This window comes from Oryctolagus cuniculus, chromosome 9 (genome assembly GCF_964237555.1).
Source record: "Oryctolagus cuniculus chromosome 9, mOryCun1.1, whole genome shotgun sequence".
NCBI lineage: Eukaryota > Metazoa > Chordata > Mammalia > Lagomorpha > Leporidae > Oryctolagus > Oryctolagus cuniculus.
In genome coordinates this window covers 131,286,227-131,747,142 of record NC_091440.1, presented here as the reverse complement: position 1 = coordinate 131,747,142, position 460,916 = coordinate 131,286,227, and the positions used below count along the sequence as shown (strand labels likewise).

General features: G+C 47.6%; 1 protein-coding gene, 2 long non-coding RNA genes and 2 pseudogenes across 6 annotated transcripts; 3 read left to right on the top strand and 2 right to left on the bottom strand.

The window, feature by feature from the left end:
- Window positions 1–19,166: 19,166 nt before the first annotated feature.
- LOC138843909 (uncharacterized) lies at window positions 19,167–23,179 on the bottom strand. Its single transcript, XR_011379080.1, has 3 exons — window positions 23,057–23,179; window positions 20,982–21,030; window positions 19,167–19,289 (listed from the first exon to the last, which is right to left on the bottom strand). It is a non-coding gene; the product is annotated as an uncharacterized lncRNA (long non-coding RNA).
- Window positions 23,180–111,352: 88,173 nt separating this feature from the next.
- SLC2A13 (solute carrier family 2 member 13) lies at window positions 111,353–453,851 on the top strand. Of its 4 annotated transcripts, none has more exons than XM_051850399.2 (10): window positions 111,357–112,017; window positions 192,790–192,949; window positions 223,283–223,491; window positions 298,070–298,178; window positions 369,874–370,037; window positions 378,563–378,683; window positions 407,168–407,293; window positions 445,575–445,696; window positions 445,808–445,960; window positions 447,606–449,227. In XM_051850399.2, exons 1-10 carry the CDS (start codon window positions 111,468–111,470, stop codon window positions 447,611–447,613), a joined length of 1,722 nt encoding a protein of 573 aa, XP_051706359.1. In that variant the 5' UTR covers window positions 111,357–111,467; the 3' UTR covers window positions 447,614–449,227. The 4 variants fall into 4 exon arrangements, with proteins under 4 accessions (XP_051706360.1, XP_069905760.1, XP_051706359.1 ...); XM_051850398.2 differs by lacking the exon at window positions 447,606–449,227 and adding an exon at window positions 449,235–453,851 and having other exon boundaries at window positions 111,358–112,017; XM_051850400.2 differs by lacking the exons at window positions 445,575–445,696; window positions 445,808–445,960; window positions 447,606–449,227 and adding an exon at window positions 409,528–410,117 and having other exon boundaries at window positions 111,353–112,017.
- Window positions 247,978–251,174, top strand: LOC138843908 (uncharacterized). Its single transcript, XR_011379079.1, has 2 exons — window positions 247,978–249,538; window positions 249,908–251,174. It is a non-coding gene; the product is annotated as an uncharacterized lncRNA (long non-coding RNA).
- LOC127492246 (U2 spliceosomal RNA) lies at window positions 287,681–287,890 on the top strand (annotated as a pseudogene).
- Window positions 316,245–318,959, bottom strand: LOC108177036 (small ribosomal subunit protein eS7-like; annotated as a pseudogene).
- Window positions 453,852–460,916: the final 7,065 nt, after the last annotated feature.

The following is a 460,916-nucleotide window of genomic DNA, read 5'->3' as shown; positions in this document are numbered from 1 at the left end:
AGGGATGCAGCGGTGCGCGGGGAGAAGGGCCCGGCCACCCTCTGCCGTGGCCGCGGCGGGGGACGCACCATGCGCTTCCCCGTTGCTATCGCGAGCCCCGGGGCTCAGGAGGCCCCCAGAAACCAACTTGCGAGCTTGAGTTTGCGGCAGGCGGCACCGTGGTGGAGGGGACGCCGGGCAGGGTGGGTTCTGCGCGCCGTGGGAACCGAGAGAAAGACGGGGAAGTGAAAGGAGAGGTGAGAGACCCAAACCTCAAGTCTGTTTGCTCAGTGTCCAGAATGACTCTGTGGGCCTGTGCGTCTGCGGATGGAAGGCAGGGCGGCCTCCGGGGGTGGGAGTGGGGGGTGGAGGCTGGGGTCCTGAGAGAGGGAGAGGCTGGGCTGGAAGTTAGTGCTTCTCCGTTCCCATATCGGTGGCATTTTACATTTTACTAAAGAGGAAGCTGGGGGCTGGAGCTGGGGAGTGGGGCTGAGCCGAGGTCCCGCAGGTGCGCACTGGGGAGCCCGGACTCGCCCCAGGTGGACTGAGGTCTTCCCAATTCCCGCCTTAATCAGAGTGGGCTTCGCTTTCCCAGTGGATACCTTGAAAATGCCCCTTGAATGTTTCACACACAGGCCGGAGCGTTTGTGGTTGAAATGACGGAGCGCTCAGGTTTGCTCCAGAGTCCCCCGTGGGGAGGGGAGGGCTGGCACGGGCGGAGGCAGAGGTGGGTTGATCCCTGTTGAAGGGAAGAGAAGCGTTCGTGCAATCTATGGTACTTCTCTCTCTGTATAAGATTTTCCAAAAGCGACAGACAGCGCCTTGCACTCCTTATCAGATCTCCAGTGTGTGCTTTTCCAATCGGCGTGGAACCTGTCTGAACTTCCGGCCGCAGAGGCAGTAACTGCGCTGTCCCTAGGAGTTCTCCCTCTGTGCCCTCCTCCTAATCCCTTTGCACCAGGTGCTCCCTTCCCAGACCACTGGATTACCACTTGTAAGAAGCCGGCACTCCGTCAGCCAGCCTGTGAGCAGGCCCAAGGCCTGTGGCTTCTCTTGGGAGCATCCTCCCATGATAACTGCCTTGGGAGGCAAAGAGTCCCCTTAGCTTTTAAAAATGCTAAATTTGGGGCTGGTGCCGGTGGCATAGTGGGCTAAGCCCCTACCTGCACTGTATGGGCACTGGTTAGTGTCCCAGCTGCTCCTCTTCTGACCCAGCTCTCTGCTTATGGCCTGGGAAACTAGTGGAAGATGGCCCACGTGCTTGGGCCCCTGAACCCACTTGGGAGACCCAGAAGAAGCGCCTGGCTTTTGCCTTGTGATCATCCCAGCCCTGGTGTTTATGGCCATTTGGGGAGTGAGCCAGCAGATGGAAGACTTATCTCTCTGTCTCTTGCTCTGTTTCTAACTCTGCCTCTCAAACAAATAAATAAATCTTAATTTAAAAAAGAAAGAAAATGCTAAATTCATTCACTGGAATCCCAAGATTTGTCACATCTTCAAGAGTTTAACAAAACTGAGAATGTAAGCTAATGGCACAGGTTCGTGATGGAGCCAGGCTTCAGTAGAGGACCAAACAGTGCCTGAATGTGTGGTTAACTTCCTGGGAAGCAAAATATCAAACTGACATGACTAACTAGAGAAAACCCCAGCACCAGCCCCAGGCGGATTAAAAAGGCGCATAAAAATAACTTCAGGAAGAAAACATAGATTAATAGTTGCCTAATCCTGTTATGAGGAAACGGAAACAAATCACAAAAAATGATACGTGTGACTCTACGCAGTTTTCATTTTTATAGTCAAAGAGGATAAAACCACAAATGAAAGTAGAAGATAAGTGGAAAATTGGAAAACACATTGTGACACATAAAACAGAAAACAATTAGTTTTAATATTTCAAAAGTTCTCATCAATTGCTTTGTGGGATGGATTACTCCAGGAGAAAACATGGATTCAATTTTGAATAGGATAGGGCTGGTGTCGTAGTGTCATGGGTTAAGCCACCACCTGTGACACTGGGATCCCAAACGGATACTGGTTCGAGTTGCTGCTGATGCGCCTGGGAAAAGCAGCAGAAGATGGCCCAAGTGTTTGGGCCCCTGTATGCACTTGGGAGAGCTGGAAGAAGCTCCTGGCTGCAGGCTTCGCCCTGGCCCTGCCCTGGCAAATGTGGCCATTTGGGGAGTGAACCAGCGAATAAAGATCTCTGTTTTCTGTCCGTCTCTTTCTCTCTCTAACTGCCTTTCAAATAAAATCTTAAAAATTTTTTGAATAGGAAATTAATTCCCAGAAAATGAAAAATATATTCTTCATTAGATTAAAAAACTGTGTTAGTAACTATCAGTGATGCACAGTTATAAATTATAATTTTGGGTGTTTGTCTAATATGCAATAAGAGCAGGGAAAAACTGGGAATAAATCTAACAAAGTGTTATGAAACCATTATGAAGAAACTATTGATCTACGTTAAAAAGAAATGCATATGCCATATTAATTAATGGAAAATTAAACTTTGTGCAGAATTGGCATCTTTTTTAAAGTAATACAAAACAATGAAAGACTGAAATTCTCAGCAACATTATATATAGATTTCAGTAACATCAGCCTAGACACTTTTTTTCATTTTTACAAATACTGTTTATTTTAATGATGCTGGTACAGATGATATCCACTTGAAACTCGTATCCCAGGCCAAAAAGTACAAATCAAAAAGATCAGTCCTCTATTGTACACACTTCTGCATGAATAAGTTCACTGACCGCCTATGAAAATCAGAGACTGTAGAAGCAGGATAGAGTGGGAGAATTGTCCTACTAGACCTTCAGTCTGGCCTCGGGTAGCCTTTGTCTACCAGTTTCCCAGGGACTGCAGGGAATACAGCCCTGGAAACACATCACTCACCCAGCCGCCTGTGTCTTCCTGGGCATCAGAAGCCTGGGCCCTTCCTTGCCGGCAGATAGAGCTGCAGGTCAGCGTCAGGGTCTGGACTGAGGCTTCACCCCTTCCTCCATGCTGGTTCCCTTTTTTGTGACAACCTGTCAAACACGTAAAGCATTGTCTCATTATGAAGCTGTGGAAATTCATCTGCATGTTATTAGCCCAGCTACACAACATGAGCAATTAAAGGGTATAGAGAACCCAAAAACACTCGGAAATGATATGTGAGAGATGCTGTATAGAACATCAGTGGAAAGAGAACAGTTTAATAACTGATCTGAGGCCGGCGCCGCGGCTCACTAGGCTAATCCTCCACCATGCGGCGCCGGCACACCAGGTTCTAGTCCCGGTCGGGGCACCAGATTCTGTCCCAGTTGCCCCTCTTCCAGGCCAGCTCTCTGCTGTGGCCCGGGAGTGCAGTGGAGGGTGGCCCAAGTACTTGGGCCCTGCACCCCATGGGAGACCAGGAGAAGCACCTGGCTCCTGCCATCGGATCAGCGCGGTGCGCCGGCCACAGCACGCTGGCCGCGGCGGCCATTGGAGGGTGAACCAATGGCAAAGGAAGACCTTTCTCTCTGTCTCTCTCACTGTCCACTCTGCCTGTCAAAATAAATAAATTAATTAAAAAAAAAAAACTGATCTGAGACCACAGGTTGTAGGAAAAAATATCAAATCATACCCTTGGTCTATTTTCTGTTGTGATAAAATATCTGAAGCTGGCTAATGTTTAAAAAAAAAAAAAAAAAAAAAAAAGTCTGCTTGGGCCCCTGCACTCACTGGGAGACCTGGATGAAGCTCCTGGCTCCTGACTTCGGCCTGGCCCAGCCCCAGCAATTGCCATCATTTTGGGAGTGAAGCAGTGGACGGAAGATCTCTCCTCTCACTCTCTCTAACTCTGCCTTTCGAATAAATAAAAAATTTAAAAAAAAATTCACAGCTTTCTTTTTGTTTTGCTTATAATGAAAATATAAACCATTTGATTATCCATCAAATCCATTTATAAAATGTATTTGTGAAGATTATTGAACTAGAACTCTGAGTCACTATGGCTAAATATTAAATACAATACTAGGTTTTTGAAAAGTTGCAGTAGTGTACCTACCTCTACAGAGTGATCATTCTCTAGGGGCCAGCGTCATGGTGCAGCAGGTTAACTGCAGTCTATAAGGCCAGCATCCCACGTTAGTGTGGTTCAAGTCCCAGCTACTCCACTTCTGATCCATTCCCCTCTAGTATACCTCAGAAGACAACTGAACATAGCCAAAATGTTTGGGACCCTGCCATCCACATGGGAGACGGGGATAGAGGTCTGAGCTCCTGGTTTCTGCTGGCCCGACCTTGGCCATTGAAGCCATTAGGGGAGTGAACCAGGGGATGGAACATCACATCTCTCTCCCTCTCTCTCTCTCTCTCTCTCACTCTCACTCTCACTCTCTCACTCTGCTTTCCAAATAAATAAATCTTTTTAAAAGTATTCTTGTAGAGTTAGACAGTGAGAGAAAGAGACAGAGAAAAAGGTCTTCCTTTACTGTTGGTTCTCTCCCCAAATGGCCGCATGGCCGGAGCTATGCCGATCCTAAGTGAGGAGCCAGGTGCTTCCTTCTGGTCTCCCATGGGGGTGCAGGGTCCCAAGCACTTGGGCCATCCTTCACTGCACTCTCAGGCCACAGCAGAGAGCTGGACTGGAAGAGGAGCAACCAGGACTAGATCCCGGCGCCCATATGGGATGCTGGTGCCACAGGCGGAGGATTAACCAAGTGAGCTATGGCGCCGGCCCCTAAAAATATTCTAATTCTATAAAATATGCAGAGCCACATGTATACTAAAGATATATGTGTGTGTAGTAAAAGCATAAAAGTTACAAATAGGAGTAATATCTACCAAGTTCTAGTTTCTGGTTACCTCTGAGGAAAGGAAAGTAGAACTGTATCTGGGAAAATATATTGGGGGCTACAATTACAACACTTTTTCCTTAACTTATTGCTGGATACCTAAATTATCTACACCCCATGCTTCGAGTGTATTTCATAATACAAATAATTAAATGTATGTCCCACCTCACTGGTGAGCAGAACAAATGAACTCTTTTTTATTTTTAATTTTTTTGACAGGCAGAGTGGACAGTGAGAGAGAGACAGACAGAGAGAAAGGTCTTCCTTTGCTGTTGGTTCACCCTCCAATGGCCGCCACGGCCGGCGTGCTGCGGCCGGTGCACCTCACTGATCCAAAGGCAGGAGGCAGGTGCTTCTCCTGGTCTCCCATGGGGTGCAGGGCCCAAGCACTTGGGCCATCCTCCACTGCACTCCCGGGCCACAGCAGAGAGCTGGCCCGGAAGAGGGGCAACCGGGACAGAATCCGGTGCCCCGACCAGGACTAGAACCCCGGTGTGCCGGTGCCACAGGTGGAGGATTGGACTACTGAGCCGCGGTGCTGGCCCCAAATGAACTCTTTATTCATTAAATTAGCAAAGAAGTTTATGAAATTTGTGTGTGTGAGAGTTTATTATGAGGAAATAAAGTATACCATACAACTCCAAAATTTTGATCCAAAACTTGCAAAAACAATACCAAAGTTGTACACCTAATGAAACCATTCAAATTAAACTAGGACCCACAGTGATTCTTTTTTTTTCTTTTTTCTTTTTTTTTCTTTCTTTCTTTTTTTTTTTTTTTTTTTTTTTGGACAGGCAGAGTGGACAGTGAGAGAGAGAGACAGAGAGAAAGGTCTTCCTTTGCCATTGGTTCACCCTCCAATGGCCGCTGCGGCCGGCGTACTGTGCTGATCCGAAGGCAGGAGCCAGGTGCTTCTCCTGGTCTCTCATGGGGTGCAGGGCCCAAGCACTTGGGCCATCCTCCACTACACTCCCAGGCCACAGCAGAGAGCTGGCCTGGAAGAGGGGCAGCCGGGACAGGACCAGTGCCCCGACCGGGACTAGAACCCGGTGTGCCGGTGCCGCAGGTGGAGGATTAGCCTATTGAGCTGTGGCGCCAGCCCCCACAGTGATTCTTGTTGGGTGACAGAATTTGGACTAATTTTTATAATTTTTTTGTGTGTTTTCAAATTTCCTGCAGCCAACATGTATTATATTAAAGTGAAAATTAAAGGAAATTACAAAATGTGATATTTTACTTTAACATTGTAAAACTTACTTGGGGAATATGACTAACAGTATATTATCCTAATAAATATAAGGTAAAACAGTTTATAAGACAGAAACAAAACAGGGAAATTGGACATGAATTCCAGTGGTCCCAGTGGAGACAGGGCACGTTCCAGAGTCTGTAGAACCCATGAACTCTAAGCCAAGGAATAGAGCCCAGTTCTCACCAAAGACTGAAAATTCCGTGAGGACCCCTTGGGTTAGTTCCACACACTCTAAATCAGTCTCTGGCTCTCAGGTGCCATTCCGTGGAAGGTCATCCGATTAGTAGTTGAGTGTATAACTGAACGAATGGATGGAAGACAGAGGAAGAAAACAGTCTTCCCAGAGTGGTCACAAAGAACAGACCTGGACTGCGTGGCTGGTCTCATATGAGTTTCATTAAACCCAGAGATGCCATCTAATCACTGAACCTACACTCCTCTTTATCACCTGCGCCTTATATATATTGAAAACAACCCTTTTGTAGCTTCTGAACTAGAGATAAAAACTACCGCTGCCTTTGAGCTGATAGTTTCGTATCAGCTGAAATAATCTCTCATTAGAGTCAGGTCCAAGTTACTCTGAGATGAGAGCAGCAGAATACCCAGCACCCTCACACTTGGATTCCTTGGAAGAGCAGCCTTGCAGAGTTGTGTGTGAGGACTGCATTCTGGTTTAATATTTTTTAGAAGCACCTGTGCATATTAAGAGCATCAGAGAGAAACTGTTCCAGTCTTTCTCACCCAGAATACAGCCCTATCTTCGTATTGCCAGGCATATTACAGGTAATCCATAATATTCCTTGGATTAATTTAAGTGAAATTGTTACCTGTGGTGTTTAACCCCCACTGAAAAAATATTAAGAATAAGAATAAAGGCCAGAATTGTTGCATAGCACATTAAACCACTGCTTAAGACACCAGCATCCCACATCAGACCATTTGTTTGAGTTCCAGCTGCTCTGCTTCTGATCCAGGTTCCTGAAAATGCACCTGGGAAAGCTGTGGAAGATGGTCAAGTGCTTCAGCCCTCCATGTCCATGTGGAAGACCTGGATGGAGTTCCTGAGTCCTGGCTTCCCAGCCCTGGCTGTTGTAGCCATTTGGAGAATGAACCAGCAGATGACAGATAGCTTTCTCTTTTCTCTCTCTCTGTCTGTCTCCTTTGAAATAAATATTTTTAAAAATAATAGCAATAAAATGACAAACCTTTATATTGCATTCTTCCATAGGAAATGAAAATAATTTAAAATTTCTTTCTAGTAAATGCATTGTCTTTACATGTCAGTAATTGAATGATATCTTTCAAATATAGTGTCATACACCTATCAAAAGCATTTATGGTAAAGACATATGCATGCTTATTTTCCAAATGAAGAATATTTATCAATCCTTTCTTTTGCTTCTAATATGAGAGTTTCTGAAAAATTCAGATGGATTTTTAACCATCAGAAGTGAAAAATTTTAATTAAACCTAGTATCAGAAGTGTGCATCTTGCTGGCACTGCGGCTCAATAGGCTAATCCTCCACCTAGCGGCGCTGGCACACCGGGTTCTAGTCCCGGTTGGGGTGCCGGATTCTGTCCCGGTTGCCCCTCTTCTGGGCCAGCTCTCTGCTGTGGCCAGGGAGTGCAGTGGAGGATGGCCCAAGTGCTTGGGCCCTGCACCCCATGGGAGACCAGGAGAAGCACCTGGCTCCTGGCTTTGGATCAGCGCGGTGCACCGGCTGCAGTGGCCATTGGAGGGTGAACCAACAGTAAAGGAAGACCTTTCTCTCTGTCTGTCTCTCTCTCACTGTCCACTCTGCCTGTCAAAAAAAAAAAAGTGTGCATCTTTCTGGAGTATTTGAACTTTGATCACTTAATAGGTTTGGAGGGTTTAGACTTTAACATACCTGGTAAGAAGCCACGAGAGATTTGCTTCCCTCATCACAGTACCTGGACTCAAGACCCAGTTTCACTCCCAATTCCAGCTTCCTGCTAATGTGCACCTGGGAGGCAGCGGGTGCTCAAATATTTCGGTCCCTACAGCTAATGTGAGAGACCCAGATGGAATTCCTGGCTCCTGGCTTCTGCCTGGCCCAGCCTCAGCTCCTGCATGCACTTAGAGAGTGAACAGTGGATGGAAGCTTTCTCTGCCTCTGTCTCTCTCTTTCCTAACTTTCAAATAAATCAACAAATGAAATTTAATTAGTTTAGAGTACTTTTTGTGATTAAAAGGCAGGCAAATGTAGACTATAAAAAACACTATAAAAACACATAATTACAGGTTATTCAGTAATAAAGTCAATAACTTCTCTATCTACTATATATGGGCTCTGCCATGTGTATTGTGGACCCCAAAGATCCAATCTCCAACCTGAAGCACTTCAGTGTAGTAATTACAAAACATTGTAACACAGTAATTGCTATCAGGAGAGGAAAGGGAACCATCAGAGACTCCCTGAAAGTCCTAGGCATTAATGAGATCAGCTCAGTGAGTAAGGCCACTTGCCTGCATCCCATATCCGAGGGACAGTTTGTGTCCTCTGTCCTCTGCTTCCGATCCAGCTTGCTGCAGATGATGGCTCTGTGCCCAGCTCCTGCTGCCCATGTGGGAGAATCGGACTGAGTTCTGGCTGATGACTGTGGCCTGGCCCTGCCCATGCTGCTGCAGGCACGTGGGGAGTGAACCAACAGATGGAAGGTCTCTCTCTGGCTCTCTTTCTTCACTCTGGCTTTCAAATAAAATAATAACAATATGTAAATAAGGCCAATTCTGTAATTTAAGAAGGAAGAGCAGGAAAGCAGACCCAGGAATGTAACAAGTACAGGGAAAAGGAGGCCTGTGAGGTACAGAGATGAAAAGAGAGAAGGGAGGGGAGTGCATGAAAGGCAAGTGTTTACCAGGGAGACCAGCAACAGGAAGCGCTCAGAAGCATCCTCCACACTGGGTAACAGTGTCAGCCTCGGAGACAATAACTCCACAGAATGGTGAGCTCCGAAGCCCAGTAGTGGTGCGTCCATTGTGCCAGGAATGGCAACAGATCAGCCCTTGATAAGTAGAGTTAGACTTCAGATATATATATATATATATTGGCCAGGCAGAGTTAGACAGTGTGAGAGAGAGACAGAGAGAGAGTTATAGACAGTGAGAGAGAGACAGAGAGAAAGGTCTTCCTTCCGTTGGTTCACTCCCCCAATGGCCACTACGGCCGGCGCTGCACCGATCTGAAGCCAGGAGCCAGGTATTTCCTCCCAGTCTCCCTTGCAGGTGCAGGGACCCAAGCACTTGGGCCATCCTCCACTGCCCTCCCGGGCCACAGCAGAGAGCTGGACTGGAGGAGGAGCAACCAGGACTAGTACCCAGCGCCCCAACAGGGACTAGAACCTGGGGTGCCGGCGCCACAGACAGAGGATTAGCCAAGTGAGCCACATATATTTTTAATAGTAACAATGTATTATCTATGCAGCTCAAGTATCTGTAGGAAGAGTCTTTCTGAATCTACTCCTTGCCTCTTTTTATTATCCGTACCATCAGAGGATTACCTTTCCCCCAACCCACGTACAATCCCTGCTACAAACCAATCTAAGTCACCACCAACAACTGCAAACTGTATTTGTTTTATTGCACATTAAAATGGAACATGAAACCCAAAGAGACCCAAACTGGATGCAGCTTCGTGCACCCCGGGATATATTGTTATCACAGCAAAACATGGGAACTATGGCAGGGTGCACCTGACCTCATGAGAACATGGGGGAAAATTGAAGGATAAAGTCAACAAAAGCAGATCAGACCAAAATGCTACCATATTAAAATCACTTCATAGAGAGAGCTGTGCCCTGACAGGCAACACTGTATCTCACTGACTAAACGTATCTAAACATGACTAAACATAGCTAAAGAACCAATGTATACCTAAAAAGGATTGATGGTCAACCATAAAAGCATCATGGCTGCTTTTGGGAAGAAAAAAAAAACAGGCAAACCTGATTAAGATCCACCCAAGAAAGGCTATTACTAAGATTAAAGAGGAGAACATGTCTTGACCATTGGATTTAGGACTCCGTGCTGAAGGCGTCATGTTATAAAAGTGATCCCCGTTAAATATGAGTGGGAATAAGAGAGGGAGGATATGTACAGTTCGGCACATGCTCAATTGGACTTACCCCTAATGGTAGAGTTAGAAATGTGCCAGGGGATTCCAATTCAATCCCATCAAGGTGGCATGTACCAATGCCATCTCACTATTCAGAGTGATCAGTTTTAGCTGATAATTGATCATAATGATAGGATTAAGAGTCAAAGGAATCACATAAACAAGACCAGTTTCTGCTAATACTAACTGATAGAATTAAAAAGGAGAGAACAATCCAACATGGGAAGTGGGATACACAACAAACTCATAGAATGGCAGATGTCCTAAACAGCACTCTGGGCTCAGAATCAGCCCTTAAGGCATTTGGATCCAGCTAAAAAAGCCCAGGAGAGTATTTTAGGCATGGAAAGCCAAGACACTGTGGCAAAAAAAAAAAATGACCTAAATCAAAGATCTCTGTGAATGAGATCCCAGTGGAAAATATGGGCCATCGAAGAAGGAGGTACCTTTCTCTGAAGGGAAGAGAGAACTTCCACTTTGACTGTGACCTTGTCTAAATAAGATTGGAGTCTGTGAACTCAAGAGGCTTCCATAGCCTTGGCAGCTCATGACAAGAGCCTCAGGTGATTACTGACATCATAAATAAGAGTGTCAATTGTTAAATCAACAACGGGAGTCACTGTGCACTTACTCCCTGTGTAGGATCTCTGTCCTTAATGTACTGTACATGGTGATTTAATGCTATAACTAGTACTCAAACAGTACTTTATACTTTGTATTTCTGTGTGGGTGCAAACTGTTGAAATCTTTACTTAGTATATACTAAATTGATCTTCTGTATATAAAGATAATTGAAAATGAATCTTGGTGTGAATGGAATGGGAGAGGGAGTGGGAGATAGGATGGTTGCAGGAGAGAGGGAGGTTATGGGGGGAAAGCCGCTATAACCCAAAAGTTGTACTTTGGAAATTTATATTTATTAAATAAAAGTTAAAAAAATGAAAATGAATGAATGAATGAATTCAGCCTGTTTATTGGAAGTCTGTTGTGTAAACAGTGTTTGCAACACAGGGATATGACAGAGCTGAGGCCCAAGTCTTGTAGCAAGGGACTCCAGAGCACCATGAGAATGGATTAAGACACGAGCCTTCAGTGTAAAAGAAGAGTGAAGGCTTTCTATTAACAAATGTTCCTGCCACAGTGCCGAAGCTGAGGCACAAGAGAGGCATTGCAGAAATGCAGCAATATTCAGCCTAACTCAAGCCGAGGTGCACCCCAGACAGAGGTTCCAAGTCCCTAGGGCAGGGCAGCTTCTGAGAAAGAGAGAAGTATACTACTGGAGCCTGTGGGGATATGAAAGGGAAGGGAGGGAGATGAGACTGAGCAGAGAGCAAAGCTGGCTGTGAGGCGGTCCCAAAGAGAACTCAGCCACCCCTCAACAACTGGGATAGCCTTCGCTGTGGTCCTGAGCTGAGTCAAGGATCATTCACTGGATAAAGCAATCTTGGAAGAAGATGACAGCTGAGGGTTGGCTGTCAACAGTAGTGCCATGGCAGAACAAAACCTTCATTCCAGAAGGCAGATCTGCTGGCTACATTATTATAAGATAGGTGATGCCATTCACCAAGCCAATAACCACTGCAGAGAGTACAAGGCTGGCGATGGCCACAGGGATAAAGACAGGGAGGAAGTTCAGTTTTAGAATGCTGGATGTTGGGGCTGGAGCTGTGGTGTAATGGGTAAAGCTGCTGCCTGCAGTGTTGGCATCCCATATGGGAGCCAGTTCGAGTCCCAGCTCCTCCACTTCCACTCCAGCTCTCTGCAATGGCCTGGGAAAGCAGTGGAAGATGACCCAAGTCCTTGGGCCTCTGCACTCATGTGGGAGACCCAGAAGAAGCTCCTGGCTTCTGGCTTTGGACCAGCGCAGCTCTAGCCATTGTGGCCATCTGGGGAATGAACCAGTGGATGGAAGACCTCTCTCTCTCTCTCTCTCTCTCTCTGCCTTTGCCTCTCTCTAAGTCTGCTTTTCAAATAAATAAATCTTAAAAAAAAAGAATGCTGGATGTCATGCGTTGTGGCTCATGGCAGTGATGAGCAGTTGTTCCTGTAGAATTGCAAGACTGGTGGGAGGTTGACGCAGGAAGGTGACTGCAAGGCATGTCCTGAGGAGCCTTGTAAGTCATGAGAGGAGCTTTGGACTTCCCCTAAAAACAACTGAGGGGCCGCTGTGGAGGCTGCTTAGGACAGTGATGTAACAGAAGGCCTGTGTATCCAGGTGACTCCACGGCAGAGGTCTTTACTTAGAGTGGGAAAGGAGACTGAAAATACGAGATTGGAGGAGGGGGAGTGTTCGGAGGCTACTGAAGGAATCCAGGAGAGACAGAGAGAATGAGAACCAGTGACTGTGGAGGCCTAAATAGTGCCCTGACTATAGGATTGGAAAACTATCGATAAATCTGGGAGAAATTTTGGCCACAGAAAGGATTAAACAAGCATGTCGATTGCTTTAAAGGGAGGGTGTGAGAAGGATTGTGAAAGCTTCCTTAATGGTTGATGGTGAGGCCATTCACCATGCCAAGGACCACCAGAGATGGTCCAAGGCTGGGGGACACCAAGAGAGGTAGACCTTAAGCAGCTCGGATTTAGAATTGTGGATGTTATGTGTTGTGGCACATCCCCATGGTAACAGGTTTGTCATACTGCGTGTCAGCAGCTAACAGGAAAAATGTTACTGCAGATAGGTTTGCCTTTAACTCCAAAACAATAAATGATCCAGCAGAAAGAATGAAATCTCCAAGAGAAAGCTATGGAGTAGGAAAAGCTCATGTAGGATAGAATCTAAAAGACAGTGTCCTAGTCTGGGCTACTTTAAGAAATACCTTGGATTGGATAATTAATCAATGACAGAATTTATTGCTCAGTTATGGAAGCTGGAAGTTCAAGATCCAGGCACTGGCAAATCTAGCATTCAGTGTAGCCTTGCTTCCCATAGATGGCACTTTCTAGCTATATCTTAGCATTGAATAGGGACAAATGCTCTGTCCCTTCATGGCAGAAGGCATGCAAGGGATGAGGACACTTACTTCCGAGATCATGCTGCATAATACCATCATACTGGATACTAAGTTTGAACATGAATTTGTGAGGGGGTCACCAATGTTCAGGCCACAGTAAAATGCCAACACTCAAGGAAGGGACAGAATGAGGGCAGGAAAGGAGAGAGTCACTAAGGGCGATACGGGAAGAGCAGCAAAGAACTAGGATGGAAACCCACAGAGAAAGAGTGAGAACCAGGTGACACAGAGCCCAAGAGCAGGTGTGCCTTCTCTCGGCACTGGCAACAGGGAGACGGAGTGCAACATGGCCGGATCACAGCACTCGGAGAGGAAGGGCAGGGACTATCTTTGGTCTCAGTGCTTGTGTCCCCTCACAGTCCATCTTTCAGCAGCCAAGACCCAAGGTCATGGCATCAAGAGGCGGGGCCTTAGGAAGGCAACTGCATCAGGAGGACACTGGCTTCGTGGGTGGGATTAGTGACCCTCTAAAAGGGGTCAGGGAACGGGAGAGCCCTCTCACAAATCTGCCTTGTGACATGTGACGACATTTGGCAGGTGAGCAACAGGGTGCCTCAGTCTTGCACCACACAGCCTCTAGCACTGAGAGAAATGAGTGTCTATTTACAAATTACACAGTCCCAGGTATATTATTACAGAAGCACAGTGGACTAAGTCTTGCTGTGCCTTCAACATGCAACCATGGTCAGGAAGATTGTCACGGGCGGTCATCTTAGGTTGTCTATGGCACAGAAGGAAAAGCCAGGAGGACATGGTCCATGGAAAGACCTTCAAGAAGGGCTCCAAGGGCACAGGGTGTGGAGCATGAGTAGCAGGGTATGGCAGGTGTTTGGCTAGCTGTTAAGACACCCACATCCCAACGCTGGAGTGCATAGGTTCAATCCCTGCCACCAGCTCCTGACTCCAACTTCCTGCAAATGCAGGCTCTGGGAGGCAGAAGAGATGGCTTTAAGTAATTATGTTTCTACCATGCATGTGGAAAACCTGGATTTCATTGTTAACATTTGGTTCCAGTTCCAGCCCAGCCCAGACAATTGGGGAATTTGGGCAACAAATCAGCAAATGTAAGCTTTCTCTATCTCTCTGTCTGTCCCTCCGTGTCTCTGTGCATCTTAAATAAATAATATTTTAACTTAAAAATATGTTACAGGGTTGGAATTAACCTCAGCAGGGTTTGTAGAAAACAAAAGGGAAGAGGAAGGGGCACCACTGTAGGCAGACAAAGTTTGTAGGTGGAGGAGCAGGAACTGCCAGGGTTTCCCATGAGACAGTTGGAGGTGAGTGCAGTCAGTCGTGGTAGCGAAGAAGGGGTGGCATTGGAGTTGGAGACTGGGAAGGAGCTTTGGATTTGTGGTGAATGAGAAGACTGTGAACTATAGCCTACTGCTCCTGATACTTAAATGATGACATTTTTTGCCCTGATTTCATGCTCACCACTGTTTGGAGGTTAACTTCCTGGTAGTTTTCTCAATGTAATTTTTGCAGCTATTATTACAGGAAAAAAAAAAAAAAACTACACTGATGGTATGGTATTGTGTATTCTGGTCCACAGCCAAGTTTTTTTTTTTTTTTTTTTTTTTTTTTTTATTGTAAATGGGTACTTTAATGGGTTTGTCTTATGCCCTCAGGGATGGTAATTTTGGTTTCCCCTGGTTCCAGGTGAATGCGATGACTGTGGGGGGTGGGTTTTCTGGGCCAGGGGCAGTGGGGCTGTACAGCTTCATCCTGCCCTCTGGGAGAGGCCAGCCAGGCATCATCTGTCTTGATTTCATTTATTCTCTGATTCGCCATTATCAATGACAGGACATGCCTGAAACCAGAGTCACACCAATAGACAGAAGTACCCCAGGAAGACACAGACAGTGGCTTAGGGCATCTCTCACTGCAAGCAATAAGAAAGGGACATTTTTGGTTTCAAAAAATATTGTAAAACTCAGGTACTGACAGTCATGGCCAGCATCTTCTCTCTGCACCGATTCATCCCCTGGTTTCCTGTTTACTAAGCGTTTCTTGATCACTCACTGCGATCTGTGATGAGCACATGGGATCAATCTTCTCCCTGTACTTCCCACAGACGAGTGCCACCAGGAGGAGATGCGGAAGAGGGGTCAACAGGACAGAACCCGACAGAACAGCACAGAACAGCCAGCTGTGTCGCTGACTTTTCTCCCATGACTCAATCCAAACGCTGAACAGCTGACAAAAGAAAGTAACCAAAGGCCTGCGCTATATTTACAAGAGCAAACAACAGGATGGCACCAAAGAATCTTTTCCAAAGGAAATCATGCTTCTTAGAAATAAATAAAAATACCTTAAAGTTGAGCAATGCATCAAGGAATTGCTGTCTTTAATGTTTGACTTGAAGGAACAGAAGAGAGTAAGTGACAAATGCAGATCTCAATGGTAAGGAAAGAAACTGAAATAATGAAGCAATACAAACATCTGGAGTGGGATTCTACCATAAGAATTTACTGCATCTTCAGGAATATTGTAACAAGGTCTGTAGATCGTAGGCTTAAAAGAAGTCACAAAGGAGCATATAATGCAAAAAAAAATATACTCATTTTACCGTATTCCACGTGGAGTTCTGGCAAGAAAAGAGAAACAGAGAAGACAAAAGAACTCAGAAATTCTACTTAATAGGAAAGCTAAATCTTTTTTATTGTTATGTATTCTACATACACACAAACACAAACAATGACAAATTCCATCTGTAAACAAATCCCCAGAGGGGTAGACCTAGTTGCCCAGAGCCCTTGCAACAGCAGAAGAAAAGAGACAGACAGACAGACAGACCAGGGCTTGCAGGTGTAGAACTAGCCATGCCCTTGCTGCTCTTGTGTGCAGCACTACTTTCTTGTTCTGGCTCCAAACTGTCGCAGAAACACTCTGGGAAAGGCGTCGAGTCACTTCCCTCAGTGCTTACTCACAAGCCCATACAGCAGCAAGCGTTTCTTGGCACGGTTTAGATAAGGAAATAGTGAGGTGGTGGGGCGGGGAGGAGTTGGGGGTGCGCTGGAAATACAAACAGACTTCAAGAAGCTGTTGGAAAATGGAAGTAAGAAAAATTTTTTAATGTAAGTCTTGTCTGTCAACATCAGCTCTATCAGTTCGAGACACTTCTGTGAGCTCTGATACTAGCCATTGAGCCCATCCCTGAAGATGTGAGGTCCTGGGAACTTGGCCAGCTCTTTCTGCAAGATTACCTGAAGAAAAATGGGTACATTTCAAAGACTTTTTAAAACTAAAAAACAAGAAGCCAGCAAGAGTCAAAGCAGGACTGTTAGGAGAATGCCTGGTGGTTTCCAGGTGAAACTCTGATGAACTTCCCTGGTTCAATGAGGAATGAGCAGGAGGGTGGTTGTGGTGGACAGGGACTCTCTGGTCAAAATTTCCTGAGCACACTTTCAAAATAAGTAGACATCCTAGTTATCTGGGCTCCAGAAAGTCAAGAAGCAAAATGCCTTGAGCATTCCGTAAAGCTGCTGCTGTAACCTCTGGGGCCCATCAGGCAGAATGTTCGTTCAGCTTTAATCCATCAAATTTGCACAAACTAAAGATGGGTACTTAGCCTAGCAACTAAGGTGCCTGCTTCCCACATCAGAGGGTCTGGGTTCAATTCTAAACTCTGGTTTCTGACTCCAGTGTCCTGCTAATGCAGCCCCTGAGAGCAGTCGCGACAACCCAGGCACCCTGCCACCCATAAGGGAGCCCTAGATTGCACACCTGGCTCCTGCCCAGCCCCAGTTGCTGCAAGCATTGTGGGAATGAACCAGCAGACATCTTTCTGTGTCTGAAATACATAAATAAAATACTTTAAAAAGGAATTGTGTAAGTGAACCAAGTCTGTCTGTGATGTTGGCTACTGTTTCTGCTGTTAATCATTGGTCCTTTTCCTTTAGAGCATGAAAGAGAGTAATTTCTTCCCTCCAAGTGGATGTAGATCGGCTGCTGCAGGTGTCATCTTCAACATCATCGTATCCTTTCTTAAAATAATTTATCCATTTGTAAGCTGCCGACATCCTTGGAGCATTGTCCATTCTTCCAGTTAAGCCTCTGCATAAATTCAACGTTTGTTCTTGCTCTAATGTGAGTAGAACTCACGTTGCTCTGATGGGGCTTCTTTTCCAACTGATTTCTTATCCTTCTAAGAATCTCAAACTAGATCCTGTTCAGACACGTTATTACAAGGTAGGGTGAGTTTATATTGGCATAAAAATATTGAAACCTACGCATATTTTTCTAAATACTACATACTTTTCATGACCTTTTTGAAAATCCCTTATAAAGAAAGTAAAGCACTTTTAAAGACTTATTTACTTATTTGAAAGGCAAAATGACTCAGAGAGAGTAATAGACAAAGAGACAGAGACAGAGATTTTCCACTCACTGGATCACTCACCAAATGGCTGCAACAGCCAGGTTTCAGCCAGTCTGAAAGCAAGAGCCAGGACCTCCACATCCTGGTCTCCCACATGAGTGACAGGGGCCCAGGTCTTCGTATCATCTTCTGCTGCCTTCCCAGGTGCATTACAAGGGACCTAGATTAGGTGAAGAGCAGCCAGGATTCAAACCGGCACCCCAATATGGAATGCTGGCTTGCGAGTGGCAGCGTAGGTTGCTGTGCCACTGTGCCTCAGAATTCATTATTGTCTGAGGGTTTTGATGCCACACTAGAAACAGAAGGCACTGTTATTAACTGTCACTTTGATTCAGGAAACACCAACCATGGGCCAGTGCTGTGCCATGGTACTTTAAGCACTCAGCTGCAGTTCCAGCAGCCCATATGGACACCAGTTCGAGTCTGGGCTCCTCCACTTCCAATCTAGCTTTCTGGCCTGGGAAAACAGTGGAAGATGGTCCAAATGATTGGGCCTCTTCCCCAATGTGGGAGACTTAGAAGAAGCTCCTGGCTCCTGGCTTTGGATCAGCCCAGCTCCAGCTATTGAGGCCAAACCAGCAGATAGAAGACCTCTCTGTCTATCTCTCCTTCTCTCTGTCTATAACTCTGCCTCTCAAATAAATTAATAAATCTTTTTAAAAAAACAACTATCTGTGTACTTAACTAAAATGAATAACTTTTTAATTATGATATGATAGAACATCTTATTTTTCTTTATATATTAAAAGTATATAGCTTTATTATTGAAAATTATTGATTGCCTAATAATGGAAAAGCAGAAATTTCTACCAGAACAACAAGAATCAGAACACTTCAGACTTGAACCAGCACTCCAACGTCAGACACGAGGGTTACAAGCAGAGACGTAACCCACTGTGCCACAACACTGGGCCCAAAACAAAATTTATTGCACACCTATGAATCCTAACTTATAAAGGACATTTTACACATATACAGCCAGGTGCTACATGATAGTGCTTTGGCCATCCAAGCGTCCCATGAGATCACACCATGTAGTGACTCTGTGCCCTTCTAAGCCTATGGAAGTAACTCTGTGATATTCACACAACACTGGTACATTGTCAGAAAGTATCCTCCGTGTTCAGAGGTGCTACCTGGAAAGTGCTTAAGTCCAACAACCCGATGAGGCAACAACTCCTCCCATTTTTCAGGAAATAGTGCTAGAAAAATTACAAATTGTCCACATAGGCAGGCAGTGGAGCTGAGTGTCCATCCATAACCTGATGACTTGGAGAGGATGCCCCCCAGGAGGACTGGGCCATGCCAAGTCATCCTTCTGTTGAGACAAACAGCCAAGCCTGCCAGGCCTGGAGACTAGAAGTCAGCTCCAGTGGCAGGTGGGATTTGTCTCAGCTAGGAGCCCATGGAAACCTCACACTCAAGTCTCTTTGTCTCATGACTCACAGACAGCATAATCATCACTACACAGGTCACTTGACTTCATAGGAAATCGCATACTTTGTTGACTGCACCACACTGGAGACCCACCTGGAGGCACAACAGGCAAACTGTCACTCTCCAGAGTGGTCACACCTCCTCCGGTCACCATCAAACCCTTCTTGTTCTCCACGTGTCTGGATCCCCAGGATGTGTAGCTCAAACTCCACGGCAGCAGAATCTTATTCACTCCTGTGGCACTGGGCATTAGTTAGCTGCCTCTGTTACAGAAGATATTTAATAAATATTGAGTGAGTGAGGATGGCTCTTGGAATTGGACACTGTGACCAGAAACTCGATGCTTAAGTGTCTTCAGTTTCCCGGGTGTGGATAACACAGTACAGAGAAGATCTGTAAAACTGAACAGATCAGGATTTTACTTTGGGGGGTTTAATTTCTCTTGCCCTTGAGTGATCCTATTGACAGTGCTAAGCCCCAAGTTGTCTGGCTTGTGAGGTTCTGGGTGGGTTTTAAATCTGCTTCACCCAGGACATCTGTCAGTCTTGTTTTTGAAGGCAGGCTCATTTTCAGAGCTCAAATACTAAAGCTAATGATATAAACCCACATTGAAAGTAGAAGCAAATGTCCCCTTTCCTATTTCACTCAGAAGTGAGCTGAGCTGCAGTTGTGGGGATGTCTGACATTGCAACAAAGTAGGCAAAGCACACAAAGGGAGGCCTACGCAACTAAGGGGCGTTTTCAGGTAGAGCCCAGCCTGGAAACTGCTCACGTCCAGCTAAGAACATTTGTGATCCATGAAACCCCTTGCACTCTTACTGCATTGCACAGATCTCAGACAAACAGGAGAGGAGCCAGCAAATTTAGCAACCAGAGATGTTTCTCCTGCTGAATCCATTACTATAGCCAATGTGTATGCAAAACACAATGGAGGAAGGAAAACCTCTTCAGAAACCTGATGAAAATAGGGACTGGATGCAAACATTTAGGCAATCACCTGAAGGCCTAGCCCCTCGGTGTCATGGTCAAGGCCATCGGGGACAAGGACCCCGGTGACTTCTCCAGACTCATCCCTCACTGCTCATGCCCCACCTTGAACTTCTCTTTCCTCTTCCACAACTCAGCACACCGTCCCTTCTCGGCTGATTCCTAAGTGCAGCGAGTTCAGTGGCCTGATAGGTCAACCTAAGAAACCATCAGAGTTGGTTCTCTAGGGACTACCTGGATTAGCAGAGTACAGCAATGGGCACAGGAGTGCCCTCGTGAACTATACACACATTCAAGAAGGTTGAGGCAAGGGGAAGTTTCTAAAGCAAAAGTGGGGATTATGTAAGATGTTGAAACAACCATCCTTGGCCACAAGGATCAATAACGAGAGTGATGCCAGTCGCAGGCAGAAGTGCTGCTGGTGTGAGGCTACAGTGGCCTTTTGCAAGGCTGAGGGTCGTGGGTCTGGCAGAATCTTCTGTGGTAGTTACTGTCAGGCCATCGCTGTGAGAATCCTTCCTTCACAACCTCTGGCTTGGTGGAAGCATTTGTGCCCTCACAACCTCCCGGCTTCATGTACTTCTGGCTTCTGTGAGAACTGACACAAGCAGCGCCCGTTAGACAGCCTTAAGGGATTCTCAGGGCTCACACAGACGGGAACGGTTAAGATCACGGTAATTAACCCAAGTGCCTATTAGTTCACAGGCCTGCAATAAACCTTTGGTAAATAAGCAAGTGTTAAATTTGTTGACACGTCAAAAAAAAAGACGTCTTCAGAATTGAAGGCATACATTTTTGCCTGGCACAGTTGGCCAGACAGAGATGTCTGCTAGATGTTCAAGGTCATTAAAGTGTAAGTTTGCCCCAAGAACCAACATGCAGATCACAGTGCAATGCCACGTCCGTCGCTTCCTATGGACCGAGAACAGCAGCTTAACTTTTCAGGGTTTTTTTTCATAAGAAAATACCTTGAAATGATGGCCATGTTTGTCTGATGTCTTAGTTTTCATAAGTTACCTAGGTAAAACTGAATAAAATAAGTAAAGTGTAAGTGGGATAAACGTTTATAAATATAAGAAACTTTACAGTTATGATAAATTTAAATAGTATACATAAAACATCTGAGTGGTTTCTAAATAAGTTAAAATAGTGAAACATAACTGTTAAATAAAAACTCATTTCCTCTTGACTGATTAAATTCTATGGAGAAGATAATATGCATACCGGGTCCATGAATAAACATCAGCTGTTCTAGACATAAATTCTAAGATTCTGAGATCTTCTGGGTTCCTCTGATCTATTTTTCTCTTTGGGATGGAAAAGAACAAGTGCTGCTCTTTCCTAGGGCCCTGGAAGTTGAAGCTGGACAAGTAAGCGTAAATAGTGTCCTACTGGCATGTGAGCCACACTAAGAGTATCCACTGCCCGATGCCACAGCCAGAGACACTGACGGTGCCGGGATGAGCAATGGTGTCAGAACAAACCTCCAACCCACGCTGAGACTCGCGCCCAGCCCAGGGGTTCCTTGCCTGTGCCTGTCTTTTTCACTTCACACAACAATGGTGTGATTTCAGCAACAGCTACCGTGGGAAACTTGACAGAAACTGACCTGAGCAGTCCTCTAGTGGGGATCTTTCCCAACCTCATCCCTGGGGCTTTCCCCTCAAACTACACCTGTGGCTCCTCTCTAATACTCCCTTAATTCAAGGCTCTCTGGAGATATAGAATGATAACACTACTGGAGATGATTTATTGGCTAAGTAAGAAAACACTACATGCTGTTGCTAACACTACATGCTGTGCCTAGATAAATCCTTCTGGGGATATTAAGAATCAATTACAAGCAGAAAGAGAACCCTCAACAACTGCAGCAAGCTCCACCTAGTTCCCTTGAGCCATTTCAATCATTCATCCTCTCACTTTCAACCTTATTTTCTTGGTTCAAAACTATTACGCAGAGGCTGGTGTTATGGCATAGTGGGTTAAGCTGCCTGAGGTGCCAGTATCGCATATGGGCACCAGTTTGAAGCCTGACCACTCCACTTCTGATCCAGCTCCCTGCTAACATGCCTGGGAATGCAGTGGAAGATGGCGCAAGTGCTTAGGCCCCTGACGTGCGCATCAGAGACTCAGATGAAGCTCCTGGCTTCTGGCTTCAGCCTGGCTAAGCCCTGGCCGTTGTGGCCACTTAGGGAGTGAAACTGCATATGGAAGATCTGTCTCTGTTCCTTCCTCTCTATCTACAACTCCAATTCTCAAATAAATCTTTTTTTTTTTTTTTAAGCTAACTACAGGGGAAAGATCATGATCAAAAGGGAGAGATAGGGAAGTGGACAGACTCAAAATGGAGTCCCTTTCCCAACGGCAAGAAAACAAAAGAATGAAGCCAGAGGTTGGAAAGGAAGGGTTCTCCCAGAGGATGGCCTCACGGTGAATGTCACAACAGATTCTGCCGGACCCAGGGCCCAGGACCTTGCACAAAGGCCACTGCAACCTTCCACCACCAGCTCCGGGAGGGCATCTGCCCAGCAGCTGTCTGTCCAGCCTGGGACTGGCATCACCCTTGTTAATCCTGTGGCCCAGGGTGATTCTTTCAAAACATCTTACATAATCCTCCTCCTTTTTGCTTTAGAAACTTCCCCTTGCCTTGGCCTCCTTGAATGCACTCCAGTGTTCTACAGCACACAGCAAGGTTCCACTCTTTCCAGTCCAAATCTCTGTTCTTCAGAGGATCTCCCATTTGTATTGCAGCTGACAACTCTGTTCTCAGCCTTCCATTATTGCCAGACCACCATGTCTAAGCCCCTGTTACTAAAAACCCTGTGTCTGGCCTGTTTTCCCCTTTCACCATTTTATCCCAAATGCCTGGCAGTTAGATGTCCTTCAATAAATATCTGTTCAATCAAAGCATTCATTGAAGAAGCACTAAGGATTTTCTTTTAATTTTTACATTACAAAAAAAAATGTCCAGCCATCAGCATCAAATCCCCAATACCACACTCCATGGCACAAATATGAACACTCTCCACTTTCTTTACATCACCTGAATCCTAACTCTGCCACCAGGATGGCAGGAAATTCGGAATCAGTCATTTAGGGGCTGGATCCTTTCCTGGAGTCAGACGGAAACCGGGAGGCTGATAGGAAGTCCAGGAAGCGAATGACGGGCCTCGCTGTCCTGCTCCCTGCCTGAGGAAGTCCCGTCATCCTTTGCTCCTGCACTCACAGGGGTTCCAGAATCTGGGCTGCTTCTCGCAGAACCACACCCGGAGCTCCACCCTCCTGTTGGCACACCTGGAAGGAACCTGCTAGCTTTGTTGCAATATTAAACATCCCCATGGTTGCAGCAGGTCCACTTCTGTGTGAAACAGAGAAGGGGGAGATTTACTTCTGCTTTCAGTTTAGGCTTCTATGATTAATTTTTAACATTTTGGCTCCGATCATGAGCCTGCACTCAGAAACTAACCAGACTAACTGATTTCCTGGACTAGGCAGGAGACTTTCACCAACCTACCCAGCAGGACACTTGCCCAGGCAATTGGGGCGCAGCACCGCCAGAGTGGTTTGTTCAAGGGAAGGAGAAATGAAAGGCTCCTAAAGTAAACTCTGCTAAGGTCATACTCTTCAAAATCTCCTCTCAGCTCTGTTATTACCGTTTGGAAAAAAAAAAAGACACAGAGACATTAACTTTGCAGTCACTAGTTCAAATGCGGCACGTGTGGCCATACTAGCAGCTCAAAGTCTCATTTCCAATGACTGCAAAATCTGAAGAAGGCTCTGCCTGTTCAAGGTTGCTGCATGAACAAACGATTGTCATTCAGCTAGGTCCACATTCACAGCATACAACATAGCTTTAGTTAAGTCAAAAAGAAAAAAAAAAACTTAGAAATATTCAAGAGCAAACCATGGATTCAAAAAGATATCTCGGGTTCAGCGCTGTGGCACAACGGGTTAAAGCCCTGGCCTGAAGCGCCAGCATCCCATATGGGAACTGGTTCCGCCTGCTCCACTTCTGATCCAGCTCTCTGCTGTGGCCTGGGAAAGCAGCAGAAGATGGCCCAAGTGCTTGGGCCCCTGCACCCACCTGGGAGACCCAGAAGAAGCTCCTGGCTCCTGGCTCCTGGCTTTGGATCGGCACAGCTCCAGCCATTGCGGCCATTTGGGGAGTAAACCAGTGGACAGAAGACCTTTTTCTCTCTCTCCCTCTCTCTGGCTCTCCTCTCTTTGTGTAACTCTGACTTTATAATAAATAAATAAATCTTAAAAAAATATATATCTCAACTTTTTTTTGTGGTCCTGATTGACACAAAGCAAACTGAAAAGAGATAGTCTACCTTTACAAAAATCTCATAACTATCTAAAGAATGAAGCTAGTTTATAAGGTGATATATATTTTGTTTTCATTTTGCTTTACAGTTTATCTAATCATTTGCTGTGTTTGAATACTTTCTGTCTGTGTGAATTCTACTTGGAATTCAGGATATGGACCCCTACGGAGCTGAGAAATCCTGTTTTCCCTGCTCTGTAGCATCCAAGGCTGCTGGCACCAGGGCCCCACGACATAGCGGAAACTACATGGTGTGTCATACCGACTGCCATATAGCATGTTATTCTGGGACAGGGCTAGGCAGTGTAGGCAGGAGGCTTGCATGGCCAAAGATACTTTATGTGTTTGAATGCATGGTTCTCCCTTGCCAGGATGTTCACAGCTTTGCTGGAGCTGCTACATAGCTTGGCAAATCTTTGATTATAGTCATGTCAGGGAAGTAGGCGCCATCACGCACGCTGCCGTCTGCCAGGATTGGAGAGAAGAGTGACTGTGGATGAGGTGGCAGTGCTGTCTGAGACAGGAGGAGGTGCTTTGGTGCACCGATGCCCGCTCACTCACTGTGAGGCTCCGAATGGAAGAGCCATTTGAAGCAAGAGCTGGAGGGAAGCCTGTCTCCCTGACCCCCTATCTTCAGGAGCAGTGAGAAAGGGGGTGGGGGGACCTTTCATCCTGACAATGTTCTAGGCTTCTGAAACCCTGGACAAAGTCAAAGGTCTATAGAAAAGTAAGAGGAGCAAATGCTGTACAGAAATAATTATAATAGAACATTATTTGCATCTGGCTTTTTCTGAAAAGGGGCCTTCTCTTGGTGTGTGTGGTAAGTGAAGACGCAAAGCATATGATTAAACCAAACCTAAGAAGGTAACAGAGAGATCATCTTTATCCTGCTCGCTACCTTGGCTGTCTAAGTAGACAGATGTGGAGATGATTCCTTTCCTAGGGGAGAATGACTCTCCTGAGGGCAGTTAGACCCAATCGAATCTAACAGTGACTTCACAAAAATACCTGCACGTCTCAAAACAGATTCATCAGTCCTTTGAGGAAAGTAAGACCAAAAACATACTGTGATATAAGTAAGTTTATATACCTGTATCACTTGACTGAGACACAGAATTTTTTACTTTCATTTTATTATGGGTTTTATTTTTGAAAACAACACATAATAAACACAGCACATTTGTATGAATAGGCACCTACGAGATTACCTTTTATTGACATAATCGGTTTCTGTAAAGTTTACCCTAAAAAAGAACATATCGATTAGCTGTATTTTAGTGGAAATAATAGAAAACATTTAACATATCATTCATGGTAATTCCTAATCTTGTTATAGGAAGCCCTTTAGTAAGCATTATTTTAAAAAAAAAAAGTGTAACCCTTTAAAAAGATATATCTTTAACAAGGATCATAATTAGTGGGGAAAACTTAAAACCTTCTTATGCACTTAAAATGCTTATTGGTGAAATACACTTTATATTGTATCTCTTTTCTTAGATATTGTGATAGATTTTGCACATTAAAAGGAAAAACAAAAAAAAGTGGGTCCTACCCTAAAGGGACTGAGAATTTTATGGTATGCCATCGGGAGCACACTTCACTATCAACTGAGGCAAACAGCTCTCCATACTCTTGGAAATTCTGGGTAGCACATAACATAAACAGAGATTTTAAAATTTCTGTTCTAAGTATTTGAAAGAAGTTTCTTTAAAAAAAAACCATTTATTTATTTGAAAGAGTTACAGAGAGAGGTAGAGACAGATAAAGAGGTCTTTGATCTGCTGGTTCTCTCCCAAGATGGCCACAATGCTCGGAGCTGCACTGATCTGAAGCCAGGAGCCAGGAGCTTTCTCCTGGTCTCCCATGGGGGTACAGGGGCCCAAGCACTTGGGCCATCCTCCACTGCTATCCCAGGCCACAGCAGAGAGCTGGATCGGTGGCTGGCGCCACGGCTCACTAGGCTAATCCTCCGCCTGCGGTGCCGGCACACCGGGTTCTAGTCCCGGTCGGGACGCTGGATTCTGTCCCAGTTGCCCCTCTTCCAGGCCAGCTCTCTGCTGTGGCCCGGGAGTGCAGTGGAGGATGGCCCAAGTGCTTGGGCCCTGCACCCCATGGGAGACCAGGAGAAGCACCTGGCTCCTGCCTTCGGATCAGTGCGGTGCGCCGGCCGCAGTGGCCATTGGAGGGTGAACCAACGGCAAAAGGAAGACCTTTCTCTCTGTCTCTCTCTCTCATTGCCCACTCTACCTGTCCAAAAAAAAAGCTGGATCAGAAGAGGAGCAGCTGGGACTAGAACCAGCACCTATATGGGATGCTGGCGTCTCTCAAGGCAGGCCTTTATCCTGCTGTGCCACTTGAAAGAGGTTTCTTATCTATAACTGTGTTTGCATGAGTCTAGAGAACCTAAGAGTGATTACAAAAACATTAGAAATAGTAAGATAAAAGTAAAGTGGTGGCCTATAGGCTCTCTGTTTAAAAAAATTGTTTGAAATATAACAGTAAAGTTTTTAAACACAATATTAAAAATAATTCACAGATACAGCAACAAAATTTAAACAGCAAAGGAAAAAACCGAAACTATAAAAACCCTGGGGATTTTCCTAACAAGAAATGCGTGTGGAGTCTATTAAGCACACACATCCTTATCCACACGCATATGAAACTCCCCAAAAAACTAAAACGTGTGATGCTGTTTCAATAGATGGATATTTCATGCTTCTGGATGACAAGGTTAAATGAAAGAGTGAAACAATACTGATGATGTTAACTCATCCCAGATTTACTTTCAAGTTTAACATTCTAATCACAATACTAACATCTTTATCAATACTGATGACTTTATCTAAAAGTTCATTTAGAAGAGTTAGCTTGTGCGAAAAGTGGAGGAAACTTTGGAAAAAAATTTATAAGAGCTGTGTCCTGTATACATTAACACACACCATAAGGCAAAAGTAACATTGTTAGAAATCTGTTAGACAATGAAACAGAACTGACAGGTCTAAAACAGAGTGTAAGGTAATGTATAAGAGATCGTGATAGTTGAAGGGAGGCGAGAACTTCCACTTTGATTATGGACTTGCCTAAGTAAGGCTGGAGTCTGTGAACTCAAGAGGCTTCCATAGCCTTGGCAGCTCATGACAAGAGCCTAGGGTGATCACTGACATCATAAACAAGAGTGTCAATTTTTAAATCAGCAACAGGAGTCACTGTGCACTTACTCCCCATGTCCTTAATGTGCTGTACTATGTGAATTAACGGTAAAACTAGTATTCAAGCAGTACTTTATACTTTGTGTATCTGTGTGGGTGCAATCTGTTGAAATCTTTACTTAGTATATACTAAGTTGATCTTCTGAATATAAAGATAATTAAAAATGAATCTTAATGAAGAATGGGATAGGAGAGGGAGTAGGAGATGGGATGGTTTGTGGGTGGGAGGGTGGTTATGCGGGGGAAAACCGCTATAATCCAAAAGTTGACTTTTGAAATTTATATTTATTAAATAAAAGTTTAAAAAAAAGAGATGGTGATAGTGATCAGGGAAATATCATGAATCAATGGGAAGACATAGATAGACTAGAAGAAACTCACCAAATATTGGAGGAGGGTATCAGGTTTATTTCCTAAATTAGTATGAATGTGCCAATAAATTCCAGATGGATTATAGGACTATAAATAAAAAAAAATTAAAAAGCGGAAGAGCTTTGTGAGCATCAATTTTTAAAAGTCAACCAGAAAAGAGAATATTATATTTAACTAAATAATGAAGTTTGATTCTGCACATAAACCTACATGAAATCTGTATTTAACAATGAACAGGCAGCATACTTGCAAAACATTGGTGAGTAAAATGTCAACACATTTCTTCTTTATTCCTTCTGCCTTTTCTTCTGGAAACACGCAGTTCGAGCTGACACTGAGGCAGGCGCAGAAGACTCCACGGCCAACAGTGCAGATTCGGTCCCAGCACCCACTGCCATCTGCAGCGGCTCTTTCAGAGGTGGAGAAAATGGCGCCTCCTACTGGCTGCTGACTGTGGGATTTGGATTGAGGGTTCCCCTGGCAAGAAACGTGTGTGGCTCAGTGTGGGGACTCTCCACTTTTCCAGGTCACAGACCAAGAGGCAAGAAAGTGGATGAACCAATGACTGTGTAACAGCCTGAGATAACGCACAGCAGGGGACCCTAACCAGGACAGAGGAAGCTGGGGGGGAGGGGGCAGCAAGGTTAAGCTAGGAGCTAGGAAATGAGCAGAGACCAAACAGCAGGTGTTCAAAGGTGATGCCTCATTCTTTAGAGAGCTTTGGAAAACAAGAAAAAGAAATGGCATCACAAAATAAAATTAGGCAAGATTCGCAGACTTAATGAAAAATCATGAACAAGTGCATATCCTTCCAAATCAGAGAAATACAGACTGAACTCGCAATGGCTGTACCACTTCTCCTCTATAAAATTAAGAAGACTTGATCATTTGTGTTAAAAGCCTTGAAAGAACTCACACACTTTGTTAAAGTGATGTCACTTCTAGAACTCTAACACCAAATAATAGCAATAATGGAAATGCAAAGCTGCACACACACAGGAGTGTCACTGGTGAATGGGCAAACACAAGGTCGTGTATCCACGTGATGGGATGTTATTGGTCAAGAAGAATAAAGCTCCCATCTGTGTTACGCTCAGGCTGCTCCTGGAAAACGTGGTGCTGACTGTGGGGGCCCAGACCCAAGAGACCAAGTGGGGAAGCGTGGCTTGGGGCTGAATGGCAGGAAGAGAATAAGACAGCTGGTTGGGGGATGGTAACTAAAGGCTCAGGGTGTCCTTCTGAGGTCATGATAGTGTTCTAATATAGACCATGGTGATGCTTGCACACAGTTGTGAATACGGTTTAAAAAACCATTGCATGCTTACATGGGTATATTCTGTAGTGTGAATTAGACCTCAATAAAGATATTTTTTAAAAACTATATACATGACCGGCACCGCGGCTCACTAGGCTAATCCTCCACCTTGCGGCGCTGGCACACCGGGTTCTAGTCCCGGTAGGGGCGCTGGATTCTGTCCTGGTTGCCCCTCTTCCAGGCCAGCTCTCTGCTGTGGCCAGGGAGTGCAGTGGAGGATGGCCCAAGTGCTTGGGCCCTGCACCCCATGGGAGACCAAAGAAGTACCTGGCTCCTGCCATCGGATCAGCGCGGTGCACTGGCCGCAGTGGTCGGCACGCTGCGGCCATTGGAGGGTGAACCAACGGCAAAGGAAGACCTTTCTCTCTGTCTCTCTCTCTCACTGTCCACTCTGCCTGTCAAAAAAAAAATTAAAAAAATTAAAAAAAAAACTATATGTATGATACTGTGAGCAAAAAACATAGCAAAAAAAAAAAAAAACCCACTAGTATCCAAAAACTTTGAAGATGGTTAGCCAATAGCATGATAAAAGCACCAGCATGGATTGTATATGTAAAACACTACCTACTGTGATTTTAAAGCATAAAAACAGTGTGGCTTATATCTATCAATGTGACATCGACATTGATTGCCCACTTCTGTGTGTTGGTGATTTTGTTTATCACTTCACTGTGTTTTGTTTACTCAACCTCCTCAGTGACACAGGCATCTGTTTTTACAATGAAAGGAAATAACACAGTAGCAAAAAATACACTGAAACACATTAGTAAAATTAAGAAAATGTCCAAAACTAAACTTCCAGTAGGCAAATATAAAACATACAACTTAAGATATGCATTGAAGTTAAGGAGTTTGTTGGGCTTTGGGGGCTTTTTTTGTTTCCTTTTTTCAAATGTTTTTAATATTTTACGCAATTCATGCCCTACAGTTCCTGTGGTGAGCCACAGGCCATTTAAAACGCTTTCCTCTCATGTTAGTCATTCAGAAGAAAAGCAACCAGTCCACAAACGATGGCTGGTTCCAATAATCCTGTCTTCTTCTGGTGACTTGAAGGTAAATAAGAAAAGGGACGACTGGACAGGTGCTGGGCAGGGTCAGAATTCTGAGAGAGGCCTTCTCAGCTGCTGATTCACAGGAAAGCAGGCACGATATAAAGTTCAATGAATAAGTCTGGAAGCTGTAACAGCTTCTGGAGCATTCGTGGTCGAACTCCTGCCCTCCCAAGTCGGAAGTGTCAGGAGCTTAGAAGAAGTCTTTTCTAAAACCATTTTATCTTTTCAAAATGCTAAGAACATATGTGGTCACATAGGGAAGTATCTATAATATTAGAAATCCATGTCTGGGTGGAATAATGAGGCTATTTGCTTTAAAATATTTCAGCAACAAGAAAGAAAAAGAAAGACACATGGATGAAGTACATGTGGTAAGATTCTGAAAATTGTAAATTCTGGTTATTGATATATTTGGGCCTGTCATGTGTCCTGAGAGTTTTAATAACAAACTATTTTAAGTAAAAGGATTATTTTAAATTTCTTTAAAATAGCATAAATACGAGGCATAGAGGAACTTACAATCTTAGCTAAGAAAAGTAAGCTGAAGATGATTCAATTTTGTGTTGTGACTCCTGACATTAGTGTACTTGGAATTTTGAGTAAATCTTAGGCTGGCCCAAAGACAACACAAATAACGTCCTTGTCTTGCTTCTGTTATTAGAGGAAGTGCCTTCAACTTTTCTCCGCTGAGTGTGCTGTTGGCTGCGGACCTGTGTGGACGGCCTGTACTGGGTATACAACATTCCTCTGAAGTGCTGTTTCTGCCTTCAGTGAAATGATGACACAAGGACTGCCCTTCACTCTGTTTCTGTGATGCACCACACTCACTGATCTGCACATGTTGTATCGCCTTTGCATGACAGGGATAAATCCCACTTGACTTAACGTGCGCTGAGTTCAGCACACAGGTGTTTTGTTGAAGATCTCTGCGTCTGCGTCTATCAGGGATGTTGGCTTACAATATTCTCCATTGTAGTATCCTTGTCTGGCTTTGATATCAGGAGAATGTTGGCCCTGTAAAAACAGCTTGTAAGAATTTCCTTTTCTTCAGTTTTTTGGAAATATTCTCATTAGTTCTTCTTAACATGTTTTGTACAATTCACCAGTAAAGTCTTCTTTGGACTTTTCTTTGGATAACTTGAGCACATCTTTGATAGCTGATTCAGTCTCCTTATTTATTAATATATTCAGATTTTCTGTTTGTTTCATGACAGAGTCTTGGTAAGTTGTGTATTTCTAGGATAGTATCTTCTAGGTTATTCAATTTGTTCGTATATTTATAGCAGTATCTTAGGATCCTGTATATTTCTTTGGTGTTATAATGCCTCCTCTTTCTTTCCTGATTTTATTGATTTGAGTCTTCTTTTCACTATTAGTCTAGCTAAAGATGTGTCAATTTTATCTTCCCAAAAAGACCAGCTCTTAAGTCATTGGTCTTTTCTACCGCTTTTTTCTCATTTTTATTTCACTTATCTCAGCTCTGATCTCTGTTATTTCTGTTTTTTTACTAACTTTGGGCTTAGTTCATTTGCTTGTTCTTTGAGGCATAAACTTTGGTGCTATATTTGAGATCTTTTTCTTCATGTAGACATTTATCACTATAAACTTTCTGTTTAGAACTGCTTTGGTTTCATGCCATAAGTTTTATACATTCTGTTCCCATTTTTGTTTGTTGAGATACTTTTTAATTTCTCATTTCATTTCTTCTTTGATCCAGTGGTTTTTGAGGAATGTGTTATTTAGATTTTTACAGTTTTCCTCCCGTTGTTGATTTTTAGTTCTATACCATCCTGATTGGAAAAGATACTTGGTACGATTTCAGTCTTCTTAAATGAGAGAGCTCCCCCTGTTCACTGTGTATGTTCACTGTAGCATGTGAATTCTACAGCTGTTGAATGCAATGTTCTCATGTGTCTCTTAGGTCCATTCAGTATAAACTGTGGTTCAAATCCAGCATTGTCTTATTAATTATCTTTCTGGATGATCAACCTACCTTTGAAAGTAGGGGTACTGTAGGGGCTGGTGTTGTGGCACAACAGATTAATCAGCCGCCTGCAACACCAACATCCCATATCAGAACACTCGTTCAAGTCCCATCTGTTCCACTTCCAATTCAGCTCCTTGCTATTATGTACCTTAGGAAAGCAGCAGATGATGGCCCAACTGCCTGAGCCCCTGCAACCCAGGTGAGAGACCCAGAAAAAGTTCCAAGCGCATGGCTTTGGCCTGGATCAGCTGCAGTCATTTTGACCATTTAGGAGTGAACCAACAGATGGAAAATCTCTCTATCTCTCTCAATCTTTGTCTCTCTGACTTACAAATAAATAAATAGATAGATGATAGATAGATAGATTGATCTGATAGATAGATAGATTGATCTTTGGAAAGAAAAAATCTTTTGGGGAAAAGTTAATGTATATAAAGGATGAGTATCATATGACTTTAAAATAGGCTTTTGCAACTCATAAACACCTAAGAAAAAACTGTTTACCATCCTATTTCAGATTGGATTTCAACAACAGTTTGATTTACTGCTCAGCTGGCAATCAAAGAAGGAATAAAAAATGAAATGTACCTTGGAGCAGGTTAACATGCATTAAGATGCCCACGTCCTGTATCAGAGTATCTGGGTTTGAGTCCTGTCTCCAGCTCCCAATGCCAACCCCATGCTAATGCAGACACTTTAAGGCACAAATGTGGCTCAAGTAGTTGGGTCCCTGCCACCAACGTGGGATAAATGCATTTTCTCAACCCCCAGCTTCAGGACAAGTCACTGTGTGTACCTGGGAACTGAAGCAGCAGAGGGTGGAGCACTCATGCTCGCTCACTTCTCTCTCTCTCTCTCTCTCTCTCCCTCGTCCCTTTCCTTCTAAATAAATAACTCAAAGAACGTTGAATGTTTTAAATACAAAACATGAAATCTGGCAAATAGCATCTACCACTGATGTAGGCCGGCATACAGGATAAAATTGATCAGGTTTGTGAGCTGGAAGACCACGCCTTCACCACACCCCTGTGTGACCTCATGCCCCTACCTGGCCACATCTGTGTGCCCACCGGCCAATCAGGTTAATTAACTACTCCAATCTGAAAGTGGATTAAAGGCCTGGGACACAGTGGGCCCACGCTTTCTATTTTTTGGCTTTTTGCCAGAGTGGGCCTGTGCTGCCCTGCACCTCTAGGGCGTGTGGCCTTTGAGCCACCCTCCCCATGCTTCCTGGCCTGTATGCTCCTCCATGTGGCTGGTTCCTGGTACTCAATATGAATCCAGATTTCTCTCTCTTTTGACAGGGCCCTCACTCTACTATGCATTTCTCTCACTGAATAAAAAGCTTAAAAACTTACTATGCTGGCTCGGTCATTCATGCTGGTATTCAGAATTCTCTGATTATTAGGCAAGAACCCACACAGGCTTATTAATATTGGGAGTTTATTTATTATTTGTTTTATTATTTATTATTTATAAGTATACAGTGATATCACATGGCACCCCATATTCCAATATCACCATGATGTCTATCCTTAACAAATGCTCAAAAAACATATGTAGAGTATAACTGAATATACTATCCAAACTAAGTGGTCCTCCCAATCTGGATTTAGAAGTATTTAGAAGTACTGTGGAAAGACACAAGTAGAAGACTTAGACTATGCTGTGGTGGAATGCTCCTGTTCCCTCCAGGGTTCATGTTGAATCCCCATTGCCCATGAACAGCACTACGGGGCATGGCCTTGAGGAGGTTCTGTGCTCATGAATGGAGTAGCTACAGCTGCCCTTGAGAGAGTGCCTGACACAGTAAGTCCACCCCTTGCCTTCCAACCCCTTGGCCATGTGAGGACCCAGCACTCCTTCCTGCCAGGAGATGGGTCAAGAAGGCACCACCTTGAAAGCAGAGAATAACCCACACCAGACACCAGTCCCTTCAACACCCTAGCCTTGGACTTCCAATCCTCAAGAATGGTGAGAAATAAATTTCTAAGTTTACAAATTACATTGTCTGTGACTTTTAGATAGCAGCACAAATGGGTTGATATAGCTTATAGGAATATATTAATTCTAAGTCTCAGAGGAAAAGCTACAGCATATAAAAAGGTTATTAACTATCCTACCCAGTTTTTTTGTCTATGCATATTAACTCAGTATTAAACAAAAAGACAAAGGCAACTTCAATATTTCTTTTTTTTGATAGGCAGAGTGGACAGTGAGAGAGAGAGACAGAGAGAATGGTCTTCCTTTTTTCCATTGGTTCACCCCCTAATGGCAGCTGCGGCGGATGCACCGCGCTGATCCCATGGCAGGAGCCAGGTACTTCTCCTGGTCTGCCATGCGGGTACAGGGCCCAAGCACTTGGGCCATCCTCCACTGCACTCCCGGGCCACAGCAGAGAGCTGGCCTGGAAGAGGGGCAACCGGGACAGAATCCGGCGCCCCAACCGGGACTAGAACCCGGTGTGCCGGCGCCGCAGGTGGAGGAGTAGCCTATTGAGCTGTGGTGCTGGCCGGCTTTTGCTTCTTAAAACTCCCCAGTCATGTTCCTTTGCCTTGCCCATGCATCTACTCTTGAAAAAAAAAAAAAAAAAACAAATATCTATGAATAAAACAACTTACCTCCTTACTGTCATTTGGGTTCTCAGTTGAAAATGCTCTCAAACAAACGTTCCGAGCATGAGGCCACCAGGCTGTTGGGAAAGACCGGCTGTGGGCAGCAGCCTGGAAAGGTGGGGAGAACGCACCTGGAGGGGAAGCCCGCTTCCCGGTTAGGCTGGGTTTCTGAGTCTCCTCTGACTGTTGGCAAAGCCAAAACAGCCTTGGAGGCAAAAGCTGTTCTTTTCCTCAACTGGATGCTTGTGGGCATTTGGCACAGCAGTTGAGTCCTTGCTTGGGGCAGCTGCATTCCTCATTAGAAATCGTAGAGTGCAGGCTGCTTGGATTCCAATCCAGCTCCCTGCTAATACACCTGGGAAGGCAGCAGATGAGAGTGCAAGTCCTTGGGTCTCTGCCACCCATGTGGAAGACTGGAATGGAGTTGCAGGCTCCCACATCTGTCCCAGATGTGGCCGCTGTGGTCATCTGGAGAGTGAACCAATAGATAAGAAGGTCTTTCTGTTTCTGTCTCTCTTTCTCTGTCACTCTGCCTTTCAAATAAATGTTTAAAAAATAATAATTTTGAGGAATTTTGAATGTGAATGTTCTTGATCCACACACATAAATATCCCTGCTTCTTTACTTCAGGGTTTGCAAGTAGAAGGTTATATTTAAAGCAGCCCCCCACAAACCAACACAAAAAAGTTTTGATAGCGTCAGAAAACTTCAAAATCACGAAAAGAAAGGCAAGCACTAACTCTGGGAAACGATGAAGTGACAGCAGCTTTTGTCTGAGGCTGTGCAATTTTTGCCAACAGTAAGAAGAGTCTCGGAGATCCAGCAAAATCCGGGAATGGTCTTCTTTTAAGCAAGAGTTAACTGTGACTAAGATTGCAGTAGGATTTTCAATAAAATGAACACGGGGTGTGCTAAATACTTACAAATTGCTCAATAAATATTTGTTAAATGAATGAGTGAAGCCTTGCTGTACGGGAAGAAAGTGCCACTCAGTGATAAGACTGTGGGTGTATGAAAGTGAAAAATGTCAGGAACTTGAAGAAACGGTGGACAAATACAGTTGATATGTTACTTCTTGCCTAGATAAGCCCATTAAATAAGGAGATGTAAAGGCATTAGAAGGTTTTTGGAGAGGCATTTTTGCTAACTTTGTTTTTATGACTTTGAGATACAGATAAAAAGCAGCCAAACTAGTTTTTGCTTGGCTCATTTGGCCTGAGAGTATAGGTTTTGATAGGTTTTACTTGGCATAAAAGGGCTCTCCTCAAAAGGAGTGCCTGCTCACGCAAATTTCTTAGCAAGGAAAACAGCAGATACAATGAAAGGAACTAAGAGTTTGGATCTCAGCACCCTTGGGGACAAACCACAGCACCAACATTACAGCTGCACATGGCCAAGGACAGACTAATATGTATAAGTCTCTTTCCTTATCTGAAAAATGCAGACAATATGATTTACCTTTTAGCATTGTTGTGAGGATAACTGGTAATATATGTAAGATATATAATGAGATGTGACATAAACAATAGCCATTACCAAAATTATAACGATAATCACAAAATATGAGCATTTAAATAGACAAAATTATGAGATAAATATTGATTTAAAAATGACACTCAAGACTAAGATTCTGGACATAAAGTATAATTCACAATCTAAAGTAGTCTTGTTAATTCATTATACTGCTTTGTTTTCTCTTCATATTTAAAAACCAAGCTTTGGTGCCAGCATTAAGCACAGCAGTCAGGACGCCAATGTCCCATGTAGCTGGCTTTGCTCCTCACTCCATCTTCCTGCTAATGCAGACCCTGGGAAGCCATGGTCGCCCAAGCAGCAGACCCAGACTGAGTTCCTGGCTCCCAGTTTCAGCCCCAGCATGGCTGTGGGAGACATTTTGGGAATGAATCAGTAGATGGGAGCTCTGCCTCTCACCCTCTCTCACTCTCTGCCTCTGAAGTAAATAAATACATTTTCATTAAATTCAATTTTATAGAAAAGTTGAAGAGTAGTATAAAGAATACCTGTATACCCCTTACTTACACTCCACAATTGATAATATTTTGGACTCTTTCTTTCTCTATATATGTAGATACAGATATAAATTATGTATTTTAATGTATTGTGGATATGTTTATGAATGAGTTGAAAACCTCACAATTCCCTCCTACATACTTCATCGTGTCTTTCCTAAACACAGCGACAGCCACTGAGCTCATGGGTTTAGCACATGCATCAGGAACGTCACATGCTCAGTTCGTTTTCCTGAGCTGGGAATCTGTGGACTTTATCATGTATAATTATGGACTTGGGGACCATGAACTCTCTAATAGACACCTAGGGAAGGCTGACACAGTGAAAGCACTGGTGCAGTGAGCGGTTTAGAAATTCTGAGAACATGTGCTCTAACATAGCAATGTATTTGGGTCACTTGGGGCACAAATGACTGTGCAGACTCATTCAAGAACTGTGGCCCAGTTTGCCAGATTTCCTCACATGTGACCAACTGCCCCTCTGCTCTGCTCTGCTCTGCAGTAGCTCTGGGCCCCAGCTGTGCTGGGTGAGGGTGACCTTGCAGTACTCACCTCCACTAAGAACTGTCTTATCAGAGCAGCTGGTGCAATGCTGTGCTGATCTGAAGCCAGGAGCCAGGTGCTTCTCCTGGTCTCCCATGGGGTGCAGGGCCCAAGCACTTGGGCCATCCTCCACTGCACTCCAGGGCCGCAGCAGAGAGCTGGCCTGGAAGAGGAGCAACCAGGACTAGTACCCGCGCCCCAACCGGGACTGGAACCCGGGGTGCCAGTACTGCAGGCGGAGGATTAGCCAAGTGAGCCGCGGCGCCAGCCATATCTTCAAATTTTCAAACTTCTTTTCAGCCTTATCTCTGCACTGAAACTTTCTTCTACCTTCACTGGTGCCTGTTCCAGTCAATTCTGCCTAAGGCCACTTTTCAATACGCAAATGAACCTTGGTCCAGAGTGGCGCATCCCCTGGACGTTCTCTCATTCAGCTTTCACCCAACTGTCACACACACAGACACACACACACACACACATTCACACCCTCATGCTTCTTTCTCTTTTGCTTCTGCTCTTTCTTATGAACTGAAAAACAGTCACAACTGGCAAGCAGGGAACTGTGAACAAGGAGCTTGATGGCTCCAGCCCTCGACTGCCCCTTCTGGCAACCGAGGATAGCTGAGGATAGCCGAGGATAGCTGTGCACGGCCAGCACTGAGAGTCCCCTGCTTATGGGGACGTCGTAGGTGGAGGCCGGCCTCAGCCTGGGCGGCAGTTCATGTTTCTCCTTCTCAGTTGCTTGTTCGATAGCTGTGAGTTACTGAAGTGCTGGTAACTCATTGGTTACCATTGGTAAAGCAGGCATACCTTCATTTCTTCATCGGTAAAGCAGGCATACCTCACAATGTTGAGTAAGTACTTGGGCCCCGTGACACTGCCTGTGGCTGGAAACTGTGAGAGTGGCTGTGGGAGGGCAGTCACCCACAGAAAACGGACAACAACCAAGGACCCGAATATCCAGCATCTACGAGCGCTGCACACACAGGAAGTGTCCTCTCAGGTCCCTAGTCACGAGTGTCTACACTGCCCACTTCCTCCCCATCCTCACAGGAGGAGGGAAACTTCCTTCTACCAAGGGCTTTTGGGTATTTGCAACATTGCTCACAGACCACACAAAATCGTCAACTTAAACATGAGCCTGCTATAGAGAGCTTAAATTCGGAGTCCCTGCTTAGAGTCCTATAGTTGCCTTGACAGTGCCAGACCAAAAGATTTCACAAGCCTGACACAGCCCCCAGGCATGACGGTTCCCACACCTGGCAGGATCAAACCTACTTGCCATGAAAATGTCCATTCAGATAAAACTCAATGGGATTAAGAATTGCCATCTCTGCCACCATCTTTTTTTTTTTTTTTTTTTTTTTGACAGGCAGAGTTAGACAGTGAGAGAGAGAGAGACAGAGAGAAAGGTTTTCCTTTCGGATCAGTGCAGTGTACCGGCCGCAGCGGCCATTGGAGGGTAAACCAACAGTAAAGGAAGACCTTTCTCTCTGTCTCTCTCTCTCTCACTGTCTAACTCTGCCTGTCAAAAAACAAACAAACAAACAAAAAACAACAACAACAACAAAAAAAAGAAAGGTCTTCCTTCCATTGGTTTACCCCCCCAAATGGCTGCTACGGCCCTTGCGCTGCGCCGATCTGAAGCCAGGAGCCAGGTGCTTCCTCCTGGTCTCCCATGCAGGTGCAGGGCCCAAACACTTGGGCCATCCTCCTCTGCCTTCCTGTGCCACAGCAGAGAGCTGGACTGGAAGAGAGCAACTGGGACAGAACCAGCGCCCCAACCGGGACTAGAACCTGGGGTGCCGGTCTCTGCCACCATCTAATTTTTAATCATTGTATATTATATCAGGTGAATGATGAACTAAATTTATGTTGGGGTATGGTTGGGACTTAACCATAGCATGTATTATTTGTGTCAAAGGACAAATTGACAACAATTTAAAGATCTTAACTGGCTTCACATAACAAACGTTCCAATGAGCAGAGCAGATAAACTTGGTTTTACAGGAAAAGGCTAAAGAAAACAGAAATATTGTTAAACGTAAAAGAGAATTAGCCATTTCAAAGTTACTTTTCTTGTATGGCAGGAACAGGCAGCCAGGAACATAACTGGTTGGTTAATAGGTTACTTCAGGTTACCTTTTCGTGTGAAGATTAAGGCCAAGGGCACTTCATCATGAAGCCAATCAAAACTGGCCTGTTGGAGAAATGTGCTGTTATCTCAATAATCCTGAGGTCTCCAAGGTCAGATCAGCAGCTGGTTTCAGCTTGGTCACTAGGGCGGAAGTGTGAGTCACTCTGTTTTGATTTTTAGCCTTGTGTGTTGTGGTCCAGTGTAGGGGCTTTGTCCAAAGTAATGGCTTCCTGTGGTCTTTATTTAATATCAGGTTCTCTGTTTCATCAAAGCATGAATTCCCAACATTTCACAATAAGACTTTCCTGCAAATCTATAGTGAGCATATACCAAAGACATTGAACTGCCTAAGGAGCAGGTCAGAAGAGAGCAAAGGTTGTTCAAAGGAGGAGAGGGGAGACTAACACATTTCAGTCCAGGGGAGAGAGAACATTGGCTAAAGATTGCTAGGGTAGGATTTTAAACACTGCTTCAAGTCTGCAAGTCCACAAGATTATCATCTTTGGGGATGTGTCCCCTATTGGAGACTATTTGTCCACTAGACAAAAATGATTTGCACTTTGCCAGTCTTTGACAAATAACATGTAACTTTGCAGTCTGGATCCAGTTAACAGGAAAGAGCAAGCAAAAGCAAGGCTGCAAGCTCTGACTGTCTTGAGGAAGGTTAGTTAGCTGAGGGTACAGGTGACTGTCAAACAACACACTGATGCTTCTGCCTTTGAGTTGTAGAAAATTTGTTGTAAATTTTCAAGCTACTTGCAAATAACCCCTTTAACACTATCCATCTAAAAACAGTATTTTCTATGCAAAAGGTATAGGTCCTTATGACCATGACTTTGGGTTACAGTGGACTTGTCTTCAGAAGCTCATGGAAAATGCATGAATTTCATTTTTTCCACCAACATAAACATATCTTTTAATTCTATTTTTATACAAATTGTCTAAAGTATCCTTATATTTGAATGGAAAGTCAATTTGGGAAATCTGTATATAGACACACAGCAAAGTTCCTAGGATATATAAACAAACATGTTTTTAAAAGTAGAATTTTATGTATGAATTGCTAGTCGGAATCAGTGCAGGTAACCAAAAAATTACAAATATCACCTTTATACCTCAAATACAAAACCTCAACTTTTTAAAGAAACTACACAACTTTGAAATTCATACCATATACTACACATCTTAAACTGTTTATTAAACTCAGAGCTTATTGCACACATTATTTTAATTTAAATTTAGTCCCTTATACTGTCAGTAATTTTGAAGTCGCCTTTTTCTGCCTCTATACACATAGAACACAAGCAGCAAAACAATCTGGATTTTTCTATTACTAACATAAAGTGCCATGAAAAGCTTTGTGGATAGAATACGTATTCCACCTAATCTTTTTTTTTTCTTTTTTACCTTTGCTGAAAGCAATACCTTTGGAATTATGCACTCCAGCGAGTGCTGCCCAGTACCCAGGTCCTTGACTTCAAGAAGGAATTCAGGAGTACATGAAAGAACGCAGAATGTCATTAGCCAACGTTTTATTGAGCAAGCCTGACACACACTGCACACACAGAGCAGGGCCTGTCTGCAGTGGAATGGCCCTGTCTCTGAACTGTGCTCATGCCATATCTGCCTGTTTAATGACAGGGGAGGCTGAGTCACAGTTTTTCTGGCAAGTAGTGGAAGTTGCTGCTGGAATCTGGCTGTCCTTTTCACGGCTCACACGATCTGTAAGGAGTGACCTGGCAGCTGGCAGGTGCGTCATTTCAGCATCCCGATGTATGACTGAGCATATGATGAGCTGTCAGTCAGTCTAGGTGAGCCTCGGCCCCCTAATCTGCTGAGCCTGATCCAGGAAGGTCTGTGTGTCTTCCGAGCAAGGGGAACCAAACCTCCTCCTGTGGGTCTTGAGATGGTAGGACTTCCCCCAAGTGGTTAAACTGCTTCCTCTACTTCCCTGTCAAAAGGATCCGTGCCTTTTCTTTCGAAAATTCATGAATCTTAAACAAAGAACAGAAAATCAGAAAAGTTGATCAGAGACTGCCGTGGAAAATCTACCTTACTATGCTGTAGGAAATACAACAGGTCTTCAAAGCTTCATAAGGAATGTGCATTATGAAAAAAAAAATCATGCATAGATTTCTTTTTGTTTGTTCGTTTTGGACCAAAAGAAATTTTTTTTAATTCCATTTTTCCAAGACCTTCTGGTAGTGCCCTGGAAGAACCCTAAGTTAAACCGCTGGTGTGAAAGACTTCAGACAAACCAGTGAGGAAGTACAGTCACCATTTAAAGAAGCCACAGGGCGTGAACAGAAAACTATGAAGAGGAGCCACTGCTCACTGCTCGGGAGACAGGCAGTGAGTGTTGTTAGCACTCAAAGGAAGCCAATTAAAGAAAAATGCCAATATTTACCTTAACTGGTGCTTAGGTTTCCTAGGACTGCTCTACCAAATTCCCACCAACTGCATGGCTTCCAACAACAGAAATGTATCCTGACTCCGTTCTGCAGGCCCCAGACGGGAGACCCAGACGTCCACAGGGCCAGCCCCCTCTGAAGACTCTGGGGAGGAGCCTGCTTCTGGGGATGTGGGCTGCCCTGGATGTTTCTCAACTGTCGGCAGAACTCCAGTCTCTGCCCGCATTTTCAATGAAGTGTCTCTCTCCCTCTCCCTCCCTCTTCTCTCTCTCTCTCTTTCTCTCTCTCTCTCTCTCTCTCTCTGTATGTGTCTGTGTCTGTGAATTCCCCTCCCCTTATAGTGACACCAGTCACTGGTTAGGGCATATCCTAATCCAGCATGATTTTATCACCCCTTTTTTGCATCTACAAAACCCGATTTCCACCAAACAAGGCTCCATTTTGAAGTTCCAAACGGGCATGCATTTCGGGGAGACACTATCCAAACCCATACAAGTAGCACGGATTTCTTCTTAATGGTATGTCCAGCGCCTGGCATCCACCATGATGTCTCCATCTCCCAGGCCCCATCCAATCACTGGTAAGGCTGCTGCTGTGTGTAAATACTATGTCTTCAGGACCTGCCTTCTCACCGCCATCTCTCCTTCCGGACTCCTGCAGAGGTTTCCTGACTGCCCGCCTGCAGCCTGGTCTCCCTATGTTCTGTCCTCCACACCACACCAGGGTGTGCCTCCAAATGTCACCCACTCCTTTGTTCAAAATCTGCCAGGAGCTTCCAGTCTCACTGAGAATGAAATGCAAAGACCTGGTCAAGTCTGACAAGAATTTTTTTTTAACTTTCATTTAATGAATATAAATTTCCAAAGTACGGCTTATGGATTACAATGGCTCCCTCCCCATAACGTCCCTCCCACCCGCAACCCTCCCCTTTCCCACTCCCTCTCCCCTTCCATTCACATCAAGATTCATTTTCAATTCTCTTTATATACAGAAGATCAGTTTAGCATACATTAAGTAAAGATTTCAGCAGTTTGCTCCCACACAGAAACATAAAGTGAAAAATACTGTTTTAGTACTAGTTATAGCATTAAATCTCAATGTACAGCACACTGAGGACAAAGATCCTACATGAGGAGTAAGTGCACAGTGACTCCTGTTGTTGACTTAACAAATTGACACTCTTGTTTATGGCATCAGTACTCACCCTAGGCTCTTGTCATGAGCTGCCAAGGCTATGGAAGCCCCCTGAGTTCACCGACTCTGATCATATTTAGACAAGACCATGGTCAAAGTGGAAGTTCTCTCCTCCCTTCAGAGAAAGGTACCTCCTTCTTTGATGACCCGTTCTTTCCACTGGGATCTCACTCACGGAGATCTTTCATTTAGGTTTGTTTTTTTTTCCCCCCAGAGTGAAGTCTGACAAGATCTTATGCCTCAGTTCTTGAGCCCCTCTCCAGGCTCTTTTTTAACCCTCGTTCACCTGGCTTGATAACTCTGACCTTCACAGAGGTCATCAGCACTCCCACAGCAAGCCATGTCCCCTGGTTCCCTCTCTGGGAGGTCCTCCCTTGAGATCTTACTATGGCTGGCAAGGCACTAGCATTAGACTTTGGCTCAACTGTCACTTCCCTCATGAGTCCTCCCTCTCAGCCAGCAAGCTATAGGTAGTAGAGTTCTGGAACATACACAGGTTTACAACCTAAAAAGAAAATCAAGAAGTACTACTTAATTAAACTCCGCCAGCAGGTTTCAAGCCCCCTAACTCTGGTGCTTCCGGTAAACTGCTGGAGAATGCAGGACAGATCTGAAGCTGGAATGAGACCTCCATGGCAGCTAATTCTTCAGGGTAGACCCAGCCTGACCTGCTCAGCCATGGCAGGAAAAGCAGTCCCTGAATCAGAGAACCTGGCTCTCTCCTATGTGGCTAGGCCTACCTGTTACCAGATACCACTTGGTCAGACCAAGCACAGCAGAGCCACCTGTGCCTGGATGCAGAAGAGAAATGATACGGTATAGGTTCAAGTTCCAACCACAGGTGCAAAGAACCTGACCAGTATTAAATGTGCATCAATGAATGTCAAGTTCTAAGTGGCTAGAATTGCCATCTTCTCAATTAGGGATTCATAGAGATGGGATTTGTCTCCCAAAAGAAATGTGCGAGACCTAAACCCCAGTATGTGTGAATTTGATCTTTGGAAATAGTCTCTGCAGCAGTAACTAACGTAAGAGGAATTCACGCACATTAGGGTGGCCCCCAGTGCAACCCCTTGTGTCCTTGTAAGAGGGAAAGTTGGACAGAGACGCACAGAGGGCATAGGTCATGTAAAGACTGGAGTCGAGATCAGCATGATGAAGCCACAAGCCAAAGCCCTGCAGAAGCTGGGGAGAAGCTTCAGAGGGGGCATGGCCCTGCCGCCATGACCTTGACTGCAGAATTCCAGCCCCAGAAGTGTGCAGTCGAAACTGTCTGTTGTTTCAAGGCACCCAGCTTGTAGTAGTCTGTTAGGGCATAAAGACACTATTACTGGGAGGATTAAGAAATGGGTTGGAGGGGCCAGCGCTGTGGTGCAGGGGGTTAAAGCCCCTGCTTAAAGTGCTGGTATCCCATATGGGTGCCAGTTCAAGTCCCAGCCACTCCACTTCCCATCCAGCTCTCTGATATGGCCTGGGAAAGCAGTGGAAGATGGCCCAAGTCCTTGGGCCCCTGCACCCATGTGGGAGACCTGAAAGAAGCTCCTGGCTCCTGGCTTCTGGCTCCTGGCTTCGGATCGGCACAGCTCCAGCCATTGCAGCCATTTGGGGAATGAAACAGCAGATGGAAGACCTCTCTCTCTCTGTTTCTACCTCTCTCTGTAACACTGCCTTTCAAATAAATAAATAAATCTTAAAAAAAATAAAAGAAATGGGTTAGGAGGGGCTGCACTGTCGTGTTTCAGGTAAAGCTGCCACCTGCAACACAGGCATCCTATATGGGCGCCAGTTCAAGTCCTGGCTGCTCCTCTTCGCTCCAGCTCTCTGCTATGGCCTGGGAAAGCAGTATAAAATGGCCCAAGCCCTTGGGCCTGTACACCTATCTGGGAGACCTGGAAGAAGCTCCTGGCTCCTGGCTTCGGATTGGCACAGCTCTGACCATTGTATCTGGGGAGTGAACCAGCAGCACATGGAAGATATCTCTCTCTCTCTCTCTCTCTCTCTCTCTCTCTCTCTGCCTCTCTGTAATTCTGCCTTTAAATAAACAAATAAATTTTATTTGAAAAAAGAAATTGGTTGGAGAGGAAATCTGCAAGAGTTCATTTGCTTTGAATCTCTTTTGCAGAAATTTTATCTGAGCTCTCAGAAGGAGCAGAAATGCAAGAGACAAATGGAAGTTCTCACTCTCCAGTATTTTGTGTCCTTTTTTCCCATTGCCTAAGCTGACGGTTCCCTGTGGGAAAACCCAGCTGAGCATCAGGGCAGCCTGTGCCACCTCCCTGAGCCTGCTTCTCGAGAGACTTCTGTTCCTGTGTGTCCCCCCGGGCCAGGGAGCCAGGGAGCTCAGTAGCAGGCCCAGTGCTCTCTGAGCTTGGCCAGAATGAAACTGTTTGCTCTATAAACACGGTACCCCTTAAGGCAAAATTAAGTTTCTTTTCTACTCCCTACTTCAGTATATGCTCAGAAATCAGTCTGAAAATATGCACCAAAGATGGGTTATGAGCTAAAACCACATCCTCAGCTCCAAGTTTGAGAATGAACCTCTCATTCCCGTTATTAAATTTCCAGAAAGAAATGAAGTCTTCAGCAGTCTGTGAATCTAAGCCTAAAGAAATTCAAGTTCAATATTCTTTCCTTCCTAGTTCTCTTTTCAGCACAGCTTCAGCACAGGAGGCTGGCTGGGGCGCTGGCACCGGGCTACCGCCACTAGAATGACCTGGCAGCCCTACTCCCCAGAATGCACTTCACACGACACTCAGCCTCTCAGGCCCACAGGCTGAGGACGACTCCCCACAGGCTCATGGATCTGAGCCCTTGTGATCTTGCTCTTTTATTACTGTTGTGATTATTATTACAAGTGTTGTCGACATTACTAGTGGTAATTAGGATAGCAGCTCATGTAAGAGAATCCACTATTTACCGTGTGCGTGGACACTGGTCTAAGGTCTCTACACAGTGCACCTCAATCTTTTCATCAACCCTCAGAGCTCTTTTTTTATTACACCCATCTTCCAAGCCAGGAAAGAGCGGCACCGAGACCCCATAGCGGTCACGGCTGCATCCAAATGTGACACTGTGGCTGCAGAGGCCAGGCAGGGCCACCGCACAAGCCTGACTTTGCAGACACAGTCATGCCTTTGGATCCAGACACAGATAGCCATGGGCCGATTTTCTGGGCACCGGGCTTCAGGCTGCTGCATTTGGGTCTGGTTATCTATTCCATCTCGCCTGTCGCCCTCTGAGCCCCAGCACATCTCCATGATGTCTGGGCTGCCCTCACCTGTGTCAAACAGCCTTCCTTATTGTTGCTTCAAGGTACCGTTCTTTCTCAGACAACTACTGTTTTTCATATCCGACTTGCCTTTCCTGTTTCTCCATGATACCTACGTTTGCAGATTCACATTAAATTACTACATAAAGGAATAATGATTCAATAAAAATTTTGCCAATATTAAGCAACACTGTCTCCTGGAGTTTTTTCAAGGCAGGTATTTCAGTCAGTGGTTCTTTTTATTTCATATTTCTCTTACAGTGGATTTTTTATAATGTACTTAAAACTTCATCAGAAAACTCTTTTTTATTTGTGGAAATCCCAATTGAAAATGTGTAGCTGCCCAGTCATCTATCAAAACTTTAACATATGACAATCTACATATGTATGTGCTGCTCCTAATGTCGCTCCCCCTCTTCATGGAGGAACGACACTAAACCCTGCCTAGGCTTCATATCCGAGTCACGGCACCATTATGTCGCTCCCCCTCTTCGTGGAGGAACGACACAGGACCCTGCGCTGTTCTTTCGTCTGCTCGGCCCTCCCCGGGTTTGCTGCTGGTTCTTCCCGGGTTGGCTACTATCCCTTCCACCTCCGTGGAAGGGCAGTTCCCCCTGGCCGCATTCCCCACTTCCGCAGGGGAGCGGCACACCGCCGGCCGGCTTTCTCGGGGGCTGCACGGGTTCCCTTAGATGTTCCCCATAGATGTTCCTGGTGCATGCCGTCTCTCTCCTCCTTTATAGTCCTCCTCCGCCAATCCTAACTCGGCTGCCCACACGCCGAGTACGCTGCTCTCCTCCAATCAGGAGCAAGTCCTACAGTTTATTGGTTGAACTGGAGGCAGCTGTGCGGAAGCTGTTTACTTCTCTCCCAGCGCCATATTGTGGGAGAGCAGATGCATAGAATAAGTCTTAATTCCAGTAACTCAGTCTAGTCCGGTTGCTCCCCACACCTAAGAGCAAAGATCTTCTTCAAACTACTTTATTCTTCAAATGTCCCTCTAAAAAACATTCTATGTGCTTTATTACGGAACAAGCTAGTCAACAGCCAAGTCCTTTGGGGAACAAGTTCTGGTTCTTGCCCGTGTTCTGACTCGGCCCTGTGAGTTCCCACATGTCTCTTCTAACCTGGGAGGAGGTAAACTAGGAAAAGCCTAATTCTCAAACCACTACAGTTATCTCAAGAGAACTTAAATCCAAATCTTTCCAATAAACCTCCTTCATAGCAGGTGCATTGGGCAAACAACACATAAGCTTGTCAATCATTCAGTTGTCAAGACTCTTGAAGGGAAACTGTTTTCTGAATGCCATTAGTTAGCACTTTAATCACCTAGCAGGAAGAGAAATTAACAAAACTAAAGAAAAAGATTCTGGGGGATTGTCTGAGGAAATTATACAATCTGGTTCTATCTGAGACCTACAGCAAAGCTACTTCCTTTTTTTAAAAAAAAAAAAGTATATTTCTCTTTTACTAAGAGTTGAGTTGGGTTTTTCCATACCCACCTTTTCCCAGAAAAAAAATGACAGAATTATTTTATGGTATAAAAAAATAACTTGTACAATAAGCTTTCAGAGTTTACTGTCTGGGTACTGGAATTTGATTTTTATTTCTCCCTTTCAACTCCTGACAATAAAACTCAATTTATAGACATTTATTTATTGCAGTGTAACAAATTACCCCTTAGTGCCTCAACAGAGGAAGAGTTTATTACCGTCATAGTTTCTAAGGGTCAGTAAGTCGGGAGCAGATTTGCAAGGCAGTTTGCCCTGGAGTTGCTCATGAGGCTGCAGGCAAAGAAAGCAGAGCTTGCTGTTCAGTTTAGCGGTTGAGATGCTGGTGTCTACACTGGTGCTCTTAGGTCCAGTGCCCAAGTCAGGCTCCTGACTCCAGCTTCCTGCTAATGCTGACCCTGGGATGCCATAGCTGATGGCTCAAGTGATTCGCCAGTTCTCAGCCATTGATCTAGAAGAAGTGATTGAGTTATTGGCTCCCACCTTCAGCCCTAGCCCAGCCCTGGCACTTGCAGAACATGGGATCTTTCTCTCTCTCTCTCTCTCTCTCTCTCTCACACACACACACAAATAAATGCATTGTAAAACAAATTTTTTTTACAAAAAAGGAGACAACAGGGCCCCCATCATCTGAAGGCTGTAAGGGTGGGGTCCACTTGCAAGGGAGCTGGCTCATGTGGCTGCTAAGGCTCTGCTGGGCTTGGCTGGGTTGCTCCCCGCGTGAGCTTCTCCCCAGGCCACTTGAAGACCCATGTGACACAGCAAGTGGCAGACTTTCCCCAGAGCACACAACGCAACAGGGAGCAACGTAGAGCTAGCAAGATCACTTATGACCCAGATCCACCACTTTGACCACATTCTAACTGTGAGCAGCCCGCCACTGATTCTGGCTCAGATTCAAGGGGAAAAACTTGGATTCCAACATTTGAAGAGAGAGTATCAAAATGTGTAGACATGTACTTAAACCATGAAATGTGACTTGCTGCATCCCTTACTTACTATAAAGGAAGCTTAACATAAACCTAAAAACCTCATAATATAAAGGAACTTCAAAACAGTCATGTAAAAAGGAATTATGATATAAGTTACCATTGGTGCAAAAAAAAAAAGATGAAATCCATGTATTTGAGGAGTTTGCAGAAAGTTCATGCAAAATGAATTTTAAAAGTTTTGCACCAAAATACACTTATCTTTTAATTCTATTTTTCCACAAAGTTTCTGAAGTACTATTATAAGTAATTTATCTTGTTCTCAAATATTCCCCTACACTCTCTCAACAGACTTACGTAAAAACCCCGTATATCCTGAAAAATGGTTCTCATATTTTTACTGCTATTCATCATACAGTATGCACCCTTTCCTTGGCACCATCAACACAACAGTGGTTGCACACTAATGGAACAATGCACGAGACTGGGGTTAAGCGTCCAGACTGAGATTTTGTTGTTCTTGTTCATTTATCTCAGAGTTTGCATTATACCTGTCACTAGATCAGCATTCAGCAAGCATTTGATGAATAAATTAAGCATCTATGTTTCTTTGTTTCATTTAACATTCCTACATCTACCATTTCCCATCATATTAATATACTAAAATAAAGAGTTTTACAAAAATGTTGAACTTTTTGCCCTAAAATTGATGGATATATAAGCCAGATAATTTTTATGAGAAAGTAGTTTTAAAAAAAAGTAATTTTGGAGAAATCAAAGCAAGAATATAGACAGTGATGCAAGGGAGAGATGATAAAGACAGATCATGGAATCTAACATGATTAATGAAAAGTGAGAACAAGCAAAGTGTCCAGCCTAGAAAAGATGTTGATTGAGACACCTGAGTCCCATATCTGAGTGCCTGAGTTTCATACCCAGCTCTGGCTCCTGATTTCAACTTCTTGCTAATGCAGAAGCTGGGAGGCAGCAGGTCATAGATCAAGTACTTGGGTCCATGCCACCCAGGTGGGAGGCCTGGACTGACTTCTAGACTCCTGGTCTCAGCCTTGTCCAGGCCCAATCATGTCAGGAATTTGGGGAGTGAACCAGCAAATGGGAGCACTCTCTCTATCTCCATCTCTGCTTCTCAGGTAAATTTTTTAAAAAGTGAAAACAGACTATGGTCAATGGCAATTAAATGAATATTCCAGAGGCCGGTGCTGTGGCATAGCGGGTAAAGCCACCGCCTGCAGTGCCAGCATCCCATATGGGCGCCAGTTTGAGTCCCAGCTGCTCCACTTCTGATCCAGCTCTCTGCTATGGCCTGGGAAAACGGTAGAAGATGGCCCAAGTCCTTGGGCCCCTGCACCCACATGGGAGACTCGGAAGAAGCTCCTGGCTGTTGGCATCAGATTGGCTCAGCTCCAGCCATTGTGGCCATTTGGGGAGTGAACCAGTGGATGGAAAACCTTTCTCTCTCTCTCTCTCTCTCTCTGCCTCTGCCTCTCTGTAACTTTGTCTTTCAAATAAAAAAAAAACTAAAAAATGAATATGTCAAAACAGCTAATCGAGAGAACTTTGAATGTTAATGATCAATGTTTGAGGAGACAGATGTGCTAATTACCCTACTCTGATCACTACACATTGTATACAGGATTTGAAGTGACACCATGTGGCCCATAAATATGCATGACTACTATATGTCAAATAAAAGTATAAGCCTATATTATGAAAAACTAAAGAGGACAGGAGGGAAATAACAGACAGTAAGAAGATGTGGGGTCAATGAATGGAGGTGCATTGGGGTCGAGGGGTTTTCAGAGGAGATTTTTACCTGGAAGAATAGTGTGGTTAGGGGAGTGGTAATCTGAGATCATGATCGTGGAGAGTTGGTCATGCGATGTCTAAGATAACACCGTAAGAGCACGCAGTTGGCATAAGGTGGAGCCAAGATTGTTGAAGGAGAAGTAAAAGAACTGAAAGGCAGACTTCTCATAAGCATGAGACAGGCTCTGAGAAAATGATCTAGGCCGGCGCCGCGGCTCACTAGGCTAATCCTCCGCCTAGCGGCGCCGGCACACCGGGTTCCAGTCCCGGTCGGGGCGCCGGATTCTGTCCCGGTTGCCCCTCTTCCAGGCCAGCTCTCTGCTGTGGCCAGGGAGTACAGTGGAGGATGGCCCAGGTGCTTGGGCCCTGCACCCCATGGGAGACCAGGAGAAGCACCTGGCTCCTAGCTCCTGCCACCGGATCAGCGCGGTGCACCGGCCGCAGCACGCCAGCTTCGGCGGCCATTGGAGGGTAAACCAACGGCAAAGGAAGACCTTTCTCTCTGTCTCTCTCTCTCACTGTCCACTCTGCCTGTCAAAAAAAAAATAAAAATAAATAAATAAAAATTTAAAAAAAAGAAAGAAAATGATTTAAACCTGGAGCTGTCTGCTCATCCAGACTGTCAGATACATAATCCAGTGATTTTTTTTTTTAACATGTAAGAACCAAGAGGCTGGCGCCGTGGCTCAATAGGCTAATCCTCCGCCTAGCGGCGCCGGCACACCGGGTTCTAGTCCCGGTCGGGGCACCAGATTTTGTCCTGGTTGCCCCTCTTCCAGGCCAGCTCTCTGCTGTGGCCTGGGAGGGCAGTGGAGGATGGCCCAGGTACTTGGGCCCTGCACCCCATGGGAGAGCAGGAGAAGCACCTGGCTCCTGCCATCGGATCAGCATGGTGTGCCGGCCGCAGTGCGCCGGCCACAGCAGCCATTGGAGGGTGAACCAACGGCAAAGGAAGACCTTTCTCTCTGTCTCTCTCTCTCTCACTGTCCACTCTGCCTGTCAAAAAAAAAAAAAAAAAAAGAGAGAGTAAAACATCCATAAACCATAAATATAAGTAATCTACACCAAACTACAAAAGATAAAATATGCCCATAAAATAACAAAGTGGTGCCAAAGAAGAGTATGCCAGCATCTAAGCATGACTTCAAAGAAGTGAAAGAATCCAGAAAGATAATGAAAGAATACCAGTTATATTCAGACACTTGGGAAATTTTCCTTCAAAAGGCAAAATTTAGGGGCCAGTGTAGCCTACATGGGCTGCAGTGGAAGATAGCCCAAGTGCTTGGACCTCTGCATCCACATGGAGGATCTGGAGGAGGCTCCTGGCTCCTGGCTTTGGCCTGGCCAGCCCCCACCATTGCTGCCATTTGGGGAATGAACCAGCAGTCGGAAAGCGCTCGCTCTTTCTCTCTCTCTCCTTCTCTCCCTCTCTCTCTCTCTCCCTCTCTCTCTCTCTCTCCCTGTGCATGTGTGTGTCTTCCTCTGTCTGTGTCATTCTAATTTTCCAATACAAATAACTCTTTTAAAAAGGCAAAACTTGCCAGTGCCGCGGCTCCCTAGGCTAATCCTCTGCCTAGTGGCGCCGGCACACCAGGTTCTAGTCCCGGTTGGGGCGCCGGATTCTGTCCCGGTTGCCCCTCTTCCAGGCCAGCTCTCTGCTGTGGCCCGGGAGTGCAGTGGAGGATGGCCCAAGTGCTTGGGCCCTGCACCCCATGGGAGACCAGGAGAAGCACCTGGCTCCTGCCATCAGATCAGCGCGGTGTGCTGACTGCATCACGCTGGCCGCGGCGGCCATTGGAGGGTGAACCAACAGCAAAGGAAGACCTTTCTCTTTGTCTCTCTCTCTCTCACTGTCCACTCTGCCTGTCAAAAAAAAATTTTTTTTAAATTAAAAAGGCAAAACTTGCAAGATGCAGAATGGTACAGGTTGAACATCACTAATCTGAACATTTGGAATCAGGGATAAAACAAAATCCAAAAACTGTAGGATTGCCAACGTAGCGCTAGAATTAGAAAGGTCCACACCTGACCTCAGTGTATATAGGACGAAGCTGAAATGCAAGTGCACTCAAAATCCTGCATAAAGTTACCTTCAAGGCTGTGGACGAATTTCATGTTAAGACTTGGGTCTGATCCCTAAGATGTTTCATTATGTGTATACAAATATTTCAAAATTAAAAAAAATCTGAAATCTAAAACATTTCTGGTCCCTATCATTTCAGACAGGGGACTCTCAGCTGTATTCCTTCTTTACTTTGACTGCAGTCACCCTACACTGTGAATCCTATGATGAATTAATCCTTCCACGCTTTGTATATAAACTGAGTTTAGAGACAGGCACCAAGTAACTATAACACTATAAACTCCTAATCTCAGTGTCTGTTTCAAGGATACTTTTAACAGGTTTGTGAGGAAATGGAATTAAAGAATGTTTATTTGTGTGCAAAAAACTTTGAAAGTCACACATAAGATTTTCACAATACACATTTTTTTGTTTGTTTTTTACAGGCAGAGTGGACAGTAGAGAGAGACAGAGAGAAAGGTCTTCCTTTCCTGTTGGTTCACCCCACAATGGCTGCTGCAGCTGGCGCACTGCGCTGATCCGAAGCCAGGAGCCAGGTGCTTCCTCCTGGTCTCCTAAGCGGGTGCAGGGCCCAAGCACTTGGGCCATCCTCCACTGCCCTCCCGGGCCACAGCAGAGAGCTGGACGGGAAGAGGAGCAGCCGGGACAGAATCTGGTGCCCCAACCAGGACTAAAACCCAGGGTGCTGGCGCCGCAGGCTGAAGATTAGCGGCGCTGGCCCACAATACACATTTTGCAAGAACGTTTTAATACCCTTTGTATACATGTATTTGAAAACATTTGGCATCAAAATAAAGTTATGTTTAATTTCATTTCCATGGAATTTTGAAGCACCTTCAATAGTTACACCAACAGTAAAAGTGTAATCATTGTAATTATTGACAACATTAAATACTTGTGTAACTGAAAAACAAGGAAGAGATCAAGTAAGGCAAATACATTAAGTCCTTCATTTTTCATGGCGGAAGGTGGTCGGTACTGCATAAATCAATACAAACAGGGAGACCAAGTATTTCACTTTGTGGAGGCCGGTGTTGTGACACAGCAGGTTAACAGCCTCCTGCAGTGCCAGCATCTCATGTAAGTGCAGGTTCGAGTTGCGGCTGCTCCACTTCCAACCCAGCTCACTGCTTTTAGCATCTGGGAAAGCACTGAAAGTTGGTCCAAGTGCTTAGGGTCCTGCCAACCACGTGGGAGACCTGGATGAAGTTCCAGGCTCCTGGCTTCAGCCTGGCTCAGCCCTGGCACCTGTGGCCATTTGGGGAGTGAACCAGCATTTGGAAAACTAATCTCTCTCTTTCTCCTCTCTCTCTCAGTAACTTTGCCTTTCAAATAAAAAAAAATCTTTTTTCAAAAAACATTTCACTTAAAGCAGAACTAATATTGAGGCTATAAATAATCACCTATAAAGTGGAAGTGCAAGTGAACTAAACTCTCACAGCAGGTAACCACATGGACAAGTTTAAGAAAATATTTACCATAAATAGTTACAATCAAATACTCAAAAAGATGAGAACAGATTGTTGAGAGCAGATGCCTCTGGGAAATGAGACAGCATCGACTTGGGAAGATGAGTTATTAGTATTTGTTTTCTGCCCTTTAATAAATGAAAAAAATTAACTTTAAAAAATCTATATTTTTTATCTTGTTAAAAAGAGAATTCTGAAGAGATCTGGAGAGTAGGAAAGAGTCTGGGATGGGGAGGAGGCCCCAGAATGGATTTCAAATCTGCTTTTCCATGTGTCATCTTAGGATAGAGGTCACTGCTTGATCAGGATTTAATACATTTCATTTTACTGAGACAATAATGCAAACACATCATTTTTAGCTTAAAAGTTATCTACTGACTTCAGTTTTCCTTCTCTTATTGTTGGTGGTACACTGCTATTTTTCAAAAACTTGAAAGAGGGAGACAGAGAGTAGAAACCTCAAAGGCCCGGATGAGATGTGGCGGCAGCGGGTCTGAGAGGCAGGCCCCTGGCTCAGGAGGAAGGCGAATCGGCAGCAGCCCCCATGGCCACAGACGGCAAAGATCAGCTTTCAGAGTTTTGCTGTCAGTGTGATCTGTCTCTAGCTCAGGGGGATGCCCTAAACAGACTTTGTATGTTAGAAGATTCTTCACGTCGTGTTTGATGACCGATTATGAACATTTCAATGAATGCAACAAAATTGATTGTAACTAAAGTAATTATCCAAATGAATGATTACTGATAGTCAATTTTTCAAGTGAAAGATGACTGATATGTTCAGTTGTGAGAATGTGACTAATTATATTAGTTCTAGTGGTTCACAGCTCTAATTTGGAGCAATCTGTCATGCTCATTTGAATTAATTCTAAGGAGGGAAAAGAATAAGAAAAAATCTCCTTTATTCTAGCTCCTGTGCCCTGTCACTGCTCTGTCTTTCTCTTTTGGTAAGTTCCTTTAATTATATCATCGGTTCAGACTACGGGCCCATTAGTGTGAAATAATCAACATGTAAGAGCTGTGACATGACATGAAATGGAGACCCTTTAAAATGTTGTAATTATTGGTTTATATCCTTCTTCCTTCCATACATAGTACTTTTTATTAAAAAAAAGCCTCTGGAAACAAAAACATCTCCTTCTTTACAAAAAGGAGATAACTATTTTTTTTTTTTTTTTTTGACAGGCAGAGTGGACAGTGAGAGAGAGAGACAGAGAGAAAAGTCTTCCTTTGCCGTTGGTTCACCCTCCAATGGCTGCCGCGGTTGGCGCACCGTGCTGATCCGAAGCCAGGAGCCAGGTGCTTCTCCTGGTCTCCCATGCGGGTGCAGGGCCCAAGCACCTGGGCCATCCTCCACTGCACTCCCGGGCCACAGCAGAGAGCTGGACTGGAAGAGGGGCAACTGGGACAGAATCCGGCACCCCAACTGGGACTAGAACCCGGTGTGCTGGCGCCGCAAGGCGGAGGATTAGCCTATTGAGCCGCGGCTCCGGCCGGAGATAACTATTTTTTTAAAAGCATGATCTTTTGAAGAGAAGAGTTAAGGGCAGGTGTTTTTCGTGATGTCTAGGACACCACTTGGGACATTCCCCCCCCCCACGTCAGAGCGCCTGGTTTCAAGTCCCAGCCTCATTTCCTGTTCCAGCTTTCTTCTAATGTGAATTCTAAGAGGCAGCCGTGATAACTCAAGTAGCTGGGTCCCTGCCACTCACATGAGAGACCTAGTTTGAGTTCTTCAGCTCCTGGCATTAGCCTGGCCCAGCCCCAGCTGTTGCAGGCAATAGGGCAGTGAATATGACAGTGAATCAGTGAACAGAGTTCTCTCTGTCTCTGTCTCTCCCTTACAAATAAAAATGTAAAAATTTTTGAAGAAGAATGGTTCTGTCTATAAGGATTTCCATAATTTGACTTGTATCACAAACCCAACACTGTTATCTTCCTAATCTTAAAGGGAAAAGTATTCGTTTCCTTAAAGAAACCTTAGCTGTTAATATTCTGGCCAATTTTCCCAAGTTTTATTTATCTAGTTATGTTATAACTCCACAAAGAACAATTAGACACTTCCTAACTTCTCCATAAAACACATGAACATCACAAGCCAGAACCAGCTGAGAACCTGGTGTTGCGATCAGTTCATCACAAGTTAATGTACACAAGCTGTACAGAGAGAGAAAACCATATCCCTAAAGTAAATCTGGGTGAGCATAAAGTTGTATTTATTTTTACAGACAGTACTACATATTTTGATGAATGAAAAGATACTAATATTTCAGTTTATAGTTTAATATTAAGGTTTCTGGTAGCCTTTTGGTACAAAATATCATGGGCATTTGGGGAGTGAAACAGCAGATAAACAATCTCTGTTTTTTTCCTCTGCTTTCCAAATAAAGTAAATATAAATTAAAAAAAAAAGATCAGAACCAATGGAACAGCAGTAATAATTAAATATACAACTAGAGAAAATCCTGAGGCTAACAGAGAACTGAGAATGCAGGACAATGACATCACTGTTTTCTGGGTAGAGTACAGTAAAATGCACTTGTACCTACACCAGCAAACCAAAGGAAAACAAAACAACAAAAACAAAATAGAACAATCACAAACAAAAAGAAAAAACACAGATGTTAAAGGGCAACAAGAAAGAAGCGGACCTCAAAATTCTCAGTAATTTCACTTAGCAAGAAAAATATTTATCACAGATTTGCTCATGACAGGAGAAAAGACAAACAATTGAGATGCCTATTAATACATTGTTTAAAAAATTGTGGTATGTTCATGAACTGGAAACGAGGCTGTAATTACAATTATACAGCTGGTGTGGGCATTGTGGCAGAGCAGCCTAACCCACCGCATAGGCTGCCGGCATGCCGTATCAGAGTATCTGGCTTGTGTCCTAGGTACTCTGCTTCCCATTCAGTTTCCTGCTAATGATCCTGGGAGGAAGCAGGCGATGGCTGATGTGTGGGGGCCTCTGACACCCATGTGGAAGACCAGGATGGAGTTCAGGCTCCTGGTTTCACCTTGACCCAGCCCCAGCTTTGCAGGAGTTCTATCTGTCTGTCTATCTAATCTATCTATCTATATTTCTTCTCTCTCTGGCACTCTGCCTTTCAAACAAATAAATATTTTAAAGGATAAGTTGGAAAAGTATAATAACATAGAAAATATTCACATATATTGAAAAATGAAGGGTGCAGGACAGCAAATGATTGTCATTTCTGCAAAAGTGAATTGGAATGAATGGTGAACACACACACAGAAATGGTGGGAAGAAATATTCCTGCTCCCTGACAGAGGATTCCAGGTGATGCTTTTCTTCTTGCTGTTATTTTCTAGATTCTGTGCAAAAATAAAATTGATCTATTAAAATCTAAAAACCAGAAATCATCAGTAATGTATGTCACTGAGCACTTTACATCCAACTGCTTGGGTCCATATTTTACAACAAATATCTAAATAGCATTAGAAATCAAATTTCCCTTAATAATATTTGGGAAACACTGATAACCACTTATCTTCAAGAAAACTACCAAGGCCACAGGGACACCACTATTTTATCTTGGCTTCTCTGTTTTTTAAGATTTATTTGAAGAACAATATGAGAGTAAGAGAGAGGCCGGCGCCGCGGCTCACTAGGCTAATCCTCCGCCTTGCGGTGCCGGCACACCGGGTTCTAGTCCCGGTCGGGGCGCCAGATTTTGTCCTGGTTGCCCCTCTTCCAGGCCAGCTCTCTGCTGTGGCCAGGGAGTGCAGTGGAGGATGGCCCAAGTGCTTGGGCCCTGCACCCCATGGGAGACCAGGAGAAGTACCTGGCTCCTGCCATCGGATCAGCAAGGTGCGCCGGCCGCAGCGGCCATTGGAGGGTGAACCAACGGCAAAGGAAGACCTTTCTCTCTGTCTCTCTCTCTCTCTCACTATCCACTCTGCCTGTCAAAAAAAAAAAAAAAAAAAAAAAGAGAGAGAGAGTAAGAGAGAGAGAGAGAGAGAGATCTTCTGTTTGCTGGTTCATTCTCTAAATGCCCACCACAGCCAGGCTGGATCAGGCCAAAGCTAGGAGCCAGGAACTCCATGCAGGTCTCTCACCTGGGTGTCAGGGTCCCAGGCACTTGGGCCACCACCAGCTGCCCACAAGGAGCAGCAGCAGGAAGCTGGATCAGAAGCAGAGCAGCCAGGCCTTGAACCGGTGCTTTGACGTGGGATACCAGCATTGCATGCGGTGGCTTCTCCTGTTTGAGGAAATAATTTTCTTGTCTCATTTCTGATTTTATCATATTACAAAGTTTTGAACAAACAGTAAGTTACATTGAAAACAGCGTTATTCTATAATCTCTTTTAAAATTTCTTTTCAAAATGGAATTCATTGCAACAAAAAAGAATAGAAAATATTCTAAATTCCACTATAAATTTCACTATTATAACATCTACTTATTGGACAATAGATATTTAAAAATAAAAAATAAATGAAAATAGGTGCAGTAATACATGTTTTTTATATACAAATAATAATAGAAACCTATTTTTTAACTTTTATTTAATGAATATAAATTTCCAAAGTACAGAATATGGATTACAATGGCTTCCCCCCCATAACGTCCCTCCCACCCGCAACCCTCCCCTTATCCACTCCCTCTCCCCTTCCATTCACATCAAGATTCATTTTCGTTTCTCTTTATATACAGAAGATCAGTTGAGCATATATTAAGTAAAGATTTCAACAGTTTGCTCCCACACAGAAACACAAAGTGAAAAATACTGTTTGAGTACTAGTTATAGCATTAAATCTCAATGTACAGCACACTAAGGACAGAGATCCTACATGAGGAGTAAGTGCACAGTGACTCCTGTTGTTGACTTAACAAATTGACACTCTTGTTTATGGCCTCAGTAATCACCCTGGGCTCTTGTCATGAGCTGCCAAGGCTATGGAAGCCCCCTGAGTTCACCGACTCTGATCATATTTAGACAAGGCCATGGTCAAAGTGGAAGTTCTCTCCTCCCTTCAGAGAAAGGTACCTCCTTCTTTGATGACCCGTTCTTTCCACTGGGATCTCACTCACGGAGATCTTTCATTTAGGTTTTTTTTTTTTTTAGAAACCAAACCTATTTTTAAAAATCTTTTTGAAACCATAAAAAAAAAAAAAAAACTACCTTTTTTTTTTTTTTTTTTTTTTTTTTTTTTTTTTTTTTATTGAGAGAGAAGTAGAGCTTCAGATATTTAAAAAGTTTTTTCTGGGGGCCAGTGTTGTGGTGTAGTGAGTAAAGTTCCTACAAGAGATGCTGGCATCCCATATGAGAGCTGGTTCAGGTCCCAGCTGCTCCCCTTCCGACCCAGCTCCCTGCTGGTATGCCTGGAAAAGCAGCGGAAGATAAACCCACGTTCTTGGGTCCCTGCCACCCACGTAGGAAAACAGGATAGAGCTCCAGTTTCCTAACTTTGGTCTAGCTGAGCCTCCGCCATTTAGGGATTGAACCAGCACATGGAAGATCTCTCCTTGTTTCTCTGTAACTCTGGCTTTCAAAAAAATAAGTCATCTTTATAAAACATTTTTCTGTAAATGTACCTTAATTGTGTTTATTTGGGCATTTCCTAATCTAACAGTATTGTAAACCACATCATCTGAATTTTTCCACAAGTATCAGATCTGCAATTTCACTATTTTATTAAAAAGTTTAATTAGCATAATATAATATAATTTACATTCTTTCCCAAATCTAATTCTCACCTAGTCTTTACAAAAATAACAATAATAGAAACAAAAAGAAAAAAGTAAGAGAAAACAAAGGCAAACAGCCCCCTCTTCAGTATGAGGTCAGTGTACCAGATGACCCACTTGGACAGTGGGAGATTACACAGGGTCATCCCAGGCCAGGCCTGGGAACCACTTGTGTGAGTGCACACGCCTACCCTCAGCCCACCCCCGGCCACAGAGCCCCACATATCAGCCAGCTGCACCGTGGCAGATGAGGAAGCTCCAGCAAGCTTTGTCCTGCTACACCACATGACAGCCAGGGGACACCTTGGAACCACAGCAGGCCCAACGAGGCCAACACCTCCAAGGAGCTGACTGCCCAAGACATGTGAGCAGAAAACACGGGCATGTACTGCCGTGTGCCATCAAGGGATGAAGGTGACTTGTTACACACCTGCAGTGCAGGGACAGGTACCTGTCACAGACAATGCATCCGCACCCTGTGGCATGGTTTTACAACAAAGCCAGAGAGGGGGATCTGGGACCACCTGTACAGGATGTCACAGTGAGAATGTCAGAAGTAGATGAGGACGGAATCCTGAGCAAGAGTTAGGAAGGGGTGCAGCTGGTGCTGTGCTGTAGATCCAGAGCCCAGGATCCCATGCAGGTGCCGGTTTAAGTCCCGGCTGCGCCACTTCCCATCCAGCTCTCTGCTAGGGCCTGGGAAAGCAGATGAAGATGGCCCAAGGCCTTGGGCACCTGCACCCAAGTGGGAGACCTGGAAGAAGCTCCTGGCTTCAGATTGGCTAGGCTCTGGCCATTGCGGCCATTTGGGGAGTGAACCAGCAGACGGAAGACCTCTCTCTCTCTCTCTCTCTCTCACTCTCGCTCTCTCACTCTCCCTTTCTTTTTCCCTCTCTTTCTGCCTCTGCCTCTCTGTAAATTTGCCTTTCAAATCAATACATAAATCTTAAAAAAAAAAAAAAAAAAGAAAGAAAGAAAAGAGTCAGGAAGGGAGCTGCCAGGCAGCCATTAACTCATTTCAGAGTCCCTTGAGAATTCTCATAACCACCAGGAGTGCACTCAGAGCTCAGTTTCCCAGAGCCCAACACAGCTTGGTGACTTTGCAATATTAAGCGCAGTTATTTAAAAGAGGAAGGAGGCAGGTAGGTGGCTTTGGAAGGCCAGAGGTCTTGAGGACTCTGTTTGAATAAGGTTTATCATTGTGAATTCCTTGAATTTGTAATCTTACAAGGGAAGGAGTAGAGAACAGAAAGTTAGGAGTGGGTGTCTTTTTTCCACACTGATCAGCCCCTGCAGGCCAGGAGCAACTTGCTTTCTCTCCCAGGGGCACCTAGTATGTGCTTTGGTGAACTGAATCAGACAATGATTAAATCATTTCCTTTTTTTTTTTTTTTTTTTTTTTTGTTTAAGTCCCACATTAGAATTCTCACCCATGGTGGTTCTGAAAGTCAGTTGAAGCTGACACAGAAGCCCATGTTTATTTGCACATCATTCATTTAAAATGTGCAACCTTCCTAAGCTAATTTCCGGTCATTACAAAATTAGCTTCATTGGCTCAGATTCAGGACTACAGAGCTGCAAAGAGAACCTGAAAGAGGTAAGGAGAAGTGGAGAAGTGGGGAGAACAAAGGTGGGAAGCAGGGCCACTGTGGTTCTAAGAGCAGAGACAAGAAAACACCCGTGCACTTTCAGCCAGGCGTCAGGTGGATGCTGGCTGTCCCTCTTGCACTGACGGGACCTGAGGCAACTCACTAAACATCCCTCAGCTTCATTTCCCTTGAGGGTTTCCAGTCTCTACAAAAAGGGGTGAAGAACTGCTCTGCTGACCTCGCTGATAAAGGGGAGACGACCTGAGCCTGGTGGAGTGGAAGCCACCGGCAGAGGTCACCCAAGGCACTGGTGCTCCTCCTCTTCACTGCAGTGACACCAGATTAGGGAACTCTCTATCCTCAGTATCACATTTATCTTGGGATAACGTAACACTGTAAAATAATTTTGTCCTGATCCATCCCTCTGGCCAGGCTACCAATACACCTAGAAGCTTCCCCAGAGGACCATGTGATCATTTGATCCCTGAGTCAGAGTGGCCTGGTTAAGTTATAAGGGCTACTCTGAGTAGCTTGCAATTATTTTATTTCTTAGACTATGAGTAATTTCCCCGTTTAAGTTACTGCGATACTCTGAGAACATGAGAGATGCCATAAATGCAACACGTGCAATCAGTGTTGCATGGAGCCTTTGCTGAAATGTAGTAATCTCACCAGGAAGGGTCAGAGACAAATCCTTGATGGCTAAAAAGGAGTCACAACAGAAGAGTCCCTCCTGGTAGAATTCATAAAAGAGAAAACTAATCATACGAAAGAAACGTGAGGGCTAATGATCACCTCTCCATGTAATGAGCAGTACACTGGACACACTGGAAATGCTTTCTGCTCATTCTGCAAATTCACTCCCACCTATAACAGGGTCTAGAGCAAGGCACTGAAGACCTCACGAGGCTATGCTTTCCCATTTACATAATAAGAGCCGTGCACCTACTTAAAAGTGCAGTAAGCATCGAATTAAGCAAGGCTTATTAAATAAGGATAAAGCATATATTACTCTGAGCCCCCCCCCCCCCATCCATCCTTCATGTTGTTAGAGCAAGTCCCAGTTCAAAGGCCAGTATGTGCGTCTCCCTTCCTCGCAGGTAAAGCCATTTCTGGAGAGCTTCGGCCCACTGTGTGCCATCATATCAGCCCCAGTAGGCCTTTGCAACCAGTGGCATTTCTTATCTACACACACTCCAAGGACTCGAGCTGGCAGACTCCGGGCTTGTCACATGGAACTATCTGCCCTGCCACTTCCACAGCACCTGCTGCCAACCCAATTTAGGGAACTGCAAAGTTGTTGCTTAGCAACCAGATGATCACGCACCTTCATCCCACCTTTCAACCTCCCAGTGACTACTGGAGAATTTTCAGCCAGCCAGCAACAGTCTTTAATCAGAGAGGAGATGAAATTCCAGGTTGCTGACTCAGGTAATTTTTTTTAATCTCTTTTTTTATGTTCACCAGGCCCAAGTGAAAAACAAAAACTGAAGAACTCACCGAAGAGGCGGTGATTAGCATCTGAACACCATCTGCCCAGGGCGAGCCGGTGCCGCTGCTCTCCAAAATTATCTATTTGAGCTGGATAAGAGCTTTGCCCAGAACCTGGAAAATCAGCAGCCACCTGCTCCTTCCTGGCTTGAACAGTGAAACGGACCTTGTCTACCTGCTAAGCCGACTGTCAGTTACAGGTGAAGCAGAGCCATCCTGTCTGCCCTTGATGGGAACACGCTGTACCTCAGCGGGAGGACGCTCCTTTGCCAAGAGGAAGGAAAAACACTAGAGGAACAGTGTAATCTAGACCTTCACTGTTCAGATCAGTACGAAGCTGTGTCTAAGAGAACAGACCCTGAGTGCGTCTGTCTCGCTTTGCAGTCTAATCTCCAGCTATAAATGATCATGTCCACCTTCAGGGATTTCAGCTTTCTCAAGGCATTCAAGGGGTAGTTGTTGTGGCACAGCAGGTTAACCCACCACTTGGCCTGCCTGCATCCCATAATAGACAGCCTGGGATCAAGTCCCACCTCTGCTTCCTATCCAGTTTCCCACCAGCACATAAGCTGGGAGGCAGCTGATGGCTTAAATATTCTGGTCCCTGCCATCCAGAGAGGAAGACTTGGATGGAATTCCAGGCTCCTGCCTTTTGGGCTGACCCAGCCCAATGAACCAGCCCGGTGAACCAATGGATGGAAGATTTTTATCTCTCTATTTGTCATTCTGCATTCCAAATAAATAAACTTAAAAAAAATAAAGAGGACACGAGAAATACCACATAGAATTCTTATAATTGCACCTTGTAAAAATTAAATACATGGTTTAATAATTATTATTGCCTAGAAAATATAAACCTGTCAAGTCCAACTAATTTCTCTATTTTCAAAAGAATGGGACATCCTACATTCAATGGTATCAGAAAGTTGAATAAACTCACATTCTGTGGTCGTGTCCAGAATACCAACCATAGAGTCTCTGGATTTGACTGACTTTCATAAGTTCTCAATAAACTTGGCTCGTTCAAAACAGTAACCACACACAAGAAAAAGTTAAGATATGAGATGTTTATTTCTATTTAAAACTCTCATCAGAGCCTTTAAAACTAGATTCTACTTTTTAGGAGCAAAAGAAATGGAAATGAAACAAAACAAGAATTTATGAAGTATAAAGAAGTAACTCAACCCAAGTAGAGCATTGAGCCACGGCTGATGCCATAATGAATCACCACCGGTGTTTTTTTTTTTTTTTTCCCTCTAAGAAATCAATAATCCCCTAAATGCAACACTTGGGAGGGCTTACTTTCAGTTCATCCAGTAATTTTTTTTAAATATTTATTTATTTGAAAGTCAGAGTTAGAGAGAGAGAGAAGGAAAGGCAGAAAAAGAAAGAAGTCTTCCATCTGCTGGTTCACCCCCCAGTTGGCCGCAACGGCTGGAGCTGCGCCAATCTGAAGCCAGGAGCCAAGAGCTTCTTCTGGGTCTCCCATGCAGGTGCAGGGGCCTGAGGACTTGGGCCATCTTCTACTAATTTCCCAGGCCATAGCAGAGGCTGGATCAGAAGTGGAGCAGCCAGGACTTGAACTGCGCCCATATGGGATGCTAGCACTGTAGGTGGCAGCTTTACCCTCTACGCCACAGCACTGGCCCCTCACCTAGTAATTGTAATCAGAATGCAGCGCAAGCGGAAGGGTGGGAGAACCTTGTAGAAATTGTGAATCAAAGCATCCAGATTTTCAAAACAAAACAAAGCAAAACAAAAACCCAGGCACGGTTTGCTTTTACTTTCCCCAGGTCAACAAACAGAAACGTGGCTGTGTCTGGGGCTTATATAGCTATCTTTCTTAGTAGACTGCTTTTTAAAAAGTCATTTTGAGCATTGCTTGCTGGCCTGGCCATGATCATTGGTGGCGTGTGTCTTTAAGACACTCTTTTCTACATGGGACTTTTCTTTGCCTAACAAAAGAGACTCCTTATTAGGGAGACAAATTGATAAACACGCATATATTTTGAACAGATGTCGAGGTGCTGTTTTGCTATCCTCCCAATATTTCCTGAACTTTCTCAAATGAATTCCAAATGTCATTTTGCCAGGAACATAAAAAGCAGAGACCCTCAGAAGTGGTTCAGTCAAGCAATCGGAGCACCTGGCCAGAGCTTTCCTATGGAGTCGCTTCTCTAACTCCCAGGCCAGCCCAGTTCGCTGTGATGATCTCTACGCACCTCTCATTTTCTTGGGGGAGCAGTGGGCCCTGAAAGACATGGAAGGTCTTTTTTTTTTTTTTTTTTTTTTGACTACGTGCTTGTCTGTTTTCTAAAACACCAACCAGCAAGGTAGAAAAGGAAAACAGTGAAAATGAAGACCATGTCACGCGTAAGGTTTATGAAGTTGGCTGACACAGTCTCTGTCGACTCTTTCTTCTCCTGCCTGTGTAAGGACACTTAGACGTTTGTTGCCTTGGGTAATGTGCTTTTGGGTGACAGAATCCTCAAAGCAGATGAGCCAGGCAGCACTGCCAGTCTCCTTCACCGTCTGACCTGCTCGGGTCTGGAACGGGAGGTATTTTATACACAATAGATAACGCTTTTTGGTGAAATTTAGGACTTTGTACCAAAGTTCCTCCTGTATTCACCTGCAACAGCGAGATGAATCATCTTACAAATGGGAATTGAAGGCACTGGTAAGAAAGACAGGAATTTTGGTGATGACTTTTGTGTAGAAGGTGTTTGGTGGAATTTGGCTCACAGATAATGGTGAGTCAAAAAGTTGAGGAATGCGGATAAATGGATAAAAACAAATCGAAGAACTGGAATCAACAAAGAGGGGCCAGTAATACCAGTGTCATCTAACCTCATTTCTCTAAAACTTTCAATTCTTTTTGAAAGGTTACAGAAAAGATAGTTTAAGAATTATCTGGAACATCATGCATAAACTTTGAAGAATTATGACCCCTGAAATAAACCTGACATCATGGGCACAGGGTTGGGGGAACGAGGAGTTAATCAGTAAAGAATTCCAGTTCTGAAGACGAAAAATTCTGCAGGTGGACAGATGCTCGTGACAGTGGTAATAATGTGAATATATTTAATGATACTAAACTGTGCACTTAAAAATGGTTAAAATAGTCTATTTTATGTTAAGTATATTTTATCACAAATTAAAAAAAAGTAACACAGAGGAAGATTGCAAAGGAAGAAACCGACTTGGTGATAAAATTGAAAGAACTAAGAGAAACTAAGTATATATACACATATATATACTTATATATATGAGAGAGAGAGACCTTCACCATTTCTGTGTTGGAAACATCAGAAATACTCTCTATTATCAGTTTTTAAACATTCGATTAATTCTTCTCAACCACGGATATCCTACTGTGCTATAGAAAATGAGAAGGGCCTCTATATTTAGAAAGAGAGAGTGCCGGCGCTCACAAACTCCCCTTGAAGTCTGATTTAGCCTTAAAGTATTAAGGAAGCTCAGCGAACCAGCGCCCTCTTGTGGGCCTCTTCGGTGGCAAGTGCACAATGAATGCATAACTGTCCCTCAAGGCCCCCTATTCTGTTGCATTCTGTGATCTGGTTCTTGCACCTAACCTCTATGCTTGCATTCCTTGATGGCAAGGGCCACTAGCACTTCCCAAAAGGGAACCCAAGATCAGAGACCAAAGGAAGAATGCAAGTGCATTTTGGAGACAGTTTTCTCTTAATTTCTTGATTGAAAGAGTTGAAAGTGTTTTACAGGCGGAAATGCAGTAGCTGTTATGCTAGTTGTAACCTAGAATGTTTACATCTGTGCTTCATTTCCGGACGCACCCGCTCTACAAGTAATGAAAACATCTGGGGTGTATTCTTTTGGGGGGAGATGTAGATCAACATTAATTCATGTATCAGTTCATTTTGTTCAGCTTCTCTGCAAGAGTAGCATTTCCTGTGACTTTCACTCAGCTTTTCTCCTAACAAATAGGAGTCGAGAGCAATAACCATCTGACCTCCACAAAGCGATGTGGTGTCTTTCCACATTAGATACTTCTAGCAACCTTATTTCAAGTAGCTTGGTCTTCTCTCTCTTTAAAATTGACACAGCAATGGTAAGCATGTATGCAGACAGAGTGGCAGTTAAAGAACATATATAATGTACCATGAACAGGTCATGGTAGCAGGCATATCCTTCACCTGAGACATTCACCATCTCTGTGTTGGAAACATTAGAAATCCTATCCATTATCAGGGTTTGTTTTTGGTTTGGTTTTTTTTTTTTTTTTTTTTTTTTTTTGACAGGCAGAGTTAGAGAGAGAGAGACAGACAGACAGAGAGAAAGGTCTTCCTTCCGTTGGTTCACCCCCCAAATGGCCGCTATGGCCGGCACGCTGCGCCGATCGGAAGCCAGGAGCCAGGTGCTTCCTCCTGGTCTCCCATGGAACAGCTGAAAAATCAACATAATTGCAGAAGTAGCCTCTGATAGGGAATGCTGCTTTCCCAAGATCTTATTTCACACCAAGCTCTGATTCTTGGGGGAGCTCCAGACCCCTAATGTCTGGGTAAGTCTTCCTCCATCATCCCACTCCATGCCTTCTGTCTGTATAAAATTCTTCTCAAGTTTTCTGAAAACTACCTAGGCCTTACGTTTTTTGATTCTTTTGTCTTCTAACTTTTTGCCCTTTGAATTAGTTTACCACTTGGATAGTATTTACACACACACACAACCCCACATTTTCTCTTCCATGCCATGTTAACCCAAGTGTGAAACTCAGTCATTTATTGGAGTTCCACGAAAGAAAAAAATCCAGTAAGTCCTATATTGTGTGTAATATAAGGTACTAAATTCAGAGAGAAGAAAGGATTGACAAGGTTTGAGACAACAAGACCATCTCAAACTGAGTAACAGGCAGCCTGTTACTAACAATCCTCTAGCAGTCCCAGCTGCTGCTCCCTCGCTGCAGGCTCCAGCTTCCTCGGCCTCCTTAACCATCTACCCACGTCTGTCTCTCCTCTTCCCTGCCTCCCCTCCCTGAATGGCCTCTCACCACACCAAGAAGTCCAAATTCAGTAAAGAAATCCACTTTGTGTTCCTCCAGTTGCTCCACGAAACACAGCAGCCCCCGGCTAGTATTTCCTCAGGAAGTGGAGTCCCAGCGAAGCAAGAATGAAGTCAAAAGCACAGTAATCAGGCCTGGTGCATGCATTTGCCTCTCCAAATAGTCAGGGGAGCAAGGAAGCAAAACAGGGCCCACTCCGTCTCCTGTCCCCCACCGGTCAGCTTCCTTCCAACGGCACATGCAGCTTACACGCAGGTTTCAATGTCATGTTTTTCGTCGGCCACATATGCACTAACATGCCTCGATTCACTCAAGTAGCACACGCCCCTTATGAATTTATCATCAGCTCTCATTCTCACTCTCATCGCCTTCCATTTCAAACAACCCCTTGCCAGTGTCCTGACTGCCGCTGGCTTGATACCTTTACGTTAGAGTTTGCATGGAGCATTACCAGAGAAAACTGAACTCCTCGGAAGTCTGGCCACAAACGCGTTCACGTGTCTGGGCTCTTAACATGGCCCAGCCCCACCTACTGCTTGGTTCCCTGGGTAGTTGGCTGTGCAGTTTTTGCTCAGTTTTAAGGCCGCAAGCCCGAAGCTCTCTCCTCACTCCTGGGAGATGATTTGACCTCCCGCTTCACAAGGAAAATGAAAACGGTTACACAGCCATCCCATCAAATTCCTAGCACCCAGTGGAGTGGGCCTGCAGGAAGTATTTACTGAACAGACACCCCTCTTCCTCTCCTGTTCCCTAAAGTGTAGTGGAGAAATACCCCTGCCACCTCCCTGCATGTCCTTTCTCATGTGCCTTTCAAGGCCATCACACTGTCCATTTTTCTACCTGCCACGGCTTCAACACCCTCCTCCCAACTGGCTCTCCCTGTGTACACACAAATAAGCCACTATGTGCATGTCCTGTGACTTCTCCATTCTACTGCTGGTCATCTGAGTTGTTTCCAGGCTGTGTTTGCTGATAGTGTTGCTGCACATGGACCCCTGCATGTTTTCTGGGGCACAGACTGGGATTTCTCTAGAAGAGGAATCTCCACGGCATTGAGTGCACCATGGTTACCCACACTCAGTCATGCCAAAGTACGATTGGTGGGAGTCTTCACACTGCTGCCAATTAGGTGGGAGGGTTTCCAGTGCTCCAAACCACCAGAACAAGATCACTTTTTCTAAATCAAATACCTTCTTATATTTGTGATCTTTCTGAGTATGCCATCTTTTGATAGATGGTCTCATTTTTAATGTAATTTAATTTATCATTCTTTTGCTTTGCGATTTGGGATTTTGTTTCTCATTTGAGAAATCCGCTCTGAGATCATAAAGTTATCCTCATGGATTGTCTTATAAAAGAATTACAGAATTCTCTAATCTGCCTATAACTAATTTTTGTGTATGTGTTAGCCAAGGAAACCCCAATAATCCTTGCCTCTGGTATCCACACCCATGAGTAGCATCTTGACTCACTGGGTAAAGCTCACCTGTGTAACAGATAGGATGCACCAAGATGCTGGTAATGGGTAAGAAGAGGCAGTTCAATTTTCACCTTGCTCTCCCTCTTGTGTCACCGGCCAGTTGCTGGGTGCTAAGCACTGTGGAACAGTCCAGGTGGTGGGCAACTGGCACCCGAGTCCAGAGCCGAGAGAGGCACAGAGACAAGCCACCTGGAAGTGCTTCCTGGGGTCTCAGCCGAGCTCTTGGGCATCAGCAGCACCTGCTTACGCTCAAGACACCATCAGAAAGAGAACCTCCAGAGGTTCTCCTGTGTTCCTATCCCATGGAGACTCTGTGAAACAACTGCCTACCACAGCTAGAAGCTCCAAGTTTGGGGGTGATTTCTGGCACAAGAGATAACATATGTATAAGATAGCATTCCAACTTCAGAATTTTCCATTTGCATAATTGGTTATCCCATCACTATTTAAAAACCTCTGTTTTAAGTTATCTGCAAGATCAGCTCTGTAGTAAACAAAGTTCCCACTTAGATGTGGCTCTGATTTTGGACTCTTGATTCTGTCTCATTGGCCAGGTTGTTCAACCTTGAGTGAATATTTCATAGTTTAATTATTATAGATATATGGTTTTTACGGTTAATAAGAATTATTTCCAAACGTCAATATTCTTCAAGAACATCTTATCTAAGTCTTTGTCCATTGATATATTTAGAATCACCTCATTTTCTGTAAGAAAATCTGTTGAGTTTTGGCAGGAAATGCACGGAATATGTGTAGAGCAGTTGGAGGAAGTTGATGTTCTTATTATATTGAATCTTTTTTTAAGATTTATTTATTTATGTGAAAGGCAAAGTTACAGAGAGGCTTAGGCAGAGAGGAAAAGAGGTCTTCCATCTTTTGGTTCACTCCCCAAATGGCTGCTACGGCTGGAGCTGTACTAATCTGAAGCCAGGAGCCAGGAATTTCTTCCAGGTCTCCCATGCAGATGTTGTAGCCTAAGCACTTGGACCATCTTCTACTGCTTCCCCAGGCGATGGCCGAGAGCTGGATTGGAAGTGGAGCAGTCAGGTATTGAACCAGTACCCATATGGGATGCCGGCACTGCAGACAGCAGCTTTATTCACTATACCACAGCACCAGCCCCCATACACTGAATCTTCACACAGAAGTATATCCATGGTGTGTATCTCTATGTACTTGGAGTTGTGTTTCCAATTGTTTTATAATTTTCTTTCAAAAGCCATATACATATTTTGTTAGTTTTATTCATAGATATTTTGTATTTATGCTCCCGCACACTGTTTTATAAAACGAAATGTTAGAGATGATACAAATTTAAATAGCATAAAATATATCAAATTGCTCAAGCCAAAAACTGTCATATGGTAAGAACTGATAGATACCTTAAAGCAGAGATAAGAATTAATAATGGGGGTGCAGTGCTGAGATGCAGCAGGTGCAGCCCCCACCTACAGCAATGGCATCCCACATCAGAGCGCCTGTCTGGGTCCCGGCTCCTCCACTTCTGATACAGCACTCTGCTAATGTACCTGGGAAGGTAGTAGTTGATGCTCCCACCCCTGGGGGAGACCCAGTGGAGTTTCAGGCTCCTGGCCTAGCCGTGACCATTGTGGCCATTTGAGAAATGAACCAGGGGATGGAAGATCTCTCTCTTTTTTCTTCTCTCTCTGTAACTCTGCTTTTCAAATACATAAATACATCTTTAGGGAAAAAAAGAATAAATTAATGGATGAATTAATCAACATCCACATTCATTTTAATGTTCCCAGTATACCTGTCTTTAAACCACTATTTCAGATTCCATTTGGTTAGATATTCTGTGTTCTCAGGGGATTGTTTAATCCACAAGAAGAAATCCTAATGCTGCAACATTTACGTCAATGTACCACCAAGAGATTCACACAAGATCTAAGGAGAGCTTCCCAATGGGTATAAAGTAGTGTCCTATCAGCTTGTCTTTTCCTTTTCCGAGTCTCTTCCTTCTTCACAACCTTTCACACGCGGGACTGAAACATGCTACGTACATTCAGCTGAACTTGCCAAACCTCAGTGAGGCTGCCACAACCTCTTGTTCACATGTAGTCAGAAGACAGAATTTTATCTTCCTTTCAGTTTAGTTGCTTCCTTCTGCTGTTGTTTCCTTTTGTTTGCTACTAAGATTAGTGCCTTATTAAATGTAAATACAACCAAAAAATTTTCAAAAATTATATTAGGGCCCCATAATTACCACCATCGTTGCTAGTCTCACTGTGTCAAGAATTTCTAAATACTTCCAAATATTCAGCTCTAAATGGCTCCTTTCACTGATATTTTTAAAAATTCTAAGTACCTCAGCAATTTAATAACATTTGTTCTGTTGTTCAAAATCTGAGGAAGAAAGTACTTGTTGGAACTGGTCCAACTGTACGCATTTCTCCTGTGGATAAGCAAAATTTCCTAAGAATGAAGCTGATTCACACAAATGTGCATCATGTAACTGCTAGAAAAAGCACTGGGAGTCACAGAGATGAAATAAAACCAGAGTTTCAAAATTTCCCTGCCGCACCCAGGCATCTGCTCAAGTAGGTAGTTGATTGCTTTGAAGTAATTTTAAAGAACTTCCTCAATGACTTGTAAAAATTTTTTTTGAAAATCTTGCTTAAACTATTCCCGGAAATACACCTTGAGTAAATTTAGAAGGGAATAAAGAAGATGCGGACTTTTGCTCTCTGCGCTAACTCACCCATGTGTGCACATGCAGTGCCCCCTGGAGTTTAATTACAGCTCAGCTCTTGCCACACGCTGCCTTCAACTCCTTTTGCAATCCAGTATCACCTTCAGCATCTCCAGAAACACATGACACTTCTTTGCACCTCCATGACTTTCCTTTGAATAGTTAGAAGCATTAACAGGCAGTTAGCAAGGGCCCCGGTGGGAACAAGGAACCAGGTATTCCTTACTGATGGTGAATCCTGCCATCAGCTGATTAGACAAAAGATATTGCCCCAAAAAAGTGAAGAGATCGATAGTTAGAGAGCACGATGAGTCTCATACCCATAGATAACCCCATGAGAGAGACTAGTGTCTGGCACCCGACCAGAACACACCACAAAGCACATGTCTCCAGTGCTTTGGTATAACCTGACTTCATTTGTCAGGTCAACAATATTTCTCAACTGTCACATCTCCCAAGTGGTTGACATGGTAATGTTTGTTAACTTGCCAGGAACCATGCCACTACAAAAGAGACACAGGGAAAAAAAAAAGGAAAACCCAGACATATCGAAATTATGTAGAAGAATTGATCTACACAGTCCCTACATAAGCTCCCAATACACAGGCATGGATGTGCCCCTTCTTTGAGGACTCCTCCTAGCAAACAGGAGTCTGTGTTTCTCAATAAAATCTACTTTCACTTGCTTTGCTTACCCCCAACCCTTTATTGTCTGGACCATAATTCTTCCTTGTTGTTAGACAAAGAACAAATTCTGAATTCCTGTAACAAATCTTTGGTGCTGTGACTCGGATAAAGTGACTTAGATCAGCAGAAGGGAGAGCAAGTGGATTGCTTCTGTCTCTGCTTTTCAGAAAACCTTACTTTCCATCATGGTTATTTTTGTTTAAAATCACTGGGACCCTGTCAGCCGTTAGAAGTGATTGACATTACATTCACTGGGGAAAATTCCTATCCTCCTACTGTGATCTTTTACCCCTTCCTCTGCTTATTCAACAGTCTTGGTGGCAAGAACCAGCACACTCCCTTCAAACTTTGGCCCTGAGAGTATTAGTTGAGGCTGTTTTTATAAAAGCTCACTTCCTAATTCAGGCATAGAAGACTTGACTCAAAGCTAGGGGAAGCAAGCCACTGTCTTCACTCACAACGTGGGTACTGGGTGGCAACATAGGCAAGGTGCAGGCATCTGGTCCTGTCCCCACCTGCTGGAGTGCACTGTCAGATTCCTGCAGGGTAGAGCGGCTTCTTCCCTCTTTGTGAACCTCAGTGCCTAGGACCCCACAGAGCACTAGGCAAGCTCCTGAGTATGGATACTGTCCAACAGGCTTAAAGACATCCAGCAGGAAACAGCGAGCCCAGGTTTGTTCACCTACTCCCACCAGCTACTTCCTCCTTCTTCGGAGACCTTGTGGTACACAGGACCCCAAAGAGCATTAAACGGAATACCCCCGGAGCTTAAAAGAAACAAAATCTTGTCTTTTTCTGCACCACCGTATAGTCTGGTTATAAGTTAGAGGCTTCCTGAGGAAACTAGATATTTCACTCAGCCTCTATCTCTACTTTCTGATGCAATTTGTTGTCATTTCAGATCATTCCCCACAAGACAACTGAAAAGTCCATTATCAGGTTGTGGAACCAAACTTCTGTTGTGCTTGTCTAAGGGCCTACAGAATTAAACCCAGCTCACCCCCAACTCCTCGATGGAAACCATGGCAGAGGCTGGTTTACAACAATCTCATGCATGATAAAGCCAGGGTAACACATCTAGTGCTATTTGGTTACATTGGGGTTAAAAGGATTTCTCCCACTTGGAGCTAAAAAAAGTCTCTGCTTCAAGAGATTGTTTTGCAACTTGCCAAAGTTGTTTTGTAGTTTGGTTAAATAGATCCAGTCAAAATAACAATGGGTGAACCAAACCCTGTTTTTATGACCTATAGGTTGTATTTTGTGAAATCAAAATCCTTAATTTAAACTTACGAAAGAAAATGATGGTGTTTTACTATAACAATGCTTGGCCTCAGTACTCTTGAGGCCAAATTGTTTATGTCACTGTTTTCCAGCTTGGGGTTAATTTATGAGGAAAAAGGAGAATAAGTTCTATAAATACAAACATTTATGCAGTTACACCAGAGTGAGACAATACAGAGTGGTTAAAAAAAAGTACTGATTCAAATGCCTGTTGATTTAAGTAAATCTTTGGTAACCTGCTTTAAATCTGTTTTTCTTAAACAGCGATAAAGATATATTTTAATGATTAACATACATTTGTGCCTGTGTTTGCTGGGCAAGAAACACTAAGCTTACTTTAGTCAGTTACTTAAAATCATAAAATAATAAAAACTCAGTTAAATGTATGATGTTCATTGTGTTTTGTGTATTAACTATGAAGACCTACTTAGTTTTCTTTAAAAGGAGAATGATTTAAAGTGATAACTATGCTTGTCTAATATCTCATTCTCTTAAGTTGTCTATACATGTAATTGCTAAATATAAATTGGGTAAAGGTAAATGAGATAAATGACTCTAGATAAAAAATTAAATACTCAGCATCTTAAATTCTATAGAAAAAGGACTATTTGAATTTATTAACAAGTATAGTCTCATAAATTTTCCATATATAACAAATAATTCAAGACTACTTAAATGTAACTAAAGGCTTAAGTAAGTTGCAACAGTTGGAAATAAGTCACAAAAAGTTTGAGAAAAGTAAATCTTGAAAGAAAAAATGTAAGTGTAATAAAATTCAATATAATTTTTAAAGTATCATTTACAGGGCTTTCAAAAAAGTAAGCATTAATGCCAAAGGTATGCTGACATAAAAGTAAATGTGATCCTCTGTCAATGCACAGAATGAGTCATGCACACAGAATGGGTAAAACTAAGTTTAACAATGGACACCAGCTACAGTTGATAGGAATCATTCCTTCTGAAAAATCTTTGCTGCTGAAATGTGGCTTGAAGGGTTTTTGACATTGACTCTTGGTCACTGAGCTCGCTCCTTATGTGGGACTGGCTCAACAACGAGGTCAAATCTGACCTGACTGTGGGAGACAAATGAAAGTTAGCTATCAGATGACTGATCAGCAATGTGCTCAAAAAAAGGATTCTGATCACAAGGAGAGAGCAAAAATCAAGATGCAGTCACTGGTGACAACCCTCAACAAAATTAAATATAGGTAAAAAGTTGTGAGGAAGAGTTCTTATGCATAGTTGCCTGCATGGCTGAAATGCTAGGTATGCTTTATACTATTGTTGTTTTATTTATTATTTCACAACCTCTGTAAGTGTCACTTCTAAAAACCTGGCCTTAAGACTCTGTAAAATTTGTCTCTGTTCGTTTAGAGGCTGCCAACCCATGGATGTGCATGGAACACAGATGGAATTCTCATTCTACCAGGGATCTTTAGTCCAACACTTGGAGAAGTGGTCTGCTGCCGATCCATTGGTACTCTACTTATCAGCAAGAATCACCCAGGACAGTTGTCACTCCACAATGCCCAAAAACAGTTAGGGCCCACTTTTTCTGAGGGGAGAATGTGAGTTTATGAGCTAGTAGATGGTTAGGAAAGGACCCTGTAGGAATAAGGAATATGGTGTTTGTATGAAACCTGCCATCTGCTGAGTAGGCAAAAAGACATTGCCACTAGAAAGTGAAAAGATTGATAGGGAACACAATGGGTTCCATACAAGTAGGCAACCCTATGAGAAACTAGGCTCTGGAACCCATACCAGAATATACCATAAAGCACATATCTCAGTGCTTAGCAACTGATCAGGTAGGCATAATTCATCAGGTTAACAATATTCCATTCATCAGGTTAACAATATTTCTCAACTGTCACATCTCCCAAGTGGTCGATATGGTAATGTTTGTTAACTCTCTAGGAACCATGACTACTATACAAGAGACATAGAAAAATAGCAGACTCCTGACATCTTGAAACCATGTAGAAGAAATGATTAGTGGATATGCAAGCCCTATATAAGTTCCCAATACCCACACCTTAATGTAGCCCCTCCTTTGAGGACTCCTCCGGGCAAGCAGGAGTCTGTGTTTCTCAGTAACATCTATGTTCACTTGCTTTGCTCACCCCTTTTGTTGTCCAGGTCGTAATTCTTCATCACTGTGAAATAAAGAACCAATATTCCGAATTCCTGTAACACCCTCACATGGTTCTCTCTCCTGGTGTTTTCTCCCCACAACCACACTTCATGATCCACTGGGCAAACACCAAACAGCACCTTTCCTAGGTGACTTTCAATGACTGTCCTGTCTCTCTCTGCTCTAGGCCATTCTATCAATGGTAACCATGCACTGTATTGATTTACTTGCATTTCCTACTGAGCAATCATGAGTTATTTGCAAACAAAAATTGCACCTTACCTTGGGATTATTAGCACTTTACAGGGCTTTTCTTTCTTTTGATCTTTGTTTTTAAAATTTATTTATTTATTTGAAAGGCAGAATGAGAGAGAGAGAGAGTTAGTTTTCTATCTAATGGTTCACTCCCCAATGGCTGCCATAGTTGGGGCTGGGCCAGGCCAAAGCCAGGGTCCAGAAATCTATCCTCGTCTCCCATATGGGTGTCAAGGACCTAACTACTTGGATCATTATACAATGCCTACCCAGGCACATTAGCAGGAAGATGGATCAGAAGCTGAGCAGCTGGCACTTGAACTGGTACTCTGATATGACATGGACACTCCAAGTGGTGGCTGAACCCGATGTGCCACAATGTCTGCTCTTACAAGATTTATTTTTCAAGATGAACTTATTGGGCATATACTATGATCAGTGAAATTTAGTCTTGAAAAATCAATGAAAAAATACATGAACACCTATATTTCCATCATTGACTTACTATTTGATCAGAAAATTTTTTTTCAATTTTATTCTCCCTAGTGCACATGGAATGCATAACCTCTATAAAAGTGAAGGAAATACATTGTCATTGATCATAATGCAATAAAAGCATATCCCAAGTAACACAGACAGGGCCAAAACAAGATGGCAGCTGAGCAAGATGCTCCAGCAATCCATTCCCCACTGAGACACCAATTTGAAGCCCTAACCGTGCACTTAGTCACCTTCACAAGAGAGATGCCTGCTTAGGGGAGAGAGAGGGAATTAAATCCAGACCTCAGATTTGAATTGCAGTACCAGGTCTGCTAAGTGAACCTAGAGCCAGATGAAGCCACACAACCTCTGTCACCACATTAGTGCCTAAAGACAACCTTTGGGCCCTCCTAAGCTGTGAGATCATTTCTATCATCCCAACTTCTACATTTTTATTGCAGAGTTCAGGACTGTGTCTTAGGATCAGGATTGGCACTGACATGCCATTCTTTTGATGGTGTTCTATGAGAAAAAAGTGGCTAGTTCAACTTGCTTATTTTTTTTAAGGTTTTTTATTTATTTATTTGAGAGGTAGAGTTACAATGAGAGTGAGAGAGAGAAAGATCTTCCTTCCACTGATTCACTCCCCAGCTGCAACGGCTGGAGCTGCGCTGATCCAAAGCCAGGAGCCAGGTGCTTCTTCCTGGTCTCCCACGTGGGTGCAGGGGCCCAAGGACTTAGGCCATCTTCTACTGCTTTCCCAGGCCACAGTAGAGAGCTGGATTGGAAGAGGCGCAGCTGGGACTAGAACTGATATCCATATGGGATGCCAGCGCCACAGGTGGAGGATGAACCTATTGTGCCATGGCACCAGCCCCAGGCTAGTTCAATTTGTAATTCACACAAGTGCTTCCGTTCCAGACAACCATTGTGCTTTAGTGAGCAGTAGAGTTATGTGTACCTTCCATTTCATTGCACAGAGTATTAGCAAGATGTTCACAGGTCTGAAGATTAATAACATTAATAACTATTACTGGGAGCAGGCATTTAACCTAGCACTGATCATAGGAATGTGTAGATCCATTCCAAGTCCTGGCTCCGGATTCCAGCTTCCCACCACAGCAGACCATCAAGTTGATGGCTCAAGTGACTGGATTCCTGCCACCCATGTAGGAGATCTGGATTGCACTCCTGACTCTGGACCCCACACAGCCCTGGCCATTGTGACATTTGGGAAGTAAACCAGTGAGGGGAGCTCTCTGTCTCTCTATGTGTCTGTCTGCCTCTCAAATAAATGGATAATTTAAAAATAATTTTTACTACTTCACCAATGTTACACTTACTGAAACATACTTTTTTACTTTTGCTGCAAGTTGTTTTTTATTTATTTTAAATTTTTTGAAATAAATTAATTTCAGAATCAAAGAGAGAGAGAGCTCCCATCTGCTGGTCCACCCCTCAAATGCCCAAGATGGCCCAAAACTGGCCAGACCTGAAGCTGAGATCCAGGAAACCAATTCTGGTCTTCCATGTGGGTGGCAGAGACCTAAATACTTGAACCATTAGCTGCTGCCTCCAAGAGCAGGCATTAGCAGGAAGCTGGAGTTAGAGGGACGCAGAACTCGAGCCCAGGCACTACAACATGGGACATGGGTGTCTTATCCACTAAAAATATCTGCCCTTGTTTGTTTCCTGTTGTGAAGAACGTAATGATCCTCTTCCAGTTAGTGCTGGTTGCTCTGGTTGGTCTTGACTCACACGGAGAGGCCAGCAGCACCACCCACCTTACTTTTGCATCGTGAATGCACGGGTAACATAAGAAAGACTAATGACATCCTATCCACCATTGTAAGAGTAACAGCCCGTCAGCCCTGGAAAGGTTCGTGGGTGTCCCTCCAGCATGCCTAAGAGCACATGTTACTATCTGCCCACAGACGGGTACCATTCTGTGACCCATCTTTCAGTCTGTTCTCCCCAAAGCACCCTGAAGTGGAATGAACTACTCTCTCCACACCTATGTGTCCAAGGACTTATCCCATCCAGAGAGTCGGGTGTGCCCTGATGCCTCCAGCCAGCTGCTCACCTGTACCAGTAGAGGGGACTCCTTGCTCTCCTGCAGTTCTTCACGTACACCCTTCTCAGGAGGTCTCTGCTCTTCCGGCATACGGCAGAGTTTTCCTCGTAGACACTTCTGACTCAGTTTCTCTCTTCTCTTGGCTTTCTGCTTAAATACCACTTCACAGACAGATGTCACCTGACCGCAGCCCGTGGCGGCACGGGCCTCACTCGCAAGCCCTGCCCGCTTTGCTCTCTTTTTCGCTGCTTATTTGTTAACTTGTTATTGCCGCACTAGAATGCCAGCTTTATGAAACCAGGGATTTGAGTTTGCTCACTGCTTTTCTCCCATGCCAGGAACATAAAAGGCATATAACAAAAGTTTGCGAAGAAATAAACAAACTGCATGCTATTAGGTCCACCAAAGTGAATTCGAAGGAATGTATTTGGCTCATAGAAACATAATGACAGTATTTCTTAAGTGCAAGTTCGCAGATAAGCTGCAATGAATTAATGCCTGATAGTTCTTAACGTCTAGTACTGAGGTCCCACTTGCAAAGATTCTGATTCAGTTAGTTTAGGGTGAAAAGAGATACTATAAGCATTAAAAAAAAATCCCCCATGTAACTCTGAAGAATGTCAGTTTTGTGGAGTGACTGCTAACAGGCCTGCAGCTTCTTTGGGAGATGAGAAAATACTCAACAATTTTACCAGAGGTTAACAATTGATGGGTTAATACTACTAATATCAATTCTTCCATCATCTCATAGAAAAGCATATGCCAAGTGTATCCACAAAAGCAACTGCCAAGGTATCCATGACGTGTTCTGACCAACCCTACTACCTCCTGGGATAACCAAAGAAAACTCACCAGGAGGGGATCCAGTGAGCTTCCAGGTTAACTCTTGCCCTTTGTTTCCATCTCAACTGAAAAATTCATGAACTGATCACATTAAAGTGAGTCATTATCAACTACAGGGGCGTGGGGCAGGATCAAAAGGAATAATTTTCTTAATGCATACTAATGGGGCATAATAGAAGTAGGTGGGAATGTGTGTTCTTCCTGGTCTTTCTCACATGAGTTCACATGCTACCTAGCACTAAAATGTCCTTTCCTGTAAAATCAAAGCATGTACTCATTATGTATATTTTATTTTCACATAAAAATTATCCAGATTAAAGAGCACTAAATGGTATAGAAAGTTTTATTGTGATGAAATACAAATAGCAATTTAATAATTTTTAAGTATGCAGTTTGATATTAAGTACATCCACATCATGCAACCATCATTGTCAATGACTTTTGTATAAATCATTCAATGGAAAATTCAAGCATAATCAAATCACCTTCAATTTTTAAAATAAAGTCATAGTTCTAATAAAGAATGCTATCAGATGGTTCTAGATAAGCTAGTAATCTAATCCTATTGGCAAATTTCTGACATTCCCATTTATAGAACTGTATTTAAAAATATATTTGCCCTTGTAATTTCCTCCTACAACTCAGAGATCTTCATCCAGATTTCATATTGAAAATAGACTCATTGGCTCATCATGAGACAGATCATATATTAAGAATATTAAATGTCAGGCTTATTATTCTAGTTTCATTATTTGGAAAACAAACTTTTCCGTAAGTCATGGGCAGATGTTGATAAGATAATAGCAGCTATGGTGAGAATGCATTTTCATTGAGGAAAAATGACAATGTTTTTCTCTAATAATTAAGTTTATTAATAGCTTTTTGAAAGTATGACTCAGAAGTCACTACAAGATATTTTTAGCAAGAGTGTGCAAATCAGTAACTCTTTCACTGCATTTCTCATTGTGGTACCAGCTGCCACTGTTCTTTTTCTGTTGACAAGACATCAGATCCCAAGGCTGTGTCTACCTGACCCTATCAGACAGGCCTAAACATAGCCACCTCCTGACTAAGACAATTGTTTCAGCTTTTCCTCTTCATTCATGCCCTTCCTTCCTTGCGCCTGGGCCTTTTATTCATGTGCTCCTAGTCCTTAGGGGAGCTGTGCCTTTATCTTTAAACTTCCAAGTTTGGAACAGGTTTCCTACAATAGCCTCAAACTCATTGCCTGTTGTCGATCCTACTATCCAGACTGCCCGAATCCTCTTCCTAGTACTTAAATCTAATTATTTCCTTTACTTAAAAATCCACCAGTAAGAATAATTAAATGTTACATCTGCCTGATGGGACCAATACTCCCAGCTTCAGACTTTCTACCACGTCCTCCACACCCACTATTCCCCACAACCACCCTTCTTCAGAGCCAAATGGAACCTAATGAACTTCTGCAATGAAGAAAGTAGTTTTCCTCCTCTTTCAACACCCTCTCAGTTTGCCATCATCCACACAAGCTGGCCATCACTCAGCCTATGAAATGTTCTTTGTTCACAGCCCTCCCACCCTCCTATTTGCCTTTCATTTGTTTACTTAAAGTTGCCTGGACAGACCTCTTCCTGCTACATTTACTTTTACTTCCTCTGCAAGACTCCTGAGTATTGAGGGAAAGGAAGGTGACTTACTCACCTCTGTTGTGTGAGTAGCACAGTGTTTGGCTCAGTAAGCCATGAAGTTTTGGTGAATGAACACAGGCGTGGATTAAATCAATTAAGGTATTTTGATTTAAATGCATAACCCGCCCCAATCATACATAGAAACCTAGAATTACTGCTCTACTGCTCAAAATGTCCCTTCACAAATCCAGTCCACTCAGTGGGTTTCACTTGGGTTAATTCTTAGACAGGAAGCTTTGTGTATGACAGAAGCCCTCTCATTCGATTTTACAGGGTTTTACTTTTCCTCATTTAAGCAATCCACTGTATATGCAGACTCTGGTGAAAAAAATACCGGCGCTTAACTTACACATTCAGTTGGTATGCTTGAGCAGGCACGAATATAAATAACTCCCGCCTCTGACCCAACAGTGAATCCAGGAACAGCAGCCCGTCACACGGGGGCTTACTGCCTGCAGCTCTCTAGAGAGAGCCAAATGCTGGAGCTGGCTGGTGTGTTGGCTTATTTCTGCCTTTTCCCACTACCTGACAATGTCAAGCACAGAGTAAAAGCTGAGCAGTAATTTTAATTTTTAAAGATTTATTGTATATATTTAAAGGCAAAGTGCCTGAGAGAGAGGCGGAGAGTCAGAGAGATTTTTTCCACCCACTGGTTCACTCCCCAAATGGCAGAAACGGCCAGGGCTGGAGCCAGCTGAAATGAGGAGCATGGAACCCCACCCAGGTCTCCAACAGGGTGGCAGAGCCCCAAGCACTTGGGCAATCATCTGCTGCTTTCCCAGGCCCATCATCAGGGAGCTGGACTGGAGGTGGAGCAGCCGGGACTCGGACCAGGGCTCCAGTATCGGATGCCAGTGTCCCAGGCAGGGGTTTAATCTGCTGAGCCACAATACTGGCCCCTGAAAAATTTTGTTTTATATTTATATAGCAACTTACGTTTAAAAGTACTTTCAAGTTAATTTTATTACCTGAAGCATTTGCTGAGAAGTCAATTTTACTTAATCCTTCTGGATTTTACCAGTTCTAACAAGAAACAAAACTAAGGGTCAATTTTACTATTTCTTAAAATTAAAAACCAGATGGCACAGTGGGTTAGGTCACAACTGCGGATGCCCACATCCCACATCAGAATGCCTGGGATGGAGTCTTGCCTCTACCTCGGACCTAGCTTCCTGCTAGTACGTATGGGAAGCAGTAGATGATGGCTCAAGTACTTGAGTCCCTGCCACCTGGTTTGAGTTTGGGATAATGGTTTCATCCTGGCCCAGCTCTATCCACTGTGGACATTTGGGGAGTGAACCAGTAGATGGAAAATGTCTCTGTGTCTTTTTCTCTCTCTGTCACTGTCATTCAAAGAGGTAAAATTGTATAAAGAAACTTCAACAACAACAACAAATACTGAGGAAGGCATTTAGTCCCAAGCTGAAGATGCCCACATGCCACACTGAAGTACTTGGGTTCAGTCCCAGCACCACCTCCCAATTCCAGCTTCCTGCTAATGCAGATCCGAGGAGGTAGTAGGTGATGGCTTAAGTAGATGGGTCTCTGCACCTACATGGGAGATGTGGATGCAGCTCCTGGATCCTTGCTTTGGTCTGGCCCAGGCCCAGTGCTGCAACCATCTGGGGAATGCATGAGGAAATGGGAGTACTCTCTCTCTCTTCTCAAAGTTTTTTATAAGAAATTAAACAGCAACTCTTCTGAAATATTTATGGTATTTTAAGTACTTTTTGAATTTCAAAAACGGTCTGTCTTGGAGCAGGCATTTGGCATAGCAGATACACTGTCGCTTAAGGACACCCACATTCCATATATATATATATTTTTTTTTTTTTTTTGACAGGCAGAGTGGACGGTGAGAGAGAGAGACAGAGAGAAAGGTCTTCCTTTGCCGTTGGTTCACCCTCCAATGGCCGCCGTGGCTGGCACGCTGCGGCCGGCGCACCACGCTGATCTGAAGGCAGGAGCCAGGTGCTTCTCCTGGTCTCCCATGCGGGTGCAGGGCCCAAGCACTTGGGCCATCCTCCACTGCACTTCCCTGGCCACAGCAGAGAGCCGGCCTGGAAGAGGGGCAACCGGGACAGAATCCTGTGCCCCGACCAGGACTAGAACCCGGTGTGCCGGCGCCTCAAGGCGGAGGATTAGCCTAGTGAGCCGCGGTGCCGGCCCACATTCCATATTAAAGTGGCTAGGTCTGAGTCCCAGCTCCACTCTACGTCCACCTGCCTGCTAATGTGCAGTCTGGGAGGTAACAGGCAATGACTCAAGTAATTAGGTCCCTGACAGCCAAATGGGAAGCCTGGATTGAGCTTCCAGCTCCCAGCTGAGGTCTAGCTCAGTCCTGACTAAAGTGGGCATGTGGGGAGTAAACCAGCAGATGGGAGAGCACCCTCCCTCTTTCCTCTCTTTGACATTCAAGTAAGTAAAATAAATTTTAAAAATTGAAAACAATAAAAGTATTCTATCTTCTACCTTATGTTACTTTTAAATGACCTTTAGGTTGTTTATTTTCTATAACAATAACTACAGGTATCATTCAGAAAAATTCATAGCTCTAATCTGAAGTGTCCCAGTCACTTCTTATGGGTTGACCTTTTGCTCCAAATTACTTCTGTAAGTAGAATCTCCATGGAGGAGACCCCATTGCTCTTTGTTTATCACTCGACATGCTTTTCTAGTAACAAAAGGAAAATGTCAACTCACTCCTTCACTTTGAAGTTGCTCATTATTCTTGTACCATGGCAAGCCCCTTATAAATATTCTATTTTCTTTCATGGGAGTAAAATAATACTGTTATTTCCAGCTGCCAGGATGGTGTTTCATTTTCTCTCTTGTCTTACTCTTGAGTCTACACCTTTGAAACCTTCTGCACTTATTGGTAGATGCTATCCATATTCATATCAAACTCCCAGGACTATACCAACAATGCACAAATAATTTATTTTTTTTTTATTTTTTATTTTTGACAGGCAGAGTAGACAGTGAGAGAGAGAGACAGAGACAAAGGTCTTCCTTTGCCGTTGGTTCACCCTCCAATGGCTGCCGTGGCTGGTGCACTGCGGCTGGTGCACTGCACTGATCCGAAGGCAGGAGCCAGGTACTTCTCCTGGTCTCCCATGGGGTGCAGGGCCCAAGCACTTGGGCTATCCTCCACTGCCTTCCCTAGCCACAGCAGAGAGCTGGCCTGGAAGAGGGGCAACCAGGACAGAATCCGGTGCCCCGACTGGGACTAGAACCCGGTGTGCCGGTGCCACAAGGCGGAGGATTAGCCTAGTGAGCCGCGGCGCTGGCCCAAATAATTTATTTTTACAAATATGTGGCTTATGTAGCTTTAGTCATAATTACATGGAGTCAATACAGTTGTCTATATGATTAGCCAGGCACTGTTACAACCCCGTGATACAGCCGGGAACATACAGTGCCACCACTTACGTGTCAGTCCCACAGAGGGACTGTGTGCTTCACAGGAAGACTCCTGGTGTCCATCACCTGTTCAGAGGGACACCTGAATTTTTACATCTATTTTTCTTATCTTAGTATTTGTTTGCCCTTCATACATTTTTGTAATATATTTTAGTTGACACCTCCAAAAGTACACATATTTATGGGGTACAGTGTGACATTTCAACTGATGCATATAATATCTAGTGATCCGATCTGTGGAATGGGTATATTCTTCACCTGAGACATTGCTCATTTCCGTAAGTAGTTTTAAGCTTCTTGATGTCTACAATGCCTTCAGTCATTACAGAAACACCCGTGACATCAATAACCAAACGCATCTTGATGCAGAGGCGCATCTTCACCTTAGATCCAATGCACACGTCACTCTTGCCTCCAAAGAGGGAACAGGAAGGGGCTTCCCCTCGCCTCAGCAGAAGAGAAAGTGGAGCTCTCGAGTGGGGCGTCAGACAGCAGTAAGTACCACAGGAGAAGAGCCAAGAACCACTCCCGGAGTATCTAGTGGCACACATTTCGTAAAGCAAATTTTTAGTAATGATACTTATATTTTAACCAAATGGTGGCTACTCAAGTGAAATCTGAAGAAATGATTCAACTTATAATGCAGAAAATTCTACAAGACATTCAATTTAATGGGATTCTGTTTTTTTTTTTTAATTTTATTTAAGGCATGCAAATTTCATGTATTTCATATACAGTTTTAGGAACATATGATACTTTTTGCCCATGCTGCCACCTTCCTTATTCCTCTCTCTCCTATTCCCATTCTTTTTTTCTTTTCTTTTTTTTTTCTTTTTTTTTTTTGACAGGCAGAGTGGACAGTGAGAGAGAGAGACAGAGAGAAAGGTCTTCCTTTGTTGTTGATTCACCCTCCAATGGCCGCCGCGGCCGGCGCGCTGCGGCCGGCGCACCGCGCTGATCCGATGGCAGGAGCCAGGAGCCAGGTGCTTTTCCTGGTCTCCCATGGGGTGCAGGGCCCAAGCACCTGGGCCATCCTCCACTGCACTCCCTGGCCACAGCAGAGAGCTGGCCTGGAAGAGGGGCAACCGGGACAGAATCCGGCGCCCCAACCAGGACTAGAACCCGGTGTGCCGGCGCCGCAAGGTGGAGGATTAGCCTAGTGAGCCACGGTGCCGGCCTCTACTCCCATTCTTAATTATTACAATGATCTATTCTGAGTTTACTTTATACTCGTAAGATTAACCCCATGCTAAATAAAGAGTACAACAAACAGTATGAAGAAAAAAACACTATTAGAGGCACATAATGATAGACATAATGACATAATGATAGATAAAATGATAGTGTTGGATTTTTCAGATATTCTAGATATATTAATCTGATTTGCCAGTTTCAGAAGTAGAAGTGTGGGTGTTCCGTTTATCAGCTAAGATGCTGTGTAAGACATTCACAGTCCACACTGAAATGCTTGGGTTCAACTCATGGCTCTGGCGCTTGCCTCCAGCTTCCTGTTAATGCAGACCTGGGGAGAGAGCAGTGACAGCTAAGTGTCTGGCCTCCTGCTGCCATGTGGGACTGATGGAATAGGCTGTTCAACTCTCAGCTCTGGTCCCAGCACAGCCCCAGCTGTTTGTGGGATTTGGAAAGTGAACCAATAGATGGGAGCACTGTGTATATGTGTATGTATGTGTGTGTGTCTCCCTGACTACCAAATAAATGTTTCCATGTATGATAAAAAAAAAACTGTGCACAGATTTAAAAATTTTTTGCACTAAAAAAAAATCTGTTTTTCAACTCAATTTTCTATGATCTTTTTGAAGTCTCCTTTAAAATTACCACTACCAGAATAAATTGTCTACCTTTACCTGCTATTCTATTCTAGGGCTATGTATAAGATTCTCAGAAGATAGTACCGAATATGGTCAATAGAACACTGCTCACGATCTCAAACAGTACAATCAGCAGCAGGGACAGGTGACACTTTTGTAAATTTCACCTCAATTCATCAATCATTCTAAAATATAAGCAAAATGAAACAAAAAAATAGGTCGGTAAGCATTTCCCATAAAATAAGGCTGTGTTAAAAGAAATCTTCCCATTCATTATTTAGAAAATGCTAATATTTGTCTTTGTTTTTTATGTTTTTTTTTTTTTTTTTGACAGGCAGAGTGGACAGTGAGAGAGAGACAGAGAGAAAGGTCTTCCTTTGCCGTTGGTTCACCCTCCAATGGCCACTGTGGCCGGCGCACCGCGCTGATCCGATGGCAGGAGCCAGGTGCTTCTCCTGGTCTCCCATGGGGTGCAGGGCCCAAGCACTCGGGCCATCTTCCACTGCACTCCCTGGCCACAGCAGAGAGCTGGCCTGGAAGAGGGGCAACCGGGACAGAATCCGGCACCCTGACCGGGACTAGAACCCGGTGTGCTGGCGCCGCAGGCAGAGGATTAGCCTAGTGAGCCGCGGCGCCAGCATTTTTTATGTTTAAAATAATTTAAACTTTTTCTCCCATAGTAAAGCTTGAAGAAGGTGTGCTGGATTAAGAATTATTTTTTTAGCCAGTGTGGACAGAGCAGAAAGTTGGGGTTTTATCTACCTCACCACTTATGCTTATTTAGGTGCATTTGTGTATTCAATAATAATACAAATACCTGTATTTATTTTGTGCATATCTGGCATAGGCTCCTGTAGGCTTTATAAGGGAGTTATGATCTCCTTCCAGTAACTTCTTTTGTTCTTTGTTTTACACAAAGTCCGTTCCTGTTGCCAGCAATCAGAGAACCCTATACAATTCAGAATCAAAACCCAAGGCAGCCATTTCTTTCTCCATCTATGTGCTGTGTTCCCAGTGTATACCATACAACTCAGCATCAAAGTTCTCTCATTCCAGGGACAGTTTTGTCTCCTAGCTCAAGGATACACTCCTGGGGCATTTACGTTATTCCTTCCCATGACCTACCACAGGCCATGTACTAAACTGATGCACAGACGCTAAAAAACGTGTTGAGCGGGATCAAATGGTAAGGGATGGGGTGGTGGGTAAGGAGGAGCAGAAACGAATCTGTACACTGGGGAGCACCACAGCAGGATTCCAGAGCTGCCCACTATTGTGTCCTTTAACTATAAATGACCATGGCTATGACCCACACATAGCTCTGCAGTGGACAGCTATATGAACTAACATAAAGCACATGGTGGTCATGCCAATTTGCATTTATCCAAGCTCACCCTCACCCATATAGGAAAAAGTGGTGGGCTCACTGAATAAATCAAAAACACTTTTTATTTGCACAGTATAAAAAGTGACACAGATTTGTATGATGCTCTTTCACCAGCATTAGTGATTATAGAAAGTATTAAGGAGATTGACAATAAGAAAAACTGTAATTTCTTAATAGATACCAAAATGTAGTATTTTGAAGAGCTGTTAAAAATCTTGGGAGCAGTGCCTGTTTTCCTCAGCTTACAGGGTATAAACACTCTCAGAACGCTCAATAGGAAAGGGTGGTTACTTTTAGTAGATTGGAGCATTGAAGGACTGTGTGTTTGCTGAAATCATTCTGAGACATGAATCAAGAGGGTTTGTTTATTATTTGCGAGATATGAAGCCGGCGCCGCGGCTCACTAGGCTAATCCTCCGCCTTGCGGCGCCGGCACACGGGGTTCTAGTCCCGGTCGGAGCACTGGATTCTGTCCCGGTTGCCCCTCTTCCAGGCCAGCTCTCTGCTGTGGCCAGGGAGTGCAGTGGAGGATGGCCCAAGTGCTTGGGTCCTGCACCCCATGGGAGACCAGGAGAAGCACCTGGCTCCTGCCATCGGATCAGCGCGGTGCGCTGGCCGTGGCGGCCATTGGAGGGTGAACCAACGGCAAAGGAAGACCTTTCTCTCTGTCTCTCTCTCTCACTGTCCACTCTGCCTGTCCAAAAAATAAAAAATGAAAAAATAAAAAAAACACTGCCTCAGCAGGCCTATCATGCTTTCCTTCATTCCTATAATTTACCTTGAAACTTCTCTTAAAGACCTATTATTACTGGAAAGCACACAAGGCATAATTTAGTAAATCAAAACTTTGTATTTTTATTGCATAAAGAGCATTTCCTAAAGCTAGCATTTGTCTACAAAGTCATGAACCTAGCCTACAAAACTACGTAACAGGGGGCCGGCACCATGTCTCACTTGATTAATCCTCCACCTGTGGCACTGGCATACCATATGGCACCAGATTCTGTCCTGGTTGCTCCTCTTCCAGTCTAGCTCTCTGCTGTGGCCCGGGAGGGCAGTGGAGGATGGCCCAAGTGCTTGGGCCCTGCACCCCATGGGAGACCAGGATAAGCACCTGGCTCCTGGCTTCAGATTGGCGCAGCGCCAGCTTTAGCGGCCATTTGGGGGGTGAACCAACGGAAAGAAGACCTTCCTCTCTGTCTCTCTCTCTCTCTCACTGTCTATAACTCTACCTGTCAAATAAAAAAAAAAAAACTACATAACAAAGAAGCTGAGGAGTTAATCCAGCAAATATCTGCAGAATTACAAAAAGGGAAATAGACTATACAAGAATTAAGGCCCATTATGTCTCATTCAGAATTGGAAAGAAACCCCAAAAACCTAGAGAAAAATTAAAAGTGTCACAAATCAAGGCTACCAACTCATCCCTGGCTCCCCTCCCTATTTAGCAGCAACATTTAGTAGCTGTTAATTGCCTACAAAGAAGCAAGAGGCACAAATGTCGTTGACTGGTTTTTAGAGTAAATCTACAAAGTGTAAAAAATATAGCTTCAGTGAGTATAATCTTAACTACAGATAAAACAGCACAACATAATCAGGAGACAGGGCAAGGGGCGTTGGAGGTACAGAGAGTCTGGGAAATGCCTCTGCCTTCTGGGAAGGAACCAACAGCAGTTGGCAGTGAGTCAAGAAAGGGCTACCAGAAACCAGCCCATCGGGCAGCTGTGAAAACTTCAGCTTCAGGGTGTTTCTTACACACGCCCTTTGCAAGGTCCTGGGAGGAGCACTTGGCGACTCTGCACCTGTCTTTCTGATTACATTCCCTTAAAAGGCATGTGCTCCTAAGTGTATAAATTCCAGGCCTTCCCATTACTGAGATCCAATCCTGGAGGGCTGGGAAGCTAAAAGCGTCTTCAGCTGCACCGTAAATCTACCTGTGAAGGTCACCACCAAAACAACTCTAAAGTTCTGGACAATGATCTCAGCCGAGCTGAGAGGGCTCAGCAAGGAGGGAACATGGAACTGGGGCCTTTTCCCTCTGTAGCCATCGCTGCGGTTTTATTTATTTTTCACCCTATTCATCTATCATTATTTTAAAAGATGGCAAAATTAATTTACCATGTATTTAGTCAGTATGCCTCTTCCATTCTATGCTCATGTGAGCTGTATGTTGAAGGCAAACGATGGCTGCAGTGGACAGAGGCACTATTTTCTACATTTTCCTACGACTGTGGCAGCCATCCTTAGTGTTTCTTATACACACATTTATTTGCTTGCTGCCATGTTTCAAGAAAACAGAAATCCCATATGGAAAGGCAGTGGTGTGTCAGATGCAGGAAAAAAAAAAAAAAAGGCCTGGCATTACATTCTCATCCTCAGGAAAAGTGACCACAACAAGCTTCAGTGATGGCCTTTTCTTATCGAATACAGGGTATTACTGATAAGACACTAAGAAATGGGATCTTTGTCTTTTTGAAGAGTTTTCTCTTGAATGGAGAGCTTCTTCTTTCCCAAGATCATTAAAAAAAAAAAAAAAAAAGGAATTCGGGTCATAACAGCAGCATTTTGCTTTTGTCAACAGCTCATGGCATCACTTGGGGCAGACACACTCACAATCCACTTATAGAGATAGTTTCAGGGATAAAGGATTATCTGGCCGAGATGAAGCCTGCTTTCTCAGATAACTGGCCTGTTCTTCCCCTACCGGAAGGAATGCAACAGTAAGCAAATCAAAGCCAAAGAGCAACCTGCAGCTCCGCGTTCTGCTTTTCAATACCTGAGAAATGTCCTCTCTCTGAACTTTTCTACTTGGGCATTATTTTCTGTTACTAACGGATGAGATGACTTAGCATCACAGGAAGTATTTAAATTGAAAGGCGCTACTGGGCCATTCAAGGACGTCAGACAGGGCAGCCTTGGCACAGAACAGGAACACAAGAGGAAGACACAAGAGAAGATCGCGTGGGATGGGAGCAGACTTGACAGGGGTCCCCTCCTGGACACAGGGGAGGTCTCTCTGCTTTCCTTAGAGCAGCTGAGAGTACCAAGAGGATCTAATGTCATTAATCAATGTAAATACACATCTTCTCATTTATTCACACTGCTTACTTCCAGCTGAGCAGTTCATATCGTCAATCAACTTTTTATTACTTTATGGACTCGAATGTAAATTTGGTGTTAAAGATCTGTAGTACATATTTGTTTGGGAGTGTAGAGATGGTTAGCCTCCAGCTTGTGGTTTTTGAGGGTTTTGATTTAATTGATGCTTCATTTTTGAGTTTTGTTAAGAAAGTCTACATGGATATTACTAATACTAGCTGCGCTCTTAAAAGCATTATGAAAAAGGGCATTTTAGAGGACAAGATATTAACAAATGGAAGCATTACATATTAGAATGTTAAATATTGCTTAAAGGTGGTCATAGATTAAAAAGAGTTCACCAGTGGAATGAAAATGAGATAACGCATCTCCAAGGTCCATTCAGCTCTATATTTCATTAAGTAGCAGCAAAAGACCACATCAGGAAAATCAGAGGCAGAAATAAAGAGTTGGATTTTTCAAACTCTAAAGTACACTGGAAAAATACCTACTATAATGGCATAGGAGGCTACAGTAGGCATGAGTGGAAAATGGAGAAAACGAAAGTCTGTAGGAAAGCAAAAACACATGCTTTGGGAAAGTTGCAGAACAGAGGAGAAAATTCTAAGATCTGTAGGAAAAAATACGTATGGTTGCAAAGTATTAAAAGCCCAGGGAGGGGCCCCAGCACTGTGGTGTAGAAGGTTAAGCCTCCACCTGTAGTGCTGGCATCCCATAAAGACACCAGCTCGAGTCCTGACTGCCCCAATTCCAATCCAGGTCCCCACTGACGCACCTGGGAAAAGCAGCAGAAGATGGCTCACATACTAGGGCCCCTGCACCCATGTTGGGGACCCTGAAAAGGCTCCTTGCTCCTTGCTTCAGCCTGCCCCAGCTCTTGCCATTGAGGCCAGTTGGGGAGTGAACCAGCAGATGGGAGATCTCTCTCTTTTTCCTTCTCTCTCTCTCTCTCTCTCCTTCTCTATGAAAAAAAAAAAAAGCCCAGGGATGCTAATGAGAGCAGAATAAACAGTAAAAATAGTCTGAGTTATTTTTAAAATGAAAAATGAATAATTATATTTACTATGCAATAGCAACTGAGGTGTTAGCAGTTGTAGAATACCCTGCAAGCACAATGAAGATGGAATGAATGATTCATACTCTAGAATTCAAAGGATCAACAAAAAATTAAGAGTTTTTCAGTGGAGAACGTTTTCTGCTGCACGACTCTGTTGGCTGTGTCCATGCTATTTCTCTAGAATCACCTCGTTGTTCATCGCCTCTGTTCTGGGTACACTGGTTTCCTCCCTTATTTGAACTTGGCCAGCCCTTTGCCAGGCTCTGCGACCCCTGCTCACGTTGCTTTTGCTCCAGGAGCAGTCTTCCTTCCACTCCTCTTGATCAGTGCCTTACGCTTCTTTCACTTTGAGCTGGAAATGTTGTCTTGGACTTTTCAAGTCCCAACTCAAGCAAAGTGCTCATGCCCAGTTTCTCTGCAGAGCCACTAAGTGCCATTATTTCCTATCTCAGCTATATTTGTTTCTTTTTCTGTATGAAATGTCTCAAAATTTGCAATTGTTTTGTTTTTTTAAGACTGTGAATTGGTTTCAAAACTGGAAGACGTTCAATAAGGGAAGCGACTGTGTCCCTCCCAGCCACTGCTGTGAGTCTAAGCCCTAGTATTGCATTTGGCATACAAGAGGTAGAAACTAGAGTGGAGAGAATGAGCTGATGGATTAATGAATAAATAAGCAACGCTATGTAAAGACAATGTACAATACAGTGGAGTAGGTAGACATGCACCTCTGGGAAGGCTGCCTTTTGCAGAGTGTGTTTCCCTAAGTGCTCTGTAAAATGCTAGCTTCCCTTAGGCCACAGTCCACAGGGCGCTGCCAGGGATCATAGACAGAGGTCAGAGCTGGGGTCAGGCTCTGAGCAGCTCAAGCCTCCTGAGAATTGTGCCCAACAAGAGCCAAGTGCCCTCATGTGGGAATTAATGGTCTGTAAGAGCTGGAGAAGGGCTCTGTAGCAAAGAAACAAGGGCTGCTACTGAATGCCTGAAAAGTGCCTACCAAGAACCGACTCAGTGCCAAGTCTGCAGCAGACAAACAAGGTCAACAAGACAGCAAGCCACCTCTGCTCTCAGGAAACCCAGCGTCCAAGAGAAGCAACACACCTGCACACACGCACCTATCTCCACCCTCAGCACAGTGACGGGACGTGGTATGCTAAAAGGGATCGCAGAGATACAGGAGTGTGTGTGACAAAGCTCCCAATGAAAACAGGAAGGAAAGTCATATTAAAGCTGAGATATGTACAGCCTTTAGAGAAGTCTTTGAAAATGACACTGTGTCCTTTGAAACTAAAACTTCACATTCAGTTTATTAGGGCTCTTCTTTAAAGTTTTAAGTTCAATATTCAAACATACTCTACTTAAATTTTAGCAGTTTCTGAAGAACAGAGTATAAGGTTCCATTTAGTATTTTAAAACCATACTTATAAGATATCCCAAATCTTTAATTAGATTAGCTTTATGACCTAAAATCCCCCCAAGTGTGAAGTTAGTTCTTAAAAAGATAATGAGTTAAACTTTAAAATAATTTGGTTCTTAAGTCTTAGTAAATGTTTCAATATATATGCTTAATAAGGGTTTGATTAAAGTTAAGTCAAAATAAAACACTAAATTACAAATTTTAAAATAGATTTAAATGCTTTACATGTTGCTCCAAAAAATCATTTTTTTCATTACAAGGATATACCAAATGTGCTCAATTTCTTTTTTATTTATTTGAAAGTCAGAGTTACACAGAGAGAGAAGGAGAGGCAGAGAGAGAGAGAGAGAGTGTTCCATCCGCCGGTTCACTCCCCAGTTGGCCACAACGGTGGGAGCTGTGCCGATCCGAAGCCAGGAGACAGGAGCTTTTTCCTGGTCTGCCATGTGGTGCAGGGGCCCAAGGACTTGGGCCGTCTTCTACTGCTTTCCCAGGCCATAGCAGAGAGCTGGATCAGAAGTGGAGCAAACAGGACTCAGACTGGCGCCATATGGAATGCCGACCCTGCAGGTGGTGGCTTTACCCAATATGCCACAGTGCCGGCTGCCAAATATGTTCAATTTTACACACAGAAATAGTAACAAGATTCTGATTCTTTTAACATTTCTGTACCTGATTCTAAATATTCTAGTAGTTGAAAGATGCTTGATAAGAAAGTCATTATGTCTTCCTGAGCAAATTTTACCATGACTTTACCAAGCAGAGTTTCACAACCAGATCTCCTGGCTCAAATGTTGACTCAAGCTTTCTTAGGGAATGATGGGATAGAAAAACATTACGATCCGGCCGGCACCTCGGCTCACTAGGCTAATCCTCTGCCTTGCGGCGCCGGTACACCGGGTTCTAGTCCCGGTCGGGGCGTCGGATTCTGTCCTGGTTGCCCCTCTTCCAGGCCAGCTCTCTGCTGTGGCCAGGGAGTGCAGTGGAGGATGGCCCAGGTGCTTGGGCCCTGCACCCCATGGGAGACCAGGATAAGTGCCTGGCTCCTGCCTTCGGATCAGCGCGGTGTGCCAGCCGCAGCAGCCATTGGAGGGTGAACCAATGGCAAAAGGAAGACCTTCCTCTCTGTCTCTCTCTCTCACTGTCCACTCTGTCAAAAAAAAAAAAAAAAAAAAAAGCAAAAGAAAAACATTACTGTCATCCTGTACCACTGTAATGTGAAGCCCCCTGATTGTTCTCACTCAGCCCTAACCTTGGTGCTTATCTCAAACAATTTCCTACTTCTGGGAACACATAAGCACTTTGATTATTATAATAAAAAATAATGCAGTTTTAATATTTCAATGGCACAACCTAACAGTACAATCAGAACTTCTGAATTTGTCAGAATTCAAGTTAAACTACCTGTGACAAAATATCTGAAGAAAAATAATTTTAAAACAACTGCTTTTAGTTTTCTTGTGTATAGGAACACAGAATTGGGTAGAAAATGACTGACAGCACAGTTTCACAACAATGCCAGAAAACAAACTCTGTCACTCTCTCAGCCTTCCTACCTCCAGGGACAAAAGATCTTGCATGCTTAAAAAGCAAACAGCAGCAGGCACTTGGTGGTTAAGACTGCCTGGGTTGCCTGCATCCCATATCAGATTGCCAGTTTCCAGCCCTGCCTCTTGCTACTGACTCCAGCTTCTTGCTAATGTGGATGCTAGGAGGCAGCATATGAAAGCTCAAGTCACTGGGTACTTGCCACCCTTATGGGACACCTTGATTGAGTTCCAGGCTCATGGCTCCACCTGGCTCAGTCCAGGCTGTATTGAGCATCTGGGGAGTGAGCCAGTGATTGGGAGTGGCTGCCTCATTCCCTCAAATAAATAAATAAAAAATTTAAAACCAACAAAAAAGTTAGCATATTAAGTAGAAAAAAGGTTGTGTGCTTTTATAAATGAGACCTGTAATCCTTTAAGCTTTTCAACAGCTTTGTTAACATATAACTACCTGTGTATCTACCTGTGAAACCATCACCACAAACAAGACAATGAGCATAAGCCATCCCGCCAGAAGTCGCCTCAAACTTTTGAAATCTCTTCCTGCAGCTCCCTTCCTACCCACCAACGCCATCCCCAGGCCTCCAGTATCTGCTTTTATTTATTTATTTTTACTTCAGACTGATTTGCCGTTAGTATAATTTTATATAAATGGAGTTTTACAATATGTACTATCTAGCTTGTGTATTGAGCATAATTATTGTGAGATCCATCTATGTTGCAACTTGTATCATCCATCTATGTTGCAACTTGTATCACTGGCTCATTACTTTTCAGTACTAATTAATTTTTCATGAATGTGTGCACAACAGCTCACCTGTCATCTGTTGATGGACATTTGAGTTGTATTTGTCTTTTTCTCTACTACAATTAAAATCTCCATAAAGAATGACAAGACTTTGTATGAATATCGGCTTTCACTTCTCTAGCAAACAATTAAGAACGAATTTGTAGAATGACATAAAATGTATATTTTTAACCTCTTAAAGAAAATGCCAAGCTATTTTCAAAATATATTCATAATTTTACATTCACATCTGTAAATGAATGTTGTAGTCCCACCACATCCTTGCAAACACTTGCAATGATCAATAGGTTTAATTTCAGGCATTTTATTGGGTACATAGTCATCCCTAGTCATGTTCTCAATTCACATTTCCCTAGTGACTAGTGAATGTCAGTCAATACCTTATTTGTGTATTTGTTACCCGAATACAGTTTGGTAAAGTGTTTTCCCAAGCATATTGCTCATCTTTTAATTGTTTTTTTTTTTTTTTGTGCTTTTTTTTTTTAAATTACAAAGTGTCAAGAGTTTTTCATATATTTTGGATATGAGTTCTTTATCACGTATATGATTTGCAAATGTTTTCTGCCAGTCTATGACTTCTCTTTTCATGCTCTTAAAAGTTTCTTTTCATGGCCGGCGCCGCAGCTCAATAGGCTAATCCTCCACCTGCGGTGCTGACACACAGGGTTCTAGTCTCAGTCAGGGCGCTGGATTCTGTCCTGGTTGCCCCTCTTCCAGTCCAGCTCTCTGCTATGGCCCGGGATTGCAGTGGAGGATGGCCCAAGTGCCTGGGCCCTGCACCCCATGGGAGACCAGGAGAAGCACCTGGCTGCTGGCTTCGGATCAGTGCAATGCATTGGCCGCAGTGCGCCGGCAACGGCGGCCATTGGAGGGTGAACCAAAGGCAAAAGAAAGACCTTTTTCTCTGTCTCTCTCTCTCTCTCACTGTCCACTCTGCCTGTCAAAAAAAAAAAAAAAAAGTTTCTTTTCATGAAAGAACATCTAGGATGAATTAAGCCTCATTATACAAGACACAGTAATAAAAATTATTTATAAATCTATACAATGAAAACGTACATGGCAAAATTAAAAGTATATATAAAGTATATATTACTTACAACTGCTTAGTCAAGATGTAAACACAATAAAACATGTACAGAATTTATGGGTCCCAAACTCCGAAATGCTGATGAAAGAAATCCAAGACCCGAATAAAAGGAAAGATAAATATAATTATTGGTTGTAATGCTCAACAAATACACAAAGATGTCAATTCTCTCCCAAACTGATATAAAGGGTTAATATAATTCCTATCATAAATCCTAGTGAGGCTTTTTGTAGTTATTTATAAGACTGTCCTAAAATGTTTATCAAATGCCAAGTGAAATAGCACAGCATAAAAAAAATCTTGAAAAATATGATTAAATGGGGAAGAATCAGTTTATTCAATTTTAAAACTTACTATATAGTTGCAGTAATTAAGATTATTTGACATAGTGGGAGGGATCAATACATAAATCAATAGAGAAAAACAGAGAACTCAGAAATAAACCCACAAATAAGCACAAATAGTGTTTGCCAAAAGCGCAAAAGCAATTCAACAGCAGAAAGACAAACTTTCCAAGAAAATGGTCTGGAGCAAATGGACATTAACAGGCAAAATAATTAATATTGATTTAAGCCACGCACCTTTAACAAAACTTGATTTAAATGGACAAACGGATTAAATATAACACATAGTTATAATTGCTGTAGAAAGAAAACAAAGCAGAGAATCTTCTGGATCTAGAGAATAGCAAAGAGTTTTTAGATTCAAAGCCAAACACATAATTCCTACAACAAGAAAAGTGATGTTAGATTTCATCTAGATTGAAAAGATTAAAAGCTATTGCTCTACAAAACTCCCCATTCAGAGGGTGAAAAGACAAGATACAGACCAGGAGAAATATCCAGTAAAGTATTCGTATCTAGATCATGGAAGGAATTAGCACAGGTCAAGAGCAGAAAAACAAATAGTGCACTTAAAATAGAAGCAAAGTACACACAAGGGAGAATTTACTGGAAAGGATACACAAATGGGCAATAAGGACATGGAAAGATATCAACTATCAGTGGACTTTAAGTAATGTGAATTGAAGCCAGGTTGAGAAGCTACTGCACACCTGTAAGGAAGGCAAGAATAAAACAATGTGACAGTATCAGGTGCCAGTGAGGACCTGGAGAATCCGGATTTCAAGACCTTTGTCCTCCCTGGAAAGATTCAGACTCAATCATTTCTATTTGAGTGAGCTGTAATAGTTTATCTGGAGAAGTATTTCTATTTTGTCAGGTTGTTTGGCATGAAAATTTATATTACCCTATTATTGTTTTCCTATTTGTAAAATCTATAGTGATGTAGCCTTTCATTTCTGACAGTTACTATTTATGGATTTTTGTCCCTTGATCAGATGTGTGGGAGGGTTACTGCTTTTATTTCTCTACTTAGAGAATCATCTTTTAGTTTCGAAGTTTTTTTATTTTTTTTATTGTTGTTGTTTTTCCCCCAAAAGAGACCTTTTATTTAATGAGTACAAATTCCGTAAGTACAACTCTAGGAATACAGTGATTCTTTGCACCATACCCACCCTCCCACCCCACATTCTCCTCCCTCTCCCATTCCCAGTTCCATTCTCCATTAAGATCATTTTCAATTAACTTTATACACAGAAGACCAACTCTATACTAAGTAAAGATTTCAACAATTTGCACACACACACACACACACACACACACAAACTTTTGAGAACAAGTTATACAGTTAATTCTCATAATACAACTCATTGAGGACAGAAGTCCTGAATGGGAAATCAGTGCACAGTGACTCCTATTGTTAACTGAACAATTAACAATCCTATGTATGATGTCAGTGATCACTCAAGTCTCTAGACATAGGCTGCCAAGGCTATAGAAATCTTTTGAATCCACAATCTCCATCAGTATTTAGACAGGCCATAAAGGAAGTGGAAGTTCTTTCCTCCCTTCAGAGAAAACTACATCCTTCTTTGATGGTCACTTCTTTCCACTGGGGTCGCTCTCACAGAGATCCTTAATGTCGGACATTGTTTTTTTTTTTTGGCCACAGTGTGGCTTTCCAAACCTGAAATGCACTCATGGGCTTTTCAGCCATACCAGATGCCTTAAGGACTGATTCTGAGGTCAGAGTGCTAAAGTGATTGTCATTCTATGAGTCTGCTGTGTGGACTGCTTCCCATGTTGGAACATTCTCTCCTTTTTAATTCTATCTGTTATTATTACTAGACACTTGGTCTTATTTATATGATCCCTTTAACACTTAATCCTATCTATATGATCACTTTAACACTTAAGATGGTCACTTTAACACTTAAGATGGTATTTTTACCACCCAGCTTAATGGATTTGGGGTCTCATGGCAAATTTTTAAACTGTACCCTTAGAAGTAAATCTGTAGGAATGCATGCATAACTATACAGCTTTACAGTTACAAACTTCCTCCTCCCTCTCTTATTCCTACTCTTATTTTTTACTAAGATCTATTTTCAATTGACTGTAAACACATATGATTAAGTCTATGTTAAATAAAGAGTTCAACAAACAGTATGAAACAAGCAAACAAACAAAAAACCTGTTCCTTAACAGTCAAGACAAGGGCTATTCAATTCATTGCTTCTCCAAGTATCAATTTCACTTCTATGGATAGCCTTTTAGGTGCTCTATTAGTTATCACAGGTCAGGGAGAACATGTGGTATTTGACCCTTTGGGACTGGCTTATTTCACTAAGTGTGATGGTTTCCAGATTCATCCATTTTGTTGCAAATGACTGGGTTTCATTTTTTTACCTGCTGTGTAGTATTCCATAGAGTACATATCCTGTTGCATAATTTCTTTATCCAGTCTCAGATGATGGACATTTAAGTGGATTCCATGTCCTAATTATTGTGAATTGCAATATTTTGAATTATTATGAGCTGCAATAAACATGGGGGTAAAGATAACTCTATTATTTGCTGATTTCATTTCCCTTGGGTAAATTCCCAGGAATAAGATGGCTGGGTCATATGGTAGGTCTATATTCAGATTTCTGAGGTATCTCCAAACTGATTTCCATGGTGGAAATCAGTGGATTTCAGTTGGATCCACCAACAGTGGATTAGAGTACCTTTTCCCCCACATCCTCCCAAGCATTTGTTGTTTGTTGATTTCTGTATGAAAGCCATTTTAACTGGGGTGATGTGAAACCTCATTTTTTTTTTTTTGACAGGCAGAGTGGACAGTGAGAGAGAGAGACAGAGAGAAAGGTCTTCCTTTGCCGTTGGTTCACCCTCCAATGGCCGCCACGGCCGGCGCGCTGCGGCCGGCGCACCGTGCTGATCCGATGGCAGGAGCCAGGAGCCAGGTGCTTTTCCTGGTCTCCCATGGGGTGCAGGGCCCAAGCACCTGGGCCATCCTCCACTGCACTCCCTGGCCACAGCAGAGGGCTGGCCTGGAAGAGGGGCATCCGGGACAGAATCCGGCGCCCTGACTGAGACTAGAACCCGGTGTGCCGGCGCCGCTAGGCGGAGGATTAGCCTAGTGAGCCGCTGCGCCGGCCCTGAAACCTCATTTTGATTTTGATTTGCATTCCCTGATGGGTAGTGATCCTGAATATTTTTTCATGTGTCTGTTGGCCATCTGGATGTCCTCTTTTGAAAAATGTCTATTTAAGTCCTTAGCCCATTTCTTCACTGGGATGCTTGTTTTATTGTTGTTGAGTTGACTGATATCTTTATATATCCTGGTTATTAATCTTTTATCCGTTGCATATTTGCAAAAAATTTCTCTCATTCTGTCAGTTGCCTCTTCACTTTCCTGAGTGTTTCTTTTGCAGGACAGAAGCTTCTCGATTTGATGTAATGCATTTGTTAATTCTGATTTTGACTGGCTGTGCCTCTGGGGTCTTTTACAAGAACTCTTTGCCTGTGCTAATGTCTTGCAGGGTTTCCCCAGTGCTCTCTAAAAATTTGATGGTATCAGGTCATAGATTTAGGTCTTTAATCCATTTTGAATGGATTTTTTTTGTGTAAATTGTAAGGCAGAGGTCCTGCTTCTTATTTCTGCATGTGGAAACCCAATTTTCCCAGTACCATTTGTTGAATAGACTGTCCTTGCTCCAGGGATTGCATTTAGCTCCTTGGGAAATTTAAGTTGGTTGTAGATGCTTGGGCTGATTTCTGGCATTTCTATTCTGTTTCATTGGTCTATCCATCTGTTTTTGTACCAGTACCAGTCTGTTTTGATTATAACTGCCTTGTAGTATGTCTTGAAATCTGGTATTGTGATGCCTCCAGCTTTGTTTTTGTTGTATAAGATTGCTTGAGCTATTTGAGGTCTCCTATGTTTTCATATGAATTTAAGCATCATTTTTTCTGGATCTGAGAAGAATATCTTTGGTATTTTGTTTGGTATCACATTGAATCTGTAAATTGCTTTCGGAGCAATAGACATTTTGATGATATTGATTCTTCCAATCCATGAACATGGAATTTTTTCCATTTTTTATATCTTCTTCTACGTCTTTCTTTAATGTTTTGTAATTCTCATCACAGAGATCTTTGACATCCTTGGTTAAATTTATTCCAAGGCATTTCATTTTTTTGTAGCTATTATGAATAGGATTGGCCTTAGAAGTTCTTTCTCCGCCATGGTATTATTGGTGTGTACAGAGGCTGTTGGTTTTTGAGTACTGATTTTATATCCTGCCACTTAATTAAATTCTTTTATGAGTTCCAATAGTCTCTTGGTGGAGTTTTTTGGATGCCCCATATATAGAATCATGTCATCTGTAAATAGGGATAGTTTGACCTCCTCTTTCCCAATTTCTATCCCTTTGATTTCTTTTTCTTGCCTAATGGCTCTGCCTAAAATTTCCAGGACTATATTGAATAGCAATATTGAGAGTGGGCATCCTTGTCAGGTACCAGATCTCAATGGGAATGCTTCCCACTTTTCCCCATTCAGTAGTACACGAGCCATGTGTTTGTCATAAATTACCTTGACTGCGTTAAGGTATGTTCCTTCCATATCCAATTTGCTTAGAATGGCTGTTGTATTTTATCACATGGTTTTTCTGCATCTGAGATAATCATATTTTTTGTTCTTCAGTTTGTTAATGCAATGCATCACACTGATTGATTTGCAAATATTGAACCATCCCTGCAAACCAGGGCTAAATCCCACTTTGGGTGAAGGATCTTTCTGATGTGTTGTTGGATTGATTGGTAGAATTCTCTTGATGATTTTTGCATCTGTGTTCATCAGGGAAATTGGTCTGTAGTTCTCTTTGTTGTATCTTTTTCAGCTTTAGGAATTAAGGTGATACTGGCTTCATAGAAAGAATTTGGGAGGATTCCCTCCCTTTCAATTGTTTTGATTATCTTGAGAAGAACTGAAGTTAATTCTTCTTTAAATGTCATGTAGAATTCAGCAGTGAAACTACCCAGTCCTGGGCTTTTCTTTGTTGGGAGGGTCTTTATTACTGATTCAATTTCCTTCTTGGTTATGGGTCTGTTTAGGTTTTCTATGTCTTCATGGCTCAATGTAGGTAGGTTGTATGTGTCCAGGAATCTATCCATTTCTTCTAAGTTTCCCAGTTTGTTGACATACAGCTCTTTGTAGTAATTTCTGATGATTCTTTTTATTCCTGTGGTTTCTGTTGTTACATTGTCTTTTTCATCTCTAATTTTATTGATTTGGGTCTTCTCTCTCCTTTTTTTGGTCAGTTGGGCCAATGGTGTGTCAATTTTATTTTTCACAAAAACCAGCTCTTCATTTTGCTCATCTTTTGTATTTGTTTTGGATTCAATTTTGTTTCTTTCTTCTTTACTCTTAATTTCTTTCTCTTTTTTTTGACAGGCAGAGTGGACAGTGAGAGAGAGAGAGACAGAGAGAAAGGTCTTCCTTTGCTGTTGGTTCACCTTCCAATGGCTGCCGCAGCCGGCACGCTGTGGCCGGTGCACCGCGCTGATCCGAAGCCAGGAGCCAGGTGCTTCCTCCTGGTCTCCCATGGGGTGCAGGGCCCAAGCACTTGGGCCATCCTCCACTGCACTCCCTGGCCACAGCAGAGAGCTGGCCTGGAAGAGGGGCAACTGGGACAGAATCCGGCGCCCCGACCGGACTAGAACCCGGTGTGCCAGCGCTGCAAGGCCGAGGATTAGCCTAGTGCGCCGCAGCGCCAGCCCTTAATTTCTTTTCTACTACTAGTTTTGGGTTTGGTTTGCTGTTGTTTTTCTAGATTCTTGAGGTTCTAGATAGTTCTATGTCGCTCCCCCTCTTCATGGAGGAACAACACTAAACCCTGCCTAGGCTTCCTATCCGTCATGGCACCATTATGTCGCTCCCCCTCTTCGTGGAGGAACGACACAGGACCCTGCGCTGTTCTTTTGTCTGCTCGGCCCTCCCCGGGTTTGCTGCTGGTTCTTCCCAGGTTGGCTACCATCCCTTCCACCTCCGTGGAAGGGCGGTTCCCCCTGCCACCTTCCCCACTTCCGCGGGGGAGCGGCACACCGCCGGCCGGCTCTCTCGGGGGCTGCACAGATGTTCCTTCAGATAGATGTTCCTGGTGCATGTTGTCTCTCTCCTCCTTTATAGTCCTCTCCACCAATCCCAACTCTGCTACCCACACGCCGAGTACGCTGCTCTCTTCCAATCAGGAGCAGGTCCTGCTGTTTATTGGTTGAACTGGAGGCAGCTGTGTAGAAGCTGTTTCCTCCTCTCCCAGCGCCATATTGTGGGAGAGCAGATGCATAGAATAAGTCTTAATTCCAGTAACAGTCTAGTCCGAGTTGCTCCCCACAGTTCCAGATCTTTTATTTGGTGCCTTTTCAGTTTCTTGATGTAGGCACCAATTGCTATTAGCTCTCCACTTAACACTGCCTTTGCTATATCCCACAAATTTTGGTATATTGTATTATCGTCTTTACTTGTTTCCAGAAATTTTTTGATTTATCTTTTGATTTCTTCTATGACCCACTGTTCATTCAGGAGCATGCTGTTTAGTCTCCATGTGTTTGCATATGCTCTAGAGATTCCTGAGTTGCTAATTTCCAGCTTCATTCCATTATGGTCCGAGAAGAAGCATGGTATGATTTTTATTTTTTTGAATTTGCTGAGATTTACTTTATGGCCTACCATGTGGTCAATCCCAGAGAAAGTTCCATGCACTGCTGAGAAGAATGTGCATCCTGCAACTGTAGGATGAAAGTTCTGTAGTTACCTGTTAGATCCATTTGGTCTATAGTGTCAATTAAATCTGCTGTTTCCTTGCTGATTTTCTGTTGGTTAATCTGTCCATTGCTGAAAGTGGGGTATTGAAATCCCCCATTACTATTTTATTTGTGTCTATGTCTCCCTGTAGATCCCTTAACATTTCTTTTACATAGCCAGGTGCCCTATAATTAGGTACATATATGTTTATAATACTTACATCTTCCTGTTGAATTAATCCCTTAATCATTACACAGTACCCTTCATTGTCTCTTTTAACAGTTTTTGTACCTGATATTAGGATGACTGCACCAGCTCTTTTTTGGTTTCTGTTAGCATGGGATATCGTTTTCCACCCTTTCACTTTCAGTCTGCGTGCATCTTTATTTGTGAGATGTGTTGCTTGTAGGCAGCAAACAGATGGGTTTTGTTTTTTAATCCATTCAGCCAGTCTGTGTCTTTTAACTGGAGAGCTGAGGCAACTTACATTCAAGGTGACTACTGACAAGTGAGGACTTCACCCTGCCACTTTTCCATAAAATTCCTCAGTCTGTAACTGTTTTCATCACTCTGTAACTCTCCCTTTCAAATACATCTTTAAACTAAATAAAATAAGCTATCTTTTGAAGAACTGATAACACCATTCCTGATGCTGCTTACCAACAGGACTTTCAGGTACATGCAACAACAGTTTTGTAGTGTTCATGAAGGTTTGAGTATGGGTTTCCTGTTCATAAAAAAACCCTGTGAACACTGATACAGTATTACTGATACAGTATTATTGTCTCCCATTTTACAGAGGAGAAAGCCAAAGCTTACAGAGAATAAGTGGTTGAGGGTAACAGTCAAGGAAGGAGCCGAGTGAGGATATGAACTGCGTTGCCCTGCTCACCTTGGTGCTGGCACCACCTTCCCCAGACCAAACACACACTGTTTAATATGCAAGAATGCCTCCCCACTCTCGTTATTGACAACATCTTATTTCTTACTCTTCTTTCTTGCTTGCCTTTTTTTTTCTCAGAGGAAACAGTGTCTGTCCTCTCCCACTAAGACCGCTTATCTTCCCTATCATCTTAGGGATTTTGTTTTGTCCATCATCCAAACTCCTGAATTGTTTGTTGTTTCCACTTGGGCATACAAATAAATTCAAGCCCTGCCTAACTCCCACTATGTCTCTTGGTCCAGGTAAGTCTTTAAGCTCCTCTTTGCTTTATCACATTGACCAAAAGACCGTTAGAAAAATGCAGCCCATAATGGCTGTTTTCACTAATTTGCTTTTAATTGAAATTGTTGTCTTAGAGTCTCTGAGGGAGAAGCGGCATCCCAATGCTCCCCACCCAAGAGATGATGTGATGCATCACAGGTTATGCTCCTGCTCAGGCCTTGCTCGTTGGAAGGTGGGGTCAGGTGTGCTCAACTAGGACTTCTCGCCTACTTTGCCCCCTGCAGATCCACACGGGATGTTATCCATTGGGATGTGCTGGCCATTTTTTCTTCTTTCTCTCCATTTCTGCCTACCTTCTTCCATCTCTTTCCTCCCTCTCGTTAGTGTAAGTCAAAGGAAGACAAGACTTTGGAGGAAGCAACCAAGCATCTCTATTATCTCATAACTAAGCCACTGGGCCCATGTATTCCCTTTGTACATATTAATGTTTATTCTACTATACGTACAGAAAAGAGGAGGGGCCAATAAAGTAGGATTGCAGCATTACTAGGTTTCCTGTTGCCAGTACTATCAAAACAATGGTGTGATCCTCACTGATCCCCATCTAATGACTTTCTAGTACTCAGATTCCATGATTTCCCATACATTTTCATTTTCTTTGATTTCTGCATAACAGAATATCTTAACTAGTCCCTACTTCTTGAAATGCTTTACTTGGCTTTTATACCAAGTTACTTTCCTAGTTACTTACAGTAACTCAAGTCTGTTTCATTGCTACATTTATTTGCCAGAGTCTGGCAAAACAGTACATCACATTTTTCATATAATTGCCCCTACAAGGTCAGCTTCTGTGACCCACCTGCACTCACAGCTCAGGATGTGGACACTGATTGGCCCCAATCTGATCATCAACCTGTGATTTCTCAGCCACAGGAATCGGATCAAGATCAAATTAGATACAAGTTTGCCAGGACTTCAGAGAGAGGTCCTTGTTCCACGTCCTCAGAGGTGAATGGAAAAAGATGCAGAGCTTGCAGCCCACTGTGGCCACTCTGAGCACACAGAGTGTGAGAATGGAGCACAGGCAGCAAGAAATAAAGTGGAGAGAAATGTCTTGGTTTCACCTGCTCTCAAAGCCAGTCTATTACAGACTTTTCAGAGACAACAGCCTATCTGCTTTAATAAAAACCCAGCGGAAGAGATTGCTAGGCAGCAGAAGCGATGTAAAGATACGTAGCAGGTCAATTAATGGCTGCTCTATACAGTGATCTGCCATCAAGGAGAGCCAACAGGCCAGTCCACTGCAGTGGCTTTCCGTATGGAAAGCCAGGGCTTCAGCAGGAGTCAGCTTATGAAGAGCCCAGGCAGCTCTGCCAGCCAAGAGTTGGGTCACTGGAAATGGAACTGCCCTGGAGTTGAAGAACTTCCGGTCAGAGCCACAGATCTTTTTAGCTCTAACCTTCACTCGGCCCAGGTTTAAAAGAAACCACCACTGCTGAGGGGACGGTCAGGTAGGGTCAGCAACACTGCAGGCAGAACTGTAGATTTCCTGTTAGAGACGCCAAGTGCTTTTTCCTGTGCAGCTCTTCCCCCAGGCCAGCTAGGTAATGGAAGTCAACAGAGTGTATCTTCCCCAAGGAGGTTCACACCTCCCTTAGGATGTATGCCATGTGAAAAGATAGGTCTGGGCCTCCTAACTGGCAAGGCCTTAAACCCACCTGATTATTATCAGGCCCCTTTTGTCGGTTTCTATTTGCCTCTCAATCAGAAAACTTGGTAGTGATTTAGACACCAGCTTTCTTAGGTCCTCTAATAACAACTCTGTCCTTTATTCTAGACACTGTCTAGCCCACTTGGGGCCTCATCCCTTTGTAAACATAGCCTCTACTCAAACATAAATGGCTCAACTCCCAACCCCTGTGTATTGATGGTCCTCTCCCCAACTTGATGTTTTATGATTGTTCAGGATTTTCTCTACAAAACCCCTCTACCCACAAAAAATGAGTGGCCTTTCTCCCAGTCTTGGTTGGGATCACTTCAAATCACATTCATCTAACAGTCCTCAGTAGGGTCCATAGACCCCCTCATTTCCTCTCCTCTATAAAATCCTCTCAATACTTGGTTAATGCCACTACTAGGACCGTTGGCTGCTATTCTAACCCTGGCTTTTATACTATCTTATCAGTGTAAGTGTTTACAGGAGGTGGTAACAGAATTAGTCAAAGTCTTCAGTAGCCAGGCGGTCAACCAAATGCTGCTACAGGGATATACTCGGCTCCCCACCCAGGAGTTTGCGGCTTGAGACATCGCCTGATACCACAGGAGAGTAACCTATTGCCCTGTCAGCAGGAAGTAGCTCTCAAGACAGATCATCGTCCCTCCACTCCCTCCTGGACTTTTAGAGCTGATGTAATCCCATGGAACACTTGCTTTATGAAAAACAAAAGGGAGGACTGTTAGTAAAATGGCACAGTCTTGTCTGTGGGGCGATCTATGCCCTGGCCACCCTCCTGGACTCTGGCCCCCAACACCATTGCTACAGATGACCAAACCACAGGTGTCAGCTCCACCCCCCCAACCTAATTGGATTCACTGCTCCTACCTCCCTGCCCCTGCAGAGGTATAAGACCTGCTTCCTGCATGCGTGCATGCGCTCTCTAACTCACTGTCACTCTTTCACTGTCTTAGCCTCTCATAGTACAGAATAGTATAGATGATTATTGCACTGCAAAATGATTTTGAAATCCATGTATACTTCTTTCATATTATGCATTTTCCAAAAACTATTTGAAGACATCTTGTATACACATAAATGTATAAAGTTCTGGAAAGATACATTTGAAAGTGATTATCTCTGCAGAAAGGGGCCTGTAGAGTTAAGAAAGGTGACTGACTGGGGGTGACATTGTGGCTTAGTGGGTAAAGCTGCTGTCTGTGATGCTGGGTATCCAGTATGGGTTCTGATTCAAGTACTGGCTGCTAACCCTAACCCTAACCCTAACCCTAACCCTAACCCTAACCCTAACCCAACCCTAACCCTTCCAATCCAGCTCCCTGTTAATAGCCTGGGAAAGCATCAAAACATGGCCAAAGGTGGTGGGGGGGGAGAGCTGGTGCTGTGATGTAGTAGGCTAAACCGCTGGAATCCCATATGGGTGCCAGTTCCTGTCCCGGCTGCTCCTTTTCCAAGCCAGCTCTCTGCTATGGCCTGGAAAAGCAGGAGATGATGGCCCAAGTGCTTGGGGCCCTACATCCATGTGAGAAACCTAGAAGAAACTCCTGGCTCCTGCCTTCAGATTGGCTCAACTCCAGCCATTATTGCATCCATGTGGGGAGTGAACCAGCAGATGGAAGACCTTTCTCTCTGTCTCTGTTGGTAACTTTACCTCTCAATAAAACAAAGAAAAAAACTGGAAAAAAAAAAAAAAAAGAGGGCCCAAGTGTTTCGGTTCCTTGCCCTCTAAGTGGGAGACATGGAAGAAGCTCCTGAGTCCTAGTTTTGGCCTGGTGAAACTCTAGCTCTTCTCACCATTTGGGGAGTTAAGCAGCAATGTAAGCTCGCTCTCTCTCGCTCTTTGAAGTGAACAGATAAATCTTTAAAAAAAAGTGATTGGGAAGGGAACTTTATGTTCTCTTTCTTGTTACACTGCTTGATTACATACAAGGATGCATCAGTCATGTAATTAAAAATAAATAACCAAGAAACAAAGAATCCACTCTGCTACCATCCACTCCCAAGGTCAGAACTGGAATGATTACCAAATTACCCGCATCCCTGCTTGAAAACCAGGCTGTGCCGCCATATAGAAAAAACCTCTCTTTCTCTCTTCTGTGGTGGAAAAGCACCAGGAGAACCAATCTGAGGCTTATTACCACGCAACAGCCAGCAATGAGATTGTAAAAGTACTTTACACATTCGCAGGAGACGTCTGGCCCCGCCCAAGCCGTGGCACGTGAGACTTGAAACTCAGTAAGCTTATAGCAGGCTAGTATTTAAGGTCATCGTTTCCTGCGGCCTGTGAATGAGGTTACAAACATCCAGTTAACCCTTAATAGAAAAAATGGTCCCCATGCTTGCAGCAGCCACTGCACCACGACCGGCTCCGACACGGAACACCTGAGACCCTTGGCAGACGCTCCGCAGTGAGCGGGGGTGGGGGGCTCTAATCCACGGCTTCTCACGCCCAGCTTTTCCAGTCCCCAAGACCTGCAGCTGAAGCGGACTCCGGGCAGCGTCACTGTAGACCCTGCTCTGGTGCTAAAGCCAACGTGGTTCCCTCCACTGTTCACCTCCTTTTCATGCCACATTTCTTTCCAGATGTACTCTGACCACAGCTCTGGACGTGTCCTGATACAGGACGGAACCTTTTGAAGTATTTTTGCGCCTTGGGACCCAAAACCTGCATTTCAGCAAAGCACGCTCAAGGCACACAGGGGTTCACCACCCCAGCTAGGGTTACAACTCAGCTTGTGTGGCCAGCATTGTGGCGTAAGGGGTTAAGCGGCCGCCTCCTCGCTGGGCGCCCGTTCCAGTCCTGGCTGCTCCACTTCTGATCCAGCTCCTTGCTAATGTGTCCAGGAAAGCACCAGAAGAAAACCCCAGAGCATGGGACCCTGCACCAACTTGGGAGACTCAGAAGAAGCTCCTGGCTCCTGGCTTCGGCCTAGCCCCGTCCTGGCTGTTGCAGCCATTTGGGGAGTGAACCAGAGGATGGAAGACTCTCTCCTCTCTCGCCCCCACCCCTCCTGACTTTCAAATAAATAAATAAAAAAACCAAACTGCAGCGGCGTCCTCTCTGCAAGGCCCATGGAGCCGCTCACCAGCAGGGGGCGCAAGTCCACCACGGCGGGCAGGATCCGGCGCGCTCTCACCTGAGCCCTGCCGAGGCCGGAGTCGCCGCGGGTGCCCGCTCCGGGGCGCGTTCCGTGGAACGGATCCCGGGGACGCTGCTCAGACGCCCCGTGAGTCCTCGCTCAGCTCAGCCGTTCGTCTTTGCATCCTGCCGTATGTTGTGCAGATAATCGTGAGTGATGGCGCAAACGAGAGGCGGCCCTCAACGCTCAACTTTCTATGGACAAACACCGTTTTCCCTAAAAGGATGGAAGTTGTCCACCGCAGGAAAAGGGGCCCCCGGGGGAGCAGCGCCCTTCGGCTCAAACAAGGGAAAGAAGGGCTTGCACTGGACGCTTCCCTTACCTCGCGCCCTCGGGAGGCAAACCCGCGGCGGCGGGACTACAACGACCCACGGGATTCGCACACCGAGGCGGAAAAGCCCGCACCGCGCGGCCACGCGCACCCTCGCGTGGATACCCAGGCGGCGCGGGGCGTCCGGCGCGCCCCTCTGCACCCGGCGCCGGACCGCACCTGCGGGGAGCCGGCGCCCGCGGCCTGAGGGGAGGCGCTCCCTCGCCCCGGGAAGCGGCCGCGCGAGGGCGGTGTCGGGCGCGGCACAGGCAGCCCCACGGCCGCGCCGCGGTCTCCCGCGGGCCGCCCCTCAGGCGCTGCACCTCAGCATCCCCCCGGAGGGCGGGGCACCCCAGGGCCACGCCCACAGAGGGCGGAGAGTCGCGGCGAGGCCACGCCCCGCCATCGGGTGGGTGGGAGGAGCGCCCGGCCCCACCCCCAGGCCGCACGTGACCGCGCCCCGCCCCCGCCGCTCCGCAGCGCCAGCTCGGCAGAGCGTGGACGCCGCGGCCGGCCGCAACTTTGTCCCCGGGGCGCCGCGGGCCGAGCGGGAGCAGCCCGCCGGGCGCCTGCCCCATGTCCCGCGCGGCGAGCGAGAATGTGGAGTACACGCTGCGCAGCCTGAGCAGCCTGATGGGCGAGCGGCGCCGCCGGCAGCCCGAGCCCGGCGCGGCCAGCCCGGCCGGCGAGCGCAGCCTCCTGGCGGCCGCCGAGTCGAGCGCCAGCCTGCAGAGCGCGGGCGCGGGCGGCGCGGCGGAGCTGGAGCGCGCGGCGCGGCGCCAGTTCCAGCAGGGCGAGACCCCCGGCTTCGTGTACGTGGTGGCCGCCTTCTCGGCGCTCGGCGGCTTCCTGTTCGGCTACGACACGGGCGTGGTGTCGGGGGCCATGCTGCTGCTCAAGCGGCGGCTGCGCCTGGACGCGCTGTGGCAGGAGCTGCTGGTGTCCAGCACGGTGGGGGCGGCCGCCGTCGCGGCGCTGGCCGGCGGGGCCCTCAACGGCGCCTGCGGCCGCCGCGCCGCCATCCTGCTGGCCAGCGCGCTCTTCGCCGCGGGCTCGGCCGTGCTGGCCGCCGCCGCCTCCAAGGAGACGCTGCTCGCCGGCCGCCTGATCGTGGGCTTCGGCATCGGTGAGTGGCGGCGCCGCGCGCCCTGCCCGGCTCTGGGCGCTCGGGGGCGCCTTGATGCCCTTTGCTTTTTGGGTGGGGAGGGGGCTCCCAGCCTGGCGTGGCCGTCGTTCCGGGTCCGCCGACCGGGACCCGGAGCTGCGCTGGGTTCCCCCGCCTTGCTCCCCGCCCTGGTCCTTGCTCTCCGGGCGGGCGGGACGTGGCGCCCTCCCCGTGGGCGCTGCTGCTGTGCCTGGTGGCTCTGCAACTTTCCTAGCCTCCCTCCACGCGCGCCGTGGGCTCTGCGGGCCCGCGGGGTCCTCGTTCGCCACCGCGGCCGGGCTGTGCGCCCCGCCTGCCCTGCTGTCCACCAGCGGAGCAGCGAGGGAAAGGGCGCGTCCGCTTCGCTGGTGCGTCCGGGGGCGGCTCCCGCTGGGGGTCCGCGCCCCGAGGGACGCCTGCTTGTGGCTCAGTTTAGGACACGGAGGGGTTTACGCCCGCGGCTCGCCCGGCCAGGGCAGGGCCGTCTGGCACGGGCTCGGCAGACGGAAGTTGTTAGAAAGCACTCACTGGTGATTATTTTCCAGGACGCACCGCTGATGCTGTTTTAGTGTCCGGTCATTAGGATATTTTTTGCTTCCCGTAGCGGGGCTGGGTGGCTCCCCTGGGCCGGGGCCGCTGCCCACCTGGCCGTTCTGCGCGTGCTTCCCGGGGACGCTTCGCTTCTGATGAGCCCCGTGGCTTCCAAGGCAGGCAGCGAAGAAGCCGCCGGTTCCCCGCGCCGCGTCCGAGACACCATCCTCGAACGCAGCCTGGGCGCCTTAGGGCTGACTTGGCTTGAGTTCGTTTTGTGCGGTGTGAGTGAGGCTCTCCGTGTAATGTTAAGTCGGGCCACAGGCTCCAGAGTGGCCCAGCCCTGAAGCTGAGGTTAACCCCGCCTTCCTTGCACCCGCCTGTGTCCTTAGGGCCCGTGCGCAGGTACCCTGCTCTAAAGTGGGCGGCCAGGAGACCCTGATACCCTACCCTAGCTGGGCCACCAGGGTACCCTGCCTTGAGCCAGGTGACCAGGATTCTGTTCTAAGCCTTGTCTGCTTGGGGACACCTGAGTGGCTTCTGTTGGATAGAATGTGGGAATAACATCGTTTTGGGTAGCAAGATTTGTTCGGTAAACAAATTGGCGATGTTTTCCAGAGATCTCTAAATGAAGCCTCCTAGTATTCAGTACCCTTTGGGGGGGGGGGGTGCTGGCGGGAAGATCCAGCCCAGGTTGTGCGTCATGTCCTCTCCCCGGTGTTGAGCCGGTGCGAGAAGAGGGAGGGGTCGATATTCCTGACAGCCCCCCAAGGTAGAGCTTGATGAGAGGCTAATACGAGTGCAGGACTCAGTGACCCCAGCAGAGAAGGTCAGTTGCCTTCTCCCTTGGAGATGGTCCATCGACACAGGGGTAGTTTCACTGGAGAAATGAGCAGAGAGGAACCTAACGCAGGGGACCCATGCAGAAAGGGAGAGTGGGATGTGCTCAGTGGGTGGTGTCAGAACAGCCAGGATGTGAAGCAGGCGGTCAGAGCGGCAGGGGCTGTGGGGTCTCTGTGTCCCAGCCCCTGCAATGCTCTCAGGCTCCCTGGTTTGGGGTGTGGCCGGGACTAACCCCAAGGGGGCCCATCTCCCTTCTCCTGGCAGACACACACTGGACCAGGTTTCCTCGGAGCCCTCCTCTTTGGCACCTTGTTTTAGGGTCATAGCTAGACTTTGAAATAGGGCACATTGAGAAACCACAAAGCAGGACCAGCGTTAAGCCGCCACCTCTGAGGAGAGCATCACCTCCGGGCGCCGGTTCGAGTCCCTGGTGCGCCACTTCCCGTCCAGCTCCCTGATAATGCAGCTGCAGCCACTTGGGAGACCAGGAGGAAGGTCCTGGCTCCTGGCTTCGGCTTGTCTCGGCCCTGTCTGCTGCTCCCACTTCGGAAGTGAACCAGCGGATGGAAATCTCTTCCTTTGTATCTCCCTCTTTTTCTCTGTAACCCTTTCAAATACACTTTTTTTAAGTGAGAAACCACAAAGCCAGAAAAGCTGCTTCAAGGTAGGATCTGGTCAAAGCGTTTAGCTGTACACACGAAATCCTTAAAACTCCTATTGATAACCAGCCTTCTAAAGGAGAAGTCACAACCATTATGATTTCTTTTTATTTTCATTTTTTACTTGAAACAGCGATTCCACCTGCTGATTTACTCCTCGAGCACTCAAAACAGCCAGAGGTAGCCCAGGGTGAAGCTGAAAATTCCATCCCTGTCTCCCATGTGAGTGGCAGGGATCGAGGCACATGGGCCATCACCTGCTGCACCCCCCCCCCAGCCCCCCACCCTGGTTGGTGAGCAGGAAGCAGAAGAAGAAACTGAATAGCTGTGTCCAACCAGGCAGTGCCAGGTGGGATCCAGGTGTCCCGAATTGTTACTTAAGCCGTGGTGCCAGATCCCCAGTGCACAGCAGTTAGATCCAGCAACCCGGACATGGCCCCCAAAATGTGGTTCTGCTCGCTTCTGCAGATAAGTTTGCCAAGGCAACTCCTTTCCTTGACGAACTTAACTGCGGAAAGTGGGGGCCCGGCCCGCGGGGCAGGGATTTTTCTTAATTTTGTTCACTGATGTGTTCCTGACAGGTAGGACAGATGAGCTGAATAAATGAGTGAATGATTGTGAACAGTCACATGAAAAAAGCCCCATTGCTGGTGGGATCTCACCGTAAGTCAGAATCGTTCTTTGCACAAAGGAAAGCTGGTGCGATACAAGTACTTGAAAGGTCATCTGGAGGTTTTGGTTGTAATAGGTGAGTGAAATCACCCATTTATCTATTCAACACGGCTAATTAAGCTTCCGTTATAGATGCTGTCAGGATTGGGGTAGGCAGTAATTAGGTGGAGAAAAACCCCACCCTGGGGTGTACGTTCTTTAATGGAGCAGGAAGACACTCAGGGAGCAATTAAAGTGCGATGGAGATTTTGCTCAGGTGCCCAGCGGGAACGCAAGAAAGCGGGAAATTGAGTCTCTTGAGGGAAGTCAGTAGGACACAGGACTGAGGAAGACTTCGCAGGATGGGTATTTAAGCTGGGGTTTGACGGGTGAGTAGGAGTTCAACAGATGGTAGAGAAGAGGTGCTTGTGTGTGGAGTGGGCACCCAGGCAGGGCTAGACTTCCGAGCTGTTTGACTGGAAGGCAAACCTGTTTATAGTAGTTAAATGACAGAGTCGGCATTCCAAACAAAACCACACAGCCTTGCTCTTTTAACACCCTGCACACTTACGGTGAGGTATGCACAGATCTTGCTCTTTTAACACCCTGCACAGGTGTCTAGGTGAGTGAGAGGTGGGGTTGGGGTCGTCTCGGAACAGGAGTGTGTGTGCAGGGCTCAGGCTGAGCACAGCTTGTTTGGCCAGATGTGTTCATGGATAGCCAGTGGAGGATTTTGTTTTTGTTTTATTTAAGAGGCACAGAAGCAGAAGCGGACAAAGCTCGCATCTGCTGTTGGTACAGATGCCCACAAGGGCCAAGGCTGCACTAGACCAAAGCTAGGACCTGAGATTGCAGCCTCGGTGTGGTCTCCCGAGGTGGGAGGGGGGGGGGGCTCAGGTACTAGAGCCCTCACCACTGCCTCCCAGGGTGCTCATTAGCAGGAAGCTGGAATCAAGAGTGGGGCTGGCACACAAAGCCAAGCACTGTGGTAAGGGAGCAGCAGCTTAACCATCAGGCCAATGCCCACCCCCATTGATGGTTTTTAACTGTCAGTGATGTAAGGAAATAGCCCTGGAGTCTGATATTTTTTCTTTTTGGTTTATTTATGTATTTGACTTTTAGTGTCCCTCCCTCCTTTGCACTTTCAGGCTCTTAGAAAGTCTACAAACAAACCCTTTAGAGTTGCTCACTACAGGGTGGGAGAAGCCAGGGTGTGGCTGTGAATGGCTGGCACAGGAACAGCCCAGGGCCTTTCTGCAGGAAGTTTGGACAGACAATGGAGTCCTGCAGTGGAGGGAACTTAATCTGTGCTAAGTGAGTCAGTAGTAACAGACCCAGGCATCTGCAAGTCAGGGGCTCCTGTTTGTTACTTTAAGGTTCTGCTTCCTTGAAGGGTTGCAACAAAGTCTGTTGATGGCCTGCCCTGGCTGGATCATTGTTTTCAGTATTTTCTTTGCCCTCATGAGTTTGCTCTGGGACTAGACCCCCCCAGGCATGAGGCCAGACCCTATCCATTCTTCCTATCCCTGGCTGTCACCACTTGGGCTTGGGAAACTCAAATTTCTAACAGGATACCAATTTTCTATCTCAGAAATCACCTGTTCTGGCATAAAAAGGTGTCTGTGTATCAGGGTTGTACCTGTAACTCAGGTTTTAACATATGGTTAGTTACATGGTTACAGCATGTAACTAACATGTGAGTTGCCCAGGCTTGCTTTATGTGGTTAGTTCCTGTTACTTTGTATCTCTCCTGCATGATACAGGAGTGAGTTGTCTAGGCAAGACAGATTCCTAGAGCATAATTCTATTGATCACTATTGGCATATACGTGGCCAGCCAGAAGACATACAGAATAGCCCTTTCTCATGCTGTTGGTGTTTATTTAGTGTCTGTGGGCCTCTAAATTCTGATACTCCCCAATTTTGAGATGCTTTACTAAGAACTGAGGGTAATTTGTACAGCGTTGGTCTTTAGTTAATCACATCAGTTTCTCCTCCATCTTCCTGTTGCAGGACTCCCTCTAGTGGAACACAGTTGTAGCCGCATATAGGAAGCAGCCTGTAATTGGCTTGTTGCGAAACTACTAGAAATACAACATATTTTATTCTCCAATAGCACTTGAAATTTTTATTCCTTAATGTAAAGCAAATATAAAATCTTTTTGGATGAACAAATCATGCAAATCAAGAGTAACATTGATAAAGACTTCTGTGTATGGTAAGCTTTCTCAGCCAGATGCAGCCAGATGTTCAAATAGCAAATCAGCTCATGGAAATGTTTTTGTGGGGATAGTGATCACAATTTTTCCTACACCCCCCCTCCTGGTTTTCTTTCTTTGTCTTTTTTTCACAGGACTTGTGTATAGGATTTTTGCCTCCTACTAGTAAGAAATGGACATGAGGGGCTGGTGCTGTGAAATAGTAGGTAAAGCCACCGCCAACAGCACGGGCATCCCATATGGGCGCCTGTTCAAGTCCTGGCTGCTCCACTTCCAGTCCAGCTCCGGGGTAACATACCTGGGAAATCAGCAGAGGATGGCCCAAGTCCTTGGGCCCCTGCACCCATGTAGAAGACCCACAAGATGCGCATGGCTGCTGATCAGCTGAGCTCCTGCCATTGCGACCATTTAGGGATTGAATCAGCAGATGTAAAATCTCTCTCTCTGTGTCTCTGTCTCTCTCTGTGTCTTTCAAGTAAGTAAATAATAGAAAAAGAAACAGATTTGAGAATAACACTTGATTCTCTTTCCTTGTTTTCTATATATTAAGAGTTTTGCTCCCTCACTCCCTCCCTTTTCTGTCTGGTGGCACAGGGACTTACAAGCTAAGTATGTTTGCTTAGTGATATTGTAACACCCTCTTCAGGCGACTGACAGAAGTCTGTTAACTGATGTTAGACATGAGTGATGTGGAGTTGATCACGTGACTTCTGTGGGAAACACTACCTTTTCCCTCATCCACGTTTCCTTTTATCACAAGCTCCAAGTGAGAACATGGTTAAAGTTAGATGACTGACGCCAGCATCTTTGGACACAATGTAAGATTTATTAATAGAACTCAGATAATATATTTATTAATAGAACTCAACAAATTTATTTTGTCTGAAAGATAGACCTAGCTGTTGCATTTGCTTGTTAGCTCCCCAAATGCCTGCAGCCACCGGGACTGGACCAAAGCCAGGAGCCCAGAACTCAGTCTGGATTTCCCACAGCTTCTTGAACCATCACCTGCTACCTCCCTGGGGGGCACTGTGCAGAGCTGGGTCTGGGAACCCAGGCATTGTAGCATGGAATGTGGGCATCTCCAGCAATTCTTAACCCCTGGACCAAACGTCTGCCCAATCTGTGGGCAGAAGTATGTGAGCCCGTTTTTCTCTGATCAAACCTGGCTCCTTCCACGTGATCCTCTTTCTGCAGCTTTTTCATTTCTTTTCCTTTCTCTTCTGTGGTGGTCGGAGTCCGTAAGCAGCAGCACCTCGAATCCACGCTGCTGCCGGTCGCAGAGCTCCTGCTGTCGGAAGGAGGAGCTGTGCTCACAGGGAACCTCGAACCTTTTCCACAGTCAGAATTTTATTTCCTGGGCCAGCGCTGTGGCATAGTAGGTAAAGTCTACACCTGCAGCACTGGCATCTCATATGGATGCTGGTTTGAGTCCTACCTGCTCCACTTCTGATCTAGTTCCCTGCAGATGGCCTGGAAAAGCAGCAGAGGATGGTCAAGTGCTTGGGCCCCTGCACCCAAGTAGGAGACCGAGAAGGAGTTCCTGGCTTTGGATCTGTCCAGCCCTGGCTGTTGCAGCCATTTGGGGAGTGAACCAGTGGATGAAAAACCTGCCCCCCCCCCCAACTCTGCCTCCCACATAAATAAATAAATCTTTAAAAAATCCATTTCCCTTGATGTAGAGAAAAAAAAAAAACATTTTAATGGGACCTTCTAAACTTAGGCTGGGAACACTGTGCATTTCTGTTTAGGCCTTTTATTATTTTACTAAGTGTTAGCACCACAGATGGGAAGTGCATGGCCTGCACTTTGCATCCAGGTCACCTGGCGTGGGCCTCGTTTTCTGGCAAACCTGAGCGGCGTGCCAGGGGTCGTCATCTCCCTGCCCTTTGCCGGGGCGTTCCAGGTGGTCTTTCCTCACAGCAGAATGTGGACTGGCAAGCACTTTAGCTGTCCACACCCTGGCTCTGGTGACGCCTGCCTAAAATCTGTTGAATGCTTGCACTTGTAGACATGTTGCAGGTACTAATGCATGGTCTTCATTCTAACCCAGTGGCATAATGAATACTATCTTTATTTTAAAGTGAGGATGTTGTGGAAGAAAACAAGGGAAGTAATTGCACGCTGGTCACACATGTACTGGGAGGAGCCCGCGTTGGCACTTGGGGTACGGCCGGCTCCAGGAGCTGGCTGTTGGCAGCTGCCGGCAGATGCTCACCTCTGCCTGGATCCAGCATCACTGGTGTTCACCATGACAGTCAGTGAGCATACTTTTGTGTGCTTTAGTGTAGATGCATTTTGTTTCATTATTATGGTGAAAGAGTAACAAGAACTTTGTAATCTTTTTTTAAATTTATTTTTTAGAATTTATTTGAAAGTCATAGTTATACAGAGAGAGAAGGAGAGGCCCTCCATCCACCAGTTCACTCCCCAGTTGGCTGCAATGGCTGCAGCTGCACCGATCCAAAGCCAGGAGCTTCTTCCGGGTCTCCCACATGGGTGCAGGGGCCCAAGGACTTGGGCCATCTTCTACTGCTTTCCCAGGCCATAGCCGGGAGCTGGATCAGAAGTGGAACAGCTGGGACTTGAACCTGTACCCATATGGGATGCCGACATTGCAGGTGATAGCTTTACCCTATATGCCAAAGCACATTTCCCGCCATCTTTTTAGAATTTTTTTGGACAGGCTTTCTCCAGGAAAGTTGAGTGGTCTATAATTTTTATTTTTTATTTTGTTTTTTCAAGATTTTATTTATTTGAGAGGCAGAGTTACATACAGAGGGAGGGAGAGGCAGAGAGAGGTCTTCCATCTACTGGTTCACTCCTCAAATGGCTGCAACAGCCAGAGCTGGGCTGATCCAAAGGCAGGAGCCAGGAGCTTCTTCCATGTCTCCCATGCGGGTGCAGGTGCCCAAGGACTTGGGCTATTTTCCACGGCCTTCCCAGGCCACAACAGACAGCTGGATTGGAAGTGAAGCAGCTGGGGCCAGAACTGGCGTCCATATGGGATGCTGGCACTCCAGGTGGAGGCTTATCCTGACACAGGACTGGTCATGAACTTTGTAATTTTAAGGATTGTCATGTCTCAGTACAGTAGTGTTCAGGCTGTTCTCCTTATTGCAAAGCAGATCTCTGGAGTGTTTTCATCTTGAGACGTTAGAGAGAGGAGGGGCAGAGAGAGAGAGAGGTCTTCTATCCGCTGTTTCACTCCCCAATTGGCCACAACAGCCACAGCTGTGCCCATCTGAAGCCAGGAGCCAGGAACTTCTTGTGAGTCTCCCATGCAGGTGTAGGGGTCCAAGGACTTGGGCCATCTTCTGCTGCTTTCCCAGGCTATTAGCAGAGAGCTGGATCGGAAGTGGAGCAGCTGGGACACGAACCGGCACCCATATAAGATGCTGGCACTGAAGGTGGTAGCTTTACCCATTATGCCACAGTGCTGGCCCCACCTCTTTATTTTATTTTATTTTATTTTATTTTATTTTATTTTATTTATTTTTTTGACAGGCAGAGTGGACAGTGAGAGAGAGAGACAGAGAGAAAGGTCTTCCTTTGCCGTTGGTTCACCCTCCAATGGCCGCCGCTGCCAGCGCGCTGCAGCCGGCACGCCGCGCTGATCCGAAGGCAGGAGCCAGGTGCTTCTCCTGGTCTCCCATGGGGTGCAGGGCCCAAGCACTTGGGCCATCCTCCACTGCACTCCCGGGCCACAGCAGAGAGCTGGCCTGGAAGAGGGGCAACCGGGACAGAATCCGGTGCCCTAACCGGGACTAGAACTCGGGGTGCCGGCGCCTCTAGGCGGAGGATTAGCCTAGTGAGCCGCAGCGCCGGCCTCACCTCTTGTCTTTTAAACAGTAATTCCCACCCATCTCGGCCCCTTGGCTTCCGCCTGTATGCTTTATGTTTTTGCGATTGGGACTGCTTTACATTGTGGGATCATGCAATGCTTTGCCTTCTGTCTGGCTTAATTCACTTAGCTGAGTATTCTAGAGGTTCATCCATGTCACCTCAAGTGTCAGAATTTTCTTCCAGAGATTGTGTAATACTCCATTGTATTGCTGGTTACACCATGTTTTCCTAATGCACTCATCTGTTTATGGACATTTGGATTGTACTCCTCTGTGGGCTGTTGAGGACAGTACTCAGTGTGAGAGTGCAAATCTCTCTTACAGATACTGCTTTGAATTCCTTTGCGTTTGTATCCCGGAGTGGAATTGCTGGACCATACGGTAGTTGTGTGTGGTTTTTTTTTTTTCCTGCACCAATGTGTATGTATATGTTTGCATATGGTATATGAAGGCACTTCCAAAGCTTGTGGGAATATGGTAGTTGTGTTTTGAATTTTTGGAGGGAACTGCATACTTTTTCCCATAGTGGTCGTACCATGTTATCTCCCTCCCCACTGTGCACAGAGGTTGTAGTTTCTCTCCATCTTCACAGGTGCATGTTAATTTATTTTCTCTTGACAGTTGGTCATTCTGACAGATGTCCAGTGATGTCTGTGGTTTTGATTTACATTTTTCTTAGGATTACTGAGGTTGAGCACCTCTTTATTTACTGATTGGCTATTCGTATATCTTCTTTGGAAAGTTGTCCATTCAAGTCCTCCACCTGTTATTTTTAAAAAGTGTTACTTCTGTATTTGAATACGAGAGCTCCCGTGCACTGGTTTTCTTCCTAAATGCCTGGGAGCCGGGAATGCAGTCTGGGTGGCAGGAGCCCGACTACTTGGCCCCTTATGACAGTCTCGCAGGGTACGCATTTGCAGGAAGCCAGACTCACGAGTGGAGCCGGGACTGGCACATGGGTAGTCTGCTAGGAGCCCTGGGTATCTTAACCTCTGCGTCAGACACCTGCCTGTGCCTGGGGAATGGGTTTGTTTCTGATGGGGTGGTTGAGTTGTGTTTCTTGCCTGTTCTGAACCGGAAGCCCTTCCCTGATGTGCTGCATGCAGATCCCCCCTTCTGTTTAGCAGCTTGCCTTTGGGTTGATGGTGTCCTTTGATGTGCAGAAATTTCCAACGTGATGTCATCCTGTTTGTCCTTTTTCACGTTTGTGGCCCATGTCTAGGAAGTCATTGCCAAGTCTAGTGTCCTGAAGCTCTTCCCTTCGCTTCCGTCTAGAATGGTACAGTTTGGGTCTTAGGTTTCACTGACTTTGCTCATGGTGCCAGTTAAGGATATGCTTCATTCTTTTGCACGTGGTTACCCAGTGCTCCCACCACCATTCGTCGGACCATCTTTCCCTTGAACGTCATGTTCAAAGTGCACACTGTGGAGTGTGGCAGGTGTTTTTTGGACACGCCCTTGGCATTTAACAGGAAATGATGTTTAGCAAACAACCCTGGGTAGAGCATTCCTTGCCCTTGCTGGGGCTGGGGAGCAGGATGCCTGTGAGTGGAGCAGCTAAAACGCAAACCACACGTTCCCAGCGTGCCCCCTTGAAGCCCCTGCTCCTCTCTGCTTGCTGTGTGCTTTTCCTTGATGTTCCCTCCAGCTCCTGCTCTGCATTCACTGAGTGCTGACTTGTCGGGTGCCAGAGAGACAAAGGCAGAGACAGTACCTGTTCTTGAATGCCTTGGGCCTGGAAGGGGACGGCGGACTGGAGAGTACAGGAAGGTGTGGTGACCCTGTGCTGGAAGCCTCTGCCCAGGCCAGCTGTCTGGCCACAGCGGTGTGTACCTGCTTGGTCTTTTTTTTAGCATAGCGCATCTCTCCTGGTAGATCAGAGACTCACTGGGGGCAGTTAACGGGGAGCTAGCAGTATTTACATCCCCCCTCTCCTCATCCATGCATTTTCACATATCAAGCCACAAGTACATAGCAAACTGAAGAATGCACAAAGTAATTTGCAGTAGAAGAGTGCTGTAGCATGGTTGAATATGAGAGACCCCAGGTAGGTAGCCGATTGTGGCACTGTTACGTAGGAAACGGAGTCGCACGTCCCACCTGCCCTGGTTCTCACACCTGCTGAGTAGGCACAGATGCTGCCTCCTGGTTACTGGCATCGACGAGTTCATTGTGGCAAAGAGCTGGCAGCTGCCTGGTGCAGCGGAGAGCCCCGGTGTGCTCAGCGTTTGCCCACCAGTGTGTATCCTTGGCCCAGTGACACTGCGTGCTCAGTGCATGAGTCTCCAGTGTGGGAGTTCACACAGCACTGAACAGATGGGCCTGCTCCGGACTCCCGGATGTGGAGGTGCCTGGCTCTGCGTGATCGCTGGCCCTGGTCCCCGTCACGGCCCTCATACCTCTTTGATTGAGAGAGAGGAAGCTCCTGTTGGTTTGATGTCTCTCCTTACTGGTAACCGCAGTTTGTATTGCACAAAAGAAACAACCCTTGTGGGAGACACACAGCACTGTTCTACTGTACGTTTCTCGCTCTGTCCACCTTTCCCATGGTCTCGGTCACATGATGTCAGCCGCACCCAGTGAGTGCTGATCCTGGCACAGTTGGGTCTGAGAGAAGGGGCTTGTCTGTGCCAGGAGGCGGAGCCCAGCCATGGAAAGCACAGAGGGAGCAGGGGTTCCACCTGATGCCCTGGGGACTGAGAGAGGAAGAGCTGACAGTGTGCACCTGTTGCTGGTGGTGAGGCCCAGCGGAGCTGGGCTCTCACATCTGTGTTGTGCTGTAGTTATTTTATATGCCTACTTACAGACAAGATAGGTTGGTTCCCAATGAAAAGATTTATTTGCCATTCCTGAGGCAAGGAATGAATAGTCTTAATAATAATAATTAAAAAACATTTGAAAGTACTAGCTGTAGGGTAAAAGGAATTTTAATAATAGAAACTTTTTTTTTTTTTTATAAAACTCCATCACCATGTTTTTGGGCTTAGTTTATGACTTCATGTAAGGAGCTCATTCCATACAGCATAGAGAGAAAATTGGGAACTGAAATTATGTGGATGGTATTTAAGGGCCAAACAACCATGCACCTTCTTAAAAGTTTTTATTATTTTTGTTTAACAGGTAGAGAGAGAGAGAGAGAGAGAGAGAGAGACAGACTTTGAGTTGCTGGTTCTCTTTGGCTGTTAGATTGGGAGCTGGGAGCCCAATCCAGTCTGCACTGGCAGTGGCAGGAAGCCAATCAATCCCGTGAGCTGTGGCCTGCTGCCCCGCAGCTTCTGCAGTAGCAGGAAGCTACAGTCAGGAGTGGAGCTGGAAATCAAGCCGAGACACTCGGATATTGCATGTATAAGTGATATTCAGGATAACGTTGCTGTGCTGTCTCTGACGGCTGGAGACGTAGATCAGCAGTGAATTGTGGTGGCATTAATTGGGACAGCAGAGTAGTGTGGGGTTAAGCTTCAGGCCTCTCTACAGACAAAGACGTCATCCTGTAAGGTAGTGTTGGGTAATGTGATGCAGGTATTGCCCGTGTTTACCTCATTTTAGTACTTCTAAAATCATAACACTAGGGGCTTCCACACCTGTTCCCTCTACTCTTGCTTTAATTAAATTTTTGTTTCTTTATTGGGAGAAGGACAGAGGCCCTGTGGTAGCCCAGGAGGGAACGGGGATTCTACAGTCAGCAGCTGGAGCTTGGTATGGAGCCCAGGTACTCTGATGTGGGCTGATGTGTTATGTGTTATGTGGGTACTCTGATGTGGGCTGGTGTTAGGACCTCGAGGCTCAGTGCCCGCCCCCCGTGTTCTTTGGGGTAGATGGGTGTATTCAGGGTAAGGACCCACCATCTGTGGTTTGGCAGCAGGTGCGCCGGTGTCCAGAGCGACTCTGAGGTCATGCACACCCCAGGCCCTGTCCACCTGGTGGTGAGGCTGAGAGACCTGGGAGCTGCACGCACACCAGCACTGGAGCACTGGTCCTGGCCTGCATCTGTCTCTGTCTTCTTTTCTTTTCTTTTCTTTTCTTTTCTTTTCTTTTCTTTTCTTTTCTTTTCTTTTCTTTTCTTTTCTTTTCTTTCTTTCTTTCTTTTTTCTTTTTTTTTTTTTTTGACAGGCAGAGTTAGACAGTGAGAGAGACAGAGAGAAAGGTCTTCCTTTTTCCGTTGGTTCACCACCCAAATGGCTGCTGTGGCTGGCACTGCACCGATCCGAAGCCAGGAGTCAGGTGCTTCCTCCTGGTCTCCCATGGGGTGCAGGGCCCAAGCACTTGGGCCATCCTCCACTGCCTTCCTGGGCCACAGCAGAGAGCTGGCCTGGAAGAGGAGCAACCGGGACAGAATCTGGCACCTCAACCGGGACTAGAACCCGGGGTGCCGGTGCCCCAAGGTGGAGGATTAGCCTAGAGAGCCTGAGCCACGGCGCCGGCCCTGGCCTGCATCCGTCTTGCAGAGAGCAAGCTTCCTGGGAGCTCCCGTGCAGCTGTTCACTGTGCGATGGCGATACGTAGGATCCTGCAGAGTTTACTCGTCCTTCTTCCTCTCATCCATCTTTTTTTTTTTTTTAAATGATTTCTGATGTTGAGAGTGATCTAGTTTGTTTCAGTCAGCTATTGCAAAGAACATAGTGTCCCAGCAGAAGGTCATTTCCCCTGGAACATACTCGGTCTGTGCAACCCTCTAACCTGACTTTCATTCCGCAGACTATGGGAGCCAAGGAGAGGAGCTTACTGTAGGTGCTGTGAGAGCCTTCTGAGGGTGGACTCCACAACAGAGCTGTGTGGGTTGTGGGTGCGTCTGCTTGTTGAACAGGAGGGTTAGTGTTGAAGTTCAGGGAAGGGCGTGCTCGAGAGTTAGGTAAGTTAGCACTGTTGGTGACTGTGCCAAGAGTCTCTCTATTTGATAAAAACAAATTTTAGTAATATACACAGATCAATTTTCATGTATTTCATAGGTACAATTCTAAGAGGGTAACCATACTTCCATCACTAATTTTTTCCTTCCTCAATCCCCTACCTTCCTTCATTTTTTATTTTAAATTTAATTTTTGAAAAAATAAATTAATTTTTGCCAAAGCGTAATTTCACTCCACTCTGTCATCACAGGCTTAATATACCACTAGCCATGATATTTAACAAGTAAGAAGTGGAAAGACTACAGTTCCACAACTGTATAAACAAGGGGTAAAAACAGCAATCAGATTACAAGATGCGGTTTTCATTCCTCTGCATGTGTTTTGGTTTTCTATATCTACTGTAACTTAGATAAGCAGACATGATTTGTCTTTTTGGGACTGGCTTATTTCACTAAGCATCATTCATTGAATCCATTTTGTTGCATAAGACAAGATTTCATTGTTTTTGTGCTGTGTTATATTACAGGGTATATATATGTGTATGAATTCATATACCACATTTTCTCTATGTAGTCATTAGTTGATGGACATCTGGTTGGATTTCACATTTTAGCTATTGTGAATTGAGTTGCTGTAAACATGGGGGTATAAATAACTTTCATATGCAAATTTCATTTTGTTTGGGTAAATTCCCAGAGTAGCATGGCTGAGTCATTTGGTAGAGCTATATTCAGATACATGAGAAATCACCATACTGTCTTCCATAGTGGTTGTACTACTTCACATTCTTTCCAGTAGTATATTTAAGTACTTTTCCCCCACATCCTCTCCAGCATTTATTGTTTGTTGATTTTTGGATGCTAGCCATTCTAACTGGGTTGAGGTGAAACCTCATGGTGGTTTTTATTTACGATTCCTTGATGGCTAGTGATCCTGAGCATTTTTTCATGTGTCTGTTTGCCATTTGTATTTCATCCTTTGAAAAATACCTGTTCATATCTGTTATCATTTCTGAACTGGATTGTTTTGCTGTTGTTGAGTTTCTTGCGCTCTTGATAGATTCTGGATATTAATCCTTTGTCAGTTGGATAGTTTGCAAATATTCCCTCCCATTCTGTCAGTTGCCTCTTCACTTTGTTGTTGCCTTTGCAGTGAAGAAGCTTCTCAGCTGGATGTAATTCCATTTGTCTTCATTTCACTTTGATTGCCTTTGCTTCTGAGGTCTTTTCCAAGAAGTCTTTGCCTATGCCAATGTCTTGCAGAGTTTGGCTGATGTTTTCCTCTAGTAATTTTGATGTTATCAGATCATAAATTTGGATCCTTGATCCCATCTGAGTTGCTTTTTGTATGAGGTATAAAATAAGAATGTTATGGATCCAATTATTGCAGCACCGTTTGTTGAAGAGACTGTTCTTTCTGCAGGAATTGATTTCAGCTCTTTTGTCAAAGATTAGTTGGTTGTAGCTGTGTGGATTAATTTCTGTGGTTATTATTCTGTTCCACAGTTCTACATATCTGTATTTGTGCCGGTACCAAGCTGTTTTGGTTATAACTGCCCAGTAGTATGTCTTGAAATCTGGTTATGTGATGCCTCCATCTTTGTTTTTGTTGTATTAAGATTACTCTAGCTGTACAGAGTCTCTGGTATTTCCATATGAATTTTAACATAGTTTTTTTTCTAGATGTGAGCAGAATGTCATTGGTATTTTGAGGTTGCATTGAATCTTTAAATTGCTATGAGTAGTATGGACATTTTGATGATATTCTGCCAGTTGACAAACAAGGAAGTTTTTTTGTACTTTTTTGTGTCTTCTATTACTTTATTTAATGTTTTGTAATTTTCATCAAAGATATCTTTTACCTCCTTGGTTAAATTTGTTCCAGGGTATTTACTTTTTTTTTTGTAGCTGTTATGAATATTAGACATACAATTTTTTCTCTGCCATGGCATTGTTTGTTTATATAAAGGCTATTGATATTTGAGTGTTGATTTTATATCCTGCCACTTTACCACACTCTCCTGTGAGTTGCAATAGTCTCTTAGTGGAGTCTTTTGGTTTGCTGTATATAGGATCATGTCATCTGCAAACAGAAATCATTTGACTTCCTCCTTTCCCGTTTGCATTCCCTTGATTTCTTTTTCTTGCCTAATGGCTCTGGCGGAAACTTACAGGCTTGTGTTGAGTAGCAGTGATGAGAGTGCACATCCTTGTCTGTTTCTGGATCTTAAGTGGAATGCTTCCAGCTTTACCCCTTTATTTTTTTTTAATTTTTATTTTTTTAAAGATTATTGAAAGAGTTACACAAAGAGAGAGGGAGATACAGAGAGAGAGAGGGAGAGAGAGAGAGAGAGAGAGAGGTCTTCCATCTGCTGGTTCACTCCCCAGTTGGCTGCAACAGCCAGAGCTGTGCTGATCCGAAGTTAGGAGCTAGGAACATCTTCCTGTCTCCCACATGGGTGCAAGGGCCTAAGGACTTGGGCCATCTTCTACTGCTTTCCCAGGCCTTAGCAGAGTGCTAGATTGAAAGTGGATCAGCCAAGACTCAAACTGGTGCCCATATGGGGTGCAGACAATGCAGGCAGCAGCTTTACCCACTATGCCGCAGTGCCAGCCTCCTATCTCTTTAAATAGGATACTGGCTGTGGGTTTGTCATAAATTGCCTTGATTGTGTTGAAAAATGTTTCTTCTATACCCAGTTTGTTTAGAGTTTCCATCATGAAAGGGTGTTGTATTTTATCAAATGCTTTTTCTGCATTTATTGAGATAACCATGAGGTTTTTATTCTTCAATTTATTAATGTGATGTATCGCATTTAGTGATTTGGATGTGTTGAACAAGGGATAAATCACACTTGGTCTAGGAGAATCATTTTTCTGATGTGTTGTTGGATTCAATTAGCCAGTATTTTGTTGAGGATTTTTGCATCTGTGTTAATCAGGATTATTGGTTGGTAGTTCTCTTTCCTTTTTGTGTGTTTTTTTTTTTTTTCCTGGTTTTGTAATTAAGGTGATGCTGGGCTCATGGAAAGTTTTGAGAGGATTCAAGCCTTTAAGTCATTTTGAATAGGTTGAGCAGAATAGAAACTAGTTTTTCTTAAAAGTTTGGTAGAAGGGGGGCCACCTCTGTGGCACAGCAGGTTAAAGCCCTGGCCTGCAGCACCGGCATCCCATATGGGCACCGGTTCAAGAACCAGCTGCTCCACTTCCCATCCATTTCTCTGCTGTGGCCTGGGAAAGCAGTAGAAGATGGTCCAAGTCCTTGAGTCCCTTGCTCTTGCGTGGGAGGCCCAGAAGAAGCTCCTGGCTTTGGATTGGCACAGCTCTGGCTGTTGCGGCCATTTGGGGAGTGAACCATCGGATGGAAGACCTCTCTCTGTTTCTCTCTCTCTCTGCCTCCCCTCTCTCTGTGTAACTCTGACTTTCAAATAAATAAATAAGTCTTTTTAAAAAAAAGTTCGGTAGAATTCAGTAGTTAAGCCATTTGTTTCTGGGCTTTTCTTTGTTGGGAGAATCTTTGTTACTGATTGAATATCTGTCTTGGTTATTGGTTTATTTAGATTTTCTAAGTCTTTATGAGTTAATTTTGATTGATTGTGTATGTCCAGAAACCTATCCATTTCTCCTAGGTTTTCCAGTTTGTTGGTATATAGCTGTTTATAGTAGTTTCTGATGATTCTTGTTACTTTTGTGTTATCTGTTTTAACATCTCCTTTTTCATGTTTGATTTTATTAATTTAGGTCTTCTCACACTTTTTTTTTGTTTGTTTGCTGTTAGTGCCAGCAGTGTATCGATTTTGTTTATTTATTTATTTTTTTTAGAAAACCAGATCTTCATTTCTCTGATCTTTTGTGTCTTGTTTCTTGTTTGAGTTTTGTTCTCTTAATTTTAATTATTTCTTTTCTCCTAATTTTGAGTTTGCTTTGTTGTTATTTTCCTAGGTCCTTGAGATGCATTGTTAGATCTTTTATTTAATACCTTTTGAATTTCTTGATGTAGGCATTAGTTGCTATAGACTATCCTCTTGGCACTTTTTTTTTTAAACTATCCAATAAGTTTTCATATGGCATTGTCATCTTCCTTTGTTTCTAAGAATTTGTTGATTTCTGTTTTGATTTCTCTTATGACCCACTGTTCACTCAGGAGCATGTTGTTCAGAGTATTGGCATATTTTGTAGAGTTTTTTTTATTTACTTTTTTATTTTTGACAGGCAGAGTGGACAGTGAGAGAGAGAGACAGAGAGAAAGGTCTTCCTTTTTGTCGTTGGTTCACCCTCCAATGGCTGCCATGGCTGGCGCGCTGCGGCCGGCGCACCGCACTGATCCGATGGCAGGAGCCAGGTGCTTCTCCTGGTCTCCCATGCAGGTGAGGGCCCAAGCACTTGGGCCATCCTCCACTGCACTCCCTGGCCACAGCAGAGGGCTGGCCTGGAAGAGGGGCAGCCGGGACAGAATCCGGCGCCCCGACCGGGACTAGAACCCCGTGTTCCGGCACCGCAAGGGGGAGGATTAGCCTATTGAGCCGCAGCGTGCGGCTGTAGAGTTTTTTAAGTTGTTATTTCCAGCTTCATTCATTTGTGGTCAGATAAGATTCAGGGTATGATTTCAGCTTTTTAAAATTTGTCGAGACTTGTTTTGTGGCCTAGCGTATGGTATGTCCTAGAGGAAGTTCCAGGCACTCATGAAGAGAACGTGTATTCTGTAGCTGTGGGATGAAATGTTCTGAACTTATCAGTTAGATGCATTTGATCCGTAGTGTGCACGAGCCCTGTTTTCTCTTTTTGATTTTATGTCTAGTTGATCCGTCCACTGATGAAAGTGTGGTGTTGATGTCTCCCTTTATTACTGTAGTGAAGCTTACGTCTCCTTTTACATCCATTAACATTTTTAAAAGATTTTTTTTTTTACTTAAAAGAGTACATAGCAAGGCAGAGAGGAAGAAACAGAGATATCTTCTATTAGCTGGTCACTCCCCACATTGCCACAACAGCCAGGGCTGGGCCAGGCCAAAGCCAGGAGCTTCATGTGGGTCTCCCGTATGTGCGATGGAGGCTCAGTTTTGCTTGGACCATCTTCTCCTGCTTTTCCCAGGCCATTGGCAGTGAGCTGGCTTAGAAGTGGAGGATCCAGGACTCAAACCAACGCTAATGTGGGATGCTGGCATCCCAGGCAATGGCCTTACCTGTTTTGCCACCATGTTGGCCTCAACGTTTGTTTTAAATACCCAGTTGCCCTGATATTGGGTGCATATATGTTTACTAGAGTATATCTTCCTGTTAAATTGATCCCTTAATCATTACATAATGCTCTTCATTGTCTCTGCCCCTCATTTTTGCTTTTTGTTAGCATGGAGTATCTTTTTCCGTCCGTTCACTTTCAGTCTGTGTGTATCATTGGGTGTGAGGTGTGTTTCTTGGCAGCAGCAAATAGGTCTTGTTCTTTAATCCATTCAGCAGTCTGTGTCTTTTAATTGGAGAAATTAGGCCACTTAAATTCAAAGTTATTATTGATAAGTAATGACTTGGTGCTGCCATTTCTCCATGAATTTTCCTATTGTTTCTTTTGGATTTCAATTGTACTTTGACCAGGAGATGTTCTGCCGTCACAGTCTTTCATGATGTCGACTACCTTTCTCTGTATCTGTGTAGTACACCCTTAAGTATCATTGGTAAGGCTACATGAGTGGTAAAAAGTTCTTTCCATTTCTGTTTTTGGTTTATTTCACATTTGTTTATACATGAGAGCTTTTCTGGGTGCAGTACTCTGCTTTGGCAATGTTTTTGTTTTGGGTCTTGGACTGTGTGTCTCCATTCTCTCCTAGCTTGTAGGGTTTCTGGTGAGAAATCAGCTTTCAGTCTAATTTAAAATCCTTTGGTGGTAATCTGGCATTTCTCTCTTGTACAATTTAGAATCTTTCTATGTTTTACTTTTGAAAGTTTGACTACAATGTGTCATGATGAAGATCTTTTCTGATAATGTCTGTTAGGAGTTCTCTGTGCTTCCTGTACTTGGATGTCCCATGTTTCTCCAAATTAGAGAAGTTTTCTGCTAGTATTTCACTGAGTAGGCTTTCTAATCTATTTCTTCTTTCTACTCCATCAGGAATTCCTAAGACATGAAAGTTTGGTTGTTTAATAGTATTCCATACATCTTGAACACTAATGTCAGCTTTTCTAATTTTTTTTTTCTTTTTTTCTGACAGATATTTCAAGAGATTTGTATTTTAGCTTTGATTTTCTTCCTGCCTCACCAAGTATATTGTTAAGACTTTCTGTTGTATTTTTTGACATATTGAATTCTTCATTCTTTTTTTTTTAAAGATTTATTTATTTTATTTGAAAGTCAGATTTACAGAGAGAGAAAGAGAGACAGAGACAGAGATATTTTATCTGCTGGTTCACTCCCCACTTGGCTGCAACGGCCAATGCTGCGCTGATCCGAAGGCAGGAGCCAGGAGCCTCCTCCGGGTCTCCCATGTGGGTGCAGGTATCCAAGGACTTGGGCCATCTTCCACTGATTTCCCAGGCCATAGAGGAGAGCGAGATTGGAAGTGGAGCAGCCAGGACTCGAACTGGCACCCATATGGGATGCTGGCACTACAGGTGGCAGCTTACCTGCTACGTCACAGTGCCAGCCCCTGAATTTTTCATTTCTAGTACTTTAGTTTGATTTCTTTTGAAAATCTGTCTCACGGCACAATTTTTCATTCATGTCATGCATGGATTTCTTTAACTCATGAATCCATTTGTCTGTGTTTCTGAGTGATCCTTTGATCATTCTTTTCTAATATTTGATTGCTTTCTACATCTTCATGTTCTAATATTGAAGTGTGATTATGTTCCTTTTGGGGAGTCCTATTGTCGTCCTTGTTCGTGTTTCTTACAGTTCTGTGTTTATTTACAGGCACTAGTTGGTTTTCTCCTCTGATACCTTTTACCTTTGAACTATGCCTCTGTGACTTAGTGGAGTGTCTGGTCCCTCAGTGGATGTCCAGAGGCATATGCTGGGTGTGACCGGGGAGCTCTGCTCCGTGCTCAGGAGTGGGACAAGAGTCCAGGGTGTCACCATGTTGGGCCTGGTGGGGCTCCTCTGTGGTCTGCAGGGAGGAAGAGAGTGTCATCATATCAACTGGCATGATCCTGGGTGTCAGCCCCTCTCAGCCATGGTGAACCATCCACCAAGTGTGAGCCTGCCCTCAGCCTGACAGTGCCCAGGCACCTCACCCACGCAGGCGTTAAAACCACACGAAAGATCTGTGCACACCATAGTGTGGGTGCAGAACCTGGAGCCTCTGAAGCCGGACACAACAGTTGCCCAAAGGCCCAGCCACATTCTGTTGCACAGCCACAGGGAGCAGGGATCCCTTCTCACCCTGCAAGCCTCTCTCATCTGTGCAAAGAACTGGTGTTCCCAGAGCCAGCTGCCAAACCAATAGGGATTGGTTGGTGCTTTGCCTTGGTTGCTGGGCACTGTGATAGAGTGAGGGGAGGGGTCTGCCTAAGTGGGTGCCCTTCCTGCCCTCCCAACCCTCAGACCAGACTCAGATTTATGGAATTATTTTCATTTTATTGCTAGGGGGTATACACACACACACACACACATAAATAAATGAAGAGAGCTTCCATTTGCTGGTTCAGTCCCCAAATGCCTGCAACAGCCAGAGCCGGAGCAGGTTGCAGGCAGGTGCCTGAAACTCAGTTTGGGTCTCTCCCATAGGTGGCAGAGGCCCAAGTACGTGAGTACCACCTGCTGACTCCTAGGGTGTGAATTAGCAGGAACCTGGCTTGGAAGCAGAACAGTTGGGGCGGAACTGGCACTCTGACGTGGGTTGCTAGCGTTGTAAACAGAGACCTGTCACCAGCCCCTGCTAATAGTCATTGGAACAGAAATTTCACTCGTGAGATTATAAGGAAATGGGAAATAAAGACCTTGCATTTGGCCTGGCGCTGCGGCTCACTTGGCTAATCTTCCGCCTGTGGCGCCGGCACCCTGCGTTCTAGTCCTGGTTGGGGTGCCGGATTCTGTCCCGGTTGCTCCTCTTCCAGTCCAGCTCTATGCTGTGGCCCTGGAAGGCAGTGGAGGATGGCCCAAGTGCTTGGGCCCTGCAGCCGCATGGGAGACCAGGAGGAAGCACCTGGCTCCTGGCTTCGGATCGGCACATTACGCCGGCTGTAACGGCCATTTGGGGGGTGAACCAAGGGAAAAGGAAGACCTTTCTCTCTGTCTCTCTCTCTTTCACTGTCTAACTCTGCCTATCATAAAAAAAGACCTTGCTTTACATAAAGATATTTATGGAGGTACAATATGAAATTTTTAAAAAGATTTATTTATTTGAAAATCAGAGATACACAGAGAAGAGAGGCAGAGAGAGAGAGAGGTCTTTCATCCAATGGTTCACTCCCCAATTGGCCACAATGGCCTGCGCTGATCCGAAGCCAGCAGCCAGGAGTTCTTCTGGGTCTCCCATGTGGGTGCAGGGGCCCAAGGACTTGGGCCATCTTCCACTGCTTTCCCAGGCCATATCAGAGAGCTGGGTTGGAAGTGGAGCAGCTGAGTCTTGAACCAGCGCCCATATGGGATGCCGGCTCTTAACCAGGATGTTAACCTGCTGTGCCACAGCGGTGGCCCCGAAATTTTTAAAAAGCTATGATGGGAGTGGATGGGGAGGAGGAGTGTTTCCCATTGGTTGGAGAATGCCCATGTAGGCCATGGGATGTGTTCAAACCTTGTGTTGCCAACTTGAAACATGTAGAACTTAGCTATACAATCCACAAACAATAAGCACCCTGAAGAGGACAATAGAATCAATGGACATGTTGATTGTAACTCCTAAAAAACGATGATGGGGGAGGTGGTGAAGCCAATGCCCATGACACCTTTATCCGGTATTGAAACTGCTCCGCTTCTGATCCAGCCCCCTGCCGAAGCACCTGGGAGAGCAGTAGCAGCAGCAGATGTCCCAAGTACTTGGGTCCCTGCCATCCGCGTGGGAGACCTGGATGGAGTTCCTGGCTCCTGGGTTGGCCTGGCCCAGCCCCTACCATTGCGGCCATTTGGGGAGTGAACCAGCAGATGGAAGATCGCTGTGTCTTTATCTCTGTGTGTAACTCTGTTTTTCAAATAAATACATAAATCTGAAAAAAATCACAGTGGATGTAGAGTTTAGAAGAAGTTGTATATGTAGTGTACATATGGTAAAAGCGTCTGTATACTTTTTTTTCTTTATATTTGTCATTATAACTTGGCTAGGGTTTCAGATTTCTGTTTTAAAATACCCAGACACATACATAACAAGACTCCAGCAGTAGTTTTTTTTCCTCTGCAAAATTAGATTTTACCTCTTATCCTGGGGAATAAAATTTTAAAGAAATGATGACAAAAATGTTATGAAGAGTATACTCAGGAAAGCCATGTGGTGTATTTTTCCCTGAATTTTTAACTCATCACCTGAATTAGCAGAACCTCTTGAGAGATGTTTCTTGGGTCTCATTATCATCTGTGTTCCTGGTTGGCATCCCCCTGCCTTTGCCAGTGAGAATCCCCTTCCATTCCTCCGCTCCCCTCCACACTCATCCCAGTCTCCCACTGCCCCTGGCTGCACCTGTGCCCCATGCTCTCGTGGGTGGTATCCGTGCTCCTGACTCAGGCTAACCTCCCTCTTACCCTGTGCTCTCATTCCAGCCACTTCCCCTTCTCTTTTATCTCAAGTCCTCTCTTGCCAGACGATCTTTCCCAGAAGCATGCATACATGATGTTATTTTTGCCATCTTTTAAAAAAGCGCTTTCTACCCCATTTCCTCTTTCACTTACTCTCCCATGTGACTCCTTAATGTAAAACAGTTGCCTATGCCCTCGTCCCTCAGTGTCTGCCCACGGATTAGCCCCAGGTCCCCATATCCCAAACCCGTGGGTATCTGGGTCCCTTACGTGTCTGTGCAGAACCCTAGCACATCTTCCGTTAGACCTCGAAGCATTGCTGGATTCCTACAACACCTGAGCCCATAGAAATGCTCCGTGTTGTTGAGGGAGTCTAATGACAAGCAGAACTGTGTGTGTGCCCGCTGCAGGTGCAGATTTTTCCCTGAATATTTTTGATCTTCTTCGGTTGAATCCGTAGACATAGAGGGCTGACTGTGCGTCTTCTCTTCAGCTCCTCTCTTCCTGTTTCTTTTTTTGTTTTCGTTTATTTGAGAGACAGAGCGCTGCCGCTCACTGTTCCCTTGTAGATGCTTGCAACATCTAGGGCTGCACCACTTGGAAGCCTAGGGCCAGCCTGGGTCTCTGTGGTGTGGGGACCCCACTGCTTGAGCCATCACTGCTGCCTCCCAGGGCACACGTTAGCAGGAGGCTAGATTCAGGAACGGAGGTGAACCCAGGCACCCCAATGGTGGGATGTGGGCATCCCAAGTGACTGTTCACGGCTGCACCAAATTCCACCCCTTCCTGTTCCTTCTCGAACCCTTTCCAGGCAGACTTTGGCTCTTGTCACTACAGCAACAGCATTGCTCTTGTCAACATTTCCACATCCTAAGAGTTGCTCATTTGAAATTCATTTTTTTTTGAAAGGCAGAGGATCACTGTCTGTCCACTCCCCAAAAGTCCACAGCAGATGGTGCTGGACCAGGCCGAAGCCAGGAGCCAGCAGCACCACCTGGGGTTCCCGCATGGGTGACGGGGCCATAGCATTTGAGCTTTCATCTGCTGCCTCCCAGGGAGTGCATCAGCAGGGAGCTGGACTCAGCTGAATGGGAACTTAGCCCCAGGCAGCCTGGTGTGGGATGTCAGGTCCCCTGCCCCAACAGCTGGTTCTTTGTCCCCATCCTGCAAGTCCTTTCAGGGGCGTGCGGCACAGTACTTCAGGCCATGAACCACTCGCTCTGGCTTCTGGGGCTACCACACAGTCCCAGGGTTTCCCCTGGGCTGCTCCTTCTCAGTGTCCTCCCAGATCTGCCTCTTCTCCCAGGCCTTTGGGACAGGGACAGGGACAGGGCCACGGCCACACCTCCCAGCTCTGCCCCTCATCCCTTCCTTTGCCAGTCTCTGCTGTCAGCTGGCATGGAATGCTGATTGTATGCAGAGAATTCCCAGATAGAGATCTCAGCCCAGCCTCTCCTACACTGCAGACGGCTCCACCCACACCCTCACCCACCTTCCTACTATGCTGGGCTCCAGGGGCCAGGTAGAAGCTCCCTGCCGGTGCTTGGAGTAGAAGCCTTGCTGTGCTGCCTTTTTTTTTTTTTTTTTTAAAGATTTATTTATTTATTTGAAAGGCAGAGTTACAAAGAGAGAGAGAACGGAAGGGGGAGAGAGAGAGAGAGCGAGAGGGAGAGGGAGAGAGAGATCTTCCATCCACTGGGTCACTCCCCAAATGGCCACAAAGGCCGGAGCTGTGCTGATCTGAAGCCAGGAGCCAGGAGCTTCTTCTGGGTCTCCCACGTGGGTGCAGGGGCCCAAGAACTTGGGCCATCTTCTACTGCTTTCCCAGGCCATAGCAGAGAGCGGGACCAGAAGAGGAGCAGCTGGGACTCAAACCGGTACCCATATGGGATGCAGGCTGTAGGCGGTGGTTTTACCCGCTAAGCCACAGGGCCGGCATCTGCAGTGCTTCTTAGCTGTTGCCCGAGTCTCCTCCCCAGTGCCCTGGGACGTGCTTTGACTGCCGCTTCCAGTTGTATGTAGAATCAGTTTCCCATCATCTCTGCTGCCACCCTGATCCCAGTGCTGTTGCTCCCTGGGGTGGTGCCTGCCTGGCGCCTCTGCCTTCCTCTTCCGCAGGATTTAAAGTTTGAATATGAACACGGGTGCCGGGCTGTTGAGGGCCTGCGCTCGCTCCCTACAGTGCTCACAGTAGGCGCTGGTGGCCTGCAGTGGGCTTGTCCCACTTCCCTGCTTCTGGCACCTTCCTTGCCTCCACTTTGCCTTCACTCTGGCTCCAGCTGCTCCGGTGGCTCTCCTCTGGCTTTGCCGTGACCTGCGCACTGCAGATCTCACACTAGTCCCTCTGGATGAGCTCTTCGTGGCTCCCTGGGGAAGGTCACAGCAGGTGCAAGAGCAGGTAGGGGGATCCCCAGCTCTCCTCACCTCCCAGCTGTGTTTTCCTGCGTAGCACTTGTCCCTGGCTGGCATTTATGTTGCTGACAGCTCCCGTGCACTGCAGTGAAATCTACAGGAAGGCAGGGTTTTACTTTACATAGAATGGTGCCTGGGGGCCAGTGTTGGCGTAGCAGGTAAAGCTGCCACCTTCAGTACCGGCATCCTATATAGACGACGGTTCCTGTCTGCTTCTCCACTTCTGTTCCGGCTCTCTGTTGTGGCCTGGGAAAGCAGTGGAAGATGGCTGAAGTCCTTGGGCCCCTGCACCCATGTGGGATACCCAGAGGAAGCTCCTGGATTGTGGCTTCAGATCAGCACAGCTCTGGCCATTGCGGCCAACTGGGTAGTGAACCAGTAGATGGAAGACTCTCTTTCTCTCTCTCTCTCTCTCTCTGCCACTCCTCCTCTCTCTGTGTAACTCTGACTTTCAAATAAATCTTAAAAAAAAAAAAAAAAAAAAAAAAAGAATGGTGCCTGGTATACAGCTGGCATCAGATACTCAGTCACTGAATAGGTAAGACATTCGACACTGGAGAGTAATTTGGAGGCTAGGATTGGAAGTCTGTATCCAAGATACTGTAGGAAATCTATATAGTGGAGACATGAGACTCAGTCTAGGGCTGCTTTTGACTCAAGACAGTAGTTTCAAGCTTTTTAAAGGAGTTGAGGGAAATATTTATTATTTTAAGTTCAGTTCAGTTATTTAAGTTCAGTCTCAGGGTGACAAGACAGATGTCTTCATCTGTCTCTGAGCAGGAAGAATGGAAGTTGATCTGTACATGAACAACAGTTGACTCTCAAGGATGGCCTTGACTAATTCTCCTTCCAAGTGTCCTTGGCGTCAGCAGGATTGCAAGCCCACCACAGGCTCTGTGACCTTAGCCACCATCTCCTTTTTCCCCAGGAGAGCTTGTGGTAGGTGGGATTACTGTTCTAATAGCTAGGTCTTTGCAGTTGACCTGGAATTCAGGGGTGGGTATTGGAGTTTGCTTTTATCCAGGCTAAGGGGCGTAGTCAGTTTTCCCCGGCTTTGATGATCTCTGATGATTTAAGTTTCCATAAGTCAGTGACTCTCTCTTTTTATTTTGAAAATTACTTACTTGTTTTAAAGGCAAAAATAAACAGAGAAGGAGGGAGATGGAGAGAGGAGAGAGAGAAAAGAGAGAGAGAGATCTTCCTTTGGCTGGTTGACTTCCCAAATGGCCTCAATGGCTGCATCTGGGCCAGGCCAAAGACAGGATCCAGGAGCTTCTTCCAGGTCTCCCACATGGGTATGAGGGCCCAAATAATTGGGCCATCCTCCACTGCTTTCCCAGGTGCATTGGCAGGGAGCTGGATTGGAAGTGGAGCAGCATGGACTCCCCAGTGCCCATATGGGGTGCAGTATTGTAGGCAGAAGTTTAACCTTCTACATCACAGCACCGGCTCCAGTACATCTTTCTCTTGAAGAACAGTGATAGGGAATTTGAAATCTAGTTTGGAGTTTTCTCTGTAGTCTGTCCTTATTTCAGACTCTAATAAATTTCTTTAGGCAGCTACTGAGCATTTCTGTTAGGCGAAGCACCATGCTGGTGGCTTGGAATTTAAAACAGAATACATTTTATATTCTGTTGTGGATCTGATTATAAGCTTAGGGGACAATATATAGATAAGTATTATTATGGTACAGTGAGGTTTTGTTGTTTTTTTTTTTTTTTTTTTTTTTTGACAGGCAGAGTGGATAGTGAGAGAGAGAGACAGAGAGAAAGGTCTTCCTTTTTCCGTTGGTTCACCCCTCAATGGCCGCTGCGGTTGGCGTGCTGTGCCCAGTGCACCATGCTGATGCTTCTCCTGGTCTCCCATGCAGGTGCAGGACCCAAGCACTTGGGTCATCCTCCACTGCACTCCCGGGCCATAGCAGAGAGCTGGCCTGGAAGAGGGGCAACCGGTACAGAATCTGGCACCCCGACCAGGACTAGAACCTGGTGTGCCAGCGCCGCAGGTGGAGGATTAGCCTAGTGAGCTGTGGCGCCGGCCGGTACAGTGAGATTTTAAACATGGTAGTAAATATACGGAGTTTCAAGAATAATTCTGAGGACTGGCATTGTGGTGTAGCAGGTAAAGCCACCATCTGAGGCGCTGGCATTCCCTATGGGCACCGGTTCCAGTCCTGGCTGCCACACTTCCAACCTGCTCCCTGCTGATGCACCTGGGAAAGCAGCGGAGGATGGGCCAAGTGCTTGGGTCCCTGCTACCCATGTGGGAGACCCAGAGGAAGCTCCTAGCTTCTGTCTTTGGTCTGGCCCAGCCTGGTGATTGCAGCCATTTGAGAAATAAAGCAGCAGATGGAAGATGTCTCTCTGGTCTCTCCCTCTCTTTTTATAACTCTGCCTTTCAAATAAATACATCTTTAAAGACGAGTAATTCTCTACAGGAGCAAAACCAATGTTGTGTCCTGCTCCCCTGAGCCCAGCAGTCGCACAGATCCTGTGTGAGCAGATTGCTGGGGGAGTTCACCCCACACCAGGCCGGCGGGCAGGCAGGCGGGCAGTGCTGCAGCACAGCAGGCTCCGGCTGGGCGTCCTGGTGTGGATCCCGTTTCACATAGTCTTCCTGGGCACAGCGTCAGCTCCGCAGACAGAGGAGCCCCCCAGGCTGCACCCTCTTCGGATGCCGTTTGCAGGTCCCGGGTGGTTTGACCTGTGCTTCTGGAAGCAGCTATAAATTGGTTGCACGCAGTTCTGCCTTTGGCTTCACTTCGTGTGCTAGAGCAGCTCCCAGTACTTGGGCAACACTGAAGTGCGCTGATTTATTATAAAGGGTGTTACAGTGGACGTAGATGAAGAGGTGGCTGGGGAGTTATGGGAGAAGGGCACGGAGTTCCATGCCCTCCTGGTGTGCCTCCCTCCTTAGAACCTCCCCGTGTTCCAAAGCTGGAAGCTCTGCACACACTATTCTTTTCATTACTTTTTTTTAAAAAAATTATTTATTTGAAAGGCATAATTAGAGGGAGAGACACAGTGAAAATGAGTTTTTTTTTAAACATTTTTTTCATTCATCTATTTGAGACGCAGTCACAGACAGAGGGAAAAAGAGAGATAAGGAGAGAGAGAGAGAGAGAGAGAGAGAGAGAGAGAGAGAGATATGTCTTCCATCAGCTAGCCCACTGCCCAAATGGGAGCAACAGCCAGAGCCAGGCTGATCTAAAGTCAGCAGCCAGGAGCCTCCTGAAGGTCTCCCATTCAGGGTCAGGGGCCCAAGCACCCGGGCCATCCTCCACCGCTTTCCCAGGCCATAGCTGAGAGCTGGATCGGAACTGTAGCAGCTGGGACATGAACTGGTGCCCACCTGGAATGCCAGCATCCCAGGCAGAGAACCAGTGTATTATGCCACAGCACCAGCCCCTGTTTTGTATTTCTTTAAACTTGACTTGGGAGGTAGGAGCTCCCATTGCTGGTTCACTCCTCAAATGCCTGCAACAGCTGGGGCTGGACCAGGCTGAAGCTGTAACTGAGAATCCTCCCAGGTCTCCCACATGGATGACAGGGGTCTCAGCCCCTCGAGCCTGCATCAGCTGCTGCCCAGGATGTCCATTAGCAAGAAGCTGGACTTGGGAGCAGAGCTGGCTGCAGACCCAGGCACTCTGATAGGGACTGTGAACCTCTGAACAGCTCTGCCAGACACCCGCCCCCTGTTGGGGTTCTGTGTGGGCTTCACTGTGTGGTCTGGTAGAAGCACGCACAGGGACGCGGAAAGGTGATTGGACAGGAGCGCATGTTCCGAGTGGGGACTCGGATCCCTGCGTGTTCCTGCCTCAGGGGCATGCTGCAGGACCCCTGCTGTAACATGGGCCCAGGACCTAGCAGAGGAGCTAGGTCAGCAGCTCCCAGGTGGAGGGGGGGAGATGGGCGTTTCTGTGACCTGCCACAGGAAGAGAAGTTCTAGCCTGTGCGGCCTGCCCTGGGGGGAGAGCTCACAGGGATGCAGGGCAGAAGGTGAATCTTTCTTCACCTTCTCGGAGGAGTGAGGCACCCCCACCTGCTTATTCTGGTCGATGAGGAAGTAGGCCTCTGGGCGGTAGGGCCAGGAACCATGGATGACACAGAGAGAGTAGTGTGCACGTAGAAATGTGAATGTTTATTCAAATATGCAAAAATGACTGTGTATTGTAACATCATGTCATGCTTTTGAGGTTGCTCTGGTCCTTAGATGACCTAAACTTGAACTCGGGTGTGCATTGTAGGGTGAGGGTTGAAGTGAAGGCGTTCTGTAAGGGGTGGCGTCACTAGTCCCAGTGTGGTCATCAGAACACAGGCTTCATGATTATGCACGAATGACAGTCCTTCAGGGGAATGTGGGTGCTTAAAGTGTCGTTTTGAATCCTGAAAACCTTGATTGTACCAGATTTTCTGATTTGCCATTAATTTAAAAAAATTTTTATTTATTAAAAGGGAACAAACTTCCTGTATTTCATTTACAATTTTAAGAGCGTAGTGGTACTTCCCACTCTGCACTGTCTTCCTCTCTCCCTTCCCCCTCTCTCCTCCTGTACACTTTTCCTACCTGGGAAACCATGCTTGCCACCCCCCCCCCCCCAACAGAGTTATGAGCCACGTGTGTCACTGCCCATAGATGAAACCTGTCTTTTGTTGGTAAATAGAGTCATGGGAAAACAGCGAGGCCCAGGGGTGGGGGCGCGGCCCAGGAGGGTGGGGGAGGGTTGATGGTGGCACATTTGCTTGCAGGACATCACAGTTCTCATGAGGCCTCATTGATAAAGTATTTCCCGCTCAAAGCTGAGTGTGGTTTCCAGCACTGAGTAAATATTTGGAAAATAACAGGCATGTTTATCACTGCACTTGGATTTTTATCTTGCCGTGTCTACCACGCTGAAAGTTTTACCAGTGCTGAGACCAAGTCTTTTTATTTATTTATTTATTTATTTATTGACAGGCAGAGTTAAACAGTGAAAGAGAGACAGAGAGAAAGGTCTTCCTTTGCCGTTGGTTCACCCTCCAATGGCTGCTGCGGCTGGCGCACCGCACTGATCCGAAGGCAGGAGCCAGGTGCTTCTCCTGGTCTCCCATGGGGTGCAGGGCCCAAGCACCTGGGCCATCCTCCACTGCCTTCCTGGGCCACAGCAGAGAGCTGGCCTGGAAGAGGAACAACCAGGACAGAATCTGGCGCCCCAACTGGGACTAGAACCCGGGGTGCCGGCGCCTCAGGAAGAGGATTAGCCAAGTGAGCCGCGGCGCCGGCCGAGACCAAGTCTTATGCCCACCCCATCTCTCTCTTACATCTCTAAAGTCTTGCCCAATACCTGATAGGTTGACTGCACCTCCATTGAATTAACTGATATGAAGTTTATTTTCAGTTTTATCTCGTGTTGGAGACAGATGTCAACATCCATTGAGCTGGTGAACCAAACCAGACCATGCTGAATTAAGTTTTCCTAGCATATTAGTAACAGCATACAGATGCATGACAGAACATTTTGGCCGTAGGCTTCTATTGTTAGATTAGATTTCTTCCTTATCCCGTTGAGTTTGGTATTTCACACTAGTGTCAGTGTAATAATTTGCAGTGAATCTAATGATACTCAAGTGTTTGAATATCCTTTGTCAGTTTTCAGCTCGCTGCACAGGATGTGATGTGTGAGGTGAATTCAGAAATCTGTTTTCTATAACAGAACAATATCTCCGGTGTGCCTACTTAGGAGAGGTCTCTCACTGGACTCCAAGACGGGAACTTCATTTGCTTTTTTTTTTTTTTTTTTTTTTAAATTTTTTTATCTTTGACAGGCAGAGTGGACAGAGAGAGACAGAGAGAAAGGTCTTCCTTTTGCTGTTGGTTCACCCTCCAATGGCCACCTCAGCCGGCGTGTTGCGGCTGGCGCACTGTGCTGATCTGAAGCCAGGAGCCAGGTTCTTCTCCTGGTCTCCCATGGGGTGCAGGGCCCAAGCACTTGGGCCATCCTCCACTGCACTCCCAGACCACAGCAGAGAGCTGGCCTGGAAGAGGGGCAACTGGGACAGAATCCAGCACCCTGACCAGGACTAGAACCCGGAGTGCCAGCGCCGCTAGGCGGAGGATTAGCCTATTGAGCCATGGCGCCGGCCTCATTTGCTTTTTTGTAAGAAAATATAAATAAAATGGATATAAGTAGAATGTTGCTTGTTATGAATACTTCTGGAAACTTGGGGAATAAACTGTTTTGTTGTTTTGGTTTTTTAAAAAGAGGTTTGTGGTTTGGTGTTTGCCCTAGCATTTAAGGCCTGTGTCCCATGGCAGAGTGACTTGGTTGCCTGCCCAGCTCTGGCTCCCGACTCCAGCTTCCTCCTGATGCAGACCCTGGCTTCCATCTTTGACTGGCACAACCCTGGCCATGTGCTCATGCCCCAGTGGGTGGGGGAGTACCTTGTTCTTGTTCTCATGCTCTCCGTTCTCAAATCTTTTGAAAAGTGTATAGTGCAAGTAGAGAAAAGGAATTTGGAAGGGAAACGTATCATGGTTACAACATACATTTGACTATTTTACAATTACTTAGCATCATCTGTGCAGCAGGTCATTATAATCTGGGTTGTTTTCACAGTTGTGGTTTTCGGGGTTGGCGCTATGGCGTAGGTAGGTAGGGCTGCCGCCTGCAATGCCAGCATCCCATATGGGTGCCTGTTCAGGTCCCAGCTGCTCTGCTTTTGTCTAGCTGTCTACTGCGGCCTGAGAGAGCAGTGGAAGAGGGCCCAGGTCACTGGGCTCCCACCCGCATGGAGATCTGAAGGAAGCTCCTCGCTTCGGATCGACCCGGCTCCAAGCATTGCAGCCATTTGGGATTGAACTAGCTGATGGAAGACCTCTCTGTGCCTCTGCCTCTCTCTAGCTCTGCCTTTCAATTGAATAAGTAAATCTTTTTTAAAAAAAGCAATTTAAAAAGTTTGTAGTTTTCTAAATATAACAGCCATTTTCATATATAAATTTATATGAAGTGGTGAGTATTATAAGCATTAGAACTTGAGATTTGGGTCACTAATGCACTTCTGTTTACTTTAACTGAACATCTGTCTGACTTAAATCCATCTCCAATTAACAGAACCTGTAGATGTGAATGCAGAGTCACTGTCGATTAAGTTTATTGTAAATTTTGACACAGTCATGAAGATGCAGTATCTGGAGATAAGCCATATGAGCTAACAGGCCCTAAGTTTTCAAAGAGAGTGAATTTTGACAATTTACATGTTAAACGACCTGGTGGTAGCTTCTAGCAAGATGATAAGGTATTACAGTGAAGGTTAGACGCTCTTGGAGAAATCTGCAGATTCCTGGACGCTCGTGTGGGTTGATGGGGAGTGTGCCTCCCAAGTCTCTCCCTGTGTTCTTCATGGAAAGCAACGCTGTGCTGAGCACGTGCACTGCATGTGGTGTATTCCTTTTTATTTACTCTGCTGTAAGCAAGATGGGCTTTGGTCTTCTCGGGGATGCCGATAACAGGTCACCTCTGAAAGTGGGCAAATCCGAAAGATGTGGGCTGGCTGCTCTGACTGGTAGGCTGGGAGCTCAGGCTGTCAGGCCTGTCCACCTACAGAGTCCAGAGCCAGCCGAGTGGCTACCAGGCTTGATGACGGAGTTAGCGTGAAACACTCCTGAAAGGTCCCGGCATGCTTTGAGAACCAGCAACGGTGGAAAATAAGCAGTCACGTATGTATAGCTGTCTGTGCCACATGTGCAGTCTGTTTGTGTTGTGTTCTTCCATGCACACTTGGACCTGTTGAGCCAGAGAGACCGGCGCCGTCCAGGGAAGCCCCCGTGCACAGTGTGTGCTTGTCTCGGTCATGAGGGCGGCTTCCTGTGCAGCTGGGCAGAGACGTGTGCGTGACCTCCAGAGCCTGGCAGGACTTTTCCTGTCTCACCAGGTCATCACGTGTGCTGGGGAGCTTGTCCTGTGACGCTCGGCCGACCAGAAAGGCGGCTCTGTGTCCCTGCTTTCAACTTGCCTGAATGTGCAGGAAGCATTGCTGGGCTCGTTGGCCGTACCTGAGTCCTTTACTTTGCTGCTTTTGGCTGCAGTCTTTGAGTTGATCGGATTACCTTTACCTCGCCTGAGCACACTGGGGACGGCTGTGGTGCAGTCGAGACTGTTGTCTGGTGTTCTTGTCAGAGTGTCTCGCAAGTGAGAGGGTGACGGTTGTGACTGTTCTGACAGCCGTGCGCCCCGCACCTGCTCTCCAGCTCCTCAGCCCCTCCTGTCTCCCTGGTGGCGAATTCTCATCCTGCAGCTCTCCACTCCAGAAAACCGACCGCTGCGTGTTCTGGAGGTGGTGGGCTTGCCGGTCAGCCTGGACTCTGGAGTGCGTTTTCTGTTTTCTGAAAGCCAGAAGTGACTTCTCCATACAACTCACGGTTGAGGTCTGTAGCTCGGATAGGCACGGATCCGAAGACCGGGCCCCACACCTCCTTGCCTTAGGCCGGGTTGCACATTCCTGTTTGATTTTTGTTGTCAGAAAACATCTCCCTGGAGAAATGAGCGTCTTGCAGAAATGAACGCCTGCTATTTGTCACTCACCCTTCCCAGAGCTTCGGTTCCTGGCTCTTCCGCATCCCTTCTCTCTCAGGTCCCCTGACGGCCCACCACCCCTGCCGACCACATGCACACCCCGTGTTCCGATGTTGCAGAGTCTCCGTGGAGGCTGTGGAGAGCTTTGCTGTGCTTCTCAATGTGTGACCTACAGTCCACGCAGTACACTTGCCGTGCCGGTCCACGCCCCACCCCCTCCAGTGGACAGATGGCCCAGATGCCGCCCACCGGAACTTCTGTGTACACGATGTTCACCTTCCAGCGGCAGCCTTTGTTGGTTCCTGACTTCAAATAAGTAAAAACGTATTTTGAAAAACTGATAATTCTTCCCCCAAACAGCAGAAGGACTAGCCAGGAGGGGTTTTTTCCAGCTTTTATTTCCTCTTTGTATGTGATACTGAAGTTGGTCAGGGCAGCAACACGTTGTGATTGGTCTAAGGAGGATCAGGGTTTGCGTGGCATCTTCTTCATTTAGATACTGATGCATTGTTCCTATCAAGCAACTTTTTTTTTTTTCTTTCTTAAGAACTGCCTTTACTTTGGCTTCTCGTTTTTAAATATTCCTCTTTGGAGCTTTCATGCCACAAGAGCAATACTCTACCGTGTATTTATTTATTCATTTATTTACTTGTTTGTTTATTTAACAAATAGAGTTAGGCAGTGAGAGAGAGACAGAGAGAAAGGTCTTCCCTCCGTTGGCTCACCCCCCAAATGGCCGCTACGGTCCAAGCTACACCAATCCGAAGCCAGGAGCCAGGTGCCTCCTCCTGGTCTCCCATGCGGGTGCAGGGCCCAAGGACCTGGGCCATCCTCCACTGCCTTCTGGGGCCACAGCAGAGAGCTGGACTGGAAGAGGAGCATCCGGGACTATAACCCGCCACCCATATGGGATGCCGGTGTCGCAGGTGGAGGATTAACCAAGTGAGCCATGGTGCCGGCCCCCATGTATTCCTTTTAAGTCAATAAATCAAACATGTTTTCAGGCCATTAAAAGTAACAGAAGCAGCTTCCTCCTTGTTCCTTCCTAGGAAATGTCGTCAGCAGAAGAGAGCAGGCCCTGGGTGCGAGGGGAGCACCAGGCCGAGCTCTGTTAACGCAGAAGTCGCACAGTTCTTCTTTCTTACGGTGTTCACTTCCCCGGGCATTGCTTAGACTCCAGGCTATGGTAGATTTGCGTTTTTCACAGGTGGGGCCTTAAGCACAAGGCAGTGACACGACCTTGTCCTGAGATGTGTATCTAGTAGCTTCTGTAGCTCAGACTGGAACCCAGGAAGTTTCGTCCCAAAGTTGGGGTTCTTCTCTGTTGTACCATGGTGCTTCTCGAGAGGGCTACGCGACCACCTGCCTGAGACCAGTGCAGTAGGGTCAGCCTCCGCCTGCAGCGCCAGTACCCCAGATAGGCACCAGTTCGTATCCCAGCTGTTCCTCTTCTGATCCAGCTCTCTGCTGTGGCCTGGGAAAGCAGTAGAAGATGGCCCAAGTGCTTGGGCCCCTACACCCGCCTGGGAGACCTGGAATAAGCTGCTGGCTCCTGGCTTTAGATCGTCCCAGCTCTAGCCGTAGTGGCCATTTGGGGAGTGAACCAGCGGACGCAAGACCTTTCTCTATGTCTCTCCCTCTGTCTGTCTATAACGCTGTCCCACAAATAAATAAATAAATAATCTTTTTAAAAAAGGAAAAACCACCTGCCTTATGCAGGTACTGTGAGAATGAAGTGAGACAGCAGGGTCTGACACATGGTCAGTCTGTGGTAGATATTGGCTTTCAACCTCCTTGTAATTTTATAATATCTACCCTGTCTTCTTCCTCGGTGGAATAGTGTCAAGGGATATTCATACCAGTTAATAATGTGAATTTCACAAACTTGCATAGGTTATTGACTCCTTCTGAACTGTAAGTTTTTCAGCTTTAATGATAGGAAAAATAATATGCACTTTATAGTGGTTTCATGACTATTAAGTAGTGTTTTTTAGAAAACACAATTAAGTCATATTATGCAAGGGTAAGTGGTACATTTGAGTTGCCAGCACTGTTGGCCTCCTCTGCCCCCTTATGAGGCTCTTAAGGCCAGGGACTGCGGTTCCTCTTTTTTCTTGTATTTATCGTAAGATCCATCACTGCTTTTGTCAGGACGCAGCAGGTGCATAGTGGATGCTCGCAGGACTGGAAAGAGAAAGGCTGGAAGGAAGGACGAAGGTAGGGATATTGTTCCAGTGGAGACAACTTTGCTCCTGGTCCATATAGACAGACCACTTACAGGCCACGTGGACCTCAAAAATGCTTAGTTTTTAAATTTAAAGGTTAAAATGTTTACTTTTTTTATTCTAAAGTATTTCACAACTAATTTTATGGCCCCAAAGGGAATGATGAGGATGAAAGGGGAAGCACAGAGGAGGGAGGCCTGGGTAGTGTGGTGGAGGTGTCCCACCTTATTCCCGGCTCCACCCTCAAGGGTCCCTGTCCCATGGCTTCGGGATTATCAGATTATCAGGTTATTATCAGACTATCAGATGACTGACCTTTGTTTTAGAAGTGTTGTTGTTGGACTTTGACGTCTTCAGTGACTCCTCTCTGAATGGTTCTGCAGCCAGGGTGGACGTGGAAGTTGGGGACGGTGTGTGTGGTCGCATCCTGTGTGGTTGTACTATGTGCAGCCAGAGCCAGCAGCCCGGGGTCCAGCGAGGTCCACGTGAGGACGGGGTGCATAGTTGTTCTCCAGCTCCACTGTCAGGCTGCTAGTACCTAGGAGGCAGGCGCTGCCTTTGCCCGGTGGTTCTGTGGGTCTCTCCAAAGACTTGACAATGCCTCTTGGCATGAGGGAGGGACAACTGTGTTTCCTGGGCCTGAGCCTGGGTAACTCCATTACAAAGACAGGTTTGCCTGTTCAGACTCCGCTCTGTTTGGCACCGTTTCCAGAAACTGATGCTGTGTTAGGTCAAGGGCACCAGCCGGGTTTCGTCCTTGGCTTCACAGGCAGCACCCAATCATGTTACCCTCCACGGGTTCTGGCACCTGGGCGTGCCGTGCTCTTGTTGCTGGCTTTTGCGCCTGCAGGTCTCAAACAGCACATCCTTTGTTTCTTCTTAGTTTAAACCGAATTAGCTCTCTGTACTGCAGCGTCTGCAATGCCTTCTGCCCTTGATGCAATAAGAAAAAGTATGTGGCAGGTTACCCAGTGGGGAAATTGGAAATGAAGCCCGAGGGTGGGCATGAGGCTTCTCACTTGCAGGCCTGTCTTTTTCCGTTCAGGCTTAATTCTGCCTGGTGTTCTTCGTGGCAGGTGGAGAAAACAGGTGGCACCTGAGGAAAAGTGACGTTTTCTTTTATTATGGCATTGAGTGTTTACTCTTACTAATTTTTTATGAGTGGATAAAATGAAAAGCCTTCAGATTCACCTGTTGCTGGGAAGGGGGTTATCCAGCGGGAGGCTAGAGTGTAAAAGATCACCCTCTGAGGCCACCTGCTGTTGTGTTGCCAGCACACCTGCTCTTGGTGCCTGCGCCGGCACCTCCCAGGTGCCGCTGCCATTAGCTCTTCAGGTTTTGCCCTGGCCTCAAGTGCCAGGACGTGGGATGGTCTCCTGTTTCTGAGCAGGTCACTTCGTGCCTTTGCGCTTGCTTCCTCTTCGGTAAAATAAAGTATTACCAAAACCTGGGAAAAGTTTCTCTAATCTAGCCGCTTCAGGAGCAGACAGGTGAACAGGGAAAAAAAGGCACAGTTTTGTTCCTCGATATCCACACGGGATCATTTGCGTGTCCCCCTGGAAAAGCCAAAGCTCTCCATGCTCAAGTCTGTCACACGGAAGGCCTGGTTACACATGTCTTAGAACCTTCGCTCAGCTACCTCAATCCCTGTTACAAGGCCGGTGCCACGTAAATAGGTGCTTTGCTGTAGAGGTCAGGGGATAATGGCGAGGGACAGGCACAGTTTTTTCTTGAATATTTTCATCCATGGTTGGTTGAATCTGCAGGTGCAGAACCCATGGATCCTGACAGCCGCTGTCCTCTGATTGTCTGTCCTCTCTGCCGGCCGCTTCCTCTGTGTGAAACCGACGGTCATGAGGGGCGAGCTCAGTAGACCCCAGACCCGTGGGCTCAGCTTCCATGGAGGATACGAGTGGATTCATAAAAGAACAGGGAGATTGAAGCCACACGCTGTCGTGGGGTGCTTGTGACCCCCGTTTACTCTGGATCACTGTAACTTGAAATGGACGGTGGCCAACCGAGACGCGTTCAGGGCAACCCTTCCTCTGCAGTGCGTGCCCTAGCTTGGGTTTTGTGGTGCAGGCAGGAGTGCCGGGCCGGCCACTCGCGTATTTCTGGCCGTTGAAGGCCTCTTGCTGAAGCTGAAGAGTGCTCGCTCTCTCAGAGTGCTTTTCATGGCAAACCGATGTATCAGGAAGTGGCCTCGTGGTTTTCCAGATCACACACATCTGAGCCGGCGCACATGGTTTCCAGGACATTACTAGCAGGTGGAACAAACAGGGGAGTGCTTGTGAATCTGGGACGCGCAGTTGCAAGTATTTGTGGGAAGAAAACACAGTGACAGCCGGGTCTGGAGCACTCTGATTGTTGTTGCAGTCTTAGAGTAGCCTGAGGTTTTGGCTGTTGCCCTCCCCTGTGTGCCCTTCCTTGGACTTCAGCCGGGTATATTTAGATATACTGGCCTTTGGTCCAGAATCCCAAATTCTGAGTCCTATGTGACTGACATTGTTGGAAGACCTGTCACTGCCTCCCAGGTCCATGTCTGTACCTGTGCCGTGTGCAGCACGGGGCGCAGGGGCGTCTGCAGGGGTGAGTGATGGCTGGTGCTGGGCGCGGAGGAGGAAGTCCTTGGGGCCTCTTGGCACTGACAGCCGAAGCCCCTGCAGTCCTGCACAAGGCAGCTGAGCGCTCTGGGAAAGAAACCACAGTGGGCAGATCTGGGTTACCTCTTCTTTCTTCATCTCCTGTCTTTTCCCTATGGACTGCTTGAGTCCCAGCACTGCTCAGTGAACTCCAGGAGCGAGAAAGAAAACGAAAAAGAAAAACAGAACGTCTAGGCAGAGCGCTGAGCAAAGGGAGCTGTGTGAGCGCGAGCTTGGAAGGGATCGCCATCCCCTACCTCTGTCTGCCCCTCCTGGCCCTGAGCTGAGGCCTGTTCCCAGCCTCCATGGCTGCACTGAGGTCCCAGCCTCAGCTCCTCCTCCTGCTGGGAGGAGCCTGGACTTGGGTCTTGGGGGCGGGATCACTGTGCCTCTCTGCCCTACAGGTTCTCTGGCTGCCATGCCCCAAGGGTGGTTCCAGGTGTGTGGAACAGTGTGGGAGAGGCAGGTCAGTGTGGGAGAGGCAAGCCCCAGGAGCACCCCTTGCCTTTGGGATTGGAGACTGGGGGGCAGGGAGGTCCCGGAGGGCTGAGAGCTGGAGCAGGTGTTGTCTCCTGTTCTGCTGTGTGGATTGGCACAAGTCCCCAGCTCACAGCCAGGCTGCTCCTGCACTGTTCAGGCTCAAAGGGGTCTCACAAAGGTTTTGAGAACAGGAGTGTAAATACTATGCAAATGCAGACTATCTCCAAAGCAGGGTAGGCTTGGGTTCTGCACCTACCTGAGCTGATTAATAGGTAAAAACAGACAAAACATAAACAGCATTCTCTGATGGACTTTCACAGAACCTGTACACCTGCAACGTATGTCCAGATACATCCCAAAGTTACTCGACATATGAAAAGCCAGAGAAATCTGACCAATTCTTAAGATAAAAAATCACCAGATGACAACACAAGATGACCCAGATGATGGGTGCATCAGACCAAAATTTAAATAAGTTTTTGTAATGGTGACTTAAGGGATAAAGGTGAGTACTCTAGAAATGAATAGGAAGGTAGAATTTCTCAGCAGGAAGATAGAAACTCTAAAACAAACAAGCAAAAATTTTAGACTTGAAGAATACAGTGTTCCCCCTAAAAAATGCATTGAACAGTGGTTAGTAGCAGAAGGGAGATGACAGAAGAGTCAGTGGCTGTGGGGAGCAACCCGGACTAGACTGAGTTACTGGAATTAAGACTTATTCTATGCATCTGCTCTCCCACAATATGGCGCTGGGAGAGAAGTAAACAGCTTCCGCACAGCTGCCTCCAGTTCAACCAATTAACTGTAGGACTTGCTCCTGATTGGAGAGCAGCGTACTCGGCGTGTGGGCAGCCGAGTTGGGATTGGCGGAGGAGGACTATAAAGGAGGAGAGAGACGGCATGCACCAGGAACATCTAAGGGGAACATCTAGCTGAAGGAACACCCGTGCAGCCCCCGAGAGAGCCGGCCGGCGGTGTGCCGCTCCCCTGCGGAAGTGGGAATGCGGCCAGGGGGAACTGCCCTTCCACGGAGGTGGAAGGGATAGTAGCCAACCCGGGAAGAACCAGCAGTAAACCCGGGGAGGGCCGAGCAGACAAAAGAACAGCGCAGGGTCCTGTGTTGCTCCTCCACGAAGAGGGGGAGCGACATAATGGTGCCGTGACTCGGATATGAAGCCTAGGCAGGGTTTAGTGTCGTTCCCCCATGAAGACGGGGAGCGACATAATGGTGCCGTGACTCGGATAGGAAACCTAGGACGGATAGCAAACTTAGGAGGGAAGAAACGGGAAGAAGCAGGAAAATACCAGAGAGAGAGATTAGCAAACAGCCTAGGGAAAAGCCGGACGAAAAGGGTGCCGGAAGAAGCTATTGAAAGCCTAGGCATAGATTCAGATACGGACTACAGGGGGAAGCTGGGAGAAATCTCTAAGGTCGAAAGCGAAAGTGAAAGCTAGAACAAACAGACTCGGATGCGGACTGTGGGGAGAGGCCAGGAGAAATGAGGGAGGAATATTGTTGGAAGAAAGCTTGGGGAAACATACCGGGTAGAGAAAAATGTTAGGGAAATTGAAGCCGCGGGGGGCAGGCCAAGGCTGAAACGAAAGCCACTTTGGGATTCTCAAGTTAGCCCGGGAATGGGGGGCGAAAAGTTGAAACCAGAAGCTGAAACGTAAGCCAGATTGGGATCCGTCTGATTAGCCCGGGGAGCAAAGGACGGGAAGCCAAACCGTGGGGCGGAGACGTATGCTGGGTTGAATTCGCCAGGCTAGCCCGGGGAACTTAGATTGAATGCTAGTGGCGGACACGTAAGCTACGCTGTGTTACTCGCGGAAGCCGCCGCGTGCAGAGAGAGCACGGGGCGTGAATAGATAGGGAACGGGGCTGGCGCGAGGCCGTGGTGCAGACGCGAAGGGCGTGGAGACCGCGGAGCGCGCGAAGCCAAGCCGCGCAAAGCCGGGAAGCCTAGCAGATGAGAGAGGCGCGGGCTGAAGCGGCTCAGAGCCGAAAAGCTGCCGAGAAGCAGCCTCGGGGCGGGCGCAGCTGGGAAGCCGCGGGGATAAGAATGAGACCGGGAAGCTGCGGGGATAAGAGAAACAGAAGTTTAGAAGTAAGATGAGAGAAATAGGAATGCTGGAAGATAGAAGTAAAATGGGAGAAATAGGAATGCCCGGAGATAGAGAAATAGAGAAATAGAAAGGCCTCCCTACAACACTGCAATGTGAGAGCTTGGATTCGGTCTGCCTGATTAAGTGAGGCGATGAGCACGATGAGCACCTGCGGCGGCTAGCAGCTTATGCGCCGCAGGTCACCGAAGACAGGCACGAATTAACATCAGTAAGGCTTCCCCACAATGTAACAATTAGGAGGCTTGGATTCGGTCTGCCTGATTTAAGGCGGTAAGCACCAGCAAGCAGCTCGACCAAAGCATGAGCTGCAGGTCACCGAAGATAGGCACAAACCAACACTAATAAGTCTCCCCCACAATACGGCAATGAGAAGGCTTGGATTCGGTTTGCCTGATAGGTTTTGTAAGCACCTGCAGGCAGTTCTAGCAGAGCAGAGCATGCGCTGCAGGGCACCGAACACAGGCACGCATCAGCGCCTAAAAACCTCCTCACAACATGGCGAAGAGAGGACCCGGATTCGGTTTGCCTGATTGATAGGACTTGTAAGAACCTGTGGCAACTCTAGCAAGTAGAGCAGAGTGTGTGCCGCGGGACACCAAAGACAGGCGCGTATCAACGCCAAAAAATAAAAAGAAAGGGGGATCTGTGGGGAGCAACCCGGACTAGACTGAGTTACTGGAATTAAGACTTATTCTATGCATCTGCTCTCCCACAATATGGCGCTGGGAGAGAAGTAAACAGCTTCCGCACAGCTGCCTCCAGTTCAACCAATTAACTGTAGGACTTGCTCCTGATTGGAGAGCAGCGTACTCGGCGTGTGGGCAGCCGAGTTGGGATTGGCGGAGGAGGACTATAAAGGAGGAGAGAGACGGCATGCACCAGAAACATCTAAGGGGAACATCTAGCTGAAGGAACACCCGTGCAGCCCCCGAGAGAGCCGGCCGGCGGTGTGCCGCTCCCCTGCGGAAGTGGGAATGCGGCCAGGGGGAACTGCCCTTCCACGGAGGTGGAAGGGATAGTAGCCAACCCGGGAAGAACCAGCAGTAAACCCGGGGAGGGCCGAGCAGACAAAAGAACAGCGCAGGGTCCTGTGTTGCTCCTCCACGAAGAGGGGGAGCGACAAGTGACCTTCACATCCATTGGTAGAAATCATCGAAGCAATAGAAATTATCAAAGGAGAAAATTGAAAAACTCAAGCCACCAGTACATTGTTGAAAGTTTGACACTGGGCGCATCAGAATTGCAGAGGAAAGAGGAAAACGGTACAGATAGGCACTTTGAAGAAATAATGGTTAGAAACGCCCCAACTTTGGTGAAAGATTTAAAGTCAAGAAACCCAGCAAACTTCAAGAGAGCATTATAATAACACGGCTAGGAATAACAATCAACCATGTGTGTGACAAGCCTAGAAATCTCTGCTCCATCCTTACAGGCGAAGATTAGACTGAAAAATCAATAGCTGATTGCTCTTTTTTTAAAAAAATGTATTTGCTTTCATTTATTGGAATAACACAGTTACAGACCAGTGTGTGATCTTGTCCTTACTGTTGTCCTTAGATACATGAAGAGAGGAGGCTCAGAGACAGCAGACAGCTTGTCTGAGAACATACAGGAAGGGACTGGGCGAGATTTGCACCTAGGTTGAGTTTTTTTTTTTTTTTTTTTAAGATTTATTTATTTATTTGAAAGAGTTACACAGAAAGAGGAGAGGCAGAGAGAGAGAGAGAGAGAGAGAGAGAGAGAGAGAGAGATGTCTTCCATCTTTTGGTTCACTCCCCAGTTGGCCACAATGGCTGGAGCTGTGCCGATCCGGAGCCAGGAGCCAGGAGCTTCTCCTGGGTCTCCTATGGCCTCTTCCACTGCTTTCCCAGGCCGTAGCAGAGAGCTGAATCAAAAGTGGAGCAGCCGGGACTGAAACCTGTGCCCATATGGGATGCCGGCATTGGAGGCAGTGGCTTTACCTGCTAATCCACAGCGCCGGCCCATCAGTTTTTTTTTTTTTTTAATTTATTTTATTTGTTTGAAAGTGAGAGTTACAGAGGGAAAGAGAGGGAGAGACAGACAGATCTCTTCCATCCCCTAGTTCCCTCCCTAAATGACCCCAGGGACTAGGGCTGGGCCAGAGCAAAGTCAGGAGCCAGCAGCTTCTTCTGGGTCTTCAATGTGAGTACAGAGGCCCAAGCACTTAGGCCATCCTCTGGCTTTTTCCCAGGTGCCTTAGCAGGGAGCGGGATTGGAAGTGGAGCAGCTGGGAATTGAACTGGTGCTTATATGGGATGCTGGTATTGCATATGGTGGCTTTACCTGCTTTGCCACAGCGCCTGCGTACCAGTTGCTCTTAGAAGAGAAGTGAGGTCAACTGGAAACCATTATAACTTAGTGAAATAAGCCAGTCTCAAAAAGATAGGTATGGTATGTTTTCCCTGATCTGTGGTAACTATTAAGAGTATCTAAAATGTAATGTATTGGAGTGAAATTCATATTTTGAGAATTAATGATTGTTTATATTCCTCATCTCAACTACTGAAGAACAGTGATTTTTTTCTTCATACTATTTGTTGAACTCTTTACTTATTGTAGGGTTAATCTTATGAGTATAAGGTAAACTGGAAATAGATCTTTGTAAAAATCAAGAGTAGGAATAGGAGAGGGAGGAGGAAGAAGGATGGGAGTGTGGACGGGTGGGCAGGAGGGTAGGGTGGGAAGTACCACTATGTTCCTGTCTGTATATATGAAATCCTTGAAATTTAGATACCTTAAATAAAGTCAAAGAAAAAGACGAGAAGTGAGGTCACCAGGAAGACTACTGCTCCCAAACTGGACAGGCAGGTGGACAGCAGAACCTGTGAGCACAGCCACCAGGGCTGGGAACCAGGGCTGGAGCAGGCAGACCCCGCTGTGAGGGCTGGATTGTCCCTGGCTGTGCCCAGTCCTTCAGAGGTGGAACTCCAGGGGAATCCATTGCCTCCTACCCCTGCAGCTGGGGGAGTTTGACCTCCTGATGCTCCACCAAGTTCTCACAGTGGTCCTGGGGAGAAACCCCTCTGCCTCCTGTAGAGGTGTGAGGAGGCTCTGTCTTCTGACGCACGCTGTCTGTGAGACCCTGGGTGAGCAGAGCCGAACTGCTCTGGGGAAACAAACGGTCAAGTCCAGCCCCGTCTCGAGTTCCCCGTGGAAGAATGGAAGCCTCAGCTCTAGCAGCCCATCCAGCCCGCTCACGGCAGGAGGGGGCCGAGAAGCCCCACCCACAGACACTGCCTCACTGAAAGACTGACACCCAGTCATCACCCACAGAGATCTGCACCTACCCCCACCCCGTTGCTGGGTTACTGAGGGCCTGTTGACTCCCGTACCTTGGCTCAGCGTTGCTGTGTTCTGCATTCAAGGAACATTACAAGGTGAACTAAAAGGCAGAAGCAAAGGTTAAAGAGAACAGCAAGCATCAGAGCTGGCCTCATATGACAAGGATGTTGGCATCGCCAGATTGGGAATTTTAATATTTTTTTATTTGAAAGAGTTAGAGAGGTAGAGACAGAGAGAGAGGTCTTCCATTTGCTGGTTCACTCCCCAGATGGCACCCCACGTGGGTGCAGGCGCCCAAGGACTTGGGCCATCTCCTTCTGCTATCCTAGGCCATAGCAGAGAGTTGGATGGGAAGAGGAGCAGCCGGGACTAGAACCGGCACCCATATGGGATGCCGGCGCTTCAGGCCAGGGTGTTAACCAACTGTGCTGGCCCCTAGATTGGGAATTTTTAAAAATGCCTATGATGGCTGTGCTTAAGGCTCTGATGGCTGAAGCTAACATTCCCAAGAACAAACAGGTACTGTAATCCAGGGACTAGGGGTTCTAACGAAATGTCAGAAAGAGCTGTGGATCAAAAACCCCACAGCAAGGAAGGGCGCCTTTGAGGGCTGTCAGTAGGCTGCACGTGGCTGAGGAAAGCGCCTCTGAGATGGAGGATCTCGGTGGACGCCTCCAGCATGGAGAAGCAAAGACTGAAATAAAACGAAGCAGAGCACGGTATCAGTGGACAAGGGTGGAGCTGGTGCGTCAGGCAACCCAGAAAGAAAAGGGACTTAAAGAAACATGTGAAGGCATGGAGACTCTAAGTGTCCCACCGTGAGGGTCAGAAATCAGACCCCAGACCTGGGAAGTTCAGGGAACACCAAGTAGCATGGATGCCAGAAAAACTGCTCCAAGGCACGCCACTTTCAGGCCGTAGACAACCGAAGGAGAAATCCTGAAAAGCCAGAGGATGACAAAAAGGACCCCTTATCTATGAAGAGGGCAGTGATGCTGATTTTATCTGACCTCTCCTTAGAAGCTGTGCATGCCGAGAGTGGAGTTGAGTAAAGTGTGGAGAGAGCAAACCCCACCCATCCAGGATTCTACCTCCTGCAGAATTCATGGTTTAAAAAGGAAGAGGAAGTATAACTTTTTATAAACAAAGATCAGGGAATTTTATAGACACTAGACGTGCATGAAGAACATCTAAAGTTTTTTAGAGAGAAGGAAATTATACAGGTCAGAAACTCAGTGCAAACAAAGCAAGATCACTGGAGGAAGAAGAGTGAGGGCTAAATAAAAACATGCTTGATTTAAACATTCTTATGTTCATTCGGTTTGAAGGGCAGAGGGAGAAGGTTTAGGAGGGAGAGAGAGGTCCTCCCCCTGCTGGTTCACTCACCAGATGCCTGCAACAGTCAGAGCTGGGCTGGTGGCAGGAGCCCAAACCTAGAATTCACATGAGTGGTAGGAATCCCAGAAGTTGAGCCACCATCTGCTGCTTCCCAGGACATCAGCAGGAAGCTGGATCAGAAGTGGAGGACCTGAGACTTGAACCCAGACACTCTGACATCAGATGTTGATGCCTTGAATGGCATCTTACCTTCTTTGCCACATGCTTGCCTCTAAAAATTCGTTTTTCTTATTCATCATTGATCTAACATACAAGAGCTGTTTAATGACAATGATACATTCAGTTATGTATGCCTATGTGTATATTTGCAGATATCTACACCGTGTGTCTGTGTATGAATGTGTATATGCTTCTGTGTAAGTGAAATGAACAGAGACAGCAGGAGTGGAAGTGAGGAATTCAGATTATTTTAGAAATAGATTATCTGTGACGTATACAGTGGTGTTTGAAAGTGGACCTGGATTAATTGTACATATGTATTGCAAACTCTAGGGCATTCATTAACAAATTATAATAGAAGTATAACTGATATGCCAAGAAAGAGAAAGTAGTTTTTATAAAATGTTGAATAAACTGCAAAAGACACAAATATGAATAAAGAATATGGGCACTGAACAGGAAACAGTGACAGATACGGCAGATATGAATTCAGCTCTATCAGTAGTCACTTTGAATGTCATGGTCTAAGTGCATCAAGACAGAGATTGTGAGAACTGGCTAACAAGACTCGCCTGTGTCTTGATCAGCTCTTGTCCTGACGGTTGATGTACAATGTAATGCTTTATCCATTTTCGTATTTTTTTTTTTGTTCTAGTACCATTGGTTGAACTCTGTAATTAACACAATTATTCTTAGGTGTTTAAATTTTAACTGAAAAGTGATCCCTGTTAGGAATTTGGAAAACATTATGCTGAGTGAAATAAGCCAATCCCAAAGGGACAAATACCACTTGTTCTCCCTGATAGGTGACAACTAACTGAGCACCAAAAAGGAAACCTGTTAAAGTGAAATGAACACTGTGAGAAACGGTGACTTGATCAGCCCTCACCCTGTTGATGAACAACTTAATATGTTATCCCTCTTAGTATTTTTGTTTGTTCTACTTAATACTTTTGGTTGAATACTGTAATCAATACACAATTCTTCTTAAGTGCTGAAACTTAACTGAAAAGTGATCACTGTTAAATATAAGAGTAGGAATAAGAGAGGGAAGAGATGTGCAATTCGGGACATGCTCAAACTGACTTGCCTCAAACGGTAGAGTTAGAAACATACCAGGGGATTTGAATTCAATCCCATCGAGGTGGCATGTACCAATGCCATCTCACTAGTCCCAGTGATCAATTTCTGTTCACAATTGATCGTAATGATAGGACTAAGAACCAAAGGGATCACATAAACAAGAATAGTGTCTGCAAATACTAGCTGATAGAATGAAAAAGGGAGAGAATGATTCAACATGGGAAGTGAGATACACAGCAGACCCATAGAATGGCAGATGTCCTAAACAGCACTCTGGCCTCAGAATCAGCCCTTAAGGCATGCGGATCTGGCTGAAAAGCCCATGAGAGTATTTCAGGCATGGAAAGCCAAGACACTCTGGGGAAAACAAACAAACAAACAAACAAAAAAAACTAAATGAAAGATCTCTGTGAGTGAGATCCCAGTGGAAAGAACGGGTCATCAAAGAAGGAGGTACCTTTCTATGAAGGGAGGAGAGAACTTCCACTTTGACCATGGCCTTGTCTAAATATGATCAGAGTCGGTGAACTCAGGGGGCTTCCATAGCCTTGGCAGCTCATGATAAGAGCCTAGGGTGATTACTGAGTCCATAAACAAGAGTGTCAATTTGTTAAGTCAACAACAGGAGTCACTGTGCACTTACTCCTCATGTAGGATCTCTGTCCTTAGTGTGCTGTACATTGAGATTTAATACTACAACTAGTACTCAAACAGTATTTTTCACTTTATGTTTCTGTGTGGGAGCAAACTGTTGAAATGTTTACTTAATGTATGCCAAACTGATCTTCTGTATATAAAGAGAATCGAAAATGAATCTTGATGTGAATGGAAGGGGAGAGGGAGTGGGAAAGGGGAGGGTTGCAGGTGGGAGGGACGTTATGGGGGGGAAGCCATTGTAATCCATTAGCTGTACTTTGGAAATTTATATTCATTAAATAAAAGTTAAAAAAAATAAAAGAAACTTTAAAGACAAGAAGATAAAAAGTTAAAGGGTGGGGAAATGTGTTCCATGCTAACAGGAATCAGATCAGAAAGCAGGATTAGCTATGTCATTGGCAGAGTTCAGAGCGAGTGACGTTTTGGAGGCTATCACGTAATGGCCACAGTGTCAGTTCTTCAGAAGGGTGCAGTCTTTAAACCGTGTGCTCCTAACAGGAGAGCATCAGAGTAAGTGTACGTGAGGCAAAGACTGGAGATCAGTAAGGAGAACACATCAGTCCACTGTCACAGATGAAGATTTCAGCGCCTGTCAGAAATGAGCAGAGCCAGCAGGCAGAGAAATCAGCAGGTGCAGTGTTGGACTCAACAGCGTCGGGTGAACGTGATTGGCGTTTGTGGACTGCAGTGGCCCCTCACTTAACAATGCTCCGATTTAGGGTTGTTAGACTTTGCAGTTGGTTGGCTTGTAACTCCATCATAAATTGAGAAGAATCTGCACTTGGGGTGATTTGACTTGGGATTGTTCAATTTTGCCATGGATTTATGTGAGTAGTAAATGCAGTTCTGACTTAACTGTAGTTCCAGCTTTCTTTGAGTTGATCTGGATGGAGCCCCATACTAAATTGGAGCATGTGCACTTGGTGCTGTGGCACACTCAGGTCATCACTCACCAGGATGGACCACATTCTGAACCAGAAGAAACACCTGGACAAGTTTGGAAGCAGCAAGACCACAGCTTGTCTGTGCTCAGACCACAGCAGAATTAGATTAGGAATCAGCAAGGGTAGCCAGATAACTCCAAATACTTTGACATTAAATAAGCTCCTTCCAAATAACTCATGAATCACAGAATAAGTCTGAGGACAAATAAGAAGATTTGAAGTCAAATGAAAGCACAGCTAACTTATCAAAATCTGTAGGATGCATGAAAGTAGCGGCTTGAGGAAAGTGTATGGCAGTGAATTCGTGGTAGAAGCAACACCTGCAGTCAGTCATCGAGGCTTTTACCCTAGGGAACTAGGGAAAGAGGAAGATGATGAAATAGAAGTAAGCAGAAGAAAAGAAATAGTAGAAATTGGAACTGCAATTTGTAAACTTACAAACAGGAAATAAGAGTATCAGTAAAGTGAAAAAGGTACTTCTTGGAAAAGATAAAAAAATCAGTAGTCCTCTAGCCAAGGCAACTAAGAAACAAAAAATGGCCACAAATTAATATCAGATATGAAAGAGCTGACTGCTCCACAGATGTTTTGGTCATTAAAAGACACTTTGCAAAGAAATATTGAGAGCAGTTCTGTGACCTCAAAATTGGTAACCAAATGGGATTAATTTAATCCTTCAAAGACTCAGTGTGCCAAAACTCACATAAGAAATAGATAGTAGGGGGCCGGTGCTGTGGTGCAGCAGGTTAATGCCCTGGCCTGAAGCACTGGCAACCATATGGGTGCCGGTTCTAGTCCTGGCTGCTGCTCTTAAGATCCTGCTCTCTGCTATGGCCTGGGATAGCAGGCCCGGGATGGCCCAAGTCCATGGGCACCTGCACCCACGTGGGAGACCCGGAAGAAGCTCTTGGCTTCTGGCTTCAGATTGGCGCAGCTCCAGCCATTGCGGCCATCTGGGGAGTGAACCAGCTGATAGAGGACCTCACTCTGTCTCTTCCTCTCTCTGTAACTTTGTCTTTGAAATAAATGAAATAAATCTTAAAAAAAAAATAGGTAGTGTGCATGGCCCTATATGTGACTATATAAAATAAATTGAATCAGCCATTCTTTAATAAGCTTCGCAAACAGAAAGCTCCAGGCTCATATGGGTTTACAGGTGAATTATACCAACAATCAAGGAAGAGCTTGTACCAACTGTCTATAGTATCTTTCAGGATAGAAACAGAGGCTATGTTTCCACAGTACTAAACCAGACAAAGACCTTACAAGAAAAGAAAACTGTATAGACTGATATCTGGTATGAAGATAGATGAGGACAAAGCCCAACAAAATATTATCAAATTCAACAGTATACAAAAAAATGTTTTAGTGAGACCTAGTGTGATTTTTCCCAGGTTTACAAGGGTGGCTCACTGCTTGAAATAACAATCTCTTTGCTCAGGGTAATAATGGTTGACTGGTTAAGCTACATCATATTCCCTTTATTCCTTCCCGAGGGGAGGTTATTACTTTTTTATAACTTTGATGTTTGGAAACTCCATTCAACCGTTGGTTTATAAATGACCTCTTAGGGAAAACACATTGGCTCTCTTCTAATGATGGCAAATAGCTCCCTTCAGTTGATCACAAATAGGAAGCAATGAGCAGTATTAAAAAAAAAAAAAAAAAAAAAAGGAATGCATTTCGTGTGAAACATTTTGATAAATGCAAAATTTAAAGTGATACTAATGTGTGATCAGAAAGAATTTAAGTGGCAATAATCAGGTGTAAAAATGTGGGTGCTTTTGTTGATCAGTTGGGAGAGCTGCTGAAGAAACTGTCCATTTCTCCGCAGACTCCTGATGCATTCACATATTTGCATTTCCATGGTAGCAAGGTAGCAACTGCAGACTGTCATCTAGGAGTTGCTAATGGATTAAAATAAAAGGCCCTGTTACAGAAAGGTCAGCTGTCGCACTGGAGCCCACAGTTCCTGACGCTTCTCTTTGTTTTCTCACTTCATTTCATCGTATTGCTGGATGCATGAGAGGTGCACATAGTTTTGCATGCAATTAATATTTTCTCTTATTAAATGGATATAAAAAACAAATAACTTGATTACAGGATACCAACAAAAGATTGTTGAGAAACACTTAGTGAGTAAATACTCTGTTTTTTTCCTGAAGCCGTACGCACATTCCAGTGTGGTGTTTCCACCAGTGGACACCACAGAGGGTTTGAGACCCAGTGACTGCTGTTGTCTCTCTCTTCATACTTTCCTCTTTCCTTCTCTTCAACAGTCACTAAATATCTAATATTTGAAAAATCAGATGAGGTTCTTGTACTTTATTTTTGTAACTGTTACAGTGTTGTGAAGTATGTCATATCCCCCATTATCTGAGCATAAATGAGAGATGTAGAGGTTTGACAAGACTGCTTCCCCCTGCCTTTTGTAGGGTTCACGAGTCATCTGTTCACTGGGGGCCACTCCTGACCTTGCAGGCACCTGTTTGGGGGCCATTTCACAGCTGCTTTTACCTTTAATCAGTGAATGGATATAAGGGAGGAAGCACTCAGATAAGTTAATTAGGTTGACATTTAGGAGTTACTTCCTTCATTACATTCTGTGGAACCTTTCCATTATTATGTTTAAATCATACCTAAAATTCAGAAGTTTAAACTCCATGTGAGAGCATTTGTGGATCACGACAAGAATGAGCAGCCTTCGCCAGATGTGAGCTGTCTGTCGTGTTGAAGAGTGAGGAAGGGGAAAGAAGACGAAGTCAGTAGACACGCTGGCACCTCTGCCGAGCGACCTTTGAGTAAATAAGGTAAAAGTCGAGGAGAAATAGAAACACACACGGTTTTCTTCACTCTGATAGCGGTAGTTTGTGCCGTCCTGCGTGTCCCCAGCAGTCTGTCATAACCTGAGTCAACCTGGTGTGCATCATGAGCCCTAACGTGCATCAGTACAATGAGGTGGAAGAAATGAATAGAAAGCTTAGAAAGCTGTATGTTTTGCAAGATGCTAGAATAGTATTAGACATGACTGCTGTTTCCGTAGAACTGGAAATTCTGAGTATAAGAAGAAATATAGCTGATTAAGGTGTTATTTTTTATTTTTAAAGATTATTTATTTGAAGGGCACAGTTACAGAGAGGGAAGGGGACACACACACACAGCTTCCATCTGCTGGTTCACTCCCCATGTGGCTTCTATGGCACTGGGTTGGCTCAGGCTGAAGCCTAGAGCCAGGAACTTCATCTGGGTCTCCCGTGTGGATAGCATTTGGGCCATCTTCTACTGCTCTTGCAGGTGCATTGGCAGGGCCCCGGATCAGAAGTGGAGCAGCTGGTGTTTGAGCAGACACACATATGGGATGTCAGTATCGCAGGTGATAGCTTAACCTGCTGTGGCACAATGCCAGCCTTGTTTCTGTCTTTCTCTCTCTTTTGGCTAAAATTTTTTGAAAAAAAATGTTATGTTTACTGTATTTAAATATCGTAACCAATTACTGAAGAGTAAAGTTTCAAATAAATGAAATTCTTCTGTATAAAATAACTTAGATTAAAAATTTGACTTTAAAGAATGGTTGGGGCTGGTGTTGTGGCATAGCGGGTACAGCCACTGGCTGTGGCACCGGTATTCCATATGGACACCAGTTCAAATCCCAGGTGCTCCACTTCTGATCAGCTCCCTGCTAATGTGCCTGGGAAAGCAGCAGAGGATGGCCCAAGTGCTGTGCAGCTGTGCTCACGTGGGAGCCCCAGAGGTAAGTGCCTGACTCCTGGCCTCCTCACTCTGGCTGTTCCAGCGTTGGGGCCATTTGGGCAGTGAACCAGCAGATGGAAGCTCTCTATCTCGCTCTGCCTGTCTCTCTCTCTCTAACTCTGCCTTTCAAGTACAATAAATATTAAAAAAAAATGAATTTAGGAAGGCAGCACTTTATGCTTACCCCACACATTATGGAATTGAGTCACAGATGAGTGAACTGAGACCTGCTGTGGTGCCACCTGGAGTCCAGTGGCGGAACTGCAGCGAGAGTATTTATTGTCCCTTACTGAAACCCCAATACTCTCTTCACAGGCGACCCTGTGAGGGACTTCAGTGGTTTCCTTCCATTAATTTCCCTAAAAATTATAAATTAAATCTTAGGGCTTGTGTTTTTTTTTTTTTTTGTTTTGTTTTTTTTTTTTTTTTTTTTTGACAGGCAGAGTGGACAGTGAGAGAGACAGAGAGAAAGGTCTTCCTTTGCCGTTGGTTCACCCTCCAATGGCCACCGCGGCCGCCTTGCTGTGTCCGGCACACCGCGCTGATCCAATGGCAGGAGCCAGGTGCTTCTCCTGGTCTCCCATGGGGTGCAGGGCCCAAGCACTTGGGCCATCCTCCACTGCACTCCCTGGCCATAGCAGAGAGCTGGCCTGGAAGAGGGGCAACCAGGACAGAATCCGGTGCCCCGACCGGGACTAGAACCCGGTGTGCTGGCACCACAAGGCAGAGGATTAGCCTAGTGAGCCACGGCGCCGGCAAATCTTAGGGGTTTTTAAGTCTCAGGAGCTTTGTTTTTCGGATCTGAGATTTCATGGGTTTTTTTTTGGACAGGCAGAGTGGACAGTGAGAGACAGAGAGAAAGGTCTTCCTTTTGCTGTTGGTTCACCCTCCAATGGCCGCCGCGGCCGGCGCACCGCGCTGATCTGAAGGCCAGAGCCAGGTGCTTCTCCTGGTCTCCCATGGGGTGCAGGGCCCAAGCACTTGGGCCATTCTCCACTGCACTCCCGGGCCACAGCAGAGAGCTGGCCTGGAAGAGGGGCAACCAGGACAGAATCCGGCGCCCTGACCGGGACTAGAACCTGGTGTGCCGGCGCTGCAGGTGGAGGGTTAGCCTAGTGAGCCGCGGCGCCGGCCTGATTTCATGCTTTGACAGTGATGTGGCTGTGACAGCTGTTCACTGAGATGGAACAGTGCTGCTCTCGCTAACTGACTTCATTTCCACCCGCAAACCTGCTCTCTGGTGAACCTTTCTGAGCCCTCGGCCTGCTGCTGTGAGTTCAGGAGGTCAGGGCTGTTTGTCCTGGCCAGGGGCACACTTGCCGTGTGGTTAGGCCTCATAGTCGGCATGCATTTTCATGGACTGACTTTGTGTTTTGCTTCTCTGGCTACATTAAAGTTCTTTCTGTTTTGTATGTGTTTAAAGCAGAATGTGTTGAGTATTTCTGGAGTGAGTGATGGGTTATTTTTGCTTGATTCTCTTGCAGTGATTCCTCTGGGTCTTTGTGGGGGCTCCTTCTTAGCGGGGGGTTTTAAAGGAAGAATGTGAAGAGCTGAACTGTCCTTTATTTAAAAAAAAAATAAAACTTGTTACTTATGGTTTGAAAGAGAGGGAAGGGGAGAAGTCCAGTCTTCGATCTCATTCATTCTCCAAATTCGTGCAGCAGCCAGGGCTGAAGCCAGGATCCTAACACTTAGTCCAGGGCTCCCCAGTGGGTGCCGGGACCATCGCCTGCTACTCCAGAGCCTGCATTAGCAGGAGCAGGATCCAAAGCACACCTGGTACTCGAAGCGAGCGTTCTGGGAAGGGTTGTGGGCATTTCAGGAGGCGACTGGACAGCCTCCACCATACGCCCACCCCATTTTCTTAGAGTTCGTGTTAAGGCAAAGAAGCATGTTGTTTCTAGAGACATTCATGCAGAGCTCAATTTAACTTTGGGCACTCACATGAGGGGACTTCAAAGCTCACAGAAAAATGAAATTAAAAGCTAAGATGACTTCAGTGAAACCTTCCTGGTTTTTTTTTTTTTCTTGCAGGCGGCATTTTCTGTGAAATTTTGAAGTCCTCTTTTCAGTCGGCAGGCCTAGAAGCAATGTCTGTGGGTTTCTTTATGGCTGGCTTTGGGGCAGTAACTCAGTGTTAGAGCAAGAACAGCTTGTTCTTGGACTCACTGCATTATCCATCATGAGTTGAAAGCCGGAGGTTTCCGGCCAGGCCTCCACCTGGACACACTGGTAGAGTCGAGGGACTACAAGCTACTGTAATAAATGTTTGACCTCAAATTGGAGTTGCAGCCACTGGGCAGCTCAGTTTAACATGTGTGCACACGCTTACTTTGTTTTTAATGTGTAAGTTTTCTAAAACTGTTCGTGAAAGTATGTCAAGTATAAATATTTTCAGAAAGACTCTTGACTGCGTAAGCATGAATATTGGGGTTAGACAGTCATATTGCTTACTGCCTGTGTGACTTTGGGTACCACGTGTAACTCAGTTTTCTGATTTTTTAAAAAAGATATAATTAATTTATTCGAAAGTCACTTACACTGGGAGTTGGGGAGAGAGAGGAGGATACCTTCCATCTGCTGGTTTGCTCCCCAGATGGCCACAGTGGCCATGGCTGGGCGAGACCTAAGACTGGAGCCGAGAGCTGTTTCCATGTTGCCCACATGGGTGGCACAGGCCAAGTACTGGGGACATCTCATGCTGCTTTGCCACTTGCCTTAGCAGGGAGCTGGATCAGAAGTGGAGTAGGCAGGACCTGAACCGACACGTATGTGGGATGCCAGCGTCACAAACAGCAGCTTTCCCAACTTTGTGGTTTTTTAGCTGGTTGTACAATGTGTAATTCCACGTGCTGGTCAGCGAATTAAAGAAAAGACATGTATACCAGTGCTGGCTCATAGTATGCATTCAGGAAATTAAGATCACTTAGCTCTCAGTTTATCTTTTCTTCATTGTAGTTGCGTTTTTTGGCAAATTATATCGATAAAAATTTCTGTGTTCTAAAATTAACTCTGCTTGGGGTCGCCTCAGGTTGTGGTAGAGAAGGTAAAAGGTGTCTGTGTACCATGGGTATTGAGGTTTGATACAGAGTCCTTCTAGACGGCTGATTTTCAAAGAGGAGGGTGTGCAGGGTAGCAGAGAGAGGTGAATAAGCTAATAGTGCAGCCCAAACACTCTTTAATTCGCGTACAATCCCAGCAGCTCATGTTAACTCCGCTTTCGTGTTCAGGTAGGCAGCCTACCCTAGACTCAGTTAGCCTTGTTTTGCGTTCTGGTCTCGTTGTAGTTATTGGTGCTGTACTTCGTTTTGTAGGAGCTGGAATGCAAGCTTTCAGGATTAAGTATAACTTCCTGGTTTCAGTGATGTAGATCAGAAATGATATTTGCTGAGTTAATTATCTGAGAAGTGTAAGTGGAGGATTCTTTTCCTGTGTCATTTAATTTAAGGATATCAGTGTTTGTATTGTTTCAAAGGATTTTTTTGAATTGACTTCTATATTAAATGTTACTGCAGTGAATTGTGATTGCATTAATGACCCATCAGTGGACAAGAACTTGATGAATTTCTTGTGATGTCACCAGTGAGGGAGCTTGATGGCTGCCGTTCCGTCTCACCGTTAGTTGGTGTCTCACAGTGGCCTTGGGCAGCATCCTTGACGGGACAGTCCTACTTTGATGAGGTAGTTCGCTGTACAAGCTGTGATATAAACTGAATCTGCTGAGATGGTATTGTGAGATAGAGGGGCTTGTAATGGATTCCAGGTTGGTCCTTTTTGAAAGCAGAAAGCCGTGGGACACTTAGTTCTTTTGAGGGTCCCCTGATCTTGCAAAGAAAGCCCTGGCAGTGTGAGCACCATTAGTTGTTTTCAAAGATTATTGTCATTTTCATTTCTCCCTTCTTTGGTCAGGAGTTACTCTGCATCAGGTGTCCGTATTTACGTTGAAATACACTGTATTAGCCAGCTTCCCCGCTGCACCTCTGCAGTACCTGAGAGGAGCTTTGTGGGAAGAAAAACGAGGTCTTCAGTCTGGGGCTTGGGTGCCCCATTCGTCTGGCACCCGGTGGAGCAGGCACACAGGAGCAGTCCCCTGGGGAGCCAGGAAACAGAGACAGAATAGGCTAATTCTCCACCTGTGGCGCTGGCACACCGGGTTCTAGTCCCGGTTGGGGCGCCGGATTCTGTCCCGGTTGCCCCTCTTCCAGGCCAGCTCTCTGCTGTGGCCTGGGGAAGGCAGTGGAGGATGGCCCAAGTGCTTGGGCCCTGCACCCCATGGGAGACCAGGAGAAGCACCTGGCTCCTGCCATCAGATCAGCGCGGTGCGCCGGCCGCGGCGGCCATTGGAGGGTGAACCAACGGCAAAAGGAAGACCTTTCTCTCTGTCTCTCTCTCTCTCTGTCTCTCACTGTCCACTCTGCCTGTCAAAAAAAAAAAAAAAAAAAAAAAAAAAAAAAAAAAAAAAAGAAAGAAAGAAAGAAACACACACCCTTCTGTCAAGAACTCCCATGCCAACTTCCCAGAGTGAGCAGCCTGAGACCTACCAGAGGTAGTAATCAAGTCACATCCCCACCCTTAATCCATCAGCCATTGACACAAGGCTTCTGGGTTTAAGTATCTACGTGAGTTTGGGGAGCAAGTCCTGTCCAATGCAGAACATAGCAACATCACATTCATTATTTATTTGTGAAAATTAAATGTTAAAGACATTGGATGTATGATTTAGAGGATATTTACCCTTGGTGCTGAAGATTTCTCATACAAAGAAAACCGTTGGAGAAAGGAGAGCCAGTGTCTGATGTGTGCTGGGTAAGCCCTGATGTTGGGGTTTTAAAGTCGATGATACCACATGGTCATTTTTCTGGGGCAAAGTAAAGCCAACGATGAGGTTAAGTTTTCAGCATTATTAGACCTAGGAACCTTTGTTAGTCTGCCTCCCACGCCTTTCTTGCTGGAGTCACTGCAGTGGTTAGAAGCAGCCCTGGGTGGGGACCCAGACGTCCACACGCGCCTGTGCGTTTGCAGGCCTTTCCCGCTGTGGCGGTTCGCGCTTACTGTGGGAGGCGCCGGCACGCTCCTGAGTGAGGGTCTCCGAGCGCCGGCTTGGAAGGGGAAGAACGGGGTCCTTGTCACAGTCGCTCTGTGACTCCGAGGAGAGCTGCGGCAGCTGCGGCTTCTCAGGTTTTCACTGATGCAGACGTACACGTCATGCTTCAGTGAGCTCTTGGCAGGAACGTCTCCTCATCGCCCAGTCTGTCACGGGGAAAACAAATTGCGTCTCAAGTAATATCAGGGCCAATGGTTTGTGAAAGTTCCGCTAAGTAGTCCAGGAGCAGGGCTTTCTGGTGACCTTGGGCTTTCCTGGTGGACTCTGACAGGCTGCGGGAGTACCAGCAGACAGCTGGGTGAGGAATTGTATGGCTTGCGCCCACTTCTGAAGACAGAATAAAAACTTGAGTGGTAGGATTAATGAAGAGCTAGCTTTCTTTGTAAAAGGACATGTGGGACCAGCGCTGTGGCATAGCAAGTAAAACCGTCGCTTGCAGTGTAGGCATCCCATGTGGGTGCCGGTTCTAGTCCCGGCTGCTCTGCTTCCCATCCAGCTCTCTGCTATGGCCTAGGAAAGCAGTGGAAGATGGCCCACGTCCTTGGGCCCCTGCACCCATGTGGGAGACCCAGAGGACACTCCTGGCTTTGCATTGGTGCAGCTCCAGCCATTACGGTCATCTGGGGAGTGAACCAGTGGATGGAAGACCTCTCTGACTCTGCCTCTCTGTAACTCTGCCTTTCAAATAAATAAATATTTCTTTTAAAAAAGGGACATGTAAAATAGGTACTGGAAAAATGGTAGCTACATATACATATGACTATCTGGCTGTTAACTCTGGTGTTAAGTGTCATTTTATACTATACTTGATCTAAGCCAAAAGGCTGACAAGTGATAAAAGTGTCATTTTACATATGAGATAGAAAGACTTGTTATTCTTGGGTCTCCAAGTTCTCATACAGGTAAATAAAGCAAGATATTAATTCAAGCTTTCAAAAGGAAGAATTTTCTGTAATTTTAAAGCATAATTGGTATTTTAATGTTAGTGTTATCCTCAAAAGCTTGAGGAATTTTTTTAAGACTCAATATGAATTTGAATGTTTACATAAGGGCACTTCAAAAAGTTTATGGCAGATACCTATTATGAAAAAATCTGCATGAGATCTTTCTTTTGCACCAAAATTAACTTAAATTTTGATTTCATTTTTCCCATGAACTTTCTGAAGTACCCCCTTGCTAAATCTGTTAAGTTTTCTTAATCACACAGTATTGCTTGTTTTTAAGCAAGGAAACGCAGTACAACTTTCTTTCTTGAAGTACAAAAGAGGATATGATGCAGTGAAATTTAGCATAGCCATTGATTTTTATTTTTAATTAAATTTTTTCTTATTTGTGAAAACTCTCAAATATAGTATATGAAACCAGGGGTGTGTGTGTGTGTGTGTGTTTTCCTTTGTGTCTCTCCTTATGTCCTTCTCTGTGTACACAACTATGAATCTTTTGCTTTCTTTCTGGACCTGCAAGAGAGAACAAGAATTAAATGTGTTTTTACTGATCTCTTTCCTGGATCTCCAGGTCTGGCCAGAGCACCATGCTGCCCCTGCCATGGGCTTGGTTTTAGATAGAAGATTAGGGGATTTACTTGTTAAGAAAGAGTGGCTAACAAAAGCTAACCTGGACCACTTACATTCTAAAAACGTAAGGTTTGCTTTGGGGACCTGTTTCTTTGAGCCCTTGGGAACTGATTTCTGTATACAGTGGAAAGTAGGGGTTCAAGTCCATGTCTTGGCACATGGATCCTCAGTCGTCTTGTTACCGGGTGTTGGAAGGGCATTTTGCCCTTTATCTAGAGCCCCTCAGACACGGAGCTCTGGCTGGGCCCCATTTCTCTGTGCTGTGCTGTGTTGATCATGGTAGTCTGGGCGGACAGGTCTTGGTGTGTGTGAGGACACGTCCTCCTTAGTTTTTCTCTAAAGTGCTATTCCTGGTCCCACGTTTTCTATCACTGTCAGGTTACAATTTTAATTATTTCTTCCACCTTCCAAGTTTAAGAAGCCCAGAAGCTTAGAATGTTTATATGAATTGATATGAACGTGTATGTCAATTGGGAAGTATTAGCGTGTTTATGCTCTTGAGTTTTCTGTCCCACAAACATGGTAAATCTGTCGGCATTTACGTGTTCTCTAGGATCACAAAGTCAAAGTCTTCTGTTTTTTTCCTGCAGTCTTTTTTATATTTAGTGTTTGGACTTTAGTTTTATGCTACTATTTATTAATGACATTTATGATTTTTGCTTCTAGGTTGTTGCTGGTGTGTAGATACATAGTAGATTTATTCCTGTTTTTTAAAACTTGGGTGACACTGCTGAACTCATTAAATTCTTTTTTTTTTTTCATTTTCGATTCTCTTTATATACAGAAGATCAGTTTGGCATACATTAAGTAAAGATTTCAACAGTTTGCTCCCACACAGAAACATAAAGTGAAAAATAATAGATGATTTTTTTTTTTTGTTTTTTGTTTTTTTGTTTTTTTTTTTTTTTACAGGCAGAGTGGACAGTGAGAGAGAGAGACAGAGAGAAAGATCTTCCTTTGCCGTTGGTTCACCCTCCAATGGCCGCCGCGGTCGGCGCGCTGCGGCCGGCGCACCGCGCTGATCCGATGGCAGGAGCCAGGAGCCAGGTGCTTTTCCTGGTCTCCCATGGGGTGCAGGGCCCAAGCACCTGGGCCATCCTCCACTGCACTCCCTGGCCACAGCAGAGAGCTGGCCTGGAAGAGGGGCAACCGGGACAGAATCCGGCGCCCCAACCGGGACTAGAACCCGGTGTGCCGGCGCCGCTAGGCGGAGGATTAGCCTAGTGAGCCGCGGCGCCGGCCAATAGATGATTTTTTAAATGATGATGAAATCAGATCAGACCTATTGTCATGTTTAATCCCAGTGAGAGTCAAGTTGGGAATTGATAATTTCTTCTTCTTTTTTTTTACAGAAGATCAGTTTAGTATACATTAAGTAAAGATTTCAACAGTTTGCACCCCCATAGAAACACAAAGTGAAATATACTGTTTGAGTACTCGTTATAGCATTAAGTCTCAATGTACAGCACATTAAGGACAGAGATCCTGCATGAGGAGTAAGTGCACAGTGACTCCTGTTGTTGACTTTACCAATTGACACTCCTGTCTATGGCATCAGTAATCTCCCTATGCTCCAGTCATGAGTTTCCAAGGCTATGGAAGCCCCTTGTGAACTCATTAAATTCTAATAACTTATCTATAGTATTTTTTAGATTTAAAAATGTATAATTACACCATATAGGAGGAATGATAATTTTTCCATGTCTTACACATAATTTTTTGCCTTATTTTGCTAAGAACCTGCAGTGTTAACTAGAAGTGGAGACAGCAGGATCCTGTCTTGGTCCCTGTAATTCTTTTCTGTTACTTATGGTGGTTGTTATGTTTTTTTTTTTTTATAAATTCTCTTTACAAAATTAGTATTTTCCTTTTTTAGTTTGCTTTCTTAAATCATGAACCATGCTGAATTTTCTATCGTTTAATACACACGTGTACTATTTCATTTTTGTTTCCTTCATAAAGTAATTACATTAATTACTGTTGTATTGGGGTCTAGTTTTACAGTACTGGGATATCATACATTTCTGTGTAGTGGATTGATTGTTTGGACTGACTGTATTGTTCTAGAATTTTTTCAGCTGCTCATTATTGGGACGGGCGCTGCGCTGGCCTTTTGGGTTTGGACGTGTGAAGCCTGCTCGCAGCTGGGCAGTTGAGGGTGTACAGCTGAAGCAGTGCCCAGAGGATGAGCGCTTTGGCAGCTGGTGCCTGCACCCTAGACCCTGCGTGGATGGGCTGGTGCCCACCTGAGTGTGTCGTGCTTCAGCAGCGGATCTCATTAAACACGTTCTAAGGGACAGCTAGCATTTTGCTCAGGAAGGAGGTACTAACCGCTTCACAGCCGCCCTGAGTGCTGGAGGGAAACTGTGTGTCTTACATGGCCGTGTTCTGTATTGACATCTTTGAGAGGGCCGTGGAACAGAGGTCAGTGCGTGCTGGCCTGTGGGATGGGGCAGAGGTGCAGGAGTTCCCCGGGAGGTGTCTCTCAATGTGGGGGGCGCTGCCTTTTCTGATGGTATGGAAGAGTTGGTGTAAGAATGGCATTTCTAGCCTCCTGAGTGTTTGTGGGAACAATTAAAGGAAGCCATCTAGACAAGAAGTTTTCCTTATGCGAAGAAACACTTTGATTTTTTTAGATCATTGATCCAGTGCTTGATAATTACAGGATGTTCCAAGTATTCCTTTTCTTCCTGAATAAATGTTTCTAGGAATATCTCCATTTCTTCCATGTTTTCAAACTTACAGGCGTGAAGTTAGTGATGGTGGGTCTCTATTTCTTTTTCATGTCTTCCATTTTTGCAGTTAAGAGCTCCTTGATTCTGGGTACTAGTTGCTTAGGGTTGCTTTTTCTTGTGAAATGTAATAATGATTTTGCAGAAGCCAACTTTTGGTTTTTAGTCCTCTTACTTAGGCCTGTCTTCTCTTTCGTCAACATCTGCTCTTTAGGATCTGTTTTCTCTTGCTTTTTAGGTGGCTCTCTTTCCCTACTTTGTCCCAGTGAATACCTTGTATTTTCTGAAATGCCTAAAATTCTTACAGAAATTCTTCTTTGGTTCAGTCCCACAATGATTGATGTGTAGTATTTATAATTTTTATTACTTCCCAAAAATTTAAATATTCAGTTTGTTGTCCTTGACCTGTGGGTTGCATGAAAGTGTACTCTTGACTTCCTGAGTATCTGGTTAGATGGTTTGGGTTAATTAAAACTTTTAAAGTCATTTGTTTGTGTGTGTGATGGTGTAAAAATTGGAAATCATGATTCACTTTATCTTAGCCCTTTGACACATGAGTGGATTGCAAAAAGGTTGTAGAAAAATGGAATTGAATTTAGGTAGGTACCTGATTTTTTTGAAATCCATGGATGAATTTTTCATCATATACTTTTCATATGCACTTTTTTTAAAAAGAATTTTTATTTGAGAAGCAGAATTACAGACAGAGTCAGGTCTTCCATCTGCTGGTTCTTTCCCCAAATGGCTGCAATGTCTGGAGCTGAGTTGATCTGAAGCCAGGAGCCTCTTCCAGGTCCCTCCCACGTGGGTGCAGGGGCCCAAGGACTTGGGCTGTCTTCACTGCTTTCTCAGGCCGTAGCAGAGCTGGATCGGAAGAGGAGCAGCTGAGACATGAACCAGTGCTCACATGGGATGCAGGTGGAGGCTCAGCCCACGGTGCTACTGCACTGGCCCCTCCGTGAGCTTTCCGAAGACTCCTTTGTGTTGAGAGCTAGCGTTATGGACCAGTGGGTGGTCATTTTCTATAAATGCTGCTTTATATATTTGACAGGCTGCGTTACAGACAGAAGGCAAGATTGCCCATCCTCAGATTCACTGCCTAAAGCACTCGGCCGTCTGCTGCTGCTTTCCCAGGCACGTTAGCAGGGAGCTGGAACAGAAGTGGAACGGCTTAGAATCGCGGGAGCACTCACAGTGGGTGCTGGCGTCACGGGCAGCGGCTGAAGTCTGCCCCCGTGCTTGGAGGGGATGTGTGCCCCTCACTGGTTGGATTGTTAGAGTTCATAAATTGGATGCTGGTCCATGTTAACTGCAGTGTTCACACCTGTTATTTTCATGGCGTGTTTGTTTCCTGAGTCTTATTGATTTAGATGTGCTACTGTCGCCCATCATTCTGCTTGTGGATTTGTCTTTTTCTTCTTATGCTTCAGTCAGGTTTTGCTCCATGTATTTTGAAGTCGTGTTGTTAGGCCCTGTGTCTTGTAGTTTCTCTCCCTAGTGAACTGTACACTGTGTCATGATGCAGTAACCCTCTTGATCTGTAGGTAGTAATATTGTGTGCTTCGTACTTAGTGTTGTCTGGATTCCCAGGGCTACCTTAGCTTTCTTTCATTAGACTTTTTTGTTCTTGTGCTCTAATTTTAAAAAAAAATATTCAAATGAAAGAGTTACAGAGACAGAGAGAGATCTTAGAGATCTTTGATCCGCTGATTCAATCCCCAAATGGCGGCCATGGCTGGAGCTGAGCTACTCCGAAGCCAGGAGCTTCTAGTGGGTCTCTTGTGTGTGTGCAGGAGCCCAAGCACTGGACCATCTTCCGCTGCTTTCCCCGTTGCATTAACAGGGAGCTGGATCAGAAGTGGAGTAACTGGTGCCCGCAGGGGATGCTGCCGCTGCAGCCCAGGGCTTGAACCTGCTGCGCCAGTGCCGGTCCCTGTGCTTGCAGTGCTGTGACTGTCCTGTTACTTGTGTTTCCTCTCGAACAGTAAAGTGTAAACTCTAAATCCAGGCTCATCGCTCTTCTTTCTGCCTGGCATGTTTAATCCATTTACCGTGGTGGGGCTCACAGAATGTCACCCCAGAAACCTGGCCTTTTGTGGCTCGTTGAGCGAGTTGGTCTAAAGGAAATGCAAAGTCCCTAAAAGCAGACTGGGAATCAAGGTCCCCCTCAGCACGTGCTGTTTCTCTCCAAGGCAGACAGAGGCTGGCTCTGTCTCGATTTCTCTTCTCTGCGTCAGGACCCACCCGCAGAAGGAGCTTAATTGCCTTCCATCCCCACTCTCAAATCTCCTGTCAGCAGAGACGACGGAGGAATGGAACCACACTCCTGGAGGGACCTCCTGCACAGGATCTGTCTCCGCCCTGGCTTCCCTCAGTTTCCTGGGCGCTTCTTTCCATCTCCAGGACCCCTCATTTCCCTAATAATCCTTGAGAGCCCCTCAGATTGTCTGGGTTCTGCATTCCCCCTCCCATGTAGGAAAGGGAGCATTTAAGCTGAATCCCGAGGGGCTAGTGAGGAGTTGCATGTGTGACTTCGGGCTTAGTTTATTCCAGAGAACCTTCAGAGGTCATAGGGGGACCTATGGCTTATGGGTCCTGGGCTTCTGCAACCTGTATTGTAATTAACATTGCAGTTGAGTTTCTGTCTACCGCTTCATGTTGCCTTTTTTTTTTCAATTGTTTATGCCGCTTTTTCTCTCCTTTTTGCCTTTTTGAAGAATTACCTGTTTTTTCCTTTCCTTTTTTTTAGACCCTTTTTTAACTTTCAGCTAGTGTGGACATAGCATTTTGCTGGTGTAAATTTTTTAACATCCAAGGTTTTTTTTTTTTTTTTTTTTTTTTTTGACAGGCAGAGTGGACAGTGAAAGAGAGAGAGAGACAGAGAGAAAGGTCTTCCTTTGCCGTTGGTTCACCCCCCAATGGCCACTGCCGCTGGCGTGCAGCAGCCGGTGCACTGCGCTGATCCGAAGGCAGGAGCCAGGTGCTTCTCCTGGTCTCCCATGGGGTGCAGGGCCCAAGGACTTGGGCCACCCTCCACTGCACTCACTCCTGCATATTCGACATTGTCGTCAGAAGTAACACAGTGTCTTCATCATAGTCTCCCTTTGACTTTCTCCAGCGTTGGTTCTGTTGCTATATCGGTTGATTCTTTGATGGAGTTGGCATTCATAAGGTATTGCCAGTGGGTTTTTACAATTTGTTTTACAGATTTTCCTGTGTATTTTCCACTTTCTGTGGTTTTAATCCCTTGCTGTATCTTTATTTTGCAGTGTACATTCATAGCCACTGTCTATGTGAAAGACACTTTCAGAATTACCTAACTTAGGGATTTTGCTCAAAGAAGTGTTTTCTTCTTGGGCAAGAAACATGGACTGGCGTGTAATTTCTCACTGCACTGTGAAGCCAGCATTGGCAGTGTCTTCTGGGTTCTGTTGTTAGTGATGAGAAGTCTGCTGGAATTTAATAGAGAAGTTGCAGCAGCAAGCAGATTTCTTGTCTCCTACTTTAGTAGTTTTTCAAAGACAGAGATATACATGGACATTGCCTTTTCTGATTTCCCATGCCTTCCCGTAAGGCTTAAGATGAATGCAGGCATACGGTTGGGATATTTTTGAAAACAGGAAGTAGGGTTCCGGAGTTCCTAGACAGGGGGAACGGATGGACGTTTTTAAGTTTTACACTTAAGGCTTCTCACTGTAGCAGTTCTATCCAGGTGAAGTTAACCTTGGAAAATGCAGAGTGTGAATGCCCTTCCGGAGTGTATCTGTCACCTGGTACTCAGCTGTCATGACTTCCACATCCTCCCGGGCCTGTCTGTCTCATCCAGCAGTCCTCTGATGGTTCTGCGTGTGCTGTTTTCTCTGCAGTGGAGTATTAGCTTCCTGTGTGGACAAGCGATTGAAACGGGCTCTCAGTGCACTTGCAGGTGGAGATGGGGTAAACTGTGGTTGATAAGGGTAAGACAGTGAGTAGGCGTTTTTACAGTTAGAGCATTAGGACGTGTGCGTGGGAGCAGTGCTGTCGCTTCATTCACCCCATCCTTTGTCAAGGAAAATCGCAGCTTCTCTTCCGGCCAGATCTCTGTCTCAGGCGGCTGGCAGAGAAGCAAGCGATAATGCCAGCGTCAACACCTGCTAATTTGGGCCGGAGCTAGATGGTGCCAGCGGAGTCAGAGCTGCTGCTAGCTCTGCGTGCAGAGTGAAAAATGTTCCCAAGCCCAGGAGGATAATGTGCCCATGCATTTTCATCAGCTTGTTCTGAAGCCAGCGGGCGAGAGCCGGGCCTGTCCTTTTCACAGTCAGCTGGCTGGTCCCGTGCTGGGCCTGGCCCTTGGAGTCTGTGTCTGACAATGTCCTGGCTCTGTGGTTAGGACATCTTGCTTATCACCCTTCCTGGATCTGAGGCTCCCACGCACTCTGTGCAGACCCTACAGGCAAAGCCATTGAGACCACAGGTTGTGAGATGAGGCGCTGTGACGAGTGCCTGCTGTTGGAGAGACTTCTGTAAGCAGCCTTGGACTTCTGTGTGCATGCATTGGATTTCGGCATCTCCGTGGAAGGAAGACTTGATCTTGGATACGTCTGTGAAAGCGGTTGTTTGGCTGCATGTGTAAAGAGAACCTAAAAACTTAGCCTCTCTGTTTGGGGTACAGGACTAGAGCCCCTCAGTATAGTCTTTGCTTCATTTTCTTTATTCTTATTATTGTGCTTTGATCAACTCTCCCCACTAATATTTCAAAAGCATCCTCAAGGGGCCGGTGTTGTGGAGCATTGGGTTAAGCTGCCATACTTGTGTCCCGTATCAGAGTGCAGGTTCAGGTCCCAGCTGCTCCATTTCCAGTCCCGCTCCCTGCTAATGTGTCTGGGGAGGCAGCAGAGAATGGCACATGTGGGTGACGTACATGGAATTCCAGGCTCCTGGCTTTGGGCTTGGCCAGTCCTGGTTGTTGTGCCATTTGGACAGTGAACCAACAGATGGAAGATCTCTCTCTTTGTCACTCTGTTTTTCAAGTAAATAAGTATTTTTTAAAGTGTCTTGGAAAGCTTACCTTGGAATAACTCCCCGTTTAAGTCAATGAGAGAAAGCACAGGTTGACTGGCCAATGCCCATCCCCAAGCACTTTAAAATTTATTACCGTTAGGGGCGGGTGTTGTGGCACAGCAGGTCAAATGGCTGCCTGCTATGCTAGCATCCCTTATGGGCACTGATTTTAGTCATGGCTGCTTTGCTTCTGATGCAGCTCCCTGTTAATGTCTGGGAAAGTAGCCACAGATGGCCTGAGTGCTTGGTTCCCTGCCACCCATCTGGGAGACCTGGATGAAGCTCCTGGCTCCTGGCTCCTGGCTTCAGCGTGGCCTGGCCCCTAGCCAGTGTGGATGCTTCAAGAGTGAACCAACAAATGGAACATCTCTCTCTCTCCATCTCTGTCTCTCTCTCTCTCATTCAAATAAATAAATAGATCTTTAAAGATTTTTACTGTAGTTAGATTCCCACAGATGCCGTGGATCGTTTGTGAAGAGTTTGGCAAAATCAGTTTCATGTGCCTGCCTGGATAGCTTAAAAATACAGCTTTTCCCCTTGCATTTTGCCCTGGTCAGGATTTTACTCCGCTTACTGATTTTTAAGTGTAAGCATAGATGCGTTCATTTGCTGCAGATGGAAAGGCAATGTTAGGAGAGGCTGAGCAAGATTACATCTGTTGGTGGGCGGCTCAGACACTCCTCACTACCTTACGCAACTCAGAAACCATGAATAGAGATCTTTCTTAAGTAAGATGGACATTATGATGTTCTGTGAACCTGTGCTTTTTTGAACATTAAAAGAAAAGTAGACCTTTTTGGTCAAATAAGGACTCAGCTGGTGGTTCGAAGTGGTCAGGGGATAGCCCAGAAGTTCTGTCTACATGACTCAAGCAGGGTGCCGCTAGGGACTGAGAGAAGAGAGAAAGCTTGGATGAGGGGGCAGAGGGAGTGCCCCGTGGGCTGGTTGTTCTGGTGGGGTCTGTAATCCAGTCTGAAGGGCAGACACTCAGAGCATTGAAAGCAGCTTTGCTGTGTGTCGTGTTGCTGACTGGTTAAGAGGTAGTTTTAAAGATAGGATATGGTGGTGGTGGTGGTCGGGGTTGGGGGGGTGCTTCTTAAGGGCATCTGAAATTTTTCCTGACAATGACTTTCACATCCCCACTCCTGAAAGACACCCCGCAACATAAAAAAAACTCTCCTCGTCAGTTCCCAGTCCTCTGCAGTGGCCTGCTTTTTTATGACATTGTGGAGAACCCAGGCTTCTCCTTCCTGCCCTAGCATAAAATACATTTTTTTAAATCAGTTTTTGTTATTTTCTCAAATTACAGAATTTCCCAGTCCCTTTCTCTCCCTTAGCACCTGCACCCCAGACCTTTTAGGCCTCTTAGTGATTTCTTGTTTCAACAGTGTCTTTTGTCATTTTAATTTCCCATGCTTTCCTTTCTTGGAGAGCATCTCTGGTTGCTGTCCCGTACTTTGGATTCAGATCTCACAGGGGACAGTTCTGTTCTCTGTGGGCTTCCAAAGGGTGTTTCCTCCCGATACTGTGGATAATTTCTGTGGTTAAATTTTTATTGCTCCTGCTGCCCTTACTCACCCCACCTGTGTCCTTGTTGAATTTCATTCAGTTGTCTCTTCCCTCCTCATGGCTCTCTCAAGTACTTCTTCTAGACAAGATCATATGTTTTTATACTGAAGAATGGCTTAAAAAAATGAAGGAGTTTATTCGGGCATTTGACACAGTGGTTTAGATGCCGCTTGGGGATTGGTGCTGTGGCTTAGTAGGCTAAGCCTCTGCCTGCAGCACCAGCATCCTATTTGGGCGCCAGTTCATGTCCCAGCTGCAGCTCTTCTGACCCAGCTCCGTGCTGTGGCTGGGAACGCAGTAGAAGGTGGTCCAGCTGCTTGGGCCTGTCAAGGACTGGGAGACCTGGAAGAAGCTCTTGGCTCCTGGCCTCAGATCAGCTCCAGCCTTGTGGCCATCTGGAAAGTGAACCAGCACGTGGTAGTTCTCTCTCTCCTTCTCTCTCCTTCTCTCACTCTCACTCTCTTTCTCTCTCTACCCTGTCTCTCAAAATAAATAAATAAATATTCTTAAAAAAAAAAAAGGTGCTGCTTGGGATGCTTACCTCCCGTATGGGAGTAGCCACATTCAAGTTCCCACTCCCCTCCCAGTGTCGCTTCCTGCTGACATGCAATGCTGTAAGTTTCTGGGTCCCTGCTACCCCTGTGAAGAGACCTGGATTGATTCTTGGCTCTCAGCTTCCACCTAGTCCATTCATGCTGGTTGCAGGCATTTCGGAGTGACCTGTGGGCGGGAACGTTTCTCTCTCTCTCTTCCTCTCTCCATCTCTGTGTATTTGTGTTTGCTTCTTTCTCTGTCTCTCAAATAAATGAAATAATTTGTTGTGAATTGGGGGGGCATAAGCTGTGTTCATTTGATATTTTGCTACTCTAGTGCATCTTAATAATCCCTTCTACTGGCCGGCGCTGTGGCTCACTAGGCTAATCCTCCGCCTTGCAGCGCCGGCACACCAGGTTCTAGTCCCGGTCGGGGTACTGGATTCTGTCCTGGTTGCCCCTCTTCCAGGCCAGCTCTCTGCTGTGGCCAGGGAGTGCAGTGGAGGATGGCCCAAGTGCTTGGGCCCTGCACCCCATGGGAGACCAGGAGAAGCACCTGGCTCCTGTCTTCGGATCAGTGCGGTGCGCCAACTTCAGCATGCTGGCCACGGCGGCCATTGGAGGGTGAACAAATGGCAAAGGAAGACCTTTCTCTCTGTCTCTCTCTCTCACTGTCCACTCTGCCTGTCAAAAAATAAATAAATAAATAAATAAAATAAAAAAATAATCCCTTCTACTTTGCTCCTCATCTGTATATATGTATTGCATAAATATTTCTACAGCCTGGTTCTGGTCCTGGGTGCACCTTGCTCCATGCATATCCCTTGTGTGTCTCACCAGCACCTTGCAATTAAAATCTGCACGTAAGTGATTCATAGCCTTTTAGCTCCCATTTAGGTTCGTGGGATTGCTTGACCTCTGCGCATCTTTGTCTCCATGTCACGTGGAGTTAAATGTGATGAAGCGCTACTTGGGCTCCCGTTTGCTGACTTCACTGCCGTGGGGGGAAGCATATTGATTTCTTATTAAACCTTTGGGCGCTCTGAAGTCAGCCGTAAAGGCTTCTATTCTCTAGCCTCCCACACGGCTGACTCCCCGTACCTTTGAAACCTCCTCAACGCAGCCCCAACAGTCTTCAGGATATCTCCTCCCATCAAGAAGTTCCCACCTCCTCTGTGCCTTCCAGGAACATTCCTTCTCTTTTTGATGTTTTCATTTTTTGAGATGAAACTCTTAGTTTTAGTTCATGAATGTTTTCCTAGAGAGGCAGAACATTGCTTTCAGTTCCTGAAAGCTGCAGGCTCCTCCAGTGTGTGTGGAACAAGACGGCAGTGGTTATGTGAATTATGTGAATCTGCATATTCCAGTGTTGCCGTTTAAAATGTTTTGTACCACAAGGATTCCAAACTGGTGTCCAGACGGTTGCATGTGGCTGTGGAAGGAGGTGTTTTCTTGGACTGCTTACTTTGACCACTGGAGTTGCATGTTGGTTGTCATCACAAGTGATGTAATAACTGATATTTCTGCCCAGCTTACAAAGACTTGAGGCCCCTCTTAAAGAGATAAGACTGTTTTAAAGAGAAGTAAAACGTTTGCAGCATCGCAAATGAAAGTAATGACCTTGTGGAAAAATACTGAAAGTTGTAACCAGATCTCAGCAGTGGTTACCTGTAGGTGATAAAAGGTGATTTTTGTTTACCATGCTTCTTACCTGCGGTTTCCACATTCTCCCTAACTTATGTTTACTTTGAGTTAAAGACCAATCAGCTAACCCTGATAGAAAATAAAAATGCATTTATTGTATGCACCGCACAGCACCAATCCCCAATTGTTGATGGGTTGGTGCTGTGGCTTAGCGGGTAAAGCTGCTGCCTGCAATGCTGGCATCCCATGTGGGCACTGATTCTAACCCCAGCTACTCTACTTCTGATCCAGCTCTCTGCTATTGCCTGGGAAAGCAGTAGAAGATGGCCCAAGTGCTTGGGCCCTTGCATCTGCCTGGGAGACGTGGAAGAAGCTCCAGGCTCCTTGCTTCAGACTGGCCCAGCTCTGACTGTTTAGGCCATTTGGGGAGTGAACCAGCGGATGGAAGACCTCTCTCTCTCTACCTCTGCCTCTCTGTTAATGGGGTGGTCACAGCCCCCTTGTTTTCTGTGCTACAACTTGCCTGGGTGTCAAGACCACACCTGGACATCTGGTAGGCATTCAGCAATGGGGGATTTCCTTTTTTTAAAGATTTATTTATTTTTTTGAAAGGCAGAGTTAAAAACTTGAAATCCAGCTTGAAGAAACGAACACAGTCCAGACTGGACTGAGAGGTTACAGTGACGAAAGACATGGGCAGATGGACAGAGTGTTGTCAAGTCACCCAGAGGGAGAGGTCCCTACAGGCCGGCAGAGACTGCCTGGCACCGTCCCTGGGTTTGTTAAGAGCTCCTTAGGACTCGAGAATGTTGGCTGTGCTCTTAATCTCCCTACACACAGTAATCCTGCCTCCTTCGCATCTTTCATTGCAGCCCTTTCGTGCTGGGTTTGAGGCCTAGTGCCATGGGAAGTTGCCTGGCATCCTTTCTGATTGTCTTCCGCCGTCCTGGAGGAAAGGGAGGGCTGGATTCTGAGTCGTCAGCAGCCCCATAGCTGTAGCAGCTTGACTGTGTGGAAGAATGCACACATCCACTGTGGGCAAGAGCGTTGAGCTGAGACAGCGCAGCCAGAGGCCCTGTTTCCCTGGACTGGTTCTGCTCCTTTTATTAAAATCCCTTCTTTAGAGATGATGAAGCATTAATTTACAAAATGAAATTAGGACATCATAATCCTCCTGTTCAAGCAGCATTATTATTAAGAGGCAGCTTCATGTGCCTCTGACAAGCTAATTAGCGGCTGCCTGGCTCATGCTAGGAGGTGCTGGGATTCGTGGGGCTCTATCCATCGCAGCAGGCTTTCTAATGCTATTTGGTTATGAAATTACTTACCGTTCTGACTCAGGCCTTTCAAAGGGCTTCCAGCAGGTTTGAAAGCTGGCTTCTGCACCCTGGCGCGTTCTCTGCTGTTTGGACAGTGAGTCAGCCTGGCCACGTGGCGGGGGTGGGGTATCCAGCTGCTCTGCTCTGGGCCGCTCCTCCTGCCAGGCGTGGTAATGAGTTTTCATCGATGTAGACCTTATTGCATTGTAAGAGATCGAACTTGTAAGCATTATCAGGAAACGATGCAACATGGTGTTTGGGGCCTTAGGATTACTCTAATAAGTTAGCATCAACGGCTTGCATCACTCCATTCTTGGTGTTGATTTCAGTTCATGAGTTTAGCACGGACTAAAGATGATTAATTTTTTCTTTATTAGACGTTTATTGAATGATTGGAAATCAAAAACTCTGCTGAGTCTGCTAAATTTTATGTATGGTCCGTTTTCTCCATGTAGTGCTCAAGTTTTAATTTGGAGGAATCTCACATCATCATCTTCAGCTTATGGTGTCAGAGCAAAAATATGAGGCTCGATGCTTTTCCTTTCTTTACAGCAGTGTTTCAGGGGAAAACAGGAGAAGTTCTTGCTCATGCATTTGTGTGTTTCTGTGGTTTATCTAAATCTAAGGAGGAGTTACACAAGAACATAGTAGTGATTTAAAACAGACTTTAGAGTTAAGTGGTTTCACCTAACTGTCATCTTTTGGAACAATGAGCTTTGTCTAGAGACAGAAATTCATTTATTTCTCTGAAGTAGGAAGCAGATTTGGGGATATCAAAAGTTAATGTCCGAAGTTTTATGGAAGTAGGTTTCATGTTTAAAAATCTATCAGTTGTGGTTTGCATGGGTTGTTTTTGTGAACAGAAGATGAGATAACAGGGTCTTTGCCTACCATACTCAAATAGTATTGGGCAGACGGGAGTGAACATGGAGCCTTCTACTTGTCTGCTTTCATCAAGTTTTAAAATTAGCTCAAAATTGTTCAAGTAATATACTTCATTTCCCATTTTTCTTTGTAAGAATTGATTTACTTGAGAGAGAGAGGGCGTGAGTGAGAGCACGTTCTGGGCCTGGGCCAAGCCACAGCCAGGACCCAGGAGCTCCCTCCGGGTTTCCCACGTGGGTGGCAGAGGCCCCAGTACGTGGGCTGTCTTCCACAGCCTTCCTAGGCGCTCAAGCAGGGAGCTGGATTGGAAGCCAAGCAGCCAGGACTCCACACTCCAACACGGAATGAGGCATCAGAAGTGGTAGCTTTACCCATCATGCCACAGTGCTGGCCCCCTCAGATTTCTTATTCTTTGCTGATACACCTGGTGGCAGTCCCACAGCAGGTGGTAGGGACGGGGAAGAGAGGATGCCATCGGGTCCCTGGCATGCAGTATGTGCTCCAGCTCAGATAGGAGGATCAGAAGTAAAGGTGTTTCTGAGCATTTCTGAAGAATCAAGTTCTACACTAGGCTTAGCACTGGGTTCTTGAATGCACATTTCAAGGGTTGGGGGCCCTCTCTGAGCCAAGGTTGCTCTGTGAGTTTCAGAAAATCTTACTAGGCAGCTCCAGAGGAGGCTCTCCCTGTCCTAGAGGGCCATGAATGATGTCTGTGCTGCCTGCCTCCCGGAGGGTGACACTGTGGTCCCAGGAGAAGCCCTCCGAGGTCACCAGGCGTCTGCAGGAGAGGGAGATGCGTGCTGGGCGTCTGTGTTCTCATTTCCTCCCCCACTGCAGTCCTTTCATGATGGGAATTCTGAGGACTGTGGTGGGCGCTGTTTGCCTGTTCCGTGTCTGAGTGGTCTGATGCCTTCCCATAGTTGCCGTGTTGTGCATCAGCCGCACAGCAGCACCTTTGGTGGTGTCTCCCTCCCATGCCCTACTTGGCCCAGCCCCTCATTGAAGATGCCTCGAAAGACATCTGGTGCCGGAAGTAGAAGCCGTGGAGAAGCAGCACTGCTCCTCTCCGTGTCCTGCTGGGAACACAGGAGCATGTGGGCTGTCACTCAGCACCGTCTCTCCAGCTGTCTGTAATGCCCCCTTCCACCCACTCAAGGCTCACTCCCCACTGTCTCCTGTGTCTTTGCCTCTGAACTTCTCCCAACAAACCAAATCGCTCAGCTGTTTTGTTTTGGTCTCCGACCTTTTGTGCCCAGCAAGCATGGATAGAGCTCAGAAAGTAGGCTGAGAAGGTCCAGATTCTCCCTTGAGGGTTCGGGAGCTAAAAAAGAGAGGCTGGTTATTCTGGCAAAGACTTTCTGGATATGGAGGTAGGAGAGTGACTGGGAGCATCCCCGTGTACGTAGGACTCAGCTGGCTCGCTGGCCGCCTGTGTATTTCACACCTCATCTCTGACTCAATCTGGCCGTGACTTAACCTGATAAGGAATAACCTGGTTATCTTCCTCCCAAACCTCCTCCTCCTCCTCCTGCATTTCCTTATCTCTATGCAAAGTACCCAGCATGCTCCTGGCCTCTTATTCCAGACATCTGAACGTCATCCCGACTTCCTTTCTCCCTCAAATCCCACCCAAACCCTCCTTATCCCAGAAACAGCATTTACTTCTCTCATCTCCCCATTTCACTCCATCTCCACTGTTGCTAATGCACAGGGGGTGTTCAGATTGTTCACGGACAATGCATGTTGTGAACTGCGCATGGATTTAAAAATTCTTTTACACCAGAATAATCCTGTGCAACGTATTATAGCATGTCTGAATAGGATCTCATTTGAGACAGTAAGAAGAATAAAACATCACCATAAAAAGAGCTCTTATCAGTGCACCATGAATTCTGCTAAAACTGAAGCAAGAATAGAAATCGGATTGATGACGAAGCTTCGGTGGAAGAATGGTGAAACCCTGATGCTCTGTGACAATTGTACAGGGCAGTGCCTCAGGAAGTCTGCTGTTTACAAAAGGGTCACACGTTTTAAGAAGGTGTAAGACAGTGTGGAGAACGAAGCCCACGTTGAAGACCATCCATGCCAGTTTGTGAGAAAAAAGTTAATATTGTTCATGTCCTAGCTGAAGAGGTCTGACAGCCGACTGGAGATGTGATAGCCAATTCCTTAGATGTCTCAGTTGGTCCTGCTTACACAGTGCTGCCTGAAAAATCCAAGTATAGCAGACTCTATGCTGATGGGTACTAAGACCGTTCTCCCCAGATCAGCTGTAGACAAGAGCAGAGCTTTCAGTGGAGACTTTGAACAAGTGGGAGCAAGGTCCTGAAGCTTTGCTGTCAAGAGCTGGAGCAGGAGATGAGACTGGCTTACGTGCTGTGATCTGAAGACAAAGCGCAGTCAAAGCAATGGCTCCATAGAGCGGGAAGTGGTCCAGTCGCAGCAGAAGTGGGTTGCTCAGGGGAAGAACGTCATGGAAACAGTGTTTTGGGGGTTGCTGAAGACATTATGATGCTTTCTGGAGGCCAAAGCACAAGAATATTTGCTTATTAGGAGAAGATTTTGAGGCAGTCAGCTAAAATGTTCGCAAGAAACACCTGGGAAAACTTCACCACGGTCCTTCTCCACCACAAGGCTCCTGCTTACTGCTCTTGTCACAGGAGGGCAGTTTTGTGGGTGTCCATGGGAAACCATTAAGTGTGTGTCTCTCTGTCCTGACTTGACTCCTTCTGACTCTCTCTGACTGTTTTCTCATCTTGATCTTTAAGGGACACTCGTCTTCCTTCAGTTGGTCATGTAAAAAGGAGCACATTGACATGGTTACCCCTGGCATGCTTGGTACTGTAGGGATGGACTCAGTGGCCGATACTGTTGCTTGCAGTAGTGTCTTGAACTTGATGGAGCTGTTGAAGAATAAAGTTCATAATTTTTATTTTCAATTTTGTTTTCCACAAGCTTTGTGAAGACTTCTCAGACTTGTTAGTCAGCTGCAATCACTTTTCCATACTCCAGCCAGAATGATTCTTTACAAATGTGATGTGATCATGCCTTTTTCTCCTGTCCACTATTCAGATGCTTGGGTCTCTCCCTCCCCCACGTCATCCACACACTTACTCTGTCTTGGTCTCTCTATCTGCTTCTCCGAAGACCCTGTGTCATTCCTTATGTCTTAAGGCTCATGTTGCTGCGGCTGCTCCCCTCTTCTTCCTTGTTCTTCTTTAGTTTTTAAATTAATTTATTAATTTGAAAGGCAGAGCAACAGAAAGGGAGGGAGGGATTGATTTTCTGCCCACTGGTATACTCGCCAGGCGGCAGCCGACAGCCAGGTCTGAGCCAGGCAGAAGCCAGGAGCCAGGAACTCCATCCTGGTCTCCCACACAGGTGGCGGGGTCCCAAGTTCTGGGGCCGTCTTCTACTGCTTTCCCAGGCATGCTAGCAGGGAGCTGGATTGGGAGCACAACAGCCAGACTGGAACTGCTGCTCCGATCTGGGATGGCCGCGTTGCAAGGGGTGGTTTAACCCACTGTGCCACAATGCCCACCCTAAAGCTTCTACTTCTCTGTGCAGAACTGTCTGCTGGATCTTTGGTAGCTGTTGTCCACTCACGGTCAGTGTGCAACAGTTGCCAGCATCACAAGTTAGAACTCAGGGTAGAGCTTCACCCCCACCCGTCCCGTGTCATTGTGAAGTTTGATTGCAAGTGTTTGTCAGTAGGGGTTGCATGTAGCTTCCTTTGTATCTTTTCTTGTTTGTGTTTATCACATCCACACGTAATCCAGATTGAAATAAATTGAAACAATAGGGATGCCTCACAGCTAGAGATAATGGTGATAAGAGAAATGATTGTTGATGCTGCCGCCTGCCTTCCGTATGCTAGACACAAAGCCTTGTGCTGTACTCACTCACTGAACTCTCTCAACCCCTCTGCGGGGGTCCCTGAGACTTTTATTGCGATTCTTCACATTTTATGGGCAAGGAGTTGGGGGCCCAGAAAGCTGCAGCAAGTTGCTCTGTGTACCCAGCTGGAAAGAGGCAAGGTTGGAGTTGAAATCCACTGGTGGCAGAGCCCACCCTTGGGTGTGATGCTCAGCCCCTAAACTCCTTGCTTGGGGTCTCACTGCCTGGTTCTTCCACTCCTTTTTCATGCGCCCTGGGTCTAGGCCCTACTCCTGGAGAGGGAGAGCAGGGGACATGTCCTTCCCAGGCAGTTTTTTTTTTTTTTTTTTTTTTTTTACAGGCAGAGTTAGAGAGAAAGAGAGACAGAGAGAAAGGTCTTCCTTCCATTGATTCACTCCCCAAATGGCCGCCATGGCCGGTGCACTGCGCCGATTTGAAGCCCGGAGCCTGGTGCTTCCTCCTGGTCTCCCATGCAGGTGCAGGGCCCAAGCACTTGGGCTTCCCAGGCATTTTTGAGGATTAAGTCAGGTGGTGGCCCTCTGTAAGTTCTCTAACATAGTACAGGCAGTTGTTTAAACACTCCTCTGGGTTTCTCTCCAACTCTCCATTGGGTGGTTTTGTCCCTTCTGGTTCTCTAGTCTTCTCTTCTTGCCATTGCCTATTGCTTGTCAGTGCTCTGGTGTTATAAACCATCCTCCTGATTTCCCCTTTGCCGGGACTTGCGGTCTAGACAGTGGTCGTGGCTCCCGGACTGAAGGGAGCAGCTGAGTTGCTATTAACGACCACACTGAAGCAGCAAACAAAATCCAAATGATGAACTGGTGTTTGGTTTTTAAAAGTTGATCGAGATGTTGTACAAGTAAAAGAGCTAAGAGAATATGCAATTAAGTTGTCAACATTGGCAGCAAACGTTTCTTCTTTCCAAGTTAAATGAAGGATTTTGGGGGTAGTCTGTGCTGTTAAACGGCTTAGCAGTCAAGTGGAAATTTTCAGCTGTGTAGGTAATGATTTAATTGTACAGACAACATCTAACACATGCCTGTTAGTCTGTGAAGCTCATAAAATCATAAGATTATTTTTAGTGTCTATATATTGACAAATGCTATTTAACAAATGACATTGGTGGAAATAACCATGTGTACTTCTGAGTTTTTTTTTTTTTTTAAATAAAATTGTTTATTTGAAGGGCATTCTGACACACACAGAGACAGATCTTCCATCCACTGGTTCACTCCCCAAAAGGCCACAAGTGAGACTGCGCTAGCCCAAGGCATGGAGTCTGGGACTCCATCTGGGCCTCCCACGTGGGTTGCGGTCCTAAGTAGTTGAGCCATCTTCCACTGCTTTCCCAGGTACATTAGCAAGGAGCTGGATCAATGTAGAGGATTTGTCTGTCAAGACTTGAACTGGTGCTCATATGTGACACCAGCTTAACCTGCTTCCCACCCAGTGCTGACCCCAGCTCTGGGACTTAGGAGTCTGACTTGTGTGCATGTTGTTGTAAATAACACAGTGAATTTTTCATGAGTAAATACATATTACTTTGATCGGTCTGTCCATTTATTTGGCTTGTTCAAATACAAAACTAATAAAAAGAGTGAAAAATATATTTATAAAAGTGAAGATTTAGCGCATCAGGATATCAGAAGGCATTTTAGTTCACAAAACAAATATGAAGCCCATAACACTGGGCAGAGAGAGGCAGATCTCTTCGATTGTCTCTGTAGAGTGAGAAGCAAGAAATGCTATGCGATTTTTAATGGGCATCAACAACAGAAGTATCAGTCATTGAGAAGCACATCTCTTGTAGTTACTGAGATGGTTGAGAAATGTCTCTTACTGTAGGAAATGTGACAGATGGCACTGCCAGCAGAAAACACAGCCACAGGCTTCTCGGTGCTGCCGCCTTCAGCACGCACTACTGTTTGGCATCGTTGAGGTCAACTTGTTGAAGTCAATTCTGTGTGAGTCCGATATACAACATACTGAGGTTCTGGCTGAATTGAGGGGTCAGTTTGCAGCATCTGCAGAAACAAAGACTAAATTTTCTTAGTAACCCTGCTTAGTTTTTTTTGTTGAGTATGGATTAGATACTAGTTTTAGGCGAGCTACTCAGAAGTGTTGGAAGTTGGAAACACCACAGCATCACAGGCAGCAGCTTCCGCTGTGCCACAGTGCACGCCCCGTCTTTGTGTTTTTTATCTGGAGGAAGTGAGAAGGCTCATTCGTAGGCACTCTAAGGTTATCTTAGGTCTTCAGCGGCGTTGTCATGTTAGGCTTCCACGTGGTAATGTGAAAAATGGTACTCTCGAGACTGGAGTGTCCCATGGTGCTCTGTGTGTCTTGTGGAAGCCCCGAGCTAGTACACTCTGAGAGTAACATGGTGCCATCTTCTGTGGTGCCTTCCAAGCCCCGGATGCCGTCCTGGGCTCTGGCCCCGTTGCCATCTTGTACAGTAAGCGTAGTCCTAACTTACTTGAAGTCAAGTGACCAAATGGCCCAAATGCAAGCGCCAGCTCCTCCCCCATCCTGACGGGATTCGCTGCTCCCACTTCTTTACCTCTACAAAGCTATCTATGACCTGTTCTCCTAGTATGGGCTGCTGTTTCTCTTGTGCACGGGGAGGCAACCGTCGGGTTTCCCCCATATGAGAGTAAAACTTTTCCCTTCATCTGGTGTTCGGTGTGTTTTGTGGTAGCCTTTTCTTTCACACACCAAATCTTTAAGAAGATGATAATCCATTTCAAATAGAAAATCAAGCCCATATATGTATGTTTATGTCTTAATATAGAAATAATAATTCTTTTTTTTATTTTTGAGATTGGCATTGCAGCATAGTGGGTTAAGCCACCACCTGCAGTGCCAGCATCACATATGGGCACCTGTTCGAGTACCGGATATTCCATTTCCAATCCGGCTTCCCTGTCTGGGAAAGCAGCACATGATGGCCCAAATGCTCGGGCCCCTGCACCCATGTGGAAGACCTGGAAGAAGCTCCTGGCTTCAGCTGGGCCAGCTCAAGACATTGCTGCCAACTGGGGATTGAACCAGTGGATGCATGACTTCTCCCCCGCCCCCTTTCTGTAACTCTGCCTTTCAAATAAATAAAATGAGTCTTCAATAAAATTATTTTTTCATTTATTTGAAAGACAGGAAGACAGAGGCAGACAGACCTCCCATCTGCTGGTTCTTTCCCCAGATGCCTGTGAGAGTTGGGGCTGGTTTAGGCCAAAACCAGGAACTGGGAACTCAGTTTGGGTCTCCTATGTGCACAGCAGGGACCCAACTGCTGTCTCCCAGGGTCTACATGAGCAGGAAGCTGGGATTAGGATCAGAAGCCGGGCACCCTGCTGTGGGTGAGGATATCCCAAGCAGCATCGTAGCCACAGTGGCAAACACCCATGCCGGCTGTTGGGAAGAACGGCGGAGGTCTTGAGTAGATGTCTCACGTTTGCCCTTTCCTATTTCTTGACAGGTATTGCCTCTATGACTGTGCCTGTGTACATCGCCGAGGTCTCACCACCCAACCTGAGAGGCCGGTTGGTCACCATCAACACCCTCTTCATCACTGGGGGCCAGTTCTTTGCAAGTGTGGTTGATGGAGCCTTCAGTTACCTCCAGAAGGATGGATGGAGGTGCGTACCTGGTTCCCGTGTTCAGTTTCTGAAATGCCTCGTAATTTGGGGAATGGAAACTCATGGGCAAGCTACAGCTGATACTTGAATCGTAGTGAATTCACAAGTGGGTGGATTCGGGGCTCAGAGTTACTGAAAGTGGACAAGAGCTGGTATTCATTTTAATGATGCACAAGGAACCTACCATTAAGAATTGATATTTACAGGGATTTTTAGCATTTAGGTGACATTTCTCACACTGTGTAATCTTTTGCAGTATTTGTTGAAAAACGAATGCAATGATAAATATGCGTGGGTTCCTGAATTTTATTAGTGAATGGCAAACTTCTTGTGAACCAGAAGACACAAGTGGCATCCTTTATTGGATTTAGGTAGCTCACTCTGCTCTGCAAGGAGCTATCTTTTAGCATACAGATTTAGTTACACAAAAAGATGCTGTATGTGTGTGTTTAAAATACACACGTTATTCTTTGGTCTTTGTTTGGCTTATTTTGAATCAAATGATAAAACTGCTACTGAAAACTGCATTAAAAGAAATTTTAACTGAGTGTTGTTACGAGCAAACACATTTTAGACTAAAGCGTAAAGACACAGACTCCGACTTCTAATCTCCTACTTTATTCTCATCTGTGTTCAGCACATTCACACATCTGTTCCAGGGGCTTTTGTCAAAGGCACCCCAGGGCCCCCTGTTTTCTTCCTTGCTGCCATTTGTTACAACAAATGTTTGCTCAGCATCGACTTCTGTGTAGGTGTCGGGATAGAGTATTGAGCAAAATAGACTCCCGCTCCTGCTCTCATGGGGTTTTACCATGTTCAGCTTCGCCCTTCAAACAGAAGACAAAGGGGTCGATGTGATCGGGATGGAGGGAATTAATCCTTTGTGTGAGCAGCATGATAAAGCCAGGAGATGCAGGATGAGTCTCTGCAGACTCACACCGGTAAAGTTTTCCTAAAAATCATCTGAGAAAGCTGTGCAGCCAGCGAGGGAAGGCATAGTCGTAAAATGTGGTAGTAAAATGTGGTAGCCGTATCTGTAGGTGTCAGTTTCTGTCTTGGGAGGAATTGGTCTCTGCCACGCTGAGAAGTCGTTGGGAAACTGAAGAAGCGGACGTTTTCATCTGTCGTTTCTACTCTGCAGATGAGCAGAAAGAGGGTATCAGCATAACCTGGTGTTGGAGAATTTTTCTTGGAAATTCAGGAGTCAGTTACCTTTCAGCCCTGATGGCACTAAATCATTTTGGTTAAAAATTGCATTATGTAACTAATATATAAACATATTCAGATATATGAAATAGATCAGAAATTAATGGAAATGAATATTATCAAAACTGTGCATTGATTTTAATCATTTGGCATTAAAACAAATTGATCTTTTAGTTCCAGGTTTTGAACTTTTTGGAGTACCATCATATTGCATGCAGTCTGTAAGTCAGCCTGCTCACTTAAGTGTGACAGTTTCAGTATCTTGGTGCTCATTAGGAAAGCAGGAAAGAACGTAGAGTAACAGTAAGTTTACGGGTGTAGGGTGGCCCCAGACCTCTTTTCAGAGGCAAGGGGTGTGTTTGTAGACAGCCTGGATTCAGATATGTTTTCTGTCATTCATTAATGATGAGCCTTGGAGAAATCATCTGAGCTTCCGTTTTCTAACCAGAATACTTAACCTTGTGAGATTGCTGTGGGGTCTGCATTAATTACTGTGCATGAAGTGGCTCCTCGCTTAGCATTGGCAGACACTTGAGCGAAGCTGAGTCAGGTGTGTATTTCCCAGTGTGATGAACGAGTAGGAGACACATGTGCTATGGGTGGGAAGTCTAGATTTCCCAGTCTGATGGACGAGTAGGAGACACGTGTGCTATGGGTGGGAAGTCGAGATTTCCCAGTGTGATGGACGAGTAGGAGACACGTGTGCTATGGGTGGGAAGTCGAGATTTCCCAGTGTGATGGACGAGTAGGAGACACGTGTGCTGTGGGTGGGAGTCGAGGGAAGCTGAAGCAGTGTGAGCTCTGTGTGGCTCGTTTTCTCTGTTGATGAGGCTGGGGCTTGCAGGCCACACAGCAGCGGCCTGGAGGAAACAACTGTGATCCGTCGAGCTGTTGCTGGAAGGCTGAGATGGAAAAGACTGGACAGGACACCTGGTTGCCAGGTAACCAGCCAGGAGAGTAGATTTGCAGTAATGCCAGTCAGTCTGCCTGTGTGTGCTTTTCCTGTAACACCAGAGGGCCTGGGTGAAAAACTGAAATAAAAAAGGGCGAGAAAACTAGCTTGTGCTCATATTCAGACCTAGGCATTGTCAACCAGGTTCCTCAGCGCCCAACTCATGCTTTGTGGGACTCACGTGTAGTTATGTGTACGTGAAAGCGTGTTTGCTGTTTTATTTTTTGAGATTTATTTATTTGTTGAAAAGGCAGAGTCACACACACACACACACCACAAACACACATACAGATTTTCTATCAGCTGGTTTGCTTCCCAAAAGCCTACAACAGCCAGGCCTGGCCATGCTGAAGCCAGCAGCCTGGAACTCCATCCGACTCCAGTGTGAGTTGCAAGTGCCCTCAAGGGCACATTGGCAGATGTGTGCATCACACTCGCACCAGCATTCAGATATGGGGGGTGCTGGTGGCCGAAGCCACTGCAGCTCCTCAGTGGCCCCATGCTTCCTTTTTGTAAGGTGAGCTTTCTGCGTGCTGCTGTCTTGTACCCTGTGGCTTCCCTGGCTGTCTGTTTACCTCACCTGACGTGGGGGACAGCAGGGACATGGCTATAAGCAAATACACTTTTGGTGAACTACCTTAGCCATAACTTCAGACTCTGGAGTTGTTAGCAGTTAGAGCTTATGCACAGAATCAGTATGTAATTTACCAGTTTTATGGCTTTATAAAAACCCTTGAAAATAGTTGTTAATTGTTCATCTAAAATCTCATATTTTCATGTATTCTTAATTGAGGTGCTTCGCACGGTCTATTTTTGATTTTTTATTTATTGATTTTTATTTGTTTGAAAGGCATTCAGAGAAAGACAGAAAGATTTTCCAGCCACTGCTTCATTCCCCAAGTAACCACACAGCCTGGAGTTTGGGCCAGGCTTGAAGCCAGGAGCCCATAACTCAGGCCAAGTCTTCCACGCTGGGGCAGGGTCCTAGTGAAACTGGAAGCAGAGTTGGGAGCTCGCACCCCGACACTGTGGTTATGGCATGCAGGGGCCCGAGCAGCCTCTTAACTGCTACACCCTGCGCTCCCATTCCCCGCCTTCTGAGAGTCTGAACGGTGAACACTTCTTTCCTTTTGCCTCGTGTCTTTCATTGCCTGCCGAACTCTGCTGCACCTGCCTGGCGTCTGAGTTGTGCCACACACCCAGTGCCCCAGATTCGGAGCTCACTAGTGTGACAGCAGTTTCAGAGTCTGCTGGTGACTGTCATCAGGTCCTTACAGAATCACGAGACTGTCAGAACTGGCTTTTTCTCGTTTTGCAGGTTTAGTAAATGCGGCTTGGAAAGGCTCAGCACCTCCCCATGACCCCACAGCTGCTGCATGAGCCACGTTTTCTTTTTCTGGCCGAGCCTCTTCCTTCTGATGATTCAGCTGTGGGAGTTCACCTTGTGAAAGTCACACCCGTTGGTAATTCTTAGGTCACTGAATGGGTTCTGACACAGGGGAGATGACATTGATTGGCAGAAAAACATCTTTGATTTTGATGTCGTTAAAGACTCTGTCTCACCTTTTGTACTGAGCGCGTCAGCATTTCTAATTTCTCACTGTTAGAGCCGCCAAAGTAGGTTGTTTACTGCCGAGTGACTGGAAGGCTAGTTTTTCTAGAAGGAAGGGCCGCCCGTGCACACCGAATACTGGTAGTTTTCTGGCACGGTGGTTTTGCCATGTTTTGTGTCGGGAAAGGACATCACTGGCTCCCTGAAGGAACGGAAAATAGGATTTTGAAACAATCATTAAAGATTTTCTGTTTAAAAGATGACTTTATTGAGATAAAATTCACATACCATCAGCTCACCTGTTTAAAGTGCCCAATTAAATGGCTTTTACTGTGTTCACAGAGCCGTGCAGCCATTACCATAACCAAATAGCGTTTCCATCACCGCAGAAAGAACCTGCACGCTGCTCAGAAAACCGCCCTGAGCCCCGCTCAGCCCCTCCCAGGTCCAGGCACCCTCCGTGCTCCTGTTGTCCCTGTGGGAAGTGTCTTATGTCCCTCTGTGGGCCTTTGTAACTGGCTTCTATCAGTTGGCAACGTGAGAGCACACTCCTCCGCTGGCTCACTTCCCAGGTGCCACAATGGCTGGGCTGGACCTGGGCAAAGCAGGCAGCCCGGGAGCTCAGTCCAGGTCCCACATGGGTTGCAGAAACCCAGTTATTTGAGCCGCGGCCATTGCTTTGCAGAGCTGGCATAAGGAAGCCGGTGCTGAGGCTGGAACTCGAACACAGATCCTCGGAGGTGGGACTTGGTCATTTTCACTGGCGTCTTAACCACCAGGCCAGCCGCCCACCCCTGCCTCCTGTGTTTTTAGGGCTCCTCTGTGTTGTAGCTGTGTCAGCACTGCGTTTGTTTTCTGCGGGCATGTCATAACGTGTCTGTGCTACATTTTGTTCATGTGCTTTTTCACTTGGTGATGGTGTTGGCACGTTTTGGCTGTCATTGGTAACGGCTGTGACCACCTGTGCACACGTTATAGGCCCGACATTCGTCATCGCTTCTCCTAGGTGTACACCTAGCAGTGCAATTGCTTGGTTGCATGGAACTGTGTGTAAGCCTTGTAGGATTGATCAGACTCTTTCCGTAGTGGCGGTACTATTTTGTATTCTCAATGGCAATGTATGCTGGTTCCAGTTTTTCCACGTACTAATAAATACTTGTGATGCTCTGTCTGTTTGATTACACTCATCCTATGGTTGTAAAGTGGCATCTCAGTGTGGTTTTCTATTTGCATTTCTCTGAAGACTAACGGCGCTGAGAAAGATTCGATTTTTATCTAATGCAATATGGTGCTTATAAAGCTGTCAGAACCATTTTAGTAGTTAATATTAATGATAAAGCTCTATCACTGTTGGCCTTTGTCTTTGCTAATATTTTTTAATCTTATTGAGCACAGTGTTAGTCACTTATCATAAACTGCTGAGTTAAATATTGCAAATAGAAGACCCTAGGTGAATACGAAAGTGAACTTAGTAGCCACACAGTGATCTGCCCCAACCACTTACCTGGATATGCTGCTGTTTAAATGCAAATACAAAACAAAATCAAGGTTTTTATCTTGGCTCGTGCTATCCCATCTTTGCCTACTATTGCAGACTTTTGCTTTTTTCTTTTTTTCTTTTTAAATTTAACAGGCAGAGAGAGAGAAATAGACAGATTTCTTATTTGCTGCTATACTCCCCAAATGACCGCAGTAGCTGGGACTAGGCCATTCTGAAGCCAGGAACCTGGAACCCTGCAGGGCTCCCATGGGGGTTGTCAGGGGCCCAGCTACATGAACCATCACTCCGCCTTCCAGTGTGTGCGTTCGTAGGCGGCTGAGTTAGGAGCAGAGCCGTGACATGAATGGAGCACTGCAGTGGGACGCAGGCATCTCAGGTGGTGTTAGAACAGCGAGCCACTTTCCTGACCATCACAGTCTCTCCCCTCCTCCTCTATGCAGTGACTCCTGTTCACCTCCTAATTGTTTTTCAAGACATTAATGTGTTTTATTTATTTGAGAGACACAGATCTGTCATCTGCTGGTTTATTTCCTAAATGCCATTAAGAAATGGCTGGGACCAGGCCAGACCAAACCTGGGAGCCAGGAACTAAATCCAGGTCTCCCAGAAGGGTGGCAGGAACTGAGTTACGTGAGTCACTGCTGACTGCCTCCCAGGCTGTGTATCAGCAGGAAGCTGGATCAGAAGTAGAGCTGGACTTGAACCCAGTATTCTGACGTGGAGGATGGGCTTCCCACGCAGTGAAGGTAGCACTGCATCAAACATCCACCCCCTGTTGGTTCTTTAAATCTCTGCTCCTGGGGGTGGACGTTATGATGCCGCTGGTTAGGCTGCTGTGGGGGTACTCGCATCCCATACCCAAGTAGCTGGGATAGAGTCCTGCCTTCTCTCCTGATCCAGCTTTCTGCTGATGTACACCCTGAGAGGCTGCAGATGGTGGCACAGGATCTGGGTTCTTCTACCCCATGGACGAGCTAGATAAAGCTCCTGGCTCTTGACTTTGGCCTGGCCCAGCCCTGGTGATTGCAGGCATTTGGAGAGTAAACCAATAGATGGAAGATGACCTCTGTTTCTCTCTGTATGTATTACTCTGCCTTCCAAATAAATAAAAATAAACAAGTGAACTTTAAGTATCTGCTACTGTCTCACATAGCACTGTCCTTGCCCCATTGTCCTTTCAGAATACTGGACTTAGTTTCATGTTTATGAGCCCTATATGTTTTTGTTTATTTAATTTTTAAAAAGACTTATTTATTTGAAAGGCAGAGTTAACAGAGAGAGAGTGAGATTTTCCATTACTGTTTCACTCCCCAAATGGCTGCAACAGCCAGGGGCTGGGCCTTGCTAAAGCTAGAGCTTCACCTGGGTCTCCCAAGTAAGTACAGGGGTCCAAGCCATCCTCTGCTGCTCTCCTAGGTGCATTAGCAGAGAGCTGGGTCAGAAGTGGAGCAGCCACGTCTGGAACTGGCACCCACAGGGAATGCTGACGTCACGGGCGGAGGCTGAACCCACCCCCACCCCCTTCCACAACCCCACAGTGTGATTGTGAACTAGGTGTGTGTTTTCTCTGATTCACTCAGGACTTCCTGCCTGTCATTGACCTTTTCCTCACTTCAAAGTATGGGAAAGTGCCTGCACCGCAGGAAATGCACAATAAATGTTTACGGAGCTGAGCTGAACTTGATCGAGTCAGAGGGAACGGACTCTGCAGAATTTTTTTTAAAAAGATATTTTTATTTATTTGAAAGTCAGAGTTACAGAGAGAACTTCCATCTGCTGCTACATTCCCCAGATGGTTGCTACGGTCGGGGCTGAGCCAGGCCGCGGTCAGGAGCCAGAAGCTTCATATGAGTCTCCCACGGGGGTGGCAGGGAACCAGATGTTTGGGCCATCTCTGCTGCTTTTCCCAGGTCGTTAGCTGGCAGCTGGGTCAGATGTGGAGTGGCCCGAGCACTAAGGGCACCCATGTGGAATGCTGGCATTACAGGCCATGGCTTTTCCTGCTATGCCACAACACCAGTGGGAAGGGACTGTTAGCTAAAGTAGTAGTATGCCGATTATAGCCCAGAATCCCAATTCATTAATTTATACTGAGAGAGATAGATATGTAAGTCATACATAGTGGAAAAGCTAAATTATTAACCCTATAGTGTGTCTCACTGAACATAAAAATAAGTGAAAATTTGTGTCTAAGCTCATGAAAGTTTCCATCCCTCAAAAGAATATAGTTTTATGGATGTGAGGACATTTCTGCCTGTCTCTTGGACGGCACTGGGTTTTCAGGTGAGTGTTTCTCCCTTATGAAAACTGTATATAAACTTCCATGGGGTCTGGATGACTGTTTGTACAAGGGCAGGTTCTTGCTTTTGTGTTGAGTTTCAACTCCTTTTCTTCTTAGATTGGGTTTTTTTTAATGCTAAGGTTTTCTCATTCCACCTCACTGTGTGTCACCGTTGGTTTTAGCTGTTTCACTCTTTACTTGATGCTATAGAGATGTGGAAGGGGAGCCCCAGGACTCACATCCCAGCAAGATCTAGATGAGCTTGCCTCAGAGTGCACTGCGTCCAAGTTGGGCACAGTGTGAGGCTTGAGAGGAGCTTCGGAGAACTGGGAGGGGTCAGGTCGACAGTGGCAGGCACGGGTGGAGGGTGGGCCGGCTCAGGCAGCGTGAGCCTGCTGGGGTGGCCTTGGCAGTAGACTGGACCCAGGTTCTAGAGGGCTGTGACTTCCAGTCCAAGGGTTCTGAGTTTCTAACCCACAGGAAAAGGGAAGCTGTTAAGTGTTGGGCAGGGTTTGCCACGCTGAGTTAGAGTCGTGTGACAGCGTTGCCCAGAAGTTCCTGGGACTCCGGCTTTGGGGAGGGTTGAGGGAACCGAGTTATGGGGCTGCTGCCGGAGCTCGGGTGTGACGTGCTCCTGCAGTAGTGCAGATGGTGTGGACGCGGTTCTGTCGCTGATTTACAAAGAGGTGTAGGGCGTTTACTGCATCCCTCTGCTGTGCCTGGTCCTAGAGGTGGAACGGTAGATCAGAAACCTTCCCATCCTCAAGTGTCCCACAGCCTTATAGGGGAAAGAGACCTGTCACCAGCCTGTTCGTTAAATGATGGGTGTGGCATTACAGCAGCTTCCACAGGGAGTACATGACAAGAACAAGGTATTTAAGCTGTCTTTATTATTATTATTATTTTTAAATATAATTATTTATTTTCTTTATTAAGATTTATTTATTTATTTATAAGGCAGACTTACAGGGCGGCAGAGAGCAGAGAAAGAGCGAGAGAGTGCTACCATCTACTGGTTCACTCCCCAAAATGGCTGCATTGGCCACAGCTGGGCTGATCCAAAGCCAGGAGCTTCTTCCAGCTCTCTCACATGGGTGCAGGGAACCAAGCACTTAAAGGGCCATCTTCTACTGCCCTCCTAAGGTCATAGCAGAGAGTTGGACTGGAAGAGGAGCAGCCGGGAGCAGAACTGGTGCCCATATGCAATGCAGGCGCTGCAAGTGGCGGCTTTACCCTAGACTACAGTGCCAGCCCCATTTGAGCTGCCTTTTATGAACAAAAGAGTTCCAGGCCCAGTGAAGGAGAGGAAATTCTAGGGAAGAGGGATTCGCAAAGGCCCTAACAGCCTGGCAGAGACAGGTGTGGTGGGACAGCAGTGAGGACTTGGGGCAGCCGGGTGGGGGGCCCCTGTGGTCCTCCAGGGGTCTGGCGGGAGTGGAGCCATGGCGAGAAAGCTGCTCTTCAGAGACTTTGAATGGAACTCTAAATCCATTGCTGCCCCTTTAACAGCACATCAGCTGTCAACTCATTTGTTGAAAGTCACAGAATTTTTTTAAATCACTCACTTTTAGATGAAAGAATTGCTGTTTCCCTCCCCTGTAATAGTTGACAGGTTTAAAGCCATGTCAGTGAGATCCTTCTCAGGATGACATTTAAAAGGGGGAGCTATTTCTAAACAGATTTATGCTAGAGAAAGGGTTTCTGTAATTTAGTGCTCATAGATCAGAGCTCGACTGTGTATGAAGTGTGGAATGAGAGGCATTCTGTATCTCAAGTACAGAAAAACGGACTTGGATGGCACAGAATTAATTGGAGGCTAACAGACTGCTCAAGAGCTAGTATCTTAATGTTGAAGATACTTGTAGTTCTGTTGCTGATACAATTAAACCGACAGCTCTTCACCATAAAGATTGAAGGAAGGGTGTGCCCCAGGCTCTCAACAGCATAGGAGTTTGTCTGAGGTCCACCATCTTCACCTAATGAATATTCCAGAAATCCTACAGTGGTGTTGTGAGCATTAAACGAATTAATGCCTGTGATCATATCTAAAAACTGTCCAAAACTGGCATGTATTATTTTCTGTTGTTTTTAGAAACCCTTTGTTTGGTCTCTATATCGTGTATCTTCATTAATGATAAAAATTGCCATCACCTTCAGTTACCTTATTTTAAAGATTTCTTGATTGATTTGAAAGTGAGAGTTACACAGAGAGAGAGAGTTCTTCCATCCGCTGGTTCACTCCCCAGTGGGTCACAATAGCCAGGGCTGCGCTGATCTGAAACCAGGAGCTTCTTTGTGGTCTTGCACGCAGGTGCAGGGGCCCAAGGACTTAGGCCAACTTCCACTGCTTTCCCAGGCCACAGCAGAGAGTGCCCATGTGGGATGCTGGCACTGTAGGCAGTGGCTTTACCTGCTACGCTACAGTGCTGACCCCCCCGGTTACCTTTTTTTTTTTTTTTTTTCTGGCTAGAAGGTAAATATGGTTTGGTAATGACAGAATAGTTCATGCTAACTCACTCTCTTGAATATGACGATTGAACATCATGAACTCATGAACAAAATTAAAAAGAAAAAAAAAAACCACTTGATAAAGACCATAGCACTGAGGAGTTTGAGGGTGGTAAAACCTATGACACTGGGATGGTAGGTCTGTGGTGCATTTTTCCAAGCCCGTGGGACTGTGCAGCACTGAGTGTGACCGCAGATGTTAGCTCTGGGCGATGGAAATTTTCCAGTAGAGGCTCATCATTTGTTACAAAGGTACCAGTCTTGTGGGGGATGTTGATGGAGGGGAGATGTATGTATGTATGTATGCATGTATGGTGGCAGGAGATGCATGGCATCTCTCTCTACCAGACTCTCAATGTCAGGATGATAGTAGCAGACAAAGTTGGAGAGAAAAAATGGAATTGTACATTTGTAAAGTGTACTCTCTTTAGGTAGGCTGATAGGTGAAACATGCATATTTTTATTCTAAGAATAATTGTTAGAATACATTACAAAAAGAAACACCTGAGAAGCCACTTGGCGAATCAAAATGGAATACTTAAAATATTTGGATAAGCTGAATAAAGGCAAGAAAGTAGCAACACAGTAATAAATATGCAAGGGTACAAACAGAAAGCAAATAAGCAAGTGAGATACTTAAAACACCATGATAGGATTAGATTAGTTAAGTTTAATATAAATAATTATTGGGTACCAAAAACATAGCACAGATCTGCACTGTGTAAAAGAGACATGTTAGTGCTCTAGAGGGGTTGAAACTACAGGATGGGTAAAGACTTACTATGCAGACATTAGGGTAAGAAAGCCAGTGTGGCAGTAGTAATAATCACACAACGTAAACGTGAAGACCAGCAGTGTTATCAGATGAACAGGGATGCTCCCTTATGGCAGCAATTAATCAGAAATAATGATGCCAAAATTTTAGAGTTTCCCTAAAAAGAGAGCTCCAAAACGCATACAGCGAAGTTGGCAGATGGTGGTTACTCAAAAGTGTTACTACACATCACGGTATAGAGGTATACACTTCAAAGTGGTTAGAATGGTGTTCTACGTTTATTTTTACTGCAAGTGGAAAAATCAGCAGAACTAAAGAAAAAAAGGTAAATCCCACCTCATTTTTGAGCGTTTTTAGCTCTCTGTCCCAAGTAGATGATAGAACAACTAGATGAAAAGTAAACCAGGTTAGAAAACTGTGCACCCCCACCAAGTACCCTGCAGAGTCTGGGGGCGGCTTCAGCCAGCACTGCCGCTTTGTGCGGGGTTCTCTAGAGTGGGTCATACTCTGGCATGAAATACGTTATTAAATTCTTAGTAAGTTTAAAAAAATGAAATCTTACAATCTATGTCTCTGATCATGGCAAGATCAAATTAGAAATGATTAGAAATTAAGATACCCAGAAAAATTCCCAATATTTGAAGATGTAAACAATGTTTCCTAATAACCCATGGATCTAAGGAGAAACCAGAACAAAAATCGGGGAGTAGTTTTTAAATAGAAGTGAATACAATATACTAAAATTTTTGAAGGGTGGGTGCCACGGTACTTAAAATAAAATGCAGTATTAAAGTGATTACTGTAGAGAGGAGGGGAGGTCTGAAGTCAGTGATCATATTTCATGGTAAAAAGACAGAACAATCTAAGTAAATCACACCCGGGAAACAAGGGATGCAGAAACCAATGCCATAGAAACACAGCCAGTTTGGTTCTTGGTAAAGGTTAATGCGATTGGTAAGCTGACAGTGACTCAGTAAAGGAAGAAAAGCACTGTTCACCAGCGTCTGGAGTCGCGGTGGTCATTCTGAGGATAATGAGGGGCATCGCTTCTCGGCCTTTTGGCTAAGATCAAGTGTAGGATAATGAGGGGCTACTGTTTGTGCCCCTGCAAGTAGCCACTTGAGAAAGGCGTATCACTTGACAGTCACAATTGATGAAAAGCATACAGAAGAGAAAATGTATAATCTGGAAATCCCTGCATTCTTTAAAGAAACCTGGTCGTTCTGATCATTCTGAATCCTGACTAGCACGCTGCCTGCAGAGCGAGCTCTGGGCCCAAAGAGTTTCACTTGTGAGCTCCATGAAGCACCCAGGGAACAAGCAGCCCCGGCTTTAAGAAGTCGACACCCACTCAGTACGGTCCTTTCTGAAGTCTTCATGTGAAAGAAAGAGCTTAGCGTCACCAAGCCATCTTCTAGACCGAAGACGGAGGATTGACTATCTGGTTTAGAGACGTCGCTGTGAAGATAATCAGAGCAACCTGCCAAAGATAGATAATCAGTGAAATCGAAGGACCAGCAATACCAATTTCTTAAGTTTTATTCATTTATTTGAAAGCCACAATGATGAGAGAGAGAGAGAGAGATTGATTGATTGAGATTTATATCTTCTATCTTGTGGTTCACTCGCCAGTTCCGTAAATGCCTGCAACAGCCAGGGCTGGACCAAGTGGAAGCCAGGAGCCAGGGACTCTGTCTTGGTCTCCCACGTGAGTGGCAGGGGCCCAGGCACTGTGGCCATCCTCTGCTGCCTTCGCAGATGTGTTAGTAGGCAGCTGAATTGGAAGCAGAGAACACCATGCAGATTGGAAGAAGCTATATCTGAAGGGAATTTATTCTCCATGGTTCTATCTAGATTCATCATGCAAAGTAAGCTGTGGAGACAGAAATGTGGTCGGTGCTTGTCTCTAGCTGTGGGTACTAACTTGATGGGGCCCTAAGGAGCTTTCTAGAATGATGGAAATGTTCTGTTTAAGATTTATTTGATTTAGCGGTCCAGTGCAATGGTGCAGTAGGTTAATCCTCCACCTGCAGTGCCAGCATCCCATATGGGCGCCGGTTCTATCCTGGTTGCTTCTCTTCTGGTCCAGCTCTCTGCTATGGCCTGGGAAAGCAGTGGAGGATGGCCCAAGTGCTTGGGCCCTGCACCCATGTGGGGGGCCCTGCACCCATGTGGGAGACCAGGAAGAAGCACCTGGCTCCTGGCTTCGGATCGGCGCAGCTCCAGCTGTTGCAGGCATTTGGAGAGTAAACCAACAGAAGGAAGATCTTTCTCTCTGTCTCTCTCTCTCACTGTCTGTGACTCTACCTGTCAAAAGCAAACAAACAAACAAAAAACATATAAAACGGATATGTCTTGTATCTTTGCATTTTGTTATATGTAGATTTTACCTAAAAAAAGTAATCAACCTTACACTGGCTCTCTCCATTATCTTCCTTTACTTTGTTGACCAATGAATATTTTTTTATTTTAAGAATTATTTCTGATGATTTTTGATCATGAACAATGGTTCATTGGTTGTACTAGTAATTTTATTTTACTCTTGGTTGACACATAATTATATATCCTTATGAGGTTCAGTGTGATATTTCAGTACATGGATTAGGGTTTTTCAGAACGTTCATAGAGGGGTCGATGTCTGGCACAGCAGCTAAGTCACAGCTTGGGATTCCAGCATCCCATATGGGAGTGCCTGGGTTCAAATCCTAGCTCCACTTCTAGTTACAGCTTCTTACAAATGTGCAGCCTGGAACACAGCACGTGAAGGCTCAATTACTTGAGTCCCTGCCACCCACACGGGAGACCCAGATTGAGGTCCACGGTCCTGGCTTTCGCCTGACCTGGTCTGGACTGTTGTGGACACTGTTTTGTTCCCGTGAAAGCAGAAAGGACATTAAAGTTCATGAAAGAAAGTGAAAAGGTAAGTTTATTATAATGCAGATAAAATAACATCCTTGCACACTTTATTCACAGTGCACGTTTTCCATAAACTTTAAAACCCCATCACATCTGTGCATCTCAATTTTGCTTTTGCTCCAAAATGAACTCTTGTTTCCGTTTTCCCTTGGACTTCCTGAGGTGCTTCTGTAAATGTTGTGTAATGATTGAAGTAGAAGGGTTAGCACATCCACAGTGAGTAAGTATCGCTTCTGCAGTGACTTGCTTCTGACATCTTCTGTGCAGAGAACTCTCCTCCCTTAACTCCTCACTGCTGTGTCTAACCCCCAGCTGGTGCAGTGAAATTGCCCTGTTTGTTGAAAGTTTGCTGGGTTGCAGACTCCTTGAAGAAAAGAATGCCTGTGGCTCATTACTTCCTTGCACACTTCCTGTCTGGGAGCTGTGCCATGGAGGATTCTCAGAGGCTGGCTGTGTGTGTAGGGCAGTGTGTGTGAATTGTTATTCTCAGAGGTGACGTGTGTGTATATGATAGTGTGTTGCACTGTTTGTGCAGCACTGTGATTTTGTACAGGTCTTAATGTTTTTTGCCACTGAGTTTAAAACTACTTAATACTTTTTTGCAAATGCCACACCCACCAAGGAGTGGGGGAGCATTTCACCTGTGGGATGGATAAAGTCTGCAGGGGGTCATTTGATCTGGCCCTGCCAAGGTAGCCTCAGGTTAATGGTAAGCTAATTTTTAAGCTGATGATTTTGTGTGACCCAGAAATCTTTTTATAAATATGCAGATACTTATTGGCAGAAAAAAGGTCCCCCACACAATGTCACATTTTCCTTCATCAGAAAGTATCTCACATCTGCTGCTGTAATCACAACACTGCTAATACCCTTGACCAAGCCACTCAGCTGAGGTCACATTATTTTAGGGTTTTTCCCCGAGTTGTGTGGATGGAGTTAATATTTTGTTAGGTTTGCTTATTTGGCAAAAATATATGCATTATCTAACTATATACTTCACAAGGGTTTTTTTTTTTTTTTTAAAGATGTATTTATTTGAAAGGCAGGGTTACAGAGAGAGGGAATTAGAAGTTGATGAATTAGCTTCATCACCTGATTTTTTTTTTTTTTTTTTGGACAGGCAGAGTGGATAGTGAGAGACAGACAGACAGAGAGAAAGGTTTTCCTTTGCTGTTGGTTCACCCTCTAATGGCCGCCGCGGCCGGCGCGCTGTGGCCGGCGCACCGCGCTGATCCGATGGCAGGAGCCAGGTGCGTCTCCTGGTCTCCCATGGGGTGCAGGGCCCAAGCACTTGGGCCATCCTCCACTGCACTCCCGGGCCACAGCAGAGAGCTGGCCTGGAAGAGGGGCAACCGGGACAGAATCCGGCGCCCTGACCGGGACTAGAACCCGGTGTGCCGGTGCCGCTAGGTGGAGGATTAGCCTAGTGAGCTGCGGCGCCGGCCATTCATCACCTGATCTTTCAGTCTATTATAAGACAGGTGTTTTCTGAGAATATTGCTTAATGCCTCTCCATTCTCAGGACTGTTTCAGAGATCATCATGCTGCCAATCAGAATGTTTTGACAAATGAAAAATGCAAGGAGAACATGAGGTTGTGAAGTCGTAAGGCTATGGTTTGAGCAGCTGTTTTGGACCCTCCCGGCTTAGGAGGAGGAGACCTGGCTGTGAGAACCTCTGCTGCACTCTCCAGGGGGAAAGGGCTTCCCTTACTGGACTTCGGCTCTTCCAGTGCTGTGCACACAGTGGCGCACAATTTGACTTCAATACAACATCACGTACTGCAGTTTCATAAGCTGTGACCATTTTTCTGTTACGCTTGACTTCCAATTAAAAGCATAGGTCATAAAGATCTTGCAGTGGGAGGCAGTGATAACCTGTTCATAGCGTTTTGGGTTGTAAGGAGGGAGAACGGAGGAGAGAAGAGAAGCAGAAGATGAGTTCAGGCAAGGTTCTGTGTTCATGCTACAGAGTATGCTCTGAAAGTCAGAGTTACACAGAGAGAGAAAGGGAGGCAGAGAGAGAGAGAGAGAGAGAGAGATCTTCCATCTGCTGGTTCACTCCCCAATCGGCTGCAACGGCCAGAGCTGCAGCAGTCTGAATTCAGGAGCCAGGAGCTTCTTCCAGGTCTCCCAGGAGGGTGCAGGGGACCAAGGTTTGGGCCATCTTCCACTGCTTTCCCAGGCCATGGCAGAGAGCTGGTAAGGGGTGAGGCTCGGGGCTCCGTGGAGAGGCGGAGATTGAAAAATAAAGCCCAGAGGAAAACAACTTTAGATGTCTCATGTTGGACACATCAGACATGTATTTGAGGAGCAGAGAGAGACAGACAGGGAGCTCCCCCAGTGCTGGTGATAGCTGGGGCTTGGCCAGCTGGAAGCCAGGAGCTGAGAACTGAATTCACATGTCCCATGTCAGCGGCAGGGACCCAAGCATTTGAGCCATCACCTGCTGCTTCAGAGGTGTTAGCACAAAGCTGGAACTAGGAGCAGAGCCAGGACTCAAATCGAGGTACTGACATGGCATGTGGGCATCTCAACTGCAAACCCAAATGCCATCCCCTGTCAAGTGTTTTAAAAGGATCACATCCCTCAGGAAGTCTTATTTATTTATTTTTTTGTCCCTAGTGTTTCTCCAAAATATTTTGCTTACCTGTTTTTTTTTTTCTGTATGAAAAGTGTACCTGTATGTGACGAAGAAAAATGAATTAAAGCTTCAGTTTGATACGGTGTTTAAAATAAGCAGTACAAGTTTACCCTAAAAGTGTGTTACTTTCTTAGAGCTAGTAGTCAACTGCTTACATAGTACTTCCCCCGTGGAGTTCTGATTCAGCTTGGAGGGTGTGGAGAGGATGGCAGGGTGTGCTGCTGGCTGCTGGTGGTGCTGTGTTGGTTCATTCCATCTTGCACTTGCCCAGCCCAGTGGACAGCTCTGTGTCGGGTGCTGTCCTGGACAGGACTGGAGGGAGCTCTCCCAGCCAGCCCTTTGGCACTGGTACTGCCCTGGAGTTTATCGCACATAACAAAAGTCAGTAAGTACTTTCAGAATTCTTTAAATACGAAGTTGACTCAGATTAATGTCCCTTTTTATGAGTTCTACAAATTAATTATAAGGTAGTTATTGGACGTTTCTATCTCGATTTTTTTATTGTAGGAGCCAGTCTCTGCCTGCATTTTAATCATGATCCTTACACATACTGGCCTTGGGTGTTCTTTGTCCCTCATTTATTTGTAAACTGGGGATAGCAATGTTACACCTCCTGCGGTTACTGTGAAGATGGAAGGGTTAGTATATCTGAGTTGGAACAATGCTTGGCACTCACTTCCTGGTGCAGTGCTGAGCTGATACTGTGGTCGTTGTTAAGTGATTGCATGTCCAGGCTGAGCTCCTGCATTCAAAGAGGTGCTCATGTATTTGGGTTGTAATTATCACAGTGTTGGAACTGCTCAAGAATGGGTGATGTGGCAACTCGAGTGGTCAGTGGAGGGGACACTTATCATCTTACAAAATTCTTTATTTTTGACAGGCAGTGTGGACAGTGAGAGAGAGAGACAGAGAGAAAGGTCTTCCTTTTGCCGTTGGTTCACCTTCCAATGGCCGCCGCTGCAGCCGGCGCACCGCGCTGATCCGATGGCAGGAGCCAGGATCCAGGTGCTTTTTCCTGGTCTCCCATGGGGTTCAGGGCCCAAGCACTTGGGCCATCCTCCACTGCACTCCCTGGCCACAGCAGAGAGCTGGCCTGGAAGAGGGGCAACCGGGACAGAATCCGGTGCCCCGACCGGGACTAGAACCCGGTGTGCCGGCGCCGCAAGGTGGAGGATTAGCCTATTGAGCCACGGCGCCGGCCTACAAAATTCTTAAATGCCAAATGTTAGATGGTGTCTTTATTATTATTATTATTTTTCCTCCATTTCCCGGTTCATTCTCGGATGCCCACAACAGCCAAGGCTGGGTAGATGGAAGTTGGGAACCCGGGACTCAATTAAGTCTCCCATATGGGTGACAGAGACTCATACTTGAGCCATCACCTCCTGCCCCGATGTGTGCACTGGCAGGATACTAAAATTAGGATTGGAGCTGTGACCTGACCCAGCTGGAACAATCTGAAGCCAGGAGCTGGGAGTTTCATCTGGGTCTCCCATGTGGGTGGCAGGCATCCAAGAACTTGGACCATCTTCTGCTTTCCCAGGCACGTTAGCAGGGAGCCAGATCAGAAGTGGAGCAGCCGGGACTCAAACCAGCACCCTTATGGGATGACAGCTCTGCAGGCGGTGGCCTTATCCACTGAGCCACAGCACCGCCCCTCCCTACCAAAGGCTTCTTAACCACTGTGCCTAGTGCCTAGTGCCTACCCCTTTATTGTCTGTAGCTGTGTAGATAAGAGCAATGCACGTCCTCTCAAAGGAGAATGACTCTGAAAGCCGCGCTCAGTGGAGGACCCGTCTGGTTATGCGTTACGTTCTCAGCAGTTGGGTGGTGGCAGCCGCAAGTCCGATCTGCTGAGCTATGAAGGAGAGGTCTGGGGCCCCAGAGTGCAGGATTGTGGGTTCACAGGGCTTCCTGTCTGAGAACTGGGAGGCGGACTTACCTCAGGGCAGCCAGGTAGGCCAGTCCTCCTTGACAGCTGGCCCTGCTGCTCCATCTGATAGCACTGCTGGAGGGCCCCTTCTTAGTGTCCTGCAAGGCAGGTGCTGCCCTGCTGATCGTGCAAGAAAATCGCTCATTTGTTCATTTCCAGCTTAGCGGCTTTTACAGGGTGTCTGTCGGCGAGCAGTCAGGACGCTAGAGAACACTGTAAGGGGTTCAGGACTCTGGACAGGCTGGCCCGCCAGCCTCGTGCACTGTCTTACCTCCACAAGACAAATGGCTTTTGCCTTAAGGTGCAGACCTTGGGTGCTTGCTCATTTTTCACCCCCTGGGTTTTTAAAACATTTAGGTCTGTGGTTCTCAGCCACTACTGCACATTAGCACCAGCTGGGGAGCTTTTAATAAAATAGAGTTTGCTGGGCCCAAGCCCAGAGCTATTAATCAGAGTCCCTGGGGGCGGGGGCGGCTGGACACTGGTGTGTGTTCCATGCCCCAGGCTGCCTGATGGGAGCCGGGGTTTGAAACCCTTGATTAAACTTGGCATAATGAGCTCTCAAGACTCAGGAAGGGACTGGCCATCCTACCAGATGACACCACTGGATGTCATTCACCAGAGTCCTCGCTGCCTTGGCTTACAGCCTGGCGGTCAGACCCTGGTACAGCCTGGACATCCTGCTCTGCTCATCTCTTGCTGAATTTCCTTCAGTGCCACAGCGTTTATCCTTCCTGCCCCCCAGGCTGACATCCTCAGAGGAAGGATTCTCCCTCAAGGGAGCAGTCAGTGCTTGCTGCCGACACCATGAGAGGACAGCCCCTAGGACAGGCACATGATAGTGAATTGATTGTGTGCATAGGGGTTCAGGGTGGGGAAACCTTTGCCAAGGGGACCCTCCGCTCAGCCACTGCTGCATGGTGCCCCTCAGTTCTCTCCCAGCATCTCCAGGAAGCAGACTCTGTCACCTGTGCACTCAGAGGCGCAGGGAATTGTCCTGGGCTTCGTGGTTTGTGGGCCCAGAGTTCAGGTAAGGCCCAGATCTCTGTCCTGGCACTCTACATCCCCGACACTGCTACCCCTCATCTGCAGCCCTGCGTTTCCACAAAGCCCCCAGTTTATTCCTGTTAAATATTTTCCTTTGTTTACAGAAATACTAATTTACTTGATGTAGTTATTCAGTTTTTAAATTAAAAAAAGTATTAGTTTTTAACAGATTCAATATGGTTCATTGATAGGATTTTAATAATATAATGAAACTCCCTCCCTCCCTTTCCCTTTTTTTTTCTTATCTTCTTGCAGTTTTTGATTTAATATCATTTTACATTCACAGTACAGTAAAAAGGCTTAATGGTTCACCAAATAACAAGTTTGACTAGTAGAAAGCAGAGAGACAAGGCCATCTCAGTGTCTTAGTGGCTAAAGCTGCCTCCTACAGTGCTGGCATCCATATTGGCAGGAGTTCAAGTTTGGGACGTTCCACTACTGATACAGCTCCCTGCCAATGCCCCTGGGAAAGCAGTGAAAGATTACCCCAGGGCTTGGGCCCTAGCCATCCACGTGGGAGACCCCAAGAAGCTCCTAGTTCCTGGGGCTTCGGTCTGGCCCAGCCCCAGTCATTACCAACATTTGGGGAGTGAACCAGTGGATGGAAAATCTTTCTCTCTCTCTGCCTCCCTCTCTGTAACTCTGCCTTTCAAATAAATAAATAAATCTTTAAAAAATGGGGCAGAAAAACCCTAGTGTAGTGGGAATATAGACAACAGCTATAAATAATAATTGAAAAGAAAAATGACCATTTCACCCATATACAGTAAATTTTAAAGTAATCACGGATCATTGAAACTATAGTAGTGTAACATTCTTAGCCACTGGTTTCACAAAAGTGTAAAACAAAGTTTTACTAAACTGTAATTGTGGCAATACTGATCCACACAGGCATTTCTTTCTCTTTTTCTGTTTCTGTTTTTGTTTGTTTGTTTGCTTTGTTTTGTTTGTTAATTTTAGCTCCTAGGGCTGGTGTTGTGGTATAGCGAGTGAGGCTGCTGTCTGCTGTGCCGGCACCCACTATGGGCATAAGATTGAGTTATCGCTTTTCCACTTCCATCCAGCTCCCTGCTGGTGAGCTGGGAAAGCAGTAGAATATGACTCAAATACTTGGGCCCCTGTGCCCATGTGGGATCTCAGAGGAAGCTCCTGGCTCTTGGCTTCCGCCTGGCCCAGCCCCAGCCATTGCAGCCATTTGGGGAATGAACCAGGGGATGGACGCTCTCTCTCTCTCTCCCTTTCTCTCTGTAACTTGGCCTTTTAAATAAATAAAATAAATCTTTTAAAAAATTATCTCCTGTATAGAAGGGGTAACATGTAATGTTTGTCTTTCTTTGTCCAACTTATTTCACTCAACTTGTTGTCCTCCAGTTGCATCCATTTTGCTGCAGATGGTAGAAGAATAATTCATTATGCTATATACCATTTTTCTTCATCCATCTGATGATGGACACGTCGGTTGATTCCAGGTTTTGGCTATTGTGAACCGTGCTGTTGTAAACTTGGTGGTACAGGTATCTCTTAGATACGGTATGCTCAATTCTTCTGGGTGTATACCTAGTAGTGGGATTGCTGGATCATATAGCAAGTCTGTTCCTGGCTTTTTTAAAACAAAATTTCTTTTTTAAAGATTATTAATTTATTTATTTGAGAGGTGGAGTTAAAAGCAGAGAGAAGGAGAGAAAAGAGAAAAAGGTCTTCCGTCTACTGGTTCACTCCCCAAAATGGCCACAATGGCCGGAGCTGAGCTGATCCGAAACCAAGAGCAGGGAGCTTCTTCCGGGTCTCCCACGTGGGTGCAGGGGCCCAAGCACCTTGCCCATCTTTTGCTGCTTTCCCAGGCCATAAGCAGAGAGCTGGATCAGAAGAGGAGTAGCTGGGACATGAACTGATGCCCTTATGAGATCCTGGTGCTGTAAGTGTTGGCTTAGCCTAACATGACATAGCTGGCCCCTATTTATTTAATTTTGAAACTTAGAGTTACAGAGAGATAAGGAGAGACGGAGAGATCTTCCATCTACTGATTCACTCCCCAAATGTCTGTAGTAGCCGGGGCTGGTCTGGGCCAGACCAAAGCCAGGAGCCAGAAGCGTAATTGTCCAGGTCTCCCACATGGGTGCAGGGGCCCAAATCTTAGGCCATCCCCCACCGCTTTCCCAGGTGCGTTAGCAGGGAGCTGGATGGGAAATGGAGCATCTGGGACTTGAACCCATATAGGATGCTTACATTGCAAGTGATGGTTTAACTTGTTGTGGAACAATGCCAAGCCTATTTCTGGTATTTTAATAAATCTCCATTCTGTTTTCCACAGCGGCAATACTAATTTACATTCACATGAACAGTGTATAATTGTTGCCCTTTTTCCATATTCTTGCAAGCATTTGTTACTCTCTGTCTTTTGGGTTTTAGCAATTGCGTGAGCTGATGTCTTATTGTAGTTTTGATTTGCGTTTTCCTAATGGCTAGTGAGGTTGAGCATTTTTTCACATATTTGTGCCATTTGTATTTTTTATTTTGAGAACAATCTATTGCTGTCCTTATCCTGTTTCTTAATTGGATTGGTTGTTTTTTAATGTTGAGGTTTTTAAGTTGCTAATGTATTTGGGATACTAATCTTTTGTCAGGTGGTTTGCAAATACTTGTTATCCCATTCTGTTCACTCTACCACTTCCTTTGCTGTGCAACAGCTTCTGAGTTTGACATAGTCCCATTTGTTTAGTTGTGCTTTTGTTGCCTGTACTTTTGGGGTCTTGTCCAAGAAGTCATCCCCTACACCCATGTCTTGCAGTGTTTCCCCTACATTTTCTTCCAGTAGCTTCTTAGTCTCCGGCCTCAAATTTAGGTATTTGATCCATCTTGAGTTGATTCTTGTATAAGGTGAGACGTACGGATCTGATTCCATTTTTCTACATATGTACAGCCATTCATTATGCCAGCACCATTCGTTGAAAAGGTTGCCTTTACTCCATTGTATGGTCTGGGCGTTTTTTTCAGAAATCGCTTGTCTGTATATACATGGATTAATTTCTGGGTTTCGTGTTCTGTTCCATTGATATATATAGCAGTTTTTATGCCAGTACCATGGTGCTTTAATTACTACAGCTTTGCAGTTTGCTTTGAAGTCAGATTTTAGAATGTCTCTAGCTCTGTTCTTCTTGCTCAGGATCACTTTGGCTATCCTGGGTATTCTGTGGTTCCATAAGAATTTTCAGATTGTTTAATTTGTTAAAGAATGTCATTGGTATTTTGATAGGGATTGCATTGAATCTATAGATTGCTATAGATGGTATAAACTTGTTAATGATACTGATTCTTCCAGTCCGTGAGCAAGGAGTATCTTTTCATTTTTTGGGTTCTTAATTGTGGGGAGCAGCCCGGACTGGACTGAGTTACTGGAATTAAGACTTATTCTATGCATCTGCTCTCCCACAATATGGCGCTGGGAGAGGAGTAAACAGCTTCCGCACAGCTGCCTCCAGTTCAACTGATAAACTGTAGGACTTGCTCCTGATTGGAGGAGAGCAGCGTACTCGGCGTGTGGGCAGCCGAGTTAGGATTGGCGGAGGAGGACTATAAAGGAGGAGAGAGACGGCATGCACCAGGAACATCTAAGGGGAACATCTAGCTGAAGGAACACCTGAGCAGCCCCCGAGAGAGCCGGCCGGCGGTGTGCCGCTCCCCTGCGGAAGTGGGGAATGTGGCAGGGGGAACTGCCCTTCCACGGAGGTGGAAGGGACGGTAGCCAACCCGGGAAGAACCAGCAGCAAACCCGGGGAGGGCCAAGCAGACGAAAGAACAGCACAGGGTCCAGTGTCGTTCCTCCACGAAGAGGGGGAGCGACATAATGGTGCCGTGACTCGGATATGAAGCCTAGGCAGGGCTTAGTGTCGTTCCTCCACGAAGAGGGGGAGCGACATAATGGTGCCGTGACTCGGATAGGAAACCTAGGACAGATATGAAACTTAGGAGGGAAGAAACGGGAAGAACTGGGAAAATATCGGAGAGAGAGACTAGCAAACAGCCTAGGGAAAAGCCGGATGAAAAGGGTGCCGGAAGAAGCTATTGAAAGCCTAGGCATAGACTCAGATACGGACTACAGGGGGAAGCTGGGAGAAATCTCTAAGGTCGAAAACGAAAGTGAAAGCTAGAACAAACAGACTCGGATGCGGACTGTGGGGAGAGGCCAGGAGAAATGAGGGAGGAGTATTGTTGGAGGAAAGCTTGGGGAAACATACCGGGTAGAGAAAAATGTTAGGGAAATTGAAGCCGTGGGGGGCAGGCCAAAATATCGGAGAGAGAGACTAGCAAACAGCCTAGGGAAAATATCGGAGAGAGAGACTAGCAAACAGCCTAGGGAAAAGCCGGACGATAAAGGTGCCGGAAGAAGCTATTGAAAGCCTAGGCATAGACTCGGATACGGACTACGGGGGGAAGCTGGGAGAAATCTCTAAGGTCGAAAACGAAAGTGAAAGCTAGAACAAACAGACTCGGATGCGGACTGTGGGGAGAGGCCAGGAGAAATGAGGGAGGAGTATTGTTGGAGGAAAGCTTGGGGAAACATACCGGGTAGAGAAAAATGTTAGGGAAATTGAAGCCGTGGGGGGCAGGCCAAGGCGGACACGAAAGCCACTTTGGGATTCTCAAGTTAGCCCGGGAATAGGGGGCGAAAAGTTGAAACCAGAAGCTGAAACGTAAGCCAGATTGGGATCCGTCTGATTAGCCCGGGGAGCAAAGGACGGGAAGCCAAACCGTGGGGCGGAGACGTAAGCTGGGTTGAATTCGCCAGGCTAGCCCGGGGAACTTAGATTGAATGCTAGTGGCGGACACGTAAGCTACGCTGTGTGACTCGCGGAAGCCGCCGCGTGCAGAGAGAGCACGGGGCGTGAATAGATAGGGAACGGGGCTGGCGCGAGGCCGTGGTGCAGACGCGAAGGGCGTGGAGACCGCGGAGCGCGCGAAGCCAAGCCGCGCAAAGCCGGGAAGCTGCGCAGATGAGAGAGACGCGGGCTGAAGCGGCTCAGCCGGAAAGCCGCCGAGAAATAGCCTCGGGGCGGAGCCTGCCGGCAGGGCGAGCTGCCGGGAAGCTGCGGGGATAAGAGAAACAGAAGTTTTAGAAGTAAAGTGAGAGAAATAGGAATGCTGGAAGATAGAAGTAAAATGGGAGAAATAGGAATGCCCGGAGATAGAGAAATAGAGAAATAGAAAGGCCTCCCCTCAACATGGCAATGAGAGAGCTTGGATTCGGTCTGCCTGATTAAGTGAGGCGATGAGCACCTGCGGGCAGCTAGCAGCTTATGCGCCACAGGTCACCGAAGACAGGCACGAATTAACATCAGTAAGGCCTCCCCCACAATACGGCAATGAGAAGGCTTGGATTCGGTTTGCCTGATTGTTAGGGCTTGTAAGCCCCTGCAGGCAGAGCAGAGCATGCGCTGCGGGGCACCGAACACAGGCACACATCAGCGCCTAAAAACCTCCTCACAACATGGCGAAGAGAGGACCCGGATTCGGTTTGCCTGATAGGACTTGTAAGAACCTGTGGCAACTCTAGCAAGTAGAGCAGAGTGTGTGCCGCGGGACACCGAAGACAGGCGCGTATCAACGCCAAAAAATAAAAAGAAAGGGGGATCTGTGGGGAGCAAACCGGAGTAGACTGAGTTACTGGAATTAAGACTTATTCTATGCATCTGCTCTCCCACAGTATGGCGCTGGGAGAGAAGTAAACAGCTTCCGCACAGCTGCCTCCAGTTCAACCAATAAACAGTAGGACTTGCTCCTGATTGGAGGAGAGCAGTGTACTTGGCGTGTGGGCAGCCGAGTTAGGATTGGCGGAGGAGGACTATAAAGGAGGAGAGAGACGGCATGCACCAGGAACATCTAAGGGGAACATCTAGCTGAAGGAACACCTGAGCAGCCCCCGAGAGAGCCGGCCGGCGGTGTGCCGCTCCCCCGCAGAAGTGGGGAAGGTGGCAGGGGGAACCGCCCTTCCACGGAGGTGGAAGGGACGGTAGCCAACCCGGGAAGAACCAGCAGCAAACCCGGGGAGGGCCGAGCAGACGAAAGAACAGCACAGGGTCCAGTGTCGTTCCTCCACGAAGAGGGGGAGCAACACTTAATGGTTTCTTTTATCAATGTTTGATAATTTTCATTGTAGAGACCTTTCACTTCTTTGGTTAAATTTACTCCTAAATGTTTGATATTTTTTATGGCTATTGTGAATGGGGTGTCTTTCCTGGTTTCTCTTTGAATGGGCTCATTAGCATATTAAAAAGCTGTATTTTGTTTATTTTGTAACCTGCAACTTTACTGAGTTGGTTTATCAATTCTAACAGCTTTTTGGTGTTATTTTTTTAAAGATTGATTTTATATATTTGAAGGGCAGAGTTACAAAAATAGAGTGGGGGAGGGGTGAGATAAAAAGAGAGAGATCTTTGATCCACTGATTCACTCCCCAGATGGCAGCAACACCCAGAGCTGGGTCAGCCTGAAGCCAGGAGCTTCTTCTATATGTTCTATGTAAGTGCTTGAGCCCGACCAAGCACTTGGGTCGGGCTCAAGCACTTGGGTCATCCATCTTCTACTGCTTTCCCAAGCGCATTAGCAGAGAGCTAGATCAGACATGGAGCAGCTGGGACTCAAACAGGCACCCATATGGAATGCTGGTGCTGCAGCTGGTGGCTTGACCCGCTATGCCACAGTGCTGTGCACCCCTCCCCCATTTTTTCTTTTGAAAGATTTATGCATTTGAAAGGCAGTTACAGAGAGAGGGAAAGAGGGAGAGTGGTGGAGTGTTTAGGTTTTTCCATGTACAGCATCAAGTCATGTGCGAACATGGATAATTTGAGTTGTTCTTTTCCACTTTTGATGCCCTTCATTGCTTTCTCCTTAGTAATCATTCTTGATTTCTGCTTCAGTGTTGTTGCTTGTTACGGGTCTGTTCAGATTGTCCGTATCTTCTTGATTTAATCTTTGTAGGTTATATGTATCCAGGAATTTATCTGTTTCCTCAAGTTTTTCCAGTTTATTAGCATATAGTTCTTCATAGAAGTTTCTTAGGCTCCTTTGTATTTCAGTGGTATTGGTTGTAATGCCTCCTTTTTGTCTGTAATTTTATTTGAGTTTTTTTTTTCTCTTTTATTGTTAATCTAGTTAGTGAGTTATCTATTTTGTTGGTCTTCTTAGAAAACAAAATTTTTGTTGATCTTTTGTATTTTTGTAAGTTGCAATTTCATTTATTTCAGCTCTGTTCATTATTATTGCTCGCCTCTTGCTGATACTAGGTTTGGTTTATTCTTGTTTTTCTAAGTCTTTGAGGTGCGTCATTAGATCTTATTTGAGGTGTTTGTCTTTTTTCAACTTAAGCTCTTCATGCTATAAACTTCCCTCTTAATACTGCCTTTGCTGTATTCCACAGGTTCTATATGTTGTGTTTTCATTTTCATTTATATCAAGAAGGTTTCTGATTTTTGTTTTAATTTCTTCAATGACCCATTGGCTCAGTAGCCTGTTGTTTGATTTCCAGATATTTAGGAGTGTTCTCTTTTTCTTCATGTTCTTGATTTCTAGCTTTGTTTCTCAGTGGTCTGAGAAGATACATGATAGGATGTCAGTCTTTTTAAATTTGCTGAGACTTGAATTCTGCTCTAAAGTGCAGTCTGTCCTGGGAGATGTTCCACATGCTAATGAGGAGAATGAGGTGTAATCTGACACAGGACGCCCTTCACAATTTTTTGTGAGGCTGTTCTGGTGGTGGTGAATTCTCTCAGCTTTTACTTATCTGGAAAATACCTTATTTCTCTTTCACTTAAAAGGACAGTTTCACTGGGTATAACATTGGTCAGAAGTGTTTTTTCTTCTAAGACCTTGAAAGAGACGTCTGGTGTTAATCTGATTTTCCTTTGCATGTCACTTGGTGCTTTTCTCTTACTGTCCTATGAAAACATTTGTATCGGGAAAGGTAATTAAAACACAGTAAAGTAAACTCTCTTGCTTTGCTTATATAAGAGAGGTGTAACAGAGACATTTGTCTCGCTTGGTTTCTTTAAAGAGGTTTTAATACCCTTAAGCACTGGGCGTATCACTCCCTTTCCCTCTCCTTAGTAGAAGGCATTGAATTGGACTTAGCAGGTTTGAAGGACTGAGCAGTTGAAGTTGTCTTCCAAGGCTCCCTTAAGAAACCTAGGTCCTTAAGGATATCCACACATTTCTTTTTGTTGTTGCATTTCCCTCTGAATCTCTTTATCTCAGTGTTTCTTTGTGAAATTGCATTGTGGGGTTTAAGAGCCGGTGATAATGTGCACAGTATTATGTGAGCATCCGGGGCCTGAATAGGATTCTGCTACTCTGTTGCGATACTTTGTGAAGCACTCAATGCAGTCCTTGTGTCTTGATCTCTAATCTCTGCAAAGAAAGGTGGTGAGAGGTGTGGAGAAATGCAACATAAAGGCGCTCAATTTTAGAACTTTCTGTTTTTATTTCCTAGTTTGTATTTAGCGTCTACCTTTTCAAATCACTTTCCTTTAGATGATCAGCACTATGGGACATTTTAAACATTTTTTAAAACTCTTTAAGAAGGAGCATCATTTGGATGGACCTTTTTTTTTTTTTTTTTTTTTTTTTTTTTTTTTTTTTTTGCAGCCATAAACATTCACTTATGTAACAGATTCGGCTGTTAAAGTGAACATCTAAGGAGAAGAGGCCATGCATTTGCATTTGGGCCAGTGCGTCTGTCTCGCCCTTTGCTTAAGTCTTCCCAAAGAGAAGGTCTTCTCTTTGGGGTGATAAATGGTTCGGTCCGGGCCGGCACCGCGGCTCACTAGGCTAATCTTCCGCCTTGTGGCGCCGGCACACCGGGTTCTAGTCCCAGTCGGGGCGCCGGATTCTGTCCCGGTTGCCCCTCTTCCAGGCCAGCTCTCTGCTGTGGCCCGGGAGTGCAGTGGAGGATGGCCCAAGTGCTTGGGCCCTGCACCTGCATGGGAGACCAGGAGAAGCACCTGGCTCCTGCCATTGGATCAGTGTGGTGCGCCGGCCGCAGCGCACCAGCCACAGCAGCCATTGGAGGGTGAACCAATGGCAAAAGTAAGACCTTTCTCTCTGTCTCTCTCTCTCACTGTCCACTCTGCCTGTCAAAAAAAAAAAAAAAAAAAAAAAAAAGGTTCGGTCGGAAGGATTTGCTGTGCAAGGCGTCCGCAGAGCTAAGTCATCCAGGAAAGCAACCATGTAAAATGCGGCCTTGGAGTCCGGGCTGGTTATTTGCTGTTCAGGAGAGGCAGGAAGCTTCGGTGCGGGCAGGTGACTGCTTTCGTGCCGTAAAGCACTTGTTGAGTGCTTACTGTGTGCAAGATACGTTCTTAGGTGCCATCGAGTGGTACAGGTAAATAATCTGTTGTAATCAACACTGCAGTGGCATAAATTGAGGCTGAAGATGTGTCGTTTAATTGAGGTTAAATGCTGCTGTGTGGATGAGCAGAGGAAGCAGTGGTGATGTATGGGTGTAATTATCACAGGCCTAAGTATGAAAAGTACTGAAGTGCAAAACACTTGCAGAAAGATTTCCATGCTGCAGGCTAAAGAAATTCACGGAGTCAGTCAGTCACGCCGTGTTTACGTTCACATCTTAATGTCTCTGTCCTCGCTCACATAGTGTTAGTGTACACACTCTGTAGGGGAAGGTCATTGCTTAGCACCTGTGACAGTGATATTTTTCTTTTATTGTTTTTGAAGTTGAATTGAAATTGCTTGGGAAACTGGACTCATTCCATAAGCTTTATCTCTGGGTTGTTTTAGGCTGCTGTATTGTGGGTGTAACATAGCTTTCAAGGGGGGGCTGTTTTGAAAACGACAAGGAATTTCAGAAAGCCCACAGAAAATGGAATTAAACGTTACTTATTTCAGTGCAAAAGTTTTTTTTTTTAATCCATGCATGAAGGGACGTTCACAAAAAGTTCTTGAGGAACGTGCAGAATGAAGAAATGACACTTGGATTTCTAACTTTTCTTGCACTAAAATGGACCTCATTTAATTCCACTTGCTGTGAAGTTCTTTGAAATGTCTGCTTGTATTGATCAGGGCCCTTCCATGAGCTAGAACGTTTCTGTGAGCCTGCTTTGTACTGTACCTGGAGTTGGCCTGGCCCTGTCATCCGGAAGCCAGCAGGGAGCTGGAGCCACTGGAGGACATCCTGAGTCCTGGAGGCCTGCAAGTTTCTATCTGCAAGGGACCTTGAAGTTCCTCTCATTTGACCTTTTAGTTAAAACTGACTGAGAGAGGGCACTAGTAGTTTTGAGAGCTCTTGGGTGTTGGTATGCCTGTGCTCATATTGCTGGATCCTTTGTTTGTTTTCTCTGATGGATATAAAAGACTGTGCTTATTTGCTGTGTAGATTGTAACCAGTCATTAATAAGCCTTGAGGCAAGATGGCTCCTAACTGATCACAGGGGTGCAGCTTTTTCCTGTTCCTGTCCTTCCCAGTAGGATATGGGCTTCTGACCGGCTTTTTCTGCAGTGAGTCTGCTCCTCACGTACTGATGGTCAACATGGCGTTTGGTGGCAAAGGGAAATGCAGAAATAACTCTGATGAAAGAAAGTTGGGCCCTTAATTTAATGAAAAATAGTAGCTTAAGCAGATGTCAGAGTGTTATCTGAGCCCTACTGTATACTGAAAAATACAGAATCACACTTGTTAGTTTTGGATAGGGTGGTCATTATGGTGTTTTCCCTGATGTCTGATTTAGAATATGTGTATGTAATTTTGGTGACTTTTGCCCATTCTTTTTCATTGTAATTTGTCTGCAAGATGGATAAATACTGGGTTTTTATTATTTTTTCAATTTTTAGTACAGCATAGAATTATCCTTTGTTTTGGAGGCACACTCAAAACCACACATATATCATTAAAAGAAATTTTTAATTCTAGTTTAACATTAGATAGTGCTGTGGTCAACATAGACAGAGGAGTGTGATCTCATACCCAGTGTTGCTAAGTCCAAACATTGCAGTAAATCTGGATTTCTTGTTGCAGGTACATGTTGGGCCTGGCAGCCATCCCAGCTGTGTTACAGTTTTTTGGCTTTCTCTTTTTGCCTGAAAGTCCTCGATGGCTCATTCAGAAAGGACAGACCCAAAAGGCTCGTAGGATTTTATCTCAGATGCGTGGTAACCAGACCATCGACGAGGAATACGATAGCATCAAAAACAACATCGAAGAAGAGGAAAAGGAGGTCGGCTCAGGTATGTGGACTTCATACTTGTGTGAATTTTTAAAGTATCTATTGATTTTACTTGGAAATTGTATTCCTTGAGTATTATTTAATATCACTAAATTGCATGATGGTTTTATATTTATAAATGAATCAAAGTAATATATTTTAACTTTTAAAAGTAATCTAATAGTACTGTGAAGAAATACCTGAGTAATATCCCTTTCATGCAGCTATCCTCACGTGGTTATGATTTTCGTATTTCTGTAGTGTTTTTCACTGTTTCTGAGTTGGGTATATTTGACATTGTTGTCATCTTATATGTGTGCTTTTATTTTTCTGCATTTGTTTGCATATACATACTTTAAATACATAAATACATGTGCTATTGACTTTCCATATTAGTATAAAGGGTTATAGTGGTAATATTGTCAAAATAAACACCCTTTGTTAAAAAAATTAAATACCTTACTTGCATGTGCTACATTCATTTCCATACTAAGTTTTCTGAAGAATATTAACACGTTAGCGAACAAATTTCAGAACGACGGTATGTTCCTCTGTTATTAAAATGTTTAATTATACATCTAATCCTACATTTAGTCATATTAGAAAACCAATTAAAGCTTACAGTGCCTACAGGAAATGATACTGAGATTTACAGGAAATTCTCAAGCAAGATCTGTAATCTTGACTTTCTGTATTAAGATTCTCTCAGGAGACAGACTTGACAGGAAATGCACGTAGTATGTGAAGGAGAACTCATTAAGGGGTTTGGCTCGTGGGATGTGACAGCCAGCAAGTCCCGCGCAGGTCGTCTGCAGCCTGGAGAGCCTGGGAGGCCGGCACTGTGGCACAGTCCTAGCCTCAGGGCCCCACAAACAGAAGCACAGGACTTGGGGCTCAGTTCTGGGCCCAAAGGCCTGAGTGTCAGCCAGGGGGCCATGGCGAAGTCCTGGAGGGCACGGGCCTGCAGCCGACACCCAGGCGGGAGGCAGACATGTTCCAGCTCTGTCTCCAGCAAAGCCCAGAATGGCTTTCCTGTGGAGTCTGTCCACACCCTCAGCCCAGGCATGGTGCACGCCCGCGTGGAGGCCAGGTCTGCCTGCGTGGTCCACCCAGACTCACACGCGTGCCTCCTTGTGACACGCCCACCACAGTGCTTTGCTTTGCAGATTCCTGGGCATTCCTGAATCTGGGCAGGTTGACACCCGAAACGAACTGCCACACCTTCTGATTTAGACAAGCAGTTTGTAGGATGTCAATGGGAAAAGGAACAACTTTCCAAATACATTGTCTCACAGTTCGCCCGCCCTGTTCGGAATTTCCAAATTTGTCTGGTTTTGTCCCGGCCTCCTCTTTGGTGTTGATGGGCAGCTCAGTGGTGACCCTGCTTCACATTCATCACACTGTTGGTCGCACAGGAGACGGGCTCCACACAGTCCTTCCCTTGTTGATCCATGTAACCCACAGGGCTAGATCTGCTCACGTGTGTTCCCCTAACACCAGTGGGACTGACTGAGTCACCCTCCTGGAACAGAGGGGTGAGCACACTGGCATGGCCCAACCTAATACATGCATCCGTGGACCATAGCAGACCACGACCACTACCTTCCTGTGCAGACCAAAGTTCCAGTGAGCCACGAGCCGCTTCTTAGGGAACGTCATTTTTTAACACTTTGGCCACGCACCTGCTGTGCGTCTGGCATTGCCCAGAGTTACACATCTGTGCAAAGGCTAAGGAGAATTTGACTTAAACAAAGTAGTCTGCCTTGACTGAGTTCAGCAGTGTTCATGCTTTCTGGGTGGTGAGCAGGGCAGTTGTGGGCAGTGACTTCAGGCCTGAGAGGCATGGACTGTGGAGTGCAGGTGCATGGAGGGAGGGGCTCCAGCAGGACACCCCAGGTGTTCAGGTGTCCCAGCAGGTGAGAGAGGAGTTGTGCAGACACCTTTCCCGTAAGGACAAGTTCTAGCTGCCTCTCACCTGTGAGCTTGCCGATGAGCAGGCTTTCTTCCATGTCCATAAGCCGTGTGCTGCCATCGGCCTTTCCCAGTGGGTTGGTGAGTTGTGATGGTTACGGTGCTTGTTTCATGGTCTGTTTTCCTGGAATTTTTTTTTCTTGGTCATTTGAGTTTGAATTGGAGCTCCTTGGGGATAACGAGCATAGCTTCACAGGTGTTAGCTGTACTGTGTTCGAGCCTGTGAGATGTCAGTGTTTACGGCATTTACTTCTCACGGTTGAGATAGCCTTGAGGGGGTCAGTGTGGCCGTTGCTCTGGGCGTGTCTGCTGCAGAGGGAACAGGCCACACCGGGTGGCAGGATTGGGCTGTAGTGGACTCCATGCATGGCTTCTGCTTGGACCAGGGAGTCAGAATCCTCCTCAGAGCACAGTGTTTCCTGTGGTTTCTCCTCCGTAAGGCAGGTTCTGGGAGAAGAAGCAGACACTTGATGACCACATGTGCTCAGCCGTGGTTTGTACATCCGGTAGGGATGATAACAGCCGCCCAAGGGGGCACCCTCTGTGGAGCAGAAGACAGGGTGCAGGAATCAAGTCCTGGTTCCACTCTGTAGGGCCCTCCTACAAGGGTGTTTCGAGGGAGGTTGAGCCACAGTTCCTTTTGAGTTGTGTCAGAAAAGAGAACCAGATGATAGCAGCCCTAATGTCTGAATTTTTTTAGAATTTAAAAAATGTGTATGAGAAATTTCTGTTTATTTATTTTTTTTTTTTAGATTTATTTTTTTTATTTGAAAGAGTTACAGAGAGAGGTAGAGACAGAGAGAGAGGTCTTCCATCTGCTGGTTCACTCCCCAGATGGCTGCAATGGCCAGAGCTGCGCCGATCTGAAGCCAGGAACCAGGAGCTTCTTCTGGATCTCCCATGTGGGTGCAGGGGCCCAAGGACTTGGGCCATCTTCTGCTGCTTTCCCAGGCCACAGCAGAGAGCTGGATCAGAAGAGGAGCAGCTGAGACTAGAACTGACAGCCATAGTGGATGCCGGTGCTTCAGGCCAGGGCTTTAACCCGCTGTGCCACAGCACTGGCTCTGAAATTTCTGTTTATGTCTAAGTGCTGGGCAGCAGATTTGTCTTAAAAGCGTTTGTTGGGTGTCACTTCCTGGAGACGGAGATGTGGCAGTAATTGCCAGAAGGCTGCCAGCTCTGGCAGTTGCTTCAGTGGGAATGTGAAGAGAGACCATGTTTGAGGGGAAGGTGGGGAAGGCGTCTCTGAGTGGTGAATGTGAAGGGTGAGGAGGAATCAGCAATGGAGAGATCTGCAGGAGGAACATTCTGGGCAGAGGCCAGCAGGTGCCCGGTAGTGTGTTCTGTTAAGTGGCCCAGGCCAGTGTTTCTGTTGGTTTAGATAACAGCTGTCAGATGTACTACTACACTGAGTAAGGAAGGGAGACTTCTGCTTAGAATTGTACCGATGAAACACATGAAATCTGTTCTCTATATTAACAAAAATTTTAGAAAATGTGCTACTAGGTTTTAGAAATGTTCCCAAAGGATCTAATAATACCTCTTTATCCTAGGGTTTGCACACCAGAATTTTGAATTAGTAGACACTAATTTGGGAATTGAAAGCACATTGGAGTACAAGTAACATCAATGTGATGCCCATCGTTTTTCGTGTTTCTTAGTTTTTGGTCTCCTGGATTATTTCCTGTTGCGTAGACATGTAAGGTGGTCGTGATTTGTGGGGACAACACAGCAGGACACCTTGGTGATGAAGGCCGTGATTGGCAGCTTTTCCCTTAGCTTCAAAGAGGAGCAGCAGGTGGCAGGGCCTTGGGTGCTGGGGCCAGGGCAGGGGAAGGTAGCCAAACAGAAACTTTACTTGAATTGTTCTGCTTTATTCTAGAAACTCACAGAAGCCAACATCCTTTTTCATAATATAGTTGCTTTATTTGACTGCATGTGTGGTTTTTTTCTCCTGAGTTTCTAGTGTGTGTGTGGAGGCATTATACACCCCAGCCGTCTGCTGTGTTAACACCTTACGGTCTGCACTGCTGTTTGAGAGACATGAACTTGGAATTTGCAGTTCTGCTCTGATGTTAATATACCTGTATGGGTAGACAGATGCATGATCATCTCTCTCTCTTTTTTTTTTAAAAGATTTACTTATTTATTTGAAAGTCAGAGTTACACAGAGAGAGGAGAGGCAGAGAGAGAAAGCAAGAGATAGAGAAGTCTTCGATCTGATGGTCCACTCCCCACTTGGCCACAACAGCCAGAGCTGTGCAGATCTAAAGCCAGGAGCCGGGAGCTTCTTCCCAGTCTCCCACGTGAGGGCAGGAACCCAAGGACTTGGGCCATCCTCTACTTCTTCCCCAGGCCATAGCAGAGAGCTGGATGGAAAGTGGAGCAGCTGGGTCTTGAACTGGGATCCCGGCGCCAAGACATTCCTTTTTTTTTTTTTTTTTTAATTTATCTTACTTATTTGGAAATGCAAAGAGATAAGGAGAGACAAAATAAAGAAAGAAAGTGAGAGAGAGAGATTATCCATCTGCTGGTTCACTCCTTACATGGCTGCCATGGTGGGGGCTGGGCCATACTGAAACCAACCAAGAGCCTGAACTGGATTATAATCGCCTAGATGGGCAGGGGTCCAAGCATTCAGGCCACTGCTGCTTTGCCAGGTACATTAGCAAGGAGCTGGATCAGAAGTGAAGTAACCAGGACTCAAAACTGCATGTTCTGATAGTGGAAACAGTGATGCCAGGGGGCTTAACCTGCTGCACCACACTGCTGGCCCCAGTAACGGGGTGTTTTGCCAGAACTTTTGTTCTTAACAGTTAGCAGTTGTCTCCCACAGCAGGGAAGTAAAATCACCCAACTCAAGCAGGCCTGGGAAGAATCTCATAATGGGAGGTATGTGTTCATCGGGCTCACGTATCTTTGATGGTGCCCGGTTGATTTCTCAGTCCTGTGTCCTGCACAGAGATCAGACTGACCCCTGGGAAGGTCAGAAGGGAAGGCAAGGGCTGCTGCTGCCACCCCTGGTAGAGGAGGCCCCAGCCCTGCTCCGGGAGCCCCTCATGCTGGGCTGAGCCATTGCCTCTGATACCCCTGCTCTCTGTGGCCTGGTGTCCCGGGGCGGAAGACAGGAAGGAGCACCTGGCCATGTCTTCATCTCTCTCCCTCCGTTACTCCTCTCCAAGTGTGCCAGTGCTGATGTTGGTATACCACCAGGAGGGGAGCGGGCTGTTCAGGGGTCAGGATGGCTTCAACTTCAGCGTCACCTCGGAGCTGACCAGAGCAAGGAGAGCAGCCGTTCACGATCCTGCCTGCGTAGCCACAGCACAGGTTCAGTCCAGGGAACTTAAACACGCATAGTTTTTTCCTCCTAAAGGAAAATTGCACTTTTGCATGCTTCATATTAAAGTGTATACATTGAGGACTTTTTTTTCCCAGTTAAAAGGATTACCTTGGCCGGCGCTGCAGCTCAATAGGCTAATCCTCTGCCTAGCGGCGCCGGCACACTGGGTTCTAGTCCCAGTCTGGGCGCCGGATTCTGTCCCGGTTGCCCCTCTTCCAGGCCAGCTCTCTGCTGTGGCCAGGGAGTGCAGTAGAGGATGGCCCGAGTACTTGGGCCCTGCACCCGCATGGGAGACCAGGAAAAGCACCTGGCTCCTGCCTTCAGATCAGTACGGTGCGCCGGCTGCAGCGCGCCGGCCGCGGCGGCCATTGGAGGGTGAACCAACGGCAAAGGAAGACCTTTCTCTCTGTCTCTCTCTCTCACTGTCTACTCTGCCTGTCAAAAAAAAAAAAAAAAAATAAGAAAGAAAGAAAGAAAGAAAAGAAAAGAAAAGAAAAGAAAAGAAAAGAAAAGAGGATTATCCAGACCATCATGCAGGGATGAGGAACTTTTTCTTTGTGCCAAGGGCCCTTTGTGTGTTTATAACATCATTCGCAGGCCATGCAGAATTAGCAGGTTAAAAATTAGCCTGCTATAAATGTATTGAGTTTTGAGCCCTGCCTGTGGTTGTCTTGGCAGGGCCAGATGGAATGATGTGGCAGGCCCTACGTGGCCTGCAGGCTGCATGGTCCCCACCCCTGCGGGATCATTGCTGCTTCCTGACAGCTTTGTCCCTTATGAGATTCCTGGCCAGAACCGTGAGCCCGCCTCTTGGTCGCTTAAATGAGCCTCTGAGCTGGGGGCGCTGCCTGTGGTTGAAGTCAGAGAGGCCCTGCTCTCCGTCTCCTGGGAGGCTTGCGGGCGCCTGGGCTGTGCTGTCCATGCAGAAGCGCTCACGCCGGCAGGAATGGCAGTGCTGAGCCTCACTAAGCAGTGAGCTGAGTGATCTGGGCGGGCAGTCGCTGCGTTTCTCCTTTTGGGGGCAGTTCAGTCTGCAGCCTAGAAAAGCGGACTGTGCCTGCGAGGCTTATTTTTTTTTTTTTTTTTTTAATTTTTTGGCAGGCAGAGTGGACAGTGAGAGAGAGAGACAGAGAGAAAGGTCTTCCTTTGCTGTTGGTTTACCCTCCAGTGGCCGCTGCGGCCGGCACACCGCGCTGATCCGAAGGCAGGAGCCAGGTGCTTCTCCTGGTCTCCCATGGGGTGCAGGGCCCAAGCACTTGGGCCATCCTCCACTGCACTCCCGGGCCACAGCAGAGAGCTGGCCTGGAAGAGGGGCAACCAGGACAGAATCCGGCGCCCCGACCAGGACTAGAACCCAGTGTGCCGGCGCCACAAGGCAGAGGATTAGCCTAGTGAGCTGCGGCGCCAGCCAGGAGGCTTATTTTTAAGACCCTTCTGTGAGTTTGGTTTAAACACCAAAGGGATTTTATGTTTTCAGACAGATCGGTGCTGTGCTGTAGAGGGTAGGGCTCCGGCCTGGGGCACCAGCATCCCATATGGTTGCTGGTTTGAGTCCTGGCTCCCTGTTAGCACACCTAGGAAAGCAGCAGAGGTTGGCCCTAGTGCTTGGTCCCCTGCCACCCATATGAGAGATCCGGAAGAAGCTCCTGGCTTCCGATTGGCCCAGCTCTGGCCGCTGTGGCCGTTTGGGGAGTGAACGAGCGGATGGAAGATCTTGAATTCCCCACAGATGACATTGCAGATGATCGCACATCACACTTGGCCTCTGCTGCACTCGGAGGGAGGCGGATCCCCCCAACCCCCGCCCAGTATTATGGCCGGTCTGCTTGTAGTTTCTCCCTGTGGTGGGACACTGTCACTTGTCCTCTGGTTAGTAAAGATATGTCACTCACTAGGTGAACTTGGGATAGATATTGACAACCTTTCTCAGCACAGTGGCCTACAGTCTTCTGAATGTTGGCACAGACAGCATTTCTATATCTGGTTTCTGCAGATTGTTGCAAAAATTGTCCAGGTGTGCAGCAGTTACATGCCTGTGATTTGGTGAGCGGTAGATTAAATAGAAGGTCAGGTAAAAGGCTGCTTTAATTCCCTGTCCTTGCGTTAACATGCGGTAAACTTGAGGGCTGTTAAACAGTAGAAACCTCTATTCATTTGGGAGGAAAACTTAGTTTCTTAGGCATGATGGCTTATGTAATAGAGTCTCTGTTTCATTCATTGTGGCTTTAAAGAAAGGTCGCCATCGATTTCCTGCACCCCAGAGGACTTTTGAAATCTTGAGCAGATTGGGAGCAGCTCTTGGATTTTACGTTAAAATGTCCCTGGCTCTCCTGCTGTGTGGGGCTTGGCACACTCAGGGAGCAGGAAGCAGTTTTCAGGTGACCTGAGGGCTTTCAAGCCATTTTCCAAGATTTATACTGAAAATTGCTTGCCTTACAAGGAGGTAGATAATACTCGAAGCCTCTGTGTCTGTTTCCTCATGAAGACGTACTTAAAATCTATGCCAGAAGGACTTTGTATCCAAGATTATTTTCCCACAGTTCCATGCTTTTTATTTTCTCCATACTGTTCTTTAATACTCCAGAGTTGATGCAGTCAGAGAGCTTGGGAAAAGCCCAGAATATGGACATTTCACAGAGAAGATCCGAGTCCCGAGCTGCTGCTTCAGGATAGTTCATTTCCACATTGCCACGAAATCTGTCGTCATTGCAGGCGAGAGCTGGCTCTGCGCATGGAACCAGGTGCTTGGGCGCTTTCCCCAAGGCTGAACCCACTGTGGCGCCTGTAGCATGGACCTCATTCTTGGAAATGAGCAGAATAGGGTCCTGGAGAGACCTCATGGGGACAGTCACACACGTTGGGACATTTTATTCTGTTTTTTAAAATGAATTTCAATCCATTTGAAAAGCTGAGGAACCAAGAGAACTGTCCACTGGTTCACTTCCTAGGTGGTTGCAGTAGCTGGAGCTGGGCCAGGCTGAAGCCAGGAGCTGGGAGCTCAGTCCCGGTCTCTCATGTGGGTGGCGGGGGCCCAAGCACTTGGACTACCACCTGCTGGCTGCCAAGATGTGCATTATTAGGAAACTGGAATCCAGTGTGGAGCCAGGAGTGGAACTCAGACTCTCTGAGGGGCGAAGCAGACACGCCCTGTGGCACCTTTACCCCAACACCCACCCCTTTTCCTTACGTTTTAGGTTGACTTTATATTTGGGATGCAGAGGGGTCAAGTGCCATTCATTTTTCTCCTTCTCTGTCTGAGGTCCTCTGAGCCCTCTTGTCTGTGCACTGAGCAGTATATTCAGTGAGCATGTCCCTAGCCACCTTCCTGTGGATGCACATTGTAGTTAACTTGCATATTAGCATCCGTACCCCTCAGACCTCACTAGGGAGGTGTGTGCTTAGCAGGAGAGAGTGAGGAGAAAATTGTCAGGTTTCCTGAAGTCAGCAGTGTGCTGTTAGAGGTACCTGACATTTGCAGTGTCATTTTCCTCCCTGAACGTTTCAAGGTGAGTTCTTGAAAGTGACTCCCACTGTACCTGTTGTAGAATCAAATAAACCTTCAAAACCTTACTGTTTTTAGAGAATTGAACCCAGTACAGTTCTTTGCTAAGGGGAGATGGCCCAACTTTGTATAGAAGCAGAGATCCTGTGTAGTGCCATCTCCATGTTCACTGTGCATGTTTGAATAATATTGGTGTTTGCTGGATGCCGATTTCTGTAAGTGTGCACGTACACATTCACTTTCTCCCTCTGGCCAGCTCCTTCTCCCTTGCTCTTTTTCTTAAAATAACCACAGCGATTGGACATGACCGCGGTCCCGCTGTCCTGGGAATGCAGGGGCCGGCAAGGGAGGCAGCTTGAAGTGACCACAGAGGACCAGAGTCCCTTGCCTTCTGTATATATTCTCGTGCTGTTCAGGCCACAGCTGTGCTGTGCAGTGTGTGTGTAAAACTGAAAAAAGGAAAGAAGGACTGATCCTTACTCCTAGGGAGCTTAGCACCTATCAGGTTTCCTTAAGAATGCTGGATTCTGTCCCAGTTGCTCCTCTTCCAGTCCAGCTCTCTGCAGTGGCCTGAGAGGGCAGTGGAGGATGGCCAAAGTCCTTGGGCCCTGCACCTGCATGGGAGACCAGGAGAAGCACCTGGCTCCTGGCTTTGGATCAGTGCAGTGCACCAGCCGCGGTGCGTTGGCCACAGCGGCCGTTGCAGGGTGAACCAACGGTAAAGGAAGACCTCTCTCTCTCTCTCTCTCTCTCTCTCTCTCTCTCTCTCTGTCTACTCTGCCTGTCAAAAATAATAAAAAGTAAAAAGAATGCCCTTCTTGGGGTGGGCAGTTAGCCTAGCAGTTAGGACACCTATGTTGCACACAAGATCCTGGCCCTGGCTTCCCACGCTAGCTCCTGTTGCTGCACAGTCTGGGAGGCGGCAGCGATGGCTCAAATAGTTGAGTCCTCGCCTCCCACTTGGAAACCTTGATTGAGTTCAGCTTCAGTTCTGCCCAGTCCCAGACATTGTGGACGTTTTAGGTGTGGATCGGTGGATAGCTGCTCTGTCTGTCTCTTTCTCATCTTTCAAAATATAGAAGAAAGTGGTTGAAAAAGATGTGCTAAGAGTTTTTTCCTACTTGGTCTGATAGATGCTGATATTACTTTGATTGTGTTGCCCAGGAGTGGAAAGTACATAAATTAGTCAAAGTCATTTTTATGACTGAAAGGAAGAGCAATAGGAGGGTAGCAATAGCGAATTTTTTTTTTTTTAGATTTATTCATTTATTTGAATAGGCAGAGTTAGAGAGAGAGAGAAAGAGAGAGACATGTATATCTCCTCCGCCAGTTCATTCCCCAATGGCTGCAATTGCCAGTGCTAGGCTGATCCAACGCCAGGAGCCAGGAGCTTCTTCTAGGTCTCTTAAGTGGATGCAGGGGTCCAAGGACTTGGACCATCTTCCACTGCTTTCCCCGGCCATAGCAGAGAGCTGCATTGGAAGTGGAGCAGCCGGGACCTGAACCATTGCCCCTGTGGTATGCCAGCACTGCAGGCAGCAACTTTACCTGCTGTACCACAGCACCTGTCCCAGTAGTGAAGTTTTAATTATGCTTTTCATATATTAGGTTTAAGGCCCTTCTCTGTGTTAGCAGTAAGCTATTAATTCTGCCACTTAAATATTTGTTTATTTACTTGAAAGTCAGTTAGAGAGATCAATCTTCTGTCTGTTGGTTCACTCCTTAGATGGCTGTGGTAGGGCCAGGCCAAACCTAGGAGCCTGGAGCTTCATCTACTGCTACATCGGTGGCAGGGGCCCACACACTTAAACCATCTCCTGCTGCTTTGCTGGATCCGTTAGCAGGGAGCTGGATTGGAAGTGGAGCAGACTGAATTTGAACCTGCACTCTTCTGGGCTGCCAGTGTTGAGGCAATGGCTTAACCTGCTGCACCGCGACACTGGCCCTCGCTCTGCTAGTTTATTTTGGGGTCAGCAGACTTTTCTGTCTGGGACCAGATGGTCAGTACCCAGCACTGTGGCCGCATGGCCTTGGTTCTAGCCATCAGTTCTGCTGTGGCAGGGAAGTAGCAGTAGACCGTGTGTGGGGAGTGAGTGTAGCTTTGTTCCGGGGAAACACGGTGCTTGGGGTTTGCGCCTGTTGTTAGGTTCTGCTTCTGGACAAACCGGGAAGTGACCAGTTCTGTGTCTGTGCTAGAGACCCCAAGTGTTAGTCAGTTACTAACACTTTGCTCAGTTTCTACTCCTAGAACTGATTTGGGGGTGCTGCTCCCTTCTATTTTGTAGAGAAAGCAGTATCAGGGCCTCTAGGGCCCATTGTTCATGCATGGGTGTGTCTCTTCTGGTTTGGTGCAGGTGGCAAAGGTGTGTGTGAGTGAGTGTACACAGGTATGAGTATGCATGGACGTGTGAGTGTGCACAGTTATGTGTTCATGTGCGTGGGTGTGTGTGAGTGTGCTTGGGTGTGTGAGTGTGTGTGTGCACGGGTATGTGAGTGCACATGGTACATGTGTGTGAGAATCCCTATGGGTGTGTGGTCAGAGGATTGCTGCTGAGAGCACTTGCTTGCTCAAAGCTGGGGCCACAGCCCTGGCCCGCCGCATGCCGTGTTTGAGCTGGTGGGGTATGTAGTGCAGAGAGGCCAGGTTCCATGGTGACAGTAGGCTGCCCTGTCCCACAGTGCCCCTGCCCCCTCCACACACACAGACATCTTAGCTTCCTCTCCATGGGTTGGAGTGCACTGGCCGGTGAGTAAGGGTCTTTAATTCAGGCTGTTGCTCTCAGGACGGGGGTCATCAATAATGAAGTTCTCAAAAAAGGGGGGGAGCCAGGGTCTCATAGAGTGCATAGGAGCATCAGGAGGACAGGTGCAAGGTGGCCTGGTCTGGGATGTAGGCGGGCAAGCTACTGCCTTCTGTCTGACCCTGAGCTGCTGGTGACGTGTCTCTGTGGCCCCCAGCATGTGGTTTTCACATCCTTGTCTCACTGGTGGGGCTCCCCACTGCCAGGTCTGCTCACCATCCTGCATGAGCAACGTACACAGTGTGGGAGGAGTGGGTGGGGCTTGTGACTTGGGCCCCTGCAGGTGTAGGAGGGAACAGAGCTCTTGGAAGTGGAGACGCCATCGCTCCTTCAGGCCAAAGGCCAGTGTTAGGAACTTCACTGTGGCTTTTGACCAAAACTCTTTGGAACGCGTGTGTGCATTATCTTGATGAACTTAAACATTGTTCGTGACGCTGAAATTCTGCCTGAAGATTTGCTGTAGGAGGTGTTTGTTGTGTTGTAGTTTTCCCGCGTGGTGTTTTTGTTCATGGGGAGATAGTCAGGGTCCTGCACAGCTTTCCTTGAGCTGCAGCAAAGGATTACTTCCTCTTAAGAGTTGGAGTTGAGTGAAGCGAATTTGCATTTTAGGCCTAGTATCTGTTTGTTTGCAATTCCCATCATGTGAAAATGAACTGCTGAAGACGGTTTTTCAAGTTCTTTTCAAAATTGGACCCAAATAAACATCTTTTAATTCCATCTTCCATGAACATTTTGAAGATCCCTCATAGTCTGGACCCTGCAAGCAAACTGAATTCTCCTGCACACAGCCTGCTGCCTGCTCGTGGTCCAGCCGGCGTCCCTCACGGGTGTGCAGCCTGGCCCCTGCTCCCTGCTGGTCAGCTGCGCGTTTTGTTCCAGCTCGTCTTTCCCTTCGTTCTCCCTAATCACCTTCTCTTTTGTCTGAAGGTCACCTACAAGCCCATTCTCCACTGTAGCATCACATCCTTGAACCTCCAACTCTGTGAAAATGTGATGGCCACGGTCCTTCTGTTACAGGCTCTCTTCTCAGCCACTTGAGATCATTCAAGCATTGCTGACTCACAGGTGGCACAGAGAAGAGGCTCGGCGGCCTTCTCAAGGCGGCTCACTTCACTCACGCATAGCACTGTGCTCTGCGTCGCGTGTGTCAGGCAGGGAAGCGCACCTGGGTGCAGGGTTTGACAGTGATGACGGCTGGCAGCTGCCCCCTCTTGCTGTGTGCTGCATCCTACTGGAATGTCAGCCGAAGTCAGGTTGTTCTGGGGGCAGGGGTGGGGGTGGCCGACTGCTCCAGAGTGGGTGGTCACAGAGAGGACTCTGAGATGGGGGCTGGCAGCACTGGGCTGTGGTGCTCACACAGGAACAGGAGAGGACGGTGCCAGAGTGCTTGCTCGGTCCTGCAGAGTGCCCAGTGCATAAGCTCGCCGCGTGAGGCTGTGCTCCACTTTGGCAGGAAGGGCACTCAGATCTGAGAGCGGCTGACCCGGTCTTCCGCGGTGTTGGTGATGTTGTTGGTCATGTGATACGTTTTTGGATAATGGTCCATCTACGTAACAGTGAATAACACTTAACCATCATGTTCATATTTAAGAGGCCTGCATTTTTAAAGATTTTATTTTACTAGGCAGAGAGAGAGAGAGAGAGAAAGAGAGAGATCGATCTATATCTTCCATCTTCTGATTCCCTGGCTAGGCAGACAGAAGCCAGGAACTCCAATCTGGTCTCCCAGGTGAGTAGCAGAGGCCCAAGCACTTGGGCTGTCATAGGCTGCCTGCCAGGCACAGTGACAGGAAGCTGGATGTGAGATGCCAGCCTTGCAGGTGGTAGCTTAACCCACTGTGTCCCAGTGCCAGCCCCGCAAAAGGCTTTTGGTCAGATAGGATTTGTGTGCTACACCTTGTTATTCAGCACTTGGTGTGGCCGTTGGAAAGTTGGCACAGAATTAGAACATACAGTCATTTTGCAAAAGGAGCCATACCTTTAGAGGTGAATATCCTTCATGGAACATGTATGCTGCCGGAATCCTTGCTACCTTGTGTGAAGAAATGGTGATGGGAAGTGGCTGTGTTTCATGTGCTCAGCCCTCTGTTTTTTTTTTTTTTTTTTTTTGACAGGTAGAGATAGAGACAGAGAGAAATGTCTTTCTTTTTTCCGTTGGTTCACCCCCCAAGTGACTGCGCTGCGGCCAGTGCACTGTGCCGATCCAAAGCCAGGAGCCAGGTGCTTCCTCCTGGTCTCCCAGGGGATGCAGGGCCCAAGCACTTGGGCCATCCTCCACTGCACTCCCTGGCCACAGCAGAGAGCTGGCCTGGAAGAGGAGCAACCGGGACAGAACCGACATCCCAACCAGGTCTAGAACCTGGAGTGCCGTCGCCACAGGCGGAGGATTAGCCTAGTGAGCCGCGGCACTGGCCTCAGCCCTCTGTATTTTAAAGCTAGGAGAATTGATACTGTTGGATCAATTGATACTGTGGTAAGTAGCCAGCTTGTGTGCCCATTGAGAACAGAGCTATTTTTTCCCCCTTCAGTTATTTGAGAGACACACAGAGACAGAGTACTCCCTTGTGCTGGTTCCTTGGTCTGGGTTTCCTGTGTGTCTCCAGTGTGGGAGGCAGCAACTACCTGCACATCAGCGTCTGCATTAGCAGGAAGCTGCAGTCAGGAGCCAGAACTGTGCCTCCAGCTGGGCAGTCGCACTCTGGTGTGCCAGGGAGGCAGCTTGACCACCTGTGTGCTGACCACCTGCCCCTCCTGGGCTGACCTTTTGTTTAGGTCAGGTTGTTAATTTATTTACATAACCACCCACAGGGTCCAGGGACCCACCCACCCAGACTGTGCTCCAGGGGTCTGTGTTCTGCAGCAGGAGGGGACAGGAAATGAACCTGTGACCCAGGGTCAAGTGCTGTGGGGGACAGCATGGTGGGAGCCTGGGCTTTGGAAAGGTGGACCAGTGCCCTTCTTGAGGGGATGCTGTCTGAGCAGAGGGCTGCCGCTGTGTGGGAGGGGGTCCAGAAGAGGCTGCAGCAGGGTTTGGGACCTGTGGCATGTGCTTGGTCCCCAGACGGGAGGGGAGACGCAGCTGGAGGCCTGAGATGCGTGTGTTCTGGTTACTTCCTTACTCACCGTGGAATCCCCAAAACCTGGTAACATGCCCGGAGCTCAGTCATTATTTGTAATTATTTGATGAGGCATTTAATTTTAAGAGGGCTCTTTCATCAGGACTTGTTTGGTTTATGTTCTGGAAACACAACTAACTTTATCATAAATTAGAGAGAGCATGCATTAGCTTACAGGAGGGTTCTGTGTATGAATAAATGGACTTAGAACATGAGTTTTTCTTGATGCAAAAAATTTTTGAAATCTCTGCATATCAGTACTTATTTTTACACTCATTGAAAAATTCATATGATAAGTCAGAGCGTGGATTTTTGCAGTGCTGTTCCAGTTAGACTAGCCTTTGGCTCCATTTCTCCATAGACTTTTCGAAGCCCCCTGGTTTAAAAGGAAAGGTCAGAGTACTTGTGTTCCTGACAGTTTCTCCACCCTGTGGGTGTGGTGAGCTGCTGTGTGCAGGAAGATGCTAGCTGCTGGCTTTGTTCTGAGCTTGGCTCTCACCTTCTGCCTCCAGAGCGACTTTGAGCAGCTCCAGGCTGACAGGAAATTCTGCCATTAGCCACGCTGTACATGCTTCTGCTCCCGCTCCGACAGTGCCCAGGGACACTCAGCGTCTTAGGGGCCACCTGCCGTGGGCGTCTTAGGGGCTACCTCCCGCGAGTGCCTGCGCCTGAGCCGCTGGACCAGGGCAGATGGCTCAGCCATCAGACTCCTTCTAACAGACAGCCTTGGGTCAGTAGGATTATGCACACGCAGATAAAGAAGAAGTAGAGCCCTAGATTTCACGGAACCCAGAAATACAAGAGTCCTTCAGAAAGTTGATGGAAAAACAGAATTAAAAGACTATTTTGCTCCAAAACAATTCTGAAATCATGCATTTTTTCATATTATGCATCTTTCAGGAAGTTTTCGAAGACTCTTTGTGATTTCAGGATTTTTTTTAATATCAAATTCAACTTTTAATTCGGTTCCTCCCAGCCTTTGGAAGCCCCCTCGTGCATCTGCCTTCGGGTTTATTCTGGGGGCAGACCGGTTCTGAGCAGCTGCGCCTGCACATGGAGCAGAAGCTGCCCTGGCCGGAGACCGAGTTAGTGCAGTGAGCTCTGTTAGGAAAGAAGAGACAGAGTATAAAGCCGAAGCCAGACCAGGCTTATTCAGGAGAATAAAGCCTGGGAGGGGCCCACTCCCTGGTGAACGCCGAGCAGAGCGAGCCCCTTCCCTTACACACTGGTGGTTTCTATTGTCCAGAGTGGTGGGAAGGGGCTTGGGGGTCCGAGCTCAAGCTGGGCTGCCCAGACAGAGGGAGCGCTTGGGCTGGTCCCGAATGTCCTGCAAGGTCACAGCGTGAGCTGGGAGGGTGTGGGCTGAGGCTGGGCACGGGCTGAGCTGCTTGAGCTGGGAGGAGAGAGCGGGGGAGAATGGGGAGAGCTCGGGCTGATGGCTGGACTCTTCAGACGTGGTGTGTCCAGCAGTCCAGGCAGGGCGGAGCTGGTCAGGGCTGGGTGGGACTGTATTAGCTCAGGAGAGAAACAGGAGCCTGCTTGCTCTGTGCAGGTGAGAGTTCAACATGGATCTAAGTTTATTGTCTTTTCTCCATCAAGCTTGATGTGAATGCCTGGCCCCAAGAATAGGTGCCGTGAGATAGAAGCGTTCAGGAGCGTTTCACATCCAAATAACAACCTCTTGTCAAAATGCATTTTTCAGCCTCAGAGTGATCTGTGTCTCTGGGAAGGAAGGCAGCAGCTCTGTCTGGTTTGCGGTTGGCTCTCCATTTACCGAGTACTGATGGAGAGATCCACGCAGGTGACACCTAAGGAGCCCAGCCAGAGGGCAGCTTTCCCCTTGTAGATGTTCACACAGAGCTTGATAGTTACAGCTCGTGGTGCTGTGGGCAAGGTTGGGCCTGAATTCCTGTTTCAGGCTCTTGCCTGTTCCTTAGCGAAGCGATCTAAGTGTGGACACAAACACAGTGTGAGGAGTGCTACAGTTCATTCGGAGGTGAGGGAAACGCACGCACGTGGGTGTCATTCAGGGAGAGGGGCCAGGAAAGGACAAGAGAGAGGTTTCCATATGCTGCTGGCTCTGGGTCCACGTGGACTGAGCCAGAGAGCACTTCCCTTTACCAGACTTCTTGTGAGCTTAGAAAGGGAAGTGGTTACGTGGATCCAGGGTAAGGGGTGGTACTTACTGGGGAAGGGGTCATTTGATTGACAGGGGGATGGATAGGATTACATGGGGTGGGGGAGGCTTGGCTTCCAGCTCATGACCCTAATCTAGCTGCCTGCCTTTTCTCATATCATTGTCCTATCTGGGATATTTTTTTTAAGACTTATATATGGATTTGAAAGGTCCATTTAGAGAGATAAGGAGACATAGAGATCTTCCATCCACTGGTTCACTCCCCAGATGGCCACAATGGCAGGGACTGGGCCAGGCAGAAGCCAGGAACCAGGAGCTTCTTCCATATCTCCACGTGGGTGTAGGGGCCGAGGGGCTTGAGCTGTCTTCTGCTACCTTCCCAGGAGCATTAGCAGGAAGCTGGTTTGGAAGTGGAGCAGCTGGGACTCAAATCAGCACTGTATGGAATGCTGGCACTGCAGGCTGTGGCTTAACCCACCGTACCATGGTGCGGGCCACCTCTCAGAGATTCCTGACACTTAATCTTCAGGGGGTGGGGAAGGATGCAGACTGATCAGGTCTTCTGTATCCACTTCCTGCTGATTAGGGGCATCAGTCCTGCCTGTTGTGCGTTTGGAAATTTCCTCTCTCATCTAATGAATCCATGTCATGAGCTGGAGAATTTTCAATCACTGCCAGTAGATGTGTCCCCTGCATGGCCATCGTTACTTTTAGAATGTCTGGGATTCTGGAACAGACAAGTTTATCACTCGGTATGCTCAAAACTAGAAGAAAACAAATTGTAAGTGGAGTGCCTTTTAAGAAGGAAAGAATATATTCATTGTTTCTCAATAGTGGTTGTTCATAGGCTGTCCTTGTGCACAGTTTGCCTGAGTGTGGGTATTTTTAATGTCTCTTTCAGTGAACATACTCGTTAGGGTAGAGGCGGCAGATTGCATTAATCACTGCATGTGCTCCTTCTGTTCTGTCAGTATATGACAAGACCTGTCGGTTGTCCATAACTGTGGTAGATTTGAATACTGCCTGTAAAAGCTGGCCTGAACTGTGGGCCAGGTGACATGTAGCAATGGTCAGGCCTTGAAAATCAGCTTCACTGGACACACCAGGATCTTCTAGTATTATACCAGAAGAACACACTAATGAGCTTTCTTGCCAGTAGCACCTTCCAGAGAGTCAAAAGAACAGGTAGGCGCGACACGTCTGCCTTAAAGGGCAGCAGTGTTGATGTGACAAAAGCAAAGCTTTACTTAGCTTTCGCCTTTTGCAGAGGTATTTGAGGCGTTCGCTTGGTCACAGGAGTAGGTAGGCACACTCATCTTTGGAGTGCACCTGCAAAGACTCAAGAGGTAGAAGTTTAACCCTTGACAAATGTCCCCAGCTTGGGATGCCCTGTAATCTCACTGAGGTGGGTGTGCTTAGCAGCACCTGGTAGGGTCCCTCCATTTAGGCTGTAACTGGTCTGACGGGGAGGCTTCCTTCCAGCTCTTCTCCTGAGTTCTGGGATCTGGTCCTGGGAGAACTCCTTCAGAACCCTTTGTACCTGGCCTAGTTTAATGAAATGCTCTGATACTGAATCTCTGAATCAGAGGATGTCAGCGGTGAGGAGCAGCCTCCCACCCAGCACCTCAACAGAACGATCAGTAACCATAAAGTCATTCTGTGAAACTAACAGCTTATGGTCCGATTCCCCAAATACATAAATTATCCTTAAAAACACATTGTAAACAATCTGGATACACTTATAAATTGGCAAACATTCACAAGCTGGCCCATCTTGTCTCTGCTTTTCTGCCCAAATCTCATTAACGCTATCAGTGTTTATTGGCCTCTGCTCCCCTACACCTAGTAAAATTAGAAACACTAAAGACGTTAAGCTTTGCATTTTAGTTGACTTTCCCAAGCCTGGAACACTGGGAGAAGAGACTGTGGGAGAGAGATACTTTGAGGATTTAGAAACCGTGCATTGCTGCAACAGAAACCACTTGCAGTGATTTTGTGAATGTGATACTAAAAGCACAGGCAACAAAAGAAAAAGCAAATTCTCATAATTTGAACTTTATCAAACTTTGCATATCAAACGACACCGCCAAAGAAGTGAAAAATAACCTGTAGAGTGACAGACAATACTTAATCATGTATCTTATATATAAGTATAGTATTTACATTATACAAAGAATGCTTACAAATAAATAATAAAAAGATAACTTGTTTTAAAACAAAAAGTGAAGTAGTTGAATAGACATTTTTCTAAAGAAGATGCACAGATCCTCAGTAAACACGTGGAAAGGTGGCCATCCATCATTTTGCACCAGGAAAACACAAATCAACCGTAATGAGACACCACTTCACTAGTCTGGCTATAATCCATAAAGTGTAAGCCGGCAGGTGTCTGTGAAGATGTGGAGAAACCTGGAACCGCCCGTGCACTGCTGGTGAAAACCTGTCTCGCTTCGTTTGCTGTGGAAACCAGTTTGGCAGAATAAAAGTTGGGTACCATGTGACCCTCCCGTTCTACTGGCCCAGGAGATTTAAGAACATACTCGTGTGTCCATGCAAAACCTACATGTGAGTGTTCACCCAAATGCCCTTCAGCTGAAAAATGGGTAAATAAAATGTGGCATGTTAATGCAGCGGCCAACTGTTCAGCAGGGAGCGGGGACGAAACGCTACTTTGTGTTGCAACATGTGTGAGACTCACAAGAGATTATGCTAAATGCGAAGCAGACAGCTGCACAAGGCCACACGCCCTGCGATGCCATTGCAGTGAAATAGTGAGTACTGCTATGAAGTTGTGCAAAGCTAGTAGGATAAGCATGGTTCTGACTGGGGGCAAGTGAGCACATAGTTACTGAAGCAAAAATGTTCACACGTGCACTGCTGATAGGATAGAGTCAGGGTAGTTTAGCTTTGATTTCATATGAACTCTAGGGATGTCGTTTTTTAAATCTGTGCCTATGAAGTAATTCATTTTAGTTAACTCAGAAGAAATTTTACTGACGAGATGAGGTTGCAGAGTATTCTGATGTTAGTCTTTGTATATGGAGGAGAAAATTCAGGACTTGATACTTAATTGTCCAGTGGGATCTGCTAATGGGATTCTTGGGTGAATTTTCTCTCAATTTGTTGTTCAGTGTGCTAGTGTGTTATGAGCTGTAAGGTCTTCCCTTTTTATAATAGGACTGGATAGTTTCTCTACTTTGGCAAGTGAGGGGGGACAAGAGACACACCGGGCACATAGCTGCCTTCTTGGCATACGGGACACTCACTCCTTAGTTCTTCACTCAGTTTTGCTCCCCTGGGCTGGGCATAACATATCTGTCTGTCCTTTGACCCGTGTTCATGTGGCGTTTGCTACTTGAATGTAAGTGCATTGAATGCAGTGTGGTACACGGTTTATAAAAACGAAGGTGCCTTTCTACAGGGGTTTTCATCATCATCTGCTGAAGATGAATCACTTAAATAGGAAAGCGGGACCTGATGCTCTATAGTGTTTTTTTTTATTTTTTTTATTTTTTATTTTTTGACAGGCAGAGTGCACAGTGAGAGAGAGAGACAGAGAGAAAGGTCTTCCTTTGCTGTTGGTTCACCCTCCAATGGCCGCCGCGGCCGGCACACCACGCTGATCAGATGGCAGGAGCCAGGAGCCAGGTGCTTTTCCTGGTCTCCCATGGGGTACAGGGCCCAAGCACCTGGGCCATCCTCCACTGCACTCCCTGGCCATAGCAGAGAGCTGGCCTGGAAGAGGGGCAACTGGGACAGAATCCGGTGCCCCAACCGGGACTAGAACCCGGTGTGCCGGCGCCACAAGGCGGAGGATTAGCCTAGTGAGCCGCGGCACTGGCCTCTATAGTGTTTTGAGTATAGAAATGGTAAAACCCGGGGCTGGTGCTGTGGCGCAGTGGGTTAAGCCACCGTCTGCATTGCTGGCATTGCATAAGGGTGCTGGTTCAAGTCCCGGCTGCTCTACTTGCGATCCAGCTCTCTGCTGTGGCCTGGGAAAGTAGTAGAAGTTGGCCCAAGTGCTTAGGCCCCTGCACCAGCGTGAGAGACCCAGAAGAAGCTCCTGGCTCTTGGCTTCGGATCAGCACAGCTCCTGCCATTACAGCCAGCGGGGGAGTGAACCAGCGGATGGAAGACCTCTCTCTCTCTGCCTCTCCTTCTCTCTCTCTGTAACTCTGGCTTTCAAATAAAGAAAGAAATCTTTAAAAAAAAAAAGAAGAAATGGTAAAACCCATTCATTCCTCCCCTTGGCGTTATGTAGTTCTGTTCAAGCGTGAGTCTCACCAGTTGCCGTGCGACCTTGGGCCAGTGATTTAACTTTGTTCCTAGGGATTGTCTCTCCAGGTGTTAGAGCAGGTGCTGAAGGCACCTGCATACCCCTGCGAGGACTTGGGAAGACAGAGTCTGTTCACCTGCATCGGGCTGGAGTAGTTGCAGCTCATTACAAAGGGTTTTGTAGCCTTTGTTCTATAGATAAAAAACTTTACTTGCAAAGTAGATTATAATGAGCCCATTTTCATTGTTCAAGAATATATGTAGTGGCCGAGCGGCTAGCCATTATAGGTTCAGGACAGACTTGTGTACTGCAGTGGGACGGGCCACGCAGCCCATGTGACGGGATTCCAGCCCTGTGTGGTGCTGTGTGGCTTTGGGTGTGAGTTTCCATCCAGACAGCCACTAGCCGGGCTCTCGTCAGAGCTCTGCAGCGTGACTCATTGCCCTTGACTCTCCGGTGCTCAGCTGTCTTCTTCTGTCACCTGGAGTTTGTAATTTTGCGGGTGGGATGACATACCGTACAGCACCATGGGAACAGGGCTGCGCACATCCCTGGCTCTCTGAAAACGTTCAGCAAGATTTCCTGAGTGCCTGCCGTGTCCTGGACACGGAGAAGACGGTGCGCAGCCTGCCTGCTTCTGAGGAGCCCACGCTGCCTTCTCCCTCACTGTGTGCGGCACTCGTAGAAATCGGCTCGCCCCACTGAGGCTTGCTCGTCGTAGTGAGGCTTTGGGCCACCAGTTTGGCAGGCGGCTTTTGGGAAGCTCTCCTCTGTATGTGCCTTTCGATTATCCAAATTAAAACCTTTTAGAAAAAAATCTGTAGCTTCAGGCCATGCTTCTTTTGTGTCTCTTAAGCCTGAGCCGTCGTAGAAGGGTCTTCAGAGAGGGCTGTTTGCTCCTGACGTGTTGGAAAGCACGGGGTGAGAGGGGGCGTCTTCTGTCACAACAGCTTGGCAGCGGCTTCTCACGGGGTTGAGGGCCCCCCCAGTTCCACAGCTGTGCTGGCTCCACCGCTGAAGGAGACTTTTCCTTCCAGGTGAGCAGAAGTAGACTCTGAACTCTTGGGAGTTCGCAGCCTGATGTTGGGAGCCTGCCTGAAGCAGTCCTAACCTGCTGCGTGTGGTTGGAAGCAGCTTTAGCTGGGAGTTACCTTGGCCTTGCTGGTTTACCTGGGGAGGACTCTTGCCAAAGAGAAAAGGCAGAGTCAGGCATGCCCTGGCGACCCTCGGCGGGGTTCGGTGGGGCTTAGGTTCGTGCTGGGCGCCTGCTGTGCACAGTAAGAAAATGTAAGTGTGACATCTTGCAGCACCACGTCCTGTGACGTTCCATAATGAGACGTCACTTGGTCACGCTGGGAACAGGGCTTCTCGCTACACCTGCCGGTAGAACACTTGCCAGATGACAGGAGTGACTCCCAGGATCAGTGCCGTGCCAAAGACAGTTTCTGAGAGAAGAGTGTCTGTTTCTAAATGGCAAAAGAGCATCATTAATATCTTTCCTACCAAAGACAGGAGACAGATGGTACTCATAAAACATAATAAACTCCTCGTGGTTGTTTTCAATAAGGCACAAATGATTTTATGGGGCTTTAATTTGAATTGTAGTCTCTTAAGAGGTTTCTGATGAAAAATCATATATCCAAAAATCGAGATGACATATTTATAGTTAGGTGCATTTTATTTATTTATTTATTTTTTGGCTAGGTATAGGTAGTATTAGTGAAAAATCTGTGAGAAAAAAATCTTAAGCTTTAGGATTAGGGAGTGTCTTCAAGCTTCATAGGACCCTCAGTTCCTTGAAAAGAGCATGGGGACCCCTTGGTGTGGCTCCTCCCCTGCCTTTCACTGGGGGGCTCCAGGGGACAGACTTCATGGACCTGTGAGATCTGCAGCTGCCCTTGGATTCATGTTCTGCTGTCACTGTCTTGAACATTTTCTTTGAAAGATTTATTTATTTTTGACAGGCAGAGTTAGAGAGATAGAGAGAAAGGTCTTCCTTCCGTTGGTTCACCCCCCAAATGGCCATTACAGCCGGTGCGCTGCGCCGATCCGAAGCCAGGCGCCAGGTGCTTCCTCCTGGTCTCCCATGCGGGTGCAGGGCCCAAGGACTTGGGCCATCCTCCACTGCCTTCCCTGGGCCACAGCAGAGAGCTGGACTGGAAGAGGAGCAACTGGGACAGAATCTGGCGCCCCAACCGGGACTAGAACCCAGGGTACTGGCGCCGCAGGCAGAGGATTAGCATAGTGAGCCGTGTCTCTGGCCTGAAAGATTTATTTATTTGAATGCAGAGTGATGGGGTGCGAAGGGAGGGATATCTTCCATCTACAGGTTCACTCCCCAAATGGCTGCAACAGCCAGGGCTGGTTGAGGTCAAAGGCAGCAGCCCAGAGCTCTAGCAGGTCTCCCACGTGGGTGGCACTGGGCCTTTGTCCACTGCCCTCTCAGGCACATTAACAGGGAGCTGGATTGGAAGTAGAGCATCCAGAACTCAAGCAGGATATTGGTGTTGTCGGTGGCAGCTTAACCTGCTCCACACAATGCCAGCCCCACTGTCTTGATAGTGTTAATTATTTTATTTATTTGAAAAGCAGAGACAGACAAGGAGGCAAACAGAGAAGTCCTGTCTGCTGATTTCCTCCCTCCAAACGCCCACAGCAGTCAGGACCGGGCCAGCTGAAGCTGGGAGACCTAAACCCAGTCTGTGTGTCTCTCAGATAGATAGAAGGAGCCAACCTGAGCCGTCGCCTGCTTCTGCACTTTGTCTGCATTAGCAAACTGGGGCTTGAGCTTCGGCACTGCATTGGGGGGGCTCCCATGTCCTAAGTGACATCTTAGCCACTTTACCACGTGCCTGCCCCTTTCAAAGTTAACTTTGAACAAGCGTCCTACAGGTTCACCCTCCCTTAGCCCCACAAGGTATGTAGCAGGCCCTGCCTGTTCACAGCTTCCTTCTTTGAACTTGGAGAAAGCCACAGACATTGTTGATAGATCCAAAAATCAAGAATCCATGCGTCCCAGCAAAGAGAAGCCATTATGCTTAGTGAAATGAACCAGTGCCCAAAACACGAATACCATGTTTCCCTGATCTGTGGTGACTAGCATATCGAGTACAAAAACTGTACTGTGTATGAGTGAAATTGACATTTGGAGATTGGATCATTGTTTACAGCCCTTGTATTTACTCTTGAGGAACAGTGGATTTTTCTACTTAGTAGTTGCTGAAGTCTTTATTTACTGTAAGTTCAAGCTTGCGATTATAAAATAAACTAAAACTTTGTTGTAAAAATTGGAAGAAAAAACAAAGGGGGAGGGGTAGGATTGTAGAAGGGAGGGAGGGTAGGGTGGGAAGTACCATGCTCTTAAATCTGTGTATGTGAAATGCATGAGATTTGTTTACCTTGTATAAATAAAGTATTTATGAAAAAGGTAAAAGGGCAACTTGAAGAAATTGTTTAGGAAATAAAAAAAAAAAAAAGAAGCAAATGAAGTTTAAAGAAGTTGGAAGTTTTAACTCAGTTTCTCAGCCAGGAGCGACCACGCCCCCTAGTGGTCGTTCAGCAACGTCTGGAGCTGGTTTTGTAGTCACAGCTGGGCGACGTGGGTCTAATCCTGCCAGTGCACAGAACAGCCCTAGGACAAAAAACTTTTTAGCCCAAAATGTCAGCTCTGGTGAGGCTGATAAACCGTGACAAGCTCATTGTTAACAGGGTGAACACCCGTCATCTGAAAATCCAGAACATGAATCTGTGCGCATTAGCACTGCGATGTAAGTGGGAGTTTCACACCTGACCACGCGTGATGGGCCGCGGCCAGGATGCAGGCACTGTAACAACGCTGTATAAAATGCCCTTCAGGCTCTCTGAACAAGGTGTTGATGAAACAAATCGATTTCGTGTGTTGACATGAGTGCTGTCCTCAGGCTGTCTCATTATTCACATGCAAGTGTTCCAGAATCTGGAAAAATCTAAACCCGCAGTGCTGCTGATAAGCAATTTCTATGTCCTGTCTTTTGTCCCCAGCGCTTGGTACTGGCTCACTCCAGTGTGTGGGGGGCCGTGGGAGGCTGCTTGCTTGCATGTGCAGACTGCAGAGTGAGTCTGCTAGCAGTACGCTTGGTTGAACATCTGCTAGGGTGCAGTGCAGGAGTGCCGTCCTGAGACTCCACATCTCGCACTTTCTCTGATACCTGACTGGCCCCCAACTCCCTCCTACCTTCTCTCAGACACCTGCCAGTCACAGCTGGCAAGTGGCGTTGCAGGGTGCACTTGCGCGTGTGTGACAGCCAGTTGGGGTGTTTTTTTAGCTAGTCGAGTGGGCATGTTCCCAGATCTCTACGATACAGTGCCGTTTGCTGTGATTATGTGGTGCAGGCAACTCTTACAGAAGTTTAGAGAGAGAGAGAGATAATGAAGGAGAGACGCAGGCTAAGTGCTTTGGGAAGATTGAGTGAGGTCATCATTAAGGAAGATTGCTCTTGCTCGTACTGTGGGCAGGATGGCTCTCAAGGGTTTCTGAGAGAATTATTAACATTAGATTGACACTGCTGAATTTACTTTCCTGTCTTAAGTTCTCCCTGTTGTTTCTGCTGTGCTCATAGATAGTGCTTAACATCCGTACTGCTTGCAAGGACGGTGCTCTGGATCAAGTGCCTCACAAAATTAGAGAATGACTGGCATGCATATATTTTGGAATAAATAGTTTAAGTTTGGAATACAACTGACTTTCCCTAATAACCGGTAGTTCTGACAACAGGGCTTTTACTGTGTGTGTTTTCTGGAGGGAAAAATATGTTCATCAAGTAATCTGCTTTTCTCCCTTCTGTTGTCAAAGAACTCTCAGCTCGCTGATGTCTCTGAGTGGAGCTCCTTACTTAATTCCTGGAATTTCACAGAGCGCTGGATAGGAAGGAGCCACATTTCTGTAAGGTCTGACTCAGGCCTGCACCGTGGCTCACTAGGATAATCCTCCACCTTGCAGCGCCGGCACACCGGGTTCTAGTCCCGGTCGGGGCGCCGGATTCTGTCCCGGTTGCCCCTCTTCCAGGCCAGCCCTCTGCTGTGGCCAGGGAGTGCAGTGGAGGATGGCCCAAGTGCTTGGGCCCTGCACCCCATGGGAGACCAGGATAAGTACCTGGCTGCTGGCTTCCGATCAGCGTGGCACGCCGGCTGCAGCACGCCGGCCGTGGCGGCCATTGGAGGGTGAACCAACGGCAAAAGGAAGACCTTTCTCTCTGTCTCTCTCTCTCACTGTCCACTGTGCCTGTCAAAAAAAAATAAAAAAATAAAAATAAAAAGATCTGACTCACGTGTTTGGAAGGTAACCTTCAGCTTTTGATTGCCCAGACGCCGGCGTAGGGTCTGCCTCCCGCCCCACTCAGTACTGCGGCGGCAGGAGCACCTGCTTCCTCTTCAGGTCCTATGTTTGCTCCCTGGAGCTTTCCACCTGCCTGGACAGACAAGGGGCACGGTGGTGGTTCCCTGACACACCGTCTGTGAGAACTGAATGGGTTCACGTAAATAGGATGACCAGAAGTCAGTCAGATAACTGAAGCTCCCACCTCTGCTGGAACTGAGGAAGGAGACGTGAGCGGTTACTCTGCCTGACTTGGGGGAGGCTTCACTTGGTGCTTCTTGTCTGGGACTCGGGTCTCTGAAACAGGATTTAGAGTTCGAGCCTCTTAATCACGGCTTATTGAAACAATCAGTGGGGGCCAATGCTGTGGCATAGTGGGTAAAGCCACCACCTGAGGTGCCAGGATCCCATATGGGCACTGGTTTGAGTTCCGGCTGCTCCACATTCGATCCAGCTCTCTGCTGTGGCCTGAGAAAGCAGAGGAAGATGACCCGAGTCCTTGGGCCCCTGCACCCACGTGGGAGACCTGGAAGAAGCTCCTGGCTTTGGATCTGCTCAGCTCTGGCCTTTGTGGCCACTTGGGGAGTGCACCAGTGGGGATGGAAGACCTTTCTCTCTCTGCCTCTGCTTCTCCTTAATTCTGCCTTCAAGTAAATAAATAAATAAATCTTTTAAGAAAAAGAAAACAGGCTGGCGCCACGGCTCACTTGGCTGATCCTCCGCCTGCGGCGCTGGCACCCCAGGTTCTAGTCCCGGTTGGGGTGCCAGTTCTGCCCCGGTTGCTCCTTTTCCAGTCCAGCTCTCTGCTGTGGCCTGGGAAGGCAGTGGAGGATGGCCCAAGTGCTTGGGCCCTGCACCCGCATGGGAGACCAGGAAGAAGCACGTGGCTCCTGGCTTTGGATCGGCGCAGCATGCCGGCCGCAACACACCGGCCGTAGCAGCCACTTGGGGGTTGAACCAACAGAAGGAAGACCTTTCTCTCTGTCTCTCTCTGTCACTGTCTAACTCTGCCTGTCCAAAAAAAAAAAAGAAAAATAAAGCAGTGGACAGCTCTTTAGTAACCGTTCTTTAGTAACCATTGGTGTTGTACCTTTTTATGAATTGTTACGCTGCATTTTCCGTCAGTTGTCACAGTTCTGCAGACACATTCCAGCAGGTTGTGGCCCCAGCATCCTGTACAGATAATAAAAGGATTCGGCATCTGTGATCAAATAGTAGTCACTTCTCCTCGTTTCAAATGCTGCTTGATTTTATCAATGACGGCCTTGCCCCTTTAAGGGCTGGTAAAGCTGAGCTCCTCTTCGCCAGCTGGGACCCCAGCCCCCTGCATTCATAGCCCCTTCCTCAGCTCCGGGGTCCAGCTGCTGGGGCCGTGGGGCGTCTCCCTGTAGGCGCGTGCACCCCTGGAGACTGCTCACACCGCAGGCGCCATCCTGCACGTGTGTCTCGGTCCTCATCAGCGAGCCAGGTCTTGCACGGGCTGGGCTCATGCCCGTGAACTATGCTGTGGGGCTCCAGGAGGGACAACGCCACAGCGGCTTTCTTTGTCTGGTACCAGAGGGCGTTAGGTCCCCGCAGCAGAAGCGGAGCTGTGAGGGCCACCCTTGCACGCGTGAGTCTGATGCACACGCACACGGGTTTCTCGGGGCAGGGCCCCCGCAGCTCCCCAGGAACCGCCCACAAAGTGGACCTCGTGCTGGTGGCGTCCTCCGGGCGGTCTGTTTAGGGGCCAGGGTCCTCCTGCACAACCTCTGTGAGGTAGCAGTCGCAGAGCCAGCCTTTGGGACAGCACCGCTCCGTCAGGTGCGCTCAGAGCTGAAGGCGCAGCGCGATTGCTTCGCTGAACTCTGACTGTTCAGTTTCTCACCCTGGAACCTTCTCCAGCCCTGCACCGCCCACTTCGTGTGCCACAGTAAAATCCTTTCTCCTTCTCTGCTGCTGCCTCATTTAGTAACAGAATTTCAGACAAAATATAAGTTATTGTAAGGAATCATTTTCACAGCTATGTTATACTCAATGCAAAATTTTGAAAATCTGTGTGCTTTTTGGCCGTGAAAACACTTCCTTGAAATGTTTTAAATCACGAATTCTTTAAGAATTATATATGTGTTGGTTTAATCTGAATCTGTCAATACTATTTAGTTTCCACGAAAACGGGACGATGGTCAGATTTAAAATCTGGGTTTCCTTGTGGAATACAGTGTGTTATAAGTGTGACATAGATAAGAGGTGGGCACAGGCCATGAACCTCAGGGCTGGATTCTGGAGGCGTGCTCAATGTTACAATACTAATAATGTTCTTTTCTTAAAGCAAACTTCAATTTGCTATCAAGAATAATTGTATGTGTTTTTTTTGTGGTGGACAATCATAGTTAATTTTTTCTTTTGAATGGTTGCAAGAACTTAAAGCTTTAGAACATCTGTATTTTTATGTGCGTTTATTCATAAACTACTTGTGGATTTTCTGCTATAGATGAGGACTTATGCCTAAAGGGTTTTTTTTTTTTTTTTTTTTTTTGACAGGCAGAGTGGACAGTGAGAGAGAGAGAGAGAGACAGAGAAAGGTCTTCCTTTGCCGTTGGTTCACTCTCCAATGGCCGCTGCAGCCGGCGCACCACACTGATCTGAAGCCAGGAGCTAGGTGCTTCTCCTGGTCTCCCATGTGGGTGCAGGGCCCAAGCACTTGGGCCATCCTCCACTGCACTCCCTGGCCACAGCAGAGAGCTGGCCTGGAAGAGGGGCAACCGGGACAGAATCCGGCGCCCCGACCGGGACTAGAACCCGGTGTGCCGGCGCCGCAAGGTGGAGGATTAGCCTACTGAGCCGCGGCGCTGGCCGGGTTTTTTTTTAATGTTGAAGATACTTCATGTTTCTTGCAGAGCAGAGTGAGGGCTGAGGGCTCCCTGGCCCTGCCCCTGTTGTGCATCTGTGCTGAGCCCCCGCATCCCCCGCCCCAGAGCGCAGGAGCAGGGGCTCGCTGGCGTCCAGAAGTTCTGAGACTGGGTCTGCGTGAGTGAGAAGGAAAGGAAGGAGAGCGGGATCCCGACCTGAAGATGCAGCTCCTCTTGATTTTAGACAGCGAACTGAGGGCCGCTGCCCTGGGAGAAGTCGGAGGGAAGTGTTCTGCTGGCCTCCCACACTCACGTGGGAGCTTCCTCTCGTGGTGGTGAATTGACGAGAAAGTTTTGAAGGGGCTCCTGGCGCCCTAGGAGGTGAGAACTCCCCCTCGGAGCTGGCAGCCATCTCCCGAGTGTCTGAGCGCTCTTTGGAGCACAAGGGACGTGCCGCTTCCCACGCCAAGCGCCGTGCGTGCTCGGTGCGGTTCCGTCCTCACATCTCTTTGCTGGAGCCTCAGAGCAGTGGCGCAGATGAGGAGGGAGTCTTAGGACAGAGGAAAAAAATGAACTGAAGTGTCCTCCCTGCTCGAGGGAACACAGAGCCCAGCACTGTTGCCTGCTGTGCCAACATCGCCAAGTCGAGTTGCAGCTGGTGTAGTTCACAATTTCTTGTTGGGAAAAAATTTGTTTTCCCAGGAAGCTCATGTAAAACATTTTTTTTTTTTAATTTTACTGTTGTGTTACTGATTTTAACTTCCTGTGTTACCCAAGTAGTAACTGATGTGGTTATTGTATTAATTTCTGTTTGCATGGCAGCAAGAAGAGTATTTTTAGACTTCATTCATGCATTGTTTTCCTTCCTTAAAATTTTAAACTGGTTTTGATTGAAATTATGAAGTTATCTGGGTACAGGGTTCTCAACCCTGGCTGCACACTGGAGTAGACGGTGTCTAAGCCGATGGACAGGTGGAACAATGGCACAGACTCTGATGGTGCTGAGGCGGGGGCGGGGGAGACCACTAGGGCAGGGGCCAACTCGTGTTGGGCGGACTGGCTCCTGGCGAGCATGCGTCACAGCCAGTGGGCGAGTGGGCTGTGCCTTAGCACAGTGCTGGGTGGCTGTACCGAAATCCGGTGAGTAGGTTGGGGTAGCATCTGAGCATAGGTGCTGCAGCCCTCGGCTGCCGGGTGATGGTAATACGGGTTCTGATTGAGCCATCACTCTTTGGAAACCACCGGCTTGGATCTCACTTTGCTAACTTTCTTTGCTTAGTACTTTGGGTTTTGTTTGTTCATTAAAAAAAAAAAAAATCTGTGCAAGAAATTTTACCCTCGACATGCTGACGCGTTTGCCCTTGATGGTGTTGCTGCGGGTTAGGGGCGGTTTTCATTTCTGAGCTCGGGTGCCGCATTGAAAGCTCCGGCACTGATGCCCAGTGGCTGTTTCTAAGATCCCAGTCAACTGAGAGGAGAAAACCGTCTCACACGCGTGGAGTTTATTCAGCCTGAAATGTAGTAAGGCCCATGAGTGCCTAGTGTCTCCTGTCCTGTTTCTTGTTGTCTTTGAATTGGTCAAAAGAGATCTGCCCCATTCAGGTTACCGTATTTTTAAAAGATTGATTTATTTGTATATGTGAAAGGTGTATCTGTGTTTGAGAAAGAGCAACAGATATTGATCGATCAACTGATCGCTCATCCATCTGCTGGTTCACTCTCTGAATGACCACAGTAGCCAGGACAGGACCAGGTGGAAGCCTGGGTCACCCACATGGGTGGCAGGGGCCCAGGTGTTTGGTCCACCTGGTGCTGTCCTCTCAGGTAGATTAGCAGGAGGGTGGATGGGAAACCAAGTAGTAGGGATTGGAACCAGCACTGTGATGTGGAATGGCGGTATCGCAGGCGATGGCTTAGCAGGCTGCACCACGATGCAGGCCCCCAAGATGTGTTACGTTGATGATGTAGTCCGGACTGAGGGTGGACAGGTGAATAGAAGTGAACACAGGTGAATAGCAGGTGCAGCAGTGTGCTCCAGTGAGGTCAGCAGTGTGGGGGCGTGTCCTCAGGGGCTGGTGTTGTAGAGGGTCCCCAGGTTGGAAATGTCCCCTGTCTTCTGTCTTTATGCTGGCTGTCATATCTCTGTTGTCAAACTGTCCACAGTGGCTGTTGGAGAGAAGGTTGTGATTGATGGCTCAAGCCACCTTCTGCACATCAGTGCCTCTGGCCGATGTCAAGAGAGACAGCAGCTTCAGCACCTAGGCGAAGAGACAGGAAGACACTTTCTGTCCTTAAGGGCTCGGGCAAACGTGCAGAGAGTCAGACTTCAAAAGGAAGCATCTCCTCGCCCACACAGATCTTGGGGGACTAGGTTTTTTCCCATATTGCTGAGTTCCTAATGGGGTTGGGGTGGTGCTGTTGACCCCTTGGGGAGGGGCTTGCCTTGGAAGAGTGCCATGTTTAGCATCTGTAAGTGGTCACTGAGTATTTGTTGTAAAGGGACACTGTTGCCCATCCGTGAACATCACTCAAATATCGCTAACGTAGTCTGTAATGGCTTTCATCTACAGCCTTAAATAATAATCATTTTATAAGCTCTTAACAGACCCATGTCCCTTCTGTATGCATTGCTAACATAGTCATTTGCTTAGCCCCTGGACATGCGCAAGAACCAGGGTCTGTAACTGATGCTTCCGTTTCCTGTGTGTGTGCATGTATGTGTGTGACATGTACCTGCTTCATGTACACATAGCCATGTGCTGTGTAATAATGACTCGGTCCATGATGGACCATACATACACATGCGACAGGAGTCACGTAGGGTGGTCATGGCGCCTCAGAGTTCCTGTTGTGTGGTGCCGTCAGAGCCCTCGTAGGAGCAGCACCACCTGTGAGTCATCTGCGTGTGGGGACCCGTGTGAACACAGCTCCTGCCTGCAGTCGGGCGGAGGTGCTGCACATGTGACGACACGGAAGTGCTGAGAAGGGCGGGCAGCGGCTGCGGCACTGGCTTGTGAATGTGCGGCACTGCACTTGGCCTTGCCGTCATGGTGTACTCCTTCTTCTGCAAACACAGGCTTTACTGTCTGCACCCGGCGCCAGCAGCCTCCTGCAGCTCGTGTTTACTGAGTCTCTGGACCATTTTCTCTTGTACTTGGTTGACGCTAGCGTTTTTTATCATGGCACTGAGAGCAACAGGCTATGCTGTGTGTGTGTGTGTGTGTGTGTGATATATATGTATATGTATATGATTTTCAAAGGCCTCATTACATTCCTGTGTGCATGTGTGTGTATGATAAAACATGAGTAAATCGAGATGTCACTGGATTAGAAAAAACAGCTGACAGCCGAGTGAAAGGCATGCCAGTTCTTGCACCAGTGATTTTCATTTGACAAGAGTTTACCCAACATTTGGGGAGAACTACGGTTTTCCTTTTATCAAAACTGGAGACCCAGTTTGCCGCGTTGATGTCTGTAGGGGGACGTTGGGATGCACCACTTCATGGAAAAGGACAGCGCTCCTAAGACATCAGTCTCGTCGATGGAAGTTGCGGAAGAAGCAGTTTGTGGAGAGTGCGTTTCAGGAGGTTAAAGTAGTACCTGGGGGTGTTTGGGTGCTTGGTCCTCCGAAGGGTGTATGTTGACAGCTGGGATTGTGAGACACACCCAGACGACCTGGGAGCCTTCGTGTGAATTCAGTTTCAAGGTGAAGTTAGCGGAGGTCGGCTGAATTGTTTGGAGGTACAAGGGATGACAGAGCTGCTCGTGGCAGGGTCAGACAGGGAGGCTGGAGTTTGAGGCGGCCCTTACTTCTGCCTCGTTGGTCCTCAGATGTGCTTTCCCGTGGGTGGACATCCAGAGGAAGGAATGCAGTCAACTGGACATCTCTTGAAGGTCACACAGGATGCGAATTCTGGGGGTGGTTTTTCTGTGTTTCATGTCCCGGTGCTTCCCTGTGTATACCCACACCCAGTGTTGTACTGAGGTCAGTGCTAACGCAGCTGACTTAAGTCTGAGTGGAGCAGGCCCATCCATTGATTGTTTTGATTTTCAAGTAAAAAGTCCTGTTCACATGCGTGTTCACTGAAATGGCCTTTGATAGACAGAACTACAGCCGCATCTCTGCCTGTCCACTGCTGGCTGTTGTCAGACGCTTGCACAGGCGTTGTTTCATCCCATTCTTGACAAGCTGCCGAGGTTACTGTTACTCTCGAAATTTTCAAATGTGGAAGTGTTGTCCGGGGAAGTCAAGCCGAAACCAGCGTGCTTATCAATATTTCTGACATTAATAAGCTGTGTGGGCTCTTGCCATAAATTCAGAGAATTCTGCATACTGGTCAAATCGACCAGGCAGCATGGTCAATTTTTTAAACTTTTAATTTAGCCAGAGAAATGCTTTTTTAAGCTTTTCATTTAGTCAGGAGTAAGGGCTTAATCTATGGAGAAAAAAGAGTCTAGAGACTGAGCTGGGGTCCATACGGAGCAGAGAGCCGACCAGGAGACGCATGCAGAGAGCGTTTGGTGCTGACCAGCCACAGGCAGCTTAGCGGAAGCAGTGAAGCGAAGGTGGAGCGAGAGCAGGCATCCCAAAGGCCACGGCGCGGGGCAGCGAGGGGATCCAGCGCAGCCAGGGAAAATAAGGGGAAAAGGGCCCACCTTGCTCCAGGCTTTTTATCCGCTTCCCAAGGCACATGGTTACACAGCCTGATGGACAGGTGGGCATACAGATGGGGTCAGGTAGGGGGATGAGATCACACGGGGACATGGTGAAGGCGTGGTCTTCCAGCTCATAAATCTAATCACATTTATCCTGCTGCCTGCCCACATCAAAGCTGCTTTCTCAGAGCTGCACAGTGGATTCGTGGACCTTGGGTTTCCCGACTGCATCCAGACCTCTTTTTCTCTATCAATGCTCAGACAGGCCAAGAGTCAGAGGACTGAGAAACGCATTTGACATGTGTGTGTGAGTGTAGGGCACACATGTGCTTGGTGTGTGCTGTGTGAGTATGTGTATTTCTCATATGTTCTGTTATCTCCACCTTCTTTGGTGGTAGTTTTTTTAAATTTTTATTTAATAAATATAAATTTCCAAAGTACAGCTTATGGATTACAGCGGCTTTTTCCCCACTATAACTTCCCTCCCACCCGCAACCCTCCCCTTTCCCACTCCCTCTCCCATTCCATTTGCATCAAGATTCATTTTCAATTATCTTTATATACAGAAGATCAATTTAGTATATATTAAGTAAAGATTTCCACAGTTTGCACCCACACAGAAACACAAAGTGTTAAGTACTGTTTGAGTACTACTTATAGCATTAAATCACAATGTACAGCACATTAAGGACAGAGATCCTACATGAGGAGTAAGTGCACAGTGACTCCTGTTGTTGACTTAACAAATTGACACTCTTGTTTATGGCGTCAGTAATCACCCTAGGCTCTTGTCATGAGTTGCCAAGGCTATGGAAGCCTTTTGAGTTTGCTGACTCCGATGTTATTTAAACGAGGTCATAGTCAAAGTGGAAGTTCTCTCCTCTGTTCAGAGAAAGTACTTCCTTCTTTGATGGCCCATTCTTTCCACTGGGATCTCACTCGTGGAAATCTTTCATTTAGGTATTTTTTTTTTTTTTAATTTGCCAGAGTGTCTTGGCTTTCCATGCCTAAAATACTCTCATGGGCTCTTCAGCCACATCTGAATGCCTTAAGGGCTGATTCTGAGGCCAGAGTGCTGTTTAGGACATCTGCCATTCTATGAGTCTGCTGTGTATCCTGCTTCCCATGTTGGATTGTTCTCTCCTTTTTTGTTCTATCAGTTAGTATTAGCAGACACTAGTCTTGTTTATGTGATCCCTTAGACACTTAGACCTATCAGTATGATCAATTGTGAACTGAAGTTGATCAGTTAGACTAGTGAGGTGACATTGGTACATGCCACCTTGATGGGATTGAATTGGAATCCCCTGGCACGTTTCTGACTCCACCATTTGGGGCAAGTCCAATTGAGCATGTGCTGAACTGTACATTTCCTCCCTCTCTTATTCGCATTCTTATATTTAACAGGGATCACTTTTCAGTTAAATTTAAATACCTAAGAATAATTGCGTGTAATTAAAAAGTTCAACCAATAGTGTTAAGTAGAACAACAAGAAAAAAAAGAAATACTAAAAGGGATAAAGTATTAAGTTCATTGACAGTCAGGACAAGGGCTGATCACGTCACTGTTTCTCATAGTGTCCATTTCATTTCAACAGGTTTGCTTTTTGGTGTTTGGTTAGTTGTCACAATCAGGGAGAACATATGATATTTGTCCCTTTGGGACTGGCTTATTTCACTCAGAACGATGTTTTCTAGATTCCTCCATTTTGTTGCAAATGACCGGATTTCATAGTGTGTGTGTGTGTGTGTGTGTGTGTTTTACTGCTTTATAGTATTCTATAGGGTACATGTCCCATAATTTCATTATCCAGTCTACTGTTGATGGGCATTTGGGTTGGTTCCAGGTCTTAGCTATTGTGAATTGAGCTGCAATAAACATTAACGTGCAGACAGCTTGTTTGTTTGCCAGTTTAATTTCCTTTGGGTAAATTCCAAGGAGTGGGATGGCTGGGTTGAATGGTAGGGTTATCTTTAGGTTTCTGAGGAATCTCCAGACTGACTTCCATAGTGGCTTGACCAGTTTGCATTCCCACCAACAGTGGGTTAGTGTCCCTTTTCCCCCACATCCTCGCCAGCATCTATTGTTGGTAGATTTCTGAATGTGAACCATTCTAACCAGGGTGAGGTGAAACCTCATTGTGGTTTTGATTTGCATTTCCCTGATTGCTAGTGATCTTGAACATTTTTTCATGTGTCTGTTGGCCCTTTGGATTTCCTCTTTTGAAAAATGTCTATTGAGGTCCTTGGCCCACCTCTTAAGTGGGTTGTTTGTTTTGATGTTGTGGCGTTTCTTGATCTCTTTGTAGATTCTGGTTATCAACCCTTTATCTGTTGCATAGTTTGCAAATATTTTTTCCCATTCTGTCTGTTACCTCTTCACTTTCCTATTCCTTTTGCAGTACAGAAATTTCTCAATTTGATGCAATCCCAAATGTTAATTTTGGCTTTGACTGCCCATGCCTCCAGGGTAGTTTTTTAGCAACTATATTTTCACGTGTATGTGTTTCTGTCTTTCCCTGTCTCCTGTGAGTGTATGCATGCATGTGCTATGTGCATGTGTGTACACACAAATCCTTGTGTGCAGCCGTGTCCAAACACAGCGAACACAGGGAGATTAGTGTACCACCTGTGAGTTCAAATTGAACACAGCTTGAGTGCAGCTTCTGGCTGGGAAAGAATAGGATTTAAGGCGCCTGCAGTTACTGCTTCTCACATCAGTGGACACCAGAATCTGCTTATTGAAGTTACAGGATGGGACTTGAATGCATCAGAATCCGTCTCCCTGGATAAGCGTCACGTGGAGACTTCATATACAGAGGCAAACGGCAGCGTTTGCAGCCACGCGTCTGTGTCCACGTCACTCTTCCACCAGCCGTGCGTCCGTGTCCACGTCACTCTTCCACCAGCTCACTGCTCTACAGACCTGAAGCTGCGTCTCTGTCTTGCGTGTTTCCTAGCAACTGACTCAGACACGGAGGGTGCATCCATGGGGCCTTTCGGGACGTGCCGTGCCTCTCTGGAGCAGCATCTGAGAAATGGAGCCCACGCTGATTTTGCTCCTTGTGGCTCCTACTGAAAGCTTGTCTGTTACGTTCGTTAACCTCTAAAAGTGGGATGTCATTGCAGATCATCCATAGAGACTGAGTAATAGTGACAAAATATTAAAGTCAACTTTTGGGAAATTGTCATCACTAGTAGTGTTTCTTGAGTAGTCCTTGTTGTTTATGTGTATCTTGAAATACTGGTTGCGGATACAAGGAGGTGCAGTAAATCCTGTTTTACATTTGAGAATGAGGATCTTTATCATTGCATGCTTGTAGATGCCCAACTGTTTCATAATTGTAAAATAAAATGCATTTTTTGTGTTTATTTCTTAAAATGAGAGGTGATGTATCTGTCGTGTGTGTCTGTGTGTGCTTAGGTATATATTATTATACTCAGCTGTAAATTTTTTAAAGATTTTTATTTATTTATTTGAGAGGTAGAGTTACATACAGTGAGAGGGAGAGACAGAAAGAAAGGTCTTCCTTCCATTGGTTCACTCTCCAAATGGCCGCAATGGCCGGAGCTGCACCTATCCAAAGCCAGGAGCCAGATGCCTCTTCCTGGTCTCCCCAATGGGCGCAGGGGCCCAAGGAGCTGGGCCGTCCTCTGTTGCTTTCCCAGGCCATAGCAGAGAGCTGGACCAGAAGAGGAGCAGCTGGGACCAGAACTGGTGCCTGTGTGGGATGCCTGCTCCACAGGCGGAGGATTAACCTACTGCGCCATAGCGCCGGCCCCTATAAATTTTTTAAAAGGTTGATTTGTTTGAAAGTCAGGGTTACACAAAGGGGGAGACATAGAAAGAGAGATCTTCCATCCGCAGGTTCACTGGCCAGATGGCTGCAATGGTTGAGGCTGGGCCAAGCTGAAGCCATGAGCCAGGAGCTCCTTCCAGGTCTCCAATGTGGGTGGCAGGGTCCAGCCAGTTGGGTCATCTTCTGCCGATATCCCAGGCTATTAACAGGGAGCTGGGTCCAGAAGTAGAGCAGCCAGGGCATGAACCAGCACCCATAGGGGATGCCAGCATTGCAACGGTGGCTTTACCTGCTATGCCACAATACCAGCCCCTCTCATCTGTAAATTTTAAATCTTTCTTTTTAAAGAAAACAGACCGAGAGAGAGAGAAAGAGAGAGAGAGAATCTTCCATCCAATAGTTCACTCCCCAAATGGCTACAATGGCTAGGACTGGAGCAGGCCAACATGCGGAGCCTGGAACTATATCCAGGTCTCTCCCACATGGGTGGCATGACTTAGGCCATCCTCTGCTGCTTTCCCAGGTGCTTTAGCAGAGAGCTGGGTTGGAAGTGGAGCTGCTGGGACTTGAACTAGAGCTGTTAAGGGATGCCAACTTTGCAAGTGATCGCTTGACCTGCTGTACCACAACACCAGCACTCTGAGAGTGGCAAATTCACACGGGTTCTGTTGGAGCCAGCATTGTGGCGCAGTGAGTTAAGCTGCGGCTTGAAATGCCTGCGTCACATATCAGAGGCCCCCCGTTCAAGTCCCGGCCTCCCGCTGTTGAATCGGTTCCCTGCTAATGTGCCTGGAAAGGCAGTAGAAGTTGGCCCCAATTCCTGCCACCCACATGGAAGACCTGGATAGAGGTCTTGGCTCCTGGCGTTGGCCTGGTCCAGAGTTGGCTGTTGGAGGCCATCTGAGGAGTGGAGCAGCAGGTAGAAATCTCTCTCTCTCTCTCTCTCTCTCTCTGTCTCTCGCTCTCTGTCACTCTGCTTCTCAATCAATCAATCTTTAAATGAAAACACAGTGTTTTGTGAACTACGTATGTCATTTTAGTTAAGGGAGATAAATACTGACTGCCCAGTCCCCATTTCTCTTTCTGCAAAGTCGGTAATAATTTGGTGGTGCGGTTGCAGCCCATCTTGAAAACAGAGCATGAGCTGGCACTTACGGGTGTTGCGTGCTTGTTGTTATTTACTCGTTACCTGATTTCGCTGGGCCAAAATGGACAGTAGGATATCAGTTACGTAGTGTTGATGCCACTGCTAAGATGCCCCCGTTACAGCATGCTCCTCTCCGGTGCCTGGGCACTCGGTGTGGCCAGAACTTGAACCAGCCTCCATGCCTGACGCTCACTGTGTGGTTTGCCAGAACCGTCAGAGAGGAGGAGATGAGCAGCATGGAGAAGAACAGGAGGAGAGTGGGAGAAGGGAGTCGGGGCAGGGGGTGGGGACTCTCCAGAGGGACCTGGTGCTACAAGGAGGCTGGGAGGGGCACCTGGCTGCTGCATCCTTGTCCTCCCCCACCCCCACCCCGCGAGCCTGCTGCTGTGCTCTGCTCCTGCCGGCACGGTTGGGCCAGCACCCGTCAGGGAGGCCTGTGCCCCCTCTGGGATGCTCGGAGCAGAACAGAGTGAAGACTGCAAACGGTGTGAACTGCACCCCAGTTTGCCTCGTGTGTGAAATGGGGTACTTGGCCTAGGTCAGATCTTTGCTGAAAGTCGCCTGTGTGGGAGTCAGCCCTGAAAGGTGGGGCTCGTCTGCCCGCTGCACCCGCCTGTGCTTGGGAGCACTGCCCGCCATTTCTTGTGGGTAGCAGAGTTCTGAAATGCCGGTCCCCCCTTCTGCCAAGTCCTCTTGCTGTGGATCTGCACTTTCACACCTGATTTCAGCCTGTGCCGTTCATTCCAAATAGAGCCAGAGGGCTGTTGTTGTCCTGCAGGGAGACAGCTGTCCAGGCTGCTCGGCTGGGCTCCAGCATGGCCCATGCCCCCAGCAGTGTAGCAGCCTTTCCCGTGCAAGCTGGCTTAGACACACACACGCGAAAACCTCGCGATTGCATGATCAGCAAGGAACCTTTTCCTTCCTTTGCTGAAAAATATTTTTAAAAATTTGTTTTTTCATTGGCCTGAAAGGGGTCAGGGGAGAGCCATCTTCCACCTGCTGGTTTGCTCCCCAAATGCACACACCAGTCTGTGCTAAGCCAGGCCAAAGTCAAGAGCCAAGACTCCCATCTGGGTCTCCGGTGGGGGTGGCAGGTACTCAGGTTTCTGAGCCATCACCTAGCGCCTCCCCTGGAGCAAATTATCAGGCAGTGGGAGTTGGAAGTGGATCTGGGGCTCAAATCGAGCACCCCTGATACAGCTTGTGGGCATCCCTGGTGGTGACGTCACCACTGCACCCAGTGTGTTCCCCCAGGTTCTCGTTTATGGGCGTGGGTGGGAGCATTACCCCTCTCCTCCCATGACCCTCAGCTAGCAAACGGGGGCTCCGTTCCCATTTGACTGCCGCAGCGTTGGGCCCTAGTCACGACATCAGGAAGTGCCGCTCGCTGTCCTCGCTGTGTTTGTTAGCTTTTTAAATGAGAGGGTCATCATGGTGGTTTGGGTTTCTGATGGAAGAGGGAAGAACTGCCCGCTCACGTAGCTCAGGCGTCCTGATGCGTGAGCCCTGGCGTCCTCCGCGTCCTCCTCTCCTCTTTCTTTATGATTTTGAGTGAGATGCACTCCGTCTTCATCCTGAAGACCGTTACAGGAGGGGGGAACAGCCATTGCAGCAGGGATAACAGCTTATTGTGGCATGCCCGTCCAGACCGCACCCTCTCTGGCTGGCCTGGCCTGCAGTGAGCCTTGCTCAGGGCCGCCGGACATGGGGATAGGAACCCGAGGGGAGGAGGCCTGTTGCAGGGGACGTGGTGGAGTGCCTGAGCCAGGGCGGAGAGAGGCCTCCACACTCAGCTGGTGCTGACCCCGTAGCAGACACTCCACAGACTGCCTGTGGCGGCTGGGCGCTCGCAGGGGCTGGGAAGCATGTCTGATTTAAAAACACGGAAGGAGTTGGGAGGGTGCTGACAGCCGCTGATGGAATTCATCATCGGACGAGTGCTGCAGTTCACGAATGAGGGGATTTTGAAGTTGGGGGCAGAAGAACAGGCGGTGGGAAGGTGAGAGGAATGCTGAGGTAGTGGAAGAAACAGTCAGCTTGGACGTTTATGTCCACGTTTGTCGATCTCATGCTGCTAAGACTGGCTGGCATGTGAGTTTATGTGGGTCTGGAGCCTGCCAAAGCTCTAATTCTTTGGCTCCCACTGGTGTTCTTATTGTCTGAGCAGGTGCCGTGGTCACGTGATAAAGACCCCCAAGCACAGCTACTACCAGGGGGCAGTGGAAGGCCCCACAAATGGATGTCCCTTGACCTCATTTTTCCTGTTTTTCCCATTGCTGGGGTCTTCCCAGCTACTCCCTGGCGTGTGCCCAGGTAACGTTCCCAGAATACATAGAGCTGGAAATACCAGTGTGAGCACAGACCTGCTTCAGCTTTGGCCAGTGTTAAAGAGAAGAACTCCACCCAGAGGACAGTGAGCTGCTGAGAGTGGCGCTGGGAGGCTGAGCTGCCCCTGCCGCACACTCTCTTACCATTTGAATGGAGTTGAGTTGTTGCTGGGTACTGTGTGTGCTCCGCATTTTTCTGACAGCCAGGAGACTGGGATGATAAATAAGTCTCTCTCTTTCAGAGGGAACTCAGGGTCCAGTGGGGAGATGATGAGAAATAAGCGCGGCGATTTCAGAGGCGGAACGGTTCTATTTGAGCAGTCCAGGATGCGTGACCACGGGTGTCCCTGGACAGACGTCCCACAGTAGGACTCGGTGTCAGAACTCTTTGCATCGTGTTTTCTCCCCAGTGACTTCCTTTTTGAAATCCGAGCTATATTCCCATCACAGAAAATTCAGGAAAATGAATTTAACAAGCAAAAAAAAAAAGTCTCTTGGCAACAAGAAGCAGATTCCTGGGAGAGCGCTGGTGTTAGTTAGGAGCTTGATGGAGCCTGCACTCACTGCTCCGCTGTCAGGTTTCCTGGGACCTGGGACACTGGTCTTTACCTGGACTGCGTGGTTTGCTGGGGACTCTCTCAGCCAGACCATTCACCGTCTCTCCTCTTCTGTTGCAGGAGGATTTGTGGGGAAGGTTATGCCCACATCAATGAGGTTCTCAGCCCTCTCCATGTCAGGCAAGCTTGAGTGTTCTTTCACGACCCAGTGCCAGTGTCATGGGTGCAGTGTAAACTCATACCTGACATTGTCCATAACCAGCGGGAGCAAGGCCCGGTTACTCTGATACACTGATTACTCATTCATTCAAATAGTATTAATTGATTGACTGTTATGAAACAGGCACTGTTCCAGGGCCCTGGGATTTGATTTCACATCTAATCCCTTTAAACTTTTGTTTGTAGCCAGGACATGAGCAAGGAACACCCAAGTGTGTGAATGGCAGGTGGTGATAAGTGTTCATGGGTGCTGGTGATAACAGGTAAAAGTTGACGGTGATGGTGGGGCGGGAGGCTGTCCTGTCTCCACAGAGGCAGCAGGTGTTCCGAAGGCGGCGTTGTGAGAAGTGAGAGTGCCGTGCAGCATGGCAGAAGCCGAGTGACCTGCAGCAGGTGGGCAGGGGCGGTCAGATTTGCAGATAATGCAGGGCTGTGGAGATTTAGTCTCCTCCTCATGGGATGGGAAGGGAAGCCACTGGGTGGGCAGAGGACAGGCACAGCAGACGTGGCCCCGTGGCCCCTGTGTGGTGTTCACAGTGGCACAGGTCCTTAAGCTGCAGGCTGCTGGAGTGATCTAGGGAGGAGAGAATGGTGGCCCGGGCTGTGCAGTTGCTGCGAGGTACTGAGATGTCAGAGATGCTGCAGATGTGTGGGTGTAGAAAAATGAGTGAAGAATAACCCATAGTTTTCTTTTGGTTGTTCGTTTTAACTGAAATACCTAGAAGTGATAAAATATTAAGCTTTGAAAGTAAACTTTAGGCCGGCGCTGCGGCTCACTAGGCTAATCCTCCGCCTTGCGGCGCCGGCACACCGGGTTCTAGTCCCGGTCGGGGCGCCGGATTCTGTCCCGGTTGCCCCTCTTCCAGGCCAGCTCTCTGCTGTGGCCCGGGAGTGCAGTGGAGGATGGCCCAAGTACTTGGGCCCTGCACCCCATGGGAGACCAGGAGAAGTACCTGGCTCCTGCCATCGGATCAGCGCGGTGCGTCGGCCGCAGCGGCTGTTGGAGGGTGAACCAATGGCAAAAGGAAGACCTTTCTCTCTGTCTCTCTCTCTCACTGTCCACTCTGCCTGTCAGAAAAGAAAAGAAAGGAAGAAAGTAAACTTTACATGTCGTCCAGTTTCCCCTTCGGCGGCTCTGAAACCATAACCTTTGGGTCGTAAGGAAAACCAGTGACAGGTGCATCAAGATCATGTCATGATGTCGAATCCCTGTCCTGCTGATTCCCACACTGCTCGTGGCCAGCGTGAGTATCTGAGAAGATGAGGTCACGGGTAATGGAGGAAGCCCGCGGGAGAATCTGGTTATTGGAGGAAGGGGGTCAGGAGTTTGCTTTTGACAGTTTCTGTTGAGGTGCCTTTCAGACATTCAGGTGAAGACATGGAGTGGACAGTTGGGTGAGGAAGTGTTTGGTTCCAGGGCCAGGGCAAATTTGGAGACAGGAGTTGGAGAGTGAGCCGTGGCTCACCGCACTATGGTCTTTATACTGGTCTCAGTCACAGCGCTGAGTTCATTATTGTGTCGCTGTTTGCTGACATCTCTGCGGGGCCACAGGACGGCTTCCTGCTTCACGCATTGTTAAGATTTTGCTGGTGGTGGCTCAGCCGTGATGTGAAGCTTCAGGTTCCTATTTTCTTCACGGGTGCGAGCAGCTCAGTTTTGCTTTGTCATCCGAGTAAAGCCGTTTTTCTTAACAAAAGGTTATAAGTTAAAACCCGCCAAAGAGAAAACTAGGTTGTTAAATTTATGGTTCATGGTCAAAGCTTAAGCTTTCATCACTGTAGCTGTTTTAATCTTGTTCTCAATTGCTATTACCGTGTGTCTCTCAGAGATGCATGTCTTTGGACAGCCCGGCTCAGCACGCAGGCATGACAGTGGCAGCTTTGCCAAGAGCAGCTGAGGTGCCCTGTGGGGAAAAACCCCCACGCAAACTAGACCTGGATCCTGATGGCAGGCACAGTGGGCACGTCTGAGGATCCTTTTCTTGGAAACTGGTTTGTTTGCTTGGCATGAGCCAAAATGTGGTTCACAGTTAATTGCTGCCTGTTGATAACCACCCCCTTTATATAGGCAGAGGTGCTGTGACAGGTTAAATACAGATATTGCAAGTAAGTATTTAGAATCTGTTATAGCAACTTTAGATTTGTTTGCATCTTATGAACAAAACTGCACATTTTAGGTCTCTCTTTTGTTTTTCTAGTGATTTGTTTTATTGCATTTAACAGAAATGTTAGTCTGCAACAAATTGGAAATGTAAAAAAAGTTGGTCCTCTGTGGACAGTTGGAGAAGCAGAGCACTTGTTCATTCTGCCGTGGGGCACACTGCTCTGGGCTCTCCGTGGTCGCTGCAGGAGAGGAGTGTAAGCAGGTAGGACTCAGGTCTGGATCCCGTATTGCCAGCAAAAATGGATACTTCCAGAATAACATCTGCCGCAAGGTGAGCTGAGTGTGTCCTCCAGAATGCATTGCCCCCGGGGCGATGGGGCCCTTCGGAGGTGCTGGGATCCTGAGGACAGAGCCCTCCTGGCTGGGCTCAGGGTCAGAGCACAGAGACACCAGGGAGCTGGGTGCTTCCTGCACCATGTCAGGGTGAGGACTGGCGCAAAGGCGTGGTTTGTGCGCCAGGAGAGCAGCCTTGCTCAGCTCCGACGGCACAGCCTCCAGAACTGTGAGCGGTGGAGGGCTGCTGGTCATGAGCCTCTGAGCTCATTGTGTTGTTGCGACCCGAGTGGGCTAAGAGTTCCTGACCTCATTTTTCATAGCAGGGCCCAGTGGTAGAGGTTGAGGGGGTCGCATGAGCACAGGGTGAGAACCACCATGCCGCAAGGAACAGAGAAGATGTGGCATTTTGTTTGTTTCCTGCTGCCTCACTTGTCATGGCGTTTCGGGGGGGGGAGGATGGCAGGGTTTGTGGCCACTGATTAAACATCTCCTGTCACCTCCCGGCTTCAGCTGTGTGCCTCCACGGGTCTGTCTGGCGTCTCGTGATTTCCTCAAAGCAGCCTCTGGTCTGCACCCCTTCCATGTGCCCGACGCTCACCCTTGTCGCTCAGCTTCAGGGGTACTATAGGCCTCCATTTATCTCTGCTGGAACTATCAAGAGATATACCGTGACTTAATAATCATGTTGAGCCGGCGCCGCGGCTCACTAGGCTAATCCTCCACCTTGCGGCGCTGGCACACCGGGTTCTAGTCCTGGTCGGGGCACCGGATTCTGTCCTGGTGGCCCCTCTTCCAGGCCAGCTCTCTGCTGTGGCCCGGGAGTACAGTGGAGGATGGCCCAAGTACTTGGGCCCTGCACCCCATGGGAGACCAGGATAACTACCTGGCTCCTGCCATCGGATCAGTGCAGTGCGCCAGCCACAGCGCGCCGGCCACGGCAGCCATTGGAGGGTGAACCAACGGCAAAGGAAGACCTTTCTCTCTGTCTCTCTCTCACTGTCCACTCTGCCTGTCAAAAAAAAAAATTTTTTTTAAATAATCATGTTGGCCAGTTCCTAACTTTGTTCCTTAACCGTCATTCCTGCCCGTGGATGTGGGCAGTGGCTCAGCTTTAGGAGGAAGTGGGCAGATTGGAGGAACAGGCGCGAAGGGTGGGGCGGCTATGGCACAGTGCTTTAAGTCACTGCCACCGACACCGCATCTCACACTGGAAAGATGGATAGAGCCCTGGCTGCACCTTCTTCTCAGTTTTTAAAAATGTTTTTCCCCAGAAACTTTTTATTTAATGACTATAGACTTCATGCATTTCATAAGTAAACTTGAGCGACATAGTGATTGTTCCCACCATACTCACCCTCCCTCCTGTCTTCCCTCTCCTGTTGCCATTCTTACTTTTTACTAAGATGTATTTTCAGTTGACTTTATACACATATGATTTTTTAAAGATTTATTTATTTACTTGAAAGTCAGAGTTATACAGAAAGAGAAGGAGAGGCAGAGCGAAGAGAAGTCTTCCATCCACTGGTTCACTCCCTAGTTGGTTGCAACGGCCAGAGCTGCACCAATCCAAAGCCAGGAGCCAGGAACTTCTTCCAGTTCTCCTACGTGGGTGCAGGGGCCCAAGCACTTGGACAGTCTTCTACTGCATTCCCAGGCCACAACAGAGAGCTGGATTGGAAGTGGAACAGCCTGGACAGGAACCGGCGCCCGTATGGGATGCCGGTACTGCAGGCGGCGGCATTACCCGCTAAGCCACAGCGCCAGCCCGACATATATGATTAACTCTATATTAAGTAACGAGTTCAACTAATAGTATGAAACAGTCGAGACAAGGGCTATTCAAACTCATTGCATCTCAAGTGTCAGTTTCACTCTGTAGATTACGTTTTAGGTTTCCTGTTAGTTATCACAGATCAGGGAGAGCGAAAGGTGCTTTCGGGACTGGCCTGTTTCACTGAGTGTGATGTTGGGAGGCCGCAGAGGACGGCTGAAGTACGTGAGTCCCTGCCACCTGTGGGAGACCCAGGGTGGTGAATTCTAGGTTCCTGACTTTGGCCCAGCCAGTGCATCTGGGGACTGAACCAGTGGATGAAAGATTTTTCTTTCTGCCTTCCTGATAAAAATATTAAAAAAAATATTTGTAAGTAAGGAGAAGCTTCGGGAATCCTATCATCACATCTCCCGCCTTGAAGCAAAGAGCAGGTTGAGCACAGTTGAGCGCTGGGAAGAGAAACCAGCCCACAGCAGTGGACCATGACTTCTGAGTGTTTCCCCTTTGCTTTCTTGTGTTGGGTCTGTCTAGATTACCAGCATTAACCACATACTTTGTTTTTCTAGAACATAACCTCCAATGTACCTGCATAGACCAGGGAGGCACATTGGTGGGTGTGGGGTTACAGTTAAGATGTTGTTGTTTTTGAGAGACTTAAAAATCCTTGTCAGAATATCCCTTCTTGGCGATTTTCCCAGTGCCCTCAGGTACATGGTTTCTTCTGTCTTTGTGCAAATAAGTGACAGCAGATCTCTGCCTTATGAGTATGTGACAGACTTCCTGTCTAAAGGCTGTTCGTTCTTACTACTTAGGAAGCTGTACAGATATTGATGGAAATGTCTGGATTCCTGTAAAATGCTCTGAATTTTTAGTTGTCAGGGACGTTGGCCACTTAAAGAACTGAAAGTTGGGGCAGGCGCTGTGACATAGCGGGTAAAGCCACCGCCTGTACTGCCGGCATCCCATATGGTCACCAGTTCGAGTCTCAGCTGCTCCACTTCTGATCCAGCTCTCCGCTATGGCCTGGGAAAGCAGAAGAAGATGGCCCAAGTTCTTGGGCTCCTATACCTGCATGGTAGACCCGGAAGAAGCTCCTGGCTCCTGGCTTCAGATTGGTGCAGCTCCAGCCATTGCAGCTAGTTGAGGAGTGAGCCAGTGGATGGAAGACCTCTCTCTCTCTGCCTTGTCTTCTCTCTCTGTGTGACTCTGACTTATAAATAACTAAATAAATATATACAAAAAAAATTGCAAGCACCTGTTGGTTAACTTTCAGGTACCATCATCAAGTAAATAGTTTTGGTTAAAAAAAAAACACAAATTTTTAAAAATAGGGAATGGATTACCTCCCTTGGATGTTAATTGAGAATTTCTGCATTAAATCTTCATAATTAGGGATAGTGATGAGTTTTTAAGAATTTTCTTTCTCTATCTGTGTAGTGTTAACTATTATATCCTAGCTTCCATACTAGAAACTTAGATTTAACCTGGATAGAAGTAAATGCTAAATCAAAAGTCTGGTTTCTGTTTCATTATTTCTTTAACCCCGTGTTTTTGAAAGATTGCATTATTGTGCTGTTAGCACTTTTTTTTTTTCTTTTGGACAGGCAGAGTGGACAGTGAGAGAGACAGAGAGAAAGGTCTTCCTTTGCCGTTGGTTCACCCTCCAATGGCCACCGCGGCCGGCGCACCGCGCTGATCCAATGGCAGGAGCCAGGTGCTTCTCCTGGTCTCCCATGGGGTGCAGGGCCCAAGTACTTGGGCCATCCTCCACTGCCTTCCCGGGCCACAGCAGAGAGCTGGCCTGGAAGAGGAACAACCGGGACAGAATCCGGCACCCTGACCGGGACTGGAACCCGGTGTGCCGGCAAGGTGGAGGATTAGCCTAGTGAGCCGCGACGCCGGCAATGTTAGCACATTTTATAAACACGTTGTTAGAGAGAGAGTGCAACTCTGAAAGTAAGACTCGGTCTCTGAACCAGCGCCCTTCTCGGTCTCTGCTTTTGGGGCGGTAGAGGGATTGTGAGGACACTGCCATTAGCTGCTCAGAAGGAAGAACCACCTCGAGAGCCAGTTCTTGAGTGACAGCACCACAGGTTCTGTTCTGACTCAGCAAGAGTGGGCTGAGTGCTTCTCTGTGTCCGTTCTCTGCAGACGCCAGGCGCACGATGGAGACAGGTGCTCGCGTTCCTCCCAGGGCTCCCGCCGCTGTGGGAGAGGCAATGTGGAGAAGAATGCACACACCTGCAGAGGAGAGGGGGTGCTTCTGAGAGGTGGTAGTTTAGATGGAGGGAGGCGGGCTTTTCCTGAAGGCGCCTCTGGAGGGAGGGTGCAGCTGTGCCTGGGCTGTAGCCCCTGCGCCCGTGGGCTGAGCCATTACTCAGCATAGCTTACTGATTGCTGGGCTTCTCTTCTGTGGATCTCAGTTGATTCCACACAGCAAAATAGGTCAGATTAGGTCAGTATCAGGCTCTCAGTCAGGCTTGCTTCTGGGAGACTCCCAGTACCCAAAGCCAAACTCAGTGGCCAAGGATGAGGTTTGCGGCCACTGAGGATATATGCCACTGAGCAATTTTCAGGTACGTTTTGGGTTGTTAAAAAAAAAAATCAGTGAAATAATTTTATAACCTCCATCCCAAGGTGGCTGTGAAGGAGTCTAGTGTGTGTTCAAAATCAGCCGCGTTCCTTAATAACCATTGCCGTGCGGAGAACACAGAAAGGTGGTGCCTGCTTGGGAGGGGTCGGCTCACTGCCTTTCTTCTCAGGACAGCAAAGACGGAGGCAGAATCATCCCGGCAGCAGGGAGGACGATCCGCTTTGCTGAGGGACTGAGAGGAGAAAGACAAGGGCTTGTGCAGCTTCTAAGTCACACAGACGACGGAGACCTTGCCACTTGCTGTGTCTTTGGTCTTTAAAGGCTTCCTGGCTTCTCTGATCTGCCGGCGGGATGACCCCCGGGGCAGCACAGGTTCATTACCTGGAGCTCAGATCCTGTTGTGCTCAACAAACAGGAGCTCACGCCGACCTCCCTCCCTCCCTCCCTCCCTCCATTTCCTTCACCATCGCCTTCTGTCTTGCACAGTCCTGTCATTTAGCTTCTGCTTCTTCTTCTTCTTCTTTTTTTTTTTTTTTTGACAGGCAGAGTGGACAGTGAGAGAGAGAGACAGAGAGAAAGGTCTTCCTTTTGCCGTTGGTTCATCCTCCAATGGCCGCCACGGCTGGCGCGCTGTGGCTGGCGCACCACGCTGATCCGAAGGCAGGAGCCAGGTGCTTCTCCTGGTCTCCCATGGGGTGCAGGGCCCAAGCGCTTGGGCCATCCTCCACTGCACTCCCGGGCCACAGCAGAGAGCTGGACTGGAAGAGGAGAATCTGGTGCCCCGACCGGGAACCCGGTGTGCCGGCGCCGCAAGGTGGAGGATTAGCCTAGTGAGCCGCGGCACCAGCTCGTCATTTAGCTTCAAACACGTGTGTTATTTTCATGTTTTCCTCTGTGGTTCTTTTAAAATCTGACTTTTAGGAAAACATATTAGCGCGTTGCGTGGGATGGCTCTGCTGAGGTCAGAGCTAACGAAAGACAACTTGTGTCTTCCCACCAGTAGCTCTCATCCTTTTTCTAAGGATTAAGCCAGAAAGCGTCATGGGATGGGAGGTGCCCAGGCAGGGGGAACTTTTGGCGTCTGTAGGTGGAGCATAGTTAGACTTGGCAGCGGGAAGATCTTAGCTAAGTACGTAGCAAGCTGAATCAGATCCTGCACACACAAAAGACTAAAATTTAAAATACCAACACCAGAAGGGACGTTTGTGGAAGGAGATGAAGGTGACTTGAGAGGAACTGATAGACACGTTTGTCTCTGATCCGCTTCAGCTGGAGGAGGCTCTCAGCCGCACCACTCAGGGCATGGATTCACCTTGATGGCACCGGGGTCTTCTGCCGTGCCGCGTGCCCCCTGCTGTGTGGGTTTCCCAGGGCAGGAAGCCCATCTCTTGATCCTGTAGCCTCCCCATGCACACAGAGTCCTGGCCACGGCGATCAATCTCATTAGCTGCTAACTGGAAAGAGGGGGTCGTATGCAGAGCCTGGGTGTTACCTTGCTCACTTTCACTGATTTTGGATGTTGTCCGGGAGGGCAGTACCGGCCCTACACTCATGTCCGTGCTGTCATAGTAGCTACACGAGGCGATTACTTCCTGCAGCAGCCATTGGAAGGTCTGATGCCAGCCCTGCCGGAAGATGAGAAGGCAGACCCCTGAGCAAGGCTGGCCCCTGTGACGGTCGTGCCACCTCTGTGGTTGGTGTCTCAGCGCCACTGTCACTGCTTCCGTGTTACTCAGACTCTCTGGACGCTCAGCTACCACGGGAGCAGTCTGCTGTTACTACACAGAACTATTTCGAGTGTTCCAGTTTAAGAATAGGGTTTGACGTTTATTTATGACTCAAGATTCGTAAGCAGATACGCACTATTGAGTGTTTACATCTGCTGGCTGTTTAGAGGCGCTTTACCCATTTGTGATGCGTGTTTAATAGGAAGTTGAAGTAAAAGCGGCTGCATGTGAAGAGCTGCATCTGTTCTGTGCAGGAGCTGTTTGAAGGTTGGAAAGCTATTATGCACCAATAAGTAAATCTCCGTCCAGACAGGTGGCTCACTTGAATGCTTATAGCTTATTTGCAGATTCCCTCTGGGAAATCTTAGGTTTGGCTGCAGTCTCTCAACTGTTTTTATCTGCCAAGGAGAGCCAGCAGTAGGGAGTTTCAATTAGAAGTAATGCATCTTGCCAAGACAAAATTTAGACAATGGCCACTACCTTTTAGTGCACAGATATAGCAAAAGTGTGGGCATTACAATGTGGACGAGTTTATGTGTTGGCCTCACAAGGCAAATAGTTCTTAAAAGGCTGTAGATTATTAAAATAATTGATTCATTTAGTATTAGGGAATAGATGTTTTCTTTCAGTTCCCTCCTTGGGTATTATTTTCTTCCTGTCTATAGCAGAGGAGCATGAGAGTGCTAGTGTGTGTGTGTGTGTGTGTGTGTGTGTGTGTGTGTTTGGACAGGTAGAGTGGACAGTGAGAGAGAGAGAGAGAGAGAAAGGTCTTCCTTTTCCTTTGGTTCACCCCCCAATGGCCGCTGCGGCTGGCGCACTGCGCTGATCCAAAGCCAGGAGCCAGGTGCTTCCTCCTGGTCTCCCATGCGGGTGCAGGTCCCAAGAACTTGGACCATCCTCCACTGCCGTCCCGGACCACAGCAGAGAGCTGGACTGGAAGAGGAGCAACCGGGACAAAATCCAGCGCCCCGACCGGGACTAGAACCTGGGGTGCCAGTGCCGCAAGCAGAGGATTAGCCTATTGAACCACAGTGCTGGCCAATCTCCTGCTAGTTTTTAAACACAGAATGTAACGGAAGGTATTGTGTGCCCAGGTGAAATGTGCCTTCCAAACTTGCAGGTCTCATGTCTGTGTAGAGAGCCTGGGGCCTTTGTCAAAGGGTCCCCCAGGCAGAGCCAAATCATTTGGTCATGTGACACAAAGGGAGCAAGATGGCGTGGGTCTGAAGCTGGTGGGAGCTTCAGGATTTCTGCATGGCAGTGTACCACAGGACTGCGTCGTCGTTACAACACAAAGAAGTGCTGGAGCACCAGCATTTAATTCCAAATTGGAGGAGATTTTGACAGCAAAAATAAGCTTTGCTTTTAAGTTTTCTGTGAAAAGTTGTTTACAAACTTCATAGGAATTTTAAGGAAATTTTTTTTGCTATAACAAATTTTATTGTTGAGAATTAGCACACATTTTAATTTGTACATAACTTACGTATGAAAAAGTCTAAAGAGCTGTGAATTTTCCTTCTTTTTTTGAAAGTTACCTTCTGACTTTCTAGCTTCAAATTTGGAGGCAACTCTTCCTCAAGAGACTAGAAATTACCAGTATCCTCAAAGGCTGCTGTTACATAATCCCACCCACTCACAATTTAGTATCATATACACGACGTACCCAGAGTTTCTATCTTTGACAGCATACTAACAGAATCGTTAGGAAGACTGGACGACCACAACCACACTTTACAGGGCACACTGGTTCCCACAGAGCAACAGGGAGTGGTTTTCTGTAGGAAACAAGTCTGCTAAACAGCCTGGGAGAAGTGAGTGAACATGTTCAAGACCGGTTAGAGGCACAGCTGAGACTCCAAGTTGTCATTTAGTATGCGCTGCATTGAAGGACATAAAACCCACCCCCACCGATGGAATGTTAAGCCGACACCCAAGATGGTCGAAGCCTCCCATAATTCAGTAAGCCACTATGTCCTGGTTGTATGAAAAATAAACAACCAGCAAATTATTTCACTCTTAAAAAAATCACTTACACTTAAAAAAAAAATGGGATGAGGTGGGCTTCCCTGCTTAAAAATGTTTCTCAAGCCACTAGAAAGCTTGCATTTACCTCTAGTTGAGTAACACATCCCTGTGGATTGTACAACGGAGACAGGGACCCCGATAAGACGTGGTGTCTGGTGTTAATCAGACTTGGCTGCGTTCTCTTCTGCCTCATCAGAGGCGGGGCTCTGCTCCTTTTTGGCTTCTCCGTTTTCTGCAGGCAAGGCTCTGGCGTCTTGGGGAGCCGCCGGCCTGCTTTCCCCTTGCTCCTCTTTTCCTCTTTGCTTGCATTTATTTATTTTTTTTTTTTTTCCTGAAGACACCCTTCCCATCGGCCTTCTGGGGCTTCCCTTCTACTGTAACAGGTTCTAGCTTTGCCAACAACTATGCTGACCTTAGGCTGGGCTCCTCCGCCGCCGCCCCTTCGGCATGGCTGGCCTTACTCTTGGGCATCCTGGCGGCAGGGAGGGTGCATGCTGGTGCCTGCAGACTGTGACTCCCTGAGAGCCTTAGGGAACCTGGGCTGCCTGGCCGCCCGAGCTGCTGGGACCCACCTTAAGGAAAATTTAAGGCATAAACATGGAGTGGGGGCCAGGGCACTGATCTCTCAGAATCCATGGTTTTCAGGTGGTGACGGTCAACATGACTCCATGTCGTTTGTCTAGAGCTGTGCAGATTGTTAAATAATGTACTTTAGTAATGTGGACGTAGCTTATGAAATAATTTTGTAGTAATTACATTTAGATTGTCAGTGAAGAAATGCTTCAAAAATACTAGAAGACAGTATAGGGCAAAGAAACCTTTGGGGGCACCGTGAAGCTGTTTATGAATGCAGTGAAGTGTGCCAGTGTCAGAGCTCAGTGTGCTGGGGAGTGCAGCCCCGTGCAGGCAGTGTAGACGGTCATCTCAGGCCATGCCACCACCCTGCTCACCCAGCGGTAACCCTGGTCATGGACGGCACGGCTTCTAAGAAGGTGGGTTGAGGCACACACAGCCCCATGTGTCCTCAGTACTGCTCATATCCCTGTAGGCGACTTTGCGTGAGCCCTGGTCCTGGGATTGCAGGAGAGGAGGAGCCTTGGGGTGGCATCCCCGGCTTAGGTCTAGGTGTACTGACTGGCAGTTCTGCCATCTCAGGAGACGTCGTAGCACTCGTCCCGTGAGCATGCTGTGCGGGGTTCTGCGCTGTGGGTGAGATGTGGACAGGGCTCTTGCAGCGCAGTGGGTGCTCAGTGTTAGCAATAAATGCGGTGATGGCTGCAGCGAGCTGGGGGGGAGGGCAGAGCCCCCTAGGAACACACACACAGCCAGCTCCGGAGCACGTGGCTCTCGCTCTGTCTGAGCCTGGAAAAGATCACACAGAAAGGGCTGGGAGTATGCCTGGAATCAAAGCAGCTGCAGTTTTTGAAGTAGGAAAATTCTCCCAGGAAATATGCAAGGCATGGCCCATCCTGGGGAGGGGAGTCAGAATCGAATCCCCTAGGTACGTAGAGAGAAGTCTGCCAAGAGTGCCAACAAGAGAAGAAGTACGGGCACCACTTGACCTCCACACACGAGGGTAGACTTAGCTGGCAGGTGGGAGGGGGAGGTGGCCCCCGGGGCCTGGGGCAGGCAGTGCTGAAGGGAAAGAGAACTGGGGGTGGAGGGTGCTGCTTGGCAGGTGCATGGTGAGGTGCTGAGTGTGCGCTTACGTGTAGCTGTGGGGTGAGAAGCGGGATGAGTGTGTGTGTGTGTTTGCATGGAGCTCGGCACCAAGACTACATACATGGCCGTGGCCGGCGCCGCGGCTCACTAGGCTAATCCTCCGCCTTGCGGCGCCGGCACACCAGGTTCTAGTCCCGGTCAGGGCGCCGGATTCTGTCCCGGTTGCCCCTCTTCCAGGCCAGCTCTCTGCTGTGGCCCGGGAGTGCAGTGGAGGATGGCCCAAGTACTTGGGCCCTGCACCCCATGGGAAACCAGGAGAAGTACCTGGCTCCTGCCATCGGATCAGTGCGGTGCGCCGGCTGCAGCGCAACGGCCATTGGAGGGTGAACCAATGGCAAAGGAAGACCTTTCTCTCTATCCCTCTCTCTCACTGTCCACTCTGCCTGTCAAAAAAAAAATAATAAAAAATTAAAATAAAATAAAAATAAAGACTATATGGCCGTGTTAACTCAGGAGTCCTGGCATTGGAGGAGACTTATGGGGAGACAAGAGACTTACACCCTTTGGGAGAAGACAGGTGATCTGGGCATGGGGCCACCCACGTCTACAGGTCGAAAGGAGGAGCCAGATCCTGCAACAGGCAGTGAGGAGAGACGTGCAGGGACACAGATGTAAAACCCTGAGGAACTGGCTGCTGGAAGCCAAGGAGATGTGAGGGTTGGGATGGGGCGGGGCGGGGAGCTACATTCCTCGTGGTCGCTTCTGCCCTGGTGACAGAGGTCTGGCCGTTGGCTCCGCGATGTGCAGGTAGCTGGAGACTTGACAAGAACGGTTTCTGTGGACTGGCAGAGGTGAAAGCCTGCTTGGGAGGGGCTCGGAGGGAGCGGGGCTGCGGAACGCAGGTGAGAGGCGCAGGCTTTCTGGGTCGGTTATTTGAAAACCAGGATGGGACCTCGGTACCACCTGCAGAGTGATGTGGGCGTATAAAGGCTCATTTCCCATTTAGCCTGAGCACGGGTGGTATGGCATCCAGATTTCCTCGTGGATGGAGAAGACCCAGCAGAAGGGAGAGACTGACATCGGGATGGCGGGACTGGTGACTCTTAGGGGAGCAGCTGTCCACCCAGGCTCCAGGCGATGGCGTTGCCCTCGGACGCTGGGGGGTTGGGCTGTGGCTGCTGGGCTGGCAGAGTGGGGGGGTTGCAGAGCTGCAGGAAGATCAATTAGTGCTCTTCTAATTGCTTCTGTTTTCTCGGTGGAATGAGCAGGGAGGTCGTCAGCAAGTGTGGTGTGATGGATGGCTGGCAGTAAGGAGCACGCGTGACGGGGCAGCAGGCCCTCTCTGGGCACAGGTGGCTACTGACAGCGGGGCCTTGCTCTGTGGGTGTGGCCCCTGCGCTGCTCTGCATCCCAGGTGCGCCAGGGCTCCTGCGTGTGACAGATGAGCAGTGAGCTGGGAACGGAAGGTCCCCAGGGAAGGCCAGTGCCTTCAGCTGTTCACCGCCGATGCTGGCAGTGGTTTGTTTTGTCCCACGATACTCCAAGAAGTAAGGCGCCCATTTGGGGGCATGCATAGTATTTTCATTTCCGGGGAGACATATGGACCGTTTTGAACCCCCAGTGTGAATTAGCTTGCCTGGCACAGAGGGGGAGTAGTTAATGAGGAAGCATACCACAAAGCTGTTCCTTGCCGTAAAGAAACTGTAACAAAAAACTTGCACCCACCCCAGCTTGCTGCAATGTCCCAGGCCAATTTTGAAATGATGCAAAGAGCCCAGGACTTAGAAACACAGTGTCCTTTTTGACACAGGTGTCAGATTATTAACATTACACCTCAAAAGAAATAGGTGTTTATTAGGCAACAAAAAGCATTTAAAACAATGTTTATATAAAACGAGTCTGTTTTGTGTATATAGTGAACCAAATTGTCTTTGGGGTCAGGTCACGAATCCTTGAGCTCTTTACAGGAGGGCACACTGAAGGAACAGACACATATTTAACTTTGATTTTGGATTTGTTGAGTATGTTTGTAGCTTCTTTATTTGATTGTTTAACCTATTCCCTAAATGACTTTAGGAAGCTTAACACTGGATAAACATAAAGAATTGGGGGTCAGTGTTGTGGCACAGTGGATCATGCTGCCCCTGCAATGCCAGCAGTCCCATTCGAGTGCCAGTGCACTCCCTGCTTGTGCACTGGGGAAGGCAGCAGAGGATGGCCCAGGTGCAGGAGCCCACGTGGGAGACCCAGATGGAGTTCCAGGCTCCTGGCTTTGGCCTGGCCCAGCCCTGTCTCTCTCAGCCATTTTGGGGGTGGGGCAGCAGATGGAAGATGTCTCTTCCTGTTTCTGTCTCTTCCTCTCTCTCTGTAAACTTCACCTTTCAAAGAAATGAATAAATCTTTAGAATATATGTATAAATAGTGGTGAACTGTAAAATAGGAACCAAAATAGCAACTAATTATGAAAAATTGAAAATTATAAGAGGAAGCCAATGGCAGTGAGAGAACCAACTTGTAGATTTACGTTGCTGATGCCTGGTGGTACACACAGAGCACAGAGCCGTCGTGCATTTGATCCCGAGCTTCCCCGGCCTGGCGGTACACACAGAGTACAGAGCCATCATTCATTTGATCCTGAGCTTCCCCGGCCTGGCGGTACACACAGAGTACAGAGCCATCATTCATTTGATCCCGAGCTTCCCTGTCAGCCATACCAGGAAGGATAGATGGAATCAGTTATAGGATTCTTATTATTCATGTGGGAAAAACTATCCCTCGAGGGAAAACATCATTTTACTGGCATCTGTGTGGTTTCTTACATGAGACCTCATGTAGGACACTCTCAGTGGGAGTCTTTCAAACCCTCCAGTAAACATACGATGTGACCTTCAGAGTTATTTCCTTAAGAACAGGGACAGGGCCCAGCGCTGTGGCGCAGTGGGTTAACGCCCTGGCCTGAAGTGCTGGCATCCCATATGGGTGCCGTTTCTAGTCCCTGCTGCTCCTTTTCCAATCCAGCTCTCTGCTATGGCCTGGGAAAGCAGTAGAAGATGGTCCAAGTGCTTGGGTCTCTGCACCCACGTGGGAGACCCTGAAGAAGCTCCTAGCTCCTGGCTTCGGATTGGCGCAGTTCCGGCCATTGAGGCCAACTGGGGAGTGAACCATCAGATGGAAGACCTCTCCTCCCCACCCTGCCTTTCTTCTCTCTGTGTAATTCTGACTTTCAAATAAATAAATAAATCTTTTTTTTTAAAAGAAGGAAGTGTGAATCCTCCAACTTTCTTCTACAAGTCACGAGTGACTTGAGTGATCGAGGAGAACAGGTTTGAGACAAGAAGTGTGTGTTGCATGTCATGTATGTGTGTGGTATTTTACTGATTAAAAAATGGCGTTTTGGAAGTCAGATTCTGAAAAGGCGAGGAATGACCGAAGAACTCGGGATGCGGAAGGCCTGTGTTAAGGGTCACTGCAGGACGCGGCCCAGCAGAGCCTGCTGAAGTGGGGCAGGTACAGGAGAGGAAACCTCTGCGGTGTCGCAGGCGGCCAGCGGGCGAGAGCGTGATGGGAGAGTGGGCCGGTGCAGGGGACTGTGGGAAGCCTAGGAGGATGACCACATCCTCGCATTCTTAGCTTGAAAGTTTAATCAGTGACTTTCTCAGAGAGTCATTGCAGTGGGAAAGCCAAGCAAGGACCAGAGAGGTTGTGGGGGCCTCTTCTCTCAGACAGGGTCGGTGGAACTCAAGCAGAGGCATTTGTGGGAAGGGAAGAAAGGCAGCGATGACAGGCAGGCCCGGGGGAGGGAGGAGACACGGGGGTTGGGAGGGAAGGTGCACACCGCATAACTTGAGGGGCAAGACCCTCTCCTGTCCCCGAGCTGGAAGCCAGTGACAGCAAAGCCAGAGGCACTGATGGCAGCCTTGGGAGTGGCCCACGACTCAGAGGTGCTTGGCCAGCTGTGTCCAGGGAGGTGATTTGTGACTGCAACAGATGGTTTGGAGGTTGTGTAGATGCAGTTTTCTGGTTTTCAGCGTGCCAGTTCTGGAACCAGCATTGTGGCACAGCACATTAGGCTACCACCTGCAGCACTGGTATTCCATTTGAGCACTGGTTTGAGTCTAAGCTGTTCCACTTCCACTCCAGCTCCCTGCTAATGCACGTGGCAAGGCAGCTGAAGATTGTCAAAGTGCTTGGGCCCCTGCCACCCACGTGGGAGAGCAGGATGGAGTTCCTGGCTGTTGGGTTTGGCCTGGCTCAGTTCTACATATTACAGCCATTTGGGGAATAAGCCAGTGCAAGGAACATGTCAGCACCCCCCCCCCCCCTGCACACACACCCACCTTGTCAAATACATCAATCTGAAAAACAACTCATCAGTTCTTTGTTTTGTCAGAAATAATTGAGCTTACCCCAGCCCTTTCCATCCATTCAGCTCCCACGGGTATGTTCCTGGCCGTCTCCTCCCCATCTCCATTGACCGAATGGACGTATAGCCCTGAAGCGGAAGGGCTGGAGACCAAAGCCACACAGAGTATCTGTGAAGAGTATCTTTTAGGAGATGCTAGAAAAGGGGTACTCACTGATCGCTGGTAGCATTGACAGTGAACTGATGAATCGTGGATGGGAATCAGTGTAGTGAGCACATACTCCACTCACATAGAACGCTTGTTTATACTCCCACGAAGCAGTTACAATGACTGTGTCTTTTTTTTTTTTTTGACAGGCAGAGTGGACAGTGAGAGAGAGAGACAGAGAGAAAGGTCTTCCTTTGCCGTTGGTTCACCCTCCAATGACACTGTCTTGACTGTGAATGTTACCACACTAGTTTCATTCGGCGGCGTCATGGGGTCTTGGTGTTTTAAGTAAAGTCACACAAGATCTGCTAGGACATCCTTTGCCAGGACTCAGCTGGGCCTGGCTTCACTTCTGCCTGGATCAGGAGTAGGAAGCCTGCAGCCCACAGCCCCTGTGTGTGTAAGGCCCACGGAATTGCGTGGTCTGGCCCTGTCAGGGAGCCCATCACGGGTGTGACTCGAGCTTCAGGACGTCTGATGGCAGGCTCATTTTTAAGCTGATAATTTTATATGGCCTGTGGATGATGTTATAAACAAGCATGTGGCCCTTGGCAGAAAACAAGGTTCCCCACCCCTGGAAGTAAGCATGAGCTATACTGAAACACAGTACAAACTAGTCAAAGCAAGCTGAACAAGATGGGGAGCTTCCCACATCTCCAGTAATGGGTAGAGTGCTTTACTGTCAAACAACAAGCGTGTTCTATGATTACGTTTTGCAGTAGAGTGGGAGGATTGCCTTTGTTAAAAAACAAGGTAAGGTTTAGCACTGAGCAGAAAGCACTGGATCAAAGCACTCCCACGTAGAAACTCACAGCGCAGTGAGTACTTAGACACGTGCTGACGTCCCTCAGGTCACCACCGACCGCGGGGCGACTGCAGACCTGCCTCAAAGTAATACAGCCGGAAGTAGATGCTCCATACTGACGTCTTCCCCGGAGAGCCGTGTTTATCTCAGCGAACCTCGCGGAGTTACAGTTTGTGTCATGGAGGAGTGTGAGAGGAGTCTGCCTGATGAAAAACAATCACAAACTGAAATGTACAAAGCTGCAGAAATAAGGTTCACGGCCCACAGATGAGACGCTCACAGGCCAAGGCGTCTGGAGGCTGTCTTTGCGATCCTCCTCGCTGGTCCTTGCTAGGGATGGGGCATCCCGCAGAGGCAGCAGGAGGAGCTGTGCTGTGCTGGGCTGGTGGAGTGGATTTCCCTGCCGTACTCACGGTGATCTGTGAACGCTCGGCAGGTGCCCCTCTGGCCGCATTGGGGGTCCCTGCTGCAGGGGTTCCCGTCTGCCGGGCATGCAAACCCAGCACCGGTATTAGCGTTCCTGATTCTTACCGGACACCTCTTCAAGTAGGGTGCCTGGAACTCAGCTTCCCGGGGTCCTGCTGTTGATTGTTCTCTGTTGAAGTTCTGCCGTGGTTGCTTACAACATTGAGAGCTCTGGGCTCACGGCTGTGAAGTGGAGCCGTGGGAGAAGGAACAGAATTGTTGTCCCAACTTGGAATAGGTGTCCGTGTGTCTTCAGTGACACCGCATGTCCCTCATCCCAGTGGAGGTGGGGAGTAGGCTGGAAGGAGGGGGTCAGGAATGAAAGTGCACAGGTGATTCTAGAGCCATGATGGTGCTGGCTGTAGCTGCACGGCATGTCTCTCTGGGGTCCTCAATCTCTGCCCGTGTGTGTGTGTGTGTGTGTGTGCACGCGTGTAGACCTGCCTGCACATGCACACACGCCTCACTGCAGCCCCCCTTCCCATAGGTGTGGTGGTACGTTGGTAGCTTTCTCACATCCAGAGAATATACCACTTGCCTAAAAATGATATTAATTGCTCATAGTCTTTGGAAATTCTCATTTTCTTTTTATTAAAAAAAAAAAAACCTGTGCAGTGTAGTTATATGCTACAGATTTGTCTTCAGATTGCGTATCGTGATCCTGAAGGAAATGATTCTCACACGCCAGCAACTGAAGACGGTTCTCCCATGATACGGCACTCAAGTTTCTGATTTTTAATTTAAGATTTGTTTGACTTGAAAGGCAGAGTGACAGAGAAGGAGGAAAGGGCAGGAGAGAGAAAGATCAGTTGGTCTTCCATCTGCTGTATCATTCCCCAGATGTCCACAACAGCCAGGACCTGGGGAGGCCATAGCCAGGAGCCAGGAATTCAGCCTGGGCTCCTGTGTGGGTGGCAGGGTCCCCAACACTAGGCCATCATTCAGTGCCTTCCCAGGCACACCAGCAGGGAGCCACATCAGAAGAATAGCGGCTTCTAACTGGCACTCAGATAGGAAATGCCATCCATGCCAGTGGTGGCTTTCTCAGCTGTGCCACAGCCGCTGGCTGAAGCTCATGGCGCTCTCTGAAGTGGTCTTTAAGGATGCCGGTCTGAACCTTGTCGGCAGAACAGAGCGCCTCACCAGTGTGTGGCATTGATGATAGAAATCGGTGAAACTTTGGTAACATATTTTCGTTTCCTGGCGAGTGAACTATGAAATCACTTTATTCTAGGCTAGATTTTATACGTAGGTTGTAAACCTTTTCACTTTTATCGGAGTCACCCACTCTGTTCAAGTTACCTCACTGTGAACTTTTCAGCTTTGCTAAATGTAGCAAGATGAGTCTTTGCACAGAAAAGCCTAGAACTTCTTTACATAAAAACCCGATAGCATTTTAAATTAAAGCTGTTGTACCAGCTTCTTACTGTGCATAAACTTGCCTCTTAGCACTGATTTACTGGGGGGATTGGTTGCGTGGTGGCGTGATTAGTTAGCCAAATGATGTAAGCCGTAACACATCCTTGGGAGAAGACGGCCGTAGGGTGGTGGTTCTGGTGTTCTGCTCTGAACACATCCCGGTAATGAAGCTGTGTTTCTGGCAGTTCACAGAAGGCTTCCTCTTACTGAAGTTGTAGTTAACAAGGGAGATAGAAGCAACATGTTTTGCCTTTTTTTTTTCTGAACATTTTATTGGTGAAATTTTTTTTTTTTTTTTTTGCTTCTGAAAATTTACAGAATAAAAGATGACATGACGGATCGAGTTAAGTTATTTTGCCTCCTGTAGGAATCTCGGTTTTGATTCATGCTTGCTGTATAGCTCAGTCTGTGCCTTAAAGTCTGCAGAGGGGCCCCATATCCTTTTCCCGCAGAGAACAGAGGCAGCAGCCGCTTGTGGTTTGGTGGGAAGAGCTTAGTTGCCAGTCAGCCCTGAGAAAAGAGATTGATTGGATTTGCACACCTGCAGACCCTCCAAGATAGCAGGCAGCAATGCACCCACAGAGGGTGAGCTGCACGTTGCTGGCGCTCCCTTGCCCCTCTGTCTGCTGTGCTCACAGACTTGATTGTGTCCGAGCAGAGCTGACCCAGCGGAAGACGCTGCGGCCACCATCCCATTGCCTGTGCAGCAGCGTGAGTGTCCGCCCTGAATGTGCGTGGCCCTCACCATGCTTCCTGTAGCAGCTGTGCCTCACGCCTCTGTATGTGAGAGGTGAGAGTGCTGCCCGGTCCACCCTTGAACCAGTGCTTCTCCAGAAACCCAGTGCTCAGCTTCCTACCTGCTTTTTTAGCAGAACTTAGCACCGCCCTTTTTATAGAACGTCTTTCTTCCTCTTCATTGAATGACTAACGTGGGTATTTTTTACTTTGCTGGAGAGTGGGAAGAGCGAGGGAGGGAAAGATGTGGACTACTCAGGCAGTAGATGTACATTTGTATCATCACGTATTTGGTTCGCTTTTATAACTAGTTCCAGGTATTTTTGGAATAGTTAAGATTTTCTGAGAATCATGGGAGAGAAAAAAAATCTCTGTGGGATGTTACCCTCAGGGTGCCACGCGTACATGCAGTAGTCCTGCCTCCAGAGTCTGCTGGGAACCTTACACCCCACCATGAAAACATTGGCTGTTTAATTTGGCTGATTGTTGAATTTTTGGTGTGTTTATTTGTAGTAACCATCACATTAAAGTCAAATATAGCATGCACCGTAGCTCTCAGTAGAGCTTTAATTCTAAGTAGTGAATTGGTTGAATGCTTGAATCCAGAAGCAGACATGCTACTATAGTATTGTTCAAATATCCTTTTGAAAACAATTCTTCTAACCAAGCAAATGATGAATGTTTTGAAACATAGTTAGAGGGCTGACACTGTGGTGTAGCGGGTAAAGCCACTGCCTCCTCTGCCGGCATCCCATATGGGCACCGGGTTCTTGCCCTAGCTGCTCACTTCGATCCAGCTCCCTGCTAATGGCCTGGGAGAATCAGCAGAAGATGGCCCGAGTGTGTGGGCCCCTGCCACCTGCATTAGAGACAGTGATGAAGCTCCTGGCTCTTGGTTTCAGCCTGGACCAGTGCTGTCCATGGTGGTCATCTAGGGAGTGAACCAGCAGATGAAAGATATCTCTGTCTTTCCATATAACTCTGACTTTCAAATAATTAAATACATCTTAAGAAAAAAAAGCATAGGTCATTACCTAAAAATGTTCTGATCTGGCAGACATATGGGAAGCATTGAATTCTTGAGAGTCTGTGGGTGACCTAGGATAGAGGCAGGTGAGGGGGGAAAACGCTGAAATTAGTAGTGGTTGTATGAAAGTTTGACAGGTTACGTCATTGAACTTTATAGAGCTCTCACGTATTGTGAGAACCTGTGGTAACAGGTCTTACTAATTTATCACTTCTGTGTCCCCCCGCCTCTTTCCCACAAATGGGACTTTTTGTCACTTTAAAGTCTAAATTTTACATGGATTCTTAGGCTGGTGGCTTATTGGACTTCAGCACCTCTGTCCTCGCTAGTGGGTATTCCACTTCTAGCTTCACTGTGTGTCTCCCTGAGTTTTCCCAGTTCAAGCTTGGGCTTCTTCAGCGTTCCTGCTTTTCGGATAGTCATCAGGCAGAGGATAAACACATGGGTGCACCTTTCCCGGGCTATCTGCCACCCACCACTTCTTATGGGTCATTTGCACCTCTCCGGTCTCGATTTCCATCATCTTCCGGATTTGGTGGTGCCAAATATAGCAAGTCTTGGGTGTGTGAGTGCCGTATGTTTGGAAAGACGACTGCAGGACAGACGGAGCAGACAGCCGTCTGTGCTCTTGATATCACCAAGCTCCAGAGATGGGCTGCCGCCTTTTGACCGTGGAGCACAGTTTGTCTTGGGTAGGATCCATGACCTGGGAGCTAGACAAGCAGTTTGTGCCTTGAACATCCTCAGAATTTGTCTGAATTCCCTGAGTGCACCTTTGTTATTCTGCAGATCAGTGAGATGCACCTCAGACATGTGACCCTTAAGGCCATCAGATGCCGTTTTGGTTCCTCGACTCCTCTTATGTTCCTAGTATTTTCTTACAGTGAAGGTAGCAGGTGCTTTCACATCTTACCAATCTTACTTAGAAAATGGACCAATTCGCTTCTTGGCCTTTTGGCTAAGATCAAGTGTAGAAAATGGACCAAGCACTTTATTCTTGGCTCCCTTTTTGCCTCCTTTCTAAGGTGCTTCCACCCAGTGGTTTACTAGTAATGTGTTAACTCTAGAAGAAAAATATTACCAGCATAGAATTCAGTCTTTATATTAATGCAGCTCTTCGAACTATTTTGTGGAATCTTCAAAGTCTGGGCTGCTTATTTGTTTATGGAGTAGAGAAACACAACTTAGAGTTTTTAATTTAAAATTTTCATATCCATCGATGAAGAAATTGTACTAGAGAGCTGATGCACGCAGTGGTAGCCTCTGCATTGGCATTATGGTGGGATCTTCCTCGTGCCCATTTCCACCTTTAGTCATCAGAACACTTGGGTCTGTGAGGTAGACACTGTCACACGTAAAGCCCGGGGAGCTCAGGGAGCAAGGGCTGTGCCCAGCGTCACAGAGCTGCTAGGTGGCTGAGCTGTGTTCAATCCCTGATGTAGAGAGGCTGTACTGTTCCATCAGCCACTAGTACTGTAAAATTGGATCAATGCTGAGACTGGCAGCTGGTCAGGAACATCCTCCAGGACCATTCGATTGAGCGTCTGCCCCTTAATTAAGAATCGCCAGGTCTGCAGAAGACAATAAGGTGCATTGTACAGTTTTAATGAAAACCGATGTACTGCCAGAGAAGGGTGCCACCCTTGCTCAGGAACGAGTCCCTGGGCAGCCATTCTCCCTAGTGCTTCTCCCTCCACAGGGCCACACCCCAGGGCTCTTAGGGCCTCTGCGGTTCACTCATCGCTCATGTGAGAATCGCCAGGCTTGGAAGATGCATTTCAGAACTGCTTCCTTGGGGTGCCCGCCTCTAACAGAGGGAATAATTGAGAGTTCTGAAAGAATTTTTGATGGTAACAGGAAGTTTTTTAACAAACGATATTTCTGCAGTGTTAAGCTCTATCATCATCTCCTTGATAAGTGGAAAAAGTCTTGATTGCTATTAGCAGCCTGGAATAATAATGACTAGATTAACTTGGGCACTGCACGCAGACCCAAATGGACCACGATGAGCTTGCAAGCGCGTGTCGGTGACAACTGGCGCATCGCAGCGTCTTGGCAAATTGATGACCTTGGAGCATTTCAGACGTATTGGCATCAACACCAGGCTGTGAAGGAATGACTGGACCACACGGGGCTGGATTTATCAATAGCAGCGGTCCTTCCTTGCAGACAGAACGTGTGCCGAGCAGCGGTGTGGAATCACAAGCATCCTGTGCGGCACGCTGATGAGCTGAACAGCTCAGGGGTGCCCCAGAGCTGAGTGGAGGCTGTGATTCGTCCCCACGTCACCACATCGCTGAGCGGCTCCGCGTGTGCTCAGACCACAGCAGCCATGAGTGCTCCATAGCCATGACTGCCCAGGTGGGGCTTCCTTTTCTTCCCTTCCTCCTTTTCTTTCCTGAGTTCCGTAGGGAAATCTTTATTCAATGTTTTCTCTGTGTGATCCTTGACTAAGTAAAATGGAAAGTAGTATGATAAAATCGGGAAAAATCTGAGCTGTGCACCTGATAGAAGCCAGCATTCATTGTGGGAGAGGTCAGGTACCTGATGCGCAAAACCAGTTATCCGGGAGTCTGAGTTTGGGAGGGATCCATTCATCTAAAGTGGGAAGTGGGGCAGGAAATTGGCCTGGTAGGTAAGATGTCAGTTCACACACCTGCATCTCCTGTCGGTGTCTGGCTTGGAGTCCTAGCTACACTCCTGAGTAGAGTTTTCTACTAAGTACCCTGGGAGGTGGCAGGGAAGAGCTCCCACACGGGAGACTGGCATTGACTTCCTGGCTCCCACCTTGAACCTGGCACAGCCCTGACTATTGTGGGCATCTGGGGAGTGAACTGACAGATAGGAACTCTGTCTCTCTCTCTCCCCGTCAACTGAATAAAAATTGGTTAAAATGAAAGGGTAGACTTTCAAACAGAAGGAACGTTATAGGATACAGTGGGGCGCAGCAGGTTAAGGCAGCACTGCCAACATCCCACATGAACGCTGGTTCATGTCCTGGCTGCCCCACTTCTGATCCAGCTCCCTGCCGATGTGCACCCTTGGAAAGCAGCCGAAGACAGCCGAAGTTCTTGGGTCCCTGCCACCCACATGGGAGACCTAGATGGTTAGACTCCTGGCTTCACCTTGGCCCAGCCCTGGCTATTGCAGTCATTTGGGGAGTGAATAACCAGCTGGAAGATTCTGTGTGTGTGTGTGTGTGTGTGCGCGCGCGCGTCTGTGTCTGACTTTCCCTCTCTCTAACTCTGCTCTCAAATAAATATGTCTTTAAAAAATTTAAAATATGAGGCCCTTTGGATAAAACAGGTTGCTCAGAGATTGTGTACATACACCTGCGGGAGGGAGGTTACCTGAGATATGTCAGGAACATGTCCTTCATGAGACTGGTGCTGGTAGGTTTGCCTTTGCACAGGAAGTGGTTGGTGGGTGCCTTGATAAAGACGACGCAGCAGTGTAGATGGGCTAGGGTGGGCCTGCTGGCAAGTCCGAGGCCTGTGATTGCACTTATAGTCTTATGCCGGAAACTGAGTCTCTGTTCTTCGTAACGGACAGTACTGCAGCCCAATCCATTTTACTGAAGAGGAGCCAGAGGCTTCGAGAGGTTCAGAACCTCACAGCAGCTTTGGGGTGGTGCTGACATTTCCACCCTAATTCCAGTGAACCCTTCCCAGCATGCCCTGTGGCACTGCACAGGTGGGTGAGTGCCCAGTCCTGGCAGGTAGAGAGGTGGGAGGCAGAGTGAGCACAAGTGTAAAGCAAGGGAACTCCTTCTGGTATTTGGTGGAAAGAAGTTGGGCCCGTAATACATGAATTCTAATTAAAACGTGTCAGTGTGTCAGAAATGGACAGTAAGAAGGGAGGGATAACAACCTGAGGCCACAGCTCTTGGGGCAGGCATTTAACACAGTGGTTAGGATGCTTGGGTGACGGCCATCTGGTATCCCAGCTTCCTGCTACTGTGCACCCTGGGTGGGGGTAACAGGTAATGGCTCTAGTACCTGGTCTACCATATGGGAGACCTGGATTGAGCTCCTGATTCCTGGCTATGGCTTGATCCAGCCCCATCCATTAAGACCAGTTGAGGGGTGAACTAGTGGTTGGAAGATCTCTCTCTCTGCATTTATTTAAGAAAATAAAGCAAACAAAAAAGGAACAGGTTTGTTGTTGTTGTTGTTACTTTGAAATCAGACAGCTCAGAGTAAAGAACAATTTTGGGGTAAGAAGACCTGGCATCATCTAGTGTGTGTCCGTCTTGTGACCTAGCCCTGTAGTGCAAGTGATGGATGGAGACTTGGTTGGAGCACTGAGGCCACTCGGAGGAAGTGTACTTCTGTGGCGACACCCTCCCCACTCCAGTATTAGGAGCTCCTCCAGGGCTGGACCCTCCTGTTTCTGTCCCCGTGCAGGGCAGGCTCCATTCGGGGGCTTCAGGTCTAGTAAATGGGCAGAGGAGTGCCCGCCCAGCCAGAGTGGCGAGAGACATTGGGAGGGCAGGAGCTACGTTACCGTGGATGCAGGGAGAATGCTGTGGGCCACCTGAGCCCAGGGCGGCCATTGTGAAGTTCTCTTCAGGGGTTGCTCCCTTCCTGGAAGTGGGCGTGGAGAAAGAGGCGAGGTGGGAGTTAGTGTTGGGAAGCAGAGGACTTCAGAACTGCCCCTGGGAGGCTGGTAGGGCCCTGCAAAGGGGTAAAGAAAAGGCAGCCTGGGGACAGGGACCGATGCGCAGGAACATGGAACAGCCCAGGGGCAACTCGCCCGTGTGTGTGTTCCTCGCGCTGTGCCGTCGGGTTTTGTCCAGGAAGATTCATTTCTCTGATGACCGTTATACAATTCCCTGGCACAGTGTGGGGAGGATGTGGGCTCGGGGCTCTGTGGCTTGTTGGTTGGTGACTGCTCCTGGGCCCTGAGTCCCACGCTGCGGGGCCAGCATCTCCTCGTCTTCCTTTCTTCATAGGACGCGTGTATGATAAAAACGGTTCATGACGGAGGAACGGCTACCTCGTGGCAAATCAGTTGAGATGAGAGTCGATGCCTGGTACTCTGGGTGACTGATAAAATCGGTAGAATTACAGTACGATGCTGCCTCCCCCACCCCCACCCTGCGCCCCAACTTGTCGGGAGATTGTTAGATGGCAGGGTCTCAGAAGCAAACCTGGGCATGCTCAGTGGTGTTTTGCGGTCCCTGTCACCAGCTCGTTCTCTCTCCTGAAGGCCTGCAGGTGACAGTGACCACATGTGGCAGCCTTCAGCATAGGTGCATGGATCGTTGGCGCCGGCATGCCTCCTGCACGTTGCATGGTAGTCACGGGGCACAGGACATCTACTTATTATTTCTTAGCTTTTCTTGAGAATATTGTAACATCCATAACTACATCAAATAGAGAGACTGGGAAGCATCAGAGCCGGGAAACATTGAGCACCTGCATCCTTGTCAGTTCTCCCGGGGCAGTCTCGTGCGGGAACTTTGCCCTGTTTAGTTGGACACGGTCACTTCTAACGTAACAGTTCCTTGTGCTCCTCTGTAAGTGAGTTTTGTGGTCTCTGAATATCTAACTTTTCCTTTTGTCATCCCCGTTCATCGTTTGTTTTTGGTGACCTTTCTTTATTGCTGTTGAGCTGCTTGGTTGAGACATACTAAGTGACACCTGTTGGTAAGTTTGTGTGAGCGGGTGGAACTGTGGCTGTGCTGTGGAGGACACGCCTCGCCCTGCTGCCCAGTGTCTGCCCTCACAGCCTGCCCTACTTCCTGTCAAGCTCCTGGCACATGGACTTTGCTTTGGAGAAAAGCTTTGGTTTTTTGTTTGTTTGTTTTACAAACTCAGCATTTTTAATAGCTTACAGGGCTGCCTACTCAGTCTTCTTGAGTGGGTTTGGAAAGATCCTATGTGGTATACGATTTGTTGCATTTACGATACCGCCTGTAATGGCTTGGAGTTGTTCCCGGTACTCTCTTGTTCGTCTTTTTTCACGTCTGTGTTGTTCACCTCTCTGACTTCTGGGTGTGGTCATTGGTGGCTTCTGTTTTTCCTGACCAGATTGCATGTTTCTTTCCTGTAGCCACTGTAGCAAGTTAACACAGACTTGGAAGTTTAAAACCACAGGTCTCTATTCTGTCACAGTTCCCCGGCCACAAGTTCGAAATCATTTTCCGTGGGATGAAATCAGGATGTGAGTGTCCCACACTGCCTCCAGCAGCTCTCGGGAATGCTACTCCTCTTTCTTCCCAGCTTGGTGGCAGCCAGAGCCCTAGGCCTGTGGCCGTGTCTGTCTGATCTGTGTCCGCCTCCTCCCCTTTCTTGTCTGAGTCTCTGCCGCTCCTGTAAGGGTCCAAGTGACTGCATTTGGGGCCAGCCCAGATAATTCGTAACAGTCTTCTCATCTTAAAATCCTTAACATAATTACGTCCACAGCATCCTTTTTGGCTCCCTAAGGTAGCACTGGCAGGCTCCAGGGATTAAGATGTGTTTTGAGAGATGTTATGCAGCCTCTTCCATTCTGGCTTGAAGGTTATCAATTGTATTGATTTTCCCAAAGAACCAGTTTTGGGTCGTATTGATTTTTCTCTGTTGTCTTCCTCTTTTCTCTTACATGCATTTCCATTCTAATGTTTGCTATTATTTTCAGCTTGGGCCTTCTTTGGGCTGTTGCTCTGAGTTGGCCAAATTTTGCACACCATGTTTCTTCTTCCTTTTTTTTTTTTTTATTTTTTTTATTTTGACAGGCAGAGTGGACAATGAGAGAGAGAGACAGAGAGAAAGGTCTTCCTTTGCTGTTGGTTCACTCTCCAATGGCCGCTGTGGCCAGCTCACTGCGCTGATCCGATGGCAGGAGCCAGGTGCTTCTCCTGGTCTCCCATGGGCTGCAGAGCCCAAGCACTTGGGCCATCCTCCACTGCACTCCCGGGCCACAGCAGAGAGCTGGCCTGGAAGAGGGGCAACTGGGACAGAATCCGGCGCCCCGACCAGGATGAGAACCCGGTATGCCGGTGCCGCGGGCAGAGGATTAGCCTAGTGAACTGCGCGGCGCCGGCTCCCGCACCATGTTTCTTACCCCCCTGGTTTCATATTCTGTTCAACTTCCATCATTTCTTTGACCCATTTGGCTTCCGGTTCAGAGGGACATTTTCCAGTTACTGATTTCTCTTGAGTTTTATTATATTCAGAGAATGTTCTTTATATACTTGACTCCTTCTCAGTGAGTCAAGACAGGTTACAGAGCTCAGCTCATAATCTGAGTTGGGTACGTGTTCCCAGGCATTGGCCATCAGTTTGCTCTTGGGAATGTGTGTCCTGCCGGTGTGTGGTGGAGTGTTATCGAAACATTAGCTGCTGGGTCAAGTGGATGGGTTGATGGTGCTGCTTATGCCTCTGTACCCGTGCTGGTTTTCAGTCAGTGACTGAGAACGGAGTGATGGAATCTCGTGCACGTGGGGTTTCCTCTTTCCCTTTGCAGTTTTCTCAGTGCTTGTTTTGTGTAGTCTGTAGTTTCTGATAAACGTCGAGCCGTATTGTGACATGTCAGTGAAGTGATTTCTCTGTCATTACAGATAGTATTTCCTATCATGTCTTGGGCCCAGTCATTTTTCACTGTATACCCAACATCACAGATTTTATCTCATTTTGAACTTTGCTTTGTGATGCTAATCATCTGCTGGAAACCAGTTGGGTTTCTCCAAGCTGTTTTGGATGAAACCCACGCTGTGCTGAGTGCGTCATTGCGAAGGCAGATCCCTCCCGAGTGCTCTGCTGTCCACGCTGGCATCCTCACCGTGGTTTATAGAGGAGCCCTGCGCAGGCTGCTGCCGTGGATTTCTCCAGGCCTGTCCAGTGGCTCTGTCTGTTGCCTCCGGCAGTTTCCTGGACACATCTGCTCATCAGCTGAATGCCAGCAGGGCCTCTGAAGATCTCCAGGGCTCTTGTTCTCTCCGAGTCTCTCCTCCCCGTGACGTCTTCCCCTTGGCATCCCTGTACACTGAATTGCGTGCTTTCCCTTCAAGGAACCCACCAGGGTCTGCCAGGTGTAGGGCTCACCTCCTTTTTGTCCAGATCTCACCAGGCATCCACCATTCCATGGGCATTCAGAGGTTTCCTGCGTTTAGGGGTAGCTTTGTAGTTGTTTGATGTAGGAACGTCATGCTGGCAGGAGAGATCCAGAACTGAAACTCCGGTACACACCAGGCCCTGGCGTGTTTGAATGACACTCGAAGGCATTCTGTAGGCCCAGCCGGCTTGCAGCTCTGCACAGCAGTGGCTGCCCATCCCTGCTCCCAGACCCCAGCCTCACCTGGGCCACCCAGGAAGGCGAAGACCATATTGTCTTTTAAATCTGTTGCTTCCATGTGTATTCATCCCATGTCCTTTATTTCTTTTTTAATAAATCTTTTTTTTTATTTTTTTAAATTTTTTTTGACAGGCAGAGTGGACAGAGAGAGAGAGAGAGAGAGAGAGAGAGAGAGAAAGGTCTTCCTTTGCTGTTGGTTCACCCTCCAATGGCCGCCGTGGCCAGCGTGCTGTGGCCGGCGCACCGCGCTGATCCGAAGCCAGGAGCCAGGTGCTTTTCCTGGTCTCCCATGGGGTGCAGGGCCCAAGCACTTGGGCCATCCTCCACTGCACTCCTGGGCCACAGCAGAGAGCTGAACTGGAAGAGGGGCAACCGGGACAGAATCCGGCACCCTGACCAGGACTAGAACCTGGTGTGCCGGCGCCGCAAGGCAGAGGATTAGCCTAGTGAGCTGCGACGCTGGCCTCATGTCCTTTATTTCTAATCTGTGTTTGCACTGTGTGGGAATTTGGGTGTTTCAAAGCCACACGTTTGGAAGAAAATTTTGTGTGAAATGCTTGTTTATACAAATTGTTTTGCATTTATGAAAGCAAAAGAAACATAAATAGAGCATGACATTTTAAATTTTCACTTATGAACATTCAGCCAATTAATATATTCATGTTTTTTCTTCTGCCTCACAGCTTGTGTGATATAAAGATTAATGATAGCTTTCATTCGCGGAGTCAGTTTTACTGCCTAATACAGCTAGGTTTATGATTTTAAAGGAAGGAAGTTCTTTAATTTTCTTCATGCATAATCAGATGTGCAGCTGCTCTGACCAAAATTTATCCATTAAAGCAGATCCAGTCTTGGAAGCTCCATTGTTCACTTTAAATAGGAAATGAAAGCCAGGAGAAAATCTATATTTTTTATGTAAACCTGGGAAACAGTGTTTATGTGAACATTTAAACATGAAGGCTAGTCAGACTTTGATCCTAATTTGTTCATTTTCTTTGTCTTCGGCCATCCCAAGTTAAATTGCCTCCCCCGAGCTTCGGCTCACGCAGCAGTCTGGGAAAAGTAGGTGCAGCTCTCCAAAGACTGGAGTAGGAAAGCTTAGTTGCTAACCTAAAAAAGTGACACAGTGAAAGGTTTTCATCTGGTGTCATTATGTCGTAGTTTACCCTTTTTCCATGGTACACAGGCACAGGGTGTTTTTTTATTTAATGAGGCTCTAGGATTGTGGGAAAGGGTGAGATGTTGCTGTTCCGCGGGAGCCTTTCTCTTGCAACTCGGCCAGCGACGCCTGTGTCTGCAGCAAGCCCGCCCGTCTGTCCCTTGCACTGCTAATACAGAGATGTTCCAGCAGTGCTCTCAAAATCTGCTCATTTCACTCAACCTCTCTGGGATGTGTGGTTCTTTTTTTTTTTTTTTTTTTTTTTTTTTTTTTTTTTTTTTTTTTTTTTTTTTGACAGGCAGAGTGGACAGTGAGAGAGAGAGACAGAGAGAAAGGTCTTCCTTTGCCGTTGGTTCACCCTCCAATGGCCGCCACGGCCGGCGCGCTGCGGCCGGCGCACCGCACTGATCCGATGGCAGGAGCCAGGAGCCAGGTGCTTCTCCTGGTCTCCCATGGGGTGCAGGGCCCAAGCACCTGGGCCATCCTCCACTGCACTCCCTGGCCACAGCAGAGAGCTGGCCTGGAAGAGGGGCAACCGGGACAGAATCCGGCGCCCCAACCGGGACTAGAACCCGGTGTGCCGGCGCCGCTAGGCGGAGGATTAGCCTAGTGAGCCGCGGCGCCGGCAAGGGATGTGTGGTTCTAATAACGCTTCGCTCGCCTCCAAGGCAGCTTGACACCTCTCACACCGTCCGCCTGCTTTCTAAACAGGCTGTCCCCGTGTCTCTGAGGGTGTGAGCTCTCTTGCACTTGCAGCAGGTATGTGTGACACATCAAGTTTTGTGAGTGTCGGGACGACTTTCTTAGGTCTCCTGTTCAGGACATCCCAGGCTGACTTGCCCTGCCAACGCGTTGGCCCATTTTCTCCCGTCTCAGGTCACTGCAGTTGACTTCCCTGGATTTCAGCTTGCTTGGCTCAGTTTATGGCTCGATAGCAAGACACAGCCTTGGGAACTGTCTCACAGTGAGCAGTTAGCACCCTGGTGAGCCCAGGCCGTGTCTCTCTCAGCAGAGATGCCGCAGATCCTGGGAGGTAGCTCTGCCCCGTGAGGACAGCGTCCAGGGTGCCTCCTGCAGTTCAGAGCACCCTGCAGCTGGCACAGGTCTCAGAACAGAAAGGACACTTGTGACTGTGCACAGGTGACAGATGTCAGTAAGATTTGTCACCTTACTGAAGACTCAGGGGCCCAGATTCCCAGCTTCCCTGACCTGATCTCGAGTTCTGGTAGAAACACCAAGGAATCTGCTCTTCTCAGAGCCCATTTAGACTTTAAGATGACTGTTGAATGCTACTAAGGAACTGTTCAAACCTTAGAAATGCTCTCATTCTCTCTCTCTCTCTCTCGGCATTAAGTTTTCCTTTTATTAACTTTTTATTAATAATATCTATTGGAGCCATAATCAACTTTAATATGCTCAAATGCTTATAGACAGAGTGGAATGAATTTTAAATTGTTGTTAATAAGTTCTGTTCTTTTGATCGATGAAAGCAATTTTGCCAGTGACTTTGTAGTAGTCCCACATGGATGGATTTTAAATAATGTTTAATTGCCAAGAAAGTGAAAGAACAAGGTGAGTGATTAATAAACACGGTGTGCAGGGATTTACGGAAGGATGATTTCTGACTGTCAAGGTTCCACGGCTCATCCAGGTACCCATAGCTCGCTGTGAATGGAATTCTCTCCTGTTGCTTCTCTAGTCTAAGCTCAAAAATAGACTCAGTCTGTCTATAAAATAATAGCTGGTACCGATTTTACTGTAAAAGTGGACCTGTTTTAAAATGTGCAGCCATGTTGATTTCATGGAAATTTCGACTAATGGAAGTAATTAGTGTGAGAGTGAGAACTAATAGCTGTGCCCTCTCTTTTCCTTTTCTTGCGGAAACAAGCCGGGCCTGTGATCTGCAGAATGCTGAGCTACCCGCCCACCCGCCGGGCTCTGATCGTGGGCTGTGGCCTGCAGATGTTCCAGCAGCTGTCCGGCATTAACACCATAATGTATGTATTTCTCTCTGGCTTGTCACTGAAAAGATCGCAAAGGCTGTATTTTACCTGGAAAAAAATAAGATTCTTGGTGGATGCTGTTACTGTGAACTGTATCTCCTTTGGGAAAATATGAATTTGATGGTTTTTTTACAATCCTATAATTTGTAATGAGAAAGAAGTGGTTTACTGAGTTTTGATTTATCATTGATGTCATCCAGGACCTCCTCTTATGCTGAGCTAATATTTCATTTTTATAAGCCATTTCTTGATGTGGATTAAAAGTTAAGACAAATGGAAGTCACCTGGCACTGTCAGAACTTCGGGGCACACTCATACCTGGTTCATTCCTTTGGGGCAGTTCATCAATGAAGTGTGATACAGAAGTCTGTTACATCCGGGGTGCAGGGAAGAGGAGACTGAGAGGGAGGGAGGAGAGAAATGGTGAGGCAGAAAGGGCTCCTGTTTTCTGGGTTTCAGAGCAACCACCAGTGTTTTGTGTGTGGGGTGAACTATGCAGGCTCTGCTGTGTCTGCCTCACTCAGTGTCAGGGCTGCATGTGCAGCCTGGTTTTGTGCGAGGGGCGCAGCTGTGGTAACTATTGCAGTCCTGCTCTCTGGCCGTGCATGGAGTTCAGGCTGATGGTGGAAGCAAGCATTGAAAAGTGTCAGTTAAACCTGGCACTTGACGTTTTAATAAGGGCACACAGGGCTGCCCAGTTCTTCTCCAGGTGGGCCTGTCAGACCCTAGAGAGACACAGATTGTCAGTGAAAAGCTGTGAAGTCTTAGAATCCCCTCACCCCCACCACCTGCTGGGCAGAAATAATCATTAAAGACATAGACTTGAAATTAAATTAAAATGTTCTTGGAAAACCATTTGTATTGGTCACTCTTGATAGCTTCCTTTGAGATTACTTGGGACATAATGAATTGTTCAGTGATGAATGAGAAGAGGAGATAGGTTAAAATATATCTTAAAGTTAACCATCAGGGTCCAGGGACTCATTCGTTAAGAGGAGGATGTGTTAAGTAAACTTCAGGCCAGTGCCGCGGCTCAGTAGGCTAATCCTCCGCCTGGCGGCGCTGGCACACCGGGTTCTAGTCCCGGTTGGGGCACCAGATTCTGTCCCAGTTGCCCCTCTTCCAGGCTAGCTCTCTGCTATGGCCCGGGAGTGCAGTGGAGGATGGCCCAAGTGCTTGGGCCCTGCACCCCATGGGAGACCAGGAGAAGCACCTGGCTCCTGCCTTCAGATCAGCATGGTGCGCCGGCCGTGGCGGCCATTGGAGGGTGAACCAACGGCAAAGGAAGACCTTTCTCTCTGTCTCTCTCTCTCACTGTCCACTCTGCCTGTAAAAAAAAAAAAAAAAAAAAAAAAAAAAAAAAACTTCACTGGTTTTGTGAATTTGACCTTAGTCCTAATCGGCCTGGCTCGACTTGGCTTCCTGGGCTGTCTCCGTAGCCTTTTGTGCTGCACTCCCTCCTTCCCACGTGTGCTTGCGTGCTCCATGGTTGCAGTAGTACTTTGCACAGTCACGTGTTCTCTGGGTTTGCACGTGGTGACTGCTCTGCAGCAAGTCCACCTTGCCAGAGTACAGAATCGCAGCTGGCTAGCACCAAGCTTTCGGGTAATGCAGTACGGTAATAACTTTATCTGAATATTCTAGCTGAGCAGTCTAATTAATGTGTTCTGTTCCTGAACATTGTTTTTGGTTGTTCAACCCGTTTCTGGGCATTTAAACTTGGCAAGTTTGAAAGCATAGAAAATGAAGGAGTTTTATGGCATTTCTTTGTGTTTTTTTAAAACAGGAATCACAGACGGAGCCCATTCTAATTGATGGGTAGAGACTTGGGGCAGTGTATTCCCAGTCAAAATGGGGTCACAATCCCTTTGCAATTTCTAGTATACATTTTGCTGATTGAGTTTTTCAAGTTGTAGTAAGTTTCAAATTTCATTTCTCTACATCCTCCATCTTTCCACAGAGATCAAGTGACATAGCATCCTGATATTCCCTGTCACAAAAGTAATTAATTCTGTTCATCACACACTGCACACATTACAGATCATGTTATCCTTGCTGTATTTCAGTATTAATCTTGAAAAAGAGCGAGGATAAAATCAAGCAAATGATGGTTGAACTTGGACTTTGTTTGAAATCCGCGTGGTGTTAATGGGTGCGAGGCAGAGGATTAGACAGTTACTAACGTGACACCTATGACAGGTGACTCTGGTTGGTCATATTGTAGGGCAGTGACATCTTCTGTAGGTGCCAGGTTGATAGACTGCACTGCTCTGCATCGTCCAGATGGGTGATGACCAGTCTGGACCTCCTAGAGTGATGCATTTTCTGTTGCTGAGACTAGTTTATAGTCCTGGGAATATTTACAGATCTTTTTTCCATTATTCCTGAGGTTGAATAGATACCATCATAAACTGTATTCATAATTTAAAATAGTCCCTTAATTAGAGCCTAGGAATTAATTGTTGTAGATTTTAGTAGAAAATGTTTTTTGCTTACTTTAAAATTGTTGTTATCTTTATGTAGGATTCCGTTTTTATGCTGACTTCATTATCTGTGAACACTAAAATGATCCTTTTCCCAGCCTGTTTTCTTTTAATTGGAAAATGAAGTAGGCAGTGCTCTTTGATATGCCAGTCCACCCCGAGAGTGTAAAGAAGCTGAAAGTCCTTTTACAAATTCTGTCTTTCATCAGAAATTCTCTGTGAACCTGGAATACGAGATATTTTGAATTCTGTTTCTCACCAAGAAATGTTCATAGAAAAATCATGTGAAAAAATACTGGAAGATAGAACCACCTCAAGTTGTGCTATGCATGTTGCGTTTTCTCTCCTCTTCCTCAGATACTGCTTTATTCTGCCCCCTTGACCTGTTTAATCTTCTGCTTCATTCAAGGAAATAAATGTCCCTTTTGAAATATTTTATTTTCTCCTCCTTTACTGGTGTGCGTTGGCTCAAGTAGCTCAGGTTTGTATAAAAACTCATGTTTATTTATATCCTAACCCACACTTTCTCATCTACCTTATTGAACAGATGCCTTGTAAAAAATACTACCTATGCTACCTACTTCAGTTACCGTGTTTAACTTTAGAAGAAGATATTTTTTAATATGTCCCTGATCACTTAATTTCAAGTATGCAGCTAAATAATTTTCCCATGTTCATAGCTTATAGAATACAGGTATATTTTCAGATACATAACAGACTGATAAAATACTTCCGTCTATGTCAAAATAAAAGGAGAGGAGTGATAGCTGAAGGTGATTATGATTAATGTAAATAAATGTATATATCTAAAAAATATAGAGGCTGGCGCCATGGCTCAATAGGCTAATCCTCTGCCTGTGGCATCGGCACACCGGGTTCTAGTCCCAGTCAGGGCGCCGGATTCTGTCCCGGTTGCCCCTCTTCCAGGCCAGCTCTCTGCTGTGGCCAGGGAGTGCAGTGGAGGATGGCCCAAGTGCTTGGGCCCTGCACCCCATGGGAGACCAGGAGAAGCACCTGGCTCCTGCCATCGGATCAGCGCGATGCGCTGGCCGCGGCAGCCATTGGAGGGTGAACCAACGGCAAAGGAAGACCTTTCTCTCTGTCTCTCTCTCTCACTGTCCACTCTGCCTGTCAAAAAAAAAAAAAAAAAAAAATCTGAGAAAGTCTCACTGTGACCTATTTTAAACTCTAGTTATAATATCATAATTTTCCATTTTCTAAGAAATGTTGTCATATAACTGTTAATAGTTGGAACATTGCCACGTGATCATCAGCACAACTAAATATGCATATGTTTATGTCTGGATGGGTGTGTGTGTACCCATCCAAGGGAGTGGATGGGCATATGGAAAGATGGGTGGATAACTGGATGGGTGGATGACTGATAGGTAGATAGATACAAAGACAGGTGGACAGACAGATTAAAAAAAAAAAACAGATTCAATGTGAGTTTGATAACACTGATTCTTTTGAGAAACTTATAGTAACTTTGTTTTAGCATATTCCGATATGCCAAATATGCCTGACTATAGTTTATTTGTAAATCAGCCCATCCAGTTGCTATCATCACTTCATCTTGGACAGAGAGAGAGTATTGTATTTTTACCTGAAAAGACAAAGCAGTTAAATGACTCACTTTGGGGTTGTACAAAGAATCAGTGTTATGGGCTGGCATTGTGGTATGGTTGGTGAAGGTACTGTGTGCTACACAGGCATCCCGTGGGGGTGCAGGTTCATGTCCCGGCTGCTCCGCTTTCCAGTCTAACGATAGCCTGGGGAGGCAGTGGAAAGTGGTCGAGCACGTGGGTCCCTGCCACCGACATGGGAAACCAAGAGAAAGCTCCTGGCTCCAACCCTCCCCAGCTTCAGCTGTTGCAACCCTGTGGAGAGGGAACCAGCAGAGGGAAGATCTCTTTCTGTCTCCCTTCTCTGTCTCTCTCTCTATGTCTGCCTTTCTCATAAATGCATGTCTTTAATTTAATCCCATCAAGGTGGCATGTACCAATGCCATCTCACTAGTCCAAGTGATCAATTTCAGTTCGCAATTGATCATAATGAAAGGACTAAGAGTCAAAGGGAGCACATAAGCAAGTCTAGTACCTGCTAACACTAACTGATAGAATAAATAAAGGGGAGAGTGATCCAACATGGGAAGTGAGATACTCAGCAGACTCATAGAATGGCAGATGCCCTAAATAGCACTCTGGCCTCAGAATCAGCCCTAAAGGCATTCAGATCTGGCTGAAAAGCCCATGAGAGTATTTCAGGCATGGAAAGCCAAGACACTCTGGCAAAAGATCTCTGTGAGTGAGATCTCAGTGGAAAGAACAGGTCTTCAAAGAAGGAGGTACCTTTCTCTGAAGGGAGGAGAGAACCTCCACTTTGACTATGACCTTGTCTAAACAAGATAAGAGTCGGAGAACTCAAGGGGCTTCCATAGCCTTGGAAACTCATGACTGGAGCATAGGGAGATTACTGATGCCATAGACAGGAGTGTCAATTGGTAAAGTCAACAACAGGAGTCACTGTGCACTTACTCCTCATGTAGGATCTCTGTCCTTAATGTGCTGTGCATTGAGATTTAATGCTATAACGAGTACTCAAATAATATATTTCACTTTGTGTTTCTATGGGGGTGCAAACTGTTGAAATCTTTACTTAATGCATACTAAACTGATCCTCTGTAAAAAAAAAAAAAAAAAAAAAGAAAAGAAACTATCAACTCCCAACTTGACTCTCACTGGGATTAAACATGACAATAGGTCTGATCTGATTTCATCATCATTAAAAAAAATCATCTATTATTTTTCACTTTATGTTTCTGTGTGGGAGCAAACTGTTGAAATCCTTACTTAATGTATACTAAGCTGATCTTCTGTATATTAAGATAATCGAAAATGAATCTTGATGTGAATGGAAGGGGAGAGGGAGTGGGAAAGGGGAGGGTTGTGGGTGGGAGGGACGGTATGGGGGGGAAGCCATAGTAATCCATTATTCGTACTTTGGAAACGTATATTCATTAAATAAAAGTTAAAAAAAAAAAAAAAGTCAGTAGTGAAGAAAAGATGGAAATCCCGTATTTTAAGCTTCTGAGTCCACTTCAGGTCGAGGATTGTGGGGGTGGAGCCTGCATCCAGCACGCAGTCCTCTGGCTCTGCACGGCTGCTACTTCACAGTGGAGCTCCCAGCTCCGTCGCCTCTCACTCTGCCCCTTTCACTAACTTAAAAAGGTGGGGATGGGGCCGGTGTTGTGGCATCCTGGGTAAAGGCACTGCCTGCATTGCCAGCGTCCCATATGGATGCTGGGTTCATGACCCAGCTGCTCCATAATGCCAGCATCCCATATGGATACTGGGTTCATGACCTGGCTGCTCCACATCGATCCAGCTCCCTGCTAACATGCCTGGGAAAAGCAGCAGAAGATGACCCAAGTGCTTGGACGCCTGCCACTCATGGGTGAGAAGCGGATGAAGCTCCTGGGTCCTGGCTTTGGCCTGGCCCAGCCGTGGTCATTGCAGCCATCTGGAGAGGGAACAGCAGATGGAAGATCTCTCTGTCTCGTTCATCTCTGATGGAAGATCTCTGTGTGTCTCTCTCTATTACTCTGACTTACAAATAAATAAATGAATTTAAAAAAAAGTGTGGGGAGCTGTATGGGTGGATCATTCTCATTTCATTACTGCCTTACCTTAATCCACAGGAGCTACTCCTTCTGTACAAGAGTAATTCAAAAAGTTTATGAAAAAATAGAATCAAAACTGTAAAGTTACTGTGGTGCAAATTTTTTATAATATGTGAAAAATCCTATTATGAAGAACTGTACATTCCAAAATTTTGTTTCAAAATAAACTTTACACTTTTAATTACATTTTATGAACTTTTTTGTTGGTTTTAAAGATTTATTTATTTATTTGAAAGGCAGAATTAAAGACAGAGAGAGAGAGTGAGCTTCCATCTGCTGGTTCACTCTCCAAATGGCTACAACAGTCAGAGCTGGGCCAATTCAGAGCCAAGAGCCAGGAGCTTCTTCCAGGTCTTCCACATGGATGCAGGGGCCCAAGCCCTTGGGCCATCCTCTGCTGTTTTTCCAGACACTTTAGCAGGGAGCTGGATCAGAAGTGGAGCTTCCGGACTGAAAGTGGTGCCCATAGCCAGCACTATGCTACAGCATCAGCTTTTGATGAGTTTTTGGAAATACCCATGTACTTACTTACTTACTTATTTTTGACAGGCAGAGTTAGACAGTGAGAGAGAGGGAAAGGTCTTCCTTCTGTTGGTTCACCCCCCAAATGGCCGCTACAGCTGGCGTGCTGCACCAATCTGAAGCCAGGAACCAGGTGCTTCCTCCTAGTCTCCCATGGAGGTGCTGGGCCCAAGCACTTGGGCCATCCTCCACTGCACTCCCTGGCCATAGCAGAGAGCTGGACTGGAAGAGGGGCAACTGGGACAGAATCCGGCGCCCCGACCGGGACTAGAACCTGGGGTGCCGATGCCACAGGCGGAGGATTAGACTAGTGAGCCACGGCGCCAGCCAATACCCATGTACTTATAAGATAGGATGCGGGCCTGTAGAAAATAGATCATAGAAATAATAGTGTTCTAGTGATTGCTACCCTAGTGGTACTCTAACATCTGTCAACTCTCTGAATAGATACAGAAAATAAAATAAGCAGGCTAAAATCGTTTTGATCCTTTTTACTATCGTCATGACAATGATGAAACTTTTTACTGCTTTTCATATATATTTCACCATATTTTCATAGGTAATAGTTCTGTTTTTTAACATTTATTTATTTATTTGAAAGAGTCATAGAGAGAGATTATCTTCCATCTTCTGGTTCACTCTTCAGATGGCTGCAAAGCCGAGCACTGGACCAGGGTGAAGCCAAGAGCTTCATCTGGGTCTTCCAGGTGGGTGGCAAGGGCCAGCATCTGGGCCACCTGCTGCTGCTTTTCCTAGGCCGTTGGCATGGAGCTGGGTGGCAAGTGGAACAGCTGAGATTTGAACCACTGCCCATATAGGATTCCAGCACTGCAGGCAGCAGCTTTACCTGGTACACCGTAACGTCGATGACAGTTTCTATCCTTCTTACTTCATAGGAAGAGAGACAGAGATCTCTAATACATTAGTTCCCTCTCCAAATGCCTTCAGCAGCTGTGGCTGGGCCAGGACAAAGCACAGAGTTCAGAAAACAGTTCAGGCCTCCCAACTACCTGATCTGTCATTCCTGCATTACAGGGTGCACTAAGCAGGAAGCTGGACTCTGGACTGGAGTTAGGACTCAAACCTAACCTCCTCTTGATCTGCATAACCATCCTGCCAGCAGGATCACAGAAGCCAAGGAGGGGTCCGCTGCGGCAGTGGAATGGCCTGGTTTCCTAGAGCAGGAAGCTGAGCTTAACGAGTTGAAGGATGGGTCCCCCAACCACGACTAACAAGCTCCGGAGCTGAACATGTAGGCTGATTTTCTAACACACAACTCTAAGGTTCCCCTTTAATCCTGGGACACACAAGATGTGCAGAGCAGACTGTTTGAAGCTGGTTTAGGGGCAACCTGAGGTTCGCAATCAAAGTTGGTGAATTTCATCACTGTCCAAGGATTAAGGCCTAAAATGACTGTGTGCTAATGACAAAACTGCACCCATCTCAGAAATCCCAGAACTCACCGAATTTTTAAAGTTCCGGGTACCCCGTTAAGGCGTCTGCAGTAGATGCTGATCTAGAGTTCCCGGACAAGCCAAGCTGATGGTAGAATGTGTCCTCTGTATTTGTTCTTCTTATTTAATTAACTCAGTTTTGTAGGGACAGTATTTCTGGATCCGTTCCCTTCACATGTTTTATTGTCAACAAGCTCTCCGAGTATAAAAAATCAGCACGCAATCAGGAAACATGGCACAGCCACACATGCCCAGATGGTGGCAAATGTAGAGAAGGATGATGGTGACAGGGCATGAAAAGGTGAAGAGTGAGGGGCAGCGTATCCTCAGGTTGTGGAGCTGACCGGGGGCGTGGATTTGCTGTCTGCGCAGCAGGACGCAGGGCCAGCTCTCTGCTCCCCTGTAGGGCTCTGAACAGCGTCCAAATGGCAATACGTGGTTGAAGTGCTTACAGGTACGAGTCTAACGTACTCCCATATGTTCATTGGACACACGTTTCTGAGTAAATGGGAAAACACAAGATTATGGCTTGCTGTTTGGGAAGGTGATCAGAATGTAGCAGGAAGAATATTGACCCAGGAATCAGGCGAATCCAATTCAAAAGTGTCTCTATCGTGGGACACTGGTGTGCCAGTTAATTACCTTTGGTCTAATTACCTGTGAAGTGAAGGGACTGGGCGTTTAGTGTATATGTGAGTGAGGAAAAGTTGAGTTTGAAATGGAAATAGGAGCTAAGCCATTTTCAGCAGTAGTGCTTCAGGCCTTTCTCCGATGTGATGGTATCAGTATGGAGGAAATCAGTTTTGGTCCAAAAAGAAATGTATTGTGTCCAGCGTCAGTTCTGGATGATCTATTAAATGCTGACCGTGTGCTGATTGATGTCTTGGTGTTCAGGGTCTTGTTTGTTGAGACTGCCTTGATATTAACCCTAACCCTAACCCTAACCCTAACCCTTTAAGAAAGACGATCTTAGTGTTAGGATTGGCAGTCTTCCCTGGTCCAGGATTGGGTACCAGGCCATTCATCTGCCACAGCGGGGCATCCCCTGGCTCCCAACGGTGCTGCAGGGGTACCTTCGAGCCCTGTGTGCTTCACTGGCCCCCAGCTCCAGCGTGCACGTGGCTCACAAGGACAGGGATGCACTTACACCTCTGATGTCTAAACCGTTCTTGGGTGGCAGGTAGTACACGTTGCTGACATACTAAGCCGAGCGCTCAGCAGGTAGGGCTCTGGACAGAGGGGCCTCATCGGAGAGCCATCACTATGTTTCTAATCACAGTCTACCTCCCTGGGCAGGTGTTGCACACGTGTCTCAGGTTAGGTTCCTCCCACAGCAGATCTTCAGACCAGGACTTGGGTGCAGGTGTCAACTTGGGAGTTACGCAAAGAAGCGTGAGCGTGGGAGTAGGGCAAGTGGGGCGAGCAGATTATTACAGAAAGCGGCTGGCACTCAGTCCTGCCAGCTCCTCAGAATTATTCCAGGGGTTGTCTGTGCTCCGTGCATAGTCTGTCACCCCGAGGGTCACCCCTACATTTGTTAAATGCGGTTTGCTGGGCCTCCTGAGCAATCTCTCGTGCTACCAGCACTCCCAGGCAGAGGAGTAGAGAGGCAAAGGGAGTGGAAGTATGAACTGTGCGACTGCGGTGAGTTCCCACGGCAGCTCTAGGTAGGTGCACTTGAGAGGGGCCGGGAGCAGCTGGGGCAGGGCCTCTGTGTATATAGTCTCTGCCTTCAAATATGAGGGGCTTTAAAAGTTCATGCAAAATGGAATTTTAAAAATGTATTTCCATGATAAACATATAGAGATCTTCAAAATGTTCATGGAAATGTCTATCTTGAGAAAATAATGCGTGGATTTTTGAATTCTTTTGTATCAAAATAACCTTACCTGTAAATTCCATTTTTCATGAACTTTTTGAAGTCCTTAATATGTGTAAAAACCAAAATCACGTGATGAGGATGTAAACTTTCATGGATATATATTCAATGGAAAAAATTCATAGTGAAATTCATATTCAGTGAAAAAAAGTCAGTGGTGTTGGCTAACCTAATGGAAAATGGGCAGTAAAAATGGGAAACTCTAGATAGGTGGTATTGCATTTTCTGATATAATTTGCAAATAATATTGTCCTGTCACAGGTATCTTAAAAGCACATCTGGTGTAGTATTCACTTAATTTTGGGCTCAACCTTTGCTAATTTGTTGCTCTAGGTTCAGAGATCTCTCAGCAAGAATTTTTGTCACTGAACAGTCTGTGTTTTACCTAAGGAGACAGAGACATAAGTAATTACAGTGCAGTCCCAGAAAAACCAAATTAATACCCTGCAGGCACTGTGGGAAATGAGTGATTAATTCTACCTAGAAATTGAAGGAGGCACTAACAAATGACAGTTTCTGTATTTTAAAATTTTTTCTTCGTATGAAGTAGTTTGGTGGGTGGGAAGCTTCAAACACTGAGTCAGGCTCTGCGCACGGGATCTGGGTTTTGATCCACATCCAGCGCTCTTGGTAGCAGTGTAAACTGCACAAGCTGTTTGGCTTTGCAGGGCTCTGTGGGCCGGGGACGTCAGGTTCTGGTGGGGCCCCGGGAGCACGCAGCCGGGTCTCAGGACCCTGGCGGAGCTAAGTCAGGGTTGACTTCCTCTCTACTCTGTGTCTTGCATTTGTGCAAAGCGGAAGCCCTCCAGAGTTCACCAGCTCTCTGTGGCCTGCCCCCTTCAGTGTGGGGTTGGAGGCCTCCGCTGTTGTAATACCATTCATTCGTGTATGTCTCTGTTTCCAAAATACAGGAAAGAATCACGAGGGTGTTTTCTTGTAGCTGGTGGGTGTCGTACAGCTGTCAGCCACCTCAGTATTGGAGTGCTCTTTTCCCGTGCAGTTTACGTCAAGGAGAAAAGACCTTGGTGAGCTTGGACGGTGAGAGGTAGTAATGCCCCCCTGGGAGGTGAGGGAGCCTGTGACAGCACAGCCGTGTGTGGCCTGCCCGTGGCCCTCATCGAAAGGCGTCCAGTCCTTTTAGCATGCTTTCTGAGTCGGGGGCAGACCCGGGGTCCTGCGATAATGCGTGGAAATACGTCTCCCTGGTTTGTACTGAGGTCTGCGGTGCCTCAGGGCAGCACTGGAAGTAAGAAGACATCATTTCCTCTCCTCTCCTTTCCCTCACCTAACTCCTGTCTTTCAGTGGAAGCAAAGGAGTAGAAGTGGAGGAGTTGAAATACCAACGTGGGATCCAGAGATGAGCCGCAGGAAGTAGGCTTGCCATGTCTGTAGGACAGACCCTACACCTCGGTATCCTGTGTGAGTGTGCACGTGACCCCAGCATGGGCATTGCCACGTGAGGCTGGCTTAGGAGGAATGCCCAGGGCCCCACTCATCAGGAAACCCACAAGGGGCAGGCTCTCTCCCAGGGACCCAGGGTACACCGTGTGGCTTAGCCATTCCACGCTTGCTTCCCCGCAGGGAACTTGGCTCCTTTGCTTTATTTGTAAAGGGATCTTTTTCTTGCTTTTACCTAGCCCAGCCTTGGATAATGAGGGCACCTGGGGATTGAACCAGTGGGTAGAAAATGTGTGTGTGTGTGTGTGTGCGCGCACACATGCACGTGTACCACTGTCACTCCTGCCTTTCAAATAAATAAAATGTTATAAAGAAAGATACGTCATGACTCCCTTGAAATGAGGCCACAAAATATCACCATCTGGGAGGTTCTCAAGGCATGCTGGGAAGGTCTGCTGTCTTCTGGCCACTCAGACATATGTTGTCTTTCCAAGGGGCCGGCAGCCCAGGCTCCTCGCTCAGCCACGGTTCTTTTACCATACGTCTCCTTCATGGCTTTTCCCACTCTGTTTGCACTTAATGTTGGCGCCCCTAGGTCTTGGCTCCAAGGGTACTGGGGTATGTCTTCCACTGCCATGATGACCCAGTCTGCACTTGTAGATCAGAACTCTGCAGTGTACACACCTTGCTCCAGTTGCTAGACACTTATTCTTGATATCCTGCCCTCCCCAGTCCCCAGAGCCCTGTGGCTTCCTCCAGTTCTGCCCCTCCTGTGGCTGACCCCTCCTCACAGCTGGATCTGAGCAGAGGGATCCCCAAGCCTGCAACTTCTTAACCAGCACATCCAAAACCTCTCAGATGCCGTTTCCTTCAGCGTCCTTTCCTTAGGATCTCTACGTCATTCCTCATCTTTCCAGTTACCTGTCAGCCCTGCTCTTAGTCAGCAATTACTGGATTGCAGGTAGCAGCATTCCCACCGAACTTGACTCAAGAACGAAGTCAGTTTACAATGAGGACAGATTCTAAAGGTAGGAAGTAGGAGTGCTGCTGAGCTGGCCAGAGGTGCAGACCAGACCCGGAAAGTCCCTTGCTCAGCTCTGTGTCCACAGGGAGTCCTGGCCTTGAGCCCTCTGGTGCCATGTGTCCTCCTGTCTTCCTCGTAGAGATCGTCCTCTGTCATACTCTGCCACTGTACCCTTGGAGGTGTGTGCTTTTAATTTGTTGTTACTTTATTTAAGGGGGGCTGAAAGAGATCTTCTGTTCACTGATTCACTCCCCCCAAAAGGCCCACAGCGCCCAGCCAGGGCTGGGGCAGACCCAAGGCAGGAGCTGGAAACACCACCCAGGTTTCCTGCATGGGTGGCAGGGACCAAAGGCATCTGCTGCCTTCTGGAATGCACATCAGGTGGAACCTGGGTCAGAAGCAGAGCAGCTGGGATTTGAACCAGGCAGTCTCATAACGCATACAGGCATCCCAAGCAGTGGCTTCATGCCCTGCGCCCAGGCTCACGCACTGGAGGCGTGTCTGTGCTCAGACACCCTTATCAGATTGGCTGGAATTGTCCTGATCGCAGGTTCCCGAGAGGAAGTCAGACTGAAGCTGGCCACCTGTGTGAGGCTAGGGCTGGACAGCAGTGCAGAAGGAGCTGCACCAAGGCTCTTCTCTGGGCCTTCACCCCTCCATCAGTGAGCTCCGGAAACAGGATCAGGCCTGGCCCATCTCGACGGGAAATCCCTTAATGGCGATGAGCAGCATTTGACGTCTGGAGCCCTTCGTGGTGTGACTGCTGTGGTTTTCTGTGCTGTTCTCTGCCCGCCAGTTCCCGTGTGTGTTCCTCCCCGCTGTAGGGAACCCCTGTGCTTCTGGCTGTGACCATGGCTAGCAGCAGTCCCGGCACCTGCACACGTGCTGTTCTGGCTGGCTGCAGTGCCCAGCTGAGCCAAGAGACCTCCCTGCTCAGATCCCAAGTCATCCCGTGGAACCCAGGGGCCCGTTCAGATGTCCCCTTCTGGGGTCTTGTAGTGCTGTGAGTGAATATTGTCATCATCGCTGTATTTTAGTGTCACTGCAAGTTTGTCTGTTTTCTCCAAAAGAACGTACACGTGCCATGGTGTCGTTAACCTGTCCCCTCCATAGAGCCAGCTTTCTTTCGTTCCTCCTCACTGTCCTGTTTTTTTTTTTTTTAATATTTATTTATTTGAAACCTAAAGTTATAGAGTGAGAAAGGGAGAGGCAGAGACAGAGACCTTCTGTCCTCTGGTTCACTCCCCAGATGGCTGCAAAGGCTGGGGCTGGGCCAGTCTGAAGCCAGGAGCCAGGAGCTTCATCGAGGTCTTCCACATGAGTGGCAGGGGCCTTAAACATCAGGCCTTCTGCCTCTGCTTTTCCCAGGCGCATCAGCAGGGAGCTGGATTGGGAGTGGAGCAGCTGGAACTTGAACCACTGGCCACATGGGATGCCGGTGTTGCGGGCAGCAGCTTCACCTGCTATGGCACAATGCTGGTGCCTCCTGTTTGGGTTTTGTTGTAGCATGGTGTTCTGACAGCCTGAGTGACACTGACCCTGACTGTGAATTTCTCTTTTTAACCAGCCTGCAGATAGCGCTTTAGGAACACAAAAGCCGTACCACTCAGGGGTTGAGAAGACAGATTACGGCCTGCCACTCATGCTAATGAACAAAACTAATGACATTTCTGGTGCTTTACAATATTGGATAGGTATTCATAACTTCAGTTTGGGTTTCATTACTGAGGATTTTCATTAAAAAGTTCTTCGCGTGAGACCTCCGGGTTCCTCTCTCCTTGTGGAGGCGATAGAGCTAAGCTAGTGCATTCTGGCCTCGGCTGCGGCCGTGCCTCCGGTGGCTGATGGCGTCCCAGGGGTCCAGATGCTATTAGGCTGCTGACGCGGAGACAGACAGTCTGATGACACGTCCGTCAGCGCCGTCCCGAGCAGAGCGTTGTCTCCTGCTGCAGCGTCTTCATTAATCGTGATGAGATTATTTGGGCTGGGCAGTTTGAAATACACAGGACTAAATAAAAGGTGCTCTTCCTTGCGTTTCTGTAGAAACACTAATTTCCAGAAAAACAGAAGCTGGCTGACGTAGCTTATAGTGTGGGGTTCCCACTTCAGTCTCCACAGAGAGCCGGCGGCCTCTTCGTGGACCCGTGGCCCACCCTCGGCTGCTTTTCCAGGCTTCCTTTGAGGAACAGAATCACTTACCCAAGACTGTCAGCAAGGACTGAGTTCCGCCCCACACTGGCTTCTGTAGAAAGTGTGGCATTTCTGCAGTGGTGAGATTTCATCCTGAATTCCAGGTTTCTTAGAATTCCCAGGACCACGTGGCCTCTGGGAGCTGGGGTGTGTCCCCTCCAGGGGCCTCTGGGAGCTGGGGTATGTCCTCTCTCTCCAGAGGCCTCTGGCAGCTGGGGTGTGTCCTCTCCAGTGGCCTCTGGGAGCTGGGGTGTGTCCCTCCGGTGGCCTCTGGGAGCTGGGGTGTGTCCCTCCAGAGGCCTCTGGGAGCTGGGGTGTGTCCCCTCCAGGGGCCTCTGGGAGCTGGGGTGTGTCCTCTCCAGGGGCCTCTGGCAGCTGGGGTGTGTCCCCTCCGGGCTTTTAGTGTGGTGCCACGTGCCTGAAGGAACTGACTTCCCACTGATGCTTGACTCAGAACTTTCCCACGTACATCCTGTTACAGGCTGGTTTGAGATGAGAGCTGATGAATAGGTGACTGTAGTTTTAGGAGTGATAGCAAAGGCTGTGGACGATTGTATACTGGGCTTCACGCCCTCCTTGCAGTTCTTCCATTTTGAATTTGAGGCTAAGTGGCTGGGACTTGCACTGAGCGCCACCTTTGCCTCCTATCTTAGCAGCTAAGAGGGTGTCTGCTGGGGCTGACTTTGGGATCAGACAGACCTGTCCCATAATGTTGTTAGGATGAACTGAGATACGGTGTTAATGCACTCTAATGTGACTGATTCACAGTGCCTAGCATGTATTCCTTTATCTGGTATCAGTCAGACCCGGAGTGACATTTCCTCTTGTGTCCTGATCGGCTGTGCCACCCTGGGTAACTGCACAGAGGCTCTGAGCTCGGCTTTCTCCTGTGCCTGTGGGGTGAGCAGCGCTCCTTGGTGGGTGAGTCTCGTCCCCCTCCTCCCCCAGCTCGGCCAGTGGTACAGCCGACCCTACAGCTGCTCGGACCCAGGAGCCAGCTACTGTTCTCTTCTCCTCCCCACGTGCAGCTGTGCAACGCACCTAGACGCTAATACTCCTGCTGCCATACCGCATCGAGGCCCGGAGCGCCCTCCATGTGTGAGCCGTGAGAGATTTTAGACTCCCCCCAGTGACACAGGTGGACCACATGTGATACTTTAATAAACAGAGCTAGTATGTGCGTCAGCAGCCTCCCCGCTGGCCTCCCCGCCAGCACCTGCTGCCCAGGGCCACCTGAATGGTCTTTGAGAAGTATGATCATGGGTGCAGACTGAGTGCCAGGATGGCATCCTGTGCTGTGCAGGCCTGTTGCCATTAGGGCAGGGAGGTGAAAGTTCACAGCACTGGGAAGGAGAAGAGTAGCTCCCTGAGCAATAAAACAAGGTCTGGGTGCAGGGGCCTCAGGAACACCGGGGCATCATGATGGTGCACTACGGGATGTGACACACCAAAACCGTGGCGATGTTTTAGTAGACAGCACAGAAGGCAAACAAGTACATTGAAGTAAGCATTTGCAATTGTAGGTGCTTATGGTCTTGCAACTTTTGTTGATATTTTCCTCTTTGACTTCACAGAGTCCATTCTTTACTTTCTAATTGGGTATTTCCTTCGAAAGAGTTACGTTTAAGTTGGATAATGAGGCTCATTTTCTAAAAGAAACTATATGCTATGTTGAGCTAGAACATAGTACCCTTCTGTGACTTACTGTATATGAAATACAGAAACAGGCGTTTTATTGCCACAATACTTTGCTAGTGATAAAAGATTTGCTGTGTATTCTCCTCTGACCCTGGAGTTCCCATAGCAGCAGGTGCAGAAGAGAGTAGAGTAGAAGAGCAGAGGTGTTCAGGAAGCCTGGGTTTTCCTAGGTGCAGGTACAGGTATAGGTGAGTGCCAGCCCCCATCGGCAGAAGAATGGGGTTTTGGGAGGAAGCTGGATTGGAAGTGGAGTTGCTGGACATGTGCTCTGATAGGGAAGGCTGGAGTCACACACACTGGCTCAGCCCACTGTGCCACAGTGCCAGCCCTGAGACATTTTTAGGCCATGAGACAATGTTCCTTCAGCCCTTGGACTTGGTGGTGGGTCTGGCCTCTGAGACTGTGTGCAATGCTCTGAGCTTTTGTTCTTGGCCCTCCTTGCTCTGCTGTGCTGGGGTTTGCCGCCTGGCTGTCCACTGTCTCCTCCCTGCTGTGGGATTGGGCTGAAAGAGGATGGAACTCTTATAAAATTTTTTTAATATTTATTTATTGATTGATTGATTGATTCATTTTTGAAGAGTTACAGAGAAAGAGTGAAAGAGAGATGCCTTCCACATACCACTTCACTTCCCAATGGCAGCAGTGAGCAGGGTCAGGCCAGGCTGAAGCCAGGAGCCAGGAGGTTCGTCCAGGTCTCCCATGTGACTGGCAGGGACCCCAACACTTGGGCCACCTTCTGCTTTCTTCAGGCCTTTGGCAGGGAGCTGGATCGGGAGTGATGCAGCCAGGACACAAATCAGTGCCGGGACGGGTGCCAGTGTCACTGGCGGAGGCTTTGCCTGCTATGCCATGGTGCCTGCCGCACGCCGCTGCTTTGTAATCCACCCTCTGAGCTGTCTGGGACATTCCATTCTGAAAGCTCCCCATGTCTGTCACAGGAGTCACTGTATTCCTTGCTGGATCCCTGACTTGCTTGGGTTCTAGCTCTGCTATGCCAAGCCATTCACCAGATGTCCAGCCTCATGTTCTAAATCCTTACATATTTAAAGGTTTATTTATTTATTTATTTACTTGAGAGGCAGAATTAGAGAGAGAGGGAGAGAGAGAGATTTTCCATCTGCTGGTTCACTTCCCAAGTTGCTGCACCTGCTGGAGCTGGGCCATTGGAAGCCAGGAGCCTCTTCCGGGTCTCATACGGGTATCGGAGCCCAAGTACTTGGGCCATATGCTGCTGCTTTCCCAGGCGCATTAGCAGGGAGCTGGGTTGGAAGTGGAGCAGCTGGGACTTGAACCGGCATCCATATGGGATGCCAGTGCTGCAAGTGGAAGCTTAACCTACAGTGCCACATCCCCGGCCCTGATCCTCCCATTTTCCTTAAAAACTTAATTTTATAGTCATTTTAGTGGAAATGATAAAGAAATGAAGATGCTGGGTTTAACTGGACACCTGTCCTAATATATTTAAAAATCTTGAGTTAAGACACAGGCAAGTTCATATAAAGTCATGTTCTTTATTTTTAAAGGTTCATTCTGCATTTAATATCTTAAAAATGTGAAGAGAGAATTCAGCATTTTGGCTTTGACGTTACCTGTTCCTGGGGCCCTAAGAGAAGCGCTTGGGCCCCACCCACTCACGGAGTGCGTGTGAGAGAGCCAGGTCTGGAATTCAGCAAGCTTTGCCTGTTCGAAGTGGTCTGGATTTGCTGACCTCGTGCGCTCCTCTACGTGAGTCAGAACAAGGCTTCCAGGGCAGTGTGCTTAGCGACAGCTGAGCCAAAGCAAAACCATTATCAGTGCTGTTTGGAGTCTGTTTCTTTTTCCTGTGGGGTATGGAATATGCAGTTTTGTGTTTTTTGGTGGTTGACATAGAAGCTGTTATTTAGACCAAACATTTTTTTCCTCCTGTTCAAGAGAATGTTGGTATAGGAAGGAGACCAGCTGCAGTCGTATGTAACTCACTTAAAATACCTGAGATTCTCTGTACTGGGGCCTGAATTCACTTCCTGCGGCAGAGGCATTTGCTGCTAAGCGTGCAGTCCACAGATGCTTTAGTTTGTACTTAAAGCTTATGTCCCCAGTGTCACTGAGGACATTCATGTAATTGTTTGTGATTGTTTAATGATGTCAGTGCCCATGCGGTGCTCTGTGTGCTGCCCTTCCGCAGGAACTCACTGTCGAATAGGGCAGTCAGGTTTTGTGTATCTGGTGTAGTATTTGAGCATAGAGAGGCTTAAAAATGTTGTAAAACTCAGCAATGCATATCATTTAGCTTTGCTAAATCTCTGTTAAAATAAGTCTCTGAATATGAAATAAACTAGATTTATTCTTGGCTAGAAGTTATACTTTCTTTTTTTAACTTTTATTTAATAAATATAAATTTCCAAAGTACAGCTCATGCATTACAATGGTTCCCCCCCCATAACTTCCCTCCCACCCTCAACCCTCCCCTCTCCCGCTCCCATTCATTTGCAACAAGATTCATTTTCAGTTATCTTTATATACAGAAGATCAGTTTAGCATATATTAAGTAAAGATTTCAACAGTTTGCACCCACACAGAAACACAAAGTGTTAAGTACTGTTTGAGTACTAGTTATAGCATTAATTCACAATGAACAACACATTAAGGACAGAGATCCTACATGAGGAGTAAGTGCACAGTGACTCCTGTTGTTGACTTAACTAATTGACACTCTTGTTTATGGCGTCAGTAATCATCCTAGGCTCTTGTCATGAGTTGCCAAGGCTATGGAAGCCTTTTGAGTTCACCAACTCTGATCTTATTTAGACAAGGTCATAGTCAAAGTGGAAGTTCTCTCCTCCGTTCAGAGAAAGGTACCTCCTTCTTTGACGGCCCATTCTTTCCACTGGGATCTCACTCGCAGAGATCTTACATTTAGGTTGTATGTATGTGTGTGTGTGTGTGTGTTTGTTTGTTTTTTGCCAGAGTGTCTTGGCTTCCCATGCCTAAAATACTCTCATGGGCTCTTCAGCCAGATCCATTATGGCATGAAAACTTCTTGGTTTTGAAAAGACATTTTGAGGGTGAGTGGCAAATGAAGTGATCTTTTTCCTTGGCTCTTCCATTGAGGGACAGTTTTTTTTTTTTTCTTCATACGTGTTTGTTGAACTCTTTCACTTAGTGTAGGGTTAACTTTACGATCATTATGTATACTGCAAATGGATCTTCGTAAAAATTTAGAGTGGGAAAGGGAGAGGGAGGGACAAGAAAAATTGTAGCCTGGGCAGGAGGAAGGATTGGGGGAAAGTGTCACTATGTTCCTAAATCTGTAAATATGAAATACATGGAGCTGGTATAACTTAAAAAAAAGAAATTCTAGTCTCATATGGACCACACGTAATACATATAATCGGAACCTTTTTTTTTTTTTTTTTTTTTTTTTTGACAGGCAGAGTGGAGAGAGAGAGAGAGAGAAAGGTCTTCCTTTTTGTCGTTGGTTCACCCTCCAATGGCCACCGCGGCCGGCGCGCTGCGGCCAGTGCACCGCGCTGATCCAAAGCCAGGAGCCAGGTGCTTATCCTAGTCTCCCATGGGGTACAGGGCCCAAGCACTTGGGCCATCCTCCACTGCACTCCCGGGCCACAGCAGAGAGCTGGCCTGGAAGAGGGGCAACCGGGACAGAATCCGGCACCCCAACCGGGACTAGAACCTGGTGTGCCGATGCCACAGGCGGAGGATTAACCTAGTGAGCCGCAGTACCGGCCCTGAACCATTATTTTTAATGGATCATAGTTTCTGACCTCACCTGTGCTGTTGCCTCTGTAGGTCATAGATACGTATGGGAACTCTGGGAACTCAGAATTAACATCCTTGCCGTGAGCCTCTTACAGACACCAGAGCAAGTGTCCCCCTTCTGCACCATATTGTTCTGCTGTGTATGGTCCACATGGACCACTGTTTGCCTTTTGTGCTGTCAGCTAAAACATCGCCATGGTTTTGATGTGTCACATCCCATAGTGCACCTTTAGAGTGGCTGCCGTCCAGCTTCTCCTGGACGCTTGAGCCCATGATGTCACTGGGGAAGACGAAGTCCTCCAGCATCGCAGAGCGCACGGCTGGCAGAACGCAGCTCCCAGGGCGCTCTTGCTTATTTTTCGTAGGGCTTTGTCAAGCTGGCTTAGGCAAAATTCTCCTCTGAGCAGTAAAGACAGCAAGCTTCCCACTAAACTTCTTCTCCAGCCCAAGTCCAGCCAGACTTGAAATTTCTGGAAGGATTTTAGTTGAGAAACAGAAACAAAGATTAGGATAATTTTGCAGCCACAACGAACTTCAATTTCCTGAGCAGCCATGATGTTCAGCCGCCTTAGCTGAGCCTTGAGGTCTGAGTTCATCTCCAGCTGCAGGAGCGCCTGGGAGATCCCGGACTCGAACTCATCCGGCTGCTTGCCGCTGGGCGTGGCGATGTTGGCGCTCCAGGTGAACATGGCTTCCCCTGGGTGAGCGCCAGCTGAGGAAGCGCACAGGGCACATATTTTCAGTGCTATCGGGGGAGAGCCAGGGATATGCTTTGATTAATATGTTGATGCTATTCCCAGGAAACGTTTTAATTCACATGACTCACCAGTTCCAGTTTTGCTTCCTGTGAACTTCGATCGCTGACTCCTACCTAGAAAAAGAGGTTTAAACTCCACAAGCATTTCAGTGTTGAGAGTCAAAGGCAGAATTGAACGTAGAGATTTTTACCGACTCTGTTAAATCTACACACTGTAGCGTGACATTTCGTCGGAATAATGAGAGGGAAATGGTTTTGGCCGTTTGCACGTGATGCCTGAGCTGTAGACTTGGCTGACAAGAACCACGCTGTTTAAAATGCCGCGTGCAGAGCCAGCCGTGTTCATTTCAGGGAGAGCTTGCCGAGTGGAGTGCGTTCACTCCAGAGGTGGGGAGATAAATGGATGGGTTGCTTTATCAGGCAGACAGCATCAGGAGGATGCCGCCCTGCAAAAGAAAGCTTTTAGGATCTTCACCTTCAAAGGCAGCACTCTGTTCAGTGTGGAAGAATGTCAAGAATGTCTTCCTGGGGCAGTGAGGACCTGGCCTGAGACTCCGGCTGGGACACAGACGATGAGGAGCTGTAGACCAAATGCTGCCACGTGTCTCCCTGCTTTGTTGTCATTCAGATCTGTTTCCATTTTGTAAGTGTCAGGACCATGTAGATCTGTGTGGGTTGGTTTTGTTTTTATTTTTTGTTTTTGTTTTTTTCATAGTAGATGTTTGAAATGTTCTTGGGAGTTCAGGTTATTACCTATGCCTTTGAACCCTCCAAGCTTCTAAACCTGAGATTTGTTTTTTTTTTTTTTAAGATTTTTTATTTATTTATTTGAAAGTCAGAGTTAGAGAGAGAAGCAGAGGCAGAGAGAGAGAGAGAGACAGAGAGAGAGAGAGAGAAGTCTTCCATCCTCTGGTTCACTCCCCAGTTTGCTGCAATGGCCGGAGCTGGGCTGATCTGAGCTTCCTCTGGGTCTCCCACGAGGGTACAGGGGCCCAAGGACTTGGGCCGTCTTCTACTGCTTTCCCAGGCCACAGCAGAGAGCTGGATCAGAAGTGAAGCAATCAGGACACAGGCTGGCGCCCAGATGGGATGCCGGCATTGCAGGCTGTGGCTTTTACGCACCACGCCACAGTGCCGGCCCCTAAACCTGAGATTTCTATGTCAGATGTTCTTAGATGCCAATAAAGGGGATATTAATCACTTTTTTTTAAAAGATTTACTTCTTTATTTGAAAGTCAGAGTTACACAGAGAGAGAAGGAGAGGCAGAGAGAGAGAGGTCCTCCATCTGATTGTTCACTCCCCAATTAGCTGCAACTGATCTGCCAATCAGAAGCCAGGAGCCAGGAGCCTCCCCTGGGTCTCCCATGCGGGCGCAGGGGCCCAAGGACCTGGGCCATCCTGTACGCTTTCCCAGGCCACAGCAGAGAGCTGGATTGGAAGTGAAGCAGGTGGGACTTGAACCGCTGCCAATATGGGATGCTGGCACTTCAGGCCAGGGCATTAACTCGCTGCACCACAGTGCCGGTCCCAATCACTTTGTAAGAGTAGTTGTCCGTCACTCTTTCATAACATATTGGTATCTTTGAGCAAAAATATAACTTATTATGGTTTGAGGAATTTTTTCTTTCACACTGCTTAAATGTTTTGAATGTTATTTGAGTTCTCACCAACAAATTCCAAAGAACCTTTGTCTCAGTATTATTAGTAGTCAGCCAAATGAAAAAAAATTTGTCAAATCCATGTCCAGTTGGAAAAACAGACTTTTTTTTGTTTTGTTTTGTTTTGAATTCTGTTCCTTTGTGAAGAAGGTCTACGTAGACTATCCTAACAACTGGATTAGGGCTGTTAAATAAGTTAATGTGTATATAATATATGTAAAGTAGGAAACTTAGTTTTATTAAAATCTATGAGAAAAGATTGGCAACATTTATTGGTATGATTATTGGTAATATTTATTGGTATGATTGGTTTTCGGTGCTTTATACAAATTATCCTCACATTTAATTGTGATGGAAAGAAGTATGTGTTTGGTTTTATTGAATCATGGGATATTCAATGAGAATAATACAATCAACATGCAGATTTTCTGAATTGATGGTAGTTTTCTTTTTAGTATCTTCACTAAGTAAATGAAATATTGGCATTTCATAGGTAATCCCAGAATAACACAGGTGTTGGAGTTATTACACAGTAATAATAAGCATTTATTACAACTGCTCAGAGAGATACAAAATAATATGTTTATAATAAATTAAGATAGGGAATCTTAGGCTATAAACAGAAATTACAAATAGGAATGCAATGAAAATTTTCTTAATGAAGTATATAATACCAGAATTCGTAATTTTACTGCATGAGCTAAATAGCAGAATAAAGACAGTAAAAATTAATATGAAACAGAAAAAGATAAATAGATTTTTTAATGAGGAGAGTCTCAGAACATTTGAGACAGTTTAAAAAAGTTGAACACACATGGGAATGGAATTCCCAGTGGAGAGGAGTGGGAAGATGGGGGAGAAAGTAAAACCGAAGATAAAATTGCCAAAGCCTCTCTAATTTGGTAGAAGTCACACTTTGTTGAGTATTAACTCAGCACTCTGCAGCTTGAATAAATTTGAGTAAACAGATGTGGTATCCTATCACAATCAACAGGTGCATAATAAAGACAGAATCATGACAATAACCAGAGAAACACGGCCCATTACACACAGACATTGATCTGGAATTCTAAATACTTCTAATGTGAAACTACACAGGCTGAAAGAGCCACATCTATGAAGTCCTGAACAGAAAGACAGATATAAAGCAATATACTCAATGAAAATTAGCATCGAGAGTGACAGTACAGATGTGCACATTGTGGCACGGTGGGTCTAGCTCCCCCTTGGCATGCCCACACCCACACTAGAGTGCTGGTTCAAGTCCTGGCAACTCCACTTCCCATCAGGCTCCTGTAATACATTGTGGGAGGCAGCAGGGGACAGCTTACGTGTTTGGACCCCTGCCACCTGCATGGGAGACTAGGACAGAATTCTGGGCTCCTGCCTTCAGCCAGTCTGAGTGCTAGCTGTTGCAGGCAACTGGGGAGTGAAGCAGCAGGTTGGAGAATACTTTCGTGTCTGTCTGTGTATCTGTGTATCTGTCTATCTCTGTCACTGCAGTTCAAGTAGATGAAACTAACCGTTACCAAACAGAATGAAGGTGCATTTGAGATGTTTTTCTGTAAAGAGAAAATGAAAGAATTTGCATCCCCAGTCTGCCCCAGGAGAAAAGATACACAGAACTAGATTCTTTCAGATGAATGGAAATGATACCAGGGAGCAGTTCAGATCCTTAGAAATTAAAAAGAATATTAAGCATGGCAAAGATGTTTACGTATACATGAAAGACTTTCTTTTTATTTAAAACTTGTTATACTGTTTGAAGCATAATTGTAACCTTGCCTTGGGAAATGTACACAGTGGATGTGACAACTTTTTTTTTAAGATTTATTTATTTATTTGAAATTCGTAGTTATACAGAGAGAGAAGGAGAGGCAGAGAGAGAGGTTTTCCATCGGCTGGTTCACTCTCCAATTGGCCAGGAGCCAGGAGCTTTCTTCTGGGTCTCTGACATGGGTGCAGGGTCCCAAGGACTTGGACCATGTTTTCCTGCTGTCCCAGGCCATAGCAGAGAGCTGGATCAGAAGTGGAGCAGCCATGACTAGAAATGGCGCTCATATGGGATGCCGGCACTGCAGGCGTTGGCTTTACCCGCTATGCCAGTGCCAGCCCCTGTGACAACTCTTAACATGAACAGCAGAGGTAAGTGAACATATGTTGTAAAATATCAAGATATAAAAGCTAAGTGTGTATATTTTAATCCTTACCAAAATCATTAAAAGATAATGATGTAAGACTTAGCAAAAAGAAATAGATAAATTATAAATAGAATTCCAGAATATATTCAACTGTTCAAAAAGAAGGTAAGAAGATTTGGGAGAGGGGCCAAAGCAGAGCATACAAACTGAAAACACATGTAATCATGGTACACTAAATGCCAATTGAATAAAATCTGATTAAAAGAAACATTATCAGAATTGATAGAAAAGCAGGACCCAACTGTATGTTGTCTGCATGAGTTCTTTTCAAATGTTTGTTTACTTCGTCTACTTGGACAGCAGAGTGACACAGAGAAGGAAGAGTTTCCACCTGTGATTCACTCTCCGCCTACCTGCACCTACACCTGTCAGGGCGGGGCAGGCCGGAGCCGGGAGACTGGAACTCTTTGCAGGCCTCCCAGGATGCATTAGTAGGAACTGGCATTGGAGACAGCGTAGCAGGAACTCAAACCAGTGTTCCCATATGGATGTGGGCGACCCATATGGTGGCTTTACCTGCTGCCCCACAGCACCTGCCCCAAGATCCAGATGGATTGAAGAAAGATAAACCATGCACACGGTGATGATAAAAATTCTGTCGTGATCTTATCAGACAATGTAGACTTCAAGAGAAGGATAGTTATCACAGTTAGAGTTCATAAAGATAAGAGAATCAGAAAGACCTGACATTCATCAGTGTACACGTATGTGATGATGAAGCCTCGAAATACGTGTAACAAAACAGTCATAAAGGAAGTAGATAACTCCGTAAGCCTTATTTTAACATTCATACAACACTAGATAAAATTCAAAAACAGAGTGTATATGAATAATACAATCACATATCTTAATTCAAATTGATAGAGACCTACAATCTTCAAGTATAGAAATATATAATACGTATGAACCGAGTACAGAAATAGGTCTGTCCATGGGAATGTGCTTTAGAAACTTTACAGAAAGCGGAATTAAAAGATGAACTTGGGGCCAGCGCCATGGTTCGTTCACTTTGTTAATCCTCCACCTGCGGCGCTGGCATCCCATATGGGCACCGAGTTCTAGTCCTGGTTGCTCCTCTTCCAGTCCAGCTCTCCGCTGTGGTCCAGGAAGGCAGTGGAGGATGGCCCAAGTGCTTGGGCCCGTGCACCCGCATGGGAGACCAGGAAGAAGCACCTGGATCCTGGCTTCAGATAGGCGTAGCTCTGGCTGTAGCAGCCATTTGGGGGATGAACCAATGGAGGGAAGACGTTTCTGTCTGTCTCTCTCTCTCACTGTCTAACTCTATCTGTCAAAAAAAAAAAAAAAAAGAGCTCATTTGGTGCAAAAAAATTGAAATCCATGCATTTTTTCATAATATGCATTTTCCCTAGGCGTTTTGAAGACTCCTCATATTTGATAAATGCAAAATTGTCAAGGAAACTCATTGGGGAAAGATGAGTCTTCTCAATAAATGATAACAGAACAAATGGAAATCCAGATTTTTGGTGGTAGGGATAAAAACTGTAAAAATCCTGTAGTCTAACAAGAAGATGACTCAGTAAAATCATTACCAAAATATGCGAGCAAACATTTCACAGAAGAGTATGTACAGATGTCCCATAAGCATGGAAAGATGTTCAGCATCATTAGTCATCAGATAAATGCTAATTAGAACACAGGTTTCCATAGCCAGCAGCTAGCAGTGTCAACCAATGACGGCAGCTCAGCTCATGCAGGAACTATGAAATGTGAGATGACACAGCCTTTTTGGAAAAGTGTTTGTCACTGTTTTTAGCCATTAGCACTTAGCTACCCCTCACATCCCTCTTTTTTTTTTTTAAGTGTTTACTCCGGAAAAGTGCAATATATTTATACACGTGTTTGTATTACAGTGTTTTGAGTAGCTTTATTCACACAGCCCCAAAGTGAAATCAACGCAAACACCCATCAACAGGTGAATGGAGAAACAAATTACTGTGCTTATTCAGGGGCCTTGTGCCCAGTGAAATGAGCCAGGCATAAAAGATGTCCTAGTGTCTGATGCTGTTAATATAAAAGCAAGCTGATATACAAGGATAATGGCAGCTAACAGACCTGTGATTGCCCATGGCTAAGGCTGGTTGGAAGATTGCCCTGTACAGGAGCGTGAGGAATGATTGGGAGTGACACCCTGTATCGCCGTGGTGCTGGCAGCCTTTAAGGTCTGTACAGCTGGCAGAATTTATGAAATTCTATCCTTGCAGTGGGTGTGGTTTGCTGTACGCTTTATATGTTAGTGACTGCCAAGAGAACACGACTCAGTAGTGCTGTAAGACAGAGTTGTAAGACTCCCCCGGGTTGTAGAGCAAGAAGAGAAAGCAATCAAAGATGAGAAGCCGGGCCAGGAACTTCGGCATCTGACTCCTAGAAGGTTCAGAAAGAGCGCAGGCAGCAGATGGGCTGCTGCCAGGGACCCTTCTCAGCGCTCAAAGACATGGCAGCAGGTGGCAGAGGGTCTACTCCATGCACAGGTGCCTCGCCAAGGCATAGCCGAGGGCTTGAAGAGAAGATCATGGCAACCTCCATGGACAGAGAAAAGTCACCTACAAGGGTAAGACTTACCAGAAGTGACACTCAACGCCACAAAACACCTGACTTTGTCTTTAGACCTCTTTGTAGGAAATAGGTGTTTTTAGCTAGAATTTCACATTTATCCTGGACCATTGATCAGATTTGTAGGGAGAATACAGATGTCTACACATGTAAGGTCTGAACAGTCATAGGTGCCGTGAGAACTTTGTCAGGGCAGTGCTGGAGGGTCTGGCGCCCAGAAAGTGGAAGTAAAGCCAGCGTTAGAAGGAAACAGGTGTCCCCAGTCGTGTGGACCAGATGCAGATCCGGGGTGGCCGCGGAGCAGGAAGCCAGGCCAGTGCAGTAAGAGGGGTCTCTGAGGAGCCGTTTTCTTTTTCCTCTCCTCCTCCTCCTCCTCATTTATTTGCTTATTTGAAAGAGACACTCAGTAAGATGGAAGGCGGGGGTGGGGGGTGGGGGGGATGCACACTTCCATCTGCTGGTTCATTCCCCAGAATGGCCACAACAGCCAGAGCTAGGCTGATCCAAAGCCAGGGGCCAGGAGGTTTTTTGGGGGCCCAAGCACTTGGGTCATCTTCTGCTGCTTTCCCGGGCATGTTAGCAGGGAGCTAGATTGGGAGTAGAGCAACTGGGACTCGAACCGACACTCCAGTATGGGACATGGAGACCTGGGGAGTGACTTAACCCTCTGCACTGTAGTACTGGCCCTGGAGGTTTTTCCTGTGGAAGATGGAAATGATAAACGTATGGCTGGGGGAAGGTTAGGGTTTTTAGGTAGGTGACGGAGTTCGAGGGTAAACTTGTGCTAAGAATACGGAAGACAAAGCAAACGAAGAAGACGCGTCGCTCCTCTGGGGACTGGGGAGCTTACATAGGAACTGATGGCAGCAATGGTGCAGTAGCAGGGGTTCTCAGAAGTTCAGGGAGGATGCATTTTATGAAGGAACTCTGCGTGGATTTAGTTTTTCACCCCAAATGCGCTCCTGATTCCATCTTTCCCTGAACTTTGAGAAAGCCTGTGTAGAACGCTCAGCTGCATAGACTTTGATAGTCTTGCCCCATCTTGTGGTTTGTTACCTGCCTGGTGCCTTGGTGTGTGTGACGTAAGGCAGTGCTGAAGAGAGCTTCTCTAGTCCTGGGCAGAACTAGCCAGTATTGCCATAGACAACGAGACTTGTTCTTCCGAATGAGTATGTGTGTGGAGTCAAGTGGAGGTGAAAGCTTGTTAACTTGCTAAATGACTGATTCAGCTGCTTGCCTATTTTCCTACCAGAGAAGAAGAACCCATGCTCTCATATGCCTGAGTTTGGCAAAGGTATTCGTTTTAGCAAGCTTTAGCAAGCTTAGTAATTTTGTCATCAAGAATCTTTTGCGTTTTGTGGCAGTGCAAAAATACAAACAATTTTGTGCCCACATTTATATTATTGTTAACATAATCATAACATTGTTAACATAATCAGAAGAGACATGAAAGTCATTTTACCATAACCCAATTGCATTCTATTTCATTTTTCTACTATAAAACCTTGATAAGATTTATCAAAACAAGTAATTTTGCAGTAGTTTTTGTAAGCATTCAAGAAAAATAGAAGAATTACATCTTTCATGTAGAAATGAAAATTGAATGTGTGTGGTTTTAATCCTTTTCCTGCATTTTTTGCACGCAAGCACACATTACAGTTCTTTTTTTATCATTTTTAAATTTTTTTATTTTATTTTTGACAGGCAGAGTGGACAGTGAGAGAGAGAGACAGAGAGAAAGGTCTTCCTTTTGCCGTTGGTTCACCCTCCAATGGCCGCCACGGCCGGTGCGCTATGGCCGGCGCATCGTGCTGATCCGAAGCCAGGAGCCAGGTGCTTCTCCTGGTCTCCCATGGGGTGCAGGGCCCAAGCACTTGGGCCATCCTCCACTGTACTCCCTGGCCACAGCAGAGAGCTGGCCTGGAAGAGGAGCAACCAGGACAGAGTCCAGCGCCCTGACTGGGACTAGAACCCGGTGTGCCGGCACCACAAGGCGGAGGATTAGCCTATTGAGCCGCAGCGCCGGCCCACATTACAGTTCTGTAAGAATGAGGATGTCTGTGTGTCCAGTTTACCCTATAGTGCAGTGCTGTGAGGGGGACGGTGTAGTGTGGAGATGCTAAGATCTGGAAGGTTTTGTTCTTAGTAGTTTTCCATTTTTGGTTTGCTTTCTTAAAATTGTATAAATATATGTGTGTGTGACCTGAAATCACCCATTCTGTCCTGCAGTGCAGTCCTGTGGCGTTAGGTACAGTTCATGATGTTGCACACCTGGCACCTCTGTGCATTTCTGGAACCTTCTCACGATCCTGGCTGGGCCTCTGTGCCCGTTAAGCAGCAACTCTGTTCTTCCTTCACCTGAACTTTGATTCTGTGTTCTGATGTATGATTTTACCTGTTCCAGACACTTGAGTGGAATCATACATGTGTCCTTTTGTGTCTGGCTGATTAACTGAGCTGTCTGATATCCAGTGCTCACCCTTATCACAGCGTGGAGAACCAGAAGCTCATTTTGTGTGGTTTCTGAATAATTTCCCGTTGTGTGATTTACCGCATTTTGTTTGCCCATTTACGTGTTGGACACTTGGGTGGTGTCCACTTCGGGTTATTGTGAATAATTCCACGGTGGACACTGAGCATGCGAATGCCTGTTTGAGTCTTTTTGCGTTCCTCCATTGTGTGTTGTTCTCACTTTTGAGAATAATGGCGAGACTAGCTTACCCAGAACGGAGCCAGTATGGGGGAGGGAGGAACACTGGAGAAAAAAGATGGACGATAGAAGGTGCAGGAGGCTTGACAGAAAGGCAGCTCAGGGACAGCCGGAAGAGACGTCTTATCCTGGAGAGTGAGGAAGTCCTGAGAGGGCTCGGACTCCCAAGGGCTCAGGTGCTGTTACTGGGACTCTGCCCCACTCCCCCACCTCTCCATCCCCCATCCCCCATACACACTTCTCGCCATTTCTTAGCTGACTGTATTTCATTCTGTGTCCAAAAGAGCCTCGGAGGAATCCAGCAGCTCTTGCTAGCGGTTAGAGCAAGAGCCTCAGCCCGCACACCAGTGCTCCTTGGTCCGCACTGGGACACCTGCCCACTCCAGGCAGCACCTTTACGGGAAGGAGCTTTGGTGCTCTCTTGAACCTTGAGTGGTAAGACATGGGCCACATCCCTCCCAGGAGACAGGCATGGTGGGGGATCGAGCCCAGTGGGACCAGAGGCCAGGGTGGAAACCAGGGGGCTCCAGCAGGACAGAGACTTCTTCCTGTCCAAGTGGAGTGGACACGTCCTGTTAAATACGGCTGTCTGCAGTTCTCTGTGCTTTCATTTTCATGGCAGCTGATTGCGAGTGATTAGAGGATTCTGTGTTTGTAAACCTCTAACAGGATAGGCCCTACAGACAGTAGGACGCCCCTCAGTGGTCTGTCTTCTAAAGAGAGAGAGAAAAGGTGGAGGCGTATGTTACCCTCTCCATATCAGCACATCTCCGTAGCCCTGGAACTCAGGGCACCTCACGCACGGGGAGGCTTGGCGGTGGCCTGCTTTCAGCCCCCTGTGCAGGACTTCTTGCCGAGTTTCCCTTACCTGGCTTTCCCACACAGGCAAGGTGGCTGCAATGCTGCTTAAGGTGTTAGTCACGTTCATCATATTGATGAATCAGATCACTGAATTCGAAATGATGATGTCGTGATCCCATTAAAGCCATTTTCTCTTTCCGCTTGGTTAGAACGTCCGGCACACACCCCCAAGAGTCATGAGCACATCTCAAAGACTCAGCCCAGATGCAAGGGGTCTTCAGAAAGTTGCTGACGAATGTGCTTTCTGAGAAAACTGCATGAATTTCAAAGTTGCTCCCCTCCAAGATATCTGTTAATTCCATTTTCCATACCCTTGTACAGCGGCACCTGTAACACTTCATTCTGAGTTTGTTCCCATGTCACAAAGCTGTTTTTTTGTTTTTGTTTTGTTTTGTTTTTTTACAGGCAGAGTGGACAGTGAGAGAGAGAGACAGAGAGAAAGGTCTTCCTTTGCCGTTGGTTCACCCTCCAATGGCCGCTGTGGCCGGCGCACCGCGCTGATCGATGGCAGGAGCCAGGTGCTTCTCCTGGTCTCCCATGGGGTGCAGGGCCCAAGCACCCACTGCCTTCCTGGACCACAGCAGAGAGCTGGCCTGGAAGAGGGGCAACCGGGACAGAATCCGGCACCCCAACCGGGACTAGAACCCAGTGTGCCAGCGCCGCAAGGCGAGGGATTAGCCTACTGAGCCGCGGCGGCGGCCACAAGCTGTTCATTAGCCAGTCCAAGCAATTCAGCCTGAATTAAATCTGGTTAGGAAAAAAAAAAAAAAATCTGGTTAGGAATCGCTGCTTACCACATCTGCTCATGCATCCACATTGCGTGCACAGCACAGTGCACTGTGTTTTCTGGAAGATACGACGTGGAAACTCACAGCCTGTCGTAACGATGATTCGTACACTTAGAGCGGGGCTGATTCTGGTGAGCAGTGCTTGGTTACTGAGTGTGAGAAGCGTGTGTGCAGTAAGGACTGCTGTAACTAGGGGAGATGTCTCATGAGGTGGGGAAGGGAGGCAACTGTGCTTCCCCCGCCCTGAGGGTGACGATGCCGTTGCTGGGACCCTGGTGAGAAGAGCCTACCGTCGTTCACGTCCACCCTGATGGCTGCAGGCGTCTTAGGACCATGGCTACCGAACTGGGAGGCAGAAGGTTCTGAGCTGATGAATTCCTTAAACACAAGCACCGAAAGTCTTGTGGTAGCCAGACGGGTGCTGTGCCCCTGATAGATGTTTTTAATATACAGTTTCATATTGTGTAATGATGCTGTGAGCCGACGCTGACCCAGCTGCCTACCGAGGTGTGGTCCCTGTTCCCAGAGCACATTCATCCAAAATGAGATTAACTTGGAAAGCGTTTGTGTCTTAACATGGCCAAGGAAAATAATCAACCTTTACGGTTAATATTGTTGTGTTTAGAAGGCTAGCGTGGGGAATATTGAGATACATGGTCATACAACTGAATAGCAGCCGAGACTCCCATATTCAGAATTAAGGTTCAGCAATAGTAAAGAGAAAATAGTTTTGCCTCTCACTCACACTTTCCTTAGCAATGAGATGCGTACGTTTTTATGGCTGTAAAGGGAAGCTCCCCTTTCATTAGTTTCTCAGTGCCCTCCTGACAGCTGCGAGCAGTGGAGAAGTTGGATGCGTCCTGGCCCTCGATGACGTCCAGAGCGGTTCTGTGTGTGATGTAGCATCATGGAAGTAAAAGTCACGCTGCATTCCAAGCTTCAGGAATTCATATTGTCTCTGCCCGACAGTCACCTCAGCCATCTAGAAACATTTTGAAGTTGCAGGCTTTTAAGTTTTTTTAATTTGCTTTTCAACCCCTACAGTGAGTTCTGTGGGAGCAGCTGTTTGTCCTTTGAGGATGGTTAGGTTCTTGGAAACAGGCAGGAATAAAGGGCGTTTGGGAGGTGTTCTGTATCTTTGGTGATTAGTTTTTATAGCAGTTTGCTCTGAGTCAGAGGTGCGTCCTAAAGGAAACGGACTCTGGGCTCCTCAAGTTCATGTGTTCTCTGAGGTTGCACCGTGTGCCTCCAGTGGCTGTGATGTGTGTTGGGCTGGACCCGTGTGGCGTGGCAGCAGCCCAGCTGTCTCCGCGATCAGACAACTCCAGTACGTTCAGCCCTTCACTTCAGGGATTTGTTTCTGTGTAACACTTAAAAACTGTTTGCTCACTGACTGTTTTTAAGTTTCTTGTCAGATTCCACTAAACATCAAGTCTTTCGATTCTCTGAGGACTGATAGGCCAGTCTTTCAAAACTTTGTCTACGTATACTTTTTTTTTCTAGAAGAGTCTGTAGACTTCCAACTCAGCCATGGTTTGTCTCTGTGAGGGGGCTGAATACCTTCTCACGATGGTGCTTGTGTGACTGTCTCACTCAGCACTCACTGTGTGCCCAGATAAATCCTTCCCCGGCACTGCTCCGTTGGTTTTTGCTTGTTGCTGCTAACTCATTTGTCAGTAGGATTAAGTTTACTGCAGACCTGATATCATTCTCACTCTTTTTATGCCAAAAGGAACCTTACGAAGGTTGACTCCTAGATTTTTCACGTTATCATTGCCATTCCATGCATGACCCCCCTTTATCACTGGTGTTTTTCCAAACTTCGTTGCTCCATAGGAAGTCAGCATGCATACATGTTTGATACTCAGTGCTTTCAGTACGAGGGTGATTCAGAAAGTTGGTGTAAAGTGGAATTAAAAGGGAAATTTATTAGCTGCATGGAAAATTGTGAAATCCATGCAGCCAAGGGATTATTTTCAGGTGCATTTTATGAAAAATATATGCATGGCTTTCAAAATTTATTATTTTTTATTTATGTATTTGAAAGGCAGAAAAGAGAAAGAGAGAAATAGAATAGAGCAGAGAGACAGTGAAAGAGAGGATGCGTTCCCGACTTCTGGTACATTCTCCATAGGAGCCTGAAACTCAGTCCAGGCTTCTGCTTGGGAGGCAGAGACCCTACTTATGTGAGCTTCCAAGTGTATGCGTTAACAGGAAGCTGGTATCAGAAGCAAACTTGAGATTTGTTGCCATGTACTCCAACTTGGGATGTAGGTGTCCCAGATGGCCTTTTAACCAGTGCACCAAATGCCCACCCCACCCCACTGCGTGGGTGCAGGGACTCAAGGACTTGGGCCATTGTCCTCTGCTTTCCCAGGTGCATTAGTAGGGAACTGGGTTGGAAGTGGAGCAGCCAGTCTTGAACCATTGCCCATGTGGGATGCTGGCAGCAGAACTTTACCTGCTATGCCACAACTTCAGCCCCTAAACAGTCAACAGTTTAAAATTATTCTTTTGGAAGGGGTATTCATCTTTCAGTAAGGTTAACTTACACAGAATGAAATTCACCAGTTTTAAGACAGGAAGTACTTGAGTTTTGACTTTCACAAATGGATGCATACATGTCCTGTTACCCCAAAAGCTTTCTCATAGTGAACCAATGCATTCCCACAACCCCCACCCCTGCAGCTACTCAACAGTTACTGTAATTACAGTTTGTCTTTTGTAGAAGCACACATTAATTGAATCATACACATTTTTGGACACATCCACAGTCTATTTGGTTTTTCATTTTGATTGCTAAATAGCATCCCCTAATACAGGTAAGTCATCTGATGATCAGGGAATGAGTTGTGGCACATCTGGTTATGCTGCCGCCTGCCTGCATTCTGTTTGGGTGCTGGTTGGAGTCTCAGCTGCTCCGTTTCTCCTCCTTTTTTCTTTTTTTTTTTTAAAGATTTATTTATTTATTTGAAAGGCAGAGTTACAGAGAGGGAGAGGTGTTCCATCCTCTGGTTCAGTAGCCAGATGGCTGCAACTACTGGAGCTGCGCTGGTGCGAATCCAGGAGCCAGAAATCTCTTCCGGGTCTCGCACACAGGTGCAGTGGCCCAGATTTGGGCCTCTTCCATTGCTTTGCCAGGCCATAGCAGAGAGCTGGATCAGAAGAGGAGCGTCTGGGACTTGAACTGGTACCCATATGTGATGCCAGCACTGCAGGCTTTTACCCACTGTACCACCCAGCTGCTCCATTTCAGATACAACTCCCTACTAATGCACCTAAGAGAGCAGAGGAACATGGCCCAAGTGCTTGGACCCCTGCCACCCATGTGGGAGATCCTGATGGAATTCAGTCTCCAGAAGTGGCCCATCCCTGGCCTTTGTGGCCATTTAGGGAGAAAACCAAGAAACAGAAGATATCTCTCTCTCTCTCCCTCCCTCCCTCCCCCTCTCCCATTCTCTCCTCCCCTCCCCTCCCCTCCCCTTTCTGTGTAACTGTAACTTTTAGAAATTGCAGAGTAACTCTAACTTTGTAGATTTGTACAGGTAACCAATTAGAGTGCTAGTTCCTCATATCCTGCCTAATCTCAGCTGTGCTAGGGTGGGAAGTCCCATCTCCACAAAGACATGTCTCTGCTCCTTGGCCATCCCATATCTTTTGGGGTGAAACATTGGTTCACATAGTACACCCATGTTATGTTGCTTTATTTGCTTTCCTTTAACGGAGTGGTAAGAGTTTCTCTGTATCCTTTGTAGTTGTAGGATTGGTTCTCACAGTGATGTCTGCAGTGAACAATCTCCAAAGACAGACAGCATCACCTACCAGGCAAACCACAGGCTTGTTCCCATTTGCTGTCAAAGTGTGCATCTTCTGAGTTTGTTCTCCTGTAATTCAGCCCACTGCATTTGCAGGCACCTGCACAGGCCCACCTGAGTTGCCCCTTACGTGGCTGAGGGTCTGTCGCTCCCCCTCTTCGTGGAGGAACGACACAGGACCCTGCGTTGTTCTTTCGTCTGCTCGGCCCTCCCCGGGTTTGCTGCTGGTTCTTCCCGGGTTGGCTACCGTCCCTTCCACCTCCGTGGAAGGGCGGTTCCCCCTGCCACTTTCCCCACTTCCGCGGGGGAGCAGCACACCGCCGGCCGGCTCTCTCGGGGGCTGCACAGGTGTTCCTTCAGATGTTCCTGGTGCATGTTGTCTCTCTCCTCCTTTATAGTCCTCTTCCACCAATCCCAACTCTGCTACCCACACGCCGAGCACGCTTCTCTCCTCCAATCAGGAGCAGGTCCTGCTGTTTATTGGTTGAACTGGAGGCAGCTGTGTAGAAGCTGTTTCTTCCTCTCCCAGCGCCATATTGTGGGAGAGCAGATGCATAGAATAAGTCTTAATTCGAGTAACAGTCTAGTCTGAGTTGCTCCCCACAAGGGTCAAGGGAGACGCATTGCCCATCAGCGTGGCATGCATGACGCCTATTCTGCCTTGAGTGATACAGTCATTTGCGTTGGACCTCGAGCCTTGTGTCTCCTGTATACATCCACGCGCTGATAACTGGGTAACTGTAAGCCTGCCGACAGAGTGAAATCTTAGACGCTTCTCAGATCCTGCCGGGATACGGTGCAGTTTCTTGGAAGGCGAAGGATCCTTTCGTGCCTTGCTGCTAAGCCCCGCTAAGGCAGGTGCAGAGCAGTGGTGACCTAGCTTCAGTCCAGCCCCACCGCTGAGGCGGGACCCTTCCAAGGACTCTGCCCTGTGTGTCTGCTCAGGCCAGGGGTGCACAGAGTCCCTGATGGCTCTTTTTCTGGCCTGAGGTTTTCCTCAGCTACCTGCCTGGCGCAGTTCTCACCAGGCCTGCAGGGGAGCAGGTACATGCCTCTGGAATACTCGTTCAGCCCCGTCTTCCTGCTGCTGGTGTGCAGCAATATGGAAATTGGTTGTGGCACTGGTCACACCCCGGTGGCTTCCCCTTTCCTCAGAACTCCACCCTGGTTGTGCACAGTTTCGCCGGGCTGTCTGATTGTTAAAGCAGGGAGAGTGAACGGAGCACTTGCCATGGCCCTATTGTTCCCAGCCCTTAGATGCTCATTAGAAGGCTTAGCTCCCTTGTTCTCGGGCTTTCTTGTGATTCAAAAGCTCTGCTAAGTCCTCTGCCCACCTCGCTGCTTGAGATGCCACCCGTGCTGCCTTTGACTCCCAGAGCTTCCCCTGTCGCTCCGCTCTCAAGTGTTGTACAGTTTTCTTGTTCCGCTTCATCTGTTCAGTTAACTGTTTCATTTCCTGGACTTCTCTAGCGTCCTTTTTTTGCTGATTTAAAATTTTCTTGTATTTTATTTAGAAGGCATGGTGTACTGGTTAGTTCTTTAGGACCAGTAGAGTTTTCCTTTGTGGTCTAAAACATTAAAAATTCATATGTTCTTGAAAAGAATGAGCGTTTAACCCTTATTAGGTATTTTTGGCGGGGTGAACCAACGGAAAAAGGAAGACCTTTCTCTCTCTCTCTCTCTCGCTCACTCACTGTCTAACTCTGCCTGTACAAAAAAAAAGTATATATATATATATATATAATGTATTTCCCATCAAGTTGGTTAATGATATAGTTCACATGCATTTCATAGTTATAATTTTTAACCAATTTATCAATTTCCAAGAAAAAATGGCCTAAAATTCACAATGAAAAATTACATTTGCTTCTCCTCATGTCTCTGTCAATAGCTATTTACTAATGCTACATGGATATTGATTTATTAGTGTAGCCTGTGAATGTAGTATTACTATTAGTAGCAAATTATGTATCTTTTTAAGTTGCTTACTGTAATACTTACATTACGGTTTAATCTTTCATTTGGTTAAAATTTGCATTACCTATTTTACCCGTCTCTTCCACCACCCTTTTGTTGTCTTTTGTGGTTAATTTAATGCTGGGCTTCTGTAAATCTGGTCTGAATCTTTCAGTCACTGAGTTTGACAAATGCATGTTTGTGTTTGTAGGCTGGAGGTTTATTTCTGTCATCTTTTCTCATGGTTTCATTCATCATGTTTTCTTACAACTTCTTTTCCCTGCCTCTTACCATATTGACTACTCAGTCTTTGCATTTCTATTTGTGACTTAAAAACCCTACTCTTTGCCTGTCTTAATATTCATGATGTCTGTCTTCCCCTTCTAATATTTAAACTTAGTATCAGTGAGAACCTTAGCAGTCACACAGCTCTGTCCATGACCTCTGCCATGACGTAGGCTTTTTTTCCTGTGTGTTCTATGCTTATTCAGTCAGCAGTAGATTCACTACGTTACTCCCTCTGTGTTGGGTCTGTTTCCTTGCGTCCTCTAGAATTTGCTTTTGTTCCTTTTGGAACACATCCTTTACGATGTCTTCCCAAGATGATCAGTCCTCGTGTGATGTGCGTTCTGCTCACGTTCAGAACTACTCTTCTTGGGGCAGGCATTTTGCACAGTGGTTAAGATGCTGCTTGGGAGCCGGCGCCGTGGCTCAATAGGCTAATCCTCCACCTTGCGGCGCCGGCACACCGGGTTCTAGTCCCGGTCGGGGCGCCGGATTCTGTCCCGGTTGCCCCTCTTCCAGGCCAGCTCTCTGCTATGGCCAGGGAGTGCAGTGGAGGATGACCCAGGTGCTTGGGCCCTGCACCCCATGGGAGACCAGGAAAAGCACCTGGATCCTGGCTCCTGCCATCGGATCAGCGCGGTGCGCCGGCTGCAGCGGCGGCCATTGGAGGGTGATCCAACGGCAAAGGAAGACCTTTCTCTCTCTGTCTCTCTCTCACTGTCCACTCTGCCTGTCAAAAAAAAAAAAAAAAAAAGATGCTGCTTGGGATGCCTGTACCTGGGTTTCGAGTCCCTGCCCAGCTCCCAGTTCCAGCTTCCTGCTACTGTGCACCTTTGGAGGCAGCAAGTGATGGCTCAGGTAGTTGCATCCCTGCCACCTACACGGGGGACCTGAATTGAGTTTCTGGCTCTTGGCTTTGGCCTGGCTTCGTTCCACCTGTGTGGGCTTTTGAGGAGTACAGTTGCAGATGGTACATCGCTGTCTGTCTGCTTTTGAAATAAATACTGTAAAAGATGTTTTAAAGAAGATGACAACTGAAAAAAACAATTTGTGTTTATATAGCAGAACAACTTTACTCACGTAGTCGGTAGCTCTACAGAAGTTACCCCCTGTTAATCCCCTGCATGTTGGGGGCAGTCCTAGATCCGAGGAGAGGAAGACAGCCAGCCAGCCACCAAAAGCTCACAGAGTTGCAGAGGGAAGGGGCAGAGAGAACCTGGGGCCAGGTTGACGGAGCTCAGTGGGTCCCCGAAGGCTGTTAGGATGTTTCCCTGTAGTTTCTGGATGCTACGCAGTAGGAGGAGCTGTGTTTTGTCTCACTGTGATGAACAACCAAGGGATGTTGTACCAGGCAACCCTGGGGGAGAAGGGACCAGCTGGAGAGCCATTGCCCATCCTTCCCCCATCTGTGGCCTCTGGCACAGCCTCCTGACCTCTTTGTTCTCCCACCCATGTCGGGTCGACTTCTCCCTACTCTTCTACTCCACCCTGGTGCGGTGATGGCCTGTTACTGGTATGACTGTGGTCTGCTGGTGCTTTGATTTGCCAAGTAAGGCTCTGAAAAGCAAGACCCAGCATTATTTATAATACTTCTGGGGTCAGGCTGGGAAAGACGTCCCACAGCCTGTGATAGGTCTGTCTCATCTAGAATTGGTGGTCCTTATAAAATGTGTTACTATTAGGCCAGTGCCGCAGCTCAATAGGCTAATCCTCCGCCTGCAGTGCCGGCACACCGGGTTCTAGCCCTGGTCGGGGCGCTGGATTCTGTCCCGGTTGCCCCTCTTCCAGGCCAGCTCTCTGCTGTGGCCCGGGAGTACAGTGGAGGATGGCCCAAGTCCTTGGGCCCTGAACCCCATGGGAGACCAGGAGAAGCACCTGGCTCCTGCCATCGGATCAGCGTGGTGCACCGGCGGCCATTGGAGGGTGAACCAACGGCAAAAAGACCTTTCTCTCTGTCTCTCTCTCTCACTGTCCACTCTGCCTGTCAAAAAAAAAAAAAAAGTGCTACTATTAATGATTGTTATTTACCATCACTCTGGAGTTTGGACGCCAGTGGGAATCAGTACTGAGAGGATTTTTCCAGAAGATTTTTAAGCACATCCTGCGTTTGGAAGAGAAATGCTATGGCAGAACCTTGGGGAGCTTGACCAGCTGACCTTCTGGGGAGGAGGGGAGGGGAGCTTACAGCCCATGGGCCGTTTGAGCTGGCCCTGCCGAGGCAGCCACAGACAGGACTCAAAATTCAGTACACCTGTGGCAGATTAATTTTTAAGTTGACAATTTTGTATGGTGTGCAAATGATGTTAGAAACACCCAGATGGCCCTTGGCAAAAAAGGGTTCCCCTCCCCTGTGGCGAGTCAGACTGTGGGACAGAGCTGAGGGGAGAAGCTGAGGATGGCTGGGCCACTCTCGTTCTTCTCTGCGTGGATCTCGGAGGAGACGGGCTCAGCGCCACCTCCATCCTTCTCGGAGCAGGAGTAGAAGGAAGGGAGAATCCTCTGCCCAGAGCGTCCCGTGCAGCCCAGGTCTGTGCAGAAGCTGGGTCAGGAGCTCACGTCAGTGTCACCGACTTGGGGAAACCTAGCGCAGCCAGGTCCCTGTCAGTGCACCTGGCTCACCCTGACGCGTATCTTCCTGCTCCTGCCTGCCCAGTGCGCATCTGTGCACCTGCCCCCACGTCCTGGGCTCCTCGAAGGTCTGCCTGGAGGGCTTTCGTGTTGGATTTCGCCGGAGTTTAGTGTTCGTTCATGCCCTTGGTGGAAATGCTCAGACCCTGTTTCAGGGAAGGCCCCAGCCCTGCAGGAGGTAGGGATGGACTTCACCCAGAGAGAACCAAATTAGGGAAGGAGAAAAGTAAACAGTAGATTCAGAGGACTGTTCGTCCTCTGCACAATGATGTGAGTTGGGAGCCTGGTACAGAAGCCGGGAACGAGAGAGGATGGTATCGTTTTGACAGTTCCTCTGGTGCTTTCTTTTTAGTTCTCTAACTTGCATTAAATCCAGTTACCCCAAAGATTAAGATCACCATGCCCCTAAATTAACAGCAAAATAAAATGTGCACCTCAAACAAAAACAAAGTTTACCTTTAATGACCAAAAAAAATACAGTTGAACTTAAAATAATTTGTGTACATGAAAAATAGTATCAGGATGAGAGTAGCATTCCAGAGGCAGCCCAGTGAAGTAAAAAGTTGGTGTTAATGAAAAACAAAATTGTTTTGTTACAGGAAACTAAATATAGCCATGTTCTTGGCAAGGCAGCCTCTGCGTGTTCTCTGCGTCACGTGTCTGGCAGGAACACGCGGTCGCTTACAACAGGATCCTCATCTCGTGAAAGATCGGGGAGATACCAGCTCTGATTAGGGAGTGTTGCACATGTTCTTCTCCCCTAGACGAGCTAACCAGTCAAGCCACACACACACACACACACACACACACAGTGCCTCCGGGTTGTAGGGGTGGAGTCGGTGCACACAGTCTGTTCCAGTTCCAGCCGAGTCCCGCAGCTCTTGGTGTTCTCCTCTGCCATCCGTGGTGGAGTGGCCAGGACAGAGGACGTTGTCTACCCCACAGGGACAGGGTGTCAGTACTCCCTGCCTGTTCACATGGTGAAGCTAGGCAATGATGATGTCTGAAAAAACTGTGGAGACTTCGCAAAGCAACACACCATTGCCTGCTGGTACTCAAATCCTGTAAAAATACACTCACCTGGAGTTCAGCCAGGTGGTGACTGTACCACCTCGGTGGTTACAGCATGAATACAGTTTGCAGTCCTGAAGTGTAGATGAAAAGACCTTTTGAGTCTGCGAAATGGTTAAACTATAAAAACCCAGGTGCGTTGATTAAAATACAGCAGTTGTGAACAGCTGACATGTGCTTGTGAAAGTAAATACTAGGACTGTGACGTTGCTAGTGTGCTTGCACTTCAGCCAGTGCACAGTGCTGCGTGGGGAGGCAGCCAGCAGCTGGGCTCTGCTCCCTCTACTGAGGGTCATGAAAAGCTGGGCAGCTGCATGCGGTCTCAGGGTCCTTCCGAAAAGGAGTGACAGCATAGCATCTTGACCACCCGTTTCCCTCCTCCTCTTGTTAAATTTTGATAAACCACCAGAACTCCGTCCAGCTTGCCTTTCCTGGTCGTCACCTGCAGCCTGGGAAGGGAGGGCGTGGAGGAGGTACTTCAGCGTTCCTTGTGAGGAGGGGGCACTCTGTCATTTACCCCCTCGCAACATTGGGAGAAGCCCAGTATTCACCGAGCACCCCCGCTCTGCACATGACCTACATTTTCTCCTTCAGCTCTCCGGGAAATTCTGTAAGTGTGTTTCATTAGCACTGTTCAGACAACTCAGATGAAATAAGTTGTCCATTGCAGCACAGTCACTTAGAGATGGAGGGAAAGTCAAGGTCAGGCCCCTCTGACCCCGTGTTTTTCTGCCTCCAAGACCTTCAGTTTCACAAAGGCTAATAACCTTTATTCACAGAGCCCTCACTGAGCTTGGACTTGGCTTCTTGTGACTTTGGACTTGATTGTCCCAGGTCTGTGTGTAATGAGGATTCAGGAGAACAGTGGTAATAAATTAAAGATGAACATATTCTTGATGATAACAAAACAAAGAGTGCTGAATCCCCAAAAATGGGACAAGAGTTGTACTTTTCCTTGTGCTGTGGACAGATTGAAGCTGTTTGTACTTTGTTACTAGGTGAATTTGCTCATCCCATTTTATACCCCAGCCCTCTATCCCTGTCAGATTGATTCTAGAAAAATGTACTTAAAATAAAATTGGGAAGTAAGAAGCAGTGACTTTAAACAGATTTACATGATTAGGACTTTTTAAAGGTTTCTTTCTTTTTTAAAAGAGCTGCAGAGAGAGGGGGAGTCTTCCATCTGTTGGTTTATTCCCACAAGGCCACAACGACCAGGGCTGGGACAGGCCAGAGCCGGGAGCTTCTTCTCACAGTCTCCCACGTAGATGGCAGGAGCCCAGGTACTTGGGCCATCTGCTTTCTCAGGTGCGTTGGGAGGGAGCTGGGTCGAAGTAGAGCAGCTGGGACTTGAACCAGTAGTCATATGGGGTGCTGGCATAGAAGGCGGTGGCTTAACCCATTACACTACAATGCTGGCCCCATGATTCGGAAACAATAAATACCGTAAATTTAGACCTCAGAGCAGTGTATGGTAACTGGAGTGATTTCAGTATAATCCTCTCATTTGAAAATTGATGAGCACAAAATACCAATTGTCTTCTGTTATTAATCACCTTTTTGGAGGTGTCCAGACACTGTGTCACTGTGTCACTGGGTACTTGTGCACAGCTGGCCTCTGCCCCGTGTGTCACCTTCTTTGTGTAGACGCCCAGGCACTGCTGGTTAAGACGCTGCTTCGGATACCTGCAAATGTTTCAGGGTGCAGGTTGCAGTCCCAGATCCTCCGCTTCCAGTCCAGCTCCCTCCCCTTGAGTACAGGAGGTAGCAGGTGATGGCTTGAGTGCCTGGCTCCCTGATACCCACTTAACAGGCCCGCATGGGGTGCACACTCTCATCCTTGCTCTTGCCCCTTCCCCCTGTCTCCCCCACTCCCTCAGTAGATGGAAATAAACATTTTTTTTTTTAATTTGACAGATAGAGTTAGACAGTGAGAGAGAGAAAGACAGAGAGAAAGGTCTTCCTTCCGTTGGTTCAACCCCCAAATGGCCGCATGGACGGCACGCTGCGCTGATCCGAAGCCTGGAGCCAGGTGCTTCCTCCTGGTCTCCCATGGGGTGCAGGGCCCAAGCACTTGGGCCATCCTCCACTGCCTTCCTGGACCACAGCAGAGAGCTGGACTGGAAGAGGAGCAACCAGGACTAGAACCCGGCGCCCATATAGGATACCGGCACCACAGATGGAGGATTAACCAAGTGAGCTACGGTACCGGCTCCAGAAATAAGCAGTTTAAAAGGCTTCTCTTGTGCCCACTCAGCTCTCACCTCTGCCAGCCCCGGCTTCTCTGAGTTCTTCACATGTGACCAGCTGTCCAGGCCGTCGCGCCAGCCATGCGCTGCACCTGAGCTGCTCCACAGTTCCTGGTGTCCTTGCCTTTCTCTTAGGAGGTCTGATGCTCTGGTCCTGCCAACAGCAGAGCCTGGTCTTTGTCTTGTCCCCGTGGCACAGGCCTGGCAGTGGTGCCTTGTGAGGAGAGATGATCTGCTGTCAGGCCCAGAAACCCCCAGCCCAGCCCAGTGTTTCCTCCCCATTGCCTGCCCCTGCAGTCACTGCACTGGAACCTCCCGGCTGTCCTCAGCCCCACCCAGCCTCCTCCATCCTGCCTCTCTGCACCTGCTGCACAAACATTGCCTTGTGCCGGCTCTGGGCTTCTCCCCTGGCTCGGGCATTAAGGGACAGAATGCAGCCACACAGTCCCCTGTTTCCCTCAGGCCCAAGGCCAGCACCTCACTCTGTGGGTGTCTGGGGCCAGTCACTGTTCAGACAGTGGGAACAGTAGAACAGCTGGTGAGAAAGAGGCCTTGTCGTGGCAAGGTGTGTTGCCCTTCTCACGATTAACAATGTTACCAGAGGAGATTCTATTTATATCCAGAGATCCACCCTTATTCTCCATAGAGCCTCTTTTCAGCTTTCTCTTTGTTTTCATTGTTGTCAGAATAAATGACTACAAACATGAAATTTAGGAGGCAGGGGCCCTGGACGTCCAGTGCTTACAGTTCAATTCACCGTGTGCATGCTTCCTGCAGCCCCAGCCTTGGGATTCGTGAGGTTTTCAGCCCCTCCCATCCTGGGTGGTTCCTGAGTGGCCCCCACCCCACAACAGCTATTGAAGGAGAAGTGGTACAAGTGGGGTGGATGGGTAGGAAGGGATGTGGGTGGGTTGCGCACCAAACCCGAGGCTGTGTTCTCTTTCTAGGCCTCTGGGGGCTGGGAGGTGGGGGGGAGGCAGGGACTCGGGGCTTGAGCACAGAAGTACAGAGGGAACCAGGCAGATGCGTTCCAGTGGGTGTGAAAGAGAAAGTCACACAGGCAAGGCACCGGTGCACACGGGTTCCAGCCTTTGGAGCTGTCATTGCTGTAGGTCATGGCATCTTCTGCAGGAAGGCCTTCGTGAGGCGTGTCTCGCCCTGTGTCCGGGGCATGGGGAATGTGCACACTCGGCCCGGGGTTGTGGGCTGGGCTGTCGTGCCCACACCTCACTCTGCATCCCGGCAGGCTCTGCATTCTGTGGGTAGTGTGTCTCAGGTGCATCACAGCTCCAGCAGACATTTGTGGGATCCGTGGGCTTCCAACTTCCATTTTCCCTGTGGGAAAAACACATCTTGGGATTCTGGTACGCAAACACAAACAGGATTCTGGTACCTTGTAAATTAGGGATCAGCTTGGAAACTCGGAGAACAAATATTTTCTGTTTCTTGCTTGAGAAAATTAAATAAAGAAAATCAGCATAAACACTTTGCATGTGCTGAGCACTTCTATAAATAATGCACGAATGCTCTCTCTCATGGTTCCACATCTTGATGGATTTTCATGAATTTGTAAGCATTCAAAAGACTAAATGTGTTCCCCTCCTTGGAAGAGCCAGTAAAATCGAATGCCTTTTTTATTTCTAAGATTCGTGCATTATTTGAAATGCCATGAAAATAGCAAAAGCTTACTAAAATACAGCTACAAATAATTAAGCATTATTTATATATTAACCTATGGGTTCATTCACATCGTTTCTTTTAAGACATAACTTAGTACTTACAGTGGAGGAAGACAGAAGACAAAGCAGTTGATTTTGCTGTTTGTAAAGAGACCCAAGTCTGTGTCTCCAAGGACTCTGCAAAGCATATCTTCCCTTACCTCCTTTGCGTTCCCTCAGAAGTGGTTTACCCATTTTCCTACTTTAAGGCAAGTGGGGAGGAAAACCATGACTGTAATCACCTGCACTTGCTCAACCTTTAATTTAGAATCATCACAAAAAACCATATGAACCCCCTGCATTTAAGCAGCTCTCGCTTTAATAAGAATTTTCGTAGTTGATTTAATATTGACTTGGCCCGGCTAATACAACTGAGATTTCTCTGCCTCCACCCCCATTCTCCTCATGGTTGCCCAGCAACAAGAAATAGACGAGACCCAGCAGCACAGAAAAATAGGCTTAACTCTCCTAGAAACTGATGAAATAAAACTGGTCCCTTCTGGTCGGATTAAACGCTGGGGGAAGCTACCTGGTGACTCACATGTCCTGTGTGTAGGCATGCGTGTGTGCATATAAATGGACATGTAGACGTAATGCCCATACCCAGTAGGAACAGACACACTTAGATCTTGCCTGCTCACTCAAGCAGTGGTTTTGGGTGAAATTCAGGCAGGAATTTGTCCATTGCCTCCGTTTCTTTCCTTGAGGTAAGAAATAAGAGTTGGAGTTAATGGCATCAGGGACTGGGGATAGGAGCCGTCACCCAGCAGAAAGCTGTGCTGTGAGATCTGTCCGCAGTGATTTTTTATCTGTGAGAATAGAGTGCATCAGACATAGGTGAACATTCCACAGACACATGTGGTCTAAAGTGATAAAGTACTGTTGTTAGAATGTGGGGTCCTCTAGCTATCGTGAAAATCCTCTTCCTCAGCTCTCTGGTTTCCTTTGAGAAGTAAAACCATAAGGATAGCTTTTATGCTGCTATAATTGAACCTAACAGAAACTGTTCTTAATCACAGCCAAAGAGACATTGATTAAAAATTTCCCAGGCCAGCCGGCGCCGCGGCTCACTAGGCTAATCCTCCGCCTAGCGGCGCCAGCACACCGGATTCTAGTCCCGGTCCGGGCGCCAGATTCTGTCCCGGTTGCCCCTCTTCCAGGCCAGCTCTCTGCTGTGGCCAGGGAGTGCAGTGGAGGATGGCCCAAGTGCTTGGGCCCTGCTTCCCATGGGAGACCAGGAGAAGCACCTGGCTCCTGCCATCGGATCAGTGCGATGCGCTGGCCGCAGCGTGCTGGCCGCGGCGCACCAGCCGTGGCAGCCATTGGAGGGTGAACCAACAGCAAAGGAAGACCTTTCTCTCTGTCTCTCTCTCTCTCTTACTGTCCACTCTGCCTGTCAAAAAAAAAAAAAAAAAAATTTCCCAGGCTAACTCATCTGTGAGAGACAGTAGGATGAGTTAGCCGCGGGAGTGTGGAGATGTTCACTCTGAGCATTTTAATCAAGGCCAGAATCGTGTAAGCATCTCTGAATTTGTGGCAAAGTCTCTGCTTTAGGTGAAAAAAAGGTCTGTGTTTGTTTCTGAAGTCCCTCTCACTCCATGAGTGTGCAGCCTGTTTTAGAACATTAATATTTATAGACTTCAGATGTCTGAAGGAGGAACATCCCATAGTAAGCTTGGCAGCGTTGGTAGGACTAATACCGAGCAGCGTTCACGCGTGCACATTTGCCGTATTTGGGTGCAAAATGCTGTGTTTACTTAGAGATCTCATTTGGAATTGAGGAGCAAAAGTGTCGCCAAAGGAAGCAACTCGTGTAGAAAGTTAATTAAAGCCACGGTCCCGCCCTGCGCCTGGAGTTGAGTTTTATTTCCCGCTCGTCATCTGCAGCCCAGTCTGTGCAGCACAGGATCCAGCCTGGGTGTTGGGTAAGCGGCGTGCGCTGCTCCGCTGTTGAGTGACAGCTGGGGCCCGGTTGGCTGCTGGCTGCCGGGCAGCTGGGCTGGGCTGCTGGAGTTTGCGTATTTCCTAGGTAGGTTTTCAAGGCACTTTTCTTCAATGAGGTATTCAAAATATCATGCCGAACAAACACTTTTCTGACTTAATTATTGTTCCCGATGGAACCAGCACGTGACATTGTGTTGCTGCATCCTACTCTGTGGTCATGTTTGTGTCCTTCAGGTGATGGTAACATGCCCCAGTAAAAACCCTGGGCGCTGAGTCTCTATAGAAACTCCCTCATAGACAGCATTTCAGGTTGCTGGGGAAATCAGGTTAGCCCAGTGTGTAATGCAATCATTAAGAAGTTTGAGGCCGGTGCCATGGCTCACTAGGCTAATCCTCCACCTGCGGTGCCGGCACACCAGGTTCTAGTCCCGGTCGGGGCGCCGGATTCTGTCCCAGTTGCTCTTCTTCCAGGCCAGCTCTCTGCTGTGGCCAGGGAGTGCAGTGGAGGATGGCCCAAGTGCTTGGGCCCTGCACCCACATGGGAGACCAGGAGGAAGCACCTGGCTCCTGGCTTCAGATCAGCGCAGTGCACCGGCCGCAGTGGCCATTTGAGGGGTGAACCAACAGAAAAGGAAGACCTTTCTCTCTGTCTCTCTCACTGTCCGCTCTGCCTGTAAAAAAAAAAAAAAAAAAAAAAAAGTTTGCGATCTGTTCCCTCCTGAGTTTACTCTCTAGAAGCCTTTTTTTTTTTAAGTTTCTTGTTTGTTTTCATCCCCTGGAAAGGCAGGGTAGTAGGGAGATGAAGGGAGAGAAGAAGGGGAAGAACGAGACAAAAGAGAAGGAGAGATCTTCCGTCCACTGGTTCATTCCTCAAACGCCCACAACATCCAGGGCTAGACCAAGTGGGAGCCGGGAGCCGTGATTTCCAGCGAGGTCTCCCACGTGGCTAGCAGGGGCCCACGTAGCGGGGCCATCATCTGCTCCCTTCCATGTGTGTGACCCGGAAGCTGGGTTAGGGGCAGAGCAGCTGGGCTCCTTACTCGATGCAGCATTCTAAGGACCCAAGCACAGATGACTGCCCACTTCTCATGCCATTTAAGCCGTTCACCGAAATTATTCAAATGCCAGAGCTGCATGCTCAGGTTTGAATATTATGCAGTCTTTTTGGAAGTAATCGGGCCTGTGCTTTGAAGATCAGTTTAGAATTTAGCGTTACTTTTCCACGTAAATTTGCTGATTGGACTCAAATTATGGCTGCATTGCTGTGGCCTTCAGATTCTGTCTCCTTCCCTGATTACTCATCTCCTAAGCGTGCTCATTTAACTTACCATCCCCTGGAGGAAAGGAAATGAGCTTTTTATAAACAAATGTTTCCTAGAATGTGGGCAGTCTCTTGTAGGCGACTCAGCAGAAAATAGCATGCAGACCCAGTAAGACCTTGGTGCCTTCCGGGGGTGTGTGTTTCTGGGTTTGAGTGGGAAATCCTGTGCCGTTGACCTCGTGGTGGTGGGTAAGTGAAATTAGATGCACAGTGGCGACGTCCACGTAAGTCAAGCCCGTTATATCTGACCGGCTTCTGTTAGCCTGGAAACGCAAGGGAGCCTGACTCCCTGGTGTCCTGTGAGTTGCGTGGCTGTCACTCACCCCTCTGCCTCTGAAACGCTCAGCCCGCTGTAGGCTCCTCGTTTTCTGCTTTGGCGAGGAAAAGAACATGGTGTCTTGTTAGCAGTTTTCTTTCAAGTACCCCTTGCAGGACTTGAAAGCGGCATGGGCTCTTTGACAATGTGCACCAGAGGTGCAGTGTGGCATGGGCTCTTCGCGGTGTGCACCAGAGGTGCAGTGTGGCTTAGTTTATTACCAGTGTTGTGACTGGTGTATCATGCTTGTTTCTCTGCCACGTGCAGGCCACGGTTGTCCTGTCTGCCTTTGTTCTCTCCTCCTTCTCACATCACCACCTCCTCCTCTTTCGTCATCTGTGCAAAGATAAAGAACATGGAAAGTGTCCCATTTCAGTATCCTAAATGTATGAAGTCCCCATTTGCACATTTAATTTGTTCATGCAGAGAGAGAATAACCAAGAGAGATATAAATAGCCTGGTTTCCATCCAGTTCCAGTCCCTGAACATACGGCCTGGGGCAGAGCAGGGGAGTGGGGAATTGCCATCTGTGGCGCCTCGCGGTGTGAGTGTCACATGGACCTGAGTGTGAGGCCTCAATGTAAAGACGCGTGGGTTGCAGATGCAATGGCCCTGAGAACAAGCCAGCTGTGCTGTCTGGCAAACAGCGGCAGGATTAGTAAGCCGTTCAGTGGTGCACAAGAAAGCCCCTGACCGTGGAGGAGGACCTGAGCAGTGGGATGTGGGACGTCGGTCTCCAGAGGGACACACAGATGCTGTGTGTCGTAACTGGTGGGTGAAGCTAAAGATTTTCGGGGCTGATTGTGAAACCTTTGGAATGGCAGCATTTCTGCTGTATCGCGTGCATCACCGTCATCTCCTCACTGTGGTGATGTGTGAGCGTATGGGTTTACAAGGCTCATTTTGTGGTTTTAAGAGCTGCATCTTTTCCTTGGTTCTTGCCTGTGTAGGGACTTGATCATCAGTATCCACAGCCTTCAGAAGAGAGGTTTGAGCCATCACGTCCTCCTCTAGGAATTTATCCTGATGGATACTCCTCAGGAGAGACAGATGCTCTGTTTTTCTGCATACCTGATAGAAGGGAAAGAGCTATGATCTGAACAGTGATGGGCTCAATGTAATTGTGTGCTATTCAGCCATTAATAACTGCTGGGACTGATGATAACAGATAACATCTCTCAAGTGCTTACCATGTACTTGGAATACAGTAAACTCATGTACAGTATTATAGAATGAACCAAAATTATTAGATTTTCTGGATCTGTGTAAAAATGTCTTATTTTGCATCGATGTGTGTTTAGTGTAAACATGCATATATACATTTTAACTTTTGAACATGTTCATTAGAAGAAAAATTCTAGAAGAGTAAAACAAAAATATAAATAATGATTATAGGTGAGGAGGAAAATGTGATTTTTAAAAATATTTTTATTTTCAAATTTCTGGACAAAGGAGATGCTACTTTATTTGGCTAATTAATTATAAATTCTCCAACCCGGTCACATATAGTTATCTTGGTGAAGATCACTTGAAATCAAACAGAACAAAAACTCTACATCCTCAGTACACCAGCCGCATTTCCAATGTTCTTGGCTGTTGTTGGCTGGTTCTTGTCCTGGTGGACAGAGCTGGTATCGGGCTTTTCCATGGTCACCACACGGAGTTCCACTGGGCAGCCCTGCCTGACCCTGGTATGGAGCTTGTGCTTCTGTGGTAAACAGAGAAGTACCTCCATCCGGCCCTTAAGCCAGGGAGGGACTGAATCCCTTCTCCACATAGGCAGTTGGTGTTGTCACTGTGATGGGCCGTTGCACAGGGACAGTGAGATTCCTCAGTTGGGGGTTCCATTTGGGCTGATCTTCCTGACAACGTGGAAAAGCCAAAGTTGGACAGTGGCACTCATGAGTTTGGTTTCTGCCGTGTGCATACCCTGAACCATGTGTGGTCAGGGAATAACCACCAGCCAGGGTCATCGCTTGCCCTCAGGGAAATGAGCGTTGGACTAGAGGTTGGAGCTGGTTTGCCACCTCTTTGTCATGTTCTTTGTTCTCCTTCACCCCACTCCTGCTGGGTTTAGGGAAATGTAACCCTCCACCCTCTACCATGCAACCATTCTGGGAAAGGAGCAAGGGGAAGGTGTATCCCCCCGCAGGTAACCTGCTTCTAACACCTGTAAAGGTTGTAAAGGTTTTAAATTCATTATGGACAAAGTAGTGTTTCTCAAGAAAAGCGTGTAGGTGTACTGCTTTAATAAACTTTTGATTTTGTGAAAACTGGCAATAAAAATGGCCTATAAGATGGTTAATTTCAAGTCCTCTGCTTCTAAGAACCTGGAGACACTAGTATTTAAATTCTGATGAACACCATTATCTGTTTTTCTTGAAATAGTATTAAAAAAAAATCTTGTGTGGTTCAGTCCCATGTGGAGGAGCCTCCTATGGGAGCAGCTTCATCTCTTTGACGTTTTGCTGCCAGCCAAGGCCTTTGTTCATTCACCCTGGAGCCTGTCCCTTGGATCTACCCAGATCCCGATTGTGGATCCCTGCTCTGGCTGATTCTTCACGTTACAGGAGACGTGTGTTGGAGCAGGTGTTTAGCCTGGGGTTTAGATGCCCGCATCCCACATTGAAGTGTCTGAGTTCAGTATCTGCCCTGCTGCTGATTCTTGCTTCCTGCTAATGCAGGGTCTGGAAGGCTGCAGGTGAATACTCAAGTATTGGGTTCTTGCCTTTCACGTGGGAGATCTGGATTGAGTTCACAGGTCCTGGCTTCAACCCCTGGCCCGTCTCTGGTCGTTACAGGCATGTGAGGAGTGAAACGGTGCATGGGAGCCTTCTCTCTGGCTCCCCCCATCTTTCTGACCTTCACAGGCAGTAAATTTTACAGTTTTTGTTTTTAAAAAAGATGTGTGGAACAAATAGAAAAAAAGACCGGTTTAACTTTATTTTCCCTTCTATTCATTCCAGAATTAGAATTTTTGTCTGTCTTGTATGATCTGTGTCTAACCACCCCGGTATCCAAGCTAAATCAATGCAACAAGAGGACAAATTGTTTTCAACAACTCAGACGCTAATTTTATCCCTTGTATTGAGTGAATATTTTGCTTAAAGTCTTTATTAGCTTGCTTATCTAAATGTGGGTTATGGATTGGAGAAAAAATTCAGGAATAACATTATTATCATCTACTCTTTTTTATTTATTTTCATTTTATAAAATTGTATTTAAGGTGTACAAACTTCATGAATTTCCTATATGCAGTTTGAGGGACATAGTGATTCTTCCCACCCTACACTCCCTCTCACCACTCTTCCATTATGAGTGGCAATAAACACAGGGTTACAGATCACTCTTTAATATGCAGATTTCATATCCTTTAAGCAAATTCTCGGAAGTGAGATTGCTGGGTCATGGGTTTGATCTATTTTCAGATATCTGAGGTGTCTCTGTGCTGTCTTCCACAGTGGCTGCACCAGCTTACACTCCCACCAACAATGGATTAGGGTACCTTTCCTCCACATCCTCACCAGTGTGTGTTATTTGTTGATTTCTGTGTGGGAGCCATTCTAACAGGGTGAAGTGAAACTTCATCATGGTTTTGTTTTGCATTTCCCGATAGCTAGTGATCCTGAGCATTTTTTCATGTGTCTGTTGGTCATTTATATTTCATCCTTTGAAAAATGCCTGTGCAAGTCTTTTGCCCATTTCTTGACTGGATTCTTTATTTTTTGTTATTGAATTTCTTGAGCTCTTTATGGATTCTGGATATTAATCCTTTATCAGTTGCATAGTTTGCATTTATGGTCTCCCATTCTGTCTTTTGCCTCTTCACTTTGCTGAGTGATGTTATATCCTGCTGCTTTACCAAACTCTTCTATGAGTTCCAATAGTCTCTTAGTGGAGGCTTTTGGTTCCACTTTTTATATAAAATCTTGTCATCTGCAAATACAGATAATTTGTATCCCTTTGATTTCTTTTTCTTGCCTAATGGCTCTGGCTAAAATTTCCGAGACTGTGTTGCGTAACAATGGTGAGAGTGGGCATCCTTGTCTGGCTCCAGAAATTTCCAGAGATTTGTCTTCTTCTAGCTCAGATATTCTTTATTCTGCATCACCAAGTGTGTTGTTTAGGTTTTCCACTACATTTTTTATATAACCTATTGACTTCTTCATTTCTAGACTGCATTTTGACTTCTCTTTAAAATCTATTTCTTGGGGGAAAATTTTCGATTATGTCATGTATGGATTTCTTTAATCCATGGATTTGCTTCTCTCTGCTTCTAAATAATCCTATGATTAATCTTTTGCATTTTCTTTGAGGTATTTCATCAATCTCTTCATTTTCACATTCTAAAGTTGAAATGTTATTGTGTTCCTTTGGAAGTGGGGGGTGTCATGCTGTCATCATTAATCTTGTTTCTTGAATTTCTGCATTTACTTGTAGGCACTGTTGGAGACACTTTATTTTCCTGTGATAACTTTTATGCTTCTGTAGCTTAGTGGAATGTCTACTCTTTGAACACACAGAGGTGTGTGCTGGGTGTGGCCAGGGAGCTCTGCTCAGGGCTCTAGGGTGGGGCAAGTATCCAGGTGACAATAAGTTGGGTGTAGTAGATCTCTTGTTAACAGAAGGGGGTCTGTTCACATCCTCAACTCCTCTCTTCCAAGGTGATCAGTGCCCGGGTGTTGGTCCTCAGCCGGTGCAATACTCACCTGTACTTCTGCATGAACTGCACAGAGCATCTGCAGTCCCCGGTGTGAGCAGAGATCGCATTGCAATGACCCACCCCAGGCAGTTAGTGAGCTCTGAGCATGTAGAGTTGCACACAGTGATTGCCCAGGTACCCAGCTACACCAGGCACCCTCTCTTGCAGTCATAGAGTTCTCATAGTCTCAGCACTCGGGGTTCCCAGTCAGGGGGTACAGACAATCTACTCTGCCCCACTAGCCTGTCCTGTCCACAGAGAGGCTGAGATGTTCCCAGAGCCAGTTTCCTGTGGGTGCTCCGCCTCGGGGCTTTGAGTCCTGTAGCCTCTGATATGTTGAGAGTCTGGGGGCATCTCACAGTCATCTGTGGATGCCCCGCCCCCTGTCAGTCCTCCCAGCCAGAGTAAGAGTCAGTGGGGAATGTGAGTTTTCCCCTCTGGTGAAATCCCTGGATCACACATGTGCGCGGTACCGGCCAGCTGCAGCTCTCCTCATTTCCCAGTCGTGCGTACGGGATTGTCTCCTGGCAGTACTGACGTCGGAAAGGCTGCTTCCTCTTGCCTGGTGCCAGGTGGTGCCGGGTGGTGCACCAGAGCCCCTGTGGTTGCCTGTGCTCACAAGATGGTGACTGTCCCTGCCAGTCTCTGCTCACACGCAGGAGCTGCTACCTACTTATGTCCAAAATGGTGCCCGCCCTCCTGCATCTGGCTGCCGGTTGCCGTTGTGGGAGGGATGCGGGGAGAGCGAGATGAGCCCCTTTTCTTTTTCTCTGGGAGAGCTGGCACCCTGTTCCCCTCGGGGCTCTGGGCTGGACTCAGTGTAGTCCGCTGGGCTCTCCTTCTGCATGGCCACTGCCGTCGGGTCTCACCTCGCTCTCCAGACTGGCGCTTTGTCCGGCTCAGGGCTGCTGGGGTCACGTGCTGTGTCTGTGCGGCGCCTCTCCTTGCCTTCCACTGCAGTTTTCCTTCCAGCTCTCCTCTGGGAATGGACTTTGCCCACCCCGCCCCCACCTTTTGTTTCCTGTCTTTTCCTGGTGTAAAACAGACCATCCTGTCCCTATTCCTCCATCTTGGAATACTCTGGTAATGTACTGTTTTTTAAAAAGATTTGCTTATTTATTTATTTGAAAGTCAGGATTACACACACACACAGAGAGAGAGAGAGAGAGGTCTTCCATCTGCTGGTTCACTCCCCAGTTGGCCGCAATGGCCAGAGCTGCACTGATTTAAAGCCAGCAGCCAGGAGCTTCTTCCAGGTCTCCCATACGACTGCAGGGGTCCAAGCACTTGGGCCATCTTCTGCTTTCCCAGGCCACAGCAGAGAGCTGGATCGGAAGTGGAGCCCATATGGGATGCCAGCACTGTAGGCAGCGGCTCTACCCACTATGCCACAGCACCGGCCTCGTAATGTACTCTAATTTATGAAGTTCATGCGTGTTCTTCTCCTCAGATTCAACATGTGGGTAACGAGTGTTAGTGGCTTAGAATTGTAAAAAATAAGATTTTAACTCTAAAGTGAAGATGGCCATGTTTTCATATTGATAATGTGGAGATTTTTCTGGGGTTTTCAGAGACCTTTTTCATTTTAGTTTATTGAATTGCAAGGCCCTGGGCACACTAGACCATAGCCCATAGCTAGTAGAATGTGGCCATGTTTACTGAATATTTGAAAAGGCATTTACTGAAATCTACTGCACATTTACCTCAGTGTACTAAATGCCGACCACATTGCATGAAAACATTAAGCAGAAGGTTGTTTGGCTTTGTGGGATGTTGTACATTTCACCATTTTTCGTCATTTGTTTTACTCCCTACTAACACATTTAGAAGTAAAAATTAATTTATAGTTTAATGAATGATAGACTTACTTGTTCAGTTCTTTGTTCATTGTGACTTCAAAACGTTGGAACTGAATATTTTTATTTTTTAAAAGAATCTGAAGACAAAAATATTGCAGAGAATATTTTCAGTGTAGTTGTAAAATGAAGACTTCAAAGCAGGTTGAGCAGCATCCGGCCTGCACGTAAGGCCCGTGAAATAGCTTGGGCTGGGCCTGCTGAGGCAGCTGCAGGCAGGATGAGACAGTCAGTGGGTCTACAGCAGGCTCATTTTTAAGCTGATCATTTCATATGGTCTGTGGAGGATGTTACAAATACCCAAGTCGCCCTTGGCAGGAAAACAAAGCCCACCCCTGCTCTAAAACTGTATCTAGGGTTACCCCCCTGCACACCCACACACACATATCATATCTATCTCATTCTCCCCAAACACATGTACTCTTCATTATACAAAATATCAGGTTTTAGTTGAAATCTGACTTCTTTGAAGTTCAACACGAGTTTTATTTTATCACAAAAAGCTGTAGAACTTTAAATGAATACTTATTTTCAATAAAATAGATGTAGATAAATTACTGAAAAATCCCAAGCTCCCACTTAGAATGTTGCCTAGAATTTTTCTAGAAAATTGACCAGTATATGTAAATGACTAATGTGGCATTTCTTTCTCATTCTTGATAACTCTTATTGGTTTCTCTCATATAATAGTGTGGAGTGTCTTTCTAGTAGAGAATATACAAAAGCTATATTATTGTGATTTTCATCAGAATAATATGGAAATATTAAGTGTAATATAATTATATCAGAATTGGAATCTGGTTTAAATTTGTTTTAATTCATGGAAAAATCCATTTATAGCTTTTCTTTGAACCTGAAAAAAATCATTTCTGTCTTGGAGCAGCAGAGAGACAAAGAGCTCCCATGTGCTGATCCCTCCCAGAAAGCCTGCTGAAGCCAGAGCCTGGAACTCAGTCCCCTTCTCTCACCTCAGTGGCAGGATCACAGTCACTCAGACCATCACTGTTGCCTCCCAAGGTGCACTTCACCAGGAAGTAGGAGTGGGGAGCAGGAACCGGGTATCAAACTCAGGTCCTTCCGTATGGGACACTGGTGTCATAACCAGCATCTCAACCATCATGCTAAACACCCTCTTTCTGCTTAGCTTTTTATTTCTGGGGGCCGATGCTGTGACGTAGCAGGTTAAGTCACCGGCTGCAGCACTGACATCCCATATGGGCGCCGGTTCGAGTTCTGGCTGCTCTGCTTCCAATCCAGCTCCCTGCTAATGGCCAGAGAAAGTGAAGGGGAGCCCAAGTCCTTGGGCCCTGCACCCACGTGTGAGACCTGGAGGAAGCTCCTTGCTCCTGGCTTTGGATCGGCCTAGCTCTGGCTGATGTAGCCATTTAGGGAATGAACCAGCAGATCTCTCTTTCTCTCTGTAACTTTGCCTTTCAAATAATAATAAATTTCTTCTGAATATATAATTGGGAAAATTATTAATATAAATGTCAGGATTTGCAGTATCTTTTTCTTGGATCACACAAGACTGTTGCCCAACAACTTGTTTTTGAGTAAAGAAAATTAATGCAATTTTTTCTGTTTTACTACTTTTCTTGTCATCTTAAGTCTGTGTCCTCATTTTAGAGAAAATCAAAATACATATTGAAATAAATAGATTAACTGTACACTGTACTCCATTTATCGGTTATTTTTAAAAAAAGTGAAAATAAACATTAAAATTGCAGTAGTTAAAAAATCTCCCTTTGACCGGTGCTGCGGCTCACTAGGCTAATCCTCCGCCTTGTGGCGCTGGCACACCAGGTTCTAGTCACTGTCGGGGTGCCGGATTCTGTCCCGGTTGCCCCTCTTCCAGGCCAGCTCTCTGCTGTGGCCCGGGAAGGCAGTGGAGGATGGCCCAAGTCCTTGGGCCCTGCACCCCATGGGAGACCAGGAGAAGCACCTGGCTCCTGCCATCGGATCAGCGCGATGCGCTGGCCACAGTGCGCTGGCCGCGGCGGCCATTGGAAAGTGAACCAACGGCAAAGGAAGACCTTTCTCTCTGTCTCTCTCTTTCACTGTCCACTCTGCCTGTCAAAAAAAAAAAAAAAAAACTCCCTTTGACCAAAGTTAGTTTTCATCTCAGCAGTCGCACAAATCAAGTTGCAATGATAAAGTCAGAAGCAGTCCAGGGCACAGCCAGGGAAATCGGTCAACAAAAAGAGCCAGCAGGGTCCTGCAGCAGGGCCAGAGGTTTCTGTGTGTTTCCCTCCTGGGGGAGAAGTAAAGACTTGCTCAGACCAGCTTATCTGCCCCTGTGACCAGCACAGGTGGAAGGTGAGGACAAGTGGCCCTGCCATCCTGCTGCTCCCAAGACCTGCAGATTAATGAGCCGTCAGGGCAAGACATGGCCTCCTTCATGGCCAAGAAATAACCCGGCTCCCTCTCAGCCCAGGCTGTCTTCCTGGAGTATCAGCAGCGTGCCATGTGGGCAGGATAGGAAGGATCAGCCGCGGGAGCAAGGGCTCCTGTGTGACTTGCGGCCAGAAGTTGCCTGGTAGGGCTCCTTTTCCTCACAGGAGAGTTGCACATCGAGGCAGCTCACAGCCCATGTTTATTCTTCCTAAGCTCTCTGTTAATTTTAAATATTTGTTTGAAAGAGAGAGGGAGAGACGGACCTCCCATCCCTTGCGTGGCTCCCCAGATTACTGCAATGAGCAGGGCTGGGCAAGGCTGAAGCCAGGAGCCTGGAACTTCCTCAGGGTCTCCAGTACGTGGGCCCATCTTCCAGTGCTTTCCAGGCACATCAGCAGGGAGCAGGATTGGAAGTGGAGCAGCGGAGACCTGAACCAGTGTCCATATGGGATGCTGGCACTGCAGGCAGTGGATTAACCCAGTGCGTGACATCAGCAGCCCCGTGTATTTTTTAAAGAAACTTGTAATGATAAACAAACCACTTATCAAGGTTGTAATTTCTTCTCTTTTTTAAGATGTATTCTATTTATCTGAAAGGCAGAACTGCAGACAGAGAGAAGGATAGACAGAGAGATCTTCTGTCCATTGGTTCACTTCACAAATGGCCGGCATTGCTGGGGCTGGGCCTGGCCAAAGCCAAGAGCCTAGAACTCCATCCATGTCTCCCACATGGGTGTCAGGGATCCAAGCACTTGGGCCATCTTCTGCTGCCTTCCCAGGCACATTAGTAGTGAGCTGGATCAGAAGTGGAGCAGCCAGGACTTGAACAGGTGCCCATGGGGAATGCAGGCATCACAGGTAGGGATTAACCCACTGGGGGACATCACCAGCCCCCAAACTTGCAATTCCATAGAAATAGAGAGGTGTTCTAGCTGGACGTCTGGAAGAGGCAGTGGATGGATGTTGAGCCCCTGGGGTTTAACCTCAGTGTTGGGCCTCCAGCAGTTCACCTGCCTTGCTTCCATTCTCCTGTCCTGTCCTGTCTGCACAGCAGGATTCCTGCAACAGCCGATTCTCAGAGCCCTGTGATTCCTCAGCTGAAGAAGCAGTGGAGTTAAGTAAATACAGGGGCCTTCAGAAAAGCCCACGGAGGTGCATTTACAAAAGAACTACGCGTGCACTTCAAAAAAATTTTTTGCACCAAATTAAATGTATCTTTTAATGCCACCTTTTGAAGGATTCTCATATAACGTTAGTAGTGTTCATGCACTTTGCAAAAACAGGATCCAAACCTCCCATCTTTCTGGCCTGAACCTTCGATGATGTTGTTTATGCCCCAAGATTGAAGACCGAGTTTCACTGCTCTGCAAGGGATGGAAATGTGCAGGGAGGAGAGAGAGAGCAACCCCCACCCCATCAGGGGCCTGGGAGTTCAGCAGAAGCGTCAGCAAAGACAGTGACCGGGCCAGAGCTGCAGCACTCACAGTGACCCCAGAGTGCAGGTGGGAGCTGCAGCCGATGCCTGCGGGCTGGGAAGGAATCCAGGTGTCCCGTGGACACGCTTCTTTACTGCATCCACAGAATTAGACCTCAAAAGCCACGTGTGGAACATGGAGTCTCAGGAATTCAGGTGCGCAGCTTTGTTTTTTAAGCCATACGTTATTTTTTATAAAAATATCCTTTAGAGTGAATGGTCCAGCAGATTAAGATGGTACTGGGGAGGCCCATGTCCCCGTCAGAGTGCCTCGCTTCCGATCCTGGATCCACTCCCACTTGCAGCTCCTGCTAATGAGAGGCAGCAGCAATGGCTCCCAGACTTGAGTTCCTGCCATTCATGTGGGAGACCAAGACTGAGTTCCCGCTCCCAGCTACGACCTGGCTCAGCCCAGCCATGGCTATTGCAGGCATCTGAGGGAATGGAGATCTCTGTGTGTGTGTCTAGGTGTCTGTCTTTCTCTCTCTGTTTTTACTTTTGAAGTAAATGTAATAAATAAAATGTCAGTACATAAAATGTAGTTGTGGTTAAAATGTGGAAAAGCATGAGGACATAAAAGCTGTTTGTGACTCCGCCTCTCAGGGTGACACCTTTTCACTTCTTGTTGTGCATTTATTCATCGCATGACAGAATCAAAATCAAGTCACATGAAGGTTTTTTACCTAATATTAGAATGGGACTGTTTTCCCATATTATTTCTTATTATTTTAAACATATTTTTTTATATTTTTAAAAATATTTTATTTATTTTTTATTTATTTGAAAGTCAGAGTTACAGAGAAAAAGGTCTTCCATTCACTGGTTCACTGTCCAAATGGCTGCAACGGCCAGGGTAGGCCTGGCGGAAGGCGGAGCCAGGAGCTTCCTTCAAGTCTCCCACATATGTGCAGGGGCTGAAGCACCGAGGCCGTCTTCCCCTGCTGTCCCAGGCCACTAGCAGGGAGCAGGATCAGAAATGGAGCAGCCAGGACACAAACCACCATCCATATGGGATGCTGATACAGCAGGCAACAGCTTCACCCACTAGGCCTTAACCCCGGCCCCAGAGCATTTTTATAAATATGTAGATTTATCTGGTATGGCAAGGCCATATTTGTTTTACCTGTTACATAATGTAGGGTATCAGTGTAGATTCTAGTTTTTTCTTCGTAAGTTAATAAATATATTGTATTTTTTTTTCAAGCTTTTCTGTTTTTCAGTATTAGCTCAGCAGGCTGAGGCCAGGAGTCTGGGACCCCATCCAGGTCTCCCATGTGGGCGACAGTGTTCTGTTGCTGCTGCAAAGTGCCGTACATCTGGGGGCTTAGCAAGCACAAGCTATTATCTTGCAGTCCCATATGCTAGAAATCGGACATATGTTTTGAAAATTTAGCAACAAGTATGAGATTGACAGTAATTCTGTGATTTCTGTGGGTTCAAGTGCGTGGTAATATATGACTTGAAAATAAGCAGTGAGATAACTTGTTACCTGCTATAGAACAGGCCTGACAAACTGTAAAGTGAAATACTGTGATATGGTAACTGAGATCTGTTTGTGCACTTGTCTAGTTTATGTTTGTAAACATTTCTAAAACCACAATATCATGATACACATTTAGGTTGTGTTTTGAGGAAGAATTGTTATTTTAATTGTTGAATTCCCACTTGTGTTTCTATGAAGGAAACAGTTTTAACTCCTCAGAGGAAAAATAGGAGTCACTGATGGTTATTTAAAACCCTTGGATAGTCTTAGTGTATATTTAGATACACACAGAACACAGCTCTGTGAGTCGCCTGTAGCTGTGTGATTCAGGATACAGTGAAGTCGCATCAGTCAGGATCGTCGTAACGCCTGATGACTTGGTGAGGTTTCCAACTAGGGGAAGCACTGAACCTCCACAGCTCACTGCTCACGGCCTGCTTCGCTTGTTACTCCCCTGTGGACAGCCCAGGAAGTATGAGCCAGGACCGATCACAAGACAGTAGAGCACTCTGCCTCTGCTGCCAAGTCAGATTGATTCCGAAACTGGGCGGGTTTCACCGTCACTGCCTCTGAGAGCCCCGCTCAGCCGTGAGTGTCAGGAAACACCCAGGGCAGTGGAGCACGGAGCACTGGCTCCCAGGGGCCGGATGGAGCTGGACGGCGGCACCTGCCCAGCACCTGCCCGGGTGGCCCTGCTGCTTCTCCTGGCGGCTGTGGATCCTCCGTGGCTCACTGCTAGGTCAGGACAGTGCGTTTCTTACCCACGATCTGCCAGATCAGGCCCACAGAGTGTCCAGGCCTCTGTTGACACAGAGGAGGAGCAGGGACAGGAACTGTGGCCAAGTGACTCCCAGTGCTCTAGAAATTTCCAGGGGAAGGGTTGCTGATCACTCGTCTGTTCACACCGGCCTCTCGCACCCTTGCCCGATGTGGGCAGTGTGGGGGCAGAGAACCGGGAGAGGGATCCTTGCAGCCACAAGCGCCAGGCCTGATCCTTGGCTGGAGTTCTATGCTCTGTCAGCTGGAAGGACGGAGCCGAGCCTCTGCGGTTGGAGGGACTGCGCTCAGTGTGCAGGAATCCCTCACCCACATCGCGTGAGAGGCACAAGGAGCAGGCGCTCTGCCTCCCCGCTAACCTCACATATGTGAAAAGGCCAGTGGCTGTTCACACCTCAGTGTGAGCCTCCAGGTGTGTTTTCACGGACCCCAGAGCTGGCAGTGGGGGAGAGTTTGACTGGCGTTGCGCCTCTGGTGCCGGCCGAGGCTCTGTGTCCCGTGAAGGGGCCACGTGCTCTGGGACATCCCCTAACAGACAGGCTGCCCGGCCGTTTGGCCATGCCATGCGTGGAGGTCTCTTCCCAGCTGATCACTTCTGGTTGTTAGATTTTATGACTGTCACTGTTAATGACAGCTTAGTGCTAAACTAGGCGGAAAACCTTGAGCTATTGAAAATGAAAATAGTTTTCATGCAGAAAGGAAAATGGAAGGTGGTGGATACCAGTAAGGGCTCGTGTTCTGCTGTACGTGCATTGTGATTTAACTGAGTAGGGGTTTGCAGAAGGCCTGCTTAGATCCTGGGTGTGCGTGAGAATGGATCCTGGACCATTGCTGTTGAGTTAATCGCTCTCTGAAGTGCCTTGTAAACACTGGCTCTTAGGAGTGTGTGGGGTGGTGCTTATGCAGAGCACAGGGGGACACTCCCTGGCATCCAGTAGGTGCTCAATAGATGCTACTTCTCCTTTTTCCTCTTTTATCTTGAGGTGGCTTGTGCTGTTAGAGTCAGCTCCAAAAAACGCTCCATGTTTGCCAGTATTTTGTTCCTCTAGTCCGTATTTTCTAATGAAATAGCGTTAGGTTTTCATGGTGAGGAGCGGGAAGTGAAAAGGTCATTTCTAAGAATTTGCCCTGTGCCCCCTGGGTTTTCAGCTTCACCGTGGCGGGTGAGGCTCCAGCGTGCCCTCGCAGTAGACGCGTGCTGTGTATACATACGTATGTGTGGACAGGTGGAACCGTTTGTCCTGCCTGTGAAGGGCCCTGTGGTGGTGCTCCGAACTGAGCAGGTATGTCCTGGTGCCACATGCGTGCACTGGGAGTGGAGCGAGCATTGTCTGGGAGCTCTCCATTTGAACATAAAGGGCACCGTGCCGTCAGCAGGCCCCCGTCGGCCGGCAGCCTAATACGCTGTTGAATAATACATCAGTTTGTCGGGCTTCTCTTTGCAGTTCCTTTCCCCAAGGCTGTTACAGTTGAACTAGTTCCTCTGCTATTAAAAATTGATCACCCTTTTCTCCTTGATATTTAAAAACGGAAAGATCAGACTTACCCATATTAACTCAGAAGTCTTTATTCACTTATTTCAGAAGAAGTTTAATAGAGCTTAGTTAAACAGAGAGAGAGAGGCAAAGAGAATTTGAAGTGAGTGACTTAGGAAATGGGTCGTAGTCAGAGGGGCAAGGTGATTTCTGGACGGAAGCGGCACCGCTGAGACGTTCCCTGCTTTTCCCTGTGCTCTGGGAACCTGCACCAGGGCCTGCTGAACAGAGTGAGACAGCATCCTGGGTGGAGAGTGTACGTGGACAAAGAGCAGGGGCAGCTGGGAGCTCTGTGCTTGCAGCCCCTCACGGGGGAGTCACTGTGCCATTGTCTGTGTGCATGAGATGGCGTTAATGCTGCCTGCATATCACAGCGGCGATTTTCCTTCGTGCCTGCACAAAACCAGGCCCACCAGGGAGGCGTGTCTTTGGGCGCAGGGGTTTTTCCCAGCCGGCTGCAAGCCCCGCCTCCCAGAGCAGTCCCCCAGGTGGTGCTTGGCTTTTGTCTCCCCCTGTGACTGGCACACAATAGACTCTGAATACATGTGTTTTTAAAAATTTAGTGTGTATTTTCATTTTACTTGGAAGACAGAAGAAGAGGAAGGAAAGGTCTTCCATCCACTGGTTCACTCCCCAAATACCTGCAAGAGCCACGGCTGGGCCAGGTTGAAGCCAGGAACGTGTTACTCCATCCAGGTCTCCCTTGTGGGCGGCAGGGACCAAAGTAGTTGAGCCATCCATCATCTGTGGCCTCTTAGGGTGCGCGTTGGCAGGAAACTGGACTTGGAAATGGAACTGGGACCCAGGCCCAGGCACTCTAATATAGGATGTGGTCATCTCAAACTAGGACTTCACCGCTGTGCCCAGCACTCCCACCAGAATAAATGGTATTTTAATGACATCTAATTGAGACATTTGGCCATTATGTACTTATTCTCCGTTGAAACATTATTATCATTATGTATAAATATTTGTGGAATGTAATATTCAGTCTGGGAGTTAATTACTGCAACTTATTTGTAGTGTGGAAGCACCAAGAAACAAAACACATGAATTATTTCATTTAAGAAAATACTAAGTTTGGCAAAAAAGAGAAGAAATTAAAAATGTCTTTCTCTAAAGACATAAATATGTCAGTTGCTCACTGTTATTATTTCAGGTTTGTTTTACTGAAAATAATTCTAGATTTAGTTCACAGAGTTGGAAGCTTAATAATCTAACCTACAAAACTTTAAATGCACTAAACAAAATTTTTAAATGAGAGATGCTTATTGTAGACAATTGGAGACATGGAAAGCATAAGAGGCACTTAAGTCTCCCCACTGGATCGTGTGTGTCTCAGCGTTTTGCCTGTTTGTCATATTTTCTGGTGGTTATTTTTAGTAGAGATTCTACCCCCTACCTACTTTACTTCCATCTTTTGAAGGTTTTTGGCTTTCATTCTGTGTATACTTGATCTATTTTCCCAGTTTGTGATTGCCTAGAGACTCAGAGTTATAAATAATGTGCATAAAATAACATATTTTTGCATTAACAGATTTTTGTGACTATGCTGCTTTTATATAGAATGAAAACTCTTGCCGACTTTTACTCAGGCCATTTGAAGCCATTGCAGCTTAAAGTAAAACACTGCCTGACTTACTTCCTTTAGGTGAGAGCAGTGTTTCTCAGGAAGTGCATACCTCCTGCTGCCCTTTGGCCACCCTCAGGCTCCACACTTCCTGAGAAGAGTGTGAAGTCAGCCTATCACCCTCCTTGCGTTGCCTTTCCTGAGATGTGGGCAGAACTTGGAACCAGAGATAACACACCATGGCAGAGAGTGGGCGTGGGGCACAGCAGTGGGGCCATCTGCATCCAGCACAGAGGACAGGCCGCTGCTCCACCCTGACACCAGCTTCCTGCTAATGTGCATTCTGGGAGACCTGAGCTAGACGCTTCAAAACCAAAGAGCATGAAAGTCATGGAAGTCTTTCGGGGTTTGTGCTGGGTCAGCTCCTCTCTAAACCCAGGCCTTTCGTTTAACGTGGCTTAAATCCTAGTATGCCCTTGACCCAGAAGAACTTGAGTGAGACGAGGTTCATAGGTGACTGTCGGGAAGTTCTCTGCCGTGGCACCTGGTGCACCTGTCCCCTTGGTGCCATGGGTATCAAAATAATGGGGACTACATTTTGGTAGTTAATTTTTCCCGCTTACACTGGCTCTCATTGTCAGGAAGAGTTTGTCCTGTATCACTTGTTTATTTAGAAAATTAAGGTCTTTATCATTTCATGCCAGACAGAGTTTTTCTTTATTAGGAGTCAGTGTATTTTGTTTTGTCAGACAAACATTTAAAACTATCTCTCTTTTTCCGTTTAGCTGTTTGTGTATGTCAAAGGCAGAATGACAGAGAGAGATGGAGGGAGCTAAAGAACTTCCGTCTGCTGGCTCACTCCCCAGATGGCCGCAACAGCCAGGTCTGGACCAGGTCAGAGCCAGGAGGCAGGAACTCAATGCGGGTCTCCCACATGGGTGTCAGGGTCCCAGGTACTTTGGCCGTCTCCCACCGCCTTCCTGGGTGCATTAGCAGGGAGCTGAATGGGAATGGTGCCTTGGCCATCGGGAATTTTAGTGCTAACGTGTAGCAGCTACACAGCTAACATTTTTGCATCATTATCTTCGTGTTGTAGTGTCCTTATTCCCTCTTCCCAGCCTTTAATTTTTGTTTTAGAGTGTCTCATCCGGTGTTTTATTAAAAACATTCTTCACTCAGTTTTGCAAGTTTGTGATAACGTCAATAACTTCAGCAGTTATTAAGTGTTCTTACTGTGACACTGGCGGTAGTGAGAACGATAGGCCGTGGCCTCTAGAAGCTTAGAAACCAGGTAGCTTTTCCAGAAGTTCCTAGGAAAGGCTTTTGTAACTAAATGAATATTTATTTTGCAAAGCCTGTGAAGGACTCGCGATCCTTCTTTTCCTGCCGGTCAAGATTCACCCTCAGAGTAGACCGTCACTGTCAAAGCCGACACATAGGCTAGCGCTGTCTGTCGTGGTCAGGTTTGTCACGCAGCGCACGTCCGGGCCTGGCCCTCTCCGTTCCTGCTCGTCCATGGAGAGCATGACGCAGGACTAGGGAGAACACGCTGCCCCGGGCCTTTCCTTTCCGTGTCGCTCGTGGGCGGACATCAGAGGTCGCCCAGGGAGTCTTTGATGGGGATCACAGTCCTGTCTGACAGATGTCTGACACCACGTGGAGGACAGAAGCCTCCTGCTTGGAGCCTGAAGAGGAAGGCGAGCCTTGCTGAGCTGTCCACGCCGTTCTCTTAGGAAGCAGATCCTCTCCGGTCTGGATGAATACGCAGTCCTTTGAAGATCCAAGCCAGGGCTAACGCTGGAGACGACCGCACACATTAGCCCCTCGCAGCCGAGGTTGGCCGAGATCACCGTGTGAGTCCTTGGATTGTGCGTGTTCTAAAACATGAGCTGCCTGTGCCGCTCCGCACATCGTTTATCTCTCACAGGCTCCGTGACGAGTTTCACCTGACGAGCTAGGTCGTCACATGGCCTGGGAACGCGTTTCGTCACTCCCTGAGTTCCTCTGCCCCTGTGGCCCTTCCCGTGGAAACCCTGGTGTGCCATCAGTCACCCTCTCCTTCTGAGCCCTTGGCCTCTGCCATTGCTCTGCTGATCAGCACCTGCACTGTGACAAGTGGAGTAACTGTCCCCCCATAGATGTGTGCAGTCCAGCTCCCAGAAACTGCCTGCGTGACCTCACGTGGCAAAGGAAGGTCGTGGTTGCAGACTAATTGAATGTGCTGTTGGGTCTGGCTTAGGCAGAGACCGAGTGGGCCCTGGCACAGTCTGAAGGACCCCCCCCACCCCCGTTAGAAGAGAGAGGCAGAGGGAAGTTGGAGGGGAACGACACAAAGGCCGTTGACCCACCCTGCCTGGTTGAGAGGGATGAGGAAGGGCGGGGAGCCTGGACACAAAGGAAGCTCTCAAGGCCGGAGAAAGCCCGAAGACCCTCTCCCGGAGCCCCCAGGTCATCTCTGAGCTCGGGATTTCTTAAGAGGATGTTTGTGTGGCACCATTTCTCATGACAGTAATGAAAGCTAATCCCTTTACACGAGTGAGAGGAAGGAAAATGCAGAAGAGAGTCAAGGCTGCCCGTCCAGGGGCTGGGACGCAGCCATCCTGTGGTTGGGAGGGAGCAGCAAGGCCATCAGCATGCTGTCCGCGGCTGCTGTCCGCGGGATCATGCCTGTTGCCAGGTAGCGACATGAAATGCACGGGTCCCCAGAATGCTGCCCATGGCTCTGGCCTGCCCACGTCCACCTCCTTGGCTATGGCCAGGAGGTCTCTTAGATGAGACCCCTTTCTTCTCTTGGGGGAGCCATCTCCCAAGTTTCCGCTGCCTCCCCAGTACAGTCCATGCAGCTGTGTGGGAGACCCTGACAGAATTCCTGGCTTCTGGCTTCCGCCTGGCCCAGCCCTGGCCATTGTGTCCATTTGGGGAGGGAAGCAGTGCATGGAACATTCTCTCTCTCTCTCTCTTTTTCCCCTATCCCCATGTATATCTGCCGTTCAAATAAATAAATCTTTAAAATAAATAAATAAAAGCAGCAGCAGGGTTGAGTGTTGGGCCCAGTGGTTAAGTCTCTGGTTAAAATGCCCAGGTCTCAGAGTACTAAGTTCAGGTCTCCGCTCTGCCTCCTGACTTCAGTTTCCTGCTGATGCCCACTTTGGGTGTAGTAGGTCATGGCTGCAGTAGCTGAGTTCCTGCCACCAATGTGGGAGACACAGAGTTAGTTCCTGGTTTCCCACTGTGACTGTTGTGGGCATTTGTGGAGTGAACCAACAAATGGCAGATCTTTTCCTTTCTCTCTCTCTCTCTCTCTCTCTCTCTCTCTGTCTCAAATTAAAAAAAAAAATTACACATATCAAAATAACCACCCTGTCTTGTTTAGTTTTTTCCAAGGATCCTTTTTCAAGAATTGTTTTGCACCTTGCGTCTATTTGTACCATAAAACACTGAGAAGAATCTCAAGTTTAGCATGGAAAGAATCAAAATCCTTGAGCCTTAACTGACTGGATTTTCTCTAGCATTCCTGTTTTCTAGGGCTCCAGATTTGGTGTTTGTGTTAGCTTGATAGTGAGCCCACCCTGGTGAGACCCCATGCACAGCTGCTGTTGAAAATGTCTGCAGTAGAATTTGGAAACTCTAAAGCAGTATTCAGGTGGAAGGAGTTGTTTTTATAATTGTATAATTTTTATCGTCACTTTGTATTCTGACTGCAGAGGACTCAGTCTTTGTATGATGGCAGGAGAAATACCCCAGGGATTTCTCTTTTGACAACTGCTGTCAGAATTCAAAGTCCTCAAATGGTTGGTATAATTTTTAGTAATCAATAAAACACATCCTTCACACTGCATAGTTTTTTATAAATTGTGTTTCTAGTATAGACGAGGAAAACACATTTTATCAAGATGAATGAACCCATGTTGGTTTAATACTTTGCATAGGTGCCATTATCATTAATTTAAAAAATAGCAGACAGAAGCCATTGATGAAACAATGCGATTTAAATGTATTGAAAACAGATTTTATTTTTGAAATGTTTTGAAAGTGTTGATAAATATCTGAAAACTGTAGATGTCCAACTATGGATACATCCAGCTTGATTGAACATATTGCTTGCGTGCTCACTGTTAGATTTGGGTAAAGCTAACTTGTTAGGTTACAGTGACTTGAAAAGCTAGGCAAAGCCATGACTAAGAATCTGCTGTAGGTTTTTTGAATTATTATTTGAATTGTATGTATTCACGGGGGAATACATTGTGATAGCTTGATATGTGTATACAGTGTGTAAGTATTAGATATTAGTTAGCATTTCGTTCTCCTTATACCTTAAAAATGTGAATTAGCATTTAGTAATTGTTGTTTTTATGGAGTACTTGTGGTATTTCAGTAGGGTGCACAGCTTGCACAGGGTGCCTAGGGCTTCCCTCTCCTTACCACTGCTCTGGGCTTGGTCCCTTTGAAGTAGGCAGGCTCACAGGTTAAAATTGATCAGATTTGTGAACTGGAAGACCACGCCCCTGTGTGACCTCATGCTCCTACCTGATGCCTTTGCCACGCCCCTGTGTGGCCTCATTCCCCTACCTGGCCACACCGGGGTGCCCATCAGCCTATCAGGGTAATTAACCACTCCCCTTTGGAAGTGGGTTAAAAGCTGGACACAGTGTGCCCGGGCGGCTCTTCTTCCCTGGCCTCTAGTCAGGAGGGGGCTTGCTGTAGCCCTGCGCCTCCAGGGCCCGTGGCCTTCGGGCCATGTGCTCTAGGCTTCCTGGCCTAGATGCTCATCCATGTGGCTGGTTCCTGGTGCTCAGTATGAACCCCTATTCACCTCTCTCCCCTAAATAAAGCTCTCACTCTCCTGTGCACCTTTCTCACTAAATAAAAGCTTAAAACGTACCATGCTGCTTCTTTTATCTGTGCCGGTATTTAGAATTCTTCTCTAAATATTAGGCAAGGACCCTCTCGGGCTTATTAATATCGGGGATTTAGTAGTAAGCCCATGGTGAAATCATAAGGCACCCCAAATTGCAGTAGCACATGTGGCACCCCGGATAGCATTTCTAGGGAACTTCAAGGGGCCACATTTCAGGGTAAATTTTAGGGGGTCTTTTCTGATTTCACCTTGCACTCTCGTCTGCTTGCTCATAAAGTACAGAACAGGTGGTGGTGAACTGTAGTCACCCCCGGTGCTCTAGACACTGCGACTCACTCCTCCTGGCTCCTGTCTGGGCCCCTGGGTCCCTGTGGAGTTTGGGTCCTTTCACACCTTCTCAGTGATTGTCGGCAAGTGCTGGATTTCCTTGTCTTCAGGTCAGCACTGGTCAGCTCGTGCAGCTTCTGCTGTTTCCGTCAGAGAGGAAGCATCCTGGGAGAAGCCTGTCTTCCTTCCGTGTGGCAGAGCTGCTTCCGTGGTGCGGCAGGGAGCTGGCCTTGTGGTCTCTGCAGAACCGATCGCCAGTGAACGCAGCTGGTGCAGAAGGAGTGTGCGGGGCCTGTCCATGCTGACGGTGCTAGAGACTGACGCACCCGGAATGCGCTTTACCGGGAACCGCAGGGCTGTTCTCGCAGACACGCACCCAGGGTCTGCTCTCCTGCCCTGCTGGGTACCGTCAGAGCCGCTCTCGCGGACACGCACCCAGGGTCTGCTCTCCTGCCCTGCTGGGCACCGTCAGAGCCGCTCTCGCGGACACGCACCCAGGGTCTGCTCTCCTGCCCTGCTGGGTACCGTCAGAGCCGCTCTCGCGGACACGCACCCAGGGTCTGCTCTCCTGCCCTGCTGGGTACCGTCAGAGCCGCTCTCGCGGACACGCACCCAGGGTCTGCTCTCCTGGCCTGCTGGGCACCGTCAGAGCCGCTCTCGCGGACACGCACCCAGGGTCTGCTCTCCTGCCCTGCTGGGTACCGTCAGAGCCGCTCTCGCGGACACGCACCCAGGGTCTGCTCTCCTGGCCTGCTGGGCACCGTCAGAGCCGCTCTCGCGGACACGCACCCAGGGTCTGCTCTCCTGCCCTGCTGGGCACCGTCAGAGCCGCTCTCGCGGACACGCACCCAGGGTCTGCTCTCCTGCCCTGCTGGGTACCGTCAGAGCCGCTCTCGCGGACACGCACCCAGGGTCTGCTCTCCTGGCCTGCTGGGCACCGTCAGAGCCGCTCTCGCGGACACGCACCCAGGGTCTGCTCTCCTGCCCTGCTGGGTACCGTCAGAGCCGCTCTCGCGGACACGCACCCAGGGTCTGCTCTCCTGCCCTGCTGGGTACCGTCAGAGCCGCTCTCGCGGACACGCACCCAGGGTCTGCTCTCCTGGCCTGCTGGGCACCGTCAGAGCCGCTCTCGCGGACACGCACCCAGGGTCTGCTCTCCTGCCCTGCTGGGTACCGTCAGAGCCGCTCTCGCGGACACGCACCCAGGGTCTGCTCTCCTGCCCTGCTGGGTACCGTCAGAGCCGCTCTCGCGGACACGCACCCAGGGTCTGCTCTCCTGCCCTGCTGGGTACCGTCAGAGCCGCTCTCGCGGACACGCACCCAGGGTCTGCTCTCCTGCCCTGCTGGGCACGTCCTGACATGTTCTCATGCTGCGCGTCTTCCCACTCCCTGCCTTTATGTCACGCTGTCCTGTTCTCTGCCCTGAGTCACCTTGTTCTTTCAAGGACGTTCATTCACAGTGTGCAGTGGCTTCTGATTCAACCCCCAGACGTGGCGCTCCTCCCTGGGAGTGTGAGTGGGACCGGCAGCTACCACTGACCCCATCTGTGGAATGTTTCCTCTCACCAGCAGTTTGGGGTCTTCTCTGGGCAGATCTGTGTGAACACATCTCAGCATTGTATCCTTGAAACAACTCACGTGAATTCCCAGATGGACTTGATGTCGCCGCCACGGCTGTTCTTCTGGGGTTGGTTTTTCAAGGTTGCTCCGTCGCTTTGGAGCAGTCTGTTTGTTGGAATGACCGACAGCAGCACTTGCTGCTTTCTCTGCCCCGCAGGTACTACAGTGCAACCATTCTGCAGATGTCTGGCGTGGAAGACGACCGGCTGGCCATATGGCTGGCCTCCCTGACGGCCTTCACGAACTTCATCTTCACCCTCGTCGGAGTCTGGCTTGTGGAGAAAGTGGGCCGCAGGAAGCTTACCTTTGGTAGCTTAGCAGGTAGGTGACTGGGTGAGGAATTCAGATATAAACTTCTTTTCTAATGAAGACAAATAAACCTTCCAAATACAAGAAAGGTACCATCTCTGATACTGATTTCTTAGGCAAACAGCATGAGATTACAGTTATTCAAGAAAAAAAATAGTTTTGAACATGTTAGACTATGTGACGAGAAACTAGAATGTAACTAAAACAAATGCAGGAACAAATCAGATCTATGGAGGATAACACTTTCCTGTTACTATTTTGCCTTGTACTCAACAAGAATAAAGTGAAAAGAATGATCATTTCTTGTTCCATCTTTGTTTAAAAAAAAACTCAGTATTCAGGCCAGCGCCTTGGCTCACTAGGCTAACCCTCTGCCTGCGGCGCTGGCATCCCGGATTCTAGTCCAGCTGGGGCGCCGGTTCTGTCCTGGTTGCTCCTCTTCCATTTCAGCTCTCTGCTGTGGCCCGGGAGTGCAGTGGAGGATGGCCCAGGTGCTTGGGCCCTGCACCCCATGGGAGACCAGGAGGAAGCGCCTGGCTCCTGGCTTTGGATCGGTGCAGCATGCCGGCCGTGGCGGCCATTTGGGGGGGGGGGGTGAACCAACGGAAGGAAGACCTTTCTCTCTGTCTCTGTCTCTCTCACTGACTCTGCCTGTCAAAAAAAAAAAAAAAAAAAAAAAAAAAACTGGTATATTTATAAACTCACCTTTTAACTTATATTTTGTATTTTTAACTTTGAGAGAGAAAGGAGGGGAGGGGAGACTGATCCTGTCCATTTGTTAACTCCCCAAATGCCCAGGCCATGCCAGCAGCAGAGGCTTGGTCCTGGGCTCCCACGAGAATGGGAGAATTCCGTCTGCTGAGCCGTCGCCAGCACCTCCTGAGGTCTGCAGCAGCAGGGAGCTGGAGGAGGGAGCCAGAGCGGGGCACTGAGTCTGGTCCTCGTGTGGGGTGTGGGCGTCTTAACTGCGGGAGGAACTACAAGGCTCACCACCCACTCCTGTTGTTTTCAAGTTTAGAAAAATGTGAGAACAAATTTACAACATTTTTTCCTAAAGCTCATTCAGCAGTAGAGTGTTACAACCCTATAATTTCCCCATAAAGGAGTGACAGACTCTACGTTCAAAACCAGCCTAAATTCCAGTGGATCAAGTGTATTTTCTGTGATAGCTAAATAAGACAGAAACGTCTTTTACCCTCAAGTGTCTTTGTGTCTAAATTCTGACTATTCTCTGCGAGACCAGGCTGTTAGACTGACGTCGTAAGAACCCTTAGTGTTGCCGGCGCCGCGGCTCACTAAGCTAATCCTCCGCCTTGCGGCGCCAGCACACCAGGTTCTAGTCCCGTTCAGGGCGCTGGATTCTGTCCCGGTTGCTCCTCTTCCAGGCCAGCTCTCTGCTGTGGCCCGGGAGTGCAGTGGAGGATGGCCCAAGTGCTTGGGCCCTGCACCCCATGGGAGACCAGGAGAAGCACCTGGCTCCTGCCATCGGATCAGCGCGGTGCGCAGGCTGCAGCACGCCGGCTGCGGCGGCCATTGGAGGGTGAACCAATGGCAAAGGAAAATCTTTCTCTCTGTCTCTCTTTCTCACTGTCCACTCTGCCTGTTCAAAAAAAAAAAAAAAAAAAAAAGAACCCTTAGTGACATTATCTTCCTGTGGGCATGTCATGTAGTTTGCCAGTTCTTTTCAGAAAGGCAGGCATATCCTTACTTACCAATTAGCTGTCCTCTAATGGCTCCTTTATAAGATTATTTGGAATAAAAATACATTTTCCATTAAAATGTAAATTTTCTAGGGTAGCATTAAATACATTCCATTTTAACCAAATTATGCACAAATATTGATTTAATAAGACTTTTTTTAGGGACTTGTCCTAGTTTTCTTTTTAATTTTCATTGGTTTATTTTTATTTTATTTGGATGGTAGAGAGTCAGAAAAACAGAAAGAGAGAGAGAGAGAGAGAGAGATCTTTGGTATGTTCTTTCTCTCCCCAAAGGTCCTTAGCAACTGGGACTGGGCCAGGACAGAGCCGGGAGCCCAGAACTCAATCCAGATCTTCCGTGTGAGTGACAGGGATCCAAGCACTTGAACCAGTACCTGCTGCCTTCCTGGTATGCATTGACAGGAAGCTAGAATCAGAAGGGAAGCTGGGAGTTGTATCCAGGAGCTCCTTTATTGGATGTGGGTATCCCAAGCAGTGCCCCAACCGCTGTACCCAACACGGTCCCTGGATTTCAATAAGGAAATGCATGCTGGTTTCCAGACTCAGTTACTGGGAATGCGTACCCTTCTCCAGCCCCCTCTAGAAGGAGGAATAGATAGAGAGCTGCTACCCCCTGTTCTTACCTAAGCCGGGAAGCTCCCAGTCAGTAGTATGAGTTGAGCTGTCTTACCAGCTCTACCGGAGGGTGAGAGATTGCCTGGTTAAGAAGCACAAGTGCTGAGAATAGCCCAGGGAGAGGAAATGATGCTATGTAGAAAGATGCAGAAGCCTTTTACAACCTCCTTTGATGAACCTGTTGAAGAGACCAGAAGGGTTTTAACAGCCTGAGGAGCAGACTAAGAGAAGCCTAATCGACACCTTATTCCAGCTGACAGTAGATGCTGTAGACCTCTGCTTGATAGAGGAAAATCATTCCTTTTTTAAGTTATTTGAGAGGCAGAGAGAGACCCCAGTGTCAACATAGACACAGACAGACGTAGACCTAAAGATAGAGAAAAGTCCCTCCCCTGGTTCAGTCTCCAGATGCCTGCCATGACAGGGCCAAAGCCGGAGTCAGGAGCTCAGTCCCAGTCTCTCAGATGGGCAGCAGGAAGCCGATGACACGAGCAGTCATGGTTGCCCCCCAGAGTCTGCATCAGCAGGAAGCTGGAGACAGATACTGAAGCCAAGTACTCAGGTACTGAAACTAGGTACTCCAGTGTGGGATGTGGGCGTCTTACCTGACGTCTCAATCAGAGCTATTGGTCCAGGAGATGGTGGATCTCAATTAGGACAGCACGCGATGGACTGGGTCATCATCTGACAGTGATGTGCTGAAGATCAATTCCTGCAGGGTGCCGGAACTGGACTTGCTGGCCCCTGACGTTCAGGACAGCTCTTACAGGAGGATTCTCACAGTTGCATTCAAAATGAACACCCAGTGGGGCTCCCGCAGGAGCTGGGCTTTCTCACGCAGACTGAAAGTGCTTCCTAAATTATGGAGGTGGCTTTTGAGAGCTGGGGGAACTTGTGCTTCCATCTGTCGTAGTGCCTTACGACATTTCATCAGTTCCTCGGAATTGTCTGGGTCTTCCTGAGATGCACACAGACCGTGGAGTTTGATTGTCTGACTTTGGGTGAGTTCTGTTTCCTCATCTGTACCTGGGGCCCAATTACTATCCCTCCATCATAGAATTGCAGTGGGGATTTAAGGTCTTTATCCAGAGGTAGCGTTTAAAACACAGCCCAAAACAGTGCATTTTAGCCATCAGCTTTATTGCAACCGAATCAGCCCCCACGAAATCATCTATGCCTGCCTTGTCTTCCACCTCCTAGTGTCGGTCGTCTGTTCTGTGGAGGACAAGGGCCCACCCCTGACCATGAAGAGGGAGTGTTAGGGTCACTGCTTGAGGGAGAGAGGTAGCGGTTTCAGGTCCTGCTTCCCCTGAGCACCCTTTGGGCTCCTTTTCCTTCCACCTCGACTCTGTCCACTGCAGATGTCCCACTGCTGGCTCCTCCTGCGTGGACGCACCTCCCATCTACATACAGCCAGCTAAAGTGACTTGCTGGCTAGTTACTGTGGGTTAGGATGTAGGAGGCATGGTGTCTTGTCGAGGTCTCTGCTTTTACCTGTCCATGTATCGTACCTAGTGCTGTTTTCCAGGTTTTGTTTTCCACTGGGATTGTGTAGGTCCCAGCGCAAGGTAATGACCTGTGAGAGGTGACATCCCCAGAGGATGGCTTACTGCTCCTCAGCCCTGTTAGTGTACACGAGCCATCAGTGTCCTCCTCCCCATAGCTGTCTGCTTCAGTATGATTTTGCTTTGTTCATATCTGTATACATACATATTTGATCTTCTAGCAGTATTGAGTAATAATACTCTTAAATTTCTGAAATAGATTCTAGCCTAGAATTTGTAAATTGTAAGTTTCATATGGCTCCCTATTTTTTATTCTTACTACAGTTTTTATGTTGGGTTAAAAATAGTGAAAAAAATCTCCTGTCAAAATAATGTTTGAATAGGTTTTCATTTTATAAAAAGTTAACACAGGTAAACTGTATTTAAGCTTGGACAAAGAAACTCTTCTTGCAAAGAAATATAAAATTTGTTAGTCCATGAATAATTCTAAATGTAGGACATTTTGTGGTGTTCTGACTTTTGGTATTTTAAAAACTTGTTGAGAGAACTGGTCTTCTTTTGTGAATATTAGAAATTTAATGACAACCTCTTGATTTCTTTTAATAGTGAGAGGTTTATAGCTGTGTGACTTGATTAGTAATAAATCAGAAAGCCAATAACACTGTTTTTTGCTACCATGTATTTTGGAGTGGAATATTTCTGAAAATGTTATTTATGGACTGTCTGCATCAGAACCACCAGAGGTTCTTACTTTACACTGTAGATTTTTGGGCGCTACCTCAGATCTCCTAAATTAGACCTTCTCAAGATGGGTCTGGGGCATGGTATTCTAAACAGGTTCCCTGTGGATATTTAAGTACACAGTGGGTGGGAGCCACTCCTCTAGCAGTCTTGGCAAGGAAAATTAGGTTGTTTCTGAGTACTTACTCGTAAGCTATACCCTTTACCAAATAGTGAATGTCCGTGTTGTTACATGAGATAACTTTGGGAATGCTATTTGTCCAACACACTTTACTTCCCTATGAAAAACATCTTTATTAGGGTAATTGTATCAAAATTGTTAAATCTTAACAGTATACCTGCTTAACAGAAACTCTTGTCCTGAGATATAAAGAATGTGCCCACATTAGACAGAACACCAGAGAAAGTCTTCATCCACAGCTTTCCTGTACTAGATTCAAACCTATAACTCTGATAATTTTGAATGTGAACAAATTAACAATAAAATGCTTGTAGCTTGTTAAGTAAAAGGAACAGGCTAATTCAAGCAGTTTGGTGCTCTAAGGGCATATGCGTGGGTGACAAGGCCAGGTGATCATTTTGAAATTTCCTCCACGAATAGAGTCGTTTATGATACACCCCCTCGCCTCCAGGACCCCGAGACATCTCGGGGGTTTACCCCTGTCTGGACATCCCGATCAGCTGTGGATACCTCGTGCCTTCTGGAGATTCTGCTGCACAGGCCAGGCACATCCCAAGTATGTGTTTCCAGTAGAGAGCTGGACTTGAGAAGCATTGCTGTATGTAATACAGAAGTTAAGGTGTAATACTGTCTTCTGTCTGGGTTAAGCGTTGGGTGCAGCCATTAAGATGCCCTTTGGGATGCCTGCATTCCACACTGGCTTGCCTGGGTTCAAGTCCCGGCTCTGCTTGCAGTTCCACATCTTGGAAGCCACACATGATGGCTCCAGTACCCTGGTCCCTCCCACTAAGGTAGAGGGAGACCCAGATTGAGTTCATGGCTCCTGGCTAGCCTGCCTCAGCTCCTGCTCTTGTAGGCATTTGGGAGTGAACCAGGAGACAGAAGATCTCTCTCTTTCTCTCTCTCTCTCTGCCTTTCAAATAAGGCAATGAATGAAATATTAATATGTTCCCATATGACCTGAATTAAAATAAAAATGAATTTTGCTCAGACTAATTTAAGGATCCTGTTTATCCAGTCTTGTTCACTACCCGTATTCTGCAAGCTCATTCATTGCCTTAGAGAGAGAGGCAACAGATATATTCTCTGTATTGCAGGGGTCTTACCATGGGTGCATTTATCATGAGTTCAGTTGGGTAGTCTTCTTTTAAAGGACTTATTTATGTATTTGAAAGTCGAAGTTACACACAGAGAGGGAGAAACCGAGGTCTTCCATCCACTGGTTCATTCTCCACATGGCCACAAAAGCCAGGACTGAGCCAAACTGAAGTCAGGAGTTTCATCTGAGTCTCCCATGTGAATGGCTGGGGCCCAAACAGATGGGTCATCTTCCACTGCTTTTCCAAGACCATTAGCAGGGAACTGAATCAGAAGTGGAGCAGCTGGAACAGGAACCAGCATCCATTTGGGATGCCAGCGTCACAGACAGCAGCTTAACCTGGTAGGCCTCAATGCCAGCTCTTCAATTGGATATTCCTAATATTATTTTTATTTTCCTCAAAAACAGCTAACATTACAGAAATCTACAGCACTGTGGTCCATCCAGTCAGGTGGTACTTGTTGAGATCTCTCTCTTCCTGAATTTGGGTCTGTACGCACTGGAATTCAACATATTTGAATATGTACTAGGCATTTCTATTTATTTTTTCTTTTTTTTTTTTTTAGTTTATTTATTTGAAAGGCAGAGTGACAGATGGGGCCAGATTGAGAGAGAGAGAGAAATTTTCCATTTGCTGGTTCTCTTTGAAGGACTGCAGCAACCAGGTCTGGGCCAGGCGAAAGCCAGGAGTCATCAGAATTCCATCTTGGTCTCCCACATAGGTAGCAGCAACCCATATATTTCTGCCATTGTCTGCTGCCTTCCCAGGTGCATCAGCAGGCAGCTGGATTAGAAATGGTTTAGCTGGGAATCAAACCCACGACTCTCATGTGGGATGCGGCCCAGTTCACTGTACCACAACACTAACCCGAACACATCACCTTGCAGTGTACACGGAGGTGGGCTATTCAGTAAGTATCACAACAGGAGAGTATCATCTTCCCTCCACATCTTAAAGTTTCCAATTAAAATAATATTTTTGAGCTGTTGCAAAGCAGTAAGCTGTGGATGCAGTTTGGTAAAATACCTAGGGACCTAGGGTCTGAGTTAGACAGGAAAACATTAGGGCTCACGGTTTGATGGGGTGTCTTTGGAGCAGGAGGGATGATTGGCGTTCAGGAGCTGTTATGTGTCTGTCCTGTTTCTCAGGACAGGACTTCAGGGTCGTGAGAACTGTGGTGTCCCCAGCTACCCCCAGCTCTGATTGGGATTTTAAGCCTCAAGAGGGAATACAAATTGATTTTAGGTTTGAGGCCTCGTTGGCCCAATTTGGCCAAATCAGCTCTGATCGTCCCTTCAGACCTTCCTTTCCTTCCCAGGTTTTTTCTGATTTGAGTTCTGTTGCTATTGCCGCTGCTGCGACTGATGATAATTATGGGATAATAACCAGCGCTTAATAACACTTTGTAGCATGACAAAGCTCTTTCACGTGCATTTTATTTCCATTGCACTGGGGTGCTTTAAGATGAGCGTTTCGCTATGCACAGTTGTACAGGGGCTAAAATTTGGTTTTGCAAAGGCCCTGCCCAAGATCCCGAAGTCAAGAAACTGCAGCACCAGGACCTCACCTTGACCTTCCAGAGGCACCCGAACCCCACGGCGACACATCTCCTTCATCTTAATGCTTGCCTAAACTCCCTAATTTACACACGTTCCATTAAGATAGATAACACAAAGTAATATGCCAGATTCTCTTTGTCTTTTCCTCTCACAACGTTCTTTGTCTATCCATAGGGTGTCTGTGGCTGGAACTGTGGTCAGAAGTTTGAAAACTTTCTTTCTGACCATCTAAGAGTTACAGTGAGAGAGAGAGAGAGAGAGAGAGAGAGAATCTTCCATCCATTGGTTTACTCCCCAAATGGCTGCAGTAGTTAGAGTGGGACCCAGCTGAAGCCAGGAGCTTCTTCCAGGTCTCTCATTTGGGGTCAAAGAGCCCAAGCACTTATACCATTTTGCACAGCTTCTCTCAGGCCATCAGCAGGGAGCCGGACTGGAAGTGGAGCAGCTGCTGTCCATGTGGAATGCCGCCATTTTAGGCAGTGGCTTTGCCTGCCATGCCACAACAGCAGCCCTTAGCATTCCTGTTGGTTAAAATCAAAGATCAGAAATCCACTTCCGAACCCCAACAGGAAAGACAAAAGAATACACATGTCCTGTCTCTCCTGGCACCTTAATGACTTGGCTGAAAACTCCGTTCATTCTGTAATGAGAACGCTTTCATCTGCTGTAGAAGTAATCAATAGTTGCTTTTTACTTATTTAGGTCTCACATGATAGAATGTCATTAGAACAATTTTCTTGGCACTGCAAGGAGCCCTTCCAATAAATCTGCCCCCTCCGATACTTCCTGATGTGTTAGACACTCAATAATGTTGGTTACGCTGATTGATTTTGAGATTGTCAGCCATCCTGGGTGTTTTCTCTTTCATTAGAGAATCGTTACCGATTTACTGCTTGACTACCACGTATGTGTGACTGGAGCTTCACTCTCATTGTGCGTCACGACGAATATGCTTGTGACTTTTCCTCATTTGTTTGTCCATTAAGACATTTTTAACCCAGTGAAGACACTTGAGGCTGTGTTTTTCAGAGGTGTGTTTCACCAGATCCCTTCTGCTTGGGAAGAATGTTGACGACTCTCGCTGATGGGCACTTTGTCTTTTCTTTGTCCTGCAGGCACCACCGTGGCACTCGTCATTCTGGCCTTGGGGTTTCTGCTGTCAGCTCAGGTCTCCCCACGCATCACTTTCAGACCAGCGGCTCCCTCAGGCCAGAACACCACTTGTACAAGATACAGGTGAGATTCCATTAGGTTCCCCTTGCTGAAGCAGCTGGCACCCTTTGGCTTTGCATTTAAGCTCTTGTCAAGTTGGTGAGATGAGTAGAGATGCTACTCAGATGACAGGACTCCAACCATCTTTATGGCTAAGAAGTGTTCCACTGTGCATCTGCGTAGACACTGCAGCCTCTCTAATCCGTCATCTGTCATTGTACACCTTGGTTGAGTCAGTCTGTGTCTTGACCGTTGTACATAGTGCAGCAAGAAACACAGAGGTGAAATATTTGTTTAATACACTGACTTCATTTCCTTTGCAAACTTACCCAGTAGTGAGATGGATGGATCATATGATACTTAGTTTTTTAGGAACCTTCAAACGGTTCTACGTAATGACTGTACCGGTTTCCTACCTCCCATCCCCTAGTGCGTGTGTGCGTGCGTGCACACACAAACACACACACACATGCACAGGTATAAGAGCGCCTAATCTCCACATATCTGCCAGCATTTATCTTTTCCTGCTAACAGCTGTTGTAACTCTTCTCTGTTACTGTTTTTATTCACATTTCCTTGATGATTCATGATGTTGAGCACTTTTTCATTTCATTCTTGATCATTTGTATATCTGTTGAGAAATATATAGTCAGATCATTTGTTCATTTTTCAAATCATAGCATTTGTTTTTCTGTTGTTGGGTTTCTTGAGTTCCTTGTACATTCTCGATGTCAATCCCTTGTCATATGGAGAGGTGACAGTTTGCCTATTATCTCTTCACTCTATTGATTTTTCCCTTCAGTGTGCAGAAGATTTTTCCATTGATAAGATCCCATTTGCCGGCTGGCACCGTGGCTCAATAGGCTAATCCTCCACCTAGCGGCGCCAGCACAACGGGTTCTAGTCCCGGTCAGGGTGCTGGATTCTGTCCCGGTTGCCCCTCTTCCAGGCCAGCTCTCTCCTCTGGCCCGGGAGTGCAGTGGAGGATGGCCCAAGTCCTTGGGCCCTGCACCCCATGGGAGACCAGGAGAAGCACCTGGCTCCTGCCTTTGGATAGGCACGGTGCACCAGCCGCAGTGCGCTGGCCTCAGCGGCCATTGGAGGGTGAACCAACGGCAAAGGAAGACCTTTCTCTCTGTCTCTCTCTCTCACTGTCCACTCTGCCTGTAAAAAAAAAAAAAAATCCCATTTGCCTACTTAAGCTTTTGTTGCTTGTACTTTTGGGGCCTTATTCAAAAAATCATTGTCTAAACTATTATCTTCAATGTTTCACCTGTGTTTTCTTCTGGAAATTTCAGTTTTATATTTAAAAATTTTTTTAAATGTATTCACTTATTTGAAAGGCAAAGTGACAGAGAGATAGAGAGGGAGAGGCACAGAGACAAAAATCTACTGTCTGCTGGGCTGGGCCAGGCTGAAGCTAGGAGCCCGTAATTTCATGCATGTCTCCAAGGAGGGTGGCAGGGGCCCAAGTCCTTGCACCATCCTCCAGTGCCTTCTCAGGCACCTTAGTGGGGAGCAGGATCAGAAGCAGAGCAGACAGAAGTGGAACCGGCGCTGTGATAGGGAATGCCAGCATGGCAAGCAGCAGCTTGACCCCCTGCACCATGGTGCCAGCCTCTGGGGTTTTTGTAGATGGTGAGACGTGGCCGGGGAGCTGGGGGTAGGGACGGGGCTGCTGGACAGTGTGTCCAGTTTAGTTCTTCTGTGTGTCAATATCGGTTCTTCTGCAGCCATTTATTGTAGAAACTATTCTTTTGCAGAACATGACTTTTGGCACCATTGTCGAAGATCTTTTGGTTGTAGATGAGTGGGTATATCTCCGGGTTTTTGTTATCTTCCTTTGTTGTGTGTGTTCATTTTTATGCTAGTACTATGTTGTTTTGATTACTGCAGCTTTGCAGTATGTTTTGAGGTCAGTATTGTAATATCTCCAGCTTTGTATATTTTGCTCAAGATTATGTCATCTCTCTAGTGGCTTTTGAGGTTCCAAATGAATTTTAGGATTTTTTTTTTTGCATTATTTCTCTGAAAATGCCATTTTCATTTGATGAGAATTGTGTTGAATCTGTAAATTATTTTGAGTCTGTGGACATTCTAACAGTATTGATTCTTCAATTCCATGAACATGGAAGGTTTTTTCATTTTTGTGTGTGTTCTCTTCAGTTTCATTCTTCAGTGTTTTTGTTTTGCCATTTTCGATACAGAAATCAGCCACTTCCCTGGTTCACTTTATTCCTGTGGGGCTTGTTGTTTGTTTTGTTGTTTGTTTGTTTGTTTTGAGCTGTTGTGAAGAGGAATGCTTTCTTCATCTGTTTCTCAGCAAGTTCATTACTGTTGTATAACAATGCACCACCTTTTACGTGTTGGTTCTGTAGAGCGATTCCCAGTTTCACTGTGAGCACTGAGACAGAACAGATCATAGATTACGTCACAGAAATGTGGTTGGTCATTACATGAGGCAAGACTGTGCTGGCAGTCTTAGAAGCATGGAATCTTAGGTGTCTGGGGAGTGGGGATTGGCATATGACCCTCCACTTGAAGGAAAGCTCTGGAGCGGAGGATTCTCACCTGCATATGGTAAGCAAGGCCATGGACAGGGGTGACATCTGGTCCGTAGGTGAGATATTTATGAAGACTCGAGCTGCCCTTGCAGCCCCACCGGTAGTTCACCCCTCCGCTGGCCCTGCCTTCTGCCCACACTGGGCACTGCTAGACCTGTGGTGGAACCCAGTGCCAGCCTCCTGTGTCACACCGAGGGAACCTGAGGCCCACGTACAGCATGTTCCTTTCCCGTGCTGTGTTCCCTCCCTGCGTGTGCTTCGAGCTGCCCTAGTCTGGGCCCCACTTTCCCATCCTCTTGTAGCTCACGCAGTTCTTCAGGCCTTGTTAGGAGGAGATGGATGCTGTAGCCACTCTGTTGCCTTTGCTCGGCCCGTGTCCTTGTTGCCCTGGACCAGGGCGAAGGTTGTCAGAGAAGATGACTTGGAGAGTTAGGCTGCTTCAGTGACTTCCTGAAGCCTGGTGCCGGCCCCCCTCAGTATAGGTCTTCCCGTGTTAGAGTAGAAGTTGACGACAGGGCCTGTGCTTCTGGTCCCTCGTACTTTTTCCTGTTACTGTTTCTCAGTGACTGTCCGTCTTTCCTTCCCTGAGGCCGGCCTCACCAGGATACGGGAGTGCAGGGTAGAACCGCGCCCTGGTGGTGCCGGGCATCCATCCAGAACCACTGCGGTGTGCTTCGGTGTTGCTCAAGCTGCCGGCTTCCTGCTCTCCTTGTCTCTCCTCCTTAAACTCTGTTAAGCCGAGAGTAGACGGATAAACAAGAGGCCTCTCCCTCTGTGTGGTGATGTCTTTACATCTTCGTCTGCAGAGGGAGTCGCAGGCATCCCCACGGACTCACGGGGCTCCGTGGGGAGGCCGGCACACAGGGCAGGGGAGTGGCGTGCTCCTCGTTACCTGGGACACGCGAGCTCACTCCCAGTTACAGTGAGCCACCGTTCACTGCACTTTGCTTTTACTCTCTGCGTGGCCTTGTGTGGCTTAACACACAGCGTTGATGTGGGTGGTATAAGGCTGACAGATTCTATCAGAAATCATTCATATAGCCTTAGAAACATGCAAAGCCTTACTAGCCACTATTTTCCCCTCAAATTTGATATTGTGTGTGTTTCTGGTAGTTCTTAGCCACTTGACTATTAATATAGTTTGCATTAAAACTGCATTCTGTTAAAAATTATTTTGCCTACTGATCATCTATGTTGATTTCTGGGTTGATTGTATAAGACAATCAACCATCTTGATGTTAACAGTTACAGAACTCCGATGAAAAATTTAATTATTGGCTAATATATTCAGAAATGTTTCAGATGAGGATAAATGTATATAAATTGGTAGATAGGGAAAATAAGAGTTGAATCCAAAAAAATTCATGGTATCTTGCCATGTGACGTTATCTCCATAACTTTTGCTAGCACTTAAATGCCCAGTGCTGAATTTGACACCTGAGGAAGAAAATTATTCATTCATTCAAGAGACAGACAGACATCACCCATTACTGATTTATACCTCAAACACCCACAAAGCCAGGACTGAGACAAGCCAAAGCTGGGAGCCAGGAACTCAATCCAGGTGTCCCACGTAGGTGTCAGGAACTGAAATAACTGAACCATCACCATTGCCTGACACATTAAAAACAACAAAGCATAGAACCTGGTTAAGACCATTTGGGGCGGTATTGTGGCATAGCGACTTAAGCTGCCACCTGTGATGCCCGCACGCCCATCCCATGGGCGCAGGTTCATATCCTGGCTGCTCCACTCCCCTCCCAGTTCTCTTCCAATGCCCTGGGAAAAGCAGGGGAAGATGACCCAGGTGGTAGGGCCTTGCTACCCATATGGAGACGAAGAAGATCCTTGCTCCTAGCTTCAGCCTAGCTCAGCCCCGGAGGCTGCAGTTAGCTGGGGAGTGAACCAGTGGATGGAGACTGACTCTCTGTCTCTCCCCCTCCCTCCCTCCCTCCCTCCCTCTCTCTCCCTCTCTCTCTCTCTCTCTCTCTGTCTTTCTCTCTCTCTCTCTCTCTCTACATGTGTGTGTGTGTGTCCCTCTCCCACTCCCCCTCCTTCCTTTCCTCCCTCTCTGTGTGTAACACTGACTTTCAAATAAATAATCTATTTAAAAAGACATTTAAAAAATAGTTTAAGAATCTTCATTGAAAGTGATGCTGAAAACCATTATTTTGGCCGTTTGGGTATGTGAGTGGCTAGATGAGTGTGGTGTTGGTTTAGACAGAAGGTAGGTGGTACTGGCCAGGGGAATTTTTGATTTAATTTTAATCCTAGAATTTAAGCTTAGATTTTAGAAGATTTGGCAGTAGCTGGTGTGGTCAGAGAGGAGGTGATTTCTGAGCTTTGTCTCCTTGATGTTTACTCCTCATCACGGCTCCCACGTGACAGTGGCGCCTTCTGCAGGGCTTGTGTACAGCAGTGACCACCCAGGCCCTGGGATCTCCAAGCGTGGGCCAGGCTACCTTGCATCTGATGTTTGGGCGAGCTGTCAGACCAGTGCATGGTGGTGACAGAATCGGTTCTCCTAGTATTGGTAAACAAGCAGCGAGATAGTACGACCCGTGTCTCTTGGACCGCACCATCAAGGGTGCATTAGTGTGCTTTTTGTTCCTTTGGCTAAAATGGCAGAGAGGAGCTTCTTGGGAAAGACAGGGTTGATTTCAGCTTCCATCCGGGAGGTTACAGCTCGGGATTGGACAGCCATGATCTGTGGCATCGGAGGAAGCTGACCATGGTGAGTGTGGTATAATGTACACAGGGCGAGCCAGGAAAGAGAGAGAGAGAGAGAGGCAGGGAGAGAGAGAGGAGCTAGGCAGAACGTGAACTCAAGCAACCATCCCTCTCAAGAGAAACACCCTCCAAGGGCACGCCCTCAGTGACCTGAAGCCCCACCTCCTCGCCTCCACGGTTAGATCAGGTTTCTGCCTTTGATCCGTCAGCCATCAGAATCACAACATCAGAGTTTGAACCTGGCCTGCGTTTTGGGGAGACAAGTCCCAGTGGCACCCCCACAGAGGCTCGGCTCTCTAGCGCATCCGTGACAAGACTGGAAACGTGAAGGCAGGGTTCCCTAACAGCCGGCATTGGACGGGTGTATACTTCCACCGAGGTTAGCAAATGAAAATGTACAGTGCTTTAGGAAAAGTACTTACAGACATTTGTACTCAGGTCATTCTTGTAATCGGCATTCTTGAGAATTGCAATACGTCAGGGAACATTGAGTTTAAAGGAAAAAAAAAAAAAGAAGAAGAAGCCTTAGTCCTGATGGAGCTCACCGCTGTGAGGGAGCTAAATGCAAATAAATAATTGTGAAACAGTGTAACGGAGGCTGGGGGCGTCCCAGAGCACAGCTTGGCTGGGTTCTCTGCTCCCGGGGCCACCACAGAAGGCCTCACACAGGGTGGCTGCAACAGCAGAGGCTGGGGGCGTCCCAGAGCACGGCCTGGCTTGGTCTCTGCTCCTGGGGCCGCCCCAGAAGGCCTCCCACAGGACGCTGCAACAGCAGCCCCATTCTGGGCCCCTTGTGCAGCAGTGTTTTAGTGGCGTGAAATAAATGTTATCAGAGTAGAAATGCAGTAGCCTGTTAGTGCAGGTATCGTTCCACATTCTTGGTAAATGTTATCGCATAGCACCTGTATACTTTCCTAGGAGGGATAAACTACTAGTATACAAGATTGCGTTAATATTGTATGTGGGTGCACTGGCACATGTCTGGAGCTGGAGCTGGGGCTGGGCCAGAGCATAGCTGGGAGCTAACTCCCTCGGGTCTCCTCTCTGGGTGGCAGGAGCCCAGTTACTTGAGTTGTGGTTGCTGCCTCCAGGGTCTGTACAGAGAGTCACATGCAGACATCGATGTGGGGCCTGGATGTCATTCAGTTTTCTGGATGTGAAAACTCGGGTTCCAGGAGCTTTGAAGTTGCGTGGAGTGATGGGACCGTAAGTCCGAGGGCTGCTTTGTCCTGTGTGCCTCCCTCCTGTGGTCTCACTAACGGCCTCTCTGTGAATGAGTGCCAGTGGCATCCGCATTCGTGAGTACCGGTGACCCAGGAAGCCGGGGAAGGGCTGTGAAGGCTGCCATGTTGAAGTGCCAGGTGTGCCAGCACCTGGTGTTTGTGTCACTGAAAATCAAGTGCCAAATGGGAAGACCGTTAGAACCAGAGACACCTGAGGAGACTCTGCCCCATCTAAAGAAATGGACTCTTCCTGGACTAACATGGAAACTCTTTGTGGTCAGAGGTGATGCTGTAACGGAAATGAAGTTCCAGTTCTTGAACAGATAACAACACATGTGTAGATGACAAAAGTGCCTCCAGTCAAGTCGCTCCCAGTCACCTCACCTGCTCCACAGGTGCACAGCAGGTGCCTCGATCAAGCGTGTGGCGGAGTGGCCTGCAGGAAACTCTTCCCAGCGTTCAGGGCGATCATTTAGAGAAAGAAAGCGATGCCCGGCTCAGAAGTGCAAGCATTGCCTCTATGAATCCCGTCGGAGGAGCCTGGCAAATTAGAGGCGACTCCCTTCACTCTGCCAGGTCTCCCTCTGAGTGTTTTCAGAAAGAAATGTTAGACGCCTGGGGACTCTGACAGCGGAAAGCAGGCACAGGTAGTGTTCTTTTTCCAAGATCGCAGCAAACAGCATCTGGACGCCCACGCTGTTTCTGCCATCTGTCACCAAGATGAGCTTTTGGTCTGTTGTGTTTTTCTGCCGTCTGTCACTAAGGCAGGATTTCTTTGTTTTCCAAGAAGTAGGAGTGGTTCTTGAGCTCAGGGGACACAGCGGCTGAGCCTCTTGCCCTGCACTGCTGTCTGTGAGCCGAACTCGTGCTCCAAGTGCACAAGACACCTGACCCTGAATTACCTCCCGAGGAGAAGGGCCCCGTGGTGGCCCCGTCCATCGCAGGCCTGCCAGCTCCTCTGAGGCCCGTTCAACAGACCAGGTCCCCTTTATCCTAAGGCAACACACAGATGTCCGGCAGCCCGGGAATTCGTAGGCGTTTGTCTTCCGCTGGGATCTGGTCAGTGCTGTGTGTTCTTGTTCCGCTGTGGATTTTAGTCTGACTTGCACATGATTGCCGTCACAGTGGACGTGGTGACAGTAAGAGACCTTAGCCCCACGTGGGGCTGTTCGACCAGTCTCCCAGAACTGTCCCAGGGACAGGGTCATTTCCATTTGTCCCTCAGGTGACGGAATTTCCCATCAAGATGCGATTATGCACCGAGAGTGATTTTACGCAATCATTGTACATAGTGTCAGATCCGTGGTGACAGCCTGACGTGTTATACCCAGATTCTCAAACACCCATGTGACACTTTCAGAAACACACTCTGCCTGGATTGGGAACAGATTCCAGGATTTTTTCCGACACTGTATTACTCTGGCATGCTGGGTGTAAATGATAGGTAAAGTTTGTATTTGTAGAAAATGGAGACACTTCTACACTGTAACCTCTAATACGTATGTTAGCACAGCAGTAAAGAGTGTCACTGTTCTTCATTCTCGACACAGTGAAATAGACAATTGTGTCATTTATGGAAGGCAAATGTTTGCAAACTATTTATTATTTATTTCTTCATTGATTCCAGAGACAGAATGAGAAACCACACACACACACACACACACACACACACACCGTTTCAGTCCCCAAATGCTCACACCGACTGGAGCTCGGCCCAGCTCAGCAACAGCCAAGAACACAGCCCAGGTCTCCCGTGTGAGGTGACAGGAGCCCAGTTGGTTGAGCCATCAGTGCTGCTCCCAGAGTCTGCATCAGCAGGAAGCTGGAGTCAGGAGCCAGCGCTGGGAATCACCCAGGCTCTACAACATGGTTCATGGACGTCTTAAATGCTAGGCCGAACACCCGCCCCTGAAAACTTACTTTTAAACTGCATGAGAGTTTGAAATTTTACTGTGCGGGGATCAATGGCTCAAAACGCAGCCTGTCTTGAATCTTCCCTGGTATCAGGCAGCTGGTGGTGCAGAGCCCTCCTGTTCTCTTGCTGCGTGCGGTGCAGCGGGTAGGCGGCCGCGTGTGCCGCTGCTCTGCAGTTAACAGGCAGTGGAAGCCAGGAACCTCCGGGCGGTTAGCGTTGCTGGTTGGTGATTTCATCCTGAAAGAGAGGTTTTTGAAGTTAGATTCTACATAAGGCCAGCTTGCAAGGAAACTAATAAAAATCCCTAACCTTTAAACTCAGAAAAAAATAGATGGCTCATTTGTGTAATTATAGATATCAAAAATAAAGTTGCTGCCAGTAGCCTGATTGAATGTCAGGATTTAATTTCTGTAAGTTTTTTTTTTAATTTATTTATTTATTTGAAAGAGTAAGAGAGAGGGAGAAAAAGAGTAAAAGAGCAAGGGGGGAGAGAGAGAGAGAGAGAGAGAGAGATCTTCCATCAGCTGGTTCACTCCCCAGATGGCCACCATGGTCAGGGCTGGGCTATGCCAAAGCCAGTAGCCAGGAGAGTCTTCGAGGTCTCCCATGTGGTGGCAGCGGCCCAAGCTTCGGGGCCATTTTCCTCTGCCTTCCCACGTACATTAGCAGGGAGCTGATTCAGAAGTGGAGTAGCGGGGTCAGCACCCATATGGGATACTGGTGGTGGCTTTATCTACTATGCCACAGTGCCAACCTATAAGTTGTGTTTTTTTTTTTAATTTTCATTCTGCTCTTTTTTAAAAAATTTTCCTTAAGCTTAGTATGATTTTTATGTGCTGATTTGTCTTAGAAATCAGGAATATAATTGCTTCATAGAACTTATCAGCATTTTCTAGTTATTTAGTTTTTGAAGCTACTGGAATATTTAAATGGTTAGTTGTTTTGCAGAAATGTTCAACTCTGTGGAGTGTAATGTTAGTTCTTCCTGATTTTTCATTTTTATTATAAGATTGGTAAGTAACAGCACTAGAAATCTTCAGAAAACTCTATAGCAGTATAATAAACATTTAGAATTGAATACAGTAATTCACCTCCCAAAGCAATAAATACTGACTTGTGTAATCAAAATTGGCAGTAATGTACATTATCCTTATGTGAGAGTTCTTCAAAAAGTTCATGAAAATGCATATTAAGAAAAAGCTATACATGGATTTTTTTAATTTTTTTTTTGACAGGCAGAGTGGACAGTGAGAGAGAGACAGAGAGAAAGGTCTTCCTTTGCCGTTGGTTCACCCCCCAATGGCCGCTGTGGCCGGCACACCGCGCTGATCCGAAGGCAGGAGCCAGGTGCTTCTCCTGGTCTCCCATGGGGTGCAGGGCCCAAGTACTTGGGCCATCCTCCACTGCACTCCCTGGCCACAGCAGAGAGCTGGCCTGGAAGAGGGGCAACCGGGACAGACTCCGGCGCCCCGACCGGGACTAGAACCCGGTGTGCCGGCGCTGCAGGCAGAGGATTAGCTTGTTGAGCCGCGGCACTGGCCAATACATGATTTTTTAATTGCACAGAAATGAGCTGATCCTTTCTGTTTTCCATGAACGTTTGAAGTCCTCCGTGTATGCTGCACACGTGTGTGCTGTACCGTGAATAAACAAGTGACGGAGCGGTTCTGGCAGTGAGCGCGTTTGCTGTTGGCGGGGTGTGAGTCTGCTGCCGCCACTTCCTGTTACACAGTATGTGACTGCATGTCTGTGTGGCTTGTTACGTGTGATTAGAACAGACTTCAGGATGCAGACATCCTGAATTAATGCTCCTGCATAGTGTGTTTGGAATTGGAACGTGTGCCAGAGTTGCCGTCCCTTACATGAACTAAGAACCAGAGCAGTCCTGCACTGAGCTTATGAATATCTAGACGCTGCCTTGTTTCTTGCTTTGTACTAAAATTTTGGAAAATATGCCAGTGCAGTGGACAAGCTCAGTATTTTTTTAAAAGATGTATTTTATTTATTTGAAAGACAGAGTTAGAGAGGTAGAGCCAGAGAGAGAGAGAGAGAGAGGTCTTCCATCTGCTGGTTTACTCTCCAAATGACCACAGTGGCCAGAGCTGAGCTCTTCTGAAACCAGGAGCCAGGAGCTTCTTCTGGGTCTCCCACATGGGTGCAGGGGCCCAAGGACCTGGGCCGTCTTCTACTCCTTCCTCAGGCTGCAACAGAGAGCTGGATCGGTAGTGGAGCAGCTGGGACTCAAACTGGCACCCGTATGGGATGCCAGCACTGCAGGCCAGGTCTCCAACCCGCCAAGCCACAGCGCTGGCCCTGCTCAGTATCTTTAAAAGCCGTTCACCTGAGTAGATATTAAGGCAGGAACTCTTGTAGTTCCAGCAGCTTCCTCCTGAGAAGCCCAGTGACTTCCAGCTTGCTGTGGAGTGTGCCCGTGGCTGAGCAGTCAGGTGCTGGCCGGGCGCTGAGGCCAGGGGAGAGCATCGCCCTCTAGGCCGGGGTCAGCCTGGGTGCCGAAGCAGGAGGACTTGAGTGCAACTGGAATTCCACTTCCAAAGTGGAAAGACATAGAATCCAAAGATGTTTAACTGCAAGATTACACTAAAACGATAGACACCAATAACAAAAACAGAAGGAAAAAACACCACTGTGAATTAATATTTTTTTAAAATTCAGCAGAGCCCTGAGTCTAACTGGGAGAAAAGTCAGAGTAGTAGACATACAAATCAGGAGTCACCCTAGGGTCTGCACGGTCTTTGAAGATTCAAGTATTAAAAGATAAAAGCAACAAATCGAACCAGTGCCAGAAGAGGCGAAGCAATGCACTCCTAAAAGAAACTCAGATAAACATGGATCTGTGAGATTCCGCTGGAGACAAACTGGGAGATTATCCTGTCAGAGAGAAATCGGAGAAACAGAAGTAGTAGCCTGAGAAAGAAGCCAAACAGCTCAGTTGCCCCGTTAGACAGAAGATGGAGTGCCAGGAGCCACTCAGAAGCAGGGACTCAGAACGCAGAATGACCTTGGCAAGTCATGGCGACCATGTCCTTGTCCTTCCGGGCTCTGGTCTCGCCCAGAGGCAGCGCCAGGCCCTGTGGGCTCAGCACTCCGCGGTAGGCGAGCCTAATGAGGTGACACATTAACTCAGGGAGACCTTCAGGCCACCTCTTTCGGTATGTGAGTAATTTGAAGGAACTGGCCTCATTCACCACTGGACAGCGACTCAGGAGAGATGGCTGTATCAGTTTGTGTAGAACGCCCGTAGAGACACCGGGAGGTAGACTCTTGGGTTTATATTAGTGTTAGAGGCAGGGAGAGACCGAGGGAAAGAGCTCCTGTCTGCTCCATTCTCTCCCACACGCCCACAATGGCAGGAGCTTAACCAGGGCTGGATCGGAAGTCAGGAGACAGGAACTTATCCTAGTCACCCACGTGAGTGGCAAGGACCCGTCGTCTTGAGCTATCACCACTGCTTCCAAGGATCTCCAGTAGCAGGAAGCTGGTGTTAGGAGCTAGAGCCAGGCACTCCAGTGTGGGATGCAACCTCCTAACCAGAGGCTTAACTCTGGACCAAACACCAGCCCTCTCTGCCACTCCTGTTCTTCCGTTCAGCACACAAATCTTAACCGTGCACTGTGCCCAGGTGTTAGGGAAACAAAGCATGAGATATATATATATAGCCTCATCAGTGATAGGCAGTGTCTTTAAAACCTCTTATTCACATTTTGATCCCACACACATGTCATCTCTAGAGAGGTGTTGAAGCTTGGGTAGAAGGTACTTTTCCAGAATATATTTGGAAATGAGGTCATTTGAAGAAATGTATGTTAGCACTTGTGTCAGCCTGTGTGTAACAGAATATTCACGTAACAGTGGCTTAAGCCAGCAAGAAGCTTCTCTCTCGGGTGAAATAATTTGGTGGTGGAGAGTTTGGGGCCCAGATACTGGAGCTGTGTCATCAGACATCCAGGGACTGGGTCCTTCTGCTGTACCCGTCCAAGCATCCCTCACAGTTGCCAGGTGACCCAGAGTGCGAAGCAGGTTACAAGAAGAAAATCCGAAAGACAACGAACGCTTCACAGCCAGAACCAGCTCCGTGAAGTCCTCCTGGAATGCACGCTGATCACCAGCCGCAGGTAGTCTCATGGCCATCGCTGGTTGTCATGGAGACCGGGAAGTGTCTTTTTTTATTCGTCTGGAAGAGGGAGTTGAGACCACAATATGTCCAGTTAAGAATGAGCATTCTCTTGCCAAGAGGAGGGTAAGAATAGATATACAAGGTGGGACACTGACAAGCCCTGCTGTGAGAGTAGGCCCAGGAAGCTCTAAGTTTTAAGGGAGCTTATCCGTGGTGCTGCTTTAAATCGTGGATGAAACAGGAAGTCACTGACTTTCATGGTCTGCTTCACTTTACAGTCACGCGAACGCTCAGGTCAGCTTTGCAGGTGGCAGGCACGTGGCTGTATTAGATGTTTGACCTCCAGCTTGGCGGTGGAGAAAAACTCATTAGACTCCCATTTGTCCTGTTTTCCTTGACCTGTGGAAGCATGAGACTGCTGCTTTTGTTACGTGTGTTCAGAATGAGTGATTTTGGAATATGTGTGGTTTGCTCACCTATTCAAAAGCCACAGTCCTGGCAGCCCCCTTATTACATCGTTAGCACTGTGCCCATCGCCGCGCTGGGAGACGCAGAGTCCTTTTCCTTCAGCAGGACTGAAGTAGATGTTGCTGTTGCCTGCATGTCTCTATGACGCTGAAGCTGAAGGAAGTCACATGACTTTGAGGAGGTCACAGTATACTTGGTAGACAGTGGCACTGAGCTTGAACTGAGAAAGATGGGCCTGTCTTTATCCAGAACCCAGCGTTTGCCCTCTGCCCTCTGCCCTCTGCCCTCTGCCCTCTGCATTCTGACACTCGGCACTTCTGCAGCATGTGCACCTGCTGCCAGGGCATGCGACCACAGCCCCTTGGGAAATGGACAGCCATTCATTGCAATCGAAGGCCAAAAGGCCTAAAAATACCTGTGTGGCTGTGTTCTCACTCCATAAGTGAACTAGAGGTTCTTTTTCCAAGTTGTGTTTTTTTTTTGAATTGTCATCTATTTGGGGTTTAAAGAAGATTTTAATTTTTTGCTCATTTCTTTTCATTTGCCCAAAAAGTTATTTATTTCCTCCTCTTTTAAGGTCAACCTTTGGAACCTCATTAATAGAAGTGCAGCAGCTGAGATAAAGTAAAATCATCCTAACGTATTTTATCGAGTTCCCTCCTTGGTTTTCCTAAGAGCAGAATCGTTTTGATTGCAAGCATCTAAGTTGAATTGCAGGTTCATTTGGTTTTGTTGGTTTGGAGTCACTGTTACGGTCGGTGTCACACACGGTGGGTGAGCGTGGAAACAGACATTGAAGGGGGGAAGCAAGCATAGGTGAGACATGCGTACACAGCATGAATGACACTGTGTCTGTGCCCTCAGATGACAAAGTGAAGACTTGACAGCTGTTCTCTGCCTAGGGAATTGAGTTGCACGACTGAACGTGAACATTTTCCTTAAAAAAGAGGTCCGTGTACACCAGCAGCACTATTTTGACCCACATTGCTATTGGTTTCTTGCATCTTGTAGAATTGTGTCGGTGTGGGAAGGCCTGGCTGTGAGACCACGTGGTCAAACTAAACACAGCTGGCTGGCGTGGAAGGCCATGGTGCTGTCCAGGGGTGACTCCAGCCATCTTAATTCACCGGCATCACTTAGAGGAGTCTTCCTGGGCTGGCTCCCCCGGGGCTGGCTGATTGTCTCATCACCCAAGCAAAGGTCATTTTGTCCTTCACGTTCATAGGTGCTCATCATTGCTCCAGGAAGTCAGAAAGCCTGGCACGCAGCTGTGGGAAGACCGGCCAAGCAAAGCAAGAGAAAGTAAAATGTATTGTTTCTTTGGCTGTTGTTGCCTCCGTGAAATGCACTTACAGTGCCGTAAGCCTGATCTGAAATTTTCTAATAGTTGATGAACAGTGCACAAAAGGGTGGGCGCTGGCCTGCCAGTGACCCCTTCGCCCTGTATCACAGTACCTATGTGCAGCACCCAGCTCCACTCCTAATTCCAGCTTCCGGCTAATGCGGAACCTAGGAGGCAGTGATGGTGGCTCAGGCAATTGGGTCCCTGCCACAGGTCTGGACTGAGTTCTTGGCTCCTGGCTTCATCCAGACTCTACCAAAGCTATCACAGGGAGTTTAGGGAGTGAGCCAGTGCACAGGAGCTCTCTCCGTCCCCATCAAGTAAATATTGTTTAAAGCACATTAAAAAAACTTGGGTAACACTTAAGTAAAACAGCAATTAATTATGAAAGCAAGCAAGCTAACAAAAATGAGTTTAAGAAGTGCTCAGACAGGTAAAAACAAAAGAGAGCACTATTTTTTTTTTTTAAAGATTTATTTATTTGACAGGCAGAGTTACAGAGAGAGAGAAAGAGAGAGAGGTCTTCCATCTGCCGGTTCACTCTCTAAATGCCACAACGGCCAGAGCTGAGCTAATCTGAAGCTGGAAGCCAGGAGCTTCTTTTAGGTTTCCCACGTGGGTACAGGGGCCCAAACACATGGGCCGTCTTCCACTGCTTTCCCAGGCCATAGCATAGAGTTGGATCGGGATTGGAACAGCTGGGACCCGAACCCACGACCATATGGGACACTGGCACTCTAGGCTGAAGCTTAGCCCGCTTCGCCACAGTGCCAGCCAAGAGAGCACTTTACAGCAACCCGTTTTTCTGTTGCTATAAGACAGTGTGTTGAACACAATGTGATTGCCCATTTACAGAGACTGCAGGTGCTCAGAGATACTCAGATTTCAGTTTTTGATATTCCAAACATTAGTTAAATAATTCTGCAAAACTTTGACTACCGTTTCTAAATTTATAACTTAGAAATCATTTTTAACTGCTTACCAGGTGTTCTATTTGAATTTTTCTTCCTGATTTTAAAAGTCATAAATTTACATGAATCCTCACCATCTTCAAATCAGCTGCTCAGAGGACGTGCATTCTTGAACCACATTTTCAGGTCGATAAAATCCCTCTAATGTGTGCAGAGACAATTAACTAGTTAATTTAAGAAACTAAAATTTTCCTTCCTTAAGGGTATCTTTATTTTCCTTTGAATTAACCTGTTAAATAGGGGAAAGAATTTAGTTTCCAGAATCTATGAAAGGCTCAGCCAAGGATTCAGGCCCCGCAACAGTGTTGGAAGCTGGGAGTATCACTGTGAACCTCTTGTCTTAAATGTGGACAGTGCATACGGACATGCCAGTCAACAGAAGGGAGCCCTTCTTGATTGCTTTTTTTAATGACATTCCGAGATGCTATATAATTTTTATTTTCTGATTCTGACAAGTTTCCTTATTTGTATGATGTATGTGTTTAGTTCAAAGTAATAGTTAGAGAGAGAGGGACAACAGCAGAGAGAGATCTTCCATCTGCCGGGTCACTCCCCATATGGCCGCAACAGCCAGGGCAGCGCCAGGTCGAAGCCAGGAGCCAGGAGTTTCCTCTGGGTCTCCCACATGGGTGCAGGGGCCAGGGGACGTGGGGCCATTTTCCGCCTTTTTCCCAGGCTTATTTGCAAGGTTGTGGAGCAGCCAAGCGTTGAACCAGCACACATATGGGATGCTGACGTTGCAGGTGGCGGCTTTACCAGCTATACCACAACACTGGCCCCTGGAAAGTTTCCTCAACAAAAATAGGGGCTATTTACAGTGAGGGGTCCAGGTACGCAAGGATCCTATCACATTCAGTATTGGCACAGTATCTGCCGGTGCAGTGCTTAGCACAGTTGCCACCAGGTCCCCATTCCTGAGGTTGACCAGAGACTCCTTAACCTCCCTGTGCCTTGAAATACCACATTGCAGTCAGTCATGGGAGCGCCCCTATTAGCTGCACTGTACGGAAACCAGCACCCCGACCAGGCCGGCAGGACTGGGCTGCCGCGTCTGGAAGGGGACTGTGTGTTACACAGCTGTCCAGGGACTCAGCAGTGTTATCATAATCATGAAGATGTAAAATAAGGCTTAGATGAAAGAATTTTCAAATGACAACGTTGAGCCTCTTCTACCCCTGGAAAAACTATTTTATTTTATTTCATTTTATTTGTTACTCTTTTTGGTAAGGCTCTGTGACCTACACATGGAACGTGTGTGTGTCAACACAACAATGGCCGCTGTGTATTCCTGTGATTACAGAATGCTTGGTGATTTGTATCAGGTAGCTCATTAGCAGAGTGACACACAGTTACGTTCAGCCTGCATAGCAGTTGAGATGAGATAGGAAGTAGCATTATAACAACCAGCAGAATCTGAAGGTACCCATGACTCTGCTCATGTCCCAGGGGCCCAGGCCAGTTGAAGGTGGCTCCTCCTACCGCATGTCTTCAAGATTTCCTCTAGGTAATAGCAGGGCTGGAGAGCTGAGCTCCTGCAGTACAGACTCTGGCCCCCCGCTGTTTGCTCTGCTCCCACTGTGTGGCCCTAGCTCATCCCTGGGCTGCCTTAACTTCCAGAGGGTGGGGGACCGCAGACACTGGGAGGTGTGGCTGGTGTACGAAGGCGTGAGTACGCCACTTCTATCTAGTGGTTTCTTTAGTGTTTAGGATGGGGAACAGACCCCTTCTTGTTCTTTCTGCAAAGGCTGTAGAAAGTCTGCCTTCTCCTGATCAGATCCTCATTGCAAGTCGCTGCTACACTGGAAAACATCTCTGATGATGCCTATTGAAACTGATAAAATTCTTAGCTTGACAGTTTCTACTACTAACTTAGGAGGAAGAAATGACTATTCTGTACCAGTCCCACTGGTTGAAGATCAAAAATCAAAAAGTGTGAATGAATCAAAGTTTGGCGATCTTTCAGAATGTTAAACACGGAGTTACCATATGGGCCAGCATTCCTGCTCCTAGGCATGTACCCAAGAGAGTTGAAAACATATGTTCACATGAAGTCTCATCCACCCAGTCTTGAGCATTTGTTCGTAGCAGCATTAGCAGTCATAACAGCCGAAATAGTAGAAATAATCCAAATGCCCCCCAAGTGATGAGTGGGTGAACAAAACGCAGTCTATTCTGCAACGGACTATTACACAACTACATAAAGGACTGGAGAGCCGATACAGAACCCAGCAGGAGTGGGACTTAAAAGCTTGCTGGGTGAAAACAGGCCGACACAGAAGAGCACATATGGCGTCCTTCCGTTTATATGCGATGTCCGGAATAAGAAAATCCAAAAAGGCAACAGGAGGGAAGTGGCTGCCAGAGGGCGGTGGGAGTTGTGGAGCCGGGCGGTGCGGGATGTATTCTTAGTGATGAAAATGTTCTGGGCCTGGGTAGAGCTGCTGGTTGTGCAACTCTGGTTGTGTGAGAATCTGTGGAACTGGAAACTTTGAAATCGCTAAGATGGTAAATTTTATTGGTATTATCTTTTAAAAATTAAGCTTAAAAAAGAAGCACTGCCACAGCATCAGCACTTTTCTATGTTAAACGTTGACTTTTCTGCCTCCATTTTACTGAGTGTAACTGGTGCCTCTTGTGCTGTCCGGAAGAAAACAGAAGATTCGAAACGTCAGGAGTGTCACAAAGTCAGTTTCTTTATTATGGTCATATTTTGAATAGCGTATCTTTCAATGGCAGCTAACAGCAGTTAGTGTAAATATCTGATTTGGGGTCAGAGGCCCTTCGGAGGCACAGGAGCAAGTCTCTGCTACCCTGACCCTGGCTTTCCTCGTCCGTGGAAGGGAATGCTTGTGCACACTTCTCCACGAGACCACAAACGTGCAGGTTAAGTGCCTTGTGCACTGCTGTGGAGACTAGTTACTGTGTTGTTTCCAAATTTATTTTTAGCTTATTTCCTTCCAATTATTTAGCCAGTTCCCCTTTAAATAAACCACTTTATAAAATTCCGCATGTCGTGGTTCAGTGTCTTGGGTCTGAATCCTGTTACGCTGTGTTTCCCCCGCGTGGCCTTGCTCCGAGGCCTGTCACCTGGACAGCGGGCAATGTGAAGCATTCCTCACGGAACCAGCGCCGAGCGCACGGCTTGTTAGTGCAGCCCTTCTGTGTGGTCAGCTCGCTGTGAGGGGACCCCGGGAAGCCCGGGTACAAGACACCTTCAGAATCGTTTCCACACCTCTGAATACTTGCTGACTTCCTTGACTCTGTTAGTAAACCTAAATATTACATTGTCCTCCGTATTCCTGTCTTTAAAAGTGTCTTTAAAAGTGCGTAATGCATACTTTTACCAGAGAAGATAAATGATTATTTTTTTCCTGCGAGGGTAGCATGTTGCACACTGATTGGATTGTGAGCATGTGTGCTGATTACCAAACAGTAAGCAAATCTGATTTTACTCCCAAATTTGCCAGGATTGAAAATGTAATAAATAGGCTGGTGCCACAGTTCACTAGGCTAATCCTCCGCCTGCGGCGCCAGCACACCGGGTTCTAGTCCCGGTCGGGGTGCCGGAGTCTGTCCCGGTTGCCCCTCTTCCAGGCCAGCTCTCTGCTGTGGCCCGGGAGTGCAGTGGAGGATGGCCCAAGTGCTTGGGCCCTGTACCTGCATGGGAGACCAGGAGGAAGCACCTGGTTCCTGGCTTCGGATCAGCGCAGTGAACCAGCTGTTGCAGCCATTTGGGGGGTGAACCAACGGAAGGAAGACCTTTCTGTCTTTCTCTCTCACTGTCTAACTCTGCCTGTCAAAAAAAAAAATGTAATAAATAAATGTGCATGCCTTTATTAAGTTGCTTTATACACATAGGCACAAATGCGTATATGTTATACACACATTGAGTTACTGCAAACACACATATACACATGGAAGACTACACACACATCTACGTGTCTCCAACCTTGCAGAGCTGGAGTTGTGGATTGTAACTGTTGATCCCACTCGTTTGAGTGGGGTGTGAGAAGCCTTGCTGCCTTGGGGCTGAAGGCTTGGGGGGGCACACCCCTCTCCTGCAGGAGGGTGTTTAGTGGTGTCCTTTCGTGAACACAGTGGAGGAACCAACCCAAGAATTAAAACAGCTAGTTACTAGAAATTAGAGCCTGAAACTCCCAACAAGTGTTAAAACTTAAACAAAAAGCCCGTTTGTCCCATTTAATAGTGAATTTGTCCCATTCAATAGTGCCAGAGCATGCTGTTCACTCAGTACCGGACTATTGGCAAAGATAAATAAATACAAACAAAATACAAATAAAACTGTTAAAGATGTCATTTGCCTCTAATTCAGGAATCAAATGGATTGTTAGCCTCAATTTCTTAAGGGAAAGAGATGAGGAACTGGACCGTGTTCCAGAGTGTTCTGGACAGTCGTATGTGGATCTGAGACTTGGGAGCTGAAAGCAGCAATTCATCACTTGATTCAGGCTTCTCTGTGGCTTGGAGGATGAAGAGGAGGGGTCTGGAAGCAGGGGGAGTCCTTAGAAGACTTCTGAAAGAGCTCCCAGGAGAGAGGGTGGGAACCGGAGTAGCCAGTAGAGGAACTGCAGGTAGGAGGGCACGTCAGAAAAATCCATGTACCGGGAATTAAAAGTGAGTTTATTTTGGTGCAGAGAATTTTTTGGTACATGCGATCTTTGGAGATTCCTCATATGCATGGATACCAAAATTTCTGTACCAAAGTAAACTTATCCTTTAATTGAATTTTCATGCATTTGTTGAACTACCCCCAGACTTCGGAGGTGCAGTTGATAGAGTTGGTGTATCCTGAACTGAGAGTGGGCTAAGGCCGTGCTCAGCTTTCTAGAGATGGCACAGCACAGCAGAACGGCAGGCAGGCTTGGAAGAAAAGTCAAAGGACTGAGCTTTTTGCTGTGTTGAGTTTGAGAGACTTTGAGACAGCCACAAAATCAGGCAGGTGGAATAGGGATCTGGCATCAGGGAAGGAGAAATAGGGAATGGAGACCCAGGGCTTGGATCCTCAGAGTCTGGGTCATGGTGATGGCCGTGTGAGGTTGCAGCCTCAGAGTCCGGGTCATGGCAGGATAGGCACGTGAGAGCGATCGTTCCCAACAAACTACAGAAGGGAAGGAGAGAAGACGACGCTGAGTGGTGATGGAAACACACGTGAAGGTTGGGACTGAAGAGTGTGCAGGTCACCACACTGTCCCCAGGGCGGCTTGCGTGCAGTGGGAGTTTGCTCCTTGAAATGAGTGCCCGTAGTCCCCCAGCCTTTAGAACGAATTCCCAGCCATTTGCTTCATCTCTTCGAAGGTGTTGCTTTCTTTTCGTGGGTTCACTACACACAGTCTCTGTGGAGGACGGGGGTCAGAATCTGGTCCTTCAGTGGGCTCTGGGCAGTGTCTTCTGGATTCCACGGTGGGGCCGGGGGCAGGGGGAGAGGTTGGACTAACTTCCGGGGGATGCAGAGAGTGACTTTCCTGCACAAAGCAGCGGTTAATCCATGCATAAGGAATGAACAAGGGAGCAGTGACTGGGGGAACGGAGTGGAGCTGCTGGCAGCGGGTCACCCTGACACCTGCAGCTACAGCCGGGGGTGTTCTGAGATCAGGGCGTCCCAGAGTCCCGCAGTTTCAGACCCTGTTCTGCAGACTCCGTCTCCTTGGGTTGGATGAGGTGTACTTCTGCAGCTCCACTGGATCGTTTCCTAGAGACCGGAATTCACACAGGAGTAGAGGTATGAATGTCCTAAACTCACTGCGTAGGGTCCTAGAAGATTTCCACAGGAGAGAAAAGAGGGCACGTTCAGGGAAGACCCCGGGTGCCCAAGCACTTGAGGACAGAGGCCGTCCAAGCTGCCCTTCTTGACTTCAGTTGGAAACATTTGAAATTGTCACAGCCACTTCTGTTTGAAGTATGAGAGCACTTATTGTTCTCTCTTTCTCATAAGAAATGCTGGAGATTAAAAAGTTAAATCTTGGGGCTGGCATTGTGGCACCGTTGGTTAAGGCACTGCCTGCAGTGCTGGCATCCCCTGTGGGCCCTAACAGCTCCACTTCCAATCCAACTCCCTGCTCATGTGCCTGGGCAGGCTGCAGAAGATGGCGCCAGAGTGCTTGGGCCACTGCACTCATGTGGGAGACCCTCTTGGGGTTCTTGGCTCTTGGCTTTGGCCTGGCTACCCCCCTGGCCATTTGGGGAATGAACAAGCAGATGGAAGATACCTCTGTCTCTCTCTGTCTCTGTCTCTCTCTCCCCTGTTCCCCCCACTCCTGTAACTCTGCCTTTTGTATAATAGATCTTTAAAAGAAAAAAGCAGAAAGTTGAATCTTCTTCCAGGAATCCTGGAAGCAGAGGGCCACGTGGCCTCCTTGGTAATTCTTGCGGGATTCTGCATTCCCCGGTCTGCAGTTAGAGTCCCCGTGCCCTCAGCCTGCAGCCCCCAGGCTGTTGCCTGCACAGTGCCGTTGTCCGTCTCCTCAGGACTGAGTGTCCACAAACTTGAACAGCCGTGCGACTTGTGGGCGTGCTGTTGCCCGCCGGCACTCTGTGCGCATCAGTGTCCTCTCGCTGTGACGTGCGGGCACTGGTCCTCTGTGTGGCACTTCCCTGTGGGCCCTTGAAGCCGCCGTCTCTTCCTGAGACGGGGTTACCGAGAGATTACTTGTGGGTCACAGTTGGGTTGTGGATTGCAGATTGGCGGATGGCAGCTTCAGCCTCAGGCAGTTTTAAAAAACCAGGCTCGGCTAAAAATACTTTTGACAATTAACCCTCCTTTCTTCTTGTTGTATTCCAAGAATGACTGATTTCTTCACCCCACCCCCTCACCCTGAACCATCCTTTTCCATAATTGGGCAGAAGCAGGCTCGCCGGCCCGCAGTAGTGCGTTGGTGGGTGCAGCCAGGAGCTGTGACTCATTCAGTAAATGTGGGATCGATGGATGGGGGTGGGGGGCAGGGAGTCCACCCTGCCATTGACCAGAGCTGCTCCCCGTGGACCTCCAGAGGGCCTTCCTCACCGCCCAGGCCTCACTGTGGGTTATGCAGACCAGTGTGCAAGAGCCTTGGGGCACTCTGAGTTCTGTGAGATGGGTGCCCAGAGCCGTGCCCTAGGCCTTCCCCGTCAGTTCCTCTGCACATGGGCTTGGCCGAGACTTCAGCAGTTTCTGTCATTAGGGAGGAATGCCCGTGTTATTCCATTCATTCACCAGCTCCTTTTATAAATGTAGAATCTCTTCAAGTAGAGCACACCTGTAATTTCTGCCCTTGAAATCAGCAATTCGAAGTCCGTTTTTATGAGATATTGCAGTGTGCTCGTGTCTTTCCAGACTGCTAAAGTTTGAGTGAGTTTAGCATTAGATTGCATCCATTTCCGTCTTTCTTTCTTGCAGTCTTGAAAGTGACAGAAAGGGAGACACAGAGAGAGAGAGAAAGATTGAGAGAGAGGGAGAGGTGTTCTACTTGCTGGTTCACTCTTCAGTTGTCCACAGTAGCCAGGGCTGGGCCAGGCTGAAGCCTGGAGCCAGGGACTCCGTCCTGGTCTCCCACATGAGAAGAACGTGAGCACTTGGGCCCAGGCACCATGGCAGGAAGCTGGATCAGAAGCAGAGCGGCTGGGGACTGAGCCAGCGCTCCGATGTGGGATGCTGGGGGCCCAAGCAGCAGTGTAACACGCGGTGTTGTGTGCCAATATATTTAAATGATCGACTTTCATATTTAGTAAACCTTACATAAGTTCATCAAGTCATGTTCGTGAAAACCTCAAAGAGCAAATTATGAGGAGAAAATAGTCCACCACGAGAAGTTCCTTTTGTTGAATGCCATTTGTTAAAGCTGTGGTTGTGATATTTGCTCTCTGCAAAAGGTCAATTAGTAGATTCCTGGGATATTTAAGGTTTTATGTTAGTTTCTAAATGTCAGGTGGAAATTACATTTGGGGAAATTTTTCCATAAACAATGCTATGTGATGGAAAAAAAAATCTAGGTCAAGGTTGAAGGATTCATAGGATCTCGCCTTACTCTGGATTCAAGTGAGGACCAGCAGCCTCTGCTCCCAGACAGGACCCCATGGCTCCTGCCTCTGGGCAAACCCCTGACCTGACTGGAGAGAGGCAGGGGGAGGACGGATTTCCATATGTCTGTAATACAGGCAAGACTTCTGTCTGCACGTGGACCATGGGCCGTGTTTAAAAGAGAAGAGAATAACCAGTGAGACACAGTGTTGATGTACCCAGAGAGGTTCAGTTGCAAAGCTGTGCCCCAAGGATGACCTTGAACTTCTCCTTTCCAAGGCAAAGAGGAAAAGAAGTGAGGACAGAGTGGCCTTGTTCATGTCTGAGTTGAAGCTGAGAACCTCTCTGCCTAGTGCTGTCAGATTTGGCCATGAAATAAGAAGTAGGGGAGAGGGGTTGGCACTGTGGCGCAGTGGATTAAAGCCCTAACCTAAAGTGCTGGCTCCCATGTGGGCACTGGTTTTAGTCCTGGCTGCTCCTCTTCTGATCCAGCTCTCTGCTATGGCCTGGGAAAGCAGTAGAAGATGGTCCAAGTCCTTGGGCCCCTGGACCCGCGTGGGAGACCTGGAGGAAGCTCCTGGCTCTTGGCTTCGGATCGGTTCAGCTCCAGCTGTTGCAGCCATCTGGGAAGTGAACCATCAGATGGAAGACCTGTCTCTCTCTCTCTCTCTCTGTAACTCTGTCAATTAAATAAAATCTTTAAAAAAAAAGTAGGGGATAAAAAGTCCCTTTGCCGGTCTCTGGGGTCGTGGCTGACACCCCTGTAAGAAAGAGCAGTGAAGCAGAGAGAAGCAGGACAGATTAATTCACCTGGAGTTAGCTGTGACATGGGAGCCTTCAGGAGGGCAGACCCAAAGCCCAGGGCACCTGCTGTGTCCCTGAGGATGGCCGTGCAGAAGTGCAGTTGATGGATGGATGGGGATGACCCAGTGATAAATGAGGAGAACTCTGCCTGTCCCGCTGTAGGGCAGGACCCCCTGGGAGGAGGGTCACAGCACCTGCATTCCAGGGAGGCAGCTCCCAGGTGAGTCATAGCGCCTGCTTCCTAGGGAGGCAGCTCCCAGGAGTTCTCGTGACCACGCGTCAGAGCAGAAAGGCACCGGAATGTTCTGAACTCCAGCCAAGGAGAGGTTGTCTCCTAGGAGACTGGGACAGAATAAGGACTGGGATTTGAAGCAACTTGTGGGTGTTTGGGATATCGGGCATGGGAGTAGGGCAGGTTACCGTTAGGTGCAGGTGAGACTTGCGCAGCCTCCGGATCCAGCTACAGCTGAGTGCTGTGAGTGTTCCCCGGCTTTGTTGCCTGTGTGTGTTACTGCTCTGTCAGTGTGGAGTAGCCTAGAGGAGGTAACTAGAAGAGCCAACGGGACGCCTTGCAGGGTGGCTGATCGAGAAGGGCCCGTGGGGAAGCATTGAGCGACATCCCAGGGGTTTATCAGGAAGCTGTCCGTGGGCTGGAAGTGCAGCCAGAGGGCAGGGGGCCTGCGTGGAAGAGCTGCTGCTCTCAGAGGAAGGCAGCGTGGGAGCTCACAGGAGAGGAGTGGGAAGTGTGCCTGTGGGGTCTGTGGGTGCACGCTAGGTCAGGCATCAGCAAACTTCTGCAAAGGGGCAGAGAGGAGCTGGTGCAGCTTAGTAGGCCGCGTACTTTGTGCTCACTCCGGCGGCGAGAAGACAGAGAGTAAGTCGACAAGTGGGCCTGTACAACTTGAGTGACAGCAACCAGCAGGGGGCTGAACTGCTGGCCTGTGCCACACGTGCAGGCGACAGCCGTCTCCGGGAGGCGGGTGAAGCGAGGCCAGGGGAGAACTGTCCCAGACCAGGAGTAGATTGTGTGTCGACTAGAACCGTGGATCTGAGCAGCATCTGTAGAGCATCCCACCCAGCGACTGGAGGGCGCACACACCCTTCTGAACCAGTGAGGGGCCCGCCCCAGGCTAGGCCACATAGAAAACCATTGTCGACTTAAAGGACTGAAGTCATCGGAGTCTGTGCTTCAGTGACGGTCAAAGAAAATCAGAAACAATTAACAAATTCAGAGAAGATGCAAGTAACTGAAAATTAACACTCATGAATAACCAGCAAGTCAGCGAAGAAACAGGAGAGCTTAGAGGTCTGAGATGACTACAAAGGAAGATACAACATACCAGATACAGGGCGCAGCTAACTCAGTGCTTGCGGGGAAATGTGCAGCCATAAGTGCCTGGGTTAGACAAGCAGGATGGTCTGAAATCAGCAGCTTAAACGTCCACTTGCAGATGCTAAGCACTTAAGCAGAGCAAGGAACAGAAACCAAAAGGCTCTGAGACGGGTGGGGAACACAGCCGCGGTCCGGAAGCTGGCCTTAGGCGGAACCACCTTGGCTGTGTAACCCGCTTGTGGGAAAGCACCGACAACCGTGTTTGCTCTTGGGAGACGCAGTGCCTCTCTGCTGCCTTCTCCCTCTAAAGCCAGAGGCCAAGTCACTTGCAGAAAGGACAGGAAAATGCAGAGCTGGATGTTGGAAGAACGTGAAGATCTGAGGTGGTTTGCATGTGGGGTCACTGCATACACGGTCCTGGTGTGCAGTGGACTGGAGGACAGGATGCAAAGTGTCTGACTCGCTGAAGGTCTGTTTGAGGCTGGCTGTCATGAATTCCTAAGTAGCCGTTGATCTGCCTGTACTGTGATTGCTGGAACCACATTTGGCCATGTGAGTGAGGGCATGTAAAAGGCAACGTTTGTACCCACGTTGCTCTAGGGGTCTTGCTGGAGGAGTGGGATGCAAAGCAGGGACTTTGAGGACATTGCAGTGATAGGCCGTGGCCAAGAAACTGGATAAGGAGAAAGCTGATCTACTTAGAGGCAGGTGGAGGGGTCAGTTAACCTGTGGGCATAGCTGGTCAGATATGCAAAGCAGCTCCAGGAAGTCCGAGAGTTTTGGTTTTGTTTATTCCCAAACCTTTGTTTCCTCCGGCACCTGGATGAGTAGCTTATGGGGTGATCATTTCAGAAGCGAGTTGGCTTAGTGGGGCATTGGGGTCAGACTTGGTTGCTTGGTTGTGTGAGGAAGCCCATGGTGAGTAACAGTTCGCATGTTGGGCAGTGCACACACAGAAGTTCTCAGTAACTATTACCCTGTGTCATTATGCTTCTGAACTTCTATAGGAACTGCTTGTTTTCAGAGAAGTTAAGTGTAGAGTCCTGTCTGTGGAGGTGGACCAGTTGCCCATCCCCAAATGACTGTCACTGAAGGCCTGTGGAAGGATTAGGAGTCAGACCTCAGAGGGGAAAAATGCAGACAAAATGCTAATAGAAACTCCTGCCCTCCTCTTCACGTTAGCCTGGTGGCATTCCCAACACCAGCAGCTCCTGGTGCTCACTGCTAGAGCCTTCAATGTTGGGTTTAGTGTGCTTATCACTGGTGTGGACGCTTTGCCGTCTGCTTTGCCGAATCACCGTTCTGAAGGTTAGTGACCTCCCAGGAGGGTTTGCAGGGTCTCCCCTCTGCTGTTTGTCTAGTGCTGGCGTCTCCTTCAAAAATAGGGGTGACTGATGGCAGGAAGTTAATGAGGGGAGATTAAAATGGTCAAACACCGAATGTTTTTAACAAGCCCAGTGTTTCCATGTTGGATCTTGGGGTGTCGTAAGCGTTGTCCTTCCTGTCTTTGTTGGCCTCCTGGCCTGTGTCAGCTGCCTTTTTGGAATGACCTGTTTCTCCTCTCATGCTCTATGCTGTAATGACTTGCACATAGTAGATATTTAATAAGTCTGTGCTGACTGATCTTTAGTAATAAAGTGAGCAGTTCTCTGAAATGTGCTTCCCGCCTCCTCTCTGCCTGGAGAATTTCTTTTATAATTTAGTGCCAATACCACCTCTGAAATTAACCCCAGCTCCTGCAGGCAAAAAGAATCGGTCTGCATCCATCAGGGAGGTCACGCCTGCCTCCCATCAAGCAGGTGTTGCTGTTACTTGCTTGTGCACCTCTTTCTCAGCCTTGCCTAGCATCTTCTATGGGTTAGGGACCTGGGCTTGTTCGTCCTTATTGTCTCCGGTGCTTTGTCCTTGCCTGCTGCATATGGGGTGCTCCAGAACTGTGTAGTCACAGGTGTGACTGTGTAAACAGGCTGCAGGCTTAGGTTGGCCAGCCACGCCTTCTAAAGATTCGTGCCTCCGAAAAATTTTCTTGGGGTTGGTTGATTGCTCTGTGATCCAACCAGGGTATGAGGTTAACATGGAGGAAGGTTAGCATTTTTTTCTATGTCTGCTTCTTTTAAATTAAGAATAGCAACACAGTTAATACTTGGTGTGTATTTGCTAAAAGTATAGATGTCCACCAAGGTATTAAGGTGAGTATATTTGGATGGTGGCATTTTTGGTTTAACTTTGTGCTTTAGGTATAATTTTATTTGCTTGTTTTGAATTTTCTATTTCAGGATAGAGGAGAAACTGTTTCCACAATTTGATTGATTGATTGATTATTTGAGAAGTAGAGAGACAGAATGAGCTCCCATCCACAGGTTCATTCCCCAACTGCCTGTAATAACCAAGGCTGGGCCAAGCCAGAGCTGGAAGCTGGGAGCCCCATTAAGTTTCCCATGTGGGGGCAGGGACTCAACCACTTGAGCCATCACCTGCTGCCTCCCAGAGTCTGAATTAGCAGGAAGCTGGAGTCAGGAGCCAGGGTCCATGAGTTGAATCCAAGCGCTCAGCTCTGGGACATTGAGTATCCTAACTAGTGTCTTAACTGCAAGATCACACACCCAGCAACACAGTTTTTTAAAACAGAGGAGACAATTAAGAACACTTAATTTTTTTTGATACATTTTTGCAGTCAGGTTAGGAGGCACCAGTCTGTAAATTGAAAATAAATCACAGTGTTTTGGGAAAGCAAAGGTTACTTCGCTCCACAGCAGCTGAATTCGGCCACCCCAAAGCCCTCAGGTCGCAGCCTGCACTGTGTCCGGTGCTTCCAGGCTTGACGTAGGAGGACGGGGGCGTGGAGGAGACAGGTTGGCCAGCACTGGCCCAGCTCAGCACGAGCCACTTGCCTTGGTTAAAGGCACTTGTCCCAGGGCCCAAAATAAAGTGGGAGACGCAGGGCCGCACACAGCATGCATGGGCGCCTGCTGTGCCGCACACGTGACCATGACTCTGTTTCTTTCCCAGTTACTGCGATGAGTGCATGCTGGACCCAGACTGCGGCTTCTGCTACAAGATGAATAGATCCACTGTCGTCGACTCCTCCTGCCTTCCTGTCAATAAGGCGTCCACCAGTGAGGCAGCCTGGGGCAGGTTAGTCCCTCCCCACGTGGGGCAGGAGCACGCGGCCGGCGGGTTGTTCAGGTCTGCGCTCACCCAGGCCTCCTAAGCAGTCTTCATGGGTGAAGACCTGCTGGGGGTGGGTGCAGAGCACTGCGGTGCGTGCTTCCTGCACTGGGAGGGCGCAGACTCGGGCCTCGCTGGCAGAGACCCCTGTCGCAGACCTGACACGGCCCCGGGAGCTGCCGGGGTATGCATCCTGCATTGTAGGCCGATGTCTCCCCAGCCTGCCCGGCAGCCTCCCCCGCTGCACACTGGCTACTTTGCCACACTGTCAGCTGCGAACTCCCAAAGCGGAGGGGACAGCAGAAAACCATGAAGTCGCGGTGAGCAGATACCACTGTAGATGGTGTGTTACCTACAGAGCTTTCCCAGGGATCCGTGAAATTCAGCAAACTAAGGAGAGAGGTTGCTGACCCTTGGTGTGTAGGCCGTCCCTGAGCGCGCTGGGTGTGCGAATAGGCACAGATGGAATGTGTGTGTAGACTCAGTACCGTCACTGTCACAAACGTGAGGGACATGGCTTTAACCTCTTTTATTTCACATTTGCATTAAAAAGAACAGTATCCTCTCATCCCGCCTACCTCATAGTACTTCTCTAAAGGCAGTAGGATCTGTGATAAAGTCCTTGTTTTGTAGAAGCTTCATTTGTTTATTTATCTATTTGAAAGGAAGAGCAAGAGACAAAGAGAGATCTTCCACCCACTGGTTCTCTCCCCATATGGCCAGGTCTGGGCCATGCAGAGCCAGGAGCCAGGAACTCCATCCTGGTTTCCCACGTGGGTGGCAGGGGCCCAGGCATTTGGGCCAGCAACGTCTGCCTTTCCAGGCGCATGAGCAGGAAGCTGAGTTGGAAGCAGAGCAGCCGGGACTTGAACAAGCAGTCTGTCCGGGTTGCCAGTGTCACAGGCAGTGGCTTATCGTACTGAACCACCGTGCCAGCCCCTCTAATAAAGTACTTCAACCTTCTAGGAGCTATAAAATATAATGTATTACCATCAGTCACTATGCTGGTGTCATTCATCATTTTACTAGGAAATTTCCCCAAAGTAGTAAAGTATATGGTAAATAACTAAAAATAATATAAACTAATTTTAAATGCACTCATTACAAAGGACTTTTTTAAATGGAGTTACTATTTCAGAAACTTAGAAGAGCTTCTATTAAAAGCACCTAGTGTATAATTTCATCAGCCAAGCTTCATTAGTGAGTGAACTGATTACATATTTCCGGATGTACTAGTTGACAGCTTCAGACCAGTAGGGTTGTGTTTTTTTTCCAGCAGGGCAAGAAAATAAAACTCTGGCAGTTACTAGCCCAGAATTATGACTGTTACGAAATTTGTTTAGCAGTAATAGACGTGTGCAGTTTCTTGTCTATTGCAACAAATCCTAAGTAAATCTAGTCGTCACCACGCAGAACCAGTGTAAGTAAAACTAGAAAACAATAACTTTGTATCACCCCTGTTATTTAGTAGTGAAAAGCCAGCTTCATATGAGCAGATTCATATTGGAAAGTAAGGTGTGAGGGTCCACAGCGCAACAGCCCCACAGGAAGTCAGGGAGTGGGGCCGCGGAGGCGGCCGGGGAGTGGGGCTGTGGAGGCGGCCGGGGAGTGGGGCCGTGGAGGCAGCCAGGGAGTGGGGCTGCGGAGGTGGCCTGCGGAGTCAGCAGAGGACACAGTGCAGAGAAGTGCTGCACACGTCCAGCTCCTAGTGCGGAGATCAGAGGAGAGCCCTGAGCAGGGCTCCCCAGTGCCTCTGGAAACACCATGGACACTTTCCTAGAGCAAACGTGAGAGCCTTGAGTTAGCTGCCGTCGGCCCCCTCTCAGGGGTGAAGCTGTGGAGTACTAGAAGGAGGCACGCTCACTTCCTGCACCGATAGCCGTGGGGCGGCCTGGCCTTTCTGAGCCCCGCTCCACACCTGCTAAATGGGCACATCTCATTGCCGTGTTGGAAAACACGGTTGCTGTGACGATGAAATCATAGCATACTCAGACAGTTATAAAGACATCCTGTCCTGTGCAAAAATGGCCTGCACTAACACCCTTTCTAGATTAAAGGCAGCACTCCCTAAGAGACAAATGCGTTAGAATCCTAATTCTTGGGGCCAGCGCTGTGGCGCAGCGGGTTAACGCTCTGGCCTGAAACACTGGCATCCCATCTGGGCGCCAGTTCTAGTCATGGCTGCTCCACTTCCAATCCAGCTCCCTGCTATGGCCTGGGAAAGCAGCAGAAGATGGCCCAAGTCCTTGGACCCCTGTACCCACGTGGGAGACCCAGAAGAAGCTCCTGGCTTTGGATCAGCACAGCTCCAACTATTGCAGCCAATTGGGGAGTGAACCATCAGATGGAAGACCTCTCTCTCTCTCTCTTTTTGCCTCTCCTCCTCTCTCTGTGTAACTCTGACTTTCAAATAAATAAGTAAATTAAAAAAAAAAAAAGAATCCTAATTCTTTGTGTCCTCTCATCTCCCCCATCCCTCCTGTCTCTCTGTAAAGATAGAACCATAAATACTCTCTTCCTGACTGTTGTGTAGTGTTTACCAATGGGGGATGCTTCGTTTCCTGTAAAGCAGCATTTTAGCTCCGTAATTAGAACGACTGAAATAGCCTGATAGGTTCCCTGTTCAGCAATGTGTTGTTCGCCGTATTCATTCAGCAGACACTTGGCGGCAGGCTGCAGTGAGACAGCCCCTGCCTCTTCCCCGCTGGGTCTGCGCTCCCCCTGCGGACGCAGTCAGCCTGCACCCCTTGCCGTAGCTGGAATAACCGTGAGGATTTCCTGCCTCCCTGCCTCCCCTCATGCCGTGCTTTCTGCCTGCAGTTGATGCCCCCTCTCCTGCTTCATCCCCGCCCGAGTTCTGTCCATCACTTTGTGCGGATCAGATGCTGCTTGTTCGTTATGGTCTCTGGTCAGCCCCCAGAAAGAAGCCTTCCCACGCCCTGGACTTCCAGCCCCTGCAGGAGCCTCGTGATGGCCCTGAGCGCGGCGACAGGCGTCAGGACCTCAGAAAGGTCCTGCAGCACCAGCACCACCTGCCGCTCAGCTGAGTGACGTGGGCTGGTCCTGGGTCCCAGGAGACAAGGCCACCTCTGCACACGGGCAGCTCCCAGGAACCTGAGGACGCCGCCCGCTCTTGTAGCCGGAGCTGCACCTCTCTGTGAAAGATGCCACCAAGTAACTGACCTGGACTGCAAGCAGGTCCTGGAGAGGGAAGAGTGGGCTCCACCGGCAGACTCCCGACAGGCACGCCTCTGATCCCAGGCTGTGTCTGGCCCCTGCCCCAGCCTTCTGTCTGCGGTCACTGCCGGGCGACTGCTTGGCATCTCATGGGTCTGAGAGTCATCTTTGATGGGCATCAGACCAAGGGGAAGGTGGTCAGTAGCCAGGGTCACCGACAGCCCCTGAGCACAGCACTTGTCCTGTGGATCTGGTGGCCGGCCCACCTCCTGTGACAGTGCCCTGTGTTTGGGTGTATCTCCTCTTCCGCAGTGTCCATTCCATTGTCTCTGTCCTGGTGTTTTGTACAACATCAGGTCTCCAGTCAATGATTGTTAATATGAGGGTATGCCAGAAAACTCATGGGAAATTGAATTAAAAGGTAAGTTTATTTTGGTGCAAAAAAAAAAAAAATGCATAGGTTTTTTTCATTGCACGGGCTGTCCGTGAGCTTTGCGAACTCCCTGTCTGCCGTGCCTCATACCCGTACGTTCGAAGTCAGCCCAGTTTCAGATGAGAGGATGTGCCACTCCGGTTGTTTTAGCGGCATCTTGCACATCCATACTCAGAAAAAGAACCCGTGAAATAAACAAAATGAGAGCCATGCGATTGTAATTAGCACAGTGGTTGCATGCTACTAATTTCAGCACTAAAGTGTTTTGAGGGTCCATCGGTGTGTTACTGCCTGTAGCCCTACTATGCGGAAATGCTGTTTAAAGTTATTCTAAGATGTGTTGAGCACTTTCCTCGGAGTATCCCCTTGGTGTGGCAGGGAGGCCACACATCTCTGGTGATGGTGTGAGAACGAGTGTGTTTCAAAACTTTGCCAGACAGCAAAACCAAAGGACTGTTTGCTTTGTAACTGCCTTTATTTCATTTTTAAGGAGATAGATCCATTTGGTGTTAGAAACATAAGCATGTATGTTGTCATTAACAAACTCCATCAGTTTCTTAAGGTCTCCGTGTTCAGGTTCCCTTTCGATCAGTCGTTCATATGAGGGGTAGGAAACCCTCTAGCCGTTTTCCTAAATCCCTGTCAGTGTAGGTCACAAGTAATTTTTGCCAGCACACGTTGATAGAGCAAGACGTGGAGTGGCCCCTGGAGAATATTTGAGTCCACCGTACTTTGTGAATTGTGTGCGATTCCCTGTGTCCCTGGAGGAGCAGAAGGCATTCCGCCGGGTTAGTCCCTCCGCGAGCAGCAGCTGCACATCGTGTGCCTGTCGGATTCCCTTCTCCATAAATAGCCGCAGATGCCACGTGCCTCTGGGTTATGATTTTTTCATGTCCAGAAGCTTGGATTTAGTGACTGTCTCTGTTGCAGGTTCTGATGTTACTTGGGCTGCAAAATGTACAAATCAGCAAACTGGAACATTTCTTCATAATTCGGCTCTCTCTCCCGTATTAAGTTGTCCAGTTTTGGCTTTTTTATCCTTTTTTATTAAAGAGAGTAGGTTCCATGCCTTCCATAGGTACAGTTCTAAGCAGACAGCCACGTGTGCCTCCCTCCGCACCCCCTCTCTTCCTTTAATCAGTTTTTGCAAAGGTGTGATTTGCGTCCCCCGTGTGGCCACAGGCTTGGTCCACCATGGATGCAGCTGGAAACTGTTCTGTCTGGTTTCTTGGATGATGTATCACTGATGGCAGAGATGTCGCAGCGTTTTTATCCAAGTAGTCGCTTTGCTACCTTTCATTTTTGGCTCAGATCTTAGATTTCTGGTCAACGTGTGTTCCCTTTTGCTTTTTATGTTTTGTTCATGCCTCTTTTGAAAAGGAGCCTGTGGATTCTCGCTGAGTAGGACTGAAGGAGGCAGTGGGGTCTTCACTACAGTGGATGGTGCAGTAAAGCGCCTGCAGGTGTCACACAGCAGAGGCGAAGTTGCCAGGTCGGGGCAGGGGGAGCCTGGGCGGAGGGTGGGGAGCGTGTGGCTGGAGCTGATTCTGCAAGTCTGACCTCGGGTCCTGTGGTCAGAGGCTTTGCTTGGGAATTTTTTGGTTTTTGTGCAGTTTTATATATATGCAAATTGTAGAAGCAATGGCGTGCGGAGAGCCCAGACCTGGAGATGACTGAGTCACACAGTGAGGTGGAGTTACCCTTTAAATATTCCCAGTATACGAAGCAGGGCATCATCTGGCACCAGCATAGTTCTAGCACTCGGGCAGGAAAGATGAGCCAACTAGAAACTGATAACACTGGTGTTTTCGGCCAGTTTGCATTACAATAGTCTTCTCAGCAAGCGTGGTTGGTTGCGTGTTGTTCAGAGCGTCTGCTGCCACTCAAGGGGCAAGGATTTCACTTCCCCGGCCCCTTCTGTGTTGTCCACGTGCCTTGCCTGGCCAGGGAAAGGAGAGTGGAACCAGCTTGCATCATTTGTACACACACCATTCGGGCGTGGAGAGACAAACAAGCATTTGCTGTGTTTCTCTTCCCTCTGCAGTAAAGGATCCCAAAACCATGGTGTTCTTAGCTTGGACCACAATGTGAAGCAGAACACTTAACTACCTGAGACAGACCCGCGGCATGTGCAAGGTCAGCTGGGCATTGCACGTCCCCCTGGGTCCTGTGCTCTGTGGTTACTTCAGCATCGTCTGTCTGGATTCTTCTGTGTCTTGTGAGTTATAGGACAAAGCTCATTGTTTAAAAAAATGATGAAATAGTAGTACAGGGCAGTGGACAGTTGTGAAAGGGGACGGCCAGGTGTCCTGTGTGTGGGGACACTGCTGTGGGTGGTGGAGAGCTGTTAACGTGAAGTAGCACCTAACGGGAATAGCCGAGGTTTTAGAAGAGAAAATTCTGATGAGAAAAGGGAGAGGGAATTATGAAGAGTGAAGAACAGGGAGCGAGCACGGCACAGCATTTGGGGATGTATTAATATAAGGGATGTGGAAGGCTGGGTGGCACCAGCATTTTTTTTTATTTTTTATTTATTTATTTTTTTGACAGGCAGAGTGGACAGTGAGAGAGAGAGACAGAGAGAAAGGTCTTCCTTTGCCGTTGGTTCACCCTCCAATGGCCGCCGCTCTGCGGCTGGCGCACCACGCTGATCCGAAGGCAGGAGCCAGGTACTTCTCCTGGTCTCCCATGGGGTGCAGTCCCATGGGGTGCAGGGCCCAAGCACTTGGGCCATCCTCCACTGCACTCCCGGGCCACAGCAGAGAGCTGGCCTGGAAGAGGGGCAACCGGGACAGAATCCGGCACCCCGACTGGGACTAGAACCCGGTGTGCCGGCGCTGCCAGGCGGAGGATTAGCCTAGTGAGCCGCGGTGCCGGCCAGCACCAGCATTTTTAAATGTTACCTGTTTTTAAAACAGCATTAAATATATACTTGGTATGGTTCCTTAGGCATTCACATACCCGGGAAAGGTTTTTGCTGGACGGCTTGTGCGAGCCAGAATATGGTTACTCGGATGCAAGGGCACCCTGCGTGTCATCGCTGTCCCGGTGCTTCCTGCCCACTGGGTTTCAGAACTCCTTTAATAACAACAACAACAACAAAGCACTCATTTCTCAGGTGTTACCTGGATTCACCGTTTCACAGGTGTCGTAGGATGTGCAAACTGGGAGTGAGTTTTCGAGATGCACCCCGGCTTTTCGAGACCTGAAATCGGGGAGCGTCTGAGGAGCAAAGGTTGCGGGTGAGCTCTGGGGCGGGGTGTCTCAGACACGGGGTGTGGCCCCCCGAAAAGGTCTCTTGCACCTTCATTCCACAGTCTGTTGTATCTTTCTGTGTTAAAGAACTGGATGAACTAACCAGAATTACCTGTCTCATGGGCAGATGGGTTCGCTTTTTCCTACGAGAGCATTTTTTAGTTTGTAAGAAGTTTCATCTGCTCCTTTTGTCTTGTCTTAGAATATTATGATAGTGCTTGAAAATTATCAGAATCTTCATGAAATTCTTTAGTGGTCATTTAAGGCCTTCGCGCGATTTTCTTAAAGGAATGGATGTTTTCACTTTAGCCTCTATTTTCAAAAAAGTTTAGGCTATTTTTCAAGTACAATGAATACGTTATAAATAATTCATTAAATATCTTTGAAGAGCTTATGTCTCCTAAGTTGTTAGGCTTCCCGTCTACATCCGTAAGTCATTTCCTCGGGAGGTATAGCAGTGACATTAAAACACCAGCGGTGCAGTCTCCATCAGAACGGAGGATTCGGGTTTGAAGTCTTATCCCCGGACTTCATGTTTTATGTTCATCTCACTCTTAATTGTCACAAAGAAATCACGGAGTGCAGGCAAACGTTAAGAGAACATTCATGAGTGCTTTGCCTCCTCTTGGAATGTGATTATGGCTTGACAGAATTTGGGAATATAACCGAGATGAAAGAACAAGCAATCAGTTGTACTGGAAGTCACCCCTAGTTTAAACTTACAAAACACGGAGTGATCCAAGATTCACTGGGCAAGTTGCAGACGATTTCCAAGAATGACATTCTTTAAAGAAAAAAAAAAAAGGGAACTCCGATGTAAAAATAGTTGTAGCTTAGGAGTTCTGTGTCGTTAACATTCCAAAGAACATGTGCTGAGTCATGGTTTTAGATTTTAAATCTAAGGGAAGTTGCGCTGTGATGTGGCGATGGTGTTGACAGGAGCAGTGCTTCCGAATCTCTCCGAAGTTCCTTCATCCTCTAGTCCTTCAATAAAAACTGACCGCCGCCCAGTGGGCCTCACTGGAATCCTGAGTCAGACAAATGGAGCAAACCTCTTAAAAAGACAGCCGGTGATATCTGCACGGGGAGTGGCTGACTGGTGCTGAGGGAGGCCTAATTGGAGTCCCTGCAGAGACACAAACCAAAGTCCTGGAAGGGAAGTTAACAGGACCTGTGGGATTTGTCTGGGAACAGAGCAGGAGCGAGGGGAGAGAAGGGATTTCAATGACGCGAGATTGGCTGTGTGTGTAGTTGCTGAGGTTGATTGTGGGGACAGCGCGTTAATCACACTCTCCTCTCTGCTTTGGAAGATATGCATAATAAACAAAAACGGGAGCCTGACACTGTGGCATTGTGGATAAAGCCACCGCCTGCAATGCCAGCATCCCCTAGAGGTGCCTGTTCAAGTCTCAGGTTCTCCAATTCCGATCCAGCCCCCTGCTAATGTGTCTGGGAAATCAGCCCAGGATGGCCCAAGTGCTTGGACCTCTGTACCTACATTGGAGGTGCAGATGCAGCTCCTGGCTTCACCTGGCCCAGCCCTGGCCATTGCAGTCATCTGGGGAATGAACCACCAGATGACGATCTCTCTCTGTCCCTCTCTCTCTCTATGTAACGCTGGCTTTCAGGCAAGTAAAGAAACCTTTTAAAGGTTTCTTTTGTTATAACAAAATGAATGCTGAACTAGATAAATGACTAAACCATTTTAAAAGATAGCTTAGAAGCATATATTAGAGACAAACCAGAATGCAGATGTTTTTGTGTGTGCTTGTGTGTCTGTGCTCACATGACTCAGTCACACAATAATCTTCAGAGTGAGTGTTCTCTCCTTTCCTACCCCAGTTCATGTTGACAGCGAGCCCCACAGTAGGGGATCTGGGGAAGAGGAGGTACGAGAGCTTCCGCGTGAGTGGAGCAGGTGTCCCCGTAAAACAGCCTGTGGAGAGCCTTCACGTCTTCTGCATCCTAGGGGCACAGGGAAAAGAGCTGGGCACGCACCCGATGGAAGAGCACAGCGTGCCTGATCTCAGCCTTGACAACGTCCAGGACCCTGAGAAATGAGCGTCTGTTGTTTATAAACCATTGAGGGGGCTGTGCTGGGGCACAGCAGTTAAGCCACTGCCTGTGACTCCAGCGTCCCGTGTGAGTCCCGTTCAAGTCCCAGCTGCTCTGTTTCCAGTCCAGCTCACTGCTAATGCACCTGGGAAAGCAGCAAATCACAGCCGAAATGCCTGGGCCCCTGCCATCCACATGGGAGACCCAGATGGAGTTTCAGACTTCTGACTTTGGCCTGACCCAGCCCTGACCACCAAGGCCATTTGTGGAGTGAATCAGTGGGTGGAATATACCTCTATCCTCAACCTCTGTGTGTGTGTGTGTGTGTGTGTGTGTCCTTCTTTCTGTGTAATTCTGCCTTTCAAATAAATAATTTTTTAAGATTTTTTATTTATCGAAAGGCAGAGCTACAGACAGTTGGAGACACAGAGGTCTTCTATCTGCTGGTTCGCTCCCCAGATGAACACAGCCACTGGAAGTGGGCTGATCTGAAGCCAGGATCCTGAAGCCTCTTCCAGGGTTCCCATGTGGGTGCAGGGGCCCAAGGACTTGGGCTGTCTTCCACTGATTTCCCAGGCCATTAACAGGGAGCTAGATCAGAAGAGGATCAGCCAGGACACGAACTGGCACCCATATGGAATGCTGGCACCACAGGAGGAGGCTTAGCCTCTGTGCCACAGCGCTGGCCCCATCAAATAAATAAACAATTTTTAAAGCAGTTATGGCAGCCCAAACAGACTAACGAAAATCAAATGAGATAAACATCAAAAAAGGATGGTTTATGTTAACCAGCTATCTTCAGAAGTTACATTAAATATAAATGGCCTATAATCTCCAAATAAAAGGCAGAGATTGTCCAAGGATATAAAAAATCAAAATGCAGCTACCTGCTGTCTAGAAAAAATATTTAAATACAAAGACACAAATTAGAAGTAAAGGAATGGAAACAAGTATGTTGTGAAAGTGCTAATCATGTGAGAGTTGGAGTAAATTTGTTAATATTAGCAAAGTCTATACAGTAAGGAGTGGTAATAAAGGTAAAGAGTGACCCTTTGTAATAGTAAAAGGTCACAGTGTAAACACATAAAATTCTTTGATATATGATATTCCTCTTGTAACTCCTTAGAGGTCTGGAAAAAAAAGTTTTCACAGTAATTCCCAGGTGTGTGTGTTAAACAGTATATCACTAAGTAACCCATGCTATAAAGAGGAAATCACAGGACACATTGGAAGATATTTGAAAGTCAGTGAAAATAAAATTAGAACTTGTGAAAAAAATGTTAGGGTGCACCCAAAGTGATGTGTAGGGACATATTTTTAATTTAAAATAATTATGTTAGAAATAAATAAGATCTAAAATCAGTGACCCAAGCTTCCTGTTTTGAAAGTAGGAAATGAACTACAAGGTCCGGGTACTGTGGCACAGTAGTTATGATGCCACTTGGTATGCCTGCTTCCCTTGTTGTAGATAATATATAAAAATGCAACCGTGTCCATAAATGAACCCATCCTTGTATGGCCGGTTGGTGTTTCACAAAGATGCCAAGGTAGTTAAGTGGGGAAAGGATGTACTTGTCAGGAAACGGTGATAACACCACCTGGGAATGATGTGGAGCCTCAGGGCTGGGAGGAGGGACCATATTCTTTATCTCACTTCCTAAACAACAACAATAAAGACTCAAATAGATCTTAGACCTAAATGTAAAAAACAAACATCTAAAAGGAAACATGGGAGAACATCTTCATGATTTCGTTATAGACAGTTTTTAAACAGGAAATGAAAATCACCAACAATAAAAAGAAATTTGGAGTCTTAAGTTCAGCAATATTGAGAATCTTCTACTCTTTGTAAGATACTCTGAAGAGAAGGGAGGTCCAAACCATGGACTACAACTACGTATTTGTAATATGTATACTTGACAAAGGACTTCATGATTAAATAAGTCTCTTTTTTTAAGATTTATTGACTTGAGAGGTAGAGTTACAGACAGAGAGAGGGAGGGACAGAAAGGTCTTCCATCTGCTGGTTCACTCCCCAAACGGCCACAGTGGCCGGAGCTGAGCCAATCTGAAGCCAGGAGCCAAGCACTTACTCCACGAATCTCAAGCAGGCACAGGAGCCCAAAGACTTGGGTCAGCTTCCACTGCTTTCCCACACTATTAGCATAGAGCTGAATTGGAAGAGGAGCAGTCAGGACAGAAACTGGCGCCCATATGGGATGTTGGCACCACAGGCAGAGGCTTAGCCCACTATGCCACAGTGCTGGCCCCGATTAAAGAATTCATGTAGCCGGTGCTGCGGCTCACTAGGCTAATCCTCCGCCTTGCGGCGCCAGCACACCGGGTTCTAGTCCCGGTCGGGGCGCCGGATTCTATCCTGGTTGCCCCTCTTCCAGGCCAGCTCTCTGCTGTGGCCAGGGAGTGCAGTGGAGGATGGCCCAAGTGCTTGGGCCCTGCACCCCATGGGAGACCAGGAGAAGCACCTGGCTCCTGCCATTGGATCAGCGCGGTGCGCCGGCCTCAGTGTGCCAGCCGCGGCGGCCATTGGAGGGTGAACCAACGGCAAAGGAAGACCTTTCTCTCTGTTTCTCTCTCACTGTCCACTCTGCCTGTCAAAAAAAAAAAAAAAAAAATTTTCATGTAATTTAATAATAGGTGAGGCAACTGCCCGCCCAATAACAAAAAAGACCAAAAATATTGAACAGGCACTTCCTAAAAAATAATGAAGAGATAGCAAGTAAGCATATAAAAAGGTGTTCAGCATCACTGGTCTTCAGAGAAATACAAATAAAAATCATGGTGGTCAGTTGGCCTGTGGAATAGAAGGTCGAGCCTCCTCTTGGAGTACCAGCCTCCCATATGGGTTTGACTCCTGGCTGCTCCACTTCCAATCCAGCTCACTGCTCATGGCCTGGGTAAGAAGCAGAAAATGACCCAGATGCTTGGGCCCCTGTACTCAAGTGGGAGACCCCGAAAAAGCTCCTGGCAAAGGCCTGGCCCAGTCTCGGCCATTGTAACCATTTGGGTAATGCAGCAGCCAATGGAAGATAGATAGAGCTGTCTCCTTCTCTCTCTCTGTATCTACCTTTCAAATGCGTAGATAAGTCTTTTTAAACCAATAGTAAGAAAAGTCGTGGTGATATGCTGCAGCGTGCCTGCTGAATGGCCCAAATGGAAAAGCCTGACCCTACTGAGTGTTGGTGGCCTCGCGGGGCACCATGCTTGTGGGATGCAAGTGGTACAAACACTTGGGAAGTCAGTTTGCAAGCCTCTTAAGGTCACTGTACATTTTCCATACAACCTAGTAATTCCACTCGTACGTACTTAGTGAAGTGAAGTAAAATGTGTACAACAAAGATCTGTACACTGTGGTCCCATAGCAGCATGATTTGTGGTCAGCAGAAGTGAAAACATCCCATGTGTTACTTCAGTAGGGGAATAAATGAACATATTTTGATACCTCTTGTAATTAAACTCCACCTTGCAATACACACAGTGAACTACTGGTATGTCCACTAATGTGGTGGGATTTCAGACACACTATATCGGGCAAATGAAGCCAACACAAAATACACATTCTCCATGAACTTCTTGAAGTCTTCACTGTCCAAGCCTAGGAGAGGACAGATCGTGTCATGTGCCCCACTCCCCAAACCAGACAGGCATCCTGAGGCCAGCATGTGAACCGAGAAGCTCCATCTAAGACTGAAAGAGTTTATTTGGGGAATTTAAATAGGGGACTCCTGCAGGCCTGGGTGGCAGGTGGGCTGCACATAGACCTGGGAAGACTTACTCTGCACGGGGTGGGTGGAATGGGCAGAAATGAAAGGTTCATTCCTGTACCAAGCAGGCTGGCCCCTGTTGTGCCATGCCCTCACTGTGCCTTGGGCTGTCCACCTTATCCGAAGGGGTCGGGACTTTATGGCTGGCAGGAGGGCTGTGTCCTTCTGAGAGTGCAGGGAGGATGTGACTCCACATGGCATTGCCGTGTGTTGCTGTCACACATCTCTTGTTTGTTTTCATGGTGTCATTTAAGCATTTGGGGGAATTCTCAAATACAGAAACATGGTAACTTGTTGTGTGCTATCAAAAGCATCCTAAGATCTTTTCCTAGATTCGTTTTTTTTTTAATTGATTTGACAGGTAGAGTTATAGACAATGAGAGAGGGAGAGAGAAAGGTCTTCCTTCCGTTGGTTCACCCCCCAAATGGCCTCAGTGGCCGGCACTGTGCCGATCCGAAGCCAGGAGCCAGGTGCTTCTCCTGGCCTCCCACAAGGGTGCAGGGCCCAAGCTCTTCGGCCATCCTCCACTGCCTTCCTGGGCCACAGGAGAGCTGGAGTGGAAGAGGAGCAATCTGGACTAGAACCCAGCGCCCACATGGGATGCCGGTGCCACAGGCGGAGGATTAACCAAGTGAGCCACGGCGCCGGGCCCTTCCTGGATTAGGTTAACCATAAGGAAGCTTCCTGGAAGTTATGTCTTGGAGCTACAGTGGAGTTGTGTTTCTGTGTTTGTGCTGCACCTTAGATTACATTGTATCTAGCCTTCCTATGGATCCCTCAAGCAGTTCATAGGAATAACACACGGGGTCAGATGCAAATCTTCTGACTGGAGCACAGGGGAGGTTATAACTGACGCTCACGGGACAGGATGAGTGGAGAACACAGACCGGTCAGCCCCCGGGGTCAGGCAGGGGTCGCTGCTGGAAAACCCCGGCTCTGCAGGAGCGGAGTTCGATTCTCAGGGCCTCCCTTCCTTAGTCCAGCCGGCTGGGAGCTTTGGTGAGACTTTTGCCTTTAGAGGGGCCAGGCAACATCACAGGCATCTGCTCAGGACTGCAAACTCAGCCCCTGTCTTTTTCTTAGTTTTTAGTTCTTGCAGTTGGGGTCTCAGAAGCCCTTGTGAAACGTGGGTGCATTCGCATACAAAGTGGCTTTGCAGTTTAAGTACTGTGCAGGCAGGGTTCTGTCAGGCTAAGTGCAGTCAGTAGCTGAGAGAAGGCTCTCTGGCTGCTGGGGGCTGCCCTGCTAGGGAGCGTGCCCGAGGACTCCCCGCGGCTTCCTTGTCCTGTTGTGGATGCCTGTGCAAGGCGGCTTTGTGGAGGCCGCAAGCCACAGCAGAAGGCAGCCTTCTCCCCAGGCCTCTGAGGAAGCTCCCACTCGGTCTTCTCAGATCCCAGCTCCTGGGTGACTCGCTGTGCCGGGAGGGGCCTCTCCCAGCTCCGCTTCACCTTTGGAAAGAGCCCGTCCTTTAAGGAGAAGGGGGTTTTTGTTGTAAGAGAGTTCTTAGCAGTTTTTACAACTTCTTTCCAAATCTTTGAGCTTGTTCTGCACTGCACTGCGTGATGCTTCGGGATGCCTGGGGCCCTGTCTCTGAACACACACGGGCAGAGCATTCAGTAGGGAAGAGGGGAGGAGACCCAGGCCTGGAGGATGACGGACTGACGTTACGCCCTCGCGGACAGTCCTGATCGTGACCCTCTGGGGGTCGCTTTGTTTACGCTGGCTACCCCCCTCCACAACCCACTGGGAGTCCCATCCTCCTGGGACAGCCTGCACGAGCCCCGTGTCCCCTGCTGAGCCCCGCACAACCGCCTGGGACCCGGGGCACCCAGGGTTGCAACTGCATCCCCCAGAGCCTGGCCACCATCTGTGTGCCGATCACCCAGGCGGACACTGCCCTCGCTCCCTGCCGGGGGACACACGGAGCCAGCCTCCCCCGGTCCTGCAGCCTGACAGAGGGCTCCGCCTCCGTGTGTGCGTGGGTGTTTCCTTTGTCTGCCAGCCCTGCCAGCGGCCACCTTGGAGAGGAGCCGGCCCTGAGCACCCGACCAGACAGCAGACACCCGGCCCTGATGTCCTGTCTCTCCTCACTCCGCCTCGGTTTCCTCCTTTGGGTTTCTCACCCTCGGTTGTCTTCAACACACGGCTTAGCCACAACCCAAGCTGAGTCCCTGCGCCCCACGCACGTTAGCAGAAGGGGCAGGATAAGCTGCAAGCCGAGGAATTGGGGAGAACCAAAGCTGTTTGTTTGATGAGCATAGCCAGAGAATAAGAAAGAGATTGGCTTTGACAGGCTGTGATTATTGCCATAATTAATCCAACACTTTCTGAGAGTGCTCACCTCTGTCATGGTGACTCTAACGATTGTGTCACGTTCTCTTTGAAACTGGGCAGTATTCCTTCGTAGAGCTTGACGTGTATTCCCAGGTGTTTGCAAGATTAGAGCTACCCTGTTTTTCTGATGAAATGAACATTTGATTATAATTCATCTTGCATCCTTGGGCTGCTGTGTGCCCGTGACACCTGCTTCTTCATGAACGTCTTGGCGGCCTGTGTCTCCCACGCAGCCACCGTGTGTGTTTCTCCCACCTTCTAAGCCACTGTGCTCTCAGGTGCCAGCTGGTTTGCGTGCTCCCTCGTGTGTGCCAGGTTGTTCATGGTGTCCGCGAAACGGGTCTCTGTCTCCGCCGTGTTTGCTGACCGCATCCATGACTTCTCCCTGTGCTGCGTCGTGCAGCCGCGTCTGTGAGAACATTCCTGGTGCTTTCTGAAATTGAACTTCTTTTCCACGACTCTTAAATGATCGTGTCCTGGGCAAAGAAACCTGGTTTGCAGCTCTTCCTCCCCTGACTTTGGAGACCCCGTCTGGTATCTTGGGAACGGGTGGCCAGGCTGGCAGCCCTTCCTGTCTGAGTAGCACCTGCTCTCTTCGGTGGCTCTAGTGCTTTTCTCTGGCCCCTTCTTCTGTGGTTTGATGATGCTGTTCCTCCATATGGATCCATTTTATACATCTTCAGGTATCATTGTCCTTTATAAATACAAAGTCTCTTGTTTTCCATCACTTATAGAAAATTCTCAGCTGTTTGTCGTCAGATGTTACTCCCGGTCACCAGTTCGCTACTGAAATTTCAGTGAAATGTATCATTTTTAAAAAAATTTATTTAGGGGCCAGCACTGTGGCATAGTGGGTAAAGCCATCGTCTGCAGTGCTGGCATCCCATATGGGTGCCAGTTCTAGTCCCGGCTGCTCCACTTCCGATCCAGCTCTCTGCAATGACCTGGGAAAGCAGTAGAGGATGGCCCAAGCCCTTGGGCCCATGCACCTACATGGGAGACCCAAAACAGGTTCCTGTCTCCTGGCTTTGGATTGGCCCAACTCCGGGCATTGCAGCCATTTGGGGAGTGAACCAGTGGATGGAAGACTGACCTCTCTCTCTCTCTGCCTCTGCCTTTCTATAACTCTGCCTTTCAAATAAATATTTAAAAAATAATGTTAAATTACAAAATAAAAAAATTATTGGTTTATTTTAAAGGCAGGAAGAGAAAGAGAGAGTAGGAGAGAGAGAGAGAGGGGGATCTTCCATCTGCTGTTCACTCCCCAAATGTGCAATGGCTGGGGTTGGGCCGGGACGAAGCCAGTAGCCTGAAACTCCATTCTAGTCTCCCACGTGGGTGCCAGAGGCTCAGGCACTTGGGCTGTCTTCTGCTGCTGTCCCCTGTGCCTCAGCAGGGAGCTGGATTGGAAGCAGAGCATCCAGGACTGGAACCGACGCCCACATGGGATGCCGGCATCTCAGATGGCTGCTTCAGCAGCGGTACCATGAGGCCGGCCCCGTGATGTCTCTTGACCAACACATTCTGCACTCCCTGTGTCTGAGCGCTCGTTCACATTTTTCATGTCTGTCTGTGTGCCGGGTTGTGAGGATTTGCCCAGTCCTCCATCCAGCTCACTGGTTTTCTGTGCTTGGGTCAGAGTTGCAGGTTAGCGGGGCAGTTTAAGGCTATTTCCTGGTTCATGTCATGGTGCTGCTGTTCATCACTGTCACCCGCCGCCTGTTGCTAACAGTACACTATTTTCTCCTCTCTTCTGTGTAAATGTCACCCGGGTTCATTTCAACAAGGCTGTACCCATGCATTCTTGTGGGTGAGAGCTTGTCCTTTCAGAGAGTTCTTTGCATTTGCTGTGTCCAGTGCCCAGGGCTGGAGTAAAGGACGTATAGAGTGATTACCCCATCCCCTCTGCTTTGTGTAGGGAGACATGAGGTCCGTCCGTGCGGTGTCCCAAGAATGCCTTGGAAGGATGTGTAGCAGGGGCTCTTTTCCAATGGTGTTAACCTGGATAAAGCACTGTGGTTGTGTTGCCTTCTCAAAGGGCTGCATTGTCTTGCAACAGGCTTCGTTTCAATTTTAACTCTTCTAGTCGGAGGTTTCTAAACTACAGTCTGCTGGATACTCGGCCTGTGGCTATAAGTTCTCAGGGACATCTGTCTATGCATGTATAATACCCATACGCCGATACACAGGTACAAGTTGGCACGCTCCCAGAAGGTTGGGATAAGTCCTTCTAAACACCCCAGCAAACGCTGCACACAAGTCTGTCTGGCCAGGATCTGCGGGAACGGCGGGCACCCGTCTTGGGTGTGCAGGGTGCATCTGTCAGCTCTGAGCATCGTTGGGGCGCGGTCTTCCCCTGAGGATTCTGACAGGCTGCAGGGGACCATGTCACCCACGGGAGTCTCTCTGGCACCCTGAGCCTGAGGCGTCCCCAAGGTTCTTCCTGATACGACCACCCCTGCCCCATTGCAGACCTGAGCCGCAGCGTATCTGCCTGCTCCCTCACAGAACGTGCCCCCTGCCTTTCCCTGGCTGGATTTTTGGCTTTGTGAATCAGGTTGAGCCGCACAGACTGCCTTGTAGCCTTGATGTTTCTGCTCTTTTCGACCCTGTTGGTGGCTGAACCCGGGGCAGGTTGGCGTAAGCGCTCATACTTGTTTCCCGTGTTGCGGGTCCTCTGCCGGAACTCGGGGAGATGAAGCTCATCCTCACTGTGGTTTCGGAGGACTCCGGGCGGGCACCTGTCAGAGTGCACCTTTTGTACCGACGTTCAGGACGGAAGAGCGGGCCAGTGATTGTCGGTGAGGTAGCACCTGCCCCAGAGCCAGGGCCGGGGGAGGCTGCCGAGATGGGGACTTTGTTCAGTCGGCAGCAGTAAGCACCTGTCTTTCACAGCCCTGAGTGTGATTCTGGCGGGGTGTTCTGCGCTCCATTTGGTAGGAGCAGTGGAGTGCGAGATAGATACTTTCATACTCAGAGAAGTGGGAAGCACCCTGGAAACTCGGGGAAAGGCTGGGAGGGAGGGGACCTGTCCCATCGGTCTGCCCTCCACCCCAGCCCATGCCGGTGTTTCTGGGATGCTGCACAAAATGGGAGGGAAGCGCTCCTTGAGAGTTGGAAGAGGCACAGTGCCCAGGCTGTGCAGGACAGGTACGCCGTGAGCGTTGCGCCCCACCAGTTACCTGGAGACCCGGCTTGCCTTTCTTACTGGTCTTCATCTGATACCCCAAAAGCTTCTGTCTGGGGAGTCATGTCTTGCTATGTAACAAATTATAAACAGTATCAATGAGGGAAATGTTTAGCTGAAACAAGAAAATAGCATCATAATTATAGCTCAGGAAATGCACATCAGAATTCCAAAATAAGTTCAGTGTATACTGAAAATGTTAGTTAGTATTTTAATGTAGTTAAAGATTATTGCATTTCAGACATAATACAGTCTTAGCATTCTTCCCATGCTTTAAGGCACTCAGGGAGGATGGGCAACTGGTACTGAGGTTGAGACTGCTTGGGGTGGCCACATCCCACAGTGCAGGGCCTGGTTCAGGTCCCAGCTCCACTTCCGACTCCAGCTTCCTGCTGATGCACACCTGGGAGGCGGCAGTGATAGGCAAGCACGTGGGCTCCTGACACCCATGTGAGCGACCCCAATTGAGGTCCAGGCTCCTGGCTTCAGTGGGAGTAGACCAGGGGATGGAAGATCTCTCTCCATTCCTCTGCCTTTCAAATAAATAAACTAATTTTTAAAAATCACTCAAAATGATATATGTTGTTTTGTAGTATCATTATTTTTAGCAAGAATAAAATGAGTGATTTTCACTGAAGGATTTAACCTAAGTAGGTTATCAGATGGCACTTTATTGGTTACAGTGGTATAAGTTTTTAAAAACAAGCCAACAGTTGGAGCCAGCACTGTGGTGTAGCAGGCAAAGCCCCTATCTGCAGTGCTGGCATCCCATATCGGTGCTGATTTGAGTCCCAGCTACTCCACTTCCAATCCAGCTCTCTGCTGTGGCCTGGGAAGCAGTAGAAGATGGCCCAAGTCCTTTGGCCCCTGTGCCCACGTAGGAGACCCAGAAGAAGCTCCTGGCTCCTAGCTTCGGATCGGTGCAGCTCTGGCCGTTGCGGTCATGGGGAGTGAACTAGTGGATGGAAGACCTCTTTCTCCCTCTCTGGCTCTACCTCTCTCTAACTCTGCCTTTCAAGTAAATAAATAAATCATTAAAAAAAGCCAACAGCACTGTGTGCCCTGTTGAGAGTAGAGCAGACCGTCTGTCTAACGAGACGGGGGCTTTGCGTGCCCGCAGGCTCCGTCGTGTGCACACCCTGTAACCAGCAGCCTGACCTCCAGGAATGTGGTGTGAGGAAGCAGCCAGAGGGGAGCTCGCACATGCAGCGCCATCAGTGCAGACAGTGGGCAGCGAATAGTAGTCAGTGGTGCTGCATGGCTCCTGTGTGGGGAGCACACAGCTCAGCAGCTGCGAGCAAAGTTGCTGAGTCACGGAATGCTGAGCGGGACACTGGCTGTCCTCCGCGTGACGGTCAGGGACCTGGGTTTCCTCCTTTCTCCCACAGTTCCTAGGGCTGAGTACTTTCCACACAGCGTCAGTCCCATTAGCAGCACCAAGACCTTGTGCAGGCCATGGGAATGGAACAAGTAGCTGCCTTTTAGGAGAATGGCCCAGAAGTCTTTAGAAAAAAAAAAAAAGATTTATTTGCTTATTTGAAAGGCAAAAGTTACAGAGAGGCAGAGACAGAGAACAAGGTCTTCCATCCACTGGTTCACTCCACAAATGGCCACAACGACTGGAGCTGGGCTGATCTGAAGCCAGGAGCCAGGACCTTCTTCCGGGTCTCCCATGCGGATGCAGGGGTCCAAGTACCTGGACCATCTTCTACAGCTGTCCCAGGTCACAGCAGAGAGCTGGATCGGAAGTGGAGCAGCCGGGACTCGAACGTGTACCCATATGGGATGCCGGCACTGCAGACCAGGGCTTTAACCTGCTGGGCCATAGCGCCAGCCCTGGCCCAAAAGTCTTGAACCTTACTCCTGCTCCCATCCCAGGAGCCAGCGTTCAGTCGCTAAGACGAGGATGTCTTCATGCGAGCAAAATACCAGAATTGCCATGCATGATCTTGAAGACGTGGTATCAAGAAGCAAGTCACAAAATGGCCACTTTATAGAATTCCCTTTCTATGAAGCGTCCAGAAGAGGAAAAATCCACAGAAATGGGAAGTAGATTCATGGTTGCCGGGGGCCAGGAAGAGGCCTTGGCGAGGGAATGCCCTAGGTTTGGGGTTTCTGGGTGGTGCGATGAGAGTGCTCCACAGTTAGGCAGTGGTGATGGTTACACAACTGTGAATGTACCTTTTTTAAAAAAAATCACTGAACTGTGTACTGCAAAGGGTGCATCTCACGGTGAGTGAATTCTATCTCTGTAACTGTTATAAAGGGAAAAACAATGTTTCAATGCTCCGTAAGGGAGAGAGAGGGCACACCCCTCTCCCTTCCTTAGTTCTTCCGTGGGCACTTTGCTGGGCCTAGGAACCGCGCTGGTACACGAGCAAATGAGTAAGAGACTAGTACGCAGCTTTCGTTGGGCAGCCGCGCACACAGAGGCCTTTGCAAGGGCAGAGTCCAGAGAAATGCCCGAGCGTGGTGCTCTTGTTCTTTGCGGACAGACAACAGCGCCTCTGTGAAGGGATGGCGCACACGTGGATCCCTGCACTGGCAGGCATAGTCCAGGGCGCTCACGGACAGATTCTGGGCGCCTGCGGTGCCGTGGGTGCTGCTGGGAGACCAGGCGCTCTGCACAGAGGTGGTGCATTGAGGTTCGTTGCTGCAGATGACCTGTCGGTGGTGCTCAGAGCCGTTTCCTGGCCTTGGAACGTGGAGGACGTTGCCCCCGGAACGATCCTCATGGCCTGTTGTAGATAGAACGAGGCCGGCCAAAGTCGCTACAACAGTTCTTCAGGCGATCTCAGCTTCAGCGAGTTGATCCAGCAGTTGGGCATACGTTGCCTTAGCCCCGCAGCGTAAAAGGACCACAAGGAGACTGAATTCCCCGTGCAGACACAGACGCCGTGGAAAGTGCCCTACCGGAAGAATTCAACACCGGAAGTCAGCCCTCATGCTGAATCCTCTCACGCTGCCTGTGCCTGCCCGGCGTCCGGCGCGGCATCCCCTGCACCCCGGCTCAGGAGCTGCAGCCCCGCTGGGTGCCCGGCACCAGCAGACACCGCAGACACCAATCCTGTCTGGAAGGATCCACCTCGGTGCAGGCCGCAGCTCACTCCACAGAGAAACTTGCAGATAAAATGAGCAGCTCCCGGTGCAGGTCCCTGAATACGCACGGAACTGGGCGCCGCAGAGAAGTGAGTGAAGCACAGGGCAGCGGCCGTGCACCTGCCGAGAGCGCAGGTGTTGGGTTTGAGGAACGAGGAACACCACCATGGATGTGATCTTTTGAAAGAGGGTGGGGATTTGGGAGGATTTCTTTCCCTCTCTCTTATTCTCTCTTATTTTGCCTTTACAATAAGTAACTAAATAAATTTAAAAAAATAAGAAAGCCTGTAGTGCTCCATTATTACAATTTCAAAAGTAGGCACAGGAGGGGCCGGCGCCGTGGCTCACTTGGCTAATCCTCCACCTACAGCACCGGCATCCCATATGGGCGCTGAGTTCTAGTCCCAGTTGCCCCTCTTCCAGTCCAGCTCTCTGCTGTGGCCAGGGAGTGCAGTGGAGGATAGCCCAAGTGCTTGGGCCCTGCACCCCATGGGAGACCAGGAGAAGCACCTGGCTCCTGGCTTCAGATCGGCGCAGCACCGGCTGTAGCAGCCATTTTTTTGGGGGGGGTGGTGAACCAACGGACAGAGACCTTTCTCTCTCTGTCTCTCACTGTGTATCTCTGTCAAAAAAATAAATTAAAAACATATTTAAAGTAGGCACAGGCAAGCAGTATCATTTTTGAGAAATGAAAGTGCAGACCGTATCCTTGTGCAGAAAAACAAGAGCATGGGTGACGCTGAATTCCTGCTGGCCACTACCTCCAGGGCCGGTGGGGGGAAGCCCAGTTTCCGGCATCTGATGACGGCGTGGTTCTCAGTTCTCAGCCTGCTTCAGGGTGAAGCAGTGATTCTTTACGGCTGTTCTTCGAGTGTATGTAGAAAGTCTGTAATTCCGTGTGTGTGATAGTTTATGAATGAATGCATGAACAATTTTATTTTCACATACTTGCAAAAATTAGGTTTTTAATTATGTGTGAGGAAAGAACTCTAAGGGAACAAGCCACAATTCAGGGGGTCTTCAAAAAGTTCATGGAAGGGCTGCGCTGTGGTGTAGTGAGTTAAAGCCCCGGCCTGCAGAGCCAGCTCCACTTCCTATCCAGCCCCCTGCTAATGCGCTTGGGAAAGCAGTGGAGCATGGCCGTAGTCCTACGTGGGAAACCCAGAAGAAACTCCTGGCTCCGAATTGGCCCAGCTCCAGGCATTGTGAACATTTAGGGAGCAAACGAGTAGATGGAAGACTTCCCTGTCTCTGTTTCTTCTTCTCTCTGTAACTCTGTCTTTGAAAAAAATAAATCTTTTTAAAGAAAAATAGTTGCTGGACAATGTGTATTGTGAAAGAACAGCATAGATTTCAAAACTCTTTTCATCCCTCCGCATGTTACAATAATGCATAATGAAATTCAAACATTTTACACCAAGGCAGATTTATTTAACAGATCATTTTTTCCAGAAACTTTAATTTTTTTTTTTAATTAAGAGGACTCCCCATCTGCTGGTTCATTCCCCAGATGCCTGCACCAGCTGGCGTTGGGCCAGGGAAGCAGATGGAGTTAATCTGGGGCTCCTGGGTGGGTGGTAGGGACGCGGTAACTTGAGCTATCGCCACCACATCGCACGGTCTGCATGGAGGAAGCTGGGCTCTGGAGCTGCAGTGCGGCGTTTGAATGCAGGCGCTCTGGTAGGGGACACAGATGTCCCTGCTGTTGTCTCTGACGCGAGGCCAAACTTCCACCCCTCCAGGGACTCTGAAGTGCCCGTGTTTATTTCATGGTGTCAGCAGGGCGGATCCACGTGGATGTGCGGCTGGAGTGGGAGTGTGGGAATCCCAGGTGCAGGGCAGCTTGGCTCGTGGAGCAAGCTTCTGACCGAACTCAGCATTCTGTTAGTCGTGCCTCCTGAAAATGTAGTGTTCTGGATGGCTCCCAGTGCTTGGGCCCTACAGAGAGCCACGTCCGGACCGTGGGGACCTCTGTAGGTCTCCTGCAAGTCCAGTGCTTGGGCCCTACACAGAGCCACGTCCGGGCCGTGGGGACCTCTGTAGGTCTCCTGCAAGTCCAGTGCTTGGGCCCTACACAGAGCCACGTCCGGCCCGTGGGGACCTCTGTAGGTCTCCTGCAAGTCCAGTGCTTGGGCCCTACACAGAGCCACGTCCGGGCCGTGGGGACCTCTGTAGGTCTCCTGGAAGTGGAATCCATACATGCTTTTATCATTATATTTCCTTTCCATGAGCTTTTTGAAGTGTCCCCATTACCAGTGCGTAGTTTATCATTATGTGATGGTTCCTGGGATCCATAGATGAGTGTCCTCTTGTACGAGGCCAGGTTCCTGTGTTGCGTCTGACGGCACCATGAATGCGTGCCAGTAAAACTTGTCCCACGCGTCAGCCAGTGATGCATTAGTGAATGCGCGCCAGTAAAACTTGTCCCACGCGTCAGCCAGCGATGCATTAGTGAATGCGCGCCAGTAAAACTTGTCCCACGCGTCAGCCAGCGATGCATTAGTGAATGCGCGCCAGTAAAACTTGTCCCACGTGTCAGCCAGCGATGCATTAGTGAATGTGCGCCAGTAAAACTTGCCCCACGTGTCAGCCAGCGATCAGGCCCCTCCGGGCTTTGTGCAGCCATGGCTAGCACACACCAGTCTATGACCGGCACACGTGGTCATAGACTGGTGGATTTGTTTGTCATTTTCAGACAACGTGGAATATGAACTGCGTTTCCCAAGTAATTCCACTCACGCGCCATCATGGGTCACTAATACATTCTCTGGTGTCCTGCCTCGCCGTGTGTTCATTTTCACGTTAAGATCTTTCATAACAGTCCAAAAGACAGTGCTTCCACCACTGGAGAGAAATGAGTGTATTCACGAGTGCCCGAAGGAAAAAACAAGTCTCGGCAAGGACTAACGAGGAAGCCGAGGAAGCACGTCACAATGGCATGAAAAGACGAGCAGAGACACTGTGCGTGGGATAAGCGAGCAAGCTGACGGAGGAAAATCACGTCCTCGAAATCCTGACGACGGACTGCATGTGCTTGAGGAAGCGCGCGGTTCCCACGCGGGAACGTCGCAAAGAAAAACAGGCGTTTCTGAACCCCTCAGGGCCCGTGGGTGCATGCGTTTTCTGAGTAGTAACCGTGATCACTGTAGCTGGCATAGTCACGTATTTGCGTGCTGAGCACTCCTGAGCGAAGGCACCAGCCGTGAGGTGGGACAGGTGCTCGGCGAAGGCTGTTACAGGGAGGCAGCATGGGACCCAGCCCCAGTGCAAGCCCAGTGCTGTCACGCTGGCCGTGAACCCCAGTCCACTGTACTTCCTGTGCTTCTGACCAGACTGAGTCACTCCTGATACACGAAGTGTAGCTTAACACAGAGGTGGTAGAGTACGTTGACTATAGGCTTCAATTTTATTCTTGCTAATCATTTACAAAAGATGTAACTACAGCTCTGATTCAGTTCTTGGAAAAATGCTCCAGCTGTTGCAAGCACTAGGCTGAGAACAAGGGCGTGTGGACCGAGAAGCAGCTTGGCGTAGGTCACTGCGGGAAGACCTCAGCTTGAGTGGTGCAGTCCTGCAGGGACAACAGTCTGCACCTGCTCCAGGCAGGAGGTTTAGGGGAGTCTGAGGAAGGTGAGCACAAAGGATGATGCGCTCACTGAGGTCTCTCACATGAAGCTCTCATGACTCTGGGTTTTTGGTCTTGGGGTCAGAGCAGTCACATGGACCCGCCAATCCCTAAGCCCCTGAATTTGGTGCTTTCCCCATGCATTCCAGACACATTGGCACCACCATCCAGGATGGAACTTTGGGATGTCAGTTTGCAGCGCCAAAGAGCCTTCTGAGAGAACTTCTACCCAGAGGCTGACCTGCTCTTAATAGTAAATGCATATTTCAGGCATGGAAACCCAAGACACTGTGGCAAACAAAATGTTCTACATGAAGGATCTCTGTAAGTGAGACCCCAGTGGAGAGAAGGGGCCATCAAAGAAGGAGGTACTTCTATCTGAAGGGAGGAGAGAACTTCCACTTTGCTTAGGGCCTGTCTAAATACTGACGGAGTTTGTGGACCCAAAAGGCTTCCACAGCCTTGGCAGCTCATGGCAAGAACCTCAAGTGACTGCTGACATCATACATAACAGTGTTAATTGTTAAATCAACAACAGGCGTCACTGTGCACTAACTCCCCATGCAGACCTCTGTCCTCAGAATTGTACTATGAAAGTTAACTATAAAACTTGTTCTCAAACAGTTTGTGTGTGTGTGTATGCGCAAATTGTTGAAATCTTTACTTAATATAAAATTGGTCTTTGTAGAAAGTTAATTGAAACTGAATCTTAATGGAGAATGGGACTGGGAGTGGGAGAGGGAAGAGGAGCTGGGGTGAGAGTGGGGTGGGAGGGCGGGTATGGAGGGAAGCATAACTATATTCCTCAAATTGTACTCAGGAAATTTTTACTCATTAAATAAAAGGTCTCTGTGGGAAAAAGGTAGTAGATGCATAGCAAGCCTTGTGTGTTGTGCTTTCCCTACAATTTTTTCTTTTTTTATAGAAAGCTTTTATTTAATAAATATAAATTTAGTAAGTACAACTTTATATATTTTTTTTGACAGGCAGAGTTAGATGAGAGAGAGAGACAGACAGACAGACAGAGACAAAGGTCTTCCTTCTGTTGGTTCACTCCCCAAATGGCCGCCACAGCCGGCGCTGCGCCTATCAGAAGCTAGGAGCCAGGTGCTTCTCCTGGTCTCCCATGGGGTGCAGGGCCCAAGCACTTGGGCCATCCTCCACTGCACTCCCTGGCCACAGCAGAGGGCTGGCCTGGAAGAGGAGCAACCAGGACAGAATCCAGCGCCCCGACCGGGACTAGAACCCGGTGTGCCGGCGCTGCAGGCAGAGGATTAGCCTAGTGAGCCGTGGTGCTGGCCACAACTTTTAGATTATAGCAGTACTTCCCCCCCGTACCCGCCCCCTCACACCCAGAGCATCCCACCTCCTACTCCCTCTCCCATCCCATTCTTCATTGAGATTCAATTTCAATTATCTTTATATACAGAAGATCAACTTAGTATATACCAAGTAAAGAGTTCAACAGTTTGCACCCACACAGACACACAAAGTATAAAGTACTGCTTGATTACTAGTTATACCTTTAAGTCGCATAGTACAATACATTAAGGACAGAGGTCCTACATGGGGAGCAAGTGCACAGTGACTCCCTTTGTTGATTTAACAATTAACACTCTTATTTATGATGTCAGTGATCACCCAAGGCTCTTGTCATGAGCTGCCAAGGCTATGGAAGTCTCTTGAGTTCACAAACTCCAGCCGTATTTAGACAAGGCCATAGGCAAAGTGGAAGTTCTCTCTTCCCTTCAGGGAAAGGTACCTCCTTCTTTGATGGCCTCTTCTTTGCACCAGGATCTCAATCACAGAGATCTTTCATGTAGAACATTTTGTTTGCCACAGTGTCTTGGCTTTCTATGTCTGAAATGCTCTCATGGACTTTTTAGCCAGATTGAAATGCCTTAAAGGTTGAGGCCAGAGTGCTGTTCAGGGCATTTGTCATTCTGTGAGTCTGCTGTGTGTCCTGCTTCCCATGTTGGATCATTGTCTCCTGTTTAATTCTATCAATTATTATCAGCAGACACTTGGTCTTATTTATGTGATCCCTTTGACACTTAATCCTATCTTTAGGATCAGTTATGAACTTAAACTGATCACTTTAACTAGTAAGATGGCATTCATACCTGCCAACTTCATGAGATTTGGAGTCTCATGCAAGTTTTTAGCTTTACCCTTAGGGGTAAGTCCGTGGGAATGTGTGCCGAATGGTACATCTCCTTCTCTTATTCCCACTCTTATTTTCCATAGGGATCAATTTTAAATTGGATTTAAACACCTAAGAATAATTTTGTGTTAAGTAAAGGGTTCAATCAATGGTATTAAGTAGAAAAAGAAAGTAGTAAAAGGAATAAAATAATAAGCTGTTCTTCAACAGTCAGGACAAGGGCTGACTGTCCATTTCACTTCTGCAGGTTTCCTTTTAGGTGCTCAGTTGTCACTGATCAGGGAGAACATATGATATTTGTCCCTCTAGGACTGGCTTATTTCATTCAGCATGATGTTTTCCAGATTCCTCCATTTTGTTGCAAATGACCGGATTTCATTGTTTTTGACTGCTGTATAGTATTCTATAGAGTACATGTCCCATAATTTCTTTATCCAGTCTACTGTTGATGGGCATTTGGGTTGGTTCCAGGTCTTAGCTATTGGGAATTGAGCTGCAATAAACATTAATGTGCAGACAGCTCTTTTGTTTACCAGTTTAATTTCCTTTGGGTAAATTCCAAGGAGTGGGATGGCTGGGTTGAATGGTAGGGTTATATTCAGGTTTCTGAGGAATCTCCAGACTGACTTCCATAGTGGCTTTACCAGTTTGCATTCCCACCAACAGTGGGTTAGTGTCCCTTTTTCCCCACATCCTCGCCAGCATCTGTTGTTTGTTGATTTCTGTCAATTTTTTCTTTATTTCCTAAGACCTCGGTCTCATTTCTTGGCGTCATTCATGACCATGGTTTCCTGGTCCCCATAGAGTGCGGACTCATCGAGAATGCAAGACAGGCTGAACACTGCAGAGTTCCTGCCCTTGTGTTTATCGGATGCCCACAGTCCAGGGTTTCCTGCAGCTCATTCAGGTGCTCAGAGTGTTGCTCTGATCCCCCAGGCGCTGTACATGTCGCTCCCCCTCTTCGTGGAGGAACGACACAAGACCCTGCGCTGTTCTTTCCTCTGCTCGGCCCTCCCCGGGTTTGCTGCTGGTTCTTCCCGGGTTGGCTACTGTCCCTTCCACCTCCGTGGAAGGGCGGTTCCCCCTGCCACATTCCCCACTTCCGCAGGGGAGCGGCACACCGCCGGCCGGCTCTCTCGGAGGCTGCACAGGTGTTCCCCTTAGATGTTCCCCTTAGATGTTCCTGGTGCATGCCGTCTCTCTCCTCCTTTATAGTCCTCCTCCGCCAATCCCAACTCTGCTACCCACACGCCGAGTACACTGCTCTCCTCCAATCAGGAGCAAGTCCTACAGTTTATTGGTTGAACTGGAGGCAGCTGTGTAGAAGCTGTTTTCTTCTCTCCCAGCGCCATATTGTGGGAGAGCAGATGCATAGAATAAGTCTTAATTCCAGTAACTCAGTCCAGTCCGGGTTGCTCCCCACAGATCCCCCTTTCTTTTTATTTTTTGGCGTTGATACGCGCCTGTCTTCGGTGTCCCGTGGCACACACTCTGCTCTACTTGCTAGAGTTGCCACAGGTTCTTACAAGTCCTATCAATCAGGCAAACCGAATCCGGGTCCTCTCTTGGCCATGTTGTGAGGAGGTTTTTAGGCGCTGATGCGTGCCTGTGTTCGGTGACCTGCGGCTCATACTCTGGTCGAGCCGCCTGCTGGTGCTTACCGCCTTAATCAGGCAGACCGAATCCAGGCCTTCTCATTGCAGTACTGTGGGGAGGCCTTTCTATTTCTCTATTTCTCTATCTCCGGGCATTCCTATTTCTCCCATTTTACTTCTGTCTGCCAACATTCCTATTTCTCTCATTTTACTTCTAAACTTCTGTTTCTCTTATCCCCGCGGCTTCCCGCTCTCATTTTACTTCTAAACTTCTGTTTCTCTTATCCCCGCGGCTTCCCGGCGCCCGCCCCGAGGCTGCTTCTCGGCGGCTTTCCGGCTAAGCCGCTTCAACCCGCTTCTCTTATCTGCGCGGCTCGGCTTTGCGCGCACACTCCGCGGTCTCGCACTAGCCCCGCGTTCCCTATCTACTTGTGCCCCGCACGCTCTCTCTGCGCACGGCAGCCTCCGCGAGTCACACAGCGTAGCTTACGTCTCCGCCACTAGCATTCAATCTAAGTTCCCCGGGCTAACCTGGCGAATTCAACCCAGCTCACGTCTCTGCCCCACGATTTGGCTTCCCGTCCTTTGCTCCCCGGGCTAATCAGACGGATCCCAATCTGGCTTACGTTTCCGCTTCTGGTTTCAACTTTTCGCCCCCTATTCCCGGGCTAACTTGAGAATCCCAAAGTGGCTTTCGTCTCCGCCTTGGCCTGCCCCCCGCGGCTTCAATTTCCCTAACATTTTTCTCTACCCGGTATGTTTCCTCAAGCTTTCCTCCAACAATATTCCTCCCTCATTTCTCCTGGCCTCTCCCCACAGTCCGCATCGGAGTCTGTTTGTTCTAGCTTTCACTTTCGCTTTCGACCTTAGAGATTTCTCCCAGCTTCCCCCCGTAGTCCGTATCCGAGTCTATGCCTAGGCTTTCAATAGCTTCTTCCGGCACCTTTTTCGTCCGGCTTTTCCCTAGGCTGTTTGCTAGTCTCTCTCTCCGGTATTTTCCCAGTTCTTCCCGTTTCTTCCCTCCTAAGTTTGCTATCCGAGGGTTTCCTATCCGTCCTGGGTTTCCTATCCGAGTCACGGCACCATTATGTCGCTCCCCCTCTTCGTGGAGGAACGACACAAGACCCTGCGCTGTTCTTTCCTCTGCTCGGCCCTCCCCGGGTTTGCTTCTGGTTCTTCCCGGGTTGGCTACTGTCCCTTCCACCTCCGTGGAAGGGCGGTTCCCCCTGGCCACTTTCCCCACTTCCGCAGGGGAGCGGCACACCGCCGGCCGGCTCTCTCGGGGGCTGCACAGGTGTTCCTTCAGATGTTCCCCTTAGATGTTCCCGGTGCATGCCGTCTCTCTCCTCCTTTATAGTCCTCCTCCGCCAATCCCAACTCGGCTGCCCACACGCCGAGTACGCTGCTCTCCTCCAATCAGGAGCAAGTCCTACAGTTTATTGGTTGAACTGGAGGCAGCTGTGTAGAAGCTGTTTTCTTCTCTCCCAGCGCCATATTGTGGGAGAGCAGATGCATAGAATAAGTCTTAATTCCAGTAACTCAGTCCAGTCCGGGTTGCTCCCCACAGTACAGACACAGGAGGCGGTGCTCAGACAGCCTGCAGCATGTGGCGGGACCCCTGGAAGCCCACCCACCGCTGGTGTGCACTGATGGCTCCTCTGTGTTGAGTGCTCAGGAGCCTGTGTGTGTGCTGGGAAATCCACAAACTCCTCCTCTCACCCACCAGTTTCTTTTCTCGCTATGTATCTAATAATTTTAATTGGCACTTACAGTAAATTCTTTTTACATGATACAAAGAATTAATATTTAAATTCACCTATCCTGATTTTTATTCTTATACCTAGAATACAACAGATGTCTTCAGTGAGACGATACGTGTATTGAAAGGATGATAACTTGAACGTCAAATGTACGTAATGTTCAATGATTTGCTCTGAACTAACAAAATAAGAGTCCTGCCAAGAGTGGGGTACAAAAACACATCACTAATTCAAATCCTTTGGAAACCCTAGAACCATGAGGCAGTGATTCTCTGTCCCACTTGGCAAATGGCAAAAAGTTGTCATTCACTGAGCAAATATTTATTGAGCCCCACCGTGCACGCGACTGGACTGCACCTGGGAACCAGGTGCTGCGGGGGCTGGAGAAGCCCCCCCACTCCCAAGCGGGAAACCACAGAATGGGGGGGGGGTAGGTGGGGACTGCCACGTGCCCATCGTGTGCCCTGGCTCATCATGCTCCAGGGCCAGGATCCGATGAGAAGGGAGGGTGGGGTGGATGTTGATGGACCTGGGAGATGAGTCATCCGTCCACATGGGGGGTGGGGGAAGCCGTCTTTGGTTGGGGAGGACTCAGGTCTCATCCTGCTGGCGGCTTAGTTTCACGGCAGAGCAGCGGTGAGGGGTTGCAGGAGTGTGCGTAGAAATCCGGAAGTGAGAAGAAGGGCAGCTGCCGGGACGGCACTTGAGCTGTGGAGCGGGTGTGTCCTCCAGAGACTGCAGGCCAGGTCCCGGGGACTGCTTTGCAGGGCATAGTTGCACGAGAACGGCTTTCCGTCTCCTCGTTGTTCATGGAGCACTTACATCGGCGCCTGGTGGCACGGCTTCCTTGTAAGAGAGCGGCCGAGACGCCCCTTCTGCCGTTGCATCCCAGAGCAGCTTCTGGAGCTGTGTGCTTTTCTCATTGCTTCCTGCCGTGACCGCGTCCGTGGCCGTCATGCACGCCGTGGTCCCGAGCAGGTCCTCTCAACAGCCTGCACGGCTGTGCTCACGCAGTGTGTTCCCGGGGGCGCCGGCTCCTGCTAGTCAGGGCTTACACGGAGCCAGAGGCACAGCACACTGAGGCACAGCGCTGCCCGGGGGCTGCCCACTTCCACGCGTGTTTTCCACTCTGTTGGAGACCGCTGTGGCTGCTGGCATTGGGAGAAAGCTTCGTTGGAGGGGAGTTAGGAGTGCCCATGCCTGCCTCTTTTTCCACTCGGATTCCCTAGAAAGCAAGACATCTCTGGAAAGAGAGGTTCCGTGTGCGCCTGAGCTGGTGGGAGCTTGCGCGGAGAGGAGGGTTGCAGACCAGCCATGTCACCCTCGGGAAGTCGCTGCACTAAAACGGATTCGTCGCCTGTGCAACATCGGAATGCTGCTGCTCCTGTCTTGAATTACAGCAAAACTCAACTGCATCGACAGGGACACATGGGGTGGTGTGTGCTGAGGCTCCCAGCAGGCTCCGTCAGTCCCATCAAGGGCGTTTCTCTTGGGGCCGCGGCTTCATGAAGCGGTCAGGAACTCACCCGTGCTGGAAGGCAGCTGTAGACCGGGCTGCAGAGGCCCCCAACCTCAGTGCATGTCCGTTTGCATCAAGCCTGCCCACAGCCGTAAACCAGCTTGCGTTCAGTTCCCTGCAGCTGCGGACAGAGCAGGCGGGGTCCCAGGGGCTGACTTGCTGCAGAAAGAGATAAAATCAGAGCCCTGGTGTAGCCTGGAATTCTCAACTCTTGGGACGATCCGCACGGATCTCCCAGTTCCGAAGAACCGCGTCTGTCCTCATACGGCCACTGGGAGTCACTATTTCAATGCAGCAGACCTAGATTTCGCAGGATCGAAGGCCTGTGGACAGGAGATGCACCTCTGTCCTCTCTGGTACTTGCAATGCAGGGGAGAAATTGGTGTCCGGGAGCCAAAGACCGGCTTAGTGGGAACTGAGTGGGAAGTGATCCACATTTTCTGTTGTTGTACTTGACATGCGTGCATCCAGCGTTTGGGCTGTGTGCAGCATGCTAACTGCTTGCCTGGGGTGCCTGGGCAAGGAAAGCAAGGTGACAGGTCTGGGGTCCTCCTGGGAGTTCCCATCTTGCCAAGGGTCTTAGAAGTCTCCAGATAAGCCAGGGAGAGAGAGACCTCGGGCGCGAGTGGGAGCCCTTCCAGGTGGAGAAGGCTCGTCCGGGAAGGGAAGGTGTCAGCCCAGCGCCCCGTCACGGCAGGCAAGGTGCGGCTCTCATCCTGTGCCACCTGCGATGACCTGCGTCATTCGTTCCACTGACTGTTGTGTTATTTAGCTTTGAAATGCAGTTTTCAGCCCCTCAGTGGTTGTTATGCAAGTATTAGCATCTTTTTTTTTTTTTTTTTTTGACAGGCAGAGTGGACAGTGAGAGAGGGAGACAGAGAGAAAGGTCTTCCTTTGCCGTTGGTTCACCCTCCAATGGCCGCCGCGGCTGGCACACTGCGGCCGGCGCACCGCACTGATCCGATGGCAGGAGCCAGGTGCTTCTCCTGGTCTCCCATGGGGTGCAGGGCCCAAGGACCTGGGCCATCCTCCACTGCACTCCCTGGCCACAGCAGAGAGCTGACCTGGAAGAGGGGCAACCGGGACAGAATCCGGCGCCCCGACTGGGACTAGAACCCGCTGTGCCGGCGCTGCAGGCGGAGGATTAGCCTAGTGAGCCGCAGCAACGGCCAAGTATTAGCATCTTACCATTCAATCAGTGGTCACCCAGAAAAGGCTCTCCTGAGCTCACTGCGCTCAGTTCTCTGCTCCTCTATGTGACAGACAAGCCTGAATGTCCTGCCAGCCCTTGGGCGTCGCGTAGACCCTCAGAGCAGATGGCTGACTGCAGAGCAGGGGCCCGCAGCACCACCTCGCCGAGCGTCCGGATGTGGGTAAAAGCCTTGATAAAGAGGGAGGAGAGCATTTGGAAAACCTCCGGGCCCAGGAAAGCCAGCTGGCCAGGGGCTCGGACCCAGGGCCTTTGGGAGAACTGGAAAGTGGGAGGATGTGCTCGAGCCGGCCCCCGTCTCCTGGCCCCCCACACTGGAGCTCTGTGCCCGCCTGCCGCCCCCGGCTGCATGGTCCCCAGGCAGGGCGCTGAGCTCTGGGCGAGTTGTTGAGCCTCCCAGGCCCTGGCTTGCATGATCTGTACAATGGGGACTGTGGTAGCCGTGTCCCCTGTGCTGCAGAAGCCGGGATTCCACACTGGGCGCCCTCATCGAATGAAACCCACGTGGTTTCTCGTGGCTGGAGAGCCCCTCGGGCCTGAGTGGCCGTGTTGTCCCAGTCTGATTCCCCTTGGATGTCTCCCTGCCTCTGCCTGCTTCGGTCTGGTTTCCTCCCGCCACCCAGAGTCCCTCGTGGTGCTGGTTCCTGATGGGAACCGGAAGGAGGCGTGTTCTGAACAGGATGATTCCAAAAGGAAGAGCTGTACCACCTTCCACCGCAGCCTCCTGAGCACCTGCCAGCCCGTTGGGGGGCTGGGAGGAGTCAGGGCCGTGGACTGAGCTTCGTCACTGCTGTCCGTGTTGAGAGAACAGGTTCATGTTTGAGTTCTCGGCTCCTGGAAGGGTCATGATAAAGCTGTACAGGGAGCTATGAGAAAAGCCACCCCGAGTGTGTCACCAATCCCATACAGAAGAGGGGGTGTCAGCCCCTAGGGACGCCATGTGTTGTGGGTGACGGCCTGGCCATCTCCTTGCACCAGCAGGCTGGGCTGGAGGCTACTGCAAGCAGGGAAGCCACAGCGCCCCCTGGTGGCGCACCTGGACAGGGCGGCTCCGTCTGCTAAGTAAAACACTCTCAGCTCCCTACACAAGCGCTGTGGCCCGAAGCAGGGTGGAGGGGGTGACAGGTGCCTCCCCCAGACCATAGTAAGCCTCACCAGCCATCTCCAAAACTCAAGACACTACAGTAGGCACCTTGAGGACAGGGATGATGTGCCATAGCTGGATAGGTAAAGCTTGGAGGTTTGCTTTGCCAATAGTTTGTGTCTTTCTCCCTCTCCCATATGTCATGTGACATGGCTAAATAATCTCATCCTGGTGACTAAAGGGGTGATACAGAAAGCTCAGCGCTTGTGTAGGGAGCTGAGAGTGTTTCACTTAGGGTGGACTGTGGCGAGGGTCTCGCTGCCCACTGAGAGGCAGACGGAGCCGATCCAGAGCCGCGCTGTCCAGGTGCGCCACCAGGGGGCGCTGTGGCTTCCCTGCTTGCAGCAGCCTCCGGCCCAGCCTGCTGGTGCAAGGAGGTGGTTAGCAATGCCTCCGGAGACGCACGTTGGCAGCCCCCACGGTGGCCCCCGGGCGGGGGTCGCATCTGGCTTTGCACGGGGAGGTGTGGCTGAGGTCGGCTGTGCCGGGAGTGTACCCGGGGAGCCAGGAGAAGGTGGTGGCAGTCGTGTCTGCAAGGGAAGCCTGGTGCCTCGCGGAAGTGGGACGTGGTGGTGCGCTGCTCGTGTGTTGCCTGCGGGTGTGACTTGGCTGGGCCAGCGCCCCAAGGCCGCCCTGAAACCAGTAGAGGTGACCACGCAGGTGGCATCTGCGCCTTGCACACAGGATGCTACGCAGAGAACTGGGATCAGAGCGGAAATAAGTTTCAGTGAATTTTACGTATTTACAGGCATCCCTCCCTCGGGAACCTGCCTGCCTGTGTTTTTCCTTTCTGCCTGGTCATGGGTTCACTCCCCAAGTGCCCAGCATGTGGGAGCTGGCCAGGCCGTGGTCACATCTGTGTCGCCCCTGTGGGTGATGAGGTCCCAGCTACTCTGAGCCACTGAGCAAGAAGCTGTCAGTGGGAGTGAAGCTGAGACTTGAACTTGTGGTTGATCCTGTGCTAGACGCCTGCCGCCTTCCTTGTTCCGAGATGGTCCTCGTTCCAGATGGTCTCGGTGGTGGGCGGTGGAGATGCAGGGTCACTGGCTGGGCATTTCTGGTGCAGTGTTCTACTCAGAGGCAAAGGAGAGGGCCTGGTGAACCACACAGCCGGCCTCTGTGCCCACCGAGCGCTGTGATGGACTGGGGACTTGGAGGGGCCAGCGTTGTGGCACAGCACCGGCATCCTATATGCAGGCAGCAGTTCAAGGTCCCGCTGCTCGGCCCCAGTCCCGCTCCCTGCTGGTGCACGTGGGGCGGCATCAGATGCCAGCCCAGGTGCTTGAACCCCTCTCTCCCCCGTGGGAGGCTCAGGTTTAGTTTCAGGCTCCTGGCTTCCGCCCGGCACAGCCTCAGTTGTGATCATTTTCAGAGTGAACCAGAGATGGAAAATGTCTGTCAATCTGCCTTCCCCTCTTCCTCTAACATTCTGCCTTTCAAATAGATAAAAGTTAAAAAGCAAACAAAAAAATGACTTTCCTTTTGGCAGACATGTACATTTAATCGTTGTAGCCCCCTGTAACACCTGTTTTAACAGAGAGGGTAGGAAACTTTCCCAGAGATGCACAGCTGGTCATTGGAGATGCAAACCACGTAGCTTACCTGCTGTGCCACCTGTGGCGCTGCCTGGGCTGGGCCCCCGGGCAGCGGCAGGAGGAGCCGCTGAGAGAGGATGGCCCAGGGCGCTGTGTGGTGAAGAGACAAAGACATGGATGGGGGGGAGGGCATCGTGGGGGCCCTGAGGGCCGGGGCAGTGCTGACGACAGATAGCGGGAGTGAGTCGGCCATGAGTGCGGGAATCGGCTGCGGAACACGCCGGCTCTGCTGGAGGTGTGCTCAGAAACCCCGTGGTCCGGTGTGGCTGGGGGAGGGGGCTGTGCCTAGACGGCTGCAGCCCTGCGTTGTGAGCAGCGGGGGAGACAGACCGCATGCTCTGAGCGCAGGAGGCTGCAGCAGCAGCCGGCCGAGGCCGGGGAGCCGGCTGAGGAGTCGGATCCGGGAGTGGGGAGGCGAGTCGGGGGCCGTGCGTTTCCTGCCGCTGCACACGGGTATGACGTCGCGGCTTCTGTGCACTGGGGCCCTCTTTGCAGCTCGCGAGGGTCCAGCCCATGTGCACGACTGGACTCTGTTTTGTCTCACTCCCAGGACTTCCACGTCTTGCTGGCTTTGGGCTGCCGTGGCCTCCAGTTCCTCTGTACCCCGCCCCAGTCTTCTAGCACCCTGGAGGCTTCTGCTGCCCAGCAGGAGAGAGCCTTCAGCGTTCAGTCCCACTTCCTGTCGCCTGCACCCTGTTTGTGTCACAGGTCACGTGCACACTCAGGGCGAGAGGCCCAGCAACAGCGATCCCCTGGGGCGGCTGGGAGCCGGCCTCGAAGGCAGGTGTAGAGAGTGAGGCCCACGTATGCGGTAGGAGCTCTGGTGGCGGCGATAGAGAGGAAGAGTACGCTTCAAGCAAGCGTCCAGACAGGAAGACTTCCCGCCTGTCCCGGGTGGAATTCTTGGCCTGCGCCTGAGCCTCCAGGACCTCTCTGAGGTGGATGTGAGATGAGCACAGTACCTGGGTCACATCCACGCTCCCTGCTAGGGGCGACCCAGCCTGGGTCTGCACCGCGGGAGCCGGGGCCAGCGCTCACGGTCTCAGCCGCCGTGCCCCACTTGGACTTGAGATTGCAGGGATGTGCAGAAGTGGTAGGAAGACACTGAAACACTGAGGCTGGGCCAGGGCTGGAAGCCGCTGAGACACAGGGAACGTGGGGGCACCTACAGCAGACCTGGCGCGAGTGACACCAGGAGAGTGACAGGCTGGGCTCCGTGCTCAGGGCGCAGGTGCAGGGCCCTGTGCGGACACTGAGTGTCCCCATCCACCTGTGACATCCTTGCATTTCACAGATGAGGAAGTGACCGTGCTAGTACTACCCCCCCTCCAGGCTCCACAAGTGGACCAGGGGGCCAGAGATCTCTGTCTGTCTGCCTTCCCCATACATTCCTAAAAGAAGATTCTCCCAAGATTGTGGTTTGGGATGTGGCACAATGACCAGGAAAGGAAAGCCCTGGGTGAGGTTTGCAAACCCAGCAGGGGGGAAGTGCCGTGTCCTTGCAGAGACGAAACAAGGAGGCACAAGGCCATGGTATTCTTGGGTGGGCCAGAAGGAAGCAGTGAACGTGGCAAGGCACGAGGGGCTGGGGAGGAGGGCTGAGCAGGCGCCTGAGTCATCAAGGACTGGAAGAGGGCTGGCGTGTCGAGGCCCAGGGCGGGTGGAGGCGGAGCAGTGACCATTCTGTGGCCGAGGCTGGCGCTGCCTTCACGGTCATCAAGAGGAAGAACAGGAGTTCACCGGGGAGTCCGTCTGAACCATAGGATCCCTGGCTTTCCTGTGTAGCCAGGCAGCAGGGCCTTCTGGGAGTGACGGAAGGGAAGCAGGTGCGGGGGGAGGGAGAGAGGTTTGGACCCAGATGTCAGTGTTGGTCTCTGTCCTGTGTGCTCCCCTCTCCCCTGGCGGCCCCTTCACAGGTGGCCCTCCTAATCGGTAGCATAGTAGCCCCATTTTACAGATGGGAACAGTGGGGTTCAGCAGTCTGAGGTTGGTCCCCGCTGCAGATGCAGGACACGCCCACCACTCGGAGGTCCTCCCCCACAGCAGCGACAGAGCCCAGCCAGAAATCCCGATTTGCATGAACTGGGCAGGAAGCAGAGTATTGTTTTGTGCCACTGCTGTACCTGGCTGCAGGGGGCTCTGTGTGCCCTCGCGTATCTAATACTGGATGTTTCTTACGGTTTTGAGGAAAACATTCTGGATCCTTTTTCAAGACATGGAGGCACTTCCCTAGCCATCCACCAAGACCACACAGGATGCCTGCGCCTGTGCCCCGGAGCACCAAGCTCACACGTGTGCGGCTTTATTTTTCAGGTGTGAAAATGAAACCAGATTCAAAACGGAAGAGGTGTTCTGGGCTTACAATTTCTGCCCCACCCCGTACTCCTGGACTGCCCTCCTGGGCCTCATCTTGTACCTTGTGTTCTTCGCCCCTGGTAAGCAGGGCTCGTTCTTACTGTTCCACGTCCCTTCTGCGAGGACGCGAGCTACCATTTTTCAGATGCCGTACATGCTGTGTCACCCAAGTTAAATGTTCTGCTTCTCAGGAATGGGACCGATGCCTTGGACCGTGAACTCTGAAATATACCCGCTTTGGGCGAGAAGCACAGGAAACGCCTGTTCCTCAGGAATAAACTGGATTTTCAACGTCCTGGTCTCTCTGACTTTCCTGCACACGGCGGAGTACCTGACCTACTACGGTGAGAGACTTCTTCCATCTCGTTCTTACTTGTCCTACTGTGTTTTTAGGTACTGTTTGTGATCGACAGACCGCAGGTATTTTTTTTTTTTTTTTTTTTGCCGTTACAAAGCTGCACACACACAAATATTTGTATTTCCCAGAGGCCTTGCCAGTGTCACTGGGAGAGAGGAGGCATTCTCGCCCCGGGAACAGTGTCTGGTCCCTCAGCGCTGCCACCCAGCCGCTCTCCTCACCCAGGCATCACTCGGCTGCTTTCCCAGCTGCGATCTTGTCCGCAGAGCTCACAGCTTAACAGAGACAGCAGTAAGGGAACAGGCTGGAGGGGGCAGGGGGCGCGGCCCAGCACATCCCACTTCCAAACCAAAGGCGACCCCAGCGTGTGGAGCACACCTGGCTGGGAGACAGTGTGGGGCGTGGCTGCATTGGGAAGCCGCCTCGAATCCATTTTTGCTAAAGCGCAAAGGCCTCTGGATGCTGGAGGAGTGTGACCTGTCGCCCGCGCGACTTCACAGGCGGTGCTGGGGCGCCCGGGGAGGCCCGCGTGCTGTGGAGCACTGAGCACTGAGCACCGAGGCCCGGCCACTACCCACTCCTCCCTGCAGGGACAGGTGGGCAGGCGGCCGGGCCCCCCCACAACCACACCAGCAGCCCACCGCGGGGCCCGACTGCACTGTGTCCCCCGCCACTCCAGTTCCTTCCAGGGCATCGTGCTGTCCCGAGTAGCACGTGGGCCTGTTGGCTGTGGCTCCCTCTCACGTGGTTGTAGCTGAACGCTGAGCGCGAGCACACACGGTGAGCACCATGGGCCCTCTCTCGTGAACCCGCTCAGTTTGGGCCCGTTTTTCATTCATGTCTTTAGCCGGCACACCGTTCTCTGTGAACCTCCCTCTCAGCTGCTGCTTAGCATTTAGGGGCACTCACTGTCTTGCAGAAGTAACGCACTCCCTTTGGAACTGGACGTGTATTGAGTATTCAGCTCTATCCGTCTGGCAGTTGGAGTTTTTACATCAGTTCATGAACTTTTCTTCATGACATGATGCATGTGAACAAAGGAAATATTTCCTCGTCTTTGCTGATTCTTGAAAATGCTTAAAGACCTAAATACATACAAACATCTTGAAAGGACTTTGTGGGGGAAATCACGGACCAGATAGCGCCAGTCCACCTGGGCACGGTTCTGATGCCAGCATTCCTTGTTCTGGCATTCCTTGTGCCAGAGAAGCCTGCGTCAGTGGCCGAAACACAGGCAGGGCCTGGTGGGCCCCCCACATGGACGCTGGCGCGCAGCCGTCAGCTCTGTGTGGCCTTTCTCACGAGTGCGCCCAGCACTCGCCCGCGGGGGAGAATGACTCAGGTCCGCTGAGAGCGTGCCATGTTTCTGACATTTCAATCTACGGGTTACCAATTTGCACAACCTGTGTGTTACATTCCTTTTAAGCACGTGTGCCTCTTGAGAAAGGTTCTTGTTCGCTTCCTTAAAAAAAAAAAATTGCGTATTTATTTCAGTGTCAGAGAGAAAATCTCTGCGTCTCTCCCTATCTGCTGGTTGACTCCCCCTGAAAGCCACAATGGCCAGAGCTGGGCCAGCCCTGAGCCAAGAGCTCAGTACGGGTCTCCCTTGGCCCATCTGCTGCTTTTTCCAGGCCGTTAGCAGGGAGCTGGTCGGAAGTGCAGCAGCCGGGACACAAAGCAGGGCCCACGTGGGATGTCGGCATCGCAGGCGGCAGTTTTCCCTGCCGCACCACAGTGCTGGCCCCGCCTTCCTCCTGTGTAGTTGCTTCCTGAGATCTCAGCGTCCGGATGCTTGCGAACCCGTGCTGCTTATCCTGCCTGCCCAGTACCCGCATCCGCTAAGTCCACTGCTGAAACGGCACCAACATTGCAGACAGTAATGCAGAACTTGATTCTGGAGAAGGCATCTTACTCGAGCCCCAAGTACACGGAGGGAGTCTCTGTGCTATGGAACAGACCGTGGAGGACCTTCCACTGCAGGGCAGAGAACTGAGCACGTGAGTTTCAGCGCCGTTGCCAGTGGCGTGGAGCCTGTCCGGGCCCCCACGCTTGGCAGGCAGTTCTGACTTCGGCCTGGTTTCCATTGCTCACGTTTTTATGGAAGTCTTCCATTTCTATAGAATTTCCTTGACTTTGGGCGTCTGGGCACAAGCGGGCATCCGTACGGCCCTCCCCTTAAGAACCTTCCTAACCCATCTGCTTTTACCAGGCGTTTCTCGGTTTTCATTATGCCGGTGTTGCCAAGCCATGACCAGTAATGCAAGATCCAAGATCATGTTCCGAGAGGCCAGGCTGGACTTCCGGTCATGGTGTTGTGGTGTGGCAGCCTGGCTCCGTCTGGATCACCTTGGTCACCATCCTGCCTCTGTCCGTTTCTGGCAGAGTGTCCGCATCCACCCAGCACTGTCCTGTCAGTCACCCCCCCAACCCCACCCAGTCAGCGGTCCAAATCTCCTCCGTTCTAGGGCTCGCAGGGAGCCGGCTCTGAAGGGCACCTGCGCAGGACACCCACACCGGCAGAGGCAGCGGCTCACCCGCAGCTTCCCAGTGCCGGACCCTGAATGACGTCCCCTCTCCCGCGGGGACAGTCTCTTGTCTCTAAGATGCAGATCTGCCCTCCCCTGCCTCATTTAGCGGTTCTCCACCGGCTCTTGGATTTTAAAGGAAGGCAGCCTGGGAAATAGGCAGAGAGAACCACCCGGCAGCCCTTCCTGCACCTCGAGGATGGTGCCGTGGAGGAGGATGGGGCAATGGGGTTGCCAGGAGAGAGCCGAGGGCACAGGGGGAAGGCGTCACCGTGGGGGTGCAGCCGACAGGATGTCCTAACACGGGGATGTTGGCTGTGACACGAGAAAGGCCAGGGACGACTCCCAGACTTCTGGCTGAGAGACTGGAAGGAGGCGGTCGCCTCGTCCTCCACGGAGGTTGATTCCACGGAGGTGCCGTTGTGCGTGGGCCTGGAAACCCAAGGTGAGTAAGAAAGAAAGATGCGTGACCTAGGAGACGAGACACGCACAGAACTGGAGGACTCTGCGCCAGTGCGCAGGGGGCAGGCTGCGGAGCCCACGCGTGGACACAGCCCGTCCTCTCCCTCTTCCCGAGGGGGCACCTGACCGGGGCCTCACGGGACTGGAATCGCCAGGCTGTGCTATTTGGTTTTTTTGGTCCATTCCTGGGCGTGATGCCGAGTGACTCAGGGAGCACGTCAGCCCCGTGCGGTCTCGCAGCCCCTGACTCCGTGTGTGCTGTTCCCCTTGCAGGCGCCTTCTTCCTCTACGCCAGCCTGGCCGCCCTGGGCCTGGCGTTTGTCTACGGCTGTCTGCCCGAGACCAAGGGCAAGAAGCTGGAGGAGATCGAATCCCTGTTTGACAGCAGGCTGTGCACGTGCGGCGCGGCCGACTCCGACGAGGGGCGCTACATCGAGTACATCCGGGTGAAGGGCAGCAACTACCACCTTTCTGACAACGACGCCTCGGACGTGGAGTAGCGCTCAGCGGCTACGGAAACGCTGACGTGCGGAGAGCAGCAGTGGTGACCTCGCCACCCCGCCTCTGACCTGGTTCTTTCCGGCCTAGTGCTGAGTGGCTTCGGGTTCTAGAGTACTTGATGTAGGCGGAAGACACGACCACGGTGACATCGTTTCTTTTCCCCACGAGATACGTAAAAACAAAAAACCCACCGAGATTTCTGCCTAACAGTTGTTGCTCAGATCCCTGCACTTGCTTCCCTTAGCCCAGAATGAACACCGTACCCACTGGCTTCAGTGCGGTACCACCTGTCTGCCCCCACGACCACACACTTCTCAGTGGCCACAGACCCAGTGCGAGCCTGGCCAGGTGACAGATGTGTGTCAGTGAGGAAGTGGCGGCGACGGCCGCGTGGCGTTGTACACACACACACACACTGTTCCCGAGGGGCAGTGCTCCCTGGGAGCGACAGGTGCAGAGAGGGCCCCCACGGCTCTGGTTCCCAGTCCTGGTACCGGGGCCCCCTCGGTGCAGGGGTGGACTGCGCATGGAGCTCGGGAACAGGGCGCACAGCAGGTCTCGCAGGAGTTTCTCCGTCAGCGACAAGCACACACTTGCCAGGAAGGAAGGAAGGAAGGACAGGGGGGTCCCTGATGGGTCAGTCACCCGCACACGCACCCGGCAGCGTCGGGCCGGCCTTGGTTCCCCGGCAGAGTCCTGCCTTCCCCCGCCGTCTGGAGCCCTGCTCGCCGTGCCTTCCGTTGGCTGCGTCCCCGTTCAGTCAGAGTGAATCTCTGAAGCAAACACAGGAAGGGAGTTGCATCAGAAATGACCCTGTTTCTGATGTCTGAGTACCAGAGTGGGGCTTTCTTCCTCAGTCTACACTCTCCCTAAGGGGTTGGGGCTTTCTTCCTCTGTCTATACTCTCCCTAAGGGGTTTCAGTTCTCAACTGTCCTGTCCTTTTTTTTTTTTTTTTTTTTTGGTAACTTACGAACATAGCCTAGTTTTTATTTTGCACACTTTTTTCCTTTTACCCTGAGAATTTGCCAGAGAGAGAGAGAGAGAGACACTTATCTCTGTTTCCTCATGCTTGGTTTGGATTTTTTTCCCTTACTTGCGTAAAAATTGCGATTTCCCAGTGTTCTACATTAACTGTTGTAATACAGGACACGTCTGTAAGAACTGTGTGTGTTCTGCATTTCAGCAGGATGTTCCTTGCATTCCCTGCACCCATCAGTGAATTCTTGATTTCTGCGTCTCTAAGAACTGTGTGGCAGGCACCGGCGCCTGCTGGGAGGCATCGCTGCGCGGCGGCGTCTGAACGCGGCTCTGAGCGCTACAAGGTCCTCCCTCGGAGGGAAGAGGCGGTGCCTCTGGACTCAGAGCATTTCTGGCAGCCTGTTCACGTGTGGCATGTTCCTGTCCCGGTTAGCAAGCTGAGAACACGGCAAGGAGGCTCACCCTCAGGCCCCCAGAGGCACTGCAGCAGTCGCGTTAGTGCCCTAACCTCTGAACTAAAAGACAAGGTTTCCTCGCCTGGTAATCCCATGGAATTAAAAACCCGGTCATTTAGGGTGTTTCCCCCTTGAATTAGGTGCTGTGACGGTTGCTTCTAAGGGGATATTACCATTTTTCCCCCAGACAAGCAGATGTGATTCATTACAAAAAAAATTATTATTTCTTATCCCATAATATGGAACTTTTTATCTGTGTACTATCTTATACAGGTAAAACAAAATGGAAACTAAGCTATTGTGTGGTACAATCACAGTGCAATGAGGAGAAAAGTACTTAGAACAATTAAGTGCTGTCTTTAAAAATTTATTTTTCTGATTTATCCAAATGATTGCCTCAATTCTTATCTTACTGTATCTCTAGCCTTAACTATACTCCTATCCTCAGCTGGGCTGATGCACAGAGCTTTATCAAGGGAGCAACCAAACACGGCCTGTTCTCCCTGACCTAAGCAAACAATGCTTGCAACTCTGTCCTCGTAAATGCGGAGAACAGAGAAAATCGGCCACAGTTCTCGTCCCCATTCTCCTCCACCACTCTGTAAAGCACTATTTGTTATTTATATAGTGAAAAAGATAATACTCCATAGAGAGAGGGGCACAGTAAAAGAATTATTTATAACTTTTTAAAAACAAATAATTACTTGAAAAAGAATCTTATATAATTAGGGTATTATTTTTGGATTTGGTGAACATTTATAGTATATAAAATATCAAATTTTTCAGGTTTTTTTATATTGCACACCTTCTTAAGTTCTCGGCATCTTTGGCTGCCGCTAGCAAACCATCCTGCTGGAAATACCAGCACACATCTTACCTGCAGTGAGACAGTTTATACAGGGCGTGGTGTGACCAGGTGCCAGGCCTCGGCTGTGAGCTGCCGCCTTGCCAGAGGCGCACTGTGTCCCAGCAGGACGCGGGGGCAGGCCCCCGTTCCTGCCGAGGCTCGGCGGGGCGGCTGTTCTGCGGCACTTGAGAAAGGTGTAGCTTGATGTGAACACTGCTGACACTGTAGACGGCCGCACTTTGGTCAGCACCCTAAACAGAAGTAGTTTAATGTGAGGTAAAAGACCTAAATAATAAATAAAAGGTAGCGTTTCCATTTGAGAGTCTGTTCCCAGCCATAAGCAATAGTCGGTTCCTTGAGAATGCTACTGAATGCTTCTGCATAATCTATCAGTGAACCAGACTTTAGTACATAGGAATCTAAATGTTATTTTAGGTTATTTACTCTAAAATGGGAAATCACTTAAAACAAGGCACTTATAAGTTTTTATTATGAGTTCAGTGTCTGTTACACATGGCAGGGATCATCAGGGAAAGCATAGATTTATAACTGAACTTCTTGATTATATATAGCAAAGTAAAAGTGAAACCCAAGGTCTGGGTGGGGTGGGTTATGTTTCAGAAACACTATCTATGTGCTATTTAGGAAATTCTCAGAATTTATTGACATGCATATAGCTTATTAATACTGTGATGCAGTGGAGAATTGGAAGATTATTTTGATTTTCTTTCACTGATGTAGATTTTATTAGCAAAAAAAAAATTTTACCATATTTCAAGTTATAGTATATCAAATTATACTAGTACCTAACAGCCGATTTTATTCCACTGTCATTATTTCCATTGCCAAATTCTGACCGTTGCACTAACTAGGAACAGAAGAGCTTCGTGACATACCAGGCTAGGGTTTGAGCATTCGTCCTGTATGCTGTGGAGTGAACTCTGTTGGAGCATGGGTACAGTAGCTGCTGTCTCCGAGGGGCTCAGAATCGCTCCCTGCGTTCCCTCTGTGTCCTGTGCCTGTCCCTTTCTGTCCCTCTCTCAGCCTCACTTAGGGCAGAGTTAAGTTGATTGGGGGGGGGGGGGGGGTCCTGTTGCAACATTGTGTAAATTGTCAGAACATTCAGTTCTTCAGGGTGAGCAACACTGCTGCTGTCCTCAGAAATAGCAATCATTTTATAATGCCAAACAGCAAACTGCTGCCAACCCCTGCCGGGATGTTGTCCCTTTACAGAATGGAATTCCTATGTGCCAGTGATCACCAGACAGGTGTTCTGTAAGAGTGCTACGCTCAGAAGTACTCAGAGTTCTCCTCTTCTCATGGGCTTGTGAGCATACAACAGTGTCATACCTGTGAATCTTTACATCAAAGGCAGTCTCCTGTCCGCGAGTCACTTGTTCACTACAGTCATCTACCAGTGATGTTCCGAACTCTGCTTTAGACGGTTGTTCATGTGTTTAATTTCCTCGTATAAATGAGAAAAGGAGATGGACCATGCAGCTAACCAGCACCTTAAGTTAAAGACCAGTATTTTGTAAAGCTGTAAAATCTTAGTCCTTTCCGTATCATTCCATCTCCCTCATAAGCTAAAGAAGATGTAGCCCAAGTAGACGTCCGTATGCTACTTGTGCAGACCGATTCCTGGCAGCACCTGGACTTGGACTTGATGCTATCCTATCTTTTAGTTGTAATAAATTGTTCCGATTCCTGGTGAGAAGCTCTAGTGTACATCTAGATTAAATCCAAACAGTTCTATGCTTTAAAAATATATGTATTTCAAACAGCATATTTTAGTTTGTGAGTGCACGTTCTATAGTATGTTCTTCACGTGTCCTGGCAAATTCAGTACATGTGTTCCCACACACGATGTATGGAATAGCTCTTACAAACTCTGACCGTGGACCATTGCCATCGAAGTCACCGTAGCATACGCTGTATCAAAAGTACCGTATATTTTATGGAGATTTAGTGATATATATGTATATGTTTTTTAAGTTATTTTATTGAAGTTCAATCTTTACATAAAATTTAAATCTTTTTTTAAAGCAACGTGTGAGTGACAGAACTGTATATGAAAATAATAAAATAAATGCTAAAATAATTGAGTACTCACTGATCTCCCTGGCACTTTCCTGTCTCTGGGTCTCTTCCTGGGGTATTAGATACTACATCCATACACATCATATGGATAAAGACGTGCACAGTCCACGCTGCTGACTAGTGCAGCCCTGCTCTCACGATATCCGCACTCGCTGGTTCTAAGGACGATTCTGAGTAGTACCTCTGGAACTCTGCAATGTCGCGCTTAGGAACCCTGGAGGCATCGTGCAGGGCTCTGGGCTGTCCAGAGATTTCTCGTGCTGGGTGGACTGCAAATGCAGACGAGCTACTGGCTGGCTGACCAGTGGACGGTTCCTTTGGGCACCTCGGGTTCTGCTTCGCCATCCCGCCCCTGCCAGAGCACTGATAAAGCCAAGTCGCACCTGATGGACTTGGCCGCGTGGTTAGGCGTGGGCCTTGCTGGCTCCACTGCAGAAATGGCCCAGGAGCCCCTCGGGGGACAGCAGACTGCCCTAGGCAAACACTGACAAGGGGGGCGGCGTCCAACCAAGCACTTGAGTGTCAGTGGCGCAGGCCAAAATCCTCCACTGAAAATGACCCTTAAAAATCCCGTGGACTACACAAGATTTGTCTACTCACCTGAACAGCACAGGCCTTCATCAGCAGTCAGCAGAATCTCATTTGGGGTCAGACGTCTGGTAGAGTGGTGAGGACAATGCTGGACACGCCCACATCGCGGGTCAGAGCACCTGGTTTCAAGTTCCAGCTCCAGCTTCCTGCTACTGCACACGTGATGGCTCAGGGATGTGGGTCCCTCCACACATGGGAGACAGAATGAATCCTGGGATCGCAGTGAAGCCTGGCTCGCCCTGGCTGCTGCAGGCATTGGAGGAGTAAACCCACAGGTAGGAGCTCTGTCTCTCTGCCATGCAAATAAAGTAAAAATAAACACAAATGGAAAAAAAAAGGCATCGTCGAGTAACTCTCCAGTCCAGTGCAGTGAGCAGTCGCCTCTCACTGGGTTTGTACACTTAGCTCGAGAACAGCTGAAGGAGTGCAGCAGGGCTTACTCTCCAGGACAGGGCCCAGAGCTTCCTCTGCAGTGACCCCTCCCACAGTCCTCCTCCAGGTCCTCTCTCGGCAGGTCGCCCTGTCTGACCCAGGCAGAGAGAGCAGGACGGGGCCCAGAGCCTTCCTCTGCAGTGACCCCTCCCACAGTCCTCCTCCAGGTCCTCTCTCGGCAGGTCGCTCTGTCTGACCCAGGCAGAGAGAGCAGGACGGGGCCCAGAGCTTCCTCTGCAGTGACCCCTCCCACAATCCTCCTCCAGGTCCTCTCTCGGCAGGTCGCTCTGTCTGACCCAGGCAGAGAGAGCAGGACGGGGCCCAGAGCCTTCCTCTGCAGTGACTCCTCCCACAGTCCTCCTCCAGGTCCTCTCTCGGCAGGTGGCCCTGTCTGACCCAGGCAGAGAGAGCAGGACGGGGCCCAGAGCCTTCCTCGCGGTGACCCCTCCCACAGTCTTCCTCCAGGTCCTCTCTCGGCAGGTCGCCCTGTCTGACCCAGGCAGAGAGAGCAGGACTGGGCCCAGAGCCTTCCTCTGCAGTGACCCCTCCCACAGTCCTCCTCCAGGTCCTCTCTCGGCAGGTCGCCCTGTCTGACCCAGGCAGAGAGAGATGTGAGGGAACTGGTGCCATCTAACGAGGGGTGTACAGAAAAGGATACCTCGTTCTCACCTGCACTGTAGCAGCCATGGCCTGGGCACGCGGGAATCCGGGGCTCTGCGTGGAAGGCAGTATAGCACACTGTTTTAAAAGACCAGATCGGCTCACATCGTCTCAATATGAATCCCAGCTTTTCCACTTAATGCCTCTTATTAATAGTAAACTGAGGGAAAGTGCTGTAGCGCAGCGGGTGAAGCTGCCACCTGCAGTGCCAGCGTGAGGACACTGGTTCACGTCCTGGCTGCTCCACTTCCTATCCAGCTCTCTGCTGTGGCCTGGGAAAGCAGCAGAAAATAGCCCGAGTGCTTGGACCCCTGCACCCATATGGGAGACCCGAAGGAATCTCCTGGCTTCATATTGGCCAATTTAAAAAAGGAGGAAACACCCCAGGACCAATTAATCAAATAATGTCTATTCTTTAAAAAAAAAAAAAGAAAGAAAAGTAAATAGTAAGTTGTTGCCCTCACACACAACGTGTTGCTAGCTGAATCATATAAAGCACATGGGACGGTGGCACCTGGGATAGGCCTGAAACACAGTTCTCAGCCTCACCATCCGAGTGCTGTCCGTGGTGCTGCTAAGCTCACCGTGGTCACAGCAGGGAACAACCCCTGGGCCAGGTGCACGCAGGCCCCGCACAGCTCCTCTGCTGAGTGGGAACAGACCGAGCTGGTCCGGCCAACTGGCCTGTGCCCCGCGCCCGCTCCCCGTCTCCACCTCTGCCAGGAGCATCGTTTTCAATAGCAAGGGCACAGCCTTCCCACACTCTCCAGACCAACAGGACTTCCTGCCTGTGTCTGCCTGTGCGACCTCAGACGAGAAACAGTAGTTCCAGAAGAATCTCAGAAGCCTACCTGAAATCTTCCAGTGTTAAAGAGTTATCTTGTAGGCCGGTGCCGCGGCTCACTAGGCTAATCCTCTGCCTTGCGGCACCGGCACACCCAGTTCTAGTCCCGGTCGGGGCGCCGGATTCTGTCCCAGTTGCCCCTCTTCCAGGCCAGCTCTCTGCTGTGGCCAGGGAGTGCAGTGGAGGATGGCCCAAGTACTTGGGCCCTGCGCCCCATGGGAGACCAGGAGAAGTACCTGGCTCCTGCCATCGGATCAGTGCAGTGCGCTGGCCGCAGCGCACTGGCCGCGGCAGCCATTGGAGGGTGAACCAACGGCAAAGGAAGACCTTTCTCTCTGTCTCTCTCTCTCTCACTGTCCACTCTGCCTGTCAAAAAAAAAAAAAAAAAAAAAAACTTATCTTGTAAGTCCTTCCCAAACAGAAACAGTGGTACTGACCCATCACGAATTGCCTATACTGAAACATTAATAGTGCGGTACTATTACAGAGACTGCAATTCCGTCTACACTGTTTGGTGAGAAACCGAGTAGGCAACAGGACAGACTCAGGCTGTCTTCCCTCGGATCTGCGGTCGGTTTTCCCAGAGTCTGCAGACACTGCGTTCGGGTAGCCAGCACACAGAGCGAGTTCTCGGACGCTACCAGGAACCCAGGGCTCACCCTCAGCAAACAGATTCTCACTGAAGCCACCGGACACGCGGCGGAGAGCAGGAACTCTGCGAACACTTCTCACACGCAGCACTGAAACCCCCGGGAGCTGCGACACACGCAGACCCCCGACGCACTGGGTCACGACCCTGCCACCACAGAGCTTCGAAGATGGACAGTGGAAAAGCTAGGTGTGCTTGGGTGTAAACAACGCCGAAATCTCTACTCGCCCTTTTCATACCATGTATTTTCCATGAACCTGAAGACTCCCTTAGGGGCAAGGACCTCAAATTTTTCGCTGTGCAATTCCTTTCTCTGTTAGTCTGGGCAGGTACCCTGCTATTCCTGAGAAACTTCTCAGGGGACTTTTAAGTACAGAACACTTTGGGAAGGACATGTTGGAAATTTGAAGACTCTGACACGGTCTTGTACAGGGGGGTTCAGTCAGCGGCCGAGTGACCGCTCGCACACAGCGTATCAGGAGCTGGGGAAGCCAGCTCATGTCCACTGCAGGGACCCCGCACGGCACGCACGCTGCCTCACCTGCACTCAGTGCCCTGGTCCTTCTCGCCATTTAGCCTCAGCTCAAAACCCTCTCCTCAGGCCTGCCGACTCCACAGAATCACTCCCACCTCCACAGGTTTTCACTGCGTCTTGCTTCATATTCCTCCCCGGGTCCCTGCTGGAAGAAGAGCACTTCCCTTGCTTCCCGTCGCTTCTCCCACGAGAATATGCAGGGTGAGGGCAAGGAGCTTGTCTAGCTCCCAGTGGCCCCCCAGCACCTGCTGCAGTGCCTGGCCCCAGGTGTGCCATCAACTTGGAAAAATGAATGGACACAGCCTCTCTGGTGCTCCTGTGGCCAGTGAAGGAAAAGCAGAAAATCCTCCAGGCTGGGAAAGAAAACCCAACCGTTAAAAACATTAGCGTGGCACCACGTCAGTATCTAGAATCATGCTTTGTAAATGACCCTGGGACAGCAAGTTCTGCACAGTGGAAGAGCACATATATTTGCATTGATACATTTGATTTCTGAATGTTAAACAGGGAAATTAATAAAAAGATATTATGTATTAGCAAAGTTGAGTGGAGCTAGCAGATTTCATATTCTCTTTCTGCATTTTTCTTTATTGGATAACACACTATGTGCCAGATACTCTGAATACATGATTTTATTCTATCCTCAAAAACCCCTGATCAAAAAGCACTCCTTTATGAAAACAGGATAATCGATTCAGAAGAAGTCAAGTCACAGCCTTAGTCTGTTTTCTCCGGCCACAGCAATGCCCTAGACTGGGTCACTTAGAACGAGAAGAGGGTTACTTACCTCCTGGTGCTAAGTAGCACGCGCACACAGCTCCATCTGGCAAGGGTCTCACCCTGGGTGAGAACCCGGTGCGGGCCCAGTGCGATGAGGAGCAGGCAGCTGCAGCCGAGAAGCGCGAGAGTGGTGAGCAGCCACATGGGCCAGTGGTGGGGCTGCAGCATCAGGCTCTCTGTGAGCCAACCCCGTCTCCAGAGAACCGACATTCACCCCTCCTAACGGCCTTACTGCATGGGCATCCAAGTTGCAATCTAAGTTGTGGCGGGACTACCTGCATCCCAGGGAGAGCAGTTACCTAAGCATGAGGCTCTGAGCTGGCGCCCAGGTCAGTTTGTGCCCAAGTCCTACGTACCATTGCCCTTTGTCACGTAACCACCGGCTTTACCACAGGACATTTCAGTGGAGGCCAGTGGTGCCCAAAATGGTTAAGCTGCTGCATGCCATGCCAGCATCTCCCATTCAGAGTGTCCGCTGGAGTGCTGGCTGCTCCACTTCTGATCCACCTCCGGGAAAAGCAGCACAAGATGGCCCAGGTGCTTGGGCCCCTGCTACCCATGTGGGAAACCCGGACAGAGTTCCAGGTTTCCTCCCCCCCTCCCCCCACCCTTCCTCTCTCCCTCTCTCTTCCTCTCTCCCTCTCCCTCCCTCTTGCGCACTCTGCTTTTCCAATAAATAAATAAATCTTTTTAAAAAATTTAGCCTACATTTGAGCCCTGTCTTGCTGCAGGTTCAGTGTTTATGGATTTAGGTACTGAAGTCTAACTACTGGATGAAGTTGTCAGTATAATTTGGAGGTAAATTGTTAAGGACCAAAATCTAAATTCTGAAATGGCCAGCAACTTCCAAAAATCAACAAGTATGGATATGAATTAACCCCAAAGTCCTGTCTGCTTGGTCTGAAACTTACAGAACTAGAATGGCTGGCTTTGGCTGAGTACTAGCATGGTCTACCTTTCTCCACCCCTTCATTTCTCCCTTCATTCCCCTCTTTAAAATGGGTCCCCCGAGGACAGTGTATGGTTGCATGTTGCATCTTGACCCGATATGTCTAAGTTGGCACAGTCACACCGTGAGCAGTTAAAACCCTGTGATAACTGCCGTACTTGTGTTTTCTATGCACTCTTTGCTCTTCGTTCCTGTTTGTTTTCTACCTTTTCCAAGTTTTAACTGAGCATGTGGTAAGATTATTTTCTCTCTTTTCCTAGAATGTCAGTTATACTTTTCTTCTGTTTTATTAGTTCTCTTGGAGTTTGCAGTGTACACCTCATCCAAATCCACTCTGACATCACACCATACCACGCACAGGCAATACGAGTGCTTATCCTAGCAGAATCTTCCTGCCTCTTCTCTCCTTCCTTCATTGCTCTCATTCATTACTTGTCTATAACAACCCCTGAAAACATGGTTGACAGGCTTGTTCTGAACCGACTGTTAAGCTCCACTATCCACCTCTACCACATTTCCTCTCTTTATGCTCACCTTACGTTTCTGACCTGGGTCGTTCTGCTCCCGTGAGAACGGCTGTTTAGGGTGTGTTGAGAGGTAGGTCTGCTGACAACAAACTCCTGCAGCTTTTGTCCGCAGCGGGCTTCACTTCCCCTCAGCTTGAAGGACTTCTCAGGATACAGAGTTCAGGTCCAGGCACTTCAAACATTTCCTCCACTCTGCTCACACCTGCGTGCTTCCTGGGACATCAGCTACAGTGTTTTCCTCCAGTGTTTTCTCTCTGAGTTCTTTCAAGACTTCTCTCTCACTTTCAGCATTCTGGAGGTGATGGACCTTGGTGTTAGACACACACACGCACACACACACACACACACCCCTGCATTACTCATCCTGCTCCTTGTTCTCGGAGCTTCCTAGAGCTGCGGCTTGCTTTCTCCCATTAAGTTTGGGAAATTATCAGTCGCAAGAGCTTCAAATATTGCTTCTATTCCTTTATCTGTTTGCTCCGTGTCTACGCTAAACCTTGTGTAGCTGTCCCACGATTCTGGGATATTCTGCTCTCACGTTTTCCCCCCTTCTGTCTTTCTGCTTTTTAGTTTTCTAGGTTTTACTGACGTGTGCTCAGGTTCAGAGATTCCGTCCTGAGTGGTGGCCGTGCTACTAGGAAGTCCATGAAGGGTGTCTTCATTTCTCTTCAATGTCTGCTCACCAGCGTTTCTGACGTTTCTCTCACCATCTCCAGCTCTCGGCTCCGTCGCACATGGTTCTCAGATGCTGTCCGCTTTTTCATCAGAGCCCTCAGTGTCTTCATCAGAGCTGTTTTACATTCGCCACCTGCTGATTACAAGATTTCTGCCATGTCTGAGTCTGGTCCTCATGCTGCTGTCTCTTTCAAGTATCTTTGTGGGAAGCTGGACCTGAGCTACTGCGTAGAAACACTCTGTTATGAGCCTGTCAGGACCCGGTGTGGAGGGGCAGGGGCAGGAGAAACCCTCTCCAACCCTAGGATTGGGCCCCCACTTCTCGTGGGCTGGGGATTCCACGAGTGCCCTCAGCTTCACCTCCAGCTGGGAGGCAGTGCGACTGGGTGCTCTGCTCGCCTAGGCTGGTGAGGATCCCAGAAACTCCCAGG

Bases quoted from the DNA above. Each gene is read 5' to 3' on its own strand.
- SLC2A13 (XM_051850398.2), top strand. From the start codon at position 111,468: ATGTCCCGCGCGGCGAGCGAGAATGTGGAGTACACGCTGCGCAGCCTG. The intron at 223,492-298,069 runs GTATGTGGACTT...TGCGGAAACAAG, and splicing joins GGAAAAGGAGGTCGGCTCAG to CCGGGCCTGTGATCTGCAGA. The intron at 445,961-449,234 runs GTGAGAGACTTC...TTCCCCTTGCAG, and splicing joins GGAGTACCTGACCTACTACG to GCGCCTTCTTCCTCTACGCC.